Raw genomic sequence first — 521219 nt, 5'->3', positions numbered from 1 at the left:
TATTTCTTTTTACTGGAAACTCTTATTCCAAGTTTTTGTGTTAGGTTCGGTTTATACTTCAGGAATATATTTGAAACTTTGTACACATGTGAGTCAATTTAAGTTGCAGACTTATTTTAAGATAAAAGTCGGTTTAAAGGAAGATCTAGCTATTGTTATCAATCGAATATTGTTACCGGTTACTGGACAAAATAGAATTTTATTTTTATCATGTTTCTTTTCTGATTTTATATCATACATAATAATTTTCAAAGTTTAATGATGAACTGTATTTATTTCTGTTAAATAAATGGAAGTCCTTTTGAAAAAGACAATGGTTTCTCTGAATTGACATCATTTCAAAATTATGGTAATTCGGTAGAGTCTTTAAGTTGCAAAGTTAAACACTTCCACATTTTTGTGTTTACAAAATACTTACAAAAGTGATTTATAGTCTTAAAAAAATGATTTTTATTATTACAAATCAATAGCTCTTGGATATCATTTACTTGATAGAGTTGTGAGAACATCGTCATTAGAAATTTTGAATGAAGGAGGAGTAGATGTACTGGAAGATTCAGCATTAAACCTAAAACATGCACAGTCGCTACAGAATCTAGAGAAAATATAGTCGAAGCAATTTTTACAAAGTTCTTACATACTTTTATGAAAAGTAAATTCATTCAATAGTATCATTTTTGTGATAATAATTAAAATCTAGTCAAGGAATAGAAGTAGCTCTTAGTAAACTTAGTAAACTGTAAACCAGAACAAATCATATCAGATAATGAAACTGAGTGGAAAAAATCTGTTATAAAATAATTATTAGAAACTATTAGAAAATGGATATCCATCCAGTAATCATCATCGGAGACGTTAATAGTAATACACTTTAGATAAAAAAATGTACAACTGAAAACAGCTAAAATACCTGCTAGAGAAAAATTCTACAAAAAATATTCATCTGTCAAACATAAAACGTTCTAAAATGATAAAATGACGTATCCCGCCACCGTCCGAGACTCAACAGTCAAAATAAATGATGTTACCCACAATTGGGACTACCATAAATCTTGGATTTGCCACAATGCAGAAATCTAGTCAGCCTTATTCATTATAATAATTTAAGAGTCCATTATTATTAGCATATAATGATTTACAGTAAAGTTACGTTAGATATAACATACAATAATACATTTTTTCTAAATGAAATAAAAAGTGTAAATATAATCGAATATATTGATAATAGTATAGAATGGACATTTTTTTTACCACGAGAGAAACAATGTAACTAATCCCACGATTAACCGACGTTTCATATTTAACATAATCTACTAATTACTTTACTGTCCTAAGTATTCTCAATGGTCCACTTAAACCTTTACGGGCACTCATCGAGAAGTTCCAACCTTTCATTGTTTATGTTGTTTTGAAGTCCCCCCATAGTTGTAAACTACAAGTCCGTACCAGTATTTGTTTGTGGTCATAATTGTTTTTATATATTGTCTTCGGGCATCATGTTATTGGAGTTTGGTTGAAAACAAATTAATATTTCGAGGGGTCTCAGTGTAAAAAAATGGTTTTTGACCTTTGCTCACCTCTGCAGGTCAAACGAAAAGCGACTGAAAAATGAAATTTCACAGGTAGTTTCAATTAGTTGCGAGATGATTTTCTGTCTAAGGTCGAAACTTTCCATCTCCACCCCTCTCCATTTTATGGTCATTTTTGTTATATTTTCTTATTTTTTTGTTCAGAAAAAGTTTAACTAAAGGGTTCGAACTTCGCATGCAAGTAGGATGTTAAATAAGATGGACCCCCTTCTTGTCATTATGACAATTTTTTCTTTGTTGTCAATTGGAATTGAACAAGAGGGTTCGAGACCACCGGGTCTATTGAAATTATGAATTTTCATTCGAGAGAGAGAGTTAACTTGTGAAATGAAAAGCTTTTGAGGAATAGCAAGTTTTCCATATAAAGAAATAAGATTGAGAATTGATATCTTTTCCAAGAAATTCATTTAATGGAAAGATTTGTTTGTGTATTAGTTAAATTCTTCATTCGACGAAAAATTCGACTTTCATGATGGAGCTCTGCTGCTCACGGCTTTTTTATGTTTAACAGAAATAGTAGTAACTCTCAATATCTCTACTATTCAGCTAACGTAAAAAAAGGGGGATTGAATTTTTTTAAACATTGTCAAAGTAAAACGTTTATATTTAATTAAAAACCACTTTATTCCGGGTAGAGACGAAATAAAAAAAAATCCTAAGCGAAAATGATGTTCATACGACCAATTTCAGCTTAACATACAAATTTTGAACTTATTATGCCGTCACTTAAACTACCCGTTACATATAATAAATTCCAACGCTCCTACAAAGCTTTGTGAGAAATATGAAAAGTAATATGACTTTAAATATGAGTTATTTGAGAACGAGAAAAATTTCATTTCCCAACGACAAATCTCAGGTAAACACTTTCTCTCCAGAGCAAACGTCAACGTGCCACTTACGTAAACAACTCTATAAATCAGGATTATTAATATCAGATAGGGCTAATAAGCTTATTACCGAAGTATATGCTAAGTGTGTTATAAAAATAACAAAGATATCACATGAATGATACATGTGGTCAAAATTAAAAGCATTATAATGACTCTTATATTAAAATACTACTGAATTCATAAATCTCTCTATTATAAGAAAACGATGCTTGATGAGAAACAATTCAAAATCACAGAGACGAATACCACTCGAAACATAACGAGATATTGAATGAAATATAAAAATCATAATAAAACAACGAATCATTTAATTGAATGTAATAAATAAGATCACACATTAAAACAGAATTGGATAAAGACGAAGGTATTGAAGAGAATGGAAAAAGAGATTTTAGTAATTTCATGAACAGAATCACACATAGATTTTCTTGAGATAAATGGATCAGTGAAAATATTATCAACGAAAACACTAAACCGATCGAATTCGTTCCTCACAGTGTTATATACCTATACCCTTCAAAGTAATCAAAGAAGATATCGAAATAAATAATTTAGTAAGCGACTTAGGAAGCAAAAAAATTGTTTGCCCAATAAACTATCTTCACTTGGTATAGAAATAGTGAGGCTGAATTTGTAAAATATTGGGCACAAATCGAATCACTTGGGTACCGCCCAGCAACTGCTGAACTAGTTACTCGTCTTCGAGCTCCGTGATACACGTCTTCTAACTCGAATTTTCATCAACTCTTCAAAAAGTAGTCTTTTCATAATAGCAATACCTAGTTATCCTACCTTTGAGAATTCCTCGTTACGTCATAGAGTTTTTAAATTATCAACGCTTTCCATCATAATGATACAATAGGAGAATGGATAGAAGGGAAACATAAGAAAAGATGGACAGACTTACAGCTTTTTAACTCCTTTACTGCTCAACACTTTGTGCCATCATTACCATCGGTACCCACATTTCTAACTGGTCACTACACCTAAGTTCTTAGCTTTTTTATAACTCAACGTATATACCTAGTTTATACACACTATTTTAAAGCACATAATGAGAATAGCACAATAGCAGAACATTCGATTTAAGAGGATTCTTTGAATGTACGAACTAGTTCCATTCTCATATTCTCAACACAGAATGCTTATAAAGTTGACAAATAAATCATTTTGAGAGCTGCTTTTCTAATTCAGAATAAATATTCCAGAAAATTCTTTTTTTTTCCTTTCATATCTATGTGAATATAACTTTCCATATGATTGGAGTTGTAGGATCTCTGGTTTTACCAATTGTAGGCTCTCTATATTCACCTAACAGTGTATATCAACATTTAATATTGAGGTTTATTTATTGTCCTCATTACTCCGATGTATACTGTAGTATATAGGATCCGCAAGTATCTCTCACACATGCCTCTTCCACTCTAAATTCATTGTATTATTTACTGTTCAATAATTTTCATTAAACTAATATATTTCACAGCTTCTCTATCCTTTCATCACCTTTCCATTTAAATCTTGTGCTTTCAATTCTTAAGACCCCCACGATAAACTCTATGATTAATTATCATTATATTAACCATTACACAGACCTGAAGCGACAAACTTAATTGAGACATCTTATTGAATGACCGCATTCATTTGACGGCCGCTTCATAACGTTTACTCGAGTTTTAGACCGAAGGTAGCAAAACCACTATCAAAGCAAATCTATGCCAATATGTCTAACATCCCTTGTAATTTCCATTAGTCGAATATGTGGAAATAAAATTATGTAGACATACTAGACAAATATAAATGACGTTAAAGTCCCAAGTTGGTCGCTGTTTGGTTATCTGCACTAATTCCTAAAATTTATTGTGGGATTTTTTGTTTAACATTTTACAGTACTCAAATTAAAATTCAATCTCTCACATGACCATATGAGTGTGTAAGAAAACTATTTAGTAGCTTTTACTCAACAATTAGTTCCTAATAATATATTGATTAAAACTTCCCTAACTTTCAAAAACAAATCTCTGGAATAATCGCTGAAATAATTACTGAAACACGAAATAGTAATCTGAATATTGTACGTACTTTGTTTGTCTATGATATTACATTATATTAATCATCTTAATAGCCCAAATATTTCCCTTGGTAAGAAGTTGCTTAAGTTCGTATATGTGCACATATATACCTTCAGTTTCAGATAACTTTGGAAGTTTTAGTTAATAGAAGCTAGTAAATGAGCAGTTATTTGAAGTTTACTGAATTCTGTAGGTTTGTTTATGCTATGTACATGTTTTAAAGTAACTATTTAGCTCTAAAACTTATATAGACGTAACAAGTTTCTGGGAAGACATATATCAGGATCATATCGTAGTACAGATTCGGAAAAAAGTATAACAAAACCTACATTGGGAGATATTTTATCGGAGGTTCAAGGCTTGTGGATTTCAAATAAAAAATTAGAGAAAAATTTCCATCACAGTATCAGAAATATTTATTGATAAAGAGACACAATTAAAAAAAAAACTCATCGACATTGTGTTCAATCCAGTTTTGATTACTAATATCATTTGAAAATTAGTAATTTTCAACACACAGGAGAGACCGAAATTCATTTTGATTCTCTCTTTCTGTTTGATATTGTTAATTTAATTATTATTTGTGGTACTAGTACTAAAATGGAGTGAAGAATTAATATTAAATTGAACGCCACCAGCTTTTCAACGAACGACGTTGAAAGTGAATAAACCAGGTGAAAAAGCTGGAAAGACCTTATGAATTAAATTAATAATAAATATCAAACAAACTGGAACTATCCCCCGACATGTATATGCAAAATAATATTTATTACTGTGAAGTAATAAATTTATGAAAAAAATAATAAATTCGCATTGACTGCATATTCAAAAGAACATAACGAATAAAAGCAATTATAAATTAAAAACAACTCAGATTTATACATATCGAAAATAAGATGGGGATTTATCTACGGAAATCCGGGATGGTTGCAGCTCTCAACTGGATTCCCAGAAGTTTGAGTTGTGGAATTTATTGCTTGTGATGCACCGTTTGAATCCTTAGGTGAGTAAGGAAACGGGAACACACATGGAAATTACTGAAGTAGGAACGAGTAGATGGAACAGATATTTGAATAAAAAGGAGCTTGTGGTTTGAATACATTTAGAGGTTTCATTGTATTTATTGAATGAAGTGGGAGGTTAGGTTAGGTTAGGTTTTTAGCACCACAACCATAACAAAAAATAGACCCAGTTAAACGACATTTTGTGGAGATGGGACCAGTTCTGACACAATTCCAGCATACACAAGAAGATAAAAGTGAAACATTAGAGGATTTTCGTCCATCTAATAATGAATTATTAGGTGAAACGTGAAGACAAGCCAGATAAGGTTCAAGTAAATGACAATTATTCGATGACGGTGATCGATATCGATTAGACCTATACACTAATTTTATACACTGTGACTTATTGATAAATACTTCTACAAGAATATATGAATTTCAACATTAGTTTCTTTTTCTGGAGAAATAGTTTGTTATATTTTGAATTGCTATCAACAGAAAAATTTAGAATTTGAGATTATAGTTAAGAATAATGATTTTCTGCAGTTTCCTACTAATTCCATCTATAGAGATGATTATTATATAGATATATAAATCTTCTATGTATAAATTGAATCTATTTCATCCACTTTTTAATTAAGGTAGCCCATTTCAGTTTATATCAGATATTGAAAAGTTGTCCAGCAAATAATTTCAGAAATTCAAATTAATGGATCTAGGGAGCACGGTTTATACTCCAGTAAACTGAATTATGACATCAAAATAAGTAGTCACTGGAAATTTATTGTAGACGTTTATTATTATGTGGTCTATTTGAATTTTGTCATCACAAACAATTTTTTGTTCTCAATTTTTTCAAATAGCATATTCTCTTCGTGTGATAATATCCTTTTTATTCCTAATTATTTTCTAATTATTGTCCTTTTTTTCATCTTAGAGGTTCATATAAATGTTTAGCATTATGATTAAAAAGAATCGGCATAGCCTAGCGGTTACGACTACAAATTAAAACATTCTGATGGCTGGATCAACTCTTGGAAGAAAATGCATTCATTGATTTTTATTCCTTCATTCTTCCCAATAGGACAAAATATCAAATAGACAAACATTCGACCTAATAATACAGTGGAAAGGAACGAAGCAGGGAAAATACTTGAAGATGCACTCAAGAATGAAATAATTAACCCAAATCTTCAGTCATATTCAAGGTGGCGCGAATTGCATCAAAGTCGATAAAAACAAAGTTGAGCGAAATTTATATGATGCAATGTCATATAATGTAGTTATCATATATGTATTGTTCATTGGGGCAAGATTTTCGTAGCGTCTTTTTCATAGTGTATCAACATCAAATTCTTACACCATTTTTTACAAGCTTGTTGTTTCTATTATCAATGTACTATTGTGTACTATTTTGAACTGCTTTTTCATTAGAGTGATGGTATTATACCGTCGTTTTTTCACAAAAGCTTATTTCCTAATTATATAATTGTTTCCGTTTGTTTTGCGCCAAAGAAAAACCTTTAAATTCATGGCTTCAATAAGTTTTACCCTAGAAACAAAGTATATTATATTATTATCTCTAATCAATGAAAATTTCTTGGATAATATGATCATATTGGCATAAAAGCACTTTTTTAGATTTTGTCCGTACAATTTCCTCAGGTGAAATGGAATCATAAGAACGTGATCGGGATAAAAAATGAAGTCGTTGATAAAAATACGCGGGAACAAGCTGAAAACGAGGTTTCTTACGATTTCCACTTCCTTCTTTATCCTCCTCTATCCATAATTCCTTCCATAACCATCAGAATATAACCATTATCCAGTGTTACATCTTTTGATGAAAAATTCATATGAGTTTTTTATATTATGTACAAACGTCGTGGTGATTGGCGATAATAACTTGTTAACAAAAACTGCTATTTTATATTATAGGGGAATCAATACAATTCACTACTGGCCTCCTACTTAAGGTTGGTTTGTGAGTTTTCGTAAGTCATTCATTTTTAGTACTACTGCATTATTTGTTATCATCGAATTTCAGATTTTGAGACTGTAATTCATATTTATTAACATCAGATCATCATTTATCATACGGAAATAAAAATTTTTTAATATATTAATAGCTCTAGATCTAAGGTCAGATTTGTCGTCTTCATTAAAACCATCACAAGGAATATAATATTCTAGTTCTTCAATAACTGTTGTCATTTCTAATGAAGACAACCCTTTTCACACGGTTTAAACTACCACTGAATAAATACTCACAATTGTGTTCAATGGAACAGATAAATGCCACAGCTGTAGTGTTGTCATTTATGGGTAATTTTAGCTTATTATTTTCATTTATAGAATATGCTCAAAAATAGTAATATTTTAAAACAATTCTATAAATGCTAAGTAAAAATTTTATAATGTGTTAGCTCGTAGATTTATATAATCCTGTAAACGTCTAGATACTGTCACCAAAAGGTAGGTCGATGTCCAGTTCTGACAACTAATTTCTATCCATTTTAATCTAGACGATGAATTGTGCCAAGTATTTGGAAGATTGTGCACATTGCACCATTTCATTCCACACATATTCAACGGAATTTTACGATATTACGCAATTTTGCTATATCAAAAATATTGAATGTGTGAGATTATAAGACGATTATTTTCAAATTTGGAATTTAACCAACAAGTTTCAAAGGAAAACTCGGCTTTATTTAATCAGTTTTCCGATGGCGTGGAGTCCAATAATTATAACAAGAACCATGACAAGGAATATATTTATCCAACTTATATCTCATAATTCAAATCAAATTATTGAGCAAACTTAACATACATAACACTGAAAACGTTGATTTATCTTTGCAATTCCGCGCTTATTCAATCAAAAATTAGAATACACAGCGAGGTTTTCTCTCAAATTTTAATAAGTGACAAAATGTACGCAATTCCCATAAAATGTAGATTTATAAACGCAATCGATCATGCCGAAAATTAAAGTGATTATTGTGGAATACAAAACATTCTCTAATCTAACCAACACAAATTGGAATTGAATTTATGTTTGACACATATTATACTGTAATTAATTAAATTGTTTTTGTTTGCATGTTAATTAATTCTTGATTTAATAATGTTGGTAATAAAATCAAGTTCACAATTACGTTTCATATAATAACTAGAGGTAACCAAGGTACATAGGGTTCTTTACATAATGACTTGGAACGTAATATCAGATACTTTATTGTCAAGAATTTCTGCTTCAATATGGTCCTCTTGGCACCATTATTTGTCAGGTAATTCTAGTCGACGTAAAATTCATAATGATTTTGAATTAGATGAAGTCATTCAAATCCTTTATTTTGGAATTTTGTTGTTAATCGATTAGGTTTTAAAATTTTTTAAAATTTAGATTTCAATTATTGTGACATGGAAATTATAATCTTGTTATTTCCTATAATGTGAACGACATTGAAAAGTTCACTGGAAGTTTAATGTTGTGTAGTATCTGCATATATAACAATAACAAATATATGTGATTAGAAGAAACAATATTAAAAGAATTCATTAATATTACAGTATCCCTTGTAGGAGTCCCCAGACTTGAACCACGGAGCTTAGTTTGGACCAAGGCTGGGAAATCCGGCCTTGACAAGCCTTGTTGAAGTCTGGGTAACTTAGCCCCGGCTAATCTCTAGTCAGCTATAGTCTTTGCGGAACATTAAATAATTATATAAAGTTTTGTTCTAATATCTTATCCATAATAAATATCTAAACATTAAAAACAATAGTTTTTTATGAATAAATTCTTTTATGCACAAAAGACAATAAAAAATAGTATAATTTCTTTATATGTTTAGTTATTTAAGTAATATTTGAATGTTCATTAATTAGTAGAATGCATTAATAGAAATTTGTCATAAAACTATAATTTTATCAACAATACATTAAAAATCTATTTTTACAAGCAATGAGCCTGGCCCAGGCAGATCAGTTTTCGGTTTATCTAGGCAACCAGGCCTGGTCCAGGCTTGCAAACTAAGATAGGGGCATTGTATTCATCCCAGTTTCCCACCAGGTCTAGACCAATAATGACTTCCAAACTAGTGCCAGATTTGTACATACTTGGTCCAAGTTTGGGTCTATACTGGGTCCATCGTAAAGTCCTGTATGGGATAATGAATATTGATATGGTTTTATTTTATAGAATATAAAGATGTATCTTAGTCGGAATCCCATTTACTTCAATTCAGATCAGGTTGAAGCTACTACAATACTATAAATAGTCACAGAAGTCTGTAATCATGTAATCATATTTTTATGCAGAAGTATCTTGAGCCTATAATGTGGAGTTTTTGAGACGTTTACTGGTACTGTACGTTTTTAATCAGATGCTTTATAGAAATAGATTGTTCTTTCAACAAATGTTCAAACTTGTAACTCAAGAAAGTCATTGTATAGCCCTTTACCGGACTTTTAGTATTCCATTGGAAAGGTGGCGTCCGATTGAATTCTATTGTTAAGAGCTAGACAAATAACTACATTTTTGGAAAAATATGTGATTTTTAGTATAAACTGATATTTTGTTTTTATTGCAGGACAATAATATCAATTTTTTTAGAAAAGTAGCATAATCGATATACCATGAGAATTTCAATTGATTCCAAGAGAAAATTAACATATATTTTTTGAACTGTCTCTAAATATACATAAATTGTTCTGGGCAAAATAATTCGTGTTCTTGAAAGTGTAATTTAAAAATTTTGGTCCTTAAAAAGTTGTCGTCTTTAAAATATAGGAAATAAAATATAAAATAAAGGAAACTTCTATAAAGTTACGTCCTACACAGACTGTCTATTCTGAAACATGGAAATTTTAACATCTCTTCGTGAAAGGTTCCACCACAACGATATATGCCAAGAGTTATTTTTTTCTTTATATTTTGGATATTGCGTGTTTTTTAGTTTTTTTTGTCATTTTTAATTTTCGTGTTTGTAGTTCAATTCACTATTTCAAACCCTGATAATACAGTAGCTGTTGAAAAGTCAGATATAAACATGCAAACATTCAGGTGAAACTGATTAAAGTGTAATAAGAAATGACTTACAAACTCCTGTCCTAGGAGACATTGTGGAATAGCACAATATCTGATATCAGTATAACAAAAACACTTTCAATATGTTTGAAAATAAAGTTCATTAACACCCACTAGAAAAAACTAGAAAAAAATGTGGTATTTTCTATCTAGTTTTATAATAATGAGGATCTAACATGGAGAGAATGAGAAATCTTACTGTTATGAAGTATAACGCACTCAAATAAGGGAACTTCTTACACCTATGTCGTCCTTTATTCGAGTGCTTGTGTTTCTTCACTTATAACTTCCTAATTGGACCCCCAAGTAACGAGCAGAAAAGTTGAAATAAGAGCTACTTGTGAACGCACCATTTGCTGTTCCGCTGCAATTGAAGACAAAGAAAAATTCAGACAATAACTTCCCAGTGTGTCGGTTGTAATAAGCTGAAATAAAGAATTGTGTACGTATAAGGAGGAAAGAAAATCTGAAAATTAATATGAGATTTTTTTATTTAAGAGCAGTATCAGGAAAAGGGTTAAGATATTACTAACAAAAAACTGTCATCATCATTTCATTAGCTTTTAGGACATTTTGTTTGGAATCAAACTTTACTTTAAGCACCAAATACTCATTAAATTAATATACTTTATACAACGAATAACTTTTTCGAGATGATGTTACATATTCCAGCTATCCGAATCTGATGTATCCAAAGTTGAATAATAAAATACGGTCTAAAAGAATGCGTAGAACTATAGATTCAGTTTGCATCATTTTACAGGAAGTAATCCTGACAAACTTAACTTAAATGATTCACAAAATCACAAATGCTTTTGAGTTGTCATAGCACTAGTTCCTATTCTGATCATTCAGTTTATAAAAAGGGACAATATATTCGAAACATTGCTGCAAATCAATCTACAAAGTCTTTCTTCACTTCATGTCATAATCGAATGTCCCAGAATACATTCCAAGCAATTTTGTTATATTTAATAAATTTTCAAAGGTCTATGGGTTCAAAATTATTGAGAATCGTATACAAACAATTCAGATAAATCTAAAAAATTGAACATTGTAAGTTATTTCACGAATTAATGCAAAATTATGTCTGCTATAAAAATATAGAACAGTTCAAAATGCATTACAATGCTATCAAAAATATGCTACAATTTATAAAGTAATTTTAGTAAGAAGTTCCTGTTACTCTCTTGGATTTGAATCAGTTACTTGTTCTTCAATTCCGAAGCCTACAGTCTTCTATTGTCATCTTATCTTAATAAATCCGTTACAAGTTGTATTATGTACTGGGTCTAACTTTTCTTGTACTAAAATATCCCTATCTCGAGTTTGCGCATCGGTATCTAAACGGATTAAAAATCGTCAGGTCAGTTGAGGTGCATTCTGAACACAATTTGTACGAGAAAGCACATTTTTTATTGCACCTCAGGGTAATTAGCATAATGATTACTTCCATCAGTTTCTATATTATATAATTCTTATTGTGTGAAATTTTTGGGACCTGTACTTTGAAAATAGTTTCTAGTGAAATTTTGTCTTTAAACTGTTTAAACTGTAGAGTTTCTAGTAAACGTCAACATAGGAGTATTACTTGAAGTTTGACTTGTAAGTTTGGAAACATTTGTTTGAGGTTCAATAACCTGTCAATTTGTGAAATATCTGGATTCATATTAATAGGTTGTGAGAGAAAATTTTTATGGTGATTATATTGACTATGAATTATTATTATTATTATTATTATTATTTGGGTATTGGTACTGAGGAGGTCTGGTGGTAGTTTTAATTATGAAATGTTTTTCTGTTAACCGGATTTGGTCAATATTTATTTTGAAATTAACCATTTTGTTTTTGAGTAAGTATAAATTTTTCTGCTTCTCCCATGTATAACATAGCTAATTCCAGTGTATCAGGATTCCTCAATCTAACTAAATCTTATATAAGGCCTGTTAATCCACGGATAAAAGTTTTTAGTGATAATTCGTCATAATTTTTTATTCTAACTGTTCGTGTTTGAATGGTTTCATAATTATAACATCTTGAACAAGACAATCTAAAATTCTTTGATGTCCGAATCTGAGTAATTTTTTTAAATAATTCCAAGCCCTTATTTCAGGTCTATATACCACTAATCTTTGGAGAAAACTATTCACAGGATCGTAAGATTATTACAATTTATATATTATGTGAATAATACGCCATTTTATAATAAAAATTAATAGACTACAACAGAATAAACCATGATCGCCGGCACTAATACACTTCACATCCCAAAATCACTACTTTTTAGAAGGTGGGAAAGAACCCTCTTGTGTTCATTTTCTAGATAAAAGGGAGAAATTATAAAGGAACAATCGATCTTAATATGAGAAAATTTCTTCGGCAATTTTCAATGGTGAGTATGAATATAGAACTCTCACTCGCTTTAACAATGATCACTTCAGTTTCACAAGAATGTTGAGGAAATTGAGTCGTGGCAACCATTTTTCCTAATCAATTGTTGAGGATCTAAAATTCAACAAATAGTGGACGCAATCTACAATTCCACTGAAACTCATGATCTCGCTCATTTTCTTTGTTTTAACGAACAAACATATTTCTTAATAAAATTGTAGTTTGTTCTACTTAAATTAAGGGCGTGACGAACGGAATAGTTAATTTTTTAGGAGTTAATATAACCAACATTTTCGTATATCAAATTTCACTTAGTCGAATAAAATTTCCTATACTTAACATTCAATAGCTTCTGGAATACAGTTCAGTAATCGTTTCATGCCGAAAGATCCACCAAGTGGAAAATATAACTGAGGTATCTAACAAAAATATACCACCCTAAATAAAGTGTTAAGTGATTTTTTGTTAATTCTATACCAGACCCAGGGGAATAAAAGGTAGTTAGTGTGGACCATAAATTAGAAATTCTAGAAAAAGGTTTGTTTTATTCAAATTTACGAAACCTATTTCTTTTCAAGGTGGATGATAAATTATGATTTTCCCACCTAATTACTATTATCTCTATTATAACAGATGAGCCTTCGCCCAACAGCAGGTGCTGATGCTCCGAACGTTCATAATGAAAAGTACACATAATACCCACATTTAATTTTAACTAATATAAACTTGATAAATTATGCAAAATGAGGGCTTTGTCGAAAATACACAGTAAAATGAGATAAAAGATATTTTGAATTCAATACGTGACATCACTTGAAACAGATGTAGATCGATGTGTGTCATTATTTGGAAATATTTTTTTCCACATTACCAGTTAAAATGTCAAATGTGGAATGTGTGTCATGAAAAATGTTTCACCCTTCCTTTTGTAAGTTTAATTGAAGGTAGTTGAAGCTAGAAATGCATGGATATCTATCATGGTTTTCATACTTCACTTAATTATATTCTGCTAAATAATATATTGTACTCTCAATGAAATGGTAACATAATTCTGTGCAGAATTGTGTTGTGATGTATATCAAACATAATGTTTCATGCATTATAGGCAACGAAAGGATGGGTTTTAATTGTTCCATTTTAATGCATAGTTTACTTTACTACATTCTCAAATGTTATTTCAATTAAGCAACTAATTTTCGTGATTAAATAGTTGATCCAACTCTTTAACATTTACCAGTTTAACCTAAAAACTTTCTTTTCATCATATCTTCATGAAAAGAACTCCAAGGCATCGAGATATTCCATAACACTGTTTTCACTTATTCACCTACCGGGAATAGTCGATAAATCGTTGTTAGATCATCCATTAATTCTAAATGACTTAACCAGACGTTGACCTGCATAATCAAACTCCACATTTTTAAAAAGGTGACTAATTAATTGAGAACGTGACTGCGGTATTTTCACCAAAAGGGAAGCGTCGGTTTGTCCTTTGATTTTGCGACACTTTTTTTACCACCATAGGCCATTTTACTACCATCAATTTTATGTAAATGTGTTTCCATTGTAAATTAACTAGATATTTTTCATTATTGTCAAAATCAGAATGGTCCAATCTCCAATAAGTTTGAATCTTCAAGGAAAATATCCCCATTTTTGATAAAAATATGAACAAATTTGAAGCAACTATGTATTACTGGATTGGATTTATTCGTTTCATAAGAATTTCAGCCATCGTGCAGCTTAGGAATACTCAACTCACAACCAAACAAAAAAAGTAGAAAGAAACAACAAACTTACTTTGAAGCCCTTTTGTTGTATTTCAACAGGTGACGCATTCGAAGTAATCTGATCAATATTTTGCTTGCGTTTCCTATGAAAACAATAAGTTTCAGAAGTCGACTGGTTGCTATTGTCTTCATGTAATGTACCCCTTGGTCATTAGTAGCTGCATAAAATTACTTGAGGTGGAAAGTTTCTACACTGAGAGGACTTTTCATGTAAGATATTGATAAAATAAAATGTTTTATATGAATTTGGAGTAGGTGTGTAGCTTGCGTACACGTTTGCATATTATTATTTTGAATACTAAAGGTGGTAATCACTAAATGTGTTATTTGATAATAATATTACAGTTTTCGCTTTCCATACCAAATTATCACAGGAACTATGAGGCTAGTTTTTAGACTGTGTAAGGAAGTCTGAAATAGTTAATACCTCTATGACTTTTCTTCAAGTCAACAAAATCATCGTGATTATTATTGGTTACTGAATAGCAATGGCATAAATTATGAAAAGCCAACTATAATAGTTAGAGTTTCACTTCTAATTTTCTTCATGTGCCTCAATAAAAAATTTATTTAATGTTTCAAAGAAAATATTTTTTGATTTAGCAGTATCCTTCAAAATAATCGTAGAAATTTCTGTACTGTACTTTTTCTACATCCAACTTCACCACTTCAAAATTGATTGATAATTTATAATCAGAGAATGTCTTCACTGGGAGTTTTTTGTACGCTAAACCGCTTTCTATAGCCACAAAGTACTTGTATTCATCCTCATCTGGAAATTGAAAACAAAATAAGGAAGAGCCACCGCTTCAATAGTTTTATTGAATTATCCACAAAAATCAATTACCTACCACTTAGGTGTGTATGTATTTCAACAATTTACGCCATATATTGCAAGATATCCCTGAACGCAATATTTTTAACAATGATAAAACAGTCCAGAGGATCCAGAAATAGTAGCAAGGACGAAAGTACGAACCTTTCACCAAGGTATGAAGAAAAATCGTATATATTACACGGGTTCTGCACGTCATGATTTCTGAGGCGAAATTAGATTATAAAATTGTACAAAATCTAGACGTAACAGAAAAAAATAGAAAGTAGATATATAATCAGCATCAGAAATAATTTCAGAAGGAGTTATTTCCCTTTAATCATCTTTAATCAATTTTTATATGCAGGGTGGTGTAATATATGTTGATTGAGGATTACTCTTTCAAGTCAATCAGGGAAATGATTTCATATATCATCTGGCCAATCCAGTTGATAAGAAAGGCAATGTTCGATTAATATTTAGTTGAAAAATAATGGAGTAATTTAAAGGAATCAACTATAAAATGGATAATTATTACCAATATCATGTATTTTCCTCACAATTTCTTGTCCAGGATTCCACACATTGACATCTGGTAGGTTATGTTTGGTTATCTTTAACAACTTGTTACTGGCAGTGTATACATCAATTACATCGGGAGTATCTTGGTATGCCCTATTGATGTGTTTATCTATTAAGGTTTCGTCAGATGTAACTTTAAGCAAACTGCTGTCTCTTGGTACCTCGATATCGACATAGGAACAATTTTCAAGTCCCACAATTTTCACATCTTTGATGTCATTAATTTTTATGTTTGCTTGAAGTACCGCGTTGAAATCATAATTGAAATATTTGCTCGTATTTTTTATTGTTACACTCAATGTTAATTGGTTAAAGTGGAGCGTGATTCTATAAAAAACATATTTCGGTAATTAAAAATCAGCAAAATGGAAAAAATTAGATGGAACAAGAGTAACTTAAAAAATACTTGCTTGCTATATTAAGAAAAGAAAGCGAACGAACGAAGAGGTAATGGTAAAAGAAAAGCCCCTGGAGCAGACCTCATCCCAAACAAACTTATAAAATATGCCGGTCCTGAGCTAAGAAAACATTTAAAAATTCTCTAAGACAAAATTTTAGAGACATCGGAAATACCTACGGAATTGCACAAAAGTATAACTATTCGTATATTTAGGAAAGGACCGAAGACGCACCCAGACAACTACAGAGGCATAACGCTGCTGAACATCAGCATGAAATTCTTCACTAGCATTTTAAAGAAAAGACTTGAACACAAATAACGAACAGGGAAGAACAACAAGGTTTCAATCGAAACAGATCCACGACCGACGTCATATCCATTATTAATTTAATACACCAGCGAAAGTCTGTCTCATCGATTTGAGCAAGGCATTTGATAGGGTCCGCCTCTTTGATAGCATAAATATACTGATATCGAAAGAAACGCCAGTCACCATCGTAAGAGCAGTCCGCAATCTCAATACTAACAACACGACCAAAGTAAAGGCAGGAGATACTTCAGGCAGGGCGACATCCTCAGCCTATTTCTGTTCAATCTCTTAATGGACAGAATTATAGAGGAAGTATCATGACTAAATATGGAATACTGAATGCGACAGAATAAAAGAATCAGCATGGTATGCTACACTCCACAGAAAATTTATTTGTGTTCAGAACATAAAATTTCGTAGGAACTAATAGTCCATTCGTGAAGATAAGCAGCCAATTCCATGATATAAATCTTGGAGCGACTCAATCCAAATATTTTTCAAAATTGTTTGTATCAAACTTTCCCGTACTACAGAAAAAAAAATACAAACAACGGAAATGAGATTCCTTCGAGAGATAGAAAACAAGACTTGATTAAACAATATCAAAAACGAAACATACAGACAAATATTAAATACAAACCAATACATAAAAGAAAATCATCTGAGATGGTTTGGACATGTGGAAAAGATGAATGTGGAAAGGATTACAAGAAGAATACTAGAAGTCAGAACAGAAGGAACGAGAAAAGGAGAAAAACCTGGATAGACGAAATCAACAAAGCGATTCAGAACAGGGCAGAAACACTTCTTACATTCGAAAAAGTAGACAAATATAAGGAGTGAGTACTTCGTACGCGAAAAACAATTTAAGCGAGAAAAACAAGTTAGGTGGAATTTTTCACATTCATTTTTTAATAAGACTGAAATTAAAAAGAAATGTGAGTGAAATTCAATAGTCTTACCTTCAGTTATTGTTTTGAACATATATTTGCTTAGCACAGTTCAAAAAATATGCAATAAGCGTGAAGTGACACTCGTCAATTGTTTTTTCATAAAGATTGGCTTTATATAATATTGTTGCGCGATAAATAGCGTTATGTTCAAGTCAATAAGAATGTAAGATATTCTTTACAAAGCTGTCTCAGTGAAAATTCATTCGAAGTTAACAAATAATGGAAAAAAAATCGACGCATTCATATATGTTACGTGTTTAAAACAGAAACAGAAAGTTATCAATAGGCTCCAAATAAAGATTACGCCCTCAATAAAAGATAAGGATAAGCAACTCGTCTGTTACTAATGAGTAATGAATAAAATTTTTCTAAAAATATTTCCGAATAAAACTAACAATACAAATTCTAATAATACCAACCATTGTTATATCTCGTTTGATCTGCAGTACAATTCTCGTTGGAATCAATCACAATAATATGAGAAATGTTGGTTTACCTGTAAATTAATTCGAAGTCAAAACACCACATGGATTTTGTATAATATTCTGAAGATGAGCTCACATCCACAAAGACATCTCCATTTGGTAAAGACTCGGGCCCCCTAATTACAGTCCACAATATATCTCTGGCAAAGCCGTTAAATCTTCCAAAACTCCATGTAGAGTAATGAGGCCAAATAAAACGGATCCCTCCACGAATGTAATGATATTGGGAGAGCGGAGAAACTCTGCTGAGAAAAATTTGTTCTTCGTTGTGGATTCTCCAAGACAATATGGTGCATCCATGAAGGAAGATGGTACATGTAGTATAATCACCTCGATCCAAAAACACAATTTGATTTTGTGTAGATTCTCTAGCGTCCATCATTTTCTAATAAATTCTTTAATATACATCAATATCTTTGGTAAAATCGTATGGGCACGAAATAGACAAATAATGCCATATAAAAGTGTCTGTATTATGTGACAAATTGATTTTTTGACATTTGTATAGAAATATTGTGACGTCGTCATTATTACTGGAAGAATAGCAGCATAAGGAGAAAAGAGAATGGAAGTTGTATATTAATACATGTCAGATTTCACTAGAGCCACTTAAGAAAGCGTCCATGCAAAGAAAACTTCCATTTTAAACTTCATTACATTCACATTAATATAAGAATCGTCCACAAATTAGAACTAAGCTGCTTCTATAAAGTACACAAGTGAACAGCGTACTTTTTGTGTAAACAATTAAATATTTCCTACAACCAAGTGATCAGAGAATTAATTAATAAAAAAAAAATATTTGTATATTATATTAAACAACATATCATGCAGGTTTTTTGAGACTCTTTTTATAATGCAGACAGTGCCAAGGAGAATTGCGGCAGTGATGCAAATAGTACAGTAAACTATTGAAAGGTACATTCTAACTCAAAAGAATACGTTGATCATGAAAAAACTCGACAACATTGTTGATATTCTTCGTAATGGGCAATTTTAACCTCAGTGATAAAGTTCGAAATTACTTGAATCAAGTTTTTTGGGAAGGGTTGGAATAGAAGACACAATAGGGTGCCTCAGAATATCTCTATTTATGGTCCTAAAATTATTATATGAGGATATTTCGGAATAATTGTGTTCGGGGAAAACTTGACTATTGAGATGAAATGAGAAAAAGGATAACAAATCAGCAATTACGTGATTCTATATTAGCTTTTTACAAAATACTTGATTAATAATGTAACCTTATGTAAATATGTAACTGTACATTCGCAGCTCAAGATGAGTCCTACTTACCACTGAGATGTTATCATTCTAACCAAATAGATAAGGTTTCATACCACTGAATCTGCTTCCTCTAACAAACGAGTCCCTGGACTTGAAGCAAAATAGCATTCAAATAACAGTCTCATGAATTGTTTGCAGTGGTCTTTGTGTTGCATATATAATGACGAAAGAAGTCTTCGTTCTTTTGAGAGGAATAAATATTTTGAATTTGTTTTTCAAATCAATGATATCGACTATATATTATACAATTTCATTTCTCTCTACAACTGTTAACTTAGTTTTATTATAGAAATATTAATTGACTTCTTATACACATATGAGTGACGTTACATTTTGGAATGGAATATCTACTTCATTTTCTTCTAACTTCCTCGAAATACATTTCAAATTAATCTACAAAAAGTCTGTTAGAGTGGTACAATAATGGTAATATCTATCTTTGTATCAACAAAAACTAATAAATTTTATAACTAATACGTGAACTAGGCAACTTACCTTCCTGAAAATGTCGCTGCTCCTGCATATTAGATCACCGCGCTCTACTGTCTATAATGAATATACAAATTCATGTTCTTTCAGTATTTATAAAGCGTTTTACTCACTCTGGTTCCCTATATTGAATATTTTGCTATGATTCTTCGTCTATTTAAACATACTCATTTCTTTTATTTATCAGGAGAGTGACCTCTTTACAATAGATACTAAGCTCCAGGAATAATTGTACATATCATCTAGTTCTTTTTTTATATTGAAAAAGGGGAAGATCAACTCTTACCACTGCCACAAAACAAAAATATTTATAACTTGATTGATAGGGTATATCAATAAATGTTAATTTTTCTGGCCATTTCGAGATTTCACTCTCAATTACGAACTTTGCGTGGTAGTGTATAGTTTACTCTATACATATATATGTTTAGATAAACGAATTATGCAGATTATTATCAGTATTGGAAAGGTGTAATATGTGTTTATTTCCACTAAATACTCAATATTTGATCAACGGGGTAAACAAACGTTTCACGCTCGGTTACGCTTCAGATAAATTGAGTTTAACTGCAATGGCGGTTAGAGATAAACACATCGAATCGTCAGTTTGCCCCGCATCGCAACAACACAATCATAATGCAATTACAATATTGAGTTTATTCGAAACCAATAAAAAAAAACAAAAAAAATGACTGAGAAGATGCCTTTGATTGCTAGTAGGGTAAAATTCAATATCAATTAGAACCGCGTGTAAGCAAATATTGATTTTAGATCAGTTTAATAACGATCAAAAACTGAACTTAAGAGAACTTTCTCAGAATTATTAATATTCCATTTTCCCCTCAACCATTATCCATTATAAAATAATCTTTTGCTCAATGCTCAATATCACATTCTAATTAATATTACTGCTTTTAATTGGTGTTAGAAATTTACATGAAAACCTGTACTACTTGGGATTGAGAAACCTATAGTAGAGAAACCATGTGACTATTTTAAACCTCGGAAATCCTTTGAATTATTTATACTTAGAAACTCAAACCTATTTATTTTCAATCTCATCGTCGTTACGAATTCTGTTTGTTGGAACATTTGAATGATTACAATGTCAATTTGTCTTGTGAACCAACTAAATCTATTTAGGTTTTGAGCTTCCTCATCAAGAGGTGGATTCTCCAATTAATCAATTTTCATTTGAAAGTTTGGAAACTTAGTTAGATCTTGAATGGTCCGATTCCATATACGTTTAAAAGGTAATCGAAAAGTTTTAAACATTTGAAGTGATCTCTTGTGGTCAAGGTATATTCATATGTACTCGATTCTAGTTTGTCAACCAACACTGTATTGTTTTCATGCCTAAATACATGAAAGAGGCTGCAGGAAACATGAAAAATGTATTCTGTGAGAATTATCTCGTATGAATTAAAGTTATTTTTATTGAAAAAATTTTGAATGTAATTTTTGAGGTATACCACCTTGAGTTCATCTTTTCATAGGAAAATTCCTATACATAAAAAGTACGTGGAGACATTAGAATTTCGGGAAATTAACCATTGAACTTATCTGTGAAAACAAATCATCCTAAGAAAAAACAAAATCCGATTTGAAGTATTTGAAACTTATCGCTTACTGATAAGATCGTGAATTTTCATCACTACTTTAAATTCTACAAAAACGATTGGAATAAAGGATTCTCTTGTTGAAATAATTATTGTCAAACTACAAGGTGATGTCTATCTCAAAAGAGAATCCACAGAATATAAAACTCTATCACTTGTAGCACTATCGACAGAAATAACAAACTCTCAAATTTGAAAATGAACTTTAGGTTCCGACGCTGTAATATTTCGATTTAGTTATTATGGTGTCGGTATCCACTACATTCAAACAAATATAAACACAGCTCTCTGATATCAAGGTACTAATTCATCGAATAATGAGTTTACTCTCAATTAAAAATATAAAAAAAAACAAATTTTGAACAAACAAAAGTGAAAAAAACTAGCTAAAGGGAGAAAACTATTTCTCGGTTATATGTAAGGAATATGAAATTTTATAGAGGAAAAAGTCAGTGATAGAAAAGTCTAACTCTTTTGATTTTACTAGAATGCAGTAAAGCGTCCGATGCGATTGAGCCAAAATTAGATAATGGAATGCATTTTTGGAACGTCGACGTCCCAAAAGACTAAATAACTAACCCGTCCTCTGCTCTGTATCTTTTTCCAAAACTCTTCCAATATCACTGAATAGTAATACAGTTTCCAAGATATTCCTTAGCATTTCTCATTCAGGAACCCTTCTATTGTTGTGAGCAGCGATATAAAGGCGTTGATTTACTATTTGAATACATCACTTACTTTGAGAAGTTCAACAATTTACATGATCTTTGTATGATGTTTCTTTAGAATTTTTCCATGATCATCACCGTCGCACGTTTAATATTCGAAAATATTAAGCGGATTGAACCCATATTGTGTGAAATATTCCATAAATAACAATATAAAATGAAAAAGTATAGACTATTTGGATCCCTGGTTGATAATACATGAATTATTTTATTTGGCCCATATGTATACATGTAAGACATTAAAAATGAAAATAACAATAGACGATTTTTGAGTTGAATATTATTTTTAAAAAACAATTCCGCTCAGTAAAAGACCTGTAGAAGTGCAAAAAGGTGAAATTTCTTACGGCATGGCTCGTTAAAAAGTCTCGTAATTTATACCGACAATTAAAACTATTCTTTCATTATTTCGTTGGAAAGCTCTTACAAAAAAGAAAACATTCATGAATTACGTTTGAAAAGTTTTATGTTAATAAAAAGCGATGCCACCATAATGAATTTTTGCTTCAAGTGGTAATTTAAGCTTGTTTTTCATTGTTTGTGATAGCTCTCTTGGACACATTCAATAACCTAAACATTGCCAGCCAAAAAGAAAGTGGCAAATCCAAATTGTGATGAACTGTTTCGAGTTCATTATAAAGCAAGTGTAAAATCTTCGAAATGTCACGAAAAAATATCCCCGAACCTCACTTTTCCTGAACTGTGATATAAGTAATTATTTCTGGCTTTTTATGAACTTTCACAAAAAATAACTGCTTTCACTGGTAAATCTACTTTTCTACCAAACACTTAAGTTTGACATCATGCACTGCTTACACTAAAGTATGAGTACTCACAATTATACTGTCTGATGCGCATTCCGATAACCCGTTAGATAATAACGGTATGATAAAACCTATCGACTTGACAAACCTATGCATACTCAAATTTTCCCAACAATTTACTTTTTCCCATGAAAACAATTCTAGCGAGAAAAACGGCAGAATTCATTCCTCAACTAATAAACTGTACAGTACGTTATGAGGAATAGACCCTTTGTACCTATTTAAACTATTTTATTTGAACCATTTCCACATTGAACAATTCTAACGCTTTCAATTGCATCCAAAAATTCATTGTTAGATTACATTTTCCATTATTCATATTTATTTCATGATTATGACCGACCTTTTCGTCCGTCAATTTCAAACCCATCCTGATATCTTCTAATCGTATCTTCTAAGCGTTGTCTCATTGGGAACGTGGCAAAGAAACTCCGAAGTAGACTAATTTTAATATATCTTTCGAATACTTATGTATTCATCGTCTGTGAAATAATTAATCGAGATTTGTAGAGGCTTTGAGTTGTAAAAATTCTTGTAAAAAGTTTAAATTCATATGATTCAAAATTCAATATTCAAAATATGTAATTGAAGTTGATTTAATCATTAAATAAAGAACATATTTTCACAGAACATCATGTAATGTCAATTACTTAAAATTATATTTTAATATACACAAGTATAATATTTACCCTATTTATCTCTAGCCCGGGAAAGCAAATGACCGATCGCAGGGGGGACAATGATATGAAATGACAAATTGATATCGATGAAGATCAAATCAGTTCATAGCGTCTATTCTTTGTTTTGAATGTTTTGAACCAAGTTGGAATCGCAGGTATTAGATATGGATAATGAGAGTTTGAAATGTCTGCTATGCTGAGTAATATAGGGGAAGAATTTGCAAAGAAAAGGTCTCTAACGAATAGTTATTGGCCTTATCCAAAAAGCTCATGAGGTGTGAACAATTATTGGGTTATTGTATTTCGAAAATCAATTGTTGACATCAAGATCTAATAAAAATTTAAACAATATTAATTGGGATTAAACCTAATTTTTTTCTTAAGAATATTCCTCTACATACCTTCCACTTGTCCAGGTTCACAAATTCATTTTTTATCTACTTTATCGATTCTTTCAATGAATTTGGAGTTTGAAATTAAATATATTGGTCATACACAGCTCTGTTCTAATAGGTATAAATCCTAGTAGTAGCATTTTTTCAATGTATCTACCCAAACAGAACTGCTTCATTAAGTCTTCCATTACTATTTTCTTTCCAATTACCCTCGTCTTGCACAATTTTTGACTTTAAGGCTCTCAACTGCACGTCGTACTTAATACAATCTTTAGATCGAATAAATTAATCTACTTCGCTCATAGATTTGACCGATTCGAATTCAACATAGTTATGAATCTTTAGTAGCATTCGCCATCAATTACATTTATAACATTATTCCATGATTACAATTTTACATTCCTTTGGTCGTATCTCAAGAGTTATAGGTTTTTATACCATTGAATAAATAATGAATTGATTATTTCAAGATAGTTTCGAAATATCAACTGACTGATTCCACTTTTTGTTGGTTCATACTAACTACACTTTCTCATTTTTAACAGCTAAAAATATTCCATATTATTGATTTTTTTTGTGAATGTAATGTCATTTCGAATGAGTTTTCCATATGTGTTACCAGATACTAATATTCTAAATTTTAATTAATAATCTGTATATCCAAAAATTTTCGATTATGTACTATATCTCGAACAATATGATTTTATTATATATATTTCATCGTGACTCGAAGGTAAAACTTAATCCTCGGTATTCATATATCAATATATACAAACAAAAATCAAAAAAGAAATGTATACGAAGATATCACCGTTATTACGATTGAAACATGAATCTATAGCATTCTTGCAATTCTGAATACAAATATAAAATCGTGTGCTTTTGTGTGTACATAGAGAGAAATCTAAATTCGATTAAGGGCCCGGCAAGTAACAGCTGCGGCTTCAATACCGAATAGAAAATTTACATGTAACCAATAATGCTGGATCACCTGTCAGTTGCACTCTTCCTACTTTGCAAGGGGCGATTGAAGAAAAATCTATTTTTTTTTCATTCCAACGCCAAATAAATTCAAAAGAGATGTATAATATTAAATGCATATCAACCAAATGGAAATATCTTATTACTTCAATTACTACATTGTAAAAAATTCAATAACGTGTCTATCACGTTGAAGAATATCAATTAATAGTTCAAATTCAGTGTGACCGTTATTTAATTAATTAAATTTGGCTTTTCCGTACGGTATAGAATTCGAATAATAACGGCGGATTCACACCAACGGGCACAGTTAGATCAGGTCACAGTCAGAGACAGTCAAGTCAAGATCGGTGCCTCGGGATCTCGATGAAAGCGTTCTCACTGGCGGGCACTACCGTACTTTGCACATAATGATTAATTAATGTTTTGTTCTTGATTTACCTCTAAAACCTTGATAGCATTAACATAGGGGTTACCATCATCTGAGTCGAGTTTACCAAAGAGCCATTTATTAACTTTACCTATACCATTTAACCCTTTTTTAAAACTCGCACGGGGCTACAAATCATTAAATTTCTTTTCTAAAGAATTGATTAACAATTCCGCTCTAACTAGTATACGTTCATTATAACTATGATACGAAATAGGAATAGAACTATTAACTCTTATAAATGTTTGCCTAACTAGAGAAAAATTACTTTTTAAAGTATCTATTTGTCTAATTACTTCTCCTAAATCTGAGGAATGAGTAAAGATATCAACTTTGTTTTGCCTAAATGTATGGGGAGCATAAAATTCTACAATGGTGTGACATTTATCACTTCTTCACTTTTTATTTCAGTGGTTTTAGGATTAGGTATAACTGGATTGTCAGAATTCTTCCAATCATCTTGGCCCTATAAAATATTCGAATTACTTTTGGGCTTTCTCAGAATAATCTAGTCATATGTACCCTTACTCGTTTTCAATAGTACATAGTCGTCTTCGATCATTTTAGCCTTTTTAAATTTGGGAAGTTTTTTATAGCGAAATTTGGTGCCGATATAAGCCATTTCTACTATTGAATATTCAGGGGGCTCCCGTCGCTTTTCGTTTAACTTACTGATTATATTATTTTCTTTTCTGTATTCGTTACGTTCTTTGACCGTTTTGTAAATATTTTTGTGAGCTTCCTTATGGTTTTGTACATATTTTTTCGCATTAAACCATTTGTAAATTTGTAAGCATATTTTTTCGGAATAGTGAGACCGGCTTAAAAAGTAATGGCAATATTTTGTATAACATACATTTTTGATCTGACACCAATCTTTGTTGGTTCGCGAAATCCTACATCTAGACTATTGGAGCAAAGAAGATTCACCATATTATTGAATGTCATATGCAACCACAAGACTTAATCAATATTTAATAGAATTTCCGTTCATTTCAACCACATGTGGAGCTCGAACTATTCATTCGAGGAAATTGTCGAATGATCAAAGCAAATTAATAGGCATCTATATTCATGTTACACCTTCAACATTAAATATGTTCGATGTTAATTCCACGCACTCTGACGTTTGAACTAGTATCCAGGTTATTCATTACATTACGTACATTGGTAAGTTAATGTGTCGATTATTAATTCATCTACGAAATCCTCACATTTCCTAGTAATGGAAAACTATTCAATTACGTCAGGCAGTCGATTTAATATGCCTGGGGGTTTAAAGCTTATTAGCAGAGAAGTATTACAATAGAAATCAAGGTTTACGAATTTCCAAAATCCCTACTGTTACATTTTCTCATCGTTTTATTACTCTATTCTTTAGAATAGTTCTTCGGACTCAGTATAAACAGTACTAGAACACAGAATACTTGTGTTACTTCAACAAAAAATAACAAAAAAATCGAACTTGAAAACAAGAGCATAAAATAAAATTCAATTAGAGAGGGTGTTCAAAATGTCTTCTGTTCCCTCGAATACACAAATCTATCTTCCTTCCAAGGAATCCATCTTCCTAACGGTTGGGAATCAGTTATGAAGTCATCAAAATGTCGTGGAATCCTGACTTCCAATTGTTGACGTCAATTTATTTCTGTAATGTGGATTTTTTCTCAATATTCCACAAAAATGTGCAGTTCAAAGGGATAATTTTGCTTTATCGAGGAGGCCAATTAATCGGAGCACCGCTACCAACCCAACAATTAGGAAAATGGTTTCTAAGCCTAGCAAAGTGTGATGGACCTATATCGTGCATGAAGTTCTTTCCTAATTCAATATCAATTTTCCAAAATCTTGAATTGTTTGAAAAATCCAGTTACTTATCATCATTTGAATCTCCAGGTATTACCCAAAGCTGTTGCCCAAATATTAACTATGAATAAGTGTTGGTCAGGTGGTATCCTTTTGACTTATGTCGCAGCAGAGTGCATTATTGGAGTTGAACATACCTTGTCGTGTAAAGGTAGCCTTATGCGTGAGAACAATATAAAAAATTTTAATTGAAGGCTGTCATTCCTTGGTATGTTTGGAAAAAGTACATTCTGACCAGTAAACCTTTGGTGAGAGATCTCATACTTATTTATAAGGATAAAAGGTTGAAGCAACTGCCCCATAAATATCCAAGAACTTGAAGTAGATGGATTTGTTGGTCTCACCATATTTTTTACGCTTATTGTTGGATCTTGATAGAATCAATTAGAAATGATATTTCCTTCATTAGTGGTTCTTTCTTAGTGGTCTCACATTTCCAAAAGAAACTTAATTGACAAGTTTTCCTCAGAAAACCTCTATGCATCACGCGTAACAGCTATACTAGAGTTTTCTAATTACTCGTCTAAGGTCAATAATTCTCCAGTTTAGACCTGAATTCTTGTTATAATATAAATGAATGAATTTAGCTTGGGATTTTTCAACTTCAAGTTATCGAAGCTCTATAAAGTACTTACAGCATTCAAAAATGTTCTGGAAGATTTGCCTGATTAAAATGGAAAATTTGGATTTGGAAGATTTATTCAAAGTATTCCAGATTGCCCGGCTCATGTCGAACCCGAATAAATGTAAACTATTCGTCAAGTTATTAGGAACATTGCAGATTTGTCTATTGGATATTTGTTAAAAGATAGATATATTATTATATATTATATATAAAAATTTAAAATGAAATAATCCACAATTTTGTTTGGATTTATAGTTGAAGTTACAACTTATTCAGATATCAATTCTATTGAAAACTGCTATTTGCAGGCTATACTTATTATACTACTCGCGGAGCGTTTATGGTTTGAAATATTCATAATTCTCATTTGAAATGCATTACCAACGCTACAAAAGTTACGAAAGACTGAATTTACCAGACTTAGCAAGGCGTAATGTGAAAATTCTGTAGATAGAGCTTATTTTCTTGCTGTTCTCGATCTCTTGGGAGTAATTTTTCCCCTGGAAAAGAAAGGTGTGAATGTTTTTTATAATGTTCCGAAAGATCTATGTCGACTGAGAATTCTCATTGATGGTTTTCTTTTGGAAAAAAAAAAGTAGATCAACAAATATAATAGTAAGGTAATCGAAATTGGGACTGATTAAGAAACGGTAGACGTATATTTCTAGTTTTTTTTAGATAAATTTACGTGAAGACTACTTTTAATTTGATGTTATTACATGACGATATACTTTTCAGAAAAATACAATTCAGCATATGTCAAGAGGTATGATTGAGTTGATAGATAAAAACCAAAATATTGTTCAGATAAATATATGAATACGTTTTGATATATCTGCAAATGATTTTCATTACATTACATTTTATTTTTTGTTTGTAATCACCTCACAATTAACGGAATGTGCTTATTCCTGTACCTCTATGTGATGTTAAATATTGAGAACAGTTCCCTCTTTTAGTTATTCTGGAAATTTTGACTGAATAACGAGTATTAGAGACCGTTTCCTTGTTTTGGAAGCGACCCGAACAAAATTTTGTCAGAAAGTTAGCTGTGGTTTTAAATTCAAACAGAAGTTAGAACTTTTGAAATTCATTAACATTGAGGTTTTCATATGATACAACTTTTAAAAACAAAATTCAACTTTTAATGGCATTGTATGTAACATGCCAACTAATTTCAAATATAAACTGGGTATTTAACAAAGAGACCACACTAAATATATATGATAACTGATAACAAAGGTCAAGTTTCATTGTGAGAGAATTGTTTTAGTCCCAGTAATTTATGATAAAGAAACGAAAACAGAATCAACCGACATATTTCAAAATTATAGAATAGATATTTCACTGCTTTTCACTATAATTGACAGATTCACGGTGCGGTAGCTTATTTTTGAAATTTTTTAAAATAATGCAGATATATAGTCATTTTGAAATTTTTTTAGTGCATTTTTGCAGGAAATTGAATATTAAGTTTCAATTGTTCGAGTACGGACAATAAAATGAATCCAATGAGATTTCAATTCATGAAATCTATTAACTTTTAATGATTAAAAGGTTTTCCAATATGTGTGTATTATATAATTATTTGATAATTTATGGCATGATCAATAATATTATTGATTACTACCGTATTTTGTCAATACAACGTCGTTACAAAGTTTCTAAATGACAAAAACAGTTCTAGGAAAACATCGAGAATACCGTATGTGATTTCAAACAATACAGAGAAATAGAAAATAAGCACATATGAGGTATATCTAAAAAAATCATCAGAACCTCATTAGCTGCTCATGAAATATTCATATCATTCCAAGACAAGCTAGTTAAATCTGGAACCGTAAATTACTACAAACCAAAATCAAACTGATGAGATCCATAATCTAATTCGCTATACAGAAAACAAACCAGACTACAGGATCCGCTGGTAAGACCATAGATGGAGAAGTGGAGGACCGCCATTCTTGATATTTGTGGAGACTTGAAACAAAGACCTATATAGACAAGAGCCCTGATAGGAGATCTCAACCCCAGATCCTGAAAAGGAATAACTGGAAGAGACGCGAAAGAAATCTACTGGAAGACTTTCGAACGCAAAACTGGCCAGTTGGTAAGAAAAGTAAAGTTTGTCGTCTATGCAGCGTGACAGCGATTTTTTGTATCATTAAAAATTGACTGTTCTACGTTGTTATAATTGAACGATAGCGAAATGTTAAGTTATTCCGAAAAAACAGGTAACCATTTACTTCGAAGTGCTTCGTGCGCGAACAACTTTTGTTGAATTTGTCTCGTTTTGAAAGACTAATGACCACGTATGCCTCAATTTTATGGCATGTCACATCACGATCTTACAATATCAGTTGACGCACAGCAACGATGTTTTCCGGCACAACAGCCGATTTTGCGTGCGACCGTGCGACCCTGCGACCACGATTGAATGTAGAAAACCAGCGAAACACGGTGGCTCGAGATGGAGCTTCATCACCAAAGTTAAAGTTAATCATCGGCACACTGCTATTGATTCAATCCACGTCAAAAGTCATAGAAATTCATCACACGAAAATGTTTGTGATTTACTTACCGAGATTAATGTTTTAAGTATCTGTAAACAACTCAAATAGCACTCATATGACAACACGTTCTGGATACGTTCACCAATAAAAATTTCAAACTATATGATGGTCACATATATTCACATCAGTATTGCCATATTTCAAAACTTAAGTAGCAACCCTCGTACGATTGAAATATTTAGGAAAAGACTTTTCAAATAGTTTGTGATATCGAGAAAGCACAATTGTTCGATAGCTACCATCTTCGTCATAATGAATTCATGAAATGTTACAGGTTTGCAGCTGTTTTCTGTAATTTGTTAACCTCATTCATTACCTGAATGGTCGACGCCAGGAAATAATTCAACTCAAACAGCTGTTTGTCATACGAATGGAAGTCTAAAATCACTACAATCTCAGACCTGTGAAATAAAAATTTTCCTTTTTCTGAAATACACCATATCTCGAAAATATCAAAATTGTTGATAACGCAACTTGGTTAGCCAACACTAACTGGTGTTGTGGATTTAATTACGTATGACTTAGCTAGTGGTAAAATCGAAAATATCATTCATATCTCAATTTTGTATATTTTAGTTTACTTGCACCTTTTTTATTTTTTTATATCATGTTTTTCCATTTGTCTAATTGAACGAACATCTATACATAAGATGAATCTTCGAGTAAGGTTACATTGTGTTGTCTGAATTTGTTGAAATCATACTCAGCTCACGTTTTCGTAGAAAATTACAGGTTTGAAAAGACACCGCAAGAATGGTACAAAATTCAGAGTTTTCCACAAAATTTCACTAGATCAAACAGCGTGAGTAAAAATCGAAAATGCGGAGAGAATTTCAAATTCGGCGGAAAACGTGGCTCAACTGTTGAACAACATTCAGCTTCAATAATTCGTCAAATTATATTATTATATTGATATAGATAATAAAATGTCGTTAAAATAAAAAGGTTATTCAATCATTTCTATGAATAAAAGAGTCAGTTCTGGTGAAATAATGAATTTCTTTCTGTTCACTGTCGGATGAAAATAATTTTTGAATAATGAAATTTCAAAACAAAGGTATAACAATACTATAAAAAAGAAAATTACGTTTCCTAAATTTCCAAAACATAGTTGAATTTCCCATTTATATGCTATTGATTGTTTTTTATGAAATACGAGTCTGTAATGAATTGGAATATCCAAATGCTAACTTTTTTGAGAAATGATTGGAACATTTGGCATTAATCTACAAATGCGACTTTTTAAATAGAGTTGAGGAAATATGTCAAAATCAGTTTACTACTTCCAAGAAAATTCCGAAATCTCTAGCAAGTAGGTCAGTCGTCAAAACCACATAAATTGCATCTGTACGATCCTCTCCCAAAATTACTCAAATATGCTCCTGGTACAAGACTGTAGTTTCGTGACGGAATTTCCGGCTTTTCAAAAGTAACATTCAAGTTGTTTCCTGATGAATCAAGGTGGGAAGTAAGATAATAATGCACGCAGGGAGAAGAAAGGGAAGAAAGGCCATATTTATCGCTCCGAAAAAGTGAAAGTTTGGTATAGAATGGGAAATAATAAAGTATAGGACCAATATTCTTTGACCAAACGCTGAATCGAGTATGAAATTTTGAATTATTTTAAGAAATATACATTTCCTCTGTAAATGTTAATGTTTTAAATATGAATATCTGGTTGCAACATGGTGATGATACTCTAAGGACCTACTAGTTAGTGAGTTATCCGATATCTTACGATAGACTACTTTTAATGACACGTTTTCAATTGTTACGAAGACTTTGCAAGCTGGAGTATGAGCGTTTTCTCATTGGGAACGTAGCAAGGAAACACCAAAGTGGACAAACTTCAATATATTTTCCGAGCTTTCGAATTCATATGTATTCATCGACTGGGAAATAATTAATTAAGATTTGCGGTGGCTTCAAAATTCAATATTCATAATCGACATAAGATAGAAATATTGATCAATTTCAATTAATCAATATTTCATCATACGCCATTTTGAATAATGGTGAAAGTTTTGACTATTGACACTATAAAAAACTCTCTGTTGATTAACTTTTAGCTCACCTCCAAAATGCTAGTGATTTTTCAAAATCAAATTCAGCTAATTCCTGCTGCAAGTAAATATTGGAAGGGTGCATTTTATTTTTAATTAGGATTATTTGTTAGTTAAGTTAAGCTGATTCCAAATACGCAATAAAATAAAGGATATTTCCATAAAAAATATAACTTTAATATGGCACAGCATTCTGGAACATTCTGTAAGATTGTAGATAATTTTAAAAGACTTATAATGGTTATAATATTTCAAATTGATATGTCAAAGGACGAAGGAGACACTGAACTTTATCACACTAAGCAATCATGTATTTCAACAGCATTCAAGACTTTCAATTTTCCATTCAACAACAATAGTCTTATGAAAATATTTGTATCCTTTGGTTTGATTTTTTTCATTATTTATTCATATGATGAATTCCATTACTATAATAATCGTGCACATGCTAACACTTCACGGGTTTTTTTATAATTTCACATACATTTAAAATAATGGCGACCTACGTCACAGAACAAATAAAACACCCCGTACCGAACTGATTAATTTTTCCTGAAAATTGAGTTACACTCCTTCAATTCTCATAAAAACATTCATTTGAAAATGAAAAACGTTTCCATCATCCGTAATTCCAAAAGGAGTCCTTTAGAAATCACTATTTAACGTCTTCTTTTGAAGGTTGAAGGTCTTACAAAGTTACAAAATACACGAGACGGACTATTATTTCAAAAGTTTAACAAATGTTTGAGATGCAAATTCAAGCTATTTCTATTTAAATGAATGCATTTTAGCATGGTTAAACTGTTAAAGCACGCCTAAAGAGATTTCTTAACGTATAATCAGACATAATATCGAATTAGCTGGAATGGAAAAAATAGTTTCTAACTGTAAATATGCTCTCTACAAATAATATGTGAAAGTTATATAAATATCAAAGTTGCGATGGGTTATATTACTATCGTTATAAAATGTTTATCATCAGCTTCTCTTCTAAACTAAAAAAAAAAAATAAAAACGATTCTCTTCTTCATTAATTATACTCCACATGCACTGATATTGTAAAGTATCGAGTATTCCACAGTTCTTGAATGAACTGAATAATATTAAGTTGTAAAATGTTTCGATTGTTATGGATATTATCCACAATAACACAAAAGCTCATCCCAAAAATTTCCTCGTCCGCAAATTTTCATTTTTAAGTAGTACAACTCCAAAGACTGAGAGTAGAGGTTTCATTGAATGGACTACGCTCTATTGAACGCCTCTAAATCTCATTTGTGGTTCGATTCTAAGACCAAAATTTATTAATTTACTGAGAAATATCGATGGAAAAGTTCAGTTGGATCGCGTTTAAAATTATCCAAACATTCTTTCCAATTTTAATGAGAGTTATCTATTGAATGTCATGTAGCCATTATGATACTAACCTTTGTTACCTTTCATGCCAAATCCGGCATAGCTTTTTGGTTAAAATATTCATTTTATTAGCTACCTCACGGAATTTTATTCGACGATCGCTAAGTAGTCGTACAAAGGCGCAGGTCTTTCTATCAGACGATGTTTAGCTTCCAGTCATAAAATGAAACATTTTTCTGGTTTTGCGTTAACCACACGTAGGTCTTAAATATATCAATACTGGGAATGCATCTTTTTAACACGCCTTGTTAGAGTTAGTTGGAAAACACATACTGCCGTCGAAAATTTGAGGTTATGGCAATTTCAACTGATCTACTCGTATTTAAGACGTACCTGGACAACTATTATATATTCTTTGTCATATACAAATCCATAATAAGTTATCTATGACATTCTATGATGTGTTTATTTCAAATTAATTTACTTTCGTTTCGATGTGGAACAGAACACAGGAAAATGGAAATTCTATTCTTATTTCAGAATTAACACTCACATATACATTTTTGATACTATTGGGAACCTTGTAAATATAGATAGAGGAATGCAAAATTCTTATTTTATTAAGAAGATATACTAATAAATTTCAATATATGGGACATAATGTTAAATTTCATAATTTTCATCGAAAAACATAAACAAGTCGTATACATACTAAAAACGATAAATATGATCCAACCAAGGTCTTTTGTAATAAATACTACTACTAACAACGTAATTTTGAGTGACAAATGGTCCCGAACGCCTTCATTAAGTTCTGCTCAAGGAAACGAGACCCTTGAAGCGGGTGGGTTTATGCAAAACTTTGAGATTAATTTCGGAAATTGATTGTACATTCAAGAAGTAATTCAAATACTATCATTTGTTCATCTCATAGAACCTTTTTTTATGAGAAAATTGTGAAGGGTAAACAAAAAATAGGAATCATGAAGAGGAGAAGATGAGTATTTCGAGGAAACTGAGAAATCGAATCAAAAAACTATCGAAATACCGTAATTATCGTTTAAAATTTAAATTAAATTTCATTGACTACCGTGCAACAAAATAAAAACTTCATTAATATACTGTGGAGCTTCGTTTACTCGTTTCTGAGTTTATTAACATCAGAAAAATATATGAAAATTCTCTATTAGAGCTACTCATGCGATATTCTTTATCTGAAATATAAATTCTGTTATGTTTGTGATATTAACAAATAATATGGACGTTCTCAAACGTTACAAAATCTTTTTTGTATATTATACTGTATACTTTTACCTCTGATTGAATAAAGTGTTTTACATTTATGATCTAGACATTTTTATCATTCTTATCAACCGAAAATGTCGTGTTAGAGGTGAAAGTTATTTGTGTGACATTATTACAGATTTAATTTAGTCTTTGGATTATTTACAATATCGTTTGATACCGTCAAGTCCCCAGATAAGTTTCCCATCTTCTATATTACAAAAAATACAAATTGGTTTATAGTGTTTTCACATTTTTAACCATATTTCTCGAAGTTTTCAACATAATATTCAAACACCCAAGAAATTTATTCTATCTATATCGAACCAAAAGGCGTTGATGCCAACTGAATATAGTTAAACTGTTTAAATTACTCCCGACCACAATTTTGTTGAAGCGTTATGTAAATATACCGTGTTTTCTGAGCAAATATCAACTACAAATAAGCGAGAGTCATTATTGAAGTGATGTATTTTCGGCAGTTATTTGAAAATCACTCGAAGGTGGTGATTTAATCTACTAGAACCATTTAACTACACAGGTTTTCGTTCTGATTCTACAAATAAGATTGACTGTCCTATAGGATGATTCATTGAATATTATACATAAAATATGATAACAAGATATATTATTGCTAGAGGGAGAATATACACATTTTGAACTTATCGCCAGGATAATTAGTAACACCAAGTCCTGCAATACATTATTGTTACATTTTTTTATTACATAAAATAATTTACTAACCTAGTGTTAGTAGTTTTCTTTAAATTGGGTAAATTGGTCAATGAGTGATCAATAGGTTTATTGAGAAAATCAAGTCCGTATCACAGTTTTGAGTTTTATAAACAAATGCAACCCTAAATTACAATAAATGTAGAGGATAATCAAAAAAGGGGCTCGACGCGCCATCAAGTTTAACTTTCTCTTCTTTTTGATCTAAAATTTGCGGAGGGAATATTAAGAATGTAGCCGGAAAATGGATTATTTGTTTTAAATATTTCAATTAACTAAACAAAACAAAAACATTTTTTTTTAAAAAGGATCTCGTAGCGTCATGCAATTAAACGGAAAGATAATATGTGTAATAGAGAATTTAGAAATACACCTTATAAGTTTTCTAAAAATTTTAACATTTCACTCCCATTTTTATAGTACTTAACTCGATTATTGGTGGTGAATTATTTCACGAAAGCTACTGCTGCGTCATCATTTTTCAAGAAATAAAAACACAATCTACTTCCACGAATAGAGGGAGATATGTACTATTAATGCATTCCTTATTCCACGTTTCTTAGCACAAATGTAAAGTTATAACTTATTTAAACTCTCAGAAATTCATTACTTGTTTAGATATAGCTTCACATATAGTAGGGCTTTAGTCCCAAGTTGATCTTATCATTTTATATGTGTAGTTTTTCCATTTTTGATAGTATTTTAGTGATGAAATGTGTGCCGAAATTCTAAGCTAGAATTTATTACAAACGATGTTGTATTGTGGTCTATAACTAAATTCGTGCGTTTTTTTTCAAAATTTGAACGTTTATTTAAGAAAAACATGTATAATTATTATTATTCAAAGTATTACCCATCTGATCTTTTTTCAGTTTCTACAAGCTTTTGTCTCTGACACAATTGTTAGATAGCTACAGAAAAAAATTAGGTCGAAGTGTCGAAAATATTTCTATATATACAAGGACTCCGAAAATGATCGATTATTTGACGTGTAACTGGAAGTAATCTGCGCAAAACCATAAAAGCTTAGATTGAGTAGTTAACATGATAATCATTATCCTGTTTCGGGTATGGCTTGCGAGATTTAATATGAAAACTTTTTGTAAGATTAGGCTAGACTTGATCAAATGATTTTCAGCGAAGCAGCTAATACAATTGGTTTTTTTACTATCTTTTACTATTTTTCTGACACTCTGTACTCTCAGATGTTTTACCTGTTTCGTCATAGTTCTCCAATCTGGCAATTTGGCAATCAGTTAAGATGTCAGAGCTGCAAAAGTAGATTTTCTCTTCCTGAAAGCGCTTTCAGCTCTCTCCTTTTGGCTGTACGTGCATTTCTAGCAAACTCAAAAGATATGTCTTTGAACTTCCTGTAGAATATTCACCGAGGTATTTCTAATAATTTTCAGAACTTCTTTCTCATGATCAGTTAGATTAACTCGCTTCATCCAATCTTCAAGAATACCTTTCTTTCTTTATAGAAAGCTGAGAAATGAATTTCACATTTCCAGCGTATTCAAGGGCATTAAATATCCAATTGCTCCGCTTATTTCTAAACGTGAAGCTATTTCACAGAGATTCATTAAGGTTTTATACGTTTTTTGTCTTTTTGATAAATTTCTCTCGCTATACATATTTGGACCTACCGGATATCTTAAGTAATCAAACCATGTCGCCATTTAACGAGTATTTCCACGTTGCAACTAAAGCAATTTGTAATTTCTGTTGGATATGAATTATAATATCTATGCAAAATACATGTACGATTAGGAAAAGTTGTGCATTAGCTTTTACACTTGATGTTCACATCCACCTATAATCGGTATATTTTTATACTGCAATGGATAATGATTGCTTCAGAATAATTATCTCAAGATTCCGTTACTGAATTTTGACGTGCTACTCAACAACCAAATGCGTCTGGTTGTAGAAAAATGATAAATTAAACTATTGAACTAAATTGTATACTTCATTTACATTCCGTAATAGTTAATCTACGTATTGGTATATTTGAATACATGTTGTTACATTGCTGTCATATACAAATCATCCTAACTGTAAATTAGAATGATTTCCCGAAATACGTTACGTGTAGCTCTCTCATATTCATAATTTTTAAAGTATTTTAATGCAAATTTATAGAGCTATCAGTTGTGAAGGGATCGAGTGTTTATCAGATTAACACGAATCCTTCAATATGTTACAGAATAAATACAAGCCGCTAAACATATTCCATAGTAATTTACATTCGAAGGAAACACGATTACATCGATGCGCATTCACAATACTTCTCCTTCAGGATTATGGTAGAGAATTCCCCGAGGAAGTTAATGGCAAACGATATATTTGGTTTTGGAGTTGAGTTTGAGAGAATAAAAAAAATATTGCGAAGGAAGTTTCTTCCGTATCTTTTTGTGATTCTTTTTTTGTATAGACATTACACTTTTTCAATCACGTTCTGAACATAAATTAAATATATGTGCCTACTGAATTCAGGCTGAAAGCTTCATTGTAGGAAGAGAAAATAACTACATTTAATTTAGAAAAGAAAGATAGGATTATTTCAGAAAAGTGAGTCGTTTACAAAATATGAGATATTGGGTGAATTAACTCATTAGGACATTTCCCATTTTTGTGCTCTCATAATATGTGAAACATTTTAGTTTGAAAACGTTTTTATAACTAGTTGACAAAATTGATGTATTTTCATTAAGCTAAAACTGATATTTTTGTGCGAACATACTATTGAAGGTTCATCTTTATTTGGTTTCTTCAAACCTTAGATGGCGACCAAAGTTTGTCAGTAATGTTTGTAAGGTTGATACAAAGAGTGGTTGATATAAATTGATTATTATGAATAATATTTCATCTTATATTAGGCAGGTGCTGGTATGAACGGTGCACAACTATTGATGAATTATTATCATTTAATAGGCTCTCTAGTTTGTTGTTCCTCAGCAAAAATTTTTCAATAGTTTATAACGCATACCTATCAATTGATGTGTAAATTTGAATTGGTGCAATCTACCTTTGGTGTAACAATATTATCCAAATATCCAATAATATCCAAAAATAAATCAGAATAGATAAAGTTCATATGAAACAGCGGAGATATTTGCTTTGCATGAGATAAAATCAGAAAAATAAGATGGAACAAATGAAATCTTTATGCGTTCAAGTCTTTCAGAAACTGGTTGTAATATTTGGAAGCTAGCATGAGTCTTATTAAAAAATAACTTTCAGTTTGTGATAAGCCTGCAATTCAAGTTGACCTATATATTTCAGAAATGTATACTAATCCTAACACAAAAATCATCAAGAGAAGAAAGTTCCTTTCAACAGAAATATTTCGTAACTCACCTTGTACGAGTTGACATTGAATCAAAGTTAGTCAGGGTATATTGGTATTTGAAACAGAAACTTAACTTGTTGTAGTTTGATATAAGTTGTTCAAGGGTGATAAGGAGTGTTAATTTTGTAATGCCCTCTATGTTAACTATTATCATTTAACTAACATCACCAATTTTGATATACCAATTTTCCATACATGTCTTTTGATACCGAAGGGTACCCTTGTATAAACTAGACAATTAGTGGGGAAGACCACAGGGCACCACTCACAAGTCACTTTTCTGTATTCACCTCGAATCAACTCATTGTTTTGCTTAGATGGTAAATGAATTTGGTAAAGAAATAAAAAAAAATAAGTTATTACCAAAATCAAAAGAGATTGGATATTTGGTATAAATAGTTAGTTACTCGGTGCAAATATGCGGTTTACATAATTTTCACATTTATATAATATACTAATATTTGAAACAAATTAACTTGCTAAATATTATGATCTCGGTTGTAGTGAATCTGTGTCACTGTATTTCACGATTACTGCGTCCAACACACGCATACATCTCATATATCTGTATAATAATACTGTTGTTACTGATGACCTATATAAAATATATATTCAATTGTGTTTGTTAAGCGAAATGTTCTGAAATTGTAATAAAACTATATTTTGCCTGTTCATTAATAGATTATTTGCAATAATATCTTTTCAATGGTCGAGTTATTATGGTTTTAGAGCATTATCAATGCACTCGAATGTAGATAATAAAATTTCACTGACGCCCCCCCATATACTGTTCTCTATAGTCTAACAAACTGAAAATTGATTTAGCTACATTATTGATCAATGAAATCATTTGAATTTTAGCACTAGTAGCGAAGAAATCTTTATAATACTGGATGTTATTTGTTTAATATTTGATATTCAACAAATTATGGTGAAGTACCGTATTAAAATGATTTAAATCGATAATTGTTAAGTCGTAACATTTAATGCAGTATTTAACAAACCTTGACTGTAATTAAAGTTACATTGAGATGCTTTACCTGCGCGTAACTTTTTCTTCGTGCTCAACAATTTTTATATAGTTTGCAATGATACAATAGCAGTTGTGAAACAGTCTAACAGATGCTGTTAACTATAAAATATCTATAAATACTGACACTAATACTATCCTTATTTGAATTTCGCACAATCTATAATATTCTATTATACAACGGCGCAATAAATCGAAAAATTAATTAGCAAAAAAAGCCTACTTTTCATAATTTTTGAAAAAAATATATCCCCTTCATTATAACACAGGTAAATGTTATCATTAATCCCAGCGTTTACTACCCATCCCTGTACCAAAGTCAGTTTTCTACAGATAGTATACATGTACTATTGTGGATTTGAATTTTGATTTTTTTGTGTGGATTTATAAAATATTTTCCTAACTTCTATTTGAATTTCAACATGGAATCTTCGACTTCAGGTATGTAACAACAAGTTTATGTATCTAGTTAATATTATTTAAAACAAAAAACAAAATAAAACAATATTATTTCAACATTTCCCAAAATATATGTAAGCTTTTAGTTGGGTTCCAATATAGTCCAAGTTTTCAAATAATTGTTTTTTATATTGGTATTATTTTAGGTTTTCAAAATTGTTTAGTTTCCTTGCAATTATTTGCACTTCTCTTTAAATAAAAATTCTTGTCTGTGTACTGATGAAATGAGGTAGTGTAAGAATAATGTTATAATTTCATCATTATTTTATTTCAGAAACAAAATCAAACACCATATTTATTTCAAGGAAAGATCTTCTTGATATTCTCAGAATTGATGAAATTGATGAACAATTTATTTATTTAAAAGATGAAAGAATGAAGCGAACGAAATGTTAAAGTGAAAAGCTTTTAAAGTGTTTATATAAAACTTTATCATATTTCAAATCGCGCTGGATGAAAGCGTTCAGGATAGAAAAAAGGTTTCTCAAAAATAATGCTGAGTTGCTTGATACTTTAATTTCATTCACAATAAGAGAAGTTGTAGAGACTAAAAGGAAAAAATACCGCCCAGAAATTCCATTTGAATCTAGTTTCGAGCGAAGGAAACAAAATAGTTGAGAGAGTCTACAACAATAAATGTATTAAATTATGGAACTCAAATGAATTTAAGAGCTACTGGACAAACGCAAGCTTCAAAAGTGTTAGATGATATTATCAGCATATCTCCGAAACGTGCGAGTCGATACCAGTATGACATAATCAGGATGAGTGCTTCAGAAAAAGTTCCTTCTCACAAAGGAGTTTTAGCTGCAAAAAAATTATTATCCAGAAAAAGAATCTATCACAGTGATCTCTATCTGTGCGAAAGTTACCTTACAAGCTTTACTTGAATACACTGTGAAACGTCTATTAATGTCACTGGACCTGTGATTGAGTCACTTAAAGATGAAGAACTTGAAAGACTCTGTTTAATGTTTAAAAATGGGGATTTTGTGGCAGTTCAGGCTAGTGATTGAGATGTGTTTGTAACATGAGTTGTTCCAATACGCCTCGTTTGTGTCCACCCGATACTGTCATCCAATAAAAATTGATTTATTAAAGAATCATTTTATTAAAGAATCATCTGAAGTTCCAGTTGGAGGAAAAAATAATAATAACAACCTCACCATTTTCTTTATGATACCAAAAAACTGAATATTTCGGTTTCCAAACGTGCATTATTTGTAATTATCCATAAAACTTTATTCATCCCTAAATTTTTGAATATACAAGTTTTAATTAATTGTCGATGTTTGACTATAACTCAAACTTGTCATTTTCATCATTATCCAATGACTTATTCTTAATTTCTAATTAAGGATCCCATTAATTTCTGGAGACTGAATATAAATATGAAATTGACAAATTGTATTACCATCAATCCCATCTTTCTAATGAATTATATTTGAACGTGACTTCGCTTATGGCAAACATGTTCCTTCTATTCAAAAGAATTCTAAACTTGAATTTGTTAATTAAAGTGATAGAGATAGTGATAGCTGTCGATTCCATTCTACAAAATATAAAAAACATGATCTGTGGGTTATATAATCACAAGTATAAAAAACGAGATTTAAATATTTCACACTGCTCTGATGCCGTTCCCGCACAAGAATAAATTTTTCACTGGTTAATACTGAATGCCAAATACATATAGTTATTATAACAACCTTCCATCAAATTCTAAATATATTTAAACTGACGGAAACCTATTAAAATATTTACTCAGCAAACCGAAAAACCAACTTTGGCCTCAATAACACGAACAAAGTAATCATTTTCCTTTGAGCCGAGCTTAGAAGCGCCAAATCCATTAACTTTTAAGCCCTCAATTATTTGATTCCATCCAATTTATAATTAAATTCCAACTGCTGCCTTTTGAATATGACAACCCAAAACTCAGAAACTCCGAAAAAATTAAAAGTTGATGACTATAACGCGAAAAATAGGAACCAGAAACACGAAGAACCGTGGATATTATTGTTATATTTGTAATCGATTGAATTGTTATAGCCCCCGCCGTATTGTTTAAAACGTAAATGTTCAAACAATTACAAGGAAATGTTATTTTTTAACCCAACATCTTTTTTATATTCTTTATTGAATCATAAATAAAAAAGGTCCTATGACTTGTTATAGTGCGAATTCTCAAAGCGTAACCGTTTTATCTGAATCTATTTCACGTTTTTGCCTTCACTGTCTTTGGTTCAGTTGTGAATAATTTCTGCTCCAAGAGCTTTTAAATCTTTAAAAAATTATTTCTTCTTTTTATTTCATTGGCTTTTTTCAACTTGGTCTGTTTCTGTTGGATCTAGCCATAGAAAATACAGTACCCCTTTAGAGCATACTACTTATTGTGATGTTCAATGCATGGAGTCAACATCCATCTTGGAATGGCTTTTTTCTAAAAATTTGTGCTGTATAATGCAATATTATGAGTCTAGGTTGCGTGCAAAAATAAACTTTCGACATATTTGTTGTGGTTTCATTAGCTCGCTTTTTGTCTTCATCTTTGGCAGAATACGCATCATTGTTTCTTGCAATATTTCCCAAATAATTTTTCTCCAGATTCTTTTTTATCTCCATCAGCCACAGTCTTTCGCAGATCACCTTTACCTGATTGATTTTGACTTAATAACTACATATAACTAATAACTACATCTTCCTAATACCTAACGAAGGGTCTAGGTATTTTCTATTGGTGTCTTTTCTTTAGTAATGACTTTTCATTACGACAAAAAGTTCAATATGCTTTTAAATGTTTTCAATCCAAATTTGGATAGTCTTATTTGGGAGATTTTATGTGACCTCTGTTGTCAGTGCCGGAAAAAGTCCAGTAATCTCAGATTTGTTTGCGAATGCTTTTTTTAGACAACTATTTGAACTGCAGAACTTTTTGCAAATTCTTGTCTCGCGGTTTTGTTTGAGCTAAAATTTTTTTCCTGTCTCCTTGTTCGAGTCGTTTTCTTGTTCTGCTGGTTTCGCTTTTTTTTCACTAACGTCAAAATCATGTCCTTTTGCTTTTCATAAACAGTGAATTCAGCACATATACTTCTCCTGTTGTCTTTTGGAGCATTTAAAAAACAGTTTGAAGAATTAATAAATTTTGGGACCTTCGCAGTCATGTCACCCTTCTTACCCTATAAGGCAAACTAGAAATTTTCCTCTTTTTTACTCTCGTTTCTTTCTCAGTTTTTGGGGCTTGCTTCTTTCTTTTCTTTTCTGCAAAAGGACCTTAACAAATCTCAATATTTTCAAGGAGAGTCAGATCGTTATTAATTATTATATATTATTAGTTATTTATGCAACAAGTGCAAAAAGTACGCGACATGAAAAAAAATTGTGTTTTGACTGACATTTCTAGAACTGCAGAGTTGCATTATCCAAATCATAGTAGTCATAATCGCGTATATTTGCATTCACGTTCGTGGATATGAATTGAAACGTATTACAATCTCACAGAAAAAGGACTAAATATTTCGCCCATTTGTATGTTTATGTTTTGATGTCTTGATCAAAAATCTCTGGACTATAATGACAGATGAGTGCAATAAAGACCCGCTTTTTCTAGTAAATATAGTTCAACTCTTTGAGGTAAATTTACACTTTTCAATTATCAATTGCTATGTTACAATTCCTTCATCCGATTTCTTAGAACGCGTTTGCTCTAGTCTACAGGAAAACTGTATAAATGCCAAAAATAACTTGACAAGATTCATAATAAAATAAGAAAAATTTCGTTGTATATTCAATTGAAGAGAAGCATATTATTCATTTTATTCTCTATATCAGTACATCAACCTGGCAAATTCTTGATTATCTCTTACCGATTTGAAGTTTGAGTTTTTCTATTGAATGTTAAGAGATCGTAGATAAAAAAATTTATTCAAAAAACCTCCCTTAGGTAACCCATCATTCGTTTCCTTTGATAAGGTTCGTTTTTTCAGCTGTAGTAATAATTTTTATTTTTTATTGTTTAATTACAGTTTTTTATGAAAATCGGTTTAAATTAATATAGGTTTAGGTGTAGAATTGAAGCAATCCGATTAATATATACTGCACGTTAACATATATACAATAGCAATCTTTTATCGGAGAGCTTTTGAGGTGATTATAAATTCATATGCCAGTGAGCCGACTTCACTGTTTTGCTGATTGCAGCACCATTAACACCCTTTCGCCCACTTTTGTTTCTCCTGTCTACAGGAAAGTCTCTTTGAACGGATTAATTCGCTGATACAACAACTCATATTTTTCTCTTTTATCCGAAAATTCCGCAAATACAAAAGATTCTCTAGTCATTGTGTGCTATAATTCCTTTGTATCAGATAAATAGGAAGTGGATATTATAGAGACTGTAAGATTTTACGTTTTATTTATCGAAATGTATGATATTACATGGTAAATTACTATCAATATTTTTAGCCAATAAAACTCTGGGGTAATTACTATTTTTTTGCTTTTTTCTCCTTGTTTTCAAAAAGAATAATTAACAAAAATTCACTCACAGTGTTTGGCAAGTTCGTTTTTTTTGCATTTATACATGTATGCCGCAAATTTTGTCATTGTCGCATGTGTGATCAATTTCATAACACTTTACTTATGTACATAATGATTCGAGCCTAATCACAAAACGAATTTCACAAAAAATCAAAATAATTCCAATGAAAACAAACTTTTTAGTTCAAGTCCACAAGATAATAGATTATTCCTTCAAATTCTCTATTGATCAAGTTTTTTGGGAACTGCTTATGTCGAAGTTCTGGATGGTTAGCAAAAGCCTTATAGAGTAAGGGCCCTTCTAGATTGTGAGAGTCAATCAAGTTCCATCAAATAATCAAAAGATGTCCAATTAGTACCACGCTTGAGTGCTGAATGTCCCTATGCTATTAAGTAAATTCTGAATGCAATGTTAAACTAAAATCACCCAGCAAAAATTTTAGCACCTGTTTTCTTAAATGAGTCTTCCAAACATTTCACTTACCCAATAGCATTGACCTACTAATTGGCACGGTCTTAATTTGGAGGTCAAACAAACCTGTATTGCAAAAATCATTTTTTTGTTCATGACTGCAGTTAGCATAGTTAAAATCATGTTATTTTGGTTTGAGAGTTGAGAAAACATGTTTTTGAATTCGTTTAGAAAATTTCATAGTTGATCTAGATCATTACTATTATTATTGTTGTTAATTGCATTTGTGTTTCCAATAGTGGCGTTTCTATAACTGACTCTATTGATGATATGAGTTTGGTAGGTAAGTTTACATTTTGATTTGTATATCCGTTGTATCTGGCATTTAGAAGTGCACGATTAACAGAATATCTTCTGTAATTGGAAGGATGGTCTCCGTTATGGTGTACAACCTGCTGGTGTGTTTTTTGGTTTTTTACAGTCTTTTGTATCATGTGATCCGGCACATTTGATGCAGTTATATGGTTTTGTGAAATAAGTTTCGATTTGACCACAATCTTGGCGTCGTGTGTATTGTGGTATAGTCATTTTTCATATCATACTTTTATTTGACAAACCTACAGTTATTATTCCAGAATTTGGTTTTGTTACACGTCCATTCTCCAAATATTTTTCTTTTTTGTCGAATGACATGGATTTGTTGTATCTTTTCTTGAAAAGTGTATTTAAATTTACATCACCATGATTAATTTTCAGTCCGAACTGTTAAGGCATCATCTCCTGCATCTTCAACTATAATTATATCTAAAAGGGTAATAACAAGGCCGTATGTGATAAGTTTGACAATAATGAAGAAATGTTGATAGGGTCGACGACGCAAAATACAATATTTTGAAATTTAAGCAAAAAAATAACATTCTTTCTAACATCCACCACTTCGTTTTCCTCGCAAACTCATACCTCCTTCTGGTTATTGTTGGTCAAGAGTTTTTTCCAGATTTTGTGCAAGAAATATCGATATATTTTGTTCTCAAAGGAAATTAAACATCAGATGGCAGTTGTAACCTTCCCAATTTGTAGAAGTTTCTGCGTTATTTTGGACATATGTGAAATAGTAGCTAATTGTGTGAATAGAACTACTTATGGTTGTGTTATCATTATAAATGATTTCTCTAATCAAAACTCCTGCGAAAGAATAATAAGAATAATTGACTTGACTATTGTAATTTTTCAATTCGAAACCAAAAATAAGGCCATCGTCTCGCCGACACGGTTTCCCCAGATACTCATTCATATCGGTTTGAAATATTTACAGCGGCTTTATGTAAACTAGAATAGCATAAATGCCATAAACAAAATTTACTAAATTGAATTCATTGTCCCGAAAACCAAAATGACACTTTGTCTGTTCATAGTGGGAGACGGATATCTACTATTTTGAAAATTGGTAAAAGTGAGGTAGTTTATATTAATATCCACAATATTGTACGTAATTAAAATGACGCCTGTTTCAACAAGTTTTAGCGTGGCGATATACACAGCAATGCTGCTGTGAAATACGAGTTTTTTGAAAGTTATTAAGCCATAACGAATGATTTATGTGTACGTGAACAAGGTTTTCAGTAATGCAATATACGGTTTCTAAAGCCGGCGAACGTTACTAATAATTTTATTGGAATTATTGTCTTTCCCAGTCATACAAATAGGATCCTGAAATGTTTTATTATAACTTAGTGTGACTAAATAGCAACATTACACTCCACACGTTCATGAATTCATTTTAGATCATGATGTTATGTTCATATTTGCAGATATAAAGCAAACTTCCTGATGTAAAGTTCAAATTTTATTACTACGACCCTTAGTAGCTAATGAGGATGATCATATATAAAGCAAGGTATTTTCCTTTATTCGGTGTAATTCATTCTTGAAAATATTTTGGGCATAATTCTCATCCGTGAATTTATAGAGAACTCTTATTTCGTGTTATGTATTTTTATCGGTGTGTCAAATCTTTTGTTGTAGAAGTTGTTAACGACATAAGCATCACATTTCGTAAGTTGTATAAACGAAGAGAATACTACCAAACTTTTTCGAGGTCATTTCGCTTCCTCTTAATGGGTAAAGGCTCCAAATGTCGACGTCGGGAATTCGAACCCATTTCCTATAAATCATACTTCTATAAATCTCACATTCCTCTGGAAGTTTATTGCTAGACAGAAATTCCCATATATTCTCAAATGTAATAACAGAGAGCGATATAACATTTTCGCCTCCTATTCGATACAGTTTGCCAATTATATACAACAACGTAAAAAGTGGAAGGTAATTTCTAGTAACAAATAACCTATTAGCGTTATGTATTCTTTAAGAAAAAAAAGTGGCTGTTTTCTCGCTAATTACTAGTTTTAAATGAGATTTAATTTCTGTATTACCTACGAGGGTTGCTAATTAATTTTTGAGATATGGTAAAACTGTGTGAATATATCACACCTGTCATTGACATGATAAAATTTGATTTTTTCAATGGTGAACGTACTCAGAATTTACTGTCATACGAGTGCTCTTTTAGTTGTTAATAGATACCTTAAACATGGAAATTTTAGTGTTGAAGCACCATCTCAAGCTACCATGTTCGCTGGTTTCCCTAATTCAATCTTGGCTGCACTTCGCTACAGGATAAATTTCGAGGTCCTCCAAAAAGCGGCTGGTGTGCAACTAAACATTGATGCTATGCGTAAACTGATATCGCAAGACATGCTATGTCTGTCGATAGATTTGTAAAATCCAGTTGAATATGTCAATTTGTTGCCGCGAAACTGCTGAAAGATCTTTCATCTATTTTTTCGAAGATCCCATTACACATACTATTTCTGAAATCATATTTCCATATTTGTTTTGTTGTTATAAACTTTTATTTATTGTTGCAAGATTTTCTTTGCCATTGTATATTTCTAAGCTCCTCAAATTCTTTCTATAGGTTAAAGATATCATATTTTCCTGTAGTTTATAGATTTCAGAACATTTATCTATCTTCATATTTTTATTTATCCTAATAATTTTTTGATTATTCACGGGTACCGATGTACCGATTCTTGGTCGAAAATGAAACTTGAATATTGACGTAAATTCATTATATACAAAAATACATATCAAAACCTGCGGACTACGGACTCTACCTATGAAGGAAGGCAAAATCATCATCGTTGAATGTCATCCACAGATTTCAATCCAAAGAGTTACCATCGCTAGTGGATGCGTCTTGATACTTAACTAATTAGATACTTCACACCAAGATTTGAACATTCAAAGAGCCACGACGTCACATAATGGACGCACCGTTCAACACGAAGGCAATTTAATAGATGAGCTTGGAATTTTTGGTGATATTCATAGTGAACACACTATTAACGCTATCACTACAGCAACACTCACATTATACTGTCTGACACGCGTTTCAATAACCAAGTTATTGTCACCTCAGATTGAAGGTAAATATTTTACCCTCAGTTTCTGAAGACAATATCATACATCAGACAGTTTAATGATGAGTGTTGACGTAGTGGTAGTCTAAACAGTGTGTTCTGATAAACTATCCAACACTGAAGCCGCCGCAGAGGACTTGCCAGAATTAGACCCCATGACCTACTTCAAAACTGATCAATGTAGATAGAATAAGTTGAAACATCGTTGAATGTAAATTGTAAATAAAGCAATTTGTGGTTAGTTATTTTTCTACTTCAAAAATTAGTAGATCCTTGACAACTGTTCATATAATTCTGTACTTCCACGCAGTACTAGAAAACCTTAAGTGCAATAATTAAACGCTATTGTCTTCTTTGGTCTAATCTACAAGATAATGAGCTTCCTTAAAATCAGAACTGTACTGAAACGTGTGCTACCATAGATTCACTCAAATCAAGCACTTTTATACTACAATTTTAACTATAAAGATAAAAAATATTTTTGAGTGAATAATTCATGAGATCCGAAAATATAATGAACAACGTACGAAATTGGAAACTGGACTTAGAGGCGGTCTTCAATCAAACCATTTCATAACTTTCTAGAATTAGAATTAGAACTTTCCCCATTTTCTGGTTTTGGTGTATATTATTCTCTATATTTTCTCTTGGAAACAGTGACCTTTAATCTAAAATATCATCAGAATCATTTCATGTAAATTACCCTAAAAATTATTTTACGATTCAAGTCTTTTTTCATCACATCCCTTTCAAGTTGAAATTAAATTCACTTTTCACGCTTTCGTCAAGCATACACATATATAGACATGTAACGTGATCAAAGTAATATATCGATAGAACAACTTGAGATAACTTGAAACGACGTAAGTGTCGTGAAATAAAAGCACCTCGTTACAAGACCCTTTGTCTACCGAATCTTTACAAGTATGGAATGCAGAGCGGTGGAGGATAATGAAATTGAATCTTTTAGTTTCCCTATAAGATTCAACTTTTCATTATAAACTGACATCGATGATGTTTCAGCAATTTGAATATATATATGTCGCTGTCTACATAGGGCAAACAACTCAGTATTTACAAAATAGACTAAAAGGTCATCAATTCTATAAAAAAATTAGAACTGAAATATCAAAAAAACATAAATTCGATGATTCAAAGATTCGAAGATTCAAAAATTCTTGAAACGGAATCTAATACACGAAAAAGAGAATTTTTAGAAATGGTTCACATCCATAAAAACGGAAAAGCTATAAATAAAAAAAAAGATCTAAATAATTGAAGTACAAATTTACAGCTCTGTTCTATAAATTCTAATAAATTTAATATATTTGAGATGTGTAAACCAAGGAAAAATGATTTTTCTTATTGGCAGAAAGTTCTAAGTTGATATCATCCTTATTTTGTTATTCTTTGACTGAAACGTGATGTTTTTGTTATAGAATCGTAGCTCACAAAATAGATTTGCAATCTGATATTTCGATTTTCACGCATGAATACTAGATAATTTCTGTTATGTAAACTAAAAAGGCATTAACAACATACAGCGTGTTGCGAAATTAGGAGATAAAATTGTTTTTGGTCAACCAGTATCTTGAAAAAAAAACGCTATAACATACATTTCATGTTTGACGTATTCGTTGCCAATCAAATGAATTTTTTCTGTTAACTCGGTATCGGCAACCTTATTCACTTTGTATATCTTGTATGTATAGGCATATTGTGAACCGAAAATAAAATCTCATCAACCTTTTTTTCTTCTATACTTGATAATAATTGGAAAATTGTATGAAGTTGTCACAATATGTCTCCCCTTCAAAGATAAACAACTGTACATTGCTTTATATTTGTGGGAATATCCACATTTATCAACAGTTTTATTGGTCCTGAACATCCTATGTGTAGACGAACAAATGGATCGGATGTATTTGTCCAATTTCACTTTAAATTGAATAATTAGAGATTGCTACTCATCATCATGACACCTCTAAAACAGTTTATTTAGAAAAGATTGCACAAAACACAAACCAATGGTGCTATCGACTGGAACTGGAAAAGAGAGCTGTATAGCTGGGCAAATACGAGCAAAATTACGCAGAATATCTAGTTCCTCTGTTATGACTAAGTTACCAGAACGCAATTGTCACAAATCGTAGGTAGCTTTCATTCTGATGTAACAGGAATTGATTACATATCATAATAAAGATTATTTATGGAAATATATCAAGAATTTTTTGTATTTCAATAGTATTTTGATAAGAATATTTCCATATTAAAGAAAGAGCTTGAATAATATCCTTCTATGGAGTTAATCAACATTAAATTTGATAGAACTCACAACTCTAAAATTACTTCTGTTAACCATACATGCAGCTCAATTAGGCGTAAATATATGCTGATTAAAAAGCCTCATAATAAAGCCACCGCAGCTTTACGAAAACTAGAATAGCGTGTGGATATAGCAATTATCCAAACGTATCTGCTCAATCTCGACAATTTCAAATAAACATTCCAGTAGAAATGTAATCGTATTTAATAGATGATATGTCATCGAATAGGCAGCTTCCGGTTAACCGTCAACAAATGGAAAATTCCCCATAATTTTCCGACCGCTTGCATTTCCCTTCATTTGAAATTAGCAACGCTAAACATTTGCATCCCCCTTCCATATCTCCATATATATGGGTTCATTCATAATAGGCTCAATAATCAAATCAGTGACTAATAGAGCCAAGCTAGATATTGGAAACACGAATGCAATGCAATCGGAATGCATGATTTATATCTTACAGGATTCTACCTAAAATTTATTTATTATATTACTGTTCTGTAGACATTCAAGGGTCAGACATATCCGATAGATAGCTATGAATTTTTCAAAAGGAAAATAGCTGCTAGATGATTTGTGGTCAATAAAGTGATCTAGAATATTAATATCAACAAAAAACAGAATAAATAATCACGCAATTCTATTATTAATATTCTTAGAAAACCATAGTTTCAGATTAAAGTGAATATATTTAACAAAAAAAAATTAGTGAACCAATGTTATCTTTGATATTGCAAATATTTTTGCAATTCATTTCTTCAGAGCTCCCTGGTGGATGAAACCAACCATTTTTCTTTTTTTTCAAAGATCTTTTTTGTGCCTTACGTCTTTAACTGATAATTTTCTGTTGTCTCCATTTTGTCATTATTTTCAGTATTATCGATGGGATATTTCAAATTATTATTATGATTGTAACAGGGAAGAAATATCCTAACAATTAAAGAGTTTTTTATTGGGAATCTGATATCTGTGATACTGGAAAACTTATTACATTACTGGACTATAGATATTTAATGGTCAAATGGAATTCAGAAGGAAAATAGCTGTTTGGTCAATACAGTAATGACGAAAATTGATTATTTCTAGAAAACCATATAAGGAGTTTCAGATTAGAGTGCAAAAAATTTAGTGAACGAATGTTATCTTTGAGTAGGTGTCAATTATTATTTCTCTCCCTATTATCCAAAAATCATTTACTTACTTTTTCAGGAGAGAGATAAGGTAGCATCAGACTTTTTATAATCAGAAACTACTCCCAATGTTTGTATTTTCTTAAACCAGCTTTGGTTTAGGTGAACTCTGCATCAAAATATGGTTGATAATTACCATTTGGTAATTATGGCTTTGTTAATATCCAGTTCAAAGTCAATAATAACTCGAGAAGGATATAAAGTGATATTGAATTTTTCATACGCATTGTTAAAAGTTTATTCGGTAAAAGGCAAAAGATCAACGGAATGTTCATGGTGAATGTCATGTATGGTGAAAAACTGGGAAAAATACTTTGAAAGTATTTGAAAGTACCATCCATGTTATTGTGAAAGAAATTCTAATGATCAATTTTCTTAATGTTAAAATTTTATTTTCATAATTAATTGACGCATTCAAATATTCCAAATCAAAACTTCCAAGTAAAATATCGAGATCTTCACTCCAATCTGCTATTTAGGCTTCGATAAGGTTATCAACCTAACCAAATAAAGGGGGAAATTTATGAGATATTTTCATGGATGCTAATATAAGAGGCCTTTGTAATGATGTAAGGATTGAATTACCTAGATGCTCTTTGACAAATTATACTATTGGAGCCTCCAAAATCAAATAATACTTTTAAACCTGTTTCTTCCAATTTAATTTCCAATTTAATTATGGTAATGTCGCATCTTCGCATTATTCTTGGTGTGACGTTCACATTTATATATAGTGGACGAATTTATTAATGGTATAACCCTTTAAATGACTAATTATCCATTGTTTGTTATGATGTAATCAGAAACTCTGTAAGCTCCAGTCTCCCCTAAAATAATTTGGCTCCCTATCTGTTAACTTGATTTTATTACCTACCATTATTCAATTAAAAATTAATTAACGTTCAAACAAAAACAACGTAATCCAATACAATATAATAAGTGTCAAACATAAATCTTATTCCAATTTGTAATGACTAAACTGGGGGATGTTTTGTATTTGAAAATAATTCTATTCATTTTGTGGCATGATTGATTGTGTTTGTGGAGCTGATAATTTGCAAGGACTGATGATGTATTAATACATTTGATATTAATCCAGCATAAGTGATAATATATCATTTTTAAATGCTATTTGAGTAATCCTTCCTCGTAGATTCTTCACATTGTTCGTAAATGTGAATAATTCCACCACCTAACTTTGATATATCAAATTTTAGCAATCAATTGTGGTGAACGAATGCATCGTATTCACATGAAGAATCTTTATATGATGATATATGGAACCAACTCTTTTCACAGATTTTTGTCCTAAAGGAACTCCAAAAAAGGAAACTATCACACATAAAAAGGCGTTTCTTTCTACCAGCATTCTGTCTGAAATCCCTTTCCATTATGCAATTTTCCCAAGTTTGTTTAGAAAAAGTGATCAGAGAGAACCAGATTAAATGAATATAGCGAATGAAGCAATAAATCTTGACGCTAATTTTTTTGCCACAATAGTCAGTTGTCCTGATACAATAAGACTCAATAAATTTTTAAATAAGCAAAATATGCTAGCACATCAGCTATTACTTTATTAGTTTTTAGTTTCTGTTTTTTGCATATTGCAATTTTTTCATTTAAAAAATTTATCCTCACAAATTCAACTTTTAAGTATATTTTTAATTAGATAATTTTGAGTATAAAAAAAATTTCCAGATGATTTGCTCGGTTGAAAGTATCTGTAAATTGGCTCGAAAGTTGCTACGACGGCTGGTACGATCTTCCAAATCTAATTCTTAGCAACATTCGATCCATTTTACAGATACTTGCAACTGACCAATTTATCTGGCAATTTATTTGGTTTGTCTAATTAAAAATATACTCAAAAGCCAGATTTGTGAAGATACATTTTTTTAAATGAATAATTTGCAATATGCAAAAAACAGTGGATATTGTTGCAACCGCATTAACCCTGCCAGAAGTTGATTTTTTTACTTGAATATATTAAATAACATATAACAAAAGTTTAGAAGTCTTCATCGAAGCGAAAATACAACCAAAGAACGAACAACACTAGTAACAATCTTAATATTTCGAAGAGCAGAGGCTGTTCTCGAAGAGACAGAAGCTCGTTCACCACGCAGTCTACAGTGGAGACAAGAGACAGACTATAGTAAGTTATACGTACTTTGAAAGGCTTCTGAGCAAGTTTGTTTGAACTGAGTTTGGAGAAACCCGAGTAAGCTGATATGATTCACTAATATGTGAGAAGTAGGTTAGTAGTTGTGTCTGCAGCAATAGCCGAAAACCGCACCACACCGTTCAAATGAGAATCAAAGACGAGTTTTCAACGGCAGAGCATGTAAATTCGAGAGATAAGGACTTTGCCATTCAGGTAGCTAAATTTTCCAGGGTCTTAAGGTGGAATTGATGGGGCAGAATACCTGACGGAAGACTGACCACCAGTTTAATGTTGCGTCTGGACATCATGAAGTCCTTAGACGTCTTGGCTGATGAAGTTATGAATTGTTTCAGGTCTGAAGTGTTTCTCAAGAAATACTTCATCTGATTCTAGTCCAAATTATGTAGTCTTTGCTCCTTTTAGGAAGTACATATAATCTTTGCTAGCAATTTCATCTGAAAAACAGCGGATAGTAGTAGTAGTAGTAGTAAGGGAATTGAATTTTGATCCAAATATGGTCAATCCAACTATATGGACTACTTACAAATCATATGTGTGCCAAAGAGATGGACTCTTAGTTTGTAAAAGAAGACTGTATCCATTTATATGTTACTGCTTTCTAGCTTTATCAGTTTCACAATCCTTAGGTGACCTATCTGAGGCTATGATCCAAATTTTATGGCTCTCTTGTAAGACCAGTGATTTAAATTGATAATTTTACCACTATCTCCATCTTTTTCATATTCTAGTCTCCTGCCAGTTTTTTGTATGAATACTACTTTCGCCTTTTTTTAGTATATATCTCAAATTCAGACTGAATTGAAAAGTCTCTTGGAGATGTTTCTTCATTGCTTCGAAATATTTCTGTAAAAAGATTTCTGCTAGAAAAATACCATCTTTGCCAGGTGATTTGTGGGGCTTAAGGCTCCCAATCTCTCACTTGATATTGTTTATATTGATTTTTCGTATTTTGCATCCCCTTCTTTCCGTAGGTATGGTTCTGAGATTTTTTTTGGGTGGATCTTTAGAAGTGTTTTATACACATTACACTTTAATAAACTGAATCGAATACAATTATTAAGTAGTATGAAAAATACATCTTCATAATTTGGACTATTATTATATATATCACGATATGGCTTGCCTGCAATCCGTTGTTTACGTTTCAGAGCAAAATTATGCAGTATGTAGTTCCTAACTATCGAGTTGTTTCGAAAGCCGCAAATTATTGATCTCATCTCATGAATATAAGTCCTGTTTCTATTTACAACTTACTACTTAAAATATTTATTCAATATTCACAAAACTTGACTGAATAGTGAGGTCCAAATATATATATATATATATATACAAAACATGAAAACAGAGATTACAGTAAGTTTGAGCAACTGCTCATTTACAAGCTCCTATTAACTGAAGTTTCCAAAGTTATGTGAAACTGAAGGTATATACGTACTTTAGCAACTTCGGAACTATCTTACTTAGAGAAATATTTGGCTATTAAGATGATTAATGTAGTGCAATATCATGAACAAACAATATACATGTTATATTCAGACTATTAATTCGTGTTTTGGTAATCATTCTAACAATAAATGTTGAAGATAATACAAAAGATTACTTTTGGGGATAAGCTGGCGTTGTAACTTTTCCTTTAATTGCACTACATTCATATCAATAACAAAATGATAATCTCTTCTTCATTTAAAAAAATGAATCATCACACTAACAAAAGCAGAATAATCAAAAATTCTTGCTGTCACAGATGATGAATATTTGATTCCAATAGTATTCAAGCATCTGCCAATAAACTGAAAAAATCTGTAATTGAAACTCAAATCTTTTCAAAAACATTTAAAAAAAAACAATGAAATCCATCCTCCTCAGTTTTTTCATAAAGAAATAAATTGCTAATTAACATTCAGAACAATTTTATTTTTATTGTATATACAGGGTGTTTCAAATTAAGTGAGCACTATTGCTAACTTTTTTAATATTCTAGATACGAAGTCGATTAACTTAGCAAAGTATTTTTCACGCTGATTAAGATGGTGAAATCAGAAAAACAATTGCTCATACCTTTTCCAAACCATCATTTCATGCATCAGAGGATTACACTGCTGTCAACGAACATATAATTTGTATCAGTCTATGTGGATTAAGATTTAAAACTATAAGTTTATAAAATGGTGTTTACGCATTTAGAGAAATGCGATATGTTAGAAACGTATATCATGTGCAGAAAAAATAGTTTTCAAGCATTGGAACGATATGGTCAAAAGTATCCCGAAAGTGATTAGCCAGACAGAAGATATTTTCTTAAGTTGTATAGAAAATTCAGAAATAACGAAGCTGTTTTTGTAAAGGTGAGAACCAACAAACAATTCATAATAAGTGAACAAATAGAAGTATATGTGTGTTGGCATATTTTGAAGGGTACAAAAATGATTCAACCAGAGATTTGGTAAGGGATAGTGATTTAAGTTTATCCACAATTTGGAGAATTCTCACAAAATTTGAGTTTGTGCCCTACAAGTACCTACCAGTGGAAACATTACTACCCGGTGATAATGAAAGAAGATTGATCTTTTCTCAATGGTTTGTAAATATACGTAAGCAGAATTTTTTAAAATCCATTTTATGGACCGACGAAGCAAATTTTCAAATAAGCGTATGTTTAATCGTAAGAATATGGTGTCGAGAAAATTTATTTATTGCTTATCCAAGAAATCCGCAAAGACAATTCAGTATTAATGTACCTTGACAGGCAGGAGATACGTTGATATGCTATCAGAGTTATTGGAAGAATATTTGGATGATCTTAATTTAGAAGCACGTAACCAAATTTATTTTCAACAAGATGGAGTTCCTCCCCCTCAGGTTCGTAGTCAGAATATTGTTGGAGAGACTTTTTAAAGATAGGAGAATTGCTACAAATGGTCCCACACGTTGGCCTCCTAGATCTCCTGACATAAATCCCCTAGACTTTTACTTTTGGGGTTATATCAATAACAAGGTCTATAAAGAAGATATACGAATCTGGCCTAACTTCAAGATAGTTTAAGACAAATAATAGCATCCATCAACGGTAGAACCGTTTTAAAAGCTACGCCACGTGTACTAAAGAATACTCAAAAATGTAATGAACAATACGGCGATATTTTTGCTCATTTAAACTAGTTTATATTTGTTTTTTATACTGTAATAAAATATTTAGATTCTACTTGAGTTTTATCTCAGCCAACTTGTTAAAGATATGAATATGCTAATATCTTGGTTATTTTTAGATTTAGACTAAAGCTGTATAAGAGCTTTTATATTCTGTGAATAATTTGGAAAAGTTTGAGCCAGAAATATACAGGGTATTCTATTGAAAAATATTCTATTTTTCCGATGTACTCGAAAACGGTATACGCAATTGTTTTTCTGTTTTCACCATCTTAATCAGCGTGAAAAATACTTTGCTAAGTTAACCGACTTGGTATCTAGAATATTAAAAAAGCTAGCAATAGTGCGCACTTAATTTAAAACACCCTGTATATTGAATTATTTCCATAATTATCTAATTTATAAATTGATAATTGCAATGTTATACATGAAAGTTTTGAGGTATTAGGTAACGTAGTATGTGAGCTTGTATGGCAGATTAGAAAAATACCAGCGCGACGTTTCTATTTTAGAAAATATTATGATGCATATTAGGTTTCAAACAATTTTACTCTAGAGAATCAATTTAAAAAATTGAATTGGGTTGATATTTACACTGAAGATATCCTGTATTACCACCACAATATCAGATAATGTAATACTGATCTTGTAATACTGAACATTTTGTAGTCCGAATTACTAATATCACTCCAAAAATTTGTATATTTTTATCAGACCGCTTTTGTCGATTTTCTCTATTCATAGGAGGTGAGGTATTATTTACGTAGAAAATATATAAACGCTGGTTTTATTAGAGAAGCCTGCATTTGACTTGCAAATAATACTTTTTACTTCTATATGCATGGCGTAAACTAGGAATATAAAACCGAACTAAACTTATATCGACTCAAAAATATGAGCAAATATAATACTGAGAATGTGACGAGATTAAAAGTGTGTTTTGGAGACTGTGTGCTGGTGTGAATTTTCATACAAAATTAAAATATATTTGTTATTGAAAACGTCTCGAGAGTGGAATCATTGAAACGATTGGAAGCTTGGTTTAAAGAAGTTTCTAGAAGTGTTGTCCTTATTTTTATATAACTTAAAATCTATACGAAATAACAGAAAGATCAGTTAAGTATTATGACAATAAACAGCACAATCGGATTGATGAAACTTGTTGAAAAATTTTTTGCTTGAAACTAGCTAGCAAAACAAGTCTTGTTACTGAATCTGAGACCATTCATATTAAGAGGAAGATTCAATGATATATCTTGAAACAGGTATCGCCTATATTTATATCGCTATTTCCCAAAAACCAATAAAAAATAATATTAGATGAGGGCTCTTATGGGAAGATATTAAAATGATATGACATTTGTAGATTAGTCAAGATATGGGTTTTATGAGAAAAATAGTGAGAACGGCCCGAAACTTATGCGCGACAGCTCATTCGAAGTGTAATAAAATTATGAGAAAGATGTTTTTCGGAAAAAAATTTGTTCTTGTTATAGATAAGTCCAGTCTCGTGGATTTGTTTATGATTTGGAAATAATAAGTGATAAGATCATTTCCAAATAGGAATTTCCTAAAAAACCTTGATTCACCAAATTCAAGGTAAATTTTATCAAAAATATGGTGAGTAATACTATTACCTTGTGCACTAAGAGCAGGATTTTTTGATTACAACCCCTGCACAGTATCAGGGTTTCGTTTACTGGTTATCTCCTTTACTTGTTCTGTCCAGAGAAGTTTACAATCTATGGTGCGTTCAGATATTGCCTATCTCTTTTCCAGATAGACATTTTTCTTTCTGGTGAAGGTAATTAGGTAGATCTTGTTCGGTTTGGCATTCAGTCTCAATGATCGACACCACTTTCTTGTATAGTCGAGCTTTCTATGAATATTGTCACGAATTAAGCTGAATTTCGTTCGTTAATGGTACCAATGCAGTACAAAAATATTTGCCTGATTAAAATGCATTTTTACGTGAATAAATCGATTCACTTCAGGATCTTCATTCACATATAGTTGTTAACAACTCTTTTCATCGTTTTCAATCAAAACTATGGTATGAAAGATTTTTGATGCGTACTATCTCTCTTTCCTACGTTCACTGACAGTATTATTTTTCAAAAGATCCCTATATATTTTTATATATATCCGAATTAAATGCCACTTTAAGTAGGATGATTTGTTATATTACAACGTCTTTTCATTGAACAAACACCTGTAATTTCGGAACAAATGAAGATTCAGTAACAGATTGTTGATTTTTATTTATTTTCAGATCCTACCCATCAAAATTTGATCGGTGTGCTGCTCATTCTCGTTTATAGACAGCATATTCTTACCCTCACAACTTATGAACTATTCCAGTTTGAGCTTTAGTACGATACAAGAACTTTTTAGTTGTCATTCTATTCAAATTATAAAAGATGTTATTTATATTCAATTTTGCAGAAATTACTAGATCCACTTACAATCTAAAACTATGAAATACATCGTTAATAATTCGAAACTCCATGATTTTTTGATATAATTGAATTAATATCGATTAACTATCCAATAAATACAAATAATAGTGACCATTGAATTTCTAACAGTTTCTTAATTTGTTATTCTACTATTACTTGGGAGCTTTATGTTGGATGTAGGTAGAACAAATTGTTTCACAAATTGGACTTACTTCTTTATCGTGGTTCTATCTTCTTTGTATATCCTCATGATCTCCAGATAACCAGGAATAATAATAATTAATTTGGTTGCTTGAGAACTTCACTCCCATTTGAAATTAGTTTTCTCTACAATGTGGCCTGCGTTGAAACTTGTTTCACTTCAGTGCTGCTTACATGCTATGCTCCATAGACTAACAACCAACTTTTTATAACAATTATTTGTTACGTATGAGAAATGAACCAATTTCAATAAGGCAATGAAAGCTTTGTTATACGAATTGGCAATATTAGCCCGGCTCTTTTCATCCTAACACTTCCAGATTTTATGATTCAATGTGTATGAGAGAATAAGACTGCCTATGACTAAGGCGACTAATGCGACAATATTTCATAGATTTTTAATTGCCCCAGTTTTCAGCATGTGAAAAACTAGCTTTATAAAATATATCAGCATATTCCTGTGCTGTTCAATCCGTTACTCACTGACATACTATTATCCTTCATATTTTTTCGAAGACAATACTTAGACTCTTCAATTCATTTATTGATAACTGATAAATTAGTTGATAAATAATATTATGAACTATTCTATATTCTATTGAAAATATGAATTATTCAATCAATAGTGTTTTATATTCAAAATATAATTTTTCTTTCAGTTCTCAGGTAAAGTTGTTGGTTTTAAACGGCTACACGGAACTCTGTTTTCAATTCACTTTAACTTTGAGGTGTGTAAGCTCTATGTAGAAAATCCACTCAACTTATCTATATATACTATCATCCACCATTTAAAAATGAATTCTGAAGCCGTTTCTGCTTTAATTTTGAGATTAAATAATCTACCCCTCTCCAAGAAATGAACCAAGTAAAGGGTCTCTGTTCAGAATAAAATTGACATATTTTTCTGACTTCTGTGGGATGTATTGGAAAAAATAAATTGGGGAAGGAAGTTTTTGAACTTGCACTCTGCTTATATTTCAACAGAACTCAAACGCAAAAGATGCATTATTCATAAAACTTCCAATTATATCAACTTCCAAATCTTAGTCATATTTAAAACATATTTTGTTTATTATGAATCGGTGTTTTCCGGTTTCTAAGAATTGAATCATTTATGTACCAAACTGAGAAACTGCCTTGTCAGAAATATAGCTGCAGTACACGTAACGTAAATTTTTATGTGTCAAGTTAGGAAAATAGGGAATATTTCTTCAAACATATGGGTTTTTTTGTTGTTTTTTAAGCCGCGACAAGATGAACTTTATATCGCTTCCATATTATTTGCTCTTATATCCTATCTATCTAGCAAATAAAACAAATCTTCCAACGTTGAGCACAGAGAAATGATAGAGACGAGAACAGAAAACTTCTATGCATCTCTCGAATATACCCGAACACCGCAGCCGAAAAAGGAGTTGTAAAACATACATATACGGAGTTCATGTCGCAAACACCAGTAAACGGTTTCGAGTGAAAGAAAGGGTCATTTCGGTTTATCAGCATAATTTTTCGCTCTTTCTTGTGCTTAATTTTTAGTGTTTTCTATAGTATTTTTTGTGTGAAATTTCAAGACACTTAGCGTCTGGAGAGAGTTGTGTTTCTTCCAGGGTGAGTTTTTATGCTTTATCACTATAGGTTCTGAAAAAGCATGGTAACTATGTAAACAAACATTTAACACCATTCGAAATTCACGGTTCTGATCAAATTAAGGAAATTTAACAGCCGCAAACTACGAAACGATGGATATTTATTAGAGACCAGATTCAGAAGTGGCTAGAATTCTGCTATGCTGGATTGTACAGGTACGATTAGAAGTTTCATTAGCCGGCTTTGCTAATTCTAATGCCAGAACGATTCTAAGAGTTCTACTTGTATCACGTGGAAATCGTGCAACTAGATTAAATTGATTTCGAGAGTACGAATACTGGAGTAAAGATCAAAAGTAAAGAGTATAGAGGGTATTGTTCATTAACAAATCTAGTTTTCGATTTCATCCAAATATTAGAAGACTGAAGATATAGAGACAGCCATAATTTGTATCTGAAAACAGCTCATGAGTTATCAATTATCGTGGTGATGGAGTGACTGCACGTGGAGAAAGTGAAACCACGCTAAAGAGCTAATCTACAGCATGAATCCCATTAAAGTCGTCCAAAATCGGATGTTGTGTCAGAAAACATCGATGTTGTGCGTATACTGATATTGCTAGATCTTCATGGGACATACCCCATAATTTGACAATCGTCCATCGTTTAAAAATAAGCTCGTGTCGAATGGTGCAGATGAATGCTGAAAAAAATTAATTGCAGTGCTTCACACGACGTCTTTGAGATCGTGATAAGCGACGAATCAAGGATCTATGCATATGAACCTGAAACTAAACAACATTGTATGTTGTATGGGCATTTCAAGACAAGCCAAATCCAACAAAAGTTTTTCGCACACAAGACACTTCGAATCAAATGATCCTCTGTTTTTTCGGAATAACTAGGCATGTCACCGCCGTTTCATTGGAGCAATTTCGAATGGTACACCAGCATTTGTTTGCCAGAAGTGTTGGAAAAAATCAAGAAAGCAATCGCAGGAGACGAATCATTCTCCACCACGACGACATTGCAAGTTCTTACACATCAGTTCATACAAAAGCGTTTTTGAAGAGTTGAAGAGCTAATGATGAAAAACTATTTGTTAATTCATCACCAACTATCAATATAATATCAATTTTTTTGTGATAGATTAATTCAAAATGTGATACATTAAATATTTTCACATTAGTGCGATTGTTAGATAGTTTTTTCAATACATTATGGATGTATAATGGTTAACTAATATCACATTGTATTAAATTGTAAGATACATTTCGTATTCAATTTGGTTAATGTAAAGTTATATGATTTGTAACCTTCGGCTGATGTATTATTTTTATGCGTCCTTACATTATTCATGTTATTACTTATATCCATAGCACGGTATGACATTTTGTCACCCGTCTTTTCCACATAACAATTTTATATATACAAAAATGGAGAAAATACACATTCATTCCATCATATATGTATGTATATATATACATTATTTTTATTACAATCAAAAAATTCTAAATATTACGTTTAGAAGGTGGCTAAGAATAGTTATTTATGTAACAAGTGTGTAAAGTATCCTCTTTTTGATGACTGTGAATATTGAGGCAATCACATGAGTCGAAAAAAGGCCCTTACACACGAATTGCATACAATATTTTTTCTACAAGCGAAAATTTTATCAAAATACAGAAGTTTAACAGTAATTTTCTTCACGTACTAGTTTAATTTTTCGTAACGCTTTTATTATATTTTATTTTTATCAATATTTTCAAGAATTTAATCGAGATTAGAACAAATTATCGAAGCAACAGATAACAATTATTACTACATAAGGGGAAAAAACTGAATAAGTTCGACTTGAAGCTGGGGCCACGGAGAACTTTATAATAATTTTCTTCACTGCTTAAAGTGAAGTTTTACTCGAGAGTGTGTTTAAAGTACGTACTTTACGCACAATAGTAGAAAAACAATCTTTTCTCATTCATATTTGGTTTTTGAATGCTTGAAATCATTAGTTCTACCATATCTCATCCAAGCACTTCATTTTGTTTAGAGAATTCCATAAAATACAATTTCTGTTGTTTAAAGTTCACTTTAAATAATCGGAAGTAGAATTGTTCCATTCCTTGAAAACTCATCTGCCAGTCGAAGCATAGAATATGAACATGCCCAAGAGTTCAAAAATTCATGATAAAATTGTAATTTACATTTCAAGACCGGAAAATAGTCGATGCAAGCATATTCCACTACGGCCCCGTAGCGGATCATTTTCAGAGACTTGTTTAATAACAACTTCCGTCGTTATTGTAGGCAACATAAACAAATACTCAAATTTGTGTAATTTTGTTGAAGGTACAAAATTGTAAGTTTTAGATATCTGGAAAGAAAATGTGCGAGGATTGCCGCTTGTCAGTGAAGGATAATGTATCTAAATGGAAAAAAAATTAACCATTTAACTCTCACATAATTATTGATACGACCTTATTGACTCAAAAACGGTTTTTGCATTCTTAGAAGCACATTCCTTGAAGTTGAAGTGATTTATATTTACTGTGACGGAAAAATTCACTTGAAGTACGTTTTAAAATAATCGTTCGAATTTTTAATGCTAACGATATCTTTATCAGCTTGAAGCAATCTATTACATTACAAGTAAGTATAAGTTTCAAACATTATCTGTAAATAATGATTCTGGACGTTCAAGCTCATTATTGTTTGTGTAGCCACTATATAAGCAGAAACCACTCACCATTCCAAGGAAAGAATAGTACGTAGGTAAGCATAACATGGTTGATGTGATTTTATCAAAACCAAATTAAACGCACATAATTAGTACTGAACACGCCCCTTAGGTCATAAGCATATGTGAGTACTATCTTTTGAAATACGACTATTATAAAGAACTTTCTACCTAAATTGTCATTTTATCTTCTACTATAACTAGAAACATTTGGGGTTTTATGAAAACCAAATCAATACCATCCCTTCGTGCAACAATTAAATTGTTGGTTTTTTATAAAATGATGATATACAAGTTGTCAAAGTATCAAAATACGATATATTTTTCCAAATTTGTTTCTCTTATAATTAGCAAGGAATGAAAATTTGTTATTTGCATGGATGTACAGCTTTATTTCCATACCATTTGGAAACTTACATCAACATAACAGATTCACATTTTTAGGAATCTTCCTATCTCTAAATTGGAACTTACATCGTTATCGTTTGTAGAAAAATCCTCAAATCCTCAATTACAAATTGGGTTGGAGTATTTTTCAGAAAACATTAGTATCTGATTTGTGAAGTTACATTGAAGTGATACAGAACATCGATATAGTAATGAATTAAGTTAATTTTCAATAAATACTTCTTCTATCTGATATGTAGAGTAAATTTGATTATGACAACATGATTCATGATGTTTAGTCTTATCACGCAACAAACTTCGAAAACATTTCCTTTTATCCAAAATGGAGTGATATATGATGACTAATGCTGATTTGTTTTGGGGATGGAAAAGAATAACGAAAATTTACTTATCTATATAAAAGTACTGTGTATTTTTAAGGAATCTATTTAGTAGGGATGATTGATTTTCCTAAATGGTTGCTATTTGCTTTCTGTAATATAAATAGAAATTTTGAGCACGTAATATTTACATTAGATTGAAATATTTTGATAAATTTATTATTGAGAATGTATCTGATCCATTTTAATCGAATAACAATTAACTATACTAAGAACTCTGGCAAGGAGGCCTAAGATAAAGCTGATAAATGTATCACAAGATAATAGCGGCCGTATGGATGAATTTTATTGCTTGAAATGTTTACCGTACTTCTGCATTTGTTGAAGATTACAAGAAGTAGCTCAGTACTGTGTTAAGTAGCAAGAAAAATTGATCTCAATACTAATTACCGATTATTTGGACCTATATACTCAACTCCATTATCAATTACAAGTATGGAGATTCATTCATAAAATTATTTTTTTTACTTTCCTTTTTTTCTTGAATAAACTTGACAGCTGAATTGATATTGACGGCAATAAATGATGGAAACTACCAAAATATAACTTTTACCCAGGAAAATGGAATTTTTTTCGTTAATGAACTTATTGATTCCACCATCTTGTCACATATAGGTTTCTTCTGACAGTTTTTGTGAAACTTCCTCTCGGTGCTCTGATTATGTTCTTTGTATCTATTTGATAAGTGATATTATAAATTCTCTCCTCGCTGTATTTAGAACAAGATTAAAAGTTTCCTAGTTATTACATTTTATGAACAACTAATCGAAATTTCAACTATTGAAATGCCAATCAAAAGAGACAGAATAATTATTTTAAGTTCACTGCTTCACAGAAAATATTCTCCAAAGTTGTTAGCTAGGAAAGTTGATTAACTTTCGAGTAGCTCACGAACGATTTCATATTTTAATCCTTCATCATAAAAGAAAAAAAAATCAAACTTTTAATAACGTATATACTAGAAAACCAATGAAAACCAAAATCGTCTCATAATTAAAAATTTGGGAGTATTATAACAAGTATTTCCTAATTTGAATACTAAGATCGTCGTGGATTATATATTTTCTAGAATTATATAGAGTATATATGAAGCAGAAGCTCAGAAAATAGCAGTTAAATGTATTGAAGTTACGCGACGATCAATACATGTAATTCGAGCGGCAAAGAAGTGATACATTAGTGAAGTGTTATGTGTTGAAGTGTTTGTAGTGTTGTGATTGCAGTAGTTAGTATTTAAATAGAATTTTAAACGTTAAATTACTTTGTCAATTCAAAATTTTTAATTATATTTGTGAGAAATGGATCAATAGATCCCTCTACTATCAACATTTAGGTACTTCCTAACAGTTTACTGATAATTTGAGTTCTTGTCTAATTTAGTTATAATTTAACGGAGATTAATTACTAAATACATAGTATGCTTTCGTAGTATCATATTCTTTAAACTAATATAATCGCCATTGTGACTTGACTGGAAATTTTAAGCTGATTAAAGTTCACATTATATAGGAGGGTTGAATGTATGCTTACAGAACAGCCTATTATTCAGTATTCGTTCCAAAGTGCAATCTATAAAAGCTCTTTATATTTTCAAATATTTAATCTGATTATAGAAAATTATATTTGAACAATGTACTGCGAATTAAAGTAGATTTTAATGAATCAATATTAACGTTTCTGACGGATTTATCTTTCAACTATGCGATAATCATTAATAATAAATATTTCCTACATAGCAGACACCAAGAGAACGATTTTGTGATAGCATAAGTTGGAAAAACTGGAATATACTTAAACAATAACAAATCCATGTATAACAGTGCAAGAATATAATAAAACATTAAGACCACAGAATAACTACGATAGTATGTCGTATGTAAGTTCCAAAAAGAAATTTCACCAAATCCAATATTTCCAGTACAAAATTATGAGACGGATATACTCGTAGATAAATATATTTCACTCACTTTCTACGTGGAAAAGAAAAAGACCGTTATTAAAAAAAAATATTTGTAATTTCTAACAGAACAGCGTTTTCTCCTTAAGAACACTCCACATTACAAGTAATAGACTTTTCCTACTCGTACTTTTGCTTATGTTCGAAACGTGTTTTCACCTATTTATATGACAGTTCCTTTGTCGTTACTTTTTCAACCTTTTCAATTCTGTATACTTTAATACCTCTTTTCTAACGAACACTGTACCTCAATCCTCTTCATAATTTCTAATAAAAGGTTGACTTGACGCACTCTCATGGGGAAACAAACTGTGAATGAACCACGACCCTGACATTAAAAAGCATATCAGCATTGTTTTTATATTTGATTTGACTTAACATTGACTGCTGCGTCATAACCATATCACCGTGATTCATCTGCAATAAAGACCTTTTGGTGAAGATCTGGGTCTGTCTTCTGAGCTGTTTTGTTGAAGCACGTCATGTTTTAATTCCCCATCTTTTTCTAAAATTTTTAGAAAGTGCTACGAGAAAGTTACGAGTAAGAAGCCTTTTCTTATATATTAGTAATCTTAATACCAACCAATTCTTGAGTTCAACATCTTCTAAAGGTCCTCATAAACAAAATAACTTACAAGTAATTAACTGATATATTTTACGAGAAAACGTGATTGCCCAATCTAATGTAAAAGACGTACTGGCTCAATATTTGATTTTATATCTATAGACGCTTCTAGATCAATGAATATATTGTTGACTTTTTCTCCCTTATTTTTCGTTGAATCCGTCTGCCCAATTCGGAAGCACACCTCTCCAATGTTAAGAAATCATTGCACAGCTATCCACTTATAAACGCGGAGCACACCTTTATCTACCTACTTCACGTTCAGAATTAATTAAGTCCTCAATACTTTCCAATTCAAAAAAATGCATAATCATTCGCCAATTGAAACCAAATCGATATCATCTTTTCCCGCATTTCGCGATAATTTGACGGCATATCAACTAGAAAGTGCCTTCTATGCTATGAACGAATTTATTTCTAATAATTATATTCTATGCTACGCCCTGGTTTAATGTTGTTATCTCATGCATCTCTTCACCAGGACTAGAACAGGAAAAAACTTCAGTTTTCTGATTCATTTTCAGAAAAATATTTTCATTTTTCGGAAAAAATAACATTTGAACAAGCGTCGTAGATAAACAACTTGTTAGTAACATAAAAATTAAAAATTATTTATGCAATTGGTTACGTCGACCAAATCAAATAAAAAAGTGAACTCAAGAACAATTTTATAGTGCAGTTCACTCTATTATTTATTCATGAGAACTAAAATATTTTATAAAACACGTGATTTAGTAAATTCATTTCCCTCGTGGGGTTAACACAGTATTAACTACTCAATGTATAAAATATCAGTTGTTGCTAGATAATTACAAAATTTTTGAAAATAGTTCCTATGATTCATGAAATGGCCCAATCAGATTAAATCAGACAACGGAAGTTAACTGTTTGCTGCCTTCATCAAATTAAACTGATAAAAAAGATAACAGTAAAAAATTAATGATATCCATTAGACACGCGATTAGATAGTTGAGAAATAACAGAAAATCAAGAATGTTTTGATATTATGTTGTTAATGTTCGAAGTGGACAAATATATCTAATAAAATATTCAAAATCAGTAATTGGAAATGGATAGTTTGGTATTTGAAACGAGCAGTTTGAGTTAATAAATGGTTATTATTTGCTTGCCAAGTAAATGAAGTGAATTTAAATTATGTGGACTCCATATTAATGGATAAATTTATCCTGGTTTTTCCATTAGAATAGACATATTCTACGTCATAAGTTGATAGTTTTTATATATCAATATAAAATGATTAGAGACGTCGCCGTCGTTAGAATTTATAGTTTCATAGGAAATGACAATGCGAATGAAACATTTCTTGTTGTTTCATGAAGATCTCCAGAGAATGCTTTATGGCTGTGACAATAATACCCTTTAAATCTTCGATAGAGTTACATTCTTTTTTTTTTGAGTTGTTTTCTAGCGAACCAGGCAGATGGAAGTTATATGGGGATTGTTCCGGTTTAGGGTGGCTTTTCAAGCTGTTTCCACTTAAACTTGGCCAGTAGACTTCGTGTGAGATTAGAAACGATTATAAGAGCTCAATTGCGGAGTACCTTTCATTCAACTTCATTATTGGATTTTTCAAGTGCTCCACGATATCAATGAGTGGGTCACACCTTGGAAGTTGAAGTGCCTCCTGAGAGCACACTATTTCTGGCTTTGTATCTGGTAGATATTTCTTCTAAGATTACTGGAATACTGCCAGTTAGAGGAAGGTTCAACTACTCCAGCTAGAATGTTGCTGACTTCACAGCAGATTCGTTTTACCACGAACAGCCTGCGAAAACAAAATACGCACAATTTTTAATTGCTGGAAAAACAGAAACAGGTTTTCATGATTGTCAAAGATTGGCAATTTATACCAATAGAGGGCAAGAGACGTTTATTGATTTTCAAGCAAGCAAACGTCTTAGGATAGAACCATAGATTTTGTCTTATTTCCAATGTTCTACCTCACCTTTATGATAAACCACAATATTTTATATGTAGTCTCCTTATATGACCTATGTTCGCTAAATTATGTTTCTAGCTACCTAATTATCGCGTTTTAGTGCTTTTCTCCATAATAGATATGTATTCAGTTGATTACGAGAAGTAGAGAAATCATGCTACTCAATAATTATTCATAATTAAAGCATAAAATGTATTGTCCTACATTCCACGGTTTGACAATTTTCTCCATGAAGTTTAACTATAAACATTGTTTTCCTTAACGAAAATCAATGACTCCCAGTTTTATCTCCAATAAAAGTATCTATGATCCGCTTTTATAAAATCAGACTGAATTTGAACCAGAAATTGAATACATTATTAATAAAAACGATATATTTTCCATGTTCAATATTTTCGCTATATATGTGTCAGTTATAAATTGAAGCAAAAATACAATGAAAAAAAAAACAATGAATGATTCTGATTCGGTGGAAGCTCAAGAGTCAAATATATTTTATCATTGGCTGATTGCTGAAGTGCAAAGTGAGTGACAGAATTCTATTAAATTACGTTCAAATAAATTCGAATATAGGTCCTTATAAATAAGCAATGGTAGATGAAAACGTGCCAATCATCATTTGATGAGATGATTGAATTGTGTATTGATAGCAGAAAATTTCTGAGTATTTTTGATACGGGAAAATGTTCATACTGTTTTATACTGAATTCATTAATCAATATTTTGAGCTGAATGTGGAGAAAATTTCATTTTTGTTCGTTGTGCATGAATAAATTTTCTGCATATTGAAAATCAGTTGGAGTTACACTCTTATGGAAGTATTGCAGCACGACAGCTGCTACTTAAGTTGGGAGATAGACAATATACACTTTTGCATGTAATTGAACCAATTCTGGAAGCATTTTTTCGTACCGATTGAGGTACCTCAAGATGTGATTTGAATGCATCCATCGCTTCTTTCAATCTGCGGAAATCATTGGGTGCCAACCAAAGACTGTACGGTCGGTGACCCATCGATTCGATTTTTTGACTGAGGAATAGGCGCTTTGTCCCTATTTGAACCCCATAATACATATTTATTTCATGATTAGGACTGACAGCTTGTTTTCTTCTAAATGAACTATTTAAACAGGATATCAACGGATCATTACAGCTAATTTCGAAGATATCACATTTTTCTAAATCTATTATTTTATCCTTGGGATAACCCAACAAGCTTCTGGAGGAATAAATAAGTTTTATTCCACTCTGTTGAAAATTCTTTCCAATTCTTTTGAATAAACAGTATTGAAAGGTACCTGTTTTTCATTTGGATTTTGGTGGTTCCACGAGGATTCTTCTTAAATCTATTCATAAATCAATTATCATGACCATTGAGTACAATCACATGCTGAAGTCCTTTCCTCATTGTATTTTTCGATATTCAGTGAAAAACCGATGTACCAGGAAATGAAGACTGGCCATCTTATCTTGGATGCAATGAAAAGAATTTGCTTGTAGCAAATGGTAAGTGTCCATTACTTTCCATTTAATTAGTAAACTTTACGCAGGGACTTACCCTGGGAAAATCTTGATTCTCTTGTTCAATCTGCTTTTCAAAGTGATTCATAGTCTATTCAAATTCTCTCTAACCATTTTCAGATGCTCTAATAATCTAGAATAGAGATAGGATAGAATTTGATGTAAAATAAAACACTGCTACGAGCAAATATATCCCGGCTGATTATTTTCATAGTATCCAACAAAAGAGGAAAAGACTTTCATTGAGGATGTGGGTGTGTGGATATCAATTTACTGTCATCAGTTTAATAAACCTCTATGTGAAACCACCTACTTTCAAAATGAAAATAAAAATCATGAGTTCAATTTACAACATTGTAAGAAACTATTTATTTAGCAAATGATTAAATGGAGTGGTTTCAATAATGTGACTAAGGTACTCGACGAATATTAAGAACCCAGTTTCATTGTACAAGCTGCCTTAAATAATAAATCTTATATACAATAATAACTATAAATAATTATAAATCGGTAGATAAGGATATGCGTGCCTAGTCAGAAATAAGGGACACTTTGAATCACTTAACTATATGATTGATAGATCCTAATGGTTCCCATCAGGAGTGCTGAGATGATTCAGATAAAATTTGCTCTTATTCCTCTTAATCCTGTTAATACAAAAATTATATCCAGCAACAAATTAAAACAACTGTTGGGCAATCCCAATAATTGAATACCAGACTTGGATAAGAGTGGAATTAATGAAATTGGGTGTAACGATTTTGACAAGAAGTATGTTGGGCCGACTAAGAGATCTTTCAATGTTCAATTCAAATATCACATTGACATTTAAAATAAAGACTAACCGAAGAATCGGGTTTTACCGAGCACGATTCTATAATTAATTGATAAATGCTTTTAAAAGTATTGAGATTGTTCAACTAAATAAGGCAAAGGGCCTATTTTTTACTCAATGATGATGATTTCTTGCTCAATGATGTGAAATATTCCGCCGAAGAGGTTTTCCCGATAGTGTTTTCGTGGTTTCAGTTTAACTTCACTATGAAGATGATAACTTCGTTGTTGAAACTTGCATCAGAAGATGTAATTAATGGTTTTTCCTTTTTTATATTAATAAGAAATAAGCAGTATTACTGATTGGGTTTTAATTGTAATTGTACATAAATTAGATTTAGAATTTTCTGAAGTTGGTATTGTCCACTGTCACATAACGTACCTGTATAATTTTTTCACTCGAAAAAAATACACATTGATGTCTCCAAGTGGTTTTTCCAACATGTCATCATTTATTCATTAACGATTTTTTTTTCATTTGGCTTCTTCGTACCATTACATTACTCTTTACTCTTCACTTGGTTTGCCTCGAGGTTTCCTGACCCATCTGTGAATCTAATTTATTGGATGGATGTTTTGTTAAAAAATTCCGATCTAAATAATCTGTGTTGTGAGTGGTCTCTTATCAATTCACCTAATCCCATTGGATTGCACATAAACCACCGGTTGCAAACGGTTTTTTTTGTTTGATAAGAACTATACTCTTATTTCCAGATACGTTTTCAAAGATACTGAAGATAGAAACTGTTGCACTGTTTAATTCAAATGGTTTGCTTCCTCAAAGTTTGGTGAAATAAAAAAAACAACATACGATATTTCTAAAGTCTTATTAAGCAGCTGATATGCTATTGAAAGAAGGTAATTTGTAAATTTCCTAGATTATCATTTGACATTTTTAAGGAAGAATGAAAACTTTTCAAAAATTAATTATACAATATCAGATGCAAAACGAATCTAATATATTCATAGCATATGTATTTTTCATCCTCTCAAATATTTTGAATAGCAAATTCAAAACTACAATTCATTTTTCTTCAACTTGTTCTCCTTCTATTTTGTTAGTAATTTGTATTACAAACTAACAATATCTTTTTCACAGAAAAGAAAAGCATTAGAAGCGTTATCAAACGATAAAGGCAAGCTTCTAATCAGAAAATAAATTAGATCATGGAAGTATCAAACATTAATCACGGAATCAAATGAAGCAAACAATGCAAGTAGCTGTCGTTTTACATTCGAAATAACTCACACCAAGTTATTGTTAAAGAAAATTTGTATGGAATGTAAATAGCAGGTGGGCTAGAACACAAAAGGAAAGTGGATAACAAAATACGTTCTGGATCAGTTAATGGATTCCGTGAACGTTATTTTTAGACCAGTATAAGTAATAGTAGATTAAGAGCAGTGTCTTTCTATTCACCGAAGACGGAGACAAGAAGTTATAGCTGAGTCAAACATTTATTCACCAATTTAGAATATAAATATTAGTATTTATAGATGCTAGATATAAATTGGGACATTTCTTTTCAGAAATTGATTTTACGAGGATGAATGAATGAATAACTTTTTTTTTGTGAAGTATGTTGGGCAAAGATACCCAAATTATGTTTGCAAAGGACCCCTATTCAGTAAATATAGAATGAAATGAATTGAAATAAATTATCTAAGAAAACTGGAGCAGGTAACCATATAGGAAAAGCACTAGAACCAGACAATCCTATCTGGTTCACTAATGGTAAGCTGTAAGTATAATCCCAGTGTTGCTTGATTTACAAACGATTTATTTGCTTCGTTAAAACGTTTCTGGTCACATCAAGATATTTTAAGACTAAATATGATTATATAACAGCGATATTTTTTAGTAATGTTCCACAATGTAAGATCCTCAAACGTGTAAAATCTTTGAAAAAAGCGCCCCAATGGGTGATAAAATAACATTATCTTGAAGGATTTATACTAATATGAATGTCGAAATTACGAATATTCTTCTCTGTTCATATTGTAATGTTTTTCTTATTACACTCTTCCTAATCGTGGGTTTGATTTATGAACACTATAACTCATCACTAATACTTAACTTATATAATTTATTTAAATTCTTCGGTTACTTTCTATCTCGTTCTGTTCACTATGACTATTTACTGTGAACTAACTTACTACGCTAAGCGAAGTCATTTATATCTCCAAAGGAAATTCTGAAATTTCTAGAAAATGAAGAAAAAAAAAAACAAATAAATAAATAGACTGTAAACGAATCGCCTGCTACAATAAAAAATAATTAATTCATCAAAATGTTCTTGATTTTAGGTCTCTTCTGTTTCAAAATTAGTTTTCTTTTATAGTTTTTTAAGTTTATTAAGTTATTTGAGTCTTTATCCAAAGAAAAGTCGAAACCTCAAAATTCTTTTAAAATCTATCAAAATAAAACTAATTTTGAAACAGAAGAGACCAAAAATCAAAAACATTTAGATGCATTATTATATCAAAAGGTCCAAGAAATAAGAAATTGAAGAAATAAAAAATTATATGATAAACAAACATTTGGGTATATCAAACATGAAGTACGCCTTCGCCAAATTTTAGAATTTTATCACAACCGAACAATATGCTATGTTGAATTAATTAACACAGAAATGTCGACGTTCCTCACAAAATAATTTTGTTCCAATCAAGTTCAGATCGCCAACATGCAGCTGCAAATTTACTTTGTGCCAAATTCTAAATACACCACTCTCATCATAGTCTCAAGTGATGAATATTTGTTTTACAACTATTAATTTCGTTTGAAATCTTGGACGTTCTTCTTGTAATTGATGAATGAGCAGTACTTCAGACAGATATGAACAATGGTGACCAATCATAGATGGTTCACCATCAGTCGCTACAAAAACAATGCTGTTAAAAAACGTTCCACGGCCTAAAACAAAGATTCTACTCGGATATAATTTTCTAAATTGGGATAAAATCAGTTCTTGGCACATATCTCTACCTTAAATATATCGAACAAGTTCTAACACAGCTTGATTAGCGAGTTATGTTGACTCGTCAATGGCGTTAACGCCATTATATAATAAATTATGTGATGAACTTCGATCTGTTCATTGGCATCTTCACTAGTTTTTCAAGTGTTAAGTGTTAAATAGAATAAACGTAATAAAACTTATTTATACGAGGATGATCTCAAAAGTACTCGGCCTAACCTAGAGATATCGATAGTTGGTTGGAAAATACCCCTGTATTAGAAAGTACACAATCAGCATATATTTCAAGTTTGAAGATACCACGTTGTTTAGTATTTGTTTGGCAGCCGTGAACGTCTTCAATAAATTTGTAAACCCGGAAAATATTTCTCATCGTTATGTGATACAATACTTCAATTTGAAAGGCCTTAGCTCAACCAATACGAAAGCTGAACTAGATTCTACTCTGGTTGAGACAGCTGTCAACAGTAAAATATTGGGTAGCAGAGTACGAACAAGGCCGTATGACCTTCGAATACCAGCACCGCAGTTGTCTACCTACCAAATGAAGTCACGACTCCAAAAATGTTGAAAAACATGCACAAAGTGGTACTGAAACATCTTCAACTGAAAGTGCGCGAGCTAGAAGACATAGTATGCATTTTAAAAAGTGCGGTACATCGCAGATTAACTTAAAATTTGGAAATGAGAAAGGTTTGCTTACAATAGAACAAAAACAGCGTCGTGAAGGTGATTCAATCGAGTGAGGCAATGATTCAAAGAAATAAAGCCGAATTTTTGCGCCGGTTCAAAACCATGGATGAAACGTGGGTCCATCACATCACAACCGAAAGAGAGAACAAGTTTCAAAGTGGGCGAGGACCGTTCCATCTGCGGGCAAGGTCATGGCGTCGGTTTTTTGGGATGCGTATGGGATAATTTTCATTAACTATCTTGGAAAAAGGAAAACCATCGTATCATGCGAGCTTATTGCAAAATGTTTGAGTGAAGAAATGGAGCAGAAACGGATGTATTTGGTTAAGAAGGAAGTGTTGTTTAATTAAGACAATGTACCAGCTCACCATCCGTTATTTCTATGGCCAAAATTAATGAATTACAGTTTAAATTGCTACCACATACACCCTTTTCGCCAGATTCGCCTCAGATTATGATTTTGTGCTGAAGAACTTTAAAGAAACATCGTAATCTTTATTAGTTCATTATTTTGCATAATAGCGTACCCCTTAACGATCTCGCAAGAAGAGAAGAGGTTTTACGTTAATTCGAATAATATGTGTTCCAATATCCTTCCTTCATCCCATTTAGCTCCTGATTTTCGCTTGACAAATTGGTTCTATTTATGTGCTAGTTACTTTCCTAATCGCCCCTCGTATATTAGAATTTTTCTTTATAAATATGTACTGCTCTGTGCTACAGTATTGTTCCATTTTTATCGAATATGTTTCACGAAATAAAGTTTGAATGGATTTCCGTAATTTGGAATATTCCTGTGTTTTATATTAATATTGAGCCTAATTTAGTCTACTACATATAGTACAATTATGACTACGTTCCTGTTCCTGTACGAATATCGAAAAAGGCGCTGCCTTAAATTTTTATATATGGGAGTAGGTGAAAATGAACAGGAAGTTTCTTTTTCAACTTTTGAATATTTAATTGGAACGCAGCAGAGGTCTGCGAAAAACTGTATTTCATTTACTCTTCCGAAGCTGGAATTCAAAATCAGCTACATTTGTCGCTTGCCAACGGCAACTTCGTCTATTTCCATTTAGTATTCACAATGAAGTTTGCGTGAATTTATAGTCAACATAAATTCAGGTACTGATGAAGAGAAAATCTGAATAATATCTTGCGAAATTAGAATTGAAATTATGTGACGTTAAATAGGAAGTGATTCAATATTTTTCTCACATTTATTGATACATTTGAGGGAAAACTCTCAGATATATCAAAATATCTCCCTTGTGGATGTGAGTTCCATTTCGTTTGGAGAACAAACTATCAATTGTTAAATCAAAATAAAGACTGAAAGTAGTCAAAACGTCAAAATGTTCATTTATCTTTGAAAAATTATTAAAACCTAACCAATTAACAGAAGATACCTAAAATCAAGACGATTTAGAAACATAAACATATCAAAAGAAAGTGAGTTTTTATCGGGAACTTGGCAAGGAAACACCAAAGTGGACTAACTTTAATATATTTTCCGAGCTTTGTATTTATTGTATTGTATTGTATTGTATTATTTGTATTGTATAACAATAATGAAATTTTACTTACAATAATTAATTGAGATTTCCGGTGATTTTTGATATTATTAAAGCTTTTAAAAATTTTTAAACTCGTAGAATCCAAAATTCAATATTCAAATTAACGTTGGTAAAAATATTGATTAATTGAAATATTGATTCTGGTTACTATAGGAATTTTCATTAATTTTTGATTGGTTAGATTTTGAATAACGTTAAATTTTCATAGGTTAGATAAGGATAAGTTTTAGTGAATAATGTTTAATATTGATTGGTGAATTTATGGATAACATTAAATTTCAATAAGTTAGTTCGTTATGAATGTAGTTGAATATTCATTAGGTAAAATATAAATGACAATAAGTTTTATAGGTTAGGTCGTTTTGTTTTGTTTTTTCAAAATCTAAGATATACATAAATTACACCAAGGTTATTTAAATCAGTTTTCTTATTAATGCATTGATAATTTTGGGAAATATATGTTGTTTCTAAAAATTCATATTGTGTCCTTCGTGATAGATGAGTCTCTAATGAACATCTGTCAGGATATAATCTGCTATTACTTTTGTGAGAAGTTATCCGAGTGACCAATGTACTTTTTGTCACAATTTAAACAAGGTATTTCATGTAATATGTTAGGCAATTTATCGATTGGTGTTCTAGTAAAAATAGATTGAATATCAAGTGTTTGACTGTATGCTATTTTAATATTGTGTTGAGAAAAATCTTTTTGTTTGTAAAGTCGGAAACTTTTCAGACAACCCTCATATGATAATTGAGCTCACAACGATTTTTCAATCTATCTACCATATATTTGATCATTGTCTTTCTCTTCGAAAACTCAAAAACGATCCTTATTAAACAATAGAATTTTGGGAAATATATGCTAGTAGATGCCAACGATATCCGATGTTTTCAAAAATTTGAGTACGCAAAATCTCCACTACAAAATTATGACTTATACGACATAAATGAAGCATTATAAACTAATGGAAATATTATCACGAATTTATATGAAACTGAAAAAATTTAAGCTCTACCTGAAATTCTGCCCGAGAATTTGAAATTGAATTTGAAACATATCAGCCAAAAAAAAAAACAACTTCCATTATCCCCACAATGAGAATACAAATGTTGTTATGTAATAATATTAGAAAAGAAAGAAGTGTTGAAACTGGTTGGAGATTTGCCAGTGGAACACTCTCGTATTCAAGTTAGCACTACAAAAAAGGGCTCTAGTACGATATAAATATGATTAATGACCTTATATCCTCTGCACAAGGACACTAATTGCCGATTTATAGGAGCCAAATTCAATTTGAACATTGATGTTTATTTCTCTTTTATTATAAGGTTATCTGTTGAGAGGTTCTTAGTAGAAAACTAATAGTTTTCACTATTGAATGTCAAGAAGAGCTTTCCAGATTTCATTCTACCCACAGTATGTTTTCTGTGGTAATTCATTTATTCGCTAATTTGTTATTAGCGATTGAGTGTGAAATACCAAATTGATTTGGTAATTTAATTGGATGCCATATTCAAGTACAGGAGTACATAATTGTTGTAATTATTAAACTAAATGAGAATATGCCAAAATTATATTCCAATATCCTTACAATGTATTGTTTATATTTGATGAATGATGTTTCAATTGAAATAGATAATTGATGATTGAATCTGCTCGTGTTTTGGAGAGAATAGATAATAATTTTGAAAATTGCGCCTTAAAGCATTAAAAAAACATGTCCAGTAAGACTTCTATTGTTAATTATTCGTACTGAAATAAAATGATGTCATGAGCGCCAGTATATTCACTATTTGTTGAAATTGTAAATATATTCAATTTCAATTCGGCTTCTTATCATCATAAATTGAATACTTTATACAATGAAGGAGTGGCCTCATCTATTGTAAATAAATTATTATAGTCACGGTATGGTCATTGATACCGGTGCACAAGAGTTATCAAAGCAATGAAAAAGCAGGTTTAAAAGCCAAATAGGTGTGTTAAAAGCTGATGGTTGAACAAAAGTTACATTAATAAGTCAGTCTCCTAACTGGTAGACTTCTTAAGAAAAATGAAGCTAGAGAATGTGAAAAATCACACACTCGCAGTAAAATCTACCACCACAGTAAAATATATCTATATAATGTAGGTAGATAATACAATAAAATTGGGTTCCAGATGCGTCAGAAAATGATATGCACTGGCAGATAAAAATGCTCAAGACATCTTCTTAGAAAAAACACTTAATCGTAAAGTCCGATAATATGAGCTGAAATAAACACTACTGAATGAAATTTCTGAAGAAAAATGAAGTTAGAATTATTGAAATCGGTACTTATTGGGTTAATTCTATAAGAGCACTTTTAAAACTTTTTGCATTTCAGATGACCAATTGAAACTTGCATATAGTTAATGAACAAGTATCAGAATATTGATAAAATACCTTCGTTCCTATCTAGTAAAATAAGAAATTGATAATAAAAATAATTTATCCCATTACTTTGAAATATTGATGCCAGCTTATAGTTTCTAATTGGTTAGAATGAAACTGCTTAGTGAGACATGTTTCTCAAATGATCCAATGGAAATAAATTGTTCTTATTATTAATTATTATTTTTTATGTATAACGTTTATTGTTCTATTAATCTATTATTATAAGCAAATTGCGTTTCTCAAGATAATAAAAGAAAGTCATAATCGTTTGTGTTGTCGTTCGTGTCCTATCATAGATATTATAAATATTGGATAGAAAGGCACCTCAATTCAAGGAAAGGAATTGTGGCATGATTACGATCTAAATAGACTAATAACTGAATTGTATTCGTGAAATATAATCAGCGAAAATATCGTCATAGGCCAAGTTCTCTCATACTTCATGTACGAATTAATTGGATTTGAATAGAAGAAAAACTACATTGAAATACAGTAATATAAATATTGCAACAGAAAATTCAGGAGAAATTCAGTAATTCAAGTTGTTTTTTATTTATGATTGAAGTCAAAATAACGTGGTCATGATTTGGAAGATTATTTTCTCGCTGTGCACCAGCTGTGGGATTCACTGTTTTAGTTGGAAATTGTTTTTATACCGAACTGTATCCTTCTTGCGAATTAAATCCAATCTAGAAAGGTGCGACTTAAAAATGAACAAAGATGTGTGACATGTGTGCAGAGAGATATTGTAATTTGTATTTATTCGATAAAAACAATTCTAATATGGAATGAAAATTTATGCCAATTAAAGATGAATATGTATAAAAATGAACTGGTCGCTAGAATTACTAATGCCCAATGCATATATGGGATTATTGATAATCATGCCAATGAATGGGTGTTTTCTAAGAATTTTTTCGTCTATTAGTAACAATCAATTTATTGAACAAGGTTCATTTATTCTATGTGTACTTACTCGCTACAATCAACGATAAGAAAGTTTGTCTCACTCCATTCATTGACAAGTCTAAGTAGCTTTCTTAAAAATTAGTTCGTCAATCAATTCGACACAAAAAATGTGTATTTCAACATCTACATAAAAAATCGGATAAGCAATATCCACTTTTACGCATCCTTCATATTACTTTGTCAGTTGGCTACAGATAACAAACTAATTAGGTTTTGTTTACGAAAAATCTGAAAGTATAGACATGTTTTATCTCCTAGTCTATTCTTTAAACTACGTACTTTGCTAAGATAGATAAGCAATTTTTCCTTCTTAAATACTAAATCTAGCTAGCAACACTACCGCTAACGTTCCACGCGGTACTTGCATAATACTCTATTTATAACTAACATTTTCATTCTAATTCAAATTGATCCTATTGAGCTTTCGCACTAAATTAGCATTGCTTAGGAGCTGGATAACCTCAAAGCTCCCATGCTGTAGTATCTATTGTTCATGGCTATTGTCTGGTCTGGTCAACAGTCTTTACATCGAAGTTTCTATGGAGATCAGTGTTACGTTATTACCAAGGTGTATCAACGATGTGAGTCTCGTGAGTAAAGTAACTTTTTTTTCACTCGTAGGAATTGCCGTCAAACCGTCCGACTTGTGGAAAAAAGTATTACTTTTCTCACTAAATAATAACTATTCCATTCTCTTGAATTACGTTTGGAGACGAAGAACTAAAATACTGCAAACCGCGTACCCATTTGGTTGGAATATGTCGCTAATTCAAAGGCTACGGATCTATTTCTAGAATAGTTATAATAAATATTGGTCAAGTAAGTTCATCAGCATTCTTCTTCCAATGTTCACTCTCAAAAAAGGGAATAACTAAACTCATAGTACTTTTGATCATTTTTTCGGATAATAATGTTCATTTAATACTGTTTCTGCTTCTTAAAGAACATTGAGGAACTTATCTACAACTGATATGTAAATATTGAATAAACAATATTTTGGACGTAACGTTATAACCACTATTCAGGACATATCTTATATAAAATGAGTATAAATATTTCTCTAACTGCAATATTTGTTTCAATAAAAAAAATGATGAAAAAGCCAGTATATAGTGAAGGCATTAACATCGAAAACTAAAAATATATGGTTTCTTGTAAGAAGTACAATAAGTTAATCCAAAACAAAAAGTACATAAGGACAATGAAATTCTTTGCCAACTTACGGGAAGATAAATATGTGCATATCACAAAAATGATGGAAAAGTATACTCTCTCTGCAATTTTTTCTAATCAAATTAGTCCATATGTTATCAACCTTCAGAGAGTTTCAAAACTTCTCCAACAGAAAAAATATCCAATAATAAATTTGTTAACAAAGCTTATTGAGAAGCGTTGATAAGAAATGTAATTATATATTATAGACCTCTTTCGCACTGTTACATCTCTAGATTTTATGAAATAAAAGAGTATCACTTCTTACTTGTGTCATCTCAAGGTCTAGACTAGATTTTATCAAAATCATAGTGAAAAGGTTGAACATGGTCGATGGTTGAGTGGCTTTCGCGAAAGCCAAATCGATAGGGAAGAATGACGTTTTTTGTATATTACAGGCAACAAAGAGACACACCAGAAGAACATCTAATATTTTAAATACATAAATATTGATTCAGTGAGTTGGTCGTATTGAAATTCTAAAATTTTATGGAAGGTTCTATTCATGGAAAACCCATCGCATTCGCCAATATTTAAGCATTCGAAATATTCTATTAGACTTCGGATTTCGAGTCTCGCATAAGTTATGATTTTGTAACAATTATAAGATTCACCACTCATTCGAAATATCTGGTATTTTTTGTTAATTGTACCTCGACAGCTATAGCTATGGTACATTATATATTAGGTCTGCTCCAGCTCCAGCAATAGTATTAAGTTTGAGTAACTAACAAGTAATGTTTTTTTCCAACTACAAATTGAACTTGTTCACTACTACATCGATAAGAGCAAAAATCTTTTTGATACATTCTGGAACATATGAATCAGCGCATGGAAAACATATTTTATATCGTGTATTGTGCTTTATCTGCTTGTGAAATATTTTAAAGATGGAGTATTTATTCAATAATGGAGATGAACGTGATGAAGAAATATATTGTTGGGTTAAAACCGTAACTTTACCAATTAAGAGCTTCAAGACCCTTTAAGAGCTTACTAAGCAAACTAGCCACAGACATATTTTGAGAAACGTGATATATCGTTGTAACTAACATTCGGAATGACTGTATCACATATCTATTATTTTTGGCTATTACAAAAGAAAACATTACTTGGAAAAAGATATTAGTTGTATCATTTTCTATTTCAAAATTGATTTTAATTATTTGCTGGCATCTTTTGCTGTCAATAATTACCCAGTTTCCTCCGTAGCAGATTTGGCTATTTTCGCAGGTAATTAAGTGGCTATGATCTATTTGTGCGGCTATGAATAACTTTTTGACATCTCAGTGAGTGATAATTTGCCAAAAATAAAATTGCCAAAATGCCAAAAAATAGATTTTTGCGGTCAGCTGTATCCTCCAATTTGTCTTGGATAAGAAGTACTGGTTAAGTGCAACCAAACTTAACTTTATCTGTCCAATCGTTATCGCAAGCTTGTTATATATTGAGATATTGGTTTTCATTCTCTGGAAGTACCCAAATTCGTTATAATTATAAGCAGAAGAAACGAAAAGTTTCAAATATTCAATGGCCACTTCCAAGCCAATTTGGAAAACCATCAATTTGTTTAATGAAATCCTAATTTATGTATGGAACATCCAATATCTCTACCCTTGTTTTTACAGATGTGTATAAAAAATGCTGTAGTACATTGTCATAGAAAATAGTCACTAGAATCGCCGATATCTAACTTTGTCTTTAGGGTTACTAAAAATTATGAGAATAAAGGGTGATTTGAAGGAATAGTGGTGACAATTTCTGATTAAATAGGAACAATAAATTCATTAACGAAGATTAATGTATTTTATGCATAGTTACTTGCTACAATCAACAACAGGGAAGTTTTTCCCACTCCATCAATTATCGAGTCCTAACAGGTTCGTTAAAAATAAAATCATCAATCACTTCGACACAAAAATGGTGTAATTTTGTTTCCAGCTTGAAAAATTCACATCTACTTTTCATGTAACTTTTACATTATTCCGTTAGTTGTTTAGCTGTAGGTAACAATTGCTCTTACAAAAGATTCAATCGAAACGTTTTCAATTTGGAGATTATTTTCTGCTTCAAAATGTTAAATTCGGTACGTCAACATTTGTTAAAGCAATTTGAAAAAATAGTTGATTTTCAACGAAATATTCACCTGATCCACTGTTGGAGAAATATTTTGTAACTAGAACAGATCTGATACTTTCAATATATTCAAAATATTTTGACCTAAAACCGATTGGAAATTACACAAAACTCAACTTTTTACATGAATCGAAATATAACACACCAAGTACGATATCGCACGTGATTAGTACCGATATTGTACAGAAAATTCACCAACACATTCGATAGTAGGCGTCCTATAATTATTTTAGATTCAACTATTAAATACCGAGACTAACAGTATCAAAAAATATCTTGTTAGCTGATTATATCCACATTGATTCACATACAATATCTTTTCTTTGACCGTGTAATCCCATTCATTCTTAAAATCATCATTATTGGCCACTATTAAAGCATAATTTTTTATTATTGAATGAACTGGTTGGTTTCCTGCTAACCAAGGAAATCAACAATATAAAACAACGTATAGCTAAAACTCTGTTCACTATCATTACTAATGTGTTCATTTTGTGTTTATAATTTGAAAATTTGGTTGCGATTGGTGTTGAATATTCCCAACGAATGAAGGTGAATGAAAATTTCACATTAACTCTGTCAGAACTAGCATACAGCGCTAATTCAGCATCATTAACCCGAGAGAACTCGCTAAAATTTCCGTCACACCAGAACTCGCTAGTGAGAATTTCTCTCACGGTGCCTTACTTAAATAATTTCACCGTAAATTAATTCATTTGAACATTTTATTTGTCATGTTTATCTATAAAAAGAATGTGGTATAGTTTATATACTAACTAAATTTTCTAATCTAAATGTATAAATTGTTTAAATATTGTTGAAAACACACAAAAAACAAAAATATAATATCTTAACACTCATCTTTTTTCACAAAAAGATATACAAACAAAAATTTGTTCTACTAGAGAAACCTTGCTAATCAATATTAGCACATTTTACGCAACTGTATACTGTCACAATTATAACACACACTTTTTTGGTTTTTTTGTTCTTCTTTCTTGGTCAAAAAGCACAGAATTCGCCTCCCATCTGACTTCAGTATTCAATGAACACCCACAATTTTTTTCATAGCAGTACGATCTTGAGGTTTTATATTTTGGACAGCTGATTTAGTAATAAGGTGAGGTTTCATCAAACTCGGTGCCAGTTCTTTCAAAAAATCCTCCTTTCAATCAAATTGTCAATATTTGCTTTATAAATGATCAGGCCCTTGATGCCACCTGTATTCATCGTTCCGAAAAATATGGTCAGAGGCCGTCTGCAAGATACCATTTTGTAAAATGTTATTATTTCGGACTTGACTAAAGCTCCGGTGCTCTCATCTAAATTGTCATTGTTATGGAATGTAGAAAGTGCCATCCAAAAATATTGGTATACAAAGCCTTTTGTTTCGTTTCATTGAACTCAGCTGGAATATCTTTTTAATTTTTTTTGGATTGTGCCAACCACACACATGTATCCAGCTGATTCGGCTAAGGGTATCGATGTGAAATAGTTATCAATTGTAATATTCCGTCTAGTATACAAAATATGATCAGCTAATCTCTTGATCACCTCAGTTGTACTATTATCTTTTTTGAAGTGTCCACCATAAAGCCAGCATAAATTTTCTGCCTACTTACTTGGTGTGCCTAAATTTAGAACGCCCACGGAAAGGCTCAAGCATCTTGTCGATGGTAGTGACATAGTTGCCCTAAAACTTTCTGGAGCAGTACCGTCAGTAGCCCATAATTGCATCGTACTATATTGTCAATCATAGAGTCAGGGAAAAAAGCTTCTAGCTATCAACTGGTGACATTGCACTGCGAGTGGAAACTCACACCAGGTGGACGAATTACAATGTTTTTCTTGGAAGTATGGACATTTATTCGGGGGGATTACGATGCCAAACTGTTGTTATGTTTCTTCTTATTAAACCGTTTAAAGATAAAACATTTTCAAATGAACTGAGATCAACTTCGGATCGCTCAGATCTGTATTATTATTATTTTTCACTATTAAAAACACATTTCAAGAACAAAAATACACAAGCATGGCTTCGAATTTAAATTTCCCTATAAGATCTGGTCTCGCTCTATAGACTACTCATTCTATTATGTTATTGTGTTTATTTCTTTATGTATTGATATTAATTCTCTGTTATTACCGCACGTGTATAGGTGAAAAAAGTTTGTTACCGCTGATAGAATACACCCGAATTTACGTTTTTGAAACCAGATTACTTTCGAGCGTTTCTGAAGTAATTCGTTCCCTGAATCAATTTCATCTCATGAGAGAAACACTTCCATTCTATTTGGGTTTCAATGGAATTTCGTGATAGGCCCATTTCCAATCGCAATGTTGAATAAACTCGCTTACCTGAAAGGAAACTGTTTCTTTTGCATCAGTTCGCTCACAGTTGAATTCTATCTGGAATTTAAGGATATGGGAGAGGAACACCCGATTTAATTGTAAATGGTTAACTGGAATTGAGGATTAGAAAAGAGAGTTGGAATATTAACAACTTAGAGATTTTAAGCGCATGTGAATATGTTTCCAGTTACGAGGCCATCTTATTATGATAGCTGCAGAATATGAAATTCATTCTAAGAACTATTCATTCTTTTATAATCTCGTATATTTTTCAAATTCATTGTATATTTAGTCTTGATTTAGGGTTTGTGCAGAATTTGTTCTTATTATAATATTTTATCACATGTTTCTCATAAATAGACTAAATATCTTCCATGTCGGTGTCCATGTATTAAATTTATTTCAGTAAGTAAGTTCAATTACTTTTTTATTTATTTTTAAGATTATATTTTCCATCCCCTAGAAGAGGTATCTTCAACCCCATAGTCAATACCAGGTGTAAACATATTTCCCAAAACTGATTCTCACATTGATTTTGACTCAATGTTCATATCAATTGGTTGCCGAGATCAAAAATCTTTGGAAAAACTCATTGAATTTGACATTAGACAAAACTTACGATCTAGGGATCTAATTTTTACCAATCATAGCCCACAAATATGTCTCTTGCATTTGTTAAATCACTCCTAAACTTTCCAGTATGTGTGAACAATGTAATACCAGAATTGATAATAAACAGGATATTGAAATTCTTTCAATTTTTAGAAAAATCTAAGATAAAACACCAACTGATAAACCTACTAACATAGTTTATAGAATTTCAAATTGTACAAAAAAAACATTCGTTAGACTAAAAGGACAAGTTCACGCGCCAAACACGTACTTATATTATATATCATAAATCTGCCATTATTCTTTAAGTATTAACATTTCATTTCCAGTATAGCCTATAACAGGTAGACATTTCGTAAAATGTTGGAAACATTTAAAAAGATATTGAGGTGGTTGCAATACACACTCTCACAGCAATACGTATTATTTATTCTCAAAATTTCGTGAAACAAATTATCACTTTAATCCGCAATTGATGGATTATCGAAATGGTACAAATAAGAAACATATCACATTTCATAGATAACCACCAACTTGATACGTCACCTGTCTGAACCGTTAATTGAATAGGAGATTCTCAATTTACATAAATGTTCTAAAATACAAATGAACCTGTTTTAATTCGGTTGAATAAGTAAATAATATTCCATAACCCACATCAGTTGGTGATTTTCTTATGAAATTCCCACAGGGAATCTAAACTGAAAACCACATACATAATCTTTTCCTCTAACTAACCAAAATGATGCCGTAGATAATGTTAATTGGGTATCTAATAGATAATCCCAATAATCGGTTATATTTCTCATTAATATTGAAATGAAATTATATTTAATATTTTAATGTAAATTTAAGTACGCCCTTGATTATCGAATGCTGAATTTTGAAAACAATTCTATTGGCTCCGAACTGGTTGAAAAAAATTCTACCATATGTGCGCGACTATGATTGACTGGATGATTCGAGTGGATTATAAAAGTATTATCAGATGAATTGAAACGCATAGATAATTACTAACACAAAATCCTTTTGCTGTTTTTACTAATCAACTCGTTTAAATTTAAAGGATTTGGAATAAAGTCCACGAAGTTAACCGAATAAATTAATTTTTAATTAGAATTTTTATTATGAAGAAAGTTAGAAATATTTAACTTGAGCTGTAATGAATATTTGAATGATATGTTCGGTTAAAGAGTCGCGGTATGCGATTTTCTTGGTGGTTACTATCTTTAATGGTTGACGAAGATTGACTGACTAACTACTTTTTCAAACCTACTATTTTTGCGTTTTGATTTCTGTAGAGAGTTAAGACCGGAGATTAGAAAGAGAAATGACCCTCTTCAAAAATATTCCTTTACCTGTGAAAAACTAATATATTAAAACTATTGAAGAAACGCATTTGCAAACGAAGATTTAGTATAAAGGGATTTAAAAGGTCTGATAATCCCAATAATCGGTTATATTTCTATACATTTTTTGTTAAATGAAATTATATTTGATATTTGAATACGTTAATTTAAGTACGCCCTTTATTGTCGAATGTTGAATTTTAAAAACAAATCTATTGGCTCCGAACTGGTTGAAAAAAATCCTACCATATGTGCACGAGTATTTTTTACTTTCCGAATAAATTACAACAGTATTATGAATTATGATTCAAATAATACAATTAAAATTATTTGCATATATTTTGAGTAATGAATGTTTTGAGCAAAGGTACTATTTTCAGTTTCTGGTTAAAATCATTGAAGTATTTGATATGTTTGATTTATTGCTGTTGTTGTTGCGTCTTAAGATATTTAATTTGGAATGGAATGCAATTATTTCTTCATTTTGTTTCAGGTAGCAAATACCTAGAAGATTTCTTCTGTTGTCGGAAATCCTGTCGACTTTGGATTCTATGAATTTCGCTTCAATCGAAAATGGTTCCATTGCGATCGGTCCGTGAAACAAACGGCGCATACTCGTTTTGTACAATTTCGCAGTGATGAAACCGTTTCTCACATTTTCGGTGTGATAAAAGTTAACGACGAACCGGAAAGCTTATCGGTATACGATTATTAAAAAAAATGTTGATGTTAGCGCGAGTTAAAAGAGTTGTTTTAATGTAAACAAGAACAATAAACTTTTATTTCTCAACGAATTTATGTGAGGTACTTATAAAATCGTCGATTCTGTTTGTTTTTTATTCGTAGAAGATATATTTTGAATGTATATAAAATATAAGTACGAATATTTGAAGTTATGAATATTTTGTAGAGTTTACCGAAATAAAGTATTTTTACTTTGCTACATTTGTTTTTCATCATTAGTTTAAATGATATACGGATATCGTTCGCTATTAAAGATACTAATAATTTTTTCATTGATGTCAGAAATCCTTTGAGTACAATCTCATCCACTAAATATGAAGCATACTTTAAATTAGTTGACAATCTTGTTTCCCTTCTACATCTCACTCCATAAGTCTTTTCTTTTGGCAGTAGAGTAGTCGAAGTTCTTCGGCAAGGTTCTCCATATTGCAGATATCTGTTTTGGAAATAAACACCACGGCGAAAATCGGCACAATAACGCGAATAATATTTTCATAACCAAAATGTTGAGAAAAATACAGCCAATACAGAATGTCCTGCTGTATTTTGTACTAATAACCTCACAAAATTAATGAATTAAACTAATAAGTTGGCAAACTCTTAGTTTAATTTTAATTTAAATTTAGTGTTGATTTTCTACATGGAGACTGAAGTGTCTTTTAACTAGTAATTTTATTTATTAGTTTAATATTTAACGCCATTGATTCTCCAAGATTCCACCGTTCACTAGACCAAAATTATAATGCACATACGTTCGTCGCTCAAAATTGGACAAGGGATATTTGTTACGTATATAGGTGACGTAAAGCTTGCAATGAAGACGTTAAAAAAGATATGCGATTATGCTCGGTGTGTTCGGTGTAGTTTCACGAAGAATGCGTAGGGCTCACCAAGAATGTTAATATAAATTTTGTCTGTTCAGATTGTTGCTAATTTTGTCACAGTATAGGTATCTTTTGTTTTGTTGTGATACATTCTACTTATTTTTTCAGAGCGTGTTTTACCCAAAAGCGAATATATCCAGTTCTTCAGAAATATTATTTAGTTTAGTTTATTGGTTTGTTGTCATCATAAATTTACTTTTTGGAATAAATATATTCGATTAACGGAAGATTTATGTTTTTGACCAAATAAATCACTCTTTATATCATGAACATGCCCTTTGTATATTAGACACCTCCGATGGGCATATTAACGACAGAGCTGGTAATACGTCCTGAATGATCAGTATTGAAAAAAACGATATAATGAAAAAATAAAGAACAAATAATGGTCTTGATGTCCATAAATGATATCTTCTAGAATGAGGATACGCTTTCTATGAAATATCAATGTACATATTTACTTTTTTCTAATTTGTATCAAGGCTTCTGCTTAACATGGACATATTTACTGCATCTACCTTATAGAAGTATATATTTCACATGTGCCGCCATCAATCTAAGATAAAATCTCTTAAAGATGTTTCGCCTCTATAAACTTTCAATGAATTGGCTCCTACAGCTGACGTTTTTTATGGTCGTTCACGGTTCCGCATTTTATTTGTAGTCTCCGAAATCTGCGCATCTTTACTTATAAATGTGTGAGATGTAGAGGCTTTTCTTTAATAGTATATTAATTGATTTCAATAAAAGTAACATTTTGAAGCTTTAAGATAACAAAAGTACTGAGGAGTGGCTATCGTAAGTTTTTGCTGCTGGAAAACCTTGACCAATTTTTTTTCTCACCACACCTTCCTCGGAATCTGGATATATATCCATTCGGATATATTGAATCACATAGATAATTACTAACAGAAATCCTTTTGCTGCTTTCATCAAGTTGTTTAAAATTTAAAGGAATTTAAAGGAATTGACTGAATAAAGAGCTGCGGTATGCGATCTTGTTCGTGGTTACTATCTTTAATGGTTGACGAAGCGTGACTGACTGACTACTTTTTAAAAGCTGCTATTTTTGCGTTTTGATATCTTTAAGACTGGAGATTAGAAAGAGAAAATGAGTTCAAATGACCATTTTCTAAAATATTCCTTTACCTGGGAAAAACTAAGGTAATAAAACTTGAAAAAAGGTATTTGAAAAAGAAGATTTCCTAAAAAGGAATTGAAAAGGTCTGAGCGGATTGAATTATAAATTCAAACTGAATAGGTCCGCATCTCAATACCATTACCATTTACCAAGTTGTATAACTATGCTTTACAAATGTTGACAACTATACGGAACGAAGAAATGTTTAATCAAAATACTTTGGATATGAGGGTATTATAAACTCAATTCATAAGTAAAGCTTTCTAAAAAAAGGGACTAAAATTTAATAAGAAACATTTTACAAACAATTTGCAACAACTGCTACAATAATCATTGTACTAATTGATGGAATGGATTTTGGCAGTTCCTTGTAACTTTGTGAGGACTCAAACCCCGACCCAAAAAATCTCTTTTCTGAATTAGAACAATGAGATTTAACAATAACTGCTACGTAAAAATAATTTCAAATGACTATCTTGAGAAAGTAAAAAATTACAGCAGAATTTGCAGATTGCTAAATTACAGAAAGATTACCTTGTAAACCCGAAGAAAGTTTTCTCTAACAATCGAAGGAATTGATTGCATTCATGGAGACAACTCATGTTTTCAAGTTTGGAAGAAACAGTAAGAAAATTAACTGAATGATATTATTTTCGAAAGTAGGTAAGGTTATATTATGAACACAAAAACCACTGATCTGATCTGCAGATTCATTGCAACAGAATATCTCTCCCTCGAAGGGTTCTGAATATGAGTTTGTGTATAACTCGTACTTACAGTAGCTATTTTGGTGAAATATTACAAAGTAATTTATGAATGATATCAGCTTCTACCGATATAATTTGCTGAATAGATTTTTCACGATTATTCAATTTTTCTTTTACTCACTTCCTTTTTGTGAACAATCTGTTTTGTTTGTAGTTCAATAAAAATGAAGAGGAAACTTTCACATACAAATCAAGAATCCGAAAAAAAAGTCGAGGAACAAAGCACCTGGTCCCTTTATAGCGTAGTTAGCACTGTCGCGGTTATATGTCATTTGAACGGACTAAATGGTGATTTCGTGCACGATGACATTCCTGCTGTGATACGTAATAAAGACGTTCTAGCTAATAATCCGCTCGGACGTATTTTCATGAACGATTTCTGGGGAACGCCCATGGCAGAAATGACCAGCCATAAATCTTATAGACCATTCACCGTTCTTACATTCAGGTAAGTGATCTATTGATTATTATAGCTCAGGCTTTCTGATAAAATGAACCAGAACTACATGATCGAAAGTGTACCTGTTGGAAATCTTTTATTGTAGTTCCATCGTGAATCACTTTTACGAAGCTTTCTTTTGTAGGTTTGAGAGTTAATAATAATGAATTCCAATCTGTATTGGAATGTTCCAAATAAAAATAAAATGTTATAGTGAATATACTAAGATGCTATCAACTATATATTGACAGTAAAGGTAATAGGCCAGAAACGTTAAACCTAAAATTAGTGGAAAACTAACCCCAAAAGGGGTATTTTTGCTTTTTTATGGTAATATCTCTAAAATGACTCGTAATATCGATAACATGGTTACTATAAAAAACATTAAATTTAGCATTGCATCCACATTTCTGAAAAGTTGTTGTTTTTCGGTTAAATCACCTGAATAAACTCATTCAATAATAACGTAGTTATTATAGAAGTTAGAGAAAAATAAACTTTGCGTAGAATGAAACCAGAACACCAACCATCGCAGTCCGACCTGGACTACATATATGGGACGTCGGACCTCGAAGATGAGTCGAGTCGTCCAACGACAGCCAAATATCGACCTCTGTAGCTTACTTTCCATTCATTTTATCTTTTACTTCTACCAATTTTTCTTGTTTTAAAATAAAATCATCATTAATTGATAACAGGAATTGTATTTTTTATTATGCCGCCTCCATTTTTATATCAGTTGAATGGATCTTATCGTATTCTATATCAAACCATTTCTTAATATTATCTATATTTTTACATTTAGTATTATTTTCAAAATATGTGTAATAACACTTATTGAATAATATCAATTAAACAAACTGTCACCATTGATGATAACCATGATAAGAAATGATCCAAACTTAAAGTGATACTATACAGAAACGATTATTGAAAAATTTCATTTTTGGTTTCATTCTACACATTCTACACTACATAATAATCACTTTACTGATAAATGAGTTAGTTTAGATGATATGATAAAGAAAACTTCAAGTAAGAACAAGAAAAAATTAAGAAAACTGTCTCAACTTTTATGGGCACTAGTATGGCAACGAGTGCAAAAATGTGCAACCAGTCTCATGCAGAACTTAGTGTTCTAAAACATCTATAAACAATTCAAAGAATTTTCTAGTTTATTTGTTAACACAATATGTTTTTGAGCCTTTGATCACTTTATTATTTCGAGATTATTGTATATGTACTTCAAAATTTCAGATGTTTACGAAGATGTTTTCTTAAACAAGTCTGATACGGAGACTTATCATGTGAGTCGTTTTTTCCAGGAACAACTTAATATCGTTGTCATAGAGAAATAGAGCTGATATTGCTTGCATGATATTCACCGATTCCCTTCTTTTTAATTAATTGAAAATACTACAATATGAAATTTGAATTAACTTCTGTAACTACTCAATTGTAGTGAATTTGATAATAACGGACATCTGAGTGACACTGTCGTCTAATGCCAACTGGTTGGAAAATATTGGAGAAAGATTCTTGAAGTAGCATATTCAGTGCAGTCCTGCCAGATATGGAACAAATTCCAACATTTTCAGTCCCTTTATATCTTGTGATAGTTTTGGAAACGGTTGATCCATCTCCATTGTGCTGAGTATACAAACAGGTTTTCAGACAATCAAATTATTAAATATTGTGTACTTGTCTTAAACAAGACAAAACTTAATATAATGAGTTGAAAACAATATTTTATACGTGTTATACTCTTCAATTTCAATTTATAGGAACTAAACTTTCTATTTGCAGTATGCGAAACGCACTTATATCTCATACAATACCATAACTCTTCATTCGATTATTATGGAATCTGTCCAGCTTCAGACTCTTTTATGAAGCTGAAATATTCTATTTGTGGAAAAAATGCTCTTATGAATTTTAAGTTGCCATAGTAAACTCACCTACCCAAATCTTCTTTTGTTTTAATGCTATTATCCTAATTTTATTACTTGCAATGTCTATTCATTATTTCTATGTAGACAACTGGCACTTATTTTTCCGTTTAATGATTTTATTTGCTCACGGTTACATTCATTCCTAACCATAAAGTTTTTGCTGAAACACATTCCGCATCGTATAACAGCATATTTAACTTCCAAACATTCATCCTACCAAATTCAGGAAATCTTATCTATCTTATCTTAGCCTACTGAATCTTTCCCGTATAATTTATCATTTTCTTGGAAAATTATCCAACGGAATATTTCATACAATAAATCGAAAGAACGATGTTACTTCCTAAAGGCAAACCACAACTTTTTGCAGATGCGCTTTTCCCACAGTTTCTTGTACATTCTAAGTCACTTAAAACCATCAACAAGTAGAAGTTCTTTCTTGTCAGGGATGTACTCATTTTCCAAAGTATTAATTACTTAACTATATTCGAGAAGTAAAGGATTGAGTTTCATTGTCACCCATGATACTCTGAATTTGTAATGATGGTGTCAAAATCCTAATTACATCGATTCATTTGTATACAGGTTCAAATCATAAAGGTTTCTATTTTTTTCATGGATAGCAAATAGAAATCGTAAACTGTTGAAAAAATACATAGTGTTTTGATTACGTAACTTAACTCATCAATATTCTGTTTGCTGTTTACAAAAGATTATTGATAAACTTTCCACATATATGTGGCCATCTCCATAAGTGGATTGGAAGAATCAAATGTATTGAGTCATAATCATATATTATTGTATAGACAAAGCCCAGAAGCTAAATTCTACCGTATAGAATATACTCAAATGTCCACGGTATATTTTATATATCCATATCCAGATGACATTCTATACATATGCCGCGATACTTAATATATTTATACCAAATATATCCACTATTAAGATGGAATTTTTTGGAACCATTCATAATGAAAAAACTACCACTATACCAACACTCACAATTGCACTGTCTGACGCGCGTTTCGAAAACAAAGTTAGAGCCTCCAGACTGAAAGTAATCTAAAACCTATTAACTTGAACTACCCATTTTATGAGGAATTTTTCCACCAATAAGCATTATTATTATAAAAAATTTTACAGGATAGTTAGAAAACACTTACAACACATATCTTTGCAAAGAAAGTCTGGAAATTTGACATGTCAATGGAGAAAGCAGTGTAACCAATCATATTTCTCTGAGAAATGAAAAAAAAAACTAATGATAATGAGTCCATTTCGGTAGTTTATATGTCGCTATTACAAACAAATATTCCTTCTATTGTATTTTCCTCCTCACGCGTAGTTTATAGCGGTGAATAATTCAAACTGTCGTGACTAACAAATTTTTTTGCTCTCTGTTTAAAAAATGCAAAACAACTAAATTTGTACTTGATAAACATTTCAAGTTATGCCCTGATACTCTGCTAGCTCATTTTTGTATCCCCAGTACTTCAATTTTCCTTTCAGATATTTTCCAAAATTTTAGCAATACTTTCTATCATATTAGATCTTATTTCGTGAAGCTTAACCAACAACCAACCCATGGTACAAATTCATGAAATATAGTTGTGAATGAAGCTAATTATATTTCAAAAAAACTTCACCCAAAAATAACTGAAACATTTGGCAATATAATGTGTGAAATTTGAAGTTGTGCTGTATAATATTATAGACAATTTCATATTCCAATTTCTCGTTTCAAAATACTTCCATCGGAAAGTAGGGACCATATCTTTATATCTTTCCTGTGGACCACATTTGATTTAATAACACTTTTTATCGAAGTTTTCAGCTTTTGTAATCCTGAAAGTAAATTTTCAGAAATACCTTTAGTGCGTTTGTCCTATCAATTTCAACCGTTATTTTTGTCATAAAACCTGTGTTCTTTGATCGAAATTTTCAATCAAAATTTTGCAAAAAGCTACGTCGAGACTTTACAGTATTTTGTTAAATACTTCTGCAAGGTTTTAAATACCCTGGTGCATTTTCTTGGTGAATATATCAAACAACACTTGTCCAAGTGATCGTGTGACTTAATATATTATTTTTTCCCAGCACTTTCATAATCTAAGACAGTGAGTAGCATCGATTAGTAATACTAGTAATATTTTTTCCATTGCGACAAATGATGGAAAATCACTTTGAATTTACGCACATCGTCCACGTACAATCGGTGACGGTGATGCTCATGTCTGACAGGTCTATCCGATGGTTTGATGCAAAGATAGTAGAGTAGGTTCTTTTTTGGTATAAACCGTGTATATATACTTTCTTACGTATGTCTTAATTAAAAGCTTACAATAGATGTTCTGGAAAATCACACATGCTCCACACATTGTGTATTACGATGCTCGCAGCTTTATTGAGCTTCTCGTTTCCAGGAGTTTACACTAGTTCATTCAGGATGCGATTGCAACATATACAACTTGACCAACTTTCACATTTATTCATGAAGAAACACTATTCTATGAAATATTACAATAATTGTAAATAATAAACTTTGTAAAGGCAGAGTAACGATATATTTTATTAAATTAAACTTAAACATGTGGTTCTTTCTGTGTCTGTCTCTGTTCTCTCTCCTAAGCACACCTTTTAGTTTTTAGCTGCTGTTCGGAAAAGCAACGTTGCCGTTAGTACCTTTCTGTTATAATATCTAAAGAATATGAGAGCGAACGCAACACACTTACATAAGCTCTATGAAACAATCGAATTTTATTCCTATAGCTCCCCAACGAATATAATCCTTGTATAACGAGTTAGAGGATTAGCATTGTAAATATTAACTTTGTATCAGCATGTCATATCAAGGATTATAGCTACTAGGCTTCTGCACTCCAAACTTTAACTTATTTTTCCTTTGTTAGCTTAAAACAGTTAGAATCCAATTTCCAAAACGGAACGTATACAAACAAAATATTTGTATTTTCTTTCTAGAAGTGAAGTTAATCATAATTGAAAAGTGGAAAATAACCTTTATATGCATGCTTCCTACATCATAGTAAAATGATTCTACATAAATGGAACAAACTTAATACTAATACAGAAGAGAAAGTTTTTGTCCCAAACTTTTATCTACCGGTAACCGATTTTGAAAAACGCGTTGACGGAATAGCCGGTTATTAAACTTACTCAGAGAAAAAAGTTGCTTCTTTTACACCAAGAAAAATAAAGACTCATTGAAAACAAGGAGAAGTGTGGTTAACTGATTATTGATTGATAAAACAACTACGCATTTTATTATTTATTTGTGCAATTGTCTGATTTTGTAACACTGAAAAATGGGATTATAGTTTTAGAGTATCATATAAAAATTTCACAGGTAATTGTGGTAAAAACTAAATTCGGATTTTCCTGACTTTTATTGTGCTATTGGAACTTGAGTTTTCATCCACGCGAGAAGGACGAGGTTGATATGCACACCTCTTTTTTTAGTACTTGGTTACTTTAAGGAAGCTATGGAAAAATACAAATAACTTTCACTCTCACTAATAGTTCATGAAATTAAACTAATAATAATCATTAAGTACAGTATGTCAAACAATAAGGTTTGTTTACAACCGCTTTAGTTGACGTGGGCTTGATGGACTTCCAGTTATAAAATAGTTGCCTGGTACATGCGCCAGCAATTTCGGTTACTGAAAAACTGATCTTCTTTTCTGTAGTAATATTAATACACTTTATTCACATCAAAAATGGACCTAGACAATTTGCATGTTAGAAAAGAGATATACAAAAATTCTGAAAAGTCCTTAACTTAATGTTTTTTTTTTATTCTGTCTATTTTCTGTGTGATAATAGATATATTTACTTAAAAATTAGAGTACTAGAATATTTCTCAGTTTATCTATTTATTACGATATCAAAAAAAGATTAAAAACTGAGTAACATGAATAAATTCAGGCAAAATAATACAACTCAATTTATTTCTAATTGAAAAGGAAACGTTATTACTTTTTTCCCTCTGGTCTTAAACTGTAATAAATTTTTAGCGTTGTTAGAGAAACTGAACAATATGAATTATGAGAATTACTTCATAATTTGATCCCAAGGTCAATAAATACGATAAGGAGATTTTCCAAGTTTCAATTTCTCCCGTAAACACCAAAAGTCGTTAATAATAACAACGTTATTAACTAGACCCAAAGTTGTTTCCTCAACGCAAAATCCTCTTGAATTGTCCAATTAATACATAACGATACATATTTTATAAAGCATATGCAAACTAATCGTATATCCAAGGTAATTTTAGATGAACAAATCTAACCGTCAACAACGCCAATGCTTTTCATAGATGATACATAATTTCAACGTACCTTTCATAACAATTATCCTGAAGCTAATAAATCACACGGGGGATCCCAGGCGGTGAATAATTAATAGTTATTTGACTACAAGCTTACCTGAAGTTAGTACTACGAAGGGTCTTACCCGATTTGTGGCTGAACAAAGAGTCTATTAACATAATTCCAGTCTTAAAAAATGCTTCTCAGTAATTAGTTAAACGCGTTGACTTTGTAGAGGGAGTTGCTTTTTAATAGTTATTAGGAACGTGAGAAATGAGAATGTGTATAATAGATAATGGTTCTATGCGTTTTAGTGTCACAGTATCACAGTATTATACGAGTGAACCGAGCAAAAAATTAGGGAGTGAGTAGATGATGTGAATATAAAGCTGAGACATAAGAAAATTTTTCTCGTACAACAGAACAGAATAAACATCCTTATTGTGTTAATGTGTGGACAGGAATAGTGGGTAATAATTTAGTAGGTCCATATGTTTTTGATAATAACCCAAATGGTTAGCGATAAAAAAAATTTCTCCAAAATGGTTTCCTACCCATGTTATGAGATGCTCCTCCATTCGCAGAGACATGTGCTTCAGGCCACTTCCTAAACTTCCCCCTTATATTAGAAATTATAACATTTTTCCTAATAGGTGAATTGGTCGGGGAGGTCCATTTGTATAGCCACCACGTTCCCCTGAATTGAATACATTTTTTGGGATATCTTAAAAGCTTGGTATTTGCAACACCGGTTAAAAGGAACGAAATGATCGATAGAATAGATCCATTGTGACGATATAAAGCAGAATCTTGGAATGCTCTTCAACGTTCAAAGAAATATCTTCAGTAGACTCCAGAAGTGTATAGAAGTGCAAGGTACGCACGTCGAACATTTATTATAGTTTTTTTTGTTTCTATTTGATAAGTTGTAGGGCTCTAGGCTAATCAACTGAATTATTCTACATTTAAATTCTCGATGTTGAACAGTATGAAGTTCAATTAGAAAATGTTTGATTGTGATTCAATGCCTCCTGTAAATATTTTCTATAAATAATAACAATTTATGATTATTTCCTTCAGAATGTCTCTTTATGGCGAACGGTTTTCTTAGCATTTATAACGATCTAAAAATCTACTTATCTCCTATCTTATGTTTCCTTTCTACTCATTCTCCTCTTGAATGATTATGAGGGAAACCGTTGATAATTTAACTCTAAAACGTAAACGGGCAGTTCTCAAAGGTAGACTAACTAGTTTAGGGAATGCCTTTTCAGAGACAAAGTTAGAAGATCCTTTTACTGAATTAAGTTATAGTACGTTGGAGGTAAAGTTAGGAAAGGGACAGCTTATTTCGGATGAATACCAAGAGATTCAATCGAAGATTGGAGCAGTATAACACAGCTGCCAATGAGCAAAATATAAAAGAACGGGAGCACTTTGAGAATGAATTTGCTAGGTTTGTAGGACAATCAAGGTCATTTTCGCAACAAAACAGTTCATTTTTCGCTCAGAATAATGATAATAGCTTGATAAGTTCATCCAGTCATTCCGCTCCTAGTGCCCGTGCTTTGGAAACAGCATTGCCAGATTCATTTCAGTTACAGCCAATTGATGTGCCTAAATTTGGTTTTAAATCAAAAATTTAATTTTCCACAACCATATTCGGGCTATTTTCGAGCACCCTGTTGTGCAATAGGAAAGTCACACAGAACTGAGAAACCTTTATGACTATAAAATCGCTAAAAATATATTTAAAAAGTTGGGACCCGTTGATCATTTATTTAGTGTCAAATAAATTTGATAGTGTAACGCGCAGAGATTGGGAATCGGATAAATATGAGGTAGATTCTCCCAAATTGTACGATCTAAACAAGTTCTTCAAAAATAAGTCTGAAATTTTAGAAAAAGAAGCGAGTTTTGCTGATAATGTGAATGAAAGTGGAAGAAAATGTATGTGGTGTGAAAGATTTAAACGGCTTAGCTTGGATGAGAAATTAGATGGGATGAAGAAGGCGAGGTTCTGTTTTAACTGCTTGATAGGTATACATCCTTATTGGAAATGCCTACTACCTAGATGTTCGCAGTGCAGAAACCTCAGAAGCGAGAACCGGTATCAAGGTACCGGCGCCAATAAATAATGCGGGTACCGGGGAAAATAAACCTTCAGAAAAAGCCGTGTATAGCTTTAATTGTTCAGAGGAGTGTGATAAGGAAGGCACGTCTTCTGATATTTCTCATGTTTTATTTTGTACTGCTATGATAGAGATAAAGAGTGGAGGTAAAAAGGTGATTTGTCGTTGTTTACTGGATAGTGGAAATCAAAGCAATTTTATTTCACAAGGGCTTTGTAAAAGATTGAACCTAATCCTCGCTCAAATAAAGCATGTGGTTAAGGGCGTAGGACAGGGCTTGGTAAATATAAAGGAGATGGTCGACGTTACGATAAAATCGCATATTAATCAATATACCGCTGTTTAGTTTTGCCGAAAATTTTTCTTATATTTAGACGACATAGGATCTGTGAAATTTTTACGGGAATGAAGAATACGTGAGTTGATATTCGAGAATAATTGGAAAGTGAGGCTTCCACAGAACAATAAAATACCTAAATTTTATCGTTCCATCATTTCTAAATAAGACAAAAATAATCAAATTTTCCTTAAGAAGATTACACCGATTAACACTATTTATTCAATCTTTGGCAAACGTTTTGTGAAGATTTTGACTTTTTTGGCATTATATTTGTTTGACCAACAACTACGTTGGCGAATATATATAATCTTGTGAATAACATGTAAACTACTACATATATCAAACCAAGCTTAATTATGCAAATGGATGTATTGTACACTATCAAACTTTACATCAATGAGCTGCAAGTTTTCATTTTTCAGATCGGTTAATTTCTAGATCTGTATATGTTACTTCTTAGCGTGCATCCACAGTGCAAATTTAGCGCGATTGTGATGACCGACGCGAAGTATCAAATAGAGGTTAGCTCTATAGAATATAGTAACTAATTACAGTTTATTACATACGTCGAACCGCTGTAAAAGCTCGCGCATCAATGTGGCCATCTGCATGCGAAAGTTCCTCTCGACCGCTGCAGGTCCCAGTCACCGCGCATTCTCTATGGACGCGCATGTATTTGAAGTACGAATATTCCAAAATATACAATTTTCTAGAAAACTATGTAAATGGAACAAGCAAGTGACTTTTCTCAGAAAAAATACTAATTTCCAACCAATTACTGCTTGATTACTAAAGATTACAATTCGAAAATACAAACAAATTAAGAATATATGACGCCACGTTCTTAATTTTGTTCGATTGTAACAGTAGGAATAAATCTTATACTTGGCCTCATTGTCATATACAACTAGGTCAGCTCCGATCTCTATTATATTAGAGATTTCATATTTCCCTTTATTGGTATTTTAAAAAAACATTCTGTGTGATACATAGTTATATACTACATTTGTACAAAAAAACGGAATGTCTCTTCAAGGTACAAAATACATCCTCGCTTTTTTCCAAAACATCAGTCTCGCGGAAAGTAACTATTAGTTGTGGTAGTTTGTGAATAAAAAGAACTTAAAGTAGTAGTAGAATTTATAGTATTTCAAAAGGTTTGTATTACTGTGACCGGTAGACAACAGATGTTTTCTATAGAAAATTATTGTGATGAGTAGGCAAACGTGCCGGCGATAATCTAATGTGTGAAAGGTGTATCGCTACACGTCACTTAAAGGCATCAGTCATAACTTGATGTAGAAAAACAACTATAAAAGATGGTAGGTAGCTCCATCTATTATTGAATAGCCATGACTGTTCTCTAGATATTTCTTGAAAAAAAGTTTACTATATAGTTTTGTGTTTCACAATATTCTAAAGTAATTGTAAGAATATATATGAAACAGTAGCTTAAAGTAGTTACTTAGTTGATAATTGTTACGCGATAAACGATCCGAAAAAATTGAAATCTAGTAAAGTAAAGTATTACTAGTGATGTCTTGTAATTAGTGTGATAATTTTGGTGTAGTAGAGTTTCAAGTATGAAATTAACTCATAATTTTATCCACAAAGCTTTTCCTTGCGAAACGGTATATTATATTAAAGAAATTGTTGGACAGAGATCTTTCGATAGAATTTAGATTTTTTTTAGTCCTGTTAAACAATTCCATTACCATATGGAACAGACCAGACAGTTACTATGAATCGTATTCTAAGCTACGTAAGCCCTTGTATCCAAATTTTTCACTATAGAAAAATTATTAGAGGACTTACAAAATTTCTGTGCTTTTCTGTAAATTCGATATTTCTTGCATTTTTCTATCAAATTAGATGATGAGTTACGTAAATCAGAAATTATGCCATTTTTCTCAATTTCATTAAAATGATGAGCGTTCAATCTTCATAATTCAGATTCAGATAATAAAAATAAATATCAAATGACCTAAACAATCATTCACTAAGCTCGAAAAATGTTATTTATATTAATTTTAATAACGAATGAATTTAATCCGAATAATTCCATTAACCATAAACCAGAAAATACCCGATGTTAACAGTTCACATATCTGGCAATCATGCAAGGTGTAATTTGCGGACGTTGATTAGTTACAGAGACATCCGCAAATCTGTTACATAATCACACGTCAAACCAAATTCTGAGGTGTTAGTGTGACCAATTAAAATGAGTGATCATTCAGGGTCGTTTGGTCGGATGTAGCTCATTTCTGTTTCATATTAAATCCATTGTTAGGTCAATTTTTTTTATATATGTATATTATTTCTGATCATTTCCCTTTCTTACATAACGTAATAGAATAGTATGTATTTTTGTAAGATATAAAGTAGGATTAGAATATTCAAAGCTCAGTAATGTATATGTTGCAATTTGATAATTCATATCTGTTTTCTGTGGTAGAGCGTTGTTGGTCGAATATAGAAACACCCTGTATGGAATTGTCTACTTCCTCGAGTTTTATTAACGTCATAAAGGCCCTTCCTCATGTTTATTATCTACTTTTCTACTCGATAGTTTAGGATTGACATTACACATTATTTGCAGAATCTTATGCTGACATCTTGTTAGAAACCTTTTTGAGTATATTTTTGTTCATCCTCTTTAATACCATTTTGACTGTTTCTATAATTTTTCTGATTTTATCATTCCATTATTCCCAATTTCAATTTTTGTCTGCACTTTTAAGATTGTATCTTATTAGAATAATTTGCCAATATCAGCAGCTGATGGAGAAACACACAATTATCTCCGTAGTAGTTTGGGAAAATTATACTCATATCCTTGTTAAACGAAGCTCATAAATTAGTAACCATGTTGATGTTCAAGACATGAGCGAGCACTGAAATATTTTAATGTCAATAAATTGAAAAAATAGAGCTACTTGATAGGAACTAAGAGTCGACGTCACTGGAAATTGCAGCAGTATGAAAATGTCAAGTGGCCAAAGAAAATAACATATTTTTGTTGAGGGAGAAATTGAGAAGCTGCACTTCTTATGGCTTTCAATTTAGTACGAGGAAATAAGTACATAATACACGAGAAAATAACTACATAGTATTAGAATAGAAGTTTGATTCTATATATTCACGCTTAAATTTTCACTTCTATCATATTGAGACTTCAAATACTAGCAATAAAAAACAATAGCACTAAAGTAATATTTGGATATCCTCTGGGAAATTTAAACGTAACAATCCCTGGAATAATAACTCTGAATGTGTGAAAACTTCAATCTAGAATATTTTGTTGAGAGGTGCGCGAAAGTTCGTAATAAAATTATTACTGTTCAACCAATACGCTGAAAGGAGAGAATTGTGTTTATGTTGTTACCAATAAAATGAACTTTTTTGTCGATTTCTAAAAATGAGACATCATCATACAGTTTTTGAAATTTTGTTTGTGAGAAAAAAATTGTTGGGAACAGAAAAATTGCGAATCCCTTCCTAGTACTATTCGAGGATGAATTGACGTAGCAGATGTTAAAAATATCTTTAACCATTTACCATACATGCTTTAAGGAGGTCTATGGAATAGATTCAGCTGGTTTTCATCAACATATATTGAAGCAAGTTTACGTTATTAGTTGGTCAACATAGCGAATCAAAAAATATTGTGTTCTGATTGACCAGTGTAATTGAATTAAATAGATCTCACTGAATTATGTTCTATCATCGCCTAGAAACGACTTACCTCAGAAAAAATCCATGATATTAGCAACAAATAGGTCTGAAGTAAAATCTATATACGTGTATCTGTGTTTTTATATCATTCCTCACTGGTTGTACAGAAATAATTTTATTAGGGATAAGTTTGCATTGTCAGTGTGTAGAAAGTACACAACATCAATTTGTATTCATTTTATTATTTTAGGAAGAAGTCTGATCATAGGGTCCATCATATAATAGTGTTTAATTAACACAAATTTGATTTTGTTGCTAGAATTTGACGGTACACACTCGCAGATTTTGATTATCATCCATCTTTCAATATGTTTTCATTATTTAATTTTGTCTTTTGATCCTACTAGAGTAGTGGTTTTAAATTATATTTATGTGAAGAATAGTTCCAACGCGAATATTGAGAATTTTCCGTGAATTATTTGAAGATATTCCCATTCCTAAAATATACCGGAGTATTTTGGATCATAGTTTCACTCTGCTATTGCAATATCTCAAAAACTAGCCCAGAACAGAATATTGATTTGTGCAAATTATGAATAAAATCACTCCCAAAATTTGAAACGCTCGTAGCTAGTTTGCATCTCAAATTGTAAATGGCACAAATATTTTGTTCTTATTCTACCATTGTGAATTCAACAGGAAAATATGAATAATTGGAATGCTGTCAAATGAAGTATTATCCAGAACATTTACAATGAATGAAAGGTGGCATCCAGGTCCAAATATGCAAAGCAAATAATTTAAATTTCCTCTTCTACATCCACAAGCACTGGACTTTTTACTTGGTAAGATCTTTAGATCCTGCCTTGCTCTGAGCTATGGTCCTGAACAATGGAAAGACATAAAAATAGTGTATATTCCGAAGCCGCGAGGACACGCTACACCAATTCCAAATCATATCATTCTATAAGAGAAGCTAGAGAGTACATTGAGCGGTGGTCTGATGGCATTTTTTGACATTGAAGGAGTATTCGAGTGTAAGCCACATAGCTTAGAAAAAAAGTTTTTGAATAGAATGTAGGTCAAAAAGTTTTTTTGCATATATTTGTTCAAGAATAATTTCAAGCTTTTTTTGCCTCGGACACCACTCTGTATCAACTTATAATTTGATTCATTGTTGTATTTCACCAATAATAAATTGTGGTGTCCTCCAGTGGCTTTACCCCCATTGTCAACTTTCTCAATTATTTTTTAAATTAATTTGCATTGCTACTATGCGATAAGGAATGAATATATTCATTTAAATTTCATTTACATCTAAGTAGATAAAACAAATATGTTGGAAATCTCACGATTTTTAATGATTCCAAAAAGTGGACAAGGATAGGATAAATGGAGATTGTCATGGCCAATACACTATAAAGATATTGGAGAGTGAAAATTTTAATCTAGCTCGTTTCTTCCGTAGCATTTTGCTCTTGACACATTTTCCCGAATTTGGAAACCATTTAGAACATTAACATACCAGAGCAGGGAACGACAAAGCTGTTTAGTGTATGCGCTCTCAAATTTAGTTTTCGAACAATCTATTCTAGCCTGTTTGTGTTATTCCAGTGTTTAAAACAGAGAGATGCTATGTTGAAGATTTCCAACTTTAAAAGCAATAACTTCATGCCTTGACAACATTCAGAGAGTAATAAAACATTTACAAATGTAATGAAAATTCCTATATTGTGAAATAATTTCTCGGATCGAGGATTTCTGGAAGCAGGGCTGGACTAGTAGAAGTTGGAAAAGACTTTCCGACGAGTAGCATCACTAACAATCTACGTCGATTGTGAAATAAGTGAGATTATACCTCATTAAGTTGAAATTAAATGAAAACTATTCAAGTAGGAGGTAATCAAAACATATGGGAAACAAATATTTACGTGTGTAATTTTCATAACTAGATTACTACTATCAATTTTCAAGAATAAGTTGTTGTCTTCTTTGAATGATGATGAAATTATCGCTGGAAACGAAAGTGCAGATCACCATGTCAAGAAGCCACAAAAAATTATTCTGATATCCCAGTTCAGCTGGCCAATGATCCGAAGATTAACTTCAAACACCTCATTAAAAAATCTTGACGCGATACATGGAGCAAGAGTACTACGGCATTACATCACTTCCACCCATCTACTTCCCACATTTCCCTAAACTTTTTGAATAAGAGAGAAGTTGTGACAATAAGAAGACTTCGCATCAACCACACACAACTTACTCACGGTTATTTGATGTCGTCAGAAAGTCGTCCTGCCTGCCGAACAAGTTCCTGTGACTGTTTAGCACATCATCACCGACTGCAGAGAATATTCTACCGCATATCAGAACCAACCTCAAGGAGACACTTAACTGCCCGACGGAAATGAAGAAAATCGTGGAGTTTCTTAAAGTCACCAAGCCGTATAAGAAAATATAATTAATTTATGCATTGTAATAGATTTTTTAACAGTTCTCTATTTAACTTATGTATCTTATGATTGTTTTTGTGTGCCAATGACCAGCGCTGTCGAGGCACGTTAAACTGAAAAAAAAATCAACATTCATTTTTTTAGTTTGAGTTTATCTTCAGACACATCTTGAAAAAAAATATAGAAAAATTAAAACATTATATGTTCATTCTAAACATTTGTAAAGAAAAATATAGTAAATATTGCCGGTGTTTCAAAGTCTGTCGTTTACAGAATTTAAAAAAATTCAGACAAATAAACCTTTAGAAGCAAACTACTCTGGGAAATGTGGCTGGAAACGAATCACTACTTCTTCTAAAGATATGAAAATGAGAAATATTTGTCTCGCAAAACCCAGTGTAGATGAAGTTTCCGTTCTCATTAGAAAAGTCTGGGGTGGCTTGCCGAAGAGAACTTGATCGGTCGTGGGTCTATCCAAAGCCACGCTTCAATGAAATGATGAAGGAGAAAAAAAGAGTTTGGTATGAGAGGACTTCATTGGCAAAAGCTTGAGCGGAAAAGCTTGAAGGGAAAAATAATTTTGGTGTATGTATACAGTTTGCATTTTTAAGCAAACTTGCCTTGTCTTGTTTCCTAAATTTGATATCCATCTATTCAAATTAGTTTAATCATAGTTTCCTGTAAGTAATATGAGTTTTAGGAAATCTTGAAGAATCTTGGGGACTCCAATCCTAAACTTTTTAGACGTACCTAGAAATTCATACGGAACCTCCGATGGGCGAGTTCAACCCACACTTCATCTTTTCATATCACGGTTCCTCTTTTCCCCTTCATCGATTATCTCCTTGAAACTAGTATCATATCTGTTTATATTTGTCGTAATTGAGTCTAATTTATTAATAATTACTCTATTTCATACACTCATATTTTAAACACTCAGTTTCAATATAAATAGTAAAAATAGATTTAAAATATCTAATTAATCCATTTCCTCATGTAACCTTAAACTTTACTTGAACCATTTTATTAGTCCCCAATTTATCTCATTATGCATTCCTTTGAAAATAAAAATAAGTGTAATAAGAAGCTTCTAGAAAATTTCCTTGCCTGTGTAATATTTTATTGATTTAACTTTGTGACTGAATTTCTCTTGACTGAAAAAGTTTAAAAGATTTTGAGTATTCGGCATCTGCTAACCAAATTATGTGTAGGAGAATCGTCATATTTCAATGGAGTGTCATATTTGGATAGATAAATTGAGTATTCATCTACATTTAAGTACGTCGAACTTTCATAGAATTAAATACAGGGTATGCATGTATATATGTATTTATTTAGGTATTATATACATTGTGAGACCTATTGAGTCGCTATTTTTTGCTGCGATATTTGGGAACCCTGCTGATCTGTTAGTTCTACATTTCTTAAACAATCCAGAATGTGGGATGGCTGTAGCTTCTAAAGATCTTCTTCTATTTCACACTTCGGAAGACTGTGGATAGAGATTTCGTCCTCTGTGCAACTGCACGCCGCACTATCTGCTAAGTCTAGCATCGTTCGGTGTTTATTGAGGCAACAGTGCCTCGAAAAGTCTCCTGTTAGTACTCGCAGATTATTCTTACTTAGGTTGATAAATTCAACAGATCTACTCCGGTTATAGTTTCCCAGAAGAGTCTTTGCCTGTCTCAGCCCCTGTAGGTTGTTCCAATAATTAGCTCTACTCCTATCTACTTTCTTTTCAAATGTTTTTTATATTGCTCTGTAACTGATACCAGAAAAGGGTTCAGGTCCCATGAAGGGCTTGTCTGACACCGCTTTAGCAAGCTTATCAGCTATTTCATTTCTCTTCGCACTGGTGTGTCCCGGAATCCATTGGGATGGCTTTATCATTCTTGCCTAGCTTGTTTAATTTTTCTAGGCAATCCCAAGCGATTTTATGATATTGCAGTGAGTTCTCTGTTGAAGAGGTGGTGTGTTTGGATTAATAGCTTTGACAGATGATCATTCCAGCGACCAGGGAACATCGCTATCTTTTTTGCTTTTTCAGTTTTATCCCGATTGTAAGGATTTCCAGAGCCCTCCGAATCCAAATACAGCGTATACTTATAAATATTAAATACTGCACATATTCGAGCAGTGATGCAGTGATAATAATTCCATATTCATTCATTCTTGGATTGAATGCTATGGTTGGTCTAAAGATCAGAATTGTTTCAAAGTAAACATAATACATCATCTTATTTCATGCGGATGAAATTCTTAAGAATAACATCAATGAATATGAGATTCTAACCCTGGTACGAAACTCTACGTATATTTAGTTTTGGGTGATTTATTCTGTTTTAGAAAATATATATTTCATGATAAAATATATTGTGTATTTGTTACAGGAAATGTATGTAATCCGTCATTGTATACAATTCCTAGGAAATGTATGCAATTCCAGAAATCGCACGGAAATGTATAAAATAAATTATATTAGACACATTTCCTAGGAAATCTATACATTGTCTAAATAGCAATCGGAAATGTAAATATTTGAGATATCAATGGGTATACGGGGATAACGGGGCGAGGGGAGGGTGTTGTTTTGTATGATTAGACGATCTCCAAGAGTTCTTCTTGATACAGAGGATGTACCAAGCACGGAGATGACCTCTGCAAGAAAAACTGTACTACAGCAAGATGTCTGTGCTGTAAAAATAAATTATTGTGCACTTCCAAGTGCCATTCCGGCTTACCCTGCGAAAACAATTAGCCATATAACAATATAAAGACTTATTGGAATTATATACAATTCCCAAGAATTGTACACATTTCCTAGGACATTTATGTATTAAATAGTTTGTGAAACAATATTTTATTCATTTCTTAAATAGCTTCGAACTTTCCGGTCACATATTCTTCAACTTCAAACTGCCTCAAAGCACATAACGATTATTAAATATACCTAAGCAACACTCCATACAAGCGTAATGACAATAATGAGATATGTAAACCAAAACATAATTTGAGACATAATGACTTTTGTTAACTTCACAGCCTGGACAATCAACCTTATACTGTGGCATTGCCAAAGTACTCCCAAACATAGGTTCGTTGTGAGCAGATGTCCACTATTATCATAGATAATAATAAAGTGGTCAATCGATTTTATGTTTAGAACAACGAGCCAACTTTTAAACGATAATATATCATTTCATGTAAATTTGTTGCCTGATATTGTGCTATTTCTCGATTTAGACTGAACAAAACAATATCCTACGTAAAACAATATAGTATATTTTAATGTAATGTTTCTCCTATTTACTACCTATTACTCCTTAGCGTTCGCTGGGAAATGTTCAACTACATGTATCATGTGCGACGCTCTTTGACGTTGTCTTCAGTTCGGGTCTCATGCCCGAACGAGGAGTTCATATATAAGAATTTCTTCAACTTCTTTTTTCTTAGACCTTCTGATATATTAATGCATCTAAATGTTCGTGATTTTAGGTCTTTTCTGTTTTAAAATTTGCGGCTTCACGGTCTATGTCTGAGAACGAGATCGTAATGATAAGTTGGATAACTATCCATTGTTGATTTATATTTTTAGTTAATAAAATTGGGACGAAAAGATTGATTTGTATGCTGAATAGGTTAGAAAACATTAGCCGCAACAATCCTACTTGGGCTGTACTAAAAGAACACAAAATAGAACTAGTTTAACAGTTTCAATCTCACAATACTACATTTTTATCTAAACCTTTCAGCTGTCACTTTATCATCAAAAGACTGATGCAAAAATAGTTGCTCATATTAAACACTTGAGGAAACGTAGCCTCAATGTTTTTTCCTCACATGAATATTGTTACACTTATCTATGATTATTAATTTTCCATTGAACTGAAGAGCATCCACACAATCCAAGTACGTTATTTTTCTTTCCAACTCTGTAGCTAACTTCTCCTTTTTTGTTCCTGTTTTGCTCCGTACAGTTTTTTTTGTATATACGTATCCGGTCTCAGTGTAATTCTCCCAAATTTCATTTTGCTCTATTTCTTGTTTCTTCAAATAATCAACCAAAAATACAGAAAACAAAACAGGTCTTCTTTACAACACAGTAAGTGTTGTAAAACCAAAAAATTTGTTTGATTCTGGATGGATAATAATAAGGCGATAATAAGGATTAACAATCAAATCTTCGTGTTAATTCCAACAAATTGAGAATATTATGGAATAATAACCTCAAACAGTTTCTCTCAAAGCGACTAGACATCTGGGCATTTGAATTAATTCTACATTTACATCAGGATTTAAACATCAAGTCGTTTTCATAGATTAAAAATACACAAGCGTGTACAGAAGAATAAAAATTCTGTTACCGATCTAGTGAACCTTCACTAATTTGAGTGATGAAGCCATATTTGGAATATGCGTTGCGTTGGTGATTATAAGAGTGGTGTCATGTGAAGTAAAGGGTTTCGGAATTATTATTTTAAGAAGATTTGACCTCTTTTTTATGTTTTGGGGTTGCAGCACAGTTGAGATCTAGAGAAATCAAAATTTTTGCAATTAATAAAATATTTTCTCCCAGTCTCAAAAAATTAATTTTTTAGACCAAAATGAATGGATATATCATATGTTTTCTCAAATAAACATTCAACTACATTGAGAGAGCAGACAAGCTCGTAGATTCTAACATACATACGATAAATTTCACCCAATCTACGGAAATATTTTAGGAAGTTTGCAATCGCATTAAATTATGATGATGCGGCAAAACCTATTTGAAAATAAAATACCAATTTGAATATTTATCATTCCAATGATTGCGTGTGGAGAGAAATATACTTCTATTGTGCGAAATAATATTCTGGATATTATTGATTCATTCCGTATGTGACAATCTGAATAGGAAATTACGTGTGATGATGTTTTGACGTTATTTTCAATTTTCAATATGGTTAGCATAAAATAACGAACCAAATTACGAATATTTAGGGTAAACTTTGTAGATATGCCATGGTGGTAGAGATGACCAGCAGCTTTAATTCTGAAGTAAACATATGTACTCGTACGATCGTGCAGTTGGTTATATTTTGAGTACAGATTGTGTAACAGTAATCTCTAAGCGTTTTACTTGCAATTTGGTCAGTTTAGATCTAGGTACAGGCAGTACCATATCCAAACCTCAAATATGGATTATCTTTTGGTTTAAACAAAGTGCACGATTGGATCTGCTACAATTTTTTGGTAGAGATGCCCCAGTCACAATAGTTACAAATGGCCAATTAATTTGTATTATTTTCTCTCAGGATATCATACCTTCTTAGTATAAAAAAGGTTTCTATTCGAAGCTATTACTCTGATAATTATTGGTAATAAATTGGTATTGGTCTTTGATACAAATGACTTCGTTCTCTAAATTCTTGAAACCCTCTTTGGTTTCCTTTAATCATATAGGCTGGTTAGAATCAATGAAGACCATTCAACCCTTGAACAACATTTCTGCTTAAAAGAAAAGTTTTGTAAACATTTCAGAATTTAATGATGTTTATTCAGAGCTGTATGCTGAATAATTCAGTTCCTCTCTATGAAAATTTTCCAACTAATACCATTACCATAACTTCTTGTATTGAAGCTCCTCGTGTGAATTTCGAAGCTGTGTCGAAGAATGGTGCCACTTATCGGATTGATATCTGCTCTTTGGAGTGTAGTAAACTAACCATATTCGAATGTGAGACAAAAACTGGTGATTGTACCGGTAACAGCGTTGCAAAAGGATCTTTGTTTTTAAAAGAATCGCTTATTGACTCGGTAACAGTTTAATCATACAAATAACAACAGGCTAGATGTGAAATGTACTGACAGTGTAATGAGATACTCTGGCTTGTCTGATGTAACTTGACACGATGAAGAGAGAATACGGATGCGCAATCGGTTTTTACTTAAAAAAAGACCTTCTCAAATGCAATTTATGATTATCTCTAATGCATGAATGATCTAAATATTCGAATACATCATTTTGGCAATCATTTCGAAGAAAAATGCCCTATTCGGCTTCTCAATGCACTAGGAAAGACGTTTATTTGATCCGTTGCAAAGATTTCTGATTAAAAAATGAATCGGTGCACAAATATAAGACTAATGAAACTCAAATTCAATTCAAGCAAAACAGAAGAGAATAATTACACAAGGATAGTGGCAGATAAACTGAGTAATTCAGAATATAATATAAACCAGACATCAAATCCATTAGTTACTCCCATTATAATTCAATTAAACTTGGTATCCACATTCATTAATCTTAATAATAAGATCCATCAACGTTTTTATTCGTATGAAACTAAAACTAAGAAAATTCCTTCATATTCCATCATAATCCTCAATATAGTTATAAAAAAGTTCAATGTATGAAAAAAAATTTCACCTGTCCACTTGATGATAAATTACTTAGGTACTTTATCGAGTTATGTTCATTATTCTCTGTACATTAAATAATGATGGGTCAAACATCATATTATATTGATATTCATATGATGTTTGAAACACTCTTACGGAATACGTAACATTTTCCCCTTCAATGTCAGTATTGTTCATTTATTATGTCATATACATTCAGAGTGACAAGTTTTACCTGATGATGTTGCTGAAAATGGCAAATATCCAATAACGCAGACAGAGGACGACGTGTTATCAAAATTAGATACAATGCCAATCGGATCTAATTTGCATATTTATACGTGTCGTTATCTTTTGGATATCAGATGTAAGGCCATCAGAATTAGGATTAATTTCTATACCTTTAGGTAATCGCTACATCTCAATCACAATAAGTAATGTAACTTGCTAATATTTAAATTGATGTTGAGTTTTAAAAAAAAATGGTTAGAGAAATTTTACTGTTACTCCATAATAATCTATTGTAACGTTTCTCGGGTAAAGTTAATTTAACACAATTTTACACTTAAAACTCTTATTTAACCACAATTATCACACTTATTGCAAGACTATCAACAATTTCTAAACTACCACATAGGAAATATATCAGTTTATATCGCTCGGATTACATTTTATTGTTCGCCACGTATCTCCAATATACAACTCCACTCCCATATTTTGAGTCAGACATTTACTTTTGCAATGGCAGAAAATCTTCCAAGATGTCTGCTAATAATCAAATTCTTCCAGAAGAGATAGAGGCAATCACAATTTGTTATATAGTTTCCACGACATTAAATTATGACCGGTAATATAGATTTCGTGATTTATCTGGATTTTAGGTCTCGTTCAATGGAAAATCAAATTAAAATAACAAGTAAAAATTTTACGTTTCGACCTACTTTGGTCTTTATCAAAATATGAGTTGACATTTCATAATTATATTGAAAAATAAATCATCTACATAATGCACATCAGGTTAAAAATGAAATAAACAAGAAAAATTAATTTTTCCTTAGTTGTTAGATCGCAAAAATTCATAGCAGTCATCAACTAAATTATTCGTGGTTGCATTAAAATTTATATAATAGAACTATAAATTTTTATTGAATCGCTTAGGTTTTTCTATTTTAATTATTTTTATAATTGGAAGTATGGTATTGATAGATTATGAGTGGTTAATGCAGTTTAATTTTTTTTCATCGTATTGATAAATTTCAAATCTATATCCCAAATATTTGAACTGCATCGATATCTTCGGGGACTGACACAAAAACTGGCCTTCTCGATCAATCAAGACCTGAGAAGTTTCGTGTGTGAAGTTCTTGGTTATTTTCATTTAAATATCTGCTTAATAAACTTATAGTAAGAGTTAGATCGGGTTTTATGCAAACGATTAAATACATTAGACACCCGATAAGACTTCGACACGGAGCATCGTAATTTTCATCGTATTGCAACGTCTTATAATTTAAATTAGTTCCTAGCGGTGTACTTACATGTTTACAATTTGCTATATTAAATTTACTTAATACTGCTTGAATTTTGTGTTGTTTTTTCATTTTGTCTAGTAACACTGATGCCTAAGAAGAGTTTTACCTTTTTTAAATCAACCATTGAAAATATATTCATTAAGTAACGTTTAAAATCCTTCATTGTATTTTCATCTGTACTACAAATCACTAGATCATCTACATATGGTATGTAAATATTTTTAGAGGTATCTCCTCTTTCTAATATGTACATACACCGATCCCAATAAGAATTTGTAAATCCCATTTCTTTAAGAGTCCTTTCAAATCCTTCAAACCTTTGACCACTATTTTTATGTCTAAATTGACCGGACTACCTAGAGAATTTCCATTTCGTACATCGCCTAGATTTTCGATGGATCTTCTAACGCGCTATTATCTTCTGAACTACGGAAAATAATCTTATACAAACGAATTTTTCCTTGGTTCAACAACTTATGTTGACTTTTATCTATTGTTTACTTAGCAAACAGTATTATTTTTTGCTCTGAACATTTTGCATAGCTTCTAAATGATTTTTTGATTTTATAGGACTATCCCAATTAAATTCTATACATTTGATATAAACTTCTACGGGTATCAGTTTTCCATATCATGAATAAACACATTAATAAATGCAATGCGAACTTAAGATGAATATATTTTTAGTTATTAGAATAATTCATAATTTATCCATTATCTTCAATAGCAGTTTGCTTTAAATTTGAGATTTTTCTCTTATTTTGATAATAACCCGTGGTCCCTTCAAATGTAATCGACATGCATGTTCGTCTATAGATAATTTTTTCAAACACAAGTATTCTATAACGACTCTCTCGAAATCTGGCCTCTACTCTAAATTCTATACATAATAGATTACAATGTGATAATAAATAAATAATTTTGAGGCGCAGGGATCAGCCTAACATATACAATAATTTCATTTAATTTTGGCGAACCTCCTGTGACTCTGCAAAAGTTTTAGACGTACACATTTTAATCATTTCACGTAACTGGAAATATGACTAGTACAAGCATTAATACTATTTCCAACAGATATTCGTTTCCTATTTAGTTCACTCATTGTTAGCAATTACTGCCGAAAACCTTTATCAAACTGACATGAAAAGCATCTTCCCTTTGACCATTTTTAGACCCTCCAGTAAGAAAATTCTAAACGTGAAACGCTTATTTATATGCATTGCCAAAAACGTACAAAAGGCTGTTCAATCTACATAAAATATTTTTTCGCAACCGTTTCACTGAAGGGCCTTCCGGATTTCAATAGAAGTTTGACTGTGAGGATTTGAGCTCCTTTTATTTGAGTAATCTTATTATTTTTGTATAATACAACTACGATGTTATTTTGTTAACTGGGTAAATAGACATAATAGGTTCCAAAATATGTTTTGAAAATTTCATCATAGGCATTCTACTATAAATTTTTCATCTATCTATATAATAGAGAACCCTAATTATTAAAACTATTAACACTAAATATTGTAATTTCATCATTTTAATGTAAAGTCTTTCGTATGGAGATTCAAATATTTATTTATTGGAGAAAACTATTAAATTACCTCACCAACTTTACTGAAAAAATTCGTTCTCATAATTTTAGAAGAAATTAGTCGTTTGATATGCATTGTTTGAATTTGGAAACGTACCACCTTATATTTCGACCTCTTTACAGGGTGTTTATAATGAAACTTGACATAATATTAAAATTCAAATCGCAATATTAGATTTAGAGCCGTCAGAATATTTCACAGTGGGTTACACATTTACATATATCCTGCTTCCGTGACTAAACTGTAATAGCAAAATACTAAGTTCGACAGATATTTTGAATAGTTACGGACTCTACCGAATACCAAAAGGGGTTTATTTGTGTTTATAGGCTAATGTTAATGGACCGTTCAACCAATATCCGAATTGGAACGAACAATATGCTTTTCAACAAATCCTTCGCAGCTCAACAGGTGTCTATGAATAAATATTTAGACAATATTCATGGAAAATGCCCAGGAGTTACATGGACGTACGTACTTATTTCCTGATTCTGCGGGAATAATGAATGTACAATTTTTTAGATAATCCCATATTAATAAATGAACATTACTCCTTTCTGATTGAGCAAGAAAATACAGTTCATGGAGAAATTGATATAGATATTATTCAACTGGAATCAGTTCATAGAGGAATTGGTTCATACTATTTATTTCTCTAACTGAATCGAGGGAACGGTTAACAAGTATTCATCACAAAGCGAATTAATCAACCTCATTCAAAACAATGCTACGATTTTACAATGAAAATTAATTCATACTAAAACATTTCTCGTGAACTGAAGCGTGAAAAGATGTTTCTCACTCCTGAATGGCTTTAACGTTTCCATCCACCAAAAATACTCGAGCAATAAAAAACAGAGAGAAATATTTTATATATTCTGAAAACAATCGTAATTTGATTGTGAAACGATAAAATACTCTTCAAAATGAGAAAAAAAATTTTCGACGATTTATCCATAGTTTGCTGAAGTTATTTCAAAAATTTTAGCTTTTATTAACCAAACATTTCGGTAACATTTTCCTTTGAATTACTGGGTTCAAATAATTGAGTTGGGCGAATTCACATTTTTTATTCCTAAAATTTCTCAACCATATGAAACAGTTACTCCTTTATACTCGTATGTAAGAAAATTATTCGACAAAGATTTTTAGACCATACCTATATTGAAGGTTCTATACAAAAACGAAGATAAAGGCAAACCAAAGAATATCAGAAGGTGGTCAGAACAACACAGACCTAAAACACGGAAATCTGTTCTTTACTGTTCTGTTCAATATAGTATTAGAATGGATAGTACGTAAAATCGGTGTAAACAAAACAGGGGTACTAAAAACAAGGACAACACAACTACTGGGATAGATGGTGAATCTACGAGTCAACGAATATAAATCGAAGTTCATGATAATGACATCACAAAGGAAAAAAACAATGTCAATACAACTGAACGAAGAAAAACCAATAGATTATTACTGATTAAGAACACAACAATCACATGTGATTGTCAAAAGTATCTAAAATCGGTATTTGCTTAACCTGTTAAACCTAGAAGGTTTCTTGATAAATTTATTATTATTTTTCCAATCATGTTACGGTTTTATGAATTATTATAGATTATATGAATGTGAGTAAAGCTTCACAAGATATTGATTCTTTATTCTAGTTCTTCGTCTAGTGAAAACTAGAGTTTATCAAACTAGGAAGTGATATAGATCCAAATACGTATAATCGCTAATAATACATGACCAGAATCACTCAGAGTTCTGAAGAAATTACAGTTTTTTTGTGTTAGTAATTTGATGACAGTTGGGGTTTTCTATAATAAAGGACATCAATAATTCACAAATGGCACCTTGTGTATTTAATGGATTAATCAATTATATATGATACCCACTTTCCACAAATTAATCTTGTTATCTAAACATACAATGCTATTCACATCAGTTCAAATGCAAACGTTTACATGTTGCTAGTGAATGTGAGATAATTAATTAGGTCATGTAGCACACATGGTGTTTAATATATATTCGACCGGGTATTAGGAAGAGGCTGCTTCCCAAAAAAACCATTCATCTCACCGATCCTAAGAGAAATGATGATACATAAATATGTTGGTGTTAAACCATACTGTTCTCTTGAACAATAGATAAAAAAATCATCAGAAAGCACAGCGCAAAGAACAGCTCATAAAAATTCATTTAGATCAAGTACTTATACCTAGTAATTTCTAATTTCTTGACATTATTTCTTCATGATAATAATATTGCTCATTTTTTGTCGCAGTTGAATTCATATTGAGTCCTATCGTCATGTTTTTAAATAGTTTGGGGTGCAAATTTATGGTATGGGTCTTTTATCCGAGCTCTAGTTTGATTTTGAAATAATTAACATTAACTGGAAAAGAGCTGAAAATATTTGGTTGGCATGACTATCGCTTTTGCGGCGACGAAACTGTTTTTGCCTCTTTCGGAGCAGGTTTGCTCCTTGCGGTCCACTGTCTTTTTCTTTCAGGAGTCTAGTGATGGATTCAGGTCATCTACATTTAGAAATCGATGCAAAAAATTTGAATCATTCAGCTTAAACCTCTTTTATAAAGTCGAATGCGCTTTTGATCCAAAGTGATCAAAGGCGGTAATTTACACATACATAATTCTTCAGTCAGTCTGGCAAAAGCGTTCTTTTGACATGCCGATACCCAACTTCTACCTTACTCACTTTGATCCGACAGTCGTCCAGTACCATTGTCAAACGTATAGTATAATCGTCCAGAATAGCTGAAATTCGAGTGAAAATCTCTCAAATATATTTCTCAACTAATATTTATAAAAGCTGACATCATCAGATTGAAGTCGGAACCTTATTGTTCAATTTGACTGGAGAACTTTTTATGTTATCAAAGGTAAAGCTGATATGGGCAGACTTCAAGACTTTATTTCAATCAAACTTCGTGCTAGAATAACGTTATTTGATATCAATTTCAATTTGTGAATAAAAAAATTGCCTTTAAGTTTTTGCGCGGTATTAAGAACTGATGATGAACGAGATCGATCAAACTCTCACTATATTTCACAGTCTCACAATATCTCTTCATTACAGAGCCAACTATTTGGTCTTTGGCTTGAATCCTGCATGGTTCCATTTGACAAACATACTACTACATAGCGCAGCCTGTTCCTTGTTCACACGAGTATGCTTGTGCGTAGCTGGTCTACGACCACAGTTTGCGGCTTTGGCAGGCATTCTTTTCGCAATTCATCCCATTCACACGGAGGCGGTAAGTGCTTCATATAGTTAGTTCATTAATCGATTTGATACGAATTGCACCGTATAATAGTCAAGACTTGAATTATAAACAGGTATTCCCGAGATTTTTTGAAGAACTATGCTCGCTGGAAAAGTTGTGCGGTGATAATTAAGATAAATACTTACTTATCTGTCGACAAAAGCGATTTCTAGTCTCTCCATCTCTAACAAATCAAGTATTATGTGTGAAAATATATTCAGTAAATGGAGAACCACTAATCAATAGTAAATTTCAACAAAAACGTTCTTTCTTCCAATTTAGGAAAAAGTCATCTTAAAGATCGATGTTTGGTTGAGCATCTATGTGTCGACGATTTACGAGGGCCATATAATATATCGTCTCTAAAAAGCGGAGTCAGATAAGTCCCACACAATTGGGTAGCTGCTAATTCCACCAGCCATTACGTGGATCATCAAGAAGTATAGCCCGCACATTGATATTATGAAAGAATCAAAACGCGTAGAAAATTTTATGCAGTTTTTCACACCAACATCAAATGGACGAGTAAACATTACCTAGAATGAAGTTTTATTGTTAGGATATGTTCGTTGTATTAAATATTCAAAGATATGCCTAGAACTACTCTTTCGATACATATCAAGATACTGCTACCAGTTAAAAATAGATTTGTCAATTCATTCATTGAAAGTTTATTATTTCGCAATTGATGTAACACTATCTATTGCCACATCTTTAAGGTAATATAACAAGTTCCTTGCTAGTAGCTCGACACGATCCGTTTCAATACTGAAATGTCGACTCCATCGTTTACGGGCATCTACTCTAAGCACAATAGGTTAGCTCCTAGCGTGAGTCTATTACGAAAAAATTTTTCAGGCGTCGCGCAAAGGAAGCAACTATGTACCATTCTGTTTGAGGTGAGGTAGACACTCAGCGCGTCTCTGTGTGCATCTATATCTTGAGGCTACGAGCTGATGCAAGTACAGTATTGTTATCAGTGTGTAGGCTAAATTGCGACTGTTTAAAATCTCTTTGTGGATTTCGAGTCCCGCAAATACTTATTCTTTTTGTCAAAAGCCTAAAAGCAATCGATATTGACTGAGATATGGGCAGTGGGTGGAGAAAATCAGACAGAATGGTTCGAAAATAGGTTGTAAACAAACAGAACTGTCATAGCTATCGATTCGAGTAAACTAAATTAAAGGAAACGAAAACTCCACCATTTCATTTATATCTGAAGAGTTTTCTCAAGTTTCTCGAAGGGGTCTGTACAAATAGGAATATTTAAGCCTTCGGTATGTTGGTGCAAAATACTGTGAAACTAAGCATTTGAGCTGTACATCCGCTGATCTTTCTTAAACAGATAGTTATAGCAAAATCAGAAGAGTTAGTGACCGATCTTTCTTTCTCGTAGGTATATAATCAATTCAACAAATTATGAAAAAAAATCAATTCATACTATCAAAAACAAAGCATGGGATTGCTTCAAGATGTGATCATCCTCCTTACAATTTTAATTTAGCGCCTACTAACATGTTACTTCATCTACGTCACATGCACTATGAAGATTTCGAAATATTTTGAAGACCGAATTCACAAGCGATTTAGGCCATATTATTGTTGAAATTTATCGTGAAGGGTAAATTGTTCAGAAGGCTTTCATATGAAAAATCGATACTTTACTTCTGTTTATCATATTTAGAAACAGTACCTACTTGGAAAACATACCCTGTATTTCATCTTGTTGCATAGTCTATCATTGTTAATACATTTGCTTTGGAAATAGTTCCTTGTGAAACTCTCTTGGAAATTATATTGAAAATAAAATTCGAGAATCCGTCATAACTTCAATTCAAAACCGTACGAAATTATACATGTTCGACAGATTTCGACTTAATGGTGTATAAATTATAATTTTACCGTTTTCAAAATTGTGGATAATAATCAGGAGTGATGGAATATGATCTTCCTATTAAAAATAACCCTAGAGTCACAGAAGATTGATTAGATGATAGCATAAATAATCAGATTCTGATTATAGAGAAAAAATTATGTATCAATTTATGAGAGAAGCGATTGAGAAGCACTACATGGTTAAAATCTTCTTAAAAAATCATATAATACTCATCATTCTGAATACACTGCTCACACTACCACTACACCAACACTCTAAGTTACATTGTCTGTCGCGCTTTTCGATAACCAAATTATCATCTTCAAAGACTGATGGTAAATTTCGTTGGGTTGTGTTTGCCTAACTATTTTAGTCTAATGAAAAGAAAGAGAGGCTTGTAAGCAAAAACGGTCCTTTTCGATTTGCTTTTTTTAGTTTTTGGTGGTTTTATTTGTTTTTTTGGAATCTCGTGTTATTTTTTTCTTCTTAAATCTAATTTGGCGTGGGCGGGTACAGCTGCGGTTGTATTATTCCCTATCGTCGGCCATTTGATTGGAAAATCTCCTTGGTAAGAACACCCCACCCTAGTTTAGTATTTAAGGAGATATTTCCGCCAAGGAGGATTTCCCACTGGAATTATCTATCGCAGCAGAAAGTTTATTGGTAGGAAAATTCAGTCTTTGAATACGATAAATTGGTTATCGAAACGCTCAGAGAGTGTAATTGTGAGTGTTGGTGTAATGGTAGTGTGAAAAGTACCACTACCAGAAATTCCAACTTAATGCTCATCGCTACATCATTATTATATAGACACATAAATTTATGCCGTATCAATATGAACCCCTGTATTTTTTCCTAACTAAAGAGACGAGCTCACTCACCCACAGGTGTGGGGTAAGATTGTATTTACCGTTATTAAGTTAAAGCATAACTTTAGCAGATAGCCACATGTCTATTAAATCATGAAATGCCATGAGAAACGTGTTCTGAAGTTTACTCTAAATTGTATTGCATTTCATGTGAGGAACGAAGTTGTCATAAAGCGATGTCATCAGTGGCACTATGTACATACTTTATTACAATAGATCCTCACTTAAACTACAAATTGAACTAAAACCTTCAAAATATTTTCCGTTGAAAAAGTTTGGAGGAATTATTAAATGAAAACATTTTGTTTGAACTATGTAGCGTGTCTTTTGCCTCTTCAATATAGCAGCTATTTGAAAACAATTACGAAATAGGGAGCAGCAACAAAAGTTTAGATTGTTCACATTCTCTGATGCCAGGAATAAACAAAAGGGTCACAAAGGCGACGGTTGTTGCTTATACTATGTTTTCGGCGCTCCCTCTATCCAAGATCTTATAACGTCGAAATTATGTTGACATTGGATTTCCTTGGAGGCTGAAGGTAGCTGTGAAATACTGAATGAAGTACGAAATGTGCAAATTCATCTTGTACTATCATTCAAATAGTGAATAAAACTCAAATCTACATTGTTTTTACATTTAAAAAGAATTTTTAACAATGCTTTCTCTAAAATAATATTCGACATTCTTTCATCAAATTTGTTAATAAAAAAAAATGAGTCTAACTACATTGATGTGACATAATATTCTAAACCATGAGGGGATTGGGCCAAGAATGACCAACAACTCAAGAGTTGTTTCATTTTATTGCACACAGAAAGTAAAAATATAAAAAAAAGTTTGACAATTATTTATATCGGAATGTTCCATCTGAATACAACATAGAGTATACTGCTCATTTAGATATAAGGTATTGAGGAAGTGGAATGGACGGATACGACAGATGTCGCTGTCGTAAAAATGTGTCCCTTAGTATGAACATCGACGTGCTTCACCCTTTACTTGTAATCTAATAGCCCAATTTGTATAGTGACGTCACCGCTGCCTTGTGAAAGGAATTGAGTATATTTGAGGGGAAAAATGGTTACTTAGTTTTAAAAATGAATTTTAATTTTTTCTAATACCAATATAGTTGGAAGAACGATAAAAACATCACAAATCCAGAAGCAAATCTAAAATTCTCAAATATTATAGTGTTCAGATTTAATCTTCATATTCATAGAAATAATAGTTTAAAAACGTCAGTTAACTCAACTAGGTGAAACACAGAAACAAAAATGTTGATACTGGATGTTATATACAAGATTTGGAACAGTCACAATTCCCATTAAGCAATAATCAATCCGTTAATTACTAATTCTCGATATTAAGCGTGATAAAATGCTTCAAATTGGAATAAGTCAAAATCATCATCTTGCTAGCGTATTCGAGGTGTTGGTTTAACTTATCACGAAATTGTCCGTTGGGTTAATCATACTACAAAGTTATGTTTCAACATCTTATGTACTCAGAAAAAGGAAAAGGAGCACAAAGGAAGATCGAGCTACTGACCAATGGTTTAAAAAACAAGGTAGAACTAGAATCCGTACACCATAGTACCGTAGTCAAGATTTTCATATTTTTTCATACCGTACCTCGACCATGTTGTTTTGCTGCTGATATGTAGACAGGATCCTAATTTGCTACAAGGGCACCAAAACTTACTTTCAAACTCTATGATTTCACCATTAGTATTGCAATTGACAGATTTTCTAATCAATTTTCAACCATTTACAGAATCAAAATTAATGTTGCAGGTAACTGGAATCGTGGGGAGAGCGGATGTTCTGGCATGCATGTTTTTTCTTCTCTCGCTACTTGCATACCATGGGTAAGTAACCAATATACTTTTCTTTTGACTAATGATTTAAAATCCACGTTTATAAGAAAGGCACCTAATACAAGTGGAGATGTATATCAATCGATACTAACCAGATTCCTTCTGAAAATACGATCCACGATTTCTTGAAAATCCCAATCAAAATGAAATCATCTATGCAATTGTGGCCTTATTCATCTCTAAAAATCGGTTTTCAGTATTTTTAGGGAGTTTTATCACAATACTATGTATTTGTCCATACACATAATACATTTATATGAAATATATCAATGAAGCAAGTAATTCAATTGTATGTTCTGGTATCGTTACTAAACACGAAATATTTTATTACCAGTAACTAGTGTTAGGATCATACTCATCATACAATTCTCTATTTATATTATATATTCTTCATTATACAAATTTCACATCAATAATCATGAAGTCTTGATTTGTTCAAGTATAAATCTGTATTCGTGTTTGAACATGTGATTTTCTCCCGTCTAGAGCCATCTAGAACTAGTTCAAAATCCTCACGACTCCCATATTCCCCGGCTCACATTAAATAACAAAGACTTCTTCCCTAGGGAAATTTTGTTCATTGACATTATAAATAGAGCACTCTACTACCTGAAACCAATTCGATTCATATAAATTATTTTGTATGCGTATCCACAGAGAAGTTTGATGGAATAATTTTTTAAATTTAAACTTCAAATTTATAATTTCACTGCAATATGTTCAATCTGTATCAATGATATATTTTTTATAAACATGACCTCATGTTTTTATTTCAGTAGGGCTGATGGAATTTATCATGTCTGGATCAGTATTCTACTGGGTGGTCTTAGCATGCTGTCTAAAGAAACTGGAATCACAATTTTAGTGGTCAATCTGGCTTATGACTTTTTTCTACATTGGCATTGTTTAAAACGGTGAGTGTGATCAATTTAATTTATAATCATACTATTTTTCATAAATGATATTCGAAAAGTATTATCACATAATTTAGTGTTGAAATTAGCTCAATTCTAATAAAAATACCCATACCTCCATATCCGTCATTGCGATTTTTCAATATGTGGTTGAAACCCTGAAGATAAAATGTTTGACGTTATTTAAGATACGATTCCTGCAGGGGAAAAATATGTTCTAAAAATTGAAAAATATTTTCTTTTATTTTATTTACAGACTGACAATTCCACTGTAATACATTGAATTCTTTACCATTCATCATATTCCATACTTTTTAAATTTATTTTCCCTGTATATAAATATTATGTGCTTCATCTTTTCTTGCTATTAGTTCTATTTATATATAGTTTTATATTCATTTCCTCATTTGATATTTCATGATTTTGTTGTAGATCTTCTTCCGATCCATACATGAGCTTATATCTATTCCGTCATAAATGTCTGCTCCATCCTCCAAGTCCTTTCTGCTCTTGTTTCATCTATTACTATTGTCAAATGTACTGGTCTTAGTACACATTCTCGTTCAACACTTTAACACACCTCAACCCTCCATTTTTCGTTTTCTCCTCATACATATCTTCATTATTTTTGTACACTGAGGTGCAAATATCCAAGTATTTCTTTCTGCTACATTATCTCGTTTGGTTATTCTATTAATTCATTTATTCCCTTTTCATCGATAGCTACATACTGGATAATAGTTCAATCACCTTTTTTTCTGATAGTCACTTTAGAGTAATTATTCCAAGAAGTTGTTGAACACACCAAATTGTTGAACAATGCCACATGCCGCCAAAGTTGAGATCGCTTGACTCAACTACTGCACTATGCGACTAACTAATAAATATAATTATTTGAATCTGAATTGATCATAAAGCTGATATACCACAGAAAAAATTAAAGTTGATCGGCAAGTTTCATATAGAAATTTCTATGGAATACCAATCCACCACACAACAATTGATAACCAATGAACGAGTTATCACAGAAGTGTAGAGCTCTGCCTGCTAATTAAGTCGGCTTGTATCGCACCTGGCTACAGATAACAATTGGAAATTCATCATGCCACCTTCTGGAAGACCATCGACAATTTGCCTAAATTGCCTTTCAGCATAATAGTTTGGATTCGTCCCTAAGCTGTAAATCTCTTATATCCGTGGTAAATATGAGAGGTCACCACCTTCTCATCACTGAAATGATGAAATAAAACAGAATAAATAACAACAATTCTTAAATTTAGTCGTTCCTCGATATCGATGGTGCCGTCGTGATGACCTCAAAATTCTGCATTAGTATCGACTTTCGATTAGATGGACTGCAAATGATCGGAAGTTAATTCAATATTATCAATTCAGATAATTGTCTTTTCGTTAGTGGACTATCTTTATATGGTATGGCTTCTTGCCACTTGCTACCTAGTCTAAAAAGAGCTTTCCAGCAGAATTCAACAAATTCGTCCTTCTCATGAAACTCTGATGCGAATAAAGGCTGCTAAAATCAAAGTAGCGCTTGGCACTGTATTTGTAACTGGTAATAGCTGTTGATTGCTGGAGTATGGCACATTGCACTTATTTTGTGAAAGGTTTGTTGATTAATAACTATACCTCGTACAAGATCAGTCTAGGCATAGTCCAATCCATAAACTTGGAATTCAAGGAAACTAGTGTTTTGCTTTTGGCATTCTAGCTATCTTTCTGAATAAAACATTTAAAAAGTCTCTTCACTTATGATGAACAAAGTTAATGTAGGCAAATTGCGGCACTGGCAGTTGTAGAAAATAAATCTAATTGCAGTCATGTCTCTTTGGCGTCGTTCGTCGGTCGAGTATGAATGGTCACATTGTATTATTCAGATTTGTTCGTCAGTATTCGAACAGAATTTTCAATTGGGATGGAAACTTTGAGGATTAATTAATTCTCTGGATCTCTGGTCTAACATTTCTGTTGGAAATGTTCGGGTTCAGTGTCGTCAGCAGAATCGATTTGAGGGAGGATTACAATAAATTGAAGTGGATTTTCTATTCTAATTTATGTGCAAATTATAAATGGCTAGGTGATAATTGAAGATTATACTCTATATACCCATCATTTAATTCAAATGAATATTTCTATTTCATACTATCAAACTAGTATTTAGTATCTTAAAAGTTCGATAATACGGTAAATCAAAATCGTTATCCAATTTTGAAATAAAACAAGAAAATTATCTACTTCTGAAATATTTTTTTACTGAAATATTTTTTACTATTTGAAATAATATACCCTTAAAACCCTTAAACTCAATCGTTATTTGCTTCTTCTAGATGTAGAATATAATTGTGAGAATGGATCAAGCAAATAGTGTTCTGTAGCAGTTCAACAATAGCTTGTTCATTAGTGTGTTTTCATTCGTATCAGTTTGTTTTCTTGGTACCGTCCTGTGCAGTTTTTATGTACCAGAAATCACCAAAAACGCTCGATATTAAGAAGTTACTATCTTTAAAATAGTTTTCTCATACAACTAGTTCGTCATTAGTTCAAATGAATTTTTTCATGTTAATTTTCTCTTACATTGGAGGATGATGAATGTTACTAGCTCCAATTTACTTTATTATTATGAAAATTTGATTACTTGATGAGTTACACCAAGACCTTTTGGGAATAAAGGGAAAATAAGTGATTAGTTTCTTAGTACTATCACGAAATAAAAAAATGCTTTCTAAAGCTGTTGATTCTACAAGCTAAAACCTGTGTGTAACTATAAGAGCCATCTTACAAAAGTTATGCAAGCATTTCACTAGAGACTGAGACACTATTAACGTGAAACTTGAATTTCATAAAAACTTGGTCTATATAACACAAGACAAGTTCTAGAATCATGTGAATCAGTCTAATTATCGGGTGAATCTTCACATATAAATGCATTAACAATTTTGATAGTGAAAATTCTTTGATATTTCCAATCGAAAAATGTATGTAATAAAAATTGTAATATAACTATCGTCTACACATTGTTCAGAATAATAGGAGTATCAACATCTCCAGTACTCCAACTCTCACTTAAGTTTGTAGGTTTCAAAGTTGGAATCTTGTTTCAGTGCATATCTTTTTCTCATCAATTTTTCTGTATCATTGGTCGTTTTCAATTCATCTCTTTTAATGATATCCTTCTCATTAAATTGCAGTTCACAAATATATTTTTTGTTTGGAACCAAACAACAGTTTGTGTTAATTTGAAAATTTTTCAAAAAAATACAAGTCAAACGCTTATTGCTCCAATTATTAGAAAATATATATAAGGTCATGTTCATCATTGCCATTTTCACTTTCTTAAAATATTTCAGTTGATGACGATCACTTGCGCTGCAGCCTATACAGCTATCAACTACACAACGATTTGCCATATTTTAATGATTGTCACAACATTCAATTATTTCAAAACTTATTTACTACTACTAAACAATAACAAATAGACGACTGATATTAGCGAACGTAGCGTCGCCTTGGCAAAATAATTACGAAAATGTTGTATCCTCGTTTGCCGGACGCAATAACTGTCGAAAACCCTACAGCAATCGTCCCCAGTTCTATCTAGCCCCGGGGATCAACATGTGAAAATGGTCCTTTATCTAATGAATGGTACGGAACAAACACAGAATTTCAAATAATTTCATCCCAATATGAAAAAACTGCTCCCACAGTCAACAATCTGAATTTACTCAATAATATTTCAGATAATAAGCATAGATTATTACTTTGTTACTCTGAAAGAAAGTAATTCAATATCAAAATTCATTTTTTCTCTCTCATGGTTACTCATTTGCGCCACTCTTTGATAATGCCCAATTTTTTACTTTCGCATTTATGTTACTGAGTTTAGGAAGACTTGAAAACAGAGCATGATCTGGGAAAATATTAATTTGTTTAGTTCTAACAATGTAAACCCTGTTGTACGCTTTGCTCAACAGTGGCACCGCTGTTGCCGATCTGTTCGGTACTTCAAATCTAATATATCCAATATAGGTTGCACGTGATTGCTTCATATTTTATCGGCCAAATAATTAGTACATTTCAAGCATAGAAATGATCGGTATCGGAAGATTTCAAACTGAAAAATGTGGGCTACATTCTCAAATGCTAATTTCCCAGATTTCTTTAAGATTTATTAAGTATAGGCTAAAAAAATAAATAATTAGATGAAGTTCATTTTTTTAAAAATAACATCATCTAAATGATGGCACTTCTCTAAACGCGAAGGCAGATTTGTGAAAACTCTTGTCAATAAATCAGGAGGATTGCTACCATTTCTTGGCGGATATTTTCCTTTTAGCTGACTAATATCTCTCGAATTGTTCATGTAGACTTTATGTTTGAGGTGTCCCCACAAAAGAAATCAAGAAGCGTAAAGTCAGGGCTACATGGGAGCCAAGGGATATCACCTCTTTTGGAAATTAGTCGTGCAGGAAACATCTGTCTCACAGCTATCATTTGATGTGATTCTTGAACTCGCAAGTTCTGGAGTCAAATATCCCTCTAACATGTTTCGTCCTCGTGAATCTTCAAGGAAGAAAGTGCAAATAATTCCTTTGCTCGAGATTGCTGCCCATACCGTTACTTTCGGACTATGCAGTGGTTTTTGATATTACATCTTTGGATTTTTTCGATCCAATAACGAGAATTTTGTCTCTTTTAAGAACCCATTTAAATGAAAATGAACCTCATCTGAAAAAAGGATGTTGTCAAAAGTGGAAAATCGACTAAGCATTTCTTCATCAAATGCCAACCTTGTTCAAAGTCCGTATATTTTAATTCCTGTGTTAACTGGAGCTTATAATGACGCAGTTTATGATCCAACTTCAAAATTCGTTGTAAACTTCGTCGTGACAAGTTTAAAGCCGCCGCACTCTTATTTATTATCATTTTCTTTATTTATCTTAATAATTAGATTAGACAAATTTATAGGGAATTAAAGTAATGAAACTTTAAAATTTATTATTTCTCACATTTATGGCACTTTTAATTGGTCTTTCTTCTTTTCTTACTCGAACAATAATAACATCGGTGGTAGTAGAACCTCATTTACGGTATCAGAAAATTTGTAAATTCATCCTTATGTGTTTTTGGTATAGAAACGTTTTTTAGTGTGTCATTCAAGCAAATGCGCATAGTTAGCATCTTAACGACGATTAGTGCTTTCTTCATGCAAATCAGCTTTTTACGAAATACATAATAAACTTATTAGATGGAATGAAAAACTCACGAATACCATTAGTTTTGCGTGATAACACCAATTGTCTTTGAATCGTGATTGTTCCAACAGAGTGAAAAGTTTCATTTTTATTTAGAATATATTGACTTTCCTTGGTTACTTTAAAATTTAAATTGTATTTTTCATAGTGACTTAATGATTATTCAGTCATGAAGACTGAAATACTTCTCTAAATTTATCACTTTTCTCACAAACTATCCGTCACAGAAGAAAAATGATGGTGAAACTTTTGTAACTATAGTGGCCAAAAGAAGATCGTGGAAAATATTTACAGATTTACAGGATAGTCGCCAGGGGGATTAACTACCATCTAAAACTTTTGAAGTGATTATTCACTGAGATACACCCGGCGAATTTATCAAAATATATGTTTTTGAAAGCTGAACTCTTTCTGAGTGATTTTATTTCGAAACTTTCGATGTATCTAATAAAATAAAGTGACACAATATTTTTTTTGGATAAAATGCTGTGATTGTTGAATTATTTAACAAATCAAAACCAATTTGGTCTTATTTGAAACAATATTCATTGCTTCTATCGAACCTATATTATTTCTTCAGAAATTATTACTATTATACCACGTTACTTTCCATATTAAATTGAGGAACTCACACCGCTGAGGGAATCATTATAATACGTAATATAATAAAGACATTGTACATTACCAAGAATGATTTTTTTTTTTTCAAATTCAATCTTTCAGCAACTAAAACTACTGACAGTATTTTGCACAATGTTCGTGGATAATTTCATTTGCTTTCATAAAAAACAAATTATGTTTGAAGAACTCACTACAATATTGTAGATTTTTTATTTCTTCCTCGTTTTGAAAAAAATTTCGTTTCCATCAACTGAAATTATTCAAAAATAAATGGAATAGAATGAACAACAAGCTCCAATGAGAAATTTCAGTTGCGTGAAAGTTCTGTGTTTCAGATATTCAATATCAGTTGTTCTTCTCGGATATTTCCTATTTTCTGCACACCACAGCACTATAATATTGGATAGCGCAGTCCTCTTGCTGCTACCTATTCTCCAAGTCTGTACCTCCTTCGATATCTTTCATCCAGGAGCTTTCCACAACTTTATTTTTCAATCCATTCTTTGTGTCTTCAAGATTTCGTTTGATTCTATTTGCTTCTTTTGTCACTTTATCCTCTATTTCCGTTTGAACTACATTTATTTTCAAATTCAAATCTTCCATCTGGCCGTTGTGCCACTACATAGTCATTCAGTTTATTTTCTATTTTCTAAATTTCATTCTTGATAGCTGTTTCAATGTTTTCTTTCATTTCGTCTTGAGTCTTTGTCACTTCTTCTGTAACTTTTTGGCGTAATTCTAAATTTTCTTCTTTCATTCCTTCCTTCAGTTGTTCTGGACACTCCTCCAATGTTTCTTGACCTGTCTCCATTTTTTCTTGGGTAGGGGTTTTCATATCCACCCTCGGTTCGTCTGGTTCTTCTTGAAGTCCTCATGGACATTTGTTTTTATGACCTCTTTATCAACTCCTTGTAACTAGCATAAATTTCAAAAAAATTCACTGAATCCCAATCGAATCTTCTCTTTTTCTTCCTTCAAAAACAACTCTCGGACTTATTTTTTATTGATGAGCTCCAAATAGAATATTTCATAATTTTCTCAAAAATACTTTCCAAATTGTAATGTTTCGTGAGTAAAGGGTTCGCGGATATAATTGTACAATTTAATTTCCAACTTACACTTCATCATATTACTCACTACACTAAAAACATTATAACACTACACTTTTCATTTCTTCATCGGTCAAATTACTTGTATTCTAACTAAGAAATTTTATTATGTTTCTATAATAGGAAAAAAATTAGTTGAAGAATTATAAGGCTTGAAATTTTTTTCTTGTTCAAATAATAATAACGATTTCATGTTCGAACGACATTATATATTTTCTCGATTATTATTTTCTTTCTTCATCTGTAGATGACAATGTTCATCGCCTTCATTTCCTCTTGGTTCTCTATTTCCTTAATATCCGTGCAATTAACATGTGTTTCCAGTTTTGAAGGAAATTACTTTATCAGCAACCTCATAAATAAGTTATAATAAATACGACCATTGTTATAATTTACATAGTTGAACAAAGAAAAGTGGTGGCGCAGGAAATACTACATAAATTTGTCTTTCTATGACAATATTATGTATTCCGTACCCGGCCCCATTTATATTTTATTCATCTTGTATATGTATATCCCTAGCATATCCAATAAATTTAACTTCCCACGATTTCCCAGCTCAGAAAGTCAACTAAAAGCTTACGTACGTGCAGAAATTCACAAATTATGAGCTTCCAAATCTGGAAGTTGTTGGGTTACTACCTGAACAACAGAATTATTGTATTATCAACTCTTCCAAGGAAACAATTTGTTTTAAGGGTATCTAGAGTATTTTCAATTAAAATATTAATAACTATAATTTTGAATGAAAAAAAAACACCTCGACTATATAGTACCAAAAGTATTAATGAAGATACAACTAGAAATAAAAAGTTTCATAAAATACTTGGATCACCACATTTACTAGCGGACTAGAGAGCATAAAAAAGCAATGAAAACGCCAACAATGGTTCGACTAATAAAAACAAAAAAATAAATGAAAATGTTCTGATATAGCCCGCAGTCTAACACTGCTGTCAAATTAGATAAAAAAAGAACCTCGTTCCGCTGAGGTACTGGAAAAAACCGTCAGAGTAATAACTATAACAAAATAAGAGTAATTCTAGATAGTTTCAGTTAAGTCCAATACATTTCCACCCTGTCATTTTGATACAACGTAATCTTCAAAATAGGAAACTGTTTTAGCTACAAATTCTTCATTTGATTGATATTTTCTTTTTTTGAATAGTCTGAAAACAGACAGTTATTTCTGGAGTCTACCTTTAAAGCATGTGGCGGGTCAATGAGTTTCCTGGAAAACAGTCACTATATCTTATCAATATCAATCAATATGGAAACGGTAAATCAATTGTTGTCTTGTGTTTGACTAAGTAAGAGGTAGGTAACTCCAACATGAACGACTTAACACATTTCCTGCACGACAACAGATACGCCACATAGACAATAAAAATAAGGAAGTAACACCAAAATACTCGTAAGTTAACAACAATGTTTGGTGTTAATCGTTGAAGTTGATAAAGCTACATCAAGTGGAAAATATAGCACATTAATAGTTTATGGTATATTGAAGGTATGCTTGGGCATCACACCACTCCATATTTACAATATATTTCGCCGTGCTGATTTAGAATTTTTAGTCTTTGGTTTTACCTCCGTTATTTTGTGTCCCGTTTTCCATTTTGTTTAATCAGTTGTTAAATTTAATTTTGGAGCCAGTACTTAGATTCACAGCCTTTCTGGAAACTAGGTTGTTTATTTTTAGAAATATTCCTTTGGCAATTTCATAAGTTCTTTCACATATATTTTGGTAGATACATATAAATAAATTGATTCATAATCGACGTTAGTAAATTGCAATGTGCATATAGTTATTTTGATTAATTGTACAACAAATGTACGTATCCAGTACTCTGAAGTACTAACTAACAATGTTTTATGTTTCCATTATAATTTTATGATGAATTATTATATTATCTCAAATATTCCTTTTGATATACATCCAACTCGCTCAATTCAATTGATTATTTATTTTCATCATCAAGAGAGCGGCCACTCGGAGAACAAGAGCAACAACGTGGCCGATTTTCTCGTCAGATTGAGGTCAGCAAAACCACCACCGGGTCAGAATCCATTTTTGGTGTAGTTAAAAGTGTCACATTTTTGAGTAGATTTCTTGCAAGACATACTCCATTAAGATGGATGGAAATACTTGAAAAGACACAAGCAAAGGCAAAGAAAAAGGTCTTATTCCTCTCTTATCAATCCAATGTTACGTCAAAGAGGCGCGAAACTAAACTAGTATCTGGCCTTTTAACTGTACGCCTCCACCTACGAGGTTCAAAAACTTGATTAAGCCTAGTCGGCTCGTCGACTGACGAATAACAAATTGTGTGTAATCATCTAATATGATTTGGCGTTTGTTTGTTTATTTAGAGTTAGTGGATTTAAATTCAAAGCTCCTCATATATTTAAACCCAGTTGAAGTGTAGAAAACAACCATTATAGTACTAATAATAATTTATTTGTATAACTAAATATAACAGTAGACTGAAAATAGCTCATAAAGAACTTGAATATATTCATACTTTCGAATATATAACTTTCATTTTACATTACGTAGCTCATTTTCATTTATAGAAGTGACTATTTCCTTGAAGTACATATGTTTTTAACAGTTATCGCTCCATTTATCGCACGATATGAGTTTGTCATAACTGGTTTTATGTGGTTTAATAGTTATTTAACTAACAAGAGTAATGAAAAGAGCGATCAGCTATCGAGCGATCTCGTTAACGTTTATAAGTTTTGATTACTTTTTCGATTTTTATTACTAAACTAATCTCGCCGTTTATACTTTTCAAATAACAATCACTTTTTACTATTTCCATTAATACAAAGATAGTTCAATTTTATTTGTCGCGGTGGGTTGTGTTAAATGAGATTTGGAAAAAAAGTAAAATTAACTTATTGTGTATACTGGTAGGTCAACAATGGATCTTTCCATGGTTAACAATTTCACAAGGAACAAAAGCAAAACTTTCATCAAAACAAAACTTATTGGTCTAAGAAAAAGTTCTGTCATACGCACATAAAACAGAAAATATTCTCTTCAAAATTAAGGATTCTAAACTTTAGTTCTTTCTAAACATTGATATTAAGTGAGGAAAAGTTGTAATTAAATCAAATAATCATCACATCACAAGTGGAACCTAAACTAGTTCAATTAAAAGAACTCTCAAGCTAGAAGCTTTCTTCTCTGTAGATTTTTCAGTTTTCTTCCATTTAATTGCATTTTTATTATCATCAATCTCGTGTTAGTTGTAATGATAGATCTTTCTAATCGCCTGGATTTTTTTTATTACTCCTTGCAGCTGCTTTCATTGGTTTTCGGAATTCATCTGGAGTAATTATCCATGTAGTTGAAGTGATCCTGGTAAGGGATGGCCCTCACTGGAGGGCTATTAATTTGTAACTAAACTACAGGATTGGCAGGATAATTTATTGTCAAACAAAGATGGGCTAGTAGCTGTGGAGTCATATCATCTTTTTCTGAACTAACAGTAGTGGAACCTGACATGACTTAAATTTTAATTATCATCATTAATGAATGTGTCTTCGGTCTCTTGATTTGGCAGTGCCAAGTTTTCATTACCGTCAACAACAGAGCCAATTTTTCTTCAGCATGGGGTCTATCAGTCTATTTCTGTCGAATTTTCTTGAAAGATTTTCTTGAAAGAGTTCTTTATGTTCACAAGTGTCATACAATTCTTAAAAACTTCATCAACTAGAGCACCAATCCATTAATACCAACAGGATATCCCAAATTTTTCATCATCCATCATTGTCGTTACATAGTAAGTTTTAATTGGCCCGTAAATACTGAATCTAACGGCTGGAGCTTTGTCAATATATGAGGATGTAAATTAAGCATAGAGATTCTTTCGTTGATCCTGATCGCTGTACAAAATGTTCAATAACATATATAAAAGCTTCAGTTTTCAACCACCCTGATGGAATCGCGCATATAAGAGAACCTGATGGTATTCCAATTGTTTCCACATGTGGAAAGGCTGTTGCAGCAGGCACTGCAACCCCACCCGCAATTATGTTACATATAGTAAAGAGATAACCTTTTCCACCCCTGGTCACTTACATATATTCATAGATTCTTTTGGAGTTAAAACTTTCAGATTGTTTTATGCAGTAACAGTAGCAGTTTTATCCTGATTATGAATGTGAGAACAATCTGCAAATTCTGAACTGCGGTTGAGGACAATTTGAAGATTATCAAAAATATTTTGACCGTTTGTTCCTTGAATACTGTTACAGTATATCATCTCTGATGACAATAACTTGGTTATTGAAACGCGCTTCAGACGGTGTAATCGTGAGTTTTCATAGTGACATCCGAAACTCGCTCACGAAAGCCACGAAATCACTCTATAACGGTAATTTTATTTGTATTTCAATTAACTATTTATTTTCACTATATCATGAGTTACTTGACCGCAGCCTTTGGTTAAGAGACCATAAAACATTATAGCATTCACATAGGGCCTTCTCATATGCAACCGTAAATATTTTTCCAACGCAATAGATAAGAGTCAATATTTTTTTTTCTGTTATACCTTCGTAATATAGAAAATGGAATGGAATGTAATATTCTTTTGATACTGTCCTAATACTTGAACCAGCCTTCATCGCATCCAGTGCCCTCTTCATTTTCTTTTCTTAGTGAATTCCTTTCTTACCTTTCGGTTCCTGCTTATTCTATAACAGTATAATAATTACAAATAATGTATTAATGAATTTGATTAAATCAAATAAAACAAGAACAAAGTGCATTCTCTGAAATCTCTTTAACAACGAGTACACAGTGAATCAGACTAACCGTCGACCATAGGCACGTGTTGAATCGAAACAAAAATAAATAAGTAAGAAACGAATAGTTAAGGCAACCATTTGTGTTATTTTACGGCGTAACAAACAGATTTGGGTTTATATATAATACAATAATTATACAACAAAATACCAACTTACTTTTCTAAATATTTTTGTGTGGTTACAAGAAAATCGGCTATAGCATGTCAACAGGCGTCATTAGTAACGCGGGAACTGAACGAAGGATGATTGCGTGCAGGGGGATGTATATGCCGGGGCAAGCGGCAGCGCTGGCCGTGCAAGTAAATGTATGCTAGACCCAGTATACCCAACCGACCTCCTGTTTACCCGGTGACTATAAGTCTTATTCGATTTCTGTGATTGAGGGAAAAGCGTGGCTACTGAGGGAAGTACATTCTATGTAGTAAGGACTGTGACAGGTCTAAATGTTATTTCTTCCCAAGTCACCTCCCCCAAGTTCTCTCTCTAGTCTGAAGTTCATTACAAATACAATAAAAACTCTATATATCTGTCTGATATAGCGATAAAATCTCAACAAATAAGCCTCTAAATATCTGAGAAATCTGAACCACTGTCACACAATATATCTGCGGAAGAATATATTATAACAATGCTCTCGCTTCAAAACCTTGCCAATAATGGGTATTCATGCCAGCTGGCTGTGTTTATTTATTATTCTTTCTATAGAAAACGAAAATTAGTTTATGAGGAATGATGTCCTTAAAATGGAATAACATAGAGAGATAAAATTCGAATACTTTCTCAGATATTATATCATTGAACTGTGTTATTTCGGAAAAGTCGTGGTTTGTGGACATGATCATAGTACCTCCGTGATATAAACGCACTATCAATTTGAAGTGAGAGTGAATCGTATTGCTTAGCAAATAGAAACAAAGTGACGCACTGCTGTAAGGTTCTGAATTATGGCCGAATATTGTATTTGTTTTATTGCTGCCCACTGATGTTTTGGACAATGGAACGAACATAATAACGTTAGTTGCTTGCATTTCCCTCAATGAGACAGGTAATAATATTATATAGTTTATATATATCATTCGATTTCATTCCTCGAGTAAAACAGGGACAAAACTATCATACATTGATACTAATCTTAGCAGAAAATTACATTGTTAATCTCGCGTCCTAATATGGAGAACTTCCTATAAGTTGAATTGAAGCAACAGATATAATGAGCCTAACAAAGGACATTAAATAACAATCAATTTAGTCTTCTCTAGATATTATCCTAATTTTCATTCAAAAACATATATATTTCATTTTTCATGTCATTAGCCTATTGTCTTGGTTTTACGATTAATAATAGTAATTACAGATGTATCCGATAATGAAAATAATGGATGAAAATAGAAAATTTGTTTTTGTTCACGTTATTGGCAAAGAAAAATCGAAATAGGATATCATTTATTCAGTACTTTTCAATTCAAGTTTACTAAAGTTTTCAATTGAGAATAAATATATATTCTGTTTTTTATTGTTGTAAAAGTTCTTTCATAGTAAGTAGTTTTTAAGCTCTATTTTTGCTAAGTATGGGAAATTGCCAAAATATAGTTAATTTTCTCAATTGTCTTTAGAGGTATCCTATTTTATCTACAATGTAAGTGAAATGAAACGGCAGACATGTTTCATTAGCTACTAGTTTTCTGCTTTAACCAGAGTTCAAAATAGTATTCCCGTCTCACCCACATTTTCCCTATAATCCGCGAAACGAAAAAAATAGACAGCAATCAATTTGCCCGGAATTTCAACTTTATTGAGCTAAATGTAAACTTGGATGCGAAGCGCACAGCGACTCGCCAACAAACATTGTACCGTTTTGTTCACTATCACTTCTGAAAAAAAGTACAAATAAAAATTGGAGTTTGCTAATGAATTTAGTTCCCAGCTGATTTGATTTGATTGATTCTGACAAACCAGAATTTTTTTTCATGCGAAGAAGACAGTATTATCTCGATAATGGAAAAAAGAGGTATATCAAAACATCTTCCTAAACATTTTTTTAAAATCCTTTTATAGGGTTGCGTTTTATATATTATCTGTAAGTTTTCGATTACGATGAAAACATTATAGGTGAATCTCTGTTCATACATGATTGTCAAAACAGAACACTTATCAATTTCCTCAACTATTTATGCTTAATATAAATCAAGCATGCAATGTAACAGATCATTCAGAATTTCCTTGGAGATAGATTCCTTCAAATATGGAACAACTTTTCAGGTGCTCCCTAATTTTCAACTGATTTAGCCTAGAAGTTTTGTCATGGATATTAAGAGTAAATTTCCATGTGTAGTTTTTCTTCAGCTAACAACAGTTTCATCTAGAATGATATTTACTTGTGGACTATTTTTGGTTTTTAATTCCATCTTTTTTCGTATGAATATTCACAAAATCTCTTGCTATTTCTTGAAATCAAAACAACTTACACAATGCCCAAAATCTTATAATCTATTATAGTACATTCTTATTCAGCTTAAATTGTTATAATACTGTTCGGAAAGTCGCGATAACAAATCTGTTTACTAAGAATCTAACCACTGTGCCATTTCTCGTCAATCACGTCAATTTTTTCGACCGCCGGGACTCTAATGTGGCTGATCGTACATCCGAGTTTCCAAACGTGGATCCCACACCCCACAGAGGGGCAATTTGATTGTAAAGGGGGGCAATTAGAAAATGGACTCGACATTGATTTAACCATTTTGCTTTGTGCCATTTGAATGCTAGATTTCGGTGTCAAAATTTAAAGAGAAAAACAAATTCTCTAATGATTACGGTCAATAAATATTATAAAATCATTTGGAGAAATCAAAATATCGTTAAGCGACGTTAAGCTAACTTCCCTGCGGCAGACGGCAGGCTCCGAGAGGAGCCCGGACGTTTTCAAATCTCGCTAAACAACTCAGTGGATCGCAACTGAATTGAAGAATTTCAATTAATGAAGAAGGTAAGCTGAGGAGACTAGTAAAGAATCTGTGGAACTAATAAAACAAAATAAATCGTCTGGATATAACAGAATGAGAAAATTTGAGACTGAAGTTAACCAAATTGGAACCTGACATAAAATCTATGTGCAGCATGCCTCAAGCGCTAGGATCTCACTAAATTTGAAATATCAAATTATTATAGAAAATATCTTCAATCAAATAATTTGGAATTTGAAGTTCAGTTTTCCATTATATGTTTCGAAAATTTACTTATTGTGTTTCGTTGAGAATTTCCTAATGACTTCTTCTTAAAACCTATCATTTAAGTTTCTTAATTGACCAATGCAATTCTTTAACATTAAAAATTATGTCTATATTACATAGGGGGGTATAAGAATTTGAGAAGGGCTTGAATGCCCTAACATGCAAGGTTAAAAAACACTGCCGTAGATCATGGGAAAAGCGCCAAATCGTTCATATATTCCGAATGATTAATAATACTGCGATAATCGTAAAATACGTGGATGTCATTCACTGGCAGAGAAGTTTCTATAATTTCAGATTATTTTTATTCAAATATGTTTTCAAATTCTCAATTTTATGAGAGTTGTGCAGCACTGTAGTCGCCCCTGCGTCTGTTGAAATCAGATTACAAGATTCTATTTCCGTTTTGGAATAAAGCTGTGATAATGTCAACTGAGAAAAGGAATTGTTAGATCATTCAACTGTGATTTGTACGGTAGTTTGAAAATACAGAAATAATTAGTTTCTTTTGTAAAGTTTTAGGAATAAAGCCGTAATTAGATAATAATAGGTTGAGACTTTTTTATTTTATGATTTACACTCTCTTCAAAACAATATCGGAATTATTGAAAAATATGTTGCACTTAAAATTGAATAGATGCTTAATATGCGTGAGAACAGATATTTGGTATGATATTCATCAATTTATCTCTATTTCAAGTATTCTAAAACAAGCAATTTACGAAGTGTTCCTCTTTTGCCACTCCTCAGTTTTGAATCACATCCATATATATCATTAAATAAAAATTGATTGGATGAGGTGTTTGTGTTCGTGAGAAAGCTTGGGGGAGTTGACTCTCTTTATAGAACGCTATCCAAATAACGGAATGCATTATCATGTATAGCGCAATCTGTTTGCTACAAAAGCTAATTGTCCATAGTTTCATTAAGGAGCGACCGGAATTTCATTATATTTTTTTGAATAGTATGCATGTAATGGACACCCTACAAAAATATCACAATAAACATTCTTCAACGAATCTTTTTTTTATTTCTTTTTCGTATTCTTATTCTTAGGTGAACCAACAATGAAAAATTCATTTGACTATGACAACTATTTGATGAGAATAATAATAGAAACAATTCCAATATGTCCTAAAACCTATTGGAGGTTAACTTTATTCCTTTTGTGTAGCCCAAACTAGCTTGAATCTTATGTTTATGACATTAGAGCATAGATCTGGTATGGCTCTAATGTCATAATGGTCATAATAATAATAAATAAGGTTTTATGTTACCAACTAGGATAAAAATAGAAAGCTATGGAATTGATATTCTAAAATGTTTAATTAACATTTTCAATCTATTACGGCTGAGGAAGTACGGCTAGAAGCATAATTGTTAAGATTAATTAACTAACTGATGTTTATATTTAATGTCATGTACTAATTCGAACATTTTGACGTTTACTTTATCTTTTGTGTCTCCTTAGCAATGATTCCATTTTTCAATAGATATAAACGAGTCAGTGCAAATATTTTAAAACCTAAAAGATCTCAGAAGTAGTAATTTTTTGATACATGACATGACATACATGTTATGTATGGTTGAGTTTGCGAATATAAGCGAGAAAAATAAACAAAACTTTGTTAATACCTTCTCCATCATTTCTCTTCATGACCAATGTATTTATTGTATTCTCAAAATTTCTACCTCAACATCGCTTATCTCGAGTTGTACATTTTTCAAGCGCAAATAATGTACAATTTAGACTCTTCTTTTGGCTGTAGTATGTATTCTTCAAGATTTACTAAGCCAACTCTCGAATGATTTCCCATGTATTTCTTCATGGTAGTTGTTTATTTTCTCTGACTCGAAAGCTCACAAAGTACCGTAAACAAAATTTCGCTTTCTATCTATCAAATTGTTAAACTTTTTCTTTTTCCTCAGAAGAATTGATTTCGTTTAAATACAAACAGAGAATATCAACTGTATTTTATCTCTGGCAGATGCAGTTATTTTATATTCACAATATTTTTCTACTCGGGGCATCTAAATCTATTTTAGCGTCGTCAATATCAAGATTAATATCACATAGTATCTACGACCTAACTTTTCCCCTTGAACGTTGTATATAAACTGTCTATCTGATTTTCCAGTTTCTTTTTGTAGTATTTCATGCACACCAACAATTGAAAAATGCAGAAACTACGTCATGACGATATATTCATCAAATCGAAAAAGAATTTGACCCGTGCATAATAATTAGTTCAACTTCTTCATTGTCATTTTGTTAGAAGATATTAATTTAGTTTGCTATGTCTGTTGATATGTTTCATCCAAATAGTCTAATTGCATGGTAACAATGTATGAACGACAGTTCTCGTAAAATACGCGTGCGCAAACTTCGCGAGTGTCCCGTCGAAGTGACTCATTGTTTGTAAGACTCCATGAGCATGTCTACCCAACAGTGGTAAGCTTTCTTCATCTTGTCTCTACAAAAATATTAGAATAACTCTACAATTTATCGTCTTGTTTCTCTCCATTCTTTATGTTATTGTTTATTAACTCTTCCAAGTCTCTTCCAACTTTCTCAGCATTGGAACATCCAGCTTCACCAAGACATCTAATTAGTGCTATTCATAATTCATTTGATGAAATATTTGTCTCACTAATTGAAAAAATATTTTATAGGTCTTTAGGTGAAAGAAAGTGGAATAAAGAAACTCTTCAATTTACTAAAAGGGCTGCAAAGATCCTTACGTCGGTAAGTACATTTATTTACTTGAGGATATGTCTAAAATAATGTAAAACAATATTTGACGATATTCACGGAAGTATTTACGATTCTTTTGTGTAAATTTCGGGTGATAACTATGAAAAGGAGATGTAATACAAATCGAGAAAAGAAACATGATAAATATGAATATTCTTCTATGTGGCTGGATTGAATAGTTGTCAAATGAATTCATGGAAATGCTGCATGCAAAAGTGGCTTAGAAATTACAACTTCTGGCATAATTTGTAGATTAGAAGTAACTTAATTGTTAGATATTTAATAATAAAAAATACTGAAGTTCAAACAATTAAATATGAATTCAGTCAACTAGATTATCAATACATCGTAATATTGGACACACGACTGTGGCGGAGAGATCTCAACTATTAGTTTGTATTATTAACTCCGCGAGGTACTCGTATTTCGCGCGACTTTTTCAATAAAGTCTGCATCTCAATATAATACAAGTTGTGACGACAAAAATCGTTATCGTAAACAATCAGGACTTTTGTAAAAAGAAATAGTGTGTAGCATTTATGAATATTTGAGAAGCACATTTACCGAGACAGAAGAAAAGTGGTAGAATATCATCAAACATACGCAAAAACTCAACTCAATAAACCGGCATCGGTCATAATCATGTAGCGAAAAAAATACCACATAAAATGGTTGAACTTCGCATTTTTCTTAACGGGCATAGGATTAGGACTCCATGTCGTCTTTCAAACATATTTTCCTGTTTGTTTATTTTTTGCTTTTCACTTTTCATATCACACATACAATATTTCATTCGAATTTTTCCAAGAAAAAATCGTGGTATAATGTGTAGCCTTCCTGGACATCATTCAAGCTTTGGACAAAGTATGACACGGAAAATTATACTACAAACTAAAAACATATCTATTCTTTCCTCACTGGGAATTATTAAAAGTTGAATGGAATTGAACTTCCACGAGGTAACAGCACCAAATACTTAGGACTTCACTTAGACCCAATACTAACGTGGAAGAAATAGGTACTATCCAAAAGGAAGTAATTAGGAATGAAATTAAACTACCAGTGTTAGCTTATAGGCGAGAAATCCCAACTATCAACAGAAAAGAATACGTCACATTTTTTTTCCCGAAGGGATTATAAGACGCTGCATACGTTCACTCGTAAGTGAATGTCCAGAGTCTTAGCAATACAGTGAATCAGGCCATAATAGACAATGCTTCGGGAGGTCTACAACCCCCACATCGATATATCAGACTTAGTTTTGTTCCCTATGCTCAAGAGATTGCTGAAATGATAGTATTTGGCAACCCTGCACAAAATTGGAGCCGTAACGACGAGGTTGCTGAAGGACATCTGTCCCGTGAAGCCATTCAGGAAGCCGATATCGCATGAAAATCTCAGTGGCAAAATTGTATTGATGCAGGAGAGTCGTATTTCCAAGAATATTGACAAATTGTAGCATCCTTGGCAAGTTACACTCTTATAGTTTCGAAGTGATATCGCTGAATTTTTTCAAGACTTTTTCAACCATGGGCCAACCTAGTTAAAGTATATTCTTATGATTGACGTTTCCAAAACCAAATGAAGAGTACCATATTTCATATTTCCGTTCACTTATCTTCATAGAATCTATTCAAATATAGATGAGTAGTTTTTCCTTTAGAGGTTAGTAGCCTCCTGGGATCACCACTACCAATACAATGTAATTAATATATAATAAAAAAAACAATAAAGTATGTTTATACTTTATAACGTTATATAGATAGTGATCTACTGATTATCCTTGGGCATGGCTTAGTTGACTTAGTATTACTATAATTATAGAACTTCGCTGTCTAATCGAAAACATCAAAGACAAACCTACAAACCCGATATATAGTTTCGTCAACGATAGCATACTGATGTCGTTGTTCAAATCAACCACCGAAATAAACTCCGCTACTATCCAAATCCGGAGGCAGTAATAGATCAGCAATATCAATCTGATTAATTGAATTCAGCAATGACCTAGGCTGCTATTTATACAATGAAGGCTGGCACTGCAGCTCAGAATTTTGTTCTATCTGGGCATAAAATATCACCATCCTGGCATAGTCACGTGGTCGATTCAGCCAAGGCAGCATCACAAAAACGTTAGCCCTCTTTAAGACCAAAAAAAAAAGCTATATACCCCGCAACATCCTCCCCGTAAGGCCCAGATTCTTCCATCTTCAGAATATTGCCCGTACATTTGGAACTCAGCTCTCAAGAATACCCTAAAGAACCTCGACTCAATACAGAAGAGAGCTGCTCGACTTATAGGCTATCCAGAGTTGATGAGAAATTTGGACAGCTTAGAGCATGGAAGAAAGGTCGCCGACCTGACTCTGTTTTACAGATACTACTCTGGCAAATGTCTTAACATAGTCCCGCCTAGAACACTACAACCCATAGAAGTTCAAGATTAGTATTCACAGACATCTCCACACTCGTGTGTGCTTTTGATGAAGTATTAGTACTATTTAATCAATGCATCGATAATTTGTTAATCGGAGAAGCAAAAGCCATTACAAAATTGATAATTCTAGTATCTGCCAGTTTTCAGCAAACGCATTTTTTTACCTTCCCTACTGTTTGTGATCAAATGAAATGAAAAACAATCGAATCCGTTCGTTTTTTCAAAAGTGGAGTAAATGTTTGTTAAATTGAATTTGTTTGATTTACGAATTAATATTCCTGATGAATATTCACAAATATTTGATTTATGAAAAAGTATTAGTTGCTATAAATTCATTATCAATGGCATGAAACGATTCAAACGAAAATTAATAGCAGTCGATATCGAATGACGCTGCTATAAAAGAGTTATGAATAACCAAATAAATAAATAGTAGTGAACTTGAAAAGGAAAATTTCTCTTGGTAGAAGGATTCGTTATAAAAAATAATCTATAATTTTTCAATACATCTTCGATAAATGCTGCAATCAAGCACCTATATAATATAAGAAACTGACTTTGCAAATGAAAAATATTGAATCAAAGTATTTTGGAATCATTCAGGCCAACAGTCTAATCAAATATGGGGTGTGTACAAAATTCTTGTAGAACATTATTTATGGGAGGGGATCTTCCTATCTCAGGGTAGTTGTGAAGACGGGTCTTATTTCGATAGCTAGAAATATACATCAATCATAAAATATGAACTAAATACAATCCTTATTATTTCAACAAATCTATCCTCCGACTATAAGCAACATTTTATCCATTTTGAATGGGATTCAATCAAATTATAAGTAAAAGTGAAAGAGTAGTCAAATCTGTTAAAACAACGATATCAACGATTTGTTCAAACATCTCTTGAAAACTCATAACGCCAGCAAATGTTGCTTGTATTCGAATGATTGATTTGTTTAAATAATAAGGACTGTATTTAGTTCATATTTCGTTTGTTAAAAGTAGAAGTCAATTGATTGAATAAGAGTTTCTACATAAGGACTTTTCGGAAACTATGATTCGAATCATGATCTGAATTCGGAATTCGGAAACTTACCAGAATCACGTTCATTGTTATGGTTCTTTCTACCCTGATGGATGAATGCGGGTTTTTTAATTTGTTCATGCTTTTTTAACTTTTGAAGATATTTATTCTCGTTAAATGGTCGACCACTATTAATTCTCATAAGCAGCGTCGTTGATAGGCTACAGAAGTTTGCCGTTTTTATAGTTTTCATCATTCCAGCGTGAAAATAGTTTAGTATCAGAATTGTACTTCAATGTTAAATCCGTGTGAGATAATGGATAATGGTTAACTGCTCGAAACAAAACATCTAGAATTTATAATATAAAAAAAAGTTTCATGGAAAAATTAATGCACAAAATATTAATTCAAATCAAAAGTTCTTGCTGTCATGTATTGAATTTGAAATTTCTACCTAAAATTGAAGGGAGTTCAGGAACTGTGATGTATATCTCGTTCTGGGCTGGGATTCACAATAAGATGATGAGTAATCTACCTGAACCCGCGTTATAATCTCAGAAAACTTTCCAAAATTCTCATCTTTACAACTATCCTGATTGAGAAAGATTTCCTATAATATCTAAAGATGGGAGATGCAACCCCTACTATATATAATTTTGTAAAGGGTGCGCTATTATTCTGAAATAACTTATTAACCATAAAATTATAAAAACAACAATTGTCAAGCCCTCGTAATTTTTTATCTACGCTACTTCCAAAAATACACATTATTTGAAAATAATTTACATAATACAAATCTATAAGGACATGGACTTGCATACTTTCTGTCACAAACTACTGACCTTACTAGAGTCTTTACCTTTAAAAAGCAAACCAATAGTTTATGGCATTCTCTATATTGATTATTTTAGTGTGTGTGCTGGTCAAGAATTTCTTCAGTCAATTTTTGATTGACCAGTTATAGTACTATAGACTTTGTCGTGTCATCGTATGATCCAGAATCCATCGACTGTACTGACTTTAATTCAGGTCTCTCCGATGATGAAGCAGTGTTAACAAAATTTTCGGTAAAATCCAATACTAAAAATGCTTCTCGCAAATTATGCCGTATCTTTTCAAAAAAAAGTTTTCAAAACTTCAAGCACCGGCGTCAAACAACTGACTGGAACATGTTCTCTGGTGATGTGGACTTCTATTTTGGCACTTTTCCCAATTGCCTTAAAAGGGCTATAATTATAACTCGGCATAAAGGAGGAGATAAAAATCAAGCATCGAATTATCGCCCAATTATACTCCGTCCAAGGTTATCTAAATACTAAACAGCCATCACAACTTTTTGTGATTTTTCTAAGGCTTTCGATTATGTTAATCATAATATTTGAATCAACAAATTTCAGTAGTATACGATTTCAGGGAAACACCTCTCGTGTTTCGTATGATTCAAGTCATACTTATATATATATAACGATATCTTCTTGCAAACCAATAGAATGTGGAGTGCCCCAAGGCTCAGTAATAAAGTAACATCTGTGGTAAAATTTTTCATAGGACCTTCTAATCTTCTCTGTCTCAACGTTTCTAAAACCAAAGTTTTTAAAATTCTTAGGGCTATGGACAATCCCATGGGAGTTACATATAGCCTCCTTATCTAAAAAATTAAGTTTTGCACTGAGAATAGTTTCCAAAGATCTGAACTTATCCATCTCCTTAACAGTCTATTAATGAGTCGCATCTCCGATATTCCGTTCTTTTCTAGAGTACGTCTGGTGTGACTCAATTTTAGCGAATCTTCAAACTACAAAACAGAGCTGTTAAATATTTACTCGGACTGAACAGTAGGGCTCACTGCAGGGACTTCTCTAGAAGATTGAAAATTCTGACTATTCCTTCCTTCTTCATCTTTGAATCCGTTTTACCCACCTACTCCACGTTCAGAATTAGTTAAAGGCTCAATATTTCACAATGTAAAAAAATGCACAATCACTTGCCAATTGAAATCAAATCGATATTAAATTTTCCCGCATTCCGCAATAATTTGAGGGCATATTTACTGGAAAGTGCCTTCTACTCTGTAACCGATTCTATTCTAATAATAATATTCAATTCCAGGATGCTTACATACTGGTTTAATTTTTGTTATGGACTAATTATTACCTCTTATTATTATTTGGTTACTCATTGTTGTTTTTTTCTGTATATTGAAATTTTATTTTTTTGAGTTGTATTTATGTTTGTTTTTTACTGTTATTACCGTTTACTCTATCTTAATAGTTAAATTTCCACCGTTAAAGGAACCGATGAAAATCAATTATTATCTTTGAGTTGCTCCATTCCATTAACTTATTTGTAAATGTTTCTCTATTTTTAAATTTGACCATATGAACACAAATGATGAATATCCGGGACTGTCACTTAATGGAACTATTCCAGTTAATAAATGTTTAAAATTCGTTCCCAAGTACTTAGCAATGGTCGAAAAAGAGGGCGTTGTTAATGGACAGTTGTTAATGGAGTATATTTTTCAACCTAATTGGCATGCAATGTTTTACTTAAAGTTGACATACAAAAGGCTCGTCCACATCAAATATCCAATCAAATATTTGGAATACGGAATCTAATTGAACCAACTTATACAGGGTGTTCAAAAATAAGGTCATTCCGTCTCTAGGATAGATAGAAAAAAATTAGTAACGCCATCCGTATTCAAGATAGATACATTTTTTACTATTTTGCCGCAACTACTGGCAGTATTGTAATTCCATACGAATATATTTTGGAAGCTAATACATCCAATGAATTTGTTTTTATGTCTGACTCCCATAGAGGGCGGTAGTTACACGGTTCGTACCCAGTAGTATCGAACTTGACTTTGTCAATGCTAGATTTATTAAGCAAAATTTAAAGTGAACTTAAACATCATTAAATGTTACACCAAAAAGGCACTCTTGATGAAAATCGATATGGTGAACCGTTTTGGGATTTTTTGATTTGTAATGTTTCACAAAAATCAAGTCTAATCAGTAAAGGATCTTGTTTTTCAAAGTTATATAAGTATGTGTACTCAACTATTGAAGGCCGTTAACTTTGACTTTTACACGGTAATAGGATTTTCTGTGATTTAGCCATGGAAAACTGTCAATCATTGAAAGTTATGACGTTGAGTCAATAATTACATTTCTAAAACATTGTTATTTGTTAAATTAGATATTGTTAATCAAAATTTACTCAACTTTTGAATACTCTGACATGTTATTAACCTTAGGCAAGTGTTTAGGAAACTCTAGTGCAGCTGTTACGCATTATGCAGAAAAGTTTGTCCCTTTAACTTGAATACGGATAGCGTTACGAAAATTTTTTACCAAATATTTTTCAGTTTTTTATCTATTATAGAGACGAGATTACGTTTTTTTGAAACATCTTGTATAGAACAAATTGAAAACAAGAATCATATTGACAAATATAGAAGAATTTTTCCATTTTCTATATTTCAGAACAAGATAATCATGTACATAGAAAATACTATAGGTGAAGGTGAATCAAAGAAAAAGTGTTGACTCGTCGTCGCAATTTGAAAGATTTTTGTCTTTATTTTATGTCCCGGTTTTTGTGAAGGCCTCGTATGTCGCTAAATCTGGTTCTGGTAGTTGACATAGACGAACGCAAAATCTTCTGGACTAAGTGTGTGGAGTTGAAGGAAGATTACGTTGTAGAATATTTTTTTTCATCATTTTACAATTTTACATTGAAAAAACAATCTTCTGTCTCATCGCCCACATATACATACATATAATATTTGATATTTTCGTCGTGTCGTTTATCTAGCACACCGGTACAGTTCTCTGATGAATACTGATGCTCATAAATCTCAAAATACCGATTTCTGCCAACGTTGAGAGATTATAGTAGTGGAGCCCAAATGGGAATTTCGGAATTTATTAAACCGCGGCAGATAAAAATACAGGGGATACTTTGTATCCTTGTGTCCGGTTAAGTAGCTCCATCAAATATGAGCCCTATATGTAAGGTCACCCGTCAAGAATAAAACATCAGATTAGTAAAAGATAATTGATCATCTGAATTTCTCGAGCGCGTCAGATTGAGGTAGGGTGAATTAACTACATTCTACTAGGTGTCCAAAAGCTGTAAAAAAAGCGTCATCTCTAAATGCTGGAGCGTGGATTATTTTTTTTTATTCCGAATGAAATAATTCATGGATTACATAAAATATATAATCTGAAGAATTTATAGATCACAAGTAGTTTACCTATCAATCATATGGTTTCTTGTTACTTTTAAATTTTGTTTTTTGTAGTAGAGTTTTAAGTTTCATAAAATGACGTTTTCTTATAAATAAATAGATGTATTCCTACTCATTGTAAGAATAGTTTTTTTAATTGCAAACAAAAACACAAAGCTCAGACTGCGATATTTTTTTCAGAATTTCAAAGTTGATTCATTGAAAAACGTTTTTCCGTGCCCAGTTTTCAAAACTAAAGTGTTACAGTGTGATATAATTCCCTTGTGAGTAAAATCGTGAATATTATGGTTATATTATATCACTCGAGAGGTAGAATCTGGAAGAATTATTTAATTCAGAAAAGAAGTATGAGTGAATCTAAATATTAATCCTCAGATACTATTTCATTTTATATGGAGTATGTACATCTCAAAATTAACAAGACATTTTTTTTATTCCAGCTTGGTATTCTGCTGACTCTAAGGCTTGCAATTTTGCAAGGATCTCTACCGAAATTTTCCCAGCAAGACAATCCCGCAGCCTTTCATCCTTCGATTTACGTCAGGTATTTTTTTTTTCGATACTATTTTCTTTAAGCCATTTTGTCTTTAGAAATAATTTTCCTATCCCATAGAGAAAAGCTCCAAGGGCCCTAGCTTGGCAAAGGCTTGGTCCAACCATGTAGAACACTGGGCCAAGCTTGTAAGCCAGGCTTGGACCAGTCTTAGTAAAACTCTGGAGTGATAACGATGGGCCAAGCTTGCTCACCAAGACTGGGCCAAGCTTAAATGCCAGAGCTTAGCCAACCTTGACTGCCAGAACTTTTTCTTTATTTCATTTTTTATTCAATATGATTTTTTTCTATTTTAAAAATAAGCAAACATAAATTTTTATATTCAATCTTACTCTTACTGTAATTAACAATATAAAAATATCAGTTAATTAGTAAAATAATAATATTAAACACGTGTAGATTGCACAAGTCTGTACCACTATCGTTAACCTCAGAGTATGTGACCGAACAACCGAAGCTTGGATCCCCAATGAATGGCAAAGCTTGGGTAATCATTGGTATGGCCTAGTCTGGGTCAACTAATCTTGGACCGAGCCTGGGTTAATAATAAATGGCCAAGACTGGTCTTGGCCTGAGCTTGGGTAATCATTGGTATGGCCGAAGCTGAGCTAAGTAGCCTGGCCCACGCATGGGCCAATACAGGTACGCTAGGCTTCCCAGGACTGGCCCAGGCTTGGCCGCTTTGTCAACTTTGGGGTTTCCTGTATGGGATGAGGCTACGTTTTGCCTAAACGGTTCAGTCACTCGTCGAAATGACAATTTAAATGAGAAGAATATGACTGGAATTCATATTTAACCTAATTAGAAAATCAGTGCTTGGACAGGAGTGTCTAATGACACAATTATTTACCATTATTTTTTTGTTATCTTGAATTCTGCAGAAAGAAGTGATACAAGTCATTTTCAATATGTTTTCAAATTCCGAAAATCTCAACTAACCAAATTACATATTCTGGTGACAACAATATGACGTACCACCACATTATTCATGTGATGCTGCCGAGTTTTCAAACCAGTTTTTGCCAGTATTCTATTGGTACAATAGAACCGCGATATCTAGATCTCTAACTCTCAGATTTCCATTTTATAATGTTATCAAATTGCAGAAATGCAAAATAAAGAATTGTGATATACAATTAGAAAGGAAGTTAATGAATTACTCCGGAAGTTATTTGTGTTGCACTAGAAGAACGTGTACGTCGATTTGCTTATTGTCAAGATTCCAGTGAATGGCATTTAGAATATTCAATTTAACTAAAAATATTTGTTAATTAATTTGATGTTTTAGTTCGTTTATCGTGAAATTATTCACGGAGTGAGATGAATATTTTCTATTTCTATTCATAAGACAATATGTTTGATACTGCTAAATACATAATTGGAGAGTTGCAAAATGAGGTTTCAGAAGACCAGATTCCAATTTATAAGAATCAATAATCTCTCCGATGTGTCAAAACGGGATTTTAATTCTGACTTTTCTTATAAAATTGATTATGTTCTGGCTGATGGTGTAATAATATATATAACAATAAGTGGGTTACTGGATATGGAAATGACGGAATAGAATTTAGTTGTTGGATTCGCTGTTACTTGAAAAGAAGACTGAAATTTGAGTATGAACTAGTTTGAGTGATGGAAAGCAATAATATGTGAAAGATCTGATGATTGAACGCAATCAACAACAAATTTTTTAGTATTTATTAGTCTAAAATGCAATTATTCAATTTGGATAGGTCCATAAGTTTTGTAGAATATATATTTATAGTTCTCGAGTTATTTGAATTCTACTGATCCACTACATGGTCAACGTTATAATTCATAATAATGAATGAGTGACTGAATGTAAAATATTGTATTTAATATTTCAATACATTGAAATAAAAAAATATTTTATTCAAAAGAAAATGTATTTGTTTTATATTTAAATAAATGATATGAGAATTTGGGTTATTGATAGGCAATTTCGTTGTAACATTACTTACGGAGCAAACCAATAGCCAGAGTAAGAGTTCTTCCATTGAAGTTTAAAAGGAATCTCACAATAAGGTATTTGATACATATTACAAAGCGAGTATGTGCTCGAACAACACAACTTTTAAAGTTTATTCAACATTTTTTTATCAGGTAACATCATTCTTGTTCTAAAATGAGTAAAACCTCCAAGACCTGATCACTTTTGAAACGAAGAATTGAGAGATATGATTTTCATTTATGTAGAACAAAAATTTCCTAGCAAGCAATATCGAAAACATATCCTGAAATGTACCTAACAGATAAATACCATAGACATTTCATTGGAAAAGTCATACATTTTTTCTTCATAGTAGTTCAAGTAAATAAGATCAAAAAATTAACAAATATTATCAAGATTCAACTAACTGAGTAAGGTGGGATCTTCTATGACCCGTCCAGACTAGCTAAAAGTTACTAGGAAGTGACTATTTCGAAAACCCACTACGGTAAAACGAGAAATAAGTATGACTCATTGGATACCTAAAGTGCAGAGACCTTCAAAGCTATTGCGCGATTGCTGTTCATAAAAAACTGACGCTAGGGTCGGATCCGACCCCAACCTTACCTTAGAAGGGTTAACAATGCTGGGGAGACCACTGTCCAGTGATTTTCTGCCATACCAGTTAAGTGATAAAACAAGTTATTCCCAATTCATTTCTCGAAAAGTACTAAAAATAACATAAAAGCATTTGCTACTGTCCCATTCTAGATTTATATGTGATTTTATGTGATCCGCTAATATTATCTGACTTGGAATTAAAAGTGTATTTGAAATTTTTGAATTTCCTAAATATGTAGGGAGGTACGAATTCAAATTGACGTGACGTAAACTGTATCTCCAATAATTAGCATTCTGCCTCTGTATCTGTTACCTTCAACTACTGTACGATACCATTATCTTATATTGCTTCATGGTAAAAAAATATCAATAGATCATCTTTCTACATTTATCATATATATGAGATATTTTTGAAAAAGTCTTCTATTCCAACAATGTCTTGGACAATTTTCAATTGAGAATTTTCGTAGCTGAAGTTTGTAAAAATATGAAGGACTAAGAATTCGTAATCATCATAATAGAAAGTGGAAAAGTATGAAAAACAGACATCTCTAATATATCTTCAACTATTCTAAGACAAAAAGCACAAAAACACTTTTCTTATTCCATTTGAAGTCTCGTTTTATTAATATTGTCTCGAACGTCAACGTGATAAATGGTTTCCAGTCTCTGATAATTTCTTCTTGCTAATTCAGGCCGTTCACTGTGAATCATGATAGACGAGCGTATGCTTTGAATAAATGTTTTTATCATTCCTCTAGGAATTACATCCCATATTTGCTCTGAAACTTGGAAATTTCCTATTATTTGTGTTTCCTTGAGATTGACATTCGAGCACAAGACTTAGAGCAAACTTTCAACATTGAACTTGTATGAAGAATATGACATACTCTCAACAGACTATATACTGCTGTAGCTGTTTCCCTCTTTGAGTTTTCCGTGAAAAATTGATTATTAGTACCCATTCATAGCTTCATTCTTCGCACTATGATCCGATTTTAATCAGCACTGTGATAATAGTTAACAGCATTGTGTATGAATCTGCATGACAATTTCAGTTTCCATTGTATTTCTGTTACAATTGAAGTGCTCGGTGTAATAAAGTGCCTGAGCCATATTTACAAACATCGAGGAAATTGGCTTTTATTTATTATATATTTTTTATTCAAATCCTGAAAACAGATTTATTAATTTGAGAGTAAAGCATATTTTGCAAAGAATGTATAAATATGAATTTCATGCCATAGTTTTTTAACAAAGTAGATAATTCCAATTAAAATCCTCTTAATCTGATTGCTCAATTCTCAATTGTACTTCTGTTTGAAGTGAAATAATTTATTTAAAAGAGTTTTAGATTACCATAAAATTTGTTGTGATTTGAATTTTTATGATGCGGTAGTAAAACTTCGCTTCTTAAAAAGCCCATGTATATTCATTTCTATTCTCAACCCCTTTAAAATAATTCGAAACATGATCCAGCCGTTTCCCTTAATAGCATACTGTTTGAATAAATAACTATATAATCGTCAACATGCCCTGCTACAGTCTACGCGTTATATACAAAATGAAAAACAAACGAAAATATTAAGAGACTTATATCTGAATTGATTAGATGTAAAGGTGAAAAAAATTATTCTGTGTATTTCATTTTTTTCCTAAGCATAAAACTTTTTAATTGGTGACCTGCGATGATAACGTTCGGTTATCAAGATAAATAAAATACGAACGAAATTTCCATAATCCCTTCCGACATAATTATAAAAAAAATTATGCACTGCTTAGATCTAATACACTGTTAGAACTCGTCCCCGAAATGAAGCGGGCACTGTCCGGTTATAATGGAATTCGGCGAAGTCGCAGCCCGTTTGATGTTTTTTTTTTATAGCAAGCGATTTGTCAACATTGTTACTTTCGAACTAATTTCTAGGTAAGTCTATTTATTTATATGTTGTTTCTTTATTTTCCAGAATTTTTTAGAAATTGGTTTTGGATATATAAACGAGTTTGTAACCAAACAATTTGAATAACTTAGTTAGGCAGTAGTGATAAGTTAATTATTATATAAGTTAGTTAAATGTAGTGTAAAGTGTATGAATGAATTAGGAACGTGGGAGACAGTGTGTATGAAATAACCCCACGAATAGAATGACATTATAACATTATATTGGTGTCAGAAGTGGGATGTTGTGAATAAATAGTAACATAAACATGGCTAAGAGACAAGGTGACCTAAAAGCCGAACTGGAGAGCTGGAAACGTCCGGTAATAAGAATAAACTAGTAGAAAGACTCAAAGTGGCACTGGTAAGTCACGGATTTGATCCAGAAACTTTTGAGTCTTCTACCTTGATCTCGTCCATTTCTACTTAAATTGATGAGAAGATTTCTACCATAAAGACAACATTTCGGCTTTGAAAAACTATATTTATATCAATATGGACGTAAAGATTTCGACGATAAAGAACAATATTTTTGCGAATATTTTTTCATTGAAAACTGACATTGCCGCTGGCATGGACATTCAAATGAATAATTAGTTCAAAAATTACGTGGAAATGTTGTTCAAGCTATTGAAATTTGTTAAAAATACTTTCTGGAAGCTTAATTACAAAAATGTAATTGATGAAGATATATTGGTCTTACAATCAGCACAATATCATCATATGCTGCAAAAGATTTGGGAATAATGTTTATAATGTGAATGTGAGACAAAAATATCCGTATCTAGTGGAAGAATAAATTTTGATAATATATACATAACCGTATCTTATCGGTCCATTAACCATAAAGGATTAGTCCCTTGTGGCCCCTGTCACCACATTTTTCTTCTTCTTCTTTTTCTCTTTTGTCTTTCCCCCTCCTATGCTATTTGTTGTAGCTAAGTTTTCCAAGGTCTTCCTCTCCTTTTTTTTCTCATATCTATTTTCTACTGTCACTTCTCATCTTAGAATTCATGACGTTCCTCTCTTTTTTCGTTCCTACCAATTTAAACATCTTTTAACTATTTTGTTTCTGGCTCCTGATTAAGATTCTTCAAAATTACCTCATTTCTTGTCCTATCCATCCTCTTCCTGTTAATCTACATGCTTTCATGTGACTTAATTTTCCCACTCTATTGCCGTTTATTCTCTACAACTGATTTCCATTTTGTTATTTTTGTGTCTTCACTCCACGTTCTTCTTTAAATGTGTTTTACCATCATAGTCTACTTCTATAACTTCACCATTGATTTTATTCACATTGATCTTCTCTCCTTTGCTCAATTTTTTTATATCTTGTCTCTAATTGAATGAAAATTTATTTTTGTTCTTTATGAATAATTTCCTTATATAAAAGAAAATGAATTGAGTAATGATAAATAAGATCTTTTCAGTTAGTAGTGCCTATAACTTTTCAAATTATGTTTGTGTCTTATGCATCCAATATACATATCATATTCTTCTGCAAGGTTACACAAAATTATACAATTCTCATTCGTGGATTAGCTTCTCTGCCATGCTGGTTACTAATTTTTCTCTCCCTAATAGAGTATTTATGGATTTTTTCACATACTTTCCTGAAGTATCACAAAATTCCTGTTTCAAAAAGTACTCCACTGAGAATACAGGTAAACTTATCGTGGCTTCACATTCACAGTATGCAAAATTGTATTCACAGTATAGTTAGACGGATTTGCACGGAATTATTGCTTCAGCACGCCTACTGCATGGTTTTTCAGTATTTTGTCTTCTATTTTTTCTACTTCTTGGAGATCTGTCGATCTGTTAATTCTGAAGCTGCCTCTGCATCTTTTCCTGAGAGGTGGATTGCCAACTATCTTTTCACCTTTTAGGTGGTCTCGAGCATGTACGGGTTGCGCAAATATAGCAAAATTAGAATCTTCATTGTGTGTTTATCAAGCTGCTATAGCGATTTAGTATATTGAAATTTCTTGTATACTTACAAAAAAAAATAAGATGTATCGGTACCAAACAAACGGCTAGAAAATCGACTGTAGGAAAAGCTTCTCGTAAACAATTAGCAACGAAAGCCGCTCGTAAAAGAGGACCAGCTACTGGTGGAGTAAAAAAACCTCATCGTTATAGACCAGGTACTGTCGCTCTTCGTGAGATAAGAGTACCGAATTACTTATAAGAAAATTGCCATTTCAACAATTAGCACAAGATTTATGTTTTCAAAGTTCAACGGTTATGGCTCTCCAGGAAGCTAGTGAGGCTTACTTGGTAGGTCTATTCGAAGATAATAATCTGTGTGCCATTCATGCTAAAAGAGTCACCATTATGCCGAAGGATATCCAATTGGCTAGAAGAATTCGCGGAGAACGAGCATAAATACAGTTTTTTGTAATTCTCAATATTATGTTTCACAAAAGTTGTTCCATTCAACAACTGTTTTATTCTTTTGTCATATTAATATCATTTTGCCGAGTGGAATAAACAATACAACTAATTAAGTAGGAACACAATTATTTTCGACGGTGACTTGCACGCAACTCAGTACCTAATGAGATCTGATGTATGGTTATTGTGATTTCCACGAACGACATATGTTAATGTGGAGTTGAACTATCAGAAAAGACACGGAGTTTATAGCTGTTTCCAAAGAACATAAAAACAACTGTTAAGAGATAGAATCGAAGGTATAACGGAGATTTATAATTCCGCTGTTACCTTGTTGTTGTTACCTTAGCGTGACGGCAAATTAACAAATAAAATAATGGTATGTGAAAAAAATATATCTGTCTTAACCTTGGGTTTCTCCTATACTGGAAATTTTCTAAAGTCACATGGAAGTTCACATCTTATTTTGACGATAATAATTACAAAGTTGTAGATATACCATATAGATATTAACAATGCTCCTTAGCGAAAATTAATTATTTCCACTTTGATTTACATCTAGGTTATTAGAATAATCCGCTTGTGAAGAGCTAAGTTTATTACAAGTTCTGAAGGAAGCAACTATTTCGTGTGTATATTATTAATATACAATATAAAGTTAAATTGAGCGAGTTATCTGGGGCAACCTCGAGCAATCGCTTCCTAGGGGCTTATCTACAGATTTCGGTGGTTTCGTTGGTTTGGTGGGATTCGTCGACTTCGACCACACCATTTATATAGTGACGTATATTATGTAGTGTTTTATGTGTTCATGATATTTTCGTGGTATTTTGTACAATACGTTCATGTAGTAACGAAAGTAGAATCTCACTTTTTGCTTTCAAATAAATGTCGAAGAAATCTTCGCAACTAATCAAGCACACTGCAAAAAATTTATTTTTATATTCCCATTCATTATATTATCAGTTGTTCCAAACGTAAAGTTACTTTGAATTGGAATCATCAAAAAATTATTTATCTTATACTGTACACACTCTTTACAATACCAGTACATCAACACTTACGTTCACACTATCTGATGTGTTTCTATAATCAAGTTATCGTCTTCAGGGATTGAAGTCAGTTCACTCTTAATCTGTACAATTAACTCCACGACAATATCTTGATCGGCCCTCCACATTTCAGAGAACTATAGTGAGTAATATATGGAGATTCGGGTTTCAATAGCCTGCGATATTTTACAATGAGAAATATGAAAATTCTTGCCAAACATTCTTCTGAAAGCACAATCAGTCGAACAGTGTTTTTATTTTTCAATAGTGATTGTGAATTTTCATTTACTTTGCTCCAGGTATTCTGTGAATGCAACTTCAAATGTGGAGAGATATCGCATGAACAAAACTTGAAACTTTTTCACGAAGTTTACGGTTTGAATAATAATAAAGCAACAAACCTATCAACAGAAGGCATAGTACCTAGCCTGGCCAAAAGAGAGTAGGAGATAATCTACGCTTTCCTTCACGTTGTTCAACGGAAGGTGTTTGGAAAAACTCGTAGACGAACTGAAAGATTAGCTGTATTTAAAAAACGAGGTGATCCAATTTACAAAGAAATTAGGGGTAATAAACAGCCTATCGTGATTCAACGCCAGAAGACGAAGCACTGGTTACTGCTCAAATAAATAGATTCACTGCAAACGTGGGACAATATAATCGCTTCATAAGCGAGCTCTGAGCTCGGATCTTAATATAAATAGACTTTACCCTGCATTTGACGAACAAAGCTCATACTAATACAACAGTGGGCTATCGTTTTTGCCTTGGAATTTTCTAAAAGTTAAAAAAGAGGCTATATTCAAATTGCAACTCCATGACGGAAAAACAGAAGCAGTATTAGAAGCAATAACAAAAAACATCAGAATTGTCAGCAACCTATAACCTTTATGTTCACCTAAAGAACATTAACAATGGTTCAATATTTTTGTAGCCCCAGTGTTTCACAGGACGTGGAGGGAACTAAATTAATTCATGCGTAACAATCTGGAACGAAAATTGCGCCGGGCAAAATGAAGAGAAATTGTTTTCATGGATTTATTTGGATTCCAAGGGATATTTCATGGTATCAATCATAACAAAATACTGTCATCCATTTATGAGCTGTCACAGAGATTTCGTACAAATTGAAAGGCAAAACAGGCAAGAGAAAATGAGGGAAATGATGATAGCTACAGGAAAAAAAACACTATTAGAGTTAGGTTAAGGATCCATGAAAACTTTAGATGTTAAACATGCTTCTGAAAGTTCAATCAATGCATCCAAACTTCAAATTTCAAAAGCATAGTGGATCAATATTAACAGAGAAAATCCAGGATTCCTGAACATTCGTGTAACCCTGATAAAAATAGATGATTGAAAAACAATGGAGATTTCAAAGAAAAATGTCACAAGTGGAGCAATCACAAAAATGACTTTTAAAACTTGATCTGCCAGAGTAGAATTTCTGAAGAAAAACAATCTAGTGGCAATGATTTTTTATTTGAAGAAATATAAAAGACGATTCTATGAAAACCTATTACTGATACTCATTAGAAGCTTCATTTTATGTGTTTTTTCATAATAAATTACTCTATTATTTATATTTTTGTGATGTTGGCACTCAGTACATCCTTGATTTTGTAATTATTGCCATTTTTTATAGAAATTTTCCAAAGATAATATTAAATATGTTGGAAAATAATGAATTGAATAAACATATGTTTGACTTTGATAAAAGTCAATTTAGAAAATTCATCGTAGAAGAAAAAATAGTGTTTATCTCGAAATAATGATTTGGACACTTAGCAAATGAAGAAAACTTGTTAATGCAAGTGCAATATATTGTCCCTTCTTCTTATGCTATCCATTAAAGGATGTTTACGATCACTTCTGACCATATTATCTTGTCTCTGGAGGTATGAATTAATTTTTCTGTTGTGCCCAATCTCCTCTTTACCTCTATCTTCACTTCTATTAAGAGTTGAAGCAGATGGTACCTCTCTTTCCGCATCACCTGGAGTATGCTATTTATCGTGTCTAGTAATTCACGTTCTCTTCTTGTTCTCTTCAGAACTTCTTCGTTGGTTTTTCTTGTTGTCCATGCAATTCTCACAATTCTTCGCTCGAATCACATCTCTAATTGTCCCAGAAAATTGAGAATACATGACTCAATGATGAGGACATATCGAGTAATCTATTAACATTATTGTTTTGAACAAGGAATATGAAGCAATGATATATAACAAAGTTCACATTCCCCCTAGATCGACTTTCACTAATTTTCAACATCAAATACACGTTCGATAACCATCTAAGGGATCCTCTGATTAGAGTTTCACTTGAGGGGTGGCTCACTTTGACAATGGCAATATGATTATCAAAACGTGTATCGTGTAATATAAATATATAACAAAATAACAGAAAAACTTTCACTGATATATTGTTAGTGATTTCAGTAAATCATTATTTTGGAAATATACTATATTAAATTGTTTGAGCTATTAATAATTTTTAACATCCATATTTCCAATCTTTCTTAACAAATATTCTATTTTTCAGATTTCTGACTTTTGGATACTTAGCGGCCTTCAACATGTGGCTTCTGCTGTGTCCATCAACCCTGTCTCACGACTGGCAAATGGGATCTATCCCTTTAGTAACAACCATTTCCGATTTGAGAAATTTAGCAACCATATTCTTCCTTGGACTAACATTTTTATTAGCCATAAAAAGTTTATCGGAATTTGAGGTACGTTTTATATTTATAAATACATCTGATTTATTTCATTCTAGTGCGTTTAACTTGTTAGATGTCATTAAGAGCGTTATGAAATCTTAGGAATGTTCAAGTATCTGTTTACATTTGCCCGTACAAGTTTCCTAGTTATTCCCAAGGTTATTGACGCTAAATTTGTAAATAAACTGTAGTAAATATTTTCTCATGTCTTATTACTAAATAATTAAGCGGATGAAAAAGAAACCGAGAGGTAAACTTTGCATTATACTCCATTACTGAAAGACATTTTAGTAAGAAGATAATGTCGATTATTGCACATATAAGGTGAATAAAAGTTAATTAAAAGCTCTATTACAATTTTTAGCTAACAATTTTTGTATTCCTCTTCAAATAGAAAAACTAATTTCACTAGTTCAAAAGCTAAATATCTCCACCCGGAGGCAACACTCGAACTACCCGAGTGTAATAGGCTCAATTGTTATGTTATCAAATCACTAGAAGTAGATTATTGCTTTTTTAGACATCTTTCCATCCCAAAATCGAACTTACCACATTTGAATGATTCCGTAAATTTTCTTTCAGTAATTTTTTGTTCCAGTCTCAAAAACATACTCCGTTAGTATTGGGGCTTCTACTACTAGTGCTACCTTTTTTACCAGCTTCCAATTTATTAGTCACTGTGGGATTTGTTGTGGCAGAACGATTGCTGTATATTCCAAGGTAGGTTCCGAATATTATGAACTCAGTTATATTTACAACTGCCATAATTATTGAATTGCTCAGTTTTAACCTGATGTAACTGACAAATTCAATATGAATGCGATTGGTATATTCTATAAGGCATCAATGTATGAAGCTGTATGAAATGATTCACCCTCCGTTTCAACCCTCTAATGACAATATAATGTTAATAACAGCCACCATCAATCATCTGATTATTATATAATTTATTATTAACATATTATCAATTGTAATGGTGGAAACTACAATGAAATGGGTGATTAAAGTATAAATAAAAAAGTACTGGAGTATTTGTTTCGTATTTAGAATATGGGTATACAAGATAAATATGAAAAGATATGAATATAAAATGTGAATAAAATGATTTAATCCAGGGGTGTCATATTCAATTTTGCAGAGGGCAATATATTAAATTTAGAATATGTAGGCGGGTCAAATTAAAATAAAAAAATGTACTAAATTGTCATACGGTTGTTATAAATCATATTAAAGTTATGAAAGAGGGTTATCATTTTAAGCTCGAGGATCATATTTGTAATGATTATTTTAAGAATTGATTAGAGGGGTTCATTCGTAAGTCTTGTGCGATGTTTGTTCCTACTCATTTTCAAAGAAAATATATGCTCAAATAAATAGGTACTACCAAACATGCATAGAATGCTTTTCAAATTCCGGTTAGCTATTCAGATTCTTGAAATATTGTGTATAAAATGTAAGTGCATTTACCTCTTTTCTCTTGGGCCTGTGAAGCTTCAAAATTGAATTTCATTTTGTGAAAGTCTTCAGAGTAAGTGTTGAATTCCGTAATGAGATTTTCCAGTAGTTGAAACTGTTCATCCAATCTTCTTAGCCGTGACAAATTATTTTAAATGATGAAAATTTTTATTTTTTATCTGATTTCATCTTCAGTCTCAACTTTGTTTCAAATGCTAAAGTCCCTGTTTTCTATTTTAACTTAGTTGTGCTGCTAAGTATATTATAGTTGAGTTCACATTCTATTATCAAATGCTCAGTTGTAAAGTGAATATCATTTGCTGTTGTGATACCTGTCTATGGAACGCACTCTATATAAAAACTTGTATAAAACTAGCAAAATAAGCTGCATCCCTCAGTATTAGTGCTGTCGTCAACACCCATTAAAAAGTTTGTTAATTCCTCAATTTTCTCTTTAAGTTGAAGAACTAGATTTTTAGATAAATCATTCATTCTAGAAGCAACAGTGTTTCACGACAGCAGAATTTTTTTAATTATTGAAAAGGAAATGAAACATCACCAACTTCCAGCAAACAGTCTTCAATAAACTCACCTTCAGTTGAAGGTTTTGATCTCTCCGGGATATCTAATGCAAAAATATAACTTGATTTCAAGGCATCTTCGCTCTTACTGTTAGATTTAGTAAACATTTCTGTCGAACTTGGAGTGTAGATTTGGAATATGACAATGTGCCTATTCTTATTTTCTCAGTGTAACAATAGAATTTTGAATTATGATTAGTAGTACCTCATCAAGTTTAACTACTCACATACAGCAACTGGTTGATTGTAGATGCCTTCACCCTCCCAATAAAAAATACGAGTACAATTCCTCATTCACCTAACTCACTAGCAACATCTCCTTTCTGTCACATTATACCAAAATCGTAACAATTATGGATATCGCAGGCACACAATATGAATAAACTTACAATACCTTCACAATAACTGAACTTTAAAATAACAATTTCGCAGTACAACTAAAGTCGTTGTTTGACCGTATAGCCCTTATTACTCAACTCAACTGACTCACGTCGTGTCGACGTACTTCTTCATATCGATAAGGAAGATTATAGTCTACACTCGAAGCGCGTGGAGAATTCTATTGTTCTCATCAAATATAATAGGGTATTTTCGCTAGTTGCTAAGAGATGGTGTTACTGTCTAGACACCCGTTGCTCTCGAAATTAGTGTAGGCGCATTTCAAAACTTCTGAATAGGAATCAAGTGAAGTTTAAAAGTTTCAAGAAACATAAGTCATTTTTTTCCAACACATGGCGGTCGCAAGCCGTATCTTCGACATGATCCAATCAATGTCATTTATTTGAATATATAAACATATAGAGATTGAACATTTATACAATGTAAAAGTATTAAATTACCATTCTATAAAATGCCTACATACATATATACAATGATAAACGGCACAGCATTGCCTATGGCGCAAATTTTGTACAGGATACTGTTCTTTCACAATGACAATCCACCTGAATACTCACCGATGCCACAACATGAATCATTTCTGCAGATGAAGACAAAACTTATTTCGAACAGTGAAAAAAGTTACTTCAGTTTTAGTGAATTGTGAAGAAAGGTATTTTGAAACCGACGATGTAGGTTCATGGAAAATTTGGAATTTATATATTTTCCAAAATAATTCTGGTGATTTTGGAGTCCTCAAAATATGCCCGAGGCTATTTTACTATAACTGATCAACTGAGTGGTTTGAGATTTCGAATAGTATGTTAACGATCACGAGGTTTATCTCTGTTATATAAGTGATATTTGACATTTGTAGGAAAATTATAGAGCTGTCTAGGATCAGATTGGCTGCTTTTTCAGATTATCAGATTATAATATGTGAAGTTCTCTTATTATTAGGTGCAAAAATTTTGTGAAACTTCTAAGCGATGTATTTGAGCTTGCAAAGCCAAACCGTAAACTGTATCTTCAAACGTGTGATAATTTTTCAACTGCGGTTGTGGTAGTCGTTTTTCTATGTGCTACTTCATATGATATAAATTTTAGTTTCCTTATAACATAATTTATATGACAGTCTCTTTCTCTTACATAAACACACACGAGTGCGTAAGGCATCCATCTAAGAAAACAACCACTGATGGACGCTAAACAGTGACTGCCATTCCTACAGGTCTTCATTGCGGAGAGAGGAATTAGACTACATTTTTGTCCCCCTAGAATTATGGAGGACTCGAGGAGGTCTTCTCTTTTCCTTAAGGATTAGCTCCGATGGCTATACACTCTCGCGCGGTTGTCGACAGTCTCATTTGAGAATAGTGCTCAAAAATACAAATATTCTTTCAAGATTTCAATATTAGTTGTAACATTTGTTTTATTCTAGATATATTATTAGAATAGTATTAATATTGCGAAAGCAACTGTGACTCCCACCCACCGTTTATAGATTGATAATTTATTCACGTTTAGATTGAATATCACTACTCCATCCATTTTCGACTTTCACTATTTACTACTAGGTTTTCAGCAAAAACAATAATGTACCGTGTCAAAAGCTTTATTATGATCTTAAATGAATTTGCTTTCTTGATGGCAATATCACGTCCTCAATTTTCTGCATTATTTCCATAGAGATATTAAGTTAAAATAGCCCTGGAGATATTTTTTGCAATGATCCATTTTGAAATATATTTTTTTTTGAGTTTCTCCATCAATAAATCCAATTTTATCCATTTTTTATTATGCAAGCCTGAAAATTTACTTTAATATGGGTACCGAGTGCGAAGGGGTTGGTGCATGATTTTATGTTTATCCACCTACTTGTGCATTACTCATTTGCATTTAAAATTGTGTAAAAAATATTGTCATTTACATTTTCTTTGAAAAATCGTTTTGCATCGAGAAAAGATCTTTATAATGGAAAATATTCAATACATTCCAAAATGATCAAACTATTACAAGCTTTAATGTTGAAAATGCTTAGTATAATAATATTTTCTCTCCATTTTATGAGTGTAGACCCAGTTTTTCATATTTGTCAAAGTCAAAAGAAATGGCAATCAGGATATTGGAAACTACAAAGAGACCTGGGTTGCTGTTTAATTCAACTTTGATCGAAAATGCGTACACTAAATTCCAAAGCCGCTTTAGTGTAGCGGTGTTCTATTATTAAACTATGTTAAGTTGTCTCGGCTTTATTGATATTTATTTCGCTCTTTTCTGATATCTTACAAAGAGCATTGGAACTATTTTATTATTTAATAAATTTCCAAATAAAAAGGTGGAGCCTCCAAGTTTGAGAAAATGGAATTTCGTAGGGAAAACAGTGATTTTCATAGTATTTGTCCTTTTTCTATACGTTATAAAACAGCCAAATGGAATAAATTAGTTAGTGAATAAATGAAAGAGTGCTGGACAAGTATTTTTAAAACAACTTTCTTGATTTAAAAGCAACTGTATATTATTCATTTCATGTACAATATCCTACACCTATCTCCAACTGTTTCAGTAATATTAAGTGTTTTCAGATTTGTAGCAAAAACTTACAACAATTTTTTTTTGGTTTAAAACTCAAACCCTTAACAAATTGTCGTCTATCAGCGTGAAAATAGTCATCAGTGTTAGTGCTATTTTCATTTGAATTTCATGCATTAACAGAAAGGCACAAAATATCCATTCCATAAATGGATATAAAACCCGGCGTTCCCATCGAAGTAGCAGGAGAATATGACGATTTTTTGACTCATTTACTCATATGTTCGAATTACCTTGTTATTTTTACAGGTGAGTACTATGAACTGTCCCCTGTAAACCCAGACTTCCTGAATCAGGAATAGGCTAAGTTTTCTGCATTGAACGTCCGGGAGATGACTGCTGATGCCCCTTTAGCGTTGTGAGCATTCACTTTGGTTATAGGTTTGTTCGGCTTACCAAGTTTGTGTTTTCCTTGGTGCTATTCCACAGCAGCCTCATTACTTCTCCATTTCCATTGGAGCCTCGGAGATTGGTTCTCTTCGGACCAGACCTTCGATGTGAAGGTGATCTGTGCCCTCCACATCTTTCTACAGGCCGTGAATTGGTATATGTAGAGGATGGTATAACCATTGACCGTGATGGTCAGGTAGGATGTTTCGTTAATCCCTACCCTTAAAAGCTTTCGTCTTTCCGATTTAGGACTTTCCGTTTTGAGCTGTGAAGTCCCTCGTTCTGCGCTTCTATGAGCTGAGAAAGAGGTTTTCCCTTCACGTCGTTACTTATAGGGACAAAGAAAGTGGGGGTGTGTGTTCCGTCTTCTCCGGCACGCGTCGTTAGCTGCGTTTTCTCAATAGAATTGGAGTTATGCCCTAAAACGGTAATGTCAGGTTACTTAAGTCTTCAATGACTTGTTATATACTGATTGAACTTGGTTAGTTTATTTAAATGCACCCTTCGTATTAAGTTTTTCTGTACTTAACCAGACAAGTTTTACGCCGATGGAATTATAAAACTACCATAAATATAGTAAAAATCCAATGATAATAAGGGTACATAAGTGTTGTTGGATAGAATCGATATTCAATAAGAAAAAATATATTCGAAAATTGAGTTAGAATCAAAAAATACTTTTCAGATGACCTATATTTGATTGAAAATTACCAAGTAAACGGATGTTCGGACTAATCTTTTTTGTGGAGAAATCATTAATCATTCAAGATTTACGTCTTACTAATGTTGCTTTTCAGTCTAATTTGAGATTTTTATACACGGAAACTTCCTGCTTTTTACGGAAAATTACACATCATGTTTCACAAGCATTCTACTTTGTGAAACCTCTCAATTCAACCAAATAATGATTAATTGTTAAAATATGGAGTCAACAATGGAAAACATGCATAAAGTGCCCCAGTATTAGATTGAATCACGTTTATATTTGTCATAGCATTTCCACTTTTTATATAATTACAGTGTATACACAAAGAATTCAATATTGTGATCGACTGATTTGATTGAGGAAAAAATGCATTGTATATGGAATAAGTTTGCTCCGCTCTATATTAACAACAAGGGCTCGAAGAGAATCAAATTAGAACAAGTCTGAATTAAAATATTGCTGGCACACGAATAATGAATTGTTGAAGTTTTATTTCCTAAATTGAAGATCATGTTTGTATGCTTCTTTGAAGCCGCAGTTGTAGAGTTGCAGATCATCACTAGGTGGAAATACGATTTCAGTGCATTTTTTCTGTACATAATTGATGTGGGAGGTTGATCGTGGTATGAATTTATGTAAGATCAAGACCGAATATGCAAAATTAAATTGAAATTGAACTTCATTCTAACATATGTCTTCTGGTTTTAGAATCTTTTTTGTGTTTGATATTTACTTTATGTTTAACTATAACAAAGATGAAATTTTATTTTTCACACGCGATTAGGTTTCATGAACAAAGGGAGACGCAAGGGGCCACTAATACATTTTGAACATAGGTACTGTTATGAACTTGCTCATTGATATAAATAATGTACTGTCCTCAAATGTACTGGAATCTAAAGTTTGGTGAATTTTTTGTGATCTGTTTACATTTCTTTTAGGTTCTAGAAAGAGATCTTACTATACAGGGTGCAGGAAAAAGTGATCCCGTCTCTAGGTTAGATAGAAAAATGAAAAATATTTAGAGTTTGGTCAGTAAAAAAATTTCGTAATGCCCAAAAATTGTACACATTTTTTACGATGTTGCCGCAACTACTGACAACATTGTATTGAAATTATATACGGATATGAATTGGTTTTTATGTCTGATCCTCATAAAGGGCGCTAGTTACACTCTATGAGAGTCAGACATAAAAACAAATTAATTGGGTGTTTCATTAATATACGGGGAATGTGATAGGGTTATTAAACGAGCCTGCGATACTTCCTACCCATCTCTGATACACTAACGCGGCTCATTCATAATTGTAAAACCCACGGTCAGTTTGTTGCATCGTGCAGCAAATTGAAACCTGTCGTTGCTAATGAAACTAATGAAATTACAGTCTTGGGATACTTCAGAGCGTATCCTGAAAATTTATGAACCGATGCGGAAACAGATTTGGCAATATCAGAGATATGTATTCACAGGACATTAAAAAACACAAGTTCCATCCGTATTCAATCTCGTTGGTACAAAATTTAAAGCCAGGTGTCGATCAAAGAAGAATTGGTTTTTTGTTAATTTATATTAATTCGAACTCAGGAAGACGAACATGTTTTACAAAACTTCATTTGGACAGATGAGTGTAAAATTAGTAGTACTCTTTTTAGGACCGATGGGTAGTACACGATGGACCGCATCAACGGCCTCCCCGTTCACCGGATATCACCCCATATAAAAGATATTGTGTATGCTTCGCCACTAACTACAAAAGAAGACTGTCAGGAAACAATTCGGAATACATTCCGAACTCTTCCACCCGAGAAATTCGAAACGCCACTCGGTATGGGTTTTTAAGAAGAATCCATAAATGTTTAGAAGTTGAGGGCAACTATTGCGAATATTTACTTTAGTTTAATTTTTAGTTTCGTTCTTCTCCTCTTAGTATAGTGTTTCTAAATTATTTTAATTTTTGATACGTTAACTTTTGTTATTCGTTGTGTCATCGACAGGTGACAATTAAAAACATGAAGATTTCAGTTTTTTCAAGTTTCTACAAAAACCGTTAATTTGTGATATATAAATTTACTAACGAAGTCTCCTTAATTTAAAGCGTAGAATCCAATAGTAAAGAGAAAAATGGGGGTTGCCATCTCAAGAAATTAGGTTTTCGAAGTTTTTAGATAGCGGAATTTGACACCATATATTAACTTTTGTTATTTTTAAAGCTGTAAGTGTTATTTGTCCAAATCCCAAAAATTATAGACCTGACTCACGTGAACTTAGTGGTATAATTTTTTTGGTGGAGGGCTGTATGTGTCCAAGAATTTCGAAAATGTGAAATAATTGAAAAATGGTGAACTTTAGGAATACTATCCTGTATATAAAGTTATATTGAAATTTTACGAATATTCCAAAAATTTTATAAAAGTCATAGCATTTCGTTTAAAATAACGAAGTTTGGGTACACATCCGGTATAACCGGAAGTTTCATAAAACTGAAATGATTTTAGTACTGAGCACTAGTCTCAGTACTTTCCCATATGCATATCCATTCAGCTCGTCGTCCCTGTATATGTAGGTCCGTGTACTTGATTTCTCCAATCTTATTCTTGTCGCTCTTGTTATAAAATTTTTAACATAGCAACAAAGAATATGCTTTTTCTCACTCCATTTTGTCGAATCTCTACTAAGTTCGACTAGTCGAGTTTTTATTTCCTTTATCGTCTGCTAGAGGTAGTAATATTTTAATAAATTATGATACTTAATATTCATACTTGCTGTTCTCTAATTACTAAGTTAAGACGGAAAAAATAATTCTGTTGGTAAAATAAGGAGAATCATACCTGGTGAACCAGCCGCTACATCACCGCTAACCCCAGACCACAATTTATAGTTGTAAACAACCCGAATTTTCCTAGATAATTCTCCTTCCCTTATCTGCAAGACATAAATTTAAAATTGCTTTCTTTCTAAAACTACTTTGTATTCGATAGGGTAATTCAGTCGTTTAAGATAGCCAGTTAGAAAAATCCTGTTCTTGTGACACTTGTGATAGATCGTAGTGCAGTTTGTTGTGCCAAAAAAAGATATTTTATTGGTTTTATGTTAAACCTAAATCAAAAATTGCTAGCACACGTTATTTTCTACGTTGTGAAGGTCATTCCATGATCAATTTTGTATTAATTTTACTTTTTATCTTGTAGTTTGATGTTTTGTTGTTAATATAACTTCAAAATCGTCAAAGTTATTTTACTTTGTCAGTGTTTTTGTTTCTATAGTCATCTTATCCTAAAGGTTTGGTTTATATGGCCTTCTTTACTTCTGAAGAAGAATTGACTGGAGAAGACTACAAATATGATTGTATAAGGTGTGGTGGAAACTTATATAAAACTGAAAAAATTGAAAATTGAATTCAGCGTATTTACTGTTTTAAATGGATGCATGAAAATTGTATTCCATTTGGAAATATTTCCGAAACATGTGAAAAAAGGCAAAGGAAAAGACTGAAGACAAGGACAATCGGAGCAAGGTGAAAGGAAAAGGAAAAGGGGCGAAGAAATAATATGGTAATAAATGGTAATAATACTACTTGCTTTTGCCATCTGACATGGATGATACGGATAAGATGATTACTGAATTAGTTCACAAAAAAGTTAATTACTAAAATTTCAATTGATACATCGTCACCAAAGTTGTTTAATTGGAGATTAGTAATGAAGTATAGATTTTCATTTAATTTTGTAACAGTTACAAAACATTTTACCTTAAAGGAAATACGGCGGCATCACCCTGAATTACCCTATTTGTTTCTGTTGGAAATGCAGTTAATGTTCATTTCTTTTTGTAGAAGTATCGTGTTCGATAATGGTTTTTTGTTTAAGTAACGATAATTTTTGCCTCCAATAAATATTAGTTGTTCTTCTCAAATGAGTACCAATCATATATAATTCAAATGAAGCTGGGGATTTCAAAGTTTCACCTCGAAACTTAGGAATATTAAACAAGCTTTCAAATGTTGAAAATATCAGTTGTTTGTTCAAAAGTATATCGGTTAATCACTGCTCCAATTAATACATTTCTTCACATCATCATGCCCTAATTCTCTCTTTTCATATTACTGATAAAAAATAAATTAGTGAAAACTTCAATTCAATATATACAATTTTTTAAATGTATTATACTTGCTAACTTGATTTTGAATATTTTGATATTTTACTAAAAGTGTATTTTTATTCCAGTCTTGGAAGTATCCTCCTCATCGTGTACGGAATTCAAATATTATGGTACAGATGCTATTTTCATAGACAAACAATTGTTTCTATGGTTTTGTTGCTACTAGTTTCCGGCGTTTTAAGAACCTTGATAAGAAACAGGGATTGGCTTTCAAGAGAATCCTTACTAAGGTAAAGAAACGTCTCATCGAGCTCTGATATTTAGTATAACATACTGAACACATTGTTTCCACTGTCATTACACTTACACTGTCTGACGCGTGTTTCGATAACCAAATTGTCGTCTTCAGAGACTGAAGGTAATACGCGTATCAGACAGTGTAATTGTGACTGTTGAATTAGTCAATTCATTCAATTTATTTGTGAGAAAATCTTCATATCTGTCAAGTTTCGGTCCTAAATGTTATCAACATAGTGTTATTCTGGCAGAATTATATAAATTAGCACAGCATCGATGTTTTCTGATACAACAGCCGATTTTGAACGATATTCAATAAATTCATCCTGTTGCGAAATGCGACCACGATAAAATTTTGAAAACCAACGAACCACGGTGGCTCGATATGGTTTAATCCACGTCGAAAGTCATAGAAAATCATCGCACGAAAATATTTGGGACTAAATTACAACATTTGACTGAAACATTTCAAATATCTCTAAACAAATCAAATAAAACTCGTATGACATACTCACATCAGTGTTGCCATATCTCAAAATTTGAATAGCAAACCTCATACATAAAATTTGGGTTGGCGACAAAGTAATTTCAGTTTTGTAGTATCACATTTTTTAACAAAGAATAGTCTTGAATCAATTATATATTTTCCATTTTGCTTTCAGCTTCATGATCTGGTCCTTATCAGCATAAAAGTAAACCAGGTGCGATTGAAGGTCATCGACATTTGTGATAGTATGACCATTCAGAGAATTCTGCAAACTTCGAAATAAATGGTAATCAGATAGTGTCAGATCAGGGCTGTTTGGGGGATGTGGCATCACGTCGCTGCCAAGCTCCAATAGTTTCCCACTAGTTGCCAAAGATGTGTGACGCCTTGTATTATCATGGTGGAACAACAAACCTTCTAAGTTTGACAATTCTGGCCGTTTTTCTTCGATTCCTTCATCCAGTTTCATTAATTGTTCACAATCAACGTCAGAATTGATCATTTTTGGTTCCTTGGAAGCAGCTCCAAAAAAAGCACCTTTGTAATCTAACCAAACTGATATCATACCCTTTTTTTGTTGTTTTCCAGATTTCGATGTTCCGATGTGGTTTTTGCTGGTTCATCGAGTTTATTTCATGATTGTTTTCGAACTATGTTACTGTACAGGACTCATTTTTCATCACCAGTGTGTTGTGATAAATGAATTTCTTTAAATTCGTGAGGTACCTAAATATCCAGCTACTTAACTAGTCCAAGATATTTCAAGTGTTTTTCAATTTTTTTGTGCGATACATGTAGCACTAATATAAGTTATTTAAAAAATAAAACAAAGCACTCTATCAGTAAGAAGTGAAAGTACTTAGTTGCCAACCCATATATCAAGTGTCAAATAATAATGGCTTAATATCAAGTCACAAACGTATATGTTTGTGCAAAAAAATAACCATTTCCAGGTGAAAATTATAGTGTTTTTTCTAATTCATAATTGGGGATAAATTAAGCTTTCTCAATAAAAATAGAATTAAATGAACAAATTGAACAGGGGAGGAGAGCTTAAGTAGCTTCAACTTCAAACCAAACAATTGTCACGAGAGGATTCCCTCATAAATAAATAAAATATCAATCTATTAACGCACCTCGTATAACAATAGAAATTGTATTACATATTATATACAATTATTACCAAAATTACCTTACTGATGGTTCGCAATTGGAAGTGAGGAAGGCGCCAGAGCGCCACTGCTGGAATGTGTTAAATTGCACGAATCAAATAGCACAGCGCTGTTTGGTGTTGTCTCTAGATCGGATTAGAGCTTTCGAACTAGAGGGTGCTGGGACCGGTCTAATGAGATGTAACATCTAATGCGGTCATACGATTACACCTGTATAAATAGAGGGAAGGCTAGGACAGTTATTTGTTTCATAATCTAGAAGCGATTTCATTTGGTTGGTTTTCATTGTTCCTTATACTTGTTATTTTCCATTTTCTTTAATTTTAGTTGTTGAATTATTGTTGATTCTTAATAATCATATAATTTTTTCTATTTTTTTGTCGACTTAACTTCATAAGTTGTTCTGTACCAGTATAGTGGAAATTACTCTAATATTAGCGATTATTTTATAGTTTTAGCTCTCAGTAGGAATCGTGTCGAAGCAATGTCAATATCTCGTACTTAATTTGAAAATATTGAATCGTATCGAAATTATTCTGTTCTAAGTTCTCCATTATTTTGAGGAATTTCGTAATCTTCCTCTGCCATTTGGCTCTTATGTAAGGAGCTTCTTCACATTTCAAAACGTTTTCCAAATTCATTAATCAGAATTGATAATATGGACTCATATTGGTAGCGAAAAATGTATGTTATACATATTATTCAGAATTTTGTCAATGTGATGGGGACATTTTCGATAGGTACTTTGTTTTTCTGAATTATTATCCTTTCATTGAGCTAAATAAGATTATTCTAAATGTGACCCAATTATATCTTATCAATTCGATAACACTCAACAGTTAAAGTTTGATTAAATCAGATCTACACATCTAAAATCCTTATTTAACGTTTCAATTTTGAATGAAAGAGCAAAATTCCATAGTTTTTTTTTTTAATTTTTACAATAATTTTCTTTAAAAATCCAGAATTTGATGATAATGAGGATATATCTTGACGCAGAATTTTTCCAAACATCAAAATTTCACGAGATCAGATATATTATGTACATCAATATTTAACCGTTATGACTTTCAAAAACTCATCAATCTACCGGTGAAGAGTGAATACTTGATAATATCAATATTTTATGAACAACCTAATTCAATTTAACGCTAACAAAGCTGAATATTCTATAAGATTCTTCCACTTAATTATCAGTTGACACGATTTTTATAACACAGTTCAAGCAACTATTTTTTTGTTCGTGACCCAGTTCTAATGACAGTCGACAGTTTGAAAAGTGATTGTTGTTATTGTTGTTTTTAATGCGGTTTTATGCTTATTTGATTTTCAAAATGAATTTTGAAGTTTAAGGTCAGTCCAAATTCACCGATTTTATCAACAAAATAATATGGCAGCTATACAAAAAATAACGTTGTATTATATTGTTGTTCAAAGTAATTTTATTTTGTTTGTGAAAATATTCAATTTGCTCCGCTCATTCCAAGAACTTTTCCACCCAAAAATCACTTCCCACTCATATCATAAATAACTATTGTCATACTAATACGAGGGGTTCTGCTTAAGTTTTGGGACAAATGAAAACGAAAACAGAAAAACAAATACGAAAGGGACTGACCTGCCTTATCAACACCTTTAATATAAATTCTTCAAGTATTATTTTTCCGACAGTTCTCTCGAATAAATATTCGAAATCGTACTCACTTGAAAAGTGACCGTCCGTGTTACAACATAATATTTTTCAATTCAAGCGGTTTCCACGTATCGTTCCGCAACTTCGTATTTTATGTTTTAAAAGAGTTTCGTTTATATCTACGTTGCTATAAAAATTACCCATGTTTCCACCAGTTTCCTTCCTTCTCCGCAATACATTTTCATATTACAAATCTAGACACTTTCCGATTCAGCCACAACTCTTACCAAGATTCCATATATTATTATTTTCGAGGCATTATATCCCAATCTTTCACGCCATGGTATGATGCTTTCGTTCAGTACAATCTCTCTTCTTGGTAAATATACAGTACTATTGAATTCTTCAACAAAACTGTCGTAAGCAGATAGAATTTTAAATAAACGGTCGCTCGATTCATCTCTTCCATCGTTCCATCTCTTTATATCTATCACCACTCATTGTTGTTCAATAATTGTTGATAAAACTTTTTGAAATTTGGCCCATTAGAATTAAAATTGAATGCGGCAGTACGTAGTACTATCACTCCCGCCTTTAAGATACAGTCGAGATAAATCGTAATACTACTTTAATTTATTAATGCCTTTCAAAATCTTATACAGTGTACCAAATTTGTCATTTTTAAGTTGAAGGGCTGCCAAGAAATAGATTTTTCTCGAAATGTTTGATCCTACTTTGAGATATCAATTATAGTGGAACTCCCTCTAAAGAAACATTTTTTTTCACTTGTTTGTGAGACAGTCGTGCAGTGAATCGAAACTAGCTGAGGCAAATTTGGGCCTAAAAGTCCCAATTTCCAATAGAATCTCATAATGTTGAGTATGCTTGTTGATACAAAAAAGTTCCTTTTGGTCTTCTTAGAAACATTGTGGGAGCTATGAATAAAGAGGTTTAAGGATTTTAGAAGCTAAGACAAATCTTTCTCCAATTGAGTGACACCAAGCTGAAGAAGAGTATTTTAATAAAGAGTTGGTGCTCGAAACTCTAACGTGAGAGCTTGAAGCTTGGAACTCATTCGTGTGTGTCGTTAGGAGACAGCAATTTGGATTCCTATAAATCGGTTAGCTGCCTAATATCATTCAAAAATACCTTGTCTTCAATCACATTGATAATATTTTCCTGGAAAGAAGAGAACTGTTCGCGAAGAGAAGGCTGAAATATTTCATCAAAACGTTAGAACAGTGCAAATTGGGTACCAAAAGTGATAGAATACTGTCATTATTATAAACATTAATTCATAGCTTCCGTTTACCATTCTTTTGCTGAAATGCTGTTAAAATATCGTATAAAGCACTCCTCACATTTTATTTATTAGTAATTTCACAACATTCCAGTTCATGTAACTACTAATTATTCGTTTTTTTTTTCAATTTCAGGGCTGGACTAATTACACTACCATACAACGCCAAGATGCATTACAATTACGCAAATTTCCTAAGGGACGCAGCGAAACCAGAATTAGCGAAGACCCATTATCTAAAAGCCCTAGAGTGAGTATTGCAAACTGAATAGAGCTTTTATCCCTAAGTGAGAGCTAATGATTTTATTGAATTGTCGCCTATTATAAAATTATATTGGAAGCTTATCATTAGAAGGGACTGGTATCTGTTATATTGGAAGGAGAGTGAGGGAAGCTGAATTTTGATAAAATTTACGATGCACAACAAAAGTATGAATTTAAATTATTCAACAAAATGGATCTGCTATTCTATCTCCCCAATTTTCCATGGATATTATTATAAATACAGAATACGCTGTGGAATTCGATTGGACTCCAGGATCGTTTTGGAAAAACCAAGTGATTCAAATTAAACATTGCACGCTCTATATTATTTTTTTAAATGCATTAAATGATACTAACTACCATAACCAATGAAAACATCATATACGACAATGTTATTGCAATTTCACTAATTTTATAAATCTCATCAAATATAGAACAACCATAATGACGTATCAAATGATAAAGTGAGAATTTAAAGGAATTTTTCGAATTTCAAGTATTTTGATGAACTGTACCGAATTCCAATAACGAAAAATATCCATAAACAAAAGGAGAGTAACTAATAATAATAACAAACAATTGTAAATAAATTGTCAGGGCTGTTCGTTATTTTTGATTGGCAAGGTTGATACAATATATCATTATCTGACATAAAATTCCAAACATTCACAATCAACACACATTAACACATACTTTTTGAAAATTCAATTTATTATTCATCAAAAATAATACCCCAATGAAAATTCAAAGTTTAAAAATTGAGATAATACAAAGTGACAGTAAAGATGTGTTTGAAACTATACATAGGTATCAATTTAAGTGAAAATCTCCAAATGTATGAAATTTGTTTGAATTAAACCTTTAGTGATACGTCATAATGATTGTTCTATTTTTGATCGTTCACTAAAAATGGAATAAAAGTGCGACAACACTATCGCATATGTCGCTTTTATTAGTTATTTTTGTAGTTCTAAAATCACTAATTGCATTCGAAAAAAATATGAGAGTGCAATATTCAATAAGAGTACCTTTAACCGGTTCTAGAAAATCAAAGTTTAGCTTGATGGTCGTATATTGCATCATGAAAAAATTTAACAAATCAAATTAGCTGTGTAATTTAATAAAGGAGAGGGGTTGTTCATTTATAGTATCCTGAGAGGCTCTACATATGGTAAAATTATCCCTATCCCTATCCAAAGAATCCCTTATTATGGCCGGTTTGTTATCTAATGGCTGAAAGCCGTGAACCTGAGAAATACTAGAATTGTTACAATCAAAAATCAAATCAGTCAAATAATTAAATTTTATATAAGAAGGCCGAATCAAATCTACTCGTATATAGATCGTATAATGGAGTTGTGAAAAAATTATATTAATGAATTTTATTCTTTCAAATTTAATAGATAAAATTGCTCGGATATAAATCCTTGTTGATTTGAGAAACGAACGTACTATCCACAAAATATCAATATGTTTAGTGGAAAACATACATGGCAGTGGGAAATAATCGTTTTTTGAGTATAATGAATTCTGGAATAATTAACTCAGAATCAGCCTCGCGCGATATTTGCACATTTCAAAATCTTTAAATTGAAAGGAGAAGACATGCAACATAAGTTGGCAGAGCAATATTAGCAGAAAGAAAAAGCAATGCGCGGTAAATTTAATGCTAATTAAATGTCAATTTAATGCCAATTAAATGCTAATCAACTGCCACATCACGAAGTTTTCCGGTGTGCAAGTTTTTCAGAAATTGGCAATAAAAGTTAAATGTGCAAAATCAATCCTATACTTGCATGGAATTGGCAACTTTCACGCCTGTTTTCGCATAGTAAGAGAGTCATACAATAAGATATCGCAAAAAATGATTTTTTCCGAGGATTCTCTATTATGTGAACAAACATTTAAAAATACAAGTTGTTGAAGAATCTAAGCAAAAAATGAGAGATAATTCTTTCGATTATGTATGTAAACCAATAGAGTAAAATTACATTACCCCACTTTCAAAGTACATTCAATTCAATAGTTCTCTAGGCAGATACTCGTATTTGTGTGCAGGCGTTCAAGCTCAAAATGGTGTGAAACCTCCGAATCTTTGATGCAGCTCCGATTTTCCTGAAAATTTAGAATTAAGCTCATCTTACCCTCCATATCAAGATCTATATGGTCGCAAGGTGTGTAAATTGTTTTTAAGGGGTGAAAAATACTCCTTATCGAAAAATACCAATATTATAGGTATTCCTCCTTTTTTTCAATTCAAATTTTTTTCGTTTATGCAGCGTAAATATCTTAACATATTGTATAATAGAAAATTTATATATTTTGAAGTATGAACCCTTAAAAATCTTCAAAAACTACCCTTGTAATGAAAATAATATAGGAAAATTTTTTTTAACGATTTAAAACATTACATTTCATTTAAAATTCATAGCATTCTAATAAAATTTAATTGGTTATTAACTTTTATTATTCAAACCCTTAAAAACTACCGCTTTGCAGAGAATGAAATGAAAATAAATCTTATGACTGCCAACTTTTAGATTTTGCATTCTTTTTGGTCTCTACTTGAAGTAATTATTAATTGTCTATACCCTTTCAACCCTTAAGAACCACCCCTTTGATAAAAAATTTAATGACTGTTAATGTTTTGATTTTGAATTCTTTACAAATGTATATCAACAAATAAAATCAGTGCGTCAAAATTTGAAACTATTTCACATCCTATAATTCACAAAAAAAATTCAAATTTGATTTTTTATGGAACTCCATTAATTTTGAAACTTTCACATCCTACAAGCCATATTTTATTAATAAAGGGTCAAAGGGCTGTAGGCTTGGAGCCTAAAAAAAAATAAAAAAGCAAAATAATCGTCTTAAAAAATGCTTTGATTTGGCTTATACGTGTTTTTGTACCTCTTATAGTTATGGAGAAAAAATGAACAAAAAAATTTTTTTAAAAATTAACTATTTATTAATCATTTTTTTTTCAAAATTATTCATTTCTAATCAGCCAAACTTTCAGATATCCTGAATTACATCTAAATAAAGTATTTGGTACAATTTTTTTCAGCTTTAACTATTTCACATCATATCTCACTGAAATTTCAGTTGAAACGACTTTTATCAATGGTCATTCGAAAGGTCTAAGCTCTTTAAAAAGTATACTATGACTTTTTGTTGAAAAATTTATCCTTTTCCCGTTATTTTGAGGTTAAATGCTCAATTACGTAAAAAAAGCTATTCAAGTATCTATAACTTGCTTTAGGTCGAATATTAAGGTCTTCAAATATAGCTTAATTTCTTTTTTTTTTTTCATATAAACTTATTTTTTTTTGATATTGAAGAATGCGGTTTTTTTGACGAAAAATCGTAGTTTTCAATTACAAATAATTCAAAAACTATTGATCTGGCGGAAAAACTTGACATGACATAAAGGGGGTGTTGCACACTTCGGCACCCTGTTGACCTCGCTTTTTGGATAAACGCCTCTCATTTGTCAAAATTTCAAATAAATCTATGCCGCATTTATACCCGACCCGCCTATAATGTGACATAATTTTTTTCAGATTGTGGCCGGCATATGCTAGTGCGCACAATAATATTGGAACTCTACTTGACAATCGCTATGAAGCAGAACTTCACTTCCTTCTGGCTATTCGACATTACTCAGAACACATCAATGCTCATTACAATTTGGGAAAATTATACAGGTAAAAATCAGATTGATTTCATTAATTTTTTGATAGCTAAAATAGCTAGGAAAAATGTTTTTTTTTTATAATTTCACGTTTCAAGAAAATTCACTTCATTCTGGTTTGTCACGTTTTATTTGATGTATTGCTGGTCCCAGATAAATTGTAATCATGAAGCGAACGGAAAAATATAGCCCCCTACAACTACCACCGACAATTAACAGGACAAGAAGAGTCACTCTAGGCTCCTTCTCTTTTTATGCCCATCTCACTTGAATATCGGATGATACTCTTTTTCGATTACTCGAAGTCACCGTGCATAATCCGGTTGTCGTAGAGAAAAATTCATGAATACACCGATTTCCCTTACTTGCCGTAGTGACAGCAATACTTTTTCAAATTCTACTAATCATTCACTTAGTTTTTTAAGTGTACTACTGAAATAAAATGCCACGAATGTGCTGTAATGATGGATGTTTTACCAGGGAAGGGACAAACATGTCTCTTTTTTATTGTCCGTAAGTAGAAATTAGGTACAGTTTGGCAAATATAGGAGTGAATGTCGCGAAACGTACGAGAGGCACGAAGTTAAGATGAGAAAGTATTCGGATGACAAAGGGTAATATGCGCTTGGTGAATTAGTACGGTAAATAATCAAATAATACTGAATTCTGTACTACAAACTTCTCAGGTTAACAGCAGTTAACTACTTTTTGGGCATATAATAATATCAAACTTGTTTATATACATAACGTGCCTCATCTTTTGAAATGTATAAGGAACAATTTTTTATTCTTATGATTTTCGTTTATCAAATTGGTTGTTACAAAAATGTTCTATAGATAGTTTTCATCATCACGACAAGAAATGAGATAGTAGATTTTGTCGTCAAATTACAGCCGAGCATATATTCCCAAGTGTATTTGAATAAGTCTTCACTCGCTCTTTTTAAACTGCCCTATATGCTTACATAGATATCAAACTTTTGTCTACAGAAACAACGATTGCTGCAAAATTCATACAAAAATCAATGATTTATTTGGTTTCTTCAGCTTTTGCCATCTTAACAACTTCAACGCGTTCAAGGTAATCAAATTAATGGAGGTAAAACAGAACGATGGACATACGTGGAAGAATGTGTAAATAATTCTATGGATTTTATAATTGGCTGGAAAATAACGATAAATTATTTTTGAACTTTATTAGAAACCCTGAGATACAAAGAATATTCATTTCTTCTAACAAGGAACCAAAACCAGAATTGTGAAGGGTATTTTTGGGCGGGCTAGAAATTTTTGTGGATTATCAAAGAATCCAACAACAATCCAATTTTGTAGTGCCTTCAAACAATCATTTACAGTGAAATGTTTCAATGAGGTTGAAGGTGCGAATTGCTTAAAAGATATTAAACTTGTTTTACTCAATATATCTCTATATTGTAGAAAAATATGAAGATATCGATGTAACGATAGTAACTAGTGATAATTCTTTACGACTATAGAAATCTGTCAAGCACGGACGGAAATGCTTTGGTTTATGTTACTGGTTATCTATTAAGAAAATGTATTCTGCAACACTCTTTTACTACCTGTATAATGTTTAATGATGAAAATACATTGAAAAAAAGTTCCACTAATTTTCTAGAGCTAAACAATATGTATTCTAATTTTAAAAGCTCTAGATAATTTTAATAAACTCAGTTTCCACGTAAATATCGGAGCGAGGCTTGAAGGTTTATATAAAAATGTGCCTTTTATGCATAATTGTGGAGAGTGTCTTCATAAATATTTTTAAAGACTTTATATCACTCTGAGTATTTATTATACACTTAAATTTGCAAACCGAAATATAAAACATAGTTATTCTTCAAAAAAATCGAAAAAATCCTACATCAAATTAAATATTTGACATTAGAATTCTTCTCTATTTGGTATTTGCAACATTCTTATTGTTGATTCTTATAACTGTAAATCTTATAGATTACTACTTTTTTCATTGAACTTTTTAAGATTCGGCAAATAAACTAAATGAAATTTCATCACCCTGGTAAGTGAACATGTGATCGTTTCAATCGTCACAGGTCTGTAAAAACCTCGTATGAACACTGATAACTGCGAATGTTGGGTCGTGTCACGTGGCACGCTTCTGTTATCCTGACTTCAATCAGTCCGACGTGAGTTAGTTTTCTTGTCTTGTTGATATTCGTTGTTACTACCCTTGTTGCATCGTATGACGATGCTGGTCTGTCCCCTGAATCTTTACTAAAATATTTATTTACAATTGAATGTTTTTTCACAATATTATTATCAGAAGCTCCTAATATTCTACTATTTGCTGAATGTATTGAAAAATCGTTTTTGTGTCTAAAACAGAAATTTATATTTAGCAGTAGATAGACAATTTTAGTTATATAACATTGAGGTGGATTTATCTGAGCTTGAACATTGAAACTCCTCTTTCCGTTGTTTCTTTCTGTATGCAATCGTAAAGAATCATTGAGTATGCCTCCAATTTTATGAATTAATCAGCGTTCTATTTTTTCAGGATGAACAATAGATCGATTGAATCAGAACGTATGCTCAGAAAATGTATCAAACTGGATCCAAGATTCACTCCGGCTTATATAGAACTTGCCAAACTACGCGGACCTAACGATCAAAGCGTTAATCGATTCTTAAAAGAAGTTGTTATTATGAATCCATCCGATCCTTATTTTTCCACTAATTTCGCAAACTGGTTGTCAAGAAAAGGTAAGTTTCAACTTATTCCACATCATTTTAAATAAATTGTTTATTATATCATGGTAGAGCATCGGTTCAATGATAAAAAATAAATTGATTTATTTAAGAATTGGGTCACAAATACATTTTGAAATATAGGGAATAGGTTGGATGTCTTCTTTACATATCCTGTCTTTTGAATTGTCGTACCTATTACATAATATCTACCTAATTTATTTTGAGGACAGATAGATTTTAATATACTGGAAAGTAAAGAAAAATAATGTTCAAAAACGTTATCATGACTTAAATATAAATGATTAGCTGATATTATAAGCTTATTATGATACCGTATGTAAATTCATTGCAAACAATTACTACAAAAATAATACTTTCCTACTTTATATCAACTCTGTTTATATGTATAATTATATTGATCTAGATTCCCTGAGATATAAAATTTATTACAGAATAATCTCAATCTCAATCAAACTTTATAGCCAATCAAAGAATTTTACAGTCGAAATGTCCCGTAATACGAAATGAATCCTCAGATGAATCTCTAGAACCACAACATCAAAGTTACTCAGAATGATCGAGAATACGTCGAAGTGATACCAGCAATGTAGTTTACTTAAGTAAAGTTGATTTAACAGTTCTGGAGGGGAAAAAACAGTGACCAGAATAGTTTGCTATCGGAATACACAACGTTTGTGAAAGCTTCAACGCTACGGCAGTTGAAATTTCTTAAAAGGTTCCTTCATTCCAAATGCGAATCGGCTTCCGCGAATTTAATGACGTGGTTAGTTAGTATCATTGGATATTCATGTCTGTTTAAGCATGACTATTCTGAAAATATGAGGACTCGAAATAACTACACACTACAGACATTTAAAGAACGAGCAAATCAAGTCTTTTGAGAAAAATTTTAATTTTTTTGTCTTTGGGAGAAGCAATAACGAGCTGGATTGGCATTAATGTTCAAGAGTGCTTTAAGTGCTCTAATAGTTTCTAAAGTTTGACGTCTGGTGATTTATCATATCCTCACAACACAAAACAGGAACAACTGCTATGATGGTATCTAATCTTCATGATGGAGGGTATTGTGGTGTATTCTTGATCCAAATCGCAGGATTATTGAATAGCAAGCACGTTTTGCAGCTGAAGACCAATATACAATAAAGTGAAATAACTTCAAAGATAATTTGGTGCAAGGAATATATGGTAGATATGTGTAAATCTAATACTGACACCTTGTTTTCACCGATTGTAGATCTATATGTGAGAGGATTTACCATGTCTGATATCAATATATCCTTCACAAGCTCTTGGGAATGAGCCGCTGTTCAACTTACTAGTGAGAATCAGCTAAGGCTAAGTCTGGACTGGTTTCGTACCAACATTATATATCAATAACTCCATTTCATAGTAGCTGATAATGTAATCATATGCATTAAACTTCTAATCGCGATTTTATTTACAAGAAAATTGGAACTCTGTTTTTTTATATACCTATGTACTTCGCGATGGTAGTGAGGGTTTCGATTTTTAGAGGAGAGGGGCCGATAGTTGAGGGTCTGACTGACAATGGTCTTGATGTAAGATTGGGATAATTATAAGCGTTTTGATGAAAACCGATTGATAAGAAAAACATTAAAGCGATTCAAGTGAAAATAGAAAATGAAACAGCAAAACGTAGAGACACATTTTTCAACAATCTCAACATTTATCAATAAATCATTGCTAATTATACCTGCAAGGATAGAATGAGTGGTTGACAATGAATTTTTCCATCATATTGTAATGTACTTCTTATTCATTTAAATAGTTTTTTAACGGTTAAATTTATACACACGGTGTATCTCCCTTCTGTACTTCTCACTATCTCACTACTCGTGTATTTCTCACTATTCCTATGCGTTTACTGTCACAACAAATTTTCTACAGGCCCTCCGGCTGTTATAGACTTGTTTATATATACTATTTCACTTTCCAGAATGTTAAATTTCCTAGAAATCTCTAATTTACTTTGAATAAATAAGAAATCCCTTCTAAAAATAGTCTCTAAAAAACAGTCGGCTTATAAAAACAATACAAAGAAATTGCCGCCGTATAATCGGCGCATTTACCAAACTTTAGCATCGATTATATAATTGAACAGGACCGGCTCTATGATATATATCGGTGGGCGACTTCGTACAATATGTCTTTTATTGTCTTTTGTGTCCATTCTATTATTATGAGACTTTCCTAATTTATTTACTTTTTTTGGTAGGCAACTATAAAGACGCTCTTTGGCACTACTGGAAATCTCTTCAAATATCACCAACACATGAAGAAGCACTTGCAGGCGCTGCAAAAATTTTACAGAAATTTGGTCAAAAGGCGAGGCTTTTTCAGCTCATTACCAGGTAAGAACGTCACATTTATTTCTAATTTTTCCATTGAGACTTTCATTCTTCCAAAGTTTCAGTCTTTAAATTTCTTAGCTACGATAAATACGCAGACTTACATGCATACTCCTACTTTTGGATCGCAACGACATTTGTCTGTACTGTCTAGTTTGCACAGACAAAATTCTATAGAATTCTATGGAAGTCTGTATCGAGTGGACCCACCATAAAACTTGAGAACATAACTAACGTATTGCATGAAGCTATTGATATTTTGTTTGCATATATTAGAAAAAATAGTTGTGAGATGAGAAACAAATACTGTTTATACCACCACTACACCAACACTCACAATTACACTGTCTGACGCGCGTTTCTATAACCAAGTTATCGTCTTCAGAGACTGAATGTAATCGAAACCAACAGTTGCAAAAATTCCCACTAAGATGAGAAATAAGTTTCATGATCTAGAGCATCTCATAAATCAGAAATAAAATACATCCATAGTTGTGAAATAATTTATTTATATGAAACAGAATTAATTCGTTCGTTTAATTTCAAATCAGCCGGAAGTGTCACAGCAACATATGAAATTAATTGGAATTATAGTGGCGATATATGTCGAAAATTAGCTTCCTCATCATTCTTCTGCGGAACACAAATCCACCACGAAATTGCATCAAGATAATAATTTTAATTCAAATATGAAGACTTACTGTTTCCATCAATATGAACTGTAACGGCATTATATGAAATTCATTGGAATGACAGTGGCGCCATTCATAACACATTTCTCTCTTTTGAACTAATTCTAGTTATTTTCAAGCCATTACAATGTTTATTAAATGATTTCGACAATTATTCTTAATTTCCCTTTAATTATTACCTCCATTCTTCGATCCAATACAGATAATTTGTCTTTCAAATGCTCGTTCTCCTTTTCTGCACTTCATTTTGAATTGTAAGCTTTTCAACATCGATGAACTACTTTTAAATGGATCTGTAAAAACAAAAATATCACGATCACAGAAATAAATATATGTAATTCTTCTATATGGATAGTTGGTATGGGAAAAACGTCCCTACGTTACAGTGCCGACAATATCCATTTTCTCTCTCGTTCGAGACATTTTATCTATACTGCGCATGTTTGAGAATGCGCAGAACCGAGGTGGAACCTTGGAGGATAGATAAATCGTTGCCATACTATTTTCCTTAGCCGGAACAGCTTCAACTTATAGAAAATTTCCATATAGAATGTCTAAATACAAAAACTATAGAAATAGTTATTAACCTTCAAAAGTTCAATTGGATTTCTGTTTGAAATCTTATAAATTCGTCACGTCGTTACCTTACAATTATATGCCTCGAAAGATACCAGTTCTTGATTTGAACGTTTCGTGTTTGTATAAACTGATTTGAATGAAAGAAGTTATAAATAATCTGATAATATTAAATTGAACGGGCACATATCGCGGGCGAAGTCGCGACAGTAAACGCTAATTGATTATATGAAAGGTTAAAATTGGATTATTTTGATATTGAGAACGGTCCCTTTGTGTTTGTTGTTTTTCCATCTCTAGTATGTACTGCTGCCATTCATAACACGGAAAAGTTTCAATAGCATGTTGTGTTGACGCATTAACAATATTAGTTTAATCGTAACATTAATTCATCTACTTAATTTCGTTGGATTTGGGTATAAAATATTTATAAAAGTGGAAATAAAATACAAGAAAATAATTATTTTCTAATTATTGAATATCACTACTTTCATAACATTTCAAATGGGACTACTTTTTTGTACTGGCCTGTATACTATTAATTTGTCAATTTTAGACTAAAGATGTTTATGCCTTTTAACTCTAGAAAGTTTGTACCTATTTGTGCAAAAAAATATTCATGTGCACGTGAAAAATGTGCTTCTTTTAAAGAAATATTGTAGCTGAACTGATAATTTACAACTAAAATAGAATATTAGCTATAGAAAAAAGCATCAATTTGAAGTAAACGTTTAAAAAAGGATTATGTGCTCAACTGTTTAAGTACTTCAAAATTCAATCAAAATTGTGTCGCGTTATTGCAAATTCATTAACAAGCACAAACAACGAAGAAAAGTGGAGAAAAGCATCTGATGAAATAAAAAAAATTAAACCAGTATAGTGTGTGATTAATTACCAATTTTTTCGCGAATTTATAAATAAGGAATCAGTAAATATTTCATATATATTATTTTTAACAGGTGGCAGGTAGTAAAAAGAAGTGATAGAGGACAACTACCACTAGGTCGTCATTTGTATCTACAGGTATGGCGATTGAATGGAGAGCTGAGTCATAGAGCTAAAATATATGACGTAGATTCTACATCGGTAAGAAATATTCTAAATTCAATTTGTATTCAAACATATGTGTGGAAGTATTCATAAATCATAACGAATTCTTAAATTTGATTTTGCTCATCGGCAGAATGATTCATAATTGAGAACATTTGTCGTCACTTTCTTGTAGTGTGATTTGCTTGAAATGTTAAACAAATACAAAGATAATCTTATTTGGTACGGCTCTGTCAAATATTTCCCGTCTTCGTGGATTTAAAAATTGCCTATAACACAGTAATTAGAAAGCAGATGGTGACTTCTATGGAATAAGAAAACCAATTAATATTAGTTAGGGTCAATAGTGGGTCAAACAGAGGGAACCTCTACCTCTCACCATAACTAAATCAGTATAGAAGATTTACACAAGAAAAATGTAATAATGACTCAGCAACAAGTTATGACATAATCCTGATGATGTTATATTGTTAGCAAATACAAAAAAAATTACTAAAACATATATATAGAAATAGAAATCGGAAAAAAATATATGTACGAAGGTGTATTCTCGAAAGAATGACTTGGATGAAATAGTTACTACAATGCAGAAAACTATTTCACTTTCCTCTTTTAACTTTACATACTCATTCCGAAGAGTTTTATTCCTTTCAAACTACTGGCAGCGAACGATTTTGCCTCTGCCATCATCACCTCATTATTTGTATGAAATCGGTTTCCACCAAGTTTCCAAGAGGTTTTGAAGATTATGAACAGACAGTGATCGGTGGGAGTTGGATAAATCCAATATGCGAAGCTCGGTATTGAAACATGTCTCCAAAAAATCATGAAATTGGTCATTTCCTCGATCGAGTCCATTACTTAATATTTTTGTTTGTAAGATATGAGTGGAACCAAGTTTCTTCTACTGTAATATATCGACTGAAAACTTAAATCACGTCGGAAAATATCCAAACATTCGTTTGAATATTTAATACGAGTATTGTTATGATCAGTGAGTGCGGCAATCATCTTTTCGCATACAAGTTCAGTTGAAGTATTTTCATCATCATCCATCTCACGTAGTTCATTTTATTAACGATTTCTAAAGAACTTACAGTAAATTACGGTAAAGAACGTTCAGCTACATTGTGAGATAGAGAACTTCCAATCTAATATTCACCTAACCTTTCCTCGGTTTCTTTTTCCACGTGAAAAAATATTCAGTTAATACTCGTTTTTCTCTTTTATTGACACAACAACGAAGAAAGTATGATTTTTACTCAAATTTCGACAAACAATATCAGAAACAAGGCAAAAACTAACAAAATAATCACCATTTCGGAAGTGTCGTCAATATCAGAAAAGTTCCTTTTCCAGTAAACCGCCCTTTTATTTAGAGGAAAACTATCTTGAAACACAGAAGCACAGAGTTCAGACCGTCACCCGTTATATAAGGGTGATAATTGGAACATATTGGAATGAAGGAAAGGGAGATTATTGAAAGGAAAACACGTTTATGATCAGAATCGAGTAATGTATTGGACGATTTTGAGACCATGCAATAGAAATATACATAATAATAAAAATGAGACGACGGGGGGAAAGTCGTCAACCGAAAAAACGTGGATAATTCTAGGACTCGACACTGGAAGGAATTGAATTTTAAAAGTGATAGTTATTAGGTATAAAGAAGAAACAAATTACCAAAACTTATACTAAGAAGACAACATGAATGATGCTTAGAAAAATTAGGGAAAAAATCCCAATTTGATCTCAATAAATAGGAAGACTAAGTGAAATATTGAAAAATGCAATTGAATAAGTAAATAGAAACTGAAATTTGAAAATTCTCATTGAGACTAGGAACCGTATTATCTAGAACTTAACTATCTAGAACTAGAGAATAATTCTCTCAATAAAATCGCCAAAACACATCAAATCTATCATAGAACAAAAGAGTATAATGTGATATATAACGTGATGGAGGTTGATCCAGAATTTGATTATGTGGAAATACTCTCCTTATTCCATCACTCATCACCCATTCTCAAGTGATGAGGGTAGCGTAATTTGGTTGGAAGGGAATCATATATATGAACTGATTCCTAAAATTTCACGCTCAATCCAATTATCATTTGGAGAAGATTTCAAGAACAATATTTCCAGCATCTGAAATATAAAATTGTGAACAATGAATTTTATTTCATAATCCTTAGTAATACGTATTTGATGTCTTTAGGAAAATCTACATGTGAGGTTCAAGAAATTCTAATTTGGATATAATGACTACACGGCCAGGGTTGTATCAATAAGTTTCAGCACAATATTTCTCGTACTGTTATTCCATTTCTCATGACCTAACCTTTTAATATTCATATAATTTGAACGGAATAAAGAAGGATAAGTCTACTGCAACTGTTGTAATTATCACATCCACTGAAATAACCAAGATATTCTGATCCCTCCCAAATTTTTCGATTCTACGATTTTGTAAATGATATTCTCTTGCTTAGTGTGGATTTTGACGAGATCTCGAGATATCCACGTTCCAATAATAAGATGTATTTTGCATCATGAGATTCATTTTAATAGATGGAAAACCTAGGTCCAGGTCCTTACTGAGGTTTAATATCAATAGATACATTTTGGAAAATGACGGTAACTAAAATCAATATAGTGAAGATTATGAAGTAGATTCTCTTTCATTAATGAGACTTGGGTACATTTCTACGATCCAGAAACAAAGCAACAATCGATGAAATGGCAACACTCTAGTTCTCCAAGACCTAATAAGTTTTGTGTTCAAAAATCTGTTAGAATAGTTCTGCCTTCAGTTTGCTGGAATTACCATGGAGTAATCATGATTGATTTTTTGAATAAGGGCAGAGCAATAACTGAGGATTACTATTCGACCACTCTACGGGAAAAAATTGAAGAGAAAAGACGCGGAAAGCTATCCAAAGGTGTTTTGTTTTTGCAGGACAACGCTCCTGCACACAAATCTTATGTTGCCATGCAAAAAATCTGTGATTTAGGGTATAAATTACTAGAACACCCCCTTATTCACCAGATTTGGCTCCGTCCGACTATAATCCATTTTCTCAATTGAAAAAAAGGTCGTATATTCTCTTCCAACGAGGAGGTAATAAAAGCTGTGGAGGTCTGGTTTGCAGAGCAAGGAGAAACATTTCTTTTGAAAGGTCTAGAGACGTTGCAGGTTCGTTGTAATAAATGAAATTGACATTGAAATTTTGTTTGGTTCTATAGTAGGCTAGGAATTTTTCAATATATCCTCGTTCATTGCATTTTAATAACACAAACAGAAAAATATATAACTATGTAAAAGATTGTGGAAACATATTGATGAAGATAATAAGAAATCAGTCTTCAAACTATGATACCATGATAATGATAAATTTCAAAACACAAAAAATACGGGATATATCAAGTAAAAAATTGTATTTATCAAAATAACTGCCAAAAAACAATATTTCAATATCAAAAATGCGAAAAATGTTATCAATCTAACCCTCACTCGTTTCGAAAAATACAATTCACATTCGTGATGACTTTCTCAGAGTATACGAGAAATTTAATTCGTCTCCAAGTTCACATTCTACACTTTGTATTTCGCACCTGCCACACAAATTCACTCCCCCTATCAATCCAACGATACGGAGATTGATTGTTCAAAGCGTCATATACATCAATAAGATAATGAGGTGGTGGCAAATTTAGCATGAACCGCGATATCCTGTCTCAAATCTCATTAGTAAGTGTTGTCTGCCAATAAAAGAAAATATTTAAATTATGGCTCTAAAAATCGTACGAGGGAAACGAAAATTTTCAATATTCCAGTATTTTTCCAATTGAATACTCTTCTACGAGTAGAAGTAAAAATTATTTTGTTGATATGTTTTGAATAAAATGGTAAGTTCAACAAAGAATTGCTGAGTGGTCGAGTGATAAATTGATAATCCTGATCAACAGGAATATATTTCTGTGGTCCTACTACTCTTGTCGCCTGTCTCAAAATCGTCGTGTTTTTTCATATATTCCAACAAACACATTTCAGTAAAGGATTGGGTTAAGTCTTATTCACATAGATAGTCAACTACACAACGAATATGAGGCGTCTTACATTGATGTTATCGTTGATGTTGCTTAAAAATTTATTTATTCATATAATTTGAACAACAAACTACAGCCAATATATTTGAAATAAATTTTCAGTTGACAACTTCAACAACTCAAACCAACAGTAATCCTAGCAAGATAGGCAGGAATAGTTCGAGACCTCGAACAGACAACACCAACTCTTTGAGACCCTTAACGGTTCTTCATTTTTTAGATAGTGTATAATCATTTTCACATGATAACATTGATACTGTTATAATTGGAAAGGTGAACAATACAAGAGAAAAGGTCTTTCTCACAAGGCAAAGTCAGAAAGCCGTTTTCATTTAATTTGATCAGTCACTGAGTCCATGACTTTTTGAATGAACAAACGTTTTCAAATAATTCGATTTTTCAACGTAATCTATTTTGATTTCAAAGTTTAAGTTCAAGCTTCTAGAAGAAGAAATAGACAGGTGGTGCCAAGTTTACAGAATAAAATGAATAAACTACCAATTTATTATTTTTTTTCATAAAAACTGCACCAGCGTTGAATGATTTTGGTCACCATCTGCAAATTATTTGAATACTTTTATTGAAGTCAATGTTTATATACGATGTGATCCATATGTATGGAATAAACTCAATTTTAGTGCTATTATGTACTATGTGAAAAAATCCTGAAACAGGTCGATTTTTATTTTCAAATTAACAATTTACAGTATGAAAATATTCTCCTCCAGCATCTCCTCTGAATTATAAGCACAACACTTGTTGGAAAGGAATTTTAGTCTTCTGTTCAGCAATATAAGTTTTTTTAAATTTGGTACAATCATAAGTGATAAAATTAATTTTTGAGATGTATAATTTTGATATCACAAAACTTTACGTAGAATGAAGATAATAATATCCCATAATATTTAGAATGTACTTTTCAACGTGCTATTCACTTCTTGACAATAACCGAAGTGATTTTGGAATTCTCGTACAACATAAGAAGTATTCGAGAGAAGTCATATCGGGGGATCTAGTCGGCCATTCGATCGTTCCACTACTGGGAAAAACCTCATTCAAATAATTTTTAACTGTACGTGCAAAATGTGGCGGAGCTCCATCTTTATGGTAGTAAATGGATCTATCTCATTTAGATGATTAACATCAGGAAAATGTTTTTGAAATTTAGGCATCAAGAGGTTAATCGAAAAATCTGGATAAACCTTAACATTAATGGTGCCGTCAATAAAATAAAGGCCAATAATTTTATTGTTAATGAAACCAGCCCAAACGTTCACTATTTTTCTCTGCTACAATATCTATAGTTCTGTTTGTTAACCTTTCCATTTCAATGAAACGTCGGTTCGTCAGAAACAACTATTTTGTTTATGAAACTATCAAAATAGATGATTTACTCATATCATAGTCGACGACAAGTTCTCGAATTGTCTATGCGGATTTTCTTAAATCTCTAGAAGTACATCTAACTTTTTTTTAACAGTAAATTGAACATTTCTAAATGATTTTTCAATATTTTTCACATGGGCAGTTTCACGAAATCTTTTTTTCAATAATGATAACTGTAGAATGTGGAACGTGTTGACCAAGGTAATTATTATTAAAAATTCCACAAACCTCCTTTTAAGCTCTTGTTTAATTACCACAATCAATCATAATTAAAAATCCTTGAGTCTAGGACAAATGAGCCATAATTAGTTTTAATATGCGTACAGGTTCTTTTCACCTAGGACGTAACGCTGAAATTGAATTTATTCCATACATATAAACCACATTGTAGAAACGTTTGGTGTCTAGGGTGTTTGGAGAATCCACGCTTCGTTCACGTTTACGAATCAGGTCTACATTGCACTTCACAACACTTAACACTTCTGCAAAATTTGCTAACAAACGTAGCGGTCACCACCCAAAAAGTTTTCTTCTACTAAGTGATCGCTCATAATTATAAGCAATGCGCAATATAAAGATGATGGCTTCTACAATATCTCACACTTCCAATCCTCAACTGGCCAATATCAGTATCATAAATATAGAGCTTCCGGGTATCTTCTGTACTTGAACGGAAACAATAGTTTAATCTACCCGATTGAAGTTTAAGGTGCAGTGTTATCGATTGAAATATATCGTGCATTGTTTCCAATTGAAATTAATGGGTCAGTTCCCATAATATTCATTAAGCTGATCCGAATGAGAGGGAGGAATACTTTATTTTCCATTTTCTACTTCAATCATAAGCTACTAGACACAAATGAAATGAGGCAGCCTCTCCAAATTTTGACAGAAGTCAAATAACAGATATTAAAAAAACAGGAAATTCAAAACGTCAAGGACTTTTACTTCACAATTTTAAGAATATGGTGACGATTCTTAAAACAGTTCATACATTGAACTATCCGCCTTTCTAGAATTTATTGAACAACTAATGAATTGTTTTCAGTTTCGCAAAGTACTTTGTATCTTTAATATTTAGTAGCCAAATCAATATTTCGTACTATTTAATAATTTCATAGATTTAATTACACACTTTTTTATGTGAAAAACACGATAAACATAACTATTTCTATGAAAATTGGCTAATTGTATTGAAAATGGAGAGTCTAATAGAATGAGTTGTCAAAAATATATTTAGTATGCTCAACAGGTAGACTGTTTGTATGGGTATTCACCCAATGTGAAATCATCAAGATATTTTTGAAAGAAGCTCAAACTTCTAGTACAAGTATGCAATTTTTTTTTGGCTTTTGAACATTGGTAAAGATGAAATCAAGAACATTAATATGCATTGATAAAAATTTTCGATATCAATTCAATCAAGAGCCAGCTGGCAACAGTGTGGTAGAACTGTATGGTTTTTGATCCTAGAGCACTTAGGGGTACTGAAATTGTCGAAATCTGGCTAACCTTAGAACCGCTTTCCTTGGTATGTACAACAATATAATCATCTACATATTTCCTAAACCATATATTTTATAGAATTGAAAGATAACCTTATTGTTACAACATCGATTGAAAAGTTCGTTTTTGCTATATTTCCGTCACACATATAACGTGGACATATGTAATCATGCGTTGAAAATTCATAATGTTCAAGTGTATAATTTGGAAAATATATTTAAATATAAGTTCCTATTCACGCAGCTTTAAAGGTCTATAACTCAGAAACGAGTGGACGTATGTAAAAACTTTTTTCAGATCACAGCATTATTTCCAGTCCTGGAATAACCTGTATATCGACTCCGAGGTTTGACAGTATGGAATGAAATTTCTTTTCTGTAAATATTCATACCCAAAATTCAGAAAGTGTTTTATTGACGTTTAATCAATACAGAAACAAAGCTTTGTTATAAGCTTACAAAAGTCGCATTAGGTATTCTAAAACTATTTTTAGCAAAAAGCTTATCTTCCGAACTAAACTGATTTTCAAACTTCCATAGCCAAATTAGTTTCTGTCGAAACTTGACATCAATTTCTCATGAAAATTTTTTATTACTGATTTCTCAGAAAAGCGACCTATACGAATTTACCAGATCGTACAAACTTTGGATACCATTATAAAAGGAACAGTCATATATAAATTTAATATCTTGTTCATATTTTTTACATGGTGTTCAACATTATCATGTTTGTTTCATGACTTCAGTACATCACATACATATGAATAAACCAAAAATAAAACAAAGAATATTTGATTTCGGAAATATTGTAGTGCATAAGACTGATCAATTATATAATAATCAATCGAAAACCAAGACCAAGATAGTAATGACAGAGCTTGAAGTCTTTAGTAACTAAATATTTACATGAAACTATTTCAAAGTGATTTAGTTTCATGAGTAAATACCAGGATGTATTGATATTTATTTAGCCTAAACTAGTTCCATGCATAAACCAAATATTGCGTTACCATAGCAAAGAACAATAAGAAAAATAATAAAATATTTTGACATTGAAATTTTGTTTGGTTACGTTGAGAATTTTTCAATATATTCTCGTAATATAAAAGTATCTTTTATCTAGTCACTTTCGGAACTTTTAACAAAATGTAACTATAGTTAGAAAAAGTTCATATTTTCATATTTTAAGGAACTGTTATTTTTCCAACCACATATTTTGGAGGGAAAATCTTAATATCATTATGTTTGCCATTTCTTTTGAAATTTCGATTCATATAACATATTTTATCAAAATTTATAAGTAGAGAACCTAACTGTGATAATGTTTTATCGTTTTGGTAATGCGAAGTTTTCTTCGTTTCACATTTTTTCACTTCAATTTAGAAAAGAAGTATCGTATCTTAGCGAGAGCTAAGTTGGAATTTCTGAAACCGTTAGTGATATTCATCATGAGCACACTGTTTACACCAACACTCATAATTACACTGTCTGACGCTACTCTCACATTTAGAGTAGCTTTAATAGGGACAAAGGGTCAATTCCTCACAGCCCACTCAATAGTTTAGTAGTCAAGGAATAAATGTTAACATTGCCGCCAAGGAAGTTTTAGTTTTTTTAGTTTACCTTCAGTCTCTGAAGACGATAACTTGGTTATCGAAACGCGCCTTGGTCATTGTAATTGTGACTGTTGGTGTAGTGGTGGTGTAAACAGTGTATTCAGAAATAGTAAGAGCTACTTTTGGGAAGTAACTTAGATACTATTTTCAGGAGAATTACTTCTTGAAAATAACTCAGATACTTTGAAAAAATACCTAATAAGTAGTTATGTTTAAACAGTAATTATCCCAACTCTAAATGATGGTACATTCCATTTAATCCAATCTTCTTATTAGAAGGAAATATTTTACTGAATATCAGCGGTTCTCTTTGAAGTGAAAGTGAAAGTTATTTGTATGAAATTCATGCTATTGTGTTGATTGAACAAATACCATGCAGAAGCTCTGATTAGTACGAATTGAAAAGAGCTTATTTCTTGCAAAACTTGCTCTAGAGACCCGGATTTGAATTTTTTGTTGAATCTTCTGTAGTGTTTAGTTAAAAAATCAACGAGAACCAAGAGAAAGTCCAACTATAGTCTACACTACACTAATTTCAGATGACAAAATATGAATCAATATATAATTTAGTTCGCAAAGACCGAAAATTTGAATTTTTCTATAATGCTTTTCATTCAAAAAGTTTTGTATGAATCCAGCAGCTTAGCTAATGTATGTGTAGTGTATCTGTCTCGTTTGTCAACTATCCATTTTTATAATTTTGATGAAGAATTATTTCGAAAGTAAATAGTTATGTTTATCCGTGCTAAATTGCCTGAACGCAAAACAATGACGTTTTGTGTCGAGTAATAGAACTATTTTATTATACGTACAATATGTTGTATTTGTTTCTTATTATACGAATAATAAATTTGAATAAAACATAAGATCTGTTTTTTATTTGTAATAATATACGTATATAGCTCGACTAAAACGTGGGACAATCTTAGTATCTTAACTATTGTAGTACCGAAAGTAAATCAAAAATTTTGTTTTTGCTTTTTTTCATAAGATCCACTTGCATAAATTGATAACGCTTTATTTAGGTTGATGAGACTGCGTAAAGTAAAAAAAACTGTCGTTCGGTTTATTTTTCACCAATGGGATACGACGGACAATTTAAAAGTAGCTTAGAGCTTCATCGATTCAACAAAATGCACTGGGGGATAAAAGTGCGCTGGATTACCTAGAATAGGTGCATTGGAAGGTTAGTTTGGGAGAGCAAGGACAGTCACAAAAACTTAAGTTAATGTGGAGATCACTATTATTAAACCACTATCGAAACTATCAATAGAGGGTTATGTTTGATGAAAAAATTGAGAAGGTAGTTTTGTTTTGTGTTTGAAGAAACAAAAAATGAAGTTATTTTGTATACCATTGTATAGTGAAGTTCCAATAAAAATATCTTACTTCTCAGAGGTTTTATTCCTTAGTTCCATTAAATCCAGCTTCTACATCATCAGAAAAATCACCCACGTATTCCACTTATTTAGCTCGAATTAAGTGGAGAATTTTGTAGTTTACCTATTGGCAGTTAATTAAAACACAGAGAAAAACTTGAATTCCATATAGCTCTCGTTTAATCAATTATAATTCAAATATATTTGGAAATGTTACATAATAATGTCATTGAAAGTCCATGTTTCAATATTTCATTATTATTATCATTATCATATTATTCCACTTAAATCAAGCATGTGAATGTCTTTTTGACATCGAACATCTTTATAATGGATAACACTTCGCAGAAACATTATGATACCTTTTCTGTCAATTTAACCAATAATAACAAGGATAATGCATTGTAGATTTCCAAAATTTGTCACCTGTATAATACATCACGTGACAAAGTGATGTTAATTCTATTCCCATGATAGCAGAGATAATGGCTTTTGGATGAATGTGTATGTTACACGCATTTCAATGAAAGAGGCTAACATCAATACTCAAGGTGAGGAATGAACATCACACTTTTTGCATCGATTATCGTCATAGATGAAGGAAGCCTCAGGATGTTATTCTTGTCTTCGCGCGTAGTCCACGCCATTGTTATACGCTAAACGTTTGTCGTCGACGTCAAAACATGAGATCGCGTTAATTAGAAGTTCTTGGATTTAATTTTAACGGCTTGAATAATAACCTTTGAGGTTAACGCGTTCGAATGAATCTAAATGGAAATTAGTATAATTCAAGAGATTATTATTTTATTCTAAATAATGTTTATTTAGGTTTATAAATGTTCTTGATTTTAGGTCTCTTCTGTTTCAAAATTAGTTTTTTTAATAATTTAAAAAAAAAACTAATTTTGAAACAGAAGAGACCTGAAAACAAGAAGATTTGGAAATATAAACATATAAAAAGGTCTGAGAAATGAAAAATTGAAGAAATATTGTTTATTATACTTGGTCCGTCATAGAATGAAAGCTGATATGGGAATTCCATGAACATAACTTCCAGTTTGTGATCCTTCATTTAGAAGAACTGTATTTCCTGAAGAACACTCAACATTAATTCTAGGTTCACCCAATATCTACATAATTTCATCAACATATATAGGACCATAATTTCTCTCAATTTTGTCATCTTTTCTCCATATTCCTCGGTCATGAAACGCTGATACGGTTTTGGGGATCACATCATCATCATCATCATTATAAAAATGATCAATTTTCGACATTACTTTTTCGACGTTTTTCTCTAATAATTGTGACGATTCTCCAATTTCTTTCAGTGGTCTAAATACTGTTTTAAATAGTTTATCAAGAAACTCATATTGCTCTGACTTGCTTATATATAAGCCAAATATGCCTCGACAATTCAGTTTTCTCTTGCGCGGAGTAATTACAGTGGTGTAAGCTACAGATATATACTTTTGAATATGTCCATTACGAAGGTAAACGATGACTGAAATGTCTGATCAGAGTAGAAGTTTCGTTTGGGCTTCGAGGTGTTTTTTAGATAAGCATTAATTCAGGAGATTTCAATTAGGAAAAACATTTTTCTAAATAGAACACCCAGTATATTATTTTACCATTTTATAAAACTATATAATCCATTCAAATTATGTCTAGTTATGTACACTCTAAAATTGACTGTTTTTAATAAAATTGCATTTTTAGTTTATGATTTAAAAATACTCACCTTTTCAACAAAATATTAGTTCTTGTGACAAAACCAAACCAGTAATTTTATACCTGTGAAAACTAAAAACGCTTGCGTGGTGAACGACAAAGTTATCGGATCATTTCTTATCAATTTGCGAATAAAGACCCTCCCTAGAAAATAGCTTCAAAGTGTAGAAGTGTAGAGAAATAATACTATATATCGATGGATAGAACATAATTACTCATGGATCAATTAAAGTTCTTCACTTATTTAACACTACTTATCGCTCCAAAGCGAATTTGATACATAATTGCACTGTTTTGTCTCATCCTTGTGGGCAATTATTTATGATTATTGTGAAAATATTGGAAAAATTATAGTAACTTCCTTTTTACGTCAAATTACTCACCTAGTTAGTGACTTTGAAAGAACCTAACCATTTCTGGGCGACTTCATACATACCTTAGTAACCGATTATACCTCCTCACTTTTTGTCGTGACTTACCTTATATATAATTATATGGACTACTGGCTAATGAAACACAACCGAACAGTATGTCTTTTATTAATTATCAAATCAAAAACTGTACAATATCGTTATATTTGGCAATCCATATAGTGATATAAACAAATTTAGAGAAATTACTACAATCTCCAAACGTAACAAAATCATTACAATAACTTTATAATACATAAATTCATAGAACATTCAAGATCAATAGCATTGATCTTTTTATTTGGACCAAATCTTCTGATACCATGTTAGTTGAGTCAATTGTTTAATCGTTTTTATAGAAATGTGGAAAAGTATACAATTTGATACCAATAATAATCTGGATCAACTGCTTCAATATTTCTAGAAGTTTTGGAATAATTGAGATGCGGCAAAATATACACCCCATAATAATTATCGCATCACTGGTATTTTAGGATATTTTTTATACTCAATTTTAGTTTTTTGGGACAATCTGTATATGTATCAAATTAATAGATATTTCCGGTTTCTTATCAAGGGCAAAAAAATATCACAATTTCTTAAAAATTTTTTTGGAAGCAAAAATGCTCGAGTAAATCATTTCTGTCTTGGACAATGCATTGAGATCGAGAACTTTTTAAGCAAATTGTCTTATTGTATCGTGAAAATTTATATTTATTTTGTTAATAATGAATTTGCATCAACGTTTAACAAGACATGTGACGAATGAAGAAGCCGCTAGAATAATCGCGCTACCAAGAAACAGGGCAGCTAACCAGAAGACCCGAACAAGACCACGGAAGGGTAACTTCGGTAGTTGCTGATCGTTATTAGAAGTAAACGGTCCAATATTTTATTCACGCATAAATCAAGATTTTGTCTGTATTCATCAGATAGGCGTGTACCAGTATATAGGCGACGTGGTGAACACGATCAGGTTAATTTTTGTCAAACTGGAAGCTGTGGTGGTGGCTCTATCAATAGAGCATGTCTGGGATCATCTAGAATGACAAATTCAGCAGCATCCGGCACCAATAAGAGCACTAGATGATCTTTAAAATGTTCTTTTTAACTTCTGGGGAAAACATGCCGCAAGGATACCTCCAGAACCTGTTTAGAAGCCTTCCAAGACGAATGGAAGCTGTATTAGAAATTCATCGGCTGGCTTTAGTTTAAGCACCGTTCATTTTTTTGTATAGAGTTTTCTGATATTTTCTATGTTTTGGTAAATCAAACTTTTTGTTCTCTGTAGATTAAACTGATATAAAATAAATGTATCAATTCGTGTTTCAATTCGTAATAATAAAATTCGAAAAACAGGCAACACATTTAAAATATTTAAAAAATAATGAGGGATGCGATAATATTTGTGGGGTATATACATAGTAAAAATCCAAACACTTTCTTACGAAATGAATTTATAAGATATAATGTAGTTTCCTGCAAACTGTTATTCCAAGACAATCTCTTTATCAAGTTGTTAAACGGTTTAATAAATTAATAAAATTTAAAAAAATAGCAGTTTACTGCAATCATTGTGCTTGTGTACTAGAGTAATAAAAGCAATGTGAAAATTATTCATTTGTTGTTTATAACAAATATTATATACCTTCAATCCCATTATATTCCATACCCATTATTTATTTGATATGGAAATAACGGAATATTTCTCAAAAACGAAGAACATGATGAGAGAAAACAGAGATGAAAACATTAAAAATTATCAGAGGAGGGAGTTTATATAAGAAGCAAGGCTATAAGAGAAGAAATGCTGTTGTAATTGAATAGAATAAGGAAAAGAACAAAATATATTCTATATACTTTTATGTTTGTGTTAGGAAATTAGTACCTATATATACTGCTGAGAATTTGTACCAATTCACCGTCGATATTAAACAGACTTTATCAAGGTCACATTAAAAATGTTAGTGTAAATCAACAGTCTTGGTGAAGTAGCAAAAATTTGATTGATAAGATTGATAAAAGAGAGTTAGCATTTCCGATTTAGTCGCTGAACAGATTTTCCTATTTTCTTGGAAGAAAAGAACTTGATAACATCTCAAATTTGGTTTCAATCAAAACAATTTAAAAAATAAACCACAAGCACATTGATTTCGGTTTCGTGATTATTGCGTGATCCAGAGTACAATTAGCCCGGTCATCAATGCTGAAAATAGTAGTGAAGCTACAAAAATTCACAAATTGGTACGAATGTAAAATCATCACTACAAAAGAATGCTTGAAGAAAGTCCCCATCGATTCCATACCTGGTCTAGATGTTTTTTAGAAATCAAATCGAAAAGTTTTATCATAAAATTGGATAATGTAAAGTTGTTTTCATATAAATATCTGAAAAAGTTGTTTGAATACTTTTTTCTTTCAACTTACGCAGCTCCTAAAGAATTGCCACTTAGATAAGTTCCGATGCATTAGCTTTGTTGGCGTTTGATTCCGAATCAATTTAGAACTGATTGCATGGGCAATTTCAAAATTTCGTTCACGAGTCGATTACTCACCCACACGTCAAGAAACACACGATAGATTAGCTTGGCTCTTTCCGATTTCACCTTCTACTAATTATAAAGTTTTTTGGGTGTATAATGAAGTTACATCGTGGTTTGGTTCTCAGTTTGATCCAAAGGTTTATGGTTGGAATTGATAGGCAAACCCGATTTTATTCTTATATATGTGCTGCATAGATTGCATAACACCATCATACGCAATTGTAGAAAGAGGTGTAAAATGTGAATGTTTCCACAATTCATTCGGCATCTTTTATCCCAAACACTATTAGTATTTATTGTTCAATAGTTTCAAATTAAACAGGATCAGAATCACAAAACTCCTTTTCACGACCTTTCCCAGATATAGGATCGATGTGAATCTTTTAGCAAACTTTTATAATTAGGCTGAAAAAAAAAGCAATTTTTAGTTAGCGCAAATATTTTCACCCTAACATGTTTAAATTGACCGAATTATCTTTGGCAACGCATTATTTTTCCATTTTCTAACAGATGCACTGGTAGACTTTTCCAATATTTTAGTACATTTTCGTGCAAACATTTGCTTGGATGAATATTTTTTTTAGAAATCTTCAGACCAATACGTGACTTCTTGCAAAGTTTTAATGTTATTACAGCTGTCTAGTGCTTATATATCAGACCAAACGAGTTTTTCACAAAAACATGTCCTAATAATATTCAGTTTATGAAAAAAGTTTTACTCTTTTATTGGATGTTAGTATACATAATGGCCCCACAGGAATTCATTTTAACACATAAGTTTCAAACGTCGTCATCCTCGATTCAAAAATTATATCTTATCACAAAAGTAATATTACGGAATAAGTATCTGGAAATAAATTCGATAATTATTTTATCCACATTAAATATATTTCGTTCAGTTTGCGTTGAGCAAATTAAAAAAATTGGGAACTTAACGACAAAACTCCTCAAATATAAATTGTTTGAGAAGTACCACATCAATATTACTATACTAAAATTACACAATAAGGTACGTTTCACATTGAATTAATGGAATAAAATATCATTTGATATTTTTTATGTCGAATCAATAGTACATTCTTAACAGTAGTCTTACAACCATTTCTATGTGATGTTTATATTATGATGAATTCAATATTACGTGAGGTGACGACAATTTTCTAAATTGTTAACTTGGCTAGACTTGACGGTAAATTCAAAAAAATTACGTTATACAAATTCCCAACAATGCATCCTGTCAACTAAAAATTATTTTCTGCATTCTTCACCACCTATGTCATTTTCTTAATACTTCTTAACGTATAAGATATCAATTTCATATTTTAATATCAACTTATTAGACCAATCATGCTGCTTGTAGTTTTAAGTTAAATGTTAGTGATTAATAATTGAATGGAATTAGTTGATAACTAGACATTTTTATGGAAACGATCAATGTCTAGCCAAAGTACAAAATTTAGAATCTTCGAAAAAATTCTTTACAATAAATTATTATATTTATAAAAAAGGAACCAAATCTATACAAGTACATTCTTTTATAGTTCACTTATTTACTAGAGTCTTATATTTAGAGAGTGTTAATATAACATGGAGAGAGTCTAAAGGATGATCAATTATGAATTTCTCAAAAAACAGCACAGGCTCCTATATGAGCTGAAAAAGCATTTCTCAAAATGAGATGGATTCAGTCAACAATAATAAACTTCTACTGATGAAAAATATATAAAAAAAACATAAAGATAATTCGGGGCAAGAACAATAAGAACCAAAAGTTGAGGAAAACCTATATGAATCAAATAAACAAAGCTACCGAGAATAGACGAAGGAAATTACACGAGGTATTACCAGAAACAGAAACCAGAGTTCTAGAAAAAGAGAAACTTAACCCGTCGTCCCACATCTGTAGGGGTAGGAAGGCATAAGGATCAGATGAATAAGTGAGTAATTATCTCCATCCGATATTTGTATCTTTTTGTCTCAGTTTCTATGATTTCAAATTGCTCCTTTCTGATAAATTTTTTCTATTGAATCCATTAATTCTGTCTTTTTTATAAAACTTTTGTCATTGGCTTGACAACATTCTGTTTTAATAGTACAATTCATTCAATCTCTTTTTAAGTCTAAAATTTTCGTGTTATGTGTCCTCAGATTTTGTTCCATGAATCGAAAATTACCATAAATTGAAATTTAATCTATCCTGACCCGTTGCTTCGCGGTTTTAAAATGTTATTTTTGATTTCTTAAGGTTTTATCACTAGGTTTCCTATCTCCCCTATCTCTTTTTTATCAGCTGAGTTTTGTAGAATTTTTAATTCCGTCAAACACATTACATAGACATACGGAATCATCCAAGTATTCATTTCGCAACTTTATTGTCATATAACTCAAGGGGTGGTAAGAGAAAATTTTTTATGTTACAGCACTATTTTCACGTTATCTCACTCCCGAATTTTTTGCATCTAGTCCCGGAACACCCAGATAATTTCTTCAATATCAAAGTCACCAGCGTAGGCTGCGGAAAGCTACCATTTATTATGTACGGCGATTTCATTCAGCGGAGAAATTACAGTCAAGAGAGGAGTGCGACGGGGTTGCATTCTGACACCTATTCAACATCCGAGAAATCTTTAGAGAAGCACTGGCAGAAGTATCAGATCGCATTAAAATCAACGAAGAAGCAATCAACAACATTAAATATATTGACGACACATTTAGTTAGCTAAAAATTATGCAAAAAATTTACGCAGCAAGGGAAGAATATGGAATCTCCTTGAATATATCACACAGAAAAAATATGATTATTAGCAAAAGTCAACATCCTTCAGTGCGTCTAACGATAAACGGTCTAGGCATAGATCGGGTAGAAACGTAGATATATCTCAGAACTACAATAATGGGACTAGACATTAGAAATACGAGCCGAGCTGCGTTAAAGAACATAAAGAAACTATATACCAGCAAAGATATTTCTTCATTACTGAAATTGATACTAGTCAGGTGTTTTTCCTGTTTTGTTCTATGATGTGGAGGCTTGGATAACCGAGGCTACTTTAAAAAGAATAGAATTTGTCGAAATGTAGATAAATCGACGCAAATATCCTGGACGAAGCAAATGACCAGCATGGAAGTTATGCAGAGACTTGGGAAAGAGAAGAAAGTCGTCATTAGAGTATAAAAAAACGAAATATGCCCACATACTAAGACAAGACGAATACCGACTTTTGCAGTCGATTATCCAAGGTAAAGTGGGTAGTAAGAGGGGACCGGGCAATCATGGTTGCACAATCACCGCCAGTGGTTTGAAGTGTCATCTGTTAATAGCCAACTTTTGCGGCGAATGAGGCAATGAAAGGAGAAGAAGATGGATAGTTGTTTGCTAGCACAATTTATTGATGTTAACGGAAACCATCTCAAAATATGCCAAAAATTATGGAAAAAGATCTCAGCCCACGATTTTTGTGACTATGGATTTAAAAAAAACACAACGTTAAATTTAACAAGGCGATTCTATACATACCTTATATTTTGAATTAACATATTTTCATTCCAGAGGACTTAAGTTAAGCTATTCTTAATTCCCTCACTAAAATATTATCAAACTGAAGTACCTATAACCATATAAACTTATTTCGAACACCCTGTATATATTTCTCAGAAATCATTCCAACAGACTCTCCATTTCTATCAAGATTAAGCTAATTTTTATAAAAATATTTATGCTTATCGTGATTCTATACATAAAAAAAGTTTGCAAATAAATTTCATATAATGGGTACTTAAATTGGTACAAAATATTAATTTTGCTACTAAATGCGAAATGAAATATGTGTTATTCAGAGAATTCAATTAATGTGTCTTAATAATATTAATACTGCGAAACAGTTTACGAAACTAATCACAATTTATTAGTTTATCAATAAATTTTAGAAAGGTAGACAATTTAATGCACGAAGCACGCACGTGAATCGTTAGCGTTTTCTCAAAATTATACTTCCAAGTTGGTTGAATAATCAATTATCACAAGGAAATGTATAAATTTTTCCACTGTTATTTTTTCGTTATTATTGTGTTGCTAGGAATAAATTGATTTGTTGTAGATATATATAAGTCATCTAGAAACTATTTTTCTCATTTTTTTTTCACTTGGAATCGATGTTACATGCGTTTATTATCCTTACATTTTTCTAGTACTTTCATGATGCACATCGCTGTGGAGCTTTTGTTGCTTAGTAGAAAGGAATTTGGTGACATCACTTCCGACTTCTCCTTTGTTGTCCAATATTTTTCCAACGACTGATAGCCACGGCCGGACATTAAAACAAGTTCAATCAATTGTTGATTATACATAAAAGATTCGTGTGATTTGGGCCAATATATTGGCCAACAACAGGAATTTTTTTTAATTTTTTTCTGGAAATCTAGTCAATTGTTAAGTCTTACGACAGTTCGACTAGTTAATTTGTGTTACTTCACTATTCTTCGACCACAATTGCGGTTAGTTCTTTAACATATTATTGATTGTTACTTGTCCATTGTTATTCTCTCGAAAAATGTTTTAATTCCAAAACAATTACACACATTACAATTAGTGATGCGTCATAATCTCCTTATTAATTTTCAAATGTTTACTCTCAACACAACACCAATTAACAAATTTGTTACCTCAAATACCACGACGTCTAATTTTTTAAAAAAGATACTGAAATTTTGAAAAATTACTGGATGCGAATACAAATTCATTAGTTTACTTCTATTTTGAATTGTCTACCATTCCAATCGTAACATTGTTATCATGTTTATACACTATCCGAAAAATGGGAGACCATTAGAGGTCTTAGAGAATCGGTGTTTTCTGTTCGAGATCTTGAACTGTTTCTGCTTAAGGATTTGTTAGTACTACTGCTGGATTGAGCTGTTGAAGTTGTAGATTTCGTGTTATTCTGAAAATTTATTCAGAAATTAAGTGTCGATAATTTTTTTTAGAGTTATACAAAAACAAATTTAATTAATCTTGTAATTTCCTTTATATCAGTGTGAAATATCTTGAGCTTCTTAATAAAATACCTTAATCAACATCTTAATCCCATTTGCGCAGTCATTTAAAAAAAAATCTCTTGGAATACACTTCAATTTGTCCGATTAATCAAAATCCAAACAGTAATCCTCGTATTTCTTACTTTCTAGTGCGATTAGGACGATATCGATCTTACTGAAACTTAGATATAAAGTGATGGTTTCGGTTTATTCGTATCACCAGTTTTATTTTGGTAAAAGAAAAAGTTGGAGTTTCGCGTGGCTTTTCCTTTTCTTTTTATTCAATCAGTGTCTTTTTCAAATGAATCGTATTTGGTGCACTAATATAAAGGGTATACCAATCTTACAAAAAAATCAGTATATGGACTTTTTTCAGAGGTGAAGAAAACTAGAGAATAAGTCGATATCTTCAGGGTTTATATTATAAAATTGTCTGCAAATATATAGTTGGTTACATAATTACTCCACAAATAAAACATGATTTTCTGATATAAACATTCAGTACGTTATACTGCTATTTAAGGGTGTGGATATGACGATCATTGTTTCTTTCGTATACAGGAAGAACGAAAATTGAGCTAGAATATTCGGTTTTTTAACTTAACTTTTGTTAAACCCTTACCTTATGCTCAATTGATATTTAGCGCGAATGTGGTATTTACAAGATGGAATATCCGTTTATAATACTGCGTCAATACGAAACTATGTTAATAACCTATTTGAAAACAGATCATTACGAGGGCTGCTTTAATGGTAAACTTACTCAGAACGTGTTGTCATATGAGAGCCATTCGAGTTGATTACAGATACTTGAAACATAAATCTTGGTAAAAAAATGGAACTAAAACGCGAACATTTTCGTGAATATATAATATCCAGCGTGGACTGCTGATCATCTCGGTTCGACTTTTGGTGATAAAGCACTATCTCGAGCACCACACTATAGGATGAACTTCGTGAGGTTCGTCAAGAATCGGCTGTTGTGCAAGAGAACATCTATTCTGTGTTTATTTATGCAAGAACTTTATGTGACATACCATGAGATTGAGGCAATAGTTTTACTACCACGAAAATTTGGCTCTCAATAAGATTTACTCGCGTTGGATACAGTATAATTTCACAATCGCTCGAAAAAAGTTTGTGTCGATTAGTGCATAGAAATGTTGAAAAAATTCAATCGCAGTTCTTCAAAATATGTTTGTGACGTAACAGAATCTATGCATATGAACCGAAACTAAACAACAATCGAATGTGTTGGTCTTTCAAGACGAGCAAAAGCCACCAAAAGTTGTTGGCGCACGAAGCACTTCGAAGAAAATGGTCACCAGTTTATTCGGAATAAATGGATATGTGACAATATTTCAATTAAAGCAAAATAAAACGGTCATTTCTAAATGATACACCAGCATTTGTTTGCCAGACGTGTTCAAAACATTAGGAAATGTATTAGCTCAATCAAAACCGTTTTTGGACAGTCCAAACATCCACCGTATAGTCCTTGTTTGACACCCATTGATTTCTTCTTATTTCCTCAGATCAACGTTTTTCTACACCTAAAGAAGCGTTCACATCACATGTTTTGGAGGTGCCTCAACCGAAATTGAAATAATGCTTCAACAACTGGTTCAAACGCATGAAAAATGTATTGATCTTCTTAGAGGCAATTAATAAAGCCATATCCAATTATACATATGTATTTGTTTTTATTTGTCTATCTCAAACCTCGTAGAATAGGATGTTTTGAGCTTCCGTGAACCTCTTATACAAGAGAGAATTATTGCTTCATATTGGTAGAATGGAATTTTTTTTCTGCCACCTGAGCTGCGAGTTTCACTACAATGTATGTATACGTCTGTATATCGTAACGAATCCTATCAGAAGCTTGTAACGGAGTTATATAATACTGTTTGTGCCACAAAAATTTCTAAATACGGATCCTAAAGACGTATAATATTTTTCTGAATTACTTATATGATATTCCTTACAATAAGCCATATAATGAACTTTTTCGAAAATTTTGTCTACCCTTGTATATATTATTAAATGATTTCAAAGTTGAGTGTTTACGGAATTCCTAATTCTTGTTATAAAGGGATAGTTTCTTGAAATAGACTGTGAATGAGAAGTATAGATTCATAAAAATCTCAGTTCAAAGTTTTATTGCAATTGAATTGTGATATTATTTTATGAGGAAGTTTTGTACACATATTGTTCATCCAATGATCACCAATTAGTGCCAGGTATGAGTTTTTTATCATAATAAAATTATAGTTGGCCAGTATATGGGCCAGATTTTGATTCTTATCAATATTTTGGATTGTTTCAGGCATGGAGTGTCCTACCAGTAATGAGAGCTTGCGTTTTGGCCCACAAATGACCAATTCAGCTCCTTGCGCTAGCTTCGAATCGTCTGGGTACCAAAAATATACAATTCGAGCTTGCTTTTTCTTGACCCAGGATCGGTGGTCGTTAATTACCACTTCAAATGAGACATCTTTGTAAAACAGGCTATGCATTTGATCCATTGGTCCAAAAATAAGATCAATCCATAACTTTCCCATATAATGGAGAGAGAAAACCTGTTTTTAGGTTTGGATTCGTTGCCCTTTTTTGGCAAGGCTTCTTCATCTTCTGGTATACCATGGTGGCCTAATGGCCACATTGGGGCTATTTTGTTTTAGTTAGCTAGGGCTTTTACAGTTTGTTCACACTCTCAGACTAGTTTGGACGTGCACTCAATAACTTTCAGAACCTTAAAGGCCGCTGGGCTATCTGAGAGAATGTGTTGATGTTTTATAGAGAGATTCCTATCCGAAATTTCTGAGCACATTTGTTAATTGTTAGCAACTCTACTAAAAAATGGTCACCGATATTCCTAGATGAATAGAGAGCTTGCGTTATGGCCCATAAATACCTAATCCAGCTTCTTGCGCTAGCTTCGAACCGTTTGTATACAAGAAGATACATTTCGATCTTGCGGATGATTTTTCTTCACCCATGATAGGCGGTCAGTAATCACCACTTATAATATAAATAAGATCAATCAATAACTTTCCCGTATGATGGAGAGAGATAACCAAAAACAACATTTCCATAATTTCCCTTCGAAATACCGTTTGTTAAACGATAGTTGTCCAATTATCTGCTCATTTCCTCCAATAGATTCTGTTGGGATTTTTTTAAGTAAACGGCATTCAAGTTGAGCGGAAAAAATACCTTTGATGTAGAGACTTGACACCAAAATCATTATGGTAACTTTATTATTTAAACCAACCGTTACTGACTAGGAAGCAAAGATTGATTGTGACTTTACAAGCACTGAACATACTCAACGGTCAGTTCATACATAATAGGTGATTCACCAAAATAAAAAAAAAAAAAACAGAATAATTCTAAAAATTATAGTGGAAATCACTAACTTGAATTAATTATGATAATGAAAGACATCATACCATCAAAAAAGCGAAAACAACAACGAATTGATTATTATGAGCGCTATTTGAAGCTTGAGCAAATAAAAAAAATATGCATTACCTGTTAACACCACTCAACACCTGAATCAGAAATCTGATAAGTGAACTGGACTCAACGAAAGCCGTCAAGAGCGCGCAATAATCGATGTCAAATTTTAGTCTCGATATTTTGGGGAACATGCGATATACTATCATCGACTTCTTATACAAGAAACAGTATCGAGAACTATACATTATTGAAAAGGGGAGAACAAAAGAAGCAAATTATTTTCCAGTAAGACAATACACCATGTGAAGTTAATGGAAACAATGGTTAAATTCCATTAAATGAAATTCGAATTACATCCGTGCTTTTCAGAGCTTTTCTCTACTGGATATTTTTAAACCTGATTAAAGTGGTAGAGGTGAGAAATATACACGGTGTTCCAACAAAAGCTTAAGCTTTCAGAAAATCAAAATCAAATTTTTTTGGAAATGTGGGAAATACATAAAATTTTTTCTACGCCCATGTCTGTAAACGTCAAAAATCACACCGTCAACATTCTTTGTAAATTACATTTAACAATAACATGCACGTAATGAGATCTCATAACATACACGTGCGTTTTGAGAAGAAAACTTCTTTATTTAATTAAACTACAATCAAATTTTTATTCACGTAAGACTTTATTTGGTCTATTTACACAAATTTAGTCAATTATAAAACATAAAAACTTTTAGCATTAGCAAGATAAATTCAGGATTGAAAGAGGGATGCCCCTAAATGTATGCAGCACATTATGCAATTTATTTGAAAATAGGACACTTTTTCTTAAGTAGCATGCTATGAAGATAAATGTAATGTCATTTATATTGTCAATTTCTTGGACAAAATATGATTGTATCCGAACATTTTCTCAACTTTATCTACGAATATGTCTGATAGTAGTGGAAGTGATGAAATTATGAGAACTCCACCGGAGATATTAAAAAAAGCTCAAGCTGCTACACATAATTTGTTACCGTTAAAATCCAAAGAAAAGTACGAAATTACTTTTGGAGAAAGTTTTACTTGCGCATTTTGAAAAAATATCAAAAACTATGAAGCCATCTTCTCTATGGGCCATTTATTCGATGCTAAGAACTACACTAAACATTAATAATAACATTAACATAGCAAATCGCCCTACTGAAGTAGAAATCGGATGGTTTTAGAAGTAAAAAATCGAAAATCCTTTCTACAGAACAAATTACTAAGTTTCTGAAAGATGCTCCAGACGCTAAACATTTGTTGTCAAAGGTGAACAATTAAAATGTATAATTATCATCACATAAAAATGAGTTTTTGTTTTCAGGTCACCCTCATTATTGAATTAAGCGGGGCTTGCCGTAAACAAGAACTTAGAAATATAAAAATGGAACACATTCAGGACACGGGAAAATCCTTGATAATTGATATTCCAGATTCTAAAACTGAAACGAGACATTCATTTGTAGTACCAGAAACGTTCTAAATCACATGTCAAAAATACATGAATTTGCGTCCTGCTGAAATGAAACTTCCTTTATTTTTTAATAACAGAAATGGAAAATGCATAAAACAGGTTGTGGGGATAAACACAATCGGTAATACACCACGTAAAATTGCTGAATAACTTGAACTGCCGGAACCAAAGCAATATACCGGTCATTGTTTCAGGAGATCATCAGTCACTATGTTAGTTGATGCAGGAGGTGATGTGCTATCATTCAAACGGCTTGGTGGCTGGCAATCTTCTACAGTGGCGTTAGGCTATGTGAATCAATTTCTAAAAAATTAAAATGACAACGCATTTCGAATATCGGAGGCAATTATCGATTATCAATCTTCGTCTTCTGATGTACCTAACAGAACTAGAATTATAAATAACCCTTCATCACCTTTAAATAATAAGGCACAATCGATTTACAATAATTGTTCAATTGTTATTAAAAACTATTATAATGAAGTTTAAATAATTGCGATGTTTCTTATTTAATGGATGAAAATGAATGGGCGTAGAAAAAGAATAGTACGTTACACGAGTTGTAAGTCCATTACGCACTCATGAAATTTCTGCACATATAATTTTTCACTTCGTACGTAATGGGTTTCTTACAACTTTTGTTACGTAATATACTATTATATGGATGACACATTCTTCTATGATTTTTTACAAAAAAATACGCTTTTACTGGCGTTTTGTCCGTCCGTCCGTCTATCTGTAGCAGCGATATATCCTTATAAGAAAAATGTAGCAAAATCGGGTTTTTTACATTTAATTTCTGTGCAGTTTCAGATGTGACAATGAAACGAAAGAAATTTTGGGCATTTCCTGGAACAAATCAATTGAGTCAGCCAAAATGTGATCCCATTGGCCAGATGACCTAAAATGACAAGTACTGGCGTGAATCGACATCATCAGACATCGATAAACATCAAATGACTCCAATGAACTTCAGCTTTGAGGTCATTTTTCATACCATTTCAAGAAATGTCGAGAGATAATGAGGACAAAATGATTGAATAAATAGATTTTTTAATATGTTTTTGTTTTATTTTTCATGGAAACTAACAGTAAATTATGCGATGTAGGCTCTCGCTACGACTTTTTTACTTGTTTTAAATAGCAATTGATATCGGCTGACACATTATTTGGAAAGTAATGCATTTCACTACAAAAACTGCTATTTTTTCTCTATATTTTGAATTTTTGAGTTATCAGTTAAGAGCAGAGATTTTAAAATTATTTCAAGTAACATTAATTAAGTGGTTCTCCAAACAACAAAACAATACCTGGCGAATGAAAATGCAGTATTTTATAGAAAATAACTTCTTCAGGGTGTGATTTTGGAAAAATGATAAATCACCTTTCTAGGTGCCTACAACTAGTAATATTCGGATTGAGCATTGTCAACGACTGATAAACCAGATTATGGGAACCTCACAATTTGACAATCGCTCAAAAAAGCTGGAAAAATTCGCGCACGGAACATTTCGAAGCAAATGTTCGCCTTTTATTTCTGAATAGTTGGACATGTCACCACCGTTCTATAGAGCAACATAGAATGGACAATTCTGAATGGTACATCAGAATATGTTTGCCAGAAATGTTCGAAAAAAAAAATAGGGAAACAAATCGCAGGAAACGAATCATTCTCCACCACGACAATGCGAGCTCTCAGACATCACTGCAAACAAAAACGTTTCTGAACAATCAACACATCGAATTGAAGTCATCCGCAGTACAGTCCTTGTTTGGCACTGAAGATTTCTTCTTATTCGCGTAGATGAAGAATAAATTGTGAGATCAACGTTTTTCTACTCCCGAAGAGACGAATGATGCGTTCAAATAACATTTTTCGAAGGAACCGGAATGGAAAAAATGCTTTGACAATTGGTTCAAACGCAGGCAAAAAGGTATCTATAATTATGAATATTTGATTTTATTTGTCCACTTCAAAACTTAAGGAACAACTCTCATATATTTTACTGATTAGAGAATGAGAATCTTTAAGCTCTATTATACTTCATATAACATCGAGCAATTAATGGATTGTACGACTCAGAAATCGGATATATGGGTTGGCTGTTCTATTGGTATAATCAAACAGGAAAGGCTCCACTGTCCATGTAGTGGAAGATTTCGTCACAATTTTTTGTCGAAGCTATCGAAGCTTTTTGTTCACAACAAAGTAGACATTTTCAGGAAATAGGAGCCTTTGTAAAGTAAGATATACAAAAAGAGTCTCTGTCTCTAACAGATGCAGGTAGTGAAAAGTAAACCAAACGTTGTACTTAACTGAATAACGTAAGTAAGATACACTGTGTGTATAAATTCACCCCACTGTTTCGTAATTGAAATCTGTTTAAATGAATAGAAAGAGCCGCAAGCAGGTCTTGTTAAATTGCCACAGCGAATGGCGGTTGTATATTGTATTTAGGTGACTATGAATATTTTAAGAATGAATTGATTATAAATAACTAAATAACTTCAAGGTTATTTCATGGATTAAATGCTGTGAAGAGAAATAACATACGTTGACGTGTCACATGGACACACTTGCTATTAAAAAAGTTTGAGGTGGATCTGCATTTTTGGGAATGAATGACACTCTTGGTTTCTGTTTTCCTGGGAAACATTTTTGTTCCCTAGAATTATGCTGGGTGACCCCAGTGTTATTCATGAAGAGTTTAGAAAAAAATATGTAATAGAAGTTGTTGTTAAGAAGCTCCATTTTCATTTTTCTTTTAAGTTAAATGTATTAATTTTCGTTTGAGACCAACTGTATAGAAATTAAAGTAGGCAACAAAATTGTTTCCATCGTAATTGTGATACACACTCGAACGAAGTTCATAAGAAATGAACTTACGGATTACACTACTTTATGATTTAACTTCCATGAACTTGAAAGAAATATGAAATATTGAATCATCTTATATAAAAAGAACAAATTCAGACAATATTAGTCATAAGGCACTTCTAAAATCGAAGGCTGTGAAAAATCCACAGTTCTTTAACTCAAAATGCAATTTGCAATACAGAAACAAAAAGGTAAAACAGTTTTTTTGGCACATATCATTTAATATAATTTCAAAATAACATAAATTCTCCAATACCTAGAATTAAAAAATATTCATCAGAATTCGATTAAATTTTCATATACTTAAAATTTTGACAATAGCTTTTCTGTAGATAACATGTAATTTCAGATGAGAATTTTTAAAAGCAGAGTATAAAGCTTTTCGAAGACTGCAGCATTTGGATTCAAGATGTCGTTAATGTATACCAACAGTAGAAATCACTTTTCGTATTGTATTATTCAGTAGGATCATTAAAAGTTCATTCCGCATACATTTATACAAATCAAATTCAGATTATTTCTTACCGGGGTTAAATTTATGTCATATATTCGGGCCCTATGGCTTAGCTCTCCTTTCAAATGCCATACTTGTAGGTATAAATGGAGTCCAAGCGGAAGTTGCCCTTTACCATTTCTCTTTATAACTTGCCACCTGTAAAAACAAAATAACCATTATAGGGTTTTTCATAATTTTTTCGGGATTCATGGTGAAATTATGAAGAATTATTGTTTTATTTGAAAATACGATACAAGTAATGTACTGTGTGTCTCAATAGGAATGGCTCTCGCCGCATTCACTGCAGATGCAGGGATATAACAAATATAGCTTGAAGAAAACAATTTTTAAGTATTTATGCTTGAAAAAACAACCTAAGTGGAGGAGAAAAACAGAAAAATCATCACACTCTTTCACACATTCTGTATATTGTTGAGGTTATAGGTTTCAGTCTAGATACTCAAATAAGGAGTCGGTTTTGTTGTAAAAAACGGTCATCAAAAACTAAAATAATCACCACCAACATAAGAATGAAGATCCAGTTAAACCTAATAGGTAATGTACACGTTACTGGATGCTTGTTATTTCTTTCATCTAGTTATCAAATATATCCTAGATATTCTAAAAAATACGATTATTAGTTCTGTTCTCCTTCATTAGATTATTTTTGTGAAATTTGGATTTTCAGCTTTTTTACTCAATGAAGTCGACTAGCGTCAGGCATACAAGCTTCAAAATAGTTTTATCTTGTTTCTATATTTGTTATAATTTTCTCTCGCAACTGTATTAAAGGTTTTCCGATATACGGCAGAGTTTTTTTATTGGGACAACCAGAACAATTCTATAGTAATATATGCGAGAAAGAATAGTTTATCTTCAAATACTTCACATTCCAATTGAATTTCAAACCATGAACATGGAATTGGAAAGTTATTCGGATTCTTCGAATCGTATCGAACCTACTAGAGAAATGCAAGATCGCTGCATCATCCAATCAGGTCTTCTAAATCTGGTACTTGAGTGTCTGATATAGAAAAAGACTGATCCATCCAAGTCGCTATCGATGGACACACCTCAGGTTTCAGGTCAACGCTGGTGTTTCCCAGGGATGCATCTTGTCACCTACTTTCTTTCTCCAATACATCAACGTTCATTTGGACAAAACTGCAAAACCGATCTATAGCTTCGCCGACGATAGCACACTGATGTCGTCGTTCAAATTAACCACCCCAATAAACTCGGCTAACACCGAAATTCATAGGCAGCAACAAATCACCACCATCAAGACTCAAGCTGCTGTATTTTCAAAGAAGGCTGGCACCGCAGATCAGGATTTGATTCTATCTAGACGTAAAATATCAAATTCACTTGTCGGATGTAAGGGATGAAAGCAATATATTCTGACATAGAAAAGTAGTCGAATTAGTTAAGGCAGCTTCACAAAAGCTTGAAGTCCTCTTTAAAACCAAAAAGCTATACACTCCGTAATAGCTTCTAATTTTCTACAAGACCAGGATTCCTCCATTTTTGGAATCTTGCTCAACTAAATACAAAAGAGCAATTCGACTAACAGGCGATCCAGAGTTGACGAGAAACTTAGACAACTTAGAGCATTGAAGACAGGTCGCTGACCTGACTCTATTTTACCGATACTACTACGGCAGATGTTCTTCAACGTTGTTCAACATAATCCCAATAGATAAAAGTTGTTTAAGATAACAATGCTTATTGATAACTCCAAATATAGTTATTTATTAAAAATTCCGTAATACGATTATTCCTCAAATAAGCGAGGTTGCGTAAGATAATTTATATTTTCCATGGAATCCTCGATTTCAATATATCTCGCTTTAATAAGCAGTACGCTTTCAACTGAAACCAAATTCGTTCTCTGTGACCACGCGGAAATTCGTTCGAACTTTAGGCAATAAAACTTTAATAAGGATCAGTTCAACAATAAAACATTTAATCAACAAAATTATCCACTTCACCACTTTTCATTGAAATGAAAATTTTCCGTGGCTCAGTATCTAAAATATTTATTGGAAACTATCGATTTTGCTCGTATCATTCTGTATGCGGCGTAAATTATTGTAGTAGTCTGAAACTGTTTACAACACTACTAACTTCTTTCGATTTTTACTATAGGCCAGGTATTCAAACATTTCCCCTCAGAATTCTTTAATCCATCACCGATTTATTTGAAATTTTGACATATGATAGGTGTGTATCCAAAAAGCGAGATCAACATAGTGACGAAGTGGGCAACCGGGGGATGCCACCCCTTTTTGGGGGGGGTGGAAAAAGATCAGCAAAAGTTTTTGAGTTATTCGCGACTGAAAAGTACGATTTTTCGTCAAAAAAACCGTATTTTTAACAGTTTTTTACGTAAAACTCATTTTATATAACGCATTTTATCGAAAAAATGTGAAAAAAAAACAAATGAAGCTTATGAAAAAAATATTAACAAAATTAAGCTATATTTTAAGATCTTAATGTTCTACCTAAAGCAAGTTATAGATACTTGAATAGATTGAATAGATTCTGTTTTACATAATTGAGCATTTAACCTCAAATAACTGGAAAAGTCATAGAATACTATTCAAAGAGTTTAAAAAATGTTTTAAATGACCACTCAGAGCAAAGAGACGTGATCAAGGTTTGCGTGAGACTTGATAAGACCACGACGGAGATTGATTCGATGCCGGGTAGCCATACATGATCACTACAACCGACAATATGAAGCGAGTGTAGGAACTATTGTATTAAGAATTCATTTAATGGCCAATATATTGAATATCCAAAAATTTCAAGTTTATGATATCGTCAGAAAAATATCGACATGCAACAAGTGTGCGAAAGAATTATCACAAGTGCTTACTGAAGATCAAAAGTACCACTATAAATTGACAAGGTAACCTCGAGATATGTAACCAATTTTTTGATAACATCATTAGAGGTGACGAGACCTGGATATATGAATATGATCGGAAAGTGAGAGTCAATCTTTGGATTAATTCACACAAGTGTTTCCTCGCCCAGAAGAATCCAGAGATAATCATAATTTAATTATGATTGTCTCTGAATTCTCATCGATTTTTGTAACATCCGGCGAATTGTTGATTGAGAGTTTGTAGAATTCCATACTGCGGAATCCAAATTTTATCTGACGGTCATCGAACGACTCAATTACAGGGTTCAACGTATATTTATTTTAATTTACATACAATTAAGAGTTGAAAAAGAACATTATAGGCACAAGGTGAAATATCAAGGATTTGAGAGTGGATTTGACTTTTGAAAAAAAATGTGTTTCAATAGCAGTTATACCTTGTATGTAATATCAAATATAATATATAAATAAGTGGGTAATAAGGAGTGCGTACCTGGTGATGAGCTGAAAAAGCCTCGCCTTTTGACCAACTTTTTGCAAAATTCTTGCAGCTCCAACCAGTGCTTTTTCATGTGTTGGTGAAATCTGGAGAGATTTCCAGTAGTACCAAAGTGCATCTTGATGATTGCCTGTCAAAATATAAATATATCAGTTTTGTATGAAGAAAGTAAACGATTTGCTATTACAGTGCAATTTGTAAGATTGGAGATCTATTATTTTATCTTCAAAAATATCTAATGTTTGTTAATAAATCGGGGAAAATTTCATATTTTATCAGACATTGTTTATTCCAAACTGATTCAGAATAGGAATAGGTAGTCATGCAGTAATTGGATATTCTAGTTATAAATTCAGAAAGTAAACATGTTAATTAGTGAATTCAAACCATTCACGGCCATGATATAATAATGGACGTACCTTCTCTTAATAACCAATGAGCGAAATTTGTAGAAAAATAAGGATCGGATGGATTCATATTAACAACTTCTTTTAACAATCGATTAACGCTCTGGTCGTTAGGTCCGCGTAGTTTGGCAAGTTCGATGTAAGCTGGAGTAAATCTTGGATCCAATTTGATACATTTTCTGAGCATACGTTCTGATTCAACTGATCTGTTGTTCATCCTACAAAAAATAATCAGCTAGAATAGTGAATGTTAATATTTATTGGTATTGATATAGTAATCGAATAAATGACATAGTAATCAATTTTGTCGTCTTCAAATTATAAGAATATAATAAACTTCTAAAAAGGGGATGCTTCGTTTTGTTTTCTTTCTTGATTTGACTATTATTAGTTATTGTGATACAAGTGAAGAGTTTCAAATATTTAGGCGTAGACATACAGAGCAATGAAAATCAAGGAGCAGATGTGGATGAAAGAATCTGCAAGCTAATGTGTTGAACAGAAAATTTCTTGGAAGAAAACGAATAAAAAGAAACAAAATGAACGCGTAAAAATCAGTATTTCACCTGTCCTCGTACTTGGTAGCGAAAAGCAATATTCTCGCAGCTGAAATGAAGTATGAACGTCAGAGGTGTCATCAGAAAAAAATAGGACACGAAACGATAACAGGAGACTTAAATATTGAACCTTTGATCAAGCAATTTGAAAACAACAGCTTGAATAGCTTGGACATTTGTGGAATTGAGAGCAATAGACCGGCCAAAAGGCTTTGGCAAGCTAGAAATATAGAAAAGAGAAAAACTAGAAATCAGAAATCATGGGAAACCACAATTCGCGCAATTTTTTGGGAAAAAAAATAACATGAACAGAGGTTATAAAAAAAAGTAACAAATAGATGAAGAAGGCGAAAATTTGTGTAGAAATGAATTCAACAGAAACTCCAAGCTTGAAGATTCATATAATTGTTCACAGTTGCACTTGTATTCTACATCTATGAAAAGAAGGCAAAAGTAATTGATGAGTCTAATTTTTAGATACGGTATACAAACAACTTATGGTGGTTATGGAAATGGTTAACTTCTAGTAAATTAAATACCAAAGAAGTTGTGAGGAAAGAAAAAAAACAATGGAGCAATTCATTCTCATAACAATAGTGGATAAAAACTGCGAACGTAATCTAAGACAACAAATTATGTTTATATAGTTCATAAACGACTATATTGTGACATATTGGAACATACTGTATACTAAAGTGGAACTTAGTTATAAAAAAAGAATCAAGTTTTTTGTCTCGACTTCTAATAGTAAAATAATTAATTTTGTTGTCTAAAGTAGTAAATTAAATATGCAATCTAAAACAGTTCGTCTTCCGGTACTGCAAAGGTGTCAATATTCGATAATGTAGCAAAAAAATACCGAAATTGGAAAAGGCAGCTCATTTCTTGTAATAAGAGAAAGATTACCTACTTAGAAGTCACTATGAGAAGGTGGATCGACTTCCAACTACCTCTCACCTTTTAATGAACATACTTATTATAGATGTCTAATTTACTGGCTTATAAACCTTCCTTGTTTCAAACTCTGGCATAATATTTCGTGATTGCAGGCTTTCAAAATGAAACCATCTTTAGCTTCATATTCTAATACAACTATTGTGACTTCAGGCACAATTTTGACACATCTTTTAACCGCCTGGGAATGACAAGAAAATCTGGGGCATCTTCTGCCTGAACCGTTCTCCTCAAAGGTCGAACGTGACAAACTTTGAGATTCAGTACATTTGAGATTATTTCAATTCATCAAATTATATTCAGATGCATCAAAATTAAGATCAGATACTTCATTAGATCTTGATTTAACCGCTATAATCCTTCTAAGCCCCAATTGCCTAATATGTTTTCTAGAGTCATAACTAGGAGAATATTTTCTGAATAGATAAAAAAGAAATTTATCATAAAAACTCAGTCCTTACCTGTATAATTTTCCTAAATTATAATGAGCATTGATGTGCTCGGACGAGTGTCGAATGGCTAAAAGGAAATGTAGTTCAGCTTCATAGCGATTATCGAGTAAAGTTCCGATATTATTGTGTGCACTAGCGTACGATGGCCACAATCTGTAACAAAAATATTATTACAATGAATTGTTACATTTTCGTCAAATGTAATGGCATTATGTTTTTGGTCATAGTCCATTTAAACTTGTTCAAATTGACTTTCTAGAAATGAAATCTAAATTTCCCTTTTTTGTTAACATTCAAATCTATAAAATTCTCTTAAAAACGTTCATTGCTGTCAAAGCAGGAGGTGTTTCATAATGAGCATCGACAAAAGAAGGAATATTTTTCGCAAACCTATCAATATTGGTTTGTCTTAAGATTTGCAGAAGTGGGTTTATCAAATCTTTGGATGATATTTTGATAAAGGTTGAAAGTAGTCGTAACGTCAAAATTATTATCTATCTTTGAAAAATTATTTGAAAAAAATAGAAGAGACATTAAATCAAGATGATTTAAAAACATATAAAAGAAATCTGACTTTTGAATGGGTTGGGATTGTTTTGGTTCCAACTATCCTGTTAGCTGTTGACTGCACGAAATCCTCGACATTAATGAGCTCTCGCCCCACTCCGCCGTCTAGTCTACTGCGCATCCAATTCTCAGAGGCAAAGCTATGTTGGTCGATCTTTACATTCTATCAGTAACACGACGATGGCCGCACAGTAAATCCCTAATTGCGGCTTTGCTGTGACTTGCATCATTGTTTAAATGAAGTAGACTTTACGAGCATAGTGAATTTTTGTATGAAAAATTTAGTCAGTGTGTAGTATGACATTAACAGACTGCCGCGTGTCCACTTATTGACCATATTTTCTTGATATACATCTCCAGTTTTTCTGGGAACATAAAAATCCTAATCTTTGAAAATATGTTATTATTTCCGTCAAAAATTATTCATTCATTACATAATATTTTACGACACTCTTTATATACGTTTGTATAATGAAAAGACTCATTTCTGAACAATAGACGTCAAAATTTGAAGGCCTGGGTAGTTTATCTATTATTGTATGTTGATGTAATCACTATGGAAATGATATAGGATAACCAAAGTAGCCAAAATAACCAAGGAAATATCTTACCGAGTGATTGACATGTACTAATAATATATGATCATTACGTTTACATGTTTATATATTTCAGTGGGTTTGCTAAATAATTTACTTGTAAATTGATTAGGTTGGAATTCCATCCATTCATCATCGATCCTAGTTTTCTATCATGTCTGCTCAAAATACTGTAAGCTTGAAGTACAACGGTTATTTTGCTATGATACCGCTAGATTTTTTGATACATCGTAAATAGAAATTTACTCAGATCACAGTTTTCATCACATAACGTTGATGTATTCACAGAGGTAACAAACTAGGAGCAGGACATAATCGAGGAACATTTGGAGCAGATTGTGAAACTAAATTGAGCAGTTGCTTGAGTCCCCTATAAATTGTTCAATGAGAACAATGCAAACCGATCCGTCACATGCAACGTATTGCTTAAACGGCACCAAACAGAAAAGTTTTCTAATTTTTGGGGAATAAAAATGCAAAACTGGATTTATATCCAAAAAATGCGCTCCTGTGTGGAGTTGTTCATCCTAGTACTGAAACCTGAACAAATTGTCAATGAATATCTTCATTGTGAATAATTGTATCGAGAAATATCAGCACAAAAATTACTATGCCTAGGAAAAATTAATTAGTTGAAATAGGAGAGACTGTCTCAACGTATTTACCTGATATTGCACCTTTGGGTTTCCATTTTCCGATGATCATTCAGTGGCTAAAGAAAATTTGGATACTGTTCGAAATTCCATCACAAAAACTCATTGATTTTATCGTAACAGTATTGCAAATCCGCATATTAGACGGCAAATTATTATTAATAATGGGGTTACATCGTTGATTGATCATTAAAGCTTATTTGTTTGAATTAAATCTAAGAAACCGACATTACTTTTTGGTGCCCCTATATGAAAATTAATTTGCCAATTCCACTACAGAAATGTTTCAAATTTAAAAACATGATCCACACCTAATTTAACACTTTCCAGGCATTTATATAGTTATATATAAATAAATGAAATAAATCAGTATTTCATTACTGTATCTTCTCTTTTCTCATCTGTATGCTCCTTTTCCTCGGCGTTTTTTAAGAGGTTCTAAAACAAAGAACTCAATGGAATCAACCTACGAACAGATGCTGTTCTCTCAATAGCTATAAAATTTGGGAGCAACATGTTCCATAAAATTTTTATGGGGATAACCTTACGTATATTTCTATTTTTATATGTACCCCGGTTTCTAAACGACAAGAAAGTGTTCCGTATCGTGTCCAATCCTGCATATGTTACCGACATGACGGAATCAGAAACTTCCACCAACTAAGGGAAAATAAAATTTATATACAAAGACATCATGCTTTGAATGTCTAATCTAAGGCTAGTGATTCTTTTGGTCCATTGGAATAACGTGATAATTTACAAAACTATTGAGATTGACAACCATAGCTAGGATACAATACCATCTTGTTTTAATAACTGTAACAGTAAAAACTAAATTTTGATGACTGTTCGAGCAAAAAAATGATATTTTTGGAATATTCAATCGCTAAATTATCAAACTACCATTTGTTCATTGAAAAGTTTTGCTAAGTTAAGCAAATTTATAGTACTATCTACACATGAACTGATAAAATGTGGTGAAGGTTGATTTCCCTTCAAATTGAAAAGTTCCAATCTGTTATATCTAGATGTTTACAGTAAAAGATGGTTAGATAAGGTAGGGCCTTGATATATAATATTACTTTTTTTGTTTTTTGGTGTTTCAGATTTTAATTTAGTGAGATATTTAGAAAATGTACTATGTCGTTTATGACTTATACTGATAGATCTATCCAACTATCAGATCCTGAATTTGGATGCTTAGCTATTCAAAAAGCAAAAACTGCATTGGAAGAAAATAATTATCCAAACAAAATGATAAATAACATATTCAAGAAAATGATAAACAGACACTACAATCAATTGAAAAATAGAACAGAAACGAAACATCGCAACATAAAACATTTTTTCTTACCATATGTAGAAGGACTTTCCCAACAATTATCGAATTATTTCAATAAATATGATATTAGTATAAGTCATAAAGGACATAATACGTCATCAAAATATTACACTAAATTAAAATATAAAGCACAAAAAAATAAAAGAAATAATATTATATATAAAGTGCCTTATACTAAATATGTCGCTGTCTACATAGGGCAGTCATCTCATTATTCCGAAAATAGATTAAGAGGTCATCAATAAAAAAATAGAACTGCATTAACAAACCATGAAATATCAAAAAAATTCAATAAATCACAATAAATAAAAAATAAATTCAATTATAAAGATCCAAAAATTTTAGAAACGGAATGGGTTATGCATTTATGAAGGCAATTAAGAAGACTCACTCAGCCAGAAGGCATATGTATTTGAAGAAGATGACTTGTGAAACTCTCCGGACATAACGAATTTATTTTTTAAGGTTGTAACCATTCACGGTATTCACTCTAAATGAGGTGTGGTTCACCAAGAAGTATTTTGTCAAATTTTTTTATCAATAAACAACAACAAGTTTGAGCACATAATTTATAATATTTATAATATAATTGTTGTAAATATCGATAGTTGCGAGGCACTTAATTCTGAAGTCGCTAATTATCTTTATGTCTTAACAATTGAAAATCAATTTAACTTTTTACAACTTGGGAACATATAATAAATACCAATCAATAAGTGAACGGAAATTCAGAAACTCTCTTAAGGGAGCTCTTTCCAATTATTTTCATTTTATATCCAGAAGGTTGGAGAGGCAAGTTAATAATTTCGTTATTTTATATTAAAAAAATGACCTGTTTTAGTATTTTTTAATTGCAATCATAATTACGTGAAAAATTTGTGACAAGTGTCCGGTGACAATCCAATAACTAGCTCTCACCCAGGGATTAAAGTCAATTCGGCTTGCAATACTCACTTGAGGGCTTTCAGATAATGGGTCTTCGCTAATTCTGGTTTCGAAGCGTCCCTCAGGAAATTTGCATAATTGTAATGCATCTTGGCATTACATGGTAGTGTAATCAGTCCAGCCCTACAATTAGAAAAATATATTAGCAGAAACAATGGTTTAAACCAAAATTTAAATATGATTAGAATAAAATGTTGTGAAATTGGAGTTAATTGAAAATTTTACATTTTACTATTGATTCCTGACGGGTGGAGTGGAGTCATATTTGTTGAAAAACAATGCTTCTCAGTATTCTCAAACTCTTGCTTTTACCTTTATTTCTATGAACTGATTAATGTGGAAGCAAATGATCCCATGCACCTTTTTTTTAATTGTCTCCAGGAAAAAGGACATTAATAATACTCAAATATCGTTCAATTTTATACCGGAGATATTGAATTTAATATCAGTTATACTACTAATTTCGCATATTCTAGTGAAAAGTCACTTCGTCAAGCACCAGAAAGAAACAATGACGAATTATCACGTATTTAAGTGAAAGAAAATATTTTAAATTTGGAAATTTTGCATTCACGTATCTGAAACTGCGATTGAGTTCGATGATTTTCTTTAAGTAAAAAATGAAATAATATTATCTACCCAAAAGACAACGATAAAAAGAAAGTATCATTAGAGATGGAATGGAATGCTCGCGTATTAGAAGATATTTCAAATGAATGGTCTGGAAAATGCTTATGGAATTTTACATTTAAATCTGAAACCTAATTAGTTAAATCGTTTCGTTTCAAAGTAGGGACATTATGGCAAATTTGGGTTATCCATTTATCTACTTTTTTGTAATAACTACATCAGTCTGAACAGATCTGGAATTTCAATAAAAGTGAAAGATGAAATTAATGATGAAATGAAATTTCTAATGGATGAAGGTTGGACCTGAAAAATAATTACGAGTATTAGTCCAAGTTTACGAATCATATTCAGTGGCTACTGTTCAATTCGCGCAAATACCAACCAACAGAAACTCACTTGTCTCAAGCTATCTTAAGAAGCATTAACATACATTTTTTCTATCAAATTATATAGATTACGCTCCAAGAGCCGATATTTAGAAGTGACTTGTTTTTGGACACGTCCAAGTATGTGTAGTGTACAATCCTATAGAAACTATAGAAATTTAAGCTCTCCAACCATCCATCATACAATCCAGTGATGTTATATTTGCCGGACGCAAAATGTTTTATCAATTCCTACAGTTGCAGCAAACGCATGAATTTTCAACCATCAGACATATCGAATCAAATTAAACGTGGTAGTAAGTTGGATCTAGATCTGCATCTCTGCCATCTTGATAACGTTTAATCAACACAAAAATCCATGCACGCCTTAAACATTTATTACTGTACAGTATAGTGATTTTTCTAAGTTCTAATTGAAATAACTCGTTGCTCTACTGTTACAGGTAATATTTGGAATGAAAAAAATATCTTTGAGGGCCACAGCTATATTATATTATATATAATTTAATTATAGTGGCGTTACAAAAGGGTGGCACTTTCGTTGGCTTAAAAACCGTTGCGCAAATGAGGGCGCAAGCGCGGGCGGGCACATGGAAATTTATAAATTGACCTCAACAGTTGTCCGTTATTATCGAATTAGATAAACTGTTCTGATAGTCCTACAAAATCACCTAACTAAGAGGAAACCATAGATGTGGAAAAAAGACAAATTCTTAATCATATGAAACATTAAATAAAAATATGATCTCTGATAAAACTTTTCTAAAAGTCTTCTGTAGATTTATCAAAGTTAATAAACCTTAAATGATGATATAATAGGTTCACGTATAAGATTTCTAACTATCCATTGCAAAAGTTCCAATGAAAGAAAAAGTCTGTAATTGAAATAAGTCTTAAGTATTTGTATTTCAATAGGTTCAATTGAATTATTTAAAACTTTTCAAATTACGACAGCACTCGAGACAACAGCTTCAATATCACTTCAGTTGAAAACTTCGTAAAATGCTTTAAAATAAATACACTAAAACTTATCAATTCCATTGAACCAGAAGTTTTTGATTGCCGATTGGTTTTCAGAATAAGCTCATTATATGGAATTTTAATTTGATCCGACCATGGTTTACGGATAATGAATAATAAGCAAGCTCTCGTTCAAATAGCATTATAGGATAAACTATTGAGTGTGGACTGCTTTATACCTATGTGCGTACATAAGTATCGAAGTAGCTTCAAAATTTATATGCAGAAGCCTAGTAAACAATTATAATTTTAGGAGGATAGAATCGATGTCATAATATATTCAGTACTCTTTAACAAAATTTTCTGCGATCTGAGCCATGAGCTAGCTTTTTCCAAAGTTATTAGCTCTGAAAAAGTTTCCAATAAGAAGAAAATTGAGAAAACAATGACAATTACATAGGATAAAAAGAGATTGAACAATACTTCAAAGGAAAAATTGAAAAAATTCAGGGTGAAACAATGAATTATTTCCTCTAGATAAAGATACCATCTGTTCTCTTGTGGTAGGGGAATAAAAAGACCAAAAGGACATAATCCAACTTCTAGAAGAAAAAACAGAATGTGGGCAGAAAGTAATCAAGAAGTAGCAATTTCATCTGCCAGCCATTTGTAGAATAATTTCCAACTATCAAACAATTGAAGCAGTAACCCAATACGTACCAAGAAAAGCAAATGTGTGACTAATTCTAAAAAGTCTATTATTGAAGGAAAATGCATCGCTGTGACTTCAGAGAAAAATATGTCACAGTAAACTAAATACATACACTAATTAACTAGAAAAAGTAGTAGAAAAAAATTGATGAAGTCTGGAAACACAGATTCAAGCTTCAACAATTTTAAATCTAAACGAATAGTGAAAGAATTTTTCGTAATAAATGCAAAGATCAATATTGGGAAAGAGCGATGGAGTCTGTTATACTACAATGTGGTGTTCAGGATTCACGGCTGTATCTTTTAAGTACCTTTGAAATATCAGTGAGAGAATCAACTGCAGTAGCTACATTTACAAACGACACTTATGTACTGGTAAAACCGATCAAGAAGCAGATAAGATACTCCAAGAAGCGTTAGATCAAAATAATGCTTGGACAAAAATATGGAGCGTTAGACTTGATAAATAAATATTTACGAATACACACACTGATTAAATGCCTATAAAGGCAACTACCCCAGCTACATGTATAGTGGACATATTACTTATATTTTAGATAATTATTTGAGAGAAGAGAGAATTATATAAATTATTATAACAAAAACAGCCATCAAAAAAATATACAGAAATAGATAAAACGAATGGTACTTTACAAAATGCTGACAGTTCTCTCAAAATAATTATATATCCCAATTATTAATAGAAATGAAACGTTAAGAAAACCATTTCAGTTTGTCAATAATTAGCCTCTCGGGCAATTCTAAATGTGAGTTTATTTTCACTCACCCCTGTTTTGATCAGTTTTTTGTAGGTTACTATAAGTACAATTTCGCAAGTTGATATTTTACAAAATAGATACTGGATGTAAATATTTCATAGAATGTTGGTAGTCTATAATTATCATTAAATACACAAGCACCACGCTCGAAATTTGCTGTCTGAATCAAAAATAAACATTACACCATGCTCAAACACAGGATGTTTCTTTACCTGAGTAAGGATTCCCTTGAAAGCCAATCCCTGTTCCTGATTATGGTTCTCAAACAGCCGGCAACTAGCAATAACATAACCAAACAAACTATTGTTTGTCTATGAAAATAACATCTGTACCATAATATTTGAATTCCGTACACGATGAGGAGAATGCTACCAAGGCTGAAAAAGAAATATTTCATTAATTAATCGGTAAAATACTTTTTATAATGTCAGCTATAATTTGTTATATTAAGGAATGAGGGCAGGTCTCAATACTGAATTAATTTTTAATCATCAATTGAAATATGATATAATTTTAGAAAGAGTCATATTAGTTGCGATTTGCATAATCCTTCTCTGAGCCAATTTAAATGAAAAACAAGCTTCATGGTCTGGAACAAACAGAGCACAACCGTCATTTTTTTCTCCATAGGTCTGTACAACAAATGTAAACTCGGAGCTGAAGAATTTTTTTATGCAGGGTGGAGTGAAAAAATAACAACAATGAGAAAACTTTTGTTTGTGGTGTTGTTTTCTTCTAGAAGCAATTTCTCGGAAACTATACCACTCAATATTTCACATAAAAAAAATATAACTATTCCAAAGAATGAATTCCATTGCTTCCGTCTAGTTGGTGTTCTGTCTCCACTTGGAAGTGAGATAATCTTCAACAGAGAAACAATAAAGCGTTGAAGAAAACTATCAGAAGTACTGAGTACTGTAACTTACGTTTGCAATAACTCTTTGACCTTGTTATCTATTGCACAGCTATTGTACGAATAGATACGACAATATGTGGGTGTGTATTGGGCTTTGTATTAATATTTACACCTTTGGCTCAATTTTCATAATGTGTTGTATAAAAATAACTAATTCTTATTTTTACTTATACTTATTACTTATAAATATAGGATGATTTTCTAGTGTCACATCGGTCGATATCTCCTAACTAACTTATTATCAATAATAGTAGAAAAAGTGGTGTTTCTTATCTGGAGAATCTGCAAATATCTATAGAGTGACCCAAAGCTGCATGCCAATGGAATCACACGTAGTATCCTGTATTTCTTATCCTACTATTCACCGGAGCTAACCCTTCACGAGAAGAGAAGAGGAATCTCCCACAGAGTTAGAGAAAGAGTCATAAGACGACTCTAGGGGACCTGTCTTATCTGATGTCTTATCTTTTGACTCATGTCAAAAGACACGGATTAAAATAAATTGTTTGACGTGTTTCTACAAAATAAACATTGTACATTTTATGAACAGTTTTATACAATTATTTTTCATGACTCTATAAATCTATGTCGTTTGTTTATTCTTTTAGCAGTGTAAGACAGTTGATTCATAATTTTGTTGTCTTTCTTCTCTATTCCAAATGGTCATGACATTAGATATTTATTTTAACTATGTTTATTTCTAATTCCTAAGTCTTGTATTATTTAACTTCAATAAAATTGAGAGATATCAACTTTTTGAAACATTGTTTTGTTGAATAAACCAGCAGCGATTGACGTGACCTACAAAATTCCCAAAACTTTCCAAGTTTGATAGATCAGGCCAGATCTTTTCGACTGAGTTCAACAGATTGTCTGTCTAAATTGGATGGTATTACCAGTTCACAGATATCGTTATTGATTTCTCCATTTTCCATATAGCTCAACGATTGCTGATTGTATTCATAAAAGAAACTGAACTTGTTTTCTCTCTGTAACTAACTTTATAATAACTGGTGCAAATTGATATAGGTTATCAGGTGAATTATTTATATATTCATATTAATCAACTCATACCAAATATACTAGTCCCCAGGAAAATTTTTTCTATTCAAACACTCACAAATACAGATTCCCTGCGATTGTTGAAGCTGAGAGACTAAACTTTCATCTTCGATTTCCTATTCCATTATAAAAACAAAAATGTTACAAAGCCGTCTTAAATTCGCCAATGTTTTCGTAGCTTGGGATAAGGGAATAAAATTCAAGCTTGATTTCAAATACTGGGTTTCCAAACGCAGCAATTTCGAATAAATTTGGATTTTGAAAAATGAGTTTAGAAGAAATGGAATATGTAACTGAAATTTTTTTGATGGATACTCATTTAGGAGATTAAGCTAGATGTATGGGCTTATTTACTTCTAACGTTTTTATAAAAAAAATCTACTCATTTTTCTTTTTTGAAGAAGCCAATTTTATATTTTACGAAAGTAGAATAGTGAAAAGGTACGTAGGTTTCGTGTAATTCTGTTGCAAATTTCCACACGTCACACAAGAAGATATGAAAGTTTTTTCCTCAACTCAAATATGAGTTTACAAATTCAATATGTTTTGGAAATCATATTCAACATTCACTTCACATATTTTTATAGCCACAATTATAACTATGAGAGGGTTATGAATTTTGATATGAAATGGAATTTCGATTGAAAACTGCTAATTACTACTATTTTTTCGAATTAAGACCCAAATTGATTTTGAAATAACTCGTTCTGATTTAAGATTCAACGGGTATTTGTTTCCTTAATGTAGATAAATGTTGCAGAATAGAACAGAAAAGCTCGAGAGAAGATGAGTTGAGAAGAAGACAAATGAAAATTGAATATAAAACGATAGATATAAAAAGGAGAGTTTGAATAGACGTTATTTTGTCCAAAATGGAAAGTTAGCGAAACCACTTAGATAATGGAAATGTTGCACATAAGAAAAAAAACTTAGCCGAGACAGAAATAAAAAAAATCAGTTTGAGGGTTGGATAAATGTATGAACCTTGAAATAAATCACACAAGCTTCTCCATAGAGTGCAAGAAAATAGCTTCACTCCATATAATGGAAAACCTTGCCATAAATAATCCTGCCAATATAAGCATGGATATAACAAAAATGCTGTTGAGGACAATAGGACGACACGTGAAGCGTTCTATGAAAAAATCAATAATATCCGCGTTTTCCGAATAGTTAAGATATGATATTCGTAGAAGTTAGAAAATATATTCTAAACTGATAGATACATGATGCTGATATTTACTTATGCTTACATCATTTTCCCATTCAGCACCGATATCGAAATCTGAGGAATTATTTTATTTTTATTCAGATATACCACAAATTGTGTATATTCATCATGTAAACTATATCATTCTGCTAGAGACTTTGAAAAAGATTATGCCAACAATTCCTGGTTCTTCCATGGAATTTCTGAAATAGATTTCTTGTGATATTTGTGACGAGATCTTCATGACTGCAACATATTGGCCTGTTAAGGAGTTTCAGAAAGTCTGAATGTATTTTGGAGACATTGAAAGTAACATTGAAAACATGTCATTCAGTTGGTAATTAGTGACAAAAAGCACCTGGTATAGATCCTATTGAAAAACTCTAACTGCAAAACACCGAAGTTCGAATTCGCTTCCTTTATCTTTAAAGAAAACATGTTGAGAATTTGTTTATTGCCTTCCATACCTACATTTAGAAGTAAATAATTTAATTAATGGGCTTAAGAATAATAAATGAACAGCTTTTTAAAACGTGGATGTTTACTTATTCAATATTTGTCCTACATCTAACTGTGAATAGAAGAAGGTGAGAAAAGGTATTTCTCACTATGCCTTTAGTCATATTCATTCAATGATATCAAGTAGGAAATGATTTTAATGATTCAAAAGTGATTGGATGAATTAGAAATTCACCTTTATTTCATCGCGTATTCCACTGATATATTTTTTTGGTCACCATATTTACAATACATATCTGGATTATTAATATGTCCCACAGTAACAATGAACTATCTCAAAGCCAGTTGCTAATTACATGATATGATGTTATGTAGTTAGCTCAAATTTTTTTAAAATAAAAACAAAACTGCAATCAATAATAACTTCCACTATCAAAAATCATCTGAACGCCCCCAGGAAAATTTGATAATTTTCCAACTCACAAGAAATGTTCCATACTGTCTAATGCAATATAAAAAGGCATCATCTCTAAATGATATTGATAAACCTGTGTATATCTTGAAATGAAATAGAGTAGTAAACTTGGGATTTCTTTCTCAAGAATACTTCAGTATGCTCCATTTGATTCAACTAGAACATATTCTCGATAAGCTTAACGTTAAAGTATCAATAGAGTATACATCTTTTTCAGATTTTTCCATAAACAAAATCCGGGTTATCATATTTCCTTCCTACAATAAATTCTCTTTATTTTTGGTTAGGTAAGCTTTCATAGATAAATACGATGAAATATAGAATGAAACAAATATCCCTAGTCACATGTTCATTCAAGTGACAGAAATATTTGTTTTATTCTATATTTCATCGTATTTATCTATGAAAGCTTACATTGTAACAATTATGAAAAATGTCAATATCGAGCGAAAACATGAAATTTATTTCACAAGAATACATATTATAGAGAGAAATAGTTTATAGTGAAAAGTTGTTACAATTTGTAGACAAAAGCTTGTAAAAACTGAAAAACAAACATAAAAATAACTAAATAAAGATACAAATAAAATAAAATTTCATTATACAGAAGAAAACCACAATGAATAACAAAATTATAAGTAATAGTAATAGGTAATAATTAGTATATAAGTTTATAGCAAAAATTAAACAAGTATGCAGCATGTCCGGAATTAAATATTATTATTAGAATAGAATTCGTTTACATATATACAATATTTTAATCTATACTTCCTTTGGACTTCTTTTAATCTATCTTTTAGTTTTGCTTCCCAATTTTTTTTTATTCTCTCATTTGAAATGAAGGTCTCCACCATTCTATTTATTTCTGATTTATAATATAATGTTTAATATATAATAATAATATATGAATAAAGTATTGTGCAAATGAAAGGAATAAATCAATTATTTCGTAAATCAATAATTTTAAGGAAAAATCATGGAACTAAAATTAAATGTTCAAATTGTTTAATTTCAGCTAAATTACAAATAGAAAGACGTGCAGCGACCTCTTTAGAACCTTCTCTATAACTTCCGTTTTTATTTATGCAACCTCATTACGTATCTTTTCTTTGAGTTCAAAGATGTGATATTGTGGTCTATTTTGGTACATTTTACTTTTCAAGTATTCCCATCAGAAATTAAAGAATTTGTAAATATCGAGGATCTGTTGAGGTTTTTTTTGACAAAGTATGGTGGTATAATCCTATTATTTATTATTCCCGCCCAAACATTAACTTTCTCTGGGTATTGAGTACTCCAGTGTGAATTTTTCGGAGTACAGTACTAAGTATTTAGTAGAAATGTAGATTCGTCAGTGAAATAAACCTTTTTTAAAAACATAAGATTTATTTTGTTCCATTATAATTTCACAAAAATCAATTCGTCTATCAAAATCATCTTGTATAAATTTACTTTGTAGATATGCCACTTTCCCTTCTTTAGCTTCCTAAGTTGAATGGTCCATGTCATTTTCTAAACTATTTGCCCTGAACTGGTATAGGAGTATCTTGAAAGGTTAACAGAACTTTAAATTGCTTGTTTTCAGATATTTGTTTTCTACTATCTTTGGGCTCTTTGATTTTTCTGAGTTTCTTCTCAATTTTACCTACAATGGATTATGAAATTGGTTCCCGATTGGGATATCTATAATTGAATAACCTACATACTTCTTCCTCGTACGTGTTTTATATCCACAATCAATTATTATGAGAATTTCAATTATTTGCGCTCCAGTCAGCTTCATGTTAATGCATATTAGACTTTTTGAATACGTCTATCACAATTATACTATTAACCACTTGATACAAAGTTAATTAAGTTTGAATTAGATTGATCAGAAAAGTTATTTACTCGGCATCTATACAACGTATTACCCGTTGCAGTGGACTGAATACAGCTAAATTTCCCACTTAAATTACGCTACTGTTTTATACTGCCGATACTAGAATGTGGGTTACCGTGGGTCATGAAAAGAGTGCCCAAGATACGTACGTGTATCCTAGATGAATAATACTGCAACAGCGTGAATCGAAAGGTACATGAATTATTCAACTGGTCGACTCTACCGAGTTATTCATCAAAGTGTTACAAGAAGACTATGAAGAAATTTTTTTACATGAATGATATGAAATGTTGTTATTATTTATATTATATTATGTAATTATCATTATTCATAGTTCTCAATTTTTTCGAGAGGTTTGCAATACTGCAAAGTTTACTCACTATCCTTATATCATAACATTAATTTGCATTGAAACTATTCTGCTTCAATTTGAATTTACTATTCCTCTTAATTACAATCTCCTTTCATCTTATTCTTTCCCAATCATAATGTTTCATACCATTATATGTCTTGGTAATCTTCAAAATATCAAGCTTCTTTTAAGGTTTTTCCCTTTATGTTTTTCTCATCAGATCGCGTCGATGGATTTAGTTGTTTTTTGTTGGAAAATTATGTTCATTAAAACTGTTGTCAAAGAATTCACTTTTAAATTAAAATACACTAACAGAGAAAAAATAAAGACTTCCAATGCTATTTCTTGTATATAAAAGCAGAGAACAGAAATAAATATCAATAAAGCCCCAACAACTCAGCAGTCGCATAAAATGGCTTAATAAAACACCCCTACAATAATACGGCTTTGGAAGCTACTTAAATGAAAATGTTTTTTTCTCTCAACCGCATTGTCGATTGGACCTAAATTGAATGGCAACATGCTGTCTTTGTACTTTTCAATATCCTGTTTACCATTTATTTAGGTTTTGTTATAAGGCCTATACCTACTATGATTGCCTATTATATAACAGAAAGAAAATATTATTAAATGAAAGGAAGCAAGATTATTTTCAAAAAATTACGATATGATGGGATAATGTATAATTTAATCAAATTCAATTTAGCTACCATGTTTAACGGAATATATACCATATATACCCATATAATAGAAAATGTTGATAAAACAGTAACGGAAAATTTTTTAACAAATGTGGCATTAAGCCTAGAAATCATTTTTAAGTTTCTTTGTATACCTCTAGATGATGTATTTGAATGAAAAAAGGCAGCCAAATTTCCAGAAATTAACCTAATTGAGGGGCCAAAATTTTGGCGTTTATCTGAAATAGAAAATTTCAGTGGATCTACCTAAATCGGGGGTTTGGAAAAGTGAGAGATTTATTATGGAAAAACGTTCATTACACAACCGACTTCCTCAAACTTGATTTTGGTTTGGAACAGCTCTTTTTCATTGCCATAATAGTAACAATATTACGTTAGATTTGTGGTATCAACACATCAAAAAATACAGAATGTTTTTTAAATGATGGGGCCCTCTTGGACCTGAAATAGCTGCCTTTGAAGATAGTAAGTTTGGTAGAATAGAACTAGATCCAAGTGCCTTTTTGCTTAAACAAATAACTCCACATCAAATATATCCAGAATTATTCGAAGAATGCGACTACTGCTTTTTCTATGCTCCATCATTAGATCATAATCGTACAACTTGTATTATGAATGGTTTCTGATATTTAGCCAATAGTCAAACTTATCAGGACAGACGGTACAATTTAATCGTTAATAAATTTGTGAATTCTCAAGTTATGTGATATTCGAAACTCACCTCGGAATGTATAGCAATCGTTCTGCCACAACAAATCCTACTGTTACTAATAAATTGGTTGCTGGTAGAAAAGGCAACACTAGCAGGAGAAGTCCCAATACTAATGGAGTATGCTTTTGAGACTGAAACAGAAAAAAAGGCACAGTTCTCATGTTAATTATGAATAATAAACAACAAAAATAAAATGTAGTTATGTATTTATAGTCATTTCATAGTTCCTTTGCGCTATTTGTAAAAATCGGTTAATAGCAAAGTGTAGAGAGAATGACAAACGTGAATACCTATAACTAACTATTCAGACTTTTTTATGTGGTAATATGTGTGGAGTATTGTGAATAATATTTCCATTTAGATGACTAAAAAAACGAGAATAATGTTGAGAGATGCGTTTGTTCAAGTTCAGCTAATCTGAGAGATAGTTCTGTATTATCCATAAATATGCAATAAGTACTGCGAATAATGTCAAAATATATGCCGCCCTGAAAAGTTTATCGACTTCAATGACACACCTATGGAAACAGGAAATTCTCTTTTAACATTGTGGCTTCGATGGAGATGTTCATTTTGTCACTTTGCTTTGAATACAGTTACAAGTACAGGCAATGAGAATCATAGCTGTTCAGTGTATTTTTGAAAGTAAATAGTCCAATTGGTATAAACTATCAAGATAAGTATCTACATCCAGAATCCCTGTAAGAAGCCTCAACTCTTTTCTAATAATATGAGGTAGCGATTATGTAGGTGATTTATGGTACATCAGCCGACAGTAGTCTCGCTGTTGTAACAAATTATTTTTGACGTTTGAGCTACCATCATACTTAACAAGTCAATTGGAAACTGCCATTCTGTAACAGCTTCTTTTCCAATATAATAGCACGCAACAGATGTAGTTGTGTGAAAACGCTCGACACCGCCAGGTAGAAAGAATAGAAAAAATATCTAAATATGGATTTGAGAGAAAATATTGTATTGTCTTCATCAAAGAGGAGAAGAAAATAGCTCAATCCACTTTGAACTTTATATTGAATGAACCGCTCTAATTCTGCAAGAAATACACTGTACTATGAGCACAAATCCGATCGATCAGTGAAGTAATTTGAGTGGATTATTCTTTTATTTAATAATCATTGTTTGGTACTCCTTGGTGTGAATAGATTTGTGTATATTTCATTTGTAGATATTTTTCTAGTAAATTATTTTATAGAATGCATAGAAAATGTTAATGATGTTTGTTCAAAACTTCCTATAGTTGTTGTCAAAGTATAAACTCTTTAAAAGTCTGTTAGGTAAGTGTTGTCATGAGAGTGATTTTTTCCATGGAATAGCAACTATCTGACTACACAGAGGACGAGACCTCTATCCACATTCTTTTGAAGTATAAAACTAAGAAACTCTAGAGCACTACACCTGAGAGCGTATGAAATAAAAGACGAAGATCTCTGGCAACTAAGAGTGGGATTAATGGATCAGCTGTAAAGACAGGGTTCTCAAGTATCGCAGCAAAAAAGGGGGACACAATAGATCCTTTGGGTCGCAGTATATACGAGACCCCAAATCATACAACTATCTGAAGAAATTAGGATAATATCTGAGGTTCGGATTATATGCAAAATGTGTATTGTTCATATTTTTTCTAGCTTTTGTACATATTTACTCAAATGTCATACACTTCTCAATTCAAATTTAGTTTTTAACATGAGACTTATCGCATCTGATTCTAGATATCGCTTATTATTATCAATCGTAGATGTTTCTTCAAGATTTCTGTTTATTGGATATTCAAATCTTTCCTTGGATGGTGATTCTTTTTTCGAAAATCCTGTGTTGAAGTGTTAAGCAATATTTCAACTAATAAGGGTTTTTTTAAATATTTTTCAAAAAACTAATTTCATTGAGATCTGTCAATAGAGCTTTCCAATAGTGAGGATGGGAATTTGAGAAATTTTCCGCTGAAGTCAGTATGGGAGTCTTTGTCAACGAATTGATGATGTTATACCGAGAAGAGTTCAACAATTGGAAAATAATTTCAATTCAATTATGGATAAAACGGCACATGTTTGCAGCCGATATATACCGAACCCTAGTTGTTAGAGCTTGAGTTAAAAAAGAACAAATAAGTTCTGTAGATGCTTACCTATGCTGAAACATACATGGTTAAACAGATTCAAAACTTTTTTATCTAAATTTACTGCAGTTGTTTTGCTCTTAGAACCAATAGGATCACTGAGAAAATGAGAAATAACTTCCCACTGGTTAATGATTGAGTAAACAACATGAAAAAAGTATTTATTAAAGCTTCTCCAGATGCTCGCCGGCCTCCAAAGCGAGTAGTAACGCGATGGGATACGCCACTTTATTTTGAATATTTCAATCAGAAAAAAAAGTTTTGTTGGCGTTTTAGCAGAGGTGAAGTGCTAATTAGAACGAAGGCTTCATTACTTTGACTGATGCTTTAAAAGAATGAAGTGGAGAATTCTCCACAAATATAAATAAAGATTATTACTGTATGGATGTCATCATCAAGATATGCACGTGTTACGTGGGTCGACGAAAAACGTAGTTTTTCTCTGTACAAATTATTTCTAATACGAATAGTTTCAAAATAAGACAACAGACTTGATCTACAATATATATAAACATTTATTACATAACTACAGCGAATTCGAAATAAAAATATCCAATTTAATTTGGCGACACTGTAGTTTGTGAGGGCAATGATTGTCATTCTCGAAGTTATAACATCATTCGCCTCTCAGATATTAAAATATACAATCCATTTGTTTTCAATAATAATTTTTATCGTTAACTTGGAAATATTTTTATCGGGAATCAAGATATCGAATATCAAGAAATTATTATTATAATTGTGTGATAACGTATTGTTTTGTGAAAATCGTAACAACTTTTCACATGTACGGATATTACATTAGCGAAGGGACAATATTTTTATGAGATATTTTAGGTTAATTGCAGTATCAATATTTATTCTTATATTTCTATCGATTTTTCATACGAAACAACTTAATGAAGATGAAGAGTTTCTTTATCTATGAGCTGTTTCCATATTATTTGTAAGTATTTGAATTTGATACAAGAAAACGGTAGTAAGACTTTTTCTAGTTTATTCATGATAACGATGAACTTCCTATTCATATATAATATCTTTTTGTGTTTGCTTCTAACAAGTTTCTTTGGATTTTGTAGAATAAATACAACGTTATATCCAGATTTTCCGTTCCGACTAATTTTAAATGCATTCATAAATTTCGTCTCACTGTCAAGTTCCGTGATTTCCAAATAAACGCTTTCGTCTAATCAGTGGATCCATAGTTTGTCACTATAATGGATATCGCTCAACTCTACAAGTGATTCAAGCTTAAATTTACATCCTCACAAATTGTTTCTTAACACAAAAAAGGAAAATTGATTTGTATCATTAAACTAGAATATATGAACTCTATATTTTTCTTCACGTAGAATCTAGCGGTAAGGTTGGAATTGGATCCAGCCCCAGCGAGTCTGTTTTGTTTATAACTCCCCACTCCTTTTTCTGAGAGCGCTACCCTATCACCCAGTCGTCCCGCGAACGCCGAAAAGGCCATGTCAGTCTGGTAAATGACCTTTAACTACCCTCTCTATGCGATCCCTACATTAGCCGCGCTTGGGTTGGATTCGACCCCACCTTACTGTTTGAGTTCCACTTATCAGTTTCTTTTGTGGGAAGGATTCAACCCCATATTGATGTTTATATTACACCTAAGTTTTGTTTTCTTTTCTAATATCTTATTGAAATGGCGCATCAGCTCCTACAAAGAGTTTATCCGACAGGACGTCGAGTCAGAGGATGACGACTATATCCATTCAGAAAACTTCTCTGAAATCGAGGATGATGTAGTTTCTAACAGTGATGACGAGCAATGCATTTCGTTGTGCGGCAGTACAGTGTATGTGTATTTTTCAAGACTACATGTACGAGTTGTCATATAATACGATCTCAAGGTCGCTTTAGGAAAACATCTAGAGCGCGCATTTGGTGATGGAAGTCCTTCGCAAGTAGCTGTGTTTAGCTGATGTAGAGTATTTAAAAGAGGACAGATTTGGGTCAATGTTCTTATAAGCTCTGCTGTTTAGGTTGATGTTGGAGATAAAAAGAGAGTGATTACGAATGATCGGAGAGGATTCAAGCGTTTGAGAAGAAATTCGGTGTTGAATTTGCAACAGTAAATTCAATTTCACAAGATAATATAGTAATATTTTATGGTATCTCCATTCATTAGGAGATTATTGAATTTTTTTTCATGTAACACGTGAAATTGGAGGGAAATTAAGGATGTGAATCAGTTCAAATTCATTGTATTGCCTGTAATGTATGCCCACGTTGCGTCGACCACTGACCTCAACTCATATATCTGCAAGTTTAGAAATATTCACGCTTTTGTGTCTATGTCACTTGACTTCCTAGTTATGAAGTTATAATTAATGACTTATAAATGATAAATAGTTCCAGATAATGAATTAATGACTAATTAATTCAACTTGTATGATTATATCTAGTTCCATTTGTGATATTAGTGCGTGGATTGAAATCCTCAAGCATTCAGGAATGTATTTTATCTCTTATAATTTGATGCTATTTATTCATCAGTATTGTTTTGTTTAATATATAGTGTGTGATTAGTTGATATTGGTACGTTATTCATTTTTCAGTAATTATTTATGGATTTAATTGGAATACATTATTCCCAATTTTAAGCACAATCAGAGTACGAAAAATACGAGAAAGAAAGGACGGAAGTTAATATATTAGTTAAGTTAAATTAAACGAAAATTTGGAGAATAACGTTTACACGGAAAATCAAAATCTATTCTTTAGTGGAATTGAAACACAAGAAAATTAAGTAATATTAATAATAATAAAAGACGCGAAAGAAAATATAATACGAAAAGTTGGGAAAAATGTTTGAGTGGTCTTTTGGAAAGAGAAACCCAAACAACAGAAGGTGGAATAATTATTAAAAAAATTCAGCAGATAATACAGAAACTTAAGCAAGGGAAGGCAACAGGAATAAAAGGAATAACACGGATTTGACAGAAGCGGTAGAAATGGGAATAACCAAGACACTTGGAATCATAATGTACAAAATATATGACACAGAACAAAGAAAAAAGGTTTTAATTATACCAATATACAATGAAATAGGCACAAGAAACTTCAAAAATTATAGGAACTCACACTACTAAGCATAGTCAGTAAGGCATACATCAAAATTTTCGGAAACAGACGAACTTTGAAAAACCATAGGGGATTCACAAGTATTTGGAGCAAACAATGGAACAACAAATGCAAACTTCGTGTGTAAAGCCTTTTTTCGACTCATTTGATCTTAATACTCATAGACACAATATTCACATTTGTCAAAAAAAGCTAGTTTACATACACAAATAACTATATTTTTGCCTATTTCTGCCACGTCATCGTTTAGAGAGTTTTTCCTGTGATGATTAGTAAATGGCGAAACAAAGCCTCTCCAAATTTTGTAAAAATGAATTACCGATGCCCTTTAATTCAAATATATACTCTCTCAGATTCTGTTCTATTATTTAGTAAACATACTAATTCGATACGAACTGCAAAAAGCAATAAAAAATATGTTTTCAAATGTGATAATAAAGAAGAATAAATTATAATTTTTTTCACCTAAACAATGTACTTTGAATACCAAAAAAGGTAGCAACCCTAATCAACACTCAGAATTACATTGTCTGAGGCGCGTTTCGATAACCAAGTTATCATTTTCAGTCTACCTTCAGTCTCCAACGCGCGTCAGCCAGTGTAATTGTAAGTATTGGTGGAGTGGTACTGTAAACAGTATGTTCAGTATGAATATTAATAGAGGTTAAAGGGATCCCAATTCACTTTTCTTGAAACAATTGAAAAAAATCATAAAATGCTCTTATATAACGTTATAACTATTGGGTATAACGGATGTGTGAGCTGGTCCATTGTTTTGATAACACAACACTCTCTTCTTGGCTAAATGCGGTTGTTTTTACTTGATTCTTTTGCACAAACGTTTCAATGAGTTCGCATGATACTCGCTGTTTTTCCTTATTCAAAATATTCAATGAAAATTATCCCACGCGCATTTCAAAAAACCGACGCCATGATCTTGCCTGCAGATTGAACAGTCTATGTGGAGCCGGTTTTCCCTGTTCAGTGCATTTCTTTGATTGTTCTTTCATTTCGGGTGTCAAGTTATGGAGACGTTTCATCCATCATTATGAAAGGGCGCAAAATTTAGCTCTATGTTTGTGGAACATTGCCAAAAAATCGATGGAAACGTCTCTACAACGTTGTTTTTATTCCTTTGTGAGCACACGCGGCACCCATCTTGCGCGCAGCTCTCTCATGACCACATTTTCAGTTAATATGCCATCTACCACACTTTTTGAAATGCCTTCTGTCTGCTAGCTCGCGCACTTTCAGTCGACAATCATTCAGTACCGCTTTTTGGATTCTTTTTAATATTACTGGAGTCGTCACTTTATTTGGTCGACCACTGCGATGCTGGTCTTCGGACGCCGTACGGCCTCGCTTAAACTATGCTACCGAATATTTTACTATTGATAACGAAGAAGTAATCTCACCCAGAATAAAATCTAGTTCAGCTTTTATATTTGTTGGGCTAAGTCCTTTCAAATAAATGTACTGTATAACATAACGATGACCAATCTTTTCTATGTTCACAAATTGAGAACGTTCACTATTGATGGCTGATAAACAAATACTGGCGTCTTCAAACTTGAAACATATTCTGTATAGAATGTATACTTTCTTAGACAGTAGTATTTTTCAAGCAAATAACGCTATCTCAAGTTAGGCCAGGTACTTCTGGGATCATCCTTGTATGAACTTTCTGTTCGATTCTTTCAAATGATTCTGAATTTTGTATCTCCCTTGATTAGGAAAACGTGATTAAACGCTCTGGTTTTATAAAAGAAGGAAATGCAATTTCTAATCAGATGGTATTGGTTAGAGTGAATTTAAACATAGATATATGAATACATAAAACTCACCTCAAACTCCGACAGGCTTTTAATAGCTAATAACATTGTTAGTCCAAGGAAAAAAATTGTTACTGAATTTCTTGGATCGTAAATGGAAGTTACTAATGGAATAGATCCCATTTGCCAGTCGTGGGACAAAGTTGATGGACACAGTAGAAGCCACATGTTGAAAGCCGCTAAGTATCCAAAACTTAGAAATCTGGAAAAAAAGTATTTTTTGAGAAATATCAGAATCATGAGCATGCAAATGCAATACAGTGTTGTAATGTATCAAAATCATCATCCGATAAACGCTTCTATCACTATGTTGTATTTTATCGAAAATTTGAATGACGATAATATGGTTATACGTACATAAAATAGTATAAATGTATTAAAGTTGATGTACTTAGTAGGAAAGTGAATTTCTAGTAGGAAAATGAACTTTAGTATATCATGAGATTGTTGTATGTTCTACCTAAGGGACAATTGAAGCCTACACCCACTTATTGATACTATAAATCGAATATATTTATGGAATATATGATAAAGTTATCAATCTGCTACAACACAGCCTTCTAAATCTCCCTCTTCTTTGCCTTTAGCGACGACCACAGGAGTACTTGAGAATTCTACAGCTGATAAAGCTAGAAAGCAATTACAAACCAATGAACCAAATGTATAAAATGATGAACAAACGACCTTCAATCCTGGCTCAATAAAAATCTCGAAGAAGCTCGTAATGTATCTCTCCGGTACACACACGGTTCGAGGCTAGCGCAAGGAGCTGGACTCGGTATTTATGAACCAAAATCAAGCTCTACATACCACAAAAAGCATCACTAACCATTTCCAGGTAGAGTGGAGAGCTATAAATGAATGTGCTTAGGAGTGTTTGGATAGGAACCTCTCTAAAAAGCACATCCACGTTCTCTCAGATAGCCGATTGGCCTTGAATGACCTGAATGATATTGAATCAACGTCAAAACTAGTGAGGGAGTGTGAAAAACTCTAAAAGCACTTGCTAACAAAAACAAGCCATCAGGGTATATCAGGAATTTAGGAAACAGACTACCTTGCCAAAAAGGGGCAGCGACTCCATATCTAGGAATAAAGCCTTACTGTGGCCTCCTGAGATACCACACCAATAACAACGAACTGACCGGATAAATAAAGAATCAGATGGAGTCTCATTGGAGAAACACTCCAGGTCTAAGATAATCCAATAGATGTATAACCATATTAGCTCGTGATGACCAGAAACAACATAAAACTGATGATGATTTTTCTGACAGATCAGTGCTTCGTCAAACATTATCTTAAGAGGATAGGCATTTCAGAGAACAACAATTTCAGATTCTGCGAGCAAGCCAAACAATCTACAATGATTGACTTGAAAAGAGCCAACGACGCGCAGTGGAGCCTCCACCTCTGAAAAGCATTCATAAGCTAGGAAGAGGGCGACCAGGAGACTTTCCAGTGCAATTAGAATTCTATTCTTAGTATCAGTATTAGTATTATATACACCCCACAAAAATTATCGCATCACTGGTATTTTAGGATATTCTTAATACTTAATTTTAGTTTTTTGGGACTATCTGTATATGTATTAACTTAATAGATATTTCTGATTTCTTATGTGTTTTAATTCGTAATAATAATAAAATTCGAAAAACAGGCAACACATTTAAAATATTTAAAAAATAATGAGTGAAACGATAATTTTTGTGGGGTGTATATTAAACTCTCCAGAAAAGTTTAAGAAATTCAACAAATCCAATTGGAAATTTTATACACACTTAGAAACATGTTCTGAGTAGCTACTTCAAATTTATATGATAATTTATATTTATTAAGTGATAATATGTTTTTATACCAACAATTCAAAATCTCAAATTTACAATTAGCTTGAATACTAAACAATATTCACATAGTACAGGAAGCAATGGGAAAAAAATAATCAGCAGTGTAAACAGAGTTGTAGCACGCTGAAAATTGGCACACATTTCCTTCATAAATACATTTTGAGAAAAAAAGTATTTACCGAAAAAGGGGTGGCGTAAGGCAATAAATTATGACTTTAAAATAAAAAAAAAAACATTTTTTGGTTATACATCGAATTCCGAAACACTAAGAAAAAAGTTGTTCTGATGGAATGGAATTGTATTGAATTCTCTGCATAAATATTTCTCTGTCCTTTTTCGTTATATTGTATGTAATCCATATTTTTGTCACAAAACGCGATTCGAAGCCAAGATGTGAGATTGCATTCTTATTTTGTGACATTACAGGATTGCAGTGTGAGAAAAATTTCAATAACTTTGCTGAAAATTATCGAGGAGCATCAGAATACGTTGTGTTTCTCAAGCCCTCCAATTTATTTTCCAATAATGTTTTCTTGAAAACGCCGCCGTAGAACTGGTTCTACGTGTCTCGTCAGTCTTTTGATTGATTGCATTCTGAATTGCACAATAAAAACATATTTCTGAAGATAGAAAGTTTCCTGAAATCCTAGCTTTATTAAAATTATTCCATTTACAATTATGCTATCATGGAGATTAGAGTCAAAGCTTCAAATTTATACCTTAACTTTCCATGTAAGGCACATATTAAAGATTATTTTCAACTTTAACTTCGGAAACCCGGGAAATTTGATCTAGTCAAAAAAACTTAACTAGTAAGACCATGTACTTGGGATTTGTTAAAAGTATCCCAGAGAATAAGCGAGTTATCATTGGAAATTGTGAATAAAACTTGATGAAGAACTTCATCAACTTTATGAAGTTATCTGGAGAACCGTGGAGAGTTCATTAAAACTAGTAAAATACCAGTTTTACGGGGGCTTTTCCATAAAACTTCAAAATAAATAATCGGTCTCAGAAACACAACGTACTTTTTTGCTTATCTCAACAATAATTTCCAATTAGTTATTGGAAATTATGGAATCTTACATATCAGCTTTCAATGGCGTTTTGTGAGAAAACAAGCAATTGTACGCAAAGATGTCAAGAGACCATTGTTATAGCAAATTTAGTAACAAACAATAATAATTCAATTTTATGTGAACAGGTTTTTTCAAAAGGTATCGGTTTTTTGTCATTCAGCACCCATTTTCGGTTACACAATTTTTTCCTTCAAATAGATATTATCGCGAAAATGTGTGGGTATTTTGAGCATCTTACAATTCTTATTCATCCAAAAAATCCTTTCTACTGTACGTAAATAGACCTCGTAATGACATTCGCAACAGGCAGTTATTCTCAAACCTTGTCGATAAAATCGATTACCTGCCATCAAACCATCCAAACGCAGATATTGTTATCGCTAGTGACTTTAAAGTTCATCACGTCAACTGGCTGAAATTTCCCAACAAAATTGACGATAAGGGGAAAAAACTGAAGAGTTTGCAGTCAGTCAATTTATAAGGGAACCAACCAGAGTTCGATCGAGATGGTAACTTTGCTAACCTCTTAGACCTGCTTCTAGCAACAGATCCTGATATGTACAAGACATGTACGTGTACACACACTACTTCACCTAGACCACATAAAATTTACCTCAGAGAGGTTTGAGGTCAAGCTGGTGTCTCCCAGGATGCATCTTGTTCCCTTCTTTCTTTCTCCTGTACATCAACGATCTACTCGATAAAACTACAAACTCGTTACCACACTGGTGGTGAATGTATTCTTGAGTGAAGTTGGAGCAATCTGATTGAGTTTAATGCTGCAAAGAATGCTGTTTCTGTTGAGAAGACTAGCACTGCTGCTTCCCTGGACATAAAATATCACCGCCACTGCAAGTTTGCTAGTTGGGTGTTGAGGTTAAGAGCAATATGTCGTTCAATAGCCATGTGTCAGAAGTACCTAAGGTAGCTACACAGAAATTAGGAGCCCCTTTTTAAATCAAGAAGCTTCATATTCCTCAGCAGCGTTCAATTTAAACAGTCTTAGTTGTTATATAGGTTAATTGCTTGTAGTATTATTAACTAGCTTACTTTACCAGTACTAGAAATCAAAACAAAAAACTCAGGTCCGTTCCATTTCTACCAACATCATTTGAATACATCACGATTGTATAGCGATCTTTCATCAACTTATTTTTTAAGCACAGAAACAAACTGAAGGAGTAATTAAAAATCAACTATGCATTTTTTTATCAACTGGATATGAAAAGTGTTGCCTCTGGTAGTGAAACAAAAATATCTCATATCTGCTGTTCAGTTTATTTGAATTATAATGGTTGCTGCTCGAGTTTCATGTGTTCATAACATAATTCGATGATTCATGGGGAGTAAATAACATGAACATTTTTCAAACTGGATAAATCGATGTGCTTGATAAGGATTAAAAATCACAATGAGAATATAATTGAAATATGGATGTTACAAAAACTTCGTGTTTGATAGAGATATTACAATTCCATTCATTTGGTTTGATGAATATTTACCGTTCGTTATTACTGGATTTGTAATGAGAAATATCCAGGACTGATTATTTAAATCGATAAAAAATAGCTATTTGTAGCCTTATGAAGAAAAATATTTCCAATATATCGAAGGTATTACCAAAGTTACTAAAGTATTCGTCCATTTAAGTATTTTTATATAGTTGAAAGTTGAAATTGAAAAAACATTTGAGTTTAGAAGTGGAAGGAAAATTTCAAAAATTTCTATTAACTTGAGAAATATCAAAACCTGCAGTGCTGGTTTAAGCACCACCACTCCCTGGGGGGAATTTTTAAAGCGTTCCTTAACTGATATTTAAATCTATGTTTTCACAATACCATTAATTCAAAATAAACTAATAAAATGTGACTTTTCAAGCCTGTTTATCTGCGAACTCTTTATTAAGTTGCCAATAAACGATCCAATGTTTAGTTAAAAATTCATTATTTCCAAGTACTATGATTATTTATAACAATAAAAATTATTTGAATTAAGTTATAATTTTTTGTAATGAATTACAGCCTGTAATACCAAGAACTTTAGTGAAAAGAACTACAGAAAAGTCCCTCTAAATTTTCTCCTAAATTTCATGGTTTCAGCAGAAAATTGAAGAACATTAACCTTGAATAACTTTTGAAGGATGGAATATTTCAACAATTTATAAGTAGTTTTCTTTGTGAACGTTAAATTTTTCACAAGAATATATCCTGACCATTCCAAAATATCGTGCTAAACGTGAGTTACAGAATTTCAAAAAAATGTCGTTTCGATGTCATTGGATTGGGAAATGGAAATTTCAAAAATTCATTTGAAGAGCTCTAGTTTCCACACAATTTTCCCGTCATTTTCAACAACATGTGTTTAACAGTCTTGTGTTTTTCTGTAGTAGCGGATTCCTAACCTTTCTGCCGAACCCTCTTTTCGAAATTTTATTGTGAAAAGATATTAAATTGCATGCACTGCAGCGATTGGGCACTGAGTTCCATTCTAGAGTTGCCAACATAACAAAGTTTTCAGGAAGTTTTGGAAAATTTCGGGTGTTCGCCCTACTACCCACTACCCTAACGCCGCTACTGGACCTGCGAAGCAGGAACATTAGATGTACGAATAGTGCAAGATTAGGTTAATAAATAGATCTGAGATAACAGAAAAGGATAGATAATGGCAATGTTACTATTTGACCCTGACTAATTATCAATTAATAGGAATCAATCATAATACATTAAAAGAGTTTTGGTCTTAAAAATTGAAATTGAGTTGATGTTTTGGGTCTTTCCCACTATCAACTAGACAAATTTCTAACTATTATAAAGGAATCAATTTCTAGAGTTTTCCAGGAAATTACAGCATTTTTCATAATGCTTTATCTTTTCCTAGAGTATGATAAAGTTCCCCTGATTTAAAACTGAAAGTTCTCACTTTTATCAAAAACTTTTGCATTAACTTTTTCATCGCTAGTTTCTTCTGGATATTTCACCTCAAATATTCCCAAGTACAAATATGAAACTGGTACGAAAAATGCTAGAACGACTGATAAAAACTCTCAGTTTACGTTGTACTATATTCCACAAAATAATTTTATTCAAGAATTAATCAAAAAACCAACATACTAAGATAGAATGGCACTTTTTCATAGGTCGAACAATATTACTCACATATCCAACCTTCATCAATCAACGATATCTTGATGAGAAGTTGTCCTAATGTGAAGGATAACGTGCAAATTTTGGTGGTATCAACTTATATTTGGTTTGGAACTCGTTCATGATAGATCACAGCTTTCAGAAAAATCATATTTTTAAATCTAGAATTACTGGAAAACGTAAAAAGAACTTCTTAGTTTAGAAGTTTCTACTCAAATTCTACTAGCTCTCCAATAAAAACGAGATCCTTTTTATAGAGTTTTGAACACCATTATACTCGTAACTAAAGTTTTCTTAATGATAAGAAACGATAATTTTAAATAATGATGTTTTATATAAGTTTAGAGAGCAGTGAAATTTTGTTGGTTCCTACAAATACTTATTAAAAAGGAATATATTCATGTGAAGATGAGGTTTCACTCATATCTGATTATTGATTCACAGCTTTCCCATTTCATTTATCAATTTGGAGAAAGTGAATAATGTTGCAACTAGTATTAAAGCGTAATTGACAAATTTAGCAGTAGTTTAGTATGTCTCGAATACAATTCCTAATATTTTAGAAAGAGGTTTGCGCAGTTTAAAAATATATGAAATGTAATCTAAACAACTAGTAACAATTATAAATTATTCTCTGAATCATAGGTTTATAGGACGATAAATTTGAAATCTAGCAAAACATTATGATTCAGCCAGTTTTTGAAGTTGAAATAATTGCAGTTTATAGATGTTGAGATTCGCACTTATTCTTTGTTCAAAAAGCATACTAGTTGAGTGAAAATATCGAAATATTAGCGGAATATAATTGTTTATATCCTTTATTTGAAAAATTAGAAAAAAATTTAGGATATGTCGACTTTCCAATTAAATTGTATACAGTTCAAAAATAAATTTGAATAAGAACGATGATTTATGCAAGTCTAGGTTGATACCTTTTGGCTTTTTATACTGCTCGAATACATTTTTTATTGAGAAAGCTGAGATGGGATGCATTGGTAGAGGTTGACACACTCAATAGCAACTTCGACATTAATAAGGCCTAATTATATTCCATTATGTTAAACAAACAGCGTTTAAGAATATTTTATGTATACAATTAGTTTTCTCCTCTTTTAGTGTAAATCGTAAAGTTTACTCATTTCTGTAGAGTGCATCCGTCAGACTTACGCAGAATTCCATTGTACAAGTCCGCATTGTTTTCTGTTAACTCAAGCACATGAGTCAATTTATATGTATTAGGTTTTTCTTCATGGAGACACCTTTGATCCGCTGTATAATTCCCTTTAATTTGACGTGCAATTTGACTTGTGACGTTATTTCCCTTAGAAACTTAACACAGTTGAATAATAGGCTAAGAATATCTCCAATTGGATAAGTTTCCAGCATTTATTTGACTTCTGTCAGTTTCAAGTAACTTCAGTTCATTATGGAAAAAACTCCCAACAAAACTCATATTAATGATAATATCAGATATATTTATTTTAGAAATATTTTCTAATTCACTGAGACAAGTGGGTTCAAAAGTTGTGACTATCACAATTGATCTTAAATATAGTTCGTTGAAATTCTTTATCCTTTGGACTTGCTTAATAATGGATGGCAAAAGAGTAACAAGTACAAAGCGGTGGAGAAACAACTCCTGATGACGATCAAAGTGATCAATGCGATATGCTGAAAATCGATCTCTAGATGTCGACCTACGCAGCAACAATTATTTGATTTTCACTCAAAATTTTATTGGTTGCAGCTCGATAGCTTGGATACGCTGGTAAGGTCATCAAAATAGGACTTAGATCTATTTCATATTTATATTGGCAAGAGACAAAATCTTCAGCATACAAGCTGCGAGAATTTATTGGATTTCTTGGGTTTTGCTGAGGTGTTGCGATATTCAATTTGGAGCAGAGCTATAGCTAATAGCAAGTGTTATTGAGCCTTGTCGTGACCAAATTAATGAACAGAGTTTGTCAGCAGTTATGGTATGGGAGTGGTAATATTCTCTACTCGGAGATGGTTTGCGTGTACAATTCACGCTGATGTTAACGAGGTTCACACGTTCAACCAACGAAAAGCGTCAAATGAGTGTCGCAAACTAATTATGTTCTATGGAGAGAACATCTAGGGAGTGGCTATCAAAGTAGAAGGAAATCGGAAGCGACTTGCATCTGTACAAATTGAAGGATAGGCTGTGCCTGTCGATAGCTATCTGATGCAAAATTGCAGATTATTTCGTATGCGTTTCTAATTGATGTCTTAGGCATTGGAAGGTAACGAATCTGGAATGTCAGAAGCTAGTGAAGTGAAGGACAAGCAACAGAATGTGAGAATAAGAGTCTTTTGTTTTCCGGCAAGACCGCTGAAAATCTAGGGCGGATTTGTGACTGAGTTTTAAAGGAGTATAAAGAGTTGGGCTATCAACTCAATATCTGTTTCTGATTACGTGTATTACCCTGATTGTCAACATTGTCATGAAGGTATTCTGAAGGTTGAAATCATTCACTTTCTGAATTCTAACATTGAACAACAACTGCACAGTAATGACGGAATGCACAATATCTGTGCGTAAAAAAGTAATCGAATAATTAAAAACGATGAAAATTCACTATTTGACAATAGAATAGAACTTTAGCTGTTTAAATGAGAATGCTCCCATTTAACATATAAAATTGAGAATTCATAACATAAAATTTGAAACCCGTTATTATTGTAGGAATAATTGATTTGAATTCGAACTATTTAATATATACAAAATTACAGACTATATCGTCATCAATTCTTAATATTCCCTTCCAATCTATAATTTGACTTCATCTATTTCCAGGTATCTCTACGATATCAAATTATTTTGACATAAATAGATAAAGCATTTACGATTATAATTCTTTATCAGGTAATATGAAAGTGACAAAGTGAATACCATAAATAAACATTGCAAAATTTGTATGTATTCATTAATACTATCAATTTGGATTGATAGTTTTCAATACACAATCATGTACCTTACTCTGTGAGGGTCCAATTGGGTTAAAATCGACGAAACCAACGAAACCACCGAAGTCTGTGGATAATCCCCTAGAAAGCACTTGCTTTAGGTTTCCCTATATAACTCGCTCAATTTAACTCCATATTGTACATAAATAATACACACACGAAATTGGGATATGGAACTTCCCTCGGAACTTTTATTAGGTTTACCTTGTTACAGGGTAGTTTATTAACTTAGACGTTAATTATATTCAATTTTAACTACAAGCCTGGTCTAGAGTTGTCTGTTATAAACTATCAGCTTCTAAATTAAAGACCGATTAAATTAGAGATTTCATAAATAGAAACTTTTTTCACAATTTGCCTGAACAGGAATTTGTAATCGTAGATCTCAGTATATTCTTCAAAAGAATTTTGAAGGTTGATGTGTTAATATTCATATCCAACATCTACAGAAAACTTTTAAGCAAGTTCTTCATGTTCAATTTCCCAATACAAGGGTTGGTATTTAAGTTTTGAGATAGAAAAATAAAAATAAATATTTATAATTGGATATGGCTTTATTGTTTTTCAAAAGACTCTCCATTAAGATCAATATAAATTTTGCATGCGTTTGAACTAATTGTCGAAGCATCCTAAATTTAAACGCATCAACCACTTCTTCAGGTGTAGAAAAACGTTGATTTCACAATTTATTTTTGACTTATGGGAATAAGAAGTTATTGAGTGCCAAACAAGGAGTGTACAGCTGATGACCTATGAATTTGATGTTTTGACTATTCAAAAACCTTTTTTGTTTGAACTGGTGTGTGAGAGCTCGCATGCAATTGGATTCCCTGATTATTTAGAAAACTTCTGGCAAAGAAATGCTGTTATATCATTTAGAATTGACCGTTATACGTTGCTCTAATGAAATGAAGGTGACAAGTCCAGTTATTTCGAAACAACAGGCAACCATTTGCTTTGGAATGCTTCGTGTGTAAACAACTTTTGTTTGAGTCACCTTGAAAGACCCATACAGTCGAGTGTTGTTTAGTTTTAGGTCCATATGCATAGATTCATGATTCGTCACCTGTCACGATACTATAGATGTCTTTTGAAGCACTGCGATTGAATGTTTTCAGCATTTCTTTGCAACAATCGACATCAAGCTTTTTTTCGAGCGATTGCCAAATTATGCGGTATCCAACGCGAACGAATCATTTTCACAGCCAAATGTTAATGAAATATGAAATGTTCGAGAGTGGAACTAATGCCCAAGTATGCTTTAATCACGCGGTATTTCACATGACGACTTGCAATATCAGTTCATGTAAAAAATCAATGTTTTCTGCCAAAATAGTTGATTTTGGACGCCCTCCACGAAATTTATCCTGTTGCGAAGTGCGACCACGATTTAATTTGGACAACCAGCGAATCCTGGTGACTCCAGATAGTGCTTCATCACCAAAAGTCGAAGCAAGTTTATCGGCACACTACCTCGAAATCCATAGAAAATCATCGCACTTAAATGTTCGCGATTTAATCACATTTTGTGATCAAGATGAATGGTTCAGGTATCTAAAAGCAAAGCACTAGTACGACAACACGTTCTGTGTACGTAAAAGTGTCAAAATTTATAATGTGAGATTTGACATATCCACAACAATGTTGCCATATACTTAAATACAAGTTTTTGTATTGGTAAGTTATTTCTACATTGGTTTGAAAGATCTTTGTGTACGGCGGTATAGGTGAAGAGGAAGTTTTGAAATCGAAATAATTGAAAGAATCAAATCTCCTGGAAATACATTACCATAATAATTTATGTGCAATATATTATACTTAAAACAAATGTACAAAAATTTATGGTAAGAATTCGGGTATAAAAACTTCAATCCAATTGTAATAAAAGAATAAAATAAACGTCTCTACACAATTTATATGATGTAAAAGCTTGTTGCGAGATTTAAGTAGGTAGTCGTAAAGAAGTAAAAAGGTGACATTAAAGTTTTATGGAAAATGCTCATTTCATTCTTCTTAGTATAATCAAATAAAAGCTTGTGGTTTAAATTTTTTTTATCTTACATTCATTTTTATCCATCGCTGGATAGATTTTTCAGTATGTTTCAGTTGGACGTCATTCCAATCTTTAAGTAATACTTGGCAAGATTATTTATTTCAGATCTTTCTTGTAGGAGTGCATAAAAATGTCTAGACCGCCATCTTCAGAGTGTCATTCATTTCATTTTTCAAATATTCTCAACATCCTTTCAGTTGACATCCACTTTGGAGAAGTAAATTGGAAATAGCTATAGATATAGAATATAACGTATGATAACATAAAAAGAGAATTATTTTTTTTAGTTACCGCACTGGTAGAAATAACAAACAAAATACCAATAAATGTACATTTGTTGCTAATGGAATTCGAGACATATCAATAAATAAATTCCGCTGGGATCGATAAAACACCATTATTTCCAATTAAAAAAATGCCATAATAGTATTTTTGAACAACTGATCGTTTCAGTCAACTAATCGATCACGAGTGGAAAATTTTCAGAGTTTCCCAAAACGGGAATAGTTATTCGAATTGATGAATATGTAATTGTTAACGTAATGGATAACAATCGTTCGTTTAATACGAGGATTGTTATTTTAGTTCTGAGATGTGAATATGTCAAATATGATATACGTACCCAAAACGTGTTATCATACGAGTTTTATTTAAGTTGTTGAGTGGAAACATTCATGCTGGTCAAAAAATGGAATTGAAACACAAACATTTTCATGTGACGATTTTTCATGATCTACGACCAATAACAATGTGCCCATCAACTCGCTTCGACTTATGCTGTGAGTAATGCAAGATAATCATGTGACACACCGTGAGATTGAGGCATTCTTGGGCATTAGTTCCCCGCTCATACATCCAGCATTGCATGAACATTTAGATGACAGAAATATTTGGTCGTGTTGGATACGATTTATACGAATACATAATTTGACAATCGCTCAAAAAAAGCTCCTGTGGATTGATGCTAAGAAATGCTAAAAAAATTCAATCTCGGTACTTCAGAAGACCTCTATAAGATCGTGAAAGGCGACAAAGCATGAATCTATGCGTATGAACCCGAAACAACAAGTCATTGCATGGGTCTTCTGGGTCATTTAAGACAAGAGCCAAATATAATAAAAGTTGTTCGTATACTTTGTTTTTTTGAAATAACTAAACATAACGTTTTTGGACAATTAAAACATCGAATTGGTAAATGGTATCCGCTGTAGAGTTCTTGTTAGATTACCTGCCGTACAGTCCTTGTAAGAAACATTAATAGCGAGGTCGACGTTTTTCTACACTCGAAAAAGCGGTTGATGCATCCAAATTACATTTTTTCGAGGTACCTCAATCGTGATAGAAAAAATGCTTCAACAATAAGTTCAAACGCATGAAAAGTGTTGCAACACTCGTTGTTTGACAAAATCATTTGAGTATCATTCTTTGTTTCACAGTAGAAATTTTTTGATAGTTGGATATTATGAATATGAGTCAAAATAGAATACTTATCGAGAGTAGGAATGCAGGTATAATTTGTATCTCATTGTGTCGGTCATCAAGTTCTTTCACGCAGACTATGCATTTTATGGATCTTGTCTTCCTGGTTGATTATTCTCATACATCAGAATTTGGAATCTACTCGTATTAAATCCGATATCACGTTTAATTTACTTCGGCGCCCCGCAAGCTTCTTGGGGAATCTTGGGAAAAGTCCTTGTAATAACATCCGATATGATAAAAAATATTATTTAAAGTTTTACACTTATTTCATGGATAATTCATTATTAATTATTCTTTATTTGAATATATTTTAAAAGAAAAACAATCGACAAAAAATATTAGAGATGAATATCAACTATAAGTTGATTAGGATAATGAAGGGAAGAAAGCCTGTTACCCTTTATTTTCCATAATTTGGAAACTATCAACTCGTCCTGTCATATTTTTTTCCAATGACAATAGTTGTTTTTTATCACTTTGTGTTATAGCTGTCAGGAATCCAGGAGAGTGTCTTGTGAAAGCTCTTTTGATTTTGTCTTTTGTACCCTTTTTGAGACTGCCTGAGTATCTATGTAGATTTTATGGTTTGGGTTTAATTCACCACTTTCCCTTAACGTTGTGGCAGACTCTTATTTTATTCCGTAGATTTCCGATTAGAAGATCTGTACAACCTTTGGAAGTTCGGCTCTTTTGAAAAAATACTGGTACCTGCTACATTTTTTACTATGAAAATTAAGATCTCATTATACTTTATAGTGGGCTTTTCATCTCATTCTTCTAATGTATAAAAGTTTATTTCTATCCTTTCTTTAATAGCAGTATTTTGTGAACATATAGTCCTTCTCCTCTTATTTTACGGATCTCCAATTACGATAATTGTTTGTCAATAGTTATTCCCTCAAAAGTTTATTCTCTTCCAGTCATAGGGCGCTCTTTGGGCTACACCTTTCCTAACAATTCCATAGACTAGGCTTTTGTCGTATCTGAGAGGTACCAAAGAAAACACCTTCTTTGTGAGTGCGAGACAATCCATAGACAAAGACTACGGTATTTACATTTTAGCGTTTTGAAGCCAAAAGAGGTAAGTTGCTTGGCCCCCAGACAGGTAGCTCACTTTGCAAAGTCGTTGCTACCTGACTGGTGAACAGGCCGAGGTAATCAAATAAGTGTTAGCGAAGTAGATTCACGGCCCTTACGCCCTACATCATCTAGTCTAATCTAATAGGCTGTGGGCTTGGAATTGCTCTAAGTAGTGCTGTTGAGGTACTTCTCATATCTCCAGTGATTCCCGCTGTAATTATCCTTTGCAATTTCGTGATTTTATTTTTGTATGTTCCTATATTCATGGATATACAAACAATATATTACCTTTGATTGTAGCCACAGAACATGTTCGATATTTGTTTGATCTCTCAGCCCGTTATTTATGCATAATTAAGCTAATAAGTGTGATATCACTCCTCAATATAAGTTTGATCTAACTATTTTTCTGGGTTCAATGATTAAAAACAATATGATTCTATTCTTTGTGATTTTTCTTAAGGAATTTCTAGCCGATTCTAATGAAACTTCAATTGATAATTCTGTGTGCGGTAACACGACTTCAATAAATTAAAATTTCATTCCTCAGAAAGGAAAATGTACGGAACATATCTAGTGATTTAAGCGGATTCAGTTTTGTAGGGAATTCTCATATGGATTTCATTTTATAGAAAATTTGTTATACGATATTGGCATATTCCAGTTTATAAACACAGTATGTCATTATTTGCCTAGATAAGTAGGTTTCTAACTTCTTTTCAAGCTATTGAAAAAGTTGAAAATTTAATAGGGAATTAACTTTTCTGAATGATAAATATATCTATTTTCAATAATAATTTCAATACTTGGATATTATATACCTCTTTTTCACATACAAGGGCTACTCTGTATATTTTCAGATGTCACAAAACTAAAAAGCCGGTGATACAGCATTTTGAAATATCATCATACTCAAGTAAAAAAGCTGTGACTGCAGTTGGGTCGCTGCTAGAGTAATAAATACTACATACTATTTTTGTTTAAATACTAATTTGTTGAGAAATCATGCAGGCTATCAATTGAAGGTCGGGTCAAGGGATCTACAAAGACTTGAATGGTGGCAACGGGCATTTGGTGCGAGAATTTCTTCCACAACCTGCTGTGTTTCTCAAAAAAGCTGTTGTTAATATTCTACCATGACCACACCTATCATCAGATTTAGATCCCATCGAACATCTGTGAGTTATTGTTGTAGAGAAGCAAAATATTTGCAGCACATTCCACAGACTCTGCTGCAATTAATCAATCCTAGTTGTGTAGAAGAATGTATTTAGCTATGTGATCACCAAATGCGGTATTAGATTTGCCTGAGTATATGTTAATGATGTTTAATGCTGATATTATAATTTAATCTTCACTGAAAAATTCAGATTGGTGAATAAATTTATAGTATATATTTACAATTTGTACAACGAATTAAAACTTCGTCCCCTGTGAAATTAATTCCACATTTAAAAGCAATTTTCCTCACCTTTATTTATTTTTAATCTAAATACGTGCCTCTTGGTTCTTTTGTTTATTTTTAATTTGTTGTATAACGTGTAGGCTGTAGGGAAATCCCGTTGTAAATAACATAGGTATTTATTTATTCAGTTTTAATATGCTATTAAGGGAGAAGTTTAGGTCGAGCTGAGTATTGTTTTGAGAAGTTGAGGATGGAAATGAATATACATGTAATTCTTAAGAAGCCAAATTCTACTACTGCGTCGTAAAAATTCAAATCACAAGAAGTTTTATGTTTGTGTTTATGGGATAAACAGAATAGAAAATCTGAATTGTAGGGATTATTTAATCCAAGATTAAAATTAAGTACTTGTAATTGATCATAACTTTTAACTACATTATTCATATAACGCAATTTCCACAAAATTTAAATGAGAATATATTTTCAATATTTTGAATTCAGAGATATTACAGATACTTATTAATATACTGATACTATACTGATATACTGATACTTCCGTCCATGTCATTTATACCCATCGCACTTCAACCTTAAGAATTCTATTAAGACATTATAATGAGTTTTTATCAAATTATTAATATTCCTGTAAACAAGATACCTTTGTTAATCAACAGTCATAATTCACATGAAGTTTACATAAAGTAATACTAATAATTTAATAAAATAATTGTACTTACTAAATAAAACTGAATATCCGTTTCTTTATCGACTACTAATATTAACATATTTACAAATTATTCCATTTTTTGAGTTATGTTATTCTTCTTTTATTAAATAATGTTACTTCCAAACTGAGATCACATTATGAGGGCTTTGACTTTACTGAGGGAATACGTAAATTGTTGAAACAAGAAAAGTGAGTATCTGTTTCTCTGAACTTGAATGACGTGCGTAAATGGCGTAGTTCAGAAGGCATATTAAATCGTCTTTAGATGGGAAATTACAGGTAGGAGGTATAATAGAGCAGAAAAAAAAATAATAAAAAGTTGAAAAAATAATAGTGGGATTGGAAAAGGACGAGAATATAATAAAAATGAATGAAAAAAATAATTTATGGGCGATATGAGTTCGGGAAGGGAGAGGGGGTGAGTTTTTAAAATTAGAAAAGTTTATTTCGATTTCCAGCAAAACTAGTATGCTAATTCGTATATTTTTATTTGTAAAATATCGAACCAGTGCGGTGTACAGAATTTGATTTGGTTAATTTTAATTATGCTAAGAAAAGTCTCCTGAGGTTATTGGAATAAGAACTGAATGGTCCAAAGTAACAACCGATAACATTATTTGTTGCTTGTAACTTATGGTTCGTGCAAATCCTCGTAATGCCTGTACCGATGTAAATAAGTTATCAAAACATAATTTTAGCACAACACATTTCCCAAGACCTTTAATTTGTATAGTCCTTCCTTGGTTTTTCCTCCTAAAATAAAATAGCAATTTTTTGCATAAAAAGTGCTGCGTTTTTTTCATTTCACATTATGGAGAATTTGATATATGCCTGTACAGATATGGTTTTACGTATAGACTTGTAGAAAAAGAGTTTGAAAGCTGTATTATCATATGATTGCAATTTAAAACTATTCAAATCCATTGCCCAATTATTGACAATGGAAGAAACCAACGAAAATATATGCCTTGCTTTAGATAAAATAAGTTGAAATTATAACAAATGGCAGATGTGTGGTGGTTCGAAAGTTACAGCAATTTCAGTTGGAACACAGGAAGGATACACGAAATAATGCTGTTTTCTTTGTTTGTGGGACAGTCGCGCAATGAATTAACACTATGTAAGTTAGATTTGATGAAGAGGTTCACATTCCGTGTTAGGTGTGTGCCTTTTATGTACTCGAAAACTATCCATTTGCCTCCGCTTCATATTCAACTGACACTCATCAAAAACTTTGTGAAGGCTATGAATGAGAAGTGTGGAGACTTTTCCAAGGTAAGTGACATAAAAATAAAGAAGAGTCTTTTCATTAGGTAATAAACTAAAAAGTTGCTGGGCAATATTAATTCTAAAGGAAAACTTGGAGATTGAAACTCATTCGTAATTGTCGTAAGGAAATTTTTTAACAACAATATTGATGATGGTTGATGAACTTTTAGATCCCTATAAATTGCTTGGTTATCGAATGTCATTAAAACGTTTTTTCCTTTCCAATTACTATTTAAGAGCTGTCTGCAACGGACAGGGTAAAAGATATCAGAGCAATTGAAATTCGGTGATATTAGCTAGTTTTTTATTGGGTTACAAATATTTCTTATTTGTTATATGATAGTTTAATACGAATTAATCGAATGTAATATGTGAAAAACCTGTCAATCATTTTTTGAATAAATATTAAACTGTTCTCAGTAACTAACTGAGAAGATATTATTGGAATTAAATTGACTGAAGTAGAAATATTAAGTTATAATAATCAACATCTAACAAGTATGAGAAAATTAAACTAAGAATCACACACTATCATTGTTTCATATACTTATAACCAGAAATAAATGACAACATTAAAAATTTAACATTATGCGTTTTCAGAAGAATGTTACATAACATTGAACGTTCAGGAACAAAATTATGGAAAAGTTGTTGTTGGGCCATCTTTGCTAGTAACTTTATAAGAAGAAGCATATATCCAGTTATTAATGATGCTGTGCTCACTAATATACCTACCAGATGATATTGTTCCTCATCAACCAGGTGCCCCTCCACATCACAATAGAGCCGTAAGAAAATATCAATTTCTTAGGCAATGGATTGAAATGATTGGGTCTATTCTATTATGGAAATCGTCGTGAACTACTCCGTAGCCTGCTTGTTCAAAAATTATGTGAAACTATACAGAAAAATTGATCATGAGACAATAAAAACTACCAAAGATATTTATTATAATAGGGGACTCGCCAATTCTCTTCTAAAGAAACATGGTCCATTGTGAATGATCTAAGAAATAAGGCCTATTCATCGAGCATAATCTCTACTTCACTTGATAACCTCATTATTTACTTTATGAATGTAGCCAAAAATTTATCAAATTCTTCTCATGATCCGCTTTCATATCTCCCTGATGCTAGTGCTAACTTACACAGTTTCTTCTTTATATCCGTAGTTTTATCAGATCTTCGCAGTACAATTAATGACATCAAAAATAAATATTCATCTGGAACTGATGGACTTATTATATCAAAATGTGTTCTAGGTTGCCCGATTGCACATTGAATCTCCTTATCACTTCAATTAACGTTTCAATTCAAAATGGTATTTTTCCCAATTGCCGTACACGGCTATAGTTATATCTCCGTATAAAGGAGGAGATAAAAATCAAGCATCGCCCAATCACACTTCTTCCCACGTTATCTAAGATCATTGGTCAAAAAGAGGCTTTCATCTTTTCTGTTTAAATATATAAAACTTACTACCCATCAATTTGGGTTTTTAACTAACAAATGCCCAAAATGATGCTATATTCTCTCTCATTAATAATGTGTACTCTTGCCTAAACAGCCATCACTCCGCTGCAACAACTTCTGGTGATTTTTCTAAGGCTTTCGATTGTGATAATCATAATATTTTAATCAACAAATTGCAGTATAACGGTTTCAAGGGAACACCTCTTGCTTGGTTTGAGTCATGCTTAACCAAAAGAAGTCAGTTTGTAAGGGTTAATACAACGATGTCATCTTTCAAGCCAATAGAATGTGGAGGGCGCCAAGGCTCAGTGCTGGGCCCTATTTTGTTTCTTCTGTTTATAAACGACATCGCCTATCTAGACATCGGTGGTAAAATATGTCTATTTGCAGACGACACTAGTTTCTCTTGGACCAACCCTGATCTCACGGCACTTCATAGGACCATACCTAGTGACCTAATTACCCTCAAATCATGGTGCGATTCTAATCTGTTCTGTCGCAACGTTTCTAAAAATAAAATTTTATCATATCATTTCAAAAATAAATTGTAAACTCTTTTATAAAATAACGCCACCATTGACGTCGTCGAATCTGTAAAATTCTTAGGGCTTGAATTTCTTGAAATGGGAGTTACACAATGCCATCTATTCTAAAAAATTAGATCACTTTCCAAAGAACTGAACTCATCCACCTCCTTAACAGTATATTATGCCCTTATTGAATGGCATCTACGATATGCCCTACCCTTCTGGCGTACGTGCGGTGCGACTCAATATGAGAGAATCTCCAAACTAAAAGGGAGAGCGTTAGATATTTATTCGGAATAATCAGCAGAGCTCACTGCAGGGACTTCTTCAAAAGATTAAAAATTCTCACTTCCGATTAAATAATCTAATCATATTAATGCCTTCTTTGACATAAAAACCTTGAATCCAAAGTTCTATAGATGAAGCCTTGATGATCAATAATGAAAATATCGGTCAAGTCTTGCAAAAACTTCACAGATCTAAAAAAATTGATGATTCAAAATCCTTCGTTGATACCTACTGATACCATTGTCTTCGACCGCCACGTAATTGCCAACAAACTTAGGAAATAGAATTAACAATCGTAACCCCATTTCTGTTTCTTATAATGCACGTAATTAACTTTTCTCCACTTGAATCTCTTCCAATTTGAACGAACTGAAAGCTGCCCTATCTCCTTATCAAAATTCCAATGACAGTCCTGTTGATATCCTTCTTCTTTTAAAAACAATTTCAAACCTATTTCTTTCTGAACTTTTCGAAATCTATGATCTATAATTTACTCTATCTATGTATAAACTTTCCTGTGATAATAGAACTTACCGGCTCACACTATTTGCATATCGAGGTAAGATTGAACAATGAATTCATTTTCAAACAGAATGAATTTCTCTGAAAAATCACTATAAAAGTTCAAATCTCTTGGTAACAAACTTCTGAAATCTGAAAGTATATTTTATAACTTTTCGTTGGGCATTTTAGTTTAGATAAAATTTTCCTCGCAAATCTCGACGACAAATAGCATTCGAAATACATTGCATGCTGATCCGTACATTTAAAACAATTAAAATTTTTAATTAAATAATTAACTATTCACTAAAATTGAATTAAAATAATAAATATCAAATAATTAAAAAAAAATCTAGCATCAACTTTATTTTCTCTTACTGATTCATTTATTTTTACTTACACGGTAAAAAAGCAATTCAACAGCTAGGAGGTTTTTCAAAAGATATTTAGGTTCAAAGGACGTCTTTCAATAAATTTTGTAATAGCTTTATGTACTCTTTAAAGAAAAGATTTGTGCTTGAGTTTGGGCTAGAACTGATTGAAGTCTTGTCATTTTCCAATTTACGTTCAACCGATTATTCCCTCTATTTTGCTCGCATACTCATGACCAGTGGTGTACTATCGAAAGATTCTATACCAAAAAACTCAAACTAAACTTTTTTTTTAAAGCAAAATGTATCAATGTATTCAAAATTGGTGTTCATATATCAGATAGATTGGATGATTTCTCACATTTTTTTACAAATGTATTCGTGATATATATTGGACGATGGAAAGTTTACTCTGAAACTATTAGATATAATTTTTAAAAACTCTCGATCATGTCATTATAAAATGCAATTGACTTCTTGAAATTGCCCAACAATAGAATTTGAACTGGCGAAAATGTGAAACAGACCTTTTGATGTTTTTAAGATTTGTCATTAACTTTAACTAGTATGAGGGTTCCAACTTAAGTTTTGAGATATGGCAACACTGATGTGAATATGGCAAATTATTGTTGTTTCACTGCTTTTCCAAATTCAATCGTGTCACATTTCACTACAGGATGAATTTCGTAGAGGTCTTCTGAAATCGGCTGTTGTACCAGAAAACATCGATGCTGTGCGTGAGCTGATATTGCAAGATCGTCATGTGACATACCGTGAGATTAAAACATACTTGGCATTAGTTCCACTCGCACACATTTAATATTACATAAACATTTGGCTGTCAAAAATATTATTAAGATACCGCATAATTTGACAATCGCGGTAACGGTACTTTAAACGCGTCTATAAGATCAGGATAGGCGACAATTTATGGATCTATGCATATAAACCGGAAACTAAACAAGAATAGACTGTATAAGTCTTTCAAGACGAGCCAAATCCAACAAAAAGTTGTTTGCTCACGTATCACTTCGTAGCAAATGGTCGCCTGTTTTTTTAGAATCACTGGACATTAGAACAATGTGAATCGGTCACTTCTGAATGATACACCGGCATTTGTTTGCTAGAAGTGTGCGAAAAAGTCATGTAAAGGAAACCTATTGATTTCTTCTTATTCCCGCAGTTCAAAAATAAATTCGCGAAGTTTTTCTACCGCCGACGAAGCGGTTGATGCGTTCACATCAAATATTTTGGAGGTATCTAAATCGGAAGGGAAAAAATCCTTCGACAATTTGTTCAAACGCACACAAAAGTGTGATCTCCATGGAGAATATTTAAAAAAAAAACCATAATACCATATCTAAGTCTGAATATTTGTTTCTTTGTCTAATCCAAAAAATTCATAACGTCGTGTCGGCCTGATTTTTTGAGATTATTATTTCTGTTCTATTCCGTATGTTTCTAGGTATCGACACCTGAGATGTAGTACCTTCCAATTAGCAAGTATGTTTTCTCTTCTCATACACAGATTATGCAGTCTTCTGTTACTAGCAGTTTTAGTTTTTTGAGGTTTCCATTCAAGGCTCAGAATCTATATTAAAACTTATATTTCGGATACTTATAATCTAATGCATCATTTTTTCGTTATTTCTTTGTTATATTTTTCAAACAGTTTCTTTGCTTGTCCATGGCGTATTTCAATAGTTCAATATTGATTCATCCATCCCTCTTTTCATCAAATTCTATCAAAGGTACTCGGGTTTCTCTCTCACTCTCACAGTACTCTAGACTGGTGTGGTACTCACAACGGATTAACTGTGTTATCCGTGTCTACTTCTAAAGTATGCTTGAAGCATTCACAAACCATTTTGGATTTGATTACAGAATAGTTTAGTGCTCTCTTCTTTTATTTCTCATTCAACCTAGCTTATCTCGGAATTGCGTGCATATGCTTGAGACACAATATCACATTTGACACCAGGAAAAATAACAAAACAGCTACATTATTCGCGAGGAAACATTTTCACAACGTTTACACAAATCGAGATAAAGTCAGTGGTGTTGATTATCTGTGACTGCATTGTTATGAAGTCTTATTTTGCTAGCTTCAAACCATTATCTTCAATATGTTTTACAATAACATTAAATGTGAACTGCAAGATACGAATACTGGAGAAATTTCCATTTTGTACAGTTGGCTGCTGCATTGACGGAGGATGACGTTTAAACAATACGATTCAGGCTACCTAGGCGGGTGTGATGATCTATTTATATACCTAGTTTAGCTTAAAAATAGATTATGTGGCAGAACTTCACTATATCATTACTATTATCGACTGTTGATTAATCAAATACATTTGTTTCAAATCATATCAGAGAACTCGACTGGAAATTACACACTACTCAATAAAATTCAATCATGGTATGATGTTTTGCTTGAAAAAGAAAACTTTGGTTTTCTCTACTAGCTGGATTTATTGTCGCCTTATCTTTCGACTTGATTTGTAGCAATAAAACAGTTAAATAATGGAAAGGCACTGGAGAATATCACAGCCGAGATGATGAAGAACATGAGGGAGAAACCGACCTTAATACTGATATGGAGTTTCAATGAAGTATAGGTAGAAGAAAAAGATCCCTAAAAATTGGAAAATGGGCTGGATACTACCAGTGCACGGAAAGAGAGACAGCAAAGATTGCAATGATTATAGAGGAACATCCGCTGAAACTTTTTGAACAAACGAATAAAAACAGACTGCGAGTTAAAATTGAATCAACTTTGAAAGAGACGCAAAGTGGATTATGAAAGAAATAATATACAGAATTATGGCAAGACACAAACCAGTATACATTCCCACAACTAGAACGAATCAATGTATCGGAATGTGATTTTGCAGATGATCTAATGATCATAGGAGAGAGTGAGAAAGATCAACAAGAAAATTTAATCAATTGGAACCAAATGTTGTGACGAAAATGAACAAAAATAAAACCAAAGTTGAAGTAGCGGCAAACGTAAAAAAAAAATTTAAATCAGGATTGAAGAGAAACTTTTAGAGCAAATAAGTAGCTTCTAATCATGTTGGGAGGAGCAGGAAGGCAGGGTTTAGAATTAAACGATAGAATAGAGAAGCCAAACAAAGTATACTATGCATTGAGTGAAGGGCTCGTGAACAAGAAATACAAGTGACAAAAGAAAAATGTTCAAAACAATTTATAGGACAATTTTCAAATACGGTTAGGAATCTTGGTAATTGACAGAGTGAGACAAGAGTAAAATTAGTGCAGTGCAGTTAAAATACCTTGGAAGGAAGAAAGGAATATCTAGAAATGATACAATTAGGATAGAGGGGCAACCATAAATAATGGATAAGACAGTGCCAGTTGAGAAAATTTGGAACACTAAAATGCTAGGACAAAAGAAAAAGGGAAGATCAATTTCTTAATAGAGCTACTTAAATTCGCAAGAATTTTGTAAGAGGCTATCAACAATAAATTATATTGAGTAGATGCAACTTGGACTCGGTTAACTCCATCGTATTGGAGGATACGACTAGAGACTATTTGTATTGAGAAGACCATCAGTGGTTGAATGTAATATTCTCTGACGAGTTTTAATTTGACCTATTAAGCATCAATCTACGTACTCTACGCGAATGGAAAATTTACGTGATGTTACAACTAAGTTATGTTTATTATAAGAGGTTGTTTTAATTATACGGTATACCGTTGATGTACTAGAGCCACAAGTCGTTATTTATATTTCATGTTTGACAATACTCGACCGCAAGAGATCGAAATCCAAGCAAAGGTAACAGCTCTCACTTTAATACTATAGAGACTAGAGAGAAAATATTTGATTGTCGCTTCAATTTAAATGAGCTCTCTTGTAGACATACTAGAAATATATTATGCTTTCAACCGAAATGGAAAGAGAAATGAGATTGTAATCAAATTTAGATATTGTCAAGGTGTAAATTATGCGAGAGAATTAAATAAGCACTATTATAATAAGCCCTTCTTTAGATATCTAGATTTGCTTCGAATCTCCTTCTTGGATATTTGTTGGCTCTTTCCATTTCCCATAATAGTTATTGAAAAATGAAAGAACACAATTTTATATTTGCGTCTCGTCAATTATATTTATTACTCAGTCAAGTAGATAAAAATAGTTTGGCATAAATTTTGCTGGTCAGTGAATATAAAATGATGTTTTTTTCTATTTCTTATAATGCTATTTCGGATAAAAACAAAATGATAATTTAGACTGTGTGAAAAATAACTGAGTGAACCCTATGGTCATATCAAAAATGAAAACTATTAGTGACTTATTAGGAGAGTTTTGTTAAATAGGTGTGAATTTAAACTTTTGTGAATCCATATTACACAGAAGAAATATGAGAAATCACGCCTCTGATTGAACACAAACGACGTTGTGTGGGCAATACTAAAAGTGATTTATCAGAAAAGTCGATTTCCGTTATATTATGAACTATTGTTGACTGGAGAAATCGATTTGTGAATTAAATAGAATCAATGAATATTGAAGACAATGTCAATTCATATAAAATACCTTATTAATATATATAATCGAGGATATATTGAAAAATTCTTAGCCTACTATACAAACAAACAAAGTTCCAATGTCAAAATATTTCATCACTCAACATATTTTCTTCATAATTATAGGGATGATAGTAAGAAGCAGCCAAATTTGGTGAATAAGGGGGCTGTTTTAGTAATTCAAACCCCAAATCACGAATTTTTTGCTTGGCAACATGAGATTTGTGTGAACGTGCGTTGCCCTGCAAAAACAAAACACCTTTGGATGGCTTTTCGCGTCTTTTCTCTTTAATCTCTACCTATATCCACAAAATCAATCATGATTACTCCATGGCAGTCCCAAAAAACTGGAGCAAGAACTTTTCCAGCAAATTTTTGGACACGAAACTTCTTAGGTCTTGGAGAACTAGAGTGACGCCACTCCATCGATTGTTGCTTTGTTTCTATATGGTAGATATTTACCAAGATCCATTTTGCAGCAATTTTTCTTATGTCCAAATTTGCGTGAACTATTTGATGAACGTTCGTATGAAATATTCAGTGCTTCGGATATCCGTTTTAGCCCAATTCGACGGTCTGATAAAATCATGTCATGAACTGCATCTATATTTTCGAGGACTGACACAGAAACTGGCCTTCCCTATCGTTCATCATCTTCAATGGAAAATTTACCTCTTTTGAAGCTTGCAGTCCAATTTTTCACGATCGCATAGGAAGGAAATTGATCACCAAGGGTATTAAGCATATCTTCGTAAATCTGCTTATCTCTTAAGCATTTTAAATATAGGTACTTGATGATGGCTCGATACTTCAGTTTTTTGAATTCCACAATTTCGGTGGACATCTTTTTTCTTTCAAATTATTGCGTAACTCTGGTTTACTTTTTTGACGTCAAACTTTACACTTACACTTCTAATAAGTTATTGTTCGTTTCTATGGTAACGTAATATTTTGTTTATGCATGATCTAGATATCAGTACATCCTCGTACATGTTCTTTCATTAGTTATTGCCTATAATAGAGAAACAATTGGAAAAATTTATGATAAAACTAAACTAGCGTGCATAGAAATCAACCAACTGTAAACTTTTGATTTTAATTATATCTTCTTAATTATTCATCAGATCAAAAAATGATATATGCTGGTTGAAACAAAATTCAATATGCTTTGATGTGAGTATAAATTTATCAGCTAGGCTTATCGTTTATATGGGTAGCAACCGGTGAACAAATCAAACGTGTTTATATGGTGATTATAACGAAGATAACAATTTCTCATATATTTAAATTATTCCGGTTGTAACAGATATTTGAGAATTATTCGTTTTAATATTCTCAATAGTGCTCAAGTATGTTAGTTGAATATATAATACACCAAAAAAGCCACTCAAGTTAATGTCTTAACTAAAATGGACAGCGAGCTGTTGCTAGACAATTGGATATGACCCACGCAGCGATCAAAGACTGTACCAGCGTAATTAGAAGACTAGATCCTTTCATAGACGACCTGAAACACGCTGAAGGCGATTTACAACCTCGTGATGACCGCTTTATTTTGTCAACAGCACTGAGAAATCGCATTTTTGTGAATGTTTGCTAGCAGTAATTTTCATGAAAAAAGGTGTTTAACACATTAGAAGCCTGAAAAATTTCCTACAAAAACTTTTTTTCAATAAACAGTTTTCGAGAAAATTCATTTCACCGTATAGCATGTACTTTTATATATGTATATATCATACAATTGGGAATATGCATAAATATTTTCGATTATATATAGGCTTCTGTTTGTGCACATGTACATCATTATATTATGTTATATTCTTTCTTTATTCTATAGTATAGACGAAGAAAAATGTATGAAGGTTGTCATTTGATGAAAGAAAACAATCAGCAATGGTTTTAATATCACCACAAAATATATCTTCAAAAAAAGCGACATAGAGACTTTGCAGGAAAAAAACTTTTACTGACAATCGAAAACACAAGGTGAACGAACATAGAAACAAGTCCGAAAATTGTCAAGTCTAATAAGATGACAACAGTGATGAGGAATTCTCAACAGATTCAGCCAGTGATGAGAAGGTCTTACCGAATTCAGAGGGTGGAGTAAATTTAATTCAATGTATAAAATGCATAAAATAATTACACAAGATCTGCACAATGCATTTTTAACCTGTGTAATATTTGTCGACGTGAGTAATTGAAAAACGTAGAAGGCATCTCTCCTACGTTATAGCATATCTTCCTTCTATCCAGGGCAACTCTTCCTACCCGGAGATGATGACTAGAACTCTAATTCTTCGTAATTTTTTCCACTAAGTGATTTTTTGAGTTTCAATTTAATTAGGAAACATATGAGAATAATATTCGAGAGAAGGACTTGTTCAAATTAGAAAATTTGTGAAGAAAAAATACAAAATGAACCGTCGTAGCAGTATATGATCTACAGGCAGTACTGTCATGTCTGTAAGTCTAGACGTCTTCCTATTACTGCATTTCGAAGATAGTCGTTCACAATTTAACAATGCTGAACTGAAGTGCAGCAGAATTTAATTCTAATATATAAAGCGAAAAGTTAAGCAGTCGGAAGTTGGTGAACAATTTGATGACATCGCAAATACATGTGTGTGAATTGTTAACTTTGTGATTAAACAAACACTCTTTAGCTTGTGTTGTGAGCAGTTTATGGCCATAACATCTCTTAATGTCTTTTAATATCTTTCATAAGAGCCACTCCGTGCCGCCCAGTTTGCATTCCTAGAGGGAAATGTTATAGATAGAGACAGTTAGTAAATAAACGACATTCCACTTTTCACAATTTTATTATTTTTCTTTTCGCTGTTTTTTCAAGTGAATATATATATTTTTATTTAATTCATTTCCTCAGAACGATGAATGAAAACTCAGCTTCATCTAGTTTTGATTCGCATATGTGCGAATTGCCTAGTTAGGGTCGAGCTACACGTAAATAAACTGTTTTCAACTTTCCCAAATAAATTTCATTTGGCAACCTTGATTTCTCCTTCATCCGATTAATAAATCACATACGGGATTTGGAAATGCTATTAAATAATGAACAATTTCCACATTTCATGGAAAACATCTCCAACTTAGGAAAGTAGCGACATTACCGCACGAATACATGTAGAGTTCTCTCACAGCGAGAAGTTATGTCAAGATTTCAAAATAGTTGAATTATACGAAACGAAACGATTTTAGCGGAGTAAATGATGAATTCACATTCACAACATACCACAAACAAACTAAGTTAACATAAGCTTTGTTTATTCAACCTACCTCTGGCTCTGATAACACATTAAATGAAGGCGCACGTACTAAACTGGTAACTTCCGTGTGATAAATGTATTTTGTTATAATTAGGACGCTGAAGAAACCTCCAGCTACAATCAGAGCTACAGTTTCTTTGATAATAAATTCTAATTCAGATCAAAATATGGTGAGCAGGTACAACTAAAAACGTGAAACTAATGAAAAAACACAGTGGTGTAATGCGTGTATAGTAAGTTTTGTTTTGTACTCATTTTGGTATAATATTTCCTAAGCCAGTATATTCTTTTGTTTATAAAAATATTACGATGAAATATAAATATCTATTTTAGATATGTGATGGACAATAAACAATCTTTTCACAAAAATTTTGACACTTATACGAGGGTTGCTACTGAAGTTTTGAAATATGGCAACACTAACGTGAATATGTCAGATCTGACATTCCCATCACGAAGTTTGGCTTTTTTTAATGGTGAACGTAATCACAACGTATTGACGAGTGCTTTCGACGTGGATTAAACCAACAGAAGTGTGCCGATCAACTCGCTTCAACTTTTGCAGATAAAACACCATCAAGAGCCATCGTCTTTTTCTGGTTTTCCCAATTCAATCGTGGTCGCATCCCGCTACAGGATAAATTTTGTTAAGGTCGTTCAAAATCTGTTGTGCCAGAAAACATCGATGCTGTGCGTAAAATGATATTGCAAAATCGTCATCTGGTTTGTGAGATTGAGGCATAATTGTGGAATCAGTTAAAGTCGTAACGAATCATGGATTTATGCATATGAATCCGAAGCTAAACAATAATCGACTGTATTTTTCTGGGTTTTTCAAGACAAGCTAAATTCAACAAAAGTTGTTCGTGCCCGGAGCGCTTTGAAACAGAGCGTTTGTATGCTCTAAGTGGAGAAAATCAGGGAACCCAATCACAGAAGACGAATCATTCTCCACCAAGACAATGCCAAGCTCTCTCAAATCAGCTCAAACAGAACCGTTTTTGAACAGTCAAAACATTGAGTTGATGGGTTATTTGCCGTACAGTCCTTGCTTGGCACCCAAGTAACAACCCCCCCTAATGCGAAATATGCGTGACAATCAGCACAGTTCACCATAACTTTTACGCCTATCTGTATTAGTGTCTATGGTTACAGTATAGGATCGGATTCGAACGTTTATGTTGAACTAGACAAAATTCTGTTGATGGATCACAATTGACTGTTAATAAGTGGCGTTCTGATGTTTCATTTTAGGTTTAATCCGGATTCAGATCGTTGTTAGCAGACATATTATCACCATTATGCTCGACACCGGAGACTGAATAATGAATTCTCTACTTCATTTTATGATTGGTGTGATTTATAGTATAATTCTGATGTCTGGTTCCTACGGAAATCTTGAAATACATTTTAGATCACATGAAACGTGTGATATAAGATTGCGTGATTTTGAAAAAATAGTCTATAGAAATGAGATCAGAGGCAGAATACACCAAAGTGATCCATTTATATGAATTTATCAGTTTCATGAGTGTGATACGAGAGGTAACTAATTATTAAAAATATAATAATTAGACCTTGCCGGTAGTTTATTAAATTTATCAAAACAGAGAATACAGTAGAAATCGATTTTGATATTTATCTCTTATATCAGTTCGTTAACTACTTCTCAAGTATTTCCATTCTTGTAGTGAAACATGAATTTGATAACCTATCAAAAAGATGTGTAATGTCATACTGAAGTTAAATCTTGATAACTTTTATTCATTTTATCGTAATTTGAGAGCTTTGATGTTAAAAATCTTACTTTAGTAGTATTAGAGATTGAAAAATGTGAACGAGAATATTGGAACTGGTATTACAAAATTATCTTTGGTTATAATTGATAGAATTGCCCGAATATTATTGGAAAAAAATACTCCGTTAACACTATCATTGCCATAACTATTGTGAAACGTAGTTCACCGAGAACTGGAGGTTTCAATGTGTAAACAATACTACCGCCAATCAGCTCAAACCGAACCGCACATTCATAATTATAACCACCACCCACACAAAAAAATTAAGAAGAACAGAATTTGCCGTTAAAATAACTTTATAATACATTTCATTGGAGCTAGTTTCGATTTACCAATTTTCCTATCACAAAAAATGTTGTTTACCATAAAGAATAGAAAGATGTAGAATTTCATAAAGGAAAAGAAATGTTACAGAAAGAAATACGTCCGTTAATGATATTTATAAAAAAAACTGTCCTCTGCTAGTGATTTGATTTATCTTTATTTTCGTAAAATGAATTAAAGTAAAAGTTGAAAAAGTAAGTGAAATGAAAACATTAAGTGAAAGGAACAAAAAATAATATATAAGAAATATTTTCAATATTATTGGTGCTACAATAAAAATTTTCATAGAACTATTGATGATTCCATAGTTTATGCACAGCACTGGAATGAAATACTCCAAGAAACAACTTGACATCTAAACAAACGTGAAATTCATAAATAAATCAAAACTAATTTTGGAGCTTCCTTCCACATACTCTTTGTTTCAAATAGCTCCCTATATCGTGATTCTTCTATTTATATTTTAGAAATATAAAGAAAATGTAGTTCAAAGAATAATTTATAGAATAAAACTCACCTGACGTAGATCGAGGGATGAAAAGCTGCAGGATTATCTTGCTGGGAAAATTTCGGTAGGGATCCTTGCAAAATTGCAAGCCTCATTGTAAGCAAAATACCGAGCTGAAATCGAACAAATGTTATATATCACAATTATTGAAATTTGTACATTTGGATTTCGATGAAATTGATATATGAATAACTATTAAAAATTAATATTTATTTTGGTTACTGAATTGACGAATAATGTCTATTATCAAATAATTGACAAACATATTTACTAAGTGAGTGAACATATGATATCTTTTGACCGACTCGTTCTATATTGTATTTTCAAACTTCCATTTGGTATACGAAATTAAGTAGAACAAAATTATAATTCACATACTATAGGTTGTGTTATTATTGAGGGGTAGTACATTAAATAACACAACATTAATATACATTACATTGAATCGTACAAGTGGTAATTATTTTTTATACATTATTTCAAAAAACATATATGATCCAACGTACCGTCGTCTAACCTCGATCTTATTTTTGTGGTTATATGTTGAGTAGCCGAAAAGGCTCGTTCTTACTCCGCACTTGTTAGTAGTATGTATTCATAAGCAAGCTTTAGATGCAACCCCAAAATTCCAAGCTTTTCAAAAAATTTCAATTCTTTTTTAAGTTTATGTTCTATTTCTAATCATTTGTTTGGTTCTTTGGGTTTTAAACATTCGTAATTATTTTGTTAATGGAACAGTTGCAATATTAATAACTAAGAGAGATTTACGTGGTGTATCATTATCTTCAAGATCAACATCTTCACTATCTGGTTCATTACTCTTAACTCCTAGGCGTTTTATAAGAGGAATCAATATCGTTTTGTGAAGCTTTGTGTAAATATTGTAAAACTTGAGATAGATTTGTTCATCTCTGCATTATTCTATACTTCAGAGCATTTATAAATCCAATACTTATTTTACTTTTTTGTACAATAAACGTATCAATCATAAATTAAAACGTCGCGTCTGCAACAAGAAGATTAGAATCTCTTCTGCATAGTGCTTCGACTGCTAATTTAATTGGTGACAATGCATCAATGATTTTAGAAATTAATAGAAGCTCCTTTTCGGAAAAGACTATGTTTAATTCCAAATTATTTTATGCTTTTTGAACAAAATACCGTATTTGATAAAGCCTTTCCAACATTCTACTATTTCATCTTGTTATGACATCCAGGTGCTAGTTCAGTTCTTTTCCAAATTGTAGTATTACATATTTTTGCAAATATTGATCAATTTTTGTAGGAGATCACCGGAAAATTTTAATGACAAGTTTATTTCTGTGTCAATAGATCAAAACTCTGGGACAACACCATCATTTGTAATCTATTTTTTTTCTTCATTGTTAATTTCTATGTCATTGTCATCATCTACATCACTATCACAATCGCTAGATTGGGATTCAATTGGTTCAAATTCAGCATCAACAGTTATTAAACTGGAGTTGTTTTTGTAGAGGACATTTTTAACAGCTAGGTAGACAAATCTCCCAACATTTTTTCGTCGGCACTTTTCCATGTAAACGGGCTAGTCCAGTGTTCCGAAATATAACCTCCAGTGGAATGTCCTTTTATGTTTAAATACCTTTCGATTTCAGATCAGATATTCCTTTAATAACTTCTATTCTTGTTTTCTTGCTATATTCAGTGATCATAGATTTTATTGTTGCAGGTGATTTTGGCAGATCATTATATGCTCTTGCATGTAGTCCTCATCAAATAATAATTTAATGCTTTTGGAAGCTTTTGATTAAAACAAAATGCATCATTTTCATTATCTGCTGCTACATTTGATTTCTTTTGTACATTTTTTATATTTTGCTACTTGCCTTCGACAAGCAAATAAATATTAACGCCAAACCGAAATAACATCGCTCCTTTTTTGTGATCATGAAATTTATTTGATTCCGAATTCAGACTTTGCTTCTAAAACAATTATTTTAATATATTAATAATTTTAAAAAAGTGATTAATTATTTATATATAAAATAATTTTTATTATAAGGAAATTCATTTATCTGCAGAATATTTAATAGTGCTGCCGTTTATGTATATAATATTTATTGGATATTGTACAATCAAAATTAACACTAATATCGTTCACCAGTGCATGTAGATAGTTTAGATAGTGTAACACACTGAGTAAGTATCCATTGAGAATTTATAATGTTCGAATTTATGATCTAGAAAATATACTGAAATATAAGTTCTGATTTCTCAGCTTTGAAGGCCAATAACTCAGAAACAAGGAGTCTTATGAAAAATTTCTTTGCCACGGCATCATATTTACGTCATCTACTCACTCGCGAAGTCTCTGTATTTTTTTTCTGAAATCTATATTCATATATTAGATATTGCTGTTCAAACTATTTTTACAAAAGAATCATTAAAAATTTGTTCTGCTCAAAAATCATTAGAAAACATTATTTCAAAATTCTTCTAAGATTCTATGTGGATGGCTGTATTTTCCATGTAATTTTATCCCTCGCAAACCAAGAATAGAGTAATGAATTATAAATTATAAACACCAGTATATAAAATAGAATTCAAAATATCACCGTTCGTTTATTTGTTCGATTTTATGCTTTAGCAAATTTATTGAAAATCATGCCTTCATAAATGAAGCAAATATTTGTGGATCTTCAAATAAAATTTTAATTCGTGAATCATACGATTCCCATTCTACAAATATTTACTCAATTTGGAATTGTTATCGCTTACTCTGTTGGCATCATTTTATTTGATAATCATTGGCTAGGCTAGAGAGAAAAGTGCAGACGAAACAGTTTTTGGGACTGTCCACGAGAAACGAGACGTTTCTTCAAAATAAGAGGTGAAAACATGATGATTCCATTCGAATATTCGAATAAATATGATAATATCAAATACCCCAAAATTAACTGATTCTCAGACTCTCGGAGATAAATTAATACACTGAGTAGGGAAGCGCAAAATTTTATTAAGAGTTATCCCATGTAGGATACCCCAGCTTGAGCCAACGCTGGGAAACCCGGCCTTGGCAAAGCAATAAGGGCCCAAGTCTGGTTGAAGTATGGGTAACTTAGCCCCGGCCATCCCATATTCACCCAAGCCTGGCTGAACTCTGGGTAACCCGACCTCGGCCATCTTATAGTCAGCCATATTCCACCTAATACTATCTAAAATCACCTTTCAATTAATTTTAGAAACTTTTCACGTAAATTAATATACTCACCGAAGTAAGGATCTTTGCAGCCTTTTTAGTAAATTGGAGGGTTTCTTGATTCCACTTCATTTCACCCATAGCTCTGTAAACAAGACAGGTTATAATTAGTGCGCCAGTTATTCCATTAAATTAATTAATGGCGCTAATTATTCTTATTATGTGGTAAGTAAACAAATAATAACGTACAAAATTTGAGTAGTAATTCACAATTATATTACCGCACTTAAGTATATATTGTGAATGAATAGACTAGACTGTGATTCTTTTTTGAAATAAGTTGATTTCTTGTTGTTTAATTTTTGAATACCGACAAAAATTAGATTCAGTATTAGTTAATGAGGGAGTATGTTGGTTATTATAAAAACTATTCAATATTTTAAAAATTAATTAGAAACTCATTTCTTCCACTAATTCTTCTAAGATAAATTGATATGTTTGGAAAATTAAGATAATGAATCAAATGTTTCGAAATTAATACATTTCACTTGATTTTTCAAAGAAAAAATTTTGTTAATGAAATAAGTTTTATCTTATCTTATAAACCAACTGGCGTTTTTGTTTGAGTTTCAAAAAACGAGAAATATAAAATTTATTTCCTAAAATAAAACATCACATTGGTATCAGGGAGCTTGAAAACAAGTAAGTCTTCCCTCTTCTGTCCCCAAACTCGCTTTTTGCTCATCAACTTTTATGATTGATTTCATGTTTATCTTTGTTTTGCTGAACTAAGTTTCGCCGCGTAGTCTTTTAATAAAGAATACAATCATTTATCAACCGTCGTGCATAAAAAACGGCCTACTATATTTTATTGAAACATTACATTGGTCTCAAGACACTAAGATAAGGAAGTAGGTAAGGATGCGGGTTTTTCATGGCTATTACATTTTGTTTACAGGGGGGATCCGAACGAAAGTGAAGAGGAAACAAAGGAAAAGCTTTCAAATGTGTTTTTCGCAAAAAGTGGCTTATATAACATACTAGAATAGCATGATCGGCACTTACATATCTGCTCTGAGACTTTGTACCTTGCTGAAATTATGTATCACAATCCTAATATGTAATAACTGAACAGTATTTTTTAGTTATTTTCAGTTGTTAAAACTTATAATCCATAAAATGACCTTCATAGAAAACGTGCTCGGCAAGCCAGAGTTGGTGTTCTATCTTTAACTTAAGGCATATTGGATTGTGATGCTATCTTTAGAACGCTAGTACACGTCCGTTTTTTTTACCGGACCACGGACCATCAACAAACGGCTTTCCTTGTATACATATATTTTTTTACCGGATGTATGTTACCTATGACTGCCGTCTTACATGCGCTAGTTAATAGTTTTGACCTGGTAGTCAGAGATTACGCACGTAAGAAATGAATAATAAGAGAAAAACTCGTATTGGCCTAGTATTTGTACAAGAAGAAATAAAAAGAAATAGAAAAATGTAAGAGGTCATTGTGGGTGCATCCTATGTTATTGGAAAGGGAAGAATATGGTTGGTCCTGGGTGATATCTTTGTGATATGATATGCGCTTGTTATTCTACTGGCGAGAAGTATTGGGTGCAGTTTTTTACCAGTGATTTATTTTCTGTGATAGCGTACCAAATCTGAGCAGGTTTGAAATTTGAGAGTTAACTCCTGAACAAACCAAACACCAAGATTCTTAATGAATGTATTTAAGTTGATCGCAGCTCCTAGAATATTGAACTTGAATGGGATCAATCTTCCTGCTTTTTGTTAAGACAACTGCTTCCGTCTTTTCAGGTGCCTGGCTCTGTTCATTTAGCTGTATATGCCTATATTGACTTTATGCATTAAAGTATTTTAATCCTTATCTATGACCACCATATCAACATCATTGGCAAAGCCTATTAATTTTATTTCGTAAGGTAATTCAATCTCAATGAAGCAGATCGTCATATAGAACGTTCCACAGCGTTGGTTAAAGAACTGAACCTTGAGGTACACCGCTGCTTTCGCTTTTGCCTCTGAGTTGTCTTTGGCCTCCAGTATGATCTTTCTGTTGGAGAAATTAGAGGTAGACTTGGACTCTAGAGAATAAGAATTCAGATCAAGAATTTTTGTTCTTTTCACATATTCTTAGACACAGTGTTTATCATTAGTTTCAATACTCATACGAAGAAAACTTTTTCCGTAGCTAAATTGTGTTCTAGCATTGAAGAATTGTTATCTTCTCGATCAAATGAAAATGGAAAACGATAATGAGACCATATTATGTGACAAGTTAATGCCTCACACAAAAAAGACGAACGCATTTGTTGAAGAAAACAATTTTATCTCAAGATAACAATGCGTCGATAATCTTGATGTTACAAAAATTACTTTATTGAGAGATTCTAGACAAATAAAGCGTAATGGCAGAGAGAAACGCGTATTTTGCAGAACTTTATTTATTAAGATTTATACGATTACGTTGAACGGAGATACTGTTAGATCATGAAACATGAATTTAGCCAAGTCACACTTCAGTCGTACCTACTTCGTATTTATGGTTTATGCTTTTCTCAAGGGCCACCTTCAGAAATATTCTTGGAATTTTTTCCAACATTACATTTCTCACAAATATATCTATGCGAGAGCCATTTATTATTTGGTATACTCACAGTGCTCCTTTATGTTTTGTGCTTTTACTCAAATGACATGTGACATAAAATGCAACCCCAATGAATGGGTTCATAAAATAAGAAATATGGGGAAACTTTCTAATCCCAATCTAGTTTTCAACAAATACTCCGACGAAACTGTTTGTTTCATAGGGAATAATTGTTCGTTAGTCTATATCAATAAAATTGAACGAACTGGAAACGCAATTTATCAACTTTTTCACAAATGTGATTGCAAACAAAACGGTACAATGTTTGTTGACGGCTTTGCTCTACGCTTCATATTGAAGTTAACAATTAGCTCAATCAATTTAAAATTTAGAGCAAATCAATTGCTCTATATTTTTACATTCCGTGTCAAACTATTATTAATCAAAAAAACCGAAAAAAAGTCGAGTTTGATTTTTACTCGACAATTATTATCATTAGAACTACCAAAATCTAATAAATTAAATTGCAACAGCTGTGGAGAGAGAATTGAGGTAGTGACATTAGAGTGATAGATAACAATTTATAAAATTTGATATCCTGCAACTGAATTTGAAGCTATTAACATATCAAAACGTTAATTGATACTATTCTTAATCTGGAAGCATTCCATTTAATTTATTTCTACTCTGCTTTGTAATTCAGATTGAAAAATATATAAAATGATGGTTGGTAAAAACTGAATTTAGAAGAAGTACAGGACTACGAATGAGAGTATCTGATGGCAGTTACTATAAAAAAAGTTCTATTTTAGTCTCTGTGAAAATTAACTCGTATAATGTGGAAAAAATGTGTAGACACCTAGTCGAGCGTAAAAAATCATTCTTATTATATTACGTTAATGCATCCCAATTATAATCATAATGAAATAAGGACACTATTCGAAGAACTACAGAAGATGAATGTGAAATGTGTGAAGAAAAAAACTGTTTCAGTTTTTCTTCACATAGAACATAATAACCTTAAAATTGAATTTATTCCATACATATGGACCGCATTGTATATGAACTTAATACTCGTATAAGTTGATAACTCAAATAATTTTTATCTCCAAATTTTTCTACAATAGTTTTCATTATCGAAACTTATCGAAAAATCTCATACGATTCTTTCGATATACTGATAATACTTATATCTAATTATCTTGGTTCATGAATTGGTTGAGGACTAGTATTTGTGATTAATATTGGAAGTTTTTTTTATTTCATTTCGTAGCATAAAATCCAATATTAAACTACATTTACTAGTCTATTCTGATACTGCCATAGTCTTTTGTCTATTCAAATAACAAATTTGTTTATTTAATATCGATGATGATATTGCAACCTTAGTTGGTTCACAGTTTACGCGGATGGTCCCAGAAGTACCTGGCCCAACAAAGAAAGCACAAAGAAAATATATTCATTTTTCAACATACTATCCTATCAGCTTCTACACTTCGTTCGATATCTTTTTTATAATAATATAATAAAAATCGTCAAGATCCTCAAAATAGCCATTAACTGCCGGCATCACTTCTTCATTGTTGGATAATCTTTGACTATCAAGGTATTTTCTCATGTCTGGAAACAGAAAATAACTCGAGGGCGAATAGGGTGCATGAGGAAGCAATTTAAACTTTAATTTATTAATTTTAACCTCTGCTTGATTCTCTCGCACATACGTTGCAATAAGTTCGCATAATATGTACTTCTTTTTCAAGATAGCCAATGAAAATTATTCCATGCGGATCCCAAAAAACTCAAGCTAGAATTTTGCCTTCTTTGGAGCCGGTTATTCCTTTTCAGTCCATTGTTTTGATTATCCTTTGTTTCGGGTTTGAAATGATAGACCCACGCTTCATTTCTTTTATTTCAATATTTAAAATTAAATATTTCATCTCATATTCATATTTTTCAATACTTCTGTGAATACGATTAATGTTTCCAGTGTACGTCCCTGAAAATAACATGTGTTCCCTCAATTATATAATTCCAAATTTGCAGTAGTAGGACGAGTAATTTCAGGATTTGGAAGTTGATAATTTCTGAATTTCTTGCACGTACCGAAGGTTTGGTTGACTTACTAAGTTGGGAAAATTGTGGAGTGTTAAATTTATTGGGTATGTTAGGGATATACATATACAAGATGGATAAAATATGAATGAGGCTCGGTACGGAATACATAATATTTTGATAGAAGGCCAAAGTCATGCGCTATCTCTAGCGTTGCCTGTTCTCGTTGTTTGACTATGTTAATTCTAGCAGTGGTCATATTTATTACATAACTTTGGCAATTCATTTATAAGGGTATTTATGAAGTACGATCGTTTCATTTACAATTTCAAGATAAACGAACCACAGTTATTTGATTCCTAGAAAAACTCAAACAATTATTTTACCATACCAGATTTTTCACTACACATTAATTTAATGTGTTACAAATACATTTATGTGAAAATACTCCACCCAAAAGTAACACACAATTAACTATAAGTTTCAAAAATTATTTGACCCCATAAGGTTAGGTTAGATCAGCGATTTTTTTTTAAAGGAAACACTATGTACATTTTTTCCATTTCTATATTTATTTGTCTCTTGATTTTTAAGGGAATGTTCCTAATATTATTTTCATTACTGTTGGGGTTAGAAATAAATGAGGGATAAAGTTTTTTTGACGCAACTCATGTTATTGGTATTCGATTAAAATTATACAGAATGCACATGTTCTTCAACAACCCGCAACAAATCAAATTTTTATTTCTTTTATCTATTTTTATCAATTTCCAACATATTAATAAAATAAATAAAATACGTTTCGCGTTTTATTAAAAAGAATGATTCTGGTGACAGTACAAACAGAATTACTCTATAACGAATTGATCTCTTATCCAAAATATCAGGTAAGTATGCAATTAAGTTAATTGCGCCACTGATATCTGTCGAAGTATCTAACCAAAGTGCCGAGTCCGTAGTTCCAATTTTGGTTGGGCAAACGCAGAACAAAGACTATTGTTTAACAGAAAAATATTATTAATTTAATAACGGACCGAGAATATCTGAATTCACAGCATTTTTGCCAGCCTGATGGAAGTAAGAAGCATATCAGGTACAAAAAATACATTCATAAGTTCGAAAATAATGTATGAAACTATTAACATCTTGTTCTTAACATTTAACACGTCCGAGCTTTTGATCAGCACTAAACTATTGCTCCATCTACCTTACATAAAGTTTTTTACATGTAACCTTTCATTAAAAACATAGCATATCCGTTGTTTTGTTGGAGTATTTACAATTCCGCACTTCATAAGCAAATGCCCAGTTAAAACTTGGAGACAGCTGTAAATAAGGCAAAGGTCCACTCGCATTAGATCTTTTCTTGCCGAAGAAGATTGGAAAGGGTTTACTCGAGGCAGAGAAAATACACCCACATACACATTAAGACTTCCAGACAACCAAGAAGACAAGCTCTTAACAAAAAGATAAAACCACCAGAATATTCTTCCCATGCAGCTGGTATTTCGAACACCATATGAAAAAAATAGGCGTAAGAATTATATTTCGATAAGAAATATCGAATATTATATTCAATTTTCCATTGTTAAGTCATATAATAGCGCCAAAACATAATTTGCTCATAAGTATTGCTAGAAAAGATGTAACATCTTGATGTGACTAATTTGTTCGAAGCTAAAAATGGTAAATGAAATTAAAGAAGCGGCAAATTCTTGGAAGACATTAACATGTTCAATGAATAATTGAAAATTATTTAACATAATCGTATAATCACAATTCGAAAAAGTTAAAGAAAGAAGGAGAAAGAGAAAAATAGTTTGTGTAGATGTAGCATTAGCTTACCCAATCAGAGCTCTGTGAAGTTGGTCGATAATCTATTGAAGTGCAGGTTGTTAATATGCGTCCCGGACGTTCGGCAACATCCGTGTTCATGTGGCCACTTTACTTTTAAAAGCATAAAACCACTTACAAATCTTTCCATGGGACGGAGTACATTCAGGATAGTATTCACGTGATTTTTGTGTTGGTTGGATAAACTTTTATTTATATGAAAAAAATTCAAATTACACTACAAATTGTTTTTTAACAACGAAACAACAACACAATGGAAACAGTTTTTATTCATATATTGTAAACAACGCATTTAAGCACTGTGCTTAAGTCGTAAGTAACAAAAATTGTATCGATTACCCTTAACGAAAGGTATGATTTCCCCAAAAGATTGAACTTCAGTATAGAAAATTCACACCATGAGTTCAACCTAGACTTTCATATAATAGATTTTTCCTGAAGTACCCCCAAAAACACGGTTTTCGAAACTGCTGTGACAGTCTTTGTTTGGCTACCATTTCTTCTATCTAGCTATCATTTCTTGCAGCAGCGACAAACCATTTGGCTATCACACGTATCAATAATTTCAATTTTTGATGATACACTGTCAAGTTTATATTGTGGATAAAATAACAATGCTTCTGATGTTATAGAAACCTATCGCAGCTCTATGTAATTTCATGTAAAGAAGCTATTTTAATTCATAAAAACAAAAAATAAATTCTGCGGGAAGAAGAAAACATCTTATAAAGACGTATTTTTTTTATTTTTCACAAATCTCGAAATTTATTGCTGCAAACCCTGTTGATCACTCGAGCACAACATCGTTCTCGACTACTAAATATTACTTACATTTCTCATAGTATAAATAAACTCTATCAATCATGATTATTGAAACTATATTATCTGGGAAATTTGTGCAGCATAAATCAGAAATAGGGTGTTACAACAAAAGGAGACCCCGTCTCTATGATTGGTTCAAAACTGAAGACTACCTAAGTGGGGTTTGCTGGGTAGGAAATCTGTATTGAAATTGAAGGGTATTGAGGAAAAGAAAACAAATACATATTTCATACGATTCTGTCAAAAATGCTGAATTCTTTATTTGAAAATTTTGTAGTAGTAAACGATGCTGATATGAAGTAATGATAATTATTTTTTTCTTAAGAATACATTAATATTCTTATCAGATATGAGCTCAATGAAGTGACATTAAATTCTATCTTTCCATTCTTAATATGAATTTACCATTGTAGCATAGACTTCTGATTACCAAACTGTGTAGTTCAAAAGGTTAAAATCTCATGACCGAGAAGCCACTGCATTGGAGCTTCTGCAAACACTTGCTCTAAATGAGTATTGGTAATGTAATGTGAGGTTATTGACTTGTGGATTATCATCACACCATAAATGTGAGTTAAACAAACCGGTAGAAGTATCGGTAACGATAAGTATTTAGTTGCTGCTCTTTGACTCCCAAGTACTCGAAGAAGACGAATTTATTTGTTTTGGAATAATATTTTCTTTACCAATGGTTTCTGTTGATCTGATCTACCAGAACTCTTTTTTGTAGTCTCACATAGATACCACCTAGTACGAGCCCTTCAATTAGGACCCTCTACGAGAGATGGAAATAAAAACAAATTTATGGAATGTTCCAAAACATACTTGTATGAAAGTTCATTACTATCTGGCTAGTAGTTCCGGCAAAAAACAATGTACGAACTTGTTTTCTTTCTTCAAATTCCTTTGAATACGATGGCGCGTTACGAATATGTGCAAACTTTTGATGATGTTCCATACTGATTAAACTGTCATTGAAATTGGCACTAACTGATTTCTTATTACTTAATAATTTGGTTTTTAAGTATGTGCCGATTTTATTTGTTGTCAGAAAGTTTCCAATGACTTACACACATTTTTTATCTGGAATATTTTTAGTGGTATCTCGATAATCATTTTTTAAAGTTATTCGGAATTACGTGAAATATTCATCACAACAATATAAAATTGATTCCAGAACAGAAAATTATTTCGTCACAAAGAAGTCAATATTTCCACAGGACCATCTACGTCAACAAAAAGTTCTCACTTGACACAGTTTCTTGGTTACTTCTCTTCAAAATAAATGATGAGTATTAATCGTTTTCATCACAGCGACAAATAAGATACTTGATTGAAACTTTTTTGGGAAATATTTCCAAAAAGTACGATTAATTCATGGCTCGTGTTCTAAATGGCTTCGATTACAAAATACAATGAGTATTTTAAAAAAAAGTTGGGTATAATGAAGAGTGAAATGAACGAATATACAATTCTCTTCTGATTTTCAATAAACTCAAAATACTACAAGAAACTACGCTTATCACAATAAAAACGTAGTTACAACAAATGTATATATAGATAACAGACTGAAAGAATGAATTTTAGATTTTAATTATTCATTTGGTGTGCTAAGTTGGCAGTGGGTTTTGGTAACTGATTGTCCTCTCCATTCATTTTGAATTCTGAAAACCAAAGACCCCTTATGACCAATACCTTTATGAATGCCATCGCCTCATCATAGCCTCTGTCAACTACATATTCTGAATAGGCACATTATCAATCCTGTTAGAAGATAATGCTATATGGGCGTTACAGTTACATCGGACTGCGCTCTTTCACTGGTCAGTCAATAACTTTCTGATCAATAAAACACTCTTGTCGGACTACCGAAAACCTAGACCTCATTATCGTTACGACGTTTCCTTGACAAAAATAAACACCACTACATCTTCATCTTAGAGACCCAGCAACCAAAACGCTATGAAACCGTTTTAACGTTCACATCAGGTTCGAAATTACAGAAAATGTCAAAAAATATAGTGAAGTCGCATTATGATTTGCAAGGTCAAAAATACCCCAGATCTGCAGAGCTCCCATATAATCATCCATTTGAATTAGAACATCCTATTTCATTTAACGAATTCGTTAAATCGATTGGAAGGTACTCTTTTCCTGGACAGGAGGGAATCTCTAGGCAGTCATTGAAACAACAGGTGGCCTTCTCTTAACTATGTGGCCTATACAATTTCGGGTTGACATTCTAATCTTTTTCTCGATGTTGCCAAAAATCCACCATAACACAGACCCTTTGTACTGGGTAAAATATTTGAGGGACTTCCTTACTGTACAAACACAATTCTAAATTTTAGTTTTTTTAGTTTTGGATTCAAAGTTTTGAGGCAATCCACTTACTTCGACACAATCTTAACCAGAGCAATAAACTGAAAACACTACGCAGACCAAGTATGGCACTTCGAACTTTATGGAAAGTTTCTGATATATTCATATCTTACTAACTGTTATATAAGTAGCAAAATTGGTTATTGTTTATCCCAACCATTCACCCCCCTGACTGGCATCTATACCAGTTATATTTTATGAATACTGTATAATTGTTTATTTTTGCTGACGGTAAATGATTGTTGAAATTACTTCAATGACACTATAGAAATGTCGCCCTTTGTACTGAATAACGACAGCAACAACTTCTGTGTATAGACGAGAAATAGGAAGTTTCAATTAACTCGATCGTTTTTTCCAGTTCAATTCTCTCCAAATGAGAGTTTCGGGCTTTTCGGGACAAGTGTCAAAAAATAAAGGACGGAAGAAAGTTAATTACACTTCCTACGATAGATATATGATCGATTAGATGTTGAATTATTTCTTGTAATTGAAAAAATAGTGGAATTGTCATTGGGCTCACATTTACAGGATAGCTGAGGTGAGATATAAATTGAAAGGAATTAATCACGTTTCTTTGATTTCCAACTCAGTTTAACCTATTCATTCAATACGTAAGTACCGTTGTTGTTGTGGTTGAATTTATCAATGAATCAATCATATATAACTCTTAATCACCAATTATAAAATTAGAAGGAATATACATTATTTGAACTCAGGAATAGCAATTTTACATCAAGCTAACGAACTGATGGAATCCCATATTGCAACGAAGGTGCCTCCTAGTTCATCCTAAGTTAGCTTAGCTTCTTCATTTGGTTTTTTCAAGCTATTTCATACCTAATCAGTATCAGCAGTTTGTCTTTACCTCAAAGATATGTACAATTCTTGAAATTAAACACCTATTGGTGTCATCTAGTTGCTACATGATAAATTTCACTTGTCATTGTGCTTTCACACTTTCACTTACTATTTACACCAGGCTCCTCTTCAGTCTTCTCTTTAGATCTTGTTGATTCAGTAGCTGGAGTATTTTGATTTTAGCATAGTTGTGCTTGTGGACATATTTCTTGATTCCTTTTCCAAATGTTTTTTTGCAATTTTTAACATAGTTTGAAGCATTCACAATCATACAAAGTAAGTTGTTCTCAAAATTTTAAATAGTTGCAATGCTGGTTTACTGGCACAGCCCCTGTAGTTTAGTCTGTTTATCCAAATAGGTTTTGGAATTTGCTTACAAATAAGCAATCTACTGTGTGTTGAATTTGGGATTTTCTGCCTATAATCCAATACATTTTTTTCTTTTACATTTAGCTCTTTTTTCTTCTTCTTCGCATGCTCCTTCCCTCCCAGCTTACATGCGACTATAAAGTCACTCCTATATATTTTATTGTGTTTTTGTTTGATACTTCTTCTTCGTCTGCATCAATTTATTTCAACTTAGACTTCTTAATTTCTCGTTTAACTCTGAAACATCGATCCGTTGCATAAGATTCCGATCTTCCGTTTCCTTTATAAGAATTTTATCCCACCGAATGGGCATTTCTAAGAACAAAGTAGAGTTAGGTTCACTTCATTATCTTTTTCCAAATAGACATGTAATTCTTTGCTCATTGTTTTTGAAGGAATCCTGGTTATCTTTGATTAACATATCTCCTTCTGTAGTTTTGAGTTGAGTCAGAAATAGCTTTTCAAAGGATTCGATACTACAATGAGAAAAATTATCATCTTCACTAGCATTTTCATATCCAGGCGCTTTTTTTTGGTTCATGTATGTTTCTGTTTCCTCGAATACTTGTTTGTCGGTAACCAATCCGAATTTTTTTCTTCGGTTGTATATCTTTCTAAAATGGAGTTTTCTGTGGCTAGTTTATTAAGATTCAACAGGGTGTTCTGCAAAAAGCATCGCTTTTATAATAATGTGATGTAGTAAAGATGGAATCTACCGTCAAAGGAGTTGTAATCATTGTAATGATTTATTTTGTTCAGTCATCACGATACGTTCATTATGAAACAACTCATTCACTAAATTACACCACGAGAAGAATGAGTGTCTTATATAATTACTCGATAATACTGTTTTGCAGTCTATTACTCTCAATATATACCCTATGAAAATCCCAGTCACAGATTTTCGTGATTTTCCAAACCAGGCTCAAAACAAATAAGATTGCTGTAAACTTTTGGATGAAAAGTAGCATAATATGAACGATATCTTAGTATGATGATCCAGTTCAGTGAAAACACATTTTTATTCTAAAATTAAGAATGCTTAAAAAATGCAAAATTGGTTCGAAAAATGTCTATAACGAAGAATTTGTTACCGTAAATAGACTTTTGAAAGAACAGCTGCTTTTAGGCACTATGTAGGCTGCAAAAAAAGAAAAACTCCGAATTAGAGTATTAGCAAAGAGCAAATGAATCATAATTAAGAGAGAAAACGGAGAATCAGCTGACCCTAATATGATGTTGGTAGATTTCGCGCATTTTGAACAAATTTAGTATTTTGCCAAATAAAAAGCTTGAATCCGTTTCTGTTCAAATGTTTTCAATGTGCCCAAAAGAATTCAAACAAATCTTAGATGACGTTTCGGCCTTTGTAGCTAAATCCACTAAAAATAGGCTATTTTGTGCTTCCCTATGATATTCATATTTACGGAACTCGATTTCTGTTTGGGCTTCTTCTTAAATTTGTTCTCAGCTCAAATTCATTTTTGTTTAATATAAGATTGAACGAAATTGTAAGCTAGTTCTGGAAAGTTGGGAAAACTATATCAATTTTTTCCGAAACAAGATATAATGTCTAATCGAAAATATATCGACCCTCAATCATTTTCCTGAATACTCGATTAAATTCGGCCGAAGCTTGAGCCACAGCTTGCGAAAATAAGCACTCAAAATTTGAATCTTTCACGCTGATATCTCTCTTATGATGGTCGTACAAAAAAATTGTTGACATAAAAAAAGGATGAAATTCTATTCCTTAAAACATAGTAAGAAAATTAGTTTCATTAATCATTGATTTCAAAAATTTGAAATTTTTTATTTGTCAAAACGCTATGGTGAAAAGAACAAAACCAGATTGAAATTATATTATAATATAGAGAACAAGTTCTTGTTATCAAATTTTGAGAATTGAAATGACAGCGTAGAATTTTACTGCCATCGACAGAGAATAAGTTTAATACACACTAGCAAAAAACCTTTGACATATATTTTTGGAATGGTTGAACTGAAAAAAGTTTTGTTGGTTTTCCAGAGATTTATGGTTGGAAAATTGATAATAATTTCGGTTTTGAATGAATCTCTGAAATATAGTACATGCTCCAATAATTTCAGACTTGCCACTTTCTAGCTTGATACTATACATAATGGGTTACAATTTGACATTGAATCAAAAATTGTTTTGATTTTCACATGGTTCAGGAGTGGAGCAAAAAGATGGAAAAAACTTTTCCCAAACATTTTTCTAATATTACCCTACTCGACAACTGGACTTTGATTCCATATTTCAGTTGATTTTCTCCAATAGTATAGCTAGAAATTAACTGCCTGAAAATAACGATAATATGATAATACGTTGAATGAGTATCATTATCAAATTTTATTCCTTTAAGATTGAGTTCACAGAAATGCAATATAATTGAAATTCATGCAGAATTACTCGTACATTCCTCTCTCAATTCATCATTGAAGTTTAATGTGAAATACCAGTGACAAAATTAGATTAGAGTTTTGTCCCTATTAAGTGCAAACCCTAATGTAAATTCACACCAAATCTACAATTTAATTACTATGTACGTTATGTATGTATTTTTGTTGGGGAAACAATTCACTAAGACCTGAGAGTTATATTCTGTCATCTCTACCACTCAGGACTTTCATTAGAAATAGAATAATAGTTTACTATTCCTGGTCCTTTGAGTAATTTTGATACATACGACAGCTCTACTTTTGGTGAGCTTTCCTATACTCCCAGGTCTCTCTGAGACTTTGTAGTGCATTGCTTCTAGTTGGTATGTGGATAGATATTTTTTCTTATAACCCAAATAATGGCTTGGCTAGAGCAAGCTCCTGCAAAAGACACCCAAAAATAAGTTAATTTTTTCACTTAGCGAACACGCTACCGTCTCCTAAGCCGAGGGATGAAATGCGGATGCGCGATGAACAATTGACGCCAAAGGATCAATCTGATCAAATAGGCCGTAAAAGTGTGCTCTAGACTAGTGCTGGAGCGCGATCAAGTCCTACAAAATTTAATGAGTTATGGCTGCAAGATCCGGCTTGTTTGGGTGCCCTGTCACTCGGACAACAAAGGCAACGACAAGGCGGACTTACTCGTCGGACTGGGATGAGTCCAGAACCCATCCTTGATGTAGCTGAATTTTTTTATGCATCTCACACCAAACAATTGCTTCAACTTAATAGGCACGAGATACGACTAGTGACCGGACACTGTCATCTGCACAGTATGGGCATCACGGACGATCCGGACTGGTACATGGAGAAGGATGAATCCGCATAGCACGTCATCCGTAAGTGCCCAACACTCCCATTAGCGTGGCTTAAACATTTACGCAAGCCTCACAGCTTGCCCAATGACATCAAAGGGTTCAAGTCAAAGCACCTGATCTGCGTCTCAAAGTACATGTGCCAACGGGCTTATTTGAAGACATCAGTGCCCAACGGCCCATTGGCAACCCAAAATGTAACTGTGAACTAACAAATAATCAGTCGTGATTTTCTAAAAGTATGATTTTTTAAGGTATCCATTCAGGTGGCGATATCCTTTTATAACCTATGTTGATAATCTTGCAGATTTGCTCTAGATAATCTAAATTCTAATATCGCATAGTCATATTTTCCCAAAACTGTCTTCGCTTGTTTCAACCTTAATCTATTGTTCAAATATCTTGATAGTTTCTTAATTTTTCATTAGTTTTATCCAATATTGTATCTAAACTGAATACTTATGAAGGTTTTAATTCCAGATGAGTGTTCTCTTTCTGTCTTTTTCAGTGGTTAGTCAGCCTTCTCATTTCTTTCAGTTTTTATGTATTCCGGTACCTATAACAAAGTAACTTTGTTATTTTTACGCAGTTAGTTAAGTGATTATAGAAGAGCCAAGTCTTCAATGACTGCTTGATTATCTGGCATGATTATTAATATCTGCTTCCTATATTTCTTATCGACATTGATCGGGATTGCTCCAACTGTGTAAATTTCCAATTGGAATGAGGGTACTCTTGTGTTCAAAACTATATCATCATAATTCAGTTCCATCTCTTATTTTGTAATCATCTTTGTACCATTCAATGATATTCTCCCTCTACTGTATTCCTCAGAAAGATATACATCACTTTGTTCTATATTCTTGGATTCTTTTTATGAAACAAGCGAGTGAGGAATTTCCCGCAGAATGTGAGTTTATTCTTTATTCAATGTCTTATCAGCTCTGATGATCTTTTAGCTTTCAACACCTTTAGTTGCACCACAATTAGTGCTAGCTTTGTGTTATCTCCTTCTCGAGTTTATTGTCATCTTGTTATCATTGAACTATCTTTCCATCAGCTTTTATGAATTTGAAAATTAATTAATTTCTTTTCAGAGAAAGTAATAATAATTTAGAATATCCTAATCCTTTACCAAAAATATTCTGTCAACGACACTGACACCGTACATTTTAATCGGAAATGCTATTCCGCAAGTTCCAGAGAATTAAACCTTAAGGAGGCAGGTCATCAGCTCAATTGGAAATTCTGTTCAAGTTGAATACTGATGACCAAATCTGAATAACACAATGTGAATATTCATATCCGACCGACGAACGACGCTAAAGAGACATCGCAAATAGATTTATTTCTACCAGTACGTCTCTAATTTGTCCATATTGACAAATATTTTTTCGAGGAAACCATCAGAAATAGCCTCGTTTTCAATGATGCTTAAAAATGTTGTTTTTTCGTATTATTATAAATGGATTTCATATTTTATATATATTTTAAAAAGATAATTCGTGCATTCTTTCCAAGTTTGGAACTGATTTTTTCATATTAAGTCTTTCGTCTATATTCCAAGTATAAATTTACGTATTCCCAGAAATTATGTCATTGGTCATGTATTTTCAGCTATTCACACTGATGTGTTACCGGAATAACGTGGAAGTTTTGTATTTTATTTTTTTTCTCCAATTTATAAATAATTTTTGTAGTACTGATTTCTGCCGCTAGGGCCTGCTTAGCGCAACTCGTCGCCAGTTCAGTGCCGCGCGGGCCCTTGACTTGCCACGTTCTGTTCGTCACTAGTGCTGTTTCACTGCTGCTTCGTTTTTTTATGATGGCAAATGTAAGTGAACAACGTGCCGCTGTGCTGTGCTTTTCTACTCGGTAAAAACGCTGCTGGAACTGTTTTAATATTGAAAACTACTTACAAAGATGATGCTATGGGGAATACTCAAGTGTATGAGTGATTTTCTCGATTTAAAAATGGCGACAGTCGATTGATGACAAACCTCGCTCTCGACGTCTATCAACTGCCCAAATCGATGAAAATGTTGAAAGAATTCGAGAGCTTGTCCGCACAGACCGTCGACAGACAACTGATGAACTGTCTGAAATCAGTGGAATATCTTGGAGCTTGGTTCAGCAAACGGGTGACTGATTCTTCCACCATAACAACGCACCTGCCCACTCAGACATCACTGTTAGCCAGTTTTTGGTTAAAAATAACATGGTTCCGCTGCCCCACGCACCTTACTCGCCTGATCTGACTCCGTGCGACTTTTTCTTGTTGTCATGCATGAAAAAGGGACAAGAAAAAACTTACCCTTTTCCAGCGTGCCTATGTGCTTTAAAATTGAGCAAAATTTCCTGGGGAAAACTGAAATATGTCAACAGTGTGCTGTAGAGAGTATTCAAAAATGAAATGAGTCAAATGAAGACACGAAACGGTGGGACGTTCTCCAACCAAACAACTTACTAGTTCGAACGGGAGACTGACTATGAGAGCTTTGAGTAGAAATATAAATGTAAAAGTAGTGACGGATTCCATTCTTCATGACAAAGCACCATACCATGTGTCAATTCTAATTCACGAGTCTCCAACTAATGAATGTCTTCTTATTTTCTTATCATTCCTAATTGAGAAGGTCACAACGAAGCAAACGGAAGACATTTCATGAGAAAGAAGCTTCACAAAAATGTTTCCAGTTCTGGATTTAGTGTTAGACTAACATTACTGCTATACAAATGTACTACTTTCAAGGAGTCTAATCCAAATTGTTGGCAGGGCCCGGGGCTAAAATAATGACAGGCTCCCTTAAGGAATTCGAAAACACGGAAAAATTAAAAATATAATATCAATTAGTTAGATTTGTGGTATCAACACATCAAAAAATACAGGATGTTTTCCAAATGATGGGGACCTCTTGGACCTGGAGCCCGGGGCTATAGCTCCCCCAAGCCCCTAGCTTAATCCGGCATTGATTGTTGGTTATTGTCATTTTGAAAGAATTATTCCTTATTCCACTTCGTATATACATCAAAATTAATTCAAAAATTATGAACTAACTGAATTATCCTTTGACTAAGACAGTATCGTTCAAAATTATGGTAATTTAATACTCACCGTTTCAAGTCGTGCCAATGAAGAAAAAAGTCATAAGCCAAATTAATGATCAGAATTGTTACTCCAGTTTCTTTCGATAACATACTAAGACCACCTAGTAGAATACTGATCCAAACATGCGAAACTCCATCAGTCTGACTGAAATATGAACAAAAAGTAAATTACTCACAATGTAAAATTTAGAAAGAAGTACTCAGACATGAAACATACAGTATATACAATATAGTATTTTACATTCTAGCTAATCATTAAGAGCATTACGCACTAGTACGTAAACAAACATACTTTAAACAGTAGTGCGTGAAGAAAGTCATTATTAAGGTCTCTGTAGCGTAGTGGCTGGAGCATGAAGCTCATATGCTCATTCTGCAACTTTTTGTGATTCATTGATAATTTATTGCTTGATTTTTTTCGAAATGGAAGTTATAATAGGAAATACTCATAGGTGATAAAAATCTTCCTGTTTTGCTCTTTGCAGATTGGGAATTACGCAGCTAAACAACAGAAATTACTGAGTCTGTGGGAGTAATATCATGCGCTAGACTCGAATATGAAAACAGAATAGCTATTTGTATTTCTAGCAGTGTTGCCAGATCTTTTTTCGGATAAAGCAGTGTTCAGAAACATTGTCAGAAAAAAACGGGATTCTTTCATCAATAGCGAGATGTAATAAAAAAAAACGCAAATAATCAACGGTTTTTTAAACGTATGTTTATATTTGAATTTCAAATTAAGTTCGCAATAATATTTATCATAGATGTAGATATAGGAAACGTATTTTAATGGTTAAATTTCTCTGAAGATTGAACTACTTTTGGAGTTTAATGTTTTCCTTTAATAGAATAGCTCCAGATTGAATTGGATAAATAATGCTGTTCTCATTTAATTTACCGAGCATTTATTTCTAGCATCGGACCATTCTTAATTCATTTGGTAGAAAACATACCCTGAAAAGCAGTTTAAAACTGGGATATGTGCATTAGTGTTCTTACGATTTCTAACTACTACGTCGAAGGATGATTTTATCAAGTTCGTCATATGAGTTACCCATTAAAACATCGCTTGTAAAGTTTTATAAAGTCACAGCATTATTAACCATTTCAAAAATAATTTCATTCCTTATGAATTCTAGTTTAGTGAAAATGTTTATACCTGAAAAATTATAACATTTGTCTGTATACGTATGAGAATTTTTATAAAAATTGTTGAAGTATTTGATGACTTTGGTTTTTCCAAATTCTGCCAATTTATTTAAAATCTGATTCGTCTGGTAGCTGAATAAACAATCCTCTTGCCTTTGAGTTAACCTTGAGCGAAAGAGGCATGACTCATGTATTTCTGTTATGGCAATATCGTTTTTCTAAGACCCTTTCATTAATGTACCAAAACCTCCTCTGCTTTTAAGTGAAAAATATTTTCAATAATTGTAAAAGTAACACTTCCAAGCAGGCCAAATCTTGATTACCCTCTCACAAGCAGGACAGACAGTTATAAATTCTATATTTCCGTAGTTTCAGATATTTCAAATTTCTAATATTTCTACCAATTCCGCACGACGTTGGGCTGAATGCGAGATATGACCATAATTTTTAAGTCATAGAGGCTTATTGGGTTGCAAAGTTTAGATGAAAAAAAATGTTATATAATTTATACATTTTCGTCGGCGGGGGAAGCGAATATAAATTTTCAAATATGTACTGTTGCATGGGCACAATCGAGCGTGTCAAATATTGATAGTATCAATGTCTTACGTATTTTTAATAATGTAAGTACGTTAATCTGATCGTTTACATGATGCAGGTGATCGTATGTCAGAGTTGAAAATGGAAAAAAAATGACTTGAACTTGTTAAATTTTCTAAGGGAGTGTTCAGTGAAAAAAGCTCTCTTTCAATAATCCTACAATTTCGATGTGACACAAATTAGATTAGACTTTTGTCTACAACATTATTTTTTGAAATCTCAAACATAACTTATATAAAAATAGCAAAATAAACCAAAAGTTGTTAATAATATCATGCCACTAGCGAGTCTCTGTGATTAACTGTGATGGCATCTGAGCAATCTTAAGATACTCGACTCAATACAAAAGAGACTTAAAGACAATCCAAAGTTGAGCAGAAACTTGCGACAGCTTAGAAAAACAATCGCCGACCTGGCTGTTTTACCGGTACTACTACGAGCTGTCCAGTAAACGTAGACACCAAATTCACCTGCAGACGCCCAGAGCTTCAATTTAGCGGGGCTCATTTCTTCGGAGAAGTGCAAGCAATTTTTTGTTAAATGAAAAATTTAATTGAACTTTTCCAAGATGAACATTATTTTGATGCAATAACTTACAAATCGAGATATTTACGCTTTAACCAAACCTTAGGCGAGTTAAACAACTCTTTGAGGTGTCTGTTTTTCGTCAACGTAAAATCAAATAAATCTGCAATAGTTGCGTTTTATATTAATAAAAATTTGGAAATAATAATTGAAAGATGTGTACATGTTTATCAGTTTAAAGTGGTTTTTCAATAACTATAATAATAATGTCAAATTAATAAAATATAAAACCAAATAATTCACAAATTGTTTATAACAGCTCAGTTTTTTTTCTTATCGATTTTGGACCTTTTATCTTATTTTCTAAAAACAGCGAGTCCCTCGCGTCACTATGTTTGAATGAAAAAAATGATTCAAGTACACATTCAATCCATTTTTCTTTCTGTCTACGAATAATTTATGTCAATTATCATCATCCATTCTAGTTGCAGGTTGTAGAATGTTCTATTTATAAGACCGATGAACAAAATTTCCCTAGAGATGAAGAAGTCTTTGTTATTTAATGTAAGCTAGAGACTATGGAACGTACGGATTTCAAACTAGTTTTCGACGCCTGAAAATGAAAGAAAATTACATGTTTAGACAAGACGACAGCTTTATACTCAAAAATAAACAGCTTCTAAGGGATACAGATTAAGATTCAACTGACAATTTGTGAAAATGAACATATTTATACTTATTAATCTCTATAAAAAATCCCCGTGTGATAATATTTGAATGAATAAAACAATATGAGAACTATTGATAATGATAATGGACTGCTTGACTCAATTTATCTCTCAAGCAAACATGAATATCTGATAAGGTTTCCTCAAATCCTTGAAGCACATCTAATTAAGTTTTCCCATTAACGCGATTTTTTCAAAACAGTTTTCCATCCAAAATAAAAAGTCTCAATCTGTTGATTATTGATAAAAACTAAGGAGTCACAACTATGTGGCAGAATGTGACGAAAAACTAGAAAGCAATTAATAATCTTTGTGGGGATTTAGGATATTTTTGAAAATAGAAGATGAATATAGTCAAGTCATGTGAAAAACGTAAAGAAGTGTAAAAATGTTAAGCAAATCACAAAAAAGTTAGACATATTTTCCTAACTTTATATAATATAATCAATTTATTGAATTGTTGTCAAGCTTTCATAAGTGAGTAGAATTTAAACTGAATCTGATTTACAAAGCGTGTTGGAAAATTATTTTCTATAGAGTTGTTTGTGCATTATTTATTTATTATAAAGATTTTATTTTATATATTAAATGATGTACATTTATCTATATATAACATACACTTACCCATGATATGCAAGTAGTGAGAGAAGTGAAAACACGCAAGCCAAAACATCTGCCCTGCCAACAATGCCTGTAACCTGCAACAAAATTTTGTGAATTGTACTTTAGGTGGTTATTAAGAAGTGGTTGGAAACTAATAACTAATCTTGTTAGTATTAAAATGCACTCCCTTGGAGTCAAACAAAGTTTTTATAGAAACAATATAGATGATGAGGCTCTGAACTGCGAAATTAGCCTGAGCAGACATTGTGTGGTTAACTTGGCTTACACTTTTGCATGGTGATATGAATCAATTGTGAATCAATCAATGAACACGATATCAATCTTTAATGACGAGTCGCTGATGTTATAAATTCAGAACCGATCCAACACCCACATCTGATATTCACTTTATATTATTGATATGTGCGATGAACCAAACTTGATTGAGATTGTCTATGTTAATGTTGTTGGGATGTTCTTGAGAAGTTTCGATTCATAGTAGTGGTATATTATGATGGTCGTATTTGTATACCAAATACATTCATTGTTACAGAGATACAAATGTATATAATTAAGGTTCAATGATAGATACAATTCAACTATAATCAAGGTTGGAATATCTGCATTCGAACTTAGAAAGCAATTGATTATTCTGTCTCTACCAGAAATGACTTCCAATTCATGTGTGTTCAGAAGCATGATTGTACTGATATTTATCAAACAACCGTTTACTTTGTAGGTAAATAGAATATTTACTTTGAGAAATACATCTAAAATCTGAACTAATATGTCATTTTATTGAATTTACGAATGATGTGGATAGAGAAATATGAATAGTAACTATAAAGATTGTCGTCTTTGGTATTCTTTGAGGAGTTGTCGAAAACTTTGAAGGCATCTACACTTTGGTCACAATAACAATAACATTGATATATCCACGTATCAGAAATGAAGTTCATTTTGGAAAACAAAGTCATCAAAATATCAAACATTGACATCAGAATAATTGCAGAGATTTTTATGAAACTCCAGACATGGAATATCTACTAATACAAGAAATTTATTTAGGAGGAACTATTTTTAGAATTTAATTTCATTTTCTCCATGAATTAACGTAGATTTTTCTAATTTTTGGGTTTTTCAGTAGATGGAAAGAATTAAATAATCATTAAAAATTCTATTTCAAATTATGGTAGAGAGATATTTGTGCTAATGAAATCGCTAATGGAGACAGAAAATACACCATATACGAACGATCAACCCTCAACATGTAACATTAACATAACAGAAAATTTAATAAAAAGTAATGACGTTCCGGGTTTAACTATACAAAATTGTAAAAAAATTCACAATCAACTACGATTTAGAATTAGTTAGAGGATATTTCAGTATTATTTTGGCTTTACTAATCATAAAAATAAACAATCAAGTTCAATTACTACTATTCCTTCAATCTGTGCAGTTGTAGAAAAAGTATAGTGTGCAAAACGTGGGAAAAGTATTTTTCTCACTGGTGCTACTAAACTCGTAAGAAAAGTTGAACTTTTCCCACTTGTTGCACGATATACTATTTCCAAATTAAAAATAATCATTTGGGTAACAAAATATTGTTGAGAAATCTAAAAAATAGACACAATTACCTATTATATTCTATGCAAATCTTAGCTGATTCACATCTATTCAATAGTTCAAAGGTACACTTAAGATTATCTGCTATTTTCTTCTTGTTAAAATCTTTTTTTTTTCATTATAAATAACTTAATTTAAAAATTTCCAGTATTTGATCGAAGCTTTTCTACGGAATCTCTTTACTTCCTCACTTGCTCTATTCAAGCAAAATTCAGTAGACTTCTAGACTTCAAAGAACGTATATGAGCGAGTGAAATTTTCTAAGTGCTCTATTTGTATTTATTGAGAGTCTATAAAGTTTCTGATAAAATTTGTGAGATAGATAAATATTTAATTCGTCAGTTCTCCGGAAACTGTATGTTGTTGAATATTTAAACTGATCCATAGTGATTTTGTTCTAATGAAATAGTGCGCAGCCGTTACCTTGTTATAGAACACTCAATGCTATGTTAACCACAATTACAAACAGAATTGAGTGAATGCACAAAAAATAATTTATCTTCTTCAAAGAGTGATGGTGGAATAAATATTTTTTTTGTCTTGACCCATATATACTAAATTTTCTCATTCATGAACATCTCCTCGCGAAAAACCATGCCAGCGAGAAAAAACTACCTCTGAGGAAATAATTGATAAAATATACTTCAAGAAATAGGCTCTTTGTCCTTATTCAATCTTTCCCTACATTGAACAATCTCAATACTTTCAAAAACCTCTAACAATTTATTGAAGGATTCATTTTTGACTTATTCACATTATTTATATTTATTCCATGACTATAAGCCTACTTAATTTGCCCAAAATATATCTTACCACCAGCATTACAGCGAATTTTATACTGATTGGGTTTAGATTGGGAGAAACCTAATGATCATGATATTGGCGAATTGATTGGATGTACTGAAATTCAATATCTTCCTCATGATACTAAGAATTCCGTCCGGAATATGCAGGATTGTGATCTCAAAAAACATATCTACTAAAAAAAATTATCACTATAGAAAAATATTTGAATATTGTTGAAGAATTGAAGCAGTCAAAGAAAACAAGGTTGTTATTATGGACCAAAAGGACTATTTCGAGTTAATAGCTCAATGAATATATCAATATTTCAAAATATCCTATGAGTGTAACATACTTGTCACCTGTCAACTTAAGATATATGCCGGACTAGAATATTTTTGTTACTTCCTTGAAACATCATAATGACCTTTTCAAGTTAAGACAATGTTAACCTTATTAGGGAAAACCTGATGTGGTAAACGCTACTTCAAAATAATAAAATCAATTTTCTTGATGTTACATAACATAAAATTAACAATAACATAAGAAACCAACGAAAAAGCTATAAATGATGGAAAAACCTAAATAATTCGAGTAAAATTTGAAGGTATTTTGTAAATTTTGATACAACTACGAACGATTTGATTGATGGCTGCTACATATTTTTGAGATGTAAAAACTAAGGAAAAATTAATTTTTCTTATTAGACAGATTTTTATTTTTATCTTGATATTCATGATGTAGGTGATCTATTGATCAATTGTCAGTGTCAAATCATATTTTGATAAAGACTGATAGTAGTCAAAACGTCAAATGCTTATCGATCTTCAAAATATATAAATACATATCTCCTTTAATATTGAAACATAAATGGATTTTCATATCTGTAGCTTGTTACGAGATTTAAATTTCTTGTTGGAAGTAGAAATAAAATAACTTGGAAACTTTTCCATTTTCCTATCTACCAGAAACGATTTTCCGACTTGTGAGACGAACAAGAGAAAGCATTAGAAACATCCTTGTTCGCACATTTCGTAATAAAGTGTACAAGTGAGAAGCCACAAATTTCTCAAGATATGTATCTAAGCCAATTCAATCTTAGTCAATTGCTTCTCGTTGCGTGCATGAACGAATTCAAGTATTCTCTGCGGGTATCGAATATTGTTCTAGGGTGGAGAAATAAAAGCAAATCAATTGGGCGAAAACCTTGAATATTTGTATATGTCAAACTATCAACACTATCAACATTTGTTCAACCATATCTTAGTAAAACTTCTTTTATTTATAGCTATTAATTAACTCATCAAGGCCTACAGTTCTCAAATGACCATAGTTCATATAAAATTTTATTTTCAAAAAGGCTTAAGAAAGTATTGTATATATGGCAGCATATATATTTACTTGGATGTGTAAAACGTCTTACCTATTCATGGTAAGTTGCAGATAGTGGTCGAATAGGTTTTTGTCAGCAGGTTAACGGAACTCTTCATGGCCGTGCCGATAAAAATGGACATACGGTTCAAGTAAGTACAAATTTTCTTTTCACCAGAAAACAAATATTCATACTTTTGTGATGTGGTATTTAAGTAAACACAAATACATGCTTCTATAAAGAAATTTATTGATAATACCGATTTTTTTAATACCTACAAATTTTGATGTGTAGCCATACTATACACGCAAAGTTTCGATGTGAAATAATTTTTAACATTGTTTTCAAACGCGGCTTCTCTTTAGAGAAAGCTCTTCAAATTACATATTCTGATGAACTACCAGTGGACTTAATATATATTGAACCCCGAATTCAGTTCTCTTACTAATGAAGAATGGAGATTGCAGTGATTGTAACATAGATTGGCTTCCTGGTCGCCAACTAGCAGCTGGCGCGGAAATAGTCTTAGCAGATGGACATAGAATTGGTCCTACTTATAAGATATGAGCAACGATATCAATACTAAAGAAAAATCATATATTGCAGAAATGGATCAAACAGAAATCTTTAAGAACTGCACCAAAGTAAGACCATCAGGAAGAGGAAATTAAAAAGGTAATTTCAGCCTCAACTACTGTGGAAAAAAATTACTGTTGAACTGTCGGCGACCTCCAACTTACGTCTTAATCCTTTCCCGAACCAGACTACAACCAATATAATAATACCTTTGTCTCCTGTAGAGTTGTTTGAGCTATTCTTCAACCATGCTAATCCAAATATCACAGTTGATTAGCTGAAATGATTTGTTGGAATTTTTGTTCTTAGTGGGTAGAACATTCTCCCTGGAAAACGTAGTTATTGGTGATATACACAACGATATGGTCTCAAATGCTATGAATAGATTTTGCACAATAGTGCAGTTTATACAGTGTGCAAATAACAACGCAGTTAATGAAAACAATAAGCTTTTTAAATTACGGCCACTCTTGAATATTGTTGAATCAAGGTTTCTTAAAAAAATTGTCTCTCAACAAAACTTAAATTATGATAATCAATGATCAAATATTTTGGTCGGCATCCGTGGAAAACCGATAAGGTTTGGTTCCAAAATGTGGTGCATAAATGCTTCATCTTGTTGTCTATGATATGTATCAGGATAAAAATGAAAATTGCAGTTCTAAGACGAACAGTTTTTCGGAAAGTGTACAACTCAATTTGTTTCGATGTTAGCAGAAATAGCAAAGGAGAAACACTTGCCATACAACTTCTTCTTTGATAATCTTTTTACAAACTTCAATCTGTTAGTCTACCGTACCGTAGGGAGTACCTCGGTTTTGCAGAAACAGGTACTATCCGCGATAAATAAATCATGAATGCAATTCTATGCAATCAACGAATATAATAAAGGTAGGGGGTACCTAGAACTTCAAATTTCATTCTATATCCATACAAACAAAAATAGAATTTACCGTTCTACGTTGCTCCAATGGAACGGTGGCAGCATGTCCAGTTATTTCGTGAAAACGTGCATCGCCTTGATTGAATTTATCCAGCATTTCTTCGCACTAATTGATATGAGCTTCTTGTTTAACCGATCGTCAAATTATGCGGTATCCAATATGAAAAAATCTTTTTGACAGCTAAATATTCATGCAATATTGAATGTATGCCATTGGAAGTAATGGCCAAGTTTGTCTCAATCTTACTTTATGTCACATGATGATCTTGCAATATTAGTTTATGCACAGCATCGATCATCGATCACAATAGTCCAATTTGGACGACCTCCACAAAATTCATCCTGTAGCGAAGTGCGACCACGATTGAATTCAGAAAACCAGCGAAACACGGAAGATTGAGATGGTACTTCATCACCAGAAATTGAAGCGAATGGTTCGGCACACTGCTGTTAGTTTAATCCACCTCGAAAGTCATGGAAAATCATCGCGCGAAAATAGTCGCGATTCAGTTCCATATTTTAACTAAGATGTTAAAATGTTGGGTGAATTTCGAACATTTCTATGAACCGTCATGCCACACACACTCTATCACCGACACCTAAATTGAGAATGGATCAAAAAAATAAGGGATTGCAAGCAGGTGATGGAATTGTTCTAAAAAACTATTAACAAATCTAACAATTTAAAACAATCCGGTGAAAAATGTAATTTTTTCCATGTTTTTTTCTCATTCGCTAAGCATTTTTCGTCACAAATACAGGTTTCCACTTCATACAATATTTTTATAATTGATCAGTTGTAATTTCTTTTTTCCCTTGTAAATATAGGAATGTTTATACAATGTGATCACGAGCTAACCTAACCAATATAACTATTGGTTTTAATTATTCTTAAATTCTCAGTTTCACTTCGTTGGGATGGTTCTACTGCTCCAACAATGGCAATTCCTAGAGAGTATGTGCGTATGGGGTAAAAAACTGTCTCTCCGTGTAACAATCTAATTTCGTGTTTCATTTACTATTTGAATGATTGCACAACATGGAATTGCACTCATACCTCATTACGTATTCTATGGCTACGTTCAGCCTCCAAGGAAATCCGATGTCAACATAGTTCCGACGTTATGAGATCTTGGACAGAGGGGGCGCTGGGGACAGAATGTGAGCAACAACAATCGCCTTTGTGACCCTTCAGCTCGTTCCAGACACCAAAGAATGTAGAAAATTCTACCTTTTGTTATTATTCCCTTATTTCCTAGTGGCTTCCAAATGGCTGGAATATAAAAGAGACGGAAATACGGTAAAAATAGTGAAACGATATGCTAGATCTCATATTCAGAAATGTCTCTAACTTGTTTATCTTCCGAAATTTCATTTCAAATGAACGAGTAGGATTTTAAAATGAAGTCGTCGTTGTTAAAGTGAGTATATATACTGAAAATATTCGAAAATGGTTTACAAACTGCCTCTGCTGATATCGTTTTCATAAACTATAAAAATAAAGATTTTGTTGCTACGATGCCGTTAAAATTGAGGATGCTCTTGAAACTATGTTCCCAAGTTTATTCCAAGTTTAACGCTAAATAAAGTTTTATCTGACATCTGAGGAAAACTATTCTTATTTCAAAAAAACGCCAATTGCACCAAAGTTTCATACATATGGCAAGAGAGGAAATTAGTGATAAAAAATATTAGCACTTACTTAGAAGCAACTTCCCTTTTGGAGTGATAGTTTCTTTCGCAATACATCCGAGGTTGAAATGATACATTAAGCTTAATGTCACTACAATATAAAAACACTTCGACGTTTCAGTTAATGTTAGCGTTCATAGCATATAAATTTGTGTATCTTCAGTTATTTGTGTCCCAACCGAAATTTTATAAGAAACCGCAGAGAATGTATCTAATAATGGCGAGGAAAACTGCATCATGTGATGAAGGACTTGGTTTGAGGACAAATATAAAGTCATATTGGTATAGGCAGTGGAAATAGAGTAGAGCTATGAGTCGTGCTGGAGCAGAAAACAATTTACGTTTGAGTTAAGATCCTACTACTTCTGTAATGCTTCGATAATTCATTCAAACGCATACAAAACTGCTCTAATCTCAATGGAGAATATTTTTAAAAACCAAAAAGCTATATCCAATAATAAATATTTCATTCTATTTATCAAAATTCATCATTTCATATATCATACAAATATTTCTCGATCAGATTGGGTTTGGTGTTCCGCCTTGCAAGAAAAACCTCAAAATAAGCATATAAATGTTTCTTGACTCTATTACATATGTTGTTCGATATTTCGTTGACACCTTTGCCAAGAAGACCCCGAAATAAGCATACTTTTCTCATTTGTACAACATGCTACCATGTCCCAAGACGAATTAGGCTGTGACGGAATGTGGTGAGACGTTACTCAGTCGGCCTCATAGAAACACAACAATTTCAGTCTACTCAGACCGCTAACACAGAGACTTGTCTTTTAGCCAGACAGGGTCATCCAAAACGTCATTTACATTATGTAGGCATCATTGATGATAAGGAATGTCGTTGGTACATGGAGGAGGAATAGACTGCAGGTGAGAGCCTATCACTAGTGTAAACATGTGGTCAATATTTAGGTAACAATCCACGTATATTGAATTAAAATCTTGTAATCAATGAATAGAGAAACTACCTATTATTTGATTTACCGCAATCCCTTAGCAACAATCCAATTCCATATTGTAGTGACATAAATTTGACAATCACTTACCCTGCATTAGGAAGTTGATTCAGTTGGGACACAGTATTATCCAAAATATATTATATTCAAGGGTAGTTTAATCCCCTAACAAATTCTTTTTCATCAATATTATCTAAAAGACTATAGAGATTGGATATGTGTATTTCAATTATTACAGTAAACAACGGCATTCTTAGTTTTGGTTTTCCAATTATATGGTACAAAATAGTTCTAAGTTTCAACAGTAACAAAGCTCACAAAAGACACATGGCAGACAACTTTTATCCTTTGTTGAAAAGCGTTATCTCGGAGTAAATGCTGAAGTTACTTATTGTATTGTTCTATTCTGCAGACCGGAAGTGTTTCCAGTTGTTTCGAAAAAGGCGAGGTCGTAATTTGCACTCCAGCAGAGAAAATCTGCCAACCATTCATTACTTACAGTCTTGAGGCAATTCGTAGTTTTTATCAGTTAATACTATATATTATGTGATTCATTTTTAGCTTTAGTTTTCTAAAGAAATGTCAGATGTAATATGATGGAATTTATAAGCTAAATGTACGAGGGTGGCTTAACTCCAATGAGAATGTTATTTTACACTGTAAAAAATATTCCAACGAGTTCCTAATTTTGTCAAACTAAAGTAATTGAATAAAGTTTTCTCTACAAAAACCTCGATCTCTCTTCTCAAGTTCATTAATGAGATCAGCCTTTCATATAAATAAAGATAACACCTTGGAATCCCAAATCACTATGAACGTGACCGAAGAAAACTTCTTTGCCTATTTTGGAAGCACGTTTCTCGGAAAAACTTCATTGTTTCTGCATTATTTTTGACAAAATATATAATAAATTCCTTTCATTACAAAAGGAGATATCTGATCAATAGTTTATCCCAATGCGCGTGAGCTTTTTATAAGAATTAAGCTATCCTGATACCCACTTTGCAGATAGTTTCTCATAATATCTAACCTTCCACGTACAATAGATTATACACGTTCGGTTGAAATATCAACTTCTTTAATTATAAGACGTAATTTTGTTCGACTATCGTTGAGTATAAAGATAATCACTTACCGGGTGGGCAACTAAGAACAGCCGTCAGAGGAAAGGATTATATAACAACTTAGGAAAGACAAAACGCATTATAATAAAAGTGGAGGGACGCACGTGTAAATTATCTTCAGAATTTTAGGTCCACCATTAAAGGGCGTATTTGAAAATATGCATTAAAAACCTTTTTTTTAAATTCATCCAATTAAGTGGCACTTTATAAACGAAAATCGAATTGTTAGCCAAATTTTTAGCATTTTCATTTCACAAGTTTTAGTCTTTCTCTTCAAATAAGGAGTGAGGGAGAGTGGGAATCTTGATACAAAAAAGGACGGTTTTGCTCAGCTGATTTTTATATGTTGTTCGAAACAGCTTTTGTTCAGTAATATAAAATATATTTCTAAGCCATTCAATAAGCAACGTGATTTCTAAAGGGCGTTGCTACATATATTTTTGATATTGTGATTTCAAATAGAAGCATAAAATTGTAAGTGGGCTTTTTAAAAGTAAAGTTAAAGAAAATTACAGCAGTGAAAACCGCATGTCGTGATCTAACTTCTGTTTGATGTTTTCTTCAAATTGAAAATTTATTCTTGATGAAAAGTTCTCACATTGGCCTGTTCTCATACAGCTAGCGATGTTTAGATGTAAAGCTAATGTTGGTATCAGTGAGAAAACTTGAATAAACCAAGTAACAAATCTGACAATCAACAACTCAGATAACTTGTGAGTTGTGGGGCTCTAGGTGTTAAAAATCTCGTCCATCACTTTCTATACAGGAAATTAGTCGCAGAATAAAAGATCTCGTTCAAACCAATAGACGATAAGGTATATTATAACTGGATGAATACGACAGGCAATACGAAGTATCTCAATTACGTAGTCAGTTATTTGAGCTTTCAATTGGTAGATTTGATACATGGTACTTAATAGGTTGAATTCCAGAAAAATTTTCTTTTTCAATTTTATATATTCAAATACGCCCTCTAGTGATGGACCTAATGATTTGTCCAGCCGGTACAAATCATTCTATGCAACGAAACCCTTCCAAGATTATTTCTTGATGGGTTTGGGTGGTGTACACTCAAACATGACACGAACTCCGCCATATGCACCTTCACCAAATTTTGAAATTTTCATTGTAGCTGGACAGGGCCAGCCTACGGATCCATTTTGCGAACTTGTTCGTAACAGATCCGATGAAATCTCATTTATGCTATATATTTTCTGCGTAAAATGATCTGATCAGTATAATCCTTTTTCTAATCTTAGTTTAACATGGTTAAGTCAATATAATCATTCTCTTCCTGCTTAATTCCTTAATTTTCTTTTTTTAAATTCTAATTTTCTTTTATGTTAGTTTCAATTCTACCCTCAAGTTATACTATCCTCTCCATAAAATACTTTTTCTGTATTTACTTAATCTCTATTTTCCCTCTAGCTCAGATAGAGTTAAGTGCCTCGTGGACGTTATCACAGATGGCTTACTCGATTCTTTCACCGACACGCGCACGAGTTGACTTTTTATGTTTTATGTATTCTTCTCAAATTCTCCTGAGTTTGTCACTGTCGTTTATTTTTGATAAAATTCTAGATCAATTCTAGTATATTATAGGTTTATTTGATATTGAATTATAACTTTTCTGTTGATAGGGATTAGCTACAGTTTAATCAAGAAACATCAATCAATCCAATAATGCAGATTGTACGAAAGATAACTTATTATATTCATGTGGTTCACGACAATGTTATTTTTTAAGACCATGTCTAGACCTTAACTACTGATAAAAGACTAGCTGGCCCGGCAGACTTCATACTGCCTCAATCGATAAATGAAAGACCTAAACGTTTGTATAAAATAAACTCTTTTATCAAAAGAAAAGGTGGATGTGAATGGAGTTTCATTATTATTTTCGATTAATTACACATGATGTTGCTTACTTACAAAACAGAGTTTTCCTGGAATACGTACTATTTATAAAGTTTCAATTTGATATAGATAGACACACACAGTTATGATCTAGTGTAATAATCAATAAAAAGCTTTCTAAAAAAGAATATTTTTTGTTTTGTTTTGTGGTGCGTAAATAAAGATGACGGGAAACTTGAAAGTTGATTACGCAAACTTTCAACGACTCTCCTTGCGATTTATTTATGGTCATTGCAAAGGCCAGAAGTGCCAAAAATTGTAAACGTTTCAAACCGAATGGTGAATCCGTTGGAATCATCGGTATACGCGACATCCTCTTCTTTTTATTTTTCCTTTATGATTGTTCACAATTCTGACATAGCAATACAATTATTTACTTGACTTGTCTCTCTCAGTGGGGTTAGCACGCACATTTGATTGACTACGACGACCTAAGACTTTTTCTCGGCATCATAAATTGTAATTAATCAAATTGAGTAAAGTTCTTGGTAAAGTTATAGATGTCAGATTACCTCCACTAGCGAGCAAATTAACTCAAAGAATGTTAATAAACATTATGATTGTTGATAAAATTATATTATGAAAAAATCTTTTAATGTAGTTTCAATTTTAGTTTCCTGTGTTAATTTATAAATTTATATGTTTTGTGTTAATATACTCAAATTGCAATCGAGCTTGAATGGGTTACTTCGATATTTCTTTTCGAAAATTTCTCGCACATTCAGTTTAAGAATATTATCTAATTGAATATTCCATGCTTCTGCTTCGTAACTGTAATTGGTTATAACATTGGTTAGAACTAGCTTTATACCAAAAATCTAAACACCAGGAATTTTAAATAAAATAATTGAAAGAAAACTAAAATTAGCCACTTCTACAAACCATCTATTTTAACTATTCCATTTTTTCTTAGATGAAAAGTTGCGTCGTTATGTTCTAAATATATTTATTTCTTTTCTTCTTTTATCATCATTATATTTTAAGTGGTCGTTGCTTGAGAGAAAGGTGAAACTTTTCTCATCATCCTCGAGAGCTGCAACTCTAATTCACTAGTTTGCGAGTAAGGGCTGCTACTCTTGAATGCGGTTAAATAAATTTTACAACAAAATACTATAAACATGTAGAGGGTTTACTCTAAAGTACCACATGTATCTTCAATGTATACCGTGGCCCTTTAATTTACCAAGTTTTTAAACTAAAAATACAAAATTAATTTTCAAATTGAAACGACTGCACCAAAACTATTGAAAATACATTGTATTTAAAATTCATACATTCAAATATATTTCAGGAAGAGGTTAAGTTTGTACCACTAGTGAGACTGGGCAGAGGCGACAATCAAATGAGAGCGAAGTGCATTTGTTGTTCGAAGAAGTATCAATACATCCAATAAAATTAATTATATGAAGCTATTTGAAGTTGAGTATAAGAGATCATAATATGGAATTAAAATTAACGCAGCATTATGCGAAGATTGCAGCAGGGAATCATCTAAGTCATTGAGAGGCTTTTTTTGAGTACCGGTTTCAAATAAGGACATACGAAAAGATATTATCATTGCTTCAAGCCTGTATTTCAACAAACTGTGCCGACATTGTCGTCGTTTACGTTGCATCCACGTTTTTGATATTTTTTATGTAATAAATAATTTCCTATTTAAGATTATTTAAATTTAAAAACATTCCACGAATGTAACCCATACAGAGGTACAACCTCCTGTGTGTAAATTAACTCAACTCTTGATAGGATCTGGATGGGTGATACAAAGTGTTCCTTATTTCATTGTTTCATATCAATGTGACTGTAAAGACACATATATTTGGCAACCTAACTTAAGGATTCTTGTATTCATTAAGATTTATAGTACACGATCCTAATAGGGACCCACTCGATGTGACTCTAACGAGCATACATATGATTATGTACAGCCTTTTGTACAATAGGATTTCAGTCTTCAAAAGCGGTCTGGCATTCGTCGTGTATAGTCTTCGGATTATTGGAACCAAGTTTAACTAATTATTTCATTGTTTAATAAATAGTTCATTTCAAAGTAGTTTTGATTCGAAGAATATAGTCAACCATCATTGGTTAGCCCGAAGATACATTACAATAGTCACTGGACGCTAGTACAGATCTGTGAGTGAGGGAGATGATAGCTGTTATCAACCAAAGCTCTGTTCAGACCTTGGATTCAATCACCCATAGGTAGATCGGTCATATATAGAAAGTGTCTATCCACTGTAAACTTTGACTTTTATTGTTCGATTATATAGATTGATTTCGAAGTACACTCAATCCTCCTTATTCCACCAGAATCCTGAAGGTCAATGGACACAATGCAACGAGTGAAAAGCAACTAACCAAGCAGCCCTGCACTCAGAACAAGTCTTGAAGCCCTACATAACCACCTGAAACATAGAAAACAACCTCAACATTGAAGCCGGAAGTAAGGAAGGAACAAAATTATACATTGAATTTGTTATTTCTTTTATAACTTACTAACATCATGTTATGGCTTTTTTTTAGTATCGATTTCTTGGGAAGGTTTCTTTGATTGTTTCTATTCTAGATCTGAATTATCAAAACATTGTAATGCTATCTTAGAACTACTAGAAAAATTACTTATGGGTAGAGTGAAACCTATTCTAAAATACTAAACAACCATCGTCTCCATAAAGCAAATCCATTGTGTCCTGAAAAAAGTGTGTAAATCTTTGAAGATGAAGAATAATATTCGACTGCCTTATCAGATATCGCTTAAGCTTTCGACAAAGTCTCCAACGGACTATTTATATAAAATTGGGAAAGACTTTCCGAATAACATATCTGCAAGACAGGCCCTTTCAAGTCAAAATTGAAGAGCACATCCCAGCTCTGAATACAATGATGTCAGAAGTTTAATAGGGGAGTGGACTTGGCCTGATTTTCTATCTTATATACACAACTGATACACAACAATGTAACTACCGAAATATAAGCAGATGACATATTATGAGGACCCCGCTAGGCTATCCTAATATTCCAGACAAGCTTGGACTGGTGGTCTCGTGGCTGAGAAGTAGAATTGAAATGATTGAAATAATTCTCTCCATGTAACTAACACCCAACAGGCAATATCTACAGCAAAAAAAGCAAAATATCTTGAAATTCATCTGGAACATTGGCTAACCTGTAGAACACACATATCTATAAGAAGAAAACAATCAAGTTTTAAACTCTGTGAACTGTACTGGGTAATAAGTCGAAGATCCTAGCTTACAATCAACAACAATCTGCTACCTTACGAAGTTACACTGAAACCCATTTGGAGTTATGGTATACAGCTATGGGGTCAGCTCAAGCATAGCAATCTAGAATCATTACAGTGAAAAAACCCTTAGTCTCATAAATGTTACATGATATGTACTCTTTAACATCATTTGATCGTGACCTTAAAATGAAGTCAGTTGAAGGAAAATATAATTCTCACAGAAGTATCCATCATCTTCTAATAAGAGCTCCCACTTACCAAAGGCTGAGAATGCATCTTAGGCCATAGTATATGTGTTGAGTAGTTATCCCAGAATCAAAATTTATTCCATCTAAATGGTAGCAACAAGTCAATTAAGATTTTGAATAAAAAAAAACGTTTTCCACATAAACATGTCTGTACTTCTTGGAGGACTTTCTATAACGTAATAATTCTTATATTGAGTGTTAAAAATGTTTAGCAATCCGAAATCGGTTTACCATACATCTCATTAAAAAATATGTTCCGAACTTGTTGTGATGCTCAATGTTAATATTTCTTCGCGCTTTTCAAGTATATTCATTATCAAAAGTCTTTTAATGGATGGACAGTTTAATTGAAAACTCAGTTTTTTTTGGAGTTTTATTTAATTTTCCTACCTCAATTCACGTGATCTCTTTTTTGTCCTGCAGTGTATATCTTATATATTGAAGAAAATCTTGAGAATGGAAATACTTAGCAATGAATGTTAAATTGTTCAACATAATCGATCTCATGAATGAAATTGAATTTCTTTAAAAATAACTGCTAATTTGAAAACAAGAGATGATGCAGTCGCCTGAGCTTCTATCGGTATACTTATCGGATCAACGGATTTTCACTTATTATCACAAACCGCACTGAAAAGCCACTAACGTTGCGGTGACGGTGGTCCTTAAACGAATATTCCAGCCTCCAAGTTACAATTCAAGAACTGATCATTATACAGCCCGATTCACATCAATTCGATTAAGGAACTCTATAAAGCACTTACCGCCTCCGTGTGAATAGGGTGAGTTGCAAAAAGGAGACCCGCTATAGCTGCAAATGGGGGCCGTAGACCAGCCACGCACAGACATACTCTGGTGAATAGAGAACAGGCTGCGCTATGTAGCAATATGTTCGTCAAGTGGAACCATGCGGGCTTCAAGCCGAAGATCAAATAGTTGGCTCTGGAATAAAAGGTTATTGTTAGACTCAGAATTACTTTAGAAGTTTAAAGTTGAAAGAGTTGATTAATATCGTTCATTGTCTTTTTTTATTTTTTCGTTCGAAAATTTAAAAGAGTCGCTTTTTATTCGATGAAAATTTCGTATTAAGTTGCTTTTTCTTTCATATTCTTTTTCAATATAACGAACAAAGCCGAGAATTTTAGTAGACTAGAAGTTTTTCTAAAAATTTTTTTATACAGTTCATTTCTTGAATTAGGTATTAATAACATCTAATGATCTAATTAAGGAAATTCAAATAAGGAAAACGCATACTTCACATACTTAAGTATTACATGTTTTTTCCAAATATTTGCATATATCCTTTGTAAATTGAGTATAATTCCACTTTTGAAAGATGGAAAGCTTTGGCTGGCATTGAATTTTTTTAATCTGCTAATATTAAGCAATTACTTCTATAGCAGTTTACGAAATACTTATCTTGAAGCAGGCAGTAAAACGATTCAAAGAAAATGTACGATTATTCCTAATCTGAAATTCATAATAAGTCATTTCAAAAGCTCTAAACCCTGAGTTCTGTTCGGCGGTTTGCACAGAGTGTGGACCAATTTGTGTTTATTTTGTGCTGTTGAAGAGGTAACATCGATTTGTTCTTTGTAGTGTTGCGTCAATATGGATGGAGCAGGGCCGGATTAAGCTATAGCCCCGGGCCACAAGTCCAAGAGGGCCCCATCATTTGGAAATCATTCTGTATTTTTTGATGTATTGATACCACAAATCTAACGTATATATTATTTTGTGAATTTTTCCGGGTTTTCGAATTCCTTAAGGGGCTTCCGTCATTATTTTAGCCCCGGGCCTTATAAATCTTAATCCGGCCCTAGGATGGAGTCATAGAAAGGACGACGTATGGAAATACAGAGCAATGTAAAGTTTCAGCTTTGAATTATTTTCTACGTATATTTTTTCATCTCGAAATAGCGTATGTAGACCAAATTACGAATTTGGTGAATTAGTATTTTGTTTTGGTATTGAGTAACCTTCATTACGATAGACATTTTTCATTACAATTTTTTCCTATTTCTTTAATTTCGCCGATATCATAATTCAAATTATGATTCGCTTTAGGGTTACGTTTTTAGAGTTGGATACGGAAGCTTTAGTTTAACAGCGACAAGCGCTTGTCACAGAAGTGATTGAAACCATAAAATCACTAAAAGTAACGTCAACTTATTATACTATGGCATGGAATGAAATTGGTAAACACACGGGTGATAACCCGGGATAACCAGATTATATTTCGTGAAAATGTAGAGCTACGATATTTCCAAAATGCTGAAAATTATACGCTTTAGTGATACTTTGGGTTTTATAAAACATATATAGAAATATCAATAAGAAACATACAAATATTCAAAAAATTATATCTTTCAAACTAATAAGTGTACTGAGTTGAAATTCTAGAGAAGTCTTGATTGAGATAAGGTTCAACTGGAAAAAAATCAACAAGGTGCTAGCTACATCATTATCGGAAATACGTATGCACAAATAGCGATATGAAACATATAAATATTCAAAAAATAATATCTACCAAACTAATGGGTATATCGAGTTGAAATTTCAAAAAAGTCTTATTTAAGGTAAGGTTCAAGTGGAAAAAAATCAACAAGTTGTTAGCTACACCATTATCGGAAATACGTCTGCACAAATATCAATATGAAACATACAAATATTCAAAAAATAATATCTACCAAACTAATGGGTAGATCGAGTTGAAATTTCAAAAAAGTCTTATTTGAGGTAAGGTTCAAGTGGAAAAAAATCAACAAGTTGTTAGCTACACCATTATCGGAAATACGTATGCACAAATATCAATATGAAACATACAAATATTCAAAAAACCGTATCTATCAAACTAATAAGTGTATTGAGTTGAAATTCTAGAGGAGTATTATTTGAGGTTAGATTCAACTGGAAAAAAATCAACAAGTCGCTTCTTCAACCATTATTGGATATTATATAAAATTGCACAGGGACATATCTTCATTAAAAGGTTGCCAACTTCTGTTCTAGTATTATATGATTTGCTAAATAAATCATAATTTAAACATCCAGGTTGTGATAGTCAATCAAGTTGAAAAATGAATTGAAGTTTCAAAAAAATTAGGGAACATGTTTCTGTATTCAATCCGTATTCAAAAGTAGAAACATTCTCAATTATAAATACTTGATTAAAATGTCTGGGTCGATGTCACCCTGAAAACTTGAAATGCTTCGTAGTACTTTTTAAAAATATATATATAACTCTCATTAACAGCGATATTAATGTTCTTGCTAGTCATTCAATTATTCAATCCATATTAAGAATTATTTTCCTCCTCATAGTTTGATAAACTATAGAGGAAGTTTTTCAATTTTTTCCACACATTTTAAGCGAACGAGTTGATAGATTTTCAATCGGACAGTATTTTGAAATTTAATAGAAAAATTGTTCTCACATTTTATACACAATATTTCAAGAGTTTGGATAATTACCCGGAATTAAAAAAGCATGCAGCACGAATTATCTGCATGGTTGGTGTTAATCAGTTCTTAAAATAACTACAACAAATATGATACCTAACATTAATGAGCTTGTCAAAAATAAGATAAGTCAGATATCTGGATACTCGAGCTCAACAATAATTACCTACCATCTTTTATAACTTTGATATGATTTTTAACAACCTTATATTATATACTTATATAGTTTAATAAATAAAATGTTATGATAATTCAGTTCATTTTTTTATATTTTCAATCTGGCCCACCTACAAATTTAAAATTTATTAAATTGCCCTCTGCAAAATTGAGTTTGACACCTGTGATTTAAATAATGTTTGTTACACTATACACCTCTTTAATTTTGTTATGAAATTATGATTACTAGATTTATTTCAGAAAATAAAAGAATTAAAATTTAAATTAATGTTTTTATCGAGATAAACTTAATGGAGTTTTATGTAAAAAGTAATGGTTGAAATGAAGACATTTAATTACAGAAGTAACTAAGTTACTTGAGAGTTTACTACAGCTTTATTGCATTCTAATAGTCTTGAGCAGTGTATAATTTTCTCTTTAACGCCTTTCCAAAACTGCACACTGTCTGTCGTTTTGGAACAATGATTGACCCGACAGTAAAAACTTGTAATCTATAACACTTATGTTATTATCGCCTGATTGAACAATCCGTAACCACATCAGTGCAAGCTTAAAATTGCGATTTTGTCCAGTAGGTACAAATTTCACTGCATGTTAAGATGTGATTTTGAGTTTTTGATGTCTGAGTATGCTTCAGACAGCAATATGTTTTTCCTTCGCATCTCTAGATGCTACAGTTCTCCCCTTCTAATAAGCTTCTAATAAATTTTCGCGCCATAAACTACTTCTATAAGTAGATGATATTTGAAGTCTTCAATTAAAAATTCCATTATTTCATCTCAATTCATTAACAGTTAATTTTTCGAAAAGATCAGCATAACATACGTACATAGATACATACAATAATACCTAGGTATAGAGATCCAGCTGAATCTTGATCAAGTCATTATAAAAAATTATTAAACGGATGATTCCATCAAAGCTTCGACATGAAATTGTTTGAGAATACAATATTTTTTGTCATTGTTGTGTTTGGAAATGAGAAAACTCAAATTAATTCAACATATGAAGCAATACTTTTTCCTTTGTATTTTCCTTTTAGGTGCAATTTCTATGGATCAAACCTACTCTAGCATTATTAATTTTTATAGGGAATCGCCCACAGAATCTTTCACTTTTTTATTAACATATGATGACAAATTAAAATCTTGATTATAATTGGCTTGAAACCGATTACTAAATTCTTTTCATTTTCAATATAAAACTTTTTCTGTATATTCTAAAACAAATTATTTAAATTAATGAAATTGAATTACATCGCAATGGGTCCTATCAATATAATGTAGTAGGAACACCTCTTCAATTCGATGCCTTCCCGTCTTTGAAGACAAGTCGGAAAACTAAGTTTTCAAATGCAATTTAGAATTTCTCACAGACATTATCGACATTACCCTTCAGTATTCGAATCGACTGCGAATTTTATGAGCATCGTGTAATGGATTTAGGAACTCTCTCTCAACTTCCACAAAAATAATTAAGAACTCCTGAAATTAAATTGCTGAACGTACGTACCTTTTTAGTACATGTTGAGATTGGCGAAACGCTATTGGTGCGATGCGAATCTAATAAAAGAATGGCAAGAGCCCTCAAGCTTCTTCTGCTTATTGAGTTTATCTCTGAATAATGAATGTGGCTTTCCGTGAATTAATGTATAATGGAGAATGAGACTTCAACATACCTTTCAATAGATAGCTAGGATGTTAGAGATCGTTTTACTGAGTCTCTATTTTCTGATTATATTAGTTTAAAGAAAATCAACGTATTTGACTGTATCAACTTAGAAAGTGTGAAAAATGTGCTTTTCCACGCATATAAGCGGCCACTTTACGATATAGTGTCATTTCAATTGATAAAATGAATGAGAAACATTCAAAACCAGTTTTAGTCGCGTCTAATGACAATTTTTTTTTCATTTTTTAGAAACTTTCAATGCTTGTTGACTACTACCATCAGATTGCGAATAAAAAATTTCATATGTTGGCTGCAACTATACCTACGATGGTTGCTACTTAAATTTTGAGATAAACAAATATCTATAATTGGATATTATTGTTTTTCAAAACATTCTCCATTAAGATCAATACAAAAGTTGGCGACATGTCCAGTCATTACGATAAAACAGACGACCGCAAACAACTTTTGTTGGATTTGGCTTGTTTTGAAAGACCCATACAGTTGATTAGTTTAATAACTCGTCGACTCTCATGATCTTTTGAAGCATCGCCATCGACTTTTCTCTGCATTTCTTTACACCAATCGACATAAGCATTTTTTCGAGCGATTTCCAAATTATGCAGTATCCGATGCGAATAAAACTTTTTGACACCCAAATGCTCAAGTTATATTGAAAGAATGCGAGTGGAACTAATGCTCAAGTATGCCTCAATCTCACGGTATGTCACATTACGAGTTTGCAGTATCAGTTCCCGCACAACATCGATGTTTTCCAGCAGAAAATCCGAATTTGGACGACCTTCACTAAATTCATCTTGTACCGAAGTGCGACCACGATTAAATTCAGAAAGTAAGCGGAAAACTGTAACTCGAGACACCAAAAGAAGCGAGTTGATCGGCACACTGCTGTTGGTTTCATCTTTATCTCATAGTCATAGAAAATCGTCACATGAAAATGTTCGCGATCCAATTAAATTTTTTGACAAAGTTAAATGTTTCAAGTATTTGTAAACAACTCAAACAGCACTCGTATGACAAACAAAACGACATAGAATAGCACTTGAAAACCGGTGTTCAAATTTCTTTATACACCTGCTATTTATTGCTAATTTCTCTCAGTGTTAGTGATTTCTTAGGCATTTCTTGAGATTTTTCATCGTCCTTTCAAGATGCAGACAAGAGGAGGTAATTTTTTATTCAAAAATATCACGTTCATCTATCCGCAGCGAAAAGTTTCCCAGTTCGAGTGTCCAGAACGAAATCGTTGCACATATTACTATTGTCCTTTTAAATGGAATCGATATAGTTCTCTAGTGTTACTTACTCTAATCTACCATTGATAGATGGCGCCATTGGTTTTCAAGCTTTGCATTTCTCAGTCCTACTAAACGTTTGTTTATGTATCGCTACCCGCATTGTTTTGTAGGTTTTTTAGTATTCAAAATTAATATTGGAGATGAATTTTTGATATTGTAGATCAAACTAGGAAGTTGAGTGCTTAGTTCAATTCCGTATAAACATCGGTTGAAATTTTTGTTACGCTTCATTTTACAGCCATTTTTATTTTTTCAGAACGATAATAGTGATAAGTACTACCATATTGATATTTTTGAGGACATCTCTAAGTTATTTGGATACCTTGAGAAGAATGATAGTTCAACTTCATCGGATAGTATGTTTCTTCTTCTGTTTCTTCAGTATGCTGCTAAAGTATCTTCCAATCCTGTTTATTCGCTACTTACCACCACTTCCGTACCTACTAACTCACGAACAATTGTAAATTCAATCTCTCAATTGTTCGCATCTCTACTCCAAAATACCAACCTCTCGTTGACCTCAGATTTCCATTTATTCTGACACCTAATACATGTTGTCAATGACAGAAAAACCTAAAATATAGATGATGTCCAGATTGCAGATTACTAATTCTAAGTTGAATATCTAATCATTTACTCTCCGATTGCCCTTTGTACCATTCTCACAGTTTATATAGAATTTGACATCAAAGAATCTTGAAAACGATGCACAATTTTTTCCAAGTCCGACAATTTAAATAGTGCGATTTCTGTATCCCTTCATTAGTCCCAGAGCTGCATCGATAAGGTAAACGACGTTTGAGCTTGGAAACGGGGGACCCGTAATTAGTACATCATCAAAAGGTATTTCTGGCACTCTGTACAGGTCGAATATGGAAATCTAGCCGGTTCCCGGGCGAAAAAATGGGCTGGAAAACCTCATATGATACACGAGTAAAAACTCTTGGATCGTGGGGTCCGAACCTCAAATAAGAACGCTGTAACAACGCCAGAAGTTTTGGAGGTCGGAAAAGCCTCGACAGAAGTGAGCGAAAGTGCCGGAAAATTCGTCCGAATAACCCGATATGGTACACGAGAGAAACCTTGTGGAATGTGAGGCCGGACTCTCAACTAGTAGCGGTGTAATAGCGCCAGAAGTAATCGAAAGCGCCGAAAAATTCGCCTGAAAAACCTCACGTGGTATACGCGTCAAACTTTTTTACTTGACTTTTGAAGTCTTAACTAAGAGTGGTGTAATAACACCAAGTTTCACAGGTCGGAAAACCTCCAAAAAAATAAGGAAAATCAACGTATTTGTGAAATGAACTTTTCGCTTTCTGCTCGAATGAAAAATTATTTTTGTTGGCTTCATTGAAACTAACCGAGCTTCATGTATTTTTTCTAAATGTCTGGAAAAAGTTGTATCTTTACGAAAAGTCCTTCAGTAATGTTTATCGGCTAAGGATGCCCCAAGAAACTTTGAAGATCGTTGGGGTAAGATAATGCTTCGCTATTACACCGCTACTAGTTGAGAGTCTGACCTCACGTTCCACAAGATTTTTCGGATGAATTTTCACTTCACTTTTAATTTAAAAAAAAAAAGAAATTAGCAAGTAGGGGCAGCAATAATTTTGAACATATTGTGAGAATGATAAAGATAAATCCAAAGATACAATGCACATTTCTCAAGCCCAGAATTTTGTATAAGAAAATTTAGAAATCATACTTAGATTTCGAAAATTCTGTCACATCACTAGAAATAATGGAATGGCGACGTTGTTTTGCGTCTTTCTTGTTTTAAACATTTCTTCCTCTAATTCCCTCTCTTCTACTTCTTGAAATTGAGTTTTCCTATATGCATTCAGTACAGAGCTGTTTTTAAACCTTATCAAGGAGCTTTGATGTTCGTTGATAATAACTTTAATGATTATATCGTCTTCGTTTATCTATTCCTTCTCTTCTGTTTCAATCAAAAGGTTATTTTCATTTCCGCGAATCTGCTTTACAATACCTGGAAAACTTGACGCGTAGGCCGTTCATGTTATAGATCAAACTCTCAGGAGTATTTCACGTTTGTAGGAAAGTTAATCATTCAAAACCCCAAAAAATATCGATCTTCTGTATAGTGTATGGGAATATTGTTTGTTTTGTATATTCTGGATTCTTTCCGCATACATGAAATGATGTTCTCTGAATAATAGAATTCCACCGCTCTCAACCAGACACAAAGGTGAATCTCAACAACTTTTTCCGGGTTAAGTGAAAAATCGTTATAACCCCTATGTAGAGTATCTAGAGTCGCGAAAAATCCCCAGAAAATTGATGAAATATCCAAATCGTAAAAAAATTTTACATCCAATGGATCGGTGTTACTGAAATATGTGAAGGTCTTTTTTATTATCCGGGTTCAAAAATACAATCCAGAGATTATATCCGACCTTATATATATATATATATATATATATATATATATATATATATATATATATATATATATATATATATATATATTTCTTATTTCTTAGACCTTTTGATATATTAATGCATCTAAATGTTCTTGATTTTAGGTCTCTTCTGATTTGAAATTCGTTTTTTTTTCGTAGTTTTTAAAAGAAAGATAAATTACGAAATGTTGACGTTTCGACTTTTCTTTAAGTCTTTATTTTGAAAAGTCGAAACTTCAAAATTTATCTGGAACGAGTCAATTGGAAATTTTAGAATAATTTACCACTTGGCAATGGTGTACCTCAGGGCTCAGTTTCAGGTCCACTCCTCTTTTTGGTAATTCACGTTATTCTCCAATGACACCAGCGTAACCTGGAGTGGTCCAGATATACAAGCTCTACATTCTATCGTGTGCATACATAAATATGATCTTCAAATTAGATCAAGTTTCTTGGTCATATTGACAGTGCCCGTTAATGAACTTTACATCTTTGAAGACTTTGGTGAGTGAATTATACCCTGCTTGTTTAGCGATTAAATCTGAATCTAAAGGCTTTAACAACTCGTTGTTAAAAGATATTGTGTGTCTTTTCCTAATTCTAGATGAGACTAAGGTCTTTCACAAGGATAATGGATCAAAATGTTACAAATTAGAAGTTAAAATCTCGTACATCGGTTGTTATCACTTTGATAAGATGCCAGATTGATTTCGTTTCTGAGAAAACGATGAATACAAATTGGAATCTCATCAACTATGGTAGACATATTATCACACAGTTTAAAAAACTGTGGCGGAAATCAGCGAATCGAAATATTAACTAATAAGAACCCTAATAGTTATACTTGCACCGAACAAAAATGAAGTCATAGTAGTCGTGGAAGTATATTTAAAAAGTCTTCAATATTCTCACTTGAGGGATGGAATGAATCAAAAACCTCATTACTAGAACAAGTGCATTGAAGTTGGGAAACAAGGTAATTATTTTAAGGGCAACATTAGAAATTGAATTACTTAGTTTCGATTTTCAGAGATGAGAAAAAAATAAAAAGTAACATTATGAATATAATGAGGGTTTTTATCTACAGAAACAATTTAGTTGACATTATTATCCATTGAAACGACGTTCTACCACTAAAACTTTCAAAATGATATTTTATTTACTGCAAATAACGATTTTCCTGTAGAAGTACATTTCTGTAGTTTCAAAAGTTTAAAATTTAAGAGAGTAGAGAAACTATAACAATGAATATTTTGCTATGTGAGAAGAAAAGTAGTTTTCTTAATTGAAATGAAAGTGGATTTTTGAAAACGACCTAAAATCGGAGAATAACCATATGGTTTCTGTCTAAATGGCAGAGAGAAATATGGCGATTTCAATGTTAGAAGTAAAATAGATCATATTACCAACGACAGTTATACGATTTTGGAAACTAGTACCAATATTTGTTAATAAGTTCGTAATTTTTATAATTTAATTACAGTTGAGCTAATTAATTGGTTTTTCCACAATTTATAAATTTACAGTGGTACTATTCTCAAAAATATCAGTCCAGCCTCTCAATTTCTCTGGATATTTCACTGTTTGATCTTTTCGTCAGAAACATCAATGTTGTGTAAAATATTCCGATTTTCAATCATGAAACCTGTCATTGTTTCAAGAAAAATCGAACTCTATATAAAAATGTTCCTCAAAAATTTTCCTTCACGAATTCGTATTTCACATTAGGAAAATTTATTCAACTATACTTTTCCATTTCATGCAAACTGCGTCAATATTTGCTATTTTTTAAAATTTTATTAAACGATATTTGAAATGAGGTATCATTCAATCCCTTTTTGTTTTCATATTCTAGGGTCCGTGCCTCCCTCACAGGAGCTTTACATATTCCATATTGTTCCCTAAATATAGGAAGTGATACGTTTTCCAATTGACAACTTGTACATTTTCAAATTAGGTGAAAACATCAAAAACCATTCTCATAAAGTTACATTATGATAAAAATAGCATGATAATCATTGGATCATACTTTGTGAAATAAAAAACTTCCTGATTTCAGCTACTGGAATATATGTGCAAAGATTACACCTGAAATGAACCATAAGCTCTTTTATCATGACAATGCACCGTGTAACAAGCCACTTGTATTCTCTTGAAGTTGTTTCGTCTGAACCTATCCGCTACACTAACCAGATTCAGTGTCATGTAACTTCTTTTGGGGAATATGAATTAAGTGCTAGAGTAGGGGAACGTTTCAACACAATTGAGATATACATGATAGCTGAGATTGAGCACTTTCTGAAAGAAGCCTCCTATAAACACCATTGATTAGGTTGTAAATTACGTAGATTTTTTTGGGAAGTGGTTTTGGCTAACAGACACTTTGCAGTAACAGAAGACTCAACATCTTATTCTTCTGCTTTCAAAAATATAGACTTTTCTAAATGAGGTTATTTTTTGTGTTAGTTACTCAAGCCTTTTAGCGAAATGGGCAGGAAATTCGCAGATTAGATGCTCTGCTTTTTCCATGGCTTCTTCATAGAATCTGCAGTTGTCGTCCTCTGCCATTCCCATAGTCTTAAGAGTCATCACGAGAAGTTTTTTAGATTGGCCTTAAGTGTTTCCCCAGTAAAATTCCACCTGATTGTTTAGTCCGTTATTGATGTGGCATATCGTTAGGTCACAGTACGGCTTTGGTCCAAGGTATGGAGTCGTTGTCCTTGGTTTGGCAAGGCTGTCTGCTTCCTCATTTCCTGGTATGGCCCGGTGGTCTGGAAGCCACATTAGGATTACGTTGTTTTTGTTAGCTAGAGCTTTTAGAGTTTGTTTACACTCCCACCTTAGTTTTGACGTACACTAAATAGCTTTCAGCATCTCCAAGGCAGTTTTGTTATCTACACCGTTTATTACCATTAAAACAACACAACACAGTTACGGTCTACTAATATAACAATTCAGTTGAATTTTTTCCATGAAAGCCAATCTACAGGATGCGGCTGATTAACCGAAATGGTCATTTTAACAAATAGCTATAAAACCACATGTTGTATATTGTATGTTGATACCAAAAAATCGATGTAAACTTATTTTCAATGTCTGATTTGAGTTTAATTTATTCTGAATACTGTTTTTTGTTTTGCAAAATGAACATGAACACGTTAATATTCACAGAAATAAATACAAAACTATTTGATTTCATTCTCATCGTCAAATATATGAATTGGGTGTGCGTCGGATTTCAACCGGAGGGTTCAAAGTAATGAGGAGTTACTGAGAAGAGTTGAAAATGTTTGGAAACGATTCAATATTTAAATAAATAGAAGAAAAATATGAAAAGCGCAACGTTATCCGCACAAAGTTAAGATATTGTCTTAAAGCTTCGCATGCAAATACAATGTCTGTAGCGACAGATTCAGTTAAATTGACGAATCATGTTATCGGTTTCATTGACAAAATCAAATGTCACTGGCGACAGAATCGATTATCAAGCCTTGTACGATTTATTGTTTGATCGTGTAAATATACCCTCGTAATTCTGCAGTACTGCAGTATATGACAGAGAGCCTCATAGTATAATTTAGCCGAATCGTTATCGTGTTAATAAGAGGTCAAATACAGGTCAAAAGAAATTTATGAAATGACTGTTTTGTAGTATATTAGTTCAGATTTTAAGTTCAGGATTAGATTGGTTGCTCAAGTCAGAATTTTCGAATGTTCTTAGATTTATTCAGTCATTAAGTATGATTCAACTTGAAAATCTGTGAAGTCCCATCCGGGATTCGATCTACGATTTATCGGACACATGTTTTCTACTGACTATCTTCTGTCAATATATATCAAACATAACAACATGAGATCGATCATAAATAACTGACCATACTAGAGATTAAATTTGACGTAAGCTTTGTTTACTGTGTTTAGTGTTAAGATCACTTCCAGTACTAATTCGACTCTTCATTTAATTTTACATCGGTAAGTGAGAATAAAATTTTTGTAACCTTGTGCGTTTAATTTTATCTAAATGCCGTGAAATTGGAAGATTATAATGCATATATTACTATTTATAAATGGTAAATAATGCTTAAGTTTTATACAATCTGTAAATTTCCGTACAATTTGCAAAATTGCATTAATCAAGTGCCTGATTATACTTGTAACGTTACATTAAGCAACAGTTATTTGCAGAAAATGGCTGAGAAACAGCTTAATTAAGGAGCACAGGAGTTTGATATATTTTGAGATGGAAAAAACAACGGCAGCCTTTTCAACCTCTTTCATGTATTCTGGAGGTATTACACTACAGATAACATTAAGGACATTTATATACAAGATGACCGAGATCGTTTTCCATTTATGTAGGCCTATCGCCTTCTAAAAAAATATTTGATGACAGCTTAATACGAAATTCCTCCTATTTTTAGTAAAATATTCACATCTACCTACGTATAAGATTCTCAATCAGATGCTAAGCATCTAAAATGGCTGAAATTCCAGCGGTAACTTCTTAAAGATACTCAAATATATTTTCCAGTTCGTCATCGTCAGTGTGAGGTCGAAATCTTTTGAGTCAAACCTCGTATATTCATTGAATTGTTTGTTGATGTTCTATCGATCACAAAATTGTGGGGATCAGGTTGTGAGTTACTACTCATTATATTTGTTCCCAGCAACTGGCTGTTATGTCAAATCAAACCCAAAAGAAGCTCCTAGGTATGAAAATATCAGTGCTGAAATGTTGACATTTATATAGAACAGAATAATTTCCAAAAATAGTGGAATACAAATTTTCAGAGCTGGAGCTAGAAATGATAACCAAAATCATTGATAAAACGCTTGGCTAAACTATTGCAAAAGCTTCTGAATGCTACAATGAACAAATTGTGAGAAGATAATTTATTTTCGTTCTCTAAATTCGGATTCAGAAACCATGAGACAAGTAAATATGAATTACGGTGATGGAAGTGAACAAGTCATAATGATATTCCCTAATTTTGTAAATCCATTCGACAACGTTCACTATTCCATTCTACATAAACCTTAGAGGACATGAGAGTAACAGGTCTAGTAAATATCTGTTTCATAAGATATCTGGAAAACCGACGAAATGGAAAAGAATAGAAAACAAAATAAAAAAAAAAGAAAATAACATCTGGAGTGTTAGGTCCTCTGTCGTTCACTATTTGTATAAATAATATATTTTCATTGGACAAAATAGCTCGAATTATCAGTTTCGCTGATGCTAATGTTGTTGCTGACACATTCTAGTAAATTTGAACATTAGAATTGAAAATATTGCATCATTTTCTTTTTCTTCTTCATCGTACGTTAGGACTTAGTCCTGTGTTTGCATCAATGGTTCCCTAGCTGCAGTCAAGATGATGTAGACCAGCAAACTCATGTGGACTACTTAATAAAAAGTAGGTGCATATTTTATACGTTTTTCCATCGAAGCTCAAGTATTAGATATCTGACGAATGTATTATTTTTGCGTCAATATAAACAAAGATACATCACAAATAAATAAAAGTATGTGTCACCAATCACGAACAAAAATAAGAGACAAATAGTTACTTGGTTACTAGACTATATAACAACTTGCCTAAAATAGAAGAGAAAAAATACTTAAAAATTCTAAACTAAAATGAAAAATCATATGAGGAATGGACAAAGAAAATGGGCACATGAATTATTTGTCAGTTTTCATCTATAATAAATTGATAACGTACACTCTGTTTTTATTCATTTGCATCCCGCCACCTACAAAATTTCGCTCAAATAGTTCCTTTGGTTATTTATGCATTGCAGTGATTATATTTTAACTGTGATTATACTTTTTAAAAAATATGAAATTACACATCAATAAATATTATATATCAAAAAATTGCCAACCTGTGCTTCGTTGATTAAAGAATTCAACCAAAATGTGCCAGAATCAAATTATTGGGATACATATTGACTATACTTATACTCAACCCTGACCTGGTTCAAAGTCCTTTACAGGGATTTCATGAAATGGAATTCGCAGAAAGAGATTCAGATAATTGACTTCCAGGAGGCGAATTACATTTCGGTGTCCTATGGGCCCGAGTCTTTTAAAATCGTGAATAAGAGTCCTACAATCAAAGCGAATAAGATGTTGGTATCACAAGGGATCAAATTCACATTCAAGTCATTATCAAAAACGAAATAGATGACTTCTCTTTCCTTCCAATATTTTCTTTCGAAAATGAATGATGAATATCTGGAATTTCTCATTCGCTTCGATAAATAATAAAAATTTCAATTTTGGTTTTATGTTTTGATTGGAAATGATATAAAAGTGAGAACTGACATTGAAGAGGTTTGGGTTCTGAATTTATCCTTAATAGATATGTTTTGAGAGACCGTCGAGACGTCGACAGTCTTTTCCAATGGAAACCCTTCATCTATTAACCTAAACACAAAAACTTTCAAGTGAAATATTTACAATCAAGGAACGAACATAGATTTCTAATAAATTTCAAGCAGGAATAATTGGTCTTCACAAATTTCAGAACATGTTTGAAAATATATCATTTACTCGTTCAAGTGAAAAGTGAAAAGTTTATGCTTCTGGTTTAGATGTAAGATATTCAAACATTTAGTTTTTTAATTGTTGTGGTCAAGTACATTTCTACTAATGAGCACAAAAAATTTTTAATATTGGAAGAATTGTACGTTGATGGAGACATCTTCGTTTTGTAAATTATGTAATCTATCATATATATGAAAAAATGCTTTGTAAGTAAGTAAAGACACGATTTTCCCCATCATCACCAACCCCAATAAATTTCCCGTTAGGGTGGTGGATACAGGTACCCCTTGGTCTCCAAATCATAGTAAGGGAGTTTGGTCGCGCTCCACCCACCGTGTCTGTTTATGGGTAGCGAAAATGTGAAAACAGGTTTTTCCAGAATTGTCTAGAAAGTTCTAAAATGTGTTTTACATTTATAATCGATTTACAATGTTCTCGAAAGTTCTCAAATATTCTCAAATGATCCGGAAAGTTCCAAAATGAGTGCAATTTATTATGATTGATTTAGAATGTTTGAGAACGTTCTAGAATTTTCCCGAATGATCTGAGAAGTTTCACAATGAATTCAATTTATTATGATCGAACTAGAGTGTTCTATAAAGTGCTTAAAATATCTGGAACGATATGGAAAGTTCTAAAATGAGTGCAAACCATTGTAATTGATTTATAATATTCTAAAAAGTTCTAGAAATTTCCCGAATGATCTGGAAAGTTCCAAAATGAGTCCAATTTATTGTGATCGATTTAAAATATTCGAAAAGGTTCTAGAAATTTCGAGAATAATCTAGATAATTCTAAAATGAGAGCAATTCACTATAAGCGATTTAAAATGTTCTAGAAAGTTATTTAAAAATTTTTGGATTTATCGGGAATGTTCCGAAATGTATACGAGTGTTATCATTAATCTAAAAGAACCAAATCGAAATGATGTTCATCTAAATATTCTAGAGTGTTTTGTTTGAAAATGTTTGAAAATGTTGAACATAGTAAATATTTATATTTTTTTCTCTAATTTTGTCGCAATAAAGATAAAGAGAGTGGAAAATAATTGTAGATGGAAGCTTCATTTTACAGTACGTTTTAAATGAGAAAATAAAATGATTGAAATCTTATTTATTGCAAAAGCTTAAACTATTATGATACTTTGAATAGTACAAGAAGCCCTGCTCTCACAACTTCATTTATTTGTAGAATACTTCCTTTTGCAATGGCAGCGTATATAGCCTTGCCCACCGCTTCTCGAATTAGCTGCTTCTCTCAGCGAAATTTCTTGAAAATAGTCTCATCTATTGAAAGTAACTTTTCGTTACAAATTACGAATTGATTACGTGTGTAAAATTACTTGAAGGTACCATTTTCATTTGCAAGTTTATAGAAGTTCGGTTATATGTAAGATTGCGGTCGACGTCGTACAGTATTACCAATTTGAGCAGAAGGAAATTGTTTTTGTGATGTTGGTAACAGTTTTGTTAATTACAGTAGAAGATTCGCTTTCGCGGCCGCTCTTTTTACAGGAAAAAACTCGATGTGATGATGTGGTAGATTGCAAGTTCTCTTTAATATTTTTGATTGGAATAAGGTTTTTGTTAAGGCTTGCCACCGCTAAAAGGCAGAATAGAATTATTACCAGTTTCTTAAAGCTGTTTTTCGGTTTCGATATTTGCGACTTGTTCGCTAAGAATCTTTTCGCTTTTACTTTTACTAGTGCTATTTTTCTCTTCACCCTTGTGATTCATTTCGTTGACAATCTCCTGGTCTCTGCCATTCCACGATGTTATTTTGAAAGAAAAAGATACTGGTACGCCCACGTGTGAAGAATGGAAGAGAGTAGACTACCACGCATCGTACTTGAAGGGAAACCAATAGGGAAAAGAGAGCCCGGACGACCACCTAAGGGATGGATGGACAGCTGGCAGTCCACCTCCCAGGAACTGATACAGAGGAACCTGCAAAACTAACAGATCATGAGATGTTAAAAATAAATAAGAGGAAGAAGACCCTTGTACAAGGAAACAATTATAGCTGCTTTTAGACGGCTAAGGAAAAGCTCCTTCTCGAAGGATTCGTTAATTTGAGAACATAAAAGTTACTCATCTTTTAGGATAATTTGAAAATAACTTAGCTGATAACCTATTAACCTATCAATGCCTATGGTTTATATACGCGAATCATTCAATTCACCAGAGCAAACTTCAATGAAATCGAAGCAGAGTAAATCACATTTAGTTACAGTTTCAAGATCGACATACATTGCCAACTCAACTTTTAAAGCATTATAGAATAAATAGAATTATGTGGTGCGACATGTAATATCTTAAATTACGTATTTGGAGCATTTGTTCCGTGGAGTAATGGATTGAGATACTTCGTTAGCATGCGAAAACACTATAATTCATGTATTGAAGTAGAAAAAATCTGTTTAGGATTTCTAGTAGATCTAATTTATTGAACCGGATATTAAGTATGTGGACACCGATAACATTAACAACGTTAGTAACCGTTTCATACCAAGAGAGACAAACTTATTGGTTGTATGAGGTATTTTCCATCATCACTTTAAATAAACATTAGCTACTTGATAATTATCGAGTTTTCATGTATTGTTGATGTTGATGTCGTCTATACTTTTTGAGACTTGTGTTATATGAAAATCACTGATCACTGTTGCATGATGGAGAAAAATATAGATTCAGAAATGTTTTTTTTTAAATCGATGCAGTACTAATATATAGCTCAAAGTGCATTTTTTTACTATGAACAAATTGTTTACGTACTAAATCAGACAATACGCATATTTTTTTTTCTTTGACCCAGTTAAATATTTCAACATTTTAATTTTTTGGTTAGAAATATTAACATTGTTCGACATGGATAATATTTTATCTGTCGTGGAAAATCCTTGCGGAGCTTGCAGTCACATCAACTCTCTATTCTTTTCTTGTACACAAGCGATATACAAATTCATAGTGACAAGTAAAATCCAGACCTCATAAATGTACGTAGAGTCACATTTTATGAAACGCCTCAGACTTACAACAGTTTGTGTCAAATAGTCTTTTGTTGAGTTCGTGACATGCTTTCAAAAAATGAATAGATGAACTATTTATAGAGCAAAAATAAGAAAATAATAAAAATTGGCATGCTATTTGAATAACATGCCTCAAAATATCAGTACATTAGTCATATACTATTGTTTCTGAGGTTTTACGTTATTCTAAAATAAGAACAAGTCAGAATTTCAACAATAATAAAACGAATCGAACAAGGAACAGAACGGCAATCGGAACATTAATTTGGACGTGAGTAGGAACGGGTTTGGAAATGGGTATGTAAATCATGGCCGTTTGGCATGCGGTTCGCGACGTTTCTATCACATTTCTCCGATATCAAAGGAAATACGTTTGCAAGTTTGGAGTAGTCAAAACAAAACGATAAATAAATGTGAGGGATCATCAGTTCGATATATTTTGAGTATTTTATACCTAATGGAGCGGACACAACACGAATTCTACGCATAAAAAGAGAGTCAAAGTTAAAACAGCAAGCCACTGATAGTATCATAAAAAAATTCTGAAGCGAAATGCTGCTGAGAAAATTTTAAAAATTTTGACTGTAATGCAGTCGAAAATATAAAATATCCTTATCAGAACAATTTTAGGGAAACACTGTGAATATACTATTCAAAATATTCTCAAACTGTTTTGGTGTTTCGTCTCCTATTGAAATGTGGTTATTTTTTGTGCTGTGTAATCAATGATTAAGCACATTGTATTCTATTTGAAAGCATGAGCCTTCGAAAATCGTTACAACAAACCATATTACCCTTTTTTGTGAAATACTGAGTTAATTCTCTCTCTCTCGATGTCTGTACCAGGAAAATGTGGTATCAGATGATAAAAGGTTTTTCGTTTTTGATCTTGAACCTAGCAATTCGGCTGCATCTTTTGAAAAATTAAAAACTCTGACTAGTTCATTGAGCACAATCGGAAAAAAAAGTTGATGTTCCTCGTCAACTGAAAAATCTGAGCAAGATTAGTTCTGGGGAGCAAACGTTTCTTCTGCACCACTCGGGATGTCATCTAAATTAGAAGGTGAGTGCGGAACTGGTATTTCAGATATATGGGATACTGGACGAATAGCTGAATCAAGGTTAGAGTAAAATATTTCCTTTTTATTTTTTGTATTGAGTCCTTTTCCGAAAAAAATTGCAATGTGTTGTGTGATTTTCTGTTCACGCCATATCATAAGATTGTCAAAACACAATGCAGTTCTCTTACTCTTATACTAAAAGCACAGATCTTCCTTATATCTCCCACCCACCTTATGAGGAACCCACGCTTTGTTTTCATCACTAAAGAACGCTTCCCGGTCAGAATTATACCCGACTGTAGAGCTTTTGTTAGGGTTGATCGCAGCCTAAGGAAAACAGGTTTGTCTCAATAAATCAAGTTACCTAGTTTCTATTATTTTTTATGAAACGATATTTTAGGAAATGTCCTACCAAAAAAGGTGACGAAGGTCAACAACGAACTATAAAAACACCAACTTCATAGCGAAATGCATTAGATGCTGATCCTACAACTAGCGTACGCAAAATATCACTAAAATTTAACGTATCAACGACAACTATTCATAGGATTTTCCAAAAGCAACTTCTTCACCCCTTTCACATCCAGATAATGCATGCCATGGAACTATAGCACCTCACGGTACAATTCAAACAAAGAATCAGTATAGATTTTGTGTAAATGTTTGTGTAGGAATAGTGGATGATAATTTAGTAATTTCATATTGTTTTGATAATAACCTGAAAGGTTTCGCAAAGACATGTGGTTCATGCACGATAGAACCCATCCTCACTTTCTAGATGATGTAAAAAATTGGTCGGGAGGTCCATTTGCATGGGTCTTCCTGAATTAAAAACAGAGGATTTCATTTTTTAAGGATATCTAAATAGCTTGATATATGCAACAACACAAGAAACGAAATGATTGATAGATAAACTTCCATTGTGACGCTATAAGACAGAATCTTGAAGTACTCTTCAAAGTTCAAAGAGATATCCTCTGTAGACTCCAGAAGTGCAAGGTGCCCAATTCAACTTAATTTATAGTTTTCTTATTTGGTTTTTATTTGATAAATTGTAGGCTCACCAACAAAATTCTTCTACATTCCAATTTTTTCCGCAGGTAAGTAACACGACGTTTGATAGAATGAAATTCAATTAGAAATCTTCGATTGTATTTTAATACCTCTTGTGAGTATTTTCGATGAATAATTTGTCATAATCTCTTTCAGAATGTTTCTCTGTGGTGAACGATGGAATGTACAACGATCTAAAAACCTACATATCTCCTAAGCTATAAATTTTATCTTAATGAACAAAGAGTACATCTTTGTGGAAAAATGGTACAGGTTGTCCCTGTAAGAGCTACAGATTGTTGAACATTGGACATGAACCGCCTCTGGTCTTCAAAAAATAGATTAGAACTATGAATTATGTTAAATACACTACATGGACATATGTAGTCATCCATTAAAACGTCATAATGTTCGAATGTATAATTCGGGACATATACTCAAATGTGAGTTCTGATTTCGCAACTTTGGAGGCCCATGACTCGAGAAACAAGAAGTCTTATGAGAAATTTTTTGCATCCTGGAATGCTGGATATCGACTGAGGCAATAAAAGGTCAGCTAGATAATGAACTTATATATATGAACTGTTTATACACGATAATAATTGCAACCGTCTGTCTAGCACCAGAAGTTATTCATCTCTCCCTTACACCAAATTATAATTGTATTTTTCTGGGTGTAAAGAAAAAGAAAAAAACGTGTACATATTATTGAAATTAGGGTAGGAAATCTTAATTTCCATTTAATTTAAGCTTAAAAAATAAAAAACAAAACTTTTACCTTTAACTTTAACCAACATTGTTACACAAAATTTAAAAAAAACAGTATTGTGAAAAAAATTGATAAGATGGAAATATTTTTTTCGGTTTTAGGACATCAAAATCTATAAGAAAATGAATAAAATGCAGTTTTTCACTTGCAGTCCTGTGTAATCGCTGATTATAATGCGACCGAAGGGGGTTGGTTGTGGGCAAATTATTGCCGCTTTTGTAATACGCAATGATGACTAATGCTGTTATTATTGAGGCGATTTTTTTACCTAAAATACCTTGAATTAATGCACCGGTTTTCCTTTATCTACTTCACAATACCGTCAGTTTTCTAAATCGTTCATTCTGTCAAAATATCTGGCTCGTCTAACAAGTACGATCAATTAAGGTTGTTTGTCAAACGCCTCTATTCCAGGGTTAAATAGAATCAACTTCTTAGAAGTTGTTTTCAGTTTGTAAATCTCGTTTCCGATAATGTCTAATTGAATATCGATTGTTCGAGTGAACTGTGTATCAGTTACGTATGATTTAACCAATGCCGAACACAAATTCTCGGGAAGGATTCTTCTGCAAGAGACTCTCAGATTACATCGTGTAGGTGTTAGCTGACAGAACGTCAGTTATAATTACAATTATTGCAGCTATTTTAAACTGACCTCACACGTGAGTATAAGTAAATGAAGTTATAGATGTGTTGTAGTGGTATATTTCCATTAAAAATCGCATACAATGTAATCTAAGATGTTTTTTCCAAACATCAATTTAATTAAAGAGTGTATCGTCCATTTGAAAATTTGGAATGCACGTTATTATATTATTTTATGAATCATTCCAGAACACTAAACTAATATTTCGTTTGCGATGTGGGTAACTGGAGGACACAGTAAAACCAGAAATATATCGTTTTATGACATCGTGCTCGTTATGTTTAACTTGTCGTAAAAATATAACTTGATAATTTTTAGCACCTGTAAAATTTTAGAGCTCAATAATATATAAGAGTATTACTTTCAATGGAAATACAGGATTTCTTTAAAGGCAATAGTATAAAAGATTTATATGATTCCTCGTTAGGTTCTTGTCAACCCTACATCGCGCGATTTCCTCGTTTTCAATGGCAAATATATATACTTAAAGGCGACCGAATGAGAAAATGATCGAAAAATCAATTTCCAAAAGAAACCTACTTTTTCCTATATAAAATTTTCCTAGGTGGAAAAGATTGTAGTTTTTCCCCAATTCTTGGAAACGATATAGTTCATATACAGACCAGTGACCACTTTGATTTAATCTAAAATGTTTGAGGGTTATACAGTGTGTCAATTTAAAAACTCACAATACTCTAGAATTTGCGTCTGAAGACATTCCAAAATTATATAGAACCTGGCCACACTTCTAATCAAAGTACAAAGTACAAAGTACAAAAATACTTTTTTGTGTTTCTGCGAAAAATGTTTTTTCTCAATGTTTGTGTATCTCCTAAAAACTACTTTTCACTACAATTGGGAGACCTTCGAAGTCCGAACTGCCCGGGTAAACCTCGTCTTAGCGCTAGTCCAGAGAGTCTATTCAAAATTGAAGAATTCTTCGAGCCTCGCTAGCAGTAAAGTAATGAATTTCCACTATTTCTTTGAATTATTGTCCGTTGATTAAAACAGCTAAAGTAATTGCAGATAATGTGTATGATGGTTTCCTTTCCTATTACATAGAGCTATTAGACTAGATCGGCAGCCCTGCCTGGATTGTATATATGATATGTCTCGAAGTATGACTTAAAATGGATACTCCATTGAAATGATTCATAGAGAGCATAATGCATTTTCCGAATATTCAACGAAGCAAGAATATCGAACTTGAAAAAATAGAAGAAATGGACTTGCATTAGCTGCGATAATGTATTAGCATTTTATAATACGTTTATATAAGAAAAGGTCTTGTTAAATGAACAACTGCTTTACAGTTCAAGAACTAAGTTTCATTCAAGTAACTTTTGTTTGAAGTTAGTGCATCTAACTAATTAGTTAGTAAGAAGTAAGTTAGTAAGAAGTTAGTAAGAAGACTGATATAACATCGTTACATTGAGATTTTAGTTTTATAATCATTCCTTTCGAGAATGTATATCTAAACCAAGTTCCCAACATAAATTTCGAAGTTTTGTGGAAATTACACATTTTCAAATATTATTACAGTAAAATAAATTCGGGTATATAACAATACTCAATAAGTTGTGTGACTGATAAACAGATGCCGCTGCCAATGTCAAATCCATATGACATTTATGAAGTACCAACTTTCAAAAGACTAAGTATGAAATTTCATGACATTTCGATAAGTCAGAAAAAAGTAAGAGCCATTTAAGTGAAGCTACTTTTGTTATTTTCAAAACAATGGATTCAAAACAATTTCGTGTGTTAATTTATCATCAACTACGCCTGCAGGGTTGTTGAGTGGATTGAGTAGCTCAATGACTCTGTTGCCGGTCCCAAACCGAAAAAGGGAGGAGGGAGTCTTCAGACCAGGTTAGCACCCTATCTGAGGACTTTAAATACATTACCGGTCACAGAACCAAGGTTGTGCCTCGGATAAACAGGACGGATTCAACAACGACGACCAATGCAAGGAACTGGACAACGCACCAATGGAAAACAAAAATATATTAAGAGTAGCCACTTGGAATATTAAATCCTTAAATACAAGAGAACAGGAATTTACTAAGGAACTCACAGATGCGAAGGTAGACTCACAGATGCGCTCTTCAAGAAACGAGGAAAAAAGGCAAGGGTCAAACTATGTTAGATAACTTCATAATGATATATGGGTGATTCCGTTCTAACTGTGATTTTTTGTATTCAAAATTTCAAGATTTTAAAATTTAACTTTTCTAACTTTTTTATGCATATTATTCATCTATTTTACTGTAAAAATAAAACTCTAAGAGGAATTTACTACAACTTCAAAGTATCACGAGCAAGACACAAATGTCGGATTTTGAGTTCCACGGTACTGACTCATTTATCCACGGTACTGACATGGTAACTTAAGATATTAAACAACAAGTGCATCAATTTTCCTCAGTTTGATCATAAACATTAGAATTTATAAGGTAATTAGTTTAAATCATTTGTTACGACAAAAAAAATTAATAATTTATCGGTAAATTCTAGGAATGGACATGACACGGTACTGACATGGTAACTTAAGATATTAAACAACAAGTGCATCAATTTTCCTCAGTTTGATCATAAACATTAGAATTTATAAGGTAATTAGTTTAAATCATTTGTTACGACAAAAAAAATTAATAATTTATCGGTAAATTCTAGGAATGGACATGACACGGTACTGACATTCAAGTGATGTAGTATAAGTTTTCTTTAAGTGGCAAGTTATATTGTATAAAAATAATGTTTAAATATCTTAAGAATTATTCAATTAACACAAAATTTTTATTAATTGATTATTAATTAATGACTAGTACAAAAAAACAATACAGGACATTGAATATCACAGTTAGAACGGAATCACCCATATAGTGGCGTACCAAAGGAAACAAGAGCCAAGGAAGGGGTCGCTATATTAGTTCCGAAAAGATTAACTTGTGGAAACCGTGGTTACAAAAATTAAGAGGTGGTTATGATTCCTTTGAACATAAGAAGTTTCTCGAAACAAATAGCGTGTTGAATGTAAAATATTATAATAAACTTCAGCTTTAAAAAGTATAAAATACGGTCCATATGTACGGAACAAAGTCAATTTTAGAGTTATGTTGCATGTTAAAAAAACTAAAACAAGTCAATTTTTATTCTTAAATTGACAATTTACTGTATGAAAATATTATCCACCCCCAGCACCCCCTCGAAAATTTTAAATGAGTTTCAGTCCTCTGTTCAGCAATATACATTTTTTATTAATTTGGTGCAATCATTTTGTTTATTTCTTCCGTTATCCTAACTTTTAAATCAGCAATATTATCTGGTCTATTAAAATATACTTTAGATTTTGAACAGCCTCATAAGAAGTAATCGAAAGAAGTCAAATCGGGGGATCTAGACGGCCATTCGATCATTCCATGTCTTCCAATCTACCTATTCGGAAAAACCTTGTTTAAAAAATCTCTAACTGTGCTTTTTTTATTACAAAAATGTTCAAGAATACAGTATTCTCATTTTATTTGTCCCAAATTTCATCAAAAACGAATAATCTTTTCGCTTACTACCCAAAAATTCAGAAAACATATGGATTGGTAAGTTTGAACGTATACGCATATGTTTTTTGATATAAGTTACTGTATAAAATTCGATGCTTTTTGTATCGATTAAATATATTTTCCATTGTAAAAATGACTTGCACTATCAATAAGCTCGTGAACGAAGCTACCAATTCTTCAAAGAAATGTTCATAATGGTATTTACCTTTCAATTTATCATGTTTCTTGTTAAAATATATTGCTTTGGGAATAGAATTTCTGGAACAATTCTTCTGCATGTATGAAAATAAGATATATTATCATAGTTCACACGATACACATTATCCTTTTATGAAAATTGTATATAAACTGAAATGGATGTATTCACAATATAGTTGAGAGCATATATTCCCTTGAGAGATCCAAAACAAAATTCCTTTCGGAAACTTTTCTTAATTCTAACTTCTCGGGTTACCACCACTTATTGTATAGCACTCGAAACATAAAATGTTACTATTAAATAACTGAATTATTTTTATAATGGAGAATGCACCGGAATGTAGTTGTGAAAATAAATTACGGTATCTATGGAATCTATCAATGGGACGACTAAAAAAAAATTGAAATATTTCGAACACAACAGTAAAGTTCAAACCCAACATACAAAACATCTTAACTAGATTTCAAATCAATGGAAATAGTTATTTTCCTAACAAGTGCGCAAAGTGATACTTTCCCGCACGCGACTGCAGTTGTCCCGAACGTCGCGGAGCGGAGTTCGGGCAAGCGGTCAAGTGCGGGAAAGACACTTTACGCATGAGTTAAGAACATTATTTTTTCTACGACCGTATATACAAAAAAGTATACCAACCCATTTTTCTAAAATCATTTTATTCCAACAAACAAAATAATATACAAAACTTTAACTAAAAACTACTAATTATTATAAATATTTATATTGAAAACACAATTTGTTGTATTCTGTAGACTAGTAAGAATTGCCGGTTCAGTGGAGTTATTTGGTTTCAACTGGAAGGTAGATGACGTCGATGAGGATGGCATCGGTTGCAGGTCGCATAAAGATGACGGTGACGGCTACGGTTTCAAGTCATTTGACAGGTAACAGCTCGGAATTGCAGCCTTCAAAATTGCTTCGGGAAGTTCTTCGTCGGATGAATCCATTAATATTCTTGTATCGGATTCGGTTTAGTGTGGTTTAATTTAGAAGACGTTTTGAACAACTTTGACGTTTTAGTAACAATTACATGGTTATATAAAAAATATCTGTATTATTTTATATTTTCAAAAAATTAAAAATGCTACAAAAAGCTAGAAAAGGCTCAAATTTTATTTGATGGACTATTTCGTAAATATTTATTTACCTGTAGTAACAATAGTTATAACCTCCGAAGTAAAAAACTATCTAATAAGGTCGAAATTTGCATAATTTTACTTTCCCGCACTAGTACTTTCAAAACTAAAATGCGTGCGGGAAAGTGGGTTAAAACGCACGGTCGTAGAAAAAATATATTTTAGGGTAGTTTCAATAATAATGAAATTGAGAAATATGCAGAGAGGCATGTAGAGAATAACGCGATATAGAAAAAATAACTTGATAATACCATTATATTAGATAGAACATTATTTTCATTCAATAAGTCCGTTAAGCCAATTAAATTTGTCTACATTGTTATAAAATTGATTGGTGATTTTGTATTATTCAATAGCATAATTCTAATCATAATACAAACAGTTTTAGATCTCAAAGAAATAATCTCCTACACAAACTGAGGGTTTTATTATCAATATCAATATCAATATAATAAAAAATAAAACGACATCAACAAACTATGAAATTTCGGCAAAACACTTAATTATAAAAATTCAAAAATTCTGGAAGCGGTATCAAATATGCGAAAAAGGAAATTTTTAGTCGGAGATATCAGCCAGTGATAAGAAAGACCGGTAGGATTTGAGTGAACTCATATTTAATTAAGTTAAAAGTGACATTTTAAATTCATGATGATGACATGATTAAAAATTGAGCTTAATAACAAAGCCTGCGTATAAATTATAAACACTAGTTAAAAAAGACGTGTTACAACTACTAATTTTATAAAAAATAAGATTTTTTAGAATTATTTATTTATTGTATGAACGAGTTTACATCGTGGAACTTTGATTATAGAATTGTACATAATTAAAAATAACTTGTTTTATTGACTGAGTTTTAATAACATAATTAACATTCTCTTATTTGTATATAGTAATATTAACATTTCAATTAGATCAGTTGCTTAATTTAAACTTCTTGCCAATATAACGGAATTTCTTGTATGTATGTATGGATTTGGGGTCTCGTATACACTGTGACCCAAAAGATGTATTGTGTCCCTCTTTCTTCCTGCGATACTGGAGAACCCAGTGTTTACAACTGATCCATTCCACTCTTTTTAAAAAGTATAGAATGTGGAATGGCTACAATTACCAGAGATCTTCGTCTTCTATTCCATACGCTCCCAGGTGTAGTGCCCTGGAATGTGGATAGAGGTTTCGTTCTCTGTGCAACAAAATCTGCACGCCGCACTATCTGCTAGGTCTAGCGTCTTCAGGTGTTTGTTGTAGTATTTCTAGATTGTACTCACTTAGGTTGATACATTCAGAAGATCAACTCTGGTTATAGTTTCCCAGAAGAGTTTTTGCCTGTCTCAGCCCTTGTAGGTGGTCCAATAACTGGTTTTTTTTTGAATGAATCTTTAATTATGTATATTTTTAGATGGAGTGAAATTTTTTTGTTTTCTTTGTAAGAAGAGTTTTATGAAAAATTATGTTAGTATGATTTACATGTTAAAAGTGATTTCAATACTTGTATTACAAGAATTATTATTTTGGTTCAATTAAATTTTTATTTCTTATTCATGGTATAGGTGATCAATTGACTTTCAATCAAAAGAGACATAAGTTGAAATTATTTATCAACCAAGAAATGTCTCATATCAGTATATGCCTATAATCTAGGGACCAATAAACCAACAACCCTCTGTATTAATGGGATTAGGGAGCCATAACAATTTTTATTGGAAGAAAACTAAAACAATTTGGAACCGTGGTCGAAATTTTAAAAGCGACAATCTATGACAGAAAACTAATCAGAGATTTAGATTCTGCATTTGCACCTTACCTATCTATAGTAATGTATCAATATTCTAGGCCTATAATTTAGAGTCTACTGTGCCTTCGATGAAATACCCGAAATTCATTTGATATTTGTTTTTATCTAACTTTTTATAGTAAGCGGTTTATTTGCATTGTTTCTTTTGAATAATTTCAAGAAAGATGTATGCATTTATTTGTTTTGTTCCTTTATTTATCTAGATTTTTAGAGAATTATTTTTGGATATATAACGAGTTTATGTAACGCAGCTTAATTCAGTTGATAATAAATAATCGTATTGAACAGAACAAATTAACAAAGTAATCGAAAAATTTAAAAAATACATTTAAGTTAGTTGAGTGATAGTGATAAGTGACTTATTATGAGTTAGTGTAGTGTGAATTAGTTAAATAAATTAAGAACGTGAGAGACAGAGTTTATCAATTCACCCCACGAATAGAAATCTATTATATTCTATTATATATGTAACATGAAAAAAAAAGAAGTGGCAAGACATAAAAATTGTTATAGGAAAAGGCCCTGAAAGATTGAAAAGCGCTGCTCTGACGTATCAACATAAATTCTATTTCCTGTAATGCTTCCATATATAATGTAAACGTCATTGGAAATCTATATTCAAAGTAGTAAACAATTATTATTTGATAAAGCTCACTTCACTGTATATTAATGCCGATATTTACATGAATTAATTCTGATAATACAATAGTTACGCCCTCATTTTATTGTATTAAAATGTATTCATAACAATAGAATTAACAATGAAATTCATGAGAACAAAGCGAAGTTTCGACAAAGAAGAATTATCTCAATCTGTTATGATTGCAAACAAAATTATGAAACCTGTTTTTACATTCATGATTGAAAATTACTAGTTAACTCAATATCGAATTGAAGCCAAGAATTTGCGATTACGAGACAAATTCTCAAATTGAAATCGAATATTTTCGTGCTAAGGACTATTGTATAAACAAGAGGTAATATTTTCTAGTAGAGAAAATATTTGCTTTATAATGTGGTATCGTTTAATGCAGCGTATAAACGTATAAAACATACAAGTAACATGAGACTAACTGTTCAATCTGTTTTGACAGACTTTTTTTGATATCAATTGTTTAAAAATAAATATTGAAGGAAATTCACGTTATTTATTATATTTCCCAAATTCCTGCAGTACAGCTTAATGATGAATATAAAAGAATAAAACTTTGGGAAAGTGAAAGAGTTCAAGTATTTAGTGGTAATGATCAGCAGTAAAGGGACACAGAGATCTGAAATTGAACACAAATAATTAAAAATAATACCTCAAACTACTGAGAAGCATAAGATCAACAAGAACCAATAAATTCTGTAACCACAGTACATTGTTAAAGATATAGACATGCAGTTTTCACAACTCTGTATCATTTCTTTGTAAAACTTGTAAGGCCACAATTAGAAATATTCCAACTACTTTTGTTCCTGAAATACAAGGCTAAAAACAAAATGTTCACTTTTGGAGATCTAATTATTTATCAGGTCCTGTATAAGATAGAAAAAAATGAAAACTGCGTACAATAGATATTTTAACATCAAAGTCAGTGGGGTATTTAAAAATTTAAAAATTGTGCACAAACTTGTAATTTTTTAAATAGAACACCCTGTATATTTTAACGTAAAATTCATGCCATTGTTTTTTTCTTGATACTGTAAAGTGTTCAAATAAATTAAGAGAGTAAAAGACAGTATTTATAAATTCACCCCACCGATAGTAATAGTGTGTATAAATGAGAAAAACATTAAAGTGGTGCCAGAAGTAGGATATTGTAAGTAAATGATGGCATTAACATGTCTACTAGACTTGGTGACCTGAAAGTGACGGAACTAAAAGCCGAACTGGAAACTCGCAAGTTGGAAACGTCCGGCGAACAAGTACAAAGACTCAAAGTGGCACTAGTAAATGAACGCTTCGAACTAGAAAAATATGGACGAATCTTCCACCTTGATCCCGTTAATTTCCAATTAAATGGACGAGATGATTACTAGATTGGAAAACGATATTTCTGTCAATATGGATAACAAGATTTCGACTATGGAGAACGATATCATTGTAATATCGACAAGAACCTTTCAACCATCAAAAACGACATTTCGACCATGAAAAAGGGAGATTCCTGCCGAAGTTGTATCATTGAAAACCGACATTCCCGCTGACGTCGAAAACAAAATCCGACATCTAGAATAAAATGACAACGATGGATGAGAAAATATGAGAGCTAGAGAAATGAAGTGATGAATCGAAAGAATGAGACATTCGATGTTTTCTCCTTTAACTATTCGGTTGTTGGACGTATTTCACAGTCAATTTTGATGCCCAATTGATTATAGTGCAGTCTGCGATATCCCAAGAGACGTCTCTATCTATTTGTAAGTCACATGGTATCTTTTTCGATTATGTTGCGCACAGCATCGATGTTTCTCGGAATGAGAAATTATTTTGGTCGACAATCAGTCTCATCTGGAGGTGCTTCGTTACAAAAAGTTACACGATTCTATGCATAATTGTTGAGTTAAGCCTTTCATAAAATCATGAAAAATCATCCAACTCATGCCTTCACGGGTGATTTTCGTTTTGCACAAACTTTTAAACGTTCGTTATTAACAACTTATTAAGTCAATTTCTAAATTGTCATTGTTCCAAAATACAGTGGTGGCACAACTTATTGAGACCACCTATTATTTGATTGTAAAATTTAAAAGACAATTACAAATTATGTACTCTTGGAGATATTGAATGAAGAACTCAAATGGTCATTGATTTATACATGTATTTATCTACTTGACTCTCATTCTCTGATCTCCATACTTCACCCTCTTCCTCTCTATTAAAATTGTGATACCAACGATGTGAAGCTAAATATTATTATACTGGTCGCTCTCAGAAAATAACTAGATACATACCTGTACAACCTGCGTATTTTCCATGAAGCTCATCCAAATATTTATTCATATGTACCTGTTGAGCAAGGAAGGACTGGTTGAAAAGCATGTTGCTCGTATCTGAGGTAAATTTCGATCCGGATATTAGGTGAAACGTGAACGGTCCATTTACATTAGCCTATCAACATAAACAGAGCCCTTTTGGTATTCTGTCAAGTCCGTAGCGGTTCAGAGTATCTGTCGAACTTTGTATATTGTTATTACAGTTTAGTCACGGAAGCAGGATATATGTAAATGTGTATCCTGCTGTGAAATCCTTCTGCTTTCTGTCATAGCAGACAAGACCGTGAATCTAGTATTGGGAGTTGAATTTTAATATAATGTCAAGTTTCATTAGATCAAACATTCAGCCCCACAGTGATTCATGAGAACAGAATCCACAGTTTTTTCCAAATATTTCAATAGAGGGTGAATCCATGAAAAGTTTTTCGACAAACTTATTATAGCGATATGGTCTACGGTATTAACTGATGAAAGATTCCTCATATACGTGTTTGTACACATTTCTTCAATTTCTAACCTCTCAATACATTCTTTATATTATATTCTTCGAATAAATGTTTCTTGTTATATAACTATAGTAAAAATTTTTACTATGGCCCCACTTTCCAAAATTATTCTACTGTTCAACCTAACGTAATTCAGAAAAGCCTTCAAAATCTTATTAATGGAACAACTACTCTATGTATGCCAATAATCAAGTTATTGATAATTCATTTTATCAGAAACAAGCTGTTGTACAGCCAGAAGTGCAAATATAAGTTCAGAAATCACAGACTATGGCCTCTTCTGGAAGTCTTATCTGAAGAGGAGATGCAGGTATCTCACTGCGGTCAATCAGACCCGCTGGACGTGGTAAAACTAGATATCAGTTTGTATACTGCCAAGGTACATTGCTGGATAAAATTTATCACAGTCTGATGATTCATTACAGTTGTCAAAATGACCAAAAATGACTGAAGACGACAATGCTGAAGATATTGATGAAAGTGAATTAGAGACTGGTGTTTATATTGTATCTGTATCTTCTCCTTCCACGAGAAATGCAAATACTCACCTCAATCACGTCTCCGATCTGTAAATTCTACAGTCACAACAAAAGGTTGCCTCGAATGGATCAGATTCGCATTCGAATGGAAATGTACAGACTTGTTTCTGAACTGGAAATGTATCAACTTCTGCATCAGCAGACATTGAGGTAAGACCTCACCTCAACCAACATCACCTCTACCAGCTTCACCCCATTCAAATAGATTCACAATTTCCTGTATATCATAACTTGATGCCAATGCAACCAAACTCCCACTTAAAATCACGATATGTGAAATGATAGAAAATTGATGAAGAAGGCATAGCAAGAAAAAATAAGGAATAGAAAGGGTAATATGCCAGCTTAGGCGTTATAATAATAAGTGCCAAATCAGCAATACATAAATAAATAAGAATAAATAATAAGAAAATTTGATGGGAGCTGTCAATGACCCGGCTCTAAGGTCAGAAAAAGTTCTAAGGAGGTCTATAACTCACTGGTTCCATAAGAATTTCAGGTTTTTTGTTTTGGGCGGGCTCCCTCATATTATTTTCTGTGGTTGACACAATTAAATTTCTTGAAGGACTATTCTAGTTCAACAGCCAGATACTTAGAGGAATATTAGGAGTTTAGGAGACGTGGCTCAAGAGCACCGAGTTCGCCTGCAAACGCTCAGAACTTAAATTTATCGGGATTCATTTCATTGGAGAAATGCAAGTCTGTGGAATCAGCTACCAAGCCACATCTTTCCCGAGCACTACAACCTACAGAATTTCAATATCCACAAGATCTTAACACGGCAGGCACCACTCGAATTACCCGAATAGAAAGGTATACCCTCTTGTGTCATAGAAAAACGTTGCTGGTTCTAGGAGATGAATATAAGAGATTTGAAGAAATAATCACAATTTAATGACAAAAAAAATATATTGATTTACGATGTATCACAGCACTGGCGTCTCGGTAAAAGTATAGATACATTTAATAATTGCTATACTTATTTAATAATCATGTTAATTCATAGTTTGAAGGATCGAGAATCACTACTAGCGACAATAGCATTGAGCCCTAGAGAGCGACAACTCTGTCATATATCAGAATGAAGAGAGAAAAAGTTTTTGCGTGCCAAATCAAATTGTGCTCAAAGCAGGGGCGTATTACGCTCTAGGGAAAGCAGAAGGGTGTCACGCAAAAAACACTCTGTTTAAACTGTAGTTCGATCAGTCACGTTATGGACAGTGATAATGTCTAAAACCTCGGCGATAATGACCTAGTCCTAGAAAAATTTATTGTTTATTGAACTTATATGAAACTTTATCAGCATTGTGTGATAGTGCACGATCCGCATATGGGAATAAAATGGAAATGAATGCAAGGTTGGTTGAGTTGTAACAGATTTTCAAGAAAAAATGCAATGCAATCAACCTATAGACATAAAGAGAAAAACAAACTCGCTAAGAACCAATTACAAGAATGAATTGAAATTGTTTGTGTTAAAGTTACTGCATTACCCTGAGTTGACAGTAACTGTAAAGTAACAGTAAAATCCAGGATCATAACAGGTTGGTACAAATAGTATTTCATTGTGTATAATTGTGTATAATTAATTGATTGTATTCAATTATCATGAAATTAAAAATGTTTCTTATAGGTATCGGTCAGTTGTAAATGAATGTTTCAAACTACAGATCGATTTCTCCACAACAAATATTTCACTTGATGAAAACTATGTTACGCATTTCTGTAGATAATCTAGTTTTCTATCATTATTGAAATATATTCTAAAATAGATTAGATTCCATATGCATATCAATTGTAACAACGACGTGATTGAACTATTCGTTCGTTACTCAGAAACTTATATGCAAAGAAAGTTCCACGTGTAATATTTGCACCTCTTCATGGTTCAAAACTAATACATTTCTGAAGCATTCCGAACCTAAATGAAAGTATTCCAAAAGCATTCTTGTTATCAAGTGTCTTTTCAGTTTAGAGTTTCATTTGGTTCCGTTAAATTGAGATTATTCTGTTGTCCAAATTGTGAGTAATGGAAAGCCCCACCCTCTAAAATTTGTAGATGTGTTATTCAATAATTTCTACCAAAGATTTGGAAGCGTCGTGGAGTGATGCTCAAACTAGCTCATAATTACTGATTAAAATATACTTATTTGTTTTCAGGTCTCAATTAACATTGATGATGAAAAAGTTCTTACTGATGTAGACGAAGGAACGCAATCATCTGAAGTAGCATTTACATTATCAATTGAATCAATGAATCCTTCAACTGAAAAATCAGGGGTCCACTTGCTTAACAAAATGAGTTATTATCTCCAGTAAGTTATGTATATACCTGGGAAAACACACAGAAGATGGGGATCCTCTGGCAACTGTGACTACATTTTGGGGTGAAAAACTCGAACAAATAACATTTGTTTCCACGTCGCTCTCGAGAATTTACATATATACTGATTTCATTTCACACATGTACTCCCGTTTAATCAAGTACAGGAGCAAGAACAACCTTTAGCAAGCCTATTTTCCTCATTTATGTGATTGTAAATTTCACTTACGAGTTGTTAAAATATGTAAATTCATTTGGAGAATACTCTTATTATGTTATTTATTTTTTATTCATCCCCTAAGAAGTATATCTGGTTTACATCAGGAAAAAAGTCCATAGAACTAAGAATACAAATAGTAGGTACAACAAAACAAAAAGAATTTACATACAGTGTTCGTGAACGAATTGGAAAATAAGTAAAAATCACGCTTTTCGCAATAATTAAAGTAAAACTTTAAGAATAATTATTGGCATGAGAATGAAATTAGTAAGGTGAAAATTATTGTCACTGTTATAAAAACTTGGGATGGTTTTTATGAAATATAAAAACTCCACGCTTTCATAATTGTGACAATAAATTTCTCCTCAGTAATTTTAATCGTATACCAAGAATAACCTTCAACTCTTTAATTTGAACACTCACAGAATATTGAAGCGGAAATGATGAAATATTTAGGACAAATAGAAAAGGAATGGATATTGAAGATTCTCAATATACCATCGAACACAAATAAAATAGCCAGGGACTAAGAGGAAAAGCAATTGATACCACTACATAAAACAGAAGATGACTTAATGTACGAAAACTATAGACTGTATAGTATAGATCCATACGCTTATCGATCAACTACGATACGAGTGGACTAAATTATTCTTTGATTTTGAAATAGGCCACCTGCAGTCGACCGTCGAGTTAAACGTTAAATACGAGTAAGTCTTGAGTATTATTTTCTACAACTGTTACGCTGGAAAATCGGTGCGGTGGTAGCTCCTCTACTTCAGAACCAGTAAAGTCATTAATTGATTTTCATTTTTGTCTTCGCGGTGATTCTCACTCCTACACGCCTCTGTTGCCATTTCTTCAAAACGATTAATCGTTCTAATGACTGTTCTCCGTATCATCTTTAACCAAGTAACGATTTGGTGACGTGAAAGCCCTTCTTAGGACAAAATAATTATTCTACCCCTATAGAACTTATACAACTAATTTCACGGTATTTTATCGTGTTTAGACACTATATCTTATTAGTTACGATTAGATGCGAATGTGATTTATCGATACTCATAAATTTTGTCAAGCAGTCTTCAGTTGGGAACAATTCAAAATGAGATATTTCGAAAGTTTGATATTATAAAGAACTTAAAATAATTCATATCAAAATTAATTATAAGATAAACAAAGAATTCCTTCGTTACTTCACAAGGCTCACTAAGAATAATAAATTCGAGCGACCGGATGATGTAAAATAAGCTCAAAAAATTCATATTACATTAATCTGAATAAATCCGTTCTAAGTAATGCCGGAACGGCTCATAATGTATGTGTTTACTTCCTTTGAATTGCATTTGTAATAACGCTCGTTAAGGGAGATATGCTCTGCGTTAAACCTTCCTCCACAAATGAATAACTCAACAGTGGGTATTTGCAAATGTGTGGCCGTCTAGCTTGCTCCTATCGGGCACACCATAAATTTCAAAGAGATTTACTGTGTGTACCGTATTCCCAAATTCACCAGTTCCCGCATTATGGACATAGCAGTCCATGTATAGGGTTCATAATGAAAAAATAAAAGTTTTTTAATCATGACTGAATTTTTTGATTGTATCAAACGTACAGTAGAATGTGGATTGTAGAGAATGTTATAAATTTAGTAGTTACAGTAGTTAACAAAAATTCAACTTTTCGTCACTTATGACTTGCTTTTCACAAATAAATCCTTAAAGTTTTTTGAGCGTGAGTGACTTTCTTTTTAGTGAAAATGTAAACAGTCAACTGCATCATACATTTTATATATTCATGATATGAAATTTTTTTCACATTTTAAGGACAACCCACCTGAAAGTTCAGCACGATTTTCCATACATTTTCAGGGCACAATGTAGTTTTCCCCGAAATTCGATTCTTAACGCAAAAATACCGAGAAGAGAAAAATGGAACGTGAAAGCTAGAAGAGATTCAACAAACATTTCCTCTGCATATTTCAACTTTTATGATGGCGCTTAGCATAAAATCTTATAATGGCAATTTTCTAGTATCGAAGCTCATCGAGGATGTTGCAGTGATTCGGAAACCTTTTACGTCGCCATTATCAGTTGAGATCGTTTGGTAAATAGTTTAGAAACTAGAATTTTCATGAAATATTTCACAGAATAGTTTTGCATGCGAATTATATCGAACTTTGAATAAATGTTATTTCAATAAAGTCCGATTACATTTTATACTTGCGTATTATTTGATAATTCCCGATTTTATCTACGGAATTGATATACATTAGGGATAGAATAATGAATTGTTGTTGTGATGCTGTGGAAAAGGAAATGTAGTGAATATTAATAATTTCCAAAAACAAAGTAGCTAGCAATATATTTGTAAATATTTCAGAAGTTTGGAAACTTGTGACTCGGCGTCTGTATTTCTATACACCCATCATTGAACCAGTAAAAGGCACTACGACGTACTAAAAGATTTGTCTGAAATAATCGAAATGGTCGTATACAGTGTAATCGTCATTTATAGTGGAGTGGTGTTTAGCCTACTGAATAACTTGGGTTCATCCCAAGCTCGGACAAAATCCAATATTGGAAATCTAATCTATCTCTTTATCCATAGCCTTTACAAAGTTTTTCATCAATCCAAGTTTAATGTGAAGGGGGGGCAGAAAGACATTTTTGGGATCTACAAGGGGTATAAACTTAGCATTTAGAGATCTCGGTTGAAAGTCACTTCTTCCTTGCCATTTTTTTTACATAGTGTTGATCTACTGTCCGACTGTCCTATAGACAAAGAAAACAACAACGTTTCGTGAACCCTTCCTGAAGTCCCATTAAAATTTCAATCACCTCAGGTCCCCACATATCTGCCACTTATACTTGTTGCAATTAATTTTATTTAATTTTCGTTATGGGGAACAGGTTGAATAGTAGACGGCAAATTTTGATACTCAATCTTGTGCTTTCCTTTCTTACAATAACCTTTAGTCTTGGTCAAAAAAAATAGCATTCATCAAAATGGTTAGTAGATTTTTGCCGTACCATTGAGATTGCAAAAGACATGCACGCGTGGGAGCCCACTTCTTGTCTTGGTCTCCAATTAAAGTACCAAAATATTTGAAGTAGACTTTTTTCACATTTTCGGAAAATGGCCTGTCTTTCTATTTCACCATGAATTCTCCACAAATATAGCAAAATTTGTCAAGAGAAGTTTTGAAACTGCGGCGGTTTTGACCCGACATTTTCGTCTTATAATCACTTTTTGCATTTTGAACACAGAACCAATTACTATGAAACTCAACAGAAAACTAATTTTTAATATTATTTTTATGTTTATTACTCTGAATAATACCTGCTAATGTAAACAGGGATAATTAAGCAATTGAAAAGTGGTACGTGTTAGGGCTTAATAAATATTTTTTTTATTATTGGACGTCTATTTCCATTTAAAAAAAAGGTCTCACCTGTGTTAAGAAAATCTTGTCGGCCATTGTTATAATATGAGTTCGTTTTGTCTAGTGTAAATGTTAAAATAAATTAGGTACAATTAGGTAACAAATCTCAAGAAAATAAATCAAATGTGTAGAGAATAATCACGGAACCTCCTCTTAAGATAGTAGAGTTTACATTTTAGTGTCTACGTAGTAATTTGTGATCAACACAAAGAAAGTTGACATGTTCCAGGATTTTTTTGTCAAAATATCAGTTATATTCAGGTAATTTTATATATTTGGAAAGATAGAAATCAAACTATCGTGAATAAAAAATTTTCACAGATTTCCACTTTTTCCATATTTTCCACAATGATTTCATTAGAAATAATGTTCGTCGTCATTTCTGTATCTATATTAAGTAACTTAATATGAAAAATATCATCAATTAACATTGTAACCGTTTATAGTGAGAACACTTTGAGAATCGGCATCCGTCGCATTGAAAACTTTTAAAGGGAAGTTCAACCCAAATAGTATCTTAGAGTTTAAATGTAATATGGCCTGCTGAAATTCTATTAAGGCCATTCAAGTTTCTCAACTACATAGCCGACGTCGGCGTCGCCAGCGCGAACACAAATATAGAGAATATAAACTGCTAACTGCATCCGAATTAGCACACGGTCTTGCACCGCAACACTTTATACAAATATTCCACTGAAAGTTTGTGAAGTCTGTATACATGTAAAAACCGGTTATATTTCAATTAATATCATTAATGTATAATGAAATTACCGTAGTGGAAACAATAAGTATTTCATGCAACGATTATGTTGTAAGATACGAAGTTATTATATTAATGGTCATTACTTGAGTTGCATACGTTATTTTTCTAGTTCTATGGATAATTTTTTTCTTAATTGTTGATAATACTCATGCAGTATGGAAACAATGACAAAAACAAACAAATAAATTCGAAACCTTGAATAAGTTAATTTTTCAAACCTTTTTTTTGTACATTCATTATTTTACAATGTGTGAAATTTGTTGAGTGTTGATTCTGTTCAAGTTGACTGTTGATGGTATGTGAACGTTAATTTCTTTATTATACAGTGTGTCTACTTACTAAAAATAAATTAGTTGTACGTTTTTTTGTCGATATTCATTAAATACAGCACAATACTTACAATTATTAAAACATCAAGTAAGTGATTTTTTGCACGACCTTCCGTTACAAGAATGTATAACATTTGGTTCCAACAAGACGGTGCTTCCATCCATAGTGAATTAAACGTTAGAGTACTCCTTGTAAATATGTTTAATGGGAAGGTGAATCACAGATATTCAAATATTTTTTGGCCTCCTAGGTCCGCTGATTAGACTCCCCTTGACTTTTTTATGGGGTTATTTAGTACAGCAGGTTTAGACGTTTCGAAAAATAGACATCTTTCATTCTAATAGAGATTAAGGTCTAAAATTATCTGAAAAACTTCCTCAAATTATGTACTTCTAGACTTTATATGTAGTTATGAATAAAAAAATTTATCACCGAACTTTTTCTTTTAAATGTGAGAATTCATAATACCATGAAAAAAATTTTCCATATTTTCCGCTCGGCCGAAAGATGCTTTGGAGATTTCTTTGGATACTTTACAGAATAGTTGAGGAATATGCTACTGAATTTTCATTAAGAAATATTGATTTTTCGCTCTAAATTGACGACTCTACATTTATCCAAAATTTTCCTTGAAAGGAAGGATTGACCTTTATACGTTGCTCTGATGGGACGGTGCAGACATGTCCAATAATTCCGAAACAGTTCATCGTTTGCTTCGAAGTGTACCGTGTGCGAATGACTTTGTTGGATTTGGCACGTCTTGAAAGACCCATACAGTCGAATGTTATTTACTTGATTCGTCGCCTATCAAGATTTATAGACGTCTTTTGAAGCACCGCCATTGAATTTCTTAAGCATTTCTTTGAACCAATCGACACGAATTTTTTTGAGAGATTATCAAATTATGCAGTATCCAACGCTAATAAATCTTTTTTATTGTGAAATTTTCATGTAATATTGAATGTGTGCGGGTGGAACTAATGCTCAAGAATGTCCAAATCTCACGATATGTCAAATAACGATCTTGCAATATCAGTTCACGCACAGCATCGATATTTTTTGGCACCACAGCCGATTTTGGACGACCTCCACGAAATTCGAGCGAAAAACGTTAGCTTGAGATGGTACTTCATCACCAAAAGTCGAAGCAAGTTAATCGGCAAATTACTCCTTCTTTCAGTCACAGAAAATAAAATCATCTCTCAAAAATGTTCGCGATTCAATTCCATTTTTTGACCTAGATCAATATTTCAAGTATCTGTAAACAATTCAAGTAGCACTCGTATGACAACACGTCCTGAATACCATGGAAAAGTAAGAATTGACTAAATTACATCAATGTTGCTATATCTCAGAACTTTAGTAGCAACCCTAGTAATAAATTAAATGTTTCGAGGCACAAAATGTTAAACGCGAAAAACAAATTTTAGGAAAGTTCTATATCGATCTTATAGGATCAATAGAGAAAAGATGTATGTCAGAAGCTTTACTTAATCTTTTAAAAGAGAAAAAAGATCGAGTGCTTGACGTACTAAAACTATATAACGAAGAATGTTAGATGGAATGCGAAAAGGTACAGGTGATCCCGAGGCACCAAAATCTCCGTATTTTATGTTTAAAAAAGTCATTTCTAATCTATTTTTAATATCTGTTCTAATATTGATTTTGGTTCTCAGATAATTAATGTCTGTCTACCTTGAGTTGATAAGAAAAATTTATCTGAGGAGAGATGAGCAGCCTGAAAAAATTATAATTGAAAACCGGATAAACATTTTTTGATTCGCTCATTCACGAAAAACATTGTTTTGTGTTTATTTCAGTCAGCAATTACACATATTATAGGTAAACTACGTTGACCATTGACCAAGGATAATGTACTCTTATATACATGGAATGAAGACTAGCTAAAAGTTTGTGCTACCATAGATACTATGGCGGTGTATTGCTGATAGCTCCAAGGAAGAAACATAACTCCATCGTGATGACAATTTTCATCAAATAGCTAACTGTAGATGCACCTCCCCATGTTGAAAACTTGAAGGTTATGTTTCTCGTAACATGCCATTCCTCCAATCCTTCAGAGAAATTTTGCACGACTCAAAATAGTTTTATATGGTGCAAATAACCATCTGAAAACTAAAATTTCCGATTCAATATGAGTACAAGATTTTCACTTCGAAGACTGTAACAATTTGAAGAGAAAAGTCCTCTAAATCTGACGTCGAGAAATACAAATATGTTATTGAATTAAGTAAATTATTCCACGATATTCCTGATTGAAGCTTTGCACTTAATTAATAAGAAAAACTGAAAGACGTAAAGGCAGTAACGAAAGTATCAAATACTACAATGACGTTATTGGAATGATCAAATTCCAGGAAAATCGAATGCATTTGTAATATGTGAGTTGACGAGATCCCGGACATGGTGATATAGTTTTCAATAAGTCCTTTCGGTACAATAGATATTTAATAAAAAATCATTATTAAATATTTCGGAATAGAAACCCTCCAAATCTATGAATGTAAACCACTGAACCCGAAAAATTCAAAACTTATCATCAAAATATGAAAATTCATTTTGTTTATTGAGATTTTGGCGATTATTCTGGATTTTAATATCTATTAAAATTTCTAATAAAATAATTTGTCCTCAAATTTCGTTGAAAATATCATTACAGAGAGGCATCGTAATAAACTTTTCAAATTTTCCAACATTTGACCTAAGTGAATTTGACGAGTCGTGAATCTAGATAATTCAAATATAGAACTATTCCATTTGTTACAATAAAAAGAGTTTGGAACTCAAAATATATCTCTAAGCATATGTTGTTAGTTCTGATTTTCAAAATAACATTTCAAACTTGTTCCGTTTTCTAGGAAAAAAAAAACAAACCTACCATTAGATAAAACAGAGAAACCAACTGTGACGAGGGTTTGCAAACCTGAAGTTAATGTATAACAAGCAAGAATGTATTTTTATTTCAGTGTTTGGAACAGTAGCACTGGCAGCCGGCAAAGTTCAAAACTTAGCAAACAAGTTTTTGTTAACTGATTAACGAGTTTGTTGGCTCCAACTTGTAAGAGGTTTACTGATTTTATAACTACTCCAGAGAAATAAAGAGCTTTATTTTGTACTTCCTAATTACAGACAAGCTTCACGAAATAAAAGTTAAACCAATGTAATGAATAGACTTTGTTATGAAAATACTTTTATAATGAACATAACATGTCTGAATGGGACAATACTGTAATGTTTTTCTGATTTACTTATACGATTTATATTCGTGGAGTGAATTCATAAACACTGTCTTTTATATTCTCAATTCATTCACACAATATACACTTCACTTATAACTTAATTATAATAATTCATTAAAATTCTTTGATTAATTTGTTAATTTCCTGTTCACTATGACTATTTATTATAGACTGAAATAACTGCGCTAAACAGAACAAATAAATAAAAACACCTTTCTAGAAAATATTCAAAAGAAACAATGTAAATATACCGGTTGGTATATAAATCACGTCCACCGAAATTAAGAATACCAAGTATTTTGATCGTACATCACAAATGCCGCCTTCGCCGAATCTTAGAATTTCCATAGTAGTTGGACAGGGCCCAACCCAGGGACTAGACTAGACTAGACCCATTTCGCGACTTGTTCGCAACAATTATTGTATCACAATAAAAATCCGGAAGAAAATAAACGTTATAGTGATATTTCGACAAATTGCTTCTCGAGTTCCCATTTTTTTTATGAATAAAATCTGGATACTACCCAGTAAGAGTACTAGTGCTCTAGTCCATACTTAGTATTTACAGAAATACTGATTACTAAGCAATAAAATTAGTTGTATCGTTTTTTTAGTTCAAATAATCTGAATTATGATTTTCAAATAACATTGCGTGACAAAGATCGAAAAAAAAACCGTACCTACTAATTTCCAATAACAAACATTATTACTATTTTATATACAGTGTGTCTATTTAAGTTAGATCCATATGGAGAAATTTTTTATTAGTGGTTTAAGAAAAAAAAGTTATTCTTGATAAAAAGTTCTGCATGGTCCAAAAGTTAAAATGCAACCATCAGATATCAATTTTTCAAAGCAGTCTACGAGGTTTGACAAAAAATTTGAATTTTGCGCAAGATTAAAGTATCTTTATTTTTCACAATTCAGAAAAATGTTGTAAACTTTGTTTTGAATTAAAAGTTATATTCAAATTTGCAATTACCGCCATTTATTATGAAAATTCAGGTTTTGTAATTATTTATTAATCATTCCGTATTAATAATTATTCAGGCTGTATAAAATTTACCTCTCTTACCTGTTAAAAAATATGATAACCTTTCTATTTATTACTGTTTTTAAACAACCTTGCAATTTACATACGTAATGAATGCATAATAATTATTTATTGTAGAAATTGAAAAATCCATACAAAGAATATTTATTGAACAGAAACAAACATACAATAAATTTTAATTCAATGTCTCACAACTTCGATATATCCACCGTCTCTTTGTAAACATTCAATTGTTTTTTTGCCAAACTCTTGCATTCCTCAGAAATAATCCTCTCCAAATGGTCTACATCATCAAATGGTCCTCGCTGATAAACCTGCTGTTAAATAACCCCATAAAAAAGTCAAGGGGAGTCAAATCAGCAGACCTAGGAGGCTAAAATATATCTGAATACCTGTGAATCACCTTCCCATTAAAAATATCCTCTAACGTCCTCTAACGTTTAATATACTATGGATATTACCTTTCAAAATATTTGCCACTGTATCTTCACTTACTGAATTAGTTTGGCTTGCAGAGGCTCTTTTTCTTAATGACATCCTGTAGCGAATTGCGACTACGATCAAATTTTGGAAAACCATCGAAATACGATGGCTCGAGATGGTCTTCATCACTAAAAAGGGAAGCGAATTGATTGGCATCCTGCTGTTTGTTCAATCCATGTCGAAAGTAATAAAAATTTATCGTAAGAAAATGATAGCGATTCAATTTAATTTTTTGAGCAAGATGAATGTTTCAAGTATCTGTCAAAAGCCAAAATAGCACTCGTATATGACTTCATTTGTCAATATCAGTAAGTGAAATATTCGACTGTACTTTTCTAATAGTTATTCTCTTTATTAGCAATCACCTGCCTCCTGTATATACAATTTTCAGTCAAATACCTAACATGAAAGGGGCTTTCCGCTATGTAACCCTATATATAACCGCATTCATTTATAATGTAACAGAATAACCGGATGGAATAAAAAGCAATCCTGTTCCTGACGGCCTTACATCTGATATTTAAAAGATGGCTTACTGGTGACATGTATAAATATGCAAATCAGATCCGATTTGCATCGGTATCTAATTTTGATAACACGCCGTCTTATGCCTGAGATATTGGATATTCGTCATTCTAATGTTCAGCAACATCATCAGGTAGAACTTGTCAGATGAGATTTATATGAAATATTGGAAGGGATGTTTTGAAGCTTTAGATAATAGTGGTAATTTTTTTCGATTCATTTATGTATTGGATTATATTCCAGCATGAAAGTTGGTTCCCTATGTTGTTTCGAGTATGTTTAAAACCGAAATTGCGATAACATAATTTTCCAATAACGGATCATTGCGTTTTGAAAACTTTTCTCACACAGATTTCTTTTCAAAAATCCAAAATTCAGAATACTTCTTTCCTCATAATTTTGTTTCATTGATCGAGTTTTAGGTTATTGGGTCTCCTATTAATCTCGTGATAAGCACAATAAACTTATGATCTGCAATTATCAAGTTAATTTATTCAAAATTGTTTCACATTGTGTATGTGTGGCAAAAATGGACATCCAGTTATACTTTATCTATTTTTACTTAAAGGACGATAAAAGGAATCAAATAGTTCCGATTGCAAAACTGATATACCGCGATGAGTTCAAAGAAGTTGAGCAGAACTAAACGGCAACGATGCACAGTATTATTGGAGTGGGACCTGTAGAAATCTGTTTGATAATATCACATAATGGCTCTGCATCTTATAGCTGATGAGACGTAGGTTGAAAATTACATCATAATTTTGTTTAAAAATTAATTACAAACATAATAATAATAATAATAATAATAATAATATACAGTATGTTGGCATCAAATATACTGCCAAATTTCAAAATATACTCCAAAACTAGAAATGATACATACCCTATGTATGTTATGTTTGGTAGGAGAATGGAAAGATTTGAAAAAACTTGTTTGCAAATATGAAACAGTGAATGGAAGGCAAAAATTGATGGACACCAATCTTTTGATGAAGTGGATGAACGAAACTTCGGGAGTATCATGATAAAGGAAGACAAATTTATTACTCGGATGGAACATGACTTGACAGTCACTATTCTGTTTTTAAAGCTTGGACAACTGATAACTGGAAATGTGAAACAAAAGCACTCCATTCTAGAGGTAGACTCATATGCATGTTACATTGCGATGGGGAGCAAGATTTGTTGAATAATGCATTATTATTAAGTTCTAATTATATTGGAGAACTAAATTACCTTCCACATTATGTGTCACTCGACCACAAGTACTTCATAAAAATAAATGGTGATTGATGTGGCGCTGAAGAAAGGTAAATTCGGATATGAATTTTGTATTAACATCTATCGGTCTACCGTTAAAATTTTGGTGGAGCTTGGAATACCTTGTATCCATTCTATTTAATTTCAAACTCTATCTTTTTGTATTAAGATAGGGAGTAGGATTAGAATTATTGTCAAGAAGTGAATGATGATCATTTTGAAAATTTAATTTAATTGAGAATTACATTGTACATTGAAAAATACATTCTAAATATTATGCATCTTCATCCCACGTAAAGTTTTGTGATAGAGACATTATAAAAACTTCACATCTTAAAAATTGATTTTCTCAGTTATGATTGCTCCAATAAAAAACCTCATTTGCTGAACAAAGGACTAAAATCCTTTTCCAACAAGGTGCCACAAGCCCCTTTTTTATTTAAAATTTTCGAGGGCGTGCTTATAATGCAGAAAGGGTGCTGGAGGGGGATGATATTTTTATACTGGAAATTATCAATTTAAGAATAAAAATCGACCTTTTCCGTGTTTTTTTTTCACATAGTAACGCTAAAATTGAATTTATTACATAGATATGAAGCGCATTGGAGAAACATTTTACTTTACACAATCTTATTGATTGTGTCGCAATGTAATTCCATAGGTCAATTTTGGTAAATATTTTACTGGAAAACTCTTATTATAAATATACTACACACAACTTCGTATTCCTCGTTCTTTGTAATTATAGTTTATTTCATTTCAGAGAAATATCCAATTTTTACTTGCTTATTTCAACCAATCATTTATAATTAACTCTTTTCATCCACAGGAAATGAGTGGCGATCAAAAGTTTGAGTATATAGAATGAAAGTTACGAATCATTTCATTAATGTTGGATGTAAAAGAATTACGTGAGTACTACGACTATGAAAAGTTTGAGGTTCGAGAATTTATCGTTTAGTTTAATTATATTTGAAAATTACCAACGTAAAATGGGAATGGATCAATAATTACATATCCTCGTAAATCCAAGGCATATTTTTTAAATATAGTCGAGGCATCAAATTTAGTTCAGCAAAATGCAGCAACTATGCTTAAATTTCCTTACCTCAGACCTCAAAACGAATATTGCCAGCACGTGGTCACTAGAAAAAATTCAAATAACAATAGTGCGAGAGATTATTAAAATTATATTGAGTATGGAATAATCTATAAACTTTCAAATGATTATTCCAATTACATCTATCATTCGACGCTTATGACTGTGGCGTTATATGTAGTCTGCAATATCGAGTTATAAAAGATGATGTACCGCATCCGCCGATCCAGCACTCTAGACGCAATATTGGATTTCTGCAAAACACGCTGATCGTAATAAATCGACCGAGACAACGCCTCTACGGATTCCAAATATCTTCATTCTGTTTAATAGATAATTCCAGCGTCTAGTCGGGGCTTACGCCATGATTTGATTTCATCTTATTGAAGATTATATCGTTTTGTTGTGTTTTCTATGTGAGATATTTTTACGCACTTCGACTATCAAACAGACAAAACATAGTAACGAACTTATATAAATGTGAGTACGGAGGCAATGATAACAGTGATTGCTAAATTATAATATAATTGGATACAATTTTTGATCTGTTATCGTTGGCAATCATATTGATAAAGAAAAAAATTTATGACTTTTTCATTTGATCTTTACGATGGTTGCTACTTAACTTTTGAGATTGACAGATACAAGCAAATATTCATAATTGGATATGACTTTATTATTTTTCAAAATACTCTCCATTAAGATCTATATACTTTTGCATGCGTTTGAACCAATTGTCGAAGTAGTTTTTCCACTCCAACCACATCAACTGCTTCTTCGGGTATAGAAGAACGTTGACTTCGCAATTTATTATTGATTTGCGGGAATAAGGAGAAATCCAAGGATAGAAAACAAGGACTCCACGGTGGAAGATCCATGAATCCGATGTTTTGACGTTTTTGTTTTAACTGATATGCAAGAGCTCGCATTGTCGTGGTGGAGGATGATTCGTCTTCTGCGATTCATTTCCCTGATTTTTCCTAACTCATATGGCAGACAAATGCTAGTAGACCATTCAAAATTGACCTTTGCTTCGTCAGCAAACAACTTGATGGATTATGTTAAAAGACCTACACATTCTATTGTTGTTCAGTTTCCGGTTCATATGCATGGATCCATACTTTGTCTTCTGTCCCGATCTCATAGACATCTTTTAAAACGATTCTTTCAGCATTTATTTGCACCAATTCACACAATCTTTTTATTTAAGAGATTGTCAATTTATGCAGAATCCAACGCGAACTAATCTTCTTGACAGTCGAATGTCCATGCAATATTGGATGTATGCGAGTGGAAACAATGCCTAAGTATGTCACATAACGATATTGTAATATCAGTTTCATGCATCGATGTTTTCTGGCACCACAGTCGATTTTGGACGATTTTCGTGAAATTCATTCTGTATAGTTTCATACTAAGCGGGATACGGGATACCAGATTTACACATTCTTTTTGTTTTAATGGAAAGTTAATATTTCCAATTCAAAAGCGACTTCAGGGGTGTCGACCTCTAGACCTATGGCTTTATTGTTCATACCTCAAAAATGATTCGTGTATCCATAGGATACATAGGACTTTTATACAACCGGCTCTCGGACTATCAGGTTGTCGTTGATTTGAATTCTCGGTTGTATGGTGTTGGACAAGTTGCGATTGATCCACACGGGACTTACTTACTCACGTCTAGACATTCCAGTAATATATGACTTAACTCATAAATTACAGTTGTAAACACGAATAGAACGGAAAAACAAAGAGTGAACACAAATATAATTTAATAGAATAAAAAGTATGAAAAACACACTTTGTAATGAATTAAACGAAAAAGTAAGAAAAATTGTTTAATATAACAATAAAACTTGTATGTTATACAAAGCACTCCACGCTTCTGGAACAGTGACACTAGTCCAGGAAATAAATCTCAAAAAAGCTCATTTTACCCTCTAGTTCATTTTCTTTATTGTGCGTTGTTTGTTTTTCGAGGTTGAAAACTACCCTTATTGTAAAATTATAAAATTTAAACTTCAACATGAGTAAAATTTGGCTTGGATTAGTTGTATAAGGATTGGTTTATGCTGTAGCATACAATTTCATATTATTTCAACCCTTAAAAACATAGCAATTTTTATAATATAATTTAATTGATCCAAATAGAAAAAGACTAGAATTACATAGAAAACAATACATCAACACTGTCACATCAGTAGATGTTTTTTCTTATCTGTATATCGGTTTGTGTAGAAAAAGTGGAACATATAACGTATATAGTCAAATATACCGGTTATGTAGAATTTTTCGAAAAAAAAATTGATTGGTTTTATAAATATAGCCCCTGCATTTTTTGCGATAAAAAGTTTTTTCGAACAAGATTTTGCAGGGATTTTAAAGAGCGATAATACTGTGAATAAAATTCCTCAATATCCCTTAATTTTCAAATGGGGTTGGTTAAAGTGGCTCGGATAAGGTAGTTTCGCTAGTAAATAGAGGTTTCTAACGCCAAATATTCATTTTGTACAAAATATACTCACAGGAAAATTTTAGTCATTGAAAAAGCTACAATTTATTATTTCATTATTTTTTTTGCGTGTCAAGTACTTTCAGAAATATTTTGTGAAGAATAAATATACGAAATTGCAAAAAATCGTTTACTCTAACAACTCCAATTTTTTAAAATTACTTATTTTAAGTTGATCAAACTTCTTGAGTGCATTGAAAATACATATACAAAAAGAATCAGTGTGAAGATCTATTTTTCATAGGGAGGTAGTTAGGGGGTTGTTTTTATCGATTTTTTCGTAGAAAAATACTTGTTGGTCGTAGAAAAATTACAAAAAAAGGATTTTGTTTAGTTTTTAGAAGTTACAATTCTACTCTCTACAGTTTTTCTGATGAAAAGCAAATTTTCCGAGTGTTTCGCAAAAAACTTTTAAAAATGTCGAATTTTTCATCGGAAAACTCTTACTTTCAACCGCAAATAAGTCGAAAAATATTCGTTTTACTAATAAAACTTGAAAAAACATTTTCTTAGAATCACATTTCCATCGATTCCGGTAGTCACAATATAAAAAAAACTCCAACCACCCCAAAGTTTTAGCGTACGGTAGCATGATATAGAAAATGACCTTGGGGCTATTCCCTACCTTCTGTGAAAATTTTAAGTAAATCCAGACAGGACGAAAAAATTGCGAGCCAGAATGCTTCATTTCCTGGACTACACGCTTGAATTAGCTTGTTATGTGTGTGTATGAAACTTGGAAGTCAATTTATGAGCACTTCAAAACGTCGGACTTATATGAAATTTCACCCACTTGAACTTGGACCGACGATAATACGATAATTTCATGAATTCGAACAAAGATCCTGATTAGTTTGGTATGTACACTACCGATCAAAATTTTTGACACATTCCATAATCGATTCATTAAATTTCGAAATAATACACACAAATTTGTCTACCATATTGTCAAGAGAAGGTTGAAAGGTTAAAACTTGCAAGTACCGGTTGATTTAATGTAATTATTCTTTAAATGTAAATCATTTTTTCGGTGTTTTTGATTGTAGTTTAGTCCCAGTTAGCCCCTCAAGACGAAACAATGTGCGGTGATTTATACTTTTTGGATCAAGACAATTTTGTAAGGTATACGAATTATTTTCGCTCTCGCAAATTCAGTTTTAAAATGGGTAAAATCAAATATCTATTGATTGAATAACTAGAAAAGATAAGATTTTTATGGGTAAAAGCGTTAAGTACGTTTTCCAAGGTGGTTTTATAAAAATTGCACTGAAATCAATATCTGTCAATATAAACTATTCACAAAAATAGACAGAAAATTTATTTTCTAGTCTGTAGTTGGTTTCAAGCATGTTTTTTCTTCAGTTTTTTAAACTATTATTCATTTTCATACTATAGTTTATTATAATTTTTTCTAATATGAAATTGAAGATCAACAAAAATTTCATATTTTATAACTCTTTATGTTGTTAAGAAATACATTGTGTTTTTCTCCAATATCATATTTTCAAATATTCATTAGCGTTTCTCGAGCCCATTCATTTAGATTAATATTTTCAGAACACATTTATTTCTACGATTCCAGTGTGGGATAAACGTAACACGTAATAAATTGTCTGACAAATTTGAGGTGGAAAAGTTTTATTACAATTTATCTCTTTCGTAGACTTTTCTCAATCTTATCGACACGTTCTTACGAATTTGAAAGCTATTTAAGGAACATCAACATACCAACGCCGGAGACACAGTAGAAAGAGCTATTTGATGCACGTGCTCCAAAATCTTGTCAAATCTGTTGGGGTTAAATGATATTCCTCGGGTATTTAAGGGTTTGTAACGATACTGAGAGAGTGTAGGGTTAAGATTTTCGGGATTAAAAGCGCGGTTGCTGAATTATTCTCAGAAACACTTAGAAAGTGATATTACATTAGAGGACGACGAAATTTTTTATGATTCACATTAATTATAGTAATCTCTTGGAGCAAGGGTTTCCAAAATGGTGGAATAGTAGAGTGATATTGCTAAAAAGGTGGTTAGAGAATAATGGGAAGTTGATTTCTCTGCTCAAAAGTTGTTAGATAAGCTTTTCTTTGCAGTGAACTTTGATATTACCTTGAACAAGGCCGTCGCCAAGGGGTGGACAGGGAGGGCAGTTGCCCCCCCTTTAGTGTGTGTGCATTGCATTTCTTTCTTCGACAGCCGTTCACCAGCATTCACGTTTATTAGTTTTGTATAATTTTTGTCCAATATGTAGCTTTGGACGTTGTCAAAGCATCGGAACACTCTGAAGGGATTTTACTTTTAATTAAAAACCACCGTGAAAATCCGGAAAAAAGTGACAGACGAAATTATAAAGGAAACTGCAAAGAAAGTCGAACTAGAGGAGGACATTACATCATTGCCGCGTATTACGGGGAAACAACGTCATAGAAGTAATCAAACAACAGAAAGCCGTTCAGAATATTGGAAAAGGTCTTTAGTAATACCATACTTGGACTCAAGTATCACCTCCCTTGAAGTACGTTTTGGCGAGGAAAATACGCCATCATTCGCATTATCTACGTTACACCCGACGCAGATGCAAAAAATGACAACTGAAAATCTGAGAAAAACTTGTGAATCTATTGCCCAAAATGAAATTGAACTTTGGCAGCAATTGTGGCACGATAGGCTTAATCTAACAAATCTAACAGTTATTGATGTCTTAAAAGAAACAAATTCCTTCTTTCCCCAAATGGAAAAAGCGTTAAAAATTTTGATCGCTTCACCATGCACGACCTGTACAGTAGAGCGATCCTTTAGCAGCTTCAGAAGATTAAAAACATGGCTAAGAAACACCATGGCAGAAGATCTCCTCATTGGTCTGGCCACGATGAGTGTACACAGAGCTATCATAAATAGAAATCTAAATAATTTTAATGATAAAGTGGTTAAAAGTTTTGCAAAAAATCCCCGCAGGTTATTTTTTATTTAAATATTATTTTTGTTACTGGGTCTATAACTTGTGCATATTATGACGATTACAACTTTTACAGTTTTTTAAATCCTAATATCTTAGAAACGGTGTCTCATAGGAAAAAAAGTATTCATACACTTTTTATAGATAATTTTATGATTTAAATTTTTTTCTATTTTCATGATAAAACTGATAAAATCCATCGTTTCGCTGGAAATCACGAAAAATAAATTTTTTTGACCTTTCACCTTTAGTAAAAATTTTCAATACGGGAGTTTAGCACAAGCTGAAGAAACAAGTAACTAGAACTTTTCGTTGGTATTGTTGGTAGTTGAGAGTGTATTCTCCTTGCCAATATGAACAATAAATCAAAGAGTAGTTGATTTAAATGATGGAATAGATGATTATTGCGTCTTATCAAATTGAGTGATATTTTTCTCACATGTATAATCGTATTTTGAAACTATTTTTAGGAAAATTACGTTTCTAAATTCATTATTTTCCTGGGCGAAAATGAATCCCACATTCGCATACAGAATAATGAAAAGTGTTCGAAAGCTTCTACTGCTATTGATAATGTTTGTATTTTTAGTCAAATTTTAGAGATCTTGGTATTTTCCTACCAACACCGAAATTCGTAAGACGCATATCGCATAATGCACATTTGTTCGGAAATAAACAGAGAAGATGGATTATGCAAATATCAGCCTGGGAGAATTTCCGAATTCGCCACAGTGAGTGTAATGTTATTTTATACAGGGTGATGCATTAATGAGACGGCCTCTGTGATCAAAAATGGAAATTTGAACCGAAATACTTGAATAATATCAGTCTGTCTTGAGGTACAAGGTGTTTTAAATCAAACTAAAAGAATTAATAGACTATTGGATACCCTTCTATCACACAATGTGATGGATTTTATGATACTAAAATAAAATTCTGCAGCACTGGCGAAATAATTTTAATTGAATTATAATTAAACATGGGGTGCATGATCGCGTGTGTTCAAATTTGAAGGTTATGTTTTATAGTAGGATTTGTTTGTCATCATGAGAGTGCATTAGGTACGTTTTATAAAACATTGTAGTTTGTTGCTTAAGATTTCAAATCAGTAAATAAACTACAATATATAGGGTAAGGTAAGGAGAGAACTGGAAAATAATTGACGATTATTTATTCAGTATTCAAGAAAAAGTATGAACACAATGCTTACGATTCTGCTGCAACTACCAGCAACATTGCGATGAAATTTCATACGAATATTTCATACTAATATATACCATAAATTTGTTTTTATAGTTGATTCTCAAAGTAATGCGGTTCGTACAATCACGATTAAACATAAATTTCTTAAGATTATTCGTTTATCTAAATTTGATACTGTGTACCATTTTCGGAATGTTATGATGTGAAAACTTTTTAGTGATGATTGATGATGATAAAATAATGAATAAGTTGATAATTAAACAAAAAATCACAGGAAGAAAGTTGGAACAGAGACTAAGAACTAAAAATGTCCTATCTTTTCATGACAACGTAAGTCCCTGATTGGGGATCAGTTATAAGTAAGGTAATCAAAATTCTGAAACACCAAATCGGGATACCAATTCGAGTTTTCGTCCGAAAAGTACTTTTTATTGTAAGATAGTGTTACCCAGACAAAATGTAATACTAATTTATTAGTTATATATGAAAAACAAGTTATATCAGTGGAAATATAAACGCCCCAATCGATACGGAACTACTAACGGATATCTTCTCCTCTATGTAATGTGATTCAGATATCTCTTCTAGTTAGAAGATTATTCTAATTCCATTTTAGAATGATCTGAGTTAAATACGATAAATCGATGAGTATTTTCATATCCAAATTTAAATCAAATAAAGGGCATTTGGCTGTCCCCACGAAAATGTTGGGAACGCCGGGACATGACAGGCTAAATCGGGACTGAAATCGGAATATCTGGTCACCTTACCTATTAATTGATTTGAGTGTAGGAGGCTTTTGTTCTTTGGCAAATCCTAGGATTTCTCCTCGTGTTAATAAGAGCTGAACAGTTCTAGATAATGAGTATTTCTCCTCCTCGATTCTACACTGGAGTACGTTCGTGGGATTAGACTATGAGATTCTATGTCCATTTATCTGCTATATGTACGCCGCCAAGAATAAGGGATTGGATTTGGCTGTTCTGGAACCATATATTAATGGATCCATGCAACTATCTTGAAGTTTTGGTGGCCTTGTTTAACAAAGCCGTCATTACCGCTTCACTATATGTCCACTTATGTGGTTATAATCTTCTATGACATTTTATTTGGTCTACATAACAAAGCGTACCTTTTCAGGAAAACGTTGCATCATCGTTTGTGCTCTTTCAATATTCATCCTTTCAGTATATGTGCTTCTCAGCTAGAAAAACTGACCATGAATTTTCTGTTAAGTATATACATTCATTGAACTCTGTCGATCTGTCGATCTTGCATAAGTTCCTTCATCCCATGGTATTTTGGAAGTTTGCATTTTTTATCGAGTTTTTAATAAAAATGACCAGTACGTTAATTCGGACTCCTCCATATCTTCGTTCCTAAGAGATACAACTAGTGATTTATAAATTTTTCTGGAAATTTGCCACTTTTAATTATATCTTCTTTCTACATATTCTAGTTTGTACTTTTTCCTAAATAACCAGATAGTAGCGTGACCACAACATGTCGTACTATATACTAAATATACTGGCGCCCATAAGTTATTTTCCATGTGTTTTATCACCAACAAAGTCTAATCTTCGGAAGTAGTTGGGGCTGGAAAACTTATCTGATTGCGATAAACATAAAAATTGTTACATACTTATCAGTTGCATTTATTTCCTCTATCCCTTTCCTTCTGCACTAATATTCTCACGAGGACTGTTATCCCTTTAGTTGCAAATTGTACATAAATGGGTTATGTTCCACAACCCACATCAATTTAATTTTACAGTCGATGTTTTTCTGAATTTCCTGACACATTAATTCCAGACTTTAATAAAATACTGAATTGCAGAACGAAATAATTGATCGTAACACAGCACGTTCTGTTCTATAAAATTTGTTTATGTAACCGTTTCTGTTTTCCTATTTCCATTTCCACCAGTATGTTGCTTCTAATCTGAATATATGCGTTGTGCGATAATGAAACCAATTTCCTGTTTCTTGCAGTAAGTTTCATAAAACTAATTTCACCGTTGTGTCACCGACCTTAATGGCCATTATTGACCCACATTTATATCTTCTAATCACTTTTTCTTATGCAGAGAAAGGAATTTGTGAATAAACAAATTGTAGGTGATTTAAAATGCTTCTTTTCGAGAACAGTTCTTCTACAATACTCACTTTGAGCTTATTAGTTTGTAGCCTACACACATACCCTTTTATTTCCGAATCATTAGATTTTCAGATTTCAGATTTATTTTAGAATTATTATTGTTTGTTCCTATAATCATCAATATTCATATTTCAGTAACCTCATTACTTTAGTACTTACATATAACATTCTACGTTGTCCATGGTTACTACCATATTTAGATAGTTTCTTATATTCCAGTCATTTTAATTTTGTTCAGTTTTTTCTTATTTTACACATACATCAATCATATTCAAACAAGTTTGTACAACTTGTAAATCTTTTGCGAAGTTCATGAAGTGAACCGTAGCTTCAAATTTTTCCAAAGTTGTCAGTTTCGCTGCGAAATTATTGGTGCTTGTCGAAAGAGTAAAGAACATATTTGCTAGGAGAACAGTATAGAAATATCTTTAGAGTTTGAGCGATTATGCTTATTGAAGAGCTGGCGCAATTTTGAATATTATGGCTTCAATTTATACATAAAAATTGGGAAGCTAGAGGGAAATTGTTGTGGTATTTTATGGAACTTCTCTACCAAAATATCATAAAAATATTCTTAAAAAAGATTCAGATTTCCATTGAAAAATACTTGTGGTGCGCTTCCACTCCTATCAAAATCAATTCAAGAAAATAATACCGAGGCGGTTGGAGGATTATGACTGCCTACGATCAGAACTAGAAACTATGTGGAACAAGCTGCTACTTTCAAACCTGCTTTTGTATATAACAAGATGAAAGTATTAATACTCCAAGATTCGTTCTTTTCAATATGTCGATTGAATCAATCGAAGTTCCATTAATTTCCACGAATCTATACTGATATATCGTTAAGTAAACTATGAACTGGAAGTTTATTTTCTTTAATAAATCGGGACATCAATAATTGTTCGAAAAAAATTTATAACAGAAAGCGTGTTGCTTAAACTTTTAATATTTTATTAAGATAAAAAAATTTTTGCTAATTATAGAGAAAATGCAGAACCTACTAATTGATTTTAAGGTGGAATTTAACAGAAGAACAATTATAAAAGTGGAGATTTAGACGTGTTACTTTCTATAAATGTATTTCCAATACGCTTGCTGTTAATAATTTGATTATGATGTTCTTCGTGACTAATGAAAGGTTTTATTGAGTTGGCATTTTTGTGACCCGCAGCTTTTGCTGTTGTACACCACTTTTGGCCAATCGACTAACCGCAGTCGATCTATTGGAGTGATTCGGTAGTCGAATTTTGGATCGTATTTCGGACATATTATCATATCAGTGATCATTTTCGGATTTTCACAGATGATTTTTTCCTAGAAATAATCTGTTGATTTTGATATTTGGGCACCTTTTTGACATAAATCTTTCAAATAATCCTACAGGGCAAACTTTGCTGTCGTTGTTTTCTATAAAAAATTTGTTTTAGTACACATTCTTGAACTACCTTGGCGTGTCTTGTTAAATACAAGGTTGGATTCAACTCAATTTGTTACAGAACCATCGTTGTTTGATTAGACACAAAAAAAGTCAGTCAGGTAAGCAGCAAATTCCTTATTTTTGTTATTTTTACTAATGCTGTTGAACTTTATTTTTATTCACAGGGATCTGATTGCAGTTTTCATTGTATAGAATCGTAGAAAGCTTGCGCTTGTTTACAAACAACTTTAGAATAATAACTCTCATATCTTCATAATATTTTTTTGTAACAGTTCAATGGTTTTAACCGTAGTTTCTTCAATTTCTCTACCATCATTTCTTCTTACGTTCACAGCCCTATGCTTAAACACCAACGCTAATTCTTCCGTCGTGTGATTTCCGTCTAGTTGAAACTTTCTATCATTGCAGAAGTCCATAAATGATCTCCATACAAATTTTTCACTGTAATCGGCATTTTTAAGTGTGTTCTATAATATCAATGTTATTATAGAATCAATATGGTATTACTATTAAATCGTGTTACTTTGGAATATTAAATATTTGAAACGTCTAACTCAAAATAAATCCAAATGTATCCATTGCAACGTGATAAAGTTAAAACAATTCATGAGATATGTTTTCAGTATAACGTTGTACTGATTGATTGTCTTCAATCTGACCACTTCTAATGAATTGATTTCATAGGATTCCTACTAGAACAAAAAATATTTTCACTTAGATTACTTCACTTTGGAGGAAAAATTTGAAATCTTCTGATTGTCGTTCATAAAGAATTCTATTTTGAATGATATCGCGTATTTCTGAATGAACAACAACTTCGTAATCAAAATAAGAACTAATTATATTTAGTTAAGAAGACAAGAATAGTCAAAATAGTATGAATGTGTATTTCATGTTACTAAATAATAATTATTACATGGAATTTCTATTCAATTGGTAGTTGAAAACCATTGAAACTGTTTTTCGCTCACACAGATCTGATGAAATTATAATTTCCCAAGTCAATCTGTTTAAAAAACTCATTTTAACTGCTGAAAGTAACCGAAGTTCTCATCACCAAATTACCAATAATAGATCCGCATCCGTCAAAAAATAACTTTAACTTAAAAAATGTGTATAGCAGAAATTACGACATAATTAGATTAGTGGTACTTCACATTCTCATGAGCATGATATTAGGGTGTATCTGTATAAATTTATTAAGCTTTTAGTTCCCAATCTAAAACTCAATATCATTTAATTAATACTTACGTCGAACTTAACTGGTTATCGTAATTTTATACCGCTATCGTAAATACCGACCTACGTATCTCGTTAGTTAAACGTTCTGAACATATAATTTTATCAGAAACTGAAGTTAATTGTCTATTGACATGAATATACAACTTTTATGTGCATCAGGGAGAAATAGATACACCGTCATAAAATTAATGGAAATAAGTTAATATCAGTTCTATGATTAATTAGAGTACATGACATTACTCAAGATACAGTATGATTTGTCTCAAAAAAAGTTCCCCTTCACAATAATAGTTCATAGCTGTTAAATCTGAACTTTATGTAGGCCAACTTATGTCACTAATTTTACAAACTCGTGACAGAGATCTGTTGGAAGTGCGTGAAGTTGCTCTGTACTGTTGGAATTATATTTTCGTTTCGCAGTAAGGGCACGACCAAGTCGTCTAACATATTCAAATTCACTGTAACCCTGCGTCTCCTTAAGGCTTAACTTAAATATTGTTCAGGGGTGAATAATACACTCCATGACTTGTTCTATATAGATTCAATGTATTTTCTTATATACTTCTATAGTTCCCAAGTACCTTTGGGTACTAACATTAAATTAATCACGGGTTGCGAAGATATAACTATCGTTTTATGAAAATCGCAGTATCACGTTTACAACTTCATACCGTGCAAAGTTTTTCCATAAATTTATTTTTGACATTCCCTTCGAGGATATATTTTACTGAGTTCTTGTATTTCAATCAATTAATCTACATACACCCGATATTGTAATTACAGTAAGGCTACCCTACGGACTGATAATTTTTGTTTCAGTTTTTAGACATGAAAAATGACAGTACATAATTCACGCGAATTTTTCATCGTCCGGCTCATAGAACATTTAAAGTGGCACGTTAAAAATTTTATAAAAGATAGGTATGCATGCAATAAATGTTTTGTAGACATTTTCTCGAATGAAATCTCGTTTTAGAATTATTTTATGTGACAGTTCCAAACCCTTTTATATTCTAAGCTACAAAATTCCTGCAATATGTTTACATTGTTGAATAATGTAATAAATAGAAAAGTAGAGGATGTTCGAATATTTGGAATTGTACTTATTCAATAACTCCCAAAGAGAAAAGATTAGATATAGAAGATTATTTGTATACTATATCATTGTATTCAAAAATGATATTCTATGCTTCGAAAACAACTTTGAAAGTTTCTATTCCTCTGATTCATAATTCTCTTTTGATGAAAATATCTGCTATCCATATACCAAGAGAGAAAAATGATGTGCTTCTTTTGGAGCAAAGTTTGATTTTTGTAATAGAAGTTATTGATATCTTAGGAAAGGAAAGTATTCACGTCTTAAGGTATATACATACTTCAATCTACTTAGAGGTCATCCATAAATTACGTTACAGGAATTTCATGATTTTTTGCCCCTCTCCCCGTCCTTGTCACAGCTGGTCACATTTGTGAGACTTTTCCTCTCTCTATTGTCACGTCACATATTTTGCAAATTTACAATTTGAATGAAAACAGCGGTTTTGAAATCAGTTTTATCACCATTTAAATTATTTTTTAATAAAAGTAACATCGAATCAAACAATTAACAAAACAAAAAACGATTAATTATTATGAAGAAATCAACTAATCACAAATTATTAATAAAACCATATTAATTTAGACCCTCTGTAATCCGGAACTGCGGTAGTCCGGCTTTCCAGTAATCCGGCGTTTCTTGTTTCGCGCCATAAGCCGGCTGTGGAGGGGTTGAATTGGTGATTGGCAAGGCCAAATATCCAAGGCCTCTCAAAAATGTCAATCTATCGGGTGACTATGAAAACCAAAGCAAAGGTTGAATGACTCAGGTTGTTTTTAAGGAATGGTTTTATGGAATATTCGTACCATCAGTAAAGAAGTTTCTGAAACAAAAGAAACTGCCTATGAAAGCTCTACTTACTTTGAATAACTGCTCTGGCCACCTGAATGAAGATGAGTTGAAAAGTCCTCGTATCCGTGTTATGTACTTGCCACCGAATGTTACTCCACTCTTACAACCCATGGACCAGCATGTAATTCAAACTGTCAAAACGCAGTATAGAAAAGCTTTGCTGTACAAAGTATTGTCTAAAGAAAACAGTATAATCCAGTCGTTGAAAGATGCAAACCTTAAGGATGTAGCGCAAACGCCTAATAAAACCTACCAGAAAAAGTGGTTGTTTGTTCATGGCGTAACTGATGGCCCGACATGACGTTGTTAGAGCAGTACAAAAAGAAAAATAAACCAAAAGAAGATTGCCAAGAGGAAATAAAAGTCATGCTTCCTGATGATGAATAACAGAGTTGCGTGACACAATTGTAGGAAAACTTATTGATGAAAGCGAAAGCCAAATCTTTACAACAGAAGATGTAGACAGCTGGTTAACCGGAGAGGAAGAAGAAAATGGGCAGATTATGACAGATGAAGAAATAATAGAAGAAGCGATGAGTAGGGAAGAAGAAGGTGACGACAAACAAGAAGAAGTTTCTGCTGTTCAGTTAGCCACGATGTCGCAATTCTCTACTTCAATGAAGTGGGCGGAGGAGATATTCATGTGTTGAAAAACCTCCAAGAAAAAGTATTAAAAACCTCTTTTCAAGCGATGAAACAAAAGAAAATTTTCAGCTTTTTCACCCCACTAGAATAGACAATCATTACTGTGAGTGTTAAAAACCGCTTTTAACACATAACCATTAAGCACGTGCTAAAGATTACTTCAGTTATTTTTTTTTAACTCAAACTATAATTGGAACGGCAGTACTGTACTTTATTATTATTGTTTATTATCACATATTATTATGTTTTTTCAATAAAACCATTTTTTTTGGAATTTTTGTATATTATTTCAGTTACCCGGCAAATTTGCTAATCCGGCACTACCCTGGTCTGATATCTGCCGGATTAGAGAGAGTCTACTGTAAAATATAATATTAATATATATAATTTTACATTCTCCATTGTTTGAAGCTTATTTTGAAAATAAGTTTTTCCAGTTCGATGTGCTCTAAAAGCGTGTTCATTTATTTTAATTTTCACTTTTTATTATCATATTCTATAAAAGCGTGCTTTTTGGTTTTTTTCAATATATATACATTAAATTGGCATCACCTTCTTATAATGGCTTCGCTGCTTATATACCTACATCTCATCGAATCTTGTATCGAGCCGTAACGGTATAATTGTTAAGGATGTCGAAGTGCTTGATTTCCAACTCAGAGATCGGAGGTTCGAATCCTTTGTCGAACGGAATTTTTATTGAATTAGTCACTTACAATTGAACAATTGGAATAAAACAGATTTACAAACTAACAAACTTACAAACAAATCAGCCCACATACAGAAGAAGCTAATATAAGCGTGATTGATTTAGAGTACAACACATCTTAGAAATGAAACGCCAAGCCTATGCTTTACTGATGTGTTCTATTTTCTGCGATATGAAAAATAATAATTCGATACAAAAACTATTTACTTAACATTGTTGTTGATAAATATATTGTTAAGATTACCCATACAAAACTCAAAAAAAAAATAAAAAAGTATGTAAGGAGAAACAGGAAATTCGTATAATCACCTTCATAAAAAAAGCAACTTCTTCACTTAGATCTGGGAGTAATCATCATCATACAGTGTTAGAAATTAATTAAAATAGTGCTATCGTAACAAAGGTAGGACTCAAGCGGAAGAAATAGCATATAAATATCCTAGAGTACTCCAAGAAACAAATACCCCTCGTTAGTTGAAGGTATAGGTAGAAATTTATTGGGATCTTATTACATTATACATTTATTGAACGACATTACATTTGTTGAAATTTACATTACAGTGGAGCTTTAAGGAAATATATTAATGAACGACTTTCGAAATTAATGAAATCAGAAAAACGAGGAAAAGAACATCCGAAGTGATGTCTAAAAGATCTAAATTAATTTCTAAATAACTAAAGTAGCCGAGGCAATATCTTAACAGCCAAATATTATTATCAATTATATTGCAATTCCACCAAATCATTCGTGCGAACAGACTTTTGTTTTCAATAGTTTAGTCCCAATCAAAGGAACATATTGACCTCGCGCTAAGAAGTTCTCAATACAGAAGCGAGCTATCAGATGCCCTCATGAATCGAAGAACACATTAGTGAACAGCACGCAGTGGAGTATCTCGAAGTACGTCCTGTTTACTGAAACGGTTACTCTATATTGCTTTGAATAAATTATCATAAGCCATAAATCAATCATTCAATTCTTATTGTATGAGCTAGGATAACCCTTAAGATGTCTATATTACATTTAAGTGAATATTATGCTCGTGAGAGTAAACAGAGACCCACTAAATTATTTGGTTTTACTTACATCTTTATATATATATATATATATATATATATATATATATATATATATATATATATATATATATATATATATATAGATAATGTTTTGTCAATTATTTTTAAATTGTTTAGCTCTGTAATTTTTAACTTTCAGAAGTTATCCACATTGGTTGTTGTGTATTTTTCATAGTATTTTATTTCTACAAAAAATGCCACGTCTTCGCGGAAGAGCGAAAAATATTGGTCGACGTTTTCATAATCCGCAAATGGTCCATGACCACCGACTGAAGAGAACAGTAGAAGAACACTTGACAACTAATGTCAATGTAAAAGAACACATAGCAAACCCACGTACTAATGAGAATTCAGAGCAACACAATCAACTTCTTCGTGCTAATACATTAAGGCAACAAGAGGCGCGTCAAAGAGTGACAGATGCTCACAGAGTAAATGAGCGAAATCATCGAGCACTGGCACGAGCATCGTTCAATCACCTTGTGTTTGAATATGACCCTGAAATAGACTATTCATGATTGGTAGTATGGAGAAAGAATGTCAATACTGTCATGCTTTCAAATACAAAAGTGAATCGGCCGGTTTATGTTGCGCATCTGGAAAAATTTCACTGCCATCACTAAATCCGACACCAGAACCTTTGAAAACGTTATTAGCTGGAATCACATCTCGATCAAAGTTGTTTTTGCGCAAAATCCGTAAATTTAATTCTTGTTACTACGTTGCGTGCTCGAGAGTGGGAAAACCATCGAATTTATTTGTTTATACCCCTCAAGGATTGAACAAAGATATTGTATATCCAACGGCATTACGATAATTTCACCATTTGTGGATAATTAACTCTAAGAATAAATACCCGTTATAGAATAGTTTAAGATTCAACCTTTTCACATTCAATTAACACGACTTCAAGTTTTTATTCAACACAACTTCTACATTCAACATCTTTGAAAGCATACTAATACACATTGGTTGAATTGTGATAAATATATATGAATGACGTTAGGTATTGTAATGAGTTTCTGATGAAAATTTTCATCAAAACGGTCTAATTGTTACAGCTTATTCCCAAAAGTTTACATCCGCTAGTAGGATGTAAGGGTCCGCTAGTAGAATTTGTGATTCTGTAAGGTACTGATAGTTAACTTTTCTGTATCAAAAGTTATCTGGGTCTTTAGTGTTTGTGAAGAAATGTTGACCAGTGACCCAAATATTCTCCAATAATACAGGAAACTCTCCTAAATGTGTTTTTCCATCATATTGTACAGTACATCGGCCTTATCGAAGTTGATATTTAGCACCGTTATTAGAAACACTTATTTTTTCTTCTTCTACATGTCTGAGTAACATATTTACAAGAATCCAATTTGAATAAACAATATTAATTATTTAAAACGAACTAGTATTACATATATATTTGTATGTACAGAAGACTATTAAAAGTCGTATAACTCGGATGAATTACGAACAGTTGAGCTCGGTTTTGAAAGAGTGTCGTGTTCAGGCCACAATCATCTTATTAGTACTCTTGATGCATAAATGACTAAAAATCAAAATAAGATGCTATTCACGGAAACTACTATTCAGACATGTTCCAGATAAATATGATTCTATTAAGAAAGTAAAAGGCGAATTTACATCCCGATGGCCATAACTGATTTAAATTGGTTAATACAGATCTTTTCATCCTTTCATCCGCCTGGAGTTGGCGAATGGAAAGAAACTCTTTCGTGGTTCGAGAAATTGGAACAAATGATTGTAAAGAGCAAAACAAGATCAAATTGTGCATTAACCATAAATATAATTCACTCGGAGTCACTCTCTAACGTGGTTAGGAGACGTCACGAACAGTTATCGGAAAACCACTAAAACAGTCCATTAAATTGAGGAAATGGTTTGTGATTAACGTTATGATCATTTACCCTCTCCATTTTGACTATTGGATATGAACTGGGAGAGATGAACGAAAAAAGAAAATACGGTTCAAATAAAATGAAACGCTTTAGTAATTACTTCAAAATTAAAATTTTTTGCTTGGATTAATTCCGTGACAACCTGCTCAGTGACATTAAAATGGTGTATTGAATATGTTCTCATTAGTTACTTTGATGTCAATATTTGGATATAAATTTAGAATTTAGCAGAAGCAATCAATACAAAGCTGAAGCCATTGGAAATATCAAAGAAATAAAATGTGTGAAGCATGTTATATGCGAAATAACAAAAAGAAAATAATAGATCAAATTAACGGTTTGCAAATTTCATTTGTGAAGAATGTAAAATTCGAAGTATTTCGATTGAAATTGCTTGCTGTTATTTTTTTAATTAAATTTTTGAAATTGGAATACAAATAAAGCGTAAAGAGAGTAAATACAGTGCTGGGATGAAGTTTGGAATCATGTTTATATCGAAAAAGATGATATTAGCGTAACTTTGAATGCATAAAGAATTTCAAGTCATGATTTTTGTTACTACTGTACTTTCAGTTTCACCGGAAATAACTTTTATAATTTCAATTGGGCACTAGGCTAATTTCTAATTTAATATTTCTATATTTTATGATTAGAATCACCTTTATGTGAAAAATTATTGTATGAATAACTTTGTTTTTTATTATGAACACCTTTCTAATGAACACTCTTGGGTTTCGAATTGCGCAGTCATACAATTCCGCTAGATAGATAATTTCGCTATAAATTTTTCGTCTCTTAGAATGAATGCTTGTTTCGCTAGATCGGATCCGTGCGGACTTGTACAAAACTATTGAGTGCTTTGACTGTGATTGCGTGATCGATACCCTAGAAAAATAATTAAACTCTTGGCTAATTCGCTGGAATTTACTTGCTTCATTAGTTATGACAAGATAATTTCATGGGACTTGATTGCAATAAAACTGATATTATCTCATCAAACTATTGGCATAGTTATTTTGTCCAAAACTAATGACTTCATAAATTCATAAAATTTGATTAACCATATACTGTTTCATCAATATACAGGGTGTTGCTAGACTAGATGCGAAAAATTCGGAAGTAAGTTTATGACGTGAGATAATACTGTGACAAAAAAAATTCTCAAACGACTCCTGGTTTCTGAGTTACGGGATCTTCAAAGTTGCGAGATCAGAACATAGATTTGAGTAAATTTTCTAAACTATACATTCGAAAATTGGGAATTTTCAGTTAATGATTACGTATGTCCATGTAGTGTGTTTAATGGAATAAATAATTCTACACTATCTAAATATGATAAAAATGATATTTTTGACGTATTTTCAATAAATAATCACAATTTATGACAATTCTCTTCGGAATGTTTTTTTATGGTGAAAGGTTTCCTTGCCATGTACAACGATCTAAAAGTCTACTTATATCCTAAACAATAAATTTTATCCAGTTAAACAAAGAGTAACTTTTTGTTGAAAAATTGATGGAAAAATTAATTTTTGATATCTTTAGATTGTACAGGTTGTTCCTGTAAAAGTTACGGATTGTTAACCATTGGGAATTACCCACCCTTAGCCTTTAAATAGTAGTGTAAATCATTCATGATGTTCGAATGTATAATTTAGTAAATATACTTCTGATTTCGCAACTGTAAATGCCTATAACTCAGAAACGAGGGGTCGTATGAGGAAATTTTTTCCATGTCTTCGCATTATTTGCATGTCATCCACTTACCACAGTTTAGCAAGTTTCGGAATGCCCTGTATAGAAATGTGTCAACTGTTAAGCTCAAAATAGATTCAATCTAACTCACTAAACATACTGTTCACATTACCACTGAATCAACACTCATAATTACACTGTTTTACGCGCGTCAACGTCGACAAAAGATACGAATTAGAACTACAATTTTCATTTTCTCTTTATCATCAATTTTTCAATATCATTCGATGTATTGAACAAAAATGAGTGATTGTTATTCTCGCACTTCCAACAGGAAACGTAGCTAATTAAATTGATATAAACATAAAACCTAACAAGTGAAAAGGCAACGAGGAGCAGTTTATTTTATCTTTAATTTCAGTTTTCCTTGTAATTCAGTGCTTATATCTTTATTACAATGGAAAGTACAATATTCTGCCCATTGGTAATCACTATATTATACAAATTTCTAAATATTTTCATACTTCAATAGTTCGGGACATTCAAAAGATTTTCTCAACCTTTATTCGCAGAAATTCAATTACTAAATAATCAATAGGATTGTTTCTTATTGTGTTCAATTTTCAAATGAATACCTTATATTCAGAAAAGTTGTCATTTTTCCACGATGACATAACAACAACATGAAAATTTCAGTGAATTGTATGTTTTCGAGCGACATCTTGATTACTTAAATTCTCCATTTCAGTATATTGAAAGTTTTTGTGAAATAACTATTATTTTGAAGATTTTTTTCTCAAAAGACAAGTAAATAATTATACTAAAAACCCTGCTCACTATCACTGCATCAACAATTACAGATACTGTAATAGTGAATTTGGGTGAATAATTTCTAATGTAATATGTTCTTTCGCCACATATTTGGAAATTATTTTACGCAAACAATGTTGAGAATTCGTCGTAATTTGATTTCTGCTCCGGTAAACGTTTAGAGACATTTTCTCCCGGAACTCAAAATCCGTTGCTTTGTCCGGATCTTCTCGACTGTATTATAATATGATTTTAGAATCTTTTAAGGTCTTGGACTCCAGTTTATATCCATATAACTCCTCAAATTATGAAACTTCTGTTATTGTATGAGGGCGGTTTGATGAGTCACTTTCAATGGAAAAGTTACTCTACTATCGAGAAGTTAGTTTACGAATATTTTGTTTGTATTATAATCTGATGTTACTTCACATCAGCCTAGCGACTTTCTAGTTTTTTCAGAATATTGAAGAAAGAAGGTTTCACCATCACCCTTTATTTATCTGAAATCGATTCTCGCAAAGCCAATTTTTCAAGTTTGTGAATAAAAAGTAATAGGAGGCAGCCAGCTCAGGTGAATAAGGCGAATGTGGTACTAAATCGTTCGTTTTATCTCAAGTTCAACATCAAAATATGTCAGTTAATCACAATAATGTTTGTCAGTTGTTGTTTCTTCTTTTCTCCTAATAATAAAAATCGTACCTTGAATATTTCATGCGTATGACATCGTTAACTGAAAACAGATTTTTTCCGCACGAACTAGGCCAGAAAGTGGAATACGTTGTGGTTATTTAATGTATCTAGTAACCAAGTATTACTATGGAAAAATAAATAGGCATTAGACGAATGCAGTTTATCATCACTATAACAACAACATACCAACTTACTAATTTGATATCTTAATAATTGTAATTTCTTTTTAAAAGGTTCTTTAGTCACGATTATTGCGATTAATAAATAAAAGCAGCATTGAAAGTGATGTTGAAAATGAACCTGACGAAATATAGCATCTGCTGCTAGTGTACGATTCTTACAACACAATTACTACTCGAAAAATCAAAGTTAAAGTGAGGAAGTACTTGTAGTTTATTTACGAAATGGATGGATCTAAAGAAATGTTGTCTTATCTGGTACAAAAATTGAATATCGTTAAACCTATTCTGTGGAGCATCCACTCTAGGTTATCGCTTTTCTTAAAAAGAAAAACTTTAGTTATAATGCAAAGAAATCAAAAGTCTTCATAAGAAAATGAAGTAAAAAATGTATTAGGAAATACGAGCATGGGCCATACCTAATACTAAAGATAATTTAATAAAAAATCACAATTTCAAGAGAAAAATTTCAACATAATTTGGTTTTACCTCCAGGTAGGAATAATTACTGGGTTAGCGGATGCGTGTAGACGGTAAGAAATAACAAAGATGACAATTAACCATATAAACGACAAGGGATGCTGCTCATAAAAATTTCATATTCGAAAACTCACATTGAAAAAATGGTTGGTGTAATTGGGCAAGAAAATTTGATATTATGTGGGCAATATATGCCATCAAGGCTATTCTATAGCATACAACAGGTTATATATGAATTATGCTAAAGATTTCAGAATTTTTAAAGCTACCAAATACTCAAAATGACACAGGACATTGCCTGCTTCGAACTTCAGCGACGTTATTTGCTGATTACGTTAGAAAGATCACAAATTTGAAGAGACATAGCGGCTCGAAGTCAATCAATGCCGGTTGAGAATATATAGACAATTCAATTAGTACCAAAATCAAGATTACGAAGACCATACTTGTACAAAATTCCTTTCATAAAAGCAACATAATTCGGATAGTTTACCTTCTTACTCTGACAACAAAAAGCATTTGAATATAGAGAATATTCCAAATAAATTTAATAATATCAATTATTCAAATTCAAATTTCAATATAAATATTAATATAAACAAGAATTATAATGCCAGGATTGGAATGTTCCTTATTTCGTTTTATAAATGAATACTATCAAGAAATGTGCTTACTTATTCTTATATTAATGTGAATAACTAATCCCTATGATAGTCGAAAAAATAATGTACTTAACACGACCGGAAAGTATTTTTACGGACTCACAAACTTCCAGGATTTATATACTCGTTCGAAAAAACAGAACTTTTCGTCTCCTTCAAGTACGTTTCCTACGGAGCATATTATTTACATGAAGTCCTTAGATATCACTATATTCTCGATAAACACACTACAAGGGTTGTCACTGAAGTTTTGAGACAAATAAAAACAAATATTTCCAATTGGATATGGCTTCGATGTATTTCAAAAAATTATTCATTGAGATCAATGCACTTTTTCATGCGTTTGAACCAAATATCGAAGAATTCTTTCCTTTCTGATTGAGGTACCTCCATAACATGTGATTTAAATGCATCAACCATTTTTTCAGGTACAGAAAAACATTAACCTCGCAATGGTTAGGTGCCGAGCAAGGACAGATTGGCGGATAACCCGTCAAATCGATGTTTTGACTCTTCGAAATCGTCGTTATTTGAACTGATGTGTGAGAGCTCGCATTATCTATGAGAATAACTTATCTTCTGCGATTGGTTTCCCAAATTTTTTCCAACAATTCTGGCAAAAGAATACTAGTGTACACTTCAGAATTGATCGTTCTACCTTGATAGACATTGGCGACATATCTAGTTATTGTGAAAAATCTGCGACTATTCGCTTCGTGCGCCCACAACTTTTGTTGGATGTGTAACATGGTTGCTCGAGATGGTGCTTCATCAACAAAAGTCGTAGCAATCTGATGAATGTTTCGAGTATCTGTTAACAACTCAAATTCCATTCTTGTGACAACACATTCTAAATACGTTTACCGTTAAAAATTTCGAACTTTATGATTCTAATATCAGATTTGACACATTCACATCATTGTTGCCCTATCCTTAAACTTGAGTAGCAACTCTTGTATTTACTACCATTACACCAACTCTTAAAATTACACACTCTGGTGCGAACTTCGATGAACAAGGTACCTATTGTCTTCAGATATCAATGTTATATTCTTATTTCTGGGTTATATTGAAATATTCAAATTTGATTCACTGTAACGTAGATATCGACATTAAGACTAGGGAGCTTTTGTTTTTCATTAAGCAATCAGAGCACCCAACTTTTCCGTGTGTGTAATTTCATACAAAATAACCCTTTTTTTCAACATTTCTCAGTTAGTTTTTTCACGTACTTATATTCAATGGTCGAGTGGATGGACTTTAGCGAACAGTTTCAGAATAGTTACAGTGAATTACGTTGCCGGAAATTCATTATCCATATGGTCACTTACTAAAGCAGAAGAGAACCACTTAAAATCGTTCCATGGGTCGGAGTTCTTAAAATTTCCATCGGTTATAATATTATATTATAATTTTTTTGTCAATGTATACCTAACAACGGAAATATTTTTCTTCAAATGTATGTTAAACCTAAACTACCAATCAAAAATCTGCATATATTTTTCAATTATTAAGGAAATAAGCTTGAATGAAATACGTCGTAGCAGTAATGATGGTTCATTCTATAGAAATGATAATTCGGTTTTTCATATTTCACGGTTTCAACGAAAACATAAACCCGTATCATATTATAAATTCACTCTTTTATTTCTTTCTATAATATTAAAAGTAAGGATAAACATGAATAGTAAAAATCCCTTTGTTATAAGCACAAAACGATCCCTAAGAGTTCTCATTTTGCCATCCCTTTGATCTGACTGTCTTCTTTTTTGCAAACTCTTTTCACAAAGCTAGCGAATCCTTGACATGGTTCATTCACATTGTTGAAAGAGTATCAAACAGTGAATACATTCTTTTCAAAAATTATGAAACTATTAATTTGTTATAAAACAGCTCTAGAACTACTAATGTCATTAGTAAAAATAGTATATCCTTTTAATTCATTGCCGATAATCTTGATTTGAAAAATAGTCCAAAGAAAGTGACACAAATATAAATAACAAGACCGGTGGAAATTAAGTGTCACATGAAAATCAGATTTTATAATGAAATGAACAAGGTTCACGGTTCACGCGTGTCTGATTTTCGTCCTAGCTACGATAAAGTTGCTTGATAAAAATTTAATCTTAATATACCTATTCACACGTGCTCTATAAAGAGTTGATTGAGCTTTGGAGCTAATTACGCCCTTTGATGAGAAACGCGCTTCGTCTATGTAAACCCTTTTTAACATAAACAGGGGTGGTTCATTTAAATTTGATACTTTACAATTTTTAGAGTTAAGACTAAGAGTTAGACTTTATACTCATAATACCACACAATTAGGAATCATTCCTACGCTGTAAATTTTTTGGTGAAGTCACTAATATTTTGCTTAACATATTATATAACAATCTGAGTCATTTTCTCACAAAATTTAGAAGATTTATTGAGAAGAGGTGTAATTTTACAAACTTTGAGTATGAATCTTATTGGGATAGTAATTATATGGAACTGTTTATCATTTTTCAATAAAAATCGATGAAGATTTACAAAAATTCTTAGTATTTTGATGTTTCATTGTAAAATTACACAAACAACTTGTGATTTCAGTTAATACCAAAACATTGTATAGATGGCACCAGATACTTGACTTTAATTAGTGAACAACGTGTTAGATGCTGTGAAAACGGACTCAGGTAGTCAGGTCAGGCCCCGATGAAACTTTCTCCCCTTTCAGATAACTGTGTCCAAACACAGCCTTTTATATTTTTTGAATTAAAATACCTTTGCAGGGTAGAAATGTGTTTTCAACGCAAATTTGGTTGTGCGTTTTTTCGAAATGTCCGTACTTCTCAGTATGGCTTACTATTCAATTTTTAGGTTCTAAGTATTTAAGGTAACGATAGGAAAACCAAAAAAAAAATAGTTACAGACATGGAGCTTGTAAACTCTAAAAATAAAGATTAACTCTATGACAGAGGCATGTCAGTAGGAAGAATCCAGAATACCCAAAAGGTAGTTCTTAGCAAACAGGAAGAGGAAAGTACGAAATTGGATGTAGAAAACAAGGAATTGAGAAAGCAAATTACTAAGCAAAACGAAAGAATACAATCAAATAATGAATACCATAAAAAGGATGGAGATACATATGTCAAAACTACTGAAAGATTTGAAATTTTGCAAAACAAAAAAAGGGAGACGGACACCTGCTCTGATATCATAAAAGAAAAAATATAGCACAAAAAAAAACGAATAATAGAAGCCAGAGAGAAGCCAATGAATTACGTAAATATGAAATAAATATCCATTAACGTACAAAGTATTAATGAAACAGTTAACTAAAATTATGTTGAAAATGAAAAATAACTTTTATTTTCTGATCAGCCCTTGAAAAAATATTTTTCCTACCCTTATTGTAGTGAGTCCTACTAAATATTCATCGTTTTTTATAACGATTGAGTGTATTTTATTTTTTCAATAACGTTTATTTTACTATAGAATATATTTCTCATAACATTTAAGGGTATTTTGTTCTTATTATCACATTCCTGTCTGAATTATATACATTAAAATATATTCCTTTGAACATTATCGAGTTTATTTTCAATCTAGAGATTTGTCAACTTACCATATGTTCGGTCATTATTGTCTTTGGGTAATGTTAAGTCTGGAGAAATAAAGACGCAATTACAAAACACAATCAATTGTTTTTTCCAAATAAAGGTTTTGAAACAAAATTTTCAACTATTAACAAAAATTTTATTAGAAAACATATACTGGTTGATTGTAATTGCATAATTAAAGAAAAACATTTGCTTCTCCTGTAAAATTTGAACTTTAACAGTTACGCCTTTGTTTTACTGGATATTACTAATGAAATTCTCTATGACTACCAATAAAAGTTATAAAATGTTTCGTTATTTTCTTAAACTGAGTTGAATTCACTTGTTTAGTGAGTTTAAGAAATTGTTTTGTGTTTAGACTTTCTACACATTTTTGGTAGAATTACCTACGAAATTTTTAACAATGTAATGTAGTCTGTTGTTTCCATAGAAATAATTATTACCTCGGAAAGCAAAACGAAATTTGCTGTTGGTTCTTGGGTATCTTATGAACAGTGTGGTTTTTACATGTTTTCATTATTTTCACCTGTATGTTTTCAACTAACTTTTTGGTCTCCATTTTGTTCTTCTTTTGAGTAATCAGAAACAATTTAAACTTCGCACACTTATCAAAGACTTACTACAGTGCAACCATTCGATGAAATTATTCAATTATCCCGATTACATTCGCCAGGATTTGAAAATTTCTTTATGTATCCTGTGCGTTAGAGTGATGAAATGGAGCTTGTCAGCGAGCTACGTAGGCGCGTTATTAGGAACTTATAAGATAGAACCCTCAATACATTTGTACATATTGAAGACGAGTTTAAAACTAGCAAATCGAACTCGAAAGCAGAAAATAAGATACAGTTTACAAACACTGTGAAACATGTTTTTGGAGTTTAAAAGTGAAAATAGAATATAGTTAAAAACTGAGAAACAGTGAAAAATTATTCATGACACACATAATGAAAAAATTATGTCACTATTATCAAAGCCTAAAGCTTTCATGATATATTTAAACTAACTCTGTTTCGGAATAAAACTAGTAAAAAACATAAGAGACCCATCGAGAAGAAGTAATATTCATACTAATTTAAATAATTTTCAGTAATCGACAAAATAAATCGGACAATGCCCGCATTGGGAATCAGAATCTATTGATTACAAAATCCAAAGTTAGTTCAAGAGTTTCATACAAACCACCTCATGCTTTTATAATAGTGATCAATCTTTCTCTCAATCAATTAATCCTACTGCTTTCATTCTTATGCCAAGAATTAGTTAGTAGTCAAATATTAATTTTTAAACAGTAATTTATGTGATTAGAGGTTGTTTGTTATGGAAATCTTAAACTTTATAGATATAAATTGTATACTACCTATCAAAGAACCCCAGAATCCCCAGAAATATTCTACATGTACTATTTTTGCTTTCTATCTTAATTTTTTTCTTTAAAACATGTGATAATGATGAAATATTTTCAAGATTCATATAATATGTGGAAAATCTATAGATAGTGCTCCGATTAGAAGTGAATTACTCCAGGCTGCGACAATGTTTTCTAACACATACAATTTGTTTGGTCTGAATTACAACCAATTTAATATCAATCTCCTACTCAAAATATTTCACGTCAGACTTGGGCTTTTATGACGTATAAAGGATTTTATCATTTAGTGAGACATTCAAAAGAGTTTTCACCATTAAAATAGTCGAGAGAAATTGTTAGTGAAATCAATTCATATATGTAATTGAAGCAGCGGAAACAATTCTACTAAAATTGGTTATTTGCAGAAAATTTAACGATTCAAAAATACATTCTTTTCGACCTGATACAATACTGTTTGGTCTGAAATATACCAATTCAATATCCATCTCCTACTCAAAATATTTCCCGTCAGATTTGGGCATTTAAGACGTACAAAGATTTTCTCATTTAGTGAGACATTCAAAAGAGTTTTCACCATTAAAATAGTCGAGAGAAATTGTTAATAAAATCAATTGATATATGTAATCCAAGCGGTGGAAACAGTTCTACTAAAATTGGTTATTTGCAGAGAATTTAACGGTTCACAAATACTTCGCATTTTCTTTGAATCCATATTAAGTCAATGCTCAACTTCACATAGATAGGACAAAATTAATGGTGAATATGAGACGCAGAAAATTCTTATGTATTGAAAATCAATTTTATAAAGGCCAGACATCAACATTGAAAGTAATCAAGGAGACTAGTAAATTATTTAGTCTTAGAATATGAAGTATCGCAAAGTAATATGTCGTTGCATATTTTTCTACCAATTAACCTGTAGTGAAGCATTTATTGTAGAAACCTGGCAATTATGGAAACATTGGAATTTGGAGTGAAATGAAAAATACATTCTGATATTTACCATTTCATGTTTATTGGAATTGTTCTCATTTGCCTTATGAAGTTTGCCATGTGAAGTTAAGTAGTTTCTTGTAAAATTTGAGGTTCAGAACGTGGCAAATATTACATGCACAATAGCGAATTAAGTTTTATATGGAAATTATTAACTTTTCTCACACATCTACGATTCACTTAGATGCAGCAATTAATACCAAAGACGTACAAAGAAAACTGGTTCAGTATTATAACAAAACAACAATAGGAGTCGATAAAATGAATAAGATAACCTTTAGATGGATTTACCACCGTTCTCTCACATTTTTTTATCAATATTTTGAATGTTCCTAATCTCACATGCAACATAATTCATCATGAAAATAACAAGAAAGCGGGCTCAAATAATTTTCTGGAAAGTCGATTGGAAAAGTATCTATACCGTCGTTTAAGCAGGATCTCAAAATCATGAAAAACTTCACCAATCGGATTACGATATGGATAAATTCTCCATGCAGCTCAACAACATTGAGGGAGTCGAGTGGGCCTACTCAAGAGATTCTACTGAAGGAAACATTTTTGCAGCATCAAGTTATATTTGCTTTCTATGAAGAACATATATAAATGTCAAAAACATGTAAAGAATATGATGAACATTCAGAAACAGTTACAAAATATGATACATGCTCTTATAAATAAATTTATAGCATTATTTCTCATAATTATAAACCATAATAAATCTCAGAATAGTATTGGAGTGAACTACATCCGTTTTGTCGCTTGTGCTTTTGCACATATCTAGATTTCAATACATTTAATAGAATTCATTTTGTGTTTGCAAAATCAAATTGCATTATGTCATCTCTAATAACATTATTTAGCTTAGTGAGAATTTTTTTTCTTCTAATAACGCGACAAGTTCAAAATAATAAGGAATCTTTACATTTCCTTCAATGTTTGGCGTGGAATTTGAGCTGGTTTTCAATGTAAACGAGGAATATATTTTCTAACGTTTTTAATATATTTTTTCCACTACACTTGAGATTCCATTCGCTTTACGATTTATAATACACCTCGACAATAATAAATTTCACTTCTACCTCGGGGTATAATCATTATCATTTATGGATGAAATAATATTCTTCATTTTTAGGTATAGTTTCAATTATTTATCACTTTGAAGAATGGTAGATATATTAAATTCTTGTATATGGATACCAAAATACCCCAGGATTACTGAACAGAGTATTTGACTTCGATTCACAAGTGTAATCATTTTTTCGCATATTTAGCTTTCTTAAGCCGGTACCATACGATGCTTCCAATGCTCCCAATGTCAACGTTAGTAGGATTGGATGCATCCTGTGGTCGTAGTGCGCTTCCAGCTTCCAACGTTGGCATTGGAACGAAGCTGGAAACAACCTTGTGGTACAACTACACACACACATACACTTCTTGTCGCCTTACGCGTGATTGCTACGTGTTTTGGATAAAAAACACAGATTGTCAGTACCATCTAGTTTATTTTGAAAGAATTTATGTCTGTTGTATGCTTTTGACCACTTTTTTGTCACGTTTTCACGTTTAAGTAAGGTTTCATCCTCCGTCCAATATTAGCTAACTTTGGAAAGAGTTGACTTTTTTGAATTTCACATTCTTCACTCTTCGGTTACCACTTTCTATAAGATAATCTTATTTGTAATGAATCTAAGTATTTTGGTAATTGTAAAATGGGAAAAAATAATTTTCAATTTTTTTACGAGAAGCCAGATAAGCTGTATTTTAATAAAAGACCATTTTGAAGTACTTACAAAGTTTCATCAAAGGTTACTTCATTATAGCACAATTATCTTGCTTCTCTTAGTCCTTGAACTTTTTGTCTAATAAGGTTGATTAACAAATTTGGAGAGTTTTAGAACTGACAAGTTTGCGTGGTGGAAAAGTAGAAACTTTGGAAACAAATTAAGCCGTTTATGTTCCGCAGCTTTGTGAATTGTGACTTATTATACAGAAAATAAGTATGCTACTCTTACTTCTGTTCTTTCCATTTCAATATATTTTTGCTGGTAAATATCCGTTAAATATCTGTTGAATCAATTCATATTATCATACAGTTGAATTAAATTGTATAATTAAAAGACGGATTACTCAGTTTTTTGAGGATAAATGTGTATTCAAATAATACTGAAAATAAAACTAATAATAATAATAATCGACAAAGGTATTGTGATGAACGCAAATGTGCTACTACCTATAAATACCTAGCATCTCAACAGGCTAAGTTACTGGACCACAAGCAGGCAAAAGATAGAATCCAGGATCAATACACCAGTCCAGGCAATCAACACCTATGCCACACCTGTTTTAACGTACTCTTTCGGAGTCCTGAAGTGGAGGAAAACAGAGCTAGAGGGTATTCAGAGGTTGACACCAGCAATGATGACGAAGAACAACAACCACCAACCGAAGTCATCCACTATTAGAACAAAATTACCCCGAAAAGAGGGTGGAAGAGGCTTGATTAACATTCTTAGCCTACACTTACTCGGAAGTCTCAGCTCTGCACCGGATAATATCCAAGGCGGAAAAGGATTATTCACCCCTCAACCTCATATCGCCAGAATTTGACTTAAATATAGTATTGGACACCGAGAAGCTGGAACAGGTCACAGGAGCTTCAAACAGATGGCTTACTAGCGGCAATCTCTTTCCAAAGATCGAAGGCTCCATAATGGCTATCCAGTATCAAGTTATTAACACGAATAACTACAAGAAAAATATTATTAAGGATCCGAACACTCAATCTGACAAATGCAGAAAGTGCCAACAAGCATCAGAGACCATCCAACATACAATATCTGCTTGTAGTGTGTTAGCTAAAAACGACTATTTACACCGGCGTAACCAACGTAACCATTGCATCTTGTTATTTCTCCGTATTTCAAATTATATATACTCAGACTTTTGCGAATCTATTCTAGTTACTTTGCTTCTAAATTCGCAGAAGCATAATCTGCAAGCATATATCTAGAAGTTATATTGTTAGTTAATCAATTCTACAAATCGATCTGAGGGTAGACTTTGAATAATACTCCTACTAAAAAATATGAATTTTGTTTATCTATGAATTATTTGTTGCCAATATGATTCAATGGTTTCATAATACCGATGTTAAAATGCAGACTAATCTTTTCTGCAATAACCAATCAATATTTTATAATTTGTTCTCATCATTTCAAGTCAATTTATAAATGTGCTCATTCATCTACGAGGGTATGTTTTTCAATATACTCTCCATTAACATCAATACACTTTTGTCGAAACATTTTTGCCAATCCGATGAAGGCACCTTCAAAACATGTGATTTGTATGAATCCATCTATTTTTCAGGTGTTTCACCTCGGAATTTATTTTTTATCTGCGGAAATAAGAACTCATTTGATGTTAAAAAAGGACTGTATGACCGATGCAATCATCATGCAATATCAGTTAACGTACAGCATGGATGTTTTCAGGCACAACAGCCGATTTTTGACGTCCTTCACGAAATTTATCTTGTAGCGAAGTGTGAGCACGATTTAATTAGGAAAACCAGCGAAACACGGTACTCCATATGATGTGTCATCATCAGTAGTCCCACAGAGTTGATCAGCACACTGCTGTTGGTTTAATCCACGTCGAAAGTCATAGAAAATAATCTCATGAAAATGTTAATGACCAATATTAATGTTTCAAGTATATGTAAACATCTCAAATAGCACTCGTATGACAACACGTTCTGATTATGTTCACGTGGCAATAACAGATTTGACATATCCACATCAGTGTTGCCATATCTGAAAACTTAAGTAGCAACTGTCCAATTCAATATATAAAATTGTTACTATTTACTTCCGAGACCCCTTTTACGAAGTAAATGAGAATTCAATTAACAATTAAATATAAGTTTATTGTTGTTACATAATAACAAAGCATTCGATATAGAAAAACTAAATCAATAAACTTCCAATCAAGAAAAATCTAGTTGCTCCAATTTTTGTTCCACGTATGTGCAAATCGAATTAAAGCAGTCGAATACAATTAACCATTCGATTTAATTCTGTCATTTTGCTGTTTTTGTTCTGCTATTCATCAATTAGCCCGGAAGTGTCTTCTAAAACAATCAATGACAACCGAAGTAATTAGGAAATTATTCATCGTTGGTGTGGCACCACTGAAACTACTGATAGATTAACTGATCGCTTTTTAGGCATTCGCGTGAAAGCAACTCTTGTTAATTGGATCAGACGTGTCATTGATCAATGGTAGAATATGAGTGGGTATATTTGCTAGTAACAGAAATGTTTAGTGAAATTTATCTGATATTTTTATTTATATCATTTTCAAATTGAGACAAACAATTATTTTACTCGTTATATACGTGGACCTTCAATAGCTCTTCTAAGTGACAGAAGAAGAAAGGAAATTTTAGCCAAATAATATCTCGCCTGTTTTGTCTTCAATAACCATTTCTTTGGAAACTTTTTCTTTATATCTTCCATATTACATAGACTTACTCTAAGCTTTCTTTAGGTCTTTTTGAAGATTACTAATATGAAAAAACAATAACCTGGAATATGATTTATCTGGGATGTCAATTACAACAGAAGAGATTACTTGAGCAATAAATAGCTGAATACTTAAGAAAACGGTTGGACTAGATCTAGTGGCTTATGAACTGCTCAAATTATTAGACAACGAAGGTGTCGAAAGGCTTCAAATGCTTTTTAACTAGAATTAAAACACAGGAAACTCCCCAACCAAATGGCTCATCCTCTTTTCATCCCGTTATCAAGAAAGTAGATTAACTAGCTTGATGAGTCATACTCTGAAAATATTTCCGATAATTATTCAATACCAAATTTCTTTAAAATTCGAAAGTGTTGTTAGTGTCAATTGGAATTTGGAAGTGAATTTAGTACAGGAGATGCTGCAATCCAAGTACTGGTTCAGAGCTGCTACCACCAGAGAAAGATGTAGTTGAGTGTTTTATAGATTAGGAAAAAGCTTTTGACAAAGTGCAATAGGATAAACTCGTTCAAGTACTGAGGCGAGTAGTACTAGGCATAGACCTAGGTGCTGTTAGAGTTGACAACGAACTTTCAAGGTTCATAAAATTCTTAAAGGTGCTAGAAAGAGATTTTCCTTTTTCTTACTTTTGTTTAAGAAGCCTTCGAGGGTCAACAATTGGGTATAAAAGTAAATTTCACAGACTACTGGACATAGTTGGAATGATTACATAATCGGATTGTAGGAATCAATATCAACATAATAAAGACGAAATTCCTAGTATTCACCCGCAAATGAGTGAGTTCCAGAATGTAAAACTAGCATTCAATAGCGAAGAGATTGAACAGGTAACAAAAGTTTTAACTATTTGGGACTTGGTTATGTGAAGAATGTTCATCAAATGTAAAGATCAAGTGCCGGATAAAAAAAGCAAAAAGCTCATTCATGAAATTCACAAACGTGTTTCCGAACTCTGACTTCGACCTCAACCCTATAATAAGATTTACAAAATGCTACGTATGTTGATCTACCGAATAATTTTGAGAGTTTTATAGACTACAAAAAAATCAACAAGGAAATTCTAAGGAAAATAGGAAGAAAACGTGAATTGCTTGCGCGATAGTAGGAAAACGGCATACCTGGGACATCTGATACGGAGCGAGAGATACCATTTGCTTCAACTCTCGATGGAATGGAAGAAATAGGGTCTCGTGGCTTCACAATATTGAAAATGGACAGGGATAAGAACCACAGTAAAATTAATCCATACCACCAGAGACAGGATAAAATGGTCAGAATTGATCGCAAAAAAGGAGTGTCCGATTCACAACTTTGTTTCTCTTTCATTTTCGATGTTGAATAATAGTAGGAACAAAACTTCTGATTTTCTGATACCTTCATTCACTGAAAAATTGAGTTGCTGCCATGCTTTATTATTAATTTGATGTGTTTTTGTGATATATTTTGGTTGTCAAGCCCTTCTTTGAATATTTCTTTTGGTAATCGGCAGAAAACTTCCTTCTGGTACAATTTGACGCTTGTGTTCTAAGTTTTCTCTATAACTCGAACACATACACCGTCTAAAATCATTTCATACGTAAGATAAATTCTCATTCTCCGACCAAGCGTTTTATGCATATGGAACGTATGTATTGGAGCTGAATTAGAATGGAGAGGTGCTCACGAAAGTAAATAATTACATTGAAACAAATCTCAACCATAAATTTCCATTTTGCGAAAATATGAACTGTCACAGTGATAATCAAAAGCCCCTTTCACACTCTTAGCTTAGAAATGGTTATTTATAAAACAGTGGAATTCGTACACTGAATATAGAATCTTGTAAAGTTCCCTAATAGTAATTATATAAAATTTATTCATAAGAAAATCCAGCCATAAGATCAATGTGACCAATAATTTTAAATGAAACCCAATAGCAAGTGACACCCCTTTTGCAAAGGTATTGGATTATCTATTCAATGATATGACTCTCGTTTGTGTTTATATTAATTTCGACAACTAGCTTCAACAAAAGCAAAGCTGTAATTAATCAAATCAGTTGATATTAAAATCTCTGGAATTTAAACTTCGCCGCTTCGTCTTGTGTTGTAAATCTCTATGTGCCAAACCAACCAACGGCTAGAGTTTTTGCACTGTTATAATCAAGAGCAATTTGCCTTTTTCTAATGGCTTCTGAACAACACGTGATTGAGCACCATCAGTAGTTGATCGTCTTATGTTGCTACATGATCGAACTAGATGCTTCTACCCTCGCACATTTTTGGTCAACATTCAAACATTTGGGGATCCATTTTGCAGCAATTTTTCTCATGTCCAAATTGACGTAAACTATATGATGATGAACGCGTTCGTATGAAATATTCAGTGCTTCAGATATCCGTTTTAGCCCAATTCGACGGTGTGATAAAATCATGTCATGAACTGCATCGATATTTTCGAGGACTGACACAGAAACTGGCCTTTCCGATCGGTCATCATCTTCCAAAGAAAATTTACCTCTTTTGAAGCTTTCAGTCCAATTTTTCACGGTCGCAGACGAAGGACAGTGAACACCAAGGGTATCAAGCATATCTTCGTAAATTTTCTTACCTCTTAACACTTTTAAATACAGGTACTTGATTATGGCTTGATACTCCAATTTTAATTTATTGCGTAACTTTGGATTACTTTTGACTTTTTTACACTGAAGCTTCTAATAAGTTATTGTTTAATAAAGACTGTACTTTTTACGTAACTACAAAAACAACAAACTAACAAGTTATAGTTGAAGATATGATCAACAATGTTAAGCTCACAATGGAAATGTCAGTGACTATTAGAGAAAGTTAGTATCATCAAGGCAGAAAATATAAACAAAATCATCCAAGTAGATTCACGGAAACGTGTGTTCAAATAAGGTAGGAGATAATCCTCTGGTTCCAACGAACTGTGAAAAATTGAAAATGTGATTGACCTGTTGCTTTTGAATATTTTATTTGACGTGGGTACGTAACTTCGTCGTTTTGAAGAGTTAATTGCAGAGAGGATTTCTCGAAATTGGAATAATTGAAATTAGTGCCCGTTATTAAATTTTCAACGAAGACTAATTTTATTTCAGAAATATGTTTCACTTAGTTTCATTTCATGTTAATTTTCCTCACAATATCGCCCAGTTTTATCAAAAATTATAATGAAAAGGAGATTTTTGCATTTAGATGAATTCTAAATTTCTAATTGGGAACAGTAGGAAAAAAATATTTTAATTAATTAATTAAACGAAGTAAATGCAACTATTTCTCAGAAGCACGGAGTTCAAATATATCTATATCCCAGAGTATTTTCAAAAGGAATTTGAAAACTGTATGATTTGTGGCTAGCATGCAAGAGGATAAAGTTGCATGCTAATGCATTCATGGGGCGTTGGTTTTTCGATCACGTGACTCAACGCCAATACAACGAACATGTCCGAATATTAACGTCTTCACCTCGTACAATTATCGAACGATATAACTTCTCTTCATGGGGGATGTGTTGTGTTGCTCCTGGGTAAGATTATGAGGGTTGGATAGTTCCAAAATACCTACTTGGAACAAATTTACGGAGTAAATTCATCGAACCGTCACGTGACTACACCTTGTATAATGATGGAACGAAGGAATGTCCTTATGGTGTTACCATTGGAAGGGTTGGTTCACCCATATTGGTGGTTTCGTAACATCATCAGAGGAGGTTACTTTTAAGAATTTCGATAACTTCTATAGAAATATACAGTTTATATGCCTTTTTAATATCAAACCTTCACGAGACAACATCTTTTATATCAATTTTCTGATACGAGGTCTAGCTATTAAATAACTAGGCTGGTTACGTTTTTTCCATTGATCGCAGCAGTGCTGGAAGTCTTCTTTGGTGAGTGTCTTTAGGAGGACTTCCGCTTTTTGCTTTGCCGTCAAATCAAATCGGGTCCCTCTCAAAGCAGATTTTATCTTCGGAAGCAAAAAAAAGTCGAACAGTGCTAAATCTGGTGAGTGCGGCGGGTGTTCGAGCACTGGAGTGCGCTTACTGGCCAAATACTGCTTCACAGATAGTGCGTTATGGGCAGGTGCGTTGTCCTGGTGCAAAATCCAAGAATTGGAAACTTTCGGCCCTTGCTAAAGCAATTACACCACTCAAAAACACGCCTTCGAGGTAGATAATTGTCCCCATAGGCCTCTTGCAACAATTTATAGCACTCAGTCGGAATTTTTTCCAAATTAATGAGAAATTTGGGATTGATACGTTACTCCTGTTTTTATTCGCACACGGTTTTCGGTAAGAGAAAAAAACACGTTCGTTTCAAACCGCCACTGCACAAATACTGTAATAGTGACGGAAGCGTATTTTGGAACGTGCATAGACAAGATATGGAGATACTCAACGCACTACTCGTGTGCTACGCCAGATAGAGTAGAGGATATCAAAATTACGACCAGGTCACGGTCACGGAATATCAAGGTCACATCGATCAAAGTGGAAAGTGGCGGAAAAACTAGCCTTATAAGTACAGGGTTTTTTGTAAACAGTGTCTTCATAAGAACGTAACTTCCCGATACTCATATTTCTCTTGAGTTTACTAAAAAAATGTGGATTTTTTAAAACTATACTCGTATTTATTTATCGAACCTATCTCTTTAAATAGTTCCATAATCCCATGTACCACCACTGTACATTCAATAATCTTAGTTTCTAACAATTATTTGGTGACAATTATATGTCAAGTCAAGTGGGTTGGTTTGTATTTGATTATGAGAAATTGAAAATATTAACACATTTTATCAATATAGGTTTAAATATTTAAAATTATGTTCGGAAATTTAATTTAATTAGTTATTTTGTACCAAAGTAATAATGCACTCTGTTTACTCCTAATTGCCTCATTCAGATGTCAAATTTTTCATTGACTTCAATACATATTGTGAATGTTACCTAGTTTTCCAAAAAAAGCTCGGAAACCTCTAAATGTTTTAAACATTTCCTGTTTATTGAGCAGGTTAGTTTTTTTTTCATTTATATTTTATTTTTTTATCTCATGTATTTCTCGCTATTCATAAAAATCAATAATATCACGTGGAACATATCGGGTTAATGTCCAATATATAGTATTTCGAGCTTTACATTATGAAATTAGATGGAAGTTACATTCCTTTTTCTAATGAAACAATTTAAAATTCGTTCAACTTCACCAATAAAAAGTTATGGTATGTAATAACGGGGAGATTTCTAAATATTACAATTGATTTTTCATACAAAGTAAGTTTTAGAAGCATATTTTATACAGAGAAGGTTTGTTCTTTATTTGAAAAAGATTTTGTTACAGATTTCAGGTAAAATTATTTTAAAAAAGCATTGAGAGTTGTTATAATGAAGAAACAAGACTGTTCATAATTGAATCAACAACTTTTTTTCTCTCCCAACATCGACATTTTTGTCTGTAAACTTTCTTCAACTGATTAATATCAAATATTTTAACTTCATTAACAGAATTATAAACTGATTTTTATCATCAAATTATTAATGCTGGAATTTACCCTTTTAGCTTTTGGAAGATTTTGTTTTTGGATAGTTTTTTAATATAAGCTATATTTTTCATAAACTGTCTAACAATGCGTCTGCAATTGTTGACCGAAGAAGTAGAGGAGGCAGAGGTGGAAGAAATGTTGATATTGCCATCACAAAAAAATAATTCCTTGATCTATTTATTTCTCAGTTTAAAATTAAAGTTAAGAGAATAATGACGGAAAATATCTAATTAGATTACAAATACGCGGATGTGGTTTCGAAAATAAGGAAACAGCTAAAGTAAAATATGAAAGGAAACTTCCACAGTCGAATCAAGATAAAGTTGCATTTGGAGTTCTTGCAGTTGCCAAGAGAAATTATTTATGCATAGAAATATATAATTAATTCGCACATAAATTCTTCATTAAATTTTCCACTCAAAAGTTTCAACACTTGTTCCAAGAAACATAAATATATTTGTCTCTCTTCAAAAGAGAAAATCCTAGAAGAACCTTAGGTGAAGTTCAAAGGGAAAATATAATTTTGGAACTTTCCATTTATGAAACTTCTAAATTCCAAGTAAAATCTAGTTAAAGCAAAGTGGCAGAACAAATAAACATGAAACTGGTGAAAATATTGCGAAATTACATGAAGTAGTTACAGGAAGTTATCAAAGCCGTTACAAAAAATGTTTTATTTGAGTTCCATGAATATTCTACGAAATTACAAGAGATTTCAAATGGAAATACATGCTGTCTGCTATTTGCAGCTCTCGTTTGCTAAAATTATGAAGTTATTTGAGAGAAGGATAATCTAGTAAGAATTTACTCAGTATTTGTTTTGATTCAAAATTTAATATGATTTTAAACAGAAATTTTGTTAGAACGAAAAAAATTCAGGAAATTATTAGTATATAAGCACGAAAAAAAATATATATACGTAGATTACTGCTCTGTTAACAACAGAGAAACAATTTGTTACTAAAAACCATCCAGCTAATAAAAGGATGGATCAAACTGGGTTTCATTATATTCCCAATGGATTATATAATTTTCTACCACTAGAAATAAAAAAATTTGATTTGAGAATAAGTGTTTGTATTTTTCTTTGTATTGCTTTACTCATCATTTCAACACTTAGTTTTGTCAGTTTTACTTTTTTTATTCATCTCTCAAAAACTTGAGCTAGAATAATCTTTTTCAAGTTACTAAATTGAAATTTTCATATTAATTTGTGTTACATACATACATACATGGAAATGTTACGAAGTTTTATCTCAAAATCTATGAAAGTCTGATGTAAGAACGGACTACACAGGCCTGCCACACTTTCACAACATCTCATTACGCCGCACAGCGCCTTCAAACCTCATAACACTACCAGTATTGGTAAAATAGTTAAACTGTTAGTAAACTCATCTTGTTTAAAATCACTGATAGCTTTCTAAAATTTGTGATTAAGTTGTGAAATCTGGAAATGTGCATAAATAACGAGACGAAAACGTTCGCATTCTGTACCAAATAAGCACTCACAGATGTTTATGACTACTAAAGGAATTTCTTGATGTAAAGTGCTAGAAAAATGGAAATGATAAGTTGAAGGAAAATATTACCGACTGGTTTGGTTTTGGTTTGGTTTTCTAGTTGTTCTCAAACAATCATAAACTTTTGTATGGACGCTTTGGATTTGTAGTATTCTGATTAATTCTGATTTTTGACTTCTCTAAGAACTGCTTTTATAAAACCTGCGCTCGTTTCCATTTAGGCCCTATGATCGGAGAATATTCTTGTATTTATTTTGGAATGTTTTCAAGTAAAAGCAGATTGAGTTTTTGTAGTTTTTTCGATTCGTGTCTATTCAACTGTATAACTCCTGCACAAGCATGTCCGTAAATAAAATTGGCTTGTAGGTAAAACCAAGATTGACGTTTCGTTCTTGTGTAGAGAAAAACGAGGAAAGAAACACTTTTTTTTTCATCGCGTCTAACACAAAATTTTAAAATGGATTACTCTTTCCTTGTAAGGTTTTTATTGTTCGTTTTCCGCGAGAATTGGAATTACTTATGCACCACTTAATGCCGTTGCTACGCGAAATGAATAATGGATACTGATCTTATTTTAATTTTCTGCCTGAAATGAATTGTCACTTTTCGGTATATTGTTACAAGAGTTTTAGTTTGCTGATAGCGATGATTTCTAAAGAGTTTGACATAAGGCTTTTCTTGACAAGAAAGATGGCAAATAATTACTCATACTAAGTTTTTTATCATTTCTTTGACATCAAACATCAATAAAAAACTTCCATTCGATTGTTGTTTGTTGGCAAGCAAACTTAAATGAGAAAATAGTCGTACGTCATATATTTGTAAATATCATACAATTATGCGTATATGTGCACTTTAAAAAATCGTGAAATATGCTCAAAATAAGCATGATATTTTAAAAAATGCACATTTTGTATACGAGGATGGTCTCAAGGATTGCGGTAATTGCTTGAAAAATTACAGTCCATTAGAAAGCACACAATCTACACAGTATGGCTTCCAAGTTTGAAGATGTCACGTTGTTTAGTAATTGTTTGTCAGTCATCAATGATGAACGTTGCCAGTGAATTTGTAAACGTGGAAAAAATTGGTCATAGTTATGTGATACAAGAGACTACTTCGTCGTTATCAACAGTAAAATATTGGGTTTTAGAGTGGAAACGAGGCCATACTACATGCGAAGACTAGCATCGCGGTGGTCGACCAAATGAGGTGACGACTCCAGTAATATTTAAGAGAATCCAAAAAGTGGTACTGGATGATCGTCGACTGAAAGTGCGCGAGCTATCAGACATACTAAGATATTTCAAAAAATGCGATACATCACGTATCAACTGAAAATTTGTACATGAGAAAGCTATGTGCAAGATGGGTGCCGCGTTTGCTCACAATAGAACAAAAACAGCGTAGTGAAGATATTTCGCATGAAAAACATGAAATTTTGTTCGCCGTTGTTGGAATGTGGGACCAACACTTCACACCCGAAACAAAAGAGCAATCAAAATATTGGACTGAAAAGGGAGAACCGGCTCCAAAGAAGGTAAAGACCGTTTCAACTGTAAGAAAGGTCATGGCGTTGATGTTTTGGGAACTTACTGCAACGTTTGAGCGAAGGAATGCAACAGCTTACACATCCGTTATTGCAATAGCCAAAATTGTTAAATTAAAATTTCAATTGCTCTGTCATATACCCTTTTCTCCAAATTTAGCACCCTCGAATTATTTTCTCTTCACCGACTTGAAAAAAGGTGGTCAACTATTTTCCAAAAATTATTATTATGAACTAGCTAAAAAGAGATTATGTTAACAAATAAATGTATTTTTTCCAAAAATTTTTGTGATTTCTTTGTTAAGTACTCCTGGGAGCATCCTTGTAAATAATTGGTAGTCGTTAATCCCGTTTTTTCTCTTAATTAAGTCGTAATTTATCGAGTTAATCATTTGTCAATCGTGTAAGATCTTTGATCATTTGTGTTAAAAAAACTCCCAGCTCTATTAGGTGTTCTCATTTCTCGCAATTTGTTCAACACTAGATTGACATATCACAAGAATACATTGGTGTGCTTACATTGTGTCTAGATACGGAAGATGATCACATCAGGTAGTCTTATACTTCACAATATAATAAATATAACGAAAAAGTGTTGAATATTCTATGTAATGAAATTCCAAACATTCAAATAGTTATCAATTAAACGAATCGAACAATCAATATGTTTTATTAATTTGGAGATCAATTATCTAATGGTGTCCCTGTCAGGATAAAATTTGTTTTGCTCTCTTATAATGTAGGATTGGTATGATGCTCACTTTCTCACCATGATGCTTCACTTGAAGGATCCAAAACATTGTCAAAATTATCGATAGATTTTTCTTTACTTTGTGGGTTTGATTTTGACTTTACAGCGACAAAATTCTCTCTTCATTTCTTATTTATAATTATCAACACCGTTTTATTTGATAGTAAACGCTTGATAACTAATTAAAAGTCATTATTTCATCTTTGTCTACAAGGTCAATCACCTGTACACTAATCAATAAATCTCAATATCATATCCTGAAGCTTTGATGTTTAATATAATCGAATGAACATTGTTGTTGGAATAGATAATGTTAATAGGCCCTTTGTGCAACCGCAAATCTTGCGGCCTCTTTCACAGTACTGACATACAGGTAAGCTTGTAGTCAAATAACTATTAATTATTCACCGCCTCTTATCCTTCTGTGAGATTCATTAGCTTTAAGAGGATTGTTATCCTTAGTCTGTGAAGGGTACGTTGAAATTACGGATCATCAATGAAAGGCATTGGCGTTGTTGACAGTCGCTTTGTTAATCCAAAATTATCCTAGGAATACGATTAGTGTTATTTACATCATACAATACGTATGTATCTATCTTAATTGAACTATTCAGAAGGATTTACTATTAAGGAATGATTGCGGTTTCGATTTATATCGTTATAAAGTCTATTTACCGAAGAAAAATAGTAAACTAAAACATATGCACGCATAGTGCCCGAGATCAGAGCTGAAAATGCCAAAACCATACAGCAGATTAATAATATCATTCATGAATATGCACAATTCTCATTACAAAAATATACAACGTAAACGTGAAGCATGGAATGTATACAAGGTGAATGGCCAAGATATGGATAACATTAATTTGAAAATTTAAAAATATTTGTATTGATGTATTAGAATAAAATCTTCACTTTTCAACTCAATAAACACATTTTTTTGTTTCCTATCAGATGACATTGAGCTTGCACTGTCGTCAATGTTTATAATAAGATATTCCACGTTTAAGTTTCAACCTTTTCCATGCTGAATATCTTTTTCCTCTTAGCTTCTGTAACATATTGTGTCACATCTATCCAGATAAACTCAATGGGATTGAGTTCACAATGGTAGGACGGTAGTCGTAAAATTGTTTTATTTTGTTTTCTGGCTATTTCATCAATAATGTTCGAGTTATACTTATTTTTATGTTTTTTGATAATTTCTGAAAGCTCTGCTTCAATCATCGTTTCATCAAAATCGATATTTCTAGAATTAACCGATTCTTGAATACCTACTTTCCTTGTTACCATTATTGGTATTTCCTTAAGTTGAATAGAGTTTTCGAAAACCAATTTTCGAAAGAGACACCGTCCATTTTCTCCTGATAGTCTCCTATTTTTTTCCATTCAAATACCAATAAAGCATCTGGCAGAAAACACAAAACACTACCGATGTGACAAATTATTAGTCACTGCCCTTTTACTTAAATTAAATTTTCCCTACAAAACCAGACACGTACAAAACCAAACATAAAATGTGCTATTGATCGAACTGTGATAGATATGGAAATTATCTAAACCGACCCAATAATAAATAATAGTAAACAAATCTTTTTAGAAACAATCTTTTATTTAAATGAAATTTTATAGGACTCACAACTCACAGAAGATAAGGAAATTCATTTATATTTCATAGTTCTGGAGAACTAGCATTTGATCAAATAAGAAAAGAGACAGTGCTATAAGTAGATGTCAATCAAAATGAGCTTCATAAATTTGATTACACACATACATACATTGACAAGTGAAACTAAATGAAAAGTTGTAAAATAGTTTATTGGAACATAACATACCTGATGGGTTTTTCATGAAATCCAGCTAGGAATGCTTTCCTTGAGGATTGTATGGAAGAATCCACTCAAATCTTATCCTTAGTATGTCTAGAATTTACCCATGTTTCGTCCAGGTAGTGAATTTTTCTATTATCTTCATGATATTTTTTAATTTTCCTAAGGAATTCTTCGCCTCCACACAATTATTTTTGGTTTTCCTAGTAATAAACTGTTTTTGCTTGTTTTTTGTTGTTTGAAATAACGTCATTAGCAGTCTTGTCATCATTTTCTTGTATTTCAGTTTTATACATAATCACACTAGCGTTGAAATGAAGGTTTTTAGCTCTTTTCTTGGGCGAATCAACTGTATCCGTATCAGGCATGTTTAAGAAAACTACGCAACAGACAAAAATGAACAATCTCGGTGCAGTACGGTGATACGATGCCAGATGCCGCCCTTTAATACACCTGATCTAACCGCTTTGGAAGCAATGCGGCGCTCGCTCCTCCTACGAGACTTTTTATTCGTGCCAAAGATTTGGAGCAATAACGATACCGTGCTGCGCTTCCCTCGGGATATTCACATTGAGTCAATATATAGACATCTGCCAATCAGATTCAAATTAATTTTTCGCTCATATATTACAATAAGTAAGAGAAATTATAACCTAAAAAACATCAATTTTTGCTAGGAATTGACAAATTTCCGCCGTAATCAACGCATATGGTCTTAGGTCAGTTTTTTTGCCAAAACAAATTTTGTGAGACTTTTTAAATGCTTTTTGGAAACCCGCAGGTTTGAGTGCATCTAGCGCTGAAAGGAAATTATGGCTGAAATTAAGGTTGAAATTTCATTCTAAAAAAAAGAACGCTGGTGAATGGATTATGGATCAATGTTTCACTATTCACATACACGATATATTTGGTAAATTGAAATAACCATCACAGAACACGGAGTGGGAGCTTGTTGGAGATATACCTAATTTCCCTAGAGCTCCAATTATTTTCTATGTTACCATTAAATTACATGTATGTACCTATATTTCAGATGAAAATAAATACGAGGGCTGCTACTTGAGTTTTTAGATGTGCCGACATTGATGTTAATGTTAATTGATATTTTTAATGGTCAATGTGCTCAGAACTTGTTGGTATAGGAGTGCTGTTTGAATTGGTTGGAGACAAATATTCATCTAGGTCAAAAAATGCAATTATATCCCGAAAATTTTCATGTGATGATTTTCTATGATATCGACGTGGATAAAACCAACAGCATTTTGCTTATTCACTCGCTTCCTCTTTTGGTGATGATGCACTATCTCGAGCCATCGAGTTTCGCTAGTTTTCAGAATTTAATCGTGGTCTCACTTATGACAAATTTCAGCAAAACCAGCTGTTGTTCGAGGAAACATCGATGCAAGATTGGCATGTGGGTGATTCCATTATAACTGTGATATTCAATGTCCTGTATTGTTTTTTTGTACTAGTCATTAATTAATAATCAATTAATAAAAATTTTGTGTTAATTGAATAATTCTTAAGATATTTAAACATTATTTTTATACAATATAACTTGCCACTTAAAGAAAACTTATACTACATCACTTGAATGTCAGTACCGTGTCATGTCCATTCCTAGAATTTACCGATAAATTATTAATTTTTTTTGTCGTAACAAATGATTTAAACTAATTACCTTATAAATTCTAATGTTTATGATCAAACTGAGGAAAATTGATGCACTTGTTGTTTAATATCTTAAGTTACCATGTCAGTACCGTGGATAAATGAGTCAGTACCGTGGAACATTTGTGTCTTGCTCGTGATACTTTGAAGTTGTAGTAAATTCCTCTTAGAGTTTTATTTTTACAGTAAAATAGATGAATAATATGCATAAAAAAGTTAGAAAAGTTAAATTTTAAAATCTTGAAATTTTGAATACAAAAAATCAAAGTTAGAACGGAATCACCCATGTGACATACCGTGTAATTGAGGCAGACTTGAGCATTATTTTCATTCGCATACAAACACTCACACAAAAAGCTCGTGTCAGTTGGTGCAGAAAATTCGACGAAACATGGATCTATGTGTATGAAACTGAAACCAAATAACCATTAAATGTATGGGCGACAAACTAAATCCATAAAAAGTAGTTCGCGAATGCAGCAATTCGAAACAAATAGTCGCCTATCCATTGGAGCGACGTAGTACGGTCAATTCTGAATGATACAACAGCATTTGTTCAACAGAAGTGTACGAGAAAATCAGGGAAACCAATCGCAGAAGACCAATCATTCTCCATCACGACAGTGCGAGCTCTCACACACCAGGTCAAACAGTCAAAACATTGAATTCAGTCGTACGTCCTTGAGTGGCATGAAATGATTTTTTATCATTTTCGCGGATCAAAAATAAATTTTGAGGTCAACGTTTTTACACACCTGCAGAAGCGATTGATGCGTGTGAAACACATGTTTCAAAGGTCTGGAATAAATGCTTCGAGAATTGGTTCAAACGCATATAGAAGTGCAGTTCACGTTATTGTTATAGTAACTGGTCAAAGTTAAGGCGTCTGATGATCACGTATAAAATTTTTTCATCCAAAATTTTGTGTTAATAAATTATTTGCAATACTTCATTTTGAAATATTTGGAAATTGGCTAAAATTTCCAAATAGATTTTGCAAGTCCCCAACGTAGTATGAAGTATAGATTTATATAAACAGATTGAAAAAACTTCAAGTTCCTTGCCAAAATAGCAGAGAAAAGGATTCTGATATCCTCTGTAATTAATACTTGTTTTTTCAAAAGCTGCACATATCTGGTATCAATTCCAAACAAAAGTCTTTGTTGAATGTTATTTTGGAGAAACCTGTGGTATCAAGGATGTTGATGTCTTTAAAAAGAATCTATAGAGTCCTTGACGTACATTATATATAATTTGAAGGATAAATAACTGCCACATTTTTCATTATACTTTACATGTTTCATTATATTGAAATAATTATTGACCTAGCTATTGATTGTTATATGTTTATATGTTGAATCATTTAACCTAGTTATTATTCTTATCTAGGTTTATTTAGCGTTAATTCAGCTGCATTATTACCAAATAATAACTAGGACGGAGACACAGCGCAATAAGGATACAAATCAGGTTCAACAAATTCTCAGAAAGAGATTCAATTAAAGTATACAAGACGTGTTTGATTACCACTCCCAAAATTATGTGAACGCCAGAAGTTTGATGAATATGTATATCTACATTAATTTGCATTGATCGATCACATTGAGACATGGCACGCCGTTTTGTGATCATGAATTGAATTACTTTCTTGTCTAGACAAGGAAATGCAAATTTTCCCGTAATTTTTTCATCGAAAAATCGTTTTTTGATAAACCACTCACCTATTATTGTTAAAATAATAGTAGATTCTTATAGTGGAAACAGCACTATATTATTGCCTAAGTTTTCCATAACGAATACAGTTTTATTCTTTCTTTTTTCTGTATTTGTAAGTCTGGACGTATATTATGATGGAATGGATAAATACTACAGCTAGAGTTTGAGGAGTAATTAAACGATATTAATAATAATATGGAGCTTTGAAATTTATTCAATACAATATTGTTATGACAGATTGGATAAGAATTTTGATATTGTGTTGTCTAGCATTTGCCGTGTCACTATGAAATATGTTGTACTGTGTCAAAGGAGGTTATCAAAAGCATTTCGACTATAAATTATGATGTAGACGCCAGCACGCTAATTGGAAATGAAATTTCAGCGGTTAAATTCCACTACAGATTCACTTTATCGCTAAAACAGTTGAGTGAACGCGAACGTCACGCTTTTTCATGTTCCCACATTAATTTGTGTCGATCTGGTGGCGATAAAGTTATCAAAAACGCAATCTTCACGAGTTGCTACATGTATTGACAAAAATCGAAATAGAAAAATATGAAAATTACAGTTGCCTATGAAAGTTGATGCTATCATAGGACATTTTAGCTCGTTTCGTATTACAAAAGAACTGAATGAAAGTTCACTAAAGCCAAATGTCACAACTGCAGGAAGTGACTCGAATTTTCAACTTAGTTATTTGCGGAGAGAAAAGAAATAAACGAGTCATAGGTGTGTGGTTATTACTGAAGATTTTAGGGTTGTCACAAAATTATTTCCTTATTTTGATGTAATTGTAAACATTAACCACATTTTCCTCTGAAGAAATATAAGTATCTAGGACCCATAACACAACTCACATGCTAACGCTAATGCTAATGCTAATGTAGGCCAACGTTCTAGTGTTCTCTACCATAAGAGAAATGTATAGATCTCTTATACCGGTTGTGAAATATTTCAAGGATAGCAATGCTATCTCAAGCTTCAAATTATACTGACATGGTAACATCGAAACAAACCTTACTTCTGGTTAATGCCTGGATCTTCACTTTTCCAAATAATCTGTAAAGTAACAAGCTGTATTTAATTGCTGGACAAGGAGCTATAACTTTCTTAAACAACTATAAGATTGTGCCATAGTAGCCTAGAAGTTCTTGTGTTTTATTTTTTATACCTTTGTAATCTCGAGTGCGAGACGTGAAAAATAATTGGATTATTCCACTTTTTGAAATTATGCTTAACGATGTTAATGTTGAGAAAAAATATAAGAAAGTATAAAAAATATCCAAGTTTACTTTTTAACGATCCTTACAATAAATTTTTCAGTGAAATTAATAGTGAATGGAGTAGCTTCTTCAAAAATAAATTATGTCAATCTGTATTATTGATTAAAGAAAATGCTATTGTTATCAAAGTGTACTTTTATCAATTTTGAATTAACTCAAAATTCAATCAATAATCAGAGATGCAATAATATCTATTGTAAAATCAAATTGTAATAGAGTAATCATTATTACGAATAAATGGATGCGAAAATTACAGTTCAGGGTGAGGTTCGCCTCTCATTATTTCTAAATATATTTCCACGTCTCGTCAAAGTTAATTACAATAATTAGTGAGTTTCCTTTGATTGTAGACTGTAATAATTATAACTCACTCATTTGTATATCGTGCTACTGTCTTCCAAGTAACGGTTCAGAACTCGGAAAGATTTATTCCAACTGCTAGAAGGGTTGTAGAGGCGAAGGGAAAGTTGAAATGCGAGCTTTGCTTCTTGTTGAATAGTATGCTATTGTATTCTCGTTTTGTTTCAAAAGTTCTTTAATTGTGGTTATCATTTATAACCGAAACAAGCACATTATTACTAGAGTTTCATCTATAGATACGCTAGAATATATTTTGATGCCGTGAAGATATACGGAATACTTTTTAACGAATAAGTGAGTAAGCAATCTCTATTGGATACAAAACTGTATGTCGTTCAACAGATTCAATAATTTTTTTATGAATCGTCTTTAACTAAACGTATAGTTTACTTAATAATTCATATGTTAGCAATTCGGAAATCATTTCTGCCGCTTAAAGTTCAAAATACATTTCAAATTTAATATTTTTTACCTTTAAAAACTCACTCATCTTTTAGGTTTTTCTCTAAAATAGTGCAAATTGCTTGATGATTAGTTGCGATAAACAGTTCTCGAGATATTGAATATTTTTGGTGGGATTTTTGTACTCACAATAAAGTTGTGATTATAAAAAATAGAAAAAATGTTGGGAAGCAAAAGTTGTTCAGTTGTTGTCTGATGATTTCTTAAGTTAATGAAAATTATAAAAGGTTTCCATGTGATGGAACTTTTTGGATTGATTTGTATATTTATAGGTCAGTGAAAATTGCTAAAATGTCATCTTAAGTATATTTTTTTGCAGAATAAGAATAGAAATTTTGAATCTACATGGTGTTTCAAAAAAAGGTGATCACGTCTCTAGGATCGACGGTGAACTGAAAAATATTTGGGGTTTGATCAGTAGAAAACTCCATACGTAAAAATTATACACATTTCTTGCGATTTTGCCGCAACTAGTGGCAACTTTGTATTGAAATTTTAAACGAATATGTTTTGGAAGTTCTTACATCCAACGAATTGATTTTTATGTCTGACTCTCATAGAGGGTTCGTACCAAATATTATTGAACATAACTTTTTCAATATAACGGTACACAGTATTGAGTCTTATCAAGAGTACTTGTTTGGTGTAAAATTGAATGATGTTTAAGTTCACTTAAAATTTTGCTCAATAATTATACCTAGTATTGAAAATGTTATGTTCAATACTTCTTGGTACGAACTGTGTAACTAGCGCTATCTATGAAAGGTCAGATATAAAAACAAATTCATTGGATGTATCAGCTACCACAACAAAATTTTTCTTTAAACAAACCCCAAACATTTTCCAGTTCTCTACCTATCGCAGTGATGGGATGACCTTTTTATTTGAAACATTCTATATTTGAATTAATGAAGCTGGAAAGGAGGGCTTATTAATTATACAGGCAAGAGATCGTTTCAAAAGTCCGTGACTTTATGAAAAAAAAAAACAGGAGTAGGAATAAGTATTCATAATATAACGTGAACTAACAATTCAGTACCTATCTAAATTATCAACTAACCAAATTCAAAATAACAGATTGCAGATAAATTTTATTCTTCAAATTATTGTCTCATTTTAAATGGAATTGATGATACGTACGCTCCTGGCTCAAACAGGGACAACGAAGGAACGGCGCGCATCGTCTGTGCTTGTCGTGGCCCAATTACTTAATAATCGGACTTTCCATTTGAAAATAAAATACCACAGAAGTAGAGTACGTTGGGAACCTTTAGTATCAAATTAAGGTAAAGTGGTATTTAGAGTCCTCTCAGTAACTAGAAGGAATTATTTACGCATAGAAATATATAATTAACTCAAACATTAATTCTTCATAAAATTCTCAACTTAAAAGTTTCAATACGTTTTCTCTCTAAGACAAATATGTTTGTCTCTTTGAAGAGAAATCTTCGAAGAGCCTAAGAAATGAAGTTCAAAGAGGAATATAATTCCTAAACTTTCTATTTATGGAACTTCTAAATATTTAACGGCTGGTAATTTCATATAATGTGATGATACACTGCTTTCGTCTGGGAAGGGAACAGAGCCCCTATTATTCGTCAGTCCAATTCTCTGGAAAATTGAAGGCAGGCTGTTCGGTGTAGTGGAGTTAGTTTGGGACCAGTAGCTGGCCCCAAATTAACGCTTTATCGCTCAAGATTAGCTGTCTTAATTCTTCCGTTGACTGTCCTGCCACTCACAGCCACTGCTCGCGTTTTTCTGAGCTCTTGTTGGACTTACCATCAGTAGGAGCCCGATATCTCAGTATTGAGGTGACAATGAATCGGTAATCTCACAGATGTACACCTTTTTTTCCGGAACCACGTCTTTAATAAAATTTACTAGTTTCTTAGTAACGACGGTAAACTTTGGAAACAGCAGACTGATGTTCATGATTAGCGCACTATCCACTTCTTGCTGACTCTGGCTTAATACGGTGACAGCGACATATAAAGAAAAGTAATTTCTGTCAATCTTATCAATTGTAAACAACGCTGAACATACGCCTTAAAACTAAAAATTTTCATTTCCTCTGGCATTTATCGTAATACAAAATAAATTAGTTTACCGTGCGTTCAAGTTACTTTTTTCAAATAACATTCTATTTTTCTCCATTAATAATATGACTTTAAGGCGTTTTCATGCAAAACAAATTTAATTAGTTGTAACTATAATTGAATGATCATGCATTTGATACTAATATTATCAATTAACCACTCATCTCTGTTAACTAATTATCGCAATATATTAAAAAATACAGGGATAAATGAACGTCTCATCAGCGTAAGTAGGAATATTTCTGCATCTCGAAGCTAGAAGAACGTGACTCTAATTAACGTTAGATTGGGGTTTCCACTTTCTCGTTTATTTTCTCTCCTTCAAGCCATAACAAATCAAATCGTCGCAACATTGATTTTAAGACTTTAACACTGTTTATAAGAATTCCTTTTATTGTGCCACTAAAATGTAGTTCCAAGTACTATCCAACCTGACAAACTCATAGAGTTTTTGTCTTCGAAAGCTTTGAACTTAAAATTTGATCTTGCCTCCACTCATGAGCAGTTCAGGAATTAATGTAAAGTGCAGCCAATAAGCTGAATGTACGGTTATTGGCCAAAACCAAAACATTAATTATGTTGTTGATCTATATTTGAATTCTAAAAAAAAATCTTTACCTTACCAACACCAGTCACAAATATATCTTGGCTGGCCGTATACATAGATATGGAAACATAGTATCATAGAGGGGACAACGGCTACAGTATAATTATATTTTCAAACAAGGCCTCTTGACGATAATAAACCGAGTAGAAAACTCTTGCAAGTAGAATGAAATCTTAATATTTTCACCATTCAAGGAAATTAAAAGCTTTGTTCTGATGATTTTTGAAGAATATGCTAAATTATAAAATGTTTTGACACAATAAAGTTCAATATGTTCCAATTATTGGAAAAAATCGTATTTTTCATAATTGTGCTCAAGGGTTACAATGTAATCGGATTCATAAAAAGGACTTCTGTTTCATTGAATGTTTGTTTAACGACTTCTGAAAAGAGAACAAGTTTTAAGGGTTTTGAAGTTTCCTATGAAGGCTATTTGTGTCTCACGTTTCTCTAGCTCCAAAATACTTATTCAATCCTGGCTCTACATGATTCATTAAAATCTTTGTAGCCAATGTAAGATTGATAATCACTCCCCTACATTCACTACACTCTCAATGATCAACCAACCTACACAGTTCAACAATAACACATCCTTGCTTCTGAACACATATATCTGTCGTATACGATGGACTGAAAATTTTCGGTATTTCCTCATTTCATAAGGTATTCGGTTTCCACGTCGCTGAAAATACATTGGAGGCAGGAATAATCCAAATAACTTCCAATTTACTTAATGATGTTGGTAATGCTGGCTAAGAAATTGTAGAAAATTACATGGTCCACAAAATGGAATATTCTTATTTTGAGAGAATTGGTAATTAGAGGAATATTGATGGAAGTATCAGATAAGTAAGGACATGTTCCATCACAGAATGGATTACATAGACCATTGAAAAAAAGACTATTTAAGGTTTGCAAACAATTTTCATGAAAATAGTACTGAGATCGAATGCCCACGATGTTTTTTTTCAATTTACCAATTCTCGAGTTCTACCATTATGTAGATAATAGATCAGATTACATTATAAAATTTTTAATAAACCTACAACTAGCTAAAATTTTTTCAGAATAGGGTTCTATATATGTAAGATAAGATAAGAACATCACACTCTACCTGAGTGAGGAGAACAAGAATATGTGTTTGTAAGCATCAGTTTGATCAGTTCGTATCCTATTGATTGGAATGATGGTACTATCACAGTGGAATCGGTTGTTATCTTTCAAATGTTATTATAATGAATAATTGTCTACTTCTACTTTAATAACTATTTCTTCATCTTCACTTTTCCTTCTTGTAGAATTTTGGTGAGCTGCTCTAAGAAAAGGAGTGCACCAATTGTTTCTTCGTCATTGATAGCATAAATATTTCTATCTGTTGTATTTGATTCTTCGTAGAAGCAAGTTTGACCCTGACTATCGACGCATACTGGCGAACAAAATAATCCCACTTTTTGTCAGCCACAATTATTACTACGAGTACAACCTACCGTTAAAATATTAACGACTTGTCTAAGAAATTTAATTCGACATTTTTTTTTAAATCACATTTACGAAAGTGTTTCCAGAAGTGTTAATTGTTTCGTTAGCAAGTAATTTGCAAGAGGGTAACTTGTAAAAAAATTGTCTGTTGTTATACCGCGCAAGCTAGAGTGGTATGGTTCAACCAAATCTGATACACTTGAAGATTACTAAGAAACGATGTTTTCACGTCTGCGTTTGACCAAATTTTCATGCCATAACGCCCCGGTTTCGAATTTATAACGTGTTTAGAGGGACATGTACTTCTAAAACAAACTAGCTGCTAATCAATTGTAACGGTTTCGTATGGTTGAAAAGAATTCTTGCGTTTATAAATGAACATATCCCAAATTTCTCTAATTGCCGCTAATTTGTCATTATTCCTTCTCTCTTCTCGCGTAGATTTGTCGTCAAATAGTGAAAATCCGATTAATTCCTCGAATCTATCTCTAGAGAAGACAGCTGAGAAAAACGACCGACGTATGGACTTGTTCGTGGACCACATTACTCAATTTTGATCAGAATGCATATAAAACCGTCTAGTTCGCATTTTTCAACCGATCACCACTGTTTTTGTTTGTTTGGATTTTTCCATTCCAGTTATAGTAATATCCAAGGGCTTTTTCGTTGGTGTGAAGATAAATTAACTCTTTCGTAAAAAACAAATTTAAAAAATCTAAGGGCGTACTCTACGTGTTCGAAAACAATCCATTCCAATCCAAATCCGCAAAAAACATCTGGTATCAGGTTTGGCACCTCTCAGTGCCGGTTTGGGGTCCTAAAGGGACCCCTCTTACTTCTAATTGCGTAATATCACGACACTCTTGTAACGACTGCTCAAAACACACTAACACATGATAAGTTTTGTAATTTTAAGCTCATAACTTGCCAGTTGTACTTTTTTTCAAAAATTATGTTCTGGGAGACACCCCATCGGCACTTAAAAGTTAAGTAATTGTTGGAAGCATGTGCAGTATTAAAAGAATCAATCCTTCCCATTAAAAATCGGTTCTATGATTGATAAGATGTTGAAAATTCTAATTTTTAATTAAAAAAGTTCTTTATACAAACAATTTGTTGTTTTTCAATGTAAGCCAATAAAGCTGAAGCGCATAAACCTTGTTTTTATTTGTCTACCGAAAGACCCTCAAATTTTGGACTGAAGTGCCGTATTTCATGTTTTCTAATTCCGTATAGTGCTATAAATAAAGATATAACTTAATTACTTTGTTTACCATTCCCTCATAGTTCCATTTTGCGTCCGATATTCACCTACATTAAATTATACTCGCTCATTCCAGTGAAAAATTTCATGATATGCATCTGGTGGAGTTGAAATTTAAAACGCAACGAATTTAGTTGACTGAACGAAAAAAAACATGACATTTAGTTTTTTTATATCAAATAATTGTACATTGCTCTGCCATGTAAACAATAGAAAAGTTAATGTGCTAATAAGCTTACAAGAAAATTACTTAAACAACTCATAAAAACTCAAATATGAAGATAAAATCTAAATGCACATATCATAGAAAGTAATTCTACGATCAGTTGATTATGTTTTAAGGACTAATGAATTGAAAACAGTCCTACATCCACAAAAACGAGTTTAAAGTAATTTAACTTGCTAATATTTCTATTTTTGTCAGGTTCACAAAAGAAACTGTTCAATAAAACTTCTCTTAATAATGCAAGCTATCTTCACAAGTCGTTCAGAAGTATATACAGGGTACCGGGACCTCTGAACATTTGGCTTATATAAATAATTACAGGGAATATATTGCTTGTTAATCTCGTTAAGTTTGATGTCAAAATGGTCTCCAATATTCTACTTGAAAGTATCTGATTCTGTTATAAGAAGATGATATAGAATCATGCAATTTCTGACTTTTCATTTGCCGATGTTTCTAAAGATATTCATCTACCTCTGGAAGTTTCATTTGAGTTCTCTAGAATATCAATACTAAAGTGTGATGATATATGATATTGTGTAAACAAAATGCCATCTCCTGCCTATCTCATCGCAGAAACTCAATTCTTAACAAATCTAAATCTCTGGTTCATTCGAATTGCCTCCCCCAAAAGCAGTGGCGACGTTTACACTTACGCAAATACCAACTTTTAAAAGTTTGTCATCTCACTGTTCTATACAAACAAATGAAAACAGGCAGAAGGGGATCGATTAATGGGATTTGTATTCAAAATGAGGGTTCTTTGTTATATAATGTCCTAAACCAATTACAAAATTGCAAAACATAATTGCAAAATATTGGGTGAGTCTGAAAAATGAGCTTGTAAAGCGGCACTTGAATTAGTGCACGCCTCTTTCGGAGCGAGGTCAGGATGAAAAAAATGATCGAGCAGTGGTACGCGATAAAGTTTTGCGTGAGACTCAAGTGGTGGTGCTTACGCAATTGTTTCTCGGAATCTTAATCATACAGGTGGCATAAAATGTTCCGGATTGAACAAAAGAAGGTCCAACCAACCAGAAAAAAAACATTGATGCAAAATTTTTGTAAGCTCCATGTTGACAATGCATCTGCCTTAACCACGACCGAATACCTGACATAAACGAGATCATCATCATATTTCAGCTGCCCTACAAACCGTACCTCAGTTCTTCAGTCTTCTGTTTATTCCCTTCGCTTAAGAGATCACTGAAAGGACAACATTTGGAGGCACTGGACAACATAAGACTCTTTAACACAAGGTATCTGAAGAACATTTCTATTGATGCCTTTCAAGAAGCCTATTCCGCATAAAAATCTCGATGGCAAAACTGTATTGATGTAATAAGTTCGTATTTCGAGGAATATTGACAAATTTCACCATTCCGATGAATAAATTTTCAAATCCAAGCCTTGATGCATTACTTTAGGGGCATAACTGTATGAAATGGATGTAGATCAGTCACTCAGGTGGCTCCAAACGGTCTTTTCTTCTGGAAATTATGCTAAAAAATTACTCTGGAGATCCTTAGTGTTTCGAGAGAATTATCTGCTAGGTCTAGCGTCTTCAGGTGTTTTTTGAGGCGACAGTGCCCCGATAAAACTCCTGTTAGTATTCGTACATTGTTCTTACTTAGGTTGATACATTTAGCAGATCTACTCTGGCTATAGTTTTCCAGAAGAGTCTTTACCTGTCTCACTCCTGTAGTGCTTTTTCCATTGGTCTGTAGCTGATAACAGAAGGGTTCGCTTCGCTCCGGTGTGTTCCGAAATCCATTATAGGGTAATTTTATTTTTGTTGCCTAGCTCGTTCAATTTTTTTAGGCAATCCCAACGCCTTTGGATCTTATGATATTGGAGCTTAGAGATCTAATGGCTGCTTGACTATCGGAGAAGATGACGTAGGATTAAGCGAAAATGTATGATTCATCTCACCAATCAAAAGAGAGACTACATGGGAACATTCTACACTCTTTATCAAGAACTAATGCGGGATGGTAGTAAGTTTTCCAACTTCTTCAGAATGTCTATGGAATCTTTTGACGAACTCTATGAGAAGTTGAAGCCTGCGCCACCAAAACTAGTTTATTTCACCGCGCAGTCGACTGGAATGCTCGGTCAAAAACAGGTAAAGTGTGTATTTAGTCACGTCGCTCCTACTGTCCGATAGTATAGTGGCATTGGACGGCTGCTCACCGGTATTTTACCGGCACCGATAAGCGTTCGGCGTGTGTGCAAAATCACATTATAAGATTTTGGAAGACTGGTATGAAATCCGCCGTTCAAAATAGATTTTTCAACTATTGAATTGATTCCAAAAAACGGACTTTCTCTTTGTAATCAATAAGCATAGCAAACATCTCATTAAAATATTTGATAGGTTACCGCAAATATGCTTTTTTAAATGAATATTTATGTCATGTAAAATTCATGTTAATTTCGTTGTATTATTTATGTGGAAAATAAATAAATTTGTATTCCGTGTATTGTTTTTGTATCAGCTGACGTAGACAGTCTAAACTATAGTAGAATTGATTTCAATCAATTTATATCACACGAATATAATTAATCTTTTTAAGCTGATTCATATACATAATAGCATGTCGGAAGCCAATTAGGTGATTTCGAAACGTGTTTATCTCAAACAGGCATTATTATATAATTATCTTTTCCATTCATTAGGTGAACAATATGAATTTTCATGAAGTTTCGAGGTGAAATTTTTCCTCAATGCCAACAATATTTTATAACAATACTTCAATAATCTTTGCCGTTACTATATTATTGGACACAATATATTTATCCCGTTGAATAAACAGTGTGTTGCAGCACATTTTCTAGTGATAGAATGAAGTCCAATTTCAAACACTCAGCCAGAAGCTCCCGAACTTTTTTTCTTGTATACTTCCAAAATTCAGCTAGATTTTGCAGTTATAATATTGCCATATTTTTATAACAAAAAAAGAACTAAGGAGATTTGCGTTGTGGCTGAGTTTCAACCACGATTTAGCAGTTAAAAAAAAAGCGAGAATTAATAATTAATTGATTAATTGTGCTGTGAGTGGATGTCAAATATGCAAAGCAATGAAAAAAATTACTCCAACTAACTTAACTTTTGTAAAAACTACATTGACTCAGAGCAAAAAAACTAATCAATTCCCACAAATTTTATTTAGGAAAACTGGTCAAATATATAAATTAAACTAATAATAATAACTTCTACACAAAATAATCATAGTTTCAATGAAAAGGATGTACTTGATGGATTGACAGCAATATATTGTTAAGGATAACTGCAAATCTGCTCGTTCTGATATTCAATATGCTTCTTTTTCTTCAATAAGTTTGTGACGACACTGAAACTTTTTTCGATAAAATATGGCGAAGGAAACGCTACTAGAAACTTTTACACAATTCCCCACAATCCAGGATCTTTTTCGGGTATTTCGAAATGTCACGCTCCTCTTGCAATATCACATTCTCCACGTTAGTTACTGAAAGAAATTATGATTCTGATTATGTCAAATGAAGACTAGCTTTTAAAACCTCTCCAACAGCAGGTGAAATCATTTGTTCTATAATGGTGTGAAGCTTTCAAAAATTTGCTAAAAGTAATGAAATATTGTAAGATGCCATCGATTTTAGACGTTGAAGCAAACATACTAGGCACAGTGGGTTTCTCTTTTTATTTCCCCTTCAATGGAAATATATCGAATCCCCACACATCTCATCAGGATGACGCTTTCTCAGATGATCTTGTAACTTCGATGGTTTCATAGTCATAACTTAAGACTTTGTTACATAATAGGCGCATGGGCAGTAGCTTGTCTGCCTTTGATGGAAAAAAACGAAATTTCGACACTTCCCATGCAAGTAACTGTCGCTGAGCTTCTTAAAATATCATCTCCCCATAATGATAGGAGAAGCCAAATCAACATCCTTGTTCTTCACTATGAAAACCAAATACATTTTCATAAACCTACACGAACGAATTTTTTTATCACACAAATGTAGATCCCGTGGAATCCTGGAAGTTCACCTGGACCACTTTGGGAAACACTGCATTAAACAATAATAACAAAACATAGGAAAGTTGTGAAATTATCGTATACAATGATTAATAGAATATCAATTGCAAAAAATACCCAAAAAAAGTATAGGATAATCAGACATTTTTACTGAACCCAGGGAAGTAGGAAGACCTAATCAGATGAGATAGTAGTAAGCTGTTTTCAGAATGACACGTTTAAGTAAAACTTACGTTCAAGTATCTTCCAACTGGTTTTCTGCCTGGTAAAACAGACACGGAACATTACTCATACCACCTAAAAAACTTCCTCTATCACTAGGCACCGGTTCTCCCATGGGACTGCCGTTAGGCATTTCTTCGCGGGATAAGAATCTGAATATACAACTTTTATGTCAACGCTTTTCTTTTTAGAGCAAATTTTCTTCAACATCTCATTTATTCAAGCCGTCTATGTCAAGAGCATATCCTCCTGGTATTCCTCCTCCTTCAAGTGTTGGTTTATCTACATTTTGAGCACTCTAGACTCATGTAACAACTTATGAAGACCTCAGTTTCCAGAAGTCTTCTGGGTTAGGTACTCATTTACCCCTTCGTGGGGATGACTATCTTGCGGAAAATTAGTGAGGGGCTACTCATCTCATAAAATTTGTCAATGACATATGCTGTTTTTCAGTTCATACCTCTTCTTTGTGCTGTCGATCTTTTCTGATGCTGAAGTTATCTTTTCTCTCCTCCCCAATAGGTATCATTTCCACGATTACTCATGCCGCATCCTCGAACACCGTAGAGTATGCGATGGCAAGTCTCAGGGAATTTTATCCCTTTAGTGCATCGGACCTGACGAAAATTCCATATGCGATTAAAGATATGAGCATCGACGACAACAGAGCTCGGATTTTCTGATTTGAACGTCCAATGTTCCGCATAAGTTAAAATAAAATGTTTATAGTTCACGCTTTTTGTTTTTGGATTTCTATCTGCCAATGATCATCATTCCCAAGTAGCTTTTTCTCTGATGGTTCCAGACCGACTGAGTCTATCCACAGACAGATCTTTTCAAAGACCGTATTTAAAGAAGAGTTCATCTCCCCTTGTCGCTTTGCTACATGATGTTATACGAGGCGAGGGCCTACAATTGAGCCTTGTAGCTCTCCAGCCACTTTGCACTTCTTAGGACCGTTATGTGCTGCGTTGTGTGTGTGTGTGTGTGTGTGTGTGTGTGTGTGTGTGTGTGAGTGTGTGTGTGAATAAACAGATAAGATATGCGGACTAGAGCTGATTTCAACAAATTTCAGTAAAATATATAACAAGAAGATTTAAACCTTGTTATATAACGTAATAAAAATGAAAAATACCTTTCTTTATGCTAGCATATTATTACAAGCACGTAGTAGCGAGGGTAGATGTAAGCATCCGTCAGGAAAATATCCTAAAGTTATAATACAGCTTTCACATGAAAAAACTCATAATTAGAAACAGAAATCGAATTGCTTTGGTATTTATTCTGATATATAGTAAATTTTTGAATGGGAAAAATATATTTTTCGTAGAGTTTGTTGAAATTGTACGAACAAAATATAAATTGATGTATTTATTCGGTAGTGGTAGCTAGTGGTACAAAAAATGTTATTAACCAAGACAATTTCGAAATTAGGGACAATCCAGGACTTTCAGCTTTTCGATTGTATATATCATTTCATTGATCATAACATAATTAAGTGATTTTCATTGTTTAATGAGAATTCTAGCCTTTGTTTGGATTTTTTAGAAGTCTACGAACTAGAGAGATAATCTCTAGTTGCTGTAATTTTGCACAGTTCTAAGTCGCTCAATATTCGACATAGTGAGCAGTCCAATTTCTGGGTCGCTGTCTCACTGCATAATGAAGAAACACACCTATTTGTCTCGCAGTTCTGAGTTTATCTTTCTGACAACAGTTTTATTGCTCGTTCCAATGGAAGAACTACAGCAGTAGATAACTGGTTAGAAATGTGAGCGATTATCAATTTTCGTATAAAAATTGGTTGATTACCTAATGATAGTTATAAGTAATTATGAAGTAATAACTAATGCTGGTATGAAGTAATGATAAATGGATTGATTAAACAAGATGAAAATTAACAAAAAAGCTAATAACATAAAATAGAATTCAATTAGAGTAGGTGTTTAAAATGCCCTCCGTTTTTCCGAATACACAAGACTATCCTTTGTTCTAAAGAATCCATTAATCTTCTAAACGGTTGAGAGTCAGTTATGAGGTCATTAATGTGACGTTGAATTATGTTTTTCAATTCTTGAGGTGAATTCGTCTCTGTAGCATAAACTTTTTTTTTAAATACGACCAAATTGTGTAAACCAAGAGATTAAAATTGCATGACCAGGAAAGCCAATGAGCTTCTACACATCTATCAATCCATCGATTCGAAATATGGTTACAGAACCCATTACGATACTTTCTATCAATGTGCAGTGGAGCTCCATCGAGCATAAAAAGAGAACGTTTGACGTTGAATCTTCTGATATCTCGAATAAGTGATTATTTGAAAAATCCAGGTTCATATCACCATTCAAGTTTCCAGGTAGAATGTGATAACCTATTAATTTGTTACCTAAACTTGCTGCCCAACTTTAAACGAGTGTTCGTAATGTGATACCCTTTTGATATGTGGATGCACATATGTAAATATGTATTGAGGGCTATCATTTTTTTTATTGTTTGACAAAAATCCACTCTAACCGATAGATCGTCTGGAAAGAGCTCTTAGACTTGTTTTTAATGATAAGGATTTAGCTGTTGCCCTCTAAGTATTCTCAAAGTACTTGGAAAAGACATTTGTTTGTCTTTTCACGCGTAACATAGTTTTCGGAGTAGAGTTTTCTAAACACTCGTTTAAGGTTAATAACATGTCAGTGTATTCAAAATATGAGTACATTTTAATTAACTATTTCTAATTTAACAAATAAGAAGGTTCCAGAAATGTAATTATTATTGACTCAATGTCATAACTATCAATGAATGACAGTTTTCCTTGGTAAAATCAGAGAAAATGTTATTACCGTGTAAAATGGAAAGTTGAATAATTATGGTCCTCAGCTATTGGAGGCCTAAGTAAGGCCTTAACTTTGAAAAACTAGATCCTATACTGATTAGACTGGATTTTTGTGAAATGTTACAGGAAGCGAAAGCCCTCAGTCTCAATGTTTTTAAATGTATCCGTTTTATTGATGGGATGTCATTTACGCGGCAAAAAATTTTCAATTTTTATAATGCTTACTAATTAATAATAATAATCAATCTTTACCAATACTTCATACCAGCATTGGTTATTACTATAATTTTCAAATCAAAATATGCAATGCTAGTGAACCGAGAAAGCCAAATTATGTATATTACGTGAGGGAGGAGGGTAGAAAAGCTTAAGTTCAGATTGTCGACCAAAATAAGCTTGTGGGTTTTCCGCAATCTTGAAAAAAGGGTTAAATTCAGTTTTTTTCATCATAACTCGGTTCCCCGTTGAGATACGAAAATTTGTTTGCAATACTTTTTTGTTGCTCTTTGTACGATCTATAATTAAGGTCCATTACATTATTCACGTACCGATCATCGTTATCGAAATATCGATAAAAAGACCATGAATTCGGGGAGAAAAAATAGTTTTGTAGATCATAGTAATTGGACTTATTTTCATATTCTACATAAACTTTCAATTGGAAGTTATATTTGGATGACTTTAAAAAGTGAATCGTTGTAGCTCGTTCCGTTAACAACATGTATTTGGTAATTGGAAAAAACCAATCGATGTTGATTGGGAAGCATCCTGAACTTCCACAGCCTTGAAATATTCAGGTTCAAGACCATAATTCCATCGATTTATGTTCAGTAATATCTACGAGTCCAATTTATTATAATAATACAAAATCATTAATTCTTTCAATTATTTAAACAAGAACAGATTAAATATTTTTGATACGAAAATCGGTTAAATATGTTGAGAAACTGCCTAAAGCAATAGCAATAGTACTCGATCTGGGTAAACATTCCCACTCAGGTGCTGAACAAATGTCACTTTACACGCTCGTTATATAATACACCTAATATATTTCCTATCGTAATAAACAATCAACTTTCTCGTATGTACCCGTGTTAATGTTTATTGATTCTTCTCGGTATTGCTTTTGTATTGTATTGTATTTTGTATTGCTTTTTTTATGGTGTTACGAGGGTATCATAGATCTGTTTCAGTGAAATTAATACAGTGGAAACTGAGTATTTCTGCAGTTTTTTTAGTCAGTTTATGAGTAAGCTTTCGAGCAATTCACAAACTTTAGAATACTTAGGTTTCATTCTAAATGAATTTCCACTGTTGCGTTTATGAAACATGAGTTCTTTCAAAGTTGCAGAGTGATAAGCCAGTGGCAGCGGTAAGGTACAACGAAAAATTTGAGGCTTCATGTGAAGTAAATCACTTTCCATTAGATGAGAAGTCATTTTCCACCAGTTTCCAATATACTTGAGTTTTAGACTATATTTACCGCTTACCTACACTGAGTACCATACTGAAACTGAAAATATTGATATTGAAATACAATCCAAGAAATATGCAAAACTCTGGTGGTCATCGGCTGATTTTGACGATTCGTTAGATTGCATGATTGCTATGTAATTAAAATAAAAATCAAAACCTAAATTATATGATTTCTTGTATTGTTTGATGTTTCAATTAACTGAAAATAAATGGCATTGATCATCATTTTTACTCTGAGATGATAGTTTTTTGGGGTATGTACATGGCTCTGGAAATGTATCAAACTTTATCCAATTAAGATAAAAATAATTATGGAAGAACATCAGCTGAGATATGCAGATATATTTGTGTAGCAGATTGAATATTGTTTGGTTTCTCATTTACAAGTTAATTCAACATATTTTAATTTACTTATGATTACTTAGAATCTATTCCATTTCCACTGTTACCTAACAATGTAGTTTTGAACTGAATTATTCATGCTATTTTTCGTTACTATTGATTAAATTATAGCTTGTGAACGTTGATTCTTTCCAAATAAAATTTTGAAACCAGGGCTAGCTCCAGACTATTGAGCACAGGTAAACATAATTGTTTACATTCAAAAGCATTCCACCATTAAAATCAAAAAAAACAGCGGTGGCCAAATGGAAGAATTGCACTACATATACATTGATTAAACTATCGAATTTTTATGAAAAATTCTGATTAAAAATTATCGTTGAATTTAAAAACCAACTAACTACGATAAAATCGCTGGATATTTTTGAGATCAGAGTATTGCAATTGTCTATGGATTTTCTGGTATTCACGTGATTTTGGATACTTTTCATCAACTAACAGAGCTGCATTCTTAATAAAACTCAAATATAAATTGACGGTGCAAGTTTTGCACTAATTCGGTTATATTCAATCTGTATCACAAGGATAAATTAATTTGATACGATTCACATACGTGAAAAGATTATGGTTTTATGTGAATATTATGAAAAATGAATATCGATTGTTAACCAATCGAAGTCGAATTTACATAGTACTCAACCCAGTTCCTCTACTTATCACTCATTCTACATTCACTTTACTCTTCTTACTAATGATGTGTCCTCCACCACGTTAGCTTGCCTTGGATTCATCCATGTAGTAGATGTCATTATAGTAAGCCAAGCTGATATCATTTTGGTTCCACTCCTCCCCGTTGGAGAGCTTGAACTTAAATTTTCTTCCAAATAATTAACTCCTTTGAATACTGTCAGGAGGCAAGCGTTTGTGGATGCAATATGGATAGTTTTATTGCATGTTTGCCTTTCAGAAGGTAGTGCGCCTTGATAGCCTGCAAACTGAAACACAAGTATCAGACTAATGAGGGTCCCTAAGGTAGTCGTCAGCTTTCACATTGCCCTTCCTAGGGACCAGTTTTTTTAGTGCTTCTAGACCAAAGAAGCGTACGTTAATCTGGACTCGAAAATAATTCCAATCATCTAGAGTAGAAGGAATTATCACTTTTCAATGTAATGCCGCATTATTCCGAGTTAGATTGCAAGTTTGTAACATCTTAGGAAGACTATAACCTTAGACTTCTTAGGATTGACTTATGAATATTTGCATAAGGTCTCCACTACTTTCTGAGCTCCCTGAGTGATTAGTAGTCGAAAAAAAGGTTCACTAGTGATAATTAAAATTTTATATGAGTAGCCTACTATATTGCAACCCTATTTTTCCATTTTATCTAGTACTCCTACTACCAGATTCCATAGTAACGCAGATAAAGTAGCGTTCTTTAGGTTACTCGACGTCACTTTCCTATCAATGGTGATTTCATTCTCGGCCTAAACTTAGTAATCTGTATAGTATCTATCCATTTCTTTGTCGAGAAATGTATTCCACTCAAATAAAATATTGGTGGCTCTCAAGGTATTTTTGAAAACTTTTGGTATATGATCAAAAAACTACTGAAAAACTCTCAGCCTCCATCTTCGGAGTCGCTGATATTAAGTATAAAAATTCTATGCTTGCGTAAAAATAAACGAATGCAGAATGCACCTTTTAAAAGTGATATCTAAGGACATTTTGTTACAGGAAAGATCTATCCTTATATCAAACTAGCAATAAGTTTCTGAATTTTGTGTAATGAATTTAGAAACACCCTGTATATACATAGATATTTCACGTAGCAGAATATACAAACATAATGCTTGGAAGTCATGAAGATTATTATGTATTAATCCAAAAGGAAAAAACAAGTGAGAAAATAAGTTTTGTCTTTAGAACACTTAAATTTGTATTACCGGTTCAAAATGTCTTTATTCACTTGAAAGTGATTCACCTAGCTCTCTACTTTCATCAAGAAGAACATATTGAACTTCTTAAAGCTAATTTTGTATCAACAAAGCTATGTAAGGCAGTTGTGAAATGTTTCAGGTTTTATCACAAAATCCAAAAATATTTACGGGAATAGAATGAAAAAAAAAATAACTGAGATATGTGAAATGAGACTTTGAAGTTTGGGACTTTGTGAATATTTAATTCTTGTTTACGAGTAGCTTTCGGCCAATTCCACTGCAACCTTTTCTCGCGTGGTCTTCTAAATAAAGCCTCGAGATTGAATATTTAATGGTGTTTCTTGCCAATGAATTTTTTAAGCTTCTAGTATTGAGAACCGCATATTTGTTAAGTCGTGGCAGAGACATTATATATATATAAGAGCTCCTTTGTCAACTCCATTGATTTCAGATGTCTCTTAAGCTCCGTTTATAGACCCAAACAATTTTGGCAGCATTTCTGTCTTTACTATTCAGGTCTGTTGGTTGTTTGAACTACCTTTTTGCTACTCTTATGATCGTCATGCCTTTCTATCCAGGTCATCCTGACTAAAAGGACACACTGTTGTATATTGTTGATTCTTGCATAATTGAGTGATTTTTTATATCCTTTAGTTCTTTGTGTTATTTTCCATTTTTTGAAATTAGATCAAGTATTTTCCTCCGGCTAAAGATTTTCACAATTTCGGTGGATATCTTTTCACTTTTAATTCATTGGTAACTTTGGTTTACTTATTTGTAGTCAAACGTTACACTGACACTTCTAATAATTTATTGTTCGTTGCTATGGTAACGCAATATTTTGTTTATGCATGGAACTGGTCTAGGCTAACTAGATATCAATACATCCTCGTATATACCGATTGGACCAACAGAAATAGAAATTAATCGAAAGAGTATTTTACATCATGAGATCAAGAAATTATGCATATACACAAAGAATGATTTTTTTTAATCAATATTTTTTGTTTTGGTAATTTTTTGAAAATTTGGAAATGTCCTTGTCATTTTCGTATCCATATTTTGGAAAATAAATACGTTTTGCTAATTAGAAATTCGAATTCATCAAAATACTTCTTAACATTGCTCATTATTCCACGAAATTATTTATACCTTGGAAGACCTTTATGGTTCAGTGAACCCGTACAATTTCATTCTCATTGGACTGAACACAAAGAGTTTCGTGCTTTTCTGATGTTATCTCCTTTACTGCCTGGTCAGGAATATTATACCAAATACTGGTGTCATAGCTTTGAACTCTTTTCCTAGTGATGAAGATCATGGTAAAACACATGAGATTCTTTCTGATACAGAGAATTTGGAGAAAGACTACGTTTGCGAAGGGATATTCACTCACGATGTAAATACATTGAGAATCTTAGCGTATTTCGATTTCTTAAAAATGTTTTTATCTGAAAGAACATATTAAAATACAATCAGCCGACTCATATCCTAGGAGGTCTATAAATAATGTAAATCTACTAATATTTATCAAAGTTATCCACTATTCTGATATTTCGGAATTGCATAGTCTCTCAATTGCTGCTATGATGCATTTGGGGACTGAGAATATGTTTCGAAATTGGTTCATAAATATGAAGAAAAACTTCAGTTTTGATAAAGACACTAGGAATCAAAGATGAATTGACTTTTCTGATACACTACATACCAACTGACCGAGGTTTGACATTAAATTAAGAATATGGGCATAAGCACAGACAACCAAGTGAAGCTGAAACGGAATATACTGAAGTAAGTTTTCAAATCAAATTTTCCACTCCGAGAAAGAAAAAAATAATAAAATGGCATATTTCGTACTTTGCCCTCAAACGTAATTGTTTCAGAAATTGAGTGCTCTATTAGAATTTAAGCTCGTGATAAGTTGAATGGCTCCATGAACTAAGACGTTATTATTTGTATTATTGTATCATATTTTTATGAATAAATCTTTAGTTTCAACATTTTTAATGTATTCATACGTTGGTGATTTAATTCATAAAACGACCAACAAGAATTTTATTGAGAACAACCACAGAATAAGTATTTCATTATGTGCAGAGATGTCTTTATGATCCGCAACCGTAAGATAGAAAATTATATTTTCTTTGCGCCGTTGGGGGTACAATAGATTGTGTTTTGGAATATTTATGAATGCCCTATCTAACTTTGTCAATTGTTGGATGTGCTCACCAAACCAAAACAGAATAATTCACTGGAATTTTGAATTGGGAATTCAGTTAAGTTCATTATAATTTATTGCATCGTTCTATTCTAATTTCACACTACTGTAATGGATTTTAGTTAATTGGAAATTCAACTTTTATATTCTATGAGATATTTCCCAATACCATATATCTCTTTATATATTTGTCATCATATTTCTATGCCAGTGAATCCAATATATTATCTTCACACCAAAAGTGTATGTCAATATTATTAGTTGTCTTTTTCAAGGAACTGTTCTTTCTGTGACACATGTAATCTTTTTTTATGATAGGAAATGGATTAGATTTTTATTACTTGTTCATATTTCATAGAAAAGAAAACAACACGTGGACTTGGAGAAAAAAAAATTGATGATTATATAAGATTTCTTCTGATGTTTTAACGCTTCTCCAATTTCCAACATTGATGTATCTGTTTCATTTATCATGTCACTCTATTTTTAGATGTAGCCTGGTATGGTTTTCTAGAAAATTCATTGTCTTTCTCAAGGACAATAATAAAGGACTCATAATCTCCATAACATCAGAAATATTTCAATTTAAATTATATTCACCTATTGGATCTGAAAATGGATATTGATGTTATCGATTGAGAAAAAACGGACTTCTTGAAAGCTAATTATAAACGATATTAGAGGGACGCATTTAAGGAAGGGATCCCTGCTGAACTACTCATTTCTCCATATTATGCTCATCCTACCCTTTGGAATACCAATGGCCTGGATAGAAATGGAAAATCATTATAATCATTGCCACAATTGCAAATATAAGCTGCCGAAATGCAATATAACAAATAAAATATGCGGAAAATATGGAATATACTTACAAAAAAATATAAAATACCAACAATTATATGTGAAAAGAGCTAATAGTGATAAATTACTTATTTAATAATTTTTATCCAAGAAAATGTAGCTTCTCCGCTGTTTTCCAACTTGTGTGAAAAATTCCAGTTTTTCTGATTACCGGTCCTGGTAAGAATACGAGGGTTACTACTTAAGTTTTAAGATATGGCAACACTGACGTGAAAATGTCAAATCTAGATCACCATCTTAAAGTTTAACATTTTTAATAGTGTACCTATTATCATAAGAGTACTATTGAGTTGTTTACAGATACATGGAACACTGATCTTGGTCAATGAATGAAACTAAACCGCGAATATTTTCTTGACATTCGACGTGGATTAAAAGAACAGCGAGTGCCGATGAACTTCCTTCGACTTCGAGTGATAAAGCACCATCTTGAACAATCATGGTTGCCCAAAATCGGTATTGTGCCAAAAAACATGTGCCAAAAAACATCGATGCTGTGCGCAAGATCGTCAATTGACGTACCGTCAGATTGTGACATACTTGGCATTAGTTTTACTCGTATTCAATGAGCTGTCAAAAAGATTTGTTTGCTGAAAAAATAAAATAGTTGCGATGCTTCAAAAAGCGTCAATAAGATCGTGACTGGAGACAAATCCTGGATCTCTGCACACGAACCCGATACTTAACAACAATAGACTGTATGGGTTTTGACGAGTCTAAGACGAGCCAAATCCAACAAAAATTGTTCGCACGAAGCACGAAGCAAATAGTCGCCTGTTCCTTCGAACATGTTGCCACAGTTCCATTAGAACAACGTAGAATAGTCAATTCTTAATAGTAATTCAGCGTTTGTTTGCTAAGAGTGGTTTTGGTTTTGAACGGTCAACTTCCTCCGTACAGTCTTTGTTTGGCACCCAATGATTTGATCTATTTTCCACAGATCATAAATAAATTGCGAAGTCAACGTTTTTCTACACCTGAAGAAGCGGTTGATGTGTTCAAATCAAATGCTTTGGAGATACCTCAATCGAAAAGGAAAAAAATGCTTCGACAATTGGTTCACACGCATGCAATAGTGTTTATATCGCAAGGGAAAATATTTTGAAAAATAATAAATTATAAATATTTATTTTTATTTGTCTATCTCAAAACTTAAGGAGTAAACCTCGTGGGTATACATAAATATCGGTGGGATGGGAATGGCGATAAGAAAGTAACATTAACTCTGTATCAAATATACCACCAAATTGAAAAATTGTCATAATTTATCATGAGAATCTTATCTGAAACATAATCAGTTTTAAAATATTGTCACGAGCAAAAGGAAGATACATAACATTTTGAAACGTAAAAATAGGAATTTAACGGAACGTCTTCATCTCTTTTGAAAATGTAACGTTATTTTCACTTCAAACTGGTATCTTTTAGGATTTATAGATCTTCTTAAGTGCTATTGTGACATTTTATAGTAAGTTAAAATGTGTCAAATCTATAGTATATGGTACCTTTTTATAGCGCTCAACATCAATGTTGAGATTCAGCTATTGCTGAGTACAAACCTAGAATTTTTTTATTTCGAAACTCAAAATATAAAAAGTCGGAGAAACTTGTCAACATTGCAAATACTTAGCAATTTTTATCATTTTTTTTTAATCATTTGTTGGAAATGAATAGATCACTTACCTGAAAGTTAAAACGGTGAATGGTCTATAAGATTTGTGGCTGGATATTTCTGCCATGGGCGTTCCCCAGAAATCGTTCTTGAAAATGTGTCCGAGCGGATTATTAGCCAGAACGTCTTTATTGCGTGTAATAGCAGGAATGTCATCGTGCACAAAATCGCCATTCAGCCCGTTCAAATAACATAACGCGGCGACAGTGCTAACTAAGCTATAAAGAGGCCAGCTGCCGAGGTCCTTTTGCTTTTTCTCCGATTCTTGATGATTATGTGAGATTTTTCTCTTCATTTCTTATCTCGACTATTCGATGTCTTGCGGTTAACTACAAATAGAAAGTTTTTTGTAAATAGGGGCAAAAACGACATTATCGATAAGATGGAAATAAATGTGAAACATTCTGGAATAAGAACTATACAGTAATAATATTATTTTGTTTATTTAGTGAGTATTTGGTATAATCTATTCGATATCAATGGAAGTATTTCTAATTTTCTATCAATTCCAGAATTATGCAATAATTGATATAAAAAGTGAATTTAGCATTTGTATGGAAACTGTAATTTCTAATATAATTTGCTGTATTCAATTAGTATCTCTGAGAGAGCTCATAGCTCATCGAGAGTCACCGGAAAGAGATTGTGAGGCAGTTGAAATATGGATCTACATTTTTTTGTTATTCGTTTTCTTTCTTGGCTTTGACAGATGAGGTACCTACTATAAAAACCTAAAAAATATGAAAGGCATTCTTGAAAATTCTAGACTTTATTGAAGTAATCATAATCATTTATTATTTGTATTACTAATGGTGCTATAGACGTTGGACTAATATATTAGCTGTCTGTTTTTTTTAATATAAGTCAAGTCAAGCCAAGTTTTGCCATCTTTATAGCTGACACCTCATTAGGTACAAATCCATCTTTGTTTCTCAAATCAACTATTTCAACACGTTTGACTCTCGAAAATATGAATAACATTTTTTTGTGTCGTCATAACATGAAAGTACTTAATAACAACATGTATGTTGAACATAGTTTCAACATATTAACGTTTGCCCTTTGGATAATTTGGCTGCGGGCGTGCTCTGAGGCCATTAGGTGCACGTGCTCTGCTTTTTTTCAACCAAAACACTTCAATGGTGATGCAATGTTAACCTACATTCCGTGTCAGTCAAGTTGTATGCTCTTTCTGGTTTATCCATCCAATTAAACTCTAATAAGACTTTCCTTAGTTTGTTGAAGTAATTTTTTACAATAAACCTACTAAACATCTGAGCTCTAGCCGGATTAAGATTTTGCGCCCGCCTAATAATGATTTCTGGATAAGGATTTAAGAACGCCCTCAACCAATACCGACCAGCTAACTGTTTGTCGTGCAAGAAGCTTTGAGTTTTCCTCACAGTATCTTGGGCTAGAGGATAACCTTCTTCGTCTAGTCGTATGATTCTGGACAACAATTCGGTTTCATTTTCGGGACTTCCGAGTGGCTCCCTTTTAATTATATTTTTAATCATGTAAGGACTTAAGTAGTTTTTTTCTCTCCATGTTGAATGGCCAATGAAGCTTGTTGAAGATTTTTCTCGGTTCAGTGTGATCCCAAACCCATGCTGTTGTAAGGCGATATAGGAAAAAGTTTTAATTTAAAAATTTTAAGATGAATCATTTCAAGTAACGATCCTACGCTTAGTGCGGATATTAATTCTATTTAGTAATGGGCATATTAACAACAATATAGTGTGGTAACAGAATACAGAAACTAATGATTACGTGATGTAACAGAGAAATACACTAAAATTAACGCACTGTTCTTACCGTCTTGAAAAGAGTTCACTACAAAGAGTGGTAAAAGCTGGCCTTTCTCATAATACACGGATAGTAAATGAGTCCAGACCATCTCTCACAACTCCCAATGTTAAAGTAAATTCAGATCAGGACCAACCTGCCGTAAAAGGTAGTAACACTTGCTATGCCACCTAATAGTCTGTAGTGCTAGTAATTAGATATTACGAGTTGTGGGCATATAACCATCATGGGCATATTTTCTTTACCTACCTTATACATCAAAGATGAGCATATGTCATTCTCGTTAGAAGCTAATGAAAAAATCTATCGACTACAATTGACCATACGCTTTATTGAACTGCCGTATACCTATAGAAGGCAGATGAAAGGCATAATTCACCTTCATTATAGATTAATTTCATATTATTGAAAATTGGGAATATATACCTAGAAATTAAGTCCAAAAATTTCAAAATATAAATGCAAGTAATTGTATTTCATTGAGATAATCTCCAAAATTATTTCTGTCGAATATAATAAATGATAAAATGGTAAGACAAACAAGTAGATAAACTTATACCTATTGTATGGAATCGAAGTTGAAAAGATTAAAAGTGTGTTATGCAAACAATGTATCAGTTTAATCATACGAAAACGTAATTCCAAATGACGAATTCGAAACAATAGAGAGCTACGAATATAAGCTTTTGATTGATGATAACATTATATATAAAAAATGAACGAAATATTTTGATACGCGATCGTAGGAAGAACAGAGTAAAACCACAAGACCGTCAAAAGCAGTAACGTATAAAATGGGCACAAGCTGGCGAAATGAACATTAGGATTTAAGCTAAAGCTGGTATTTAGAAGAAAACGATTGAAGTCATATTCATTTTTCTTGTGGCAGAAACACGTACGTAGAATTACAAAAAAGAGTAATATAGGAAACCACAAAATTGAAAAAAGTTTGAGGAGAAACAATAAGTGCAGATATTTTCGTTCGGATTTATAGATGAAACAGCAATAACATATTTCCAATTTTATTCTCTTACCATTTTCACACTGTAACTATCAATATCTAATAAAAACAAAAATAATAATAAAAAAAGTATCATTTTTATGATGTATTTTAATTAAGAAACTCAATAAGTCCATGACTTTTTAAATGAAACTCGCGTTTTTAGATAAAAACTCGTGTAATATCCTTTAAGCTCGAGGCATTTCTCGTCGTTTCCCCAATTTTTTTTTATTTCTTCCAAGAAATAAGATGTGTCAAGGTCTGCGAATTAAGTATTTGCTCGTGAGTTGATTTCATCGCTGTGAAGAAACCACATTACAGAGCCTGTTTGTGAATTAAAAAAACTCCCTATTATCGGTTTTTGCGTAGGAAATTACACACGTGCTTCAATTCTTGTATAGTCGTGGTGAAAAAAAACTGTCTTCTTGGCCAAATTCATACATCAGTCCAGTCTTTTAGAGGTATTCAATTGCATCACGTGCATTCGAAATAACGGACTCCATGATTGACAAAACCACCTTTACAAACAGGTTCTCTGAGGTTTTGATTGTTGTTTCGTATCTTATGTATTGGATTGATGCATGTTACTCATCTACATTGAGTTCGAATAACGACAAACTTTTTTCCAAAATTGTCAATCGATTGAGTTTGTGGACAAATGCGCAAATCCATCTGGTGAAAATCTTATATCCAAGTAATTGAATTCAAAATTGAACTGATGTATGTGATATGCCCATGCCTTCCACACTCTCTTCCACTTCTAATTTACGATCGACCAACAACACATCGTTAGTTTTTCCTAATTTTTTTAGAGTAGCTCAACTAGGTGTCTAAAATATTCGGTATATTCGTTGCTTGTTCAGTTTTATTGAAACTGACACTGTAGTATTGCCATAGAATTCATTTTTGTTTAAGTCTTGGGTTTCTTCACAGAAAATTATTTTTTATTGATATTACTCTATTTTGCAAAATTTAAGTGCGCGACGTGTGAGAATCCAGCTTTCAAAAACAGCATACTCTAGTTTGCATGGCAAGATCCACAATCCGAAGAATGTATTTTCTATATATTTACTTTTACCCTGTAAAGCCCAATAAAATCATTACTACATGTATTTGATAAACTCTTTTTGATTATTTTCAATAATAATTGAATTTTTCTATTTTGTGGATATTTAAAGCGATTTTGCTTCACTTTATACAAAGAGCGATCAAATTATTGGAAAATTCCATTCTGCTGTCCACAATTAATTTTATAAAATAATATAAATTTCTCGACAGTTTGAGAAAATAATGATGTCAACACTTTTGACACGATAGCGTTTTGAAATTGCGAGCCTTCTTATATCTTATTTCAAAGGTCCTTTTATGATGTATTCAGCGATATCATACTCAACTGATGCTCACAGAGAAAATTAAAATCAATTTTAATTCATTCATTTACAAGAAATAAATGGACGAACATATTTCTCTTACTTATTAACAACAACTTCCGGAGTAATTATATCAACTTTCGAATCCAGTAGATTACGCGGTTTATACACACAAAATTTTGTTCTATGACGAACCCATAGAAAAAAATTTAGAGATATAGAATCGGGCGAACTTGTGATCTGCATGAATGGTTTTGATTACCATTTCACATCCAAGGAAAAAAGTCCAGTCAGTACAAGCCTTATCTGCAATTTCGTCGATTCGCAACTCTACTATTTAGGAATTCGAATTGGAATAAACTCCATAGAATTCGAATGTGTCAAATCAAGAAGTTACTAAGAGACCCCATATTGGTCCTGGTCTACCAATCCTCCTCAATCCTCCTTCGAATATACACTGATTCAAGAACTCGTGAAAATCACGTGAATATATTGCGGTAGGACACCATCTTGTTATAACCCACTACTACCATTTGATTCTCCTATAAGTTATACGAAAATAAATGTCCAATGTGTGTGTCCCTTAAAATTGTGATGGTGACTATTGAGTAGAACCGTCAATCATCCAGACAGGATTATCCTCACTCCAGTATCATCAGTTTTGATTAGGTGAAATCTAGCCTTATAGAAAACTCAATTTTTTCAATAGAGCGTTGAAAACGGCTACATAAATCCTGCAAATAGGAATAAGATGCATATGGTGATCAGGATCCTCAGACTACGTGATACAGACCATTGAAATTTGCATGTATTAGCTAGTAGTATATTTTAATCAACTTGACCAGTTTTTCTAATTAATTTCTTAATTTCACTGACTGCTGATCGACTGATAAGTCTGTCTGGGTATTTAGCATTAAGCAAATCGAGAACCTGTTGCTGAGTTTTCCTTTTATTTCCGCATCTCATGAAAATTAATATCTTTATTCGTTGGGTTTCAGTTGAAGTAGCTATAATTTACTTCAAAAACATTTTCACTTAAATACTTGAATTTCATATTTATAACAAAACGCCATCCGATATTTTAGTTTTTGTGTATTTTATTCTTATCGATGAATAACATCATAATGTTTGAAAAGGAATCATGTTTTTTTTGGGTATTTATTCAGCTTCATATTTTTTCAATTGAGAAATAAATTTAATTTGATACTGACCGAGTCCGCTAGAATATTTATCTACAACTTATTTTCCCCGTATTAACAAATTTAAATCTGTAATATCAATTCTACCTGAAAATAATATTTTAGACGTGAAAACCCAAAATTGGTGACGACAATGTATTTTCATATTATAAAAAAAAAATAATTTTTCTTAGAAGAAGGAATCAATTCTTCAGCAGCGTTCTGTATAACCAACCAATGTTATCACCCATATTTAGTAATACAACTTGTAACACACGATGGTTTGATATTTAAATTTTGACATAGACAAATAAAAACAAATTTCTATGATTGAATATGACTTTATTATTTCTTAAAATATTTTTCGTTAAGATCCTGTGCATGCGTTCGAATTAATGGTCGAAGCATGTTTTCTGTTCCGATTAAGGTACCTCCAGAGCATGTGATGTGAACGCATCAACGGCTTCTTCAGGTGTAGAAAAACGTTGACCTTGGGATTCATTTTTGATCTGCGGGAATAAGAAAAAATCTTGTTGACCCATCAATTCGATGTTATAATTCTTCTTCTGCAAAGTCTTTTGGCTGGTGTAATGTCCCGAATTGACTGTTACACGTTACTCTATTGGGACAGTAACGACAAATTTCATAAAAAGGCGACCATTTGTTTCGAAGTGTACCAAATTTGAATTTTTTCAGCATATCTTTGCACCAATCGACACAAACTTTTTTTAACGATTGTCACTTTATAAGGCATCCAATGCGAACGAATCTTTCTAATAGCCAAATGCTCATGCAATATTGATTGCATACAAGTTTAACTACGAACGACTTTCACAATATTCATCCTGTACCACGATTGAATTCGGGAAACCAGCATAATTCGGTGCATCAACAACGAAAGTCAAAACGAGTTGATCGGCAAACTGCTGTTGGTTTAATCCACATAGAAGTTATAGAAAATCTTCGCCCGAGGATGTTCTCGATTTAATCCTATTTCTTGACCAAGATGGTTGTTTCAAGTGTAAACAACTCGTGTGATAAACCGTTCTGAGTACCCTCACTATCAGAAATGTCAAGCTCCATGACGGCAATGTCAGATTAGACGTATCCACAACAGTGTTGCCATTCCTCAAAACTTAAATAGCAACACTTATACTCATTCTATTCCAAGTAGAACGACTACGACGTCGTGCTGAAAGGATTGCACGTTCTTAAAAGTTAAATTTGGAAATTCAGGATTTAATTAGACAAACTTAAGTAGAACAAATTGATAACCACCTGTAGCTAGAAAAATATCTGCTTAATCACAAGATTTACTATATTTTGATGGCATTCATTTCTATATAGTGATTTTTAATGAAAGTTTCTGGAACAATTTGTAAGTACGCATAAGCTATAGGCGACTCAAGCTACTATTTAAGGTTAGGTTCAAGGTTTTCGTATCAATCAACTTTCCAATGTTTAGAGTATAATATAGTAGAAAATTCAGTCTTGTAGCGATGTTTAGTCTTATTCAGAATGTGACATATTTTTCGAAAATAAAAACAGAATCAACAATTTTCCAAGTACCTTTAGTGAAACCGTTGACGAAATAAAAGTTTATTGTTCACGTTTATATCCCAAAAACTCCCGTTAGCATCACCATTTTTTTAATAAACGAGCGCACAACAAGGTTTTCAGTTCGTCGTAAACTTTCATCGCGACGAAATAGAACGGAATAATATGAGAAACGGCTTCACCGCAACAAAATGGTGCGGGAAGAGTGAGAATGCGCGGATGATTTACAGACCGATCGCAACAGAACCGTTCTCGATGGCAACGAAAATCTTGGTGTCCAAAGTCGAGTGGATTTCTGGTAACGTACTGAAGAGTCGTCGAGTTTTACCTGAAACGAAATGAAAGATTAGTTCATTTGATGCGAATTAAACTTCGCAATTGATGGATATGTGCAATAACGACGTAGCTGAGAATATTAAGGGCTTAACGTAGAAACTACTACATTTGTAGGCGTATAAATCATAACATAGACGAAAATTGCTCTGTTGTAGCATTCTTGAGAATTTTGTTTCAATTATGATCAATTAACATACACGCCCAAATTCGGCGAAAAGTTACGTGGAAGAAATTACAGTAAAAATAGAACCCACTATATCATTCAGCGATATGGCAAGTCGAATAGGAATGCTCCACAAAACTTGAGGAAAGCTCCTTAGATTAATAAAGTGCTTCGTATTTGAAAAACAATTGTACATTTTCTCATAATGGGCATATCAAAAATGATAGTTTCTGTGCAATTCTGAGTCTAACAGAAAAATCATCTGTACCCATGAAATTGGCTGCCATTTTGTAGAAGGATTAACAATCTTCGACCAACACTGCACACTATTTACAGACCAAACCGAATTAAGGAGGGGCAGGATTAACATTTTCCGTTATTAACATGCATGGGCAGTAGAAAATCCCCATGCTTCTCCAGAATATCGTTTCCAGGTGAGGTTTCTATTTAATGTGTAGATTGGTGTCATGAATATCTAATTAGTAAGTTCTTAGTTTTATAATGGATTTTTAAGAAGACAGGTCTATTTGGACTTTCTACAGATTATTTTGCGGATTTTGATTTCCAACACGAATGATGTCTTTCTACTGGCAATGAGACAAAATAAAGATAATGTTTATTGCAACAGGTGCATGGGACGTGAAGGTTCTATTTTATGGCTTCCAGGATCATCTGATTTCAATCCCGTTGATAACCGTATCTGAGGAATATTGGAGCAACTAGTTCACACAAACAATTCACACCGACAAGAATTAATTGAGAGAATTATATTTTTTTGTAATACTATTAGAGACAATCCTGAAAGTATCCCTAATTCAATACGGCAATTAACAATTCGGCAACGAAAACGTATAGAGGATGCTGCGATCCATTTCGAGAATCTACTAAAATGATTTTTATTTTGTTGCAATTACTGTATTCTTTCGGCGCTTACTTAGGCATGTTCAAATATACTTTATTATGTGATACGGCATCATTTTGTCGATATGTCATTTAAATCAGACCACCCGTAGAATGTTTGATGGTTTACGAAAAATAATTGGAAAATGAAATTCTAAACAGCCAATTAAAATTAATGGTCAATTTCACCAAACACAAACAACAAAACAATTCAAAAAATTCATTGGAATAAGGTACGTTTTACTAATTTTTTATGTTCCACTCCAAAACTTATATAAATAAAAATAAAATATCTACACGGTTTCGAGTGTTTGTTATTTTTCGGAAGTTTGAACGACCTTGAAAAAAGGTGTCCTATTTCACCTATTAATATTGTGTCCATCCTTGCTAGATAGCTTATGTTAATTAATTTAAAACCGTCGTCGAATGTGTTCCAATTGATATAACTTAGACGTAGGTCAGCATATTTTGGCATTTTATAAAGATAGTTTCTAGCTTTACTGAAATTTGAAAAAAAAATAAATAAAAAACTCAATTCCAATCACCAGCTTTTAAGGGTGATATCTCGGAAAGAGGTAGGCTGAGAAAATTTTTTTTTCGGAAAGACCCATCTCAGTTTCATATGAACAATTACCTCCTAAATTTTCCCGCATGTATTTCGAAACAATCCGTGTATAATATATTCAAAAAGACAACTGAATGTATTATTGAAATCAGTTATATTTCTTCTACATGATTATATTACATATAAATATACAGGGTGTCCCGCAAAAGAAAGATGAGCAGATGCGTTTACCTCCATACAAAGCTGAAGTTAAAGGACCTCAAAACAAAAGTTTGGGTAAAAATTAATTCCTACGTAACCGTTCTACCTTAAAAAATAACCTAAATTAATTTTCATAATATTATCTCATTACAGTGCTTTACTTTTGTGATAATCTATGATGGGTGGTAACCTCCAATCAACAATCATTTATACAAGCCGGTTTTACACAAATTTTCAATTTTTATACAATTTTCTTAGGAATAAAACTGTATTTTTTATATATTTTCATATTAGGGCTATGATTTCCTTAAAATTATGATCTAATACAGTTTTTCATCATACATAAATTATAACATTAATAAGTAACGCTTAATTTCTATGAAAAGTGTCGTAACTCGAATAAGGGCTAGAATTTTTCTTTTATTTAGGGTGTATCAATCATCAATCCAGATTGAAAAAGTGTTGAATAAATATTTTTTATATCTTGGTAGATGCTGTGTTCACTTTCGAATTTTTAAACCGCCCTACTAAGCATTTACTAAGTTTGACTTGTGTCACTTTTCTACCAACAAAGCGAAATGTCTCTTAAGATAAGCTACTGTATCACATTTTATAAGGAAAAAATCTGATCTGATATATTTGAAATTCATTCGAGTGAATGAGACGCTGAACTTTTCCCAGACGCAAATAATTGAGATATCAATATTTATTAGAGTGGATGATAAATCATTCGAACCTTCCAAGGTATGCGGAATATTTAATGAGAAGTATCCCGACCAACCACATTTCCGAATTCAATGTGAGTAGATGAGTTCCGTCAATTTATAACTGTCTGTCTTTCTAGATCCGAATATCACTGATTGATAAAAGGGATTACCGCCTATATTTAATTGAAGGACATACATCCAGTGATTGTGATGTGAATAAAATGTTTTTTTTTTTGAAATTTGTTATTGACAAATGGAATTTTGTAAAATTCTCACAGTGTGTAAATAATTTTCCAATACCACCATTTCCACTCTACAAAGTACAATAGACAATCAGAATGTTCCATAAATAATAAAAAATTTTTATTTTTGTGGAAAGAATCATATTGAATTATAACTTGAGAATGCTGTGATGAATATGGACGATTTTATATGAAAGTAACGAGTATGAAATATCAAAAATCTGTATCGACATTAATAATTTGAAAATCAAATTAGGCGTAAAATCGATCAAATTAGCTCATGAATTACGCAAAATGTTTTGGAAGAAATTAACAGCGTCTATTTTGGTTTGAATAATTAACGAAGTTTAGTTTGAGGGGATGATTTGAACTATTTCCAATTATCACGAATAATGTTGAAACCTCTAATCTTTATTTCCTCCTGTTAAAATATTAAACGTGAAAATTAGACTCGAAGTGAAATTAGTTTTTATTGTTATTAACATTCAAATAATCATAAACATAAATAATAATTTTGAATGCATTGTCATACTTTCTAAGTAACTATTCGTAATTTTGAGGGTGATGGTTATGACTTCTATGTGAAAATTAATAGACCTCATTTCATTCAAGATGATTCGCTTTTGTAACTGTACCTATTACTAAAAATGTGGATTTTTTGTTGAAGCTTATTGCTTATTGGGTATATCCTCTGCAGTCATCTTAGTCGCTCAGCTCATGGAGGCTATGCAACATTAGAAAATCCTCCGGATGGCATTAGTTTGAGAGCAGGACTTTTTCATGAGGTCAAATTCTATAGGTTTATCTTCCGTATGTTGATAAGAACTTACCAAGGATGTGTATCGTAGTTTCGTCCTCAATGAACTAAAGTTGGAAATCCGGTACTACCGTTTGTGTACGCAGAAATCAAACAACGAAAATTCAACCTGTCGATTGTTTGTTTACTACTCTCACAGCTTAAGATGTTACCCTTTGAATGGTTGAGGGATTTCAATAGCCGGGTCCTGTTAGTAAAACAGTCAGCTTTGATTAGGGGGCCACTGTTTGCAGAACCATTATACATAGTATATAAGTACTATGTGTTTAGATATGCGTACTAATGTCTTAACTAACTTTACCATAGTGAGTGTGGTTATCAGCTTAGTTTGTAAATCAAAAGTGTACCTTCCTAGATGAAGAATGTCCATATTTCTGCTCCAGCCAAATTTCATTTTCTTATGTATCGTTGTAATAAACAGCCTCAGTAGATTCCTTCGATTTATGCTATTTCAGAAGTTTGAGGTGACTGTATTTTGAAGCTAATTTGTGGAGGCGTCCAAGATGGTACCAGCGGGAGCCGTCGGTATTAACTTTTCCTCCTCCGTTGCTCTCTTCAGCACCAGTTAGCGTATTTCTAGCACCGTTTTTCTAGTCCTTTCCACACAAACCAGAGAAACATATGTTAGTATTGGTTTGAAGATAACCTTCTCCAATATAGACATCATGGACTGAGGCCCCTACAGTTCCTAATAAGTTTACAGTTTGAAAATAATGCAATAGCACAGTTCATAGCAGATAAAAATATGAGCTGGTTACTTCCTGAATTTTCAATAGATTTTAGTGTCAACAGCTTGAAAGCTTCAGGTGCAATCAAAGATGTGGATTGGCTAAAATTCTGCATGACAAATTTGAATTTTCAAATGCAAGGATAATATACCTCAATGCGTAATTTTCTTAAACTACAGACAAATTTCGTGGAGTGAAGCTTTAAGCAAATGGAAGGAGCTGAAATCATGGACTCCATACTATGGTGAAAACGTTTAAGTGACCAATGAATTAAGAAATGGCTTGAAATCAGAGACTAGGAGCAAGTTTGATCTAATCAGCATGTGACTGGAAAGTAGATCAAAAACTTCTCAACAGTGTACAACACGACAAACATGAGATGATAGAAGGGAAAAAGCAAAATAGAAAAGTAGTTTCTTCCATAATTTTTCAAAAAAGATTGAAATTTGACGTTTCAACTTCTTTTAATCTTAGCCAGATATAGCGATGCATAAAGACGTTTCAGACAACTTTGCTGTAGAACCCTCAGTATCGCTCCAGAAATCAACTCAATTTTAGTTAAAACATTATTCTTGGTCCATAGGTGGGTAACTAAAGCAGGTGTTGTTAGTTGAGGGCTAGAAAAACTGTAAGTCTGAGTGTTTCACAAATGATTAAGACACTAAATCGAAAGCAAAATTCAACTGGGCAGATAGAATAGAGAAATTTCTATATATTACTGATATCCAAAAGAAAAAGATTGATTTCACTTCGTGGGTGTCTTACAAAAATAGCTGTCCATAGTTGAGAGTTAAGATAACTGTTCAAGTATTCAAACATTCACGCAAAAGTAAAATATTGGATATGATTGGACGTGAAGTGATTTTTTTAGCTCACAATAATTTTTATTGGCTTTACATTCTTGGTGAACTGAAAATTTTTCCGTTACAAGATCAAGTTCCATTATTATTTTGTTTTCGTATACATTTCGTAAACATTTTTCTTTTATTTCATTATTTAATAATTTCCTCATTGAGAAATCTATAATTAGCAAGATAAAACGCTTTTTACTTTATAGAAGAACAACGGATGTTTCTTCAATCGAATAGAGTTTGTTACCTGCGGCCAGACCTGTCTGTCGAAATAATATAATGCAAAAGTTGCTTAAAAAGAGGATGTGAGTTTTCCGGGCTTGAAACAACTTCAAAATAACACCATTTTTGGCGCCGAAGTGATTGATGATATCGACAGAACTTTTTTATCGATACTGTTTAGGCTCGATAAGTGATGGAGTGGGAAGAATATACTTTTAGTTGATTGTAATAAGTATCTACGCATAAAATACATCTATCTTGCATTATAAACTCTATGTTCTAAATTTTAAAGAAATTGTTACACGGATCCTCAAGAAAACATTAATTTTTTTATATTCTTGATGGGAATTTGAAATATTTCTATCCTTAAGTGACTACGATGTACCGATTTCCGCTGACTCTTCAGAAAATATCGGCGAATCCATTTGCTCATAGATATTGAATATTAGCTCTTTCGGTTCAATATACAGAGTTATTCTAAATGATAGACCCATTTTTATAAATTCGTATTTACTAAAGTACAAAGCTACATGAATAATTTTTGTACCAATGAAAAGAGGAAGTTCCAAAGTTTTTTTTAATGTATCACAAGTGTCCAATGTGACCTCCAGCTGCTGCATGGCATAACATCCACGGGTTATCTGTGTGTGTGTGTGTGTGTGTATGTGTGTGTGTGTGTGTGTGTCATCCTCCATCATTTCTAGCACATTACCGCAAAATTCGGGGTCATTAGGGTTGAGAGTCTGCACGACTTCTAAAGGGTAGGGCTTGTACAGTTAAATGGGGTAATCCAAGTTGTACCAGTACATTAGTTTTTAGTTCCACACCAGTGTAAATAGTATTTTTAGTATGAATATCACCATCGGTTTAAGAGACTGCAACTTGTAGAATTATCAATTGAAAAATTTAATTTCGTAGACGGCTGGCTAATGAGATCGGTCGTGGGCTCATGATAAAACCATGAGAAAAAAGCAACTTCAATAGTCCAAACAACACCAACATATGATTATGACTGGAATCAAGTAAACAGTGAAACTTTTGCAAAGTACGTAAGTGACAATTACTAGCAATACTCTTAGGTATTTTTTTTCTCCGAATCAATGTTTCAGCACCGGATGAGCAGCTCTATAAAAACTATGTAGAAAGTTCAACATCCAGTTCTTCATGTCTGTCATTTCAGCTAAAGAAATAGAGGGCCTATACATTGTGGAGGGTATTGGAAACTTAGCTTCTATCACAACTAGAAGAATACATCTTCATGCATGATTAGGTACAAGCAGACGAAAGTGTATCTGGTATAGGTACTGGCTGAAAAAATCACTGTTAAGCCTCGTCGTAAACCTCCTCTGATATAAACTCTATATAAAACTTGTGAGATGCTACTAAATGGGCTATCGCCAAGGAACTCATCTCCATCAAGTGATAGTTGGTGGACTGTAACTCCAACAGCATGCAATAGTTTGCATGTTGTTGGAGCATGTGCCGATGCCAGGAAACTGTGATTTTAGCAAATAGCGTCAGAACTATATGAACTATAATTCCATATACTTATTGATGTAATGTTTCTCTTCTTCTTCATAACTTCATGAATTAGCTCTAAAAAATACTGCGGCGCTGACAAACATCAACTGATTCGGCGTATTCTCCAAATTTTAGAGTTCCATTGTAACCGGACAGGACTTGTTTCACGATCCATGTCGAGAACAAGTTCGTAACATAACTTTTATATACAAGTAAATTGCTTTTCTTGTGCATAATGTTGTTTGTATGATTCTAATAATAAACATGAAGGTATTTGCAAGAATTATGACCAATTATTGTTTCAGCTAAATCGAGTAATACAAAAAATCTAGTAATGTACCTAATAAATGGGTCATCCACTGTGAATTATATATTTTCCTTTTGGATTTGTACTAGAAATAAACTACTATAGGATGATTAATTCTAACAATTGATTCTCCAGAACTATTAGATGGAAATATCATCGACTATTATGACAACTCAATACTACTCCTTGAAATAATCAGAATTGAATCAAGAAGGTATGATATTTGAAGCTATATTGAGCCTAATGGACACATTTCCATTTTTCTCATCTATTCACATTCATTTTGTTCTTGTGAATTACCCCTACTATAAATAATACAGTATCGGCTAATAGCCCAGTCGATGGAGGTTATTTTTCACGAAAAGAATGAGTTGTAAGCAAAAAGTTTTTACAAGTACTTCGAAGTATACTAATGAATTAAAAAAAAAAACTATCTAAAATATAAAATATCTATCGATTTTTCAAAGACAAAAAAATTTCGAAAATCATTTTTATTTTCAAAATTTCCCATTATTTCATTTTGTAATGAAGAAAGAAGAAAATGGAACAAATTATGTTGTAGAGTAAGTTTCTATCGATAAGAAAGATCCCTTATACTTTTTTTGTAAAAGCTATAGTTTTCTCGGGAAAAAATCCTAAATCTATCCAGTCGTTTTTCTATGGCAATCAAGCTTAAATACCTCCTAGAGACAGCAAAATTATGGAAAAATTTCCAAATAAACTTTATTTCAATGTTTTTTGATTAATTGTGGGCAATATGGGAAAAATCATATTAAAATTAATTTCTTCCCATTATATAATATTTTATTGAAAATATAGAAAACTAATCTAATTCGCCATCAATGTTAATATCGGAATCTGATTTTTCACTGTCAGATTCATCGTAACTTAACTTATTTGAGAGTTAGGGAGAAATAATCAGGGTCACAAGTTTCACAAGCTGAGGAACATAGCAGGTACCGCGCCGGCCGCCCGTCCCCACCGCATTCTACCCTAAAATTCGGGCTCATTGTATTTTGTACCTGGATACTTTCTTACCTGTACAATACTTTTACATTTTTATCTCTGAATCTCCTAGTATATGTTATAGCAGACTAGAAGTTTATAATAGACGAAAACAGCTATTTCCTCGTTGTATTCAAAAAATTATTTATTTGTACTGAAAAATTTTTCGTACTGAATGATTCTACACTCGGAAAGTTTCAATATTCCATTCCATATGTTAAAAGTGCGTCACATGTATGTAATAATGTACTGTACTATGCGGAATTTTCTTTAATTTTTTCAGAGAAAACTATAGGTTTTACAAAAAAGTGTTACGGACCTTTTTTATCATCCTATAACGTTGTGTTTTCTATTTCCTCCTATCTTCATCCCAGACTACTGAAATGAAAGGAAATTTTGAAAATCAGAATGATTCTCGAAAATTTTATTGTCTTTCAGAAATTGATAGGCCTCGGAAGTTTTCATTATATTAATTAGCCTACTTTGAAGTACTTGTAAAAAAATTTCAACCTTTTTGCTTATAACTTGTACCTGTGGCCTCCAGCAACTGGGCTACAAAGCTACAAGTTGAAAACTACCGAGAGCGACTTGCTTTTTCATCCCTTAGATCACGTTAACACAAAATTTCAGTACCACGGTACAATTTCGTTGTTTCTGATTTCTTATTTACTGAATATTATCCCTTATAATTCATACGTTACAAATAATCAACTACTGAAAGATGATTAATTCAAACAATTTATTTTCCAGAATTATTATAAGAAAATATCAACAATTATCATCAAAACCATCCATACCATTACTTGAAATATTCAGAATTGAATCAATAAAGTATGATATTTAAAAAATTAATGAATCTTATGATTACATTCCCGTTTTTCTTGTCTATTACTTTGTTTCGTGATGTACACATATTTTTAAGTATTTTTCTATAGAAATTATACTATTAAGAATCCGAAGATGTATATTTTCTTTCCTGGAAAAATGCTAGCGTGGCGAAGTTTTATACCTATAATCGAATATTTTTCTAAAAGTGGAACAAAGTTGTTTTCCTATGAAATGTATGTAATATTCAAACAGAAACAAGGATTAAATATCATCTCAACTCAATTAATTGATGAAATAAAAACTTTTTCTCGCTCTAATATTGATATGAATGCAATTATTACATTTTATATGTATGCCCATAAATAATAAGTGGTGGGTAGTACATACTTTTTAATTCAATTTCCTATGAAACGAGTATGGATTCGAAAGAGTTGATTTATCACGAAACTTGCACTGGAGATCCACATCCAACAAAGTTTTTAATTGAATTTAAGTGAGTATTCACAAAAAATACACAAAACTGAAAAATGAATAACAAAATCTAAAACTTCAGCCCCACTGCACAACTTCAATAAATAAAAAAACCAATATATAACCCTAGTACGCCTGGAATGAAAATTTGAAGCGAGATTGTCATATCTAATACCTTCTGATATTTGACAATGATTTTATTTGAAACTAGTGGCGTCCTTAAATGTATGTACGACGTGTCTACCCAATTTGACAACTATCCGTTTTTATTTATTATATTGATGAATTTCTTATGAATGGGAACTCTTAAGCTGGTCAGTACTGAACAGTGTAAGATCTAAGAGTTGAAGTATCATGATGATTACAGCACAATCTTGTACTATGATTCTTTTTATTAACAGGCTAGAAAATAATTGGCTGCGCATTACCAAAATCTCCACATAAGCATAAACTTTCTGTTTACTAAGCCTTCAGGCTAGGAACAAAACCCCAGGATATTACTTTGTGAAGAAAGAAGAAAAATATCGACTATCTATTCAGTCTTGCTAATGTAGAATCCAAAACTTCATTTTTCTATGTTAAAATCTCTTAAGTAAAATAATGAGTGCAAATAATACAAGTTGAATACAAATCTATGTTATTTGTTCAAAATAGAACCATAATACAAGTTTCATAAGATTTGTCAGGCTGATGTTCCATTATATTCTTCAATCATTTTCATGACCTGGTGAAAATGCTTACCTTGCTTTTAATATCTCCCAAATTGACCGAGAAGTAATCAAGGTGATTATTCAAAACTGCACGGTAGGTATTTGTTACAGCGTTTCACATTTTTTTCATTTTCTTTGTTTATTCCCCATATTCACGGACATTGATGGAGATCTCAAACAACAACTAACACATCAGGACATATCAATAATCCAGAAAAAGAACAAGAGATTATGAACTCTACTTTCTTTTCTTCGTTTATTCGTTTCTATGAATTCGAGGTTTTAATCAGGTATCTTGTTTTTCATTTCTTGTTTGTAGATTTCTGTCTTTTCAGTGACCGAATAACTCCATGGAACACGATCAAACTCAACCGAATTTTGTATCGTCCTCAGTAACCACCTAGTGTTCCATTTGGAATGTAATATTCTTAAGCAAATTTGACGACCATTACCACCAAAATCTTTTAGTGTGAAATCGTTTAAAAAGGAAAAGGCTGAATCAGTTTTAGCGCAGGGATAACGAGTAATTGCAGTTCAAAGTACATATATCACACTAATAATTTTGATGCAGTCCTTGTATACAAGGATTAGATGTATATTCGAATGAATAAAATTTCTATAGAATTCTCCTTTTACGAATCTGTATTACCGAAATAAACATTCCCAATAAACACAACAAATTTTTTCATTTAGTTTCGTACTTCAACCGACCATAAAATAATTCTGGTTCTCGTGCTGGATTTTATTTTCTATCAAAGAAGTTATAAACGAAATTAGTCTGTTATGAGATTTTCGTTTATAACGTCCTACGACACGAGTTTAGTCATTAGTCTGTTGTATGGAACGTTTTTCAGTAATTTCATTTCATTTCTTCAATGAGAACACGTTTTCATTTGATAATTTCAACATTATAATTCGCTATTGTTATCTTCAGAAACATGATATTATACATTTCCTTATAACAGGACAATAGGAGAAATGCAAAATTATAATAGAAGTGAAAATAAAGCAAAAAGATAATTCAGAGCTTGAGAACCTAACATGACGTAGTGAATCTTGAAAAGGAATGTTTATTTTCAACCCCTGAAGTTTAGGAAATATTCTCCACTAATGATATTCATTGAAATTATGATTAAGAAAATATTATAATAACATGAATTGATTTTGTCATTATATACATTACGGATCAAATGTTTTTGACCACTATATAGTTTGCGTGATGCACAACAAATAAAAACAATACGATAGATTTTGATATTTCCATTTTGAAGAACATATATAGATAAATAGATGAAAATAATGAAACTGCAGTCTGTAATTGTTACAAATATAAATTTTCGATTCATCTATTGAACCCACTTTTTCTTTTATTGTTTCAGTGCACAATTCTTTCAATCAGTGCACAGCTTCGGGGAATGTTTGGGATCGTTGTCATGCTGAAAAGTGGATTTTCTGCTGATCAGGCGCTGGCCAGAATGTGATACATTTTCCTTTAATATTTTTTATTGGCTTCTTTCTCAAAATCCCTTCCATTTCAAATGAATTTGCAGTCGTCTTTCATTCAAACCATCCTCAAAATATTACGAAGCCTTTGTCGAGATGGAATGATATGACACCTGAATCTAGAATCCGTTCTTTCTTTGACTAACAGTTTTCTCTAGATCAAACAACATAAACATCTTCTCCAATCTTCATACGTCCAATTATCATTTCCTTTATCCTACTGCAACCTCTTAATTTTAATTTAACGTGTTGAAAGGCCAATTTCCTCCATCCCCTTTTCACTATAAAAGTACTCAAAGCCAGGTATCTGGATTCATTAATCTAAGATCCTGTGTCTGGGCCAGTGAGTCGTCTCAAATCATTGTTGTTTCTTGTACCTTGCTAATTACTTTTGTTAGTTTCCATTTTTCAGCATTCAACTCAAGTGTTCTCTACGTCTTTTTTTTTCTTATTTTACATTATTTCTAGATTTAGTCTAGCTATATAACTCGCCATTTTCAATAATATTTATGCATTCTAGTGATTAGTAACTGATTTATTTGATTTCTAGTATTTCATCTAGATAAAGTATATGTAATTTTCTGATCTTTTGTTTGTTTGCGTGTTGTACTTATAATGCAGGTACACATTATCTTATTTTTTGTCAGAGGAACAAAATATCGCTCTTCTGTGAATAATATTCAGAGAAAACTTCATATTTTATTTATCACAATATGTTAGAATCATCAATTTTATGTTCTAATATAAGAATGGTTTGAAATGGGCGTTTATTCTTGACAAAGTTAGCCTCCAACCGTCATTTGAGTGGACAAACTTAAACTTAGTATCGAATACACTAATATAATATTTATAAAAACACAATATTTTTTGTTGTCCCATTATCACTTTTATTTTTTAAACCATTTTTTGTTCACTGACGCTTCCTAGTAGTCACACAATCTTCCTCTAAAAATTTTTTCTTATGATCTATACGGTTTTATATATATGGACGAGATCCATTTTCATTAGGACACTCAGTACATTTATTTCAACCAATTTCACGTAGATATATTTTCTTAGATTCCGATTCCTTGTAATTCTCCAAATTATGACCAGTTTATCTAATCAGATATTTTGACCCAACGTCCAAATTATCTTGAGCTAACTGAGGGAATTAAGGTATCAGAATCCCAAATAGCACACGGAAACTATTTAACTATTTGTTGGATTAAATTACATCGGTAGGATGTTTTAACACCAATAGCAGAAGCAGTATTCTCACAACAATTCAGTTTATTCAACCGAAGTCGAGATGAACCCTTTCATATCTGATTTGAATGCCCAGATGTAATGTTCAACCATTTGAATGAATGAATATTTTATTTAGATAATTGTTGTTAATCTCACAGAAATATTAATACAAAGTGGATACAAAACGTGTAGTGAATGTATGTTTGTAGATATAGGGGTGGCATGTACACAGCGACCCAAAGGATCCCCTTTTCTTGCTGCGGTGCATACAGCTGATTTGTTAATCCCACTTCTTCTATGAAATCCAAATCAAAAATCATTAATTCCAATGAGTCAGACTTTATTGAGTAAATCAAAAAGCTTTGGATTCAAATGAACAATTTCTCATTGGATTCTTAAAACTGGAGACGATATAACGATAGCTTCAAAGAAATTAATAAAGTAATAATCACAAACAAGCTCCATTTAAGCAATTTCAATAACTGTTAGGGAAAAACATAGACTGTATAAATGAGTAATTAGAAAAAGTGAGCCTGGGAGAATACCAGAAAAAGATGTAATAAATATGGAACTGATTAAATATGGCGGGAATGAACTGCATAAGCGATGTATATACGATTTATAATACCAAAATTATAGAAAAATTACGCTTCTGAATGTAGCTTTAGCCATTCGATTGAAGGAAATTATATTATGTAGCTAAACGCAAGCTAAATCCACCACAATATGCATTACAATCAATTAAAAAGGTCGTGAAGAAAAGACATGAGCACCAGATCAAAATTAGAATGCTCTTTAAATATTTTTAACAATCTTTTGACTTATTAAATAGGAAAAAGATGATAAGGCTGTGACACGACCACGACATAGGAGGCCATCTGAGAAGATTCATCGCTTTTGAAGGAATCAAAAGTTGACTAGCAACTGAGAAAATGAATAATTCCCAATCAATGAACGAATATTACAAGGAAATAATATTTGCAATGCAATTTAGTCTATCGTTAGATTAAGATATATGATTGAATACGCCAATCCACATAAAACAGTGAAGTAGTGACTACCATTCTAATGTGATGTCGTATTGTCTTGAAATCCAATTCATTACTCTAAAATTTCCTTGCATCTAAATGTTCTTGATTTTAGGTCTCTACTGTTTTAAAATTAAAAGATAAAAGTTGACGTTTCGACTCTTCTTCAAGTCTTTATCAAAATTTTGATATATACGAGGATATATTGAGAAATTCTTAGCCTACTATAGAATCAAACAAAATTTCAATGTCAAAATATTTCACTACTCAACATTTTCTCCTCTTGATTGGATACATTCATTACAGAACACCTGCAACGTCTCTAGACCTTTCAAAAAAATGTTTCTTCTTGCTATGCAAACCAGACCTCCACAGGTTTTATTACCTCCTCATTGGAAGAAAATCTACAAACTTTAAACTTTTTTTTTAGTTGAGGAAATAGATGATAGTCGGACGGAGCCAAATCAAATGAACAATGAGGGTATTCTAGTAATTCAAACCATAAATAACGATTTTTTTGCATGGCAGGGGTGTTGTCCTGCAAAAACAAAACACCTTTGGATAGCTTTCCGCGTCTTTTCTCTTCAATTTTTTCCCGTAGAGTGGTCAGTAATGTCGTAATGTCTTGGAGAACCAGAGTGTCGCCATTCCATCGATTGTTGCTTTGTTTCTATATGGTATATATTTACCAAGATCCATTTTTCAGCAAGTTTTCTATATGATGAACGCGTTCGTATGAAATATTCAGTGCTTCAGATATCCGTTTTAGCCCAATTTTGTCCATACTGGACATATAGGAAACCAGCTCAACTGATATGGTCATGTGCAGAGGATGAGTTAGTATATAATACTAAAACAAATATGGATAAATAAGGGAATATCGACGGGAAAAAGGAAATGTCGACGAGAAATTTCAGACAAAGGGACTTGGAGGACCGAGAGAAAGGCAGATAAGGCACCGCTAGGCGTAGAACGCTGTATAGCGGATATATATTTCATATATTGATTATATCGTCAATTTTGTTATATTATACAATTCACTTATCTCGCACAATTTCGTCTGAATGAAAAAAATAATTGGAAAATCCCAAATTCGTCTAAAATGGCCATCCAACGAGTGGCGTGGAATGTAGGAAGTAAATATCGCCTTTTCTCTGGCATATTTCCTGCCATAGGGTTAATATCACATATCAACTAGATCTAAAGTATCTTTATATGCTCAATTCCATCAACAAATATGATAGAAAAATATCGAATAGTTTCAAATGGACAACCATTGGTGATAAATTTTTGAACTTTGCCTTATAACACCCTGTATCTCAGATCATATTCAATATTTTTTTCCAGGGTTTTTTTGTATAAAATATTCCACTCTGTATATGAATCCACCAAACCCGCATGATATTCTAAAATGTCCACAATCTAACGTAAATCCTATCCAATCCTTCCTGTGTAATATTAGTATGCTGTGAGTTGCTATACATACACTAAATTGCGCAGATTTTCAACAGAATCTTAATCTGTATGTAGACGCTGTAGATACATATCCGGCGTAGGGGAAAAAATGACCTGGAATCGTCAGGCAGAGGGTAGACGAGACACATACGCCCTCGAACCTCGCAACGGTAAAAGCTATTCCTATTTCTCTTCCTTTCTATTATTCCTCAAAGCGCATTCTGGAATATAGTCTAGTACAGATGTGGAATTTTCAACAAAACGTTGGTAAATACAGTCCCTGGTGAAATTATTTGGCGTAATGTATTTTTTTGATAATTTTATATCCTAAATGTTTACTTGGACTATAATAACTTCGCATGTTTTTGAAACAATTATCGAAGCATTTTTCCCATTCTGATTGAATAACCTCAAAAACATGTAATTTGAACACATCGACCGCTTCTCCAGGTATGGAAAATCTTTGACCTCGCAGTTTATTTTCAATTTGGGAATAAGAAGGAATCATTGCGTGCCCAACAAGTTATATACAGCGAATGACCTATCAATTCGATGTTTTGACTCAACTGTGAGAGTGCGCATTGTCGTGGTGGAGAGATTGGGATTGGTTTCCTTGATTTTTCGACTATTTTTGCCAAATAAATGCTGTACATTTCAGAATTGACCATCCCACGTTGCTTCAATGGAACGGTGGCAATATGTCCAGTTATTCCGAAAAAACAGGTGACTATTTGCTTTAAAGTGCTTCGTTTGGAAAGAACCATCCAGTGGATATTTGTATACCACGTGTATTACGATCTTAATGACTTAAAAAAATATGTATTGTCAAAACTGAGGAGATGAAAATTAAACTAAGCAGCTTTGGCTAGTTTGTCCTCCAACCTCAAGTGCTTTTTTTTTAGTTCTTTTTCTATTTTCAACCACCAAACAACCAAATGAAAATGCATTACAAATATAAAAAAAATCATATCTCAAAACTCTTTATTCTTTCGTCTTTTCTGATAAAAGTAAGGAACATTCTCTTTTATAGCTATATTCCTGTCCAAAACGCTCTGGGTTTTTTTTTCTCATTGTCAGTTTGTTAATTTTTGCCTCGTTTCCCAAGACGAAGCTCTCTATCTAATGTTTGCTCTTGTCTTCGAATTTCTTCATTATGTGCTATCTTATTCTGACTATTTTCACCCAGTACAGATAGTTGCACGAAACCTCGAAGAACTTCTGATACTCTTCCTACTGAACCAATTGGAACACTTATTTTCAGCTAATCCTTATTGGGTCACTTCGTCAAATCGTTATTCATCTCCAGTGTCTACTTCTGTTGATAAATTTCTTGTTGGTCTTGTGAAGTCTTTCACATTATCATATATTCCGTTTTCGGTTCATTTACATGTTGATAAATGATTTTGATTATGACTTTTTGTCATGGCATTTGATATTTATGTTGAACAACGACGTTGAAGGTGATTCTGTTTGTATTAATCCCTTATCTACATTGGAATCTTCTGGTATCAAACTAAGTACAATTACATTATTCGCAATTTGTTCCCAAAGTCATGCTTACTAACTTGATTATCTTGATACGTAGACCAAGATATGTAATTGCTTCATATAATTCTGCTCTACTAACTATGTCGTACGCTTGCTTAAAATCGATGAAGAGCAATGCAACTGTAAATTCTGCCCGTCACTAATATATTGTAGATGTATTAGGATCCAGTACCTCTGCATTGTCTGGAATCGGCTTGATAATTTATTTTTTTGTAATCTCATAGCTCATAGAACTGAAATTATATACAGGTTATACTAAGTAGATTATTTGGAAGTGATGATGCACTATATATTTCAAATCGACTGTTTAAAATAGCCCGCATCGTCTGAACAAAAACCGAAATACTAGGAAGTTTCGTGACTTCTGGGAAACCAATTTCCTAGAACCCAAATGATTTGCTTCTAATAAGAAGAGGTTTTGTCACTATTTGCGGTGGTTGGACACTACCACATAATTGTCTACGTGAAACTTTGCATATTTGTTTAGTTCTCTCTAGAAAATATCACAAACCAAACCATATATCATGTGTTTGGTTAGTTGACCGCATTCTAGTGCGAATTTAGAAGCTCTGTCTCCTGTGTAGAAAATGAAACTATTTCTGTGTTATTGTACATACCTCAAGTTGAATTCTACGAATAATTATGATGTACGTATGTATAGTTCTCAAAGAGTATTTGATAATAATAAACTGACGAATAATTACAGTTTCCAAAAACAGAAAACTACTTATGCGAACTAAGAAAAGTTGTTCCATCAGCCGATATCTAGTGAAGATATTCACTGCACGCATTTTGTCTTTGAAAAGCCTACTCAATCATCTCTATAATCCTAATTTTAGAAGTTTTGTTCACTACCTATTTTCCGGACGCTTTTTTGAGGAAGTATAGCGTTTTACGGTATTTCTTGGTATGTTTGATTCTATAATTTCATTAATTTGCTTCTCAGTATCACAATCATCTCGTGACATTTTGAAATATCGAATATTGGAAACGTCAAAATCGAAATGAATCAATTTGTATCCATGGCAATGTGGGGAAGTGACAATATCCCATGAGATCTGTTTTAGTACAATGTTTCACTGATTGGTTGTCTTCAATCAGATTACTTCAATTTAATTTCAACTGAAGGAAAATATGTTCACAATAATTGGTTTAAGAAATGACATGACCTCAAATGTAGGAGATTGATCTCGATTCACTCATGTCATTTGAGGTCATTTGGTCAATGGGATCACATTTTTGTCAACTTGATCAATTTTTCCGTAATAATACCTGGAATGTCTTTCCTATTGGCACTTATACAGCTATATAGGAACTAAATGCTACATGCTTCAGATTATATTGAGGTCTATCGATTACCAAGCCACCACAAATGAATCTTGTTATGATACTCGTTGACGCATGGTGAGGATTTGTGTACAAAAATTGAAGGTTATATGGAAAGCCAAGTCTCAATTTACAACTTTGAAGCCACGCTCGATGGGCATTGAAAACGATACTCAATTGATATGGAAAGTAAGAATAAGCCTCTATATCACAATGTTAGTCCTAGTTAACTTTTCGAACTTCCCGTTAACCCATTTTTAAATTATGATTTAGAGCAAAACGGAAACTATAGCAAATATTTTGGAGAAATTACTATATTTATGTTCAAAATGAATATTATTAGTTCAATTTTTACTATAAAATCGGTTTTGCAGGAAAATCAACCTAACCTTCACTTAAATTTCAATTTTTATTATATACTATTAGCATCGAGGTTCTTTCGGACTGTTTGTTTGTTCTCTTCTGTATCTTCCTGTATCATAGATTATCAATTTATAACATTTATCACTTATAGTAGATGAATCCATTTCAACATAGTCCATAAATAATTTAATGACCAGGTGATTGAAGAATCTTCGAAAAGGCTTAATCTGTGGAAATATATATCCAATTTTCAAATGCATTTCGGCTGGCATTCTCCAAAATATCTTTTCAAATCGCGGCACAATGTCTTTTGATTCGTTGTGAATATTTACCTTTTATGGGTGAGTAGTGGATACCAAAATAGATTGAGGATTCAAGTTCGATCTACAGGGTTTGGTAAATCGTTGACATTTCCGTTTGGCAAAGTAAGAGCTAGAGCATCATTACACTGTCACATCAACTTTTCTGTAATATCCTGCCGGATCCGTTGTATGTTTTTGGTACAAGGCTCTAATAATTCATGATGGTTTGCAGATGTTTAGCATAATGATAACCACCTTATCAGCTCATCTTGGATCTTCGAGCGAGAAGACCCTGGTGTGTATTACTACCATTTCGTTTCCGAGGCATACTCAAATGTGCAAGTCGCGTTACCTGTAATGATGAAGTTGAAATTCGTCTTGACATCTTTCAAGGCGTAGCGAGCAATGTTGGTACTTTTGCATGTTGATTTCGTGCTCATGTCAGAAACTTAAATTTTCGGAATATTTGACGCATTGGCCACCCTCAATCTCATCACATTATCGGCTGTGTTTATTGTGGATGGGCGTCATATGCGGTACTTTTCATCACGTTCTCTCGGTTTTTCAAAATGGTTTCGTTTCACTGAAAATAATGTCGAAGTTTTATGAACTAATTTTATAAAGAAAATCATCTTCGTATTGCGGTATTTCCAAGTTTCCAAGTTTTATGCAAAATTTGATGTAATCTCTGTTCTAAGAAACGCTGAATTTTTATTCACAAAACAAGTCTGACGGATGGGCTCGCCGTAGCTCTCCGGATGCTCTGAGCACCCTGAGCGACACAGCGCTCCTCACTATTAGCTTTAACAAGTCTTCCAATTGCAGTTCGACTTCTAGTAGCGTCGCAATAGAGGTTTGGGAAATAATTCGTCAATACGAATATCAACTACTATCATAGTTCATGTCAATTGTTAACTATATACTAAACTATGACCAACAAACCATACAATGTAGGGTATATGAGAATAGTCATGCATACCAACCACCAAAGATCAAAGTTATCAACTAATATTTAGCATTTAAAAAAAAACTGTTTTCTATTATGAATCAACATAGAAACTTACGAGGCTTCAGATTAATCTATGAATATGACTAACTAACAAACACTCTCGATGTGTTTCGTAAATCAAACCTAACACGGATTGTTATATTGCCGAATTGTTTAACAGAAAACCTATCCAATTAACTCGAATTTACAGACGTGTCAATAATGCTCGAAGTCATTAAAATAATATTATACGAAGAATGGAGAGTAATTATAAATAAACGTTTCCTGAAATTCTCCTCAATAAACGGCGTTAATCCCAGTTGAGTGCACACATAATTGAGTGAGATTGAATTTGAATGTGTCGGAACTTCATCGTTCAGAACGAAATTCTTGGTATTCATCAGGTAATTTTGGTGCCCAGCAACCTCTTTCAATCTCAATAGAAAATTAGTTCAGTTTCTGAAAAGAGCCTGTACTGAATAATCTGTACTCGTTTACATGCGCTTCTATTGTACGTTCGTAGTAATTAGAATTTATGCATTTTGAATACCGAAATATTTGTTACAGCATGCGCTAAATCCTCTTTATTTAACAATTCTCAGAGATGGAAATAACCCCTTTCCATTTGTATGCAATGCCATATTTCCTGGTAATCATAAAGGAAAACTATGATGGAGTTCAAAATACTATCACGGATGTATATTATACATGAACTAGCATATTCGTTGGCCATTCACGATTCGTCATCGTTTAAGTGATTTCATTTTAATATTTACAGCATAAGTCTAATTAAACGCTCTCTGCTATTAATTTACTTTACCAATCTTCCACAACAATAATTTGGTGATTGCAATTATTTAAATGTTCAATTGTCTGTAAGCTTATACTTTGATATAATACGATAATTATAGAGAGTGAGTCCTTCTGTAATGAAATATTAAAGGTTGAATTACATAATTTACCACATCACAATAGGTGTTGATCTATTTAGTAATAGTTATTGAACAAATTAGAGGGTTATTGCAAAGTCTAATTATTCTATTACTGATTTACGAGAACCTAAAATCAACATTATTGGTACCAATAAATTGCTTGTGTTGTTGGAGATTTAACAATTGATTCTTGTGAATTCCAACTAACTTGCTCTATTTGAATCATTAGTACCTAGAGTTTGCGCCTAAGTAATATTCACTTAATGTATAATGGTCTGTAACTATAACTACAACACTACTTTTTCCAAATAGTTATTTTTTAAAATCAAGCTTGATTTGGGATCGACCACGGGTATGCAAAATCTTCAAGCTCTATTAGCAGAGCAGCAGCCTCAAGTGGATCAGGTCGGCCATTCGCGAGACAGATTTCACTAGATAAAACATAAAGGATCATAAAATTCTCATCAGGATTCACAAAAAAGCTACTAACGCAGTAATCCTGTGAAGAAAAGAATAAGATTAGTTGCGATGAACATTCAAGAGTTTGTCACATGTTTTGGATAGTCTAGACCGTTATCGATCCTTGACTCTCATGTTGGCTATCATATTGACTATCATTGATTCATTTACTGCTGCCCAGGATAGATGAATTGTTGATTTCTCGAAACATTGACAAACATTCTTCAACCACGATGTTGTGCGCCGACTTATGCTTCCTATACCCATTATTTTTACAAAATTTTGTTGATTGATCGAGAGTCTCTATTTTCGTAATTGTAACGACACCATCTTTAAAATAAGGCGCATCTCAAACCCTTGAAAACGCTCTATAAAAGCACACACATCATGCTCTCCTCATACACAGGTCAAGGTTAAGATTGAAGCTGCACAGAATTTTGTTTTAGTCCGTTAATATGGCAACTAATAAGACGGTTTATGAGACTAGTAGTTCTTCAAACGAGTTGGCTATTGGAATAAATCATTTACATTAACCTAGACAGCGTTTTCAGCGTTCTCTAAGACTTCATTGAATATTCCTCCAGAGTATAAATAGAATATCAATGAAAATCGAAGGCACTACTGTCTTACTGCTCTCTTCATTTCAAGCTCAGGGAAACTTTGATATACGCTAGCGATCTGATGCCAACTTAGCGATCTGATGCCAATAGAGATTGGACTTATTGAGATTTACTACTATCATGTTTTACTTTCTCGAACGCTTTTTCAAAATAGACTGGACAAATATAAACGTCATGGTTCATATCCAAATTGTTGCATGAGTACCGGAAATAATTACACCTCAATTTTTCTACGCAATTCTCCTTAAATTGCCCTACCTCAGATATAATGAGATATTGCTATGGGGCAACCTTGTGCCATATTGTTTAAACAGAAATTCATCGAACAATTGTGAATAGACATTATTTTTCGACTGAAAATATTCTTCTCAAATTCTTCATTCAATCGGAAATAAAAAAAATTAAACTTCACGACAAAGTTGATATTTCTAGAGACAAGTATCAAATATCAAAATTGGGGCACTTCTTTTCATGAAAAATTCATAACAAAAAAGTAGAGAATACTTGATTCTTCAAAGTTGATGGTATTCTTGATAGAGATTTGAACAACTCTCACAAAAATAGACATTATTAATTCTCTAAAAAACTGATGACATTAACAAAATTGATCATTTTTTTCAAATCAAATGGTATCGATATTGTCAATGGGCAAGGTACATGACAAAAAGGAATGGTAATAGATGACCTACAAAAACTGCAACATGGTACTCAACGAGACATCAAAAGACCCAGAAGATCTGGCTTGAGATGAGACAATGACATAAAAAAGATAGTAGGAACAGCTTGAATTCCACTAACCAACGATAGACATCATAGAGCTCAAAAGAGCGACCAATAGAAAAACATATAAGGAAGGTCACTTTGTTTTTAGACGGTAACCAAGCCAACGACACGGAAATTCGACAAGTGCCAAACTATGTCCAAGCAATTTTTGTCGGTAGCGATTTTTTTTTCTTAAAAGAAATATACACCCAATTATTCAAGAAGGTAATGGTTAGATAGGTGTTAAAATAGTTCTACCCGTTTTGGAAATACTCATTTCAGTCATTGTGTTTATCTGGAAAAATGGTTAATTTTTGAAATTTCCAGGAAGAATCCAAATGAATTCGTTATTTTCGACTCAATATTTCAACATGATTTTACTTTTTCACACTGTTATATTGCAGTGAGAAGATATTCGGTTGAGAAATATCTTTGATATATTTGATATAATTTGATCACTCACTATTCCTTTTTCAGATTCATGATTTTTGAAGGTATCTTCAATTGAAAGTTCACACCACTTAACCTGATCAATTTGTTGTTTTAGGTACAACGTATTGTCGCGGGTAATACAAGAATTTGAAAATAAAAAAATTCACTGGCAGGAACTGAATGAAGCACACTACGTACATTTTTATTAAATATCACCATCCTCAAGTGTTGACTACAGTTGAATCACTATAATCACAAAGTGAATAGTGCTACATCCTATTTGCCGTCAAACTATGATTTTGTCAGTTTAAGTCAACAAAAAAGTCTTCAACTTGCATTTGATAAATGAAGTCCTCCATGAGCATCCATGAGCAGTTTTTTTGGTGGTATGGCAATCTGAAAAGAAGGCTGATATAGCTTGGTGATGAAGAACGTGCTAATCTGTTCTATTCTTCAATTATTTTTGAAAACATTGAGAGAGTGAGTCGTATCGTGTGGAATTGTTTAATAACGTGGATATTATAAAATAGTGGAGAGATGAAAAGCCTTACATACCATTTTGTGATATTTTCCTTACCTAGAGAGTCGTGTGGAGGAAACATATTCAGATTTTTCCTTGGTTTCAAGTTAACAAATGCAATTAAGACAGTTGAATTATTATCGTGAGAATGAATCACAGAATTTGAACATAAACATTTCCCTGATTTAAGCATGTGTGATTTCTGGCTATTCTTCATTCTGAAATAACGTCAAACTGAGAATTGATTCGTCAATTTTTTGAGAGCATTGAAAAGATGAATTGCTGTAGCCTTTCAAGTTGTGATTGAAAATGTGCATTGATGTGACTACTTCCGATATTAATAAAAATAATTGTAGGTTTATTGTATCATAAGATTTATAGCGTCACTTGTGTATATATGCTCGAAACGTTACGAGGATTAACAGGAATGAATTAACAGAACAATATAAGGAAAAAGTTGGAAGATTATAATTTTAAAACAAAAGGTTCTATTCATAAAGTTCCTATAAATTACTATCATCATTTCAATTCCTCAAAACTAGTCGTGGGATATCCTTGTATGACGAAATTTCCATCAATACAAATGTGAAAGATTGGAAAAATAGAAAAAAAACGCAAATCATTAAAAGAGATAAGCCTCCAAGAGATCCCTAGAGAATCCACATTTTTACCAGTGTATACTCTATACGAACTAATCTGTATTCAGTATGGAAATCTGGAATTTAAATAATGGCCGTTCAGTGTTTTTGTTCATCGTGACTGGTAGAATATTCCAGATAGATTTTAATTTCAACATTTTATCGATGTTCAGTGAAAATCCCGTGTTCTTCCAATGCAGAACGAGTTATTGATTTTAACAGAAAAAAATCATTTTCATAGTTGATTTATTACCAATTTGATTCCAAAATGATTATTGGTTTTAACCGTTTGAGCAATTTTTCCTAAAGTTGTTGAAAGTTTAAGAAAAGATCATTTGGTTACTGGTTATTTAATTGAAATTTTCATGTATTTATCTTAACTGATAGAGCTTCCCTAATATCACAACTAATTCACTTATATACATCGTTTGGTTTAGTTTTAACTAGTCTGATATGTTCACTATGACCAAAAATTATTCACAGACTGCTATAGCTGAAAGCGTCTCATTTAAATAGTATTATCATCTTTCAGAAATAACTGGAAATCTCCAATTTGCCGCAAACAAATGAGAATCAGTTCTTAGAAATTGTCTCTATAAAAACAGTCACAACATAATATAGGCAGGTGATAAACGCCAGTTTTTAGCATAAATCCACATAGTAGAATAGAGCCGGTTTCGCGGTCTAAATCAGTGGGCAAGTTCACAACAATATTTGAACAATCCGCTGGTAAGTTCTTGGGTCAACCAGCATACCACAGTTCTGACTTCTGAAAGAGTTTCGTTAATACACATGTAAAATACACGCTACATACCAGGCACTAGTTTACATAAAACAGAATTACACAATTTGTACTGACTTGAGGGTTGCTACCTAAGCTTTGACATAGACAGTCTAGTTATAGACTAGTTACATATAAAGAAAACATTTTTCTATATATAAGAGTAAATTAATAAACCTTTTATAGGTTAAATTCTTACATTATCACATAATCACGTTAAAAATTGAAAGCATAATAAACCTTGAATCTTATATTAGAATGATCCTGGCAACAAAAATAATTACATCTCGCAGGATCATTATAACGACCAACACATTGAAACCATTTTTGTTGTAGTATATTCGAATTTCTTGACACCACAATAAAACTTTATCAGGTGTTTTAGTCGTGGTATTTTCATATCCTGGCACAAAACACGACTTACATACCAGTTTTCAGATTAATCAAGTTTGATAATAACGCTTGTTTTAAAATAACCGAGAGAATAACTGTCGTATTTAATTTGTACCTATGACGTCACGCAATGTGGCCACCTCACTGAAATGTTTCAACTACCTATGGAATTTTTGAATTTCCAATAATTATTTTTTCCATAAATATTGATTAACACATTTGAGAACATTATAATTGAAGTTGTTTATAACCCATCCAAAACTATTTTTCTCCAAATCATGTAAGTACACTATTGGAAACATTATCCATTGTAGATTGTTTTTGGGAGTCGTTTTGGCTTTACGGCTACTCTCCACCTATATCAAGAGAATATTTTGTACAAGATTCAAAATCTTATTGTTCTGCTTCCATAATACATAGACTACTGCGAAAGGAAGTAATTTTTTGAAGCTTCTGTGTGGCACTTCCGAAGGTGTTCGTTCTCTGTCATGACCGTTTCTGGTCATTACGAGCAGCTCTTGAGACTTCTTAGCTGGTATTGTTAAGAATCTTTGGGATATCTTGGGCCTGAATTGTTTCTCTAGTAACGCTTCATTTGATTCTTTAACAACAGTAGGGCTCTGATCCAAGGTATGGAGTAGTTGACCCTTTTTTGCCAAAGCTGTTTGCTTTCTCCCTCTCATCTTCCATTGTTTTTGTTAACTAAATAGCTAGTACTTTTCGGGTTTGTTCACATATCCACACTAATTTGGACGTGCACACAAAAGCTTTCAAGCCACTTGGCTGTCTGGGAGAATGTAGATATGCTTTTTATCGAGGTTTCTATCTAAAAACTTCCAAGCACATTATCCATCATAATAAACCTTGAATTAGGATAATTTATTAACGAAAATGTCTGCATGTAAAAACAGTGGATGTAGGTAGGGTTTTCTAGAAAATTGATCGATATTCTTCAGGCTTTTCTATTTTATTTCATCTAACGATTCTTTTCATGCCCAAATTATTCTCTACCTCTTTCAAACGCTCATATCTGATTTCACTTTTCATTTCAATACACAATAACTTGCGCTTTTCGCTTCTTCATGGTTGAACTATCAGGATCATCCGTTAATTCTTTTTTTCTTATACCTAACATCCTTAATTTCTCTTGGTATTTCAAAGTTTTATTCTCGCCTATATTCATTGTATACAACTTGTATTGGCAAAAGAAATTTTTTATTTCACTCTCTTGATCGATTTTTCCTCTTATTATTGTGACTATTGTTAACAGTTGGCTTCAAGTTATTTCTTACTGGCGGTTCAACTTTCACACTTAATTAAATTTATATTTCTTTGTTTATATCTTTCATATTTATTGTCACAGCTTCACAACTATTATTATTTTTGTTCAATGCTACTCACTGTTTTTGGAAGTCCACAAATGTAACAAATTCTATCCTAAACAAAGTACATCATAGTTGATAGGAATAAAGTTATTCCCAAACATTTCATTCTCATATCAGATAGAATGAATTCGCATACTTACAGAAAGGGTGGAATATTCAGAAATAGAAAATTGAAACAAACTAATTTTATAAGTGCCACTTCGTTTAGTCGGAGATACAATCAATCTACATCAAGTGTGGAATGGAACAATTGAAGTATATTGACTTACAAAGACCGTTGATCCATTACAAAATTAAATTCTATCTCCAGACACTTTAACATTACAATGGTTTTAGTAGATGGTAATATAAAAAGCTCAGGAAAATTGAAGGAGCTTCTGAATTGAATGTTCGTTGAAGTTGTAATTTACCTTGGAAAGCACTCGAAATACCGAATAACAATGTGAAGATCAAGTTTCAGGTAAGGTTTAATGAATCTGAAGACAATACCTCGGAAATTCGATAGATATAAAAATAATGGTCATTGATATTTTATATTCACTCGAAATGCACAGTTTCAAATATCGATAAACGTTTGTCGTCAAATATATTCAGTGTAAATCGAGTAGCACAATTACTTTCATTAAAAACCGTCGGGATCATCAAATTTACAGTTAATGTACAAATGATCAGATATTCCGTTTTTAAAAAATGACAATTTTCTCCGGAACTCTTCTCTTTCAATCTTATGGCAGGATAAATGCAGCTTCTCTTTAAAGCTTAATTATCTGGTCTGAAAATTTCATCTCTTGAAAAGCCTCAAAAGTATCAGATACAAATTAAATAATTTACGAGAAAGATTGTAAAATTTCTCCTAGCTCTTCAAAATCACCATTCATATTTTCTCTCTTCATATTTTCATTTGAAAAATGTTCACTGTTGATAATGTGGTATCTATCAAATAATTGTTTTTATAATTGTACGTCAGTCGAAAAAGTTTACGTTGTATTCTTGTTTGATCAATTATTACTCAGAATTACTCTGAATTTACAGCTCTCAAACCCTACTTAAAGTTCGTAACTGATTATCACAGAAACAATATTTCGAATTATGTATAATACTCTATTTAACTTCAATATTTTCTTAGTTTAATTTTATTCAGTTTTATATAGTAACTGATTCTGAACATTGAATATTGGATTATTGGCATTATATTAGAAGCTCACTCTAATAACTTTATAGGAGCATGGAGCCAAAAATTCAACAAATTAGAGCTGCAATCGAGCAAATTCGTTTTTGAGGTTGTACCATAATTTTCCTTGTCAGTATGATATGATTTGTGTCCGCTGAAGACTAATTATAAAATTCAAGTTTTATTATATCCTTTGTGAATTAATCTAGCACAGTTCCCAGATAGCATATTTTATGTCCCATACAACGCCGTATATTCGTTATGTTTTTAATAATTAATGGGCTTTTCTATGTGCATAATTAACGTTGTTTATGCCAACTGTCGCTGAGCATTAGGTTTGTGTTTCAAATGAGGATCGTAATTTGGATAATAAATTTACAATTTTGTGTTTGGGAGGAGGAAACAGAATGGAATAAAGATGTTACATTGAATTTTTTGTGTGAATAAATGAAATTCAATTCTTTTACTTGCTTACCTACAAATTCAAAGCAATTAACACAATATGAGAAATATTTTTATAAAAAATCTGGGTATAAAAATACAAATTTTTATCTTGATTTTTGAGGCAATCACTTATTAGAGAAATTACGAGATTTAACGCTAAATGAGCGAATATCTTCATTTTTTATTCACGATGGAGCTCCATCGCACTTTGATAGTAATTGGTTAAGTAACCATTTTCCGAATCGATGGATTGGTAGAGGTGCAGAAGCTCCGATCCATTGGCCACCTCTGTCACTCGATTTTAATTACACAGTTTGCTCGTGTCTTAAAGAAAAATTTCATACTACAGAGGTAAGTTCTCAACCAACTTAAAACATTGATGGATTCTTCAGAAAAAAGAATAGATTTGTGTTACTCTAATTGAATTCTATTTTTTGTTATTAGCATTTTCTTAATATAATACATTCAACATTACTTCAGTTATTACTTCATAATTTTTAATTTTTGGTATAGAATTGAATGATGCTTGAGTTCATTTGAAATTTCCCGTAATATAATGAGCCGAACCGTGTAACTACCGCCCTCTATGACAGTCAGACATAAGCAAATTCATTTGATGTATCAAATCCCAAATATTTTTCAGTTTTCTATCTATCCTAGAGACGGAATCCCCGACACACTGTATACTGGTTTGTCGGTTTTCCTCAATTGTTAGAAAAATCTTAACACAACTCACATTTCATTTCTGAACAAATAAACGCTTAATTGGAATGAACAGGATTCAACGAAAAATTACAACGGTTAAAAAAATTCATTTATTCAAGTTTGCATATCGTGGTGTCTTAAAAAACGGATAAAACGAACCTGATAAAATTCATAAAATTCAATGTATTCAATACCAGTATCCTTTAACGACTGAATTAGTGATCTAAATTCCATATTCATGACTTACCTAAACTAAGAGCTTTTGGAAATTATCTTACAGTTGACCATGAAAAATTCATTACTGACGACTTGAGCAGAATCAGCAGTATTCGTCAAGAGCTGGTTAGGACTTGCAGTGTCTCCCAGTAGAAGGTATATACGAGGCCAGAAGTATGCATACCAACTTTTAGAAAGAAATTACCTCACATTCAGAAATCAGAATTTTTGGAACCCAAGATGAAATTTAATCTCAAAAATGATCTACTCCACACTATACTCACACTTTTTAACTGTGATAGTCAAATTTTCGTCCCAACAACGGCTTATTCGATGCTCATCGAAACTATTGTTAGTCTTAGATAATGAAAAGAGAATGAAGGGAACTAATCAATTTGATTTTAGAATATTCTTAAATCCAATTATTTTTCCATTCATTCCATTCAATCGGGGTGAGAAAGGATCAACCTATAACAATGGGAAGTCTATAAGAAATCAATTCGTAATGGAGTCTACATAATTCAAATACACTTTATTTCCATTCAAAGCAAACAATACCCTGTTATTGACTTTAATCTATTCTTACTATCTGCTTGTTTCAAGTAAAACGCAATACCTTTCTAATGACTGATTTTGAATATTTTATAAACTTTTGTTGTTCATTTCCAACATATCAAAACGTGGATACTGACCTGTTTCTTTCTTGACGTTAAACTATTTTATATAATCGCGTGTTTATTGGTTTTCATGCATTTTTTACTGTTTCCTTAAGTATTATTCGTTTTTGTTATTTACTTTTCAAGAAACTTACCAACTTTTTGATTTTTGTGCCCCCATACCAAGAGAGAGAAGTTATAGGAATTGTCAGTTGTAGTTCAAACCATACATTTGGAGTCATTTCTTTTTAACTGAAAAATTCTCATTACGCTGTATTTTGAAAATATTTTTTTCCGATATGATAAGAAATTTAGGGAGTTCTGTAATATATTAGTATTCCATTAGACATCAAGATATACGATTTTTGCTTCAGCTGCTAAGCCACATGATCACAATTATATTGAAATAATGGAAACAAATTTTATCTCTAACAAAGCTCTAGATTCATTGACATTGTAAATATGTACGTTACGTGATATATCTATAATCGCAACGACAATCATTATGATATGGATACAGATGTGACACCCGAGAGTGTCACATGGTCAACGAATTACAAATACCAAATAAAAGGCATTACATGGTTTGTGGATACCAAACAAATATATGTCAATTTCATTAAAGTGTAGACGTTTGAAATGATTGATCATTGTTTGCAATTTGTTTGTATAATTTGTAAAAACTGATTGTTTTTCATCATGAATAGAATATTGTTTAACAAAGTTGGAAGTGTCTATAAAGATATTTTTGGCGGTGCTTACAGAATTGAGTTTGAACTGAAAATTTTAGTGGTTGGACAAATCATATTTATATCCAATGATTGAAGTTACATAGCAGTTGGATTTCTTACAATCTTAATAATATTATGAAACTCCGTTTCTATATTAATTTACCATTTTAAGCTATAACTATGAGTGTTTATCACAATCAGAAATATTAATTCTTCATGTTTCTACTTAATTTATAACCCCACTGAATATTTGTTTCAAGTTTTACTAGTTAATTTGAAATGTTTCCATTTCACTAGTTATTGGTAGAATATTACACTCCACTTCTTTCAGTTATTGGTACACATTCACTAGTACAATTTCATTTTGAGATAATTAGGAAGTCAGTATGCCCCTGTCTAGGATTTTCCTATCAAAATGGAGACGCATATTATTTGATCCATTATCTATTAGAAATTCATAATGTTCCAATGTATAATTTAAGAATTATACTTGAATATAAGTTCTGATTTCGCAGTTTTAAAAGCTTATGACTCAGAAACTAGAGGTCGTATGAAAAATTTTTTTCATTTCACAACATTATTCTCATTTACTCACTCCCGAATTTTTTAGCCTCAAGTCCCGGAACACACTGTATAATCAAAACCTTGGAAAAATTTGATAATCTACAGCTATGCTGCTAAATAGCGGCTCTTTATAAGCTTCTACAATAGTAAACAGAAAGACCTTATCTGCTGTTATCTGGTGTTACTGAACACACTACGACATTGTAGGCAACAAAAACTAATTCTAAACTACTATCTACCAAATGATTCGATATCTTTAATCACGATTGGATTAATCAATCTATAAATTAGTTAATTAGCCAAATTGTAGCCTAGAAAAATGATTCTTATCTATTGTAGCCTAGAAAGACACTGTGAAAGCTTTCGAGAACGACAAAATAATGACTGGTTCTTTGGAAATTGTGTGGAAGAAATTGTCTCCATTTGTAAAACTAAGATTTCTGTACAAAATTTCTTGTTGTGACACCTTAAAAGCATATCTGTTCTTGTGAAGCATTTACGCAATCTCATCGTTTCACCTCTTTATGTTGATGTCCAAACTAGTTCTACGACGGAAATATAAAAATTGTGTACAATGGAAAATAAATTAATGATCTGTCTCGGAAATGAAGAGCTAAACAAACACAATGTCCAGTGTACTACGTCGTCAGAAATTGATTACAATGAGAATTTTCAGGGAAAAAATATATTCATGATACAAAATATGTTTATATATGGATTTATGGAAAAGTCCGGAATAATTATTCAACAGTTAAAACAGTAATGAAAATAAAAAACAGATTTATTGATTTCACTATGAATTTATGTGTTTTCTACCACCCTGTTTTTTTTTAAATAAAAATGTATTTTAGGTATAGGGTCATTTAACAGCTCGAGAAAATGAAATCCCATAACACATTTTTTTGTTTGACTTAACACATATTTGTTATATTGGTGGATGGATTAGTATTTTCGCTAGATATGCTGTAAATTCTATTAATTTTATTTTGTACCTATTCATTGTTTCTACTAGATTTCTTTTCTTAAAAACGACATCAGATTTCTAGAATGGCTTTCACTATATTACCTCGTATCTTCTCTTCTATGCATTGTTTTGATGTTGACTGCCGCTTTATTTGTCTGTCAGTTTTTTGGAATATTCTCCTCTTTACTCTTATCCCTGTTCTACATTAATTTCCTCATACTTTGTCGTTTATCATCAGCTTTCTCTATCCTATGAACTATGACTTGTACGCTTTTCCCCGTTCTATTTTCACAATACCTCGTAATGGATTGAGAAGTATTTCTTCAATTTTTGTGAATTCCTCGTCACGTGATACATCTATTTTTTCTTCTATTTCTACTTTATAAACCTCATCTTCCACATTTCATAGTTATATATTGACTTAAAGAGCTTTTGGCATAAAGCTTCTAATATGTCCTTTCAACGCTTCATCATCATTTGTATGGACCATCAGCCAATATATTTGAGTTTTCCTTTTAGATATATCTTCTTAATTTCTTTAGCTTTTCTGATAAATATTTTTTATGCTACTGCCTGATTAGCTTTACTTTCTTCTTTAACTGATAGTTTTTGTTTCAGTTTCTTCATTACTGCTATCATTTCCTCTGTCTTTGTTCCTATATGTTTCAACAGGCGATCTCTTGGTTATTCTACTTAGACCAAAATACTAATCCATCAAGCCGCTTTCTATTTCTGAATCCTAGACGATATCCGTTCCGCTCATTCTATTACAATAATTCGTAAATAAAAACAACCAAGATCCACTTTCCGGAAGATATAGATTTTCCATAAGTTTTCCATAAGTTTTTTGACAAATATAGGTCTTTTTTTCGACAATTTCTACTTCAGATGTTTTCAACAATAGGGAAAAACCAATACTTTTCAACATTACTTCATGTAATGTACATTTTTTTTTCTGTAGGTAACCGTCTAGAATTTGTGATTTCCTACAATCGAAAACTCAAATATTTTCTGATGACTGCCACGTTGCCACAATCAAATTCCTGCTCATTTAAAGAAAAACTTTCAATTTCTGAGTTTTGGAGAGGTATAAACTCGAGCTAATAGTAAACAATTCGTGAATTTCCTTATCCTGTTTATCGACTCTTATTTCATCTTGTTTTTACTGTGCTCCAACTCATAAACTTATATTTCACTAACAGTAAATATTTTGAATCAAATCCTATTCCATTCCTATTTAAAGAACCACTAATTAAAAAAATATATCGGATCAGTTTTATTTACGAGTAGTTCCTAACTCGGAATTGTAACGTTCTAATATTCAACGAACGTAATAATTGATCTCTTCGGTAGTTAGCAGGCACTTTGGAAATTCCATTCATATTCCATCAAAAGCTTTCCATCAGTAGTGCAAAGTCTCCAACATCTAGCTGATGTGAGGAAATGCACTAATAATGAACTTTAGTACGGGGAATGGAGGCAATGCATGTATACACTACCAATTACGAGAAACCAGAAGTGCCTTGTTCTCTTTAGAAACTCATTAGATAATCGATTCTCGACAAAGCTTTGCCAAATCTCGACGCAATATTATCGAGGTAATGGAAACTTCACCGTGCTACACTGCAAAAATCTTATAAAATAATAACTACAAACTTCTTATTTGGTTTATTACGGAATTTAATAAACTTTGATGTGGCTGAAGATAATAATTGTTTCTGTCATACCTGTATATCATTGTATTTTTATACTTCAAATACAATTTGGAAAGAAATGCTGAGAGAAGAAGAAGACAAGAAACTGGGAGAAGAATAAGCAGTATATAAAAAAGCAATGCAAAAAAGTAATAACTATCACAAAAAGCGTTTATAAAAGTGTAGAAGGATAATACAACTGAATGGACAAAGAACAGGAGGCTTTATGATGGAAAGAGGAAAAGGGATAAAACATGGGGACAGTCTAAGCCCACTATTGTTCATAATAACGGACGAGACACTTATAACGAACATAGGATATTCTAACATGATCTTTAAAGGCTAACTAAATGCAGAGGACATCGTAATTATGGTAGAAAATCACAGAAAGATGGATGATAGCCTTCACCACAGGTCATTGCCAATATAAATTTATCATAGATTGAATTACCAGTATATGAAATAAAATCGTTAATTATAAGAAAATCATCAATTAGTAGAAGTCATCAATTAATGGTTTCGAGTGCTTTGAGATACATTATAAATGGACTGTCAATAGAAAAATGAAAAAATATGATCGAGAATTCCTATTAGAAATGATGCTGTATTCGTTAAAGATAATAATGGTTCGAGAATGAAAATGGGATGATAAAGATCGACGTTTTCAGTTTGGCGAAATTTTCACTCGCGGATGCGATAAGAATTATTGTCGTTACTGGAGTTACTCACGTATTATTAATAAAGGTCACACACAAATGCTTAATAGTTTGAATCTCATTGAAATTCGGGTTGGACTTATTAGAAGCCCTTATTAATCTTTCAATAAATTAAAACTTGAATATTCTGCATATATCCATAGAAACCAACATGATGTAACTCCTTCACATTTAATTGTAGATACTAGTTGTAGTTTTCGCAGCCGTAAGGATTCTATTAATTCAAAATCTATGGATTCTATTGTTGGATTACTGAAAGTCAAGAATATAAGCGATACAACGAAACCCTCTTCAACATAATATCGAATTATACTGTATCGGAAATCGTAGGGGAGTATCATTTTGTTAAGAAAGACCTCATTCCTCTCAATCTACTGATATATTTGAGAAAGACGAGGAATAACTGCTGTAAAATCCAACTAATAGGAATATAATCGGAGGTAGATCACTGGATATTATGAAACTCAACGAATATAAATGTAACATTTGTTTTACAATAAATTTCATTGTGAAAAAGTTTTTATAACATGAAATTGATGTATACGACTGTTCCATATTGGAAAGTCATCCCTTTGAGTTGAAATAATGTAATATTAACGTGAATGGATGAAAATGGATGAAATTCAATCAAAATTCACTATTCAATAGAATACAATTAACATAAACGCAACGCAAAACGCAATTCAAAACAGCAGTTTTATATTACCCAGTAAAATACAATTTGAAACAAAGAATGCCCTATTAAACTTAAAAGTAAAGGTGAGACATTAATAATTATTCGACCAATGGATTACCAGAAGCTATTTACCATCATGAGAAGCTATTTACCAACATATATAATTGAGATTCTAAACTTACTGAGTTCCTTTGTTACTGAGAAGGTTGAGTAGAGAAGCTAGATTCGAATTAAAATGTATAATTAATGGAGAAATTCGATAGAGGAGTTATGTAAGTAATATTCAAAACAGAAAACAGTAAGGGAATAACTAGTATCAATAACTCGGCGGAAATTGTCCCTAGAAAAAGTGCAAATACAAAATTTAGCAACAAATCAGAAAATAAAATTCATAATTAATGAGAACAAAAAATATATGAGAAAGTATTGAAGATACTTCCTAACCTACTTCTTGGCTCTACATTCCAATAAGGATCTTAGTCTTCTTTGTCACACAGTTCCAATAATTCATTAAATATGGAGAGCGTACCAGCGCGCTCTTAGATTCCTCACCCACTGACGTAGCGCGTGCCGGCACGCTCTTCTTTCCCTTCACCAATGACGAGAGCGTGCCGGCGCGCTCGTTTCTCTTCACTCTACAAATCGACACCAAACTATCCGTTCAACCAAAGGACTCAGCTTTGTACTCCCCTGATTCTCGAAGAAACAGTGTACAATACGCCGTTCACCGTTTTGAAATCGGACAAGTGAAAGTGTGCCTTTTTTTAAATTGAATTTCAGGTAAGTGAAACACATTTTTCGTAGATTTTACTATTAATTTTCAAATTTCTCCTGTATAAAAGTAAAATCATGTCGAAAAATAAATATGACAACTAAATCGTTAACATTTTTTCCAATTTAAAATATTTTATTTCAGTATTTCATTCAGTCTATTTTATAAAACTATTTTTGATAAATAACTTCGCAAGTAGTATATAAAGATTCCTGTAAATTGGATCAAACATTTATTTTTGAGACCATTTTCAGAATTTCTGCAGTTTCCAATTGGACATGTTTCTGTTCATCATTATGATAAAGTCAACGTCATAAGCAAATCCCGAAATCTGTGAAGTTTGGTATAGAATTAATCCTATCGGCTAGATTGAATTTTGCTTATTTTAAAAACAAAGTTGAAAGGCAGTACATCGACTAGTTTTGATCTTGTGTTAACTATAAGTTTTTTGAGTGCTTCATTTGTATTTCAACTCAAGCTCCTGTAATTCATTCTACCTAGTCTTTCCGTTTCCCCAGGTTCTTCGAAATCTTTCAGATTATGATACAAATTTTCTCTATTTATACAATTATAATATGCTTGCTTGAAATCTATCAACGGTTCTGAAGACACTGGTATTCGCCTATTTTTCTCTACCTTTCAAATAAGAGCACATTGTTATATATTCAACATTGACTCTTAAATCAACACACTATTCAAAAGATGGCTAAGTATCTTTCTAGGATTTGCTTTCCAAATTTCACGAGCTATGCTGCAATTGAATCCTCTCTTGGTGACTTTCTATTTTTTCAAATGTTTTCATAGTTGATAGGTCACAGGTTTCATCACATCCCACACTCATATATCTCTATCTACATTTGTTCGCCAATTCTTCAAGCTCAATTTCAGTTATTTTATTTTCTCAACCTGATGTCACTTTGTTCTGGTTTTGGTCTGGTATATCCTTTTCATCTTCTGAATTTCAAAATACATTTTGTAGGTAGATATTATTGATAAGATATAATTTTAAAATATAGTAAGCGGGAAGAATCAAGATTCATGAATTCCAATTGAATATAATAGTTTCTATTATATTAATTTAAGCAAGCATGATTTCTGATTACATGGAAAACATATTTACACCGTATAGTATCTTCGTCAATAGACGAAGTCCGAATTACTGCTAAACAATAATTCGAAAAAGGCATTATAATGTGACAAACAAGTCCATGACATGGGTCGAGAAGCCGGTTCCGTCAGGTTATGATGGGACTCTAAAAATCGTTGAATGTTTGTCGGCGTCTTTGATGTATATAAACAGCGTTGTTTATCTTATTTTTTAGAACTAATTTCTAGGAAATTCTTTCTATTTATTTGTTATTTTTCACTTTTTGAATTCTGGAAATGTCGATTTTGGTCAGTTCATAATTAAAAGTCATAATGAACGGAACGACATGGAAAAGTAGCCGATGAATTCAAATAAATTCAGCCCATCGATAGAAATGGTAAAAATAAATAGGAAAAACAGTACATTAATATCGTTTTTCATGTAGTATGATCTCAAGAAACAACTGCCGATTTTATTGATCCACACAAAATTTATTTCTGTTGGATTGAAATATGTTCCAAAGTTTTGAAGGATAGCTAGAATAATGATGATCCCGAACCTAGGAAAAACGTGAAAAAGACGAATGTATAAGTGAAGAGGGTTATACTAATGGAATGAGATAGCTTTATTTTGGCATCCCATAAGATCGTAGGATAGATATATCACAGATGAAAGGTTACAAGTTCTCTATAGCTGTATAACTTATCATACCTACTGCAAATTTTATAAAAAATGAAATGTTACGTATTTTTTTAAATGTAAAAGTTTTCTTTCCACCTAACTGTTCTCGACATTTGCTTTTGACTCCTAAATCTTCTGAGATTGAATTAACTCACAAAAATCATGATAATGAAATGGATATTTCCAGGACCCAAAGACGATGATGAAGACGAAGAAATCAACACTTTTATACATTTTATCTCAGAATATTTTGTAAATACTTGTGACCTGATAGTTGTCACGAAATATATGGGGTGGGTAAACTAGATCTGTGGATATTCGTTGTTTTGACCATGATGATTCCAGTATTCCTCGGCTTAATGTATCGATATCAATTAACTATTTTTTTTTAAATTATTGTTTATGGAAAAAGGACGACCCATTTTTCAAAATGAAAATCCTAAACACTTCTACAGAAGATGTATTATATAAGTTTGTAGTTCTCAGATGCTGGCCTAACAGTAAATTCTGAAGTAGCAACGATGAAAATCGAAAAGTAGATAAGAAAGCATTTGCGAGCAGAATATATATTTTCCCGATAGCAGGAATCGGTGCATATACCGTGAAATATGTGATTCTTGCAATACTCTTTTCCAAGCACAGTAGGATAAAATTTCAAACCGTACTTTAATTTGGACTATTATTGAAAATATTTTCTTCAATTGAACAATAATGGGAAAGATGATACTTTTATATTGTTTCATATAGAGATTAGGATAGAATGGCATTAGTTTCAGAAGATTTAAGGAATTCTGATTTAAAGAAGTATTTTTAGCTGAACTGTACACATCTCATTGACATATAAATATTATGATACTTTTTTATAGAAATATAATATGTTAATCTCGGCATTAGGAAAATAACAGTGAAAACAAAACACACTGTGCTTCGAAATATAAGAAAAATATTCTTCAACAAATATTTACAACCCAAACTTGCATGAAAGTCAACTATCATAGAATTGGGTCTTCTATTTTAGGCACGCGTTACCAGGTTCAGATCAGTTGAGCAATTCTATTGTGACGTGGTAAAAAATCATGATTTTGATTTCTGAAAGTGCTCGGAGCGCAAGAATTAGCCTATATATTAGGACGACCTAGTTTTATTATGTGGAATTTGAACCAAACAAGATTTATGTATTTATTTGATGATATCTTTAGTTCAATTGCACAAGTTTTTGAGAATAATCGTAATTTCTATCAAAATTTGTTTACGTAACTTTTATACGATTTACGCTCGTAACACAATGTTACGATGAATTTGTATTTTCTGTTTAGAGTCCTAATTGTTGTTTCATTGCGCATATGAAGGTTATCAATGAACCCAGTACCGTTTCGATCGGCGTACCCCAGTTATTAGGTACTACACGTTATCATTACTTGTCATGTGATACCAATTAGGAAGCTCTTGGTTAAAATGAACTATCTCAATTCTAATAATGGCTTATGTACTTGAATAACATCAAATCAGATGACTAGGTACATTCAGGCTCTTTTCAAAACTCATTATAATGCAATTCGAGAGAATATTCTACTTAAAAAATGTGTTTTTCTTCAAGCGTATAATAATATCTTTATTATTTTAAGCAACACAGATCGTAGAAATAACTTATTCATTCACTAGTAAAATAATGAGCGCTCATTATTGTATTATTAAGAAAACAATGAGAAACGATAGCAAGGTCTTATTATGAGCGTTGTAACCAAATAGGCAGGAACTGTCATTTGGTTTTTATTTAATTGTCTCAAGAAGAAGAATTTTGATGTACACCTTCGATTGAAAAAAAAATAGTATATGTCACTCGGAGCAGAAGACCCATTATATGTTTCGCCCAGTTTGCACATGGCTCAACAATAATGTTAACGTTCTACTCCTAGTAACATAATGTACTACTATTTGTCTAAGTTATACAATTTTTGTCGTATATCACATCATAAATCGACTTCCATCATCGGTACATTGTTTGCTGAACAATTCTATTGAAATTTGTATGCTCATTTACTTGGAACAAAGTAATAATTAAAGTTTGAATACGCACCAATTTGTACTGCATTCTATATGGCGTATTTATGAACTTATTTATAGTTGCCTGTTGAGTATCACACAAGTTTCTTGGACCTGTAGTTAAGTTATCTACAAGTTATTGTCAATTACTGGGTCGCCAGTCTATAAAATACAATTAGTATCCCCTGAAGATATTAGAGCACCACGGGCTCTAGTACGTGAGAATGTAACCGGCTGTTTCTATATTCTTGCCAATGAAGCGAAATGGTGATCTAAAGAGGTCGACATAACTCAGGCATCAAATCTACATTAAATGAAAAGCATTGATCAAGATGAATTTATTGAAATAATTTACAAGAAGTATTCGGGAAAGGGTTACTAGAAGTGCTCAAATTGTTGTCCATCTTGATCAATTCATTTATGAGAACGAAGAGGCAAGTCCGGCGAAGCATGTAAAGATGTTCTCGAAGAGTTTCAAATTCTTCGTCAATTGCAGTTCGAAGATTCTGAATGATGCGTGGTCTTCTAGCAAAAACGCAGTCCATGGGAAGAGCCTACATAAAGAAATCACAGGGTGTCAGGTCACATGACCGTGGGGGTCACTCAACGAATTCTCGTCTACTTATTAATTCTTCACAATGAATATTCCAATGTTTTTCTTATGCATCCATACGATTTCCATTCGTGTCTCTCTGTCTCTTACGGTCTTAATTTATTTTAATACCTCACACTACACTTAACTAATTCATATAATTCACTCCATTAACTCAAATTCTTCGATCCTTTCTATTGCGGTTCACTACAACTATTTATTATATACTGAACCAAACTGCGCTACACAAACTCCTGATATATATCCCAAAAGAATTCTCAAAACTTTTGGAAAATAAAGAAACAAAATAAATACATAAATAAATCTATCTAGAAATTATTTAAAACAAAAAATGTAAATAAACCGCCTGCTATAATAGAAACTTATATAAAACAAACATCAAACGGATTCCGCGGATTATAAAAAGTGAGTCAAAGGCACTGCGCGCGTTTAAGCTGTATATTAGAATTCCAATACATCTAGGTAGGACCGGATTCAAGGCGAAGACACGTTCGTAACCTTTGGCATGGATACCCACCACACACATATCCCAGTTAGGTTAAATCCTTTTTTACGCAGTTATGCGGATTGACAGTACCGTTCAACTTGCATCTTAGGTACCACTCGCTAAATTCCAATCTGTGATCGAAATCATCCTCGTGCCTGGAGAAAACGCGAACAGTAAATTCGATAGTGCTTGTGTTTCCATATTTTCGTTAGTTTTACTGATACCGATCCTCCAGAAGGTGGCACATCGGCCAGAAAGACCGTTTTTAAGAATTACGTTGAATTACGTTACTGTTGAACGATTTGGTAGCGGCGAAATTGGAAATATTGAGGAAATTCGGTGAACATAGTTTCGATACCCGCGTTCGTACGCGACACAACGTAACAAAAAAAATTCTTTATTATGATGCAGACACAACTCTCTGAAGCACAAACATGCTTCATTCTAATCTAAAGTTACTGAACTTATGTCAATTTATGTGTCGACATAACATATTTGACCCAATATCATCACTCATTGTGTGGAAGATGATCTGCGGGTGTCTCGTGTCTGTTGAATCCTCCTACAACTATTGTAGGTCCACAAATAAAATAGCAACTTTTCAGTAAACACAGAAGACAGTTTGATCTATCGTCACTTCAGTTTAGTCTGTTTAGACCCCAAATGATGCGATCGGAAGCCCAAAAAAAATAGTCAGCAGAAAAGAAAAACAATTTTAATCAAACCAAACTAAAAAAATGCTGCTCATAATATTCTTTTAACTAATTATCGCTATTGTACTTCTGACAAACGAAGAAACCGTTAGGAGCCTAGACAGTATAAAGTATTGTCGGAAATGTATCTCGAGTGTTAAAGTTTCGTTGCCATTTGGTTGTACATTATCTGAGGACCACTTCATATGTGGGCTTTCGTCTATTATTATTCTGTATTGCACTTAGTAGTTCTCTGAAAGTCACACAATGAAAAACTTGATTAAATATTGATGGTTGCAATCAAATAAAAAACTTTGCACAAGATATGCTTGGAATAAATTACCAGGAAATCAAGTGTTCCCACATTCCATCTGTGATTATTTGCGGTAAAATTGTATCCTCTATCTCATAATATCGAGTCAAAAAATCAAGGGCAGTGCTCATCTAGTGTTTTGTGCTGTCCGAAGAGAAAAAGTTACGATGGCGTGAACTATTGTCCTTGAAATTTATCTAAAGTACAGTTAAATCACGGATTTAACTTGATTTTTATATTCACTCATCGAATTTCCAAAGCACTAGACTTTCTAAAAAATAGTTGTCATTTGAATTCAGTGTTAAAAGGAGCTTTTTTCTGCGTTTTTTACATCATATGTTTTCAAGAATCGTTCATACTCCATAATTCTGCTATATTGTTATATATGGTTATGAAGATGAATTTAGAATCAATGAATGAACGTTGATTAATTGAATAATGAAGGAAAGAAACGTTTTTTTACAAATTATATTTGTTAAATTATAGGGAAAAAAAACAATTTATTTGAGTTATAAATTTTTTCCGATAATATCGTTTATTCATTTCAAGCTCCAGCCAAATACAATTTGGTTTTTATGGGATAGAATATTTAGTAACATAAAAGACTTCTGTGGAGTGCATTTATGCACGAAAACTGAACTTATAAGCTGTTATGTGCGCATAATTCAACTTTAGATTCAACCCACCGATATAACGTGAAGTTTAATCAGCTTAAAATTTCCAGTCAAGTACCTAAGGCGATTATATTCGTTCAGAGAATTTGATACGACGAAAACATGAGCCTTCATTACACATACATCATGAATAGTTTCACAAGACATACACTGGGATCTAATATACCCCGATATAATTATGAGTTAATTTTGGTCTTATTGGATGAATTTGTTTGATTATTACATTCTCATTAGGATCAAAATTACATAGATTACATGATTTATCATAAAAGTAGCTGATAGAAATTACGAATTGATCATTTCACGGTATGTAGATAAGCGATTATACACTTGACGACGCCGTTTAATCACTTCGTTTTTTCGGTTGGTCTAACAAAGTGTTACCATATTTTGAAGATTCTAAATGTTCAATTGCAATGATTCGCTCAAAGTTTAGAAATAAGAGAAGTAATTAGATCGTTCATTTGTAGGACGACGTGATACTTCTACTAAATATCAGATTACGTTTGTGAAATATTGGATCATTTCTGAAGCTATGGTGATAACTAACTAACAATTAAGAGCTTTGTACGCGGGTCAGATTCCGAATCGGTTTAGTGACCTACCGCATGCGCACTTTCAAATCGGTCGTCCGCGGGAGGAAGTCATCGAAAATTTTGAAAGTGCGCATGCGATCGGTACCTAAACAGATTCGGAATTTGACGTGCGAACAAAGATATTGAGATCACGAGGTATATAAGTAGCTTTATATCGTCGAGAACGACTGCGTCCGAGCGCTAACTACAATTAAATTGATAGTTCAGTCAAATCAACTTAGAACATGAAATAATATGTATTGAAACTTATAAAAAACTAGAGGTTATTTATCAGATCTTGTCAATTATGTACCTTGCTAATTGAACTGACTTTGATTTTTTCTAATTAGAATTTTTTATTATAGTTATTGATGACAAATTGGCAGATTTCGATAGGTTTTTCCAATATTAATTACTTATTGCTAGGCTTACTAAAACACTTTTTCTTTGGAATTGATTAGTGCAGGGATGGGAGGTCATATCGACCCAGGGTGAAACTTATTCAAAGTTTAGAGGTAGCCTTATAAACACAGACGATGTTCAACGATGAGATGAGTCCTACAGAGGTGGTTCAATGTACCCAAAAGGTAAGTGCCCAAAAATAATTTTCTCTTGCCGTTTTCCGACATAAAAATGGAAGAAGCAAGGGTTGTAAGTTAGATTGAGTTTTTCGCCGAGAAGAGAAATAAGTAATCGAACTATCTAGGAAAGTGAGAAGAGATCAAAATGACAATATACAAAGACTAATTTTTCTTATTTAAATTAATGTATCTCGACAAAGGAGATGATTGACACATGATACAGATTTGCTATAATGGTCTTGAATTTATTTTTTTTCAACAAATATATACAACTTAATCTTAAAAGAATAATGATGTTTATTTTAAGTCACTGGGATTAACAAATTTACAAAGTTTAGAAGTCTGGATATATTTTGTGGTCTATTGACGGCAATGAATTGATTTGATTTGATAGAAATGGAACAAGGGTTTTTTCGTGGTTCATCAGATTTGCTCCAAACAGATTCCATTGCAATGGATACTTACTTCGCCACAAATAACTATTTAATGACTGATTGAATGACATATTCATTAGGTCAAAAATAAGATGTTATGTGCACGGTACCTCTTAATTTTGAGGTACCAAGTTTAAACAAACATATTACATTTGATTTGGAGCAAATTCTACTTATATTTTATTGGACTTATAGGCAAAAATAAGATGTTAAGGGCACGGAAACTCTTAGTTTTCAGGTACCAAATTTACACAAACGTATTACATTTGATTTGGAGCAACATTACTTAATATAATAACTTCATAAATCATGGATTATTAGACACCTTTTGTATTTAAGTCGTTTGAATACAAGATTCATAATGATATTTTCAAAATTTCTCCTAATTTATAATGATAAAGAATTATATGATCATTTTGTGGAAATTCCTAATAATATTGAACTTAAAATTCATTTTCGGAGTAAGAGATTAATTTATAATATTGTTGATGCTAGGAACTGAGGGAGAAAGAAATGGGTATTAATTTGAGAAGAAGAAAAAAGGAATTCTTTTGGTGTTTTGCAAACAAAAGACTTCAATTATTTCAAATAACAACTGCCTAAAAAAAGAATAAGCTTATTTTGTTAAAAATATTAAACTGCCGGCGTAGGTACAAAAAATTCCAGGAAAATTGATAGCCTTCTCAAGAGTATTTCCTAATTAATTTTCATTGTGCACTTTTCACCTTTAATCGCTTCTTTTTCTTTGAGATTTTCTTGGAGAATTATAAAGCTCACTAAGTATCTTCGAGAAAATTCATTAATTGGTCTTTTATGCGGTTTAAATCTACTGAATATTTTATTTTGCGTAACAAACGGAGTGCAAAGATAATTTCAGTCAGCAAAATATTTTCAAGAACTGAAGAATTTGCAAATTTTCGAGTTATTTAGGAGCTTAGAATCGAGAAATTAGTGAAAAATATCTCATTCGTTCCGAGCCACTTCAGATGAATTGTTGTTTTACTACCCTTTTTCATAACAGTGGCGCTCGCGTTTAGCATTCCATCCCGAGATTAATGAAATTTGAATGGACTAACTCAACTCCTCCATATATTTTTATGTGAGTTGTGGGTAAATTTGAAACTATTTCAAAAAATTTCAAGGCACGAAGCCTATAATATCAAAATGAAAGTTTATTTTAAATTCTTGATACTACTCACATAGCATTTCAATTCAACTAGGCTCCGTACTATATATTAAGAGAAGTAATTACAATTTAATATCCGTTTCATTATGTCAGTCTGCTTACATAGCTACTGTAGGGGTGTTTGCAGTATCTGTCGTCACAAGTGGAACTTGAATAACAAATTTTTGTCGCGCAGAAGTAGCTTCTGTATATTTTCCTGGAGGATGTATGTATGTTGATATTGAGGTATCATATATACCGCGAACCAAAGGTGATTTGTTACTGGGGAACCCAGTATTTACAGCTGATCTGTTAATCCCTTCCCTTCAAGAAAGTCCAGAATGTGGGATGACTGTAGCTGCCACAGATCTTCGTCTCCAGGTTCATACGATCACAGGTATAGTGCTCTGGAGTTCCATAGTGTCTTAGAGTTTGAGAGAATGAAGATGGACGTTTCGTCATCTGAGCCAAAACATCTGCAAGCCGCATTATCTGCTAAGTCTAGCGTCTTAAGACGACTGTAGGTTGATACTTTCAGCTGATCTTCACTGCTTATAGTTTCCCAGAAGAATCTTTGCCTGTCTTCGTCCCTGTAGGTTGTCCTGATAATTGGATTTGCTTCTGTCTTGCTTCTTATCCAATGCTACTCTTGATATTTGAGAAACGTGATATATACTTGGCTGAAAACTGTTCAACACATGGGATGTACTGTTGGGACTTCTTTTAATTTAATATCATGTGTTTTCAAGCATCAAACATATTTTACATTTCGTGTGAAGTTCTACAAAATAACAAGACCAAAATTCGTAAACATAGATTACCATTGAAACCCTATTTTCAGGGGTAAAATATTGCAAGATGGTTCTGAAAGCAGTTTTCATAGGATTATAGCAATTTAGCTGCGGTATAACCAAATCCCCGATTGACTATCAACATTTTCTTTCAAAAAAAAAAACACACATACCTCCACTCTTCCAATATCAAAAGACTTTATTCAACCTCAACTAAATATTCTGTTATCTTTGGTATTTGTGATTTCTTCATTCAAAAATAAACAATGTGAATAGAACTGCTTATTCGACAATATGACATCTTTGATATTGTATCTGAAATAGTTCCATCGCGTAGATTTGTCAAAGCCCTTAGACGAGGTTATTTGCATTTAGCACTTATTCCAAGTAAAAAGATACTTCTAGAATTTTCCGCATTTTGCTGGGTTTTTATTTCAAGTCCACTTTTATAATGGAAATCGTTGATGAGAAAAATCCTTGATTTCCACTATCATCATTGGTTAGATTATTAGAAGTGTAGCAATTACGTTTTTCCTGCTTGAAAACTTCTAGCAGAATAAATTATACCACAAAAACGTCATAGCTAGATTGAGAGAAACTTTGGATATATATATACAAAAACTCTATCTACAATAGTGGAAATAAATGATGAGTATGACGGATTTGCATATCTACTAAGACATTACTAATCAGAGAATTCCCGAAAGGGAATAATTCGGAGAATCGGAAGCGAACTTAGTCAAACTTCGAAATTTCAACTCATTTATAATTGTACTACAGGGATTTTTCGGCAACGAAAATTGTGCACTAGTCATCATCGGAAAAGTTGCAATAGGTCGAGTCGAACTCATTGATGTAATATAACAAAGCGAGATGACAAACAAAGAATACCTGGACTACATATTGAAATATTCAAGTTTGAATTTAATCTGTCAATAAATAAAAAAGTTTAAATCAGGAAAGAGCATAAGTAAAGTGGGATCGTTGGAAGTTTTTCATCGCGTGATTGTATTACGAATATATAATTGACATAACGTGAATAACTGACCGTGCTAAAAGTTAAATTTGAAGTGAGCTTTGTTTACTGTGATGTTTTTAGGCAATTATTGGATTGAATGTATCGTTAAAATCACTTCTTCAAGTACTAATTTGACTTTTTATTCGATTTTACATCGGTAAGTACAAATAAAATATATCATCAACTTTTCTCATTTTATAATATTTGAAAAAAATAATATTTATGGTAATGGTGAATAGTGTTTATAATTTTATACAATTTGTAAATCCTGTGGAATTTTCAAAATTGCATTAAACAAGTGTCTGATTAAAGTTGTAACGGTATATTAATTAACAATTATTTTCATAAAATAGTTGAAAAACTAGTTGAATCACCAGCATAGGAGTTTGTTATAAATTTGATTGGATACTTTGATGTGGAACAAAAACAAGGGCGGACCGTTTAAACCTCTTTCATCTGTTCATTTGGTATTATTTTAAAGTTAACGTCTAATTAAGGACATTTCTATTTATATTATATATTTCAGAGAATGACAAATGCCTTTAAAATATCAGTTGAAACGTTATGCTGAAAACACGAAGGAAAATGATCGAAATTTCCCAAAATTAAAACTAAAAGAGAGGAATATATCCGAGAAAATCAGAATTGGAGTACAGTATACCTGATATAATATGTTTGAGCAACGAAAGTAAATAAATAATTAAAACAATAATACAATACCATCCGATGTTCTTTTTTTATTTTTTATCATAAATTAGGATTACACATCATAGTGCATGTTGTATTATGTATACAGTGTGATTTCTCACCAATTTCTCATACTGTGGTATCTGAAATTCTTAGAAAACTAGTAATTCAATGTAAGTCCAAAAATACAGATTAGTTAATCTCAAACTTCCTAGTTTGTAGGGAAACGTGTTACCGTCATTACCATGAAAGACGAATTGAAGAAAAACGAAATTCTTTCTATTGGAAGTACATATTTATCGATGTTATTGAGAAATTCGAGATTTGAATCCAAACCAAGAAAAACGACGGTAAGCTTTTTATTAACGTTCACGCTGGTTCATCAAATTTATTCGTAAAAAATGCCAATTAAGTATTCACCTCCAAATCATCGTCGTCAAATTTCCAAAGTGAAATGAAATATTTACAAAATGGATTGCGACACTGTTAATTCCAAATTCAGAAGATTCGTTGATAATATTAATGGATAATGCACCACATCAAAGTATACTAAGCATGAAAGCCTATACTTTGTCAAAAAAAGTGAAAGTATTACTTGGTTAAAAGGTAACATTGTTTCGATAACATGGTCATGAATTTTTAAAGCTATCACCCTACCATTGCAAATTTAATGCCATCGAACTTATTTGGGTCAACTGCAAGACAAATTATGAGAAGTATATTGGTAGAGATGCATACAGTGATGGAAGGGTCTTGAGTATGTGGAAAGAGGCATTGGAAAAATGTTAGACACACTGAAAAAATAATTGAAGACTAGAGAACGAAATTTGGTGGATAGAGATACTCAACTAGTAATAATAAATACAGGTGAAGACACCTTAGATTCCAAAACGGATGAAGTGTAAAGCAAGATCTTTTTCTGCGATTTCATAGTCTAAATCAAATATTCTGCTTTAGATAAATATGACTCTACTAACGCTCTCAATATAAATCGGTTTATGAGGTGTAATTTTGATTCAGTTCAAGGGACACCCAGTTGATATACTGAATATTATGTTACTGTTGTGAATTACATAAATAGGTACCAACTTGAATGAAATCCTAGCCTTCCTACAAAAAAATCAGCTCTTCAGTAATAGGCCAGCATGGCTAAGATTAATTTTAGATTTTAAATCACTCTATAAATCAATATTTTCATCGATTAATATTGGTGCTGATGTAGTAATCACGTAATAGATAACGTTATATACTTGAAAATATATTTTTTGTTCGAAAAGATATTCGCACATTTGCATCAGTTGTGACGTATTATGAATAAAAAGGTTTGGGAATTCCAAAAATACTGAATCTGAAAGTACTGAGATTGCACAAAATATATTCTGCCGTTTTTCAAAAGAGGTAACAACTACTTTCCTAGTTAATGCCTTGACGAATATTAAATTACATTTCCACTGAAAAGCGTCAAATTATACGAATTGGAAATAGTAATTTTCTGAATTATTCGTATCCAATAAAAACAGAAAAGTCATTCAGGTAGGAACCATACACTTTTTCCATAGAAATAATGCCCTTAGAAGGCTAGTAGAGTGAGAAAGATAGTAGGTTTGGATAATACGCTTGCGCAAGCCCGTATCTTCTTTTTGTTCTGATACAAATCCATTGAATCATTTTCCATTCCTTCTGGTGTATCAATGACCATAGATCATGTACTGCCTGATATTTCGTAGCTACGACATTTTCTTCTTCACGTATCTTCTCCAGATTTCATCTCATTCTCAAAAAGATCAAATCAGAAGTAATGCCCCTAAAAAGCTAGTAGAGTACGCTTGCGCAAGCTCGTATTTTCCTTTTCTTCCAATACAAATTCATCAAATCATTTCCTATACCTTGTAGTGTACAGGATTATGAAGCATATCACATTTCTCGAACTAATCTGTTTCATAGCTTAAACGAATACACGGATAAAACAAGGTTTTGAAAGATTGACTACTGAATAACCTGATAATTGTGAAATTAAACTGCCACATTTTTCGTAATTTAGTTGATGTTTTTCCAAATTCAGCGATTAGAATTCTGTCACACTGTAGTGCAAATACGAATCATTTTGTAACACTTCACTATCAACTATGAAAATCATATTATCGTCGGGTGCTTAACGGATAACTTTTATATATACAAAATCTAATAGTAGAGGATATTGTTCAGTATCAAAATTGTTTTGAATTAATCTGGAATATTCCAGAATACCACGTATATCTAGTTAATTTAGATGAAACTTAAGATTGCTTTCATGATACTCGATACAAAAATAATGCGTAATGATTACAGTAAAATAGAAACTGATAACACAGAAGATTAAATCAGTCACGAGGAATCTACCATTGACCAAATTCTCTTTGAACTAGTAGAAGAAAGAACAAACACAACTTAATAAACATTATCTTCACGGCAATACAGCTCATTATCTAGTAAACGCAGAAGTTGTTGTATTTCTTTGGAAACCTCATAACAATAATTGATGGGGTCTGAAACCAGAATTTAAATAATCCGCAGTGAAAATTTAAGTCATAGTCAAATTTGCTTTGAAGATTGAAAATAGATAGCAAAAACTCATCGACTGTGTGAATTTTGAGGATATTTAATGTTACCTAAAAATAACAACTATTAGCTTCAATTTTCTGAACAAAATTACTGATTTACCGAAAACGATAATGTTGTAATTTCAAAAATAAATTTACTAGGGAATCAATTCCACTAAAAAATATTGGGTGAGAAAATTGATTTTATTTGCATAGTCATAACATAGGTGGCAATGTAATAACATTCCTAAGTGTATTCCGATAATGTTTATTTCCATGACACAAAATAGATATCATTCATTTCGTGTTTGTTATATCGATTCAATCCACCTAAAAAGAGATTCTTCTTTTGATAGTAAAAACGATAGAACTTTTAAACGCAATACATTAATTTTGAACAACTGATTTATAGATACGTGCTTTGTGACTCTATTTTCATTACTCACATATCGATTGCTAGTCGCTACTGTATAATATACTTCTGGCTACGACTGAAGGGTCTTTGTTCCATTGTTTTGTTTCCCGATTTTTTTAGGGTTGCAGTTTGTGAATTTTCATACCGTAAATTATTCCAAGTGTGCCAGTATACAATTGTTAATAGCAATTTTAAGCGTTATATGAGGATATATTGAAAAATTCTGACCCAACTCTAGAACAAAACAAAATTTCAATGTCGTATTATTCAATTAATTGGATACATTCATCACAGCAAACTTGTAACTTCTCTAGACCTGAAGGTTTGCGAAACCAATTTTTTGATAATTCACCATTCGGTTGCCTAATTACCAATGTGTCAAAGAGGGATAGCATCATCTAATTCGTCCTCTTGATATTGGGATGATAGGAGTTAAAGGTACGGATTACTGTCTCAATTTGTTGCTTTGGATTGGCTATAATGGAATCATCGATATAAATTTTCACGAAATTCACTAGAAAGCGTAGATCATTCATGACCAAATTTGCTCAAACTGAGCTAGCAGGATTTTCCATGGCTGTGCCCTCTAGTTGTTTATAGAGTCTTTTATCAAAAAAATAACTGGATTCAAATAAGTAATCAATTAAATGTATAACCAAATTATACTGTATATCAGTGTATGTCGATGTGTTAACTAAAATTTTAGGTACATTATTAAAAAGTGATCCAAATTCATACATTCATACAAACGTAGTTGTTGTTGGAGATAATAACTTTCTCAAGAATTTTTTATAAAACATTTATAACAGAAATTGGTCTATAGTTAATCATTAATTCTTTGTCGCCAGTTTTATGAATAGGACAAACTTTACTCACTTTAAGTTCTGCTGGAAAAACACCCGTAGTTAATGTCATATTAAATGGTTTTGCTATTGGGTCAACTAAAGTCTTCAAGGTTAATTATATCCATAATAGTTACACCATCATACCAAGGGGCAAAGCTTTTTTTAGTTCCAGTATAATTTCAGTTATTCCTTCCTTACTTGTTAACTCTTACTTAGATACCAAGTTGTGAATAATAAACTCACTAAACTCACCAAATTATTTCTAAATTCTGATAATTAGCACAAGTCTCACCGATTTCTACAAAATATTGGTTGAAATAGTTTACAATATCTGTATTGTCTGAGACTTTTCCCCCATTTATTTCTGGATATCCAATATTTGTGGACTTTGTTTACCAAAGAAATTATTAGTAAATTTCCATTGCTTTTTGGTATCTGTATCCGCTTATTCCCAATTTTTGCGAAAGTAGAAATTTTTAGCAGATTTTATCATATTATTGACCCGATTTTTATATTGCTTAAACTCAACATCAAATTGAAGAAGTTCTGGGTGCTTTTTTTGTTTGTGTATTTTTTATCTCACAGTTTAATCTTATTTAATATATGGTGATTAATCAAATCATTACCTTTTGTAATTTTTCAAGTTTTATTCTATACACAATTATTTTTATAAATGTTATTAGTTGTTCCAAAATTTTACAAATTCAAATCTTTGATTTTATCACTAAATTCGTACACATACTAGGTTTAATTACTTTAAGACTAAAGGAATATAAATGAGAAGTCGCCTATAGAAAGTTCTGGTGAAATATTCTTCTTCCTTTTTCTTATTTTAATTCTAATTTGTAACCCCCTATACTTATGACAGAAGTCTTTGCACGAAAATTCGTATACACTACGCGGAACAAAAATTGAAATCTCGGTCCTGGGCGTCATAATGCGCAGGGCCGAAAACTCCACTTTCGGCCCTTGTAGTGTACTAATTTCAATTCCCATTTTCTAGACCAACATTGGAAACTTGAAATAAGCATTTTTCAAAATTCTCTCGTCTAAGTACTTATGTCTTTTGAGAAAGAAACGGTAATGCTGCTGTTATGGAATTTAAATATTGACAAAATGACAAAAACGATTTTTAGTAAACCGTTTATGGTCCGCATACCCCGCAAGACATCTTAATCAAAACTTAATTAATTTTGTACCTCTCCATATATTATTGACAATCGTAGCCGAAGAAACTTCACTCAGAATGTTTTGAGAAAATCAATAAGGGATCATCTGAGACTTTCCCAAATCTGAAACATATCTCAAGTCAATTAGAGAATTAAGAAGAAATTTACCACAAACCTAAGTTGTTGAGGTCAATGGGATCAAAATACCTGATTACAAATGAAAAAAATGACACATTTTGAGCAAAATATAGAAAATTGGCTCAACTGTAAAACTTAAGGGAGGACCCAATATGCATAAACTCGCGACAATTCTAACGGCGCACTTTATACTGAAATAACTGATAGCTAAGTGTATGGAATGATCAAATCTAGGAAATTATTTGAGATCAAGACAAAGTTAGACTCTTAAGAAGAAATTTGCCTCTAAACTAAGCTGTAAAATTGAATACGATCAAGAAATCATATTAGAAATCAACATCGAATTGCACACGGATGACTCCAAAACAGCAGACACAACTGGAGTATCCTCCAAGCAAAAAAACTAACGCAAATTAGAGCTATAACCTCCAATGTAATGAAATATGAATTGGTTTGAGAATGTCTGGAAATGCTAAAAAAATTTTACTCCCCAAATGCAGAGCTCTATCGAAGTATCGGTTATAGGATAACATGGGGTTCTATGATGCTATTAAACATCCTAGGGAAAGAGGTGAATAGGGAAAAATGTTATAATGTTTGATGTTTTATTGAAACATTATAGTGAGATTTGCTTCACGCGGAGGATAGACAGTAAATAATAAAAATGATGAAGAATTTACAAGCATTCGGAGTAACAAGAATTAATAAAACCACGATACCGACATAAAACGAACAACTTTAATACTAAAAAGTTCAGCTTATATATCATAGCGTGATAACGAAAGCTTATATTAAAAATGACACATTGTTAAATTAAAGAGTAGGTACCCGGAAACAGCTATATATATAATGAGAATGATTCTATAATAGGAAAAGTATTGCCACAAATCAAGCGTTTTGGAAGCTTTTATTGGGTCATTGTGTGAATCTGAGCAAGTATTGTTACCACTCAGTGGATTGTCTACAGGTTTAGGTAATATTGTTGTGATAATAATAATGATAAATCAGCCGTGTCGCTATGGTGCACTGTTATATTTGTAATCAAAACATAGGTGTCGACTTTATAGGACCTGGAGGGATTCGAGCTTCCTCAAACTAATTTCGAAGACAAACACTAACATAGTTAAAAAAGAACAGTTTGGCAAATTAAATTGGGTTGAAATTTCGATGATAAGATGGTAAACGTGAATAGAAACCTGCCTTGCGTACTGTTATAATAAGTTTAGCTTTAGCTGTTTTAAACATTTAAAAAAAATTTCCATTCCGTCCATTAAGAAAATTCTGCATTTCTGTGGATTTTTATAGTGCCTGATGATTAGTGGCATGATCTAATACCAATACATATTTTTTGAGGCATTGGGATTTAAATTTACTCAACCACTTGACAAAATTTTTATTGTTCATATCGTCAATGTGTTCTCCGGTTTCCATTCCCGATTTAAAACTTATAAGGTATGACATCTGTTTTATCTACAGCATGTAATATAATAAGCCTTTGACCTTTGAACACAGGTGCTTTCCAGCATTTACTTTTGTCATCGTCCCATGCTTTTGGTACCGTAATGAAACTGTGGTTTAGGTTTCATCCGTATATATAATCGACCGTCCCTCATTTGTTATTTCCTCAACTTCCTTAGATATTCAATTTTTTCCGCTTTCATGTCTTAGTTCTTTATTGTAACTCTCCTGTTATCGTTTTTTCCATCCGAATCCTATTATTTCAACCAATCTTTATGTACCTATCCTTGTTTCATTTTTCACTGATTCGAAGATTCTTTCCATAGTAGGCATCCTTATGTATCGGTTTGTATGAATAGATAATTCTTAAAATTATTCCTTTTTCAAGCTGAAGGTTTCTTTTGGGACGATTTAAAGCAAACTGCTCAGAGGAATTTTTAGGGCATCCTGCTCTTTACTGTATATGAATTGTCGAGCTTGACTATGAATTATTTTATTGGAGCTATTCATGTTTTCAGATATTTTCCAAAAGATTTCGTGAATTTTTGAACAAAAATTTCAAAACTTGAGATTGAATATTAAAATTTCATATACTCAACTTTTAAGCTTTTCGATAAAGTAACAACTGAAATATTGGTTGAAAATTCGAGTTGGTCCGCCCCCCGACTACAGATCAGACTTTAGTCTATCGAAAACTAATTCATACATACCTTTCTGTCAAGTTAATCAATCCACTGTATAGACAAAATATTTTCACAAATTATTGTCTTCAAGTCCACTGAATTCAACTGGCAATAGTAACAATTATCAAATATACTACATACCTACTTTAACTAGAAACTAAGAGGAAAATGACCTAACCAAAACAAAGATCACCGCAACTCAGAAGAATCCAAGTAAACGACAGTTTAGTGTACCTAAAATTGTTAAGATAGGTAGTAGGATTTTATTTCAAACGTAAAATTGTGTTTTAAGCTAGTACAACTCATAGCTCTACTCGATATCCACTATTAATCTCACTCATTCTCATGGTATTAGCGTAGTTTGTTCGTTTTTTTCTACTTCCGACGATCTCTCATTTAGAATTTTTCGAGATGAAGAAGTTTGTACAAGTGTTTGTAAAACTATAATTTGAATTTAAATTTAATATGAAAGAAATTGCGCATTCCCGGTATAGATCGTATTGATTCTATTAAAGTTTCATTTTTTCTAAGCAATATATATCACTATTAATTTGATATATTTCTTTGCTTCACTGCAGTTTCTAGTGAAACTCAACAGTAAGAAAATCACAACATTCGAAAATTACCTTAATTCCTTTCCGTAGAAATCTTACTGGTAGTTTCAGTTACCGTTTTATCGTTACGTGCCTTTGACGATCAGAATAAATTTGAATTGACAAATTTGAATATTGAATCAGTATGTGCCGTGTATAAAACAACTTCAAAGCTGTACCGTATTTTCTACAAATGCGATCTGAATTACATTCTACACAAATTCGGAGTGACGATTTAGCGTACAGCGAAATCGAGAAAAATAAAATATCCAAATTTCAGATGAACGTGGAATTCGGTGTATCAACCAAGCCATGATATATTTCAGATTCAAAGAAAAGACAAGTCCGCCCACAAAAAACGAGTAAAATATTAATATGTACGTTTTTCGTAAGACGTATAATATTGTGATAGCTCGTTCTATTATGTAACATTTCGAGGGCAGAATTTTTTTGTCAGGAATCAACCAAACAATGCATTCAGGTTTTTAATCAATTCCAAAATTCGAACAATACTGTTTTCTGTTAACAACATATATGAGATTGAATGGAAGCGTGACTTTTCAGAATAAATTTGTTTTAAAAAAACTGAAAAACACGCTTATAAAGCACATCAAATTGAAACGAAATTTAAAAAAAGCGTAACACCATAATTAATGAAAGCTTCTAGTATTATTGTGAAAATGGGTGGGGTTTTCCAGTCCTGAATTCCTCTCTGTCTTAGGTCTTCCATCACCTCTGCGTACCATCTTTTCCTTGGTCTTCATTTTTTTCTTGTTCCTCCTGGTTCTATGTCCATTATTTTGTTCCTCTAAAATCTGGCATTCTCTGTAGGTGGCCCAGCCATCGTATTCTGTTAGACCTTATTATTTTGCTTAGTTTTGCTTCTCCAAATAGATTCCTCATATCATTATTTCTTCTCCTTAGCCATAAATATCTTTCCTTATTGACGCCTAGTATCCTTCTAAGTATATTTCTTTCTCATATATCTAACTTCTCTTCCTCTACTTTGTTAAGAATCCACGTTTTTCCTCCGTAGCTCACCGTTAGTCTCATTATTGTTTTGTATAGATGTAGCTTCGCCTTTCTGGAGATTTTTTGGGATCTCGTTATTGCGTTCAGCGCTCCTAACTGTTCACTTCACCTCGTCATCCTCGGTTCCAGATTTTCTCTCCCGTCGTCCTTGATAACCACCCCAAGATATACATAACTTTGGACTTGTTCTTAGCTCATTCTCTTTTTTTCATTCAGTTGTATTGACAAACTTCTCATTACTTTTTTTTGTGGTGTTGCCATTATCATGAACTTCGACTTATCTTCGTTTACTCGTGGATTCGTTGTGTGTGACCGGTGTGCAAGATGTTGCATAATCATTTATGAAGAATCTATTTGTAACTTTGGATGCTAACTGATTCCTTAATGCTAGTAAAAAGTTCGCTCACATTTCTTGTAATAGATTATTTTGATACATAACATTGATAGTCATAAAAGATGAAATTTCAGTTTCACCGTCATAGTTAAAAAATGGAAATACAGTCGAGAAAAATGGACTTCATTCGAGGAATGGTAATGGCTACAGTGTCATGTTCTTTAATTATTTGGGAAAAATATTTTGGTGCCAACAAAACTACCAAACAGAGTTTCATTTCATTATTGAATTCCCCCTATTCTATTTGTCCACTACTGTTTCAGAGAAATTACCCTATTTGCTTCAAAATTTATTGTCTTATCTGTGGTATTTTATTAATTTTGTTTGTTACGTTTTATTCCCTTACAAAAAAATCGCTACTAAAAAGTGATTTGAGACAAATGAGGAGGTATTTTGTATTTTTCGCAACAATGTTATGGAATATAATAAATTTTCAATAGATAAGCCACTTTTCAAACGCCCTCATAGATATTTTTTCTTTTAAAATTCACAAGAACATCTTTTATATTAAAGTAACTTGGCATTTCTGTGAACATAAAAAGCCCTTGTATGTGTAATACAATCTTTTGTAAGGCATAAAATCATGTCCACTTCAAATACTTTGAACTGATAACTTATATATATTTCAAGTTATTAGTTTTCGTTCCTGGAACACATCGACACGAAAATCTAATTTTCTTTAAGATAATATAAAATATTGTAATATTTCTGTAATCCTCACACATCCTCATATGTTATGATTGGTAACCACTGTTTTAATGCTTGTTTACAATAGTGCTGACCCTTACAAAAAGTTATCTACCTGATTCACCACTATCAGTTAGCCATCAAACATCAACTGATATACATCTCAGTTAACAACAAATAATAATTCTGCCTGAAAATGGACACAGCTAGTGATACAGCTGTCCATGCGGTCACCCTATTGCAACAAGGCCAGAGTCAGCGACAAGTGGCTAGTGAATATGAGTCAGTTTGCTGTTTCCAGAGTTTACCGTCATTACTAAGAGGCAGGTAATTTTCATCACAGATGCGGTTTCGGAGAAAAAGGTGCACAACACAGAGAAATGACCGATTCGTTGTAAGCACATCGTTGAAAAATTGGGATCTCAATTATCAGTTTAAAAATCGCTCAGAGAATCGCCAGGAGTGACTGTGAGTGACTATGTAGTCAGAAGAATACTTGAAACGGCTAACTTCAAGCCAAAAAAGCCAGCTACTGACCCCAGCCTATAGAGCAGCCCTTCTACGATTTGTCAGAAAACAATGGGGCTCCGCTCTCTTCTCAGATGGAATCAGAGTCTGCCTATTTGGTAGCGATAGAAGAAAACGAATCTACAGAAGACCTGGAGGAAGATTCGCGCAGTGTTGCATGAAATATAACGTAGTTTATGGAGGAGGCTATTGGATGGTTTAGGCGATCATTTAAAGAGATTCGAAAAACGAGTTGGGGGGATTAACGACGAGCCGATACATAGGCGGAATTCTAGGAGATAAAGTTATTACCTACGCTGGTTCCATTGGCGTGAACTTCATCCTAATATAGGATAATACCCGTGCGTATACTACAGTTTCCGTACGAAAGTATTTACAGAATGTCGAAATGTTGCTATGGATTGACCAACGCGTAACCTGGACTTAAATCCTTTCGAGCGTCTATGGAATGAACTTGAGATGGAAGTTCCAGCTGGAAATCCTGCACCAGCCATGAAATCTGCGTTTACTGAAGATCGAACAAGATCGAATACAGAAACTAGATCTATGAAAAAGCGATTCGAAACTATAATTAGGGAGAAACACTAAATAATGATATGTTGATTTCAAATGAATTATTGTTTCGACGAGTTTTAGTCTGTATCATCTTTATTGTTAATTATAACCCTTTTTCATTGTTTAAGATTCTTTTTCATTTAATATTTTTTCTATATCAAAAAATAAATTTATAATTACACTACGACCACTCATTAAGAAGCTTAGATTAATAACTTCAGATCAGAAAAAGAAAGATTATTTGTTCAAGATTCTTCACCGCAAGCGTGCGACTTGAGTCGATTGTATTGCTCAGGAGTGTTTTTCTGGGCGAAGATAATGAGATATTCATATCGTTTGTGAGAGAGACAATATATAATTTGCTACTCAACTTCAGAAAATGTTTCTGTTGAATTCAGCATGTCAAATAATTATGACACAGTTGAGTGACGTCCACGAAGTTGAAATAATAATTAGTTTTTCCTAAAATGCAATGAATACTGAACTTTTCAGTTATTCGAGCCGCAGAAATTATTCAAATGCTATTATTTATATAAAAGTCGCACACTGAAAGTGCTTCAGCAAATTACATTATAATAATAATTAAATAATTATTATTTGTTTATATAATCGAATCTCTTATTTGTTTCAATTTTGTTTCCAATAAGACTATTATTATTTTAAAAGATACTGATTGCGCAAATTGAGCAGCTTTTATCTATCAATATGAAGTTGAGTTAAAATCGTTGAAGTATTCGTTAAATGAAAAAGTTGTGAAAGTGGGAATCTGATATAGAATTCGCAGTTTGTATTTTTTCCGCATTCGTATATTTGAAAATTTTTAAAACTCGAAAACATAGTTAGTGGATTAAGGGAAAGCTTGAACGTGAGAAAATTGGAATAATCAATAGTGAAACTTCAGAAAAAGCATTAAGTTTATGGCTGAAAAAAGCGACTTATTATTAAAAAACGATGAAAATCAAGTCAGTATTTCAAAGTAGTTATATAGTTACTTTGGAAGTAGATAAAACCGAAAGAATAGTTAATTTCCGCATAACATTGTCCACGACATTAATCCTGGAGCTGGTTCTGTCTAAAATTTGGCGAATTCGCGGCGTGTTTTATAAACAGCGGCGAATTGTTTATTTAATCTTTTTTAGTACTTATTTTCATGGAGGTGTTGTTATTTATTGGATTTTGTTTGTTTACTTTCTAGAATTCTACAAATGTCTTTTCTGATATAAATTCCAGCTTGTTTAGCAGTCAGACTTCTGTTTATATTGGAATATTATAATGAACGAAACGAAATAGAAAAGTAATCAGTGAATTTGAATAAATTAGAAAAATAGTGTTCACCTACAATGGAATTTTAAAAACCGGTGAGTTAGTGCAGCGCCTTTAATCCGTTTTTCATAAATGGTGGAGGCGCTTTTTATGAACTTATTATAGAAGGCGGTTCATTTCTTTTAAATAATATCTGGGAAAGTCTATTCATTCATTTCTTGGGTTTCTTTTTATTGAGTGTGAATAAATATGGAAAAAGTTACAATATTTTAGTTAAATCTAGAGTTAGTGTTTAAATAAATGAGGAAAGAAAATTCACCCCACCTTCAAAAAATTGTTAAAATGAATTGAAATGAAATGAAGATAAAAGATAAATTTACAATAATTTGAAAGTAGAAAATTCTGATGTAAATAACATATAATGACATATACAATACATGTAATGACAAAACATAATATGTAGAACGATATCACTACTCATTATAGCATAAAATTATTTTTCTGTTCAATATTTCGGATATTTTGAATGGTTTCGGACAGTCTTACTAGAATATACATGAGGCATATTGATTTAATAGAAAAGCACCTTTTTCTATGAGAAATGTGTAATCTACATAACATCACGATATAATATGATGAAATATGATTCGATTTCTATTTTAAATTATGATATAACATGATAGAATGTCCTTAATGAGGAGCCCTAAATAAAAACATGTAGTATTCACTAATTAAGTACTTAAGTGCCAGTGCACTTAAGCTTCGTGTGATTTTGTGCACTTTTTTCACTAGCTGTTTAAATTTTAAATTCATTGCAAGGAAAAGTAGTTACCATCAGTACAAAGTATTCCTAGCTGAAATAGAGTTTATAGAATCATAAAATGTTTACGTCTTTTCTTATTATTCGAAGATCTTTTTTTGTACACGAACCACTCTGTTGATTGAGTTTTATTTATTTATCGTAATGACGAATTATTAATCTATATCCTAATTATTGAGATGCCCTATGTAAATAGCATCATCATTATAATGAATGTCATGAAAAATAATGAATCTTTTAGTTTTTGATATTGTATATTCCAACTTACTGGAATATTCTAATATTTTATTTTGTTTTTTATTCAAATTTCATATTCATACAATAATTCAATACCTGAATACCCAATTCTCATACATACAGTACTAAAAGCTGTTTAACATTTTAATTTTTGGGACTTTTTTGTTAATTAGTTCTTCTATTCGATACTCCTTTCAAAGGTGTTAACAGTAACTTTTTTGGTACATTCTTTTATTCGTAGGCAGTTTCCGCTTTTTCGATGACTGCTCAATAGTTTATAGCTTCATCAGCAAACTAGTTTTTTTAGGACCAAGTTGGTTTTGAGCACCGTTTCTTTTTTTCAATTCTATTATTAAATATACCTATTGTGACATGAATCAAAATAGTAATAGTAATAACCCTAGGAAATAGATCATTGTTCAAAATAATTTTACAATAGATTTAGAAAGCTCGTTGGTTGGAAACAGATCGACGCCGTAGAAATAATCTGTTGATTTTAATATTTGGTCCCATTTTGACATCAATTTTTCAAATAATCTGACAGGACAAATTGTTGGTTTCAATGAAAATTACCTTTCAGTATACATTCTTGAACCTCCTTGGCAACTTCTGTTGAATTTAGGGATACATTCAACTCGATTTGTTACAGAACCCTCGTTGTTTGATTCCTTATAAAGAAGTATTTTCATTCCATGAATTCATCATTTTCGTTATTTCTACGGAACTTGATGCTGTCGGACAGAAATCTGATTTCGTCGTATAGAATTGCGAGCAGCTCGTTGGAAAACAACACTTTTGAATGAGTCAATAATAACTTATATTGCTTCATAATATTTTTATTGTAGAAGTAGAATTGTTCCATATGGTTCCACATGGTTTTGAATGTAGTTTCTTCAAACTCTGTGCCATCTTTTTTCCTCATATTCCCAGTCCAATTCTTTAAAATCAACACCGATTGTTCCGCGGTCCGATTTCCATATAGTTGATACTTACTATCATTGCAAAAGCCCCTTAATGCTTTCCAAATAAATTCCATAATTTTATTAATATTCTCGTCGATATACAATCAAATCATAACATTCTTAAATATTAAATATTTGCCAACTGGATGTGGATCTGTTAGAGGCAGATGGCGAATTCGGTCCGCGGCCGAAATACTTGGACATATCGTCATATAATAGACATGCTGAAATTCGTCTTTTGACTTACTTAATTTGACCAAATCGCGAAATACACACCTCCGTTGCGGATCGAATTGTAAATAAGCAATCTAACTATAAATTAGTGCTAACCTACAGTTTTTTTCTTAGTGGTTTTTGCATTATTCATACAAAATTTGTAAGTGAATCATTCATTGTAACAATGGAAGCTGATCAGCATTCAGTTGATAAGCATACTTTTGAAAGAAAGCTCCTGATGCCGATAGAGAACGTTTGGATCCTCGTTTCAGTCTGCGAACAATTGCAACGGAAGAATCTGATTCTTCGGAGGGATTTGTACGGTGTAACTGTCGTAAGCAATCTAGGGACAAGAACTGCAGATGTGTAATGAATAAAATTAATTGTAATAGTGGATGTAATTCAAGTACTTCTTGTCGCAATAAGTAATTAAATAAATGTTACGTTATAACTATCTGTTTAAAATAAATGCTTCGTTCCGTTCGGCATCGGCTTATGACGTAAATAGGCATTTCGGGATTTAATTATTCCCTCAATTTGTAACGACACTTCAAAATTTCTAAAAGAATCAATTAGAAGTCAGAATGCCAGTATTTTGACGAGGACACTATATTCTCCTAGCCTAAATACTTAAGAACATGTGTGGGGATTGCTTCCTCGCAAAATGAAGAAGTCGTTTGGATGATATGAAACTAAAAAGGCCTCAATCGAAATTTTTAAAATCTTGTTGCAAACTTTCCTTATCATTGTTTAGAGACGTGGTTTGATCAATTCTATTTCTCGGTGGGTTCATCAATGTATGTTTGTTAGCACTTTCTAAACTATGTCAAAAAGTAAGAGCACGTCTCAATATCGCATTAAATCGCTTCGAAATAGCGATTTAATACAGAAATTCATTTGAAAATAATATTCAGCAAAAGAACATTCATGATATGTATAATCGTAACGAATATCACTCGAACGGTAGAAAATTATCGATCATTATACTTCGCTTATAAGTTGTAAAGTCATTATTTTACAACTTGATCAAATTTTTGTTAAAACTATCCAATTGACTCAAAGCCTTCCATTCAAAAGCACATTATTACCATAGAGAAAATATCACTTAAAATATGTTATCGTCAACGCTGCAATTTTTTTGATTCAAGCCAATTTCTAGATCTTATATAGGTTAGTCATGTTACCTTGTATTCTTGATAGTTTCGTTATTATCCGAGCAAATATGAATGTTAAAAAAATCTTGCGTCTATTTTAAATGAGAAGCAGTGTATTTCTCATAATGATGTCCTGTACAGAACTCATTACTGCCTATAATAACCGCTTTTTAGTAATCAATAAACGTCATGAAGCGACATGTTCCCTAAATTACAACTTATTTCAGAATATTTTTTTCACATTTTTCAACGTTATCAGGAATGTTATCAAATCTTTTTACTTCTTCTTTAATAAACAGTATCTGTAAAGTAGAATTAATCATCGTGTCTAACTAATTTTCAAAAATACAGGAAGATTTTACGATGAAAAGCTACTTTCCATTATTCCCTTCCATCTACGAGACAAATACGTTGAAAATTGCCCATTATGTATCGTTTAGCTTTATTTTGATTAATACGAAATATGTTCCAAAGTTTGTTGCATGGTGAGACTAAACATCATCAATCATGTTGTCATAATCAAATTTACAACTCCATATATCAAACTGAAAAATCTTTTACTTAACTTTTACTCAGAGAAAACAAAATATTTACTTTGAAAATTAACTTTATCCATAACTTCCCTAATGTTGTTTATATAATGACTATAAAGAAGTTGATCAGAAGTTTATAGAACTTCAATATTGTACCGAGAGCGATATCAACTTCAGTCATGAAAAACGAAGTAATTGATTTAAGAATTAAGAAAATTTGTGTACTGAATTAGAAATATGAAATATAATTTTACAAAAAATAATTCTGTAATTCATCTAGTCATATTATTTTTGTTGTTTCCAGTCGGTATATAAAAATTGTAAGTTTTAAGAGACTGAATGTTATAGCTTTTTAAGGAGAATTCATAATAAAGAATTATCACAAATATTCATATTCTTTTGAAATAATAACATGATACAATGTTTTCCACAGTTTTTATTTCATATATTTTCCTAAGTTTTAATATTTTCAATATATGAATCACCGGATTTTCTTCCTGAAAGTTTCTAGAATACTGTGTACACTTCTTTGAGACAGTTCAGTAAGCTCACTATCTAAAATCACATTAGGAAGTCAAAAAATCCGATTTCTTTATTACACCATCGGTTGACCCAACTATCATTGAATACGCTGTTACAATTTTAAATTGAATCTTCTAGATTTTGTGAACATAGATTGTAGCTACACATCGGGTACAGGCTGGAGCGCGGATGCGGAATCTAGACCAAATGTAAATCATAGTCTAGTCATTTTGTATACAAAAATAGCCTTAAAATGGAATTTTGTTCATGCCGAAGAAGGAGAATTACTAGAAACTTGAGCTAAAGCTAAGTTTTCCACATTTTACACCCAACATATACCGTACTTTTATTAAAGTTTAATTTTACGCATTTTCTTTCACTAAATTTGATAAATTTTCATTTGGAAAAAAAGTTTTTTCATGTATAACTGTCAAATATGTTGTCATCTTATACTCAAATATTCTTAATTCGTTATTGAATTTGAGTTCAGTTTCTAGTAAACAACAATTAAAACATTTTTTTTGCGCAAGCACTGAAGGCACTGATCGGTTGAGGTATTTTGGCAAGGTGTTTCGACAGGCGTCAATAACAACGCAGAGTGATTATTTTTATATACAAAATGTAAATACGTTGTTTGTAATTGCATACATTTCATTTTAGATAAAAGATAATTTCAGTATTTGTGTATGTACTACGACCAGAACCATTGTGAAAGACAAATTTAATTTATTTAACTTACGTATTGAAAGAGATGAAGGCTCAAAAAATCCAATTTATTTCAATATAAAATCGGAATCTCTTAGATTTCAAATGAAAATCGGAATGTCTATATTGTACGTAAATGGAAAACTATTCAACATGACAGCAGAACTTTTTTGTTTTCAATTGGAATTGAATGCAAAAAATTCCAAAACTATTGAAATATGAATATATTGATATGAGAACTCGTTTTAATTTTGATTGATTGTTGTTGCACAAAAAGTCCCAATAGATAATTGTCAAACAGCCTCTTGATGTGGTTTCCCAACAAAATATATTAATACAGTAAAATTTCTTTCACATATTTCAAGCACTTTGATATGACTTCGATACAAATGTTATTTTACTGAAAAAATAAGTTCCATCTTTCATCACATTCTTCTCGTCTCCAATTTTTTCAAGCACCGCAAATACGCTTTTCTCTTAGCCATCACCTCTTCATTTTTTTTTAAAACCATATCGGAAAATTGGAAAAACGTTGTCATGAAGCAAAAACCAATGCTGTCGTTTTGTCTTAATTTCAGCTACAAAATGTGTGGGCCAGTTTTCTCATGTTCCAAATAATCAAGATCACAGCTTTGGCCAGTACTACAACTTACCAGTTTTGACTTCTTCACTTCTTCACACTCCTTTTCGAGGCTGCGGCTTATTGTTAAGACAGTACTGTTGTTCCCAGATTAAAATCTGTTGTAATAGGACACATTCGTTTGATATTCTGATGTGAGTGAACCTTTAATAAGTATCAATCATTCGTAGCACCTACCTTCTATATGGGTGATTCCGTTCTAACTGTGATATTCAATGTCCTGTATTGTTTTTTTGTACTAGTCATTAATTAATAATCAATTAATAAAAATTTTGTGTTAATTGAATAATTCTTAAGATATTTAAACATTATTTTTATACAATATAACTTGCCACTTAAAGAAAACTTATACTACATCACTTGAATGTCAGTACCGTGTCATGTCCATTCCTAGAATTTACCGATAAATTATTAATTTTTTTTGTCGTAACAAATGATTTAAACTAATTACCTTATAAATTCTAATGTTTATGATCAAACTGAGGAAAATTGATGCACTTGTTGTTTAATATCTTAAGTTACCATGTCAGTACCGTGGATAAATGAGTCAGTACCGTGGAACTCAAAATCCGACATTTGTGTCTTGCTCGTGATACTTTGAAGTTGTAGTAAATTCCTCTTAGAGTTTTATTTTTACAGTAAAATAGATGAATAATATGCATAAAAAAGTTAGAAAAGTTAAATTTTAAAATCTTGAAATTTTGAATACAAAAAATCACAGTTAGAACGGAATCACCCATATAACTTGTTTATATGTGAACTTTCGACATATTTATATTTGTTTTATTTGACTGCTCTCACCAGATTTTCCTGCATGATGTTATTAATAGTTTCAGAGAAGCTTATAAAAGACTGAATGAAGTTGATAGAGATCAAACTTGTTTGAACATTAATAAGTACACATTGATTTAACAAATTCACATTATATGTTATGTTTTAGCATAGTCCATTGTAAGTTATTTCTTCCTGATTTGAATAAACATCGGACACAATTACCTATAATAATCCCTCGGGAGGTAGGTTGTAATCACAACCAACTATAGTATAGTATTGAGGTAAACTTCAAGTTGATATCATGATTTAGTAACAGAATTTGTAGAATAAAGTGTCTAGCATTATTTTTTCTCTATAAAATTGATATTTAAATACGATTTCCTCTCAATTCTTGTCTCAAATTCTCTAGTCATTTTGTCCATATAATCAACAAAAAGATGTAAAAGTATTTACAATTGGAGATCGATTTAACTAGACAACAATCGCAACATTTTTCGACAGGATTGAAATGTCTAATCGACAAAATTTATACTGTTAATTAATCTAATTTCTAAATTATTGAAACTTGTAATTCAATTTATGTTCGATTGTAACACGTATAATTATTAGTTTGGTAATGCTACAAACTCGTCCACAACATGGACAGTGAAACCGGTTCTGTTTATTTGATTCATTGATTATTTCAATATACTCGATAATTAGGTGAGCACGCCGGGTATAAACTTTATGGAACTAAGCGGAAACTTTGGATATTGATAACTTATTTACAGTGGCGATTTGTTTATACTGTTTTTATAGAGTCAATTTCTAGAAAGGCCCCTTCTTTGCTTGTCTACTTTCTAGAACCAACTTATCGAGAAATTCTGTTCGTATAAATACTCGCTATCAGCGAAAAAGTCAGTGAATAATTGAATGTCATAGTCAACGGATCAAAATAGTGGAAAGTGGATTAAAAACATGATATAAGTTAGTCTATAGTTGAGTATTTGTGGAAAATATTTGTAAATAGTGAGTAGTTTAGTGTTTAGTGCAAAGTTTCTTGTGTAAGTGTGAATAAATAAGGTAAATAAGTGAGAAACGTGAATATAAATCCATCCCATCCTTCAAAGATAATTTGAATGGATTAGAATAACTACATTACTGTGATAATATGCTACTAGAAGTGATGATGATCAACTGATTTAATGGCGGCACAATCGTCCAATTATATTTCTCTGAAATTATAATACAGTTTTAACTGTCTATATGGAAACTTCAATGTTTAATATAAATGACGTTCTATTAATTAAATATTCCAATACAACTCTCTGGCGTACAGTTTTAAAGTGTTGAGATTGACCAGAGTTGGAGAAATAACCACTTTTGAAGCCATGAAACAATTGAAGTATTATATTAACACCTAACTTATCAACTGTTAAGCAAACTCAATCGAATAGTTGGAATTATGAAATAATTGATTTGTACAACCGTTTATAAAATTAGATGAATTTTGATTAGACAGATCAAAAGTATTCGAAAAACTCTTGTACGACTGACTTCAATTCTAGAAACCAGAAATATTATTCCAAATCCCCAGTTCGGTGTTAGATCTGCCCATGGCACTATTGTGACACACAGAGTAGTGAAAAAGATATATTTAGCTCTGCAAAGTGAATATTACCTCTTAGCAGTCCTTTCCTGGACATTAGCCAGGCGTTTGATAGAGTCTGGAATGAAAGCGTTTTATATAAACTCAAACAGTTACTACATTCCTTTTTACCTAATCTAAAATTCTATTTAACAGACATTTTTTGGTAGAACAGCAATATGAATTCACAGGATTGTATTCGATCAAAACTGAGGTGCCTCAAGGAAGTGTACTGGGGCCTTATATCACCTTTATAACTCCGATCTTCCAGGGAGCGAAGTTACCACATTCGCAGATGACACCGCAGAATTGGCTCTACATAATAATCTAGCAATTGCATCAAGATAAATGACTTGAAAAATAGAGGATTCAAGCCAAGTCCATTCAGATAACTTACACATTGAAACGTAACACATGTCCACAAGTCACACTTAATGGTGACTTAATTTCATGTTTATTTCAATAAATAATATGTTTTTTATAAAAAACATTCCTGACGCTTCTACCTTAGATATTTATCAAACCTGACAATGACAACATGTAAATATAAAGTGGTTGATTGCATGCTGAAACAATTCATTCCCGGTGCTTCAAAACACGTCTACGAGATTGTGACAGGTGACTAATAATGGATCTATGCATGTGAACCCAAAACCAAACAACAATTGACTGTATGGGTCTTATAAGGCGAGCCAAATCCAAAGTTGTTCGCGCACGAAGCACCTCGAAGCAAGTTATCGCCTGTTTTTTTGAAATAACTGGACATTTCGCTATCGTTCCATTAAACGCATTCAGTATATCTTGATATAAATTATTTTCAAAAACAATGAAACCATATCTAATTATAAATATTTGTTTTCATTTGTCTATCTCAAAACATAAATAGCAATTCTCGTAATTTTTACCATATTTTCTCAAGCCACATACCCTTTATAAAATATGAGTTTTTCATAAAATATTGAGCTACAAAAACAACCGTCAATACCGTTTAATTCTATATGGAAGCTTGGATTGTTTGACATTATTCAGTAATTTTTTATGTCAAAGACGCAGCTTACTTTTCCAATGATAAGAATTCTAATTACCAAAGTTTGTGAAACTATGTCAAGGAGTGGGTTTAAGTAAAAATCGCCATAGAACTGACTCGTCAAAGACCGTAGATAATGATGAGAAATCGTTGGACGTTTATGTACAATTCATTGTTGAACTGAATATTACTGAGGATAAATTCCATTCCATAAATTCCAAAACTAATCCTAATTACAAGAAACTATATGGACAACACTTTCATTAGACTAATATATGTAGAAATCGATATTTCGTTGTAAATCATTTTAATGACAGTTGATTTCATCCGGTCGGTGCTTCACTACATTCTAATTTTTCTGCTTAAAGTTACTTGGATGAATTTTTCCTAATTGGAAGAAGGGCCACAATACATTGGTCAGACTATTCTTCCTAAGGGTATTCAAGAAACATTGTGTATCAGACAAAGCCTAATAATCGAAATGATTTGAGAAATGTAATCAGAAATTGCGTAATTGGATATCAACTTTTTATAGCAAAGTAACGGTACAACGTAACTACTTCTAATCCACTTCACCTGATTGCTTGAATTTATTGGAAAAACTTTTATTCAAAATTCCACACAAACAGAAATATAAACAAGTTACGTCACTTTATGAAAACACCACATTTCTTCTAATTTTTATATTTCATATTTGAGACTACCGATTTATATTTATAATGAATAAAGTGTTTTATGACTTATTCAAACTTCATACTCACTCAAAATAATAATAGAATGTTTGTATGACATATTGAAAATTTGGTTTGTTGTCCATATTTTCTCATATTACATATCGTTTAAATTGAAAAACATCACAATCATTATTTGGTTTAGTTACGATTGTGATTTGATTTTTCTAATGATGAGTTTTGACCATTTGGTACCATATCTCACTTTTTTATACAAAATACATATTTTATATATCCTTTTAATATCAACAGATTCATAATCTGTGGGATTGTTCGAAAATAATGTCTATTTCTTGTGAGGGTTATTTTTTGATATTGATATATCTGAAAACTCTCATATTTGAATATTTATAGAATGATAAATTTGACCTACTTCCGTATCCAAAATTTTTTTTCAGTAATATCATGGTTTTTGTGTCACTAAAATTTTCATGGCATAAAATCATCTGGATGTTACATTTGAAAGGGTGTGAAACTATGTTTTTATAGTTACTCAATCCGTAACAGTATCTGCAGTTGCGGAATATAAAACTTACCTATGAATGCAGAAAAATTAACTCCGATCTCGAACTATTCAAAAGATTCTCACTGTAAAAATTTTAAGAGAAATCACTGAGGAAATAGCACAAGTCGGAGCGAAAAAGGGCGCGACAACCGAACCGTATTGCTCAAAAACCGGGAAACGTTTACTGGTCTGAATAGCAAGAACTCCGTATATGTATGTTTTGCAACTCCTCTTTCGGTTGCGGAGTTCGGGTGTATTCGGGAGATGCATGGAAGTTTCTCGTTTACACTTTTCGTTTCTTCCATTTCTCGGTGGAAGTGCAAAACGTTGGAAGAAATTTGTTCCATTTGTCGGACAGTTAGACAAGAAAAAATAATATGGAAGTTATGGAAAGTTTATCCTGTATCGGTTAAAAAACATAGAAAAGAGAAACCCATATTTATGATGAGCTATTTGTTATTTCCCAAAAAGAAACATATAATACGAATGTGACAGCTATTTTCTCGACAAACAGCGGGTTTTTGTAATTCGAAACAAAAATAAAACAATTCTTAAAAACTGAATAATATATGACAGCAATTTATAATCTTGTATAATCTGGAGAACGTATTTATGAATTATACAGAATGCGGGAAATATATATACATTATTGAGGCACTAAAGTGCATATATTCGAATGCTAAATTACTTTATTTATCAATTATGCATTATTTGCCTCTGGATAACGTTTAAATATACATTATTGAAACTATTCAAGCACTGCAACAAGACTTATTTTCATCCTAATCGAATATAATATATGGTGTTCCAACGACAATTTAATCAACCAGGCACTGTGGTAACACACATATTCTTACACAAACACGCCATCCCCCGCAGCCTTGAATTAACCTATAAATTTTTTTTAATATCATGACTAGCAAAACTTTTGGAGAATAATTTATTTTTCTACACAATATTTCATTCGTAGCTCTAGATAGATTTGGTGCATGAGTCGCTGCAACTATTCGTTTATTGTAGATATAGGAACGGATCTCAAAACCATATGTGAATTATGAAGTTATGCAGGTATGGTGTGTATAGGTTAGGTTTTGGAAGTGCTTGGCTTGATTTTCAACACGGAAATCAGCGGTTCCAATCCTCTGTGGAACGATATTTTTATAAAATTGGCTACTTGATTCAGTTCAAAGGAAAGTTGCAAACAAACAAACTCACATAAAGGGGAAGCTGATTCCAGAAACTACATCTTAACTATCACAAAGCCATTTGTTGTTTTTCATATACACTATGTTTGCAGAACGATGCACATACGTTTGTGGTCCATTCACAAATCTACAAGACAAATTGTTGATTTCACATAAGGGAATTGGACCCAAAATTAATGCGCTTTGCTCAAAATTCCGTACTAGTTTTTTTCCACATTGTAAGCCTATTGTCAGCTGAAAATTTCATTCTCGAGCAATAATTACTTCCTTCGTAATTTGACTGTGGCCAGTATCTTTTTCTGAAATTGATTGATTTTCGGCATTTCAAGTGGATAGAAACTATGTATGGTAATACACTAAAATCGCTGAATTCTGAGCATTGAACGAGATTCACTTGATTTGGACGGATAGTATACATTTTTATGGAGATATTGTCCCTTCTATTTTCAGTAGTGAATGTTATGAAAGTTTGTTATACCTCCTCTATCAAATTTGGGCTCGTCTGTCCATAGGATCATTTTTAAAAGTCACGATTCTTAATTTCTTGATTTAATAAAAAGTGACTAAACATCATGCGTCGTGCGGAATCACCTTCTTCAAGGCCTTGTACGGGTGTGTGATGGAATGGGTGTCGTCCATCAGAATGAGCAACTGACTATACTGAGTAGTCAAATTAAAATGTTGTGTTTTCGCAGCTTGTTAACAAGGAGCGAACCACCAAAAATATGTAAAGTCTCCACATTCGCACTTTCAAGAGGATTTTGTACGTGAATAGGAAGTCATTAAGGAGACGCCTCCAAGGTACTTATTTAGATAGCAGTTGAAAAATTTCGAATGAACTTTTTGAAGTAATATAGCTATGAAGGATACATCCCTGTATTATTAACTCTCTGTATAAAGAATTGTAATTATCACTGCGAATTTCAAATATTTAATATCAGACATTTCATTGTTGTGGAATGCATTCTTGCTTCCAAAACATTATCAGCAATGTAAGAATGGGGAACTATTTTTTATAAGAACAGCTATCGATTTTCATTACGGTTGTTGCTAAGTATATCTGTTCGGAGCATTTTCTGCGAACAGATTTAAATTCTCCCGATTATCCATTTAAACACTATTCAATATTGCGTTTCAAGATAGTACTTTATATTGCAAAATTTGCATTATTTCATCAAATCATCGAAAAATCCAATTAGAACATTCTTGGAAGCTAGTCAGTTATCTTTATCTGTTACCCAATTACATATTCACGTTTCAATTTTTGCGGTAGAAGACTTTCGTTTCGGTATTTGTAGAATTCGTAATTCAAGAAAGAGTATTTTCCATTTTTATATCGTACATTTTGATATTTCTGACATCTGTTGTGAGCTACAATTGAATGTTCGTTAAAACACTTGTTATAAAATGGAAATGGATGCAAATCACATAAGAAGCAAGTGTATCGGGATAAATATCATCACAATAGCACGAGAATGTATACATTCTATTGTTGATATTCATTTAGGATCATTATTGTTGACGAAGATGGTGAATAAGAATGTTGTATGTTCAATTTGAAATTCATTTATTCCATTGCATTCTCATCAAACACAAAAATGTGATGCTTACCACGTGTTCTTTTCAATACATTAATAAATACACCAACGGTGGAGTATGAGCGATCAATCACTTGGTTTGATGAATTTATATGAGGTGACATCTTTCACCTATAAAATTCATGATTCTTTGCATTATTTATAAATGAGAATTGTAGGCGATACTATCGCATGACGACTGTCTTTAATCTGGTTGACCATAATTATGAACACATCCAAAGCGTCAAAGTCTCTTCCACTTATCATTATTTCGTATGCTTTCTACAGACACATGCATTTTTTATTTCAAAATTATTTGCAATTATTTCTTAGAAATAGAAAACTTTTTCAGTTGATTAATTTCTAATCGGTATATGAATTATTAACGCTAAGTATTGGAAATGAATTTTGATCAACTTATGATCAACTATTGTATCCATCAAATATAATTGTTTGAATTGGATGAGTTGACGAAAACTACCACAAAATTTGAAACGTGAGGATTTTCAACGAAGGTATGATCATCCCGTTGAAACATTACTAAACAGAAAAATGTTCTATCCCAATGATTTTGTTCCCCAAATAAATAAAAATGGAAATTTGAGCGAAACTAGACAAAGAAATTTTCAGTCATGATTGAAACAAAATAACATCAATTCAATCTTGATTCTGACTATTTCATTAGGAATAAAAATAAAAAAAGGAATGTAAATAAGAAAAACTCAATTATTATTCTTTTATTGACTCTTTCCGGGCAGTGAAAGAATGTTAAATTGAAATTTCGCACATACATTCACTACACAACTATTGCTTAAATTTTGATATCAGCTGATAACGCCAATGACTGGGGCTCAAATCTGGAGAATGTGGCTGATGATTTTTTAATATTGCTTAATAAATCTAACATTGGAAAAGTTATGTTCAATACTACTTGATACGATTCGTGTAACTATCGCCCACTATGAGAGTCAGACATAAACACAAATTCATTGGATGTATTAGCTTCCAAAACACTATCGATCAAAATTTCGAAGCAATGTTACCAGTAGTTGTGGCAAAATCGTAAAAAAATGTGTACCTATGGCGTTTGCACTGGACAAACCACAAACATTTTTCAGTTCTATATCTATCCTAGAGACTTTTCTCAAATACCCTATAAATCCGCTGATAATTTTTGTGAGATTGATAGCATTCGTTTTTCATTTGTTCACGTTCTTTTTAATTTCTGCATTTATTAGAAATATCTGTTTCCTATTCGTTTCATCGTTTTCTCTCTCCATTTTGTATGGTTTATTCGACGCTTTCCATTTTAATATAGTATTTTTAGCCATTTTTTACCCAGATACTACTCTAATCTGACTTTAAATCAGATAGCCACTTCAGCTGCAGTTACTCTACATCTACAAGATTCTCAGAAGTTGGTGGAACATTTTCTTCTTCTTAGTTTGAAGTTGTGCAGATATCATTCACGAGCCTTTGTTTCTTGCATCATTTTATAATTTTAAATGGATCGATATCAACCACATCTCAACTTCACATTACCCGGGGCAATCAATAATGTAACTTATAAACATTATCGAGTTTCTATTCTCAATTTACTATCAACTATGTTGAAGAGAATGATTATCGCATTCCTTGTATAATTTCCAACGTCTTAAAATAATATACTTAGCCGATTAGTTAATTCTATCATAATATTATTATGAAAACAAAGTTATAAACTCATCACACGAGAAAATGAGATATAGAATAAAATAAAATGAACCAATGAATATAATTTCCAGCACCGAATTCTGTATCACTACTTTCAGAAGATTATACAAACGAAGCTAGGTCGTTTCAATAATTTCACGCCCAAAGACATTTTCAATAACACATAAATTTGAATTTTGCTTGGAAAATTCGAAGCAGCACACAATTTAATCTCGACACATTTTCATTTTTATATTTTCTCATATTTGTAAGTCGACAAAAGTTCAGCTCAGTTTTATTCTCCTAGTTTACGCCATCAATATAAAAGTAAGGATTGTAATTTGCAAGTCAAATGCAGTCTTTTCTAATAAAAACAGCGTATATATATTCTTTTCGCGAATAATGCATAATCTTCTGTTATTAAGGGGGATTGACGAAAACGGGCTTATAGAAACACATATGTTTGATGATCATAGTAGTTGTTATATATAGGGTTATAATAAAGTAATGCATGTTGAAAAATCGATATAATCTTAATTTTACTAATGACTTATGTTCTATTGAACTAAAACTACTTCTCATAGTAATAGTGCAAACTTTTCAGTATCTGACATGTGCCAAGACAATGACAGACCTGATTTAGTGAGTCTTCGATCACTTGCGTTATACCAGTCATGTCTCATTCATTTCATTCTTCGTCATATAACTTCCAATGGAGCAAATGGCAACTATCGATGTTTCAGCAGCTGTGGTTCAGTTTTATTGATGTTGGCTCACAATTTCCTTCGATTTATTCTCATTTTCTCAGCATCTTTCCATGTTGAGTTTATTTGTTGCTGCTCTTTCTCGATAATCCTTCTCCATGCACGTAGATGTCTGCTTTTATGCCTTGTATTCCAATTAAATGCTTGTCTGGTCATTCCATTCGGTCTTCCATACTGTATGCATAACGTAGACCCGACATTTTGAATGTCTGTACTGTAAAAATCAAAAGGGTAAGATCAGGTGACCTAGGTAGCCAATCCATTTATCCACAACTTCCCTGAAACTGGGTACTCATAAAGTTCAGTACAATCAGACCATAATGTTGAGATGCATCATCTTGTTGGAACCAAGTTTTCGCTATTATTGTCCAAAAGCAATGCCTTATGAAGATTTTCAAAATATCGCTCGGCTCTTAAATTCCAACGAGATAAATAGGGACTAATCTTTACCCTATAATTCCTACGTCAAATTAGTTTTTTGGGTACGCTGGATGTGTTTTATCTCAGTCAAGTGGTCATTTTTCTGAGCTCTAAGGAAAGAGAACTAAGGGTAGCCTTGTCTGATAATACTACACTATTGAGAAAATTTGGATTTTTATCACTATGCCATATGCAAAAAAATGGAAATGTCTCGCCTAAGTTGAACTTGGTGTGGATGCAGTGTCTTCACTTGAAAACCTCTGCAGTTGTAGTTGCATGAGGGTAGTCTCCTACTGATAGCAAAATGTCCAATTTTCGCATCTTCGCTTATTTCTGGTCTTCCGGATTTTTGAACATTGCTAACTCTTCCCATTTCCAAGCATCATATTATGAAAATATCCCAGGAGATTAAAATATGAAACTAGAACATAACAGGGGTGATGTTATTTTTTCTATATTATTGCAAAACTTTTAACATAAGACAGATTTCTCGAAAAATAAATCGAGGAGTTTCCATGATTACTATGAAAAATATTTAATCATAATATTAAGTCATGAAATATTGTGTCACAATTGATATATAAAATAAAAACCCACATAAAACTCTGCGAAGATTGAAGTGAAAATTTATTCTAGCTTATTACAACTTTAAAATTGTGGAATCATATTGATAATATGATATTTTGTGTTATAATAAAAATATATGAAGTATTTCCAATACCAATCCAATCACTAGCCTACACGATTTTTGCTACTCAAATCCTTGATACATAACACTTTTCAATATGTTTCTTAGATATTTTTTCATTCACAGGTTATAACGGATTATTAAAAGGGTCTGCATGTATAATCCTGAATATATGATAGCGAGGATTATTTATTCTCTTATTTCCAATATTTATCCTGACAGGTTTTATTCATATTTGTGGAGAATTTAGGATGAGGTCACAAGCTATAATATTTTTTGGAAATGCATTATGTTGTTGAATCGGAAATCAAGACAAACAGTGGGTTCATTGGATGGAATAGAAGAAATATGCCTTTTGCTGTTCCAATGTTATAGCAAAAACCTACCAATCAGTTTGATAATTGCTATTTCCATAAGACAAGACTGAAGGTTATCGAAAAAAAGCCAAAAACGAAATTGCGGATCTTAGAAAAAGAAATGTCGAGTTTTTAATACTGTGGTGAATTTGTGAGGTGTTTGTACTGATTCAATGAAGGAACTCAATATCAAGCATTCATGTTGTGAATGACACTTGTTCATAAAATCGTCAAAATATAGTTTGAGAGCTGTGTTTTTAGACAATGGAAATTTGAAACCATCTACACCAGTAGCCCATTCCGTAAAAATGTAAGAAACCTACGAAAATATACGCCGCCTTCTAGATAAAATTAAATATAATCACTATAATAGTGTAGTGTAGTTTTTTTTTCATCTCCCTCATTACATTACAGTTTACCTAATATTTTGGAGGTAAAACAAAGTCAGCTGACCATATTATGGCAGATTATATCTCAGCAGGTTGCTTGAAAATAAGAAAAAAATTATATTTTCAATGATATTCTCTCAACTAAAAATTAACCTGGTGATCGTTCATAAGCTACTATAAATTAAAATTGATGTCAACTATGTCAGTCATCCACTGAATTTTATCAGCTGAATACTTTTCCCTTGACTGATAGTTAGCTGATCATTAGTTTAATAAAGGAGGATATGTTGTGCATGAATTGATCAATCAATAATATATTGTAGTTAATTTTCAATCAATTAACTTCTAATAACAATGAAAATAACCATCCTAAAACTTATTAATCCCATAAAATTAATTTTGTTGTAGGGGTCAAGTTGAAAATAGTAATAGTGAAGCAATTAAATTACTGCTGTCCACAAGTTGGTACAACAATAGAATGAAAGAAAGATTAAAATGCCTAAAGTTAAATTTTTGAAAACTACAAAAAAAGATATTTTACTACATTTTATCGCTAACATTTAAAATACATTAACTTCTTGTGATAAAATATTTTAGGTTTTGATATTGAAATAAGTGGTGGTGCGTGCGGGTGGGATCGAACGAACGCACTGCTATCTTCTGCCACGTTTCAGCCACGTGGATGATACGTGGCTGTATAGTCACCTAAAAAACGGTAGCTACATCGCTATTTTTGATAAGCACTTGGCAGCCACTAGTGGCGATACATGCTTTTCTACTGGTAGAATCCACGTGGTTTCCACTAAAAATGTTACTTGGGAACGTTGATGGTTTAAGTTGAAATAAAATCATTACTGTGAAAATAATTCACTCAACATATTCTTCACTATAATTTCTATGAATTAATACAAAAAACAAAATATATCACGAACTGAAACGCAATAAATTGTGAAAAGTTCTGCGCAAAAATATATCGACGACTTGTCTGTTAAGATAAATTCAAAGGAGAGTTCAACTTTAAGAGGAAACTTCGATGCTTCTGGGTTGAGAAAACTTCTTTTTTATGACAATTGATGCTTTTGCCCTCTCTGAAACTTCTTGGACTATCTATTGAAGTAAATACTCGTAATCGACGATTACCATAAATTCAGTTGGAATCAATAAAATGTATAACTGTGATTTATAATATAACCAACCGAAAGAAATGTGTTCAAAGTATTTCTAACAAATATTGGAAACAGGGAAAACTTCAAATTTGCGATAAAAAATAAACCTATCGAAGTTAAAGTCTATCTCACCATCATGGCCCTCTTGACAACCTCTCTGGGCGTGTACTGGGGTGTCCAAATCTTTTAATACCTTATTATTACTCTTAATGTACATGAGGTTTTTTTGTTTGTATGAAGGACTTAAAAGGAAGGGTATCAGGGGCAAAACTCATGTAGTATATTTGTTTGAACTTGGTATCTCAAAACTAAGAGGTCCCGAGCTCATAAAATCCCATCCCATAAAAGCCCATAATACAAGTCACTACACTCAATTCGAATGTCCCTTATTTTTATAATTAATTAGTAGTCCCTTTATCATTTTAAAAATCGTTAGTATGTTCAAAGAAGCAATGTAGAGGAACTATAAGAGATAAATTGATAGCATTATTGCAAAATACGTGATATAATTAAAGGTCTAATGTGGTTTCAATTATCTCGACCTTACAGTTGATACATCTCCAGAGCTTTTGCAAAAGCAAATTGTTAATTAAATGAAAGATCCACATGGATGAAAATTGAATACGCCTATCGATTACTAACACGACACATCAAATTTATGTTGAGATATATATTATAACAACAATATAATTATTCAGTTACAATTTATGAAACCATTGGTGAAATGTTTACTGTTAGTACTACATCAATACTCATAATTATACTGTATGACGCGCGTTTCTATAACCAAGTTATCGTTTTCAAAGACCGCAGATAATTAACTAAATTAGAAGTTATGAGACGTGAAACATTTTCAATTAATATTGATATATTGAATTAGATGTTTAAATGATAGCCGTCGACTTTCACACAAGTTGCAGTTCGAAATTGCGGCCAATATTTCGAACAATTTCACGAGCTATTAGATCGCTATCATGTATTATTTGTTGTCTTTAATTTTTCAACGTAACAGGC

General features: G+C 32.2%; 3 protein-coding genes across 4 annotated transcripts; 1 reads left to right on the top strand and 2 right to left on the bottom strand.

Moving 5' to 3' along the window:
* Nucleotides 1-15378: 15378 nt before the first annotated feature.
* Nucleotides 15379-18856, bottom strand: LOC130895201 (uncharacterized). The gene is made up of 3 exons (XM_057802391.1): nt 18384-18856; nt 16181-16551; nt 15379-15600 (listed from the first exon to the last, which is right to left on the bottom strand). Exons 1-3 carry the CDS (start codon nt 18752-18754, stop codon nt 15428-15430), a joined length of 915 nt encoding a protein of 304 aa, XP_057658374.1. The 5' UTR covers nt 18755-18856; the 3' UTR covers nt 15379-15427.
* Nucleotides 18857-62537: 43681 nt separating this feature from the next.
* Nucleotides 62538-199316, top strand: LOC130895246 (protein O-mannosyl-transferase TMTC1-like). The gene is made up of 17 exons (XM_057802457.1): nt 62538-62697; nt 89892-90202; nt 93089-93382; nt 120859-121036; nt 125585-125658; nt 126444-126581; nt 144306-144378; nt 152544-152647; nt 163161-163350; nt 163937-164058; nt 173665-173829; nt 178565-178678; nt 182259-182402; nt 184929-185134; nt 187380-187515; nt 189740-189866; nt 194046-199316. The coding sequence occupies exons 3-17, from the start codon at nt 93099-93101 to the stop codon at nt 194172-194174; spliced, it is 2184 nt and encodes a 727-aa protein (XP_057658440.1). The 5' UTR covers nt 62538-62697; nt 89892-90202; nt 93089-93098; the 3' UTR covers nt 194175-199316.
* A 2767-nt stretch (nt 199317-202083) lies between these two features.
* LOC130895245 (protein O-mannosyl-transferase TMTC1-like) lies at nt 202084-512161 on the bottom strand. Of its 2 annotated transcripts, XM_057802455.1 has the most exons (17): nt 511980-512161; nt 440780-441095; nt 433868-434185; nt 316170-316347; nt 300919-300992; nt 297300-297437; nt 280022-280094; nt 276778-276881; nt 246065-246254; nt 238988-239109; nt 231422-231586; nt 227753-227866; nt 223650-223793; nt 221690-221895; nt 221265-221400; nt 217908-218034; nt 202084-209453 (listed from the first exon to the last, which is right to left on the bottom strand). In XM_057802455.1, the coding sequence occupies exons 3-17, from the start codon at nt 434149-434151 to the stop codon at nt 209310-209312; spliced, it is 2199 nt and encodes a 732-aa protein (XP_057658438.1). In that variant the 5' UTR covers nt 434152-434185; nt 440780-441095; nt 511980-512161; the 3' UTR covers nt 202084-209309. The 2 variants fall into 2 exon arrangements, with proteins under 2 accessions (XP_057658438.1, XP_057658439.1); XM_057802456.1 differs by lacking the exon at nt 440780-441095.
* Between the last annotated feature and the right edge of the window lie 9058 nt (nt 512162-521219).

The sequence above is a fragment of the Diorhabda carinulata genome, chromosome 6 (genome assembly GCF_026250575.1).
Source record: "Diorhabda carinulata isolate Delta chromosome 6, icDioCari1.1, whole genome shotgun sequence".
In the NCBI taxonomy this organism is placed as follows: Eukaryota; Metazoa; Arthropoda; class Insecta; order Coleoptera; family Chrysomelidae; genus Diorhabda; species Diorhabda carinulata.
The sequence above is the reverse complement of the archived record's forward strand: the minus strand, read 5'-3'. Positions and strand labels throughout refer to the sequence as shown.

Bases quoted from the DNA above. Each gene is read 5' to 3' on its own strand.
- LOC130895245 (XM_057802455.1), bottom strand. From the start codon at position 434,151: ATGAAGAGAAAAATCTCACATAATCATCAAGAATCGGAGAAAAAGCAA. The intron at 221,896-223,649 runs GTAAGGACTGAG...TATTTTTTGTAG, and splicing joins AATTTAGGAAAATTATACAG to GATGAACAACAGATCAGTTG. The intron at 221,401-221,689 runs GTACGTCCATTA...ATATTTTGACAG, and splicing joins TCATTGGTTATTAAGAGAAG to GCAATCATCAAGATGCACTT.
- LOC130895246 (XM_057802457.1), top strand. From the start codon at position 93,099: ATGAAGAGGAAACTTTCACATACAAATCAAGAATCCGAAAAAAAAGTC. The intron at 152,648-163,160 runs GTATTTTTTTTT...TCTATTTTTCAG, and splicing joins CATCCTTCGATTTACGTCAG to ATTTCTGACTTTTGGATACT. The intron at 173,830-178,564 runs GTAAAGAAACGT...TTTCAATTTCAG, and splicing joins TCAAGAGAATCCTTACTAAG to GGCTGGACTAATTACACTAC.
- LOC130895201 (XM_057802391.1), bottom strand. From the start codon at position 18,754: ATGATGGACGCTAGAGAATCTACACAAAATCAAATTGTGTTTTTGGAT. The intron at 16,552-18,383 runs GTAAACCAACAT...TGTTTTTTATAG, and splicing joins GACTTCGAATTAATTTACAG to AATCACGCTCCACTTTAACC. The intron at 15,601-16,180 runs GTAATAATTATC...TTCAATTTCCAG, and splicing joins GAGGAAAATACATGATATTG to ATGAGGATGAATACAAGTAC.